The sequence below is a fragment of the Phycodurus eques genome, chromosome 7, assembly GCF_024500275.1.
Source record: "Phycodurus eques isolate BA_2022a chromosome 7, UOR_Pequ_1.1, whole genome shotgun sequence".
NCBI lineage: Eukaryota > Metazoa > Chordata > Actinopteri > Syngnathiformes > Syngnathidae > Phycodurus > Phycodurus eques.
In genome coordinates, this window is record NC_084531.1 from 16,703,167 (window position 1) to 17,190,753 (window position 487,587).

General features: G+C 41.6%; 5 protein-coding genes across 9 annotated transcripts in view; 3 read left to right on the forward strand and 2 right to left on the reverse strand.

Moving 5' to 3' along the window:
- The window catches only part of taok1a (TAO kinase 1a), a 37,896-nt gene extending 28,940 nt beyond the window's left edge, over window positions 1-8,956 (reverse strand). The window contains exon 1 of one of the 3 annotated variants that reach the window (XM_061680812.1): window positions 8,670-8,956. The gene's annotated coding sequence lies outside the window, so the exon portion shown is untranslated. Of the gene's footprint in view, window positions 1-6,071; window positions 7,070-8,417 lie in introns of those variants that run through there. The other 2 variants (XM_061680811.1, XM_061680813.1) reach the window with 2 other exon arrangements.
- Window positions 8,957-14,492: 5,536 nt separating this feature from the next.
- Window positions 14,493-37,347, forward strand: tsr1 (TSR1 ribosome maturation factor). Its single transcript, XM_061682146.1, has 15 exons — window positions 14,493-14,677; window positions 15,098-15,201; window positions 16,106-16,334; window positions 19,826-19,960; window positions 20,049-20,506; window positions 20,603-20,747; window positions 24,030-24,208; window positions 28,794-29,008; window positions 30,330-30,489; window positions 31,957-32,067; window positions 32,138-32,270; window positions 32,358-32,474; window positions 33,660-33,800; window positions 33,881-33,955; window positions 35,047-37,347. The coding sequence occupies exons 1-15, from the start codon at window positions 14,560-14,562 to the stop codon at window positions 35,223-35,225; spliced, it is 2,499 nt and encodes an 832-aa protein (XP_061538130.1). The 5' UTR covers window positions 14,493-14,559; the 3' UTR covers window positions 35,226-37,347.
- A 14,815-nt stretch (window positions 37,348-52,162) lies between these two features.
- hic1 (hypermethylated in cancer 1) lies at window positions 52,163-74,119 on the forward strand. The gene is made up of 2 exons (XM_061681815.1): window positions 52,163-52,580; window positions 62,512-74,119. Exons 1-2 carry the CDS (start codon window positions 52,529-52,531, stop codon window positions 64,713-64,715), a joined length of 2,256 nt encoding a protein of 751 aa, XP_061537799.1. The 5' UTR covers window positions 52,163-52,528; the 3' UTR covers window positions 64,716-74,119.
- Window positions 74,120-186,053: 111,934 nt separating this feature from the next.
- Window positions 186,054-305,141, reverse strand: dph1 (diphthamide biosynthesis 1). 3 transcript variants are annotated; one of them, XR_009768907.1, is made up of 14 exons: window positions 305,073-305,141; window positions 302,801-302,950; window positions 283,454-283,517; window positions 258,716-258,837; window positions 253,806-253,960; window positions 249,043-249,164; window positions 242,408-242,476; window positions 241,582-241,738; window positions 240,182-240,282; window positions 230,865-230,943; window positions 227,439-227,573; window positions 227,165-227,285; window positions 224,949-225,055; window positions 186,054-186,123 (listed from the first exon to the last, which is right to left on the reverse strand). XR_009768907.1 is itself a non-coding variant. In XM_061681584.1 (13 exons), exons 1-12 carry the CDS (start codon window positions 305,122-305,124, stop codon window positions 227,199-227,201), a joined length of 1,293 nt encoding a protein of 430 aa, XP_061537568.1. In that variant the 5' UTR covers window positions 305,125-305,141; the 3' UTR covers window positions 224,856-225,055; window positions 227,165-227,198. The 3 variants fall into 3 exon arrangements, 2 of the variants coding, with proteins under 2 accessions (XP_061537568.1, XP_061537567.1); XM_061681584.1 differs by lacking the exon at window positions 186,054-186,123 and having other exon boundaries at window positions 224,856-225,055; XM_061681583.1 differs by lacking the exons at window positions 186,054-186,123; window positions 224,949-225,055 and having other exon boundaries at window positions 226,642-227,285.
- A 458-nt stretch (window positions 305,142-305,599) lies between these two features.
- Window positions 305,600-479,434, forward strand: rtn4rl1b (reticulon 4 receptor-like 1b). The gene is made up of 3 exons (XM_061681618.1): window positions 305,600-306,158; window positions 474,453-474,904; window positions 477,764-479,434. The coding sequence occupies exons 1-3, from the start codon at window positions 306,146-306,148 to the stop codon at window positions 478,649-478,651; spliced, it is 1,353 nt and encodes a 450-aa protein (XP_061537602.1). The 5' UTR covers window positions 305,600-306,145; the 3' UTR covers window positions 478,652-479,434.
- Window positions 479,435-487,587: the final 8,153 nt, after the last annotated feature.

The following is a 487,587-nucleotide window of genomic DNA, read 5'->3' on the forward strand; positions in this document are numbered from 1 at the left end:
AATCAGATATTCAAAATTCTTGGTGCGTTGCGTTCAGCTTCAAGATTCAGCATCCAGATTCAGCATGTTGACAGACTCATTTTTAGGAAATCTTGTCATGTTGCTAATTTTAGAAGTATTTTTGCACCGTACAGTGTTTTTAATTCTGGATTCGTAAGGGACAATTCAGTAGCACAACATACTAGATTTCTTGAGGTTGAAAAAAAAAAAAAAAATTCACAAATATTTAAGAGGTTGAAACACTTTGTGCATGACGTGCAAGACACCTGTCTTACAGTCAAGACTGTTAAGAGTCCTCACCAGCATACTGCAATGGATTGTGTTTAGATGTAGATGTTCAATGGTAATGTATATTTTACTGAATTCCTCGGTGGTGAATATGATTTCTTTAAAAGGTCCCCATCTATCAGAATCCATTAATTTCTATTGCTTGATGCATAACATTGGTCAAAATTAGTCTGTGACATGGTGTAAGTTTGACAACTATGCGGTTTGTCGATTGAATGCAAACGGCATCTTCTTTTCCTTTCAGCTTGTCCCGTTAGGCTTACATAGAAAAGGATGACACGCTGTGGCGCGACCCCTATCTCCTGCATCCTCCTCTCCAACACCAACTGCCATCATGTCTTACCTCACTACATATATCAACCTTCTCTGTGGTCTTCCTCGAGCTCTCTTGCCTGGCAGCTCCTTCCTCATCATCCTTCAACTATTATACTCACTATCTCTGCTCTGGACGTGTCCAAACCATCGAAGTCTGCTCTCTCTAACTTGGTCTCCAAAACGTCTAACCTTGGCTGTCCCTCTGATGAGCTCATTTTTACTTCTATCCAACCTGGTCACTCCTTGAGAGAACCTCAACATTTTCTTTTCCGCCACCTCCAGCTCTGCTTCCTGCTGTCTCTTCACTGCCACTGTCTCTAATCCGTACATCATGGCAGTCTCACCACTGTGTTATAAACTTTGGCCTTCATCCAAACAAAGACTCTTCTGTCACTTAACACACCTGACACCTAACTCCGCCTGTTCCAACCCGCTTAGACCGATTTCTTCACTTCCTTACCACACTCACCATTGCTCTGGACTGTTGACCAAGTATTTACAGTCCTCCATCCTCGCTAACTCTTCTCCCTTTAGCCTCACCTTTCCCCCTCCACTCCTTATTCCTGCACATGTATTCTGTCTTCCTTCAGCTAATCTTCATTCCTCTCCTTTCCAGTGCATGCCTCTACCTTTCTAACTGTTCCTCCACCTGCTCCCCGCTTTCACTGCCAGAGTAGCAAAATACTGTACTCAAGTAAGAGTATTGTTACTTTACAATAATATGATTCAAGTAAAAGTAAAACGTAGTCCTCCAAATAATTACTTGAGTAAGAAAGTACTCAGTGAATAACGTGAATATGAACATCAAATAAAATAAAAATAACTAAATAAAATGTGCAAATTCAGATATTGATGAACATCACAATCTAAAAGAAATCAAATTCAGCTCCAAGAAATGGTCTTATAGTATTTTATTTTTACTTGTTAAACACCACAATACTGTCGGCTCACCAGGCAGATTACAAAAATGGGAACAAGTCTGCAGTGGATATAAAACGTATACACACCCCTGTTCAAATGTCAGGTTTTTGTGTTGCAAAATAATTATTACTAACATAATCCATTACGTCCTGCGACTGACTGGCGACCAGGTCATGGTCTAGTCCACCTTTCGCCTGAAGTCAGATGGGATAGGCTCCTCCGCCCCGCGACCCAAACCAGGATAAGCAGTGTTGAAAATGGATGGATGGATAATCCATTACCATTAATGTGACCTAGAATTTGTACAACTGATTATTTTTTTTTTCTTTTTGAGAGGGGAGGTGAAAATAAACAACTGAAATAAACTTGAATGTGATTGACTTAGGCTAGATGGGAGGATGCGTCCCCTCTTACAACTGGGATGAGGCTGCGTTCAGAAGTAACAGATCACATTCAAACTCATGTTCAATGGGAGTCCACACACACACACCTGCCACTATTTAAATTTTTAAGTGCATCAAACCAACACATGCACGGGGCCTTACAGAAACGTTATTTGCTTTAGCAACTAAAATGACTGAAAGAAGAAGCTGTTTGCTGACGAGCCGTATTGATAAAGTGTGTGTGTGTGTGTGTGTGAGAGAGAGAGAACATGCCAAGATGCATGTTTTACAGTAACATTACCATAAAATAGGGCTAATGCCATATGCACAGCCACAACAACACCAAAAACAACTTACCGCGAGGTGTTTTCTGAAGTTAGAAGTGGGTTGAAATAGTTTTGTCACTGCCCAAGTTTGGGCAGTGACAAAACTACACTACAAGTTAAAACTGTTGTTTTTCGTGGTGTGTAATGTAAACACGAGTCCCGCGTGGCTGTCACGACTCACTTTGATTGCCCCGCGAAGCCCAATAGAAGACTGTGTGCAGGCATGTGACTGTGTCGTTTGATTGGTGAACTTGAGTCAAATATCACTCTGGTAATCACGATGGATTGGAGCAACGGCGCCCAATGCGGAAGTCGAAAACAAAAGTCTAAAAATGCATCGCGCACGCAATTATTGATGAATGAAAGTAGCGAGTGGCGTGGAGAGCATTGTAACGGAGTAAAATAACTGTTTCTTCTTAAAATAAATACTTGAATAAAAGTAAAACGTATCACTCATTAAAACTACTCTGACAAGTACAATTTATCCAAAATTTTACTTGAGTAAATGTAGTTCCTAACCACCTCTGATCACTGCAATCTCTATATCATCTGCGAACATCATGGTCCACGGGGATTCCAGTTTAACCTTATCATCAGCCTATTCATCACCACTGCAAACAGGAAGGAGCTCAGGGACTGATCCCTGATGCAGTCCCACCTCCACCTCTAACTCCCGTCACACCTACAGCACACCTCACCACTGTTCTGCTGCCCTCATGCATGTCCTGTATTATTGTAACACACAGTCCCCTCCAAAAGCATTAGAACGGCGAGGTCAATTCCTTTGTTTTTGCTGTATACTGAACACATTTGGGTCTCAGATCAAAAGATGAATATGAGAAAAGTTCAGAATTCCAGCTTTTATTTCATGGTATTTACATCTTGATGTGTTAAACAAGCCGAAACGGTGGATGACTGGTTAGCACATCCGCCTCACAGTTCTGGGGACCGGGGTTCAAATCCCGGCCCCGCCTGTGTGGAGTTTGCATGTCCTCCCCGTGCCTGGGTGGGTTTTCTCCGGGCACTCCGGTTTCCTCCCACATCCCAAAAACATGCGTGGTAGGTTGATTGGAGACTCTAAATTGCCCGTAATTGTGATTCTGAGTGCGAATGGTTGTTTGTTTCGTGTGCCCTGCGATTGGCTGGCGACCGGTTCAAGGTGTACCCTGCCTCCCGCCCGAAGATAGCTGTGATAGGCTCCAGCACGCCCGCGGCCCGAGTGAGGATAAGCGGTAAAGGAAATGGATGGATGGATGTGTTAAACAACTCAGGACATAGCAACTTTTATTTGAAGGTCAGATACTTTCTTTCTACATACTTTGGTCTTTCCATCACTTTAGTAGAGGTTAACTTTGGTCTCATCAGTCCATAAAACTTAGTTCCAAAACTTTTGTGGCTCATCTTTGTGCAAAATCCAATCTGGCCTGGCCTTCCGATTCTTATTTCTTCTCTCGTAGTCTTCTTTGAACAGTGGATTGTGATACCTTCACCCCTGCCCTATGGAGGTTGGCAGTGATGTCACTGACTGTTGTCTTTGGGTGTTTCTTAACAGTTCTCACGATGTTTCTGTCATCAACTGCTGTTGATACCCTTGGTTTTCATGTTTGCGAAATAGCAATTGCAGTTTTCACAGGTGAAACCCAAAGCCAAAAAAAGCACTATCTAAAGTTTAAGCAATTCATCTTAAAGGTAATATCTGAGCAACTAGAAACACCCATCAGTCACATTTTCCAATACTTTTGGTCACTTGAAAAGTGGTTGGGTTCAAACAAAAGGTGCTCAGTCCTGAGTTTTCTACCACATCTAGATGTAAATACCATGATATAAAAGCTGGAATTCTAAACGTATGTCTTACATTCATGTTTTGATCTGAAAACCAAATGTATTCAGTATGCAACAAAAACAAAGGAATTGACCTTGCTGTACCAATACATTTGGAGGGGATTGTACTACTCTTGCTTCTCCAGACTTCCGCATGCAGTACCACCGTTCCTCTCTGGGTACTCTGTCATAGGCTTTCTCTAGACCTACAAAGACACAATGTATAAGGATTGCAAAACGACCGGATCAGATTTACGATTTATGCATTAGTGACGTAAAAGGTTAACTCATTATTCAAGTACTTGTCCACTTTGTGGTTGGTACCCACCCACTTAACTCAGCTAAATGGCAACATGACATTTCCAGGTTTTGAATCTCAGCAGCTGCCAAGCCATACAAATACAGTCAATAAAGTACACATAATGTTGTGTTTTAAAACTATATCCATAATTTATGGGTAACAATGGATGCAAGAGCGAAGCTTGCATTAATTGACGCCAGCGATGGTCATCGTGGCAGGTTTGATTCCAATGAATGGGAGGGGATGATGAGCATAAACTCAAACTTTAATTTTCACCCACGTTCCTTTTCAGATCACGTTCCCTATTAGTGGTCCAACAATCCAACGCTTGGTCAAGTGTGCTTCACAATGATTGTAAGACATTGAAGGACAACATCGCTATGAATGCTTGGCCACCACAAGCTTCTAGATGCGAGAAGACCCCATGATATGGAGCAATCACAGCCAAGCTGTTTCCATATTTAAATTGGGGAAGATGAGCAATCCAATCAGAGCTAGCTCGATAGCTTGAAAGGGATATTTTGGGGATTTCTAACCCAAATTATCTTGCAAACCCGATGAAACGACATCAAAGATTACAAAACTAAAATTTAAAAAATTGGATAGAAGGGGACCTTTAAAGAAAGCGAGGGAAATCAACTAAACAAGATGTTAATAGGAACAGCGGTGTCTAGTTCAAGGGCGGAGAACATCCTGGGGTAACACAAGATAAGTCGGTTGCCATGGTGGCAACTAAGCAACTCCAGTCATGAGATCAGAACCCTCACCTCACACCACCGCTGCCAGTGGTATGCGAACAGACCAATGTCACCCCCTGACAAAAGGCCCCGAGGTGACAGCACACTGCCTCACTTGTCAGATGCCTAACTGAGACAAAGCATTCCAGTGATGGGACATCTCGTCAAACCTGTACGCTCCTGGAAAACGCATGACCTCAAACATTTCATAGGCTTGTGATTGTTGTATTGTCAACTGCGGGATATTTACCTTATAAAAATCTTTACATGTAACCCGCTTTAGTTCTGGATGGGAGAAAAAATTTCATGTGAGAAAAGAACTTCATGTTGGCTTGTGGGGAAATGTGGGTTTCTCTTCCTTGTTGTTTAAATTATATACAGCGGGCAGAATGTCGTCGGGTCAACAAATCCTGTCATGTCAAAACTTTCATCTGGTTGACGCTGAGCTATTTATGCTGTCTTTCGCTACTGCCATACAGATGTAGACTAAAAGATCACCAAAAGAGGCTCACTGAGTGCAGTGCAGCTCAGATGATCAGTTGCAAGCAGATGCGGAGTCGAGGCGGGAGTCACAAGACTTCTCTCTGCCCGCCTGTGAGAACCAGCTCAAGCAGACATCTTTTTGTCTGCCAACAATGAACAAGTCGCAATTCCACACAAATGCAACAAGCCATGGCCACAAATTAAAGGAGACATTATGGAAAATTGACTTTTTCTATCCAAAGAGTTGGGTCTCTGGAGTCTATGCCTGCTGACCCATCAATTGTGAGACAACAAAGTAAATCTTGAATTATCTGCCTATTTCTGAAATGCGTCTGTGAGCGAGTCCCACTGTCATGAAATAGTGCGACTAATTAACCACAAGCAATCACATCAAAGCCAAAAGCTTCTATAAATGACAATTACTTGATTGATGGTGGGGCAGAGCATGGGATGGGTGTTTGTTTGGTTCCATGTGCCACAAAAATCCCTTCATTACCTTGGGTGCTGACTTGTTTGCCACATTCTGGGTTCAGCTTCTGCGAGAAGATCCGAGCAGCTGGCCACCACGAACACTCGTCACGGAGACAGCCATTAGCCAGGACCAACGCACACTTCTTGCCCACTATGTTGTCATTCTAATGAAAACTGAGCTCGCCATTAGCCCAGCAGTATGTGGGCTGTTTCACTTTAACAGACAGCTCCACGCCTAAAACGAGTCAATAATTTTCTAAAATTCTTGACAAAAGCATGAGACAGGCATGTTAAGATACCCGGGAACTGGTTTATATTATGAAAAAAAATGCACAATATATGTCTCCTTTAAAGGCTTCTTTATACTCCCGCGGTCGACAACGAATTGCCCCACGCGGCCCCTCTGCGTAGCTTGTCGCGCACACGGCAAAAATAGTCGTCGAACGCCGTGGAGATCATCTCTTGTGATTGGTCCGTTTTAGTCACATGTTGTGATGACATACTCAGCGTGCCCCTTGGTTGTACATACCATATACACCGCCACCTTCTCGATCGATTTTGCAGCATAATTAAACGCATCATCTGGTCATCAGGGTCCATTTGTTCTACCATTGTTGTTGCTGTGTTCCTTGTTACTGAAAGGAAAGTAAAAAGGCTCCCAGAAATGGCCAAAAAAATGCAGAGAAAACTCCACCCTGTGGTGTCCTAGCCAAAACCAGCAGTAGCGACACCCTCGACTTGGAGGTGAACTGCAGTACATTTTCAAAACTGCGCACGTGGGTTCCGCTAGAGTATAAAGGATACGTGCCGGATAGCCGCAGTGACGTCAGCGCGGACACGGTCCGTGCGAGTATAAAGAAGCCTCAAAGTACATGTGTCAAACTAGAGGTCCGGCGGGCCTGATCATTTAATGTGGCCCACAAGAGCAAATCATGCGTGTGGACTTTATGTATCTTGCTAAAGTACCAAAATTGCATTAAGATATTGCGAGCATTTTTGTTACCAATCCCCTTTTAAAATACATAGATTAATAGTAGAACGAGCAATGTTTTACTGGCTTCTGATTTCAAAACAAGTTAGCCATCAATTTGTAGTGTATGTGTAATAATATGAGCCCATCATATATTTATATGGGTTCACAGACGTAATGGCCCTCTACAATGTGGCGAGTTTGACACCGCTGCCTTAAGGCCTCATTACCATATATGTAACTGTCCTTATTTATTGCCATTGCCCTGACGCCCCCCCACCACCTTCATTTTGTTTTCGCACCACAGCACGCACCCGCACAAGAATGTGGCAGGACAAGACGACTGAGCTGGAGGGTTCCTATTCCCAATTTGTGCCTTCACCATGCAGCACATTTGTCACCACTTCCTGTCCACACAGCTATAGGGCAATTAACGTTGCGACAACAGTCTAATGACAAAATGAGTATCTCTACATTAAACCTAAAAAGGAATTGGTGGGGTCAGGAAATATAGTAAAATTCTATTGACTACTTTGAACATACGATGGCAAAGGGCTGTTTGAGCATTGTAAAGTCATGTCTGTTTTGCTCTTCATTATTCATTTATGTACAGGATATGTGGATCCTATGGCAATATTCAATTTAATGAAGTAGGCAGGGAAGTCCTCAGACCACAGATAACGTTTATCAACAAGCAGAACATGACTGCATGTTCACATTTTGCCAACATTGTGATTAAATAAGCCATTTCCTTTTGACACTAACCCAAAAATCAAAGGACAGGTTTTTGTTTAATAGTAAAGTTGATCCTGCACCACACATTCATCCGCGCATTCATTCAAGAGTGTTCTATTTCGGTGGTCATATGTACTTACGTGTGAAAACACCCATTACGACCCACCTATGTCGCAGTTATATCTGATATAATGCTAACCACTTAGACCAACGATTATCGCTAGCTAAACGAGATTACCTGTGGTTAGTAAATCATCCCCCACACCCAATGAAGTTGCAACACAAGTAGTTTTCGAGATTATTTTATCGTTGTCACTTCTCTATGCTAGTCTCTCGATGAAATAAACCGACGTTAGTTGTATTACAAAGCCTTTAAAATGTTGTGGTCTGAGCAGAGCCCCGACTACTAGCCCTGCGTTGGCTGTGATGTTAGCACCAAATTTGACGTTAGCCAGATTAAGTTACGTGTCATATGATAAAACAATCCGAACAATGCGCGTAATGTTCAAAACTGAGCGTGTAGTTCGGAGTTTGTGAGTTCAGGACAACAACATTCACTTTTGAGTCAGTTTAGTACAGATAACATCAGTTTAGTACAGATAAGTCACTTGGAGGCTAAGCTACGGGGATGTTTGCTACGTTAGCTTAGCAATGTTAGCAACTCACCCTCTTTTGACAGGCCAGCTCTCAGGCGGTGCTGCAGAAATGTCGTGAAATTCAAAACACTTTACCAAAAACGCAGTGTTCCTTCCCTGCTCGTCCCCTGGCCCCGTGGCCAAATTAGCGTGTCAGATTTTTGCGGTTCTCTGCGCTGTCAATCGACGGCCACATGAAGACGACAGTGCTCATTTAGGTTTAAAACAAAAAAAATAAAGACAGAAAAAAAGGAAGAAGAAAGAAAGCAAAGACAATCCACACCCTTGGAAGTGACTGAGGTTGCCAGAATGGTCGAATTCCACTCCCAGGCAAGGCAGCTCCAAAGATGGCTGCCGAGGGCTGCCTCCGTCGCCTCCCTTGTCGTCAAAAAAAAAAAAAAAACAAGTCGAGGGCAAAAACGTCAAGGAAGTTCAAACGGTGCCCAAAACTGCCTTTTAAACGAGCCACGACGGTGTCCGTTGTGTACCCGGGGCACGTCAGAAAAGGGCCGAGCACGTCACCATGCTTAAACTTCGACTTGTACAAACTCAGAGCCAAACGTCCGCCTCGCTTCGACGCACTCGAGCAGTTCCGCCCTGCCTGTTGCGTGTTGCACTCAACTGACCCACAAACATGAGGAGGTGGAGACATTCCAGGCCAATAACACTTCTTTACAGCAAATACCACCTTTATAAAATTACCACTCTTATCGCCACATTTTCAACTAATTTAGAACATTGTGTGAAATCAATCATTCAGTTTTTACATGTTTTTTAACAGCCAAAGTTAGACAGTGGATGGTTGCATAAGAAGGTGAAGTTATGCAAAATTATATGTCCACCCAGTGGCGATCCTACCTTCAAAATGCGCCCCTTGGTGGGCCCCCACCAACAACAACCCACACGCACGCGCGCGCGCACACACACACACACACATATAATTTTAACTTTATAGCAGTGGTTCTTAATCTTGTTGGAGGCAAATTTCAGTCACGCATTCACAGCCCCCTAATTGGGAAAATAATTAATTTAGTTAAAATTAAAAATACAGTGTATATTTTATTATTACACAAAATGAACCACGCAGGGCAGCACGGTGATAACTTGTTAGCACACCTGCCTCACATTTCTGAGGACCCGGGTTCAAATCCGGGTCCTCCCCTGTGTGGAGTTTGCATGTTCTCTCTGTGCCTGTGTGGGTTTGCACTCCGGTTTCCTCCCACATTCCAAAAATATGAATGGTAGGTTAATTGAAGACTCTATATTGTCTAGGCGTAAATATGAGTGCGAATGGTTGGTTGTTTATATGTGCCCTGTGTTTGGCTGGCTTCCGGTTCAGGGTGTAGTCTGCCTCCTGCCCAGTTAGCTGAGATTGGCACCAGCACACCCACGACCCCAGTGAGGATAAGCGGTTAAGAAAATGGATGAATGGATGGATGGATGGATGGACGGACGAACCACTCATTAGCACACATCATTTGGCACACAGAATCACTGTGTTCAAAGAACAAAAGCTAGTAGGGGCAAAGTGTTGGTACATTCCATGTTTGTCGACAGCACAAAAAAACAAGGAGGCCTTCTCATTGTGCGGCATGCTGTTGCACACAACACCATATGTACAATCACAACAAGGGAATTGGAAATTCAGCGCGCTGACGTATTTGGTCTTCTAGTCATGTGATGCGCTGTCTGACACTCCATCGACACCACTACTTAGCCCGCTGCCACGACACCAAATGCCCACCTTGAGCATTGCTACACGATTTGACACGTCGTTCCATCTTCGCGCCCTCGCGGCACATACACAATAAATGGTTTAGTTGACAGCTAAGTGCAGTGTGAAAAAGCCTTTATGGACAGATGGACGCATGAACACACACACTGTCTGTGTCTTGTCCTCCACATGACTCACCGAGCCCGTGGGGTTTGATCGAACCCAGGTTAAGAACCACTCTTCAACAGCATTACAGTATCAAATACTGATGCACTCCACCAGGGTAGATGAAAAACAGGAGTGTTCTATTTATTTTCTATACTATACCACTAATCCTCATTTGGGTCACTGATGTGCTGAACTCTATCCCAGCAGATTTAGGGCGAGAGGCTGCGTGCACCCTGTACTGATCGCCACATATAGACAGACATGTAACCATTCATTCGCACCTAAGGACAATTAGGCTGTGTTCACACTGTAGGTCAATTCGGATTTTTTTTTGTTCAATCTCACATGTATCTGATTTTTTCATTTCAATGTGAGCAGAACAATTCAGATTTTTTTCCACATCCGACTCAGGCCTTTTTCATGTGGAAATATAAATCAGTTATGTATCCGATGCGAGTGCAGTATGGACGCTCACATCGCGCTCATCCGACCATCTCGTCATCAAAAGGCGACAAACATCATAATTGTTAGACAAAACAGCAACGGCAGACGAAGGAGAAGAAAACAGTCAGTGGCGAAAAGAATATGCTTAACAACTGATAAATATAAGAAAAAATGAGGGCTCCGGTTGCACACAATCCTTGAAATTGGCACAAATGCGTCATGACAAGACCTACGCTAGGGGCCATATTTACTTCAAAACAGTGCGCCTCGTGTTTGTGCGCTTGTGCAATGTGACGGCCTGTTTCGTGCGCATGCGTGTGACGTCACTGACTCTTTCATACGCCAGGAGAAGTCGCATTTATTTTTGTAATGTGAACGACTACATCAAAAGATCATATTTAATAAAAAGTCTGAATTGGGCATCATGCCCTGCAGTCAGTGTGAACGTAGCCTTATAATATTCTTTTAACCAAACATGCATGTTTTTGGAACGTGGGAGGAAAGTGGAGTACGAAATAAGTAAGAAAACCCTCTTAAGCACAGGAAGGCCGGAGCCCAGATTCAAACCTACGACCTCTGGACTGTCAGGGGGCTGTATTAACCACTCTTTCATTGTGCCGCCCAGACTTCATTGTTGTCACTATTATTATATCTTATTTAAAATATAAAAAAATACAAAAAATGCAGCAACAGCAAAGTATTAATATAATTTAAGGGATCAAATACATTTAAAAAACACAAATCTTGCTTTACACAAATGAAAAGAAAACCAAACTTAAAGGACCACTCTTGTGCTATGAACATGGGCACTCCATAGTTCTGGACTTAAAATGTCTGCAGAAAAAAAATCCACCAAAATAGACTATTCTTAATTTTTAGCCAGCTCTTGGCCAGCCACATTTAGGTCGAAACCTGCTTGAGCCTGATGACGTCGGCGATGGAAGACGAACACATCTCCCTATTAAACTGGTACTAGCTAGTTCTGTGGCATCATTGTCGCCTATATTGAAAATCTGGATGATTTTTTTTTTTTTTTTTTACAGACAATAACGAGTGAAAATAGTGAGGTTAGATACATTTGAGTAGGCTAGTTTTGTTATGATTGATCGCTTTAATGCTTCATTGCAGAAGGAAGCCAGCCGCATGAAGTAAGTGCGTGCATATTAATTTTCACCCATCTATACTGGTTTAGTCAGGTCATTGTTGTATTAATTGCATCGCTTTCCCTTGAAAAAGAGTTTGGAAAAATTATGTAACACAGGCGTTTGCTTTTGTGAAGTTAAAGGCTTTTTGTATAGTGGTGCCGTCGTGTGTCCGTGGCGGACTTTGATGGGCACAATTCACTGGCGGTGTGTTTGTACCATTTTAATCAATGACAGCGTAATAAATTAGCTAATATTTTAGCATATTAAATTAGCGATTGAACATAATTTTGGGGGGGTGCTATGTTGATGTGAATGTGCAACACTATTCACTGGGGGTTTTTTCACATTTTTTTTTTTTATTCACACGGGTTCACTGAGGTGCAGTCGTTCGTGTAGAGAGAGAAGAGCAGCGGAGAGAGGACACAACCTTGGGGCGCCCCAGTGCTGAAACCGCTACTTTCACACGAGCCAGTTCTCTGAAAGAATGCTCAGTTACGTTGCAACATAGGCTCTTTTCATTTACATCTTGATTATTAGAACCACTGCCTGTCATGTAACACATTACATTCCTCATACATTTCAGAACAGTAATCCACTGTTAAATGTATAAAGTTTTAATCATATTTTGAATAATTTTACCATGTTACCAGAAATGACTGACGAATATCCACATTGACTGTTTCAGAATCAGAATCAGAATCAGAATTATCTTTATTTGCCAAGTATGTCCAAAACACACAAGGAATTTGTCTCCGGTAGTTGGAGCCACTCTAGTACAACAGACAGTCAATTTACAGAACACTTTGGAGACATAAAGACATTGACAAAAAACAATTGTGCAAAAAGATGCAGAGTCCTCTAACACTTAGAGCAGTTCGAATGACTAATATTGCAATAGTCCGGTGCAATGACCATTGTGCAAAGGGCGCCGAGACTTCAAGGAGTGTATGCGGTTTAAAGTGACGAGTAGTGCGATCATCTGGGACAATGTTGGTTGCGCAAATGTTACAGATACTCCTCAATCAGTGTGCAAATGGAGCAGATGCTACACTGGCATGAGTGGCCAGTATATGCAAATAGTGCAGCATGGCGAGACAACTACAGTGAGTGCACGAGTAATACATAATTGGCCCCACAGAAATGTGACAACGAACTCAAGTCAGTGAAGTAATAGTTTTAATTTTTCATTTTTATTTTAGCAGTCACATATGGCCCGCTGTTCTTTAATCTGGCCCACCTCGCAATTACATGATCAAGATCCCTGTAATGTTTGTTCCATTAATTTAGCCTTTCTTTAAAAAACAAATCAATCTTGTACATGCATTTATTTTGTATTGCTTTTATTCATTTATTGAATTAAATAATACATTGATTTATTAAAAGTAGAAAACTAGAAACATGTTTAGTACAATAAACAATTGTATATACACATTAAACAATTCATTTCTTGTATTGAATGATTGGTGAAATATCCATTATTAAATTAATTTCTCGTAGGTGTGAATGTGAGTTCAAACGGTTGTTTGTTCATATGTGCCTTGCGATTGGCTGGCGACAAATTCAAGGTGTAACCCGCCCTTCGCCCGAAAATAGCTGGGATAGGCTCCAGCACGCCCGCGACCCATCCATCCATTTTCCGTACTGTTTATCTTCTAGGCGGGTCGCGGGAGTGCTGGAGGCTATCCCAGCTATCATCAGGCAGGAGGCGGGGTACACCCGGAACTGGTTGCCAGCCAATCGCAGGGCACATATGAACAAACAACCATTCGCACTCACATTCACACCGAGGGGGAATTTAGAGTCTCCAATTAATGCATGTTTTGGGATGTGGGAGGAAACCGGAGTGCCCGGAGAAAACTCACGTAGGCACGGGGAGAACATGCAAACTCCACACAGGCGGGGCCGGGGATTGAACCCCTGTCCTCAGAACTGTGAGGCTGACGCTCTAACCAGTCGCCCACCGCATGGATGGATAGATAAATAATATTATGGAAACATGAGAATTAATTATTATTAAAAACCTATTTTACATAATCTGTACACACTATAAACTATTTTTACGAAGACAAGCGTCTTAGAAAATGGATGGATAGATTTTATTCTTATTTTACAGTTCCAGTACAAGTACTGTACTAGTTTTTTTTTTAAATTATTATTAAAAAAGGATTTACCCATAGGTATGAACATAGTTAGATTAGACCGCCCCCTTTGGGGTGCGCGCCACTTATGGGCAAAATACTTTCCGTGTGTGGACGGCAAGAATACCGAAACAAGGATGCTGGCACATAGTGTTTGTTGCATACGGTTGCGCACAACGCTATACAATCACAACAAGGGAACTGGGAATAACCTTACACAGTCAGCCCTTTCTTCGGATTCTCCGTATAGATAGTACAAGCTTTGACCAAAGAGTAAATCTAATGAAAATCGGTTGCGAAACGAGCAAGTTATGCTTAATTTCAATGTCCATGCATTGCCTTTGATTGGAATGTCGACCCTCCCAACATGGCCATCACGGAGGTACTTCGGTTAACCGGGCTGCCACGAGGCCCTGGCGTATATAGAGTTTTCTCTTGTGTTTCCACTCGAGATTTTATTTCGAAGCGGAAACGTATCCCGGAAGTCCATGGACGCATATCCGTCATAACGTCACGAGTGCGGATGTGAATCGGTTTGTCCTGGGCTGGCCCTCATGGTGAGAAATGGTGGCACACGGGGAAAAACAACAAGGCCACAGGCCGGGCGTCTATAAGCAGAAAAACAAAGGGCACAAACATGGCAGGCATCGGACGAAAGGTGAAATTGCGAGAGAAAATAAAGGTTAGTGTTGTTTTGAAAAAGAAAAAGACGTATTGTTGCGATAGATTGTGTTGTGTTACCAGCGTCAGTTGACCCAATACAAGACCTGTGAAAAACTGTGCATTTACTAGGATATTAACACTGTCAATAAATATTGATGTAACAATATGTGTATTGATGTTGTTGTAATTTACAATGGTATATAATTCATTACTTTGTACTCTTGGTAGGAACCTGTGCAGTATTTTTACATGACATACAGCAGTTACAAAGTACAACGATAATTTCATCTTTTGTAATGGGTAGTTTCAAAACAGGTCTTATAACATTAGAAACAGTGCACTGTTGGTAGTTTATTTTTTATTGTTACACTATTATCAGTGTGAAATGTTGCCATAAGGTTTCACATTTTGGACAAACCATACAAACAAACTCTTACAGGAAGGGTGTCCGTGATAGCCCTCACCAAAAAACAGAGAAAAGAACAACGGAAGATGGACAGGAAGAACAAAGCCAATCAACTACGCAAGAACAAGAGAGATGTGGTATTTAAAAAATGCTAATTAATGAGACTGGATTTGCACTGCAGGTCCCACTGCCCAACTCCAATTTAATGCCAACTGAATAATCTGTCTATTTCCATGTACATTTGAAGTGCCACATATTAAATGGTAGTGTATGCTTTGTCAATCCTCAGTATGTGTTGAACGTACAACTGAAATTTCTTTCTCAAGGCCCACTGTCAAACAAACAAACAAAAAAAAAGTGACATACCTCTGTAACATATTTAGGCCATATTTGTAGAGGTCTAGCGGTCGGTCGTCTATCACAGTAGTTGGGATTGTTTTTACACATTTTTTTTTTTTTATAAAACAACCACGTGATTAAAAGTAGTTAAAAAAGGATCTCCGTCCCATATGAGCTCTGGTTGAAACCAGTTATATTTACGGGCATAAACAATGATGTCACCATACATTTATGTCAAGACAGAGCATGCACAGCCTGGCACCATTACGATTAATGGTTTACGTAATGAAAATTTACTTCTGATCAGTTTGGCAAAAGGAATATTCTACCGCTATAAAATCGAATGACATTCCATTTTGATTCAGCCCGTTTATTCCTACTGAGTTCTTTATATGGAGCATTTTTATTCAAACCGAATGGAATAGAAGGCTTCATGTAAACCCATTATTGATGGGTGGATTTAGCAGACATGGAATGGACAATGGAAGATTTTTATCCATATTTAGAAAATGCTTGAATCCTATCTGAGGAGATTCAATCCCATCCGTTTTTTTTTTTTTTTTTTCTATTTACACTGCCATGACCTATTCCAAATGTGCCACTTGAGAGTGTCATTTGAACTGTGCAGTGTCAATCCAGCCTTGCATAAACAATAGCCTGGTCACTATCGTGCTCGAGTTGAAATATCTCACGTTCTTCTAGGTTCTAACAGAGAAACGCCGGTTAGGCAGCAGGGATGGTCCTCCCATTTTGGTCGCTGTGGTGTCGCTTCATCCCGCAGTTGACGCTGGTGCTGTTACCAAACTGCTGCGTCAAGAGGGCACAGGCGGCGTTGTACACCAAGATAAATCTGTCAGTGGCGCCAGTGACAGTTTCGGGCTGGTCGTTCCTCGTTTTAAACAAAGGTTCACCTTTCTTAGGACCAACACAGGTAAAGACTGATTGCTACAGAGACATCAACCCATCCATTTTCTATAGGGCTTTTCCTCATTACGGTCGCATGTGAATGGAGCCTGACTTTGGGTTAAGAGGCTGGGTTCAGCATGGACTGGTCGCCAGTCAATTAGAGAGCACTGTTTTATTTTTTTTATACATCTTAATTATTAGGCAGGATGGTCTAGTAGTGGTTAGCACATCTACCTCACATCTGAGAGATTATGGGTTGGGCTCAGCCCACCCTCCTGTGTGGAGATTGCATGTACTCCTGCTACTTGTGTGGGTTTTCTCTGAATACACCGGCTTCCACCCACATTCCAAAAATGTGTTTGAGGTTAATTATAAGACTCTAAATTGTCCGTAGTTGTGACTGAAACTTTGAATGGTTATTTGTATCAATTTTTGCTGCGATTTCAGTCCAGGATAATCACAACCTCAGCTGGGATAGCCTATAGCTCCTCCACAACCCAAATAAGGAAGGGTGTGATAGAAAATGGATTGATACCTTAATATTAAAGGTCCCATTCCAACAATAAAAAAAATTATCTTGGATGTCCTTTTATCAAGTTTGGAAGATAATTTGGATTGAAAATACCCAGGATACTCTTCTTCAAGATGTTCTAGTTGGTCTTTTTCTCCTGGCGGTTGAGACAGCCAGATTTTACATTATTTGACATTGGATTGCTGATCTTCTCAATTTAAATATTGAAAACAGCTTTGCTCTGATTGGCCCATCGCAATATCTCAGGTTGCCAAGCGTTAAAAGCGACCTCACGTTTGGATCGTTTAATTCTTCATGTCCTCATGAAGCAGAACTTACCAACGGTTGGGTTGTTCACCCACTAGTAGGGAACGTGAGCAATGTTCATTACTCATGCACATTTTGGCGACCGTGATCGCAAGCTTTGCTATTTAATCCGCAGTTACATTATATATTATAAATATAGCTAATTATTGTTGTAAACCACAACACATCTATGCTTCTAAATATTGTACAGTGCAGTCAAAAAGTATTGGCCCCCTTGTCAAATTCTTATATTTTTGCATAGTTTCCTTACTTTGTTTAAGATCATCAAACAAATGTAAATATCAGACAATTTCTTGGTTAATTGTCACTGATCACACCCAAGCCTGATTACCTCCAGACCTGTTCAATCAAGAAATCAGTTAAACAGAACCTGTCTGACAAAATCAAGTTGGACAAAAGATCTAAAAAAGCTGCAACAAAATCACACAATCCAAACAAATTCAAGAACAGGCAAGAAATAATGTAACTGACACCTGGAAAGGGTTACAAAGCCATTTCTAAAGCTTTAGGATTTCAGTGAACCATTGGGACAATCATTTACCTCAAATGGACAAATTATGGAACCATGGTGACCCTTCCCAGGAGTGGCTAGTCTACAAAGAAAACCCCAAAAGAACGGTAATGACTCATCCAGGAGGCCATAAAGGAACTCAGGACAACTTCTAAGGAACTGCTGACTTCCCTTACCTTAGGTAAGGTCAGTGTTCATGACACAACAATAAGGAACAGACTGGGCAAAAATGGGCATCCATGGCAGAGTTCCAAGGCAAAAAACAGTGCTGACCAAAAATAATATAAAGGTTCGTCTTAATTTTGCAAAAAAACATCTGAATGATTAACTTTCAGACTTTTGGGAGAATATTTTATGATCTGACGAGATGAAAGTTCACCTTTTTGGAAGGGGTGTGTCTCGTTACATCTGGCATAAAAATAGCACAGCAGTTACGAAAAAGAACGTACCAATTGTCAAACATGGTGGTGGTAGTGTGATGGTCTTGGGCTGCTTATCTCCTTCAGGACCTGGACAACTTGTGATTGACGTAACCATGAATTCTGCTCTTTAACAGAAAATCCTGAAGGAGAATGTACAGCAATCAGTTCGTGACCTCAAGCTGAAGCGAACTTGGGTGCTACGGCAGGATAACGATCCAAAACACACCAGAAAGTCAACTTCTGAATGGCTTAAAAACAAAATGGTTTTGCAGTGGCCTAGTCAGATTCCAGACTTCAATCCGATTGAAATACAGTGGCATGACCTTAAAAAGGCTGTTCATGCTCGAAAACTGTCAATTTTTTGCCTAATTAAAACAATTTTGCAAGGAAGAGTGCACCAAAATATCTCCACAGAGATGTGAAAGACTCATTGCCAGTTACAGAAAATGCTTGATTTCAGTGGTTGCTGCTGAAGGTGGCCCAAACAGTTATTAGGTTTAAGGGGCCATTACCTTTTCACACAGGGCCAGGTAACTTTGCATATTTTTTTCACTCTTAATAAACAAAGTCAGCATTAAAAAACATTTTAAGTTGACTTGGTTTATATTTGTCTGATATTTTAATTTGTTTGATGATCCTAAACATTAGAGTGGGGAAGCTATGCAAAAATAATTTAAGAATGGGGCAAAACGTTTTCACGGCACTGTATTTGCATAGCTTGCAAAGCCGGCTGGTCGCTTTCCCAAAACCTGGAAACGTACTTCCAGCAGTGTGCGAAAGCTTGGTTACGATGTCATCCTCCACTAAATGGGCCAGAACACAGCACAATTCTGATTCCAAAATGCTAAGGAATTTCTCAAAAAATAAATTGAAGCCATTTATTCCTCAACTAATTTGAGTTTGGCAGGTGGTGCTAAGCTTTGCGCAAGATCCAGCACATTGTCACTTAGTGACTTTTCTTGAGATGAGTGGGCGTGTAGCAACCACAAAGTGGGCAGGTACTTGAATGTTAAGGGATGAAAATACGTCACAATGACAGCGATTTCAAATCCATCCGTTTTGTAAGCAGTTTATGGTTCAAAGGCTATTTATTGTATTCAATTGGGAAACTACCTAGATGTCAAACTACCTGTAGTTTTGGTATTTATTGAAGCATACACAGAGAGCCCGCTATCCTGATTTCCGTGTTTGGTCACGTGATGTTCGCAATGCAAGCGCGATGGCACTTCTGATGTTAATTTCAGTTCACAACAGAGGTTGATATTGCCCAACATGGCTGCCCCCTAGGATTGGGGAAAATTGATGAATTTATCTTTCTATTTCTTATACTACAAACACAATACTAATCAGAATACCGTGTTTAGACGAGTGGGGACACATACAACGTATTTTTGCCCCAAAACATTTTGTGTGCCTTTCCCCTTCACCATGGTTAACTTATGTGTTCACTTGTTTTACAGTTAAAAATGTTGACACTTGACTTTAAAACAGGCTTTTCTGGGTTTTAAATGTTTTGTGATTGTGACCATTTGACCCAGCAATTAATGGATTTTAATTATTTTGTCTGGCAAAAATTGCTACAAAATATGAATAAATAAAATTAAAAAGAAGTCGTTACATTAAAAATGTATCTTGATTGCTTTCCTAAAAATACATTATGTAATGAGATGTAATTTTCAAGTAGCTGTTAACACTCTTTTCTTTCACGCATTGACTTGAAGACTGTATGTGTTTTTTATGACCAGATGACATACATTCACTGCTCGATGTAGCAAAGTTGGCGGATAGCCTTGTGTTTGTGCTGGATGCTGCTGAAGGGTGGGACAGCTATGGAGACTACTGTCTCTCCTGTCTATTTGCCCAGGGTCTCCCTAGCTGTGGTAAGTGTAACCCTTACAACTGTCACATTTCATCTGTATTTTATTAAGTTCAAATGATGATATGGCAAAAATATCCACACCTTTGTAGCTCTTGTGTGTCAGGGTGTATCTGACCTCCCCGTAAAGAAGAAGGTGGATTCCCGCAGGGTGTTGTCCAAAGTCATGGAACTCCGCTTCCCCGAAGCCCGCCTCTTCCCTCTTGACACGGAGCAGGATGTCACCCTTTTACTCAGACATTTGGGCACGCAGAAGCAACGAAAGCTGGGCTACCGGTCCAGACGCTCCCATCTCGTAGCTCAGAATGTCACTTTTACGCCCAAAGCAGTCTCTGGCGAAGGCACGCCGGGTGGCCCCGTTGGCCTAGGCACACTCTGTGTCTCCGGGTATGTCCGTGGGCGTCCTCTCCGAGTGGACAGGCTGGTGCACATCAGTGGACATGGAGACTTTCAGCTGAGGCAGATCGATGCTCCAAGGGACCCGCTTCCCTTGAACACAACGACAGCCAGACCAGCCAAGCCCGGCAAGGAAGGAGATGTTGACATGCTGGTAGGATGTTTGATAAGAACTAACTGCTAAAGAGAACTCTTTCCGTATCTATTGTTGCAGGACTTTGATATTTTATGTTTGTGTGTTCTGTTGCAGGATGGTGATGAAACGGAGCCACCCGTGCGGGTGCTCATGAAAGCAGACCCTTCTTGCAGGGAGAGCCTGCAGACTGAGGCAGAGGTGGACCCTATGGATGGAGAGCAGACGTGGCCCACAGAAGCAGAACTGCTGGAGGTCGAAGGTACCAAATGACACAATTTTTAACTTCCATTAAGAGGGTTTAGGTCCTGGCCCAACTCAAAAAGTCACAATTGGATTCAAACAGGGCCTAGGTGAGGGACCAGAAAAAGCATTGTGCAAATGACCCCTTATGATGATGATGAAAATAAATGGACCTAGGTTTGTTGAGATTGAACGTGCAGAATGTCTTTGTTGGTACACACACATCCTCACAGAAACTGATACAGGATGTGACGCTGTCCGTATATTCCTCCAGGCTGCCAGTTAAAGTTTCAAAGACACTCCAATCTGTGTAGTCTAAACAGTCTAGAAGTTCCGTCTTTGTTTCATTGATCCACTATTTCACTGTTTTCACGACAGGCTTTGCACATTTAAGTTTGTGGCTGTATGTTGGCATTAAGTGAATTAAACAGCTGCATGGAGAATGGCACTGTTTGAGTCTTTTAGCGTGGTGTAGCAGGGGTCGAGAATGTTGTTTGACCTGGTGGGACAGTCAAAGTGCTGCTTTTATTTAGGGAGTTAGTGGTTGAGTTTTGCTTTGTTAAAGTCCCCAAGAATAATGAAGGGCGAATCTGGGTGCTTTTTTTCGAGTTTGTTTACTTGGTCTGCCAGCATTGGCAGCGCAGTGTTTGTCTTATTCGGAGGGGGTAAACACCGGTGAGAATGAATAAGTAAAATGACTTACAGTTCACAAACAGCGACTCTACGTCGAGTCTGCAGTGGGTGTTGAGCTCCGTAACGTCTGTCCACCAGTTCTCATTAATATAGAAGCATATTCCGCCACCTTTTGTTTACCCTGATAGCTCTGTGTTGAGGCAGGCTGACAGCATCTGTGGGTGTAAGGTTGTCTGTTGCCTGTCGTGGCGGATATCCCCAAACCCGTTGGTGGACCCCAGCGGTAAGGGATGACGTCAAGCTGAAGGAGTCGTCATATCGGGACTTTTTGGCCTGTGGGACTCCGGAGGCAGCTGATTGGTACCTGCTGGCCAAGCGGAACGCAGCTTTTGTAGTTGCTGAGGCAAAAACTTGGGCGTGGGAGGAGTTTGGCTGAGGCCATGGAGAACGGCTTCTGGGCGGCTTCGAGAAACTTCTGGTCAACCATCCGGCGTCTCAGGAGCGGGAAGCAGTTTACAGTCAGCACTGTGTATTGTGGGGACGGTGCACTGCTAACCTCAAGTTGGGATGTTGTGAGTCAGTGGGCCAAATACTTCGAAGACCACCTCAATTCCACCGATACATCTTCTCATGAGGAAGCAGAGTTTGGGAGCTCTGAGTTTTTGTTTTTCTATCTCTGGGGTTGAGGTCACTAAGGTGGTTATAAAGCTCCTCGGTGGCAGGGCCCCAGGGGTGGGTGAGATGCGCCCTATTTCCTGAAGGCTCTGGATGTTGTGGGGCTGTCCTGGTTGACATGCCTCTGTAGCATCGCATAGACATCAGGGACAGTGCCTCTGGATTGGCAGACCTGGGTGGTGTTCCCCCTTTTTAAGAAGGGGGACTGGAGGGTGTGTTCCAACGGTAGGGGGATCACACTCCTCAGCCTCTCTGGTAGGATCTACTCAGGGTTTCTGGAGAGGAGGGTCCGCCAGGAAGTCGAATATCAGATTCTGGAGGAGCAGTATGGTTTTTGTCCTGGCCATGGAAGAGTGGATTAGCTCTACACCTTCAGCGGGGTCCTCGAGGGTACAATGGACTTTTCCTAACCAGTCTGCATTCGTTTTGTGGACTTGGAGAAGACGTTCGACCGACCGTGTCTCTTGGTGAATCCTGTGGGGGGTGCTCCCAGAGTATGGCATACCGGACTCCCTGATACGGGCTGTTTGCTCCCCGTACGACCGATGTCAGAGTTTGGTCCGCTTTGCCGACAGTAAGTCGGATTCGTTTCCAGTGAGAGTTGGACTCCGCCAAGGCAGCCTTTTGTAACTGATTCTGTTCTAATATTACCTTTATGGACAGAATTTGTAGACATAGCCGGGGGTGATGAAGGGTTCCAGTTTGGAGACATCAGTATCATGTCGCTGCTTTTTGCAGATTATGTGGTTCCTATGGCTTCATCAAGCCGTGATCTCCAACTCTCGCTGCAACAGTTTGCAGTCAAGTGTGAAGCGGCTGGGATGAAAATTAGCACCTCCAAATCTGAGGCCATGGTCTTCAGTTGGAAAAGGGTGAAGTGCTCTCTACGGGTCAGTAAGGAGATCCTGCCCCAAGTCGGTTAGTTCAAGTATCTTGTTCACGAGTGAGGAAAGAATGGAGTGGGAGATCGACAGGGGTATCGGTGCAGCATCTGCAGTGATGTGGACTCTGTATCGGTCTGTCATGGTGAATAAGGAGCTGAGCCGAAAGGCAAAGCTCTTGATTTACCGGCCAATCAACGTTCCTACCCTCAGCTATGGTCACAAGCTGTGGGTCGTGACCGATACAACAAAATCGCAGATAGAAGTAGCCGAAATGAGATTCTGCCGCAGGGTGTCCGGCCTCTCCCTTAGAGAGAGAGTGAGAAGCTCTGTCATCTGGGAGGGGCTCCGAGTCGAGCCACTGCTCTTATGCAACGAGAAGAGCCAGATGAGGTGGCTCTGGCATCTGGTGAGGATGCCTCCCGGACGTCTCCCTGATGAGGTGTCCCGGGCACGGCCCAGGAGACACTGGAGAGACTACGTCTCTCCGGCTGGACCAAGAGCTGGACAAAGTGGCTAGGGAGAGGGAAGTCTGGGCTTCAGCTTAAGCTGCTGCTCTTTGCAACCCGACCTCGGTCGGATAAGCGGAGGAAAATGGATGGATGGATTCTCTTTGATTTTTGGTATACTGTGGAACCGCTAGTCAACTAAGCCACTGCGGCCCCCGTTGATCTCAGCACCCTCTGTGTACAAACACTTATTCCAAATTAAAGCCTGCCTCTTAATAGAACAACATGAGAAGGGAAGAATCCATCCATCCAGCCATTTCTTTACCGCTTATCCTCATCCTCACTTGGGTCGCAGTCTGCTGGAGCCTATCCCAGCTATCTTCGGGCAGGAGGTGGGGTACACCCTCAACCCGTCGCCAGCCAATCGCAGGGCACACAGTAACAAACAGTCATTCGCACTCACATTCACCCCTATGGGTAAATTAGTCTTCAATCAACCGACAGAAGGGAAGAATATACACAGGAATTTACAAACCTAGACTAGAGGATCAGTGAACTATTCATTTCTTTATACACGTGTGGCACAACAACAATGGTAACTCATTACCAAACAATTGTACCAAAAATAATACTAACAATAATTATCTAATTGCTGTCTTTCAGAGGCCAGAAAGAGCAAACGTGTGATCAAAGTCCCAAAAGGAACGTCTGACTACCAGGCAGCGTGGATAGTGGACGATGACGACGAAAATGGTGATCTGGATGAAGAAAGTAGCGATGTTGATGACTGCGATGGTGACATGATGGATGAAGCCCCTGATGGAAATGACGATGACTCACAGGTAATTTTATCTGTGGTTTATTTTGAACTTGTACAGTTTTGTTTTTTGTCAATGTCTTTATGTCCCCAAAGTGTTCTGTAAATTGACTGTTTGTTGTACTAGAGCGGCTCCAACTACCGGAGACAAATTCCTTGTGTGTTTTGGACATACTTGGCAAATAAAGATGATTCTGATTCTGATTCTGATTTATGCTTTTAAGAGTACTTAAGATGTCAACTTGGACCAAAAAAAAAAAATAGTATCTCCTCCTTAATTGAATTTTTGGCACTATTTCTAAAATGTTGATGAAATTATAACTTGCAACTTCCCGAACAGTATTAGAGTGTGGGAAAAAACAAAACAAAAGATGTGTTAATACCTGTCTGTTATGAGTTTTTGACAAAATACCCTAAGGTCTCAACAATAGTAGTGTAATACACACATTTCTTGTCTTGCTGAAATTAGCCCACTTCCGTAGTTCAAAGCGAGTCCCCGCTGACTTCCATTGCACTAACAACATGGCTACGAAAACAGAGGAGCTAGTTTCCAAATGATTAGCAGTCAGTGTTGGCAAATTAGTGACTTTCGAGACTGTGACTAAAATGGTAGCATATGTGACCCCTTTTTTCAGTGTGAGCGAGCAAAAATTTCATGTCGTCGCACTTTTCCGAGTATGTTTTAATGCTCCCTTTACACAGTCTCACTATATAAGACATTGTGGTTGAAAGTCGCTATCTTTTTCACTAATTTATCTCAATCTCCTCTACCTGCGCGCTCTCCTTTTCGAAGGAGGAGTGCTTTTTCGTTAATATGAGCCACCAACGGGTGCGAACATGCACGCGTGCATCCCCATTGCCACAGTAAGAGCGAGCCGCGTGTGGTGGAGCGGTCCCCTGCGCCGTCTAGGAGGGAGTTGCCACTGAAAAGGGCGCATATATTAATGGTATCCTACCCACTCAGATTCATAATGACATGCCATAAATCCATCCACCCCACGTTTTTAAATACCCCTTCTTCCTGAAGTCAGATCGCCAGCTCGGCAAGGGAGACAAATCTTATAAGCCCGACATGGAACTCATGCTATCTGCTTCTCAAGTAAAACGCTACCTTTATAGTTACATGTTTTGTTGTATGTTTGTAAGGCTTAAGAGCGCTGGGAGCACACCACTCTGGCCTTACTTGTTGTGAGCTTTATAAATTCCAACTCTCAGTGGAAATTGGACACACGATCACCGCGTCGCTCATGAGTCTCACTACCCACACTGTAAAATGTTTGCTCAACTACTCCGATATTTGTAACTTTATCTCTACTTAGCTAGATGTCTTTTGCGATGTAGTCAATGCTAGCTGAATTGAAATGTTTTCAAAATATCTGTGCAAATAGTTACATCTTTTCTTTAACTTTGAGCCAAAACCACATTTTCTTTGGCTTTCAGTTGCTCAGGTCCTTAAAACATGTTGGCAGCGGTGCCTGTTGTATTGTTCAGAAAAAAAAAACAATTAATGTTTTTTTTTCATATATGAAAACATTGTGCTATATGCATGATAGGGAAATCCTAATAATACTACTTCTGTTATTTAAAATGTGAATTTCATGTACAATTTCCTTTTTTATTTGTAAACGTTTAGACTACACTTTATACAGAAATGTATGAATCATGCCCAAATGTATGAATCATGCCCATTGCAAAATGGGCATGATTAGCATTCCAGACAAGTTTCATCATGTATGACTCATGTTGATCAGGTAGGCATTTTGTTAACAATTCATCAGAATCAGAATCATCTTTATTTGCCAAGTATGTCCAAAACACAAAAGGAATTAGACATTATTGTCTAGCCATGATTTCAAATACAAATTCTCTTCTCAATTTTTTTTAATATACAGTATATGCAAGGTATTGCTGTACCTCCCCAAAAAAGGGTGCAACCAAATTATGTGCTGGTGCGACCAAAGTGTAGAGCCCTGTTACAAGTAAAGAGTCACTGGATGGCAATCATGGTGTCAATCGCTCACAACAAGACTTGTTGCTCATTTGATTTCCTGACCATGATATCCTTATTACTCGTTTGGAGCAGTGGGTGGGCATCAGAGGTACAACACTTGAATGGTTCAGGTCCTACCTGTCTCAGTGAACCTTTTGTGTTAGCCTTGCTGACTCTGTGTCCTCCACTGCTCCCCTTTCACATGGGGTGCCAAGGGGTTCCGTACTTGGCCCTCTCTTATTTTCCATCTATTTACTCCCACTTGACTCAATTCTCAGGAAATATGGTGTTTCTTTTCATTGCTGTGCAGATGACAGTCAGATCTATGCCCCCCTTAAAGAGTCAAATTATTACTGTGGTAAGCCATTGCTAGAGTGCTTACATGATATTAAGGCTTGGATGTCTCTTAACATTTTTAATTTTAATGAAAAAAAGACAGAGGTCTTGGTCTTTGGCACTTCTGTGCCTTGAATGGGCTTGCCCCACCGTACCTCTCTGAGCTGCTGCACCCCTACATTCCCAGCCACTCTCTCAGGTCAGCTGACCAGCTGCTCCTGACAGACCCCAGAGCCAGGCTTAGAGGTAAACGAGCATTTACTGTTGCAGCTCCAAAACTGTGGAATGTTTTGCCACTCCACATCAGACAAGCCTCATCTTTGTCTCATTTTAAATCCTTGCTTAAAACCCATCTTTTTACCCTGGCTTTTAACACCTGTTAGCGTGTCTGATGTGTTGTATATGTGTTGTGTGGGCAGTGCATTTTATTTTGTTGATTTTTACCTACTTCATTTTATGTAGTTTTTATCTCATTTTATTTTGTTTTTGTCCTTTTGTATTGTTTGCTGCGTTTTTATTGCAGTGTACAGCACTTTGGGAACCTTGTGTTTGTTTCAATTGTGCCCTATAAATAGTGGATTGGATTTGTGTTGCAAAAGCAGAGGATTTGTAGAAGTTGCATTCTAATGCTAATGCCTCTATCACGCACACATTGTCTTTTGAAGATTAAGCTATGTCACTGTTTCAAGTTCCACCAATTGCAGCAAAATATATTTATTGTTAAAGCAGTGCTGCAGTAAAATGTTTGATTTCTATGATAATTACTGGTGAATGTTAATGACAGACAGTGACAGTCTAGTGTTAGTTTAGTCCTGTCCTATTTATCTCGAGATATCTGGCATGAATATCGAGGTGTGAAATTTTGTCCATATCGTTTAGCCCTGGCGACAGGTCCCACTTTTTTGGATGCAAAGTGTTAATTTTGTCTTTGGTAAATACAACTTTGACACGTAATTGCAATTCTCCCATTATAGAACTGTACATATTCGGGAAGGGGATCTATGAAGACACTGTGGCGAGCGTGTCGCTGTGCATACGTGACACACACACAGTGCACCTTGCAATTTTTGGTGCTTTAAGTTTGTTTGTTCAATCGTCTGCAACATCATGCTACAGGCCACAACAATAAGGCTTTGGAGTAGGGGTCCCAGGAGAAGCCTCGTCTTCCTGCTTAGGGAACAACTCACTTCCTGTCTGGACAGGAGGAGAAGGGGAGGTTTCCCTAAAATTATTTATTTCTAGCTCTGCTTTAAAGGATTCAAAGAAAAATCGCTTGTACTTGTTTGATGTTGAGTTCACAGAGACAAATATGCCTGAGTAACAATAGGGTATTTCAAATGCTGGTTATTTTTCTTTTTCTTTTTTTTTTTTCTGGTGCTGGAAAGTTAGGAAATATTCAGATCAAACCACCTGATGTGATTTGTCATTACAGGGAGCACTTCAGTCGCTCAATCCAGTCCGATACTATCCAGGGTTTGCATCAAAACTTTTGCCTCTTTCACACAGATTCCACAAAATTGCACCGATAGAGCCAAAACAAAAGATCTGGCATTTATCTATCTTTGCCTTTTATACAGAACCCAGTGGGATATGACTGGTGTGGTATGTACTTTCACACAGCAACACACTTCATCCCCTAATCAGATAATTTGATCTAAGTGCCAATGTCTGGTATGATGTGTAATATACTTGGTGTTGAGCTTCACACCCACGTCCCACTCCCGGCATTGTGGAATTAACTTACACTCCTGCCTATATTATTGCTTTGTACCGATAACTGCCTCGGAAGACGGGAGATTACCGGGTCGCTTGTAAAAGGGGCTCCAAACTCTCAAGGAGACGAAAACGAAAGATCATTGCTTTATCATTGCTTGATTCTGCATCTGTGCTGTTTACACAGAACAGTGACACGGAAACAGTGACACGGGATAAAAAAAAAAGGGTCTACTACCTCAGAAGGCGGACAGTTGTCATGTTGACTGCATACCCTCACTCCATGTCAGTGCCGTTTATACAAAAAAGTGACACAGAACAAACCTGAAAATACCAGCTTTAACAGACGTAAAAGGGACGTCAACCTTCTATAGCGCAAAATTTGGATTGAAGCCGCCTGTGAACACGCCCACACCAGTGCAGACGTCCCACTTTTAAATGCATGAATTTACGCCGGTCCATGAAATTACCAACACCGTGTTAAAAACACCTCCTCGCAGTTACGCCAGGCCCTGCAATGGATTTATTTTATAGCCAGTCAAGAAAAGCCCTTCGTCTTTACTTTGTTCAGGATGCAGGTTCAGATCTTTCCTCAGAAGGGGAGGATGAAGGAGAAGAGGAGGAGGAAGTGTGCTCCACAGAGCGAGCGGGAGCCGACCAGCGTTACGACGATCACATGGATGAGGCGGTGGAAGAGGAAGGTCTCAAACGTTACCGCGAGGCACGAGCCAATGAGATGTTCCCTGACGAGGTGGACACACCCCTTGATGCGGCTGCCAGAATCAGGTTAGTTCTGACGTGAAAGCATTTATTTTTTAAGTAATGCGTTTCAATGTATTACAGACACTTATTTTATTTTCCTTTTTTCTTTTTTTAATACACTACATTGATTTTCTGGAGTGCTGTGTGGCTTACTACTTTTTTTGTCACTCCCCTTTAAAACCTCGTAAATATCCATCATAGCGTAGCTTCAGAAGTATTTTAATTTTGGCTTTTATCTTGAAATATTGTGATGTCATACTCATAAAATTGACTCTTCTTGTAAAATGAGGACTTGCAGAAGTAGGTTTCTTATGAAAGTTACTCTCTTGTAAAAATAGAACTTAAAATAGTTTAATATTTTACAAATGCCTCATTGCTGTCCAATTGTGTCAAACCAATTGACAAGCATAAAAACAAGTCAATATTTCATTTTGATGAGTGTAGAGAAGGTGGATTTTTCTGCTACCTGCAAGCTAAAATTCCTGTAAAAAGGTTTCATAGTTCAAACCTGGATGTAGTGTACCATTTTTCTTAAAGCGTTCCAAGGGATTCTTAAATGTAATTGTTTTTATTTTTTAGGTTTAAAAAGTGGTTAAAAAAGCATTTTAAAAAATTTGGCTTTCATCTTGAAATATTGTGATGTAATACTCATAATATTTTCTTTATTCTTGTAAAATTAGGACTTGCAGAGGTAGGTTTCTTGTGGAAGTTACACTCGTAAAAATAGAACTTTTTTCATTTCTGTCACATTGTGATATTACGATGACATTCTGTAATATTGTGGCTTTTATCGGTTTTATCCTCATTTATCTTAAAATAGTTTAATATTTTGCAAATGCCTCATTGCTGTCCAATTGTGTCAAACCAATTGACAAGCATAAAAACAAGTCAATATTTCATTTTGATGAGTGTAGAGAAGGTGGATTTTTCTGCTACCTGCAAGCTAAAATTCCTGCAAAAAGGTTTCATAGTACAAACCTGGCCGTAGTGTAGCATTTTTTTTAAAGGGTCCCAAGGGATTCTTAAATGTAATTGTTATTTTTTAGGTTTAAAAAGTGTTTAAATTGCTTGAAATAGTTGAAATTCAAAGTAATCCTTTCATAGCTAATAGCCATTTTAATAAAAACAAATTGCATAAAACCCGCACAGTCAACTTGTTGCTTATTTTGTCCTTTGTACCCATTGCTATTGCAAAGAATAATTTAGTTTACTTAAATGCGATGTAGTAGTAGTACATTGCGTATGAACAGTATGTATTTGTTTACCAAACATTATGGTGTTTAAAAAGCGTAGAAATTAGTCTTAAAATGTATTCATTTTTAACGTTATTGTCTCCTTCTCGCAGGTTCCAACGCTACAGGGGCCTAAAAAGTTTCCGGTCATCCCCCTGGGATTCCATGGAGAACTTGCCTCACAACTATTCACGTATCTTCCAATTCCAGAGCTTCGAGCGCACCCGCCGCCGCATCCTGACTGAAGCCGCTGAAGAGGAGGAGGGAGCCATGGTAAAACATTTGCACTTTAAGAATTTATGTATTTTTTTATATCTGGTAGTAATTTTTTTACGCTTGAACACTGACAGTGCTTGTCAGCTAAGTAAAAAGTTGGAAAAAAACCCTAAACGATTTTGCCATTGTTTTTATTTCAGGTCAGTAGTAGTCAGTCGCTTTTGTGCCACCCAGACTGATTTAAAAAAAAAAAAAAAAAAAAAAAAAAAAAACAACAATACAGGTACAACATGCATTTTTTTAAATCTTGCAGCATGCAAGTTTTATTAGTGTTTGTGATGTGACCTATTCCTGCCTTTTCTGCAGCTCAAAAACAGAACAAGACAAAATATATAAAATACAGTGCTATGAATAAGTATTTGTCCCTTCTCAAGTTCTTATTTTTGTGCATAGTTTCTTCACTTTAATGTTAAAGATCCATCCGTCCATGCATCTTTTTTCTTTACTGCTTATCCTCACTAGGGTCGAGAGCTACTGGAGCCTATCCCAGCTATCTTCGGGCGGGAGGCGGGGTACACCCTGAACCGGTTGCCAGCCAATCGCAGGGCACATATAAACAAACAACCATTCGCACTCACATTCACACCTACGGGCAATTTCGAGTCTTCAATCAACCCGCCACGCATGTTTTTGGGATGTGGGAGGAAACCGGAGTGCCCAGAGAAAACCCACACAGGCACGGGGAGAACATGCAAACTCCACACAGGCAGGGCTGGGATTTGAACCCCGGTTGTTTGGCCGACTTCATTTTGTCAGATAGGTTCTATTTAAGTGATTTCTTGACTGAACAGGTCTGGTGGTAATCAGGCTTGGGTTCTGTCAGTGAAAATGAACAGCTTTCCATTAAATGTGATTGGCCACAGTTAATTCATGATTTACCAAGTGGGGCAATTTTTCACACAGGATAGCTTTGAATTGATTTTTTTTCCTGAATAAATAAAATTACTGTTTAAATTCTACATTTTATGTTTAATTGTGTTATCTTTGTATGATATTTACAATTTTTTTGATGATCTTGAACATTAAAGTGGGGAAACTGCAAAAAAAAAAAAAATTTCAGAAGAGGCAAATACTTTAATACTGTAGAATAAGATAAACTAAAAACAAACAAAAAAGAAGAGTAAAAATAAGTAAAGCAGTTTTAATTCTTTATTTTTTTTAAGCTTAAACCTATATCATCTAGAAAGGGAGTGATAAACTGTAAGTGAAGAAAAACAAGACAGACAATGTCATTTGTCAATATGTCATTTTGTTGGGTATAGATAAGATTCAGAGTATAGATTTTGGTAACTTGCATTACTAAATGCTGCTACCGGCAAACTAAAACCACTGTAAACATGTTTCTTATTTTATATAGAATATTGAAAAAAAAGTGGTCATCTATTAGTTTTAGTCTCACTTAGTGAATCTGATGAATTGTTCGGAACGTTCTATAACCAATGTTCTGACACTCTGCTGTTGCAGGTGGGCTGGTACGTCACACTCCACATCATTGATGTGCCCTCCTCCGTGATGGAGAGCGTGCAGGCAGGCAGGCCGCTGGTGCTGGTGTCCCTCCTCCCCCATGAACAGAAGGTTTGTCTGTTCCTCACATTTTAAACAAAAGATCATTCCAAAATGATTTAATATTTTGCTGTATTTTAAGATGTCGGTGATGCACCTTTTGGTGAGGAGGCACCCCAGCAACACGGAGCCCATCAAGTCCAAAGAGGAGCTGGTTTTCCACTGTGGTTTTCGGCGGTTCAGGGCCTCACCCATCTTCTCTCAGCACACCTCTGGTAAAATGGAGGGTGAAGCTAAACCCCCTTTACCATCTGTGACTGTTCAAACTAACTATTGAGTTCGTAAATGTTGTTGCTCTTCAGCGGACAAACACAAGATGGAGCGCTTCCTCAGGCCAGACGCCCCCACTGTGGTGTCGGTGTATGCTCCCATCACGTTCCCCCCCACAGGAGTCCTGCTCTTTAAACAGAGGGATGATGGTGAGATCCGCAGAAATTATGTAATTTTATTTTGAGTAAAATTGCCACTTTATTCTTATGAATTTAACTTAATTCTCAAAAAATATCTCTTTCGTACATTTATTATGTCTATTACGTCCGCTCATTTCCAAATTCCCACTTTTAGTGGTAAAATGTTGACGTTATTTTAATAAGTTACGGCACTTATTACCTATCTCCTAATGGTAAACATTGTTTCTTTTACAATGATATTTTTCTTGTAATAGGACTAAAGTTTTATCATGGTAACATTTAAAAAAAAAAAAAAAAAAAAAAAAAAAAAAAAAACAATTATCTTGTAAAATTTCTACTTCTTCTAAGACTCAAATTTTATCTTGTAAAGCAGTGTGGTTCTCAACCTGCATATTTTTGATTGACTGTAAGGGATCGCAGCGGCACGGTGACCGACTGGTTAGAGCGTCAGCCTCACAGTTCTGAGGACCCGGGTTCAATCCCCAGCCCCGACTGTGTGGAGTTTGCATGTTCTCCCCGTGCCTGCGTGGGTTTTCTCCGGGCACTCCGGTTTCCTCCCACATCCCAAAAAACATGCATAAATTGGATACTCTAAATTGCCCGTAGGTGTGCATGTGAGTGCGAATAGTAGTGGATGGATCGATGTAAGGGATCGCCCCCCCAATCTCCGGGGTAGGGGTGGAATTGGATAAAAACTGCATGTTAAATTACATTATGGCCTTTAATTACTCTTTGAGGCTAATACACAAGACACAAGACAGCATACTTATGCAGTACCTTCTTGCCGTAACACAACAGGATAAAATTCTGACTTGTTTCCGATTATGTTACCACTTTTATGCTGAGTATTACCACTTGCAAAAATATTTTTTTTAGATAAGAGATAAAAAGATAAGACTTTTTACTGGTAAATTCTCTGTCAGTCTAGTAAACAATAATTATTCTTGCAACTTCTTTCTCAGCTGTTTTCTTTTCATGTAATGTTTCCCCCCCCTCTTAATAATTGGGCTTTTCTTGTAAAATTACAAATTGCTCATTTCTTGTGATATTTTGATTTTCTTCTCTAATATTTTCACTTATAAGTTAAACTTGTATCCTGTCAGATAAACTTTATTCCTGTAACATACGTATTAATATTTTAGTTCATGACTTTATGAGTGTAATTACGTCTTTCTTTATAATGTGTGTGTTTAGGCGGGCAGGATCTGGTGGCTACAGGCAGCCTGCTCAGTTGTGACCCTCAGCGCGTTGTGCTCAAGAGGATTGTGCTGAGTGGACATCCTTTCAAAATTAACCGGCGCTCTGCCGTCGTCCGTTACATGTTCTTCAACAAGGGTGAGTTTATTTTACTTCCTCAGCATGTCTTCTGCACTATACCGATTAATGAGCTCTTCTTTTTCTCCATTGTGGGCTAGATGACATCATGTGGTTCAAACCTGTGGAGTTGCGCACCAAATGGGGTAGGAGGGGCCACATCAAAGAGGCTTTAGGTAAGAAAAATCCATAACACAGTTGTGCCTCGTTTTTCTCGGTGGTTAGGTTCTAGACCACCCCCACAATAGGTGAACTCCGCAATAACACAGTAGTCCCTCCTTTTTTCTCGATGGTTAGGTTCTAGACCACCCATACAATAGATGAAATCCGCAAAGTAGCGACCACATTTTTTTATTTGTTCATATTTGAAAGTTGTATGAGCCTATCTAGATGCTTATTAATCTTCCCCACACTACTATTAACCTCTACCATACTCATAGAAACACTTTTTATACTCTTAAACACCTTTTAAACTTTTGAACATAGAGTAATGCACAGATATCGGTATACAGTGAACCCCCGCATATTTGTGGTTATGCATTTGCAAATTAGCACATTAGCTTATTTTTGGGGGGCCCTATCCTCCATTATTTACAAAAAAACTGTCTATTCACTGTTTTTGTGCTGAGGCCAAAGCAATAAAATATTAATTTAACGTCGCCTTGTGGAATCCTGGGGTTGTTGTTTGGTTTATTTTAAGTTAAGGAGTTTTTCTGTCTGCTTTTGGGATGTCCTGTTTTGTTGGCGGTCCTTGAACGTAGCTCATGCACAATGAAAAGTGAAAGTTGAAAGTATGGTTCTGCTTTTCTCCCTGATGCAGCTACTAATGGCCCGTGTAGTCTACTTTGTTTTACAATTTGATTGTATTCTCTAACATTTATTATTTTATTTGAATCCCAAAAGATGAGTTTGATGATGTTTTTTAAATGAACGTGTGCTACTATGAATGTCATGTCACGTCAATTTGTACTAATGTGTTATTTAGGATGGTTGCTAGCTAATACTATTGATGAACCTCATGTGAAGGTGGTTTGTTTGTGTTGAATAATTTAACTACTAAATACAGATGTTCATGTAACAATGGCATGGTAGTTGATGCTTTATGGCCTTTTATTTTAACTGCTTTGCAGGGGAAGGGGAAAGATCGTTTTAAAATCGTAAATCAGATTTTTGTAAAAAAAAAAAAAATCGGAGATATTTTAAGGCCATATCATCCAGTTCTATGTAAAGCATTTAAAAATTCATCTTTTCTTTTTTTTTTTTTAAGGAACACATGGTCACATGAAGTGTGTGTTTGATAGCCAGATGCGCTCTCAAGACACGGTCCTGATGAACTTGTACAAGAGGGCCTATCCTCGTTGGACTTATGACCCCTACGTGCCCTTGCCACTGCCCTGGTTTAAACTGGAATCGATGGTAGACGTGCAGGACTTGGAGATGGAGTAGTATGACGTGGCACGGATTTCAGAACAAATATATTATTGGTATTGAATAAAATTTATTCAGACTCCATACATTTTGTTGCTGATGATTGGGTTACATACCGAAGGTTCATGGTTTATTATTTGGTTAATTTATATTTATGGCCTTCATGCGTGAGCGTATATTCCAACTTCTGTGCAAAATTGGTTATGTCGCTGCTGATGAAATGAAATACCATTTGTAAAGCGAGGACCCATGCACACCCTGGCTTTAAAAAGTAATCTGGATCAGAATAATCCGGATTTGGCATTTTTATTTTATTGCTGTCTAGAACAAATTGATCTATTCGTTTTTGTCCTCTCTATATATTTTTTTTTTTAAACTTTCAGGTAGGATCAATCTGATCTGAATACCACAAAATCAGGATTACACAATCCAGATTTGAGGTTTTTGGGTAGGCCAACTACCAGAATTCATCCCACTTGTATTTTTACCCTTCACTGGTTTCATTTCTTTTCTCCTTTTCTTCAAATTGCCTTCAGCTACTATTATGTTCTGTCAGTTTTATACAAATAATCATTAAAGTATCTGCTGAATGACTAATGAAGAAATGTCTCTTGTACTCGTTAAAGTATGTGGAGCCTATTTAATGCAGGTGTGCTTTGTCAGAGATAGATGAGACTGATATGGCAGCAAGCACTATGAAACGGGGTGATCTCACCCAAGCTGAGACATGCCAACCTCGAAGGTGGCACGGCAGGAAGCAGAAGGCCATAAGAGACCACAGTAAAACTGGCAGCGAATCCTATTAGCTCGGGAGTGCTCAGTGACATCGTTCTGGACATTACTGGGGATTAAAGATTTTTAACTCCACTGGATCCAGTCAGTTCCTCAAGGTGCTGGTGAGTCTGAACTGTATGAAACAAGACTCAATCGGCGATGGCAAGTGAGTCAGGAAAGTTGTAGACCTTCACCCTCAATTTGGAGGAGGCAGAGCCCGAAGACCCCCAGACTACCATATGAAGAGCCTCACTCTTCACAGGGAGAACTGCCTCGAAAGAAGCACTGCTTCGAGAAACAGCCAGAGTCGAGAAGATTGCTTTGGAGAGCTTGTGGGGAAGGAAGCTGTGAGAACAGATCGCTTTAGTTTAGGAGCAGATCAAACTTGACCTTGCTTAATCAGAAACAAAACTATATATTTAAAATCTCAGGCAAAGATATTAATCATAATTAGGTTTAAGCATTTTTTAAACACAATAATAATTTACATAGTATACTCTCCAGGATGGGGATCTTTAATAATAATAATAATAATAATTAGTGAAATAATTTTTTACAACTCAAAAGGTTGGGTTGGTAGGTTGGTTTGTGTAATGTCTGTATTACTATGTGATGTATTTATTTGATTTTATGGCAATTAACATATCTTTTGCACACTGACATACCAGGTTTCATCCGTTCTGTTTTCAAGGAAGAATAGAAGAAAATAATTTGAATGATGCCTATATCCCTCTTTGTAGCCTGATGGCCGGTCTTAGTACACCGTACAATGTAGCATCCACCTTGAATCCTTGCTTGATCCACTCTTCAAATAGGATCGTGTCAGTTCTGATCTTTAGAATCCAAGCTTTCCTAATCTTCACTTTAGAATTTTGAAAGACCCGAGAAAAGCATTTGATCGGGATTATGGGTAGGATTGGATTACCAAATTCATATCTCAGTTTTACTAGGACCAAGATTACATATCCTGGTTTTAAATGCCTAATTTTGAGATTTAATCCTTTCCAGAACAATCTGATCCAGATTAAATGTTTTGAAATACCGGGCCCATACGATTAGACTATGTTGCCTTTAGATTGCTATGGTAATTTGGCCACCAGAGGGTAGCAATGTATAAATCTCCCGTGATGCTAAACCTGTGCGAGATACTGTAGATGCAATAATTATGATATACAGATAGTACCAATACTTTGCCTTTTTCCAGGCAAAGTATTGGTTCTGCATTTGTTTGATATTTAGATTGATTGACTTAATGTGCATTGCATCAAATCCATGTATAAATGCAAATATGTACCAGTAATAACATATTCAACTGCAATTTCAGTTGTTTTAAATTATTCCTAACAGCTTTAACAGCCCAAATCTTGGAGAATAAGATTTGTAGTCAATATTTACGACATATAATAACCTTACCAGTAAATTTTGTTCTCACAAATTTCAAACTCCTTTTCCCATATATATATATATATATATATATATATATATATATATATATATATATATATATATATATATATATATATATGCTGATAAAGATTTTGTTTACAAAAAAAAAATTTTTTTTTAACTTAGATAATGTAATTGTTATTTAAAAAATATTGTACAAATGTGGAAATAAATGCTTGCAAAAATTATCTTGCTGGTAAAAATTTGAGTGGTAAAAATTCTGGACACATTGGGACTTTTAAAATGATCACTTTCTTGTTATATTATGTATATGTAACATTTGCACAACCAACATTGTCCCAGATGATCGCACTACTCGTCACTTTAAACCGCATACACTCCTTGAAGTCTCAGCTCCCTTTGCACAATGGTCATTGCACCGGACTATTGCAATATTAGTCATTCGAACTGCTCTAAGTGCGAGAGGACTCAGCATCTTTTTGCACAATTGTTTTTTGTCAATGTGTTATGTTTTTTGTCCAAAGTGTTCTGTAAATTGACTGTCTGTTGTACTAGAGCGGCTCCAACTACCGGAGACAAATTCCTTGTGTGTTTTGGACGTACTTGGCAAATAAAGATGATTCTGATTTTATTCTCATACATCTTAAATGGACACTTTTTAGAGGTAAAAGTTGGTTATTTTCATTGAAACTTAAACCGTATTGGTAAAATTCTGACATTCTCTGAAGAATTCTGACTTATTCTCAGAAAAGTAAAATTTTGTTCTCATGATATTACAATATACATTCTTTTACCACTTTTGTAACAACAATTTATTTTACTATTGCAATGTTGACCCTGTTTGCCTAATAAATGTTTTGAATTGTTTCTAACAGCCCAATAGCTTAAAAATAAATCTTAAGATTTTATTTTTAAACAGCTATTCGTGTTTAATCACTAATGCACTTTAGTGGTTTTGTACTTGTCCCCTAAGAAAATAGATACCGTATGAAACAATAGCCTAAGTGTGTGAGAAGGGTGGAAAAAGTTTTCCAATTTTTTTTCTTTTTTTTTTTTCTTTCACACAGCCTTGCAAAGAAACCTGGCACCTCCATTAGACCCATGCGAACAATACTTGTTCTGCACACATCCTTTGAGCTGTGTAGCCTCTGACCTATTAAAAATGAAAGTGGTATGCCCCCCAAAAATGTGGTTTGGCGTGTTGTTTGCCACTAGTTTGACCCGATTGAGCCCTTTCTTCACCGCACAGTTCACAGCCTCATCGTTGCTGTCAAGACCGAAGGCCAAAAAAATGCTCTGCAGATTTTTTTTATTTTGATTTTTTTTTGCAATGGGGAAATACTTGATTTATGAATCTCAGTATTTATCGCAAATCGCAGCCCTCTTTTTTTGCATGCTTGCAGAAACATGATTCATCCCGGCGGGCATGCCAAGATGTCTGCATGAGCAAGCACAGGGCGAAGACGTTGAGATGGAGGCAACGTGATCCAAAGTACAGCAAAAGTTCACCTTGTGCTTTAAAAAAAAAAATATATATATATATATTATTAGAAAAAGAAAGATGATGCACTTGGGTGATGTATCATGCTTTTTAGGAGGGAGGGCTGGAGGGTCATGTTTTGTGCCAACACTCACTTTATTTTGTACTTTTTGCACAAATTAGGTGATAACGACGATATGCGTGTGTTGTGCGCACTCGTGTTCAAGGTCACTGTGAGGGAAGGCGCAATTCAATATCCCCTAAATACAGTAACATACGCAGCGGACGCGCCAAAGGCCAACGCAGTTGACTTCCATGTTGTTTTTCCCATTCGGAAATCATGTAAAGTGAATTCATTTGTTCCAGGCTCAAACTGTCGCTATCATAAAACCTCAGCTGTACAGGCAATGTTTGATTCAATTCACACATAAAAGTTAAACAAAAAAAATTTACCTAAATAAATGCTGAAAAGCAAACAGTTCATGAAGATTTAATGCAAATATATTGAACTTAAAAGTTAAACACAACTGAACTGTAGGCAGTGATTATCTTTCACATTCGCGTACCACTAGAGAATCATTGCTTTAAAGTCTCACTGAGCTGAGGTCTTGCAAGATTCGGATATCAGAGCAGATAATTACTGGATAATCAAACTACAATAATGTAAAACTACTCACTATTTGGAGTTATTGAATATTTAATGAATTATTTTGCCCATATTGTTCTGAGCAGCCTCTCATGTTACAGAAATTGCAAGTTCCTGTTCTATGTTTATCATCACCCTTTCCTTCTTTGCCATTACTGTGGCCCTTCTCTGGTGGCATTAAAAAAAGCCAAAGAAAAAGCTAAATACTTACTCCTTTAGATCAGTGGTTGGCAAAGTATGGCGTTAATTTAGCCATTTTCCCTTAAATAAAAATGTATTCACGCCCCTTTGAATAATTGTATTTATTTATCTCATTAAATAATTGGTTGTAGGAAATAATAAAAAAATATTAGCACATAATAATTTATTTTTACATTTTACAATTCCTTTATTTTTTTTAAATATTGTATTCATTTTTGGTCAATTATAATGAAATGTACCATAAATAAGACTTAAAAGTCAGAGTGTACATGGAAATAAACTACCTTATACTTATCATATCTACTGTATGAATGACCTGTAGAAGCTCACTGAGCTGAGAGTTTACAAGATTTTCTGGATGTTCTCACCCCAACTTTTTTTGTTTCTGTTCTATGGGTGAAGAGTTCATCATTTACAAATGTTCACTGAGCTAAAGTTTCAAAAAGAAACTTTGTTAACTCTTGAGGCATATTTTTCCAGATTTATTTTAATTAAAAAAAAAAATATTAACTCCAAGTTGTACCGCATTTGGAGGTTCCACTGTACTGGATTTGGATGCCTGCGCACGCTGCATTCCCCAAGCTCTCCCTTTGAGTTCATTTCCGAAGACCAACTGCAACGTGGTACATAGGGCTGAATCCAACCAATGACTTGAGTGTTTGGCACGTCTGCAGTCAGGAGACATGAGCGCTGGTGACTTAGTGCTTCGTTAGCCCAAGAATGTCTTGCGGTTCCCACTTGACTGCCACCACACTTGGAAGGCGCCCTGTCGGAGATATAACGGGTGAGAGGTTTTTCCACTGGATGTGGATGAAGAGGACGGAAGAAGAGAAGAAGGGGGCAGGAGAGATAAGAGATTAATAATAGATTTATTAATAATAATAAAAAAGAGAATGTGTGTGGAAGGAGTCAGAGGCATGTATAAAAATAAGGGGTGTGTAAAAATTTGAAAATTAAAATGAAAAAAAAAATGGTGAGAGAGAATGTGGGAGAGCACAGAGTGGCTGGCGTTTATGGATTGCAGATGTGGCGCTATGGGGTTTTGGCAGGGCCCTCACGCGCCTAAATCATGCACCGGCTGGGTGGCACCGGGGTGAGAGCGAGGTCAGCAAGCCGCAGCACACAAACCGTTAAAACCCTGAGAGGAATGGGGGGTGCAATGGAGAGAGGAACAGGAGCCTCAAATCCACGCCGTATCACACAACTCTGGGGCACAGTGTGAGTAAATGACAATGGGTTCATGCACAGACACCAAAATACTGCAACACAAAGTACTATCTGATAGGTATTTATTTACACTTAATCAGGGCCGTCCCATCACTCAGTGGCGGTATCCCACCCCCTCTCTCTACCCCATGAATGGATTTGGAAGATATTCACCATCAAGTGAAGAAAATAAGGCACAACAGTGACATTACAAAGAACAGAATGTCCTTTCAAGATGAAAAGAAAACTGGTCAGAGAGGAATACCAAGAGACCAACAGCAACATCGAAGGAGCTTCAGAAGTTTCTGGCAAATACTGGCTATTTAATACATGTGACAACAATCTCCCATCTTCTGGGTAATGGCTATGGTCACAAGACAGAAGTGTTATGAAGAAAACCAGTCGAGCTGAGGTGCAATTTGCAAAAACACTTGAAATGTCCCAAACACGTGTGGGAAAATTTATTATTATCCGATGAAACCAAGGTTCAGGTTTTTGGTCGTAACTCAAAAAGGTATAGGTAGAGCAAACACAACACAGCTCATCTCCAAAAGAACACTATCCTCCTATCCTCTTCAACAGAAAGCTGTGATGTACAGTGGATATAAAAAAAACACTCCATACTCCTGTTTAAAGGCCAAGTTTTTGTGAAATAAAATATGAGACCAAGAAAAATCACAAAACACTGGCAGGGGTCTTTCGATTTTTTATGTTCACAGTGGATTGGTTTTCGTGTGTTTGATAAACTAAAGTCAAAGAATTTCAAAGTGGCCCTTGCATCCATCCATTTGTATTGTAGTCTAGTCGAGACTCCGCAGTCTCCACTTTGCTGCAGCACTGCCCTCAGTCACCATTTGTAGTAGACTCAACTCTATTCTATTTCGTATATGTGCTGGTATATTGTGAGCAGGATGTGACAACAAAGGCATAAGGAGAAGTTCAGAGAACAAGGAGGTGACGCCCAACCAAGCCTGGTGAACACATTGCAAACTACCACACATGAGACTGATTGAACACAACATTCTTTGGATATTTTACAGCAAAGTCTCTCTGAGCCGAGCCGGGCTGGCATGATGTGACCTGCTATGGAACCGCTAATTATTTGGCGTCGAGTCCCCCTCCCCTCAAGGTGTGCGTAACTTTCATCCTCCTCCCTTCTTTCCACAGACCTGATTATCCAGGTGGGAATGAAATAAAACGAGGGGGGGACTGAGATACAATTTCCAATGTCCACTGCGCGCACCCCCGACGGGCCTCCCAGAGTGCTTTGCAGCTGACATCACCTTGCAGAAACCTGGCAAGTTTGTCTCTATCTCTCCCCTCGCTTCCTGCCCTCATGATGTCACACACCATATGGTTTTCAGCAATATCAAGCCGGAAAAGAGATTTAGTCAGTGGAGGGGAGAAGGTCTGGGAAGGGTGCGTGTGCGTGCGTGAGTGGCTGCGAGTCGGACACAGAAAACAAAAGATTCTGTGGAGGGGACGAGGTGAGAGTGCTGTTGCACTTTGTGAGGCTTAACAAGAAGATCATGAATCGAATGCGTTGGACACAAACACACACACACACACACACACACACATTAGGTCATAAGGTACACTTGCGCTTATGACATCTAATGCAAACTACCAACATAAAAATAAACAAATTGTTAAATGAATGCCTTCTTGATTATCTATCTATCTATCTATCTATCTATCTATCTATCTATCTATCTATCTATCTATCTATCTATCTATCTATCTATCTATCTATCTATCTATCTATCTATCTATCTATCTAATCTGTTAGGGGTGGGATGATATAGGTAACCCACCGTTTAGTCTGTGTCTTTTATTCTCTCAACATTATCATTTTATTTTGCTTCCGCTTACTTGTGAAAACTAGCATTATAGCTAACTAGTTACATATGATGTAACATGTACTATATGATGACTGGATGTAACAACTTAATGTTCCGTATTTATTGTTATTGATTCGGAACTACAGATGGAAACTAGCATTAAAGTAACTCCGGTATGTTTACTTTTTTCTTTAAAGAGTTCTCTGTATATTCTGAACGTGTTCATTAATGTGTGCTGTCCCGTCAGAATAAAGCAATACATGAAATGAATGAAATGCATGTCAGCATAACCCACATTTCGTAGTGTACTCAATAACAGCAAAGTTAACCGTTATTTAAACTTTTTTGAATGGTAAACCGCCTCTTATTCTTTGACGAATTGTATACGTACACACACAGCGTCTCCATCGTAACAATCCATCTATTACAGTAATTCCTTTTTCATCGCGGGGGTTACGTTCCTGCAATAGATGAAATCCACGAAGTAGCCTCCAAGTATTTATGGTATTGTATTTTCAAGTTTCATCCATAGGAGCAGGTATTATTTTTTTCCACTTGGGGTTGCCATCTAGACATTCTATGCCATAGAAACTATAACTGTGAACGTGTGTATTGCTTTTTTTTTTTTTTTTTTGCCATCTATACCACCTGCTATGGATTAGAATTCGTTCTAACTAGATGTGATAGGCTATATTAAATTCGTTAACAATGTTTACTTTAACATAGACATGCAGTTGAGTAACTGTACTGTACCGCAATCACTGAACCGTGATTTAGCAAGGGATAACTGTCCATCTATCGCATTTATCCATCTATCCATCTTATCTACCCATCTATAGACCCACCTACAGTATCTATCTTATATGCTTATCTATCAACGATTTTTTTCTTGCCTTACAGTTATTCTAACGCTTCCTTTTTGGACGTCATGGTGATTGATGGCAATGTAACAAAGAGGAGACACCAGCTTTGGGAATTTTGTCTCAGCATGGGACTCAAATGGCGATGGCGTCTGATTTTGAGGTGTTAAGTTTACATGTGGCACGTCCTGCTTCGTGTCAAGCGCCTGCTGTGTGTCTGCGGCGCGCCGCATGACAATAAAGGCGAGTGGAAATTCAAAGTGAAATGGGACCTCAGACAGTCGAGGGGCCTGCAGCGTATCTGCTCCCAGACGTCCGTGTGGAAAGCTGCCTTCTACTTGATCTTCCCGGGCCTGAGTCCTGTGCAAGATCCGTGTCACATGGTGTGGACCTGCAACACTTGCAGGAATGTTGTGTAATTTAGTGGGTGAGCTGCACAGCCCCTGTCTTATCTCCACTTTTTTGCTCTTCTAGGTGGAAAACCTCCCTGTACGGGACGCTCTCCCTGACGCTTGAAATGGTAACACAATTATTGCTTACAACCAGCAATTTGGTGGTTTAAAAAAACCAAAATCCTCCCCCTCCAGTTCATTAAAAGTTCAGTGTTTGGGGTTTATTAGCCCCAGACTATGGCTCGCTAAAATTGTGTTTTGACAAGTTTTAAGTCCAGCACAGGCCTCAGGAGTCTGATTGATAAGTCAGATAAAGTCTGCAAAGACAACAGCTGCGTTCGAAAGGCACACGTGCAATTATTTGCTGTGCTTCTGACACTTTTTCCACATTAAACATCCATCCATTCATCCATCCATTTTCTTTCCCGCTTAGCCAGCAAAAAAAGAAAAGCTTGATTGTGGAATTAATACCGCTGTCAAACACTTTTTGCTCCCTGGCCTCAACATTCACTTTCGCTCCCTCTAATTCCGAAATTAGCACAAAAACAATTGATAAGCCTTTATTTTTCAAAAGAGCACTACATCCATTTGTTTCCAGCCTTGGTGTACATAAGGTATATAGCTAAGCTTGATGATTGGCCTTGATCGCAAATTTCCTCGTAACTGCATCAAAAATCAGTTTGCAACAAACCACATCGAGTCACACGTCAAATCAAAGTCCGCGATGAAGGCTTTCCACATGTGCCATTATTTTATCAATATTTCCTCATAAAATGAGATTGTGACTGAAACATGCAATATCCTTCACTTAAACACTTGATACCCCTTTTCATCCATTTGTCTCCATCCTTGGTGGATAATATCTAGCTTAGCTTCATGGTGATTGAGCTTGCCCATAAGTGGATCGCTTAAGGGCCAATATAATTTTTAACCAAGTCAAAAATTGTTTGCAACAAACAACATTGAGTCACACGTCAAATCACAGGCCTCTATGATGATCTTCTTAACCACGGTTATTTAGTTAATATGCCCTAATATGATGACACAGAAAAAGACTAATCTCCATCACTCATTAAGCTCCTAAATTAGCACAGGATCACTCAGATGATAACCTATCATTTTAGAAAGCAGTACTTGTCAAGTCATTTATTTGGACAGCCCAATCACAAAAGAGTCTCACAGGGCCACAGCTGACAACATCCCCTAGTCTAAACCTCCCAATCTTTTAACTTTTTAGCCATTTGTTAGCTCATCTTATTGATGACTGATCTTGAATGGAACGGTATCTTTTAAAGTTAAATTTCACTGGTAACCAGGTCAAAAATCTGTTCGCAACAAACCACATCGAGTCATATCTCAAATCAGAGGCCTTGATGACGATGTTCCGTATCTATAGTTATTTCATCAATATGCCCTAATATGGTAAAATAATGTAAAAAAATCCCACCAATCTCTGTGACTTGTTTAACTCATAGACCAGAATTCTATCCAAATTCAACTTTAATGTTAATGATGGGTAGGTATGATGAATATAAAAAAACACACACAAGAAGATCAGTTTAACGCATTTAGATGCATCTGTCTCAGTCAATTATTATCAGATCAGGTTGTAATTAAAGGTTGTTATCTAATAGAAAAGGTATACTGTATGTGCTGACATTTCTGCACTCTGGGATTTAAAACTCAATTTAAGATGCTGTCACCAGCCAAGAGTCTGCCTCCTGATGCTTCTTATTACATTTGGACTCTCTGCACATAATTTTTAATGTCCAAGTAAAATAAATAATGAAATAAATAAATAAAGCTGAAGATGAACAACCACCATTATACTTTACACCAGTGGTTCTCAAACTTTTTACACCAACCGCCACCTCAAAAAATACTTAGCTATCCAAGTACCACCATCCCGACCAACATTAAAATACACTCGTGTCGTAGGCGTAAGTGTTCATAAAAAATGAAAAGACGTTTTAGTCCTAAAAAGTATCCATCCATCCATTTTCAGTACCGCTTATCCTCACTATGGTCATGGCCATGCTGAAGCCTTTCCCAGCTGACCCTGCACTAGAGGCGGGGTACACCCTGAACTGGTCGCCAGCCAATCACTGGTCACATATAAACATACCACCATTCACACTCACATTCACACCTGTGGGCAATTTAGAGTCTTCAATCAACCTACCATGCATGTTTTGGGGATGTGGGAGGAAACCGGAGTACCCGGAGAAAACCCACACAGGCAAGGGGAGAACATGCAAACTCCATGGAGGCGAGGCCTACACTTGCCTGACTTTGGCATGGGCAGCGTGGGTTCAGTTCCCACTCAGTGACGGTGTTAATGTGAGCGGCAATGGTTGTCCATGTCTATATGTGCCCTGCGACTGACTGGCGACCAGTTCGGGGTGTAGTCCGCCTTTTGTCCGGAGTCAGCTGGGGTAGGCTCCAGCACCGCGCGACCCTGAACAGGATAAGCGGTGTTGAGAATTAAAAAAACAACAAATTCAACAAACAAGAGGAGTTTAGTTGCCTTGATTCAACCTTTGTGGATTACCATGACCGAGAAGCTAAACAGAAGTAAAGAGAAAACACAAATTTTAGAAAGACCATTGATATTTTATTATTGACATTGTGATAGTAAGTTAAGAATGAGTCAAGCAATTAGGCTATTATGCTTACGTCTAATAAAAAATATTAGCCAAATAAACAGTTGTACGTACATTTTTTTTCATTATTTAGTAAATACTGGGTTCGTTACTTCATTCTTTAGAATTGAGTTAGTTTTAAAATCAACTATTTTACATACACACGATACCTTTACCCCCTCTTCTATGAATGACCTTGCCCATCTGTCCTTTTTAAAAATAAAATATGGCCCTGGACCACAAACGGTTGTCCCAACCCTTGCTTCATACTGACCACTATACAGCAAATAGAAAGGACAGTCAGCATGCAAACTATATAATCTATGTGACAAGTTTTGTAATGACACCGTACTGTGTGTGGAAACTATTTTAGACCTTGGATGGTAATGTCACATCCTCCACGGAGCGAATGTGTCCTCCAGGCCTGGTCGGACCGGAGCGCTCCATGTCTGTCTGCCAGGTTATCAGCAGTTCATCAGGGGAACATGGAAGCCCGAGACAATGCGCTCATCCCCTCCTCGGCCCGGGCTACTCGGGGTGTTGCGGATCACTTCCGCACACCAGCGGCCAGTACCGTGAACCTGGATCACCCGCCCAGAGGAAGCCACCGGGGGCCTTTATGATATTATCACATGCTGTTGCCATCAAAATATAACAAAGGCACACTAACGGAAGAGCCTTTCGGTGGTTGAAAAACGAGATGTTGAATCAGTTTGAATCCTTCCAGTCGGGCCAAGTGCTTGACACTGAGCAGATTAAAATCTCAGGCACAGTCTATGCTAATAGAGGTCGTGACCTCTGCTAAGTGGAGTGTAAAAAGTAGAATAAAGTGACATTGAACATTAGGTTTTCAATGCATCGCACAAATTTAAATGATCAATCTTAATCCGAAATTCTGGATAGTATTGAAAAAATATGAATGAAAAAATATATTCAAGAGGAGTTTGTTATCGATATTGATAATCAATATTTATTTAATGATAATTTTCAGTGAATTTTTGTTGATTCGATCTTTTTTTATATGACTGTTTAAAAACCCCATTCCACTCCATCTAGAATACAAATGCACAGTTTACATATGATAAAAACAAATAGTAGCAATAAAATGGTCTCATATGCTAGTAATCATTCGAAAATTGCTTGAAGGGAAAGAAATTCCTTCTTCAATGTTTTAATCAATACATTTTGAGAAAGAAATGCCCTTCAAGGTGATTGGATTAAAATATTCATTTTATAATAAGAAGTTCTTGTCATATGTTCAGTATAATTAACAAAATAAATCTATTTTTAATATACATTTTTATTTAATAACTACAACAAAAACAACTCCAATTATAATATTAATAACAAATATAAGTATATGGATAACAATAATTATAAACAAGCAAATAAATAAATAAATGCATGCATTTTAATATATTTTTTACATTTTAACTAAAATTGATTGGACTAAAATATTCTTTATATAGTAAGAAGTTATTGCATTTATTTTTAATGTTCCTTTGAAATTAAAATTTCCCTCCCCATTTAATAACAACAATAACAATAAGAACGAGAAGAGGAAACAGAACAGCAACAACAATACTACTACTACTACCACTACTACTACGACTACTATGAATATGAATATGAATAATATGAATATAAATAATGTGAATATAGTTGTAAAATATAAACATAAATATGCGTAAATAACGATTCAAAATAAATTTAAAGAAAAAAAACTACCAAAAATGAAATTATTAAAACATTTTTAGTAAGACATTATTATGATTATTTCTTTCCTTTTATTATTTTTAAATTTTGTATCAATAACAATAATTGTAAATAATAATTATAAATTGCAATATTATTAATTAAAATAATAAATAAATAAATATGTATTTTTTATTTCCTACTAAGGTTGATTTAATTAAAATATTAAATAATTTAAGTTGAAAAATTACATTATTATTATTATTATAAAAATCTATATTATTATTATTAGTTTAACTCAAATCGCATAATTATTTTGGTATTTATGTTTTCAGTATCACAAATTGGTCACAAATTGAAATTCGATTCGAGTGACTCCTCGTGCTGTTCCACCATTACGCCACTAGGTGGCACTGTGGGGCCTAAAGTGTCCGTGTCTGTGGTCTGCGCGGACCTCAGCAGAACAAGTCGGTCACAAGTGTCACCGCAGTCCTGTTAACTCGCCATAATTCACTTTATTTCAAGAGACTTAACGTGAACAAAAGGACAAAGAAGGCTAAATCTGTCTGGAATATTGCTCTACAAAGAGCCCAACTATAGGAGCTTCATTAGACGAGAGGAGAAACGCGAAAAAATCCTCCAATCCAGGAATGAGTTGGGGGTAAGATTGAAGATGATTATGATGACACACGTTTACATTTACCTGTACTTTTTACAACATTATCAAACTCTCACATTTCGACCTTAAAACCTTGTGGAGACGAGTTTCTATTATTTGTTCAAACGTGGTCCTTTAAACCCAAAAGGTTCCGATGGAGCTTTTCAGACAAAGCTTCAACATCTGGACAGTGTATGCTAGGCCTCAATATGATTCCACTGGATGTATTTTATTATTTCAAATTTATATTTTGTACTCTCTGAATATGTTTACATACACTTTATAGAAAATGGATGGATGGATTGGTTATTTTGCATATTAGATTTTTTTAAAAATTATTTATTTGAAAATTAAATAGCAATACAAACTGCTGTTGTTAAAAAAGTGAGAGTAACCTAAATCAATAAATAGTTGCGATGAATTAGACTATTTAAAATTGAATGATCAATTAATTGGTTGTTTTTTAATATGCTTTTCATGTAAAAGAAAATTGTGTTTTAATCATGTAAGGACTCATGTTTTTTTTTTTTGTACAATGCTTGTTTTATCAATTTAACACAAAACAAGTAGAAACAGAATCATCATCAGCTACTGATTGCTTCAAGACGAGATAAATCGACCATCAGTTCCACGCACATTTAACATCAGTTAATTATTATTCGTGACCCCTCCATCCGTTTAGCGAATCACTATTCGCGAAATGTTCAGTAGAACATGACTAAAACTATTTGCTGAAAAAACTCACCTATTCGCACCTATCCGCACACTTTTTGTAACATCCGAAGATGCTGCCCAAACACCCTGCGCCACCTTCTTGCCATGTTAGTGGAAAAGTAGCTAGTGTTAGCCATCAGCTAAGCTAAGATAGCTGGCCGACTTGACAGAGAAAGTCAGTGTGATGGAATTTTCCAGCAGACATCAGACATACAGGCAAGGATCCTTGTAGGGATGACGCTGGAGAAAGCAGGGTGATAAAGTTCTTGGTGATGCAGAGAAAGGTGCGGCTTGCTATTGGCAGTGGTGGATGTTTACAACTGATCAGGTGCTCACGGTTAGTTGCTCAACATCATGTACAGTAAGTCCACAAGAGTATCAATCAATCACAGATTTTAAAATGTAATATAATTTCTCATAGGAAAGTAGTTCTTAGTATTTTGAGAGGTAGTGCTTAGTATTTTGACAGGTAGTAATGTGGCAACATGCAGGCCAGCATCCAAGCACTTCCGGTGCAAAATCAAATCATATACAAGCCATTTATAGGGTAATGTTATACGATGAGTTTGAAACAATAAACATAATTTAGGCTAAATTTTGAGTTTTAACTATGACTAGAGGCAACTATTAACATTTTGTAGGGGGCATCCATTCTTCACAAGTTTTTGCTATTCACAGAGCGTTCACTGTATTTGAGACTGACTCGGCAATGCCTTGCTGTGGATTCCATTGTAGCTCAAGATAAAGTAAAATACGATTATTGAACTCACTGGTTACAGCAGCAAAAGAAAGTGCAATAAATTTAAAAGGCACAGATTATAATGAGCGGCACGGTGGATGACTGGTTAGCACATCTGCCTCACAGTTCTGAGGACCGGGGTTCAAATCCCAGCACCGCCTGTGTGGAGTTTGCATGTTTTCGCCGTGCCTGCGTGGGTTTTCTCCGGGTACTCCGGTTTCCTCCCACATCCCTAAAACATGCATGATAGGTTGATTGAAGACTCTAAATTGCCTGTAGGTGTGAATGTGAGTGTGAATGGTTGTTTGTCTATATGTGCCCTGCGATTGGCTGGCGGCCACTTCAGGGTGTACCCCGCCTCTCGCCCGAAGATAGCTGGGATAGGCTCCAGCACGCCAACGACCCTAGTGAGGATAAGCGGTACAGAAAATGGATGGATGGATGGATGGACAATATAATGAAAAAGAAGTACTATCAAATAAACCAGATGCCAGAAAAGTTACAATTGCTTAGAGATGGTGAATCGACTTCAATTTTACACACATTAAACATATCAGTTATTCCAGTGTTTCCCAACCTTCACTGAGCCAATACACAAATTTTACCTAAAAAAAAATACAAAATAAAATCACGGCACACCACCAAACAACAAATGTCACAAGAAGTGGATACGTGAGTTAGTTGTACCTTTTGCCATCTACTGGAAGAGCATTCTGTTGTTCTGCCTGTCACTATACATCGCTGGGATAGATAGATGAACAGAGATAAACCATTTGCCCATCTGTCAATATATTTTCTATAGCACTTACCCTCACTAGGGTCAAGGGTGAGCTGTGTCGATCCCAGCTGACTTCGGCCGAGAGGCGGGGTACACCATGAACCGGTTGCCGGGCCACATATAGACCAACAACCTTCACACTCACATTCACACCCAAGGACAGTTTTAGAGTGTTCAACATGCATGTTTTTAGGATGTGAGAAGAGGTTGGAGTAGCCAGAGAAAACCCATGCAAGCACAGGGAGAACCTGCAGACTCCACAAAGGAAGGCAGGAGCCCGGATTCCAACCCACAACCCACAACCTCAGAATTGTGAGGCGGACGTGCTAATTCCTATTTCCATGGTTCCACCAGCATTATCGGTGGTAAATTAACGATTTTTGGACCAAATAAGTGAAATTAGATTCAGCACATTCATGTGTCTCGGCACTTGAGATAGACTATGGTTTACCGATTATTAGTTATCAAAGAGGCCGATAACCGATTTGGAGTTAATCACTAAGTATGCCCATCACTTATTGGTCATTTATATTCATATTTTACAAATCCCTACGGTTCGCTGCTTTTATTACATAACATATATAACATATATTTATATGCATTTCTTTACTGCAGTGTCAAAAATGATTTCAGTATTATTTATATATTTTATTAAACACCAACAAAATGACTTTGCTTTTTAACCTCAAAAACAGACAAATCTAACTTTTACTGTATTTCGAAATATATATTTTAAACGTTGACTAAATGCACATTATTAATGGTCCTCGATGAAACAATGAGAAACGAAACGAGAGGTCTCCTCCAGCAAAAGCTGCCGGTCCCTTTAAGACGATGTGCGCGGAGAAGTTCAAGTGGGGGTCAGCCGAAGTTCCTGCCCTCCGTGTTACCTTCTTCGTTTTTATTACAGACTGACATCACACTGGAGGCGAGCTCACACAGACTCCATTATCATCACCACTGCCGACGCCGCTCTGTGCGCGCGTTCTTGCTGCTCCAAAATAGCAGAGGAAATTAGTAGAAGGGGGAAGAAAAAAAAAATAGGGAGGAAACTGATGCTTTTTTGGTTTGGATAGGAGGCGATGAGAAAAGAGAGGAGGGGCAGAAGGAGAGAGCGAGAGAAGGAGAGAGAGAAAAGTGGGTGGGAGGGAGGACGGACGTGAGCCCGCTGACGAGAGCTTTCCTATCAATTAATAATGATAAAAAAGAGCTGGTGAAAAGGACGCTGGCATGGCTCTGTGGAGGCTGGCACTCAGGACGTCAGATATGACTGCAGCAGCCTGCTGACATGATCATTGAGGCAGACTCGGATGGGATGGCAGCAGACATCGGGCATGCAGGTAAGCGGGATGCACTCCATTCCCCCCAAAAGCATGTACTCATTTTCTGAACGTTTTGCCAGCGTCCTTTGATATCAAACGCTTTTTTTTTTTTTTCCCAGCTGAATTTTCGATGATTTCCCCTTACCTGTTTCAACCTGTTGAGATATTGCTTTCCCCTTCAATGCAGTAATAGTTAAAAACAAAAAACGTTTTCAGTGTTTTGTGTCGCTTATAAATAAATGTAGGAGGCAGAAAAAACATTCAGTCATATAAGTGTGTAATCGTTAAATCATAAGTGTATGATCATACGACTCATATGCAACTGAAAACACATGTTCACAGTATTTTGCGTTTAAAAGTATGTTTAATGTGATCTTTATTGCTTCCAATCCTTAAATACACTTAGAAGGAAAAGAAAAACAAGTGCATAATCGTACACAGCTGTTACCATATTGTCACGTTTTTGCTTTTAAGAGTATGTTTAAACATGATCTTCATCAATTAATCCGTAAGTATAGCGAGCAGAAAAAAACATGAAATCATAAAATTTTGTGATCCTGTACCACTAATGCTTACGTTGTAAGTCACATTTTCCGTGCTTTGGTTTTACCGTATGTCTAAAATGATCTAGTAATCCTAAAAGCAATCAGAAAAAACATAGTCATATAAGTATATGATCATGCCACTCATACACAATAATCACTACATTTCCCATGTTAAAAGTATGTTTCAAAAGATCTTTATTGATTACTAATCCTTAAATCCAGTAAGTGTGAAACATTAAATCATGAATGTGCATGATCATGCCACGCATCCACAACTGTCATCACATTTTCACATTTTTGCTTATAAAAGTATGTCTAAAATGATCTTTGTCGAGTAGTAATGCTTGGATATAAGAAGCAGAAAAAACATTCAACCATGTATGATCATGGCATAAATACAAAAAGTTGTAAGTTGTTTGTTTTTGAAACTAGATGACATTCATTTAATGCAGGAACCATAAAATCATATAATGGCAAAGTGATCCTGTGTCACTTATAAGTGGGAGTTAATACAGGTCAAGTTATAATTACAGGTCAAGTTCCACATTTTCATGGGTTGGTTAAAAAAAAAAAAAAAGAGACATTAACAGTGACTAAAAAGATATTTATGATTATTTATTCTTAAAGGTAGGTTGACATAAAATAAGGCAGTATGTGTGCCACTCTAGAGCAGTGCCGTTGAAGAAATGACGTTTTTCCATATTTTCATGCGTTTGTTTTAAACGTGCACAAGTACACAAAGTGATGGAAATTATGTGTATTGATTCATTATCCTTAGATGTTGAAAACTGTTAAAAAAAATGTATTGTGTGCCATTCGTAGTTCAAAAATTACATTTTGTAAAAATACACGTAAGAACATTGACATGTGCTGAAAGTGATTGTTATTGATTAGTAGGTAGTTCTTAAATGTAAAAAATAAATAAATCTTAGAATAGGAACATTTGTGATTGTGCGCCACTCATAGTGCAGAAATGACATTTTTCCATAAATCCATGCTTTTGTTTCAAATGTAAAGTGTGGAAATGATCTTCACTGATGAGTAGTCCTAAAATCTTAAAACCAGAAAAATCATGATACTAAAAAGAATGTCTTCATGTGCTACTCAAAGTGCAGAAATTGCATTTTCCCATATTTCCTTGCTTTTGTTTGAAAAGTCGAGAAAAACTTTGACATGCTGATCGATTAGTAATCTTTAAATGTAAAAACCTGAAAGAGAAACAAAGTATGCAAACCTATACAGAGTAGTGGAGAAATACTAAGTTTTTCCAAGTTTTCATGCTTTTATATTTGAAAGTGGAACATGAATCCACCAATTTATAATGCATAAATGTAGAAATAAAAAATAAGCATTTGCAACATTTTGACTTTATTTATGTATTTTACACTTTTATAGAGTACAAATGCCACTCCATTTGACCTTTTTTTATAATGTGGCTTTTCTATTGAGGTTTCTGACCAATACTCTGTGTGTGTGTGTGTGTGTGTGTGTGTGTGTGTGTGTGTGTGTTCAGAATAGTGAGTTAGACTCTAATTTTCCTGTCATATTTTCCCTTTTAATTTCTGTCTTGCTCACTGACAGCTGGGGATTGAATTTGTCAGTGCAAAGTCACACTGTTGATATGTCTCATTAGTAGATGAATACAGTATAGAGTTGATGTTGCTCTTTGCTGAAAAGACGTGTGAAACAACACAAGGGGAAGGATTCGCTTTCGCATGTCGCGTATGTGAAGAGAACTTGGGCCACGTTCCACCATGAAGACATGTTGAGTCGGTGTATTAAAATGCCATCTTGTGAACGCCACACGCTCAAATTGCACCCAATCTGATATCCTTACATACGTGATACATATGTTACTTAACGCACCAGGTTCTCATCACTATTTTGTCACTGCTTTCTGCGATGGTGTGATGATTCTTTTCGATGCAATCAGACAGGAAGCCGACTCCGACACACTTTGCTGATGTGACTGAAGCATGACCTTTTCACCTTTCACTACTCTTTGAAATGAGCAAGGGGGGGGTGGAGAGGGCTCCTTCTCCCGGCCCCCGCCTCCTTCCCCGAAACTTAAATGTAAAACATGCAGCCTGTTATTTTATGCATGCAAAGTTTGCTTTTTGTTTTTTGTTTGCACTTTAGTGGATTCTAAAATGAAGCACGCTGATAACAATATGAAAGCAGATGTCAGGCATGTTTACGTGACCAGGGGCAAGTGCGTTTAGTCTATCGCTTTGCTCTAAAACTGTCAAAACACGGAGGCGATTGGTACATATTTAATATTAATTTGATACAAACAACAAGCTGTCATCATTGTTAACTTTTAGAGAGGCAAAAAAATTTCAGAGGAACTTTTGCCGTGTCAAATGTGCTCCATGTGCAATTCCTTTGGCATTTTTTTTCACCCTTTTAAACTACTATTCATATGACTGATATTTTCAGGATGCTTAAACATTTGGAAAAAATTTTTGTTTTATTTTACAAGAAAGTCTTTTCTACAGGCAGTAAGGCCTTCGGTCGCTCTGTGTCGTCACGCACCCTGTGTTCGCTGTGAGAGTTCACTAAAGGGGTACGCTTGGCTCACTTGAGTTTGATGCGACCGCGACTGACAATTTATGTTAAAATATGATGGCCCTGTAATGGGAAGCAGAAGTGGAAACACTTGAAATGACAGCTTGGGAAAGGATGGACCGTAATGTCAAATTTGTGTCTTTCACATTGGATTTTTTTTCCTCCAGAGAAAATCCATCCTTTTTAATTAAAATACCATATTATTTTTTTTTTGAAGATTTAAAAAATTATATTTTATTGTTATATGACAGTATTCTAAAATTATTTAGTAAAAGAAAATGTATACTCTTTTTTTTTTTCTTGGTTTTTCATATTTATTGGCTCTTAACCACGTCCTTACTTTTAATTAAAGATTCTTAAAATGTAATTATTTTTATTTTTTTCCCCCTTCACAAAAATATTTTCTTAGCATTTTATGTTTATTGTGACTGCAAATTACTTTTTGTTTGCCTTCCTCCCCCTCTTAAAATGCTAAACAATCAACATAATCAGAACCATGTTGCTAAAATGGAACTTTGCATAACTTATTAGGGGCAAAGTCTTCATTATATGTCCCGTTGTGCGGAAGAATGTGACATGCTATTTATTTATTGACTTGCTTGTGTTCCAATCAGGCATAGAAAAGCCCCACAAGGGTCACTTTGTATTGCAAACTGTCCTCAGATGCCTCCGCTGGAACGAGACGCCATGTTTCATGCGTGATGTAGTTTACTTAAGGCCTGATGGAGGAGTGAAGTGGTGATATTTGAGCATGCAGGAATATTTGTGTGTGTGTGCATTGCATCCCTGGGGACTGAACAGCGTGAAGCATTGCACCATCTAATGTAAATGGCCAGTACATCATGTGCGTTTAGTGTTTCTTATAGTATAGCTGTATAGCTATGGAAAAGGCCACAATTGTCATGATCATATGTACTGTACATATTGCCCAGTTTCTAAGACTATTACACTGAAAGATATTTTTTTTTTTTTACCACCAAGTTTTAAGTAACATTTTAACAGTGGTGGGCTGTCAGGGTAGGCAAGACCTTTACACTATCAGAAGCATTGACCTACATTTACAACCAAAAAATCTATTTGTTCCATGAAATTTTGTTAACTTATTCCCCACAGTCTATTCTGTTGATTTTGTAGCATTTCTCTTGGCTGCTTTTATTCTAGTTGTGTATGGATGTTAGAGGTCAGATTTCAGCCTCTGTGTGCTGCCACGTTAGTCTAATCTGCCCAGGGCCTTCTGAACCACCTGGCCCATATATATACCTTAAAGTATATCACCAAGGGGACTGTTTCTTTAACCAATCAGATTTCAAATTTGTCTCACATGGCCAGCTAGCTAATAGCTAAAAAAAACAGACTTTTTCTGTCCTCTTGTTGGTTGGTCAGAGCAAAAGTTGTTTCATCCAACATGCAAACTGCATTTTACCATTCCTGTCATACAAGTATAAAAACAAGTTAACTGTTATGTAGATTTTGTGACTATAACCTTATAATTGAGAAGTAACAGGAACCATCTTAAGCTAAGATACATGCAATGGAACCTAAGTTAAGCTCTTTGCTAACGACTGTACCTTTTACTTACTGTTTTACTGTATGCAGATGATTATGACAAAATTAATAGATGCTATACAATTCTGTTGATCGATCGTGTCTTGAAGTAATTGAGGCAAAATTAAGTACACTAGTTTACTAAAACCAGCAGTGGTGTTGTTGAGTCAACTCGTCATCAATACTTTCAAGAGTCGAACTCTTTATGGGAGTGTTTCCCAACCTTTTTTGAGCCAAGGGACATACTTTACACACAACAATAAAATCTCACAGTACACCACCAAACAAAAATGTCACAATAAATATATAAACTGAAATAATGATCAAATCGCCTCAATTTACTCACAAATTGATTTACTATGTGGGAAATCGGGGCCTGTTTAGTCAAAAACAAAGCTATTGTTCTGTTGTAAGAATAACCACAGGTGAATACACAGGTTTATTGTACCTTCTGCCATTTAGTGAAAGAGCATTTAATTGTTCTGCCAGTCACTATACATCGTTGACATAAATAGATGAACAAAGACATTTTTTTTGTAATCATTTTCAGACCAATTAAGTGAAATTAAATACAAAATTAAATTTCATGTGTGCTTCATTTTCTCTACAGTATTACTCCCGTGGGCCTCCTTATTCTGCTCAATATGACACTGGTGTGGAAACAGGCATTCAGAACATTTAGAAAGAGAGAAATAACCCTGAATTGATTGTTAATTTCATGTAGCACTGTATACTGTACGTGCAGCATTGGAGCCGTTAATCTACGTGCGCTTTTTCATACTTGTGAAACCCCGTTCTATTTGTTCAAATCTCTGGACACACCCACTAGCAGCTTCTAAAACTCATTTATTTTTTTCCCGGTGGTGGTGGTGGGGGGGGGTTCGCCACCTTTTGACTTCTCTCTCACGTTTTGCCCGCTGCAGAAGAAGTGAACGCATGATGAGAAAAGCAGCAGTGGCACGAACCTTCTTTTCGCGTCCCGTTCACTTTAACGGAGCCCCTCTCTTTGGTATGCGCTACCCGCAAAGTCCCTCTGCCGCCTGCTTGTTCTGCTGTATGATCGACACGACCGACGACATATGTAAAACAATTCTGCCTGTGAATTTAGCACGACCACATATTAATTACTTTCATACATGAATACAGCTTTGTGACTCACTTCTTCTGCTGTGTTGTGATATGTGGCCTTTCCACCGACAACAAGTGAATATATGAGCATTTCTGTTCATACTTTCATTTGTGAGGTCACTGTTTGTAGGATCCGAGAGAGGGTACAGGCTCGCCATCCTCCAGATTAATGTTTGATAAAGATTTTCCTCCCCAAAATCTTCTGAGCATGCCTTTATAAACCTTGCTTAGCTCTATGGGGAACAGAAAAGTGCCTTTCCCAAACGGTTCCCACACAGTTGAAAGCACATACAATTGGCTGCAATGTCTTGGAAGATAAAAACTTAAGGTGGACCAACTCCTGATTGATTGATTGATTGATGGATTGGCTAAAACATGGATGCCAATACATTTGTCTATATGGTAATAATCCTTTAATGTGGAAACGTTAAAATAAATGCATGGATTGCCACAAGTCAGCCAATAAAAAGTGATATAAAATCGGTAAAGTCGTATATACAAACCAACCAACCAACCAACAAACAAACTAACTAACCCGGTCTGTCTGTGGCGCACATCAACTCTGATGAATGAATATCCGTCTGCCTTTCTATTGGCGCTATGCGTGTTTGGTTAACTGAGGTATATAAAAGTCATGTGAGTGTGAATGCTTGTTTGTCTGTATGTGCCCTCTGATTGACTGGGGACCAGTCCACGGTGTACCCTGCTTCTTGCCGAAAGTCAGCTGGTATAGGCTCCATTTTACCCACGACCCTAATGAGAACAAGTGGCACAGAAAATGGATGAGTGGCTTACACAGTACCAGTCAAAAGTTTGAAGACAGAGAGAGCGTGTCCAAACGTTTGACTGGTACTCTACATACATTGTATAGTGTATCGTGAACAATATCTGCCTGTGTTATGTCATTCAAAGAATTAGGGCTGCAGGTATCGAATATTTTAATATTCGAGTAGCCCACTAAACATTTTGAGCAATTCGGATTAGTTTGAATTTTTTTTTTTTTAAATTTGAATAAAATAAAATGTATTTTTGTTTGGTTAACGGACAGTTATGAATGTACAAGAAAAAGTCACTTAATCACTCACTTAATAATTAGCAACCAATTGGTTTTCGTTTTTAGATAATCAACTGTTTTTTTCCCTCAAATTCACATTGAGCAGTAAACTATATTTTCTTGTCTCTAAAAATTTTCAGTGGGACAATTTCAAACAAATAAAAATAGATAAAACACAAATATAAATACATTTCAGTTTAAACTTAGCATTTCCTCTAAGTACAAAAGACATGTCATTAATTAAAAAAGGCATAAACAGTATTTGTGTTGTGCGCCTTCACTTGAGCAGCTAGCATTTTAGCATGTGACATCATACAGTATTAGACTTTACACCGTTTTTATTGGCCTTATCGGTATCCGCAAAAGACATTTACTCCGGCCAATAAAGTTATTTAAAAAAAACAACATGTCGGAGGTATGGAACAGACAACACGTCTGAGACAGACAACACGTAATGCCCGGATCAGACTACAAGACAAATTTGCTCTTTAACAATTGCACTGTCAGACTACTGCAATAAAATCTTGTATTCCGATACCACAGCATCCCGTTTTTTTATGAACATTGGGCTTTATCTTGTCAACTCAAATGCGACCGGATACACTCGTTACCGTGGCGATGACAACAAGAGTGGCTCGCTCATGACTATATTATGAGGACAAAATGGGGAAAAACGTGTGTTGGTGGTCACCGGTGCGCAGGACAGGAGGGGACGTTCGTTTAAGGCTTGCTTGAGGTATGTTCACGCACTTTTAATACGATACGGCTTGCAAGCAGGCAACAAAAACGTTATGTAGCCTAGCAAGCGAGTGGTAGCATGAACGGTTGGGCGTAAACATGCCGCCGTTCTGTCGAATCATGCTGTAAAGTTTTGGTGTGGGTGAAGTAATTAAATGAAAAATAAAGTAAATTAATTACAGTAAGTTACCATCCATTATTTCTGTCATGTAATGTTGGTTTGACCTGACTGATTAGAATACACGATCTGACTAAAGCAGTGATTTCCAACCTTTATGGAGCCAAGGAACATATTTTATAATTGAAAAATCTCACGGCACACCAACAAACAAAAATGTCACAAGAAGTGGATACATTAATTACTGTATTTACTTCCTGCCATCTAATAGAAGACCATTCATTTGTTCTGTCTGTCACTATGCCTCACTGACATAAATAGAGGAACAAAGATACATTATTTATAGTAAATATATTTTTTAGAGCAATTAAGTACACAAGTGTATATAGTAAATCCATCCATCCATTTTCAACAGCTTATCCGAGGTCGGGTCGCGGGGGCAGTGGCTTAAGCAGGGACGCCCAGACTTCCCTCTCCCCAGCCACTTCATCCAGCTCTTCGGGGGGTATCCCGAGGTGTTCCTAGGCCAGCCGAAGGACGTAGTCTCTCCAGCGTGTCCTGGGTCGTCCCCGGGGTCTACTCCCAGTGGGACGTGCCCGGAAAACATCACCATGGAGGCGTCCGGGGGGCATCCGAATCAGATGCCCCAGCCACCTCATCTGGCTCCTCTCAATGCGGAGGAGCAGCGGCTCTACTCTGAGATCCTCCCGGATGACCGAGCTTCTCACCCTATCTCTAAGGGAGAGCCCGGACACCCTGCGGAGGAAACTCATTTAGGCCGCTTGTATCCTGGATCTTGTTCTTTCGGTCACGACCCACAGCTCATGACCATAGGTGAGGGTAGGAACGTAGATCGACCGGTAAATCGAGAGCTTCGCCTTTCGGCTTAGCTCCTTCTTTACCACAACGGATCGATACAAAGTCCGCATCACTCCAGACGCTGCACCGATCCGCCTTTCAGTCTCCCGTTCCATTCTTCCCTCACTCGTGAACAAGACCCCAAGATACTTGAACTCCTCTACTTGGGGCAGGATCTCATCCCCGACCCGGAGAGGGCACGCCACCCTTTTCCGACTGAGGACCATGGTCTCAGATTTGGAGGTGCTGATTCTCATCCCATATACAGTAAATGAACAGGTCATTTAAATAGACAGATCTTGTGATCGGATCGGTGATCGGTTATCGTTTTTTTTAAAACTCGCTGATCGATGATCGGCGCCAAAAATCCTGATCGTGTAAAGGCTATACAGTATAGGTTCATGGCTGTGCGTTAATGAGCTTGCAGACCAACTGACTAAAGTCAAATGAAGAAGAAGCACAAATTAATGCAAATTACACAATGGAATAACATGAACCAATACTTTAATAGTAATGTATAGCTTGGAACGACAAGAAACAATCTCAGATGTTGGCCGACTACGGCCGCAGGCGTCACGTAATGTCATGGCCAAGCTTGTAGCAAACTTGACTTACTAAATGAGTGCTCAAACATGGAAACAAGTGCACCACTTCTAAAGCACGCTTCTCCACAGGCTCTAAACAGACGAAATCTAACCACATTATGAACCAAAGCTGCGCTTAAGGAACGTCATTAGGTACGTAATGGACATCAAAGAAATTAGCCGCAGCTGTCAATCAAATCGGCAAGGAGCCGAAAATAGTCAGTAAAGGGGGTAAAAGGCAGTAAACACAGTGGCGTGACAAATGAGCGCAATTCAAACTTATGTCACTAAATAGTGTACTCACTGTCGTTAAAAGACACACACAAATCACTGCTTTGTTGTACAAATCCAAATATGGCAGCGTAACAAGTCAATTGCAGTTACTGCTCCGTGGTAAATATGAGCAATTCGGTGTTCCCCTTTCTGCTCAGTCTGATATGCACGTTAGGCACTTTGTCTTTTTTTCACCGCATTTATCTTCTCTGATGTCATTTTCATCATCTTCTCTGTTGTGTTTAACGTGGTTTGCAAATATGTGCACCTTGCATTGATGACGTAAGCATGTTGTTGTCATGCGTTTGCTCTGTTCAGCTTCACAAGTAACTCTTTCCTGGCATTAACAGGCAGCTACTGTGTATCCAAATAGTATCATACTGAGGGGGCTGGCTGGCAGTGAATGAGTTAAATAATTGGATCCCCGAGGCAGATGAAAATCCTCGAGCATTTTTTGTCCTCGAAATACTTGCGTATTCGTTACATCGCTACTAAGAATCCGCAACGTGATATCTCACGGTCTTCTCTTTGTTTGCAGGTGGCGGACTGAAGACGATCCTTGATGCCATGGAAGTACCAAGTCACGCGAGGGATCTCCTCCTGCAGCTTAACAGCCAACGCACCAAAGGATTCCTGTGCGATGTCATCATTGTGGTGCAAAACGCTCTCTTCCGGGCACACAAAAACATTCTGGCGGCCAGCAGCCTCTACTTGAAGTCCTTGGTGGTCCACGACAATCTCATCAACCTTGACCACGAGATGGTGAGTCCTGGGGTCTTCCGGGTCATTCTGGACTACATCTATACAGGCCGTCTCACTGATGGGGACCCTGCCTCTCCCACCGAACCCAACCTGGGTGCTGTTTTGGCTGCGGCTAGCTACCTGCAGCTGCTCGACTTAGTAGCTCTGTGTAAAAAGAAACTCAAAAGAAATGGCAAGTACCCTCCTCGCACCGCTCCAGCCTTCCTGCCTTATGCAAAGATGGGTGGTATGGGGTTAGGCAACGGAGGCCGCTACAGGGTTTCCACTCCTGTCATCCAGTCGTGTCCTCCTGGGGGGATTATGAACAGCCACACATCCCGGCCTCCACCGCTTGAGGAGCTTGTTCCCCATCGGCTCGCCATTCATGCTGGCGAGCTGTACGCCCCCACCTCCACCCAAGGCCCTCAGGCCTTCCCATCCATGCAGTCTGTGCTGCCGGCTCAGCTTAGCTTGCGTTCAGCGCTTCCGGAGAGGAACTGCTCCCCGAACTATGGCCTGGATCTCTCCAAGAAGAGTCCTAACTCCCAGTCTCAGCACACCCCCTCCCAGTCCCATGTGGTCAGCACCCACAATGACGAGGAGCGAGACGGGACCCTGAGCGGACGCACAAGCCCCACACAGGGAGCCAACGGCAGGGCCTTTCCTTCTGAAAAAATGGAGACCACAGATCAGACAAGTGCTCTCACTCCACCACCCTTTCCCCACAACCAACCCCTTGGCCCCCACCTCCCCCACCTTCATCGCTCGGGCTCACAGAGCACTGACCGCTACCCGTGCCCGCCAAGCCCGGACACCCTCACCGAAATCGGTGAGGCCGGAAGAGAAGTGGGCAACATCTACCGCTGGGTAAAACATGAGCCGCTGCCGTACACGGCAGAGGACGAGGATGAAGATGAGGATGAGGAAGAAGGGGGTGAAAATGGAGAACGGCGGCACAAGGAAGAGAGCGAGGGGCCAGACGACAAGAGTGGCTCCGGCACTGAGGAGACTGGCAGCAGTGAAGGCCGCCCATCCCCTTCCGGACCCATGGGGAGGTTCCACGTTCCGTACGAGCCGGAGAGTTTCGGTGACAATCTCTACGTGTGCATCCCCTGTGACAAGGGCTTCCCGAGCTCGGAGCAGCTCAACGCGCATGTGGAGACCCACACAGAGGAAGAGCTGTATGGCAACTCGGGGGGCGAAATAGGAAACAGTAACAACGGCAAGAACATCAGCAGCAGCACGAACGGTTACGGCGGGTTGAGCGGGAGTGGCACCCTGAACATCCTGTCCCACTTGGAGACAAAGTCCAGCCATGCTTTGGCTTCAGGGGCCATCGGGGAGATGATCCGTCCGTACCGCTGTTCCTCCTGCGACAAGTCCTATAAGGATCCAGCAACTCTGCGGCAGCATGAAAAGACCCACTGGCTTACCCGGCCGTACCCGTGCAGCATATGTGGCAAAAAGTTCACCCAGCGCGGCACTATGACGCGCCACATGCGCAGCCACCTGGGCCTCAAGCCCTTCGCCTGCGACTCCTGCGGCATGCGCTTCACTCGCCAATACCGTCTCACCGAGCACATGCGCATCCACTCTGGGGAGAAGCCGTACGAGTGCCAAGTGTGCGGTGGGAAGTTTGCCCAGCAGCGCAACCTGATCAGCCACATGAAGATGCACAGCAGCGGGGGCACGGCCGGCGGCCTGACCGCCGAAAGCAAGCTGAAGCTGGACTTTGCGGAGGGCATCTACCCCCTGAGCAAGTACACCGCCGAGCACCTGGGGCTCAAGCAGGAGAAGGCCAATGAGCTCCTTCTCCAGGCACAGCAGCAGCTGGTGGCCGACGCCAAGGCCATGGAGAGCCTCTACCCGCTCTCCAAACTGGCGTCGGAGCACCTCGGGGCTCTCGGCCACGACAAGATGGACGTCTTATGCCAAGCCCTCACCCCTCCCCAGCAGGGCCTCTCTGAGGCCCGCACCATTGACCGCTACTCGCCCAGCTAAGACCATCGACCACCACATGCCACATACAGTATTCTGACGCTGTTCACCTCAAGTAAATAACCCCTGTGCACCTCAGACTATGTCGACTGTAAGTGCCTTTCTATGCATCTAACCTTTGAAGCCTCCTACCACAAGGAGCACTGTGCTATCTATCCTGTGACCAAAGGACACTTGCCTGAGAGCAGTATTTATGTCTGTGTGTGCAAAAAACAACAATTCCAGCCATTGAGCCAAAGCATAAACCATTTCTTAAAATGCGTATTTATATTTTTGTATTATGACATCCAAAGAGAAGCTTAAACCCTTAAACCTGTGTTATGAGAATCAAGTGTAAAAGATTCAGGGTTTGTGTCCAGATCTGAGTGCGTCAACTCATCTGGACTTCAAAACAATGGGAGTTTTCCTTTCTTGAGTTTTCCACAATGTGTTAATTTGGAGTCACTGATGGATCATGTCTTCGGTGCAGGCCGTGTGGGTTCAGTTCCCGCTCAGAACGTGACTGTGAATGGTTGTCTGTCTCTATATTTGCCTTTTGCCTTGACTGGCAATCAGTCCAAGCTGTACTCTGCCTTTCGCCCTATATCCGCTGGGATAGGCTCCAGCTACCCACAATCCTGAATAGGATAAGTGGTATAGAAAATATATGTACTGTATGTATGGCTAGATGGTATTAATTTCGCGTTATTAAACAGTTGATAACACTCAAGATTGTCCCCACATGCAGTGACTTTTTATTTCCACATTTTGTTAAGCCATTTCTAGCAATTGCAGCTCATTGATAACTCTAGACGTGTTCTTTATGTCCCGTCATTGTTCGTGAGGAGTGGTCGATTGCAATCTAATGATCTCACGGCCGTGAAATGATCGTACATACCCGACTGGTGAACACACAAAAATCCCTGTCCGTCAACTTGGGCCGTCACCCCGTATGACAGGAGCAATTGCTCCATTTAGCATGATTAATTGCACAGCGCTAATCGGGGCTCCCGGGATTTGACCCCCCTGGTGTCACACATGTGAGGCCCTGCTACCATTGACATGCCAAAGTGAGTGTTTAATGCACACGCGCCTTATCTCCCCCCCCTCTATTTCACACACGAAACTGCTAATCTGTCAGTGATACGAGCACTAGGCCCTGGTTGTAGTCCGGCCCAGCTGTTGCGCGGCGGTAATCCCTGTGAAATCCCGCTTTCTCTTGGAGAATTCGCGCACACCACGTCCCATTTCATGCCTGCCATTCCCTCAGCACTACTTATTCTGATGCCTTGAATACCACCCCCGCCGTCCCCTCTCGCATCTCCATGCCGATATCAAAGCCACAAAAACAACAATGAAATGCATTTTTTTGTGCATTTGGGGCTGAGCAGCAGTCAAAAAAACAAGAGCACTTGAAGTTTGCGGGTTTGAAGGCACATTTTTTCGTTAAATTCTAAACGTTTATCCCAAAGAACATCCAGAGAACTTTTCCCTTGGTTTCTTTCCTCCACTTTCACTCATCGCTAATTCAGATCATCTGACCACTATAGTGCCTACGTCAACCTCAGAGGGTGAATGTGAAGACTTTAAAGCCATAAACACACTGTGATGGACCGAGTGACTTTTAGCTGAAAAAGATAAACAAAAAAAACAAAAACAATGTGCCTTACGTTTTGGGCTTTTTATTTTTATTTTTATGTAACAGTCATTTTAAGGCAGTGGTGGGGAACCTTTTTACATTTTAAACAAAAACACGAGCTCTTGTGGGTTAAATGTTTTTTGGGATTTTTATAATAATTCCTCTGAGTTTTTTAAAATTTGTTTTCATAATCCATCGGCATGCATGTGTTCCCCACCCTTGCTTTGAGGGGCTTCATTTGTGTAACATATGTCCAATAGCAAACCTGTTGTTTCCTGTCACTTTTTCTTGTCCAACCAAAGTAGTGCACATGAAAACTGGTGCTTACCTCAGGACCACACACACACACACACACACACACACAAACACACACACGCACACACACACACACGCGCGAGATGTATGCACATGTACACACATATAGACACGCAGTTGTTCTGTTTTTAAACCTGTGGATACTGTCTGTTTATACATTAGTTTTGCAGCAGAGTGATGACATTTGATATTGCTTTTTTATTGTTATTATGATTATTATGATGCGTCGTACACTTTCCATTGTGTTGTCCTCAAAAAAAAAAAAAAAAAAAAAAAACAAGAGGCGTCTGCGGGTCTGCCCCGGTCGGTGGCTGTCTTCACGGGCTGTCTGTGAACATCAGAACCGCACTCGGGGCCGAGCGCCATGCCATGTTGATGTTGTTTGGGTTAAGAGTGAAGCTTCCAGGGACTTTTTACAGCCCATATGACACAGTGCTTGCGAGCTAGAGGCAACACATACACACATATATGCAGTATACACACACACACACACACACACACACACACACAGGAGGCCTGCGTGTGTTTGGAGGACACCTTTTTCAGTTTTGGGGTTTTATTCTTTGATGTGTGTTTATTTGTTATGAGAGAATGTGGAAATTTGAGCCCTTCATTCACTAGTTTTAATGAAAATCTGCCCCCTCCCCTTCACTGTTATAAAAACACACACACATTTTCCTTTGTAGCTCCAAATCTAAGCAAGGAGGGGACCTGTTAGATAAAACCTTTTTTACCACGAGAAGCTCTAGTGAACACACATGCACGCACGCACCCAGACACACACACACACACACACACATGCACACGCACACACACTGACAGAAAAATAAGATGGATGAGCTCAAAAATTTGAACAGAAAAAAATACACCTTACCTGTGTTTTTGTTAGATAGAGAACAGAAAGAATCTGTCTTTAAATTTAAATGCCTGAATCTTGTGGTTTTTAGGCTGGCATTAGCCATGAATCACTCTTGGAGCTGAGAACAATAAACAATTCTCCTCGATAAAGTCTCCGATCGTCAATCAAAAATTTCAAGTCAATCAAAAATTTAAAATTTTATATTTACGGCACGACATCAAACATTTTATATTTTTGATGTCGTGCCGTTATCCGGGGAGGTTGAAAAAAGTAATGAGCTGTTTTTGACAAAGCTAGGAGGAGAAAGTACATATATCTGTTTTCAAATGTATGCGGTAGAGTAAAAGTAAAACGTCAGAAATAGAAATACTCAACCAAAGTTACATTTTTGAAGGATTGTCTGAGAACGTACAGTACGTGAGTGAGTGAAGTGCTTTTGTCGATCACTATAGGAGCCGGAAGTGTTTGCTTGTCTGTTTATGCCATCGGAGCGTGCGAAGCAGGGCCTAATAAACGTCCTGGGAATTAAGGCGGGTGCGAAGGAGACGAGCCGAGGAGCAGGAAGTGAACTTTTGGCTGTGGCGCAGGATGTGTCGAGGCAGATAGAGAGGGAGAAGAGCCAGGGTGAGAGCAAGCAGGGTGGAGCCCGAGCCATTGTCCGCCTATGAAAAGGTTGCGCGGACTTCGAAAGCGCTCCATTCACAAAACAAGTCGACGGTATCTTTGCTTTTCCTTCCCTTCTTTGCTCGTTTGGGAATAAACCCATGCTCAGTGTCACGGTGATACGGCCGCACGCACTGGGAGGCATTCAAGCGCTTTGTGGCGAGGATGTGGATTTTTCGTAAGGGGGGGAAGAAAATAGTGGGGTACCAATCGTTTAGGTAGGCTACACACCAGGAAAAGTACAGTATACTTACTTAAAAAATAAAAATAAAATTCTCTTCCAATGGCAATGTTATAAACCGCACAGAATACACAAATCATTTTTCATTCATTATAACACTTCACAACTGTAAAAACATTTGAGCAGAAGAAGCAACATAGATCAACTGAACTGCACAAATTGTTGCTAGGCAGAATTTTTAGGGCTCACCTAATCCTGCCCATAGACGAATGCAAAAAAGTAAAAAAAACAACCCTGTATTTTTCGGATTATGAGGCATGTTTATTCACATTAAACTGCATACCAACATTAAAAAAAAAAGATTTGTCATGTAATATTATAAATCACACAAAAATCATTGTAAAACTTGACAAGTAAAATTTAGTAGAATTAAAATATTAGCAATCTGTCAGATGCTCAAATTGTTTCCCTTAATCATGTGACATTTAACACATACCAACACTTCCCCATAAACCAATGGAAAAATTGCTAAATTGCAATGACTTGTAAACACAGTACTTTAAGGATTATTAGGGGACATTTACACATGTTAAACATAACTTTTTTTAAAATTAAATTTCTCTTTCAATGTAAAACATTTCACAAATGACTAAAGCATTTACACATAAACAAATATGAGCAACCGAGCAGACATGGTTAAATATTTCAGATTATCTACCCTGGTCGTGTCATGATTGGTACTTGCTGTTCGGCAGAGTTCATAGGGCTGACCTCGTCCTGCGCCAAAGACCGATGGGAAATTTATACGAAAATTACTCTCAAAACAGCACTTTTAAGATTATGATGTATGTTTGTAGGCTGCCTAAATTGCCCGTAGTTGTGAATGTGTGCGCGAATGGCTGTTTGTTTATACTGTACGTGCCCTGCGATTGGCTGGTGATCACTTCAGGGTGTACCCCGCCTCTCGCCTGGAGTCAGCTAGGATAGGCTTCAGCACGCCCCTTGACCCTTGTGAGGATAAGCGGTAAGGAAAATGGATGGATCGATGTTTGTACACATTACCGTGCTTTTAAATTCTTTTTAAATCCTCACATTTCGCTTGTCATGTTCTAAATTGCACATATCGCAAAAATGGTTCATTCAAAGTCTTCACAACTTTCACTTTTAGAGCAATGGAAAAAAAAAAGTAAGAAAATTACTTGCCAAAACAGCACTTTTCTACTCTCTATTAAGTATAAAATTCCCAGTCCGCCTGCGAATACTGGTGGAGCACTGCCCCTTTGCCATTATCACATTATTTTTTTTAAGTATTAACATCAATGTTTCACACACAATTTAAAAAAAATTCTGAGAAAGCACACCTAAAGATCTTGAGAAATTCATATTTTATTTCTATTTCCATACATTCTTCTATGGTGCCTGTCCTCTTCAAGCGTATGGCGAGAGTCACTGCCTAATATATATTGAAAAAAAAGTTATCATTTGTCGTTGACAATGGCATTTATTTGTCACAGAAAAGCTCTTTTGGCCTCCAGCGTAGTTTTAAATGAAGCTGCTTTGAAAATGACGAATAAGGCTTTTATGAAATTCCATTAATTAGACAAATCCAAATAAATGCTTTTTAAATATTTAATCATGTTTGATTTCTTAAGTCATTGCGAGACCCATAACTTTTATAACAGTAACAGAATAGAAGTTTAAAAAAAAAAGATGGTCTGGATGAGTTCCAGCAGCCTAAGATGGACATTGGCTTTTAAAGCCTCTCCCAACAAATTGGGGGCGGGGGCGGGGCGGGGGGGGTAGCACTAACCCGACGTTACTTAAAAAAGAAAAATCTGAGAGTCTTTGCAGTTTTATGGATTCACGAGCTGGCTCTGCAACGTTGCCTTTTAGTGTGGATAATCATAGGGGTCAAAAGCCACTATTGTCCAGTGCCTTTTTATTTATTTTTTTAAAATGAAGTGCCAAATTACGTACAAAAACCATCCATTTTCATTGCTGGAGCTAAGAATGGACTCTTTCGTGCGTGACTGTGCACGCCGTTGCTATAAGTGAGCGTTATCGCTGATCTTGTCGGTGATTTGGCAGCGTTATCGTCCGCGTGTGTCATGTTTGTGCACCTGTGTCCACCAGAGCATCTTCCCCCATACTTGGCTTCATTCTGAGCAGCTGCTTCACATTTACGTTTTTTTATATTGTGATGCTTTTTATTACCCGTACAATCCCCTAAAAACCCTGCATTTGCCTTCGCTCTGACACTTGATTCCTGTCACAATTTTCCTCCCCTTCACGATCACAAACTACATCCAACAATGCATTCATATATTGAACCTTCCCTGATTTTTGGTACCCATGATGTGACTGTGTAAATTAATGTTTTCCTCATCGAATGATGAAAACAAGTACACATGCAAATACATGGATTTCACACTTCAGAATAGCTCATGCATTTATATCTTGAGCTTTCCCAGATTTTTGGTCCCCACATTCAAAGCCATATGACTGTGTAAACTGTCTTACATCAGATCATTTCTAAAAGCTTTTTTTTTTTTTAAATTTATGTACATCCCCTGAAAGTCCCACATTTGCCTTCCCTCTGGCCCTCACCCTTCCTCCCTAAATCTTCCTCACCTTTCATTAAACACAAGCAGCCCCCGTCCCACGCCCCAATCCACTTACTTCCAGCTGTTTCTCATGCTGAAGAAGACACTTGTCTAAATGTTTACACCGCGGGCTACTTTCTTTTTCACTAAGCCCTGATCGATTTCCAAAATGAATCCCGCTCCCGCATGCGTTGACCTCTGGTGTATGATGGTTACCCCCCTCCACCACCTCCCCAAGAAAAGGGCCCCCAGAAGGAGAATTAAAACCAAAAGAAATGTGAAATACTGCTCGGAAAGATGCCAGTAAAGTAAACATGTATGAAATTGCACAATTGTGCCGGAGCCTCAGGGTGCACAGCAGCCAAGTCATGCGCCCAGATGAAGGGAACGAGGAAAAATAAGTGAAGGCAGACACAAACTATAAGAAAGAGAAGAGATGGAAAAATAGCATCTTGCCTCGCCTGCTTTTCTTTTCTGTTTGGTGAACTTTAAAGTGTGCTTACCTTTAGGAAATGATGCAGCTCATTGTTACACTCTTTGGTGCTCATCTGTCATGTCAACCCGCCCTCACAGTCAACATTTAAGCTTCACTGCAGCCTGACGAGTAGCAAAAGTGCAGCTTCTGGCCAAAAGAATCTGTTACAGGAAGAACACAGTCATTTTTTTCCACTTTTAATTCACAGCGTCTCTATTAAGGACTTGGACTTAGTAGTAGTGGAATTTAGTAGGATTTTGCACAAAAATGCGCTGCAAATATTTTTTGTAGTACTTGAAATTGATTTTTTTTGGGGGGGAAATGTAGCAGATAAAATGTAGCATTTTTGTGGCAATATATGACTTTTCTTTTAAGATTAATTATGTTTTTGCAGACATTCAAATATTATGTGTAACATTTTTGTACAATTTTCCTCCTAAATTCTGATTTTTGGTCCCCATCTAGCCAGAGGTTTCCTTTATGTGACTCTGTAAACTATAATCTATCCCCATACAGTGATTAGTACCAGCATACACAAATACACTTGCACAAATTGGCTAATTGTAAAAATGTCACAGATACCTGTAGACTAGCACATGCATTCATATTTTAGGCTTTTCCTGATTTTTGATCCGCACTCTCAAAGAAAATATCATTGTAAACTGACTTTTGTCCAGGCCAATTCAAAAACTTCATAGATACCTTCAAATTAGCTTCAGCTTTCACATTTTCGACTTTCCCTGATTTTTGGTCCCCACGCTGAACTCCATCCCCATGCTGTGACTGTGAAAACTTGCCTTTTGTCCCTATCGACTGAAGAATACTAGTGCACGCACATAGACAAATGGGCCAATGCTAAAAGCTTCACATACATTCATATTTTGGACTTTGTGCGGACTTTGTGGTCCCCATGCTAAATGACATCTGCTTGGTATGACTGTGTAAATGGACTTTTGTCCAGGCCAATTCTAAAACGGTTGCAGATGCCTTCAAATTAGCTTCAACATTCACATTTTCGGGTACCCCTGTTTTCGGTGCCCACACTGAAAGACGCTGCCATGATGTCTTTGTGTGAACTGACTTTTAGCCCCAGAGAGTGACAGGGACCAGTATACACACATGCACTCAAACACCACATATATGATCGTGCCAATTCTAAAAATTGCACAGTTTGTGGATTAATTTATTTGGCTTTCCCTAATTTTTGGTCCCCACTCTGAAAAACAACCCCGAGATGTGACTGTGAAAACTGACTTTTGTCACAATAGATCCATGAATACCAGACACACACACATGAATGCCAAAAAACTTGTAGACATTTTCATATTTTGAGCTGTCCTTGATTTTTGGTCCCTATGGTGAAAGATGTCCCCATCCAAAATATGACTTGGACAGATTTTTGTCCCCATACAGCAGGGGTGTCAAACAAATTTTTGTCACGGGCCATATTGTAGTTAAGATTTCCCTCAGAGGGCCATTATGACTGTGAAACCATAAAAATCTTTAATCGCATCATCATATTTACACACGAAATTTATGAACTAGTTTTGGAATCAGAAATCAAGGGTAATTGGGTTTTCAACTATTGGTCATGATTGGTAACACAAAAATGCTTGCAGTATCTCAACATTATCATTTAAGATATATGACCATTTGAAATTTCAGTGCAGATTTTAACAAGAATCATGGAAGGTGACACACACGATTTGCCATCGCGGGCCACATTAAATCAAGTGGCGGGCCGGGTCTGGCCCCCGGGCCTTGAGTTTGACACCTTTGCCATAGAGTGATGACTACCAGTACACACTCAACAACACCAACAATTGGGGCAATGCTAAAAATGTCACAAACACATTCATATGTGGAGCTTTCTTTGATTTTTGATCCCGACACTGAAAGATATCCCCATGATGCAATTTATGTAAACCGACCTTTGTCTCCGTGTTATGATGAAAACCAGAACTCAGGCACAGCCATGCAAACAGAAACACACGGCTGGCCTGCAGACTCCAGATTAGATCAGTTTTAATGAGGTTGCAATTCCACGTTTGGAGTGTCACTTCTCGTTGAAAAAGTCATTTTAAGGAGTGGGCGATCGGAGTGAACACACAGAAGCACGTGCCAAGATCTAACACAGCCTTGGGGTCCTCCTCTCACACACACACACACGCACACACAGACATGCAGCAAAGATTACGTGCAGGATTGATGGATTGGGCGGGTGGCGGGATTATGATCTAATGAGGATGACTGCAATGTCTTGTGCCCGACTGCGTCGTGGTTCAGGGAGAAAAAAGTTCAGCTGTGGGACACACTTCCACGCTGACAGCGCAGCGCACATGGAAACACAAACACACACACATTTGCAATGTCTTAATTCAGATGACATGTTAACTGTGTTGTCTGTCAGTCACCTTTAAAGCAATACAACCAAACAGTATTTCTGCCTTCTTTTTTTAATGTCAATATGCTTTTAATGAAATGAATGTATTTATTGCATGTCCATTTGTTTTATAGTTATTTGTTTGTGTACATTTCATCTGTGGATTTTTATATAGGATATATAAATCTAAAATGTCATTTATTATGATAGAAATGATGTTGATAAGGTTTTTATTTTTTAAAAGCCAATGTGAAAACATTTTGCAGTTTGTTTTGTCGCTATACTCCAAATCTTCCTGGCAATAAAGTACAAGTGCATAACAAATTTAAAAGGAAATGTGTGTGTTTTTTTTTTTTTTGGTCCACTTCTGATGTCAAGATAAGGGATTAAAATCATATACAGTATAAAAAAAATAAAAAGAACTTATAATTATTAATTTGACATGTTATCTGTAGACATTTTATTGACATTTGCGACTTTTGTTTTTTCGTTTGTTAAAATTATATATATATATATATATATATATATATATAAAATTTGATTTAGTCAGATGTCATTCTATCCCCCCCCTCCCCCCTTTAAAATCTTAGTGAGTTGCTGCATTGATTTAGTGGGTGAAATTTCATGGCGTTATTACTTTGTCATTTTTGTTTTCTTGACATTTTCAAAAATATATATTTTTCCCCATTTATTATTTTTAAAAACTTTTTTTATAATCATAAATAATTTTTTTAGAATAGTGCTTAGTTCTCTCCTCCCCGCCCCGACCTCATTGTTGTATTGAGCTTTGCTGATTGGTTGGGGGAAATAAAATAGCTTGATAAGATTTTGCTTCTTTGACTTTTCCAATATTTTACTTTTGTCCATTACATTTGATTAAAATGATGTCATAAGTTACATTTTTCATGCTAAATTCTTCATTGAAAAAATTGTGTGGTTTTATGACTTCATAATGAGGCTCTGGGGTCCATTTTTAGTTTATTTGCCATTAATGATAATTTAAATGTGCAAAAAGACTGGCCCGTCCCAGATTCCAAATACTACTACTACTACTAATACTGAAACAGTATTCCATTTTTGCTTCACGACACATTGAATTGGCATGAAACAGGATTCACTTTATCACCACGATAGAAAAAGGCTGGCCTGCGAGGACATTCTCGCACACGTGTGCGCCTCATTTAATTCAGAGAATTTCAAATAAATACCATATATCACGCCGCGTCCGCACGCAACAATGGACAGATCCATTACTCTGTCAGCCGAGGCATAACCAGCCAACACACGTCCTTTTCCATGGTGTGAAAAATTCCCATTATTATTATTATTATTATTATTATTATCCATCCATCCATTTCCTGTAGTGCTTTTCCTCACTGGGTTATTATTATTATTATTATTATTATTATTATTATTACCTGCAGTGCGTAAGTAATCATCCAGATGTTAAACATCAATCAAACATGTCGACAGATGACGTTACGGGGAAAAATTAGCAGGTGCAGCAAGTGATTAACGCTCCCGCTTGACATTTTAACGCTGACTCACTTCCTCAGAGTCTGTAGTTATGAACATGATAGGTTGTCACCATGCGGTTCCATGAGTGGATTAAATAGTAGGGCAGATAAAACACATGAAACACATTTGTTGGCCAAGGAAGAAACCATTGCAGGATCTGGATAAAGGTGAGGATACGGCAATTTCTTCACACATTTCGACGACATGAATAGAAGAGTCAAGCCACCCCCTCTTGAATCATAATGACACCGTCCGTCTATCAGCAGTAGCTTGCTAACTGGCAGACAAATGGACCAACAGATACTGAATGCTGCATTTCCACCTACATTTCCAAGAACTTTTGATTCTCAATAGTTCCTGATACTAAAAACGTTATACTAAAAAGTTCCAGTCAGACATGTTCAGCACTTCAAAGGTTCCTGGACTTCTAAAAAGTATTGCCCTCACAGCACGGTCTTTGGAAAATGCCATTACAATTTTGAATTTAGTCGCACATTTTGATGGCATCAAAAGAACAGTCCAGTCCACCCCTCCAGAATCATAAAGGTGCCCTCCTCCATCCATTCTTTTAATAAAATTAAAAAAAAGAAATGAGTAGCCTGCTAGCTTTCAAAGAGATGGTCCAACAACCACAAAAAGCTGCATTTCCACCTAAGGTTCCAGGATATTTGGTTGTTGTTACTTCTAGTATCCATTTCCTGGTACTTCAAAGGTCCCTAGACTTCTCAAAAGTACTACCCTTCCCTATTAACTTATCATGCTAATTTGACCATGCTAAATGCTAACTTGTCAATGCCACATAAGAATCATATGGCCTTTTAAATGCAATGACCTGCAGCAAAATTAGCAACCTTAGCTTAGATTAGCATCTGGTTCAGCCATGTGGTTAATTTGTTGAGTATGATGGAATACCCATCCTATTTCTTAGTTATATAGACCAATCCAGCCCGTACCCAAACAAGGGTAGCTTATTGGGAACGGGTGGATGGAAGTTGCACTGCGTGTTTATTATTCCGGTTTTAGTTTGCTGTTTTTAATATTGTATAGCTACTTGTCAGTATGATACAGTGCAGTTCCACCACTACAATAATTAACATATTGTGAAATGAATACTTCTCTGACAGTGAAAAAGTGAGTATGATTAGAATTCATACATCAAATCTTTGCATTGGCTCTCATGAGACTGCTTGGTGGCAAAGGTACTCACACTGCTTTGCTTCTGTAACAAAAGGACTCTGGTAAAAGTAGAAATACTGATTCAACTCCTGTACTCAAGTAAAAGTAGCGAGAAGAACAACAAAAATCACGATGGCCTTGGCTTAACTTTGACGCTATCAAAGCAGCGTGATCCCATAGATTTGCTAACATTGTGAACTGACTGACAAAAAAAACAAAAAATTCTATTCGCTAATGAGGCAAAATTATCTAATAGCATCTCTGGTAAGGAGTACCAAGTACAAATAGCCTATCTGTTTTCAAACGTAGAAAGCAAAAGTAAATGTCGCCTGAAATATTTATACTCAAGTAAAGTATGTATACCTGAAAAAGTATTTGTACTTGGTTACTTCCCACCACTGGTTGTACCGTACTTAATGTTGTGACTGGGGCGAGTGTAGATACACTTGCCAGCACCTCTAAATTTGAGACTCTACACATTAAATGTCAAATGTCAAAAGGTGTCAGCAAGCCTTACTCCTGCCTGCTAATGTGAGGAGAGACCATCTTTCTCTTTTTTTAACATGCGCGTGTGTGTGCGCGCACTTGAAACGCTGTGTGTTTCCTCCCGCAGGACAAGTCAAACTGTGGACAGGCGGTTAAGCGAGAGAGTGTGATTGTCGGTCTGAGTTGGAGTGGTGACACATTCCCTGTGTGTGTTTTCACCCCCGCCTCCCAAACAACACTAGGTAAAATCGACACTGTGGATTGAAACAGTGAAGTGGAAGAATGTATGTCGACTGGATGATGGGACATGAGAAGGGCAAAGGTGTTGACTGCCGAGCCATTTCAATTTGGTCAGCTGTCAGCGCCGAGAGGAAGCCATTAGGAAGTGTGTGCATCTGTGTGTGTGTGTGTGTGTGTGTGTGTGTGTGTGTATGTGTGTGACTGTGATGTCAAAGAGCAAGAGAGGGAGACTGAAACTAGAAAGTAAGCGCAGACCTCCACCAAGGCCAAACAAACCTTTGAATCAGCATCAAACCGTCATAGATTACCCACATGTTCTCTCTCTCTCTCTCTCTCTCTCTATATATATATACATAGTAATGTATAGTGCTTGGCAAATTTGTTACACTACCTATCATGAAAAATGAGAAGAGACCATCCAGCATCATGTAGTGATTTAATGCATCCATTCATTTTACTATTTTGAAGAGGAATGAGGAATTTCAAACTACCTTTCTATACCCAAATATGAGACGGCTTCTGTTGAAAAAAGCAAGAAAATAACTAATTTGACATCTGTAAGAAATAATAATTGAAATTATTTTTCCCCCCGTGAAACAGAACAGTGGTGCCTTGAGACACGGGTGACCTGACTTACAATGTTTTTGAGATACGAGCTATCATTTGGACAATTTTTTGCTTTGGCTTGCGAGCAAAAAATACGATCGCTGTATGGCAGCATTGAACGCCACTCAACTCACTTCACAACAATCAGCAGTTTGACAATTTTTCAGAAAGGATGCTTCAACCTGTTTTAATGCCACTCCCATTTGAAGTTCACTATCAAACTAAATATAAAACAAAGTATTACATATTGTGTATTAAAAACAACCACATAACTTTGCCTTCAAGTCCGCTAGCTAGGGTAATGCTAACACATAATGGGAAACGCCATAGACGTGTTAATGGCACCACACGTAGACAGACAATATAACAATACTCACAGGCAGGTATTTTTATCCTCTGCAAAAAATGACAAATATTACTGCAGATACTGAGTCATATATCTATACAGTTTTTAAACACTATCTGAAGTTTGTCATTTAGCATCATGCACTATTTACCAGGAAACAAAAATGTTGCCTTTTGGTTGCGCACCATGAATGTAATATATTTTTCCTTGGCCAAAGTTTCAGCCGTTCACAATACTCATGAAGCAATAACAACATAGGGAAATGATAATAATAATATGCCATAATACAGAGGGAAACTTAACATCACTTCATCATGTCAATTTGTGCCCACAGTGTGACCACTTTCAAAAAGAAGCTGCTGCACAATGTCTGCAACAGTTCACAACCTTTAAGTGTTTCCAGTCTGGCACATTCTCCAAAGACTGGCGATCCCCGAAAAGGATACTTTCATGACTTCCTCCCACTTTTATGACTGCTTGGATTTTTTAAAAAAAGCTCCCATTTCTTGAGGCCATGCTGCCACACCTTTTTTGGGGGGGAGGGGGAGGGCGGTGGTTGAAAAAGTACATTGACCAAGATGAGATGTGGGTAATTTGCCAACGAGTTACAACAGGATTTCCCCCAAAATGAAAGAAATAGAGAAGCGCATATTTATTCCTTGATTAAAATGTCAAATTATGGTTATATACTTGCATTCCTGAGCAAAATAATATATAGTTTTAGTGGTTAAATTATGTTTGGTTTCTCATATTTCGGTCTAAAAAGGTGAATTCAGTTGGATATTCATCATTCCTGTTCAAAATGGTTATACTTTGACCCTTCACCGATCATGAAGGAGTCGGCATTAAAGCACTTCATGATGCTAAGTGGTTTCTTAATGACAGGTGGTATAATGACTTTCTTTTACATTTTACTTTCTTTTAATTCCAAATGCCATTATGATTCATCTGTTTTCCGTACTGCTTATCCTCAGTAGGGTCCCGGGCATGCTGGAGTGGCATGAAACAGCTTGAAGCCTTTTTGGAAAAATTGCTTACTATCTGCCAAATAGCTGCTTGTTGTGAAGTGAGTTGAGTTCACTGCCACCATACAGTGCTCGTATTTCAATATTTTGCTCTCAAGTCAAAGCAGAAAACCGTCCAAACGGTGGCTTGTATATCGAAAAACCTGTAAGTTGGTCACTCCTGTCTTGATATAATACGTTATGATTACCCATCCATCCATCCATCCATTTTCTGTACGCCTTATCCTCACTAGTGTCGCGGATTATTTATTATTATTTATTTTCGGCCCACCTGGCTATGGCTTGCAGAATCCTGGGGGTTCAAGGACCCCCGTTTGAGAATTACTAATTTAAGGCATAAACATGCCGTGAGGTGATGGTTCAATACAATTCAAGCATTGTTTGTGTATGTTGATGCCTGTATGTGACACTATGAAAAAATGCAAAATGTTCCTTCTTTTTCCATGAAAGTCAAAGAAGAGTCTGCAGTCCATGTTGTTAGACAGTAAGGGAGAAAGGAAGCCGTCGTCATGACCTTTCCATGTTGTGTGTCCTGGCATGTCTTAGGCGTCTCTTCCACCCTGCTTACACTCCCTACGACTCAATGGAAAACATCTGCCTGCGAGCACAGTGTGCCCAGTTCGGTTCAATCTAGTTCAGTTCACTCGCTTCCCATCCTACCGCTCCCATCTCCTCCAGCTTCCAGCGCGCTCCCTTGCGCCCCGTCCTCATTTTAAAAGGTGGGGCTGGGCTGCAGCTGAAAACAAAGAAGAAGCACATGAGAATATTTTTCTCACCCACATGTGGAACGCTCTCCTCTTTCTACCACTTCCACTGGTTTGCTTTGCCAAAAAAGCGTCTCCCTCGGTGACGCTGCGCTCCTCTGGCTTCTTGCCGGTTGGGCTTTTGACAAGCTAGAAAAGCAAAGGAGGTATAACACAGTGAAGACGTGTGGTAAACAGAGACTTCAGAGACGTGTCAGAACAATTAGTAAAGCTGCAAGGCCAACAGTTGACTATGCAACCCCAGTGTTTGATCGACAGAACCCGTGTTTGGCAATGTATTGCAACAGCACAAAGTTTTGAACCCCCTAACCCTAACCCCTAGCCTGTCTCGTTGCTGGAGGAACCATCGCCATCTTTCACTCCCTAACCCTTACCCTTACTCCAACCCTAACACAACCTGCCCTATACTAACCCTTATCGTAAATTTAATGTATCCTAAACCTAGGACTAACCTAACCACGAACCTAACCTTTATTTCGAACCTGAACCTCTAACCCTAACACAGCAGCCCCAACCCCGAACATGACTAAAACTAACCCAGCTTCCTAACCATAATCATAATCCTATCTAACCAACCCCAACCTACCCTAACTCTTAACCCTATCAATAAAAATAACGTAATGACTAACTGAACATAAAATTCTTCTTCTGTTAAGCCGAGGAGACCAAAACATTGTGAGAGGAAAGAAAACTCTTTTCCGACACCACAGAGAAGTAACATAAACTCTGAGTGGCCAATGTCATCAAATTTCTCTTCCTCATGTACTGGTTCAGTATTAACTCATTGGCTAACTAACCCAACCCTAACCAATAATTCGGACTACTAACCAAACCCTACCCTAATCTAACCCCCAACCTAAACCAACAATACCATTAAATTAAACCCTAGCCTAACCCAACCGTAACCAATAAGCCTAAACACTACTACCCCAACCACGAATTTAAACCTAATCCTAACCTCTCACCCTAACTCAATAACCTTAATTCCTAATCCTACGTAATATCTAACCCCAATTCCTAAACCTGACCTTACCCTAAACCCCATCCCTATTCTAAATTTATCCTAACCCTACTCCTAAACCTAACCTAATTTTCCCGAAACTCTTACCAAAAATCTTAATCCTCTCGTAATCCCAACCTCCCTACCCAACCCTAACTCCTAGCCCAACTCCCAACCCTGACTCCCAACACTCCCAGCCACCTCTCATTTTGCCTGCGCTACACAGGCACAGCACAGCTTTGCATGCTGGTTTGCACCTGCCTCTCAGATGCAATATTAAAGATGCAAAATCAGCAATTGCAATTCATCTCAGGTTTGACAAGCCTAACCTTAACGCCTAACCCTATGCTAACCTTTTCCCAAGCACTAACCGTGACCGCTTAAAGCCCTAACCCTAATAGTAATCCACTAATCCACTGGAATGAAAAAATATGGGAAATTATGCTTTTGAAAATGTGCATTCTCAACAAATTTGTTTCTGACAGTGATAAGAAATCTTGGTGTCACAACCAACCCATTCTGATGAACACTTACAGGAACCTCCTTCAGGGAGGTCATAACAGCTGTCCAAAATGACAAAACCTTTTCGGTGGAAGTTAGACTAAAAACGTATTTTTACCAGAAGAGGAGGTGAAGTGTCACAGGGCCAAGCGTAGGTGTGGGCAATCAGGCGATGGTGATGAGCAATGACATCAGACTTCTAGTAGGTACGGCCTAAAGCAGTATGACATGAACAGAGAGGAAGTATTGCTTAACGAGCTGAGGGGGCGCCGTTACAAATGGTGTGGGTGTATACTGTGTGAGTGTGTGTGTCAGTTGCAACTTCCTGCCTACATGTTGACCAACATGTGGGCACCTTCAGTCCACCCATCCTGTGTCCTTTGCCTCACTCAGTTCACACAAGCACCCTCCTGCTGCATCTAACTGTATGACAGTACAGTAGTACCACAGTACAAATACTTTCCTGCCATACATAAGTAGATTTGTCAGGTATCTGTACTTTACTTGAGTATTTATTTTTCTGGTGACGGTTCAGGGTGTACCCCGTCTCCCGCCCGAAGATAGCTGGGATCGCCCGCGACCCTAGTGATAAGCGGTAAAGAAAATGGATGGAGTTTTTACTTGACACCCTACATTTAAAAACAGATATCAGTACGTTGTACTGGAAAGCCACCTCTGCGTACAAGTGCAACAGTGCACAAGCTCACCTCACAAAGTGTTTTTCCAGTAAGTGGCTGCATCTTGAAGCCCACACATTGACAAACAGAGGCTCTTACTCTTTTTTTAGGACATCATCAATTAGTCATGAGCAGATACTGGAAGCAAGAAGGGAGAAGTGCTTCAAGATAACCGAAACAAACTCTTTGTTGGATGTTGCTGCATATCCCTTACGTTTTAATTATGGAAATATCCCAGTACTGGATTAAAAAAAGAGCATACATGTGACAGTATGAGAGCAATTAATTCAAAACTCACTCATCTGTCAAACAACTTAGAAATTTCACTGCAAATTCTAGGCTTTGCTTCTCTTTGGCTTCTTGTATCGAAAAATGTGCTATACCCAAGGTATTATTATTATTATTATTATTATTGTAAATAATATTAAGAGAAAAAGTTGTAATTTTGTAACGTCACATTCAAGTACAATTCAATGGCAATTAAGTTGTAATATGAGAAAACATTTTACGTGAATAAGGTAATATTTTCAGAAAAAAGTTGCAATTGTATGTGAATATAATCGGAATATAATATAAAGGGTAATACTAATAATAATAATAATAATAATAATGCAATCATAAATAACTAAATTAAACCTTTTTTTGAAATTGTAATATACAAGAGCTCCCCCACTGGCATTTCACATACAGGAGGTGCAGTTTTATTCAGTTAGTTTATTAAAGTTGTAAATGAGAAAAAAAATAAAAAAGAAATGTGAATGAAGTAATTCAAGAAGAAAAATGTGGTCATTTTACTTTACTATAGTGGGATTTCTGCATAAATAATGTCATAATATGAGAAAAAGTTGGAACTCTTATGTGAATAAAGTAAAAATATTACAAAACATTAACATCTTATCAGAAGTTATAATAATCAAAGTGGTAATTGTATGTAAAAAATGGATACTATTATAAGAAACAAGATGTAATTTTATGCAAATGTAATTTTACGTAAATAAAGTGATAGAGAAAAAAGTTGAAAAAAGTATGAATTTAAAAGAAATCGTTTTAACATTTTGAGGAAAAACTTTGCAGTCTTACAAAGAAAGTTGTATTGTATGAAGATAAAATGTTATTTTACAAGAATAAATTCAGCAGTTTTCTTATTTTGCCCTTGCTCTGAGACCATTTTGTATTGCCGTGCTTGGATGGTAAACCTTTTAGTGTATAATGAGCTAGGATGTAAGGAACGTAAGAGGCGAATGTATGTGTTTGTCAACTGAGACACATGACTGTGTGTACGTGCAGACAGTATGTGTATGTGAACCTTGTAGACGTTTAATGTAACGTAATGAGCAAGACGTCATGGGAAAGTGTGTGAGTCACGAAACGTGAAGGTGAGACTGAAGAAATTGTTACTGGAAAAAAACTAAAATAAAGGCGAACTATTTGGAAGCTGTAATGTAGAGGGAATAGGGAGATGTTCCATTACTGGCTATTTGGTTATTGTTACCCTTTTTCCTTTTTGTCATCACAGGTAGCCTTTTGGTGTGGCCTGACAAAAAATATGACATATCCTTTATGGAGCAATGCAATTTTATAGCTTCTGAACCAGTCACAAGAAGGAGTCATGCCATATCCCCTATGACAAAGCTCCTTTCAACTCTACATTTCTGTACAACTGGGTCTTTTTTAGGCACACTTTAGCAACTGGTGCTGGTCTCTCACGGAGCAGATTTTAGGGTGTACTGTCCCACGTTTTAAACGCAATCTTATGCAGGATGGGTCGTTACATGGCTTTTATGCAGTTGGAGGCTTCCCCAAAATTATCGGAACGATTGCTTTTTTTTCTGTAAAGTTTGCCTTTTCCACTAAGGCTTGCCGCACACAGAGGGATGCGGCCGAAAGCGATCGAAGTGGACCATCGTAAACAAATTACAGTCGGCAACTCTTCACTGCACTGAATCGATTGAGCACCGCACATAGACCAACACACAACAAAACTGCAACGCTGTATAGCAGTATGTTTTCTAAAATGACTTATTATCTTGAAATCATTTTAAATGTACATAATTTCCGCATCCATCTGGAAATCTTGACAACCTCAACTGACACATCACACCATACAAATTAAAGTGGGAACTTTTCAGAATGATGGTGCAGTTGTCTCCCTGCCTTGTAACTGTATACAAAAAATACAAGTTGGGGCAGTGCATGAAAATAGATATTAGAGATTCAAGATGTTTCTTTAGAGCAAGGGTAGGAAAACCTTTGTGGGCCACATTGGTGTTTTTGAAGAAAAAGATGAGTTAAAATTAGTTGAAATTATTTAGAATATGTAAAAAGGGTTTTGTATTAATAAAATAATTCAGTTTCCTTTTTAAATTGTACTTTGAATAAATAATTTAATTATAATTAAATGTACATGTATAATGTTTATTTTACTATTGAAAATAAATCAATTCACCAATTATTTAATAAGATAAATTCCCGAAATATATAATTAATACATTTTAATTAACATGTTTTGGGAAAAAAACGGCTAAATAAAAGCAACACATACATCGCAGGCCTTTTGATAATGTAAAAAGCTCAGTGGGTCGGATTAAAAAACAGGGTGGGCTGTATGTGACCACTGGGCCACACTTTGCCCACCTGCTTTAGATGTTCACCGAGCTGAAGTTTCATGTTACGCTACAAATGATAATGTTTGGCTGGTCTTTTAAGACATTGAGACATTTGAGGCATTTTTATTTTTCAGAATTCCAGACCCGAGCCTCCGTTTGGAAAAGGCAGAGCCATTGCTCATGGCACTAAGCACTTTGGGGTTTTTCATGATAATAACAATAATAAGGATTGTGTAATCCATCTTTAGATTAGGAGCCCATTAGCCTCAGTCGATGCTCTACTGTTTGGATGGAGTGTAAACACAAAGACAGAGATGGTCCTGTATGTCCTCCCTTTTGATAACGCACACACAGGCCTGTGTGTGCGTTTGTGTGTGTGTGCCCTCCACTGGCATCATATCTTCTATTTCCTGTACCAGCTGCAAAATCTCCCCCCCTCTTGAGCTCCTCTGGCGTTCCCACGATCACTGTGAAGTTTTTCTGTGCTGAGTCACGAGCAAGATGCCCCCATCTGCTGTAAATATTCTGACTGCTATCGAGAGGACACAATGAAGCGGAAAACAAGCAGCATTTGGGCAAATAGTGCAGATATGCAGTGCTTAACACCGTGTATAAGAGAACCACCCAATGTAAGATTTGGATCACTGAAATTGAAATTGTCAGCATAAAAGCAGTTCGGGATGCCGGATGTTCTCAATGCCGTCCTAAATGTTTGTTAAGACTGTACACAAAAGTGAGATGATGTACGTGGACTCAGATTCGAAGCAATAAGACTTCAAGTAAGGCATCAAAGGCACAGTGTTTGACGTCTTTTTACACTTGCCTGACAGTGAGGACTGTTAAAAGTTGTACATAGATGTAGAGTTTGGTATGTTTACCAGATACTTAAGTGAAAATAATCACTGATTCAAACATTATAAATGTTCAAAAGGTGATTCATGTCATAGTGGCTCAAACTTGTTTGATCCAGTACAGTACATTGGTTAAGGACAGTTCAGTTGTGTTTAACTTTTATGTCCATTACATTTACATTTAATCTTTTAGAACTGTTTGCTTTCAAACACTTTATTTAAGTACAATTTTATTCAAATGTTGTGAAATGCATTTTAATTGAATCATTATTTTAAGTACTTTGAATCATTATTTTAAGTACTTTTTTATTTTCCTAGATTTGAGCGCAATGTTAATGTTCAAACAAAATGTTACACTGGCTTACAATAATATTAAATATACCTTTTAGGAATACAACATCTACCTTATAGTTGCAAACACTTTGTTCTACTATACTACTGTATTTCAATGTTGGTCATTAGGGTGGTACTGTATTTGAAGAGGCGGCATGTTGTATGACTGGTTAGAGCGTCTGCCTCACAGTTCTGAGGACCGGGGGTTCAATCCCCGGCCCCGCCTTCGTGGAGTTTGCATGTTCTCCCCGTGCCTGCGTGGGTTTTCTCCGGGCACTCTGGTTTCCTCCCACATCCCAAAAACATGCATGGTAGGTTAATTGATAACTCGAAATTGCCCATAGGTGTGAATGTGAATGTGAGTGTGAATGGTTGTTTGTTGTATGTGCCCTGCGATTGGCTGGCAACCAGTTCAGATAGGCTCCAGCAAGCCCGCGAGCCTAGTGAGGAGAAACGGCTCAGAAAATGGATGGATGGATGGATGGATGGATGTATTTGAAGAGCTAAGTATTTTTTTAATTGGTACCTGTTATAAAATGTTTGCGAGCCATTGAATTAAAACGTTGAATAGTTAGTTTTATAAGGTGTAAAGATTTGCACTATTTCCTATCCCAGTCCAGCTCGTACATGGACGCGAGTGAACATCTTCGGCCCGCTCTGGCAGCGGCCCGACTTTCCGTGCCGAAAGGCACGTCGCGAGGAGAGAGAGCGACCGGGGTTCGGAGGTGGGGGTGTGAGGGGGACGTGATTAGGAAGGAGGAGGACACAGGAAGTAGGGACAGATGAAGAGTCAGGAGACAATGTGATGCACAGGGGTGCTGAACCACTGTGGGAGGAGGAGTGGGAAGGGGAAAAACAGCCAGTAGAGGAGCCTTCATGGGATTGAGGGATGGTGGAAGAGTGGGGGGTGGGGTCAAAAGCAGCAACAGGGTGTGTGCATCTGGCACAAGGAGGCAGGAGAAAGATAGCGTGGGCCAGGCTGGCCGGACGCGAGTGTTTGTGTTTGATTGAAGAGGGATGTGAGACGGAGACCCCTTGCTGGCTCACTGTTACTGGAAGGCTGCCACATGGAATATGGTCACGGACAAACACAAACACACACACGCACACAACAATGCTTGTGCACAGATTTGTGCAGTGAGAGCGGAACACCAACAGAAAGGAAGTGACTGGTTGGGGGAGAGCGTTGAGCGAGAGTTGAGCGGAAGGGAATCTTTATCTGTGAGCCTTCTGCTGATGTGGTCATTCAAAACTAATGATGTGCAACCAAACTGTTAATACATATCACCAGAGGTGGGGCCAAGTCATTGCTTTGTAAGTCTCAAGTCTTTACCCTCAAGTCCCGAGTCAAGTCCTAAGTCAAGACAGGCAAGTCCCGAGTCAAATCGCAAGTCCTACACTTTCAATTTATAGTCCTTTCAAGTCATTTTAACAACAAACTGATAATATATTTGAATATATATACATTTATATATTTAATTAACATATACTGACATATACATTAAAATCCACATTAATTTATCAAAACAAATTTGATAAATAATAACTCATAAAAAATGAATAACCTTTATAAGAACGCTAGGTGGCTGATCAAAAGCGATTGTCAAAGGGGTGGGGGGGGGGTCTTGTTTTTTGCCCTTTCAAAACCGATTTATATTAGGTTTTCATTTATTCTATGAAAGTGCTTGGCTATGACTTACTTTCTCTCACTTTATTTCTGAAGTGACATTAAATAGACCTGTCAAAAAAATTAGAATTTGCACACAGTAGTGCTGCAATTAGTAATCGAGTATCCTACTGACAAATCTATCCAGTAATTAAGTAATCAGATAAAATATATTTTTGTTTGCTTAAAGAGAAATTATAAATGCACGAGTAAATGAGACATTTCACTGAATAATGAACGACCAATTGGTTTCCTGCTTTAGATAACAGTATTTTTCTTAAATTCACATTGTGCATATAGAAGGAACTGCAATTTATTGTCTACAAAGGCAATTTCAAACACAAATACAAATAAATAAAACAAATATAAACTGGCATTTCTTGTGAGTATCAAAAACATTAGGCATTTAAAAAAAGAGGAACACAAGTTTCTCGTCTTGTTATAAAAGCACAATTTTATCCAACTGTCGTATCTCTGTCAGAACGCCAGGGGCACTGCATACAAATATTACATCAAAAAGAGGCGAAGAAGAAGAAAAGGACACGAAGATGAATGATGCTTCATGTCGAATAGATGCCAGCTGTGTGGTGATTGATAAATATAATGAATTAAAAAAAATAAAGATATACAAGACTGATTCTTGAAAACACTATACTGATTTATCCAGACTTCAATGAACAGAAATCCCAGACAAGCACACAAAGCTAGCAGTTAATGCTAATGAAAACAAGCATACGTGACTGCGCGATTCCCACAATGCAATATGGATTATTTTTGTGTAATAATTAATGTCCTTACTGTCACATTAACTGTCGTTGTTGTTTCTGTGTATGTTACCAGTATTTTGTGGAATGTGCACCTTATGTAACTGTTACATTTATTGTTGATTTATGTTGCACTGTTTTTTTTTTTTTTTTTTTTTTTTTAATATAAAACCATTCCTTTAGGTAGTGTCTGAAATAATGACCTCCTGGTCAATTTCACTACTTGCATGTGCTCAATGGGGCGAACTGTAAAGCAGATGTGCTGATCACTAGTCCATTATGATGAGTTGGATACAATTAAAAATAAATAGGGTTGTTGCTTTAATTACATCCAGTGCCTTGAATTTGGGTTGTGTGCGTAAGAGTGGTAAAGGAGGAACTAAAGCCAAAAGAGGAGGAACTAATGAGCTGCCGTGATGCTTCCTCACAAGTGACGACGATAACGGCTGTTTTGTTTTTTACTGAGGTGACACACGTGTCAAGGCCACTGGCCAAAACAGGAAGAACCTCGGTTTCACCCTGTCACCGCTTGTTTGCGCGCTACCGTAGAGCACCGTGCTCGCGGGACAGATAGGCATGACGCCGCTTGGGGATCCCGATCACCGCTTAAAGGTGACATTTATGCACTGCTTTTGCATTTCTGTGACATTCTTTCAAAGATTACGAAGTATAGTACTCTTTGTTGTCTTGCTGAAATCAGCCTATTTTGAGGGGGCCATCCCTGTCTCATGCAAGTCAGCACCTCTCATCCTGACCCATATACCGCTGGGCCATTAGAGATGCAATCTTTTATTACCATGACGACCAAAGCTGAGCCTGAGCTTTCCAACGAGAGTCTTAACGGCCTGCCTCTTGTCATCTGGCTGGTTCAGAGCCCAAACTGTGGGTGAAAAAAACGAGCAGCTATAAAGACAATAGAAGCATTTTAACTCATGGAGGCAGGACTTCATACACAATTTTGTGAGTATTTGGTGTATGGACACATCACCAAACACAAATACAGTGGCACCTTGACTTACGAGCCAGATTTGTACCATGACCAAGCTCGCAACTCAATTTACTTGTGGACCCCCCACTAATTGTGGGGGTTAGGGACTGGACCGCGACTCGAGAAAAACAGCAGTTTTTCTTTTTTATTAAACCCAGACATTTCTTGAAGAAGCGGGGATGTTTCGCTCCCAAAAAAGAAAAAAAAACAACATAAAGGAAAAAAAAATTGGACCCAAAAAATTTTTTTTTAATTGAAAAAAAAAAAAAAAAATCAATGAATATTTGAATCAGCGGATCCACTATATAGCAAATCAATATTCCCACTTAAAATGAATTGAAATGCCATTAATACTTTTCATCCCCATAAACATCTAATTGCATGTATTACATAAACGAATAATAAAATATAATAAAAGAGAATGTCAAGAAATAAACAGGTTTCATAAAGTGTAAAAACTGTATGTTTGACAAGCTGAGTCACAACAACAATGACTGCAATGTGTGTGTGCCTTTAAAGGCGCGTAGCCTGGTGAATGCCATCAAGAACATGGCTGCGTAGTCTCATAGTGTGAGTGTTGTTTTGTATTTGTCTGTTTGGTTGTCTGTCCTGTTCAATAAATAAATGGCTGAACGTCTCCTTTTTTTTTTACTTCACTTGAGGAGCGTTGTATCTGAATTTCGCTCGTAACTCAAATTTTGATGAGCGACAAAGCAATAAAAAAACGACCGCTCTTAACTTGAAAAACCCGTAAGCAGGATGTCACTGTATCTGACTATTTCGCAGAGCAATAAAGTATGCGATGGTTATCTGTAATCTCTGCATCCAACAAAACTCGATGCAGCTCTTCTTACCTTGTTGCTTTGACATGATGGCAGGTTATGTGGGCGTTTCTACATGACAGTGCCTCTGCGTCATCATATTTCAGAATGCATAGTCTTAAGACTTCTTTATACTCACGCGGGCGGTGACCGCAGGGTGGCGTTTCCTCTACATTTTATGGCCAATTCCGGTAGCTGTTTTTATGTTCCGGAACAAGGAACAAAGCAGCAACAATGGCGACCGTGGAACAGTGCCTGCTTGGATAAATGGACCAGAAGATGCGTTTAATTAATTGCAAAATCAACCAGGTGTTTTGTATTTTAAAGATGGCGGTATTGAGGAACCAAGGGGAAAGCTGAGTACGTGATCACAGCAAGTGTCTAAAATGGACCAATCACGCGAGATGAGCTCTGTGGCATTTTGTGCGCGGCGACAATTTGTGCTGCGTGCGCGTCAAGTGCAGCATAGGGGGCCGCATAGAGGCCGCGCGGCTCAATGCGTCGGTCATGTGATGCAACGCGGGCGCTGTTGTCTGTGCGAGCGCGGGAGTATAAAGAGGTCTTAAGCCATCACTCCAGCCATTTCTTGGAAGTGGCTCTGGATCTTCCTCTAGCCTCGCTGATCATGTCATGGACGTCAAAACTCACATTCACACATATGGGCAATTTGGAGTCCTCGCTGAACCAAACATACATGTTTTTGGGAGATATGGGAGGAAGCCGGCGCACCTGGGGAAAACCCACACAAGCAAGGGGAAGCCATGCCAACTCCACGCGTGAAGGCCAGAGCCGAAAACTGCAATGAAGACTTGCGGACCCGTACTTCCCTGTCCTGCCCCCACTAAAAAAAAATGGATTTTACATATATGTCCCTTCAAGGTCACTCGTAAATGTGCCCGTGAGCCGGCCGCATACCTTCAGTCACTGCTGGCCATCTGAGAATTTTTTTCACCGACCCCCCCCAAGCCCTGCCCCCCACGGGGGTCACTTCCTGTGTCACTATCGTCATAGAAACGACATTTACAAAGTGAGTACAGGAGCCCTGAAACATTGTGCTCTTCCTTATGGCACTCCAGAGGCCACATGGACACACACACACACACCACTGGGAGAGTCTTGTGGTGTGTGTGTGGGTGGGTGTAATGGGGGAGGGACCTAGGGGGTCCATTGTTTCAGAATAGAAGTGTTGGGAGGAGGCGTGTGTGTGAGGGAAAGTCAAGGGGAGGCTAAATTTAGTACCTCCGCTCAAGTATTCCAAATATTCATACAAGCTCACGTACGCTTCTTTGTCACTTCATACACAAGGATGATGTCATTGTGGCAACAAAGCATTGATACAGTGGACTACATATCCAACTCCATGACATGTAGAGCAGCACACAAGGGGTTAAATCTCCATGTACAATTTGTGTTTCGGGTCACTTCCTGCTGACTGTACAGCTGTGACCCACTGCCGTGGACTGGGCCACACACACGCACACACGCGCACACGCACGCGCACTCGCTGAACACTGTGCAGCGCTTCCTGTCAGACATCAACAGCCGCTCAGCAGAGTGTGATCTGTCTCCTCTACATCCCTGATGTACAACACAGCTTGGGGGACAACCCCCCCGACCCCCTCATGGTCAGGTTTACTGGCCCCTGGTGGGCTTCAGTGACCCCGCCCCTGTCACTTTTAGTGGTCCCATGGTGGGTTTTAGTAAATGTCAATAGCTTTTAGCTTTCAGGGTTCTCTCTTGATTGAAGTTTTTTCATCAATGTACATTTAAATCATTTGGCTATTTGGGGGCCCAGCAGCATATGTGGGGACCCAAAACACCAATAACTTACTAAGTTGTAAACGTACCCTTAGGGGTTCTCAGAGAACTTATAGAAGTATCCTCAGCGACTCTTGCTGTCCCTCAGAAAGATTGACTTGTCTCCTCTTGGGGTTCATTAGCATGCTGGAGAGCTTTGTTGGGCCCCATGTGAGCCTCTGGTTGACTTGAGTGAGTCTTAATTGGCCCAATGTTGGAATTGGTAGCTCCTAGCAAAGATGGCTACATGTTAGCTTTGGTGGCTGCTACACTGGCCCTAGCAAACATAAAGGGCCCCTAATTAGCCGTGATTGGCTCCAGGAAGTTCTTCTGTGAGATCTGTTCACCTCTGCTGGGGTTCTGGTGGCCCCTAGTGAGCTTCTGTGGCCCCTGATGGACTTAATTGGTGATGGATGGAGTCTTGATTGAGTCTTAATTGGCCCAATGTTGGAATTGGTAGCTCCTAGCAAAATATAGGGGCCCCTTGTGGCCCCAGGAAGTTCTCCAGTGAGATTTGGTCTTCAGGGGCTATTGGTTAGCGAAGATGGCTACATGTTGGCTTTGGTGGTTGCTACACTGGCCCTAGCAAACATTAAGGGCCCCTAATTAGCCGCGATTGGCTCCAGGAAGTTCCTCTGTGAGATCTGTTCACCTCTGCTGGGGTTCTGGTGGCCCCTAGTGAGCTTCTGTGGCCCCTGATGGACTTGAGAGCCACCTAGTGACACTTGATTGGCTCTAGCAGACTTCAGGGGCCACTCATGATCTTTGATGGTCCTGTGTTGACTTTGGTGGCCACTAAATTATCCCTAGCAAACTGCAGGGGCCCTGGGTGAACTGGTGTTCCCGCTGGTAGACCTAAGTGACACCTACTAAGCTCAGAGGCCACTTGTGAGATTTGATTGTCCAGTGTTGGCTTTGGTTGCTCCCAGACTGTTCAAAGAAAACATCAGGGGCTCTGAGAGAACCTTGATTGTCTCCAGGAGGTTCTCCAGTGAAAATTATTCCCCTCTGCTGGGGTTCTTCTTGCCCAATGTGAGCTTTGATGTCTCCTGGTGTGTTGGTTTGGCCCCGAGTGAGTCTTGATTGGCTCAAGCAAGCTTCAGGGGCCCTCTTTAGTCACCCCAAGAAGTTCCCCTGTAAGATTTATTCATCTCTGTTGAGGTTCTTCGGGCCCCTGTATGAGTTTTGCCCAGTCAGTAGCGGGGGCTGTTGAGCCCTGAGGAGGTACAACTGGTCCTCAGTGAACCTCACTGGCCCCTGCTTGGGTTCCACTAGCACCACTCAGGGGATTATTTACACCCTCGTTGGTCATAAACCATTCATAAAAAACAGATTCAAGCAGTTCCAAAACAACACTGCAATGTACACTTGAGTTATTTATGACCTTATCTTGATGTATTCCGTTGAAAATAACAGCAACATGGCAGATTTGAAAGATTCACACATAAGCACACAGACTTTCTCACCCCATAAGCAATAAATACGCATTGCATTAGATATGTTGCTGAATTACAAGCAGTGTAAAATGTTAATGGTTTTAACTCCTCTTGAGGGGCTATTTGCTTGACCTTTTCTCTCCGTGTGTGCGGTCACGCTGCGTGTATGTGGCATGTGTGTCCAGGCAGCTGGTTTACCTATCAGAGTTGCAGCGTCGTCCGTGTGACCTCTCCAGGGGCTGTGACGTGCTTCCAGCCATTGCTTCGCTTGCAGGCGGCTGATGTCACTCAGGGTGAGGCGTCTGGGTCAGGGGATGAGGTGCTGCAAATAGATTAGGTTAGCTTTTAAAATCACCTCTTCTTTTTTTCGTTGCTTGGAATTAAATTAACCTTCCAGCCCCCATGTTACCTCGCATCATCTTATTGAGGTCGGAGAAGCAGTTGCACGCTGCGGCGGAGTGTTTACAGTCCTTTTCTTATTAACACTGGTGTTAAACAGCATGGTGCTCCGTCCTGCAACAAGGTATAAAAACTCAACTGAGCCTGGAAAGATCTATCAAACCATATCATAGGATGTGGTGAAGAATCCTGAGGAAAGAGGTCGTTAACACTTATTGCTTTTATTGGAAAAAGTGTTAAAAGGGACGAACGAGACATTTAAGGTTTTCGTCACCTAGCGGAACCTCCAAAGATGAACACAATCTGTTCTGGCACACTGCTCGACCTCCAAGTTGTTATCGTCCTCGAAATAATGTAAATCAAATTCATCTTTACGGTGCACTAGAGACCCTGGATTGGTTCCAGGAAGTTCCCCAAGAGATTTGTTCAATCCAAACTTTCCTATGTTTCAATAAGTTCAATTTCCATACAGTATTTGTTTGTATGTCAGTGTATTTGTAGATCATTATTTTGTTTCCATAATTATCTCTCTTTGTCTTTGTGGTTCTTCTTCCCTATGGTGAGATGTCTATTTTATTACCAAATATAGATTACTCATTGAAATTCTGCTCAAATAAATAAAAAGTATAACCGCAGATTAATAATGCTCAAAATGTGGTAAAAGTAACACTGACAGTACACCGGCTCCCTCTAGTGGGAAGCAAAGAATTACTGAATTAAATGTTCAGACTTTGCATAATGTTACAGTGGCTTCAACGTTTATGTGAAATCAGAATCATTATTTAAGGACAGTTTTTTTAATTTCTCGATATTCAAGCACAGTGTCAATATTCAAACTGTTTATTGTTGATTTACAACAATATTAAACACGTCACAATAATGAAACCTGTCTCGGTTTTTTTTATGTGTACTTAGACCTACTGCACTTCTGTATTGTCATGTGGCACATGATGGTGATACTTGGAAAGCTAAGTATTTATTAGGTCATACTTGGTGTAAAAAGTTCGGGAACTGCAGTCTCTGATGCTGACTGAGCTGAAATTTGCCGACGTCACACATATACTGACGATTCCAATGAAAACGGGCTTGTACAATGTGTCTTATTGCACAAAATTGTCGCTCATCGTGAACCATTCATCCGCACTCCAACTGCCACGGCGATGCCCTCCACTTTCACAACACCAACGAGGAGTTGCCCGGCAACTTCAGTATTGCACAAGCATGCGCGTGTGTGTGCGTGTGTGTTTGCGGTGTGCATTTACAGTACATGTGTCTAATGAGAACCAAATGGTGGGGTGTGTGACCGCATGGTTTCGTTCCCCTATCTCTAATCAGACAGCCCTCGGGAGAAATGTGCAAGCGTGGACCTTGCACATAAATCAAGCCTGCTGCCTACGAAACACAAATGCATGTTCTGTTTTTTTTTTTTTTTTTTTTTTTTTTTTTTTTGAGGGCCATTTTGCGCTCGTGTAGTGATTAAAAGTGTGAAAAGTGCTGTGAAGTTGGTGAAACACTGAATTATACCCTACTAACTCTCGAGGGAGCTGCGGATGGGGGGAGTCTGGCTAGGTGGTCTCTAATGAGAAGGCCAGGTATGGGAATAAGTCACTCTTGCCTACATTTAACAATTGATATTGTCAATTTGTTGCCATTGTGTCCACTCCTCCTCTCGTCTTCGTCCTCTCTTCTTCCCACAGGAGGTGGCCTATCCCTGTCCTCCAGCGTTCCTTCACCTCCCTGTTGCCTCCGCGTGCACATCTGGCCAGGCAGCTGGGGCTGGCCGGGGTTCAGTGGGGTGTGGAGAGGAGAAGGAGGCGGCGGCTATCAATTGCAAAGCCCAGGGCACGGATGAAAAAAATGACGCCGAATGAGAACTGTTAAAAAGTTTGAAGCGGTCGGGAGGGAAGGTGCCTCAGAGGGCAAAGTTTTCACAAGCTGATTTTGACATCTTGAATACAGGGTTGGCTAAAAATAATAAGAAAAAAAGGGATACCTGCAGACCTATTTAATGAACTTATTCAAGGAAGGGAGAGAGGAAGGATGGAAGAGAGGACAGATGAAAGGGAGGAAACACGAACATAAAAAGGAAGGAAAGCAAAGGACAAAGGGATGAAGTAAAGTATGGAAGGGAAGTGCAAAAAAAGGAACAAGGATGTATGATAGGAAAGAAGGAAGGATGGAAGGAAAAAAGGGAGGGACAAAGGATGAAAAAGGAAGGCAGGAAGGGAAGCTGGATGGAAGGAAGGAATGAAAAAGAATTGAACAAATATGGTATGAAAGGAAGGAGAGAAACAAGAAGTCTGAAATAAGGAAGCAAGGATGAAAGGAAAGAGGAAAGGGAGAAAGATAGAAGGAAAAAATTAGGGAGGAAGGATGCAAGGAACGTAGGAACGAAAGATGGATGGAAGGAAGGACAGAAAGAAGGAAGGTATGTAAAGCAAGAAAAGAAGGATTGTATGAAAGGTAGGATAGAACGGAGGCTGCATGGATGAAGGAAAGAAGGAAGGTATTGGAAGGAAGGGAGGGAGGGTGGAAGGATATATGGATGAAGGAAAGAAGGACCGGCAAAAGGAAGGATATGATGGAGGGAGGAAAGAACAGAGAATGGATGGAATGAATTCAGGTGGGAAGGAAGGTTGTAAGGAAGCAAACAAGGATAGTATAAAAGGAAGGATGGAAGAAAAGATAGATAGATACAAGAAAAAGAAAGAAGGAATGGAAGACGGAAGGATAGCAGGGAGGGAAGGAAGAAGAGAGTGAGGAAGGATGGAAGGATGCATGGAAGGATGTGTGGAAGGAAGAAAACGAGAATGAAAACAAAAATGTTTTACAGGAAGGAAGGAAGGAAGGAAGGAAACAAGCATGTATGAAAGGTAGGGAGGAAGGGAGGTAGGGTATGAGGGTGAAAGGAAGGAAGCAGGGTAGGAAGAAAGGAAAGAAGGAAACGAGGACGGTGTGAAAGGAAGGAACGGGAGGAAATAAAGATATAAAGTAAGAAAAGAGGTCCCTGGTACTTTTAGGGTCTCCACCAGGTCAACACACACACACACACACACACACGCGCACGCACGCATACACGTCCATGCGTGGACTTTAAACCCTAACACTGGCCTTGACACTCTCATTTGAAACCCAAATCCTGTTTTATAACCTTACCTTGAAACCCTAAAGCCTCCATGACATCCTAACATCTGCCTTGAAACCCTATTTTGGGACCGTAACCCTTTTAAAGTGTACAGCTACCTTTGGCCCACCCAGTCCGTTCATTCGTCTTAGCCAGTCTCCGATGAAACCAGGGAGAGGCAAAATGCGCAAGGGCCACTTATGACATTTGCATTGTGGAATTCTCCTTCCCATTGTGTGTATGTGTTTTTAAAATACATTGCCCAAAGAATCCATCGATATGCTGTGGTGGCCACATGCGCTCACAGCCGCTAAACGCTCACAGATGGCATGACACACTCGCATTACACGCGTGCAGATGTCCACCCTTTGTAGGTACCCGACATGCCAAATGTCTCGCAGATGATTTAGCGCGTGATACGTGCGTCATTGTTTTTCACATTCCAGGATGTGTGCCAGCTCCTTCAACCCCCCCCCCCCCCCCCCCCACCGCAGTGCCAGGGTCAAGTCCTTGAGTCCTTCCGGAAGGTGAGCTCACTCCATCTCATTGTAAGGCACACTTCGTTTTCGTTCGCTTCGTTCGAGACCCTTAAGCATTCGGACTTTTTAGATTGATACTTACAGGTACGTTGGCGCCTTGAGATTCAAGTTTAATTCGTTCCGTGACCACACTTGTAACTCAAATTACTCAAATCATCTTTCCCCTTTGAAATGAATTGAAATGCCATGAGTACGTTTCAGCACCCCCCCCCCCAAAAAAAACCCAAATGCCATCCATCCATCTTCCAGACCGCTTATCCTCACTCGGTTTGTGGGCATGCTGGAGCCTATCCCAGCTATCGTTGGGCAAAAGGCGGGGCACACCCTGAACTGGTCGGAAGCCAATCGCAGGGCACATATAAACAAACAACCATTCGCACTCACAGAACTGCGAGGCAGAGGTGCTAATCAGTCGTCAACCGTGCCGCCCAAAAACCCAACTGGTGTTTTTTTAAATCAGGAAAAATAGCACTCAATGGCCAACAGGAGGCAGTGTAATCCTGTACAGTAATGACGACACAAATACTTTCGTCTTCTACTACTGTAAGTGACTATGTAAAGAGGCGCAATGATTAAATGACTGAATCATAATAAATTCATGTTTGTGCAGTTTCTGCAGTGTCAATTTTAAATAGTTATTTTTTTTAATCAAGGAATGTCAATTAAATATAGTTTTTAAATCCGATTACTCGATTAATAACAATAATAATAAAAAAATCGACAGATTAATCAATTATGAAAATAATCATTACTTGCAGCTTAAGCTGTAATATTAGTCATTGTTCTTCAAGGATAAAGAATATATGCCTCTGAGTATTGTTATATTATCTGTCTAAATGTGTTGCCCCACTGTTTATGTTCAAATATCCGTTGCTTCTAAAACCGCGACTATCAATGCTAACCATTAGCATGTGAAATGTTTGTTGGCAAAAGCTTGGCAGACTTTTGCACAAGTCAAGGCTATGTTGTTTTCAATCAACAACGCGTCATTCTCTTTGTTTGATGTTTACTTTGACAGGAAACTTCAAGTGGGAGTGGAACGAGCTTTTCATTCACCAAAAAGTCTCGTTTTTTGCTGAATTGTCCAATATTTGCTAATTTGCTGCTTATTGTGAAGTGAGTTTTTGACATACTTGGCAAATCAAGATGATTCTGATTCCGATTGAATTGAGTTCACTTCCACCATAGAGTGCTCATATCGCAAGTTTGCACTCGTAAGTCACAGCGAAAAAATCATCCGAATGACGGCTCATATGTCGAAAAACTTGAAAGTCGGGTCACTCGTATCTCTAGGCCGCAGTGTATGTTGAAGTGATTCATGTTGACTCGTGACGATCTTTGTATGTCGGGAAGAAGCTTAGTTTAGCCTGGGTTGTTAGCGGAAGACACAGAGTCTCCGCTACGTGTGTATCTTTTTGCTCTGCTGTGTCAAAAAGCTCAAGTGAACAATCGGCGGAGGGCTTGTTATTTTTGACAATTTGTTTTTCTAAGGGCTGCGAAGGCAACACACATGCACGCCTCCTGTGCATTTTTCAAAAGGTAACCATCAGAAAGCTGTTTATTTTTAAAAGCAAAGTTGTTAGATGAGTTTGAAAAGGTAGTGTTTTGGGATCATAGTTTGGGATATATTTGTTTACACCAGGTTGCTACATTAGTAGCCTTGCAGGCCTGCTCTAGTTATAGCTGCTTATCGAAACAAAATACCGCTACTTACCAGTGAGCAGCAAGTTTGTTTTGTTGCTATTCCTTTGGAAATCCCACCTGCACTAATGTAACTCTGGAAATTACATTAAAAAACAACAACAACAAAAACTACAACAATCTATTAGATCAAAGGGGGCGGTACGGTGGTCGACTGGTTAGGAGTTCTGAGGACCCGGGTTCAAATCCGGCCTCGCCTGTGTGGAGTTTGCAAGTTCTCCCCATGCCTCTGTGGATTTTTTCCGGGTACTCCGGTTTCCTCTCACGTCCCAAAAACATGCATGCTAGGTTGATTGAAGACTCTAAATTGTCCATAGGTGTGAATGTGAGTGCAAATGGTTGTTTGTTTATATTCGCCCTCCGATTGGCTGGCGACCAGTTCAGGGTGTATCCCCCCCCTCTCGCTCAGAGTCAGCTGCGATAGGCTCTAGCACGCCCGTGAACCTAGTGAGGATAAGCGGTATGGAAAGTGGATGGATATTAGGTCAAAGGTCTTTTTTGTGTATGTGCCCAAACCATAGAATTCAAACCATAGAATTCAAATTCGTTATTTCAGATGTATGTATCAAGTTGGGCATCGCATTAATCAGTTAATTAATCAGTACGCAAAAAATAGCTCTCAATTTCAAAAAGGTTGGTGACCGCTGGTTTAAACTAATAATATGGGAAATTCTAAACTTTTTTTTTTTTTTTTTTTTTCAGGGGGTGGAGTGGTGGGGTGTCTAGTCTTCTACGTATTCACAATTTTTTTTATATTCGCTGCAGATCTTGGTCCCTTCACTGTATCATATTTGCCCGCAAGTCAACCCCCGGTCATCTCGCCCGGGCGCAGGAAGCCCTTGATTACCACTAATGACAATAGCAGAGCAGATTAATGCAAGCACACACTTGGCTCTCGCCCACCTCCTTTTCGCTCGCTTAAGCGCGCTGCCCATGCTCGCCATCGTGCTACATAAATGCCATACATAGTCAAAAATTGTAAGAAAATAAAGCACCTTCAACACCAAAAAAAAAAAAAAAAAAAGGCAAAATGTGTCACCACACACTCCAAATATCGGGCTGAAATGCAACAATAGCACGTTTATGTGGCATATTGGATATGTGATTCCTCCACAGCCAATCAACAAAGAGAGGTTATGATAATAATGTAAGTGATAATAAATGCATTATAAAACGTGTAATAAATAATACGCAAGTTAATCTGAATCTCATTCTAATATCATTGCCTGGAGTTATTTATTTATTTATTTTAGTAGTACTTCAATTAGTACCATATAAAGGGTTTTAAACACTAAAACAATGAGATTTTTATTAGGGCAAGGAACCATATTTGTAAGTAAAATGCCTCAATATGAGGCAGTAGAAGCACATGATTCCCCTCAGCCGATCATCAAAGAGATGTAATAATAATGTAAAAGTTATGATTAAAAATAATAATTTACCAATACATTCTATGGATATACTGTATTCATATTAGTAATGTAATGACAATGACATGACATGTTCAGACAAATAAACTGAGTAAAATAATTTATATTTAATAAAAGAAAATTGTATATTCATAAATGTTTCATAAATTCATACATTTAAGATTAAAAAAACACAACAGACCAAAAACTGGTCATAAAATGGACACCGCCCGAGTGTTGTCATGATACGAAAATTCAGACTTTGATTATTATTATTAAATTATTGTATATTTATTTATGTATATATTTTTTGTATGTCCTGGTATACTGTAGTATAGCCTGTAAAGTATGCTGTTTAGACCCTACTAAAGTTCAGATGTTCTAGAAGGCTTTTCCTGACATTCATTTTTCTTTGTAGTAGAAGCTGGAAGGTTTTGTGACAACACTGACTGCTATTTACAGCTGAAGAAAAAAAGAGCCCCAAAGGATGATGCTGCCACCACCACGCTTCACTGCCGGTATGGTGCGCTTTGGTGTTGCGCAATGTTGTGTTTGCGCCAAACATACCTTTTGAAAGTCGAGCCAAAAAGTTCAACCTTGTTTTCATCCAACCATAATCAAATCTCCCAAAGATGTTCGGAAAATATAAACGGGAGCACATAGTTATCCAGAAACGATCCAATGAATTAAGATGCATGTTTCATTATACAATAATATGAGGCTATCAGCTAACAAATAGAATTATAAAGTGACAAAAAAAGTGCGTGTGATAAAAGAGCGGTGGGAAGGATGGGAAAAAGGTCTACTGGTGTGCTATTAAATGATCTTGCAGATGGACATACTGGCTGTTTTCATATCGAGACATGGATACCCTCTCCTCTATTCTCATGACTCCCACCCACACATTAACATGTGTTTCACATTCGAAAACGGAGATGTGCACAAACCAACCGGCCAACCGCCGCATTTGAGTGGCAGCACCTTCTATCATGGTGCTCTCGCTCTCGGAAAGAACATTTACAAGATATATTTTTTTGTTGATGTGCACACAGGGGAGAGCGCTACGACCATATTGATTATGCATTCAAGTGCATACACAATGTGGACAAAAGTACCACGATACAGTCCAACTCGAGGAAGGGAAACAATAAAATATGCAGTTGAGAAACCAGAGAAAACAGCTTTGATTCCTCTGGGAAGATTTTTTTTTTGGTCAATATTTTGTTAATTATTTCATCTTTTGATTATTTATTGAGACAATTAAAACACATTTTGGACAGAAATGAACATTAATAGTTCAATAAAGTGTTGCATTCCTGATTTCTATGAGGGTAATACAAAGGTGCAATTAGTCATTTTTGGGGTATTTTAAAGAAAAAGTCACAGGCGTTACATAAAGACAGAGTTTCAGATTGTGGAAAAAAATGCAAATGTCCTCTTTAAGACAAATAAATACCTCCGTCTAATACATTTTTGATCAGAAAAAAAAAAGGCTGGTAAATGATTTTCATTTAGTCATTATTCACTTTTGATGTCGTCAACCCACAGGTGGGGCTGGGAAAAAAATTGAATAACTCGGCTAAGTCGACTTCCAAAATAGGTCGACACAAAAGTTCTGCCTCGAAAGCTCCGCTGGGATCAACCCCCCCCCCCCCCCCCCCCCTCCTCCCCACACACACACACACACACAAAAGTTCCACCAGGACCAATGTTTGCACCGCCGGAACCCATGTTTCACACAGACATTTATTGCAGAAAGGCGCAGTGTTGGGCCAATGATAAACTTTGCCAAAAACGACAAGGGAGCGCCTGTGATTTTTAAGACACTGTTACCTATGTAATATACATATAACGTGATAACTATGAGTGAGCTGAAACAGCCATGTTTACTTTTGACTGGAACTAAATAGCTTACCTCCCAGTTTTCTCAAATGCTGCATAAGCTTGAGCCTTGACTGATTATTTAAAATATTAAGAGGTCAAGCTTAATGTTTTACATTCACATCAACGTCGACGTCAACTTCATATAAGCAGCGTAGGCGAACTAATAGGATTTAATTCTGTGCTCTTAAAAAGCTGCCAGTGTAAATAAATGTGTTTCTTTGCATAACGTGGAGGATGGGGAGGGGGGTGGGCGGATGGGGAGCAGACACACACAAACATAAACACACATAAAAGGGAGAGTGAGCTAAAGGGAGACAGTGCGAGGAAACACATGGCATGCTCGGTGCGAGAGGGCAGCCCGTGTCTACAAACACGGAGGCGGATAAGAGAGGGTGCCGAGACGGAGACAAAGGCAAGGATGGCGGGGTGGATGGTGCGCGGCCCGGTCGAGCTTGAGGGCGTGTGTGTGTATTCCCCGGCGCCTTTGTCTCAAGTTTACCCAGCTGGAGAGCCAAAGAGACCCAGACGGACTCCTCTGATGTCACCTACTGTACCCGAATCCTCCCAACTCCCTCACTTCCTGCCCCCAGCCGCAGCGATGTCGCAAGCCAGCTGGGGATGTCACGTCCACACACAACACCACCACCGCCGCCACCACACTCCCCTTACCCTCCGCCGTCTGAACCCCCTTATACACTTCAATCGCCGGGGTCGAGCTGTGAATTGGGACAGTCAATCGAGCACGTACTTAAGATACTTCATGATCACGTTAGCACATGCGGTAGCCATTAGCCACAACTCATGCAACTCATTGACAGAACAGATCAAATACAATAAAACACCTGAAATCATGCGAGACCTCTTGACGGAATGGTTTACAGTGAACCCCCCGTTGATGGCAGGGGGTACGTTCCCAACCCACCTGCGATATAGAGACCATAAGACACTTTTTAATGCGACATTTAAAGACATTTCAACTTATTAAAACACACTTAAATGTAATAAAACACACTTTTTAAAGTGGTGCCGTGAGATTTGAGTTTAATTCCTTCCTTCCGTGACCAACTCGAAACACTCTTACTTCAAATCATCTTTCCCCATTGAAATGAGAGGAAGTGCCATTAATCTGTTCTAGCCACCCCAAGAAAAACCAACAAACATTTTAGTAATGTGTTTTTCATAAAATAGCACTATGTAATATTTTACTTTATAGAAACATATTGTAATAATATAATTCAATATAATTTATGATGATTTCATTGTAGCTCCTTCTGATATATGTGACTTGACCACTTGGGGCAGTGTAATACATCCCTCCCTCCATCCATTTTCTGAGCCGCTTAGCCTCACAAGGGTCGCGGGCCTGCTGGGGCCTATCCCAGCTATCATCGTGCAGGAGGCGGGGTACACCCTGAACTGGTTGCCAGCCAATCGCAGGGCACATACAAACAAACAACCATTCGCACTCACATTCACACCAACGGGCAATTTAGCGTGTCCAATTAATGCATGTTTTGGGGATGTGGGAGGAAACCGGAGTGCCCGGAGAAAACCCACGCAGGCACGGGGAGAACGTGCAAACTCCACATAGGCGGGGTCGGGGATTGAACCCTGCTCCTCAGAACTGTGAGGCCGACGCTCTAACCAATCGTCCACCGTGCCGCCAAGTATAATACAGTCAGACACAAAGAAAGAACAATTTCACAACAACTCTAAGTGACGCAGTAAGCTGCATTAAATTAGGCATTTTTCACAGAGTATAAAAGTATATGCCTGTGCTTGTAATATTTCTGTCTACGTGTGTTGTATTCAAGTATCCATTGCCTGAAGCGTTATTAGACTGCCACATTGATGCTATTTGTTTACCCGTCCGTCCAAGGCGTTTCCCATTATGTGTTAGCATTAAGCTAGCAGACTTTAAGACAAAGTTATGGGGTTGTTTTAAATACATAATTCTCTTTGTTTTACGTTTAATTTGACAGTAAACTTAATTAAACAGCTTGAAGCATCTTTTTGGAAGAATTGTTCACTATCTGCCTAACTTTATGAAATAATAATAGTTCACTGCCACCATACAGCGCTTGTATGTCAAATTTTTGCTCGCAAGTCCAAGGCAAAAAATCAGCCAAACGACGGCTTCTATCTTGAAAAACTCATAAATCAGGCCCCTTGTATTTCAAGGGACCAAAGTGTTCCTTAGCGTCTGTTCTGACTCTCTTGCTATCAGGAAATGGGAGACTATCTATAACATCACTTTGAGGAAAAGAAAAGTTCTCTCAATAAGAAGCAAAGCAAGCTTGCATCAAGCTGTTTATTTGTCTTCCCAGTTGAAGTTCACTGAAAAACTGACACTTAAAAAAGAGAATTAAAAATTGTATAATTAATCACCAAAATGCTCAACCAAACCATATAATTCATAACGAAACTCTGCAAGCATAATGCTAACGTATAATGCGAAATGCCTCAATGGGCTAACAGAAATGAGCATAGATGTTACATTAATTGTACACCTTCAAACAACTGCTACATTAACACACACGGAAGAGCAAGACATACAAACGACAGTGCATACAACAAAACTCCCAGGCATATTCTATATTCTCTCTACTTTGCGAGAACAATGATTATTACTGCAGCTTAATAGGGGAACTTCTCTCCTCTTTTTTCTCTTAGTACACTGCACTCAACTTTTTCTTAAAATTCAGACCAGATCATTCAATGAGCAATGAGAAAAACGCGTGAAGAGAGCAGTAGGGAGCGACGTGACAGATTTATGGCTCAATGCGACCGCAAAAAGCTCTTAAAACATGTTCAACCTTTTAATGAAATGGCAGCTTCAACAAGACTTTTCTATTCTGTACGAACAGAGCGGAAAAAAAAAATCCACGTTGCAACATAACCCGACATCGATTTTGTGCTTCAGTCGTGTGTGTTTAGAATTGAAGATGACAAATTGAATAGCGTGTAAGCTGAGGGTGCACAGCTAAAGTAGCACTTCTTCATTCAAAAGTTGTTCACTCAGAGGAGACACAGACATCCATCCATTTTCTGGCCCTCACCTGTCTAGGTGATTTTGAGTGAGAAAAGCGGCGTACACCATGGACTGGTCACAGGGGCACATGGATTGTTCTAGAACTGGAGTATAGTTTCTGTCTCACACCATGAAAAATAAAAAAATAATAATCCACGTACATAATATAGAAATACATGCACTTGTTGTGTGAATTATAGTAAAAAGTTGATTCTTAAATATGATTTCAACTACCAAACTCAACTCACACATCGAATATAACAGATAAAGTAAGTTTTAAATAAGATGTTTTTGGAAAGATTTTGTTGATGTCTCCTTGGCAATTGTTCAAACATTTTGTGTTATCAGACAAATTTGAAATAGCAGTAATTATGCTCTGAGGTTGTCTCTCAACATACGCATAAACCAGTTTCAGGAACCTTTTTAGCCATCTAGACGAAAAGAAAAAAAGTGAGCTACAGTACCTGACTCAGCAGAAATGACATCAAATACAACAAAATATATGATATGACAAAAAAAAACAAAAAACGTACCAATGATGATCAATTATTTTTTTCTTGAAAATGTAACAAAAATAAATAAATAATAATAACTACAAAACATGGTGGCACGGTGGCCGACTGGTTAGAGCGTCAGCCTCACAGTTCTGAGGACTGGGGTTCAATCCCCGACACCGCCTGTGTGGAGTTTGCATTAATTGGAGACCCTAAATTGTCGTCCAATTCTGGAATGACAAACAAGCATTCAAACTCACATTCACACATTTTAATTTAGAGCAGTGGTTGGCAAACTTTGTGCTCAACGACAACATCCATCCATCCATCCATCCATTTTCTGAGCCGCTTCTCCTCACTCGGGTCGCGGGCGTGCTGGAGCCCATCCCAGCCGTCATCGGGCAGGAGGCGGGGTACACCCCGAACTGGTTGCCAGCCAATCGCAGGGCACATACAAACAAACAACCATTCGCACTCACAGTCACACCTACGGGCAATTTAGAGTCTCCAAATAATGCATCTTTTTGGGATGTGGGAGGAAACCGGAGTGCCCGGAGAAAACCCACGCAGGCACGGGGAGAACATGCAAACTCCACACCGGCGGGGCCGGGGATTGAACCCGGGTCCTCAGAACTGTGAGGCTGACGCTCTAACAAGTCGTCCACCGTGCCGCCCAACGACAACATATGATATTTAAATAGGACAAATGAGGGGGAAAAAAGTTAATATAGGTGTGTAAAATAGTTAATTTTACCAATAAAAGACAGTCTATTAATGCTTCAATTTGTCTATTAATTTAGAGTTTTTAGAGTTAAAGAAAACTAACGCATGTTTTTTCCAGAGAGTGTGGAGAAAACCCACACAAGCATGAGGGAGAACATGCAAACTGCGCCAAACTTCGAACACAGAACCTCTCGACTGTGAGCCAAACGTGCTAACCACTATCTCACCAAGCATCCTGCATTCTGCCTACAAGGATGCGGAAAAATGCAAATACTTATGAAAAGAGTATGCACCCTAAACACTTGAACTTCAGCCAGAAGCTTTTTTATTTTTTTTTTATCTGCTGTTGTTTCCAGCCAAAGTGATTTATGGCTATGATTAAGTTGCTGAGTAGTTTAATGTGGGCGGGAAATGAGGGGAAAAAAACAAAACATTCATGTTCCAAAAGAGCAAACATTTGATTTTAGCCCGACTTTCAGCACTTGTTATTCAAACAAACCAGACCAAAGTGAACTTGGACGGCTGTCAGATTTGGATTGGTCAGCAGAGCGGCAGCTGCTTTTTGCCGTGGATGCGACAAAAACACAATCCAAACTAGTTTAACCAAAATGGTACTTAGTAGAGGCAGAACGGTTCACAAGTGGTTAGAATATCTGCCTCACAGTTCTTGTCTTTGGATTTCCTGTGTGGCATTTTCATGACTTTTCTCCAGGCACTCTAGCTTCCTCCCCATTCCGAAAGATGCATGTCGGTTAATTCAAAACTCTCAATTGCTCATAGGTGTGAATGTGAGCGTGAATGGCTGTTTGTCTATCTGGATCCCGCCTCTCGCCAAAAGTCCGCTGGGCTAGGGTCCACCTCACCCGTGACGCTTGAAGAGGATAAAAGCTACAATGGATGGATGTGTTGTGGTGTACTGTTTCACAGAGGATGACCCATACAAATTGGACTGCACCACTGTACCAAATTTCCCATTGTTTGATTGGTTTTATGTTTCACTGTACAGTAGCTGACTTCTTTTTACACCTGTACACGTAACGCCTTCGTCATTACAGTTGAAACTGTTTTATTGCATTTATATTTCAAAGCAGTTTAATTCATTTATGCTTGCATTACAGTGGTAAAATTCTTTATGAACTTGTTCGACACCTAATGTAAGAATGTTAAAAAAAAGGCTCACACACAAATCACCTTCGCATAGACCTTTGCCATAAATTTTAACACTTCCATTTTTCTTTTTCAGTTTTTAATATTACATTCAGAGAGTCCTGGTATCGCGGTTAATCATTTTAAGCAGTTTTTTAAACTGTTTTTTTTTTAATGGGTTTTACAGTATACTTATTTATTGTAATGCTCTTGCAAGTGTGAAAGGTGAGTCACAGTTGCCGATGCACTTTTCAGCCCGTTTATTGAACGCCGTGGGAAGTGTAAAGCACCTAAAGAGCACACTCAGGCAGGAGCTGCTTTCAGCCACAGCTCTCACTGAGACACTGTGATGTCATGTGCCAGCGTAACAGGCCGCGCCTCTTAAAGACTCAGTCACGTACACAGACACTGTGTACAGTATTTTGTATACATATGAGGCTTGCAGTTTTTTTCTGTGTATTCAAATATTTTTACAAAGTATTTGTTCTTTACGTTTAAATGTTTGTTAAGTTACCGTGTTTTCACGACCATAAGGCACACTTAAAAGTCTTACATTTTCTCCAAGCTTTCGTTCCAGCTTTCGCATAAGCCGACATCATTTCTGAGGAGCCGCACGGCAACGAGACTGACTGGCGTGTTTGATGGAGAACTTGCCCAGCTGTTCATTTCGGATACAGAACATGAGGACTTTGATGGATTTGTGGATGAGGATTGATCAAAAAATAACATGAGTACATTGTTAAATACTTCAATAAAGTACAACCGAACTCAGTTTTGCTCCCGCTGCCTTTTAAAAAACATTGTTTTAGCGTGCATGCATGCTAGCGTATGTTTTAAGCTAGCGTATGTTTTACCTGCACCCAATAATACGGTGCGCCTTATGTATGTGTTAAATACAGAAATAAACCCCTTAACTGAGTCTGCGCCTTTTAATAGGGTGCGCCCTGTGGTCGTGAAAATACGGTAAGTGTGTGGGAGGGTTTGCTTCCTCTATAGCAAACCTACTGTGGGTGGGTCGGAACGTACCCCCCGGGGGTAAATTGGGGTTCACTGTAATGTGTGTCATGATGATGATGATGATGTCCAAATGTCATTGAGTGTATGAATGTTACTTATAACATGGCTCAGTTATTAAAGGTTTTATGAGGGTAACAGACATTACATTATTTACCATGACGAAACAAATCCAAATCTAAACCAATGGGGGTGGGGGGATTAATATAATTCTGGAATGGATTGTGTTTCGCTGTATCAGAGATACGCTTCCCTCGATCGTGACGAGAGGGTTTGAATACGTGCAGGCCCACAGGAACCCCCATGTAGAGTCTGGACACCACAAACATCTACACCTCCCTGTGGGACGTCACGCTGCCCTGCCCCGAGCCCACCCTGGCCTCTGCTGCTCGCTGCCTTGGACAAAACACACACACACACACACACACACACACTCTCTCTCTCTCTCTTTAATATCAGATCATGTCACATAAATACACACATCCTTTCTCTTTCTTTGATGGAAAAGGAAATGCTCACACAAACACAAAAACAAAGCCGGTTACATGTGTTGACTTTTCCTAAAAGCTTCGCTATCCCCGCTGGTCCGAGGGGGGCTTGACCAATGCATTAGCTCTGCCCCTCCCCTCCTATGCGCTCCTTCTCTCCCCTCTACCTGATTGTCTGCTTGTTTTCTCCTCCAGGCTCAGCGCTTCCGTTCCCAGGCTGGGAGGTAGGAGGTGAAGGAGGGGAATGTAGGCGGCTGGAAAGCACACACTTTGCAGCAGTGGGGATCTGTCCTGTAGATTGTCCTCCTGCAGAAGGGAAGTGGAATACCATATTATGGAAAATGGACTTTTCATTGTTTTGATACAAATAGTTGGGTCTCTAGATTGCCTGCCCACCCATCAAGCGTGAAATTAAACAACCAAGTACATCTTTAGTTGTCCGCCCATTTTGTCTGTGAGTCCCTAAAATGAGCTAATTTCACCATAGCAAGAAATATGCTGTAAAAGTATGTTTATCATACTTGATCCTTGGCGAATTTTGTCGAAAGCGTGCCACAGAAATGTTATTATCCTGTTCAGGGTCATCAGACATCTTAAACCCTGAACTGGTCGCCAGTCAGTCACAGAGCACACATAGAGACAACCATTCGCACTCACATTCACACCGTCACTGAGTGGGAACTGAACCCACGCTGTCTACACCAAGTCAGGCCAATGTACCACTTCACCATCACTGACATGTTTTATGTTATTGTGCATTTTACTTCACATTATATATTTTACTGATATTACCTGTAAATTTGATCATATTTTTGTGTGCTGCATAACATTGTCACTGGGAGACAAATTTGTATTTTAGAGGGATAGACTACAGTACTTATAAGTAGGAGTACACAGTGAGTACATGTCCCAACACACTGCCCTGGAGGTGACACCTCCCACATCCACCATTCAGTCCAGGGCACATGTTGCTGCCACTTTCAAAGACATTTCATGTTGTTTTTTTTAGTTACCCTCGGGCTATTTCTAATCTGGTTTGAAGTGAAGCCGATCAAAAGATGAAAACATTTGTTACACTACGTACAGTAAGTTCTGAAGAGGAAGAAGAAGAACAATCACCTTTTATTGTCATGAACATGCATGCATGCACACGAAATTTGTTCTCTGCATTTTACCCATCACAGTGAACACATACACATCTTAGTGGAACACACTGGAGCAGGGGGCAGCTGAAGAGCCCGGGGAGCATTTTGGAGTATCAGTGTCTTGCTCAAGGACACTGCTTCTGCTGAAATTTGATGTAATCTGCACAGGTCGTTTAATCGTTATTTGGTACACATTTCTTTGTTTAACAAGGGTTTAGGCCCAGTAATTACAACAACTTGTAAACTATTGAAGCTCATCAAGCAGCTGTGGACGTTTGTAAAGTGTGTAGACATAGGGTGTGGGTGCACACAGAGTACAATGTCACAATGTGAGAAAATAGTCGAACAGTTTAAGGACAATGTTCCTCAATGTACAATTGCAGACTGCAGTCCAGACCTGTCTCCCATTGAAAATGTGTGGCGCATTATGAAGCGTAAAATACGACAACGGAGACCCCGGACTGTTGAACAGCTGAAGCTGTACATCAAGTAAGAATGGAAAAGAATTCCACGTACAAAGCTTCAACAATTAGTATCCTCAGTTCCAAAACGTTTATCGAATGTTATGAAAAGAAAAGGTGATGTAACACAGTGGTAAACATGATCCTGTCCCAGCTTTTTTGGAACGTCTTGCAGCTATAAAATTCAAAGTTAATGATTATTTGCTAAAAAGAATAAAGTTGATCAGTTTGAACATTAAATATCTTGTCTTTGTAGTGTATTCAATTAAATATAGGTTGAACATGATTTGCAAATCACTGTATTCTGTTTTTATTTATGTTTAACACAACGACCCAACTTGTCACTGATGGTGTGGTGGTACACTCGCCTGACTTTGGTGCTGGCAGCGTGGGTTCAGTTCCCACTCAGTGACGCCGTGAATGTGAATGTGAGTGCGAATCGTTGTCCGTGCCTATATGTGCCCTGCGACTGACTGGCGACCAGTTTGGGGTGTAGTCCGCCTTTCGCCCGAAGTCAGCTGGGATAGGCTCCAGTGCCCCGTGACCCTAACCAGGATAAGCGGTGTTGAAAACGCATGGATGGATGGAAACGTCCCAACTTCATTGGAATTGGGGTTGTATATAAAATGAGGCTCGAAAACTGAAAAATAGAGACGTTCTCTCAGCTCGGAGACACTGTCGGCTAAATAAGCTGAAAACACGCTCTGTACAACTTTCACCTGTCAGCCATATTCGTTCATACTTCTAGCATACCGCATGCCTACACATCCCTTTATGTTTGTCAAATATATACGCTTAAAACGGTCATGCGGTCCTTGAGGTGCTTCCCTCCATCCATCCATCCATCCATTTTCTGAGCCGCTTCTCCTCACGAGGATCGCGGGCGTGCTGGAGCCTATCCCAGCTGTCATCGGGCAGGAGGCGGGCACATACAAACAAACAACCATTCGCACTCACATTCACACCTACGGGCAATTTAGAGCCTCCAATTTATGCATGTTTTTAGGATGTGGGAGGAAACCGGAGTGCCCGGAGAAAACCCACGTAGGCACGGGGAGAACATGCAAACTCCACACAGGCGGGGCCGGGGATTGAACCCCGGTCCTCAGAACTGTGAGGCAGATGTGTTAACCAGTTAACCGTGCCGCCCATGTTTAATTTTACATGTTGAAAAATGTTCTCCATTAAATTTGTACAATGTTATTTAAAATTTTGAAAACAAATTACGCATTTTTGTTCTTAATAAAATGTTTTCATTGGAAATAAAAAGCTAGTCCATGTCCTTGTGTAGTGAATGGGAGGGTGTTTATCATTTAATGTTAATGCTGATTAAGATCAACTGGCTTAAAACAACTTTCTTAAATCAGACTGAAATCAATATAAAAAACATGCACACTTCTTGAAATATCATGTAGTTCACTTTGTGCAGTTAATGAGGCAAGAATTAGTCAATAAAAACCTATTGACCACACCGTATGTGTATGTAATACAGAAACATTTCGGTGCAATTTCAGCAAAAACACAAACAAAAACGTGAATTCAAATATAAAGGAGAGAGAACGCATCCCTGTGGTCCTCCACACATTGTGGAACTCATATAATCACTGGTTATTTCACTATCATTCATTAATTAATTAATCATTAACAGCTGTATGATAGAATTTAGGAATAAAATAAAATATTTGTTTTGCAATAAATTTTTGAAATGTTTTTTATTTTCTTATATTTTGTCATTCCTATTCAATAGCCAAGGACTCATCTCCTGCTTTGGGGAATGGGAGGATGTTTACCAGCTAATGCTAATCCTAAGAACCCTAATTATAAACCAATCAATATAATAAAAAGTAGCAAAAAGCACCCATGAACAAGGCCCACATTGTGCAAAAACCGCATCATTTAAAAGTTGAGAGTCATCTTTTAAGCCATGCGAAGTTTAGTTTGCAGGCTTGTCAATTTTCATGCTAATAACTGCACTGAAAGGCCGAGAAATATTTTTACATCTTTGGGAAATCCCCTTAAAGTGGTGAATTGTTGCCTGCAATACATCTACTGGCTGGTGATCAAATCACTTCGGTGGGAAATCTAGAGACATGAAAGCATGAAAAATCAAAATGTCATCAGTGAGAAGACACTGACAAAGTGGGGATTTTTTTCATTCAACGACAAACGAAGAGGTCACAGCGCCGCGTGAAGGAGCTTTTTATTGTTGACAAAGCCGAGCAAACACCGAATTAAAAAAAGGTGACAGATTACTTTGAAATGTTGAGGACTGTTTCTGTTTCTTGCGTTGGATCCGTTTGTGGTGGTGGTGTTTGGAGAAAACGCAGACGTTTTGCCTTTTTGCTCCAAATCAAGGGTGGCCTTTGTAAAACATGGCCCAGGGAAAACACTTGACCACCAAGTGATTTCGTTTGGCACCAACGTCCAAATTCTGAGGAAAAGTATCAACAAAGAAAACTTGTTGACATGACTGCTATTTTTTCTTCTTCTACAATCGCAGCTGCAGATGACAGTAAAACACGGATTTAAATGTTTAAGGGTGTTATGTAGTATTTGTTAATTATTATTATTATTATTATTATGTGTTGGTTTATATTCAAAATCACTAAGAGCTTCAAGCTGAAGATGTAGAATAACAGTGAGCTCCCAAGAAGACAATTAAAGCATTTTAACTCACAGAGGAAGCACTTCATACACTATGCTTCCGAAGTTTCCCGACCTTGAGCCAGGGCCCCCACAAACAAAAATGTCGCAAAATTTACAGCTTTTGAAATCATTATGATATCATCTAAATTTACTCACAAATGAATTTATTCAGTGTGAAATGTGGGCCTGTTTAGTTGAACACAAAGCTATTATTCGGTTGTATGAAAGCCACCATCTTGTGGAAGAGTTTTCAATTATTCGGCCTGTCACTATACGTCGCTGGCATAGACAGATAAACAAAGATACATTATTCGTTGCAAATTCAGAATAATTTGCCGAACCTGCGATCTCCCACAGGAAGCAGTATACTGTATGGGAATCACTGCTATACTGCGTGCGTGGCGCATGTGACACAACGTGGAACTACACTGAAGGAGGTAAAAACCCATTAAAAAAAATGCTTAATAATCTGTGACAAAAAGGGAAAGGTTAACCCGATGTAGCGGAGGAACTCTGTAACAAAAAATGAGAGGACTACGAGGACAACACAGAGTGAACTCGGGTGTCAAGTCAAATCAAGCAGAAAATGATTTAAAGCTCGCCTCCCCACTTCCACTATTATGAGAAGGCCTTAAAGTCCTGATTGAATTCCACACCAAAGGTGCAGCGGCGAGCGAGGCAGGAAGCTGCCAGCCATCTCGGAGATTACTTCGCCTTCCTTTCTCGGCAACATGCACTCCCAGCAACCCCCGTGACCTTCCTCCTCCCCGGCGCGTATGGCATACACACCGTGGGCCGAGGAGCATGCCAGCTGGCCCTACGATACACACACACGCACACACACACACACACAAAAACAGGCGCTAAATCATTCCATTCAAAAACAATATGGCCTTTCCTGGCACAGGATTGGAATGCTGAAGCGTTTAGCAGACACAACACAGTCACAAATTCATATGTCAATATTTTATACATAAGGCTCTACTCAAGTACCCCCCCAGACCCCTCCACTTCCCAGTCTCCCGTCCGCACCCCCTGAGCAAATTGTGGCAGTAATTTTCCTCTCACTGGGTTTTACGAGGCGTAATGTGAAGCACCTGTAGCCACAAGAGGGGCCAGAAATCACACGCATGCACGTCCATGCATGCACATACACGCACACACCTGATGATTGGGAGGGTCCCGAAACACATTTTGATTTAATACCGAAGCCTGCATTGCCTATGTGACGACTGTCTTCGCAGTGGTGGAATTAAGTAATTGTCAGGAATCAATTGCATCATGATGAAACCAGAGCCTTCTGAGGTACCCCCAGGCAGTTTTTCTTTGAACGTTAAGACGTCTGACATATCTAAAGTGACCGAGCAGCAGGTGCATAAATCCTCAATGAACTCACCCTCTTTAGATGACTTGCCATCAATGTGTTATAGCCATCAGCACTCCCCAGGGGGGCATCCTAAAAACCCACAATACTACTTTTTTTCTGACTCATCAGTTTCTTTTTGATGGATTGGCACACATTTAAGAGCAGATATAAACGTTTCCTCAAGTATAAATTCTGATGTTTTATTTTTTTTTGGACGACATTTGGTTTAGACGGTTGGACGGTCTTCTCAAAGCATTAATATCAAATTCACCGGAATGTGAAGGATGAGGCGAGAAAAAGAGCTAATGAAATCCAAAACAAGAGCTGCCTCGAAAATTCGGCCTTTAAAAAAGGAATAATACTCATTTTTGATTGACACTGTAAGACGGGTATTCCTTGTGTGAATGCTTGGGAATCTAACATGTTCATTTATATAACATGGGGGTATGCCACCTATTTAAAATGGCAGATTTGATTGATCTTTTTCTTCTTCTTTTGTATCTACCTTGATTTAGCTGTGGGGAAAAAAGGGGAAAGCAATTGTGTTGTTTTAAGATTATTTGTCACATTCTCAATAAAGAAGAGCAACAGAAGTGAAATGCTTAAGTACCTTTCCAGTGTATAAGGAATATACTGGATTATTTTTGGAACTGGAATTTACCATTGTAAAAACCTAATGCACACTACTCTGAGCGCTTCTGTTGAAAATGTTATGATGTCATGTGCAATCCGCATGACATGATAATGATAATTATGTAATGTCGTGTGTGCTTCAATGAGGACATTTGGAGGCACTTGAATCGTTGAGTTTTATGTGGCTCCGCAAATTATTAACTCCCTTTTTCACTATAAATAAATTAACCATTAGTCAGTTAGATTTATGACAAAATAATACATTGAAAATGAATAAATAGATCTTCATAATCCATTTTAGAAAAAAATAAAACTAAAAACTATCTACTATATTACAAATCACGACTGTGATTCGGTCATAGGCACGAGGCTGCAGATGCTATTTATTAGTTAACAGTAATATGTGACACCAATATATGATTTGTTTGTTTATTTAATCAGTTATTCGGCTCCACCGACACATATACTTCTGCAAACAGTGGTGTTAGCCGCAGAGTTAGCCGTTAGTGCTAACCAGCCAAAGCGTCAGTGTCAACATTGACAAAAAATGAAAATAAATGAAGCTTGGTTCACTTTCACGGAGCAAGTCAGACAATTAGTCCTTCGTGTCAAGTGGTGTCACACTCCACAATGAGCGAAAGTTACACAGAGTAGCCCAGAAATGCAAAATGAAGCCAAATGCCGCAACGTGCACTTGTTAGCTACATTAGAATGGTGGCCGCGTGTCCTCTCCTGTTTATACGTGTAGTGTGTCATTAAGGCATCATTAATCACATCAGGATCACACCTGGAAGCGTGCGGTAACATCACTCGTTGCCTTCGTCCTCATCTGAAGACCTACATGAACACATTAAAATAGAGGATTTTACTGTAGAGTGTACACAGTTCAGGTGTACGTCTCAAGTACCACACAGATTTACGGTGAATTCACTTGCTTTTAGATGGCTTTGGCACTTAATGTACTTAATAGCGAATGTGTACGTAATGTGCGTGCGCCCACATTTAACACCACGACACTCCGCTTGCAGTGAAAACACAAGGTCGTCAATCAGTGTGTGATCGTCTAACCTGCACTTCAGAGGTCATCTGTTTTCTATTCGCGTGGGCCGCAGACCTAGTGTGGACTCTGTCAACAGCGTCTGAGTCACCAGTTTTGGATGCAAACTCAGTGTTTTAAATGGCCTTTTTTCTCCCTCCTCGTTTTCCAGTGAACCCTGGCAACGAGGTAACCTTTCAACCCGCTCTCCGCATCCCAAAATGGGGCCGTGACGCGATTCCTCACTGTAAAATAATGGCACATGCTGGCATTATTTTTAGCTGACCGAGTGCTTGCGGTTTTGGGATGACTTTAATTATGAAAGAGAAGAGTCGAAAGCAAAAGTGAGCAGCGACTCCTGTTTAATTTGGCGAATTAAAGCAGGGCCTGCCACCACAGTTGTACCGCACATGGCAGAGACTTCTTGAGCAGGGCACGCTTTACGACCGAGCTGCAAAAGCGCATGGATCCACACGCTGTTTAATCACTATTCTCTCTTGGAAATGCTAACACATGGCACCAAGCTCCCACAGTGACCCGAATAAATATATCAATGTGAATTAGCCAAATCCCATGTGTCATTAAAACTGAAAAAAATAAAAATAAATACACAAATAAGGTGAATTTGACAAACTTACAATGTTGTAGGATAGTTGATTTATTTCAGTAGTTCAACTGAACAAGTGAAACTCATACAACTGAACAAAAATATAAACGCTTTTGTTTTTGCTCCATTTTTTTTCATGAGTGGAATGCAAACGTAAGACTTTTTCTGTGTGTTATTTCTTTATAATATTGTCTGTCTCAACCTGCGTTAGTGAGCACTTCTCCTTTGCCAAGATACGATCCATCCACCTGACAGGTGTGGCATATCAAGATGCTGTTGATATAGCATGATTATTGCACAGGTGTTCCTTTCCTTCGGCTGCCCACAACAAATGGCCACTCTATAATGTGCAGTTCTATTGGGTTGTGGGTGTTGGGAAGGGTCAGAAAAGCAGTCCGAATCTGCTGTGACCATGACCATGACCATTGTACAGCACCAGACTATGTGAGAAATGTTGCCCACTCGTCATCCATTGCAGCCTGCTTATCCTGGAAGGGGAAACCCCCTCATCTGCGGTCCCTCCTCAAGGTTTCTTTTTCCCCCAAATGGGGTTTTGAGTATTTCCTTGCTCGATTGGGGGGTATAAATTTGGGGATGTCGTCAATTATTGCCAACTGTGGGCCTCTGAAGCCTTTTGAAACTCTTTTGTGATTAAGGGCTATACAAATAGATTTGACTTGGCTTGACCTTTGTCTCACGCAGTCCAACACACCTTCACATAGAGTTGAACAGGTTGGGATTGTGGCGTGTGGAATGTTGGCCTTCTCATCCAGCATCTATTATATACAACCCCAATTCCAATGAAGTTGGCACGTTGTGTTAAACATAAATAAAAACAGAATACAATGATTTGCAAATCATGTTCAACCTATATTTAATCGAATACACTACAAAGACAAGATATTATGGCTGCAACATGTTCCAAAGAAGCTGGGACAGGGCCATGTTTACCACTGCTACATCACCTTTTCTTTTCGCAACATTCAATAAACGTTTGGGAACTGAGGACACTAATTGTTGAAGTTTTGTAGGTGGAATTCTTTTATCATCATTTGGCCTTGATAGAGGTCAGGTGGTCTGTCCAGATTGACCCTCAGCCTGTTTTCCCAATAAGATTTTACAGTCATGGAGAAAAATATCAGACCACCCTCGTTTCTACAGTTCATTTTGAATGTCTGGTACAACTAAAGGTACATTTGTTTGGACAAATATAATGATTATCACAAAAAATAGCTCATGAGACTTTAATCTAAGAGCTGATATCAGGCCATTTTCCATGATTTCTTGATAGTAACCAAAATCACTGGGAATACAATCAAGCTTAAACATGTCAAATAGGACATTACGTGTTATCGAATCAGCTGCATTTTTGTCATGCTCATTGCATTCTTCAGGAAATATACCTACTAGTTAGTAGCTGGCATGAATCAGTGCCACCAGTGCAATGATGGTTTAATATTTTTTCTTCCCCCATGACTGTATATAAAGGAACCTTGACTTTATTAGGGGTGGCACGGTGGTTGACTGGTTCGAGTGTCTGCCTCACAGTTCCGAGGACCGGGGTTGAATCTGTGAGGAGTTTGCACGTTCTCCCCGTGCGTGCGTGGGTTTTCTCTGGGCACGCCGGTTTCCTCCCACATCCCAAAAACATGCATGCTAGGTTAATTGACAACTCTAAATTGCCCGTTGGTGTGAATGTGAGTGTAAATGGTTGTCTGTTTGTATGTGCCCTGCGATTGGATGGCAACCAGTTCAGGGTGTACCCCGCCTCCTGCCCGATGGTAGCTGGGATAGGCTCCAGCACGCCCGCGACCCTAGTGAGGAGAAGCATTTGAGAAAATGGATGGATGGACTTTATTAGGGTTTGCTTGAAAGTGCTTGACTTGTATATACTGGACCGTAAATGCTTGCTTTGAAAATAACATGCCATAATCTTGTTGCTGGTCTAATTACTATGACTATATGGACTATATTATTTTTGTATGATTCCCGTGTCACATTACCTACACCTTATCAGGCACAGGATATGAGAACAACATAACAGGAGGGAAGATGACGATAGCATTAAAATAGTAACATTTAATGATTAAAATGCATTACTTAAGTAAAATGAGAACACAAAAGATGAAGTACTCAGCCTTTCCAAGTTACTTTTTTAGCCCAATTTACACGCAGATCCGCCCAAATTACCATGACAGAAGATGTGGCATTGGTCTACCTTTGTTTTTAACACAGAACCCAGCGAATATGGGCTATTGCTGCAACTGTGTACACTTTCACAGTGCTACAAAACATCCCAGTCCGATAATAAGATGACATTAGGGCTAGCATCTTGTGTGATGTACAGTATAAAATACTTAGCGGACAGGGGCAATTGCTTTCAACACAACAGGGTCGGAGGAGTAAAAATCTGGTGTTGACTTCACACCCTGGTCCCAGCTTCCGTTCATCCCCTTACACGCTGATAACGTTAGGTCTCCGTTACGGCTTTGAACACAACACACTCTGTACAGAAACACTGATGCGAAAAAAAAAGCGGAAATGCTGACTTTTCACACAAAGGTCCTAAATTGGCAGAGTTGTACACCTTTGCCTTTTGCACTGACCACAGAGCAGTTGCTGCGACACTGTGTCAAATTAAGTCACATATGCGCAAGTTCTAAGTGAGTCTCAAGTCTGAACCTTCAAGTTTCAAAAAGGTCTCAAGTTACTGTGGCAATCAAGTCCAGTCAAGGCCGAACTAAATTTCAAGCAAGTCAAGTCATTCCTTGGTTTAAGCAAGTCATAAGTGAAGTCCCACAATCTTGCTCAGTCATACTTTATATGGTATTTGCACATTAGCCACTTTACACTACTTATGTTCCGAAGCTGTTTTTTAATGGTTCCAAAACCACTATCCGTATTGTCTATTATTTCGTCTTCTTGAAAAGGCAGATTTTTTTTGTCAGGTCTCAGGAATACCAACTCAAAGTCGTTCCCCCCAACACACACTTTTAGGCAGAAGGCCGCCTCTCTGCCAGTAAAATGGTCTCGTCAGCAACGGTAGGTCAAAGTACTGACATATTTGACTACATATGACATAGTTTACAAGATTTTCAGACTCACATGCTTCTTGTCACACCTGGTGAGTTCATGGGGTGTATGCCTTTCTTCACTATTTGGGGCTGTGGATGAAGTTCTGATTCTGAGCCAATTGACTGAGACACGCTGCAGGGCAACACTGTTTGTTTGAAAGAGACATGTCTGCTCCTCTTCCAGATACCACCAAAACCCACAGTGGTGATTTCCCCTGCTGATTTATCACTACGGATCAATTGCCGAGTGAGCGGAATGCTTGTGTTGTAGTGGCGATGCCATTTGCATGTGGAAGGTTTTCTACACTGAGGCTTCAGAGCAGTAACGTAGGAATATAACAAACATTCCTCTCGGGAGATGCTCCACTGAGGCTTCTTTTTCTGTATATATGTGCCAGTGTGTATATGTATGCCTGTGTCTGTCTGCGCTGTCCCCACGTTGCCTCATCTCCGTCAGCTTTAACTCTTTCATCAGCACGACTTGACAGTAATGTGTGCCCACCCATGTTGCTGTGCCTTGTCTTTTCAAATCAATCGCTATCTGGGTGGGTGTGTGCGTGTGTGTGCGTGTGTCTGTGTGTGTGTGTATACGTGTGGGTGCGCACACAGGTGTGTTTAATGCTGACCGTTTTAGTTGTGATCACTACATACAAGACTAAGTTTCCGCAAGTCCTAAGAATGGGTATTTTTGTGTGTACATTAAGAGTGTGCTGAACTCACATGCACAGTAATTAAACTTCTATGCTGCAAGGCAAGAGAGACTTTTGTGAGTAAGTGTTTTGTGTGTGTATGTGTGTGCGTGCATATTTTTAACGCTGAAGGTTTATGTTGTGATCACTAGTACACAACTAGGTACTCATGTCCAAAAATGTGTCCGTGTGTACATTAGTGTGTGTGCGTGTGTGTGCATGTGCCAGGGTGACTCTCAAAATGTTCCGTCTAATTCAGTCCTGAGGCATTGTGACTTAAAGGCAGCGTTGGGTGTCCCACAGGGACGTCCAAAAAAGATGCTGCAACCCTGTCACGAGGAAACACGATGATCAGATAAGCAGCAGTGTGACCTGTGTCACGAAGGAACATTTAATCCCCTCTGGTGCACCACCGTGTTTAAAGCATGCAACATTGGCTGCCTTCACTGCGGTGGTTTCTCACTTCAAATAAGTCTCATTTGTATTGCTTTGATAATGAACAAATGAGCCGCTCGTTCAGTGAGCAAGAATGCTCAGCATTCAAAGAACCTGTCTGCAAATGAACCAAGATGACACATAGTGGCAGAGGCTTCTCACATGTTGTCGTTTGTTGTGTCATGCAGGTAATAACTCTTATTTTATGTTGACTTTTGAGGTCACTGTGCCTTGTGGTGGAGCGAGCAGTCATATTCAGCATGTGAATGGATGTGCCAAATATTAGAAAAATACCTCCCTCAGTAATTAAAAGTTGCAGATGACTGTCTGGAGAGGCCGACAAACGTAAAGTCATGACCTGGGATGTGGGTTACATTTTAGTCCTGTTAGGCTCCGATCTGTATGCCTTTTTATACCGGAAGAATTTTATTGTATTGTTGTATTGTTTTATTGTGGGTTTAATATCGTGTCCCTGTGGTTATTTGCATTGTGATGGATATTTATTGAAAATGCAGTCAGACAGGGAAAAGAACAAAAACAGCAGAGAACAATAACAGTATTACAACAGTCCAATATAGGACAACAAGAACACTACATAGGAGTTAGATTCTTTCTATGATGAGTGGACATGAAAGTGTCGGTTTCACTGCAAGAATCCTTTTCATTACGAAGGAACCAAGATGCTTGAGAAGCTGAGGTCAGGTTAATAAAACCAACCAACCAACTGACAGAATTTTGAAAATTGACTGATGTTGACTGATTGAAGACTGTCAAGAGGCCGCTTGATTTTGAAGGCTATTTATATCAGGATGCTTGAGCTTGACTAAGATCAAAGGCTGGACTAACCACAAAGTTCAACACAACTTCTTAAGACGTTCAGGATCTATATCTAAAGCAACATTCTTGATTCTGAGGTAAACTGAGTAAATACACAGTTTCATGCGGAGCACTGGCAATCGCAGTTGCAGCAAAACATTTTTTTGTTTGGGGGATTATCTTTGTGTCTTCCAGCAAGAACTTTATTGATTTTGAAGAACTGTATTTCCAAACCAAGGTACAGTGGTGAGATGAGTTCATGTCGTTCCGTGACCACCCTTGTAACTCAAAACATTTGTATCTCAAATCATCTTTCGCCATGGAAATGAATAGAAATCCCATTAATACGTTCCAGCCAGCGAAAAAAGTTTTAATGTGTTTTTTATTAATAGCACTCTACAATATTGTACTTTATAAAAATATCCAGAAATGACATAGGTCAATAGAATGCAACGAATTAAATAGTTTTTGCCACATTTTTTGCTTCAATTCAATGGAGATTCTGCTGCTCCTCCTGGTGTGTATGCCAAGGCCACCTATGGGCAGTATAATACAGAGTTACTGATATACATGATGGAGCCGGTCGCAGAGGCTCAGTGAGCCGCAGAAATATTCGTCGTTCTTCACAGCGGATAAAGAATATATCCGTGTGAGTGAGTTATATTATCTGTCTACATGTGTTGCTTCAACGTTTGTGTTCAAATATCTGTCGCTTAAAGGGTTATACACTGCAACACCAATGCTATTGGTAAGGCATTTTGCATTGGTAAGGCATTTTGCATTGATTGCTAGCATTAAGCTAAGCGGACTTTAAGCCAAGCTATTTGGTTAATTTTAAATACACAATGTGTAATTCTGAATATGATATGTTTAGTTTGACAATAAACTTCAATCAGGAGTGGCAATAAACAGCTTGAAGACCCTTGTTTTGAAAAATTCATCCCTACCTGCCAAACTGAAATTAATTGGGTTGAGATCGGTGCCACCAGACAGCGCTTGTGTCTCAAATTTTTGCTCTCATCTCAAAGCATATAAAAATCGGCCAAACAGCAGCTCGTACCTTGCAAAATTCGTAAGTTGGGTAACTCGTATCGCAATCGTTTTATCTTCTAGGAACAATGCCATTATTTTCAAAGGATAACTGATTCAAGATACTTGGTCAGGTGAGTGAAACATGTTCCTTTGGCGAGCTCAGCCAATCAGAGCTTACTTTCGGACATGATTGAGCCGTGCCACCGTAGGAACCGATACATTTTGAATGACATCCAATCCAAGATGATTGATGTAGTTGAGGTCCAAGATCAGAATAGTGCATTCATGTTCCTTGGCTGACTACGCTACTGATGACAATTTTCACCCCGTCTTGGCAGGGAAGTACTTTACCACAAGAAACTGGCTGGCTGCGCCATGGAGGACTTTTAAGGCTGGTGGAGATCAGGAGATCAGCAAGCTCCTCTGATGTGGCGCTGGAGTGCAGCCTCTCAAGATCCAGCAGGGAAGTACCCACGATCAGGATGCCGGGGTGACGAGAGGCTGGCCCAGGCCTCCAGAGATGCGGAGGGGCTGTAAGCAGAGAGGCTCTGTTTGAAGTGGAAAGAAATCCGTTTTATAGCTTTTTCTTATGCATGCCCCTCTTTCCAAGGAGAAGGATTGTCTCTGTTTTCAGGCACATAAATGTTGAGATTTTGATGATTTATAGACAAACGAAGGGAGAGAGGGAGCAGAGGGAGGGAGGGATATGGGGTGGGTGGTGGCAGGGGAAGGGGGTTCAAACATGATGCAAACCATTTGGAGAGAGGGGAACGGAGGTTGCCAGCACAGCCTGCTCTGTTTAAACTGGAGAGGAAGTGACCGTATATACAGCATGCCAGCAAACTCCCTCTGTGTGTTCACACACACACACACCACGCACGCACACACACACACGTACACACACATGTGCACAGAGGTCAAATGATGTCCACTGGTTCGAGAGGCTGTTTGTTATTCTAATATTATGTTTCTTTACATCACCATCGCTGGGCCCATCACCGTTATTATCATTATGACTGTTATTACAATGTGGAAGAAGAAGGCCCGAAGGGGGTTGGTGGGGATGGAGGAGGAGGAGAAGGAAGTGTAAAGGAGCGCCAAAGGGGAGAAAAAGAGCCAATAGTGAAAAATGAAAGAGTGCAAAAGGGACGAGAGGAGGTCAGCGTTTTCCCTCAACGCTTGCCCAGTGAATTAATTTTATTCCGCTCGGTTCCACTGAGGGCTTTTCAGGAGTGGAGGATGTGTGAGAGGAGCGGAGTGCATGAGTGAGAGGAGAGGTGAACTGGAGAGCCAGCTGGTAGGTGTGACTCGGCAAGGATGAAAAAAAAAACAATTAGTTCAAGGTCATGTAGGTCATAGGCATTGACAAAAGGTCAATTTAAGGGATTGAAGAACTTTCAGTTTTTTACACATAATGCTGGAGGTTTCTATTCAGCGCTCTCGCAATCATTACATTTGAACGGCAGTCTTAAAGTTGATAGAGTGGCCGAAATTGACTCTCAGGTGGGATTTTTGCTGTGTGTATGAACAAAATCCCTATAGATTTATCACAAATATTTGTAGCTGAGATAAAATGTCAGTTTCTAGTTGCTGTTCTAGCAATCACAAATTTTCAGCCAACCTTCTTCAAACTTTTGTGACTCCCCAAGTTTTATTCTCAGGAAGACAAAAGCTTTGAGTCACAACTGGAAACCTATCAATTTTGAAAGATATTGATGATAGCGATCCCAAATTCTTGATTTCATGAAGGTGACATGTTCTAGAAATCCTTAATTTTCATCCATCCATCCATCCATTTTCTGAGCCGCTTCTCCTCACTAGGGTCTGCTGGAGCCTATCCTAGCTATCATCGGGCAGGAGGCGGGATACACCCTGAACCGGTTGTCAGCCAATCGCAGGGCACATACAAACAAACAACCAGTCGCACTCACATTCACATCTACGGGGAATTTAGAGTCGTCAATTAACCTACCATGCATGTTTTTGGGATGTGGGAGGAAACCGGAGTGCCCGGAGAAAACCCACGCAGGCACGGGGAGAACATGCGAACTCCACAAAGGCGAGAACCCCGGACCTCAGAACTGTGAGGCAGACGCTCTAACCAGTCGGCCACCGTGCCGCCCGTTAATTTTCAACCAAAGCCAAAATGTACAAATGTGATTATTGTCGTGTTTTACAGTTAGAATCACTGTTTTGAAGGTGGTCTCATCTACTGTGCTAAAGTAGTCCAATTTTATTCTCACAGCTAGAACATTGTTAATTTTGAAGCTACAACAAGCCTTTTGGGGTGAAATGTCTCAGATGAGTAAAGACAAGTTTTTCTTCGACGCTCTAGCAATGAGAATCTTCCAGCGGACTTCTTCAAAAATGATGGGGCCAACAAATCTTACCTCCAGGTTTGATTGTTGCTCTTTGATCTTGCAAAAACTGTGTAGATTTTGAAGGATGTATGATGCAAGATGTTGGCGGTAGGACTTTTAAGGTCAGATGAGTAAATACATTTCCTTTTCGGCGCTCGAGCAATCACATTCTCCTGCTGATATTCATGGCTCTGTGTTGCAGCCAGAATGCTGTCTGGAGGTAGCTAAGTTTTGAGGTCAAATGAGAAAATATGTTTCTATTCAGCACTTCATTAAAACTTGATGGAATCTCCAAATGTAAAAATGAGGTCGAATTAGAGCTCTGTGCCACGACACAAACCTTATAGATTTTGAAGGTTGGTCTGATTCAGGATGCTGGTCATTTATTATTCAGTGCTTGAGCAAACACACTCTTCAACTGACCTTCTTCAAACTTGATGGAGTCCTCACATTTTACTCTCAGGTGGAATTACAGCTCTGAGCCAAGATGGTTGAGGTAGCAAAATTCAAAGTCAAAGCCAAAGTCAGTTAATAATTGTTTCTTCTCAGCGCACCAGCCATTTGAACTCACTTTCTTTCATCATGGTTGGAGAGTCTAAATGTACAATATCTCTTGGGCGGCAGTGGTACTTACAGGGCGGTCAAAAAATGTGTCTTGTAATTGACGGTTTGTTCACCTAACAGGAAACAAAAGGCTTGTTAGAGGTTACGACAAAACGGTAGAATCCCCCCCCCCCACAGTTTTTTAATTGGATCTCATTGTATTTCTTATTCCTTTCTGTATTTTTGTGGGTTCTGCATCACCCAGGCTGGCCTATGCAAAACTGCTGCACTGCGCTCTGGTGATGTCAGCCTAAAAAACACTTGTGCTGTTAATTGGCTTGCCATCGCCTCCTAATTGACTCCCATTGGCCTCCATTGGGATGGAAAAGTCACGCTGCTTTGACAAGCAGCACTGCTCTGCCACGGCAAAATGAAAAACTAAACATTAAAATATCAGCTTTGCTAAAATGACAGACTTCTTCTGAGGGGCCCATTAAACAAAGCCTGACGAGCAACCACAGACGGGACGCGTGAGCCAAAAGAAGCTAAAATAGAGCAGAATGTAATGAAAATAGACAAATGCGTTATTAGTATTCAGCCATTCGATATCCTTGTGAGTAGTACAAATGTGACGCCAACCAACACACACAACAAAACAGAACCAGAGTGATTACTGTACTCTGAAAGCAATAATTCATTATTAGATTCATAAGGGATAGAAGGATGAGAGCAAATGTTGCAAACGTAAAATGCTCTTTTCGGCGCTCTAACGAGTCTCCAAATTTTACTCTTAAGCAGAGCTAATTGTCTGCCTCATTGCTAGAGCCCCGTCGACTTTGAAGGCAATTGATTTAAATACTTGTTTCCAAAGTCAATTGTCAGTTTCTTTTCAGCACTCCAGCTGTCGCAATTTTCAACCGACTTTTTTCAAACTTGCAAACAGAAAGCCAAAATCCCCTGTCCCTGTCCGGTGAAAACAAATGTCTTCTAAATTTGACACACCGCAGAGAAGAGTCTCATTAACAACCCTGCCAAATTTGTAGTATATATAGTTATAAAATTAGGCTTCAAAATTGTAGACAATCAAGCCGTTCTCTTCGCTCTCGAACTTTGTTCGCTGAATGCGCAAAAAAACACACCCTGCTCAACTGTCAACAGTCAATCAAATAACAATGGAAAATTTTATTCTACCTCGTTTAGCATCTTTCTTATGGCTTCACAGAGCTACATGTTTGAGCCGCAAAAATATATCCGCTTGAGGCCTCCGGTGGCTAGAATATAACCCACTGGGTCAAAGCGGGGCTCTTCTCTCCCGCGACAATGAGGCGCTCTAAAGCGGTCATGCTAGCTCAAAGACCCTGTCCACATGCTGGTTGTCACATCAGGCTCTTCAATTAAAAAAAAAAGTTTTGTTTTTTTTAACTCACTCTTCAGCCTTTTCTCCGTGACGTGCACGCACTTACGGCCGACAATGAGGCCCTCTTAAAGAGGCAACGCCATCGGACTATTGAAAGGGAAAATGCATTTTCCGGTGTAGGCATAGCCAGCTAGCTAACTGCTTGTCACAATTGAGCCATGTAGTGGGGAGAGGCTACTCATGCCAGACTCCAAAGTGTGACTCACGCCGTCATTTTAGCCACGCCCCCAAAATCAGGAAAAGCGACTAAAATGACGACTATCAGTTTAACGCTATAGCTCCAATTGAGTACAGCAAAGTTCCCAGTCTATGCACTTTTCAGCGATTATCTTCAAACATGTATAATGTATTAAGAAACAAATCTCTGAATTATTTCTTTAACTCTCAGATGTGCTTATTGCTCTGTCACAGCTACAAAACTGTACATTTTGAAGGATGCCTGCTCCTAGTTGCGGACATCGCTAAATTCAAAGGTCAGGTAAGTAATTAAATGTTTCTTGTCTGCACTCTCGCAATCACAATTTTCAACTGATATGTTTCAAACTTCATGTCCCCCAATTTTACTTTCACTTGGAAGTATGTACAGCTCTGTGTCACAGAAAGAATACTTTTAGATTTTGGAGGAAGTCTGAGCCAAGATGCTGGAGGTAGCTGAGTTTTATGGTTAGATGAGTAATTGTGTATTTTTGTTTTGAACACTCGCGCAATGACAATCTTTAACTTTCTTTGGACTTGCTGGACTCTGCAAAGGGAACAATAGGGTGGAATTATTTCTGTGTGACAGAGAAGAAATCCTTTTATTCATATGCAGTCTGGTCTAAGACTCAGAGCGAGACGGTGTTCCGAGGCTACGTCCCTCGTCGTCACCGAATTTCAGTCTAAGCTGGATTTACAGCTGTGTGTCACAGCTAGAACGGACGTCTGATCGAAAATGCTGGATGGAGCTGAGTTTTATGGTCAAATGAGTAAATACACATTTCTTTTCGGTGCTCTAGCGATCCCAGTCTTCAAGTGACGTGCATCAAAGTTGATGCAGTCCCCGCATTTTACTCTCAGGTGGAATTATAGCTATGCGTCACAGCTGGACCACTGTAGATTTTGAAGGATGTCTGATTCAAGATCCTGGAGGGAGCTGAGTTTTAAGATCAGATGAATGATTACATATTTGTATTCAGCATTCGAGCTGAAAATTCGATTGATTTTAAAGTATGAGAGCAAAAGGTTTAAGGCCAGACGAGTAAATGTGTTTCTTTTCAGCTCTCGGGTTAATCACAATCCACTGATCTACTTCAGATCAAGTTATTGCAAGAACAGTAGATCGGAACTTTCTGTGTTCTTAAGTGAAAGTGGAACATTCTTTCATTACACATTCCCAGCTTCCATTAAAGCCTACCAGGATGCATAAGCTGTACATTCTTCAGTATGCTAATGCGCGCCCACATGCGAGTTGAACTGCATTTATTTATGTATGTGTGTGTGTGTGTGTGTGTGCGTGTTTGCGTGTGTGCTGATGTTGCTGGTGGCTCGGCTTCAGGATTGTGTCGAGGCTGTGTGTAATAAATGTTCCTGGGCGAGTGGGCCCAAAGAGATATATGACAAACAGAGCAAGAGAGAGAGCATCAGAAAAATGGGGAGAAAAAGGGAGGAAAAAGGGAGTCAAGGGGCAGGGGGCTGCCTTCCTTCTCCCGGGTCCCGCTATGTTTCCCATTATGTAAGGCCTGGTCACCGGCAGCATGCCAGCAGGCAAAATAAAAGAGTCTCTCTGGCTTGGCACGGCTCTTATTTTCCTATCCTCAGCTCGGGGTCAGAGAGGGGTCATGCAGCTGGGATGGGGTGCCGGGGTGGTCGGGGCGGGGGTTCGGGGGATCTGGGCTGGTCTCCAAAACCCAAAAGGCCCAAGGTTCAAGTACCAGCTGAAAGCAATCAAGGGGGAGAGGGGGCAATGAGGGGTGGGGGTGAGGGGGGGGGGGGGGGGGGGGAATCTGGGAGTGCCACAGCTGCTCGCAGCGGCGTTGTTCTGTGGACTTCTTCCTTTTGACGCTCCCCTGTCCCACTTTTGCCCCTCCGCGCGCGCGCACACGCACACACAACATATTTGAGACGTGAAGCAAGCAATCCACAAGGTGCCTGTGTGTGGGCGCTCGCATGTGTTTGTGAGTGTGAGCATGTGTACGCGAGGTCACCCAAAAGACAAAAAAGGGATGAGAACAATAAGCCAGCCGCGTCCAGTGCAGTCCAGACTTCCTTGGACCTCGTTGTTTTTCCGCCACAGACGCACATCTTGGGTGCAGGCGACTGCTGCGCATCACATCACTTTGTCTGAGCAAAATTAACCCCCCCAAAGCAAAAAAGGAAAAAAAAAAGCTCAGGTGCAGTTTGTTTTTTTTCCCCCTTCGTTAAAGGTCGTGACACTTCATTTGAAATCCAGCCATGAAATACCAGCCCAGAGTACCAGGCAATAACGCACTTGCCAGGATCAAATGGAGGGTAAAAAAATTCAGATTAAAAGCAGGTGTTGTGAGTTTTCCTGCTCTGGTTTTGGTCTAATCTCCCCCCTTGGATGACACAATAAATGCCAACAAATGCAACACCATTTCCCACTGATTGCTTCCATCCTTTGGAAAGTTTCTCACTAGTCAAACTTTTTCCCCCCCTTCTGGTAGAGAAGACAGTGTTTCTAGCCACAGGGAAGTGGAGTTGATTGAACACTTTGATGAAGCTAAAAACAACGTGAAAACCTCACGCAAGACTCGCTGTAGCCCTGTGATCCTAGCTTGACGTGCTATTTGATTTACTTTTTACTAACCTGCCAATGTGCAAAGCAGTATAAGGACCTCTCTTGAACAAAAATATGAGAAAAAAACCCTGAATTTTATGTTACTACGGATAGAATGTTTCTCAAAAAAAAAGAACATTTTGCAAGAAAAAAGTTGCATGAAGTCGAAACTTTTTTAAGTTAACATTTCTGTTTTTTATTACATTATGACTTTTTTGTTAACATTAAGACAACAACGCTATAATGTTACAAAAAAGTCATAACATGACATCCTTATTATGATTACATTATGACTTTTTGTGTAAAATCACACATTTCTTCTGATAAAATTACAACGTCATATCTTTAAACATTATTCAATCATTCGAGGTGTTTATGTATCATTCCAATACAAACAATGAATGAAAGGGGTTATTGAGGGCCCAATAGCAATAATAAGAAAAAGCGTAACTACCAAAATTCCTAGCAGAAATAGTGCTCATCATGACTTTTTTCTCAACAAAGGACAACCCGTTCTTTTAACCTTGTTTTGTTTGCGTACTGTTAATCATTTTTTATCTTAGCATTCTGACTTTTGCCATACTATCACAATTTCTTTCTTTCAACATCAAAATTTTTCCGGATCTCTTAACGTTGCGACTTTTTTGTGACATTTCAACTTTATTCTTGTAACGTTGCCTTTTCAAAAAAATTAAACAACTAGACAACTTTTTCTTTTCACCTTTATTAGTTTATTTAAGGACCGTTAAGAACTTATTAGCTTCACATCATTACTTTACAGCCGGTTCCTGGTTTAACCGACACAATGTTTTGCGGTAACGGACAAAGTGCAATGAACTAATTTGCGCAGCCGCGCAAGAACGCACAAATTTGGGCAACGAACCTCGACGCAATGCAACCACATCGTAAACCGAAATACTCCCATTATTCTTGGTTTGCTTGCGGATTCTCCTAACATTATGACCTGCGGACTTAAACTGGTAACAATTTACAATTCAAATTCTTAACATTTCGACCTTCTTTGGTAACATGACGAGTTTCTAAATTCTTAGCTACAACTCTTAAAGGACACATATTTTGCTTTGTATTGTTCAGTTTCCAGATGTGTGACTAACATGTTTGTGACATTTCTTTTTCAAATTATGCCAAGGATTATGGTATGAAATCAGTCTGTTTTGCGAAGGAATTCCTGCCTCATGCAAATGAGCCCTTGCTCACCACGCTCACTCGTGGTGAGCTCACTCGTGGTGACTCGGGGGCCAAGGGCAAGTATGCCTTTCGTTTGGTCACCATGACGACTAGTCTTAATAAATGAAGGCGAATCGATTGCATTTTGACTGATGGAGGCGGCACTTAATCACCAAGCAACTCTTCAACCAGACACCCCAGTGGACATTGACCGACATTGTGTGTCCGATCAATAAAGTGACAAAATGTTTCCCCAAGTGACCTCGGACTGTAAATATACTGTTGAAAATGAAAGGAAACTCTCGATTGTGAGAGCCACAATTGCAGCCTAGTCGTCCACCATTGTTGTTGTGTGGAAAACACAATGCGTGAGCAAGAATTGTATCCTTCCAGTTCACGCTGTGACAATAAGGCTTGTGGGTGAACTCTGAAAGGCAGTTTGTGCTTCCAGGCCCTCAAAAATGTCGTTTCCATCAACACGAACGGTAACAGAAGTTCACCATATTGTGAGTTGCTCGCCCACTAACAAGTGTTAAATTCGAGCCCATTGGGACACCATTCTGTGCCCCACCGCACACACACAAACACACACACACACAGCCACACACAAACGTGAGAGTATTAATGAAGTGTGTCGCGTGAGAGACATTCGGCGTGAGCGCTCTCGTCGCTCAGTGGGGCCGCCGCGCTTACACTATTCACCTCATAATGGTGCGGAGACGCTGAGACCGCGTTAGGGTTTTGTGCAAGCGCTCATGATGTCTCGTGAAAGCCCATTATGTCTTGTTTAATGAGAGCGGCTGATCCTCTCCTGGCCCACTGCTGCTGCTTATCCTCCGAGTTGGCACCTCGAGAATCCTCCAGGCCTGCAGCTCGTGTTATCGTCTGTATTCCCAGTGTTGCTCTCTGGATTTGCTCAACTCGTGCCCTGGGCTGGTCCAGACACCGTGGGGGGAGGAATGGCTGGGAGAGGAGGAGGAGGAGGAAGAGGAGGTAGACAGTGGGATAGAGCAGTGGCTCTCAAACTGAGGTCCGGAAACCCCCTGGGGTTCGCCAGCTATAGCTTGGGGTCCCACAAAATAATTTGCAAAAAAAATAAATAAATAAAAAAGAGCATATGGAGGCTGGTGTGACTATAACACAAATATATATAATAAACTATTTTTTCATCCCTGCCTTAGCTTTGGGCCAGTTAAATGCTCTGGTATGATGGTGATCTACCACATAAATCCTAAACACCTGCTTAAATAAGTTTTTTTTTTTTTCCTTTTTTCTTTAAGAACTTGTGTATTTTTCGAGAATGGGGTCCTATTTTTAGAGAATAAATGTATTTTATCAAGGAAAAAAGGCTGAATTTTAAAGACAACAAACTTGTATTTTAAAAATTCACTTGTTCTTGTAAAGTCAACAGCTTGTTTTCATCCACAAAAAAAAAACAAATAAATAAAACAAAACAATTTAGCACAATCCCCCTTAGAGGTCTGAGGTTCGGGGTTTGTTTTCTCTGATACTCCGTCTTTCTCCGAATTTCCCAAAACATGCATATTAGTTTCAGTGAAGGCTCTAAATTGTCATTTGGTTTGAATATGAGTGTGAATGTTTGCTTGTCTATACCAGTCCAGGGTGTACTTGCCTGAAGTCAGCTGGGGTAGGCTCCAGCGTGAGCCAAATGAGGATAAGCCAGTGGTTCTCCCAACTGTGGTATGTGGGCCTCTAGTGTTAAACAAAAGAATCACTGAATTAAATGTTCAATGTTTTTTTTTCTCCTAATCCAGTAGAGGACAACCTTTTTTTAGGTACCATTTTTATTCAACTTTCATGTGCAATACAAGTTAATGGAATAATTAAGTCGTTTTTGGATTTTTCCTATATATAAGCGCAGAGATAATGTTTAAACTGTGCGTAATGGTACAGTGGATTACAATTAATATTAAATACACCTTGTAGAAACAAAACCTATGTCTCGTTTTTGATTAACACTTTGTCCTACTATGCTACTGTATTTTAATGTTGTTCATTATGATGGTACTTGGAGAGCCATGTATTTTTTTGAGGTGGCACTAGGTATAACAAGTTCGAGAACCACTGTAATGTGGGATAGAAAATGGATGGATAAACATTGCAACCATTTCCCCTGGAAAATAGGCACCTTTTTAATTCCTATGGAATTTAGGGCTACGTATGGTAGTTGTGTTTAATTGGCATTGGGATTATGAGGGGGTCCTTTAAAAGCCAAGACATTTGAGTATCCCTGTGTGGAAAAAACAGCGGAAGTCATAGAGACAGTTGAACTGTGAACCAGACACAAAAGAGCAGGATGACACCAACACACACACACACACACACACACACATGCGCGTGGCTACAAATAGAGGAGGGGGTTCGTGGGGGTCTTGCCAATAAGACAATTGGCTGAGACACTCACTGACTTTGAGTGACGGAAGGAGCAAGCTGGGCTGGCTGTCGTCAGGCCGGCCCAGAGCAGGAAGCGCGCTGGGGATAAGGCGGCCATGTGGCAGGATGTTATGGATTTCTAATTAGAGTCATTCATCTGTCAGCAGCGGCAACGGCGACGCTTTCACTTGAGCTTTTCCGCGGCCGCCGCTCTCGCCGGTCTGCCGAGCTTCACGTTCTTCCAACGATCCTCAAGCTGCACACATTCTTTATCTAGTGTGAACATCAACACATACACACATGCGTGTCTTCAGGAAGTAGCTCACAGATACGTGCAGTACGTTCATCTTTGTGGAAAGGGGACAAGTTTGGTATTGTGCTACATTCAAGGGAGGTAGGATAGTGTAAAGTAGGGTTGGGCTTTTAATCGATGATCATAGTTAACTTGAAATGGTCAAAAATAGCACTGCTTCCATTAACAACATGACTGCGAACAGTGATGAACTACTGTACAAAAGCTGAGTCAGTGTTGCCAACTTAACGATTTGGTTCCTATATTCAGCGATATATCGCACCGTTCCACCAACTATTTATATAAAAAAGTGAAGAACGACTTTAATTCCTGCTAAGAATCAGAAGTCATGAGGGGACTAATTTTCACATGTGAGTGCAAATGTTTGTGTGTCAATATGTGCCCTGCAATTGACTGGAAACCAGGCCAGGGTTTTCCCCCGCCTCGCTCCCTGGGATGGGCAGAGGAAAAGCAGTATAAAAAACAGATGAATGAATTATTGGACATTCACAGTTGTCGGTACCGTTGTTGTGTGTCAAATGCGTCCCTGTGAAGTCGAGGTACAGTAAATCTATTTGCCAGGCAAATAGGAACTACGAATGGAATCCCATTGCATTTTTCTTAGACGGAGGTCAGAAATTTCAGACTTTCCAGTTTTTCAGGAATGCGACAGATGCACGCAGAGGCTGAGGCTACAGGAACAGCCTGTGCTATTGTGTTGCACCCTGACATCCTGTTGCTGCTATTTTAGAGAATGTCTGATCATCATCATCATAACAATTATACTACTACTACTACTACTACTATAATAATAATAATAATAATAATAATAATAAAAGGTGCAAGAAGCAATGAACGAGCCCTCGCACTCCCTTTTTCATGGCAAATCATTAAAAGGATCGTCAAACAAAAAAACGGCCTCATTAGATGGCATTCGCTAAACAGTTTTGTAATTTAGCGTCACCCCGCTGACGAGGACGGAGTTTCCCAATCGTCATAGAGGCAAGGAACATACTTTTTTATGAGAAAATCTCATCTCAAATAAAAAAACAATAATGTCAAAAAAGCAAACTACAATAATAATGACCTCGTCTCAATTTACTCATAAATTTACTTTACGTACTCTGTGTGAAATCTCGGCCTGTTTAGTTAAAAAAAAAAATCTGTTGTATTAATAACAACAGGTGGATACAAAGAATAATTGGACCTTCTTCCATCTATTGGAAGAGCATTTAATTGTTCTGCCTGCCACTATATGACACTGGGGTGCGTGGGAGTTCGCCCAATCACTCTACATGTGTTTTGTGGACTTGGAGAAGGCGTTCGACCATGTCCCTCGGGGAGTCCTGTTGGGGGTGCTTCGGGAGTATGAGGAGTAGAGCCGCTGCTCCTCCGCATTGAGAGGAGCCAGATGAGGTGGCTGGGGCATCTGATTCGGATGCCTGCCGGACGCCTCCCCGGTGAGGTGTTCCGGGCACGTCCCACCGGGAGGAGACCCCGGGGACGACCCAGACTACGTCTCTCGGGTAGCCTGGGAACGCCTCGGGATCCCCCCGGAAGATCTGGATGAAGTGGCTGGGGAGAGGCAAGTCTGGGCGTCTCTGCTAAAGCTACTGACCCCACCACCCGACCTCGGATAAGCGGTAGAAAATGGATGGATGGATGGATAGAATTTGACTTTCTTTATTTAATTGTAAATAATTTATTCAGCAATGTTTTGAAAATATACCTACAGTATGTTTTTCAGGTGACTCAGTATCTGTAACACGGTTACCCAAAGAAAGCAAAATGTATGCTGTGAGAAATAAAAATCTCATAAAAAGTATATCGATGGTTGACAAATCAAATTATATGATGTTTTTTTGTTTAAGCATAACAGAAAATGACGAAATATATGAACAGTTTTTAAAAAATGTTGGTGACTAAATTGTCTTCCAATTTGAGAATGCCCCATGTAATAACGCACATTAACAAAGAAATAGGAGGTATCTTACTTGCGAACAAGCGCCTCTGCGTGCATGGTATCACCGTGATGATGTCATCCTTCTCGGCAGTTCCAACGGCTCACAGGGTGCGGCTCACAGTACAGCTGAGGTCAGCCGCTCCTCAGCTTTGACTGAAATGCGACCTGAATAGGAAATATGAAGCACACTTCTCCATAAACCATTTGACTTATTGCCATCATACTTCATACCGCTATTCATAATCCCCTGAGGCTTTGATATCACAATGTGTGTTGAAAATGTTTTTTTTTTTTTTTTACCTATCGCAGGTGCTCATTTGCAATTGAGAGCAGAGCGCCAACACCAAATTTTGGTGGAAAATGTGGAAAGCCGCCGGGGAGGTGACCCTCTATCAAATATTCACTGTCAACGACTTTCATTGCACTAGTGTGAACTGTGTGCATCAATGTAATGCATCAATGTAATGGGTATTTTACACAAAAATAAAGCTACATGTTTGTAGGGCGACACCAATTGTCATTCCTCTCCCTACAACTCTGGAATGCCAGCATGCATTGTTTTCTTTCAAACAGTAAACCATCATTGATGTTGGTTCACGGTCATGCAAAGAATCTAAAGCAGCCCAAACCATCGGAGCCAACTCACCACCAGGTGGTGATCAGTTGACAGCTCCGCCCCTCTCTTCACCCAAGTGTCCAAGACATGCGGCCGCAAGTCCGATGACACGACCACAAAGTCAGTCATCGAACTGCGTCCTAGGGTGTCCTGGTACCAAGTGCATGTGTGGACAGCCTTATGCTTGAACATGGTGTTCGTTATGGACAATCCGTGATGAGCACTAAAGTCCAATAACAGAACACCGCTCGGGTTCTGATTGGGGGGGGCGTTCCTCTCAATCACGCCCTTCCAGGTCTCACTGTCATTGCCCATGTGAGCATTGAAGTCCCCCAGCAGAACGATGGAGTCCCCAGCGAGAGCGCTCTCCAGCAGCCCTTCCAAGGACTCCAAAAATAATGGGCACTCTGAACTGCTGTTTGCTGCATAGGCACAAACAACAGTCAGGACCCGTTCCCCCACCCGAAGTCGGAGGGAGGCTACCCTCTCGTCCACCGGGGGGAACCCCAACGTACAGGCGCCGAGCCGGGGAGCAATAAGTATACCCACACCTGCTCGGCGCCTCTCACCGTGCGCAAGTCCAGAGTGGTCACAGTCCACGTCCCTAGAGCCAGCTTTTGTAGCCGGGGATCGGATCGCCAAGGTCCCTGCCTTCGACCACCACCCAGCTCGCACTGCACAGGTGGTGAGCCCGTGGGAAGGGGGACCCACGTTACCCTTTTGGGCTGTGCCCGGCCGGGCCCCATGGGTGCAGGCCTGGCCACCAGGCGCTCGCCTTCGAGCCCCACCTCCAGGCCTGGCTCCAGAGGGGGGCCCCGGTGACCCGCGTCCGGGCAAGGGAAACCTAGATCCATATATATTGTCCATCATAGGGGTCTTTTAGCCCTGCTTTGTCTGGTCCCTCATCTAGGACCTGTTTGCCATGGGTGACCCTACATGGGCCTTAAAGCCCCAGACAACTTAGCACCTAGGATCATTGGGACACACAAACCCCTCCACCACGATAAGGTGACGGCTCCCAGGAGAGGCCCAAATAATGCAAAGGAAATAAATCATCATAAAATTTAGAAGCTCAGAATTTGATGCCGCAGCATTCAGAGTAGATCACTGAGTAGATCCTGATTCAGATCACCACCATTTGTAAAGGCCTAAATTTTGTCCCATGCATTTTGACTGATATTTAGGAAACAATTTAAGTTGAAAGTGAACACAACTCCACAGTTGTTACAAATCAGCCAAGTAGTTTTGGTGAAATTCGTGTTTTTATATGAAAACACCAGGAAAAAGCCAGTATTCTTTCTCATTGTCAGATGTGCTTCTGTATTGATTTATATCAGGGGTGGGCAAAGTATGCCAGGTGTGCTGGAGCCTATCCAAGCTGACTTTGGGCGAGAGGCGGAGTATGCCCTTGATTAGTCATCAGCCAATCACAAAGCACATATAGACAAAGAACCATTCACACTCACGTTCACACTTAAGGACAATTTAGAATATTCAATGAACCTAACATGCATGTTTTTTGAATGTGGGAGGAAACCGGAGAACCCGGAGAAAACCCACGCAGGCACGGGGAGAACATGCAATCTTCACACAGGAAGGCAGGAGCCCGGATTCAAACCCCCAACCTCAGAACTGAGAGGTAGATGTGCTAATCACTCGTCCACCGTGCCACCGTTCTTTAGTCCAACATTTTTGCATTCATTTAGCCGTTCTTTCCTAAAAATCAGTAAAATAAAGAAATTTGCAAATACATTTTATTATTATTAGTAATTGGTTGATTCACTAAATTTACAACAAATAATAAAATTAAAACATGCAAATTCACGTGTGATCTTCAACCACCCAGTTCCATATTGGTACATCTTACACAGGATAGTAACTTTGATTGGCAGTTTGAAAGGGGCTTTTGCCTTCAACACAGAAAACACCAAGGTCCAAGGTCAACCTTATTCCCCAGTCTGGTCGGTTCTGATACTACGTTGGAAAATGGCAAATTCAAGGGTTAAATTCAACCCCACATTCTGTATCTGTACCTTTCACACAGGACAGAGACCTTGGAAAAAGATGTCACATGACCTTAGGCCCCCCCACACACACACCTGGTGTGATGTATAAAATACAGACAGTGATGATTGCTTTTAACACAACAGGGCAGGAGTAGTGGGTGTTCAGACTATTGTCCTGGCTTCCCACTATCCCCTTACACACATGCAGTTCCACCTTGAATACTACATCGGACGCCGGCAAAGTCGAGGGTCAACTTCAACAACCCCATTCCATATCTGTAAGATTCACACAGAACAGCTACTTTTCTGGGAAACAGAAAAGTAGTCTGGTGTGATGTATTATTAAAAACATTAATACAAATAATAATATTAATCTGATAGCGACAATTGCTTTCAACACAATAGGGTGGGAAAATTGTGTCAAACGTTTTGTCAAACTGTCCTGACAAGACAGGAAAATTGCCAGGTTGCCTTTGTTTCCCCATTCCAGAGAAAGCAAAATGGGAAAAAGCTGGGTTGAAGTCAGCTTTGACAAGCAGGGCTGTATTCTTATAGACCGAACATCCGTTGCGGGGTGCAAATGCCGACGTATCCTGATTTTCGTACAAGTGCAAGGCTCGTTGCCTGTGTTTGCCAATTTAGCAGACCGGTCTGCGCCAAGCTGGGCATTTCCACGCAGTGAGGGTGCATCCTTGCAAGATGCGCCTGGTGGAGTGACAATTTGGTGGCAGAAAGTCCATCTAAATTTATATGCTTGCTCAGACCACATCTAAATACTGGTGCCAGACTGACCGCTGGTCTAACGCGATTTTGGTGAATTTGATCAGGCCACAGGCAGACAGATATTGAGTTCTGCAGAAATATATAAGTCGCCAGCGGTCTTCACCGGCACATTCGGTCGAACCTGGCTCTGGCGCACAGTTGCACCGCCCCCTTGCGGCAGATTTATGTCGTTCACGAAAATAGGGCAGGCGCTGTTAAAAGAGCTACTTAGACAAAATAGTGACACGAAGCAAATTTTGCTGCAGAAGAAGAAGTCACGACAAGATAGAAGTGGAAAAAGACGACAGGGTGATGGCAAGAGGACGAGGAGGGGTGCAACTGAATAAGGATGTGAGATCGAGCACGGAGGCTGTGGATGGGAGGAAGGTGGGCAGAGAGGGGAAAGGGGGAGTGCAGTGTGAGGCCGGGAACATAGAGCAGCGGCCGGGGGGATGTTTAGATAGGTGCAGGCTGCCACTAGGAAGTCCACGCTCCAGTATAAACAGGCCGCCACACAAGCCCGCGCTCCCAACTGTGGGAGAAAGCTGTGGAGCGGAGGAGAGGAGGATGGTGGGAGGCGAGGGAGGACTTGTACACGGCCACTTTCAGATCCCCACTGAATATATACACAGCTGACTCTCTGAGGCCTCTTTGGAAACATTTCCTCCCGCCTGCCTGCAAGACGTGCATGACGGCGGACTCCTGAGGCCGTTTTGGCTGCTTCTTATCTCGATCTGTACCACACATACCAGAATACACACATAGATGGACAACAACGCTAAACTTGAACACCATGGAACATTTTGGGGGGGGAAAGATGAGTCAGAGGCGAGAATACAAAGTGACTGAGAACAATGCTAACAATTGGTGAAGATGCTGCAGTCGCTGATATTTTAAGGGCTCTTTTATCAGAGTAAATACAACATGGTTGTGCTTAATGCATCCAAATGCACCAAAAAACTGGTCTAGTGAATTATAGTACAGTATAACATGTAAAAGCATTCATGCTCTCAGTGTTAATGCTAAGCTAACCATTTTTCTTTTTAGGTTTTGACCAGGCACAATATTTTCCAAAAGTGCTTATAATATAACGCTGCTCGATAAAAATAATACAGTTTTAGCTTTACATAGTTTCTCATTAATGTTCGTGTTCGTGTGAATATTTGTTCTTATATTTCTAACCGTCATTAAATTTTCCAAATGTTATAACCTTTTTATATGGTTCTCCATATCAATAAGTTTATCATTGCAAATCTCATGCTAACAATTGCAGTCACCCCAATTTTCACCCGCTGGCTGGAGCAGTTTGAAGGTTTTGACCTCTATTCATTTGGATTAGTACTGTTTATTTCCCTGACACAATTCTGCTCCATAAAAGTAACATTAGCATTTCATAGCATGCTGGCAATTCTAATGCCAAACTACCAATTTACCCCGATTTGTACCCACCGACCATAGCAGCTTCAAGGGACTGCTTTTTTCATTCCAACAAAGCAAGAACGCTATTCATCCATCCATCCATTTTCTGAGCCGCTTCTCCTCACTAGGGTCGCGGGCGTGCTGGAGCCTATCCCAGCTGACTTCGGGCGAAAGGCGGACGACACCCTGAACTGGTCGCCAGTCAGTCGGAGGGCACATATAGACACGGACAACCATTCGCGCCGTCACTGAGTGGGCACTGAACCCACGTTGCCCGCACCAAAGCCAGGCGAGTGTACCACGACACCATCAGTGACGAACTGTATTCATTTTTTATTAATACTATTATGTTGCTTACTTTGCTATGCCTTAAATAATATTGTAAGATTACCTAGTGTTTTTAAAGCTAATGGTAAGCTAACAATGTCACGTACCTTGATTTGCACTGCTGACTGTCGCTGTATAAGGAAACTGTTGAGTATCTTTACCAAAGCAGGAACTCTAGTCATTGTGAATTAGTACTATGATTTTCATTATCATGCTGAGCCATAGAATATTAAAATTCCATAGCATTATCTTAATGCTAAGCTAACAATTGCGGTTACAGTTTTTTTGCACACACCAACCATATAAAGTTCAAGGGATTGTTTCATCTCTTTATCAAAGCAAGAACTCCATTTTGGATTAATACGATGACAATTGACTGTCTGTTGTACTAGAGCGGCTCCAACTACCGGAGACAAACTTCTTGTGTGTTTTGGACATACTTGGCAAATAAAGATGATTCTGATTCTGATTTCGCTTACTATTTTTCAACCCTTTAGGCGTTTTGTCCCAGTGCCAGAGCAAGAACTCTATTGATTTTACAGCACATCTGACACAAGATGCTCAAATGTCATTTTTAGCGTTCGGTTGACTCTTTCTTGATTGGGACATTTGGTTCCCTTTTTGTATAGAGAAGCAAAACTTCAATTCCCAGGCAATCAAACACATGCACGCACGCACACACACACTGACGCACATACATACACACGCTTCACGCTGGTTTTCAGGGGAATTTCTTTTGAACATGAAACCCCTTGCAGCGAGCAAAGAGAAACATTCCATGAGCACCAACACACTGACACGCCCCTCCTCGGCCACACACGAGACCTCCCACTGACACGTGGGGGTGGGCGTTGCTCTCTTGTCACCTGCACATACCTTTGTGGTCCCCTGTGCACAACCCACACAACTGTGAGACAAGCAAGGCAAACTCAGTGACGTTTGGTCCGTTTGTTCATACAGTATGAGACAACATGCAGACCTTGTAATAGTTTCAATAGCTGCAGTGGAAGCTCCATATTATTTGGTCGTATTATTTGATAACAGCGGGAAAGGTGTGGGCGTTATTCTCGGGGATAGGGACCGAGCCGGTAAGCACTATCATGTCAAAGCCAAAAGCTAAACAGAGCTGCAGATTCGCATTACCAAAATGGCGTCTTCTGATAAGCACGACATGCTTGAATGTCCGACTAAGTGGTAAACGTGGAGGTGGGGGGTATTTGTTTTGGGTGATTTGACGATATGCACACTAATTGACAAAGTGTAGGCCTACGGTAATTCAGCGGCTTGGCGATTAGGTCCTGCCTCGATAAGTGAAAATATAATCTGATCTTCGAGGAGGGTAGGACTCTACGGTTAAATTAGCCAGTGGTGGCTTTGCGCAAGCATGATTCATTTGCAGTCTGGACGCAGAGAGGTCGAATGTCTTTCGCTCTAAAGGGAATCTCAGAGTCTCCAGAAGTCTCCAGTAACACCACCAAAAAGTGGCAAAATTTGTTGCTCACCGATATTTACAAAAATAGTCCCTGGTGGGGTCGAAACAGTTGCTAAATATAGCAATAGAATGTGTATATGGCAACGCTGAGTTGCCCTCACTTCGTCGCAACACCATAGCTCCATCCCCAGTTGTTATGGTAACAAAAGCAGTAGTCTGCATGCGTTTCGCCACGTCGCAAACCGTAAAAAGACCCATCACTAGCAACTCCTCCGCTAACATAGCACCATAGAAGGAGCAGGGTGTTTGGGTGCCATCGTAGAGTGTAACAGGAAGAGAAGCACAAGGTACATGGACAGACACAAACAGGCGCGGGGGTGTGTGAATGATGATTCGCTTATTGGCAAGCGTTTTTGTGGTACAGAATCTAATGTTGCTTACTTACAGGCCAGTGAAGCTGTGCTGGCTTCTGAGAGCCAATCACCACCCAAATGGAAGCCAAATGCTCTGTTAGAATCAGACCACAGACTTCATCGCTCTTTCGAGCATATTTCCAAGGAATCCAGCTGCAAACTACGAGGGGCAGCTGAGAGGAGGACAGCGTAAGTGGACTTGGCCTGTTTCTGTACTTCTCCACGCAAAGTGTCTGCGGGTAAATAGCAACGAGCGGCGTGGCTCTTCCTGGAAGACCAGCGTGGAGCAGCTGTGAGTCCCAGCTGAGCCTGACGCTCCCATTCACTGGTACACTCTGTACTGGTCGACAGCCAATCACAGGGAGCAGTTACATGTAGAGACAGAAAACCATTCACACTTACAGGTACATGGACAATTACGAGTCTTTAATGAAACCGGGCATGTTTTTGGTATGCGGAAAGAATCCACAGCACCCAGAGAAAACCCAGGAAAGCACAGGGAGAACCTGAAAAAGAAAAAAACTGTGAGGCAGACTTGCCATCTACTGCGTTCCCTTTCGTCACGTTCCGGTGAAGTTTAAGGAACATGAGCCAAAAGTGCTATACCTATAGATCACTGCCTGAGTCCGCTTTTTTTTCCACCACAGTCTTCACTGTCTAATTTCTATTCCCTATTCTATCGTTTTGATGCATGTGATTGATATCGACAGAGTCTGCATTAAAGCACTTTGTGATGTTGGACGGTCTCCCCTAATTTGAACGGCTTCAACAAATACATGAAACATGCAAAATACAGTGATGGCAGGGGTGTCAAACCTTCAGCAATCAAACACTTTGATTACTGAAACCATATTTGGTGTGTTTGCCACTTCTTACGTGTAGGCCAAACGTGAAATTATTCTATATTTTTGATAATTTCGCAAATTCACCAGCCAGCACTCACGGACAGCTTCTCATGACTTCAGCATTTGGATTTAGGATGAAACACATCCTTCACTTGTCCGTGCTTTTCACTCCCTGTATGTTAGTTGGCCAGAGTGGTCCATACAGCTTGGCAGATCTTGTGAGCGCTTTCGAAACAACATGAACTACGAAACTCTTGAGAATGCATTTGACCTCATGTACCATGCATGCACTCACACACACACACACACACACACACACATGCACACACATGCACACACTCACTCACACACAACAAAATCCATTTGTACAATCGTTGCAGGTAGTCCAGAACAAATAATCCCCCAAAGTGTGGTACATATCTGGGTAAAGCTGCAGATATGAAAAATGCATTTTTGTACTTTTTGCCATAACAGTCCACTTGCATTGAGGCGAAGTGACCCCTCAGATCCAGCAGGGGGCGCTGTGGTGAACAAAAAAAGCTTGCATTTGGCCATAGATATGAAGAGTAGATACGCCAACGCGCTGTAGCGGCCCGGCTAACCGACATACCAACGTGGAGGCCATGTTGCGGAGGCCAATGTTACTCCTATTTTCACGAGGTTTACTTTTTGTCAACACCAAAACATGTGCTACCAATCCATTACATTTATTTAAAAAGTTAAGAAAAGATTTCCCGCCTGTGAAATGTTATCCCAGTTCCCTTGTTGTGATTGTACAGCTTTGTGTGCAACCGAATGCAGCACAATGTGCTGGCATCCTTGGTCTTTTGGTTTTCATGCTGTCCACACACATGGATGCACTGACGACTTTGACTTACCTATCTTAGCTTCGCATCGACCTATTCCTATCGGTGGCATTTGGCACACACTTTATATTGTGCATTACTGCCACCTACAGGACTGGAGTAGAACTGCATCGTGAATACTACTGAAGGCCACTTTAGCCGTCTTTATATTTGATCAAAATAAATCCATCCATCCATTTTCTGTACCGTTTAACCTCACTAGGGTCGTGGGCGCGCTGGAGCCTATTTCAGCTATCTTCGGGCGAGAGGCGGTGTATACCCTGGACTAGTCGCCAGCCAATCGCAGGGCACATATAAACAAAAAAACATTCACACTCAAATTCACACCTATGGGCAATTTAGAGTCGTCAATCAACCTACCATGCATGTTTTTGGGATGTGGGAGCAAACCGGAGTACCCGGAAAAAAACCCACAAAGGCATGGGAAGAACATGCAAGCGCCACACAGGCGGGGCCGGGATTTGAACCCCTCAGAACTGTGAGACAGATGTGCTAACCAGTCGTCCACTGTGCTGCCCTCGAAATAAATAATAATACAAATTAAAACAACATTTTATCAATACTTTGTCCAAAAAGGGCTATTTTATAAATGAGTACATAAATAATATAATAAAAGGGCTTCATAATAACTACAAATAGATACAATAGTTCCATGGCCAATAAAAGTTATATAAATGCATTTAAAAAAAGTTCCTTAATGGCTAAATTATAAATAAAGTCATTAATTATGACTAAAGTCATTTATCAATAGATACAATACCACTAAAGGGCTACATTATAAATAATCAAAAAATAGCTCCTTGCCCAATAAAAGGTGAAATTATGACAAAATGAACTAATTAGTACATACACAAAGAAACAATTAATTGTTCAATAAAGGGCTATATTGTAAATTACTAAATACATCCATCCATCCATTTTCAACACCGCTTATCCTGGTTAGGGTCGCGGGACGCTGGAGCCTATCCCAGCTGACTTTGGGCGAAAGGCGGACTACACCCTGAACTGGTCGCCAGTCAGTTGCTGGGCACATATAGACACGGACAACCATTCGCACTCACATTCACACCGTCACTGAGTGGGAACTGAACCCACGCTGCCCGCACCAAAGTCAGGCGAGTGTACCACTACACCATCAGGGACTTATTACTAAATACAGTACAAAATAAATCAATAGTTACTTGCCCAATAAAAGATACAAAATCAAATCAATCCATCAATAAATAACAGTTCATTACCCAGCAAAGGGTTATAATATCCTTATAGACAAATTGTGCCTCTACAGTACTTGTCATTGTGACTCACACTAAAGTTGCATAATGGAGCATCTTGAGGATGAAAGTTATGTTGACCTACATATCCAATGTCATACTCCCTTGAAATAACCTCAGCATGACTGCTGGCACATCACCACCACCCACACACCTCCCTTCACCTAAATAAAACTGACACGTTCTTCACACATTGTACTGCCACTTCTTAAATAAGCAAGCAAAATTGAACGGGTGTGCCCACTAAACTGTAAAAAAAAAAAAGAAAAAAATTGACAAGCACGACAGCACACAAGTGAGCAGATTTTACGACGTGAGGATCCCCTGACTTTTGCAGAGGGAATGCAGTTCTGGAATTGCAGCGTTCCAAAGAAAGCACCTCATAACTGAACTGCGACAGTAGCATTATATTTTCCACATCCTCCGCACCGGTTTCCTCTGTTTAACTCACAGAAGAAAATGTAACAAAACCAGCGGTTCAAGCTCCGCAATTCAAAAGTCAGAAGTCAGTCATGTGCATTTAGTTATGCGACTTTTATTTCTGTAGTTGTGGTTTTTCAAAGAAAAAAAAAAATTATTGCACCATGCGTAATTCATGTCAGAGAAACAGTTGCAACAGTGTGCACACTGAATTAAAACTTTAACATAAAAAAACAATTTCTTTCACAAAATGTAATGAGATCTGACACAACAGTTTAACAAATTACAACTGGAACTGGTTCAATTTGTAATATGGTGTACCTGTGTGAACATGTAAATGAATGTAAATAAATAACAACAAATGGAAATAATATGATTTAAATTTGTAAACAAAGTATTTTACAATATACAGGATCGGCCGTAACTTTTCATACGTAGAAATTTGTTATCAAAACTCTTCAAGGGTGTACATGAAAGGAACATGTTAATAAAAACATTTTGGAAAATTTTAGCCCACCCATGTATAAAAGAAAATTAAAAAGGATGCATTAATAGGAAAATATTTTAACATTTTTGCACATGGATTGAAAGATTGATTGATTTTTTTCTTTTTTTTTGTGTGGGTTGGCGCCAAAATTGAATGGAAGCACATCCCCAGCATAAAAAAAATCTGTTATTTCATAATCACCGTCCAAAATAGAATTCTCAAATATACATTTTTTTTAAATAATAAAAAAATATACATATATTTTCTTCTTTTTGTTTTGGAAATATTTTGTATTGTAAAGCGACAATATAAAAAGCAGGAAACCCAGGCGCATGGTATGTCATTAAAGATGACTTCTGCCTTGAAAGAAATCAGGTCTTGCTACTACAATTTCACCTAAACTCGTCTTCACGTCTCAGTAACAGACATGAAGAGGAAGTGGACTCGGCTGCACTCTCAGTGACACACTTTTTTCCCAGGCTTCTTGCCGGCGTGCGTCTTGCGTCACGACTGCCGGTCTCATGTGGTTTTGGCTGCGGTCGCAAAACTGCTCCAGTTCACAGAGCGAGCGTAACTTCAAAAACATCTTAAAACATGATCACTGAACCATCCTTACAACATGCTATGACACTCACACTCATACAAGACAATAATACGTCCAAATGGATAGCAGGATGACAATTCCTCGGATTAGCCATGAATGAATGAAACTTGGGGCCGCACACAAGCCTCGACCCCTTCATGGGAATGCTAAGGCCTGCAGTAGACAAAATCTTTGGACCATAAATTTACACTGAGAAATTAAGGAAACTATTTCAAGAATTTAAGATGAACAAAAGTGAACAAGGTCATTGATGGTGTAGTGGTACACTCGCCTGACTTTGGTGCAGGCAGCGTGGGTTCAGTTCCCACTCAGTGACGCCGTGAATGTGAGTGTGAATGGTTGTCCGTGTCCATATGTGCCCTGCGACTGACTGGCTTGAAAACGGATGGATGGATGGATGGATGGAAAAGTGAACAAGGTGCCCTGCAGTTCCGTTGCTGGAGCTTGGGTGACGCTTTGCGCCCCTCTTGCCCTCTCTCTCTCCTCTCTCTTCCCAGTAATCAGCACCACCTCGGCCGCGCACCTGTTGTCAATCAGCCTTCATCATCACCTGCATTTAAGCCTGCCAGATCCAAGACTCCACTGCCAGAGTATTAAAGTTCACCCGTGGTACCGCAATTTACACATAAGCTACGCCGGTCCTCGCAATATTTCTGACCTCCATGTTCTTCCTTGTCCTCAGTGCTCCTTCCACGTTCCCCACCTTGCTGACCTCTTCCGCCACGCCACCGCCTGCCGCACGCTCCCTGTCTCCACAACTCGCCAGTACGCCTCGAGGATCCACCTCCGAATCTCTCCTCAATAAACCATTCTCAACAAACTTCTTCAGCCTCCGCCTGCTTCTGGGCCCAGTTAAAATTAACACCATCGTATCGTAACACTAATGTTACAAATCAGTCGAGTAGTTTTTTATTTTATATTTGTGTGTTGATATGGAAAAAATAAATAAAAATCGTCTGCCTGGCACCTACCACTATAGTACAGGAAAACTAGTACAGTTTCAGACCCAGTCGTGATAGGTGAAGATTTGCAATATTGAGAGATCATATAATTTGTGTATAAAGTTTTATGGCTCCCACGTGCTTTAAACCTATTAAAGCAAACTTAATCGAATTAAAACTCACTCAAATATTCATTAGTGCCTCTTTTCACTAGTGTATGTAATAAGTGTAAAATATATTTCCCGGATCAAAGGCCCCAACAGGAACGTGGATGCTGTGAGGTATGATCGGTTGAATGATAAAGACAAGTCAAGCACTTTATCATTGTTCAGACGGGCCAAACACCTCTTGCAGGCTTTGTAAACTCCTCCACTAGATGACTCCGCTGCCATACCTGCGCGTGCATGACACACACTCGACACGAACCAAGAGGGACTTAATGAACGCTGTGTAAACACGTCCTCCAGTCAGCCAGGATGAGCTACGACGGGCTCAGCCGCTAAATCCAACGTCTGTCCCCAGCAGTGAAAGGCAGCGCTGAGAATGGCCAGTGACGACTTGGTTTATAATCAGTCAAACAGCAGAGCATCAACCCGCAACTACGGCAATATAGGGCGGCCGAAGTAAGGTTTCTTCTTCTTCTAACTCCCGTCGGCAAAGGCCTCTTTTGCCGCATCAGGTAGCAGACACAGGCCCTGATGACAGATGACAAGGTGGAATTTAAACATGTCAAAGCGTGGAACGTGGAGAGCATTCATTTTTCTCACCAGCACAGGCTCATGGGACCGTGAACATTCATCATTGGGGGAAGGGGGGGACTCATGCAGCGGCAGTTTGGGATGACAGTTGGAGACAAAATGTTGGAATATGTCTGAACGGTCTTACAAGGGCCATGATGTGCAGGCACAGACATCGGGTTAGATGACTTTTTAAACACTTTTTAAACACATTGTGAATGTATTTGAACACACACACACACACACACAAAACTCTGCAAGCAATTTTATTTTATTGGAGATACATTTAAAAAAATAAATAAATAAATAAATATATATATATATTAAAATAAGCCCCACCCAACACAGCCCCTATAGGCAAAAAAACAACATGTTTTTCGTGCACACCACAAAGTTTTCTCACGAGCACCAAAAACTCTCTCATGTGCACAAGAAAGCTTTTGGTGCGCACGAGAAAACTTTCTGGTGGGCTTGTGAAGCATACTTTATTCAAATTTTCCCCATGTCCCTTTCGGGGCTCTCTACCACTCACACGCTGTTAATTAGATGTCATTAATAAAGTACAAAAAACACTTTTGAAGTTCCCTTTTCTGTTTGTGTGTTTTGACAGCATGGCAGTTGCAGCCTGACTGTGGGGAATTATTTTCAAGGGGAAAAAGTACCATAAAGCCTGATTTATTTAAAAAAGTATACACATCTTGGAAGCGAGTTATAAGAGCTTCTCAACACACAGACATGCACACACACATGCATGTTGCAACGTCTGTGAGTGTGTGCGTCTGATTGATAGCGAGAGTTGTGTTGTGCATCCATGTGTGTGCGATGAAGAGGAGGTGGGAAGGAGGGGGTGAGGGCTTTGGTTTTTGCAGGTGGCTTACCGGACTGTTCTGCCAAGAAAAGAGAATACCCTGGAGTAGGTTGGAATAAATGAGGAGAGTGGAGCTGAGGGGAGGCAGGGGGAGCTTGATTTAAAACGGTGCTTATCATAATCGATAAAAAAAGTGTTTGCTCTGTTCGCTCGGCCGCCCCGCGCCTCTGGCCCCCGGACCCGGGTGGGGCTTCCAGAGAAGGGCCAGGCCAGATGACTTCATTGCCATATGGTATCTAACCTCTCAGTCACACTCATTTACAACAATACTGCGCATTAGCCGCTCTCCAAACACTCTCTTTGTTATGCGGGCCCAGAGTCACCCAGAGACGGAGGCGATGCGCAGGGATGGTCGGATGCCAGAGCCAGAACTGAGCCGCCGCACACTCTTCACTTCACTCGCATTTCATTCAAAAGCAGGCCATAATTTTGGGTATCTTAAGTGGCCAACAGACAATGAGCACTTTCTAAAAACACCCCATTTAGCATTTTAGGTCGAGCTTGTAGTTTTTTTTAACATATTCAGGGCAACGCTGGGCCGGATTGTATGGTTGCACTCTGGAAAAGAAGTGGCCAGCAGTGATCACGGTGCAAGGCTTCCAAGTGGAGAAGTTGCCCTTTAAGTGGATAAATATATCAGACACTCGCTGTGTGTGAAGTCTCGATGGCCGAGTGGTTAGCACATCTACCTCACAGTTCTGAGAATCGGGTTCAGGTTCCTTCCTGTTTACATGTTCTCCACGTGCTTATTTGGGTTTTCTCCAGACACTCTGGCTTCCTCCCAGCGGCGGTGGGAAGGAACAAAGTATAAATACTTTGTTACTTCGATTTTTTCTGGGTATTTGTACTTTACTTGCTTTTTTTTTTTTTGACAGCTTTTTACGTGTATTCGCTATATTTGAAAACTGATATCTTGCTCTTTGTAATCCTTCACATAGGATATGACGAAATATTGTACAAGACTTTCATACTTCAGTTCATGTATTCTGGTGAGCATTTCTTTGTTTTTTTTTTTGGTGACACTTATTCCAAAAGATGACTACTGATATCACCCATGACATAACGCAAGATGTCAGGATAGTACTTTACCCTGAAGCTAGCTAGCAACCCATTGGCACTCGGAGTTATGTGGAAACGTTTACTATGAAATTTATCGCAAGCCGATTGTCGAGTAACATTATATGCATATGTTAAGAGGACTTGTTGGAACTTACCTTTGAATGAACATAAAGGCACTAACATTTTTGTCCAGTCTCGTCAACTTTAAAACCGTCACGTCATGTTTTAGTCATGAAAGAGCCAAGTTTAGCTTGTCACCGATATGTTATTGTCATGCAAAAAAAAAAATATATAAAAATTATTACAATAAAAAGGCTTCAAACGAAATCATTTCGTCATTGTTGTTGACGAAAACAACACTGTATCATTATGATATAGACTTATATACACTTTCTACGTTGGAGTGAGTTGGTATGTGTGCGAGTGTCAATCACTGAGTGCGCAGGTGCCAGTAGTCAACTGTAATTTGTTCACGATTGTCCAGTTCAGTCGAGTTTGGCCAAGTGTTGTTTTGTTCCAACCCAATAATGTAGTGGTTAACTTATTGTGCCACTTGTATGACAGTCAAGATTGTTAAAATGTCACATCTAAATACTTGTACAGTCCATTCAGGTTTTATGACCCTGAAAAAGATTATTTCTCGGTACATTTTAATTTGTCACTGGTGTCCTTGTTTGTACGAGGGATAAATCGGTCACTTTTACTTTGGGAATGCTCGAAAAACTATTAATCGTGGCAAATAGAGTTGTTGTTTTTTTTCCTAACGAGGCAATCTATTCGAAATAATTTGAGGAGTTTGAACATGGCTTCCTTATCTTGAGTGCTTTCTCATTTTAAATGTTTTTCCACCATCCTTTGTTGCGACAGACCTCCAAGTCCTGCGGTGCATCATTACTCCTCTGAAAAAAGGCCACAATACATCCAAGAACATTGTTGCATCACTCCTGGGTGCACCTGAACTATTACAAACCTCATTTCCTCCTAATCCAAAACCTAACAAAAAGCTTCATATTAAAGAAAATGTTGCGATTGAGTTTCCAGCGGGTTACAGGTTCACAGAGGAGGCAAAAAAAAAAACCGGCTCCATTGCAGCAGGGAGTTCCTGAACTCTCACTGATAGTGGCACTGAGTAAGGAATGCATTACGGAAGTGACAGAAATGGAAAAACCAACGCAGACAGTTGGTTCTTCTGCCAGCGGTATCTCTGACTCGTCCTAGTCTTCCTCATCTTGCAACCTTCACCCTCACTTCCGTGGCACCCTTTGAGGCCATGAGCATCCATCAAGCTGTCCTGCAGATTCTCCCAATTGCCCAGGCGGGACGGGGGCCCGCTCGTCTCGTCTGTCGTCATGTTCTTGTTTTGAAACTATTTGCCTTCTCTTTTCTGGCAGCGCTATAAAGGTTAGCGAGAGTGTGCTGTTGATGCTCGGGGGTGAGTTATGGGCACTGGAGCCAGGGGGACCCAGAAAGAACATAACGAGCGTACTTTTGGGAGAAGGATGAAAGAGCGAGGGGGGAAAGGGAGGGCAACGATCAGGGTTCACGATGCCAAACGCTGATGTGTTTGTTTTCCATCACGACTCTTTTGGGCAGTGACAAAGAGCTAGAGCAAAAAAGGGTAACGCTGATGAATCACAGACGTTCGACACTTATAAATGATGGTCCCGCAAAGAAAGCGTCTTGTTCATTCTTATCTCCTCTCCGGGGACCACTCTGCATGAAGGGCAGATTTGGCTGTTTTTTACTACCGGAGATGGGGGACTCGAGACAGCGCCCGCATTGCATCACATGACCGACGCATTGGGCCGCGCGGCCCCCATGCGGCCCCTATGCATCACTTGACGCGCACACGGCACAAATTGTTGCTGCGCATAGAATGCCGCAGAGATCATCTCTCGTGATTGGTCCGTTTTTCGTCACGCCATTGTTGTTGCTTTGTTCCTTGTTCCGGAAAGGAAAGTAAAAACCGCTACCGGAAATGGCCAAAAAAATGCGGAGGAAACTCCACCCTGTGGTGTCCTAGCCAATACCAGTCGTAGCGACACCCCCAACTTGGAGGAGAACTGCAGTACATTTTCAAAACTGCGCTCGTGGGTTGCGCTCATGTATAAAAGGCAAAAGCGCGTGCGGGATAGCCGCAGTGACGTCAGCGCGGTCGCCGCCCGCGCGAGTATAAAGAAGCTTTTAGTTTCCAATTTTAGGACTTGAGACTTGCTTGGCTAAAACTAAGGACAGACTCAGCTTTACTTGATATTAATGAGACTCGAGTTGACTGAGACCAGGGGTGTCAAATTCATTTTAGTTTGCGGGCCACATCCAAACCAATTTGATCTCAAGTGGGCCGGACCAGTATATCAGTGGTCTTACAAGCTATAAATAACGACAATTCAATATTTTTGTTTCACTATTTTTTTTGGGTGCACATAATTACAACTAGATTTGGAAAAATATTCACATTTACTGATTATTATCTTGTTGGCAATCTTGTTTCAAATCAAATGAGCAATCTCAAATGTCATAACAAAAATGTGTGCAATTTCAACAATATTATGAATCAGTGTTTTCATTTACAGTTACAACTTAGAGATCACAGAAGATCTATGTACTATATGTACCTTTGATAAAACAAGCTATTTCGAAATCTTTTTAAATTGACATAAATTTCCACATCCATCTGGAAATCTTGAAAGGCTCAACTGACTCATCATCATACAAACTAAAATGGGAACTTTTTAGAATGAAAGTGCAGTTATCCTCCTGCCTTGTAAATGTATACAGGCAGATTGACAGTGTGAAAAAAATAAAAATAAAATAAATGTATTTGCTATGTCTATTAAGGACACATATCCACAGTAAGTGTAAAATAGAAAGTCAAATTAGCTACTTATTTAATTGTCACTCATAAAAAGATGAAAATACAAACAATGAATTTATGAGGTTAGCATTAGTCTGCACAAACAATTAGCAACCCCCTCTCCAACTATTAGCATGCAACAAATTTTCTTGTAGTTTACATCTCATTAAAGAAGTGACTTCCAGCTTTTCCCTTTCAGGGAGTCACCACCACAGCAAATCACTCGCATGATTTGTTTGTCTGACGTAACCTAACCATGTTTATCCGGGCTTTAGTAAACCCATGTCTCAATTAACATCACAAACTCATTTTTAACTGCACATGAACTTACTGAACAAATAATACATGATATGATACATATATTGGCATTGCTTCACACAAAGTCTCACTCACTTACTGCATATTGATTGAAGGCGTGCCCCGCTGTGGCGATCTTTTTTCTCTCTCTCAGCTTTGTGCATGTCACGTGACGCGACTAACAGCACTTCCGGTTATGTTGTATTTGTGTCAAAATAAAAGTTGAGTTTTAAAATAAGAGCCTTTACGTATAAATGTACTAAAACTTGAATGATGGGCAGGAGAGTGCCCGCGGGCCAGATTAGACCCCCTGATGGGTCAGTTCTGGCCCGCGGGCCGTACTTTTGAGACCACTGACTTAGACTTTATAACTTGGCAAATATTGCCTGTTTGCATTTGAAAATCTGCTTTTTCAAGGTTGTGTTTCGTTTTTTTTTTTTATTTTTTTTTGAAGGGGAAGCTAGCGATTCGAGTTTGCATGTTCTTGTGCTTTTTAAAAAAAAAAAAAAAACATGCGAAAAACATGAGATTGACTGAGATTGACCAGTCAGCGGTGTAACCTGCCTCTCGCCCAAAGTCAGCTGGGATAGTCCAGCTCACCCGAGACCCTAATGAGGACAAATGCTATATAAAATGGATGACTAGAATTTCCTTTGTGTCTGTCTGACTGTTGTCATGCGAACTCCCCCTGTCCCTTGTTTTTTTTGTGGTACAGCAGAGACATCTGCCTCAAGCTTAATGGAAACAGCACTGTGACCGTAACGGCAAGGACATTATGGACAGAAAGTGTTACTTTATTGGGAAAGCATTTTTAGAGAAGAACACTATATCTCAACTGAAAGTGGAGTTTGGAAAAATGCAGAAAAAAACATCAAGAAACAGAATAGGCAGAACTACAGTAATAAGCTGCATTTCTCCCCGCAACATAAACTTAATGTCATCCCACCATGTTTGTTGTTTTATTCACTGTTAATTATATTTAATGCTAATTCAAATGAGTATTTAACCTTTTATTTGTTTGCTGTCATGTCATGTTTTTTTAACGTTTTAAACTGTTTATACGTTGAGTGCTAGAAAGGCACAGATGAATGAAATTTAAGACTTAGTAGTAAACTTAAATGTATTTTTGTCATGTACTGTAACTGTGAATGTATTATCGGCCAGTCTGGTAGGACTTGTAAAGTGGATTTTTTTCATTGGCCTTTGGTGTAGTTACTGTTGCAGTTACTGAGCCCTGTAAAATCTGCCTTCCAACAAGCGACCGACTACATTTGGGACGTTAACTGGTAAAATAGATGGAGTCATTGTACACGACTACATCTGATACATAGCTAAAGTTGTTGTTTTAGTTGAGCAAATTTTGCAGGATTATTTCCCATGTCTGTGCAATTTATAAGATTTTAATCTGTGGTTCGTGCCACTTTGCTTGGTATAAAAACACCACTACATCTCTAACCATGGACAAATATGATGGGGGGGGGGACGACAATGATGGATTTCACATGCATTTTTTCTTTGTACCTGACAAAAAACACCAAAGAAAAAAAAAGCACTACATGAAACTTCTCCCTTTCATGGCACTTGTTCAAATCTGTGACTTTTCATTGCATCATTTCAGTGGCGACCTGTCTACTTTTTAACACTGTGCAGCGCTTTGCACTTAGTGTGAATACCTGTCTTTATAAGGCAGCGTGTTGTGGCGGTGGCGTGCAGCGACAGCTCCAGGCGAGCCGAAACGTGGAGGCCCATCATGGTGAGGTAACACACGGGACACGTCGGAGCAGTATGGCGGAGGACGGTGGCTTGCCTCCATCACTTCTTGACAAGGCCGACAAGCATCATGCAGCTGGGAGTAGGAAAGCTCGAAGAATAACAGCAGTATTAGAAATCACTTTCTATTAATTTGAAATTAGACATTGTATTACCTCTGTTTTGGTTTTTATGTGGAAAAAACAACCACTTAGGAAGAGTTTATTTCACGGAAATTATAGACTTACAGTATATCATTCAAATTTTTCTTACAAAGGCAATGTTGGGAACTACACCATGAAATGTTCCTGATTGATTGTAAAACTTCACAATTTCAATGAAAATGTAATGTACATCAACAGAATTGGTTGGATTTTTAATTTTTAATTTTTTGGGGTCATGCTAATGCAGCTGCTTGTTGCTAGGTAGAGCTCATAGGGCTCAATCATGAGTGGCATATACTATATGCCAGTATACTGTTGCAGAGAACTACCCCTAAAATGTTAATGTAAGGTTTTAAATGTTGAGTTAAATCAGCATATTTCCTCAAATTGAAAAAAAAAAAAAAAAATTGCTTTCATAGAAGCCTCAAGAAAATAGGAACCCGTAATTATTTGAGTTTGAAGAAACTACATTAAACGCTTAACTGCTGAATCTATTTCAACCATAAAAGCAGCACCTACCAAAGCACGTAAAGAGTCTCTCAAAATGAAGTCGGAAGTCCTATCGTGTATTGAAGATGATCTCATGTCATGTGGAGACATTTTTGGCTTGCATTCAGTAGACATGGGGTCGCTCCACAAAGTTGTGTGCGTCCATGCAGCTTTTCTTTCTACCCAGTCTGCCTTTCTGAATTTCTCCATTATAATCAATGTGTCCGCTGTATGCGCCACAGACACGGATCCACACACTATCGACGTGTAATTCGGTGGATTGATGATGAAGTGCTGCCTCCATGAGTGAAAATACAATCAGTGTATTTCTTTCCAGGGTTCAACATGTAGTCACCCCGGGCTCCGCCCCTAGTCGGCATTGTGGGTGATGAGTGACTTGTTTGCAGCAGACAGGACCGCTATCTCAAAACAGGCTAATTTCAGTGATGCTTCAAATAAGGGTGTTAAGTGTGCTGTTGGGATATTTAAATAAAAGCATGTCGGAAATGTTAGTAAGACACCTGGGTACTCTTTAAATTGTGAAAAAAATGCATCTGATATTATTCCAAAAATATTAAGAAAGCCCTACCCCCAAAATGCACGCAATACCGCATCATAAAGACTCTAATGAATTATCTCTTGCAAATAATACAAAGTAAACAGTGCACTCTGTGTGAACAAGACAAGTGGGAGGATTAAATTATGGGATGTATTGAGGCATAAAGACTGAAGAAACAGAAACAGAGGAAGTGGAAGACCCCCAGCAGCCCACACAGACCAACCTATGTGCTTGTCTTACCCAGCCAGCTTCTTATGAATGGAAGGAAACTGTCTTCTGTAGAAAAAAAAAGCCCCAGTTAGAAAGCTGCCGACTTAATAATAGAATCGACTTGAGAACGGTGGAGAGAGTAGCGAGAGGAGATAGGTAGAAGGTGGAAGGACATGCAAGTTTGTTTTATTAGCCTTCAATAAATATCTGACAGATTTCCTGAGGAAATATCTGGGATCACATGTAGAATAGTTTAAGACTGATGTCAACTGCAGCAACATATGAAATCTATTAGTGAGGAGCCACAGCAGACATGGGCCTGAGAGAGAACGAGGGAGGAATCAGCAGAGGGAGAGAGAGAGAGAGAGAGAGAGAGAGAGAGAGAGAGAGAGAGAGAGAGAGAGCGAGAGAGACAAAGCCAGTGCTGCTCAAAGTCAAGAAGGGAAAAAAATCTCACAGCCTTTCCAAATTCTTCGAGAGGTAAAAAAGTCAGCCAAGACGCAAAATCAGAATAAGGGTGGGGGACACACGCGTGCGCGCACTCAGACACACACACACACACACACACACACACACACACACACACGCATGCATGCATAGAAGCACACACTAAAGCAGTGATCTCCACATCCTGCCGGTTTCAGGGCCAAGCGGTGAAATGAGTGCCCAGACGGCGCTGCCAGCCCCAGGGAGGGATGGAGGCAAACTGAAAAACACAGCGAAAGACCCAAAAAGAAAAGAGTTGGCAAGACTGGTCCTCTGCCATCTGTACAGCAACACTGCAGGATACACTGGAAAGGAAAACTGTGCAAAGGTCCCGGGCCACTGCTATATGGTATACTCTGGAAAACTGTGTTTTTAATGGGGAGCACGGTGTTTGAGTGGTTAGCATGACTGCCTCACATTTCTGAGGTTTTGGGTTTGACTCTTGGCTACGGGCTTCCTGTGTGGAGTTTGCGTGTTCTCCCCATTCTTGCGTGACTTTTTGGCAAGTACTCCAGCTTCCTTCCATTCCCACATTCCAAAAATATGCATATTAGGTTCAGTGAAGACTCAAAATTGTCCGTAGGTGTGATTGTGAGTGTGAACGATTGTTTGTCTATAGTGCCCTGCAATTGGCTGGTGAGCAGTCGAGTCCCACTCAAAATGCATGGAGGGGTTCTGCAAAAGTCTTGGGTCACTACTGCTTTGTTGTTTTAACGGACAAAATGGACATTTTAATTGTACACAAGTAGTTGGGCCACTGGAGTGCCTTGCAGCCAATCAAATGTGAAATTGAACAATCAAGTGACGTTTTTTATTATCTGCCTATTTAAAATATGAGGGAGCTGTTGTACAGTATCCCCACCCACTGTTGTGTAACAGTGAGGCTAATTTACGTATTAATTGTCTTCTCATGATCAGCTAGGCTGGGCGAAGATCCAGAGCTACTTTCAAGTGACGGCCTAGTCTATCATGCAGACACCCACATCCCCCGCAGGTGTGACGCCCCTGCTATCACGTCAAAACAAAAAGATAAGCTGAGTTTCATTGAGTTCTGTTGCATGCAAATATTTGAATTAATCACCTATGGACAGTTCAGAATATTCAGTGAATGTAACATGGAATGTTTTTGGAATATAAGAGGTAGTGGGAGAATCCGCAAAAAAAAAAAAAAAAAAAAAAAGATTCAAACTCTGAACCTCTGAACTGTGAGGCAGAATTGGTAGCCACTAGCTCACTCCGCTGCCCTTCAGCAAGTTCCAGTGAAGTTTAAAATACATGAGCCAAAACATCTACACCTACAAATCACCTCACTTTAGTTCCCTAGAACATGCAAACTACACATTGGAAATCCTGAGCCATGATTCAAACCCATAACCTTGGAATTGTTGAGGCAGACGTGCAAACCACTAGGGCACTGTGCTGCCTATGTATGGACAATTTAAAGTCTTAATTATCCTAACGTGCATTTCTTTGGCACGTGAGAAACCGGAGTACCTGGAGAAAACCCACAAGAACATGCGAACTCAACACAGAAGACCTTATCCGAGGTTCAAAGGAGGAAAACCTCTGATTGTGAGGCAGACACGCCCAAATACATGACCCACCGTGCCGCCCCAATTACAAAAGCATGCATCTCCAATGTTTTCTTCTTTTTATCCAACCAATAATTGCTGTTTCGCTGGAGATACATGTTTTTTTTTTTTTTTAAATTGGACAGTGACCTACAGTTAATTGTCATGTTAAGCACAATGAACTGTTTGGGACGCCTCGAAAGCAAGATGACACATCTTCAGTTCAGTTTTTCAAAGAACAGAATAAAAATATCGTGCCTGTCATTGGGCGGCAACAACATAAACTTCCACATTTTTGCAATATGTGGGAAAAGGGAGTTCCCAGGGAAAACCTTATGCGAATAGAATTTCCCTTCACGTGGGATTGGAAGCGGGGGACTTTCTCACTGTGAGGCGGCAGTGCTAACCGCTGAACCACCATGCTTCTGAACGAACAGATCGACTGCATCCGTCAAATCGATTGAACTGTTTAAAATGGACGCTTTGAAAGAGGAGTGAGGGACGCCATCTACATGATAGTTGAGTAACCATCACTGAAGAGAGGAGGAGGTCTACCACATTCAATGCTTTCATCTTGATCTTTAAACCTGCAATATACTGTATATTGCGATGTGAAATAATACAGGAAGTTCATTTTCTACGCCAACTAGTTCAAAGGTCAGTTCATCGTTCCAAAAATGAACTAGTTCAGTTCATATTGCATAATAGTTCCAAAAAAAAAACCGAACGAGTTCATATTTCTTTTTTTGTGTTTTTTAAAATGAGGAATTGTCCTCAATGTGCAAACAAAAACATGCAACACAGTATAACAGGAACAACAGTGAAAGGACATTGAAAACTTTGCATTCCTCGCAGCTCTGGCTGACAATATTAACAAAATAATTGATCTATTGTTATATTACAAAACAAAATAAATTCCATATCACAGTGTGATCGTACACTGTTATAACTAAAGCATTCTGATAAAAATAATATTTCCTAGTACAATTATGTGCTGTATAACAAAAGAACACATTCACTCCCATTTACGCAGTGTCCCTGAACACAGTTTGCGCTCTCACGCAGCTGCCGCATCCCTGCCTAATTTCATTCTCAAGGGCAAAATAGGAAATGCAGCAGGTGTACATTCTTTTAATCTTTTGAGCATATCCAAAAAGGTCCCCCTGCTGGTCATTTTTAATATTACAGTTGATTCACTGTATATTACAGTACACCAGAATCGCAGCAGACCTTGCGATGTGACTATTGTGCACACGTGTATCACGTTGCCGATGCTCAAACAAAATATCGTGTAGCCCTATTTTCATCCCTTATTATAGATTCAATTATTTTACCTTTAACAAATAACAAACACAGCCACTTTTGCCTCCATGATCATTGTTACGACTGAATGGAATACTAACGAGTGTGATTCTCCCCAAAGGACCGTCGTTGGCTGGCAGTCCTTTTTCTGTTGTATCTTAATGTGTTGTTTAACAGTCTTGGTTGGGCATGCCTCAACCTTAGAGGCTACATACTGTACGTGGGTCCTGCACCTGCCCCCAATCTCGAAGTCTCGCATGATCACATGTGATTTCACAAAAATGAAGACGTGCAGAGGGGACCGGAGGCGGGACCATTATTATTAAAAAAAGACGGCAAGATACTTCTTGCTATCAACGGTACCCACTTTTATTAAAAATACAACAATGGGTAGGACGTTTGTTTTGTTTTGTTTTATGTTTACTTTTTTGCAGGCCGCTTCTTTGATTGGCTCCATTCCCTTCCATGTCATAATTCACAGTGTCATAACGCACTGAGACATCGGCTTACACCACACACACATACACACACGCACACACACAAAGTGGTGGTTCTATATCTTGGAAAGGGGAACTCGAACTGGGCTGGTGGTGCCAGTATGTCTGTGGCAGTGTGGCAGCCATAGTGTTCCGCCACCCTCACCCTTGCTCTCCAACAAGAGAACCAAACCACAAGCCAGAGAGGCCTGGATGACTATACCCACCACACACGCACACGCACACACACACACACACACAAACACACACACACACACACACACACACAGAGAGAGTCGGCCAAAAATACCAAGTAAAGAGGTACAGTTCTGTAAAATGAGAACGAGTGAGGTTTCTGTCTTCTCTCCGTCTCTGAACGATCGGGGCCCGAGAGGGCACGCAGAGTTCAGCGGCTCCACAGATGAGCGACTCGCAACACATAAGCGCACGTGTAAGCGCCCAGGCGACACAGGCGATGACGGTTGTGAAATACGACGGCGCTGTGAGTTACAAGTTGTGGAAAATAGAGACGTGCATGCATTTGGAGAGATTTATTGTCGTTTCAAGCATCTGATGGCATACATCTGAGCTCGGTTTCGAAGCAGGCAATGCCACACTTAGCTCAGTGCAGCACATCTAACTATGGTGGGCTCTGAGTTTGCTTCTTTTTTTTAATTTTTTTTTACCTCATCCACTATTTATCAAGTATCCACTGAAACTCTCACTACTATAGTAATAAAACAAACTCCCATATTCAATAAAGGAAATAAAAAAGAATGTGTTCCAGGGCCAACATAAAATATCTATTAACTGTACAGGTAAATTATTCAACACACACACACACAAAGTTTTAATCCATCCATCCATCCATCCATTTTCTGAGCCGCTTCTTCTCACTAGGGTCGCGGGCGTGCTGGAGCCCATCCCAGCTATCATCGGGCAGGAGGCGGGGTACACCCTGAACTGGTTGCCAGCCAATCGCAGGGCACATACAAACAAACAACCATCCGCACTCACATTCACACCTACGGGCAATTTAGAGATGTCAATTAACCTACCATGCATGTTTTTGGAATGTGGGAGGAAACTGGAGTACTCGGAGAAAACCCACGCAGGCACGGGGAGAACATGCAAACTCCACACAGGCGGGACCGGGATTTGAACCCCGGTCCTCAGAACTGTGAGGCAGACACTCTAACCAGTCGTCCACCGTGCCACCCAAAGTTTTAATATTAAAAAATAAACAAATAAATAGTATGAAAAATATAAGAATCGTATAACAGGAGAAAACATCAATACCATGGGGAAAAAATACAAAAATGTAAGAACAAAATAAGAATGATAAAAAGAAAAAAAATATTGGGTTTACATATTTTGCCTGGATCAGACGACAGGATTTTAGCTCCGATATTGGCCTGATTAGCTATCATGGGGGATTTCCCAGACAAGGCCTGACATATATTGTTGGGAACGACCAAACTTTGTGTAGTGTGACATAATTCACGACCAACGATTTGGCCCTACAATGGCCTTACGACGCCAAAATGAAAAGTTTAGATTTTTTTGGATATATTCCATATAGTGTGACATATCAACGACAATTTTCTGACAGCGCAACTTTGACGTCGACCAATAGGATTGCTTATTGTGATCGGCAATTCGCCTCCTGTGGTTGCCGTTGTCAACATACTTGGTCGCCGTTGTCAACATTTTTCCACGCGCACAAACCGATGTTTACCGAAGACTTAGACCATGAGTCGACAAAACGTTAGCATGTTTACGTACATACGTTAGTGCTAGCACTAGTGCTAGGCTACATAAAATTTGGTTGCCTGCTTGCGAGCTGTATCGTATTAAAAGTATGCGAACATGTCTCAAGCAATCCTTGAATGGACAGCCCAAAATGTGCTTTCCCGAGCACTGGTGACACCACATGTTTTTCCCCCTCTTTTTCTTCTTTTTTTGCCAAACATTGTCGCAGCAATCCATTGTTTGACAACAATGGTAATGGTTGTACAACAATGGTAATGGTTGTATCCGGTTGCAGTAAAAGGTGACACGTTTTCTGGTCATGCCTCCCCTACAGTGTTTGTTTTGACAAGATAAAGCACTGTGATCAAAAAAGACAGGATGCGGTGGTATTGGAATACGTGTCGTGTAGTGTTGCCACTGTCTGACCGAGATACGGCAAGATTTTATGGCATTAGTCTGACGTAGTACAATAGTGAAGGACCAAATTTGTCTTGTAGTCTTATCCAGGCATTATTCTCTTATTGTAGCTACGTTTAAACTACGGCAGTCCCGTTTCTCGGCACTGTTGACAAAACGGGATGGTCATGAGACAATGCAGGGGGACGAGATGGGCAAATGTGACACGCCAGATTGCTGTGGATGCCCGGCAAGATTTATAAACAGTCATAAAGATTCCCACGGCAGTCACAGTGTGGATGAAAAACCTCGTCGACCATAGTAAAAACCGGGTGAACACAAGTAAACCTGAAAGTATGTAATCAAGCGTATCAAAACTTAGAGGTGGTCCGTGCAACATATGTATTTCTTGGTGTCTCGCACTCTCCACCTACAACTCTTCTAAAACCAAGCCGCGTGTTCAATTTACCTACAATGCCTGTTGTGGCATACCTGTTAATAACACAATTATGAATGCGTGTGTGTTTGTGTGTGTGAGAGAGAGAGAGAGAGAGAGAGAGTTGTGAAATGTGTATGTAAATAACAGTTTTGGGGGGGGGGGGGGGGGGGGGTTGGTGCATTTTGGCTATAAAGACAGATTAGTGAACTAGTTTTTGACAGAAAAGTAATATTAGCAAACATTTATTGAGTGACAGTATGTCCCCCTACGCTGATTCCAACTCTGGAGCTTTATTCGACTCTGCCCGGCCCTTAAATGTGCTCCAAAGCTCCCCAGTGTCCACGTTTCATCCATAGAATGCCTTACTAAATGATATTTTGTTCCTCATAACATTGCTACTTTTTTTTTTTATTCTCAAAATGTGACTGCCAATAAAATAGTGTTTTCTTGAAACAAATATGACTTTTTATTTCACTATGACTTTATGTTATTATTTTTTTCTTGGAAAGTATTACTTTTCCTTTTTATTTTCCAACTTCCATTATATTACAAATAAAATCAGACTTTTTATGAAAAACAAAACAAAATGTTTAATTGTAAAACTATGACTTTCCTTTTTAATGTTTTTTCTTGTGAGTTTACCTTGTCATACTACAACTTTATTCTCATTTATTTTCTTTATTCTATTTGCTCAAAACAAAAAATACTACTTGTTCTCATGAAATGGCTTCTTTTTTAACATTGCAACTTTGACTTGGAAAATAATTTTTAGTTCTCACAGTTCTTCAAATTTTTCTATCATTATAATTTTTGTCTTAAAAACATCTGACATTTCTCTTCAAAACTTTATTTTCATAATATTACCAATATTTTCTGAAAGAAATGTGACATTTTTTTGTAATACAAAATCTTTTGTGCAACATTGGGATTTTTTTAGGGAAAAATATGCTTTTTTCATATTGAGACACTTAATACTACACAACTTTTTCTTGTAAAAATATTATTTTATTCTCATATTTTATCTAGATAAAAATGATACGTTTTTATGCTAACATTATGACTTTTATTATTTTTTTGAATAATAGTTTTCCAACCTACTACTTTGACCTTTTTCTCGCAACAATTTTCTTGCACTAACATGAATTTCGTCCTCATAATACTAGGACGTTTTTTTTGTTTTTTTGTTTTTAACAACATACATTTTGCTCTCTTAAAAAATGCAACTTTATGTCATATTATTACAACCTTATTCTCATAATATTACTACATTTTCCCTTTCAATATTGCTTTTATTCCTTTTAGTGTGGCCCTAATACTTCTTTGTAAGTGGTGCAGTAGTATCTATGAGACTTTATGTTAAAAGTGATTACATTTAAATACTGTTACCCCGCTACCTAAAACCGAGTGCAATCAAAGTGCTTTTAAAGCCAAACTAGAGTAAAACCACTGATTCTAACTTTATAACTCTGCATCTCTGTTTCTTGTTTGACTGTGTTTACAAAGAGCGAAGCTGGTTCAGCCACAATAAAAAACATCATTTCACTGGTGTGTGGAACACGGTGTACAGTACATTGGCCTGTGTGTTCCTTTCCATCACACACCCATAACGCTGCATCTCACCGCCTGCCTGCATGTTGTGTGTTTATGTGTGTGCGCGTGTCCAAGTGTTGAAGCTCAGGGTTCCTGCATGTGTTCCCCTGCTCGTGTAAGGTCCCAGCAGAGTAGAAAGTGATGAGAAGCTGGTGCCGGAGCCCAAACCCGGCCCATATATGGCGCTCTGGAGCTGTTTTCTCTCCTGGCCGCTGTCTCGCCTCCTCTCCAAAAGTGCTACAAGGTCGAAAAAGAGGAGAGGACATCTCCACCAGTTAACATATTTACATATTTCCAACGATGTGGGGATATGCAGCAGAGTGCTGGCAGCCGAGGCGCTGGTCAGCGGAGACGGCTGAGAGTGGACATCTGGGCCAGGGATTTTGGCAAAGGGCCGCTCGCTCCCTCACCGCCTAATCGTTCCACGCAGATGAAATCTTAACCGGCCGACAGCACCGCAGCGCTCGTTATTGGACAACGGGAAGTTGGGAAAGTGTCCTGGTGTGCAAGCAGACATAAGCATGCAGTGGTGGGGAGTAACCAAGTGCAAATACTTTTTCACTGTACTTAAATTGATTTTTCAGGTAACTGTACTTCTCTTGAGTATCTAATTTTCCGATGACTTTTTACATTTCTCGATCTCAGTGGGAAAGTAATAAAAGTTACCTGCCTTTACTGAAATAATGGTTGCACAAGTGTGCACACCCTCTTATAACTGCGGATGTGGCTGTGATCAGAATGAACTAACTACAGTACATTGAAACAGATGTTAAATGGGAGTCAGCACACACCTGCCAACATTTACCTCTGATTAACTCCAAATAAAGTAGGCTTTTCCTGATATTTTTTATTTATTTTTTTGCTTTCAAGCAAATGCCTGAATGTTTTGTGCTAACACCGAATGCTATTTTGAACTGTTCATAATTCCATTGTCTAAGACCCCAGTTCCAGCTGAAAGAAAACAGCCCCAAAGCATGATGCCACCATGCGTCCCATCCGGCATAGTGCTGTTTTGGTGTCGTGATTCCCTTTTGGAAATTACAGCCAAAAACTTCAACCTCGGTTTCATCGGACCGTGTCAAAATCCCCCAAACAAATGTGGTTGAGTTGTACAGGTTATAGGTCACATAAATGGTGGGCAAAGTTTTGAAATGATTGATCTTGGTCTCATTTTATTGTATCACAAAAACCTGGCATTTGAACAGGGGTGTGTAGACTTTTGAAATCCACTGTAAGTCATGTTTATCATTAAGATTTGTTTCATTCGTCTCGTCACATTGTGCTCATCTTCTGGCCACAGCCCAGCTAAGTGCCCAAGGGAACCTCACGTCTTCTTAAACACACACACACACACATGCTAGTACACTCTTTCTCTCACCCCCTTTCCCTCCTCTCATCCCTCATAGGTCCTGCTTATGCACTGTAGCGCCGTGTTTCTCTTGGCAGAACTCTGCAGGCTGTCCCTGCGTGCCTGAAAACCAACGTTCTCCCCCACGTCCATGTCCGCCAACATTCACATTTCTCACATTTTCTGCCTCTCTCTTTCTCTATCGGCTGCAGTCTCCTCCTCTTCCTCCTCCTCCTCACTCCTCTGCCAGCCCAGGCAGGACAGGGTGGGACAAAGACTCCTCTCGCTAACATTACATCCACATACACTCCCCACATACCCCTCCCCTCCCTGACCTGTCTCCCTTTCTCCAATGTCTCGCTATAATTCACTTTTGCCTCCGTCCAGATCTTCTCTCTCTGGTGGTTACTTAGCCTTTTCGCTATGACTGAGCGAGCCAACAGAGTGCAGGTGTGTTGGACTGTGTGATTACGTCCTCTTCACGCAACTGACAGGTTTCCCCCATAAGCATATTTTTATTTGAAACCAATCCTGAGGACCCGGGTTCAATCCCCGGCCCCGCCTGTGTGGAGTTTGCATGTTCTCCCCGTCCCTGCGTGGGTTTTCTCCGGGCACTCCGGTTTCCTCCCACATCCCAAAAAACATGCATGATAGGTTAATTGAAGACTCTAAATTGCCCGTAGGTGTGAATGTGAGTGCGGATGGTTGTTTGTTTGTATGTGCCCTGCGATTGGCTGACGACCATTTCAGGGTGTACCCCGCCTCCTGCCCGATGACAGCTGGGATAGGCTCCAGCACTCCCGCGACCCTTGTGAGGAGAAGCGGCTCAGAAAATGGATGGATGAATTACTCATGGTTTTCACGTAAATAGCGGGGAATACTCTAATACATTCAGTGCAATTGTTAAAAAGCTTTGCAGCTACACAAATATCGCCTTTTCTGCATCCTTCTGTTGGCGTACCAGTCATGGGTAGAGTACCTAAATCAGCAGTTCTCAAACAGTGGTCCCCGGACCTCTGGGGGTCCACGAGCCGTAATTTGGGGGTGCGCAAAACAATTTGTAATATGTGATTGTCGTATTATACTTTATGAAAAGGAACGTACCTACAAATGGGGACCGGCACACCAATAAAACAAACATGTTCCTAATTTGGGGCCGATTAAAAGCTCTGATATGACTGCGATGTATCAAATAAATCTGACATCCCTGCCTCTAGCTAGCGTTGATGGATATATTGAATTTAAGTAAGTTTAATTTGTTTGAGATGTTCAAAACAAATACACATAAATCATTCCTATTGCGCCGGCACAGCGGCCGACTGGTTAGCACATCTGCCTCACAGTTCTGGGGACCGGGGTTCAAATCCCGGCCCCGCCTGTGTGGAGTTTGCATGTTCTTCCCGTGCCTGGGTGGGTTGTCTCCGGGCACTCCGTTACCTCCCACATCCCAAAAACATGCATGGTAGGTTGATTGAAGACTCGAAATTGCCCGTAGGTGTGAATGTGCGTGCTAGTGGTTGTTTGTTTCTAGTGCCCTAGTGCGATTGGCTGTCGACCGGTTCAGGGTGTACCCCGCCTCCCGTCCGAAGATAGCTGGGATAGGCTCCAGCAGCCCGCGACCCCGGTGAGGAAACGCGGTATAAGAAAATGGATGAATGGATAATTCCTATTGCAATTAGATGGTGTGGTAGTTATGTTTAATTGACCTTGGGAATAAGAAAGGGTTCGTGGAAAAATGTCAAGTCTGAGAACCCCTGACCTAAAGGCTGGCCCTAGACTGGAGCGGGGAGTCTGTTGATCGATCAACAGGGAATCGTGATGTCATTTTTCAAACAAAGCGTGTCTTCTTTCTTGTAATAAACAGCGACGTGCCAAGAAGAAAGAACATCGTGATCGCCGCCAAGCACAAGGAGGTAATAATGTTTTTATAAGATTTTCTTTTTTTACTTCAGCAAAGTGCTGCATATTACCAAAGAAACTCAAACATGGATGGATTGCCGCCATGACTGGTGTTTGGCCTTGGTGGAGGTTTGCAATGTACCAAGTTTCATTATAGTTCATCTGTTGAAATACAGTGCATCTGGAGGCAAGTATTCACAGCACAATTGGTTATGTTACAAATGATTCCATCCCTCCATCCATTTTCCTTCGCTAATCTGGAGTCGGGTCACGGGGGCAGCAGCTTAAGCAGGGAAGCCCAGACTTCCCTCTCCCCAGCCACTTCGTCCAGCTCCTCTGGGGGGATCCTGAGGCGCTCCGAGTCCAGCCTGTAGACGTAATCTCTCCAGCGTGTCCTGGGTCGTCCCTGGGGCCTCTTCACGGTGGGACGTGCCCGGAACACCTCACCAGGGTGGCGTCCAGGCACTTCCCTAGAGCTAGCTGTAGTCGAGGATTGGATCGGCGAGGTCCCCGTTTCCAGCTGCTGCCCAGCTCTCTAATGCACCCAACCCTCTTGGGAAGGGGGGGGCCACGTTGCCTCTTCGGGCTGTGCCCCGTGGGTGCAGGGCCGGCCACCAGGCGCTCGTTATCGAGCCCCACCTCCAGGCCTGGCTCCAGAGAGGAGCACAGGAGAACATGCAAACTCCACACAGGAGAGGCCGGATTTGAACCCCGGTGCTCAGAACTGTGAGGCAGATGTGCTAACCAGTCGTCCACCCTGCCGTCAATGTGAAACATTTTTTAAATATATATTTTTGAAAATTTATTGAAATGAAAAAAATCTAAGAATTCACATGTTCAGAAGTACGAAAGTATTCACAGCCTTTGCCATGAAGCTAAAGAAATTTGCAAAAAAATTGTTGTGTACAAGATACACAAAAATAAATAATTGTCTGTTCTTTGTCCCAATCTGGGCTCGGGCCTTCCACAAGACCTGATTCGAGATTTGAACCGAGAACCTCAGACCTGTGAGGCAGACGTGCTCACCGCTACTCATCATGCTGGCCTTATTCCGTACATTTTCCTTATTTTATTAACCCCTAGTTTAGTTGAGTAAGTGCCACAAAAGGCCAAAGAAAAAGCAAAGCACATGCAAAGACTTAATCCTGCACTCTCGTAAGGTACGACGTCATCTTGCGTGATTTCATGAATGATGGCGGTTCGAATATAGGGGTTTTGTGCAATTTTAAAGATATATTTGGGGCACAGTATAAGAACAGGAGGTCCTTGGTTTACAACAGAGTTCTGTTTCTACGACGCCAACGTAACCCCATTTTGTATGCGAGTAACTAACCTACTAAAGTAGTAGTAAAGCCAACATGACTCTATCCCCCTGCTACGTGGCCTCACTATCGCAGATTTTTTTGGGTGGAGCATATTGAACTCCTCTATAGCATAAATCTCCACTATATCAAATTAATCTGTAATTCCGTTGCATCTGGGAATGGAGAGGCACAGTCACGATGCTGTTTTTTTTCTTCAACTGTTTATTGAACACCTAAAGAACAGTAAAACACATTAACACACGAGCTGCTGTCAGCCACGGCTTTCACCTAGACACTCACGTGGGATAGCTAAAACGATATAAAAAAAAGTTTTTCAAAAGGCCCAGCTAAATTGCGGATTTTTAACTATTGACTGAGAGTCTGTAACTCATGCATCACCAGTGATGTACAGTAAAACATTGAGAGGATGTGAAAGAGTACGGCCCTGTTCAACAGCGTTTTTCAAAGGTCAGGATCTGACCCAGCGTGGATTAAGACGAGTATGGCCGATTTATATATGTAGGAACTCCATCAAGTGCCACTGTGTTCGTGACCTCGAAAGGTCGGATTACGGGACCTGTAGGACCCCGTGTAACTCCACTCCAATGTGTCAGTACCGTTGTAAACCGAGGACCCCGTGTACTAGCAGGGCAGGCTGGTGGCAGATGTCAAATTTCAGTTTGGATGTCGCAGTGAGGCGGCACGGTGGCCGACTGGTTAGAGCGTCAGCCTCACAGTTCTGAGGACCCGGGTTCAATCCCCGGCCCCGCCTGTGTGGAGTTTGCATGTTCTCCTGCCCGATGACAGCTGGGATAGGCTCCAGCACGCCCGCGACCCTAGTGAGGAGAAGCGGCTCAGAAAATGGATGGATGGATGTCGCAGTGAGATAAGAAAAGGCCTCCGAATTGGCCCCACTGTGCAGGTGCAACAAGTGAGTCGGGAAGTGGCGTTTGTAACCTTACACCAGTGTGTGTGAGTGTACTGACTCACAACAGCTGTAAATGAATTTATTTCCTTGACGAGGTCCGGCGGGATGCGGGCATTTCTGGGTGAACGAATGTTCTCAGAGAAGAAAGAGTGAGGGAGGAGGAGAGAAAAAAAGAGTGCATGCTGTCTCTTGGGTGCCCTTTTTTGCCATCCCATTTCCTATGCATCTGGTCTGTGTTTGTGCGAGGAGGGAGCAGGAGGGGAGGGAGGGAGAGGCCGTCTGGGGCCGATTAATATCCAGTGATTTATTGGAACTTTTATGAAACAAAACAATAAAAAATGTCCATGTGCATGTATGTGCGATCTCCTTCGGCGAGAGTGATGCTTTCCTAATTCGGGGGGAATCAAAAACAAATTAGCGCGGGGGCCGCGCTCTGGATAAATTGGGCACAGATGGAGGCAGGAAATCAAAATGGGGAAGACTCCTCGGTCACCGGTGGAGGGCGACGCATGCGACCGAGGGGTGAAAAAGGGAAGAGGGTGAGCGAAAGGACAGGGATGATTTGAAGGAAGAGCAGTGAGTGGGAGGAGGATGGAGGGAAGAAGGAGGGTGGGTAATGTAGCGGGGGAATCAGGGGAGTTCCCATGCCCTGTGCGCAGGAAGTGGCTTGAAGAGTGAGGGGGCAATGAGATGAGCAGACCTCTCTCTGGCACACAGCTGGATTTCCTTGCCAACCAGACCCCCACCTCCCACCCCAGCAAACTTTTCGTCCTAATCTATTCTCATTACTCATGTGACTAGCAATACAGACACAGACACACACACACACGCGCGCACACACACACACACACGCGTACACACTCACATCCCTAACTTGCATCAAGCCACAAGCCTCCTGGGTAAGTGGCTGTTTGGTGAGCTGATGCGCTCGTCTCGCCTTTGCATGGCTTTAACATTAAGCTGATTGGAGCGGGTGTTGCACCACTAATAGCAGGGGTGGGCCGCGTCATCCCCCATTTGACTGTTCGCTTCCCCACACTGCGGGGAGAGCTTTTGACATGTAAAGTGCGTCCTCATTTGTAGTGAAGGTTTCTCACTATATCTGCGGCTTGGACAGAAAGCCTGTTCTCACATGAATTTAGTAGCATTTTTGTACAAAAAGTCTGTACAGAGATCCCTCGTTTATCGTGGGAGTTAGGTTCCGGACCACCTCCTCAATAGGTGAAATCCACCAAGTGGCTAACATTATATATTTTTTTTACATACTTTAAAGCTCTAGGAATATCCCCGCTCCCTAATCTTCCCCACACTTTTATTTACCTCTACCATACTCATAAACATTAAACTCTTAAACACTTGTTATACTCCAAACATAAATATACATATTAATAACATTGCCACCTAGGCATGTCTTATGAAATTGTATCTAGTCACATTGTACATCTGTGACGTGGAACTACATTAGACCCATTCTCTGCCTGGCAGCAGAAAATTCTGGAACTGACAAACTTTGTCAACGGCATTTTAAGTGACAAATAGAAACTATTTTTTGACAAATTGTTCAGTCCCAAACGATCCGTTCTATCCAATAGCTGTCATATTGGGGTCAGTTTTATCGAGGTTCCACTTTATTGTAACGTCTTCCAATGATGCACACCGAGATGTTAGGCTATTTATCTCATAGTTATTGATTTTAATGCACTGTATAAAGATGGTCTGGAAGTGTTTTATATTTCCTATACTAATAGTTTAAACCATAAATACTCCTCAAACTACGACCCTACAACACTTTAATAACATGTCAACAACAACTGTGTTTAAAAATAAATGGCTTACAGATGATTTGGAAGTACACATGCTCATGCACACTTGGCGAACACTCTCCATAACTTCCATTAACAACCCTGTGTCAGCTTCCTCCCCGACTTACAAAGCTCTTCAACAATACTTCCGTAACAACAATTACTACTTTCCCATTAGCCAGGGCTTTGGGACCATCTTGTGGCATCTTAGGGCATTACAGAAAGAGCAAGCAAACAAACAAACAAAAACAAAAAAAACGCAGACAGCTACAAATAGGTCAGTTTTTAAAATGTGAATTGGTGGCTTTGTGAATGGTGAACAACAAATGGCGGGTTTACTGTATTTTGATGAAAGCATGCTATCGACATGTTTCTGGAACACCAGGGAACTGTTTGAAATTGTGATAAAAATGCACAATATCCCAACTTTGAGATAACAAAAAGAAAACATCTTTCTGCCTCCCTGATTTCGAGCTGGTGTGTCACATCCACATTGACTGTAGGCAGCTGCTAACGAGCACATTTCGATATGAATGACTTCCTGCTCTGTGGGTCTGGACTGTGGCATCTGTCAACTCTCCAGCCCAACTTGCTCAATCACTTTCAGCCCCCGAAGTACCCCACCGAACCCCGCCCTCCCTTTCTACCCCTTTGCCCTCTTCTCACTCTCAATCCCACACTGCTTCTTGGTGGTAAACCCTCCCGAGTGCCCGCCCACCTTCCTCATCCAATCCCTCCACACTCCCTTGGCACTGCCACCCACACACCACTTCCCGTTGACCCCCCTCAACCCTCCTTACCTCCCCTGCTGGGTTTGACTCTGGTTGCCCCCCCCCCCCCCTTAGGTAGCGGTCAGCGCCAGGAAAGAGACAGGGGCTGTTGTGGCTCATTGGAAGGCCGGCGGAAAGCCGAGAAGAGATTCGCTGGAAACTCCATCAGCGGCTTGGATCGCTCTCAGCTGTGCTGCAGCAACTAGCGGAGAGTGCACTCTGAGCCCCCGCTGTGTTTGTCTTTCTGTCACATTTTAATAGCTTCTCAGCCCTTCAACAGAACAAATGGTGCAGAGAGAAAATACAGTTAGTCTCTGCATTTACGGAAATGATCATGTTAATGTACTTGTACAAAAATGCAAATACTGGTGGTAAAAATGCATTGTCACTTCTGGAAAATGTAGCACATTATCTTCTGTTTTGACATTGGAAATTATGGACAAAAGACTTGCAGCACAAAAAGCAGTGGCACATTTGGTATTTGGGCCTCCCGACTTAATCCACATTTTAATATTACGGCTATCACATTGCAAATAATGAAACCATCAATACGGTACAAAAATGCAAAATAACAGCACACAACTGTGCCATGTACATCATATGGCCACGTTCAGAATCAATATTTAGTTATCAAAATATATTAGACTCACCAGAGATGCTGATTATTAAATGCATGAATGTGTGTAGCTCACACACTCAATCAGAGGACAGAAAAATGCTGACATTATGGTGGGCCAGCTAGCTGGCACTCTGAGGTCAATTTAAAATCTGACTGGTTAAAGAAACAGTCCCACTGCTAGTATAGTTTGAGTTGCCTGGGCCAGCACAACCGATTCTGAAGGCAGAGGGCAGATTAGATTGACATGGCAGCACATAGAGGCTGAAATATGATTGGACAAAATGTCCAACATCCACGTACACTACCGGATGCACTGCAGCCAAGAGTGTGTGTGTGTGTGTGTGTGTTTGTGTGTGTGTCTGTCTGTGTCTGTGGCATGCTCTTCTACACCAAACATACTCACAGTCCACCTTTAAGGACCCTGCTCTGTGCACTGGGAACAGAAAAGGACAAATCTTGTGGCACACCACCAAACAAAAATGGAAACAGGTGAATACACATTTACATTTTTCTCAGAGGCCCTTCAAACGTTATGTCGCTGGCGTAGAACATAGATACATGTAGTAGATAAATAATGATTTTCAGACCAATTAGGTGAAATTGGATAATTTGCCACACCACACCTGATATCTCTCGCAACATATTTATTTGAGGAAATGTTTTCAAACATTATTTGATTGTTAATGTATTATGCTTTTGTATAAATAAAGGCCGAGTAGTGTGCGGTCCAATTGGCTTACAAAGCGACATTGTGATATTAGATAACGGAGGTTTTATGAAATGAGTGTCAAAACCATCATCGTTGTCGCTTTCCCCAACCGTTGAGAGGGTACTGAAGGTTAAGCCGCTGTGGCGGTTTCGCAACGACACCGTTCGCTTCTTTGACAGTGTGAAAGTGCACTCTCCCTTCCCCACTGCTGCCTCAAAGGCCGCCTCTCACTGCATGTCTGCATTATAACCACAACAATTTATCGCCCAACTATCTCATACTGTGGACGTTAGAAAGCCAAATTGCGCTGACTTTATTGCAGCAAGGGAAAGGTCAGATGGACAGCACGCCTAGATGCGTGTGTGTGTATGTGAAAATGAGACACTTCCGCCCTGGTGGGACTGCTAAAGTGCGCATTTGTGACCACACAAAAAGGAGAAAACAAGAAAGACGGGCGTCAGAGATGCAGCAGAGATATGTCTGTGGGTACAAAAACACGCACAGATATATTTATACACACACACGCACGAGTACACGTACACACACACACACACACACACACACACACAACAGCAGGCTGCAAAGCAACCCACAGGTTTCAGTTCTGCCTGGTGTGGCAGCACTCTTGAAACACCACAGGCACACCGGGGTTAAAGTTGATGTGCAGGTCAGGGCACACACACACACATACACACACGCACGCACTACATCGGTGGGAAGATGTTCCCGAAAAAGAAGCCTGAAGGGCATGGAGGGAAAGAAAAGCCAAATGAAAGGCGGCGTATAGGAATGTGTCAGCGCAGTGCCAGTGTGTTCACATCGCTCTTGGGAGGCCGAGCTGGTGAGAGTGCTCAGACTTGCCCGCGTTGCCACAGGGCGGGAAAAAGGAGACATACAAGCCACGAGTGGGGAATGTTTGTGTGTGTGTGTGTGTGTGTGCGTGGGTGTGTGTGCGTAAATGTGTGGCGTGTGCATTTGAAGATGACACTCACTCATAATGAGATGGGGAACTTGACCCTGGGAACGGAATGAAAGCTCAGTGACACGATCACACTCGTGAACATATGAGCGTGGACGTAAACGAAAGGCTTCGAGCTTGGGAGCGCACACCTCTTGTCTGTGTATGTGACAGACAGACGGTGTGTGTGTGTTTGACTGAGCGGTTGTGGTTAACTTGCAAACGCACGAGGGGTGACCGACTGTTTCTCATGGTCTTCTCATTCTGTCTTGTGATTGGTTCACCCTCGCCTACACGCACACTTGTCTTTCTATTCTTATCGGCATAACACCGTCTGGATTTGTTGGGGACATTTTGGCTGGTACACCATACATACAGTAAATTGCTGGAAAGACCTCCTTTAATTCCATTGGATCAGCGCACACACACATTTACAAAAACCCATTTTCACAGCAAATCAGCGCGTCAGTCGGCTCCATGCAGCGGCTCGAGCGTCATAAACAATCGCAGAAGCCTGCCTGTCACAGGAGGAGCCTGCCCTTCAGTGGCAGAGGCTTGGAACTGCATGTAGCGATTTGGAAAGGCAGCACGCAGGGAGAAAGACGGATGATGTGAGGTCGTTGTTTTTTTTTTTAAAGTTCTCTCTCTCTCTCTCACACACACACACACACACACACACTCGCAGAAAACTACTAATTTGACAGACTTTTTATTCCTGAATAATTATCATGTGAGGTTGTGATGAGGCCAAAGTAACACTTAAGGAAGACTGCAGACGTTAAGTGAAGCAAACAGATGTATTTATAAACATTTAAAATTAGTTTTAAAGTAACTACAGTACGCCCTTTCTCAGATCCTGTCGTGTGGTTTTTGTTCACAAATCACTGATGAGCTTGCGGGAACTTTTAATTCATCTCAATTATGCGATTGTACTTTTTCCCCCCTGTTAGTTCCTTTTATGTATTTTATCTTACTGATTCAGCATCTCGTTGAATCTTTTATTATTTTATATATTACCTATATGTTATAATACACGGTATATCATATTAATATCAAAATAATATATTATACCATAAACAGTATGTAATATATACAGCTGTGTTCGTACCATAACATGAGAATTTGTGAAATATAAGTTTGGGGGAAAATATGAATGAACAGGGACTATCTTATTATTTTCATTATTGCTAGGTTTTGTTTAATGAAAAATAAATAAATAAATAAATGTGTTTTGCCTGATTACTTTCTTTAAAGAATGTCTTCCCTCTTGAGTTGTGCTGTCTGGAATTCTTGGGACTTTTCTCTTTTTGGTTTGATTTTTGTTGCTGTCCAATTAAAAACACATAGCAACACACACACACACACACACACACACACACACACACACAAATAAATAATAAAAAAAGAGGCTTTATGACCTGCTACCTTTGACGACCTCTGTAGCAAGGCTAGGCAAGCTTTTTAGTACAGGGGTTTGATTTGATTTGATTTTTAAACTGTAAAAATGGGCCATGACATTAATAGAAAAAAATTAAAAAAGAAAAGAAAACTAACGTGTACTTAAAATAAAAAAAATAACATTATTATTTACAATTAATGTAATTGTAATGAATAAATCAATTATTTAATACTGTATAATAAATACATGTATGGGTAAAATTGTTTATTGTACAAATATTTCTTCTTATTAAAAATCAATCAATCAGCACATAAGATAAATGAAACCAAATGAAATATATTTAAACAAACCAGTTGTAGAAGGTAAAACACAGCTAAATTAATGCAACAAATGTTGCTTATTTTATTATTTTCTGTTTATTTTAATTATAAAATAGTAATTCTTGCTCATTTTGAATTTGCATGATTTACAATGAATTCAGCCCTGCGATTGGCTGGCGACCAGTTCAGGGTGTACCCCGTATCTCGCTGGGATAGGGTCCAGCACGCCCGTGACCCTTGTGAGGATAAGCGGGACGGAAGATGAACGAATGAATGAACAATTAATTTACTTAAAGCTTATTGACCAATTGTCTAATAAAAATGTTAACTTTGTAAGTAAGAAATATATTTGTTTTTTGCAATAAATTTATTAACAAATTATTGAATGAGGAAAAAGTAAATACATCAAATACTGTATGAATACAAATGAATGTATGCATTTTAAATAAAATAAAAAAGGCAAAATTAAGACTAGACCTTTCACAGGACATGAACATGCGAATGCTCGGTGGACCAAATTTAAGAACCATACTTTGCCCACCACTGCTCTACAGGCTTTCATGATGCTTCCCAAAGTAGCTGTGCATAATTATCTTTAGCATTGCTGTGTGGGTTGCCCCAATGCTTTAACACAAAATCAAATAATTGACAACACTTTCAAAACAAACACATGTGGATTGCAGAAGCTTTGTTTTACCAGCTGGAACAGCATCTCCATACATGTGCACATACAGTCCAAGTATGACGCAAGTGGGTTGATTTGTTGTAATGCCACGATAGAATATGACACTAACTTAGTGGAAAAGAGGAATAATACACTTTAAAAGGCGCACTAAAAACAGCGACTTCAAACCAACGTCACCTAAAACATCAGCATAGCGCGTGAGACTTCAGCTCAGCGAGCATCAACCTATGAACGCTTGCTTTTTCTTTGATTTTTTTTTTTTTGGGGGGGGATTTTTTGACACTTAAGCAGACTCTTGTCCAAAGAATAACATATTTAAAAAATGTAATATGAATAAAAATTATACATGCAAACAAAAAACAAAAAACACACAACGTAAAAAAATTGAAAAATGCAACTAAAATAAAAAATTATTAACATAAAAATAGAACAATTAAAAAAATCATACGTGAAGAAAAACTAATTAAAAAACTTGATCAACCTATAAGCCTATTTATTTATTTTCTTGCCACTTTTACAGCCCCGATCGGCTATGAAATAGTATGTTAGCTAGCATGAAGAGTACATTAGCTTGTCATACAAGTTGAGACAAAACAGCACAAGCAGAGCTTGTTTAAAAACGTCGTCGGGCATCAGAACAATGGCCATTAGTCAACGGCTTTAATACGCCGACGCGCATTGGCAGCACCGGGAAGAATTAAAACAAGCGATTATACGGTAGTCCGTAGAGACACACAAATCACCTGCAGTGTCAACACAGCGTTGAGGGTGTTTTTATAGATTATACACACTCACTTGTAGGTGTGTATACAGTGGACAGGGTCTGCCACTTTAGCGAGTGGTGAGGTCGTTAATCTCGCAGCTGGTAGCTAGCATTGGAAAATAAGAGAGTCCATAAGACACAAAGAGTGGGTTTAAAAAGTCTACACACCTCTATTTCAATGCCAGAAATTTTGTATTTGCACAAATGTGCATACTTTCTTATAATGTATATGGATATGGGTGTGTTTAGAATTAACAATTTACATTCAAATTTATGTTAAATGGGGGTCAGCACAAATCTGCCACCATTTAATGTGCCTCCAATTAACCCCAAATTATGTTAAGATGTTTTAACAGGGCGGCACGGTGGACGACTGGTTAGAGCGTCAGCCTCACAGTTCTGAGGATCCGGGTTGAATTCCCGGTCCCGCCTGTGTGGAGTTTGCATGTTCTCCCTGTGCCTGCGTGGGTTTTCTCCGGGCACTCTGGTTTCCTCCCACATCCCAAAAACATGCATTGATTGGAGACTCTAAAAATTGCCCGTAGGTGTGACTGTGAGTGTGAATGGTTGTTTGTTTCTATGTGCCCTGTGATTGGCTGGCAACCAGTTCAGGGTGTACCCCGCCTCCTGCCCGATGACAGCTGGGATAGGCTCCAGCACGCCCGCGACCCTAGTGAGGAGAAGCGGCTCAGAAAATGGATGGAGAAAATTGATGTTTTAACAGGCTTTTCCTGACATTTTTGCCTTATAGCAGAGGCCACAATGTTTTTTTTTGCTAACACTGACTGGTATATTGAACTGTTCATAATTCACTTCAGCTTGACAAAGAACCCGAGTTCTGGCTGAAGAAAGACAGACCCAGGGCATGATGCTGCCACCACCACGCTTCACTATAGGTACAGTATGGTGTTATTTTGTTGATGAGCAGTGTCGTGTTTGCGCCAAACATACCCTTTGGAATTATGGCCAAAAAGTTAAACCTAGTTATCATTGGACCTTAACAAAGTCTCCCAAACACGTGGGTAAATGTGTTATGGTCAGATGAAAGAGAATAAATAAATAAATTGTGTTTTACAGTTATAGGCCACATTAATGGTGAAAAGAGTTTGGAAATGATTTAGCTTGGTATCGTTTTTTGTATCACAAAAACCTGGCATTGGAAAAGGGGTGTGTAGGCTGTTTGTAGTCACAGTCGCACCTCTCATGCTCCATCAGGTTGGACGGGGAAACAGACATTTTCAGATCTCTCCAGGGATCCTCAATCCAATTCAAGTCTAGGCTCTGGCAGGGCCACTCGTGGACCTTTGCAGAGCTGTCCTGAAGCCACTCCACTGATACAGCATCTGAGGTGTGTGCTTGGGGTTGTCGTCCTTATGGAGTGTGGCGGATGTAATTTTGAGGGAAACAATTATGATTTTCTATTTTGGAATAAGGGTGTAACATAAAAGAAAAAGTACAATACGTTAAATTAAATACTTTATGGATGCAATGTACACTACATTAACAAGTCATTATTGTAAGAAGAATACCTACTGTTTCATATGAAAGCAATGTTAACAAGCAAACAATCCTCTCTCATCGCAACACTAACAGACGCAACACTAACAGACAGAACAACACTAACACACACACACGTCAGTCACTTCACGACTTTCACCCCAACTGGGAGACGTCAACAAACCAGAATTGATACAACGGATTTTTGGGTCAGCGATCCATCACCTTGAGGTGACACCCTAATCGCTTTGGCAACTGGAGATTTTCCTTCCCCCCGCCATGAGGATTACATTTGTGGTTTTCGGTAGAAATGTTCGTTGGGTCGATCAACGACGTTTGGCAAACATTCAACGAGGACATTTTATGACATTGGTGACAGCGGAACTTTTTACTTTGGTCCTTTGACAAGGTTGAAATAGAAACTTAAACAGTAGGACAATCTACAGTATTTTGGGGTCTGACCAATTCAAACAAGCTAATATACATAATGGATAACTTACATATGACTAGTCTTAAAACGAAACATAGTAACTTAGTAGTAGTAACTGAAAAGGTTTGTTAATGTGCCAATTAGCAAGCCAATTTTCAGAGTATAACCAAACGTTTTAGTTATTTAGCATGCTCACAAGCTAACTCACAAGCAAACTACTATTCATCCATTTCAGTGTATGCACAAATACTTCCTCTCAAGCACTTGGCTAAACTCATCTTACTAGTTAATATGCTAACTTGCAAACGACTAACAAACTACGCAGAATTATTTAGATCACAAAAGATAGCAAGCTAATAAATATGCAAAGTAGCGAGTTAATCAGCGTCAATGTCCAAACAGTCCAGTATGCCAAAAGGCCGGCTAACATACTGCATGTCATCCAAACGTTCCGTTGGTTAGTAGTATGCTAACTACCAAACAACTACTCTAACTTACAACCAAATACTTGGGGTTTGTTTAGAAATTCAGTTTGACGCGCTAACACTACTCGGAGAGTGCAATGAGAGGCATTACATTCTTACATTTCGTTGAAGGCCTCGCTCGAACAGCTTCTATGGTCGTCGTGCCTGAAGCTCTGACGCTCTGTCTCCCCAGTCAGAGCAGCCAGAGTGCGCTGCAGCACTCCCAGAGTGTGGCGCTCTGAATAAATGAACAGCACATTCCAACAGCCCTCTGAGTTTCGGAACGTTCCGGAGTGTACGCAGCGCGCTTTGAATGCATTTCCAAACACACCATTAACCAGCGACTTAGTTAATGTGTTAGGTAGCGAGCTAAAATGCTTCAGTGTCCGAAAAGTTGACTTTTACCACTTGTAAAAACTATTTTAACAAGCTATTTACTGTAGTATGCTAACTCATGGTGGCACGGAGGACGACTGGTTAGCATATCCGCCTCAAAGTTCTGAGGACCCAGGTTCAATCTCTGGCCCCGCTTGTGTGGAGTTTGCATGTACTCCCCGTGCCTGCGTGGGTTTTCTCCGAGTACTCCGATTTCCTCCCACATTCCAAAAACATGCATGCTAGGTTAGTGGAAGACTTGCCCATAGGTGTGAATGTGAGTGTGAATGGTTGTTTGTTTCCATGTGCCCTGTGATTTGCTGGCGACCAGTTCAGGGTGTACCCCGCCTCTCGACCAAAGATAGCGGGGATAGGCTCCAGCATACCCGCGGCCCTAGAGAGGATAAACGGTATGGTAAATGAATGAATGAATTACTGTATTTTTATTTAAATGTTTTCTTTGTAATTGTAAGAAGAGAAGTGAATAGATCCCCTGTGCTCATGAAGCAAGGATATTAATCTAATCCTTTCCAGTGGCCTTCATCTTGACTCTATACTCCCTTTGATATTAAAACTCGATGATAAATAAATGAAAGGAAAACACAGTCTTATAAAAGAGGGGAAAAGGTACACAAGTTCCCTTAGAAAACGCATAATGCACAAACAGCGCAGTGACGCACAATATAACGAGCTATGACAACTGCATATTGACAGGAATGTGAAGAGTTCTCTGGTGTTGAATTAAGAACTGGTCTTGCCTGCGTAAGAGCTTCGCTCGTGTTGTCTGTGTGAGTGTGTGTGTGCGTGTGTGTGTGTGTGTGTGTGTGTGTGTGCGCGTGTGTGTGTATGTGTGTGCGTGTGTGTGTGTACGTGTGTAAGATAACGAGAGACGGTAACCGTAGCAACAGCTGCCTTGCTGCCTCTATGGTTTCTCTCTACCCACTGATAGCCATCACAGCTACCGCACTATTGTAATGAGTCATGATCGGCAAAACTGATTACCCATAATGCCACAACAATGAATTGCAGAGCTTAAATAAAAGCTTTTTTTTAAATGTATTTATTTTTTTGTATTTTTGGGGTATGGCCTTTTAAACGTTTCACTCACATACTACTTGTTTTACTGTTTCATGGGGTAGTCCGGTATTAAGTCTTTTTTACCTTTTATGGCCATATTTCTTAAATGCTGGGCAATGCAAAAAGCAAGCCAGAACGCACTGTAGTCAATATGCGTGACAAAGCATATTACGTTTGTTTGAGGCATTTTGTAAAATTACAGAAGTCCCGACCACGGAGCTATAACTTGCTGCCGTCATGACGAACAGGGACCCTTAACTCGGTCAGGAGATGGGGAGGAAGGCAACTGCCTCTGTCAATGGTGCCTGATGCAACGCAGAAATATTTTTTTATTTAATTGAAATTGAAATTTAAAAAATTAATTAAAAAAAAGCTATATATTTTAAAAATTTCAATCCAAAAAGCCAAAAGGGTCTAAGGCATTTCCAGTGAAAAGGTTAGGGGAGTACAAGTTTCTGAAGTCTTTTTGTTTCAAGCTACTGGGATGCCATCTGCTGGAAAAATAACCTTTCTTTAAATGTGTGATAACTTTTAGAGGACGAAATTTCATCAAAAGTACTTTTTAAATAAGAAGGGATTTCTCTTCCAGCAAACACTGCGGTGTGCCACCTGTTATGTACAGCAATTCAACTTGGCTTTTTATTCTAACACTTTTATCAGTGATGCAGTACTACAAAGGAGATGGGAGGTTAACATCAGCCGAGAAAATTTCACCATCGCCACAGCGAGTCGGACGGCGGTAGACGGCATGAATAGCTCTTTTGAGGTCATGCCATAGCATTTCAAATCAGCTTGAGATCAGGACTTTGACCGAGCCACTGCAGAACACATATTTTCTTCTTCTGTTGTTGATTTGCTTCTGTGTTGTGGATCATTGCCCTGTTGCAACACCCATCCTATTTGAGCTTCAACTGCTGCACAGATGGCCTCAAGTTCTTCTGCAAAATATCTGGCTAAACTTGTGAATTCCTTTTTCCATTGATGATAGCAAGCTGTCCAGGCCCTGAGGGATCAAAGCACATCCATACCATGATGCTCCCTCCACCATGCTTTACAGCTGGGATAAGGTTTTAACATTGGTGAGCTGTGCCATTTTTCCTCCAAACACAGCGTTGTGTATTCCTCCCATATAATTCAACTTTAGTTCAATTTGTCCACAGAATATTTTTTTTAGTAATGCTGTGGAACATCCAAGTGCTCTTTAGCAAACTTCAAACGTGGAGCAATGTTTTTTTCAGACAGCAACGGGTTGCTCCTTGGTGTTCTCCCATGAACGATTTAGTCTTTTATGTATGGTAGATTTGTCAACAGAGATGTTTGCATGTACCATTGATTTCTGTATAGGACTTGTCACACTGCACTTGCTCAGTGTGAAATGACAACGACGACAATGGCAACGGGAATGCGGCCATCTCATATTTGGAAGTGGTGACGCAACAGCATAGAAGGAAGTCAGGAGGCTTTCCCCGGCAATATGAATTTGTCATTATTGGAAAAGACAGCCCTAACTTTGCGTATTTTATGGAGGAGGAGGTGACGCAGCATAAAAAAAAAAAAAAAAAAAAAAAAAAAAAAAAAGGAATGGGAATAGCCAATAATAATTCCACGGGAGCAACTCAGAGTTCCTCGGCAGTGACGCGATGCTCTACGTTACGTCAACACACACTGACGCCCCCTCGGCACACACACAATAAATGGGAAAGTCGGGGGCATCAGACGTTTTGCCAAATGCAGTGTGAAAAGGCCTTTAGTCTTTTAGTCGGCTGACGTTCTTTTTTACCTCATTGAGCCTTCTGCTCTCATCCTTATAGGACGGCCACTCTTTGGAAGAGAAGAAACAGTGCTGAACTTTCTTCATTTATAGACACTTTGTCAAACTGTGGTCTGGTGGACATCAGGACTTTTAGGGATACTTAAAAAAAAATAAAAAATAATAAAAAAATCCATCTTTATACAAGTCAACAATTTTTAATCCTAGGTCTTCTGAGAGCTCTTTTGAACGAGGCATGGTGCACAGATTTAAGCAACACCTCTAATCTCATCTCATGGATGATTTACATTTGACAGATTAGCCCAACCACTTGGAAAATCCGTAGCCTAGAGGTTCACTTATTTATCCTCCCTGTCCTGTGAATTTTTACATGGTGTTTTAAATAAGAATATGAAGATCAGACCACATTTTATGACTAATATATGCAGAAATATGAGAAATTTCAGGGTTCACATTCTTTTTCCTCCCACTGTACGTCATTCATGGTACCTTTACGTAATTCCAGCAGACAGCGAGTATACTTGGAAGAGTTTGATGCTGTCATTGCTATCATGATGCATTTGCCTGCCAACCAGAAATTAGCATTCTCCTTACCCCAAAGACAGAAGTGCCCTGTGCATAGAGTCTATTGAGCATGAAAATGTTTTGGGACAAATGGCCAGTGAAAAATGGAAGAAAATATGCAGTTGCTTGCCCTTTGCAGCTATGTTAGATAGATGGATGCCTATGTAAAAAAAAGATATGTGCAGATAAATATAGAAATGAATATAATAATAATAATAATAATAAAGGCCCGGAATTTAAAATCTGTTCTAGCTCATCCCAAGTGTTTAATAGGATTGTTCATCTACACATTCAGTAAAACTTATGGACCAAAACCCAACGTTTTCCACAACATTGGAAGCGTATATTGTCCAAAATGTCTTTCTAAAGATAAATTAATATTCAGTTTATAATAATAAATGATTGATTACTGCTTGACTGCTGCTCCTTTTGTGTCACACGTGATCTGAGACTCTGTCTATCGTCTATGAGTTTAAAAGGCCCTTGAGGCATATTTGTAATTGTTATCCTCCAGTGCATGAAATTGATTTGACAATGGAAAACCTCAGCGGTCTCCACCTCGTAGCTCAACCTTGCTCGTACATGCAGCAAATTGCTAGGCCAGCGTTAACTCCACATGGAAGCAATATCCAAACATGTACAAACACGCAGCTTGAATCCATCTTCTCGAAAAGCTCCGACATTATTCAACAGCTTACCTTCCCCTTCTCGAGTGGAGCTATGTGCGTGCGTACAGGTGTTATCCAGCCATATGTTCTCCTGGCGTCCCAGGCGTCCGATGTGCCGAGGAAGATAAGGTCTGTTTGAAAGGCAACGAGAGACAGTGTTGGTCAGCCAAGCCCCATTCAAGGCCAACAACAGCTGCTTGTGTGTTTGATCTGGAACCAGAACCTGACAGCACATCATAACCACGTCCAATCACCCTCTCTGGAACAATAGGACCGATGTAAAAGTCAACGTAGGAAAAATATAAAAACATAGAACTGCATCTTGGCTGATGTGTTTTGGGAGATTGTTGAATGAGTACTTCAAGCTCGAGTGTACATTTTATTGGCATACAAAAGCCAGTGGAAGTCATTGACCGAGTGTGCGAGTGCACTTGAGAATAAATGCAATGCATAATAAGTAAAAATAAAATAAAAATAAAAATGCTCAAAAACGATGCCAGAATTAGGCCTCCTCATCATGGACACCTTATATAGGTAAGGGAAGCAAATTTGGTGACACATCTCAAAAACCCTGTGATTCCTCCCAACCATTCAGTAAATATAAGTAACAATAATACTGTTATCATTAAATATAATCTACTGATGAAGAATTAGGATAAACATACTTATTAAAAGGTAGAACATTTTGCATGGACATTAGCAGGTCCCTCTTTTTAAAGCACATAAATATAAAATAAATCATATTCCTGTTTTCATGCTTTTGGATGTTATGGACACACCAGGCAAAAATTTGGATTACATTTAAAAGCTCAGAAGTCAAAAATGTCTTTCTAATGGAATGAAGTTAATTTATTTCCCAGTAAAGAATAAAAAAATAATAATTTGGTTATAAAATAGATTACAAGTTTGATAAAAAGTGCAATTTTTGGAATTTTAAATAGACTGAAAAGAAAAATATAAAATAATATGACAATGGTTAAAACATGTTTTGAAATGATTTATGTCATAAAACAACTTTACCCCTAAAAGTGGCTGTTTCAAATATGCCTTAGTAATTATGTGTCTCACTTGAGGAAATAAATGATATTTCCAGGCAAAAAAAAAAAAAAAAAAGAATTGTATATATATATATATATATAAAACTGAAATGATAAGTTAGGAGGAATATGCAAAAAATGCTGACTGCACAAATACTTTTTCTGTCTGACAATACAGAATTGTGGTTGGAAAATAATATTAAGAATATCAAGAAAATGAGATAAAATAAATAAACTTAATCAGTCATACACGTAAAAGGTGTGAGAAGACTTAGAACATCTTGAAGGCAGATGTGTTCATCACGTGAAAAAAGAAAAATGACTGCTCAAAATAATTAAGTAAACTGTTGAAAAACTTCTCACAATATTAACAAACAGCAAAAAAGAAACATTTATGTAAACTATTTCAGTCATTTCTGCAAAAATACTAATCACTCACAAAACAACAAACGTCCTTGGCAGAGGTATTAAAGAATCAGTGCTTTTTAACATTGTTGCATGCAGATAAAACAAATGCATACGCACGCGCGCGCACGCACAAGCGCACACACACACACACACAGGCACACACACACACACGCACCAACATCATCATCTCATCTATGTGTACTGTGAAGTCTCGATTTAGAATTTGCACTTCCTCCAAAATGAAGCGCTGTCAGTGATAAGTTACACTTGTGGCCCACTGCTCCATGGAATGTAATGAGGCGTAAATCATCCAGTCATTTACTTTCGTTTTTAATTAGCATTCTAAGTATGTGTGTGTGTGTGTGTGTGTGTGTGTGTGTGTGTGTGTGTGTGTGTGTGTGTGTGTGTGTGTGTGCGTGTGCGTGGGGGGCCCACAGAGTGCACTGACAGGGCAAAGTCACGTCAAGTCAAAGTCACACCACCGAAAAGCACTAAAAAGTCACTTCTGGAACAAAAGGTCAACGATGAAACCTTCTCATTTCCATTTTACTTATTCTCCATTTCACTCCCTCTATCTCTTTCTCTTTTTATTATCCATCCATCCATTTTCTGTACCTCTTATCCTCACTAGGGTAGCTGGAGCACGAGGACCGGGATTTGAACCCCGGTCAGAACTGTGAGGCAGATGTGCTAACCAGTCCCCCACCATGCCGCTATTATCGATCCATCCATTTTCTACATCGCTTATCCTCATGAGGGTCACGGGCGTGCTGGAGCCTATCCCAGCTATCATCGGGCAGGAGGCGGGGTACACCCTGAACTGGTTGCCAGCCAATCGCAGGGCACACATAAACAAAGTACCATTCACACTCACATTCACACCTACGGGCAATTTTGAGTCTTCAATCAACCTACCATGCATGTTTTTGGGATGTGGGAGGAAACCGGAGTGCCCGGAGAAAACCCACACAAGCACGGGGAGAACATGCAAACTCCACACAGGCGAGGCCAGGATTTGAACCCTGGTCCTCAGAACTGTGAGGCAGATTTGCTAACCAGTCGTCCACCGTGCTCCCTGCCGCTATTATTATATTTTTTATTAATTTTTCTTGCATTGCGTCGCTGTTTGTTTGTTAACAGGATTATGCAGAAGTGACTTTCCATGACATTTTGGGGAAGGGTGGAGCAAGGGCCAAGACAGAAAGCATCTTATTTTTGTGTAACAAGTTGTGCTGGTCAGGGAGAAAAAAAATTCCCCAACTTTCCATCATATTATTTTCGAAAGCATTTCTTAAATGGGGTGGCGGTGGTGTTGGGGTGTGTGTGTGTGTGGTGGTGGGGGGGGGGGGGGGGGGGGGCGGTGGTCATATTATGTCACATATGAAAGAGAAGAGGTTGGGTAGAGCAGCTTGCAGGGAGAGCTACACAAAGTCTTCTGATTATCATAGCAGAAGTAGGAGCACTTGTACATTAGGAGACACGTGACTGTGACAATTTGTTTACCATTACAGAGAGCACCACATACTGGAATAGCCTTGGAGGATGTTTCACCAGTCTAAGGACAAAGACATTGTTGGACAGATGGACAGATAGACAAATAGATAGAAAGATGCAGCAATCACATGGAGCAATCTGTTCTGGTAAACACCAATCCCAGATTAGATTAGAATAAAAAAATAAAAGGCAGTAGGGTGCATTTCGATGAGCTTCTTGAGCATGACACAGCATTTGTTTACAGTTACAGAGAGCCCCAAATGGCCCTCGATAATAGTGCTACTTCACATGTGATTTCACCAAGTCTCAAGACAAATACATTACTATCGGATCAAAAGCAGCAGTCTCTTGTAGTAAAGTTCCTTTATGGATTAGATTAGATTTGTTGACATGAACAGAGAGTATCAGAAATTGTGCTACTTCAGGAAGTTATTAATGGTGCCATATTTTACCAAACCAACGATTTCTAGTACTTGGGATGTAATTTTGGCTCTATGGCCTCTCAGTAAACGTGAAATATGAATTAAAATCGCCGACGGTATTCCTGAGTTCCAGACATTCTGTTGCAGAGACGCCTCAAATCAAGTCATTCGAATTTCTCAAGCTTATCTACGCCGCCTTCCATTTCCACCCCCTGCCAACATAACAAACACGTGTGCTCTTTCAAGTGGGTCTTCTATAGGGAGGCAACCAATCAGAGGAAAGGGGGCGGTCTGAGCCAAATATAGACAAAGCGGATACAAAACTGGCTCAAACAGAAGTAGCTGTCAGAGGAGCTTTTGCTGGACACTCGTATGACAAAACCAAGGTGTTTGTTTTTAATGAAACTGAGACTTCTATGCTAAATCCACGTTAGAGAGTCACTCTGTGGAGGTCTAAATAGCCAAATACAGGAGCTTTAAACAATATATTCAGAAGTGAAGTCAGCCCCAAGTGTGAATGTTTTTAAATCCAGGTTAAAAACTACCGGTATTTTTTATAATTACCATTATGCTTGAGCTCTTTTAAAGCACTTCAAAATATTTAATATATATATATATATATTAATTATACTCTGGTTTTCGATATTTGCGTAAGGGCTCAGTCCCAATCACCCGCTAATAGCAGGGATTCACTCAATCATGAAAGCATGCAGACCCAAATGAGCAGAATGGCACAAGACAAATTTTCCTCTGAAGAGAATTTTGCGAGTGAGGTGAAGTGAAACTAGTCACAAAGACGCCACACCAGAACAGTCGACAACCAAAAGGTTATGACCCCAGGTCAACAGAGTGTGAAACGACAAAAAAGTCAAAAAAGTGTCACTTCTAGAGAAGCACCCGATATGTGTGGCTTCCCCATCGCTCGCCACTTCCCCGTCTGCTAGGGAAGCGGGCCGGTGCCAAGGTCAAGTGTTTTATGGCCAAACTCGCCACATTCCCACAAGCTCTGCGACGGTTGATGTGGCTCTCGACATGGCGGCCGACCACAGGGAGCGTGCTCTGTGCGTCACGACAAATAATGTACATGTGCACTTAAGCCCAAATACATTCATACACCCTGAACAGCTTGGTGTATTTGGTGTATCTTTTAGCTGGAAAAGACACGACAGAGTGGGAAAAGACAATCTTACACTGTTAATAGAGGCGTCTCCAATGTTCTAAATGTATTGTATATTTCAGGGGTGGGCAAACTTGTGTGCTCACGGGCCAGTTTCATTTTTATAGTAGACAGATCTGGCAGGTGATTCGTAGGTGAGGTGAAAAATGAATACATGAAAAGAAAATCATAAAATACCCTACTCATATAATTGTATATATATTTATGTAATGTTTATGAATAAATTAAAATAACATTATTTAAATGCATTAATTCATTCTCATTTTTAATTGTACTATTTATCATAATTGCCATAAATTAACCAATCACTTAATAAAATAATATACATATTGCAAACGTATTTTAAAAAATGATTTACAATCAACTGAATCTTTAATTAGATGAATCTATAATAAAAAATTTCACTTGACAAATTTTCCCTAAAGTAATGGAACAAACATGACAGGACTCCTCAATCTATTCTAAATGCTCCCTGGGCAGGATTAAAGAACACAGTATGAACCCCATTTAAACAATTTTACATCCATCCATCCATCCATCCATCCATTTTCTGTACCACTTATCCTCACTAGGGTTTTACAAATAAATTCAAATGACATATTATATTATGGGTGGCACGGTGGATGACTGGATCATCTGCCTCACAGTTCTGAGGACCTGGGATCAAATCCGGCAACATTTCAGGGTCCCTAGTGAGGAGAAGCGGTACAGATGGATGGATATTATATTATAATAAATAATTGGTTGATCATGATTACATTTATTATCAATAGTATAATTTCCAAAATGAGAGAGAAATTGTACTATTAAAATGAACTATCTTATATACATTTATTCATTGTTATTTTTTGTTATTCATTTATCTCAGTAAATAATGTCACTGATTAATGGATTTATTGTAAATGATCGAATACATTTTTTTTGTAAAATAAATTGTATATATACATTCGACAATATTTATTTTATTTAAATAATTGATGAAATAATTATAATTCCATTGATTCTAAATCCTAAAATTTCTGTATGTGCAACAGAGGAACTGTTGACGCTTATTAATATATATATATATATATATATATATTTATCTTAGATACTCTGTGAGGTTTGTGCTGTTAAAACTGGCAGCAAATATAATGTTCGGATTTTGTTTCACTATTCATTGCAAATACTGTCCAATCAGGTTGCAACTTTTGCATCATTGCTGTCCAAAGGAAAACACGTACCTCCAAATTTGTGACTTTCTTATTGTTTAGCTGAAAAACAAAACATAAATGGTTTATTTTCTTGTTTCGGATCAAAAGTGTATTGTAGTACAAATGTAAAAAAAATAATAATCCAAGTTTGGCAGTGTTACACACATACTCAAGTACACTACAGTGAAGTCAAATTCCCTTTTGAGGATGACTCATTGGTGGCATCTGATTCAGTTCTTTTTGTATATAATTGTACTGTATTATGTTGTTTTCATGGTGGCATAACATCGAAATGTTACATGCAACTTCTGCTTTTATGATTCCACTGTGCTATGTTTAACGCAATGCATGCAATGCATGTAAAATAAAAAAATTTCACTTCCAGAGCTTGTTTTTAAGTACACAGGTGCATTCATATAATATTATTTTATTTTAAAATTTTTTTACACTGAGTTAAAAAAAATACTCATTCTTATAACATGGCTCTTTAAATAATAACGGTCAATCCATTGTGACTTATCACTTGTGTTTGCCTGGCTTCATGATCGCCGACTGCGAATGCCAAAGTGCACCCAGATTCATAATTAAGGAGCAGAAGAATATTCGTCGCTAGAGTTTCAACTAGGATTGAGATTTTGGAATGCAGAAACTCGACAGGCTTCTTCGAGGCCTGTCGGCTTGACAAATGCAAAACGACTTATCGAGGCATCGGGTCAATGCTCCTGCTCTTTGGTAAATGAAGGTACATATACATTGTACACAACGACAATCTAGTTGAAAGTTTTCCCATTGACAAGTCTATCCATCCATCAGTTTTCTATAGTTCTTATCCGTATTTGGGTTGCAGATGAGCTGGAGCCTATCGCAGCTGACTTTGTACGGGAGGTGGGGTGCACCTTGGCAGCCAATCGCAGGACAACCGGTGATTCTCAAAGTGTTGTTTAGGTACAACTATTGGTATTCTGGAACCCCTTTAATAATATGTGAACGAATCACTGCCTAGATACAGTTCAATTGTATTTAACTTTGAAGTGCCAATCATTTGCGTTAAAAACTGTTTTTTTTTACAATTTGTATCTTAATTTTATGTGAAATGCATTGAAGGGCACAAATGGAGAACCACTCACACTCCCATTCACATTAATGGCAAATTTCAAATTTTCACTCAACCTAACATGCGTGTTGTTGGAATGTGTTAGGAACAGTGATTCCGGTAACATGTTACAAAGTTACAAAGTAACAAAGTAACGCGTGACTCCAAAAATGCACCATTTTGAGTAACGAGCGAAGTAACACGTTACCTTTTCCAGGAAAGTAATTAGACTACAGTTATGTCTTCAATCCAACAATAGCTACTATTGTTGGAACGGTACCATAAAAGTCGCCACACTATTTTTGTTATTTTCCTTAGTCAGAAGTGTATTTGATTGTTGTTACATTTTTATTTACACATTAAGAATACAGTTTTACTGGCGCGTTAAACGCGCAATGCATTGTGGGTTAATTATTAATGAACACTTCAGAAAACCAATGTCAGTAAATACAGTTTGGCGCTACATCCATAAGTGCAACTTGAAACTCTACTATGCAAAGCAAAAGCCATTTATCAACAACAACCAGAAACGCCGCCAGCTTCTCTGGGCCCGAGCTCATCAAAGATGGACTGATGCAAAGTGGAAAAGTATTCTGTGGTCCGACGAGACCACATTTCAAATTGTTTTGGGAAATTGTGGACGTCGTGTCCTCCGGGCCAGAGGAAAAGAACCATCCGGACTGTTATGGACGCAAAGATCAAAAGCAAGCATCTGTAATGGTATGGGGCTGTGTTAGTGCCAATGGCATGGGTAACTTACACATCTGTTAAGGCACCCTTAATGCTGAAAGGTACATACAGGTTTTGGAGAACCATGTGCTGCCATCCAAGCAGCGTCTTTTTCATGGACACTTATTTCAACAAGACAATGCCAAACCACATTCTGCACGTGTTACAACACAACAAAGAGTGCGGGTACTAGACTGGCCTGCCTGCAGTCCAGACCTGTCTCCCATTGAAAATGCGTGGTGCATTATGAAGCGTAAAATACGACAACGGAGACCCCGGACTCTTGAACAGCTGAAGCTGTACATCAAGCAAGAATGGGAAAGAATTCCATTTACAAAGCTTCAACAATTAGTGTCCTCAGTTCCCAAATGTTTATTGAATGTTGTTAATAGAAAAGGTGATGTTGCACAGTGGTAAACATGACCCTGTCCCAGCTTTTTTGGAACGTGTTGCAGCCATAAAATTCTAAACTAATGATTATTTGCTCAAAACAATAAAGTTTATAAGTTTGAACATTAAATACCCTGTCTTTGTAGTGTATTTAATTAAATATCGGTTGAACATGATTTGCAAATAATTGTATTCCGTTTTTATTTATGTTTAACACAACGTCGCAACTTCATTGGAATTGGGGTTGTACAATGAAAAGTGAGAACTCTCAACTTCGTCTGTGAGTTGGTTGAATGTGCTTGCACGGCTGAGGTCACGTAAAAAAGTTTTCTCGCTCTTCGCATCAAAATTACTGTGGTGGGAGCAATGGTGTGTGCGTGTCACTCACTTTCATGTTTATGTACACGCACGCACAAAGGCACGTTCACGCACACACAAACAGTTGCTTTCATGGACCACAATCATCAGTGGACTGAGAATGGTGTGCTTGTTTATGTTTAGGAACTTACTGTACTGTGTTTTCATGTCAAGTCTGCACTAAGTTGCTGATTTAATGTGGCTTCAACTACACTCATATTTAAGTTATTGCTTCATGTTGATGACATCATTCTGTATCATTCTTGTGTGGCGTACATTACCAAGTAATGGGTACGGTTAAGCTCATGCTTTTTTTGTACAGTGGATAAGAGATATTCCTGCCACTTGGCATCTGCTGAAAGTAACTCAAAAAATACGTTTTCTAACTTAGTTACTTTTGAAATCAAGTAATCAGCAAAGTAAGAAAGTTACTTTTAAGCTCAAGTAATCAGCAAAGTAACTAAGTTACTTTTTCAAGGTAACTGTGGCAACACTGGTTAGGAAACACGGGGAGCACATACAAACTGTACACAGGATGCCCTGAGATTCTAAACCAGAACCCCTTGACTGTGAGGCAGATGTGCTAACCACTTTCAACCGTTCTATAACCCATATTGAAAATGGACTATTATTTTTTTTAACTAGATCAGTGTGCTTATAAAACTCCTGCAGAGTACCCCACAAACACGGCACACGCGCTGTGTTTAGAACGCTATATTTTGCCACAAAAGTGCAATATTTGGCCACAGAGGCACTGTATTTTTTCAGATTTTCGAAGCAATTATGGTTTTGGGGTTAGGTAGAGCAAAATTATTTTCATAACAAAGCTTTTTTCCCCAAGTCATCCCCTCCATAAAAATATGACCATTTTCTTCAAATTCAATCACCTTTCGTTGAAAATCCCTCTAACCTCTCCTAATGACAGACTGCACACAGAGCGAGTGCCACCGGCTTGGAGCAGAACGACCATTTCCAAAAAGCGCAAACCGCAAATCGCACCCCTCCTGCGCGCGTCTCCTTCTGGAGCATGTCCGTCCCAAAATTGAAAAGGACGCCACTCGGTGGCTTTCGAGTGTGTTGGCACATTCGGGGAGAGGTTGACCAGAGATAGATTACACACCCGGCGTGTGCGGCGCGGCGGTCGACGTGCCGACTCTAAATCACTCCGGATGAAGGCCCTGCGTCGTGACCCACGTGGCACTCAGTCACTGCAGGAATCTTAAGTGCAGCGGTTCGCACGCAGCACCGTACATCCGCTGATCGAGTCACGCTGCTGGCACCGCACCTCCAATGTGAAGCGCTATAAAATATACTACATCAGCAATGCCTGTCGGTGCTTTTAGTTTTGCGTTATGCACGATTACATCACACCGCACTTGTGGAACATTCGGCCGTAATCGAAGAGGAATGCTCGCCAGCTGGTGTGAGGGAAAAGCAATTAAAAGTGGCGCCATACCTGTGGTGGTTGTGGGGGATGTGGAGGTTTCAACACCCACACTTGTACTGGTGAAAGGGTTAAACACCCACCATTTTCTCAGAGAAAGGGTTCAAGACCTACTTTTCCCAGAGGGAGCGTTCAACACCCGTGCTTTTTCTGGAAAAACGGTTCAACACCAAGAATTTTCCTGGCAAATGCCCATAATTTCCTGGCTAAACGGCTCAACACACACGTTTCCTGGTGAACACCGACACTTTTCCCAAAAAACACCCAAACTTTTCCCAGCAAAAGGTTTCAATGGCTAGACTTCTACAAACAAAAGGGTTCAACAACCAAACCTTTCCCAGAAAAAAAGTTAACATCAGCACTTTTCTTAGTATAATGGTCAAACACCCACACTTTTCCTACTGAAAAATCACACTTTTCCTGACAAACACCCACACTTTTTCCAACAAAAAGGTTCCACACTCATGCTTTTTCTGGCAAAAGGGTTACAACACACACACTTTTCCTGTCGAACACCCACACCTTTCCCAGAAAATGTTTCAATGCCCAAATTCTTCCTAGCAAAAGGGTTCAACACACACACCTTTCCCAGAAAAACAGTTTTTAACACCTACACGTTTTCCCAGTCAGTAAAATGGTCAAACACCCACACTTTTCTTGGTGAACAACCCAGCGAAAGGGTCAAACACCCACACTTTTCTGTGCAAAAGGGTTCAACATCCACAAATTTGTTAGCCGTATGGTCGAACAATCGGAAATTTTCACCTGGAAAAAATTGCGCCCGCCGGTGGGGGTGGCTGGCTTTCTGTCTTGGGTGGCCACGGCCGCCACGTAGCTCCGCCCCTGATTTCAGATTAGATTTAATTTTACTATCATTACTTTCGATGTATCACTGTACTATTATCATCATCATCATCGTCAACTACAAGGCAACAAAATGAAGATTGCACCTACCGTAACCAGAAGTGAATGAACAGTATTTAAATAGCATATGCAATATATACAGCAAGTAAGGCATGAGATAGTATACAAATACGTGACTATATAAATACGCTATACTGTATGTCAAAAGTAGTGCATTTTATGAGGGGCCATTAGGGACATAATTCAGGATTAGCTCTCACACTTACTATTCAAATGCTCTCATATGGCTGGTGAATGAACTCACACGCGCTTGTCAAATGCGCCTATGCATACGTTTTAAAAAAATCTCATTTTAATTTATCTTATTATCTTATTTTATTTACAGGTGCATCTCAATAATTTAGAATATAGTACAAAAGTCCATTTAAAGTTCACAGCAAATGTAAAACCCAAATTAACCATCTCCTGCAATATTACTTAACAAACAATCAAGAAACAATGACAATTATTTTTAGAGTAGATATTAGGCAGGAACCTTTCCCTCTGAAAAGTATTCTCCCAAGTGTTTAATGAATCTGTAAATAATGAGTGCTGAAATAACATATTCGAATTTATTGAGATGTACCTATAAACAGAATAAGAAAAACAGATAAATTGTGTGTGTTTAACAAGCATGCGTGAGAGCGTTTGACAGGCATGTGTGATCGGGGTTGACAGGCGCATGCGAGCGCGTTTGACAGGCACGTTTCAGAGCGTTTGACGAGCTCATGTGCACACGTTTGGCAGACACTTGCGAACGCATTTGACAAATGCGTATGAGTGTGTTTGACCAACACAGGTGAGCACGTTTGACAAGCATGTGCAAGCACATTTGACAAGCGCGTGTGAGAGCGTTTATGTAGTGTTTATGAGAGCATGACATTGAGTCATGTATACGAGAGCGTTTCACCAGTGCTTATGTTTTGGGTATAGCAGTCTTTCAATAGTGTGTATGAAAGTGTTTGAATCGTAAGTGTGAGAGTGAATCCTGAATTATGTGCCTAACGGCGCCTCATAGTATTTCTACATGTATGTACAGACAGGCTATGACTAGGATCATGAATATTATAGGATGATAATTCAATGTACAACCCCCCCCCCCCCCCCCCCCAAAAAAAAAAAAAAACACACACGTAATCTGTAATATTACTGGGAGAACATATATAATTAAATTACAGTTGTTTTTGGAAATTTAGATGATTTGTTACATTACAAAAATTACCGCAAAATCTCAGATTTATCAAATATCGGTAGTTGTTTTATTCCCCGTCTTCTACAGCCAACACTTATTATTGGATCTTTCTGGTCATGTGCCTATTTGCAGCTTTGCGAATGGCTTTTTCTCGTCATGTGCCAATTCTGCTGCGCCACTCGATCAGTTTCTTAATGGTTTGCGGCTACGGCAGTCAGCTGGCGCTGTAAATTAAGTTTGCAACAATGTCGCAGGTGCACAACACATTCATGGTTTGGAACTACAGTAAATACTTCGTATCGACAAAAGCGCATATTAGGGCGGTGCAAAGAGCGTTTGTCAGCAGTAAAGGTGCTGTCGACGTCGAAACAGTCGATCTCAAATCTGAGGACACATTTAAATGTAAGCTATGCAGATAACGATATTATATCATATATTATTATATTATAACTATTTTATACACTAGCAGTAACTGCACGCAGTCACATGCAATAAAATGGGGAGGAGTTGCCAACCTTCCGTGTGTCTTTTGAATGCCGAGCAGGTTGAATGATGATGACAAAGTCAGCTTTAATTTCATATCAATTCTGATTCAAGAACAGTGTTATGAATGCTGCTCTCAAAAATCACATCGTTATTTTGACCTCGAAGCGCCACCCTGTGGCAACTTTTGAACAGTTTCATCTTTATAATTTTGGACTTGCTTATGAACACATAAATTCTAGGTTTTTATACGTTAATATCCATATGACTGATGGATAGTGTGTGGACATCTGTTGTTCTTTACTGTTGTTCATACTTTACCTAGAAAGTGATTTAATATAATTTGCATTGACTGTTGAAAGTCTTCAGTGTGAACGTTTATAGATGTTACAGTAAGTGTACTGTGCAGCTGTTGTAAAAGTAAAAAAAAAAGTTTCAGAAGTTCAATCTTGTGCAGCATTTTATTAAACTGTCTTTGTGTAGTCTTAAGTACTGCTGAAAGATTTGAACACTATCAGTCCACTATCAGTCGAATGTCAAAATGGTTTACAGACGAACGCATTTGTTCAAAACTAAGAAAAGTAATCAAAATGTAATCAAATGTAATTAGTTAGAGTACTTGGAGAAAGTAATTAAAATCGCGACACTTCTATTACATTTGTAACAGGCTAACTTGTAATTATAGCCAATTACATGTCCAAAGCAATCTACCCAGCACGGTTCCTATGGAATAATTGTGTGATGAGAACACGTGGACTCACAGCACCAGTTGGCCAGAGCGACACTGACATCTACTGGTGAACAAGTCACACAACATGATGAAGAGTTCGCTGCCAAGTGGGGCAAACAACTTTGTGCCTCAGCCATTTTTATGCAAAGCAGCGTCAATAAAATGTGAACACATATTGGGCCGGTAATATGTGTATTTGGAGCCCCCATTTTTTAGCTTCATAATGTGCCTAACGTACATTGCACACAAAGTTTGGGATGTTACGCTTTGCACTACAATTTCAGGATGAACCTAAAATGCACTGTAACCTTTACTGGTGAACTCCATTTGATCTTCTCGCTCCAAACTTTTGATTGCACATGTCACACTGCTCAATGTTTGAGTACTTTTTGCACAACTCGCTCTACTAGGTACAAGGAGCTGAATGGCCAAAACTCCATGGACCAACTCATTTTATGGTTCAATTAGAATTGTAATTTAAACAGTACTTGTAATCATGTTGATCATGACAACGAGATGATAGCTAACAGATTTTTAACAGTACCTCGCCATTGTGAGGTTTCAAATTGGAAGCTTTCAGAGCGACAGTAAGTGACCACTGAGTTCAGTGTCACAATGTCAGCAGCAGAGATACAGAGAGACTGGAAGAATCACAGAAAGGAAGACAAGTGGACCCTCAGAAATATTCATGGTTAAATATCTATCGGGAACGTCATCAAATAGTTTCTTATGTTTCTGTAACGGCTAATACACAAGTATGTAGAACCGCTTTAACCAAAGTGATGTTTAATGCTAAAATATATCCATTAATTTTTAAATAGTAAAGCACATGATTAAGATATCAAATTAGAGTTGTCACCGTAAGTCAGCTCAAATTTGGGCATCCAAAGAATTTGTCACTCGTTCAAAATGGTAAAACGTTGATAGCTCACTGATTTGAAAAAGTCTGAATTAAAGCACTTTTCGATGCGAGATGGTCTCTTTATGACATGAATTACTGATTCAAGGGACGTGTGGTACTGGCTGATTAAGAGGTGTGCCTCTATGTAATGCAAACCACCATACAATATAAGGTTAATGCCACAAATCTACCGGTAATGATAATAAGCACGCAATTAAAAAATCGAATTAATTAAAGGCTTTGTAAATAATTAATCTCAATTAATCCCATTTTAACTGTATAACAATATATGTCCTAAAAAGCAACACTGTTTAATTTACTGTAAATGGATTTTAGTGGGTGACGAAATCAAACAATTGACACAGACGGGAATATTGTTACCTGTGAAAAAATGCATTTAATTGCATATCAATACAAAACAGTAGAAAAACTACCGGTAATAGAAAACATTTCTGGTCAAAATTAAACAGACCTAAAGTTAAAGTGAGATTATAGGAAAACAGTATTGCCTTTAAATGGTTTATGCGTGGCAACCAGCTGTTTACATTCACTATATAAAAAGATACATGTTTTTTTTTTTTTCTCACTGTCTTATCTGAAATCAGACTAAACATTTCCTGCTTTAGGTCAATTAGGACTACCAAAATTATTTCTATTGGTTAAATTCCAGAATAATGAGAGAAGGATTCTTTTTTGGCAATTCTTCATTACTTTCTTCAAAGTCAGAAGGTTAAATACAGTAAGATTACCATACCTTGAAACAGAGTTGGGAAAACCGAGGTGATGATGTCAGTTCTTTGAAAGTTCTGATAGGTTGATTGACAATATCGGAGTTATTTAGAGCTACACCTGTGGATGTATAATATTTGAACTAGACACATCTGGAACACACTGCTTCTTTGTGTAAGATCATGGAAAAGTCCAAAGAAACCAGACAAGATATCAAGAAGAGAACTGCAGACTTACACAACTCTGGTCCATCCTAGGGTGTAATTTCCAAGATGCCAGAAGGTGCCACATTCATCTGTTTAATAATACGTAGGTATAATAAACACCATGGGAATGTTCAGCCATCATAGGATATAGGTTCTGAAGCAGATTCTCGACTACGCCTTTTCACGCATGCACACACACACACACACACACACACACACACAGACAGACACAAACACACACGCACACGTGCATACGCACCGACACACACACACATCCGCTTGTGTTCTTCTGTCAAGGTTATCCAGGGGAGAGGATACAAAGATGTGTGCGTGTGTGCATGGGGGAGGGGGTGGGGAGGGGTGACTCATCTGGATGAGTCATGTGCACTGTGTGTGGACAGCTCAGGGATGGATGGATAGATGGATGAAGGGGGGAGGTGGGCAGGGGGTGGATGGATACACCTTCTTAAGTGCCCACCCACACCCACCCCTCCACCCGTCTGACGGAATACAGGAAGCAGATGTGTTATTATTTGCGCACATGCGCTCGGCTGTTACGCTAGACCATCTAATCCATTTTTAATGGGGGTACAGTTAAATTCGGCATTATTCCCGCAGCTTTCACTCGTAGCCGGCAGGAGGGCTCATCTATATTCAAGACATCCTCTCACAAGAGGCGTACAGTAGAAGAGCAAAGAGAGTGTGAGGCAAATCCTATACAGAATGTCTAAGGTTGATATAAAATTACTATTATTATTTTATTGTTCAGATGTTCAAATGTTGCATGAAACGCGAGATGTTGGCAAATCCCGTGAGATGTCTCATCTCAACATTGATACGATTTTCTTATTTTGGACATCCGCGAAGTTGTACTTCGTGTTATGATATGGATCCAATTGAGTTTCATCAAATGGGCAAGTAGGTTTACTTCATTTGATTTCAATTTATTGTACATGCAATAAGTATATTTATATAGCCAGAACTGGGGCAGCCAAGTGGTTAAAATTGTCACCTGCCACCATGGGAACCCGTTCAAATCAGTGACTGGCAGAAGAATGTGTGGGGGAGGAAAAAAACAAAAAAAAAAAAACATCCACTTGGGATCCAGCCAAGGATCATCCACCCCCAACATCCCCTGGCCATGGCTGTGGGGTCCTTGAACAAGACTACCGATACCTTGAAGTGCTCCCCGGCCCTTAGGCAGCCCCCTGCTCCTGTGTGTGCCACGAGCAGTGCGTTTCATCTCTGTCCGCAACTATGACGGGTTGAATGCAGAGGAATAACTTTGTGTGCTCGTGACAGTAAAAGAGGATTCTATTCTGAACTCCAAACATTGCCAGGAGTAAGGGGCCCTGTGCAGAGGATTCCTGGCATGTTGTTGCAGTGTCTAAAGCAGTGCCATTGTTTTGTCATTGAAACGGGCCAATGTCAGCTCTCTCTTGGGGCCCAAGGCAATTGCCTGAGTTGCTTGCCGTGCTGTTGCGGCATCTCCGTTATTATGTAAAATTGGGTGCCTGGCGTCCACCCATTAAATTTGAAATTAAACAACCCAATAAATGTTTTCTCAGCTTCCTATTCATGACAATTTGTCTGTCCTTTCCACAGTTAAGCAGCTGTGGGGCTAATTTACATAATAACCACCCCCCTGCTTCAGGTCCCCCCCCCCCCATGACATGATCAGCTAGACTGGGTGAAGATCCAGAGCCATTATATAGCAACGGCCGGACTACACTGTCTGGAACACCGTCATACGAAGGCAGTTTCATGCAACGACCCCCACGTCCCCCTCGAATGTGACACCCCTGCTGTATCAAGTCAAAGCCAAAAGGTAAGCAGAGTTGCACTAAGGTTTATTGAATGCAAACATTAGCGTTAGCTGAAGGGTTATCTTCTGATAAGCGGCACACACAAAATTGCTCAGTGAAGTTATTGACATGGAAAAGATGGGACAGTATTTGTGTTTGAGGATGCATCAGTGTGCCACATACACACAGCATAGAGTACGATTGAGTAAACATTTTGAGTTTATTGTATTTTTGGAAGCCTGCTTTTTTCCCACTAAAGTCACACAAAAGGCTCAATCTTTGTGCATTTTCCGAAACACTCGAAGATGCCACAAGGCGCCGCCAAAGCTCTGTCTTTATAGGAAAGTAGTACATTGCTGTCAAGCAAGTATGTTAAAGTGATACATCGCTACTGAGAGGCAAGCATTGCATGTCAGAGAGGAGCTAATTTAGCCTGGGTTGTTCGTGGATGTTACGGAGATGCTTCGCTTGTGCATGAATAGGAAAACATGATTTCACAATTTCACAAAGATATTTCCAGTACTTTTTTTTTTCCACCCAGACGAAAGGGTGAAAAGGGTCTCAGCAAAAGCATTTTACACACACAGTTTTCTGGCATTCACAAGTTCACTCTCACCTCGCAAAACACACACTTTCTCTTCCCTGCCAAGTCACTTATTTCAACACCTGCTACACACGCACATCTTTGACATCCAATGGCAGCCAAGTGAAGAAGGCTCCATGCCGGCAAGGAAGCGCCAGTCGCCATTTAGTTTGCGGCGTCGTGATGAGAGTGACGACATTGTCTAAATCTATCTGATTTATCTTCCTCCTCATGAGTCAGCCAGGCGCAGACTGCAGTATTTTACCTCAGTCCAACGTGTGACGAACATGCCGTATCCATGCCAGCACTGCTTCACAAGAATCCAGCATGTAAGAAAAAAGTTCCTGTGAACACGAGCACTTAAACCAGCTCAAATGGTTTCTCAATGGAACCAAAGTGCGCTCCGGTGATGTTCTTTAACCCCTAAAATACTGCTCATTTTCCAAGCACACACAGTATGTTGTGGGTCAATTTTAAGCCAGTCGAATAAAGTCCTCATAATTGTCTGTCTTTAAAATTATGAACTACAGATCTTTTTTTTTCAGTTATATAACTAGCCTGTCTTACATTGAGAATGGATGACAGGATGATGATGGATGATGATGAAATCGATGACACGAAATTTGACCCTTCCGGGTCACAGTGCGCAAAAACGGAATGTCAAAGAAAGTCATTTTCATTCATCTTCCATTTCGCTTATCCTCACTCAGGTCGCGGGCGTGCTGGAGCCTATCCCAGCTATCTTCGGGCGAGAGGCTGGTCGCCAGCCAATCACGTCATTTTCATTTTGTACATATTTTATATATATATAAAATACGTTGTACTTCGTGTCATTGTGAGTGAAAATCCAAATAAAATATATATATAAAATACGTACAAAATGAAAATGACATGTGATTGGCTGTTTAGAGCATCAGCCTCACAGTTCTGAGGACCCGAGTTCAATCCCCGTCCCCGCCTGTGTGGAGTTTGCATGTTCTCCCCGTGCCTGCGTGGGTTTTCTCCGGGCACTCCGGTTTCCTCCCACATCCCAAAAACATGCATTAATTGGAGACTCTAAATTGCCCGTAAGTGTGAATGCGAAAGGTTGTTTGTTCCTATGTGCCCTGCGATTGGCTGGCAACCAGTTCAGGGTGTACCCCGCCTCCTGCCCGATGACAGCCGGAATAGGGTCCAGCACGCCCGCGACCCTAGTGAGGAGAAGCGGCTCAGAAAATGGATGGATGGATGGACATATATGAAGTACAATTTTATAGAGTGCTAAATTTATTATTTAAAAACACGAATTATTGGGGGAGGCTGGAACGGATTAATAGCATTTCCATTCATTTCAATGAGGAAAGATGATTCACATCGATGGACAATTTTGTTTTCAGTGAATCTAACATCCATGTTTTTGGAATGTGGGAGGAAGTCAGAGTACCCGGGAAAACCCACGCGAGAACAAAACAAAAACGTAATCCAACAAGTACATTTCACATTGCTAAAATCCATTCAGGTGAGTCAAATGATCATCAAAATTGATAAAATTGTTCCTGTTTCACAAACAAATCGATTCAAATCTAACGTTTTAAAGGGGGCATACATAGTTATGTTTAACAGTATACTAAATGTAGTGAGCGGCCGGTGTGTGTCAGCTACAACGCCGACAGAGTACGTGATGAGGTGACACGGCCGCAGATGATGAAATCCTGCTCCGCGTTGTTTGTACGTCGCTGATGCAGAGAGAGGAAGAGCAATGAAGCGGAATACTGATGAGCCAAACAATGTGTGTCAATGCTGACTCCCTCGGAAAATGTGCGAGCATTGTGAGTGAAAATCCAAATACAATAAATTCCAAAAGATGGCACATGCAGTATCTGAACTGCTGCGGGTTTTAAGCGCTGTGCGAGAAGATGGGGGTGTGTGTGTGTGTGATTTAAAGTGATGTTGAGAAATAATGCCTGAGGGTAAAGAGAGGGGATGAGGGGGCGATGAGGAGCACCAGAACATGGGGTGAATTGACTGTTTTTTCTTCTTCTTCGGTTTTACTCCCAGTGACGTATGAAATCATTTATTCATAAAGCCCCGTGAGGATAGGGATGGTGGAATGCAGCGTGTGTGTGTGTGTGTGTGTGTGTGTGTGTGTGCACGAGCACTGACCAGCGCTACCTTTGATTCCTCATATGACTTATTCATGTTGGCCTCATTAGCTTGTGTAACTGCTCATCACTTTTTTTTTTCTTCCTTTTTTGTGGAGGTGCGGCTCCACGAGAGGAGCCGCGCCAAACGATTTAATGAGTTGCTGAAGCTTATAGAAATGTTTGACGGCATTGTGGAGTCGCACACAATACGTTATCGTTAAAAAGGTAACAGGATGACAAGCGTGCAAGATTACAGTTTACAGTTACCTTAAATGGTGACCCTCTTTTGAGTCAGTGTTTCCTAACATTTATTGAGCCAAGGCATATATTGAATGTACCGTATTTTCACGACCATAAGGCGCACCGTATGAAAAGCCGCAGTCACAGTTACGGCGTCTATTTCTGTATTCAACACATACATAAGGCGCACCGTATTATTGGGCGCAGGCATGGTAAAACATACGCTAGCTTAAAACATACACTAGCATGCATGCACGCTAAAATAATGTTTTTAAAAAGGCAGCGGGAGCAAAACTGAGTTCGGTTGTACTTTATTGAAGTATTTAACAATGTACTCATGTTATTTTTTGATCAATCCTCATCCACAAATCCGTCAAAGTCCTCATGTTCTATAACCCAAATGAACAGCTGGGCAAGTTCTCAATCAAACACGCCAGGTTCGAGTCAGTCTCGTTGCCGTGCGGCTCCTCAGAAATGATGTGCAAGCAGACACGTTAGCCCTGAGCATCCACAATCCAATAACAAATTGTGGCGTAACTCACCCAGCGCTGCCTCCTAGTCTTAGTAAAGCTGTGTTTGCCATCTGTCATCGTTCGCTCCCACGCCGCTCGCAACTTCACTTTGAACGCCCTGTTTACACGGATGTCCAGCGGTTCGTCAAGCCTCCCGGAATGATGGCAAGCTCTGAGTTATTGCCCTCAGTCGAATGGTGACTGTAGAGACGCTTCTCCCGGCTGTTCTTTGCTCATTAATCCATTGATTGATTTAATCAATTGCTCATTAATCCATCGAGCCACCTCGCCTTGTTTCCGAGGAAACTCAGCTGCGTCTTCTTGACTTGGCGAAGCTCGTTTTCCTGCTTCCTTCACTTGCGAACCATGGATTCGTTGATCTTGAATACTCTCGCGGCTGCTGGATTTCCATGTTCCTCCGCGTAACTAATAGCTTGCAGTTTAAACTGTGCTTCGGAAGCGTGTCTCTTCGTAGGTGTCATTTTCGGGGGTCCTTAGCCAAACTGATGTTGTTTTGCACAATGCACATACCGGCGCTATATACCTACTTGGGGGCGTGCCGTTAGCGTCCTCTTTCACACGCACCCTTCCCCCTTTAACATCCACATGCTGTCCTCAGTCAAGTCCGCCTTCCTCTATATAAGCAGCGTGTCGGCAGGAAATGCTCCCAGTCAGTCAAGCGGAGCGCTCATCAAAGTCACATAACAACATTTACAGATTTTATAACTCGGTGCACACATAAGGCGCGCCGCATTATAAGGCGCCCGTCCATTTTGGAGAAAATCTAAGACTTTTAAGTGTGCCTTATGATCGTGAAAATACGGTGAGACAAATCTCTTTGCAACACCCCCAAGCTGCTTCATTCGGTTTATTGCCACTCCCAGTTAAAGTTTACTGTAAAACTAAACATAAAGAAAAGACAATTACACGTAACTTTGTCTTACTTAACACATAATGCAAGGCCATCGATGGGCTAACAAAAGCAGCATCGATATCACGCTACCTCTAAACAACTGTTATTTAAACACAAATAATGTGGCAACACGTACAGACAGAGCATATACAAATATTCACAGGCATACATTATTTATAGTCTACGACTAATGCATCATAGTAGCAACAATCTTTTTTGTGTTTCATCATATAATCTGTGTGTGTTAATCTGGACCCTGATGCCCAAAGCACACACAGCAGAGGGAGAAGCGCAATGGCCACTGAATTAAAGCAAAAAAAAAATTTAAATACATATGCGTCATTCAGCATATTATAGCAGTGGTCTAGAATGTTGTATTCCCTGGTAGGACCGTCAATGTGCTGGTTGTTTTTGTGGAGTTTGTGGTTGAGTTTAGCTTTGTTAAAGTCCGTCAGAATAATGAGGGGTGAATTTGGGTGTTTGTTTTTCAAGTTTGTTTACTTGTCCAGTGAGCGTTAGCAGTGCGACGTTTGTTTTAGCTTGAGGAGGAATGTAGACACCCGCGAGTATGAATGAAGCAAACTCACGCGGCGAATGACTGAATGTCTTCCAATTCAAAAACAGCAACTCCAAGTCCGGGCTGCTGAGCTCCGTGATGTCGGTACACCATTTTTCGTTGATATAGAAGCATATCCCGCTGCCTTTTGTTTTCCCCGATAACTCCGTGACGCGGTCTGCCCGGTGTAGTTGGAAGCCCGGAAGCATTACGGCGCCACCGGGGTTGCGTTCACAAAGCCACGTCTCCGTGAAGCACAGGGCGGCGGAACGTCCGAAGTCTTTGCTGATCTTTGTGGGAAGATGAAGCTCGTCCATTTTGTTGGGTAGGGAGCGTAGATTTGCGAGGTGAATTGACGGGAGCAGCAATCGGAATCCTCTCATACGGAGCTTGACCTGCTCTCTGGCTCGCTTCCCTCTGCGGCGTCGTCTTCGCTCCGTGCGCCGTAGATCGCGCATATATATATATATATATATATATATATATATATATATATATATATATATATATATATATATTCTTAGCAACCTTTGTCGCCAAGCTTCTCTGCCCGCTCTTTGGCCTCCGGGGAATGAGGGTCATGTTTTTTGCTGTTGTTGTTATATAATTTATTTTTTAATCATGTTATTACTGTACTATTTTTCTTATTAAAAATATCATAAAAATTGTTGGTGTATTTTAGAGGGCTGGGACAGATGAATGGTTTTCCATTCATGTCAATTTGGAATATGATTTGAGATAGGAGTGATTTGAGTTATGAGTGTGGTCACCGCATGAATTACACTTGTAAGTCAAGCCAGGAAATTATTTGTCTCAATGTACTCCCACAATGTATTTACTTGCTGTGTGGGCCCGTTTAGTTAAGCACAAAGCAATTTTTATTTAATTTTTTTGTGGTATGAGTGACAACAGATGGCTTCACCTGCGTTACCTTCTGCCTTCTAGTGGATGAGCATTTAATTGTTCTGCTTGCATGTCATTATACGTTGCTGTCATAGACAGATCAACAAATATACAAATAAATAATATCGGACCAATAAAGTGAAATTGGATCAATTTCTGTGGCACAGTGGTTGGGAATCACTGCTCTAATATATGGTGAGTCTTGATTAAGACAAATAAACGCCTCATTCAAGTAGAAGCCTCCTTCTTCCCGCTCAGGAAAAAATGCTATGCCATCTCAGATGCCACACCGACGTTCACGTGGACAATAAATAGTTGAGACCATTTGAATTCTGTTGCCCACAAAAACAGCAGCACCTACTGAAGCATGTAAACTGTCTCTGAGATGAACTAACGAGTGGAGCTGAGCTTACATTAAGTAGAGCCGGCGTCTTTCACGGCATTTATCATTCCAGTAGATGTGACTGTTCCACAGTGATGTGCGAGTGTGGGGGAGCTATGTCGCTTATTATTTGCACCCAATCTGCCTCGGGTCTCAACATTGCATTGCATTTTTTATCATTGTACTCCTTGTTCTAATATTATTTGGTTCATAAAAAATGCAGCCCTATGGGGGGCACAAGCCAGTGCAAACAGTAGGACGGTCCCAAGCCCAGATACACGCAGAGGGTTGCGTTAGGAAGGGCATCCGGCTTAAAACTTTGCCAAACAAATATGAGCGTTCATCCAAAGAATTCCATACCGGATCGGTCGTGGTCCATGGGGATTCCAGTCTAACCTCATCTGTCAGCCTATCTATCATCACCGCAAACAGGAAGGGGCTCAGGGCTGATCCCTGATGCAGTCCCACCTCCACCTTAAATTCATCTGTCACACCTACAGCACACCTCACCCCTGTTCTGCTGCCCTCGTACGTGTCCTGTATTATTTTAACATACTTCTCTGGCACTCCAGACTTCCGCATGCAGTACCACAGTTCCTCTCTGGGTACTCTGTCATAGGTTTTCTCGAGAGCTACAAAGACACAATGTAGCTCCTTCTGACCTTCTCTGTACTTTTCCATCAACATCCTCAAGGCAAATAATGCATCTGAAGTACTCTTCCTAGGCATGAAACCATACTGTTGCTCGCCAATATTGACTTCTGTCCTGAGTCTAGCCTCCACTGGCTTGTGCCCTGCATTATTTGCATTTCATCTTTAAGAATTTTTATTTAACATTAATGTGCAATACATTTTAATGGAATCATTATTTCAGTACATTTTGCTTTCCTACACAGTATTTAAGCACAGTGATAATGTTCAAACTGCATCATATTTAGTGTCTTACAATAATAACTATAATTGTTAGGAATAACTACCTCTTTTTGATGAACAGTTAGCCTACTATATGCTACTGTATTTCAATGTTGTCATAAAAATGGAACTTGCTCGTATTTTTTCCTTAAAGATCAGTTACCTTTATAAAGCGCCATTTTTAACACCTATTGGCTGTCAAGTCAAATCAAGTGCTGACGTGTACCTAATGTTGTGTCCAGCAGAAAGGACATCTGCCCCCAAGCTGCCCCCACCAGTGGCTTGACAATCACCGTACGATGAAGTGAGACGTCATGTCAGTGTTCGACCGCCCTTGTTCAGTGCAACGACTCCACGCTGCGAATATTTACCTTGTCACCCGCATTCCCCCCGCTCCAGGTGAATCATCGGTGACGCTCCATCCTTTTTGTTCTCCCTTCCTTTTATCCTCGCTTGTATGTTCACCGACGCAGGAGCAGCCATGAAAAGAAAATCTCCTCTGAGATGACATGAATGACATTTAAGAAATATATATATTTTTACAAATCTTGGTTGTTGTTTTTGTGTGATTGTCATTTAGCTTGCCAATAATTTATTAAATTTGACACTGCAATTTGTTAATATTTCCTTTTTTGGGGAACATGCATACAGAATAGATCAGCGGTGGATAAGGTATGGCTCACGGGTCACATATAATATAATCAAATATAATAATTGGTTCATTGATGGATTTTAAACCAAAAATATTAGTAAAATGAACTTTTTTCTTAATTGTATTAAATAATTGTAATTGATTGTAAAAGTAATATATTTTGAGCCCTCACCATCGACGTTTTGTGGTATTTTTACAGTCATAATTGTCTAAATATACTAAAAGGAAAAAATCAAAGTAAAACTACTCACCCTTTGATGGCAGACATGTAATGAAAACCGGAGCGACACTTCACCTAGTGGCACTTTACAGGTATTGTTGAAATAAACAAGTCTAGTGTATTTGGATGATGGGTAAGGTTAATTTATGTGTGTGTAATTGATATTCAATTAGTTGCAATGCTCTTGTTGTATTGAGTAACAACAGTTCTTAAAGATTTAATGCAAACGTGTTGTACTAAAAAGTTAAATGCAACTGAACTGGACTTAGTAACTCTTTCTCTTTCGTGTTGTGACTTTTGAGGTGTATCATTTTCCACAAAAATCGGGTTGCGTGTAAAATTGTACCATTCTCGGGACGTTCAACTGCAGCTTTCGCTTTACTTCTCTGACAGTGTCAGTCAAAACTATCCATCCATCCATTTTCTGAGCCGCTTCTCCTCACTAGGGTCGCAGGCGTGCTGGAGCCTATCCCAGCTGTCATCGGGCAGGAGGCGGGGTACACCCTGAACTGGTTGCCAGCCAATCGCAGGGCACATACAAACAGACAACCATTCGCACTCACATGCACACCTACGGGCAATTTAGAGTCTCCAATTTATGCATGTTTTTGGGATGTGGGAGGAAACCGGAGTGCCCGGAGAAAACCCACACAGGCACGGGGAGAACATGCAAACTCCACACAGTCGGGGGCCGGGGATTGAACCCGGGTTCTCGGAACTGTGAGGCTGACGCTCTAACCAGTCGGCCACCGTGCCGCCCAGTCAAAACTAAACAATATTATATAATCCTTATTTGAAAAATAGGGTACAGATGTCATTAGATTGTGTACCCATTGTATTGTCCGATTAGGGGGTTGGAAATGAATTGCAGCCAGGGATGGTGGGAGCGTGGAGGTGGTGGAAAGTGTGCGTGCGTGCGTGCGTGTGTGTGTGTGTGTGAGTATGTGTGTGTTAGAGAGAGAGGCAAAAATGACGATTGAGTGGGTCAGAGGCAAGGATAGAAGGTAAAGTGGAATAAGAGAAAGGTTTATTTTGAGTGGGTTTTGGTGGGTTTGTTAGTGATTTCCCCAAAGGACACGTTTCGGAAGGCATGACAAAACATTGTGAATTGCATTACCAACTGAACGCTATTTTTAAATTAAGTTTAATTATTGTCTCACATTCTTTTTTTATATGTAGCGATGCGAATTAGATGACAATGTTATTGCCTGTTTGGGTTGGACTGAAGTCGGGCGTAAAAATGTGGGTGTCATCCCTGCTTATTATTAGCTGTTGTTATTTCCTGTCCTGACATGCCAAAGCATCTGTTGATGCCACAATAAACGTACGAAAGATGCTCACGCACATTTAAAAACATGAGTCAGAGCTTAACTTTAAAAAAACATTTCCATTTAAAAAAAGGGTCGTTTTTCTGACTCATGTATCATCATAGCCTAAAGATGATACTGTGTGTGTGTGTGTGTGTGTGTGTGTGTGTGTGTATATATATATATTAATTTATTTTTATTTATTTATATATATATATAGCTTATAGCGGCACGGTGGTCGACTGGTTAGAGCGTCAGCCTCACAGTTCTGAGGACCCGGGTTCAATCCCCGGCCCCGACTGTGTGGAGTTTGCATGTTCTCCCCGTGCCTGCGTGGGTTTCCTCCCACATCCCAAAAACATGCATAAATTGGAGACTCTAAATTGCCCGTAGGTGTGACTGTGAGAGCGGATGGTTGTCTGTTTGTATGTGCCCTGCGATTGGCTGGCAACCAGTTCAGGGTGTACCCCGCCTCCTGCCCGATGACAGCTGGGATAGGCTCCAGCACGCCCGCGACCCTAGTGAGGGGAAGCGGCTCAGAAAATGGATGGATGGATATAGCTTACATGAGATATAGCTAAAGCAGCTTTTTCACCGTTTAGATTTTGTGGGCGGGGCTAAAACACATCCCTGTGACGTATGCTTTCTAGCGCGAGTTCCCTCCCCCACTAAATAAGGAAAAAGTGATATCATTTCGTTTGGCTGCTCGGTTGCGAGTTAGCTGTGCTTAGCTTCCATAACAAGGCCCATTTACCACTCCGGCGTGCACTTATCAGAATCATCTTTATTTGCCAAGTTTGTCCCAACAACACACAAGGAATTTGTCTCCGGTGATTGGAGCCGCTCTAGTACGACAACAGACAATAGCTACACCCTAAAAACGCATCTTCGCTGGTTGCCTCAATTTATAGAACACTCTCGGTGACGGTTTTTAAGGTCCACAAAAAATTAGTAAATAAAACAAAAAAAGCGATGGATTGACTTTTTAAAGGAGTTTTTTTGTTGTTGTTGTTTCCAGTGCATGCCCACCCCCCCCCAAAAAAGATTAGCATTACTGCCTTTCCTCAGCGGTTTTGGGTGGAAAATACTATAACGTGATTAAGATGGAGCATCAAGAATCGACGAGAACCTGGATTAATGTTCCGGCTATCCCGGAATCATTCATATTTCAAAATGTTGGTTCCTATTTTCCATGCCCGAGTCTGCCAACCCGAAGAAGAACTCGCTGGAAACCACCGAAGAAGAACACGCATGAAGTGCGTTTGCGATGGCGATCGAAAGTGTGGCTTGAATGAATATGTAAATAAAATAAATGACAGATTGGCTCAGTGTAACACTTGCAATAAGATTTTGCGCTAAAGAAGATTAACATGATCATTACATGGTTTGGAAGCAACGGAGTGTCTGTCCGTGACGTGCGCGCTGCGGCTCCGAGGCTTGGCACCACACTGAAGTCAGAATCATTGAAGTAAAACGACAAAATACGCCTTATGCCGGCATTGAGGCAGCAAACAAGTTCAACTACTCCTAAAAATGTTAGTCAATCAACTCAAATTCAAATAACCAACTAACACTAGCGTATGCAATTTAAGCAAATGTGTTCTTAAGCTCTCTCGTGAAAGTCTAACCTGCCCCAGTGAAAAGAAAATACAGAACATTTTAATTCAAGTTCATGGGATTGATATTAAGATAGACTTACTGGTTAAAAATAACCTTGTGAGAAATGTGTACTAAAGCTTGTAAAAGGTTAACAGCAACAACAAGTTGCAACAAGTTGTAACTTGTACAGAGTGACATTGGTGCTTGACTATTTGTCTAGTATGTACATCATAAACTTTATTTAAAATGCAAGGCTGTCAAAGGCATCTGTTTATTATTTGGGTTCGTATTAGACCTGACTTCATGGCAAAGACACAGAGACTGTATATAGACACACATACATACAAACGAATAAACAAAATACAGCCACAATAATAAGTAGTTGTGCAATATTTTAAATAATGATTTATAATGCAAAAAGGTACTTGAGCAGAGGTATAAGATGGCTACAATCCTGCTGATACGTATTGCTATTTCACTGTACAGTTCATTGGGTACACCAGCAAAATCCAGTGAGATTTAATACAAGGACTGTTTTATTGGCTCTCACGAGCGATTGCATATAAAAATACTTTTAGTTTCAACTTTTTGGTGGCTAAAATAACCCCCCCCCCCACCCCCTCCCCAAAAGCCCCCATTCATCTTCCCTCCTCCTCCCTTTGCCAGTTTCCTCGATGACGTAGGAACCACGTCGGTCGTTCGTGGAGGCGATGCTTCTGAATGAATGAACGCCCCCCCAACACCCCCTCCCCTCTCCCGTCGCTAGTACTACAGCATGTCTATAAGAGCTGAACCGCGGGACAGCCGGGCGCCCCATTTCAGCGGAGGAGACGCGCATGCAGCTTGGCGAAAACGACCTTTATTATTAAAAAAAAAAAACAATTACACAACAAACCTGTTTTATGATATCCTTTTGGAAGGAGATTGCATGGTAGTTCAGTTCCATCACACGTGGACAAAACAAGGTAAGACTCTTTATGTTCCACCTGATTGAACCTCATTTGGATTTGAAATGGAATTGAAAACAAATAGCTAAATAAGACACAAAACGCGTTGATCCCGTGAATGTTATTTTTTGGGCGTGCGCCTCACGGAGAGGCTTTACGGTAGCTGAGGGAGGCTGGAAGTTACTGCAGTGTGAGTCACTTTGGCGCACATGGGCCGTCACAGCTGGGTGCGCGCGCGCGCGCGTGCGTCTTAACAAGGCAGCACGGTCACGACTTACACCTCATTGCGCTCTAAAGCCTATCATAAGAACAATAAGGTAGCACCACTTATTATTGATATATTTCGGCCCACACACTAATAGCATAATTATGTTTATTCCTCGACTGTCGCCCTCGTTCTCGCTTACGCGTTTGTCCTTTTTTCATCTTTGGATAGAGAGAGAGAGAGGGGGTGGGGGGGGGGGGGGGTAAAAAGTGACATCGTGACGCGCTTGCGATGAAGTCGAGTTTGCGTCACTCCTGCGCACACGCACTCGCCAGCCAATCAGGCGGCAGCAGCGGTCCTTAAAGAGACCGGACAACATCGGCCGCTGCCGCGGCTGACGTCTGCGCCGCCGGAGGGAGGAAGTAGATGAGGAAGGGAGGTGTGATGCAAAGTCCCCAAGGTAAATCCTGGAGAAGAGTGCACTGAGCAGAATGACAATGAGCGCGGCGGGGTAGACCCAGCTTACCTACTCCGGCCGTGGACAGCGACGAGGACCGCTGGGCGGCACTGTCCGTGGTGCTGAACGAGCACCATGTTTGGAACCACGACTATGGAGCCGTCGTTTTTTTCAAATTACACTCATCCATCTGTCAAAATACACTCTTCCATCCACAACGTGTCAAAATTAAGACAGCCAACATTTGGCAAAATACACCCATCAACAGTATCAACTGTTAAAATACACTCGCGCATTCATCCGACCACCCAGCCGTCCTCCCAAATACACTCCGTCTGTCATCAAGACACTCGTCCAGCTGTACGTCCATCATTTGTCACAATGCATTCATCCCTCCACCAAGCTTCTAATAGTAATCTATCAAATGGCAAAATACCCTCAGTCGTTCAGTCGTCCACCCGTACAATCGTCAACATACACTCATCCACCCGCCATGTTTCCAAATACTAACCGATCTATAAATCGTTAATGCTTTCATCCATGCTTCCACCCAGCCATTCATCTGTTAAAATTCAGCCGTCCATCCATTAATCTATTGTTCTGTCCATTCATTCATCCAATATCAAAATGTACTCATCCGTCAACCCATCCATTTATCTGTCAAAATACATTCATTCATCTGTGAAAATTCACCAATTCATCGAGCAGTCATCAAAAAACAACATTATCCGTAGACCAATACATCCATTTATGCATCCAAAAACATTCATCCAACCATTCATTAAAGTCAATTACAGTCATCCAACATCCATGCATTATCTGTCAAAAATTAAACTATACTGATCCATTCCTATTTCATCCAGCTGTCTGTCAGCCCAGCCATCTAGTGACCAAAATACACTCACGTGTCCATTTATCTGTCGACACATATGCGCATCTATTCATTATCTTCCATCTGTCAAAATGGAATTTGAATTGGGTTTATTTCCCATATCGTATAATATGATACATGTAAGTAGTAGGTCGACGATCTGATCGCATTCCTCCTTCAGGTGCAATTCATCCCAAGTGGCATTCAAAGTCACTTTGAACCTAACTGGGTTCATCTGAGAGCAAATGGACTTTTTCAGCTCCATGGACAGAAACTCCGACAAGTTTTCCCTCCTCTGCTATTTCTACAAATTTGGCCATCATGTGACACAACGAGACCAAGTGGATTCTAAGGCCTGAAAACTATTTCACGGTCTCAGCTGTTGCTCCCTATACACATCCTACAGAAGAGGAGGAGGAGGAGGAGGAAGGGCCTGTGGACAAAAACACATCAAACGAGAGCACTGACGTCAGTTGAGCTTGCATAAGCCGCCAAAGCCACACCGCTCCCGGACGTCCATATCCTGTGTGTGACTCATGGATTATTGGCATGGAAATCAATAGGACATTAGAAGAGGGACGAAGAAAGAAGAAGAAGAAAAAAAACACTGCTGCATGGTTGTTGTTGTCAGGTTGGCTGCCAGGTTGCTGCTTACTGGCCAAGTTCACTGCTATAGTTCTCACTGTGCTCTCTCCTTCCCCAGTCAAACGGCATCCTTCCTTTCTTTGTGGTCAGTGCATCAACACCTTGGCTCTAGACTGCTTACTGCTAAAAGCCCTCCCCAGTACAGTAACAGTCTACAGTCATGGCTACTGACGCCTGGCGAGAGCTCAGGGATGAGGAGGAAGACGCCCGTCAAGATTATTGACAGCACGAGCACGACGTCAGCCGCACGAGGCACCAATCGCAAGCTCCCCACACCCTGCAGCTATCCTCTGTCTCCATGGCGACCGTGGCATTAGATTGTTACTGTAGCAACGTCACCACCGGTAACAGTCTACAGCCATGGTCGCTAAGGGGGGAAAAAAAAAAAACCCACACCGTTGGGGAGGTGGCGCTTGAGGTGAGCTCCGATGAAAAGTGAGGTACATCGATAGCTCCGATTATAAAATAACCTAATGTGGAAAAGTAGAATAAATGTGTGTTTAGGAGAACAGCAGTGTAAAGGTCATACAACCCTCTGTTTTATTATTATAAATAAGCTCCAATTTGCCTATAATGTTGAGTATCTCCACGAGTGGTTCTTCTGTGTGTATCTGATATAGTTTCTTATCTAAAAATTAAAGATTAATGCACATGGCCTTGTTTCATTAATTATGTGACAGCGCAGGGTTGGTCTCTCAGTAGTAGATTCAGTACTATATATATTTCTGGAGGTACAAGAAGTTACTGAACATGAATGTTAATATGATCCTTTTGAAGCCCACAATCATTAGGATTTTGCGTAAAAGGTATGAAAACAAAATTTGTAGGAAAATGACATTGAAAAAAAAATACACGCGTTTGTATTGAGCTTGTGGTTATTATTTTTTTTCTATTAATAAATTCATGCCTGGATGTAAATAAATCTAACTGTGTTGCGGTGTAAAATTAATACTAATAATATACGAGAAGGTCGGTGCAGCTTTACCAGTTCCTAATATTCAATTTATGAACACATTTGTAGGATTTTGTAGGGAAAATATGGCACCGAAAGCTGACATAATGCTGCTTTGTGCATGCTTGTTATTGAGGGATTTTTTAAATTAAAAGTTTGAAACAAATAAGTTCCTAGCCGTAAACACAATCTAAACATTTGAGAATTGTTCAAGAAAGAGAGGGATTTTAGAAATGTTTACCATGTTGTTGGTATGCGTTGAGCCATTAAAAATAATAACAAAGTCATATAATTAGCAACAACAAAAGTACTGAAAGAAATACAGAAATATATAATGTATATATAGGAATATGTTGTATATTGACTTACATGAACACAGTTAATTCAGCTTTGGTAAGTACGTATGGAAAGTACGGCACATATGTTCTGCTGCCGTATGTGGTTATTATTTATGTCTTTTAAAAATTAATAAATGGTCTAAGCAAATTAATCCCTAGCTGTAAACATAATCCAAGTTTGGGGAAATTGTAAAAAAATAAAAACGCATTTTAGCAGCATGTTGATGTGCGTGATATGGCATAATAATAACTCATAAATAATAGCAACATAAGAATAACTAAAGGAATGCAACAATACATCCAGAAAAACATATTGGTCCAGCTGCAATATCCCCAGAAACATAATGGCATCATGTTGGTCAATAATTAACACATCTTACCAAACTCATATGATTTTGCAAGAGAAGTAAAGCACCGGAAGTGATAGAAAACTAGCAGCCTCCTTGGTTGTTTATAATATTCATTCATCTTCCATACTGCTTATCCTTACTAGGGTCGCGGGCGTGCTGGAGCCTACCCCAGCTGACTCTGGGTGAGAGGCGGGGTACACCCTGAACTAGTCGCCAGTCAATCGCAGGGCACATAGAAACAAACAACCACTGGCCCTCACATTCACACCTGCGGGCAATATAGAGTCTTCAATTAACCTACCACGAAACATTGATGTATTGTAATGTCAATTAATGAGCACCAAAAATAGTAGATATCACAACTTGCAATTGTTGTTTGTCAAGCAATAACAAGACCGCTGTGGCTTGTTAGGATTCGTTTTAATTATCCACTCAGCAAGCAAGACTACACACATGCAGCCACGGCACTGTGACTTCCTACCGACAATGAGAATGAGCTTAACCTTAGCTTCTCCCCCAAACACAGATCTTTGAACAACAAAGATGCCTTGACATTGATAACCTCTTGCTTCCACAGAATCCTTGAACACCATTATAATGTCTCCACGAGGGGGCGTAAACACCCCATACAAACGTCAACAATTTACGTCATGATGCCAATAGAAAACTATTGAAGGCAGCTTTTTTTTTTTTTTTTTTTTTTTAACCACAAACCGCCATTAGCTTTGCCTTTTGAGCGCCGGTATGACTGCGAAACCAAATGTATCATCGCTTCATCATATAATGGACATGCTTTGTGTATATAGTGACTGGATGCCTGCATCCCACGACAATGGACAATCTAGTTTGTTCTGGCAGGCATTCAACCAACTTAAATTGAGGCAGCCATTCGTGCCTGTTGCACTGGAACTGCTGGATGACCTTTGCAGAGTCCAGCACCAGTTTCTCAAGCCGCCTGGGAACCGCATTAACTGATTTCACAAGGAATTCTTGTGGGATGGAAGAAATAACTTCTCGTATTCGCCCTTCAAGTTCTTCCAAAGTTGTTGATTTGGTAGAATAGACTTGCTCCTTTAATCATGGAACATACACAAATCAATTGAGAAAAATATTACAACATATGAATAAATTATAAGTATTTTAAAATAGAGAGTTCCTTTTCAATCAACCTGTAGTTGCATATAAACAAATTGTTCGTTTTGAAGCCAAGGAAAAAGTTTGTTCAATGATAGTGTTTGGGGGACGTGGAGGGAGGGTAGAGGTGTGCGTGGATGGTGGGTGGGCTGGAGGAAGTAGAAAGGGGGGGAAAAAGGGAAATCGCTCAACATCCTCCAGTCCTATGAGCAGTTGCGCCACAACACAAGACAAAATTTTTTTGGAACAGGCTATATCCTGTTATGTTCACATAGAATCTGCTTGTTTGTAGGGGATGGGTCGCAACATCCTGAAAAATACATTCGTATCTGTCAGCTTAAAAAGTCCACTGTGACACAATAAAACTGTTCGGGCATAAAAGGGATACATATCCTCCTTTCTGCTTGACCTAACAGCCGAACAGGACAAAAAGAAAAAACAACAACAAAAAGTGTTTGACAACCCTGAATTGTAAGGCAATGATTCCCAACTACTGTGCCATGGGTAATTACACAATTTCATTTAATGGATCCAAAAAAATGGGCGGCACGGTGGTCGACTGGTTAGAGCGTCAGCCTCACAGTTCTGAGGACCCGGGTTCAAACCCCGGCCCCACCTGTTTGGAGTTTGCATGTTCTCCCCGTGCCTGCGTGGGTTTGCTCCCGGCACTCCGGTTTCCTCCCACATCCCAAAAACATGCATTAATTGGAGACTCTAAAATTGCCCGTAGGTCTGACTGTGAGTGCGAATGGTTGTTTGTTTGTATGTGCCTTGTGATAGACTGGCAACCAGTTCGGGGTGTGCCCCGCCTCCTGCCCGATGACAGCTGGGATAGGCTCCAGCACGCCCGCGACCCTAGTGAGGAGAAGCGGCTCAGAAAAATGAATTCAAAAATAGTTGCAGTAATTCACTGTGCTTTGGCTCAATGGTAGGTAAACACTGATATAAGGTAAAGAGAGACACAGAAAAACAGGACTTGACACGTACAGTTCTTCAAGCCAGTCATACAACGAGCAAAGAGCCTGAGACGGTGCTCCGGCTATGCTTGCAGTGGGCAGCAACAGCAGCATCCATTACTCACCAATGAGTCACATTTCCTCCTCGCTCTCTAACTGTTGTTTGTTTCTCACCTTCAGCCTTTTTAACAATGACTCAGCAGACTAATGGAAGTTCTTTGAAATCAGCATTATTAATTATTATTATTCTCCATTTGTTCCTGGGGGGGGGAGCCTCTAGGTCCAAAGCATCAGGGACAAGCTGAGCTCCCACGCAAGATTAGTCATCTCTTTACACCACTTATTTGTTTTCTTTTCAATAATCTTTTTCAAACCTCCTGCAATCAGCACCCCCAACACATACACACACTCACACACTTTTCTTGATTAGATACCCTCAATGGGTTTTCTTCAATGAGGCTGCTAATTGCTGTGTCATGATCTCGACTAATTCCAAGTGACATTGGAAATTACTCTTATGTTAACATTTCTGCGCTGGTGGTTGGCCTCGCCTCACCCTAAAGGAACTGTGGGTATTTGGACCTTGAATTAACTGCATCAAAACGATGAACACTGGCTTATAATAAAGGAGAAGATTGTTACTAATTTCAGGGGTCTAGAATATTGTTGGACCAGGCAGGACACCCATTGTTTCGTACTAGCATTAGGATTAGCGTTAACTTCAACACTTAGTGTTTTTGGAAGAGCTTGAATCAAAAAATCAAAAATGTTTATTTCAAGACATGATGATCGGTTTAGGACGTGGCTTTTGATCATAACCTTCTTACTCTGTTAATATGCATTGTTATCTTTAACTAGAATAATTCAGTTAAATAGGTGGTGCTTTTGAGCATATACAAATTTACTGCTTTTATATGATAATTTCAAGCAGGAATCATGGTGCTCACTTATTAGCATTTAGCACAATAGTTTAAATACATTTAAGATTTTGACTACAACCTTTTCACTCCATTTAGATGCCCTCTTATCATTAATCAGAATTATTTTTAATGGGTTGTACTTGTCAAAAAAACAAAACAAACAAAAAACATGTTTGTCACTTTCAATTACACTAACAAAGTTAGAAAAATGTAGCGTGAGGCCTATAATCTTATTTTTAAGACTTTTCAAGACTTGCTAAGTTCTAATATTGCTGTAAGGGAAACATGGATTTATCAAGTACATTCTATCCACCAGTACTGCTAAACAGTATGCTACAGTTGCCCCAGGCAACTCAATGGCACTTATTCAAATCCAGGTTTCATATCATTGATGTCAAGAATTTGTCTCCGTATAAATGGAGCTACATATTTTTCATAATAATGCATCCTATAAAACTATTCACTGTTTAAAAAACAAAACAAATACTAATAAATACAAATAATAGTGGAAACAGGAACAACATCGCCAAGGATGCTATGCAGTTTTTTAATGCCTGACATAACGATGTATATTCACACCCGACGCTGATTGTTATTGTCACGACAAACACAACCAGCCTCCCGGCATCGATTTCTTTCCTTCATATACTTTCTCTCACGGCGGTTTGTCACCCACCTACAATGTGTCTCAACAGTTCACACGCAATAAAGTGTGAGTCTTAAAATGTTATCAAGCTACACCGATGAAACTAAACTAGAGAAGAGAGTGCTCTCGATGAACGCACCTCCTCAGTCACATAACTTAAAACAGATCAAATACAAGCACTGCTTCCAATGTTCTGTGTTTATATTAATGAGCATTACTAGAAACAAGTAACAAAAACAGGGTACTTGTGCCTGACAACAAGGGGTGACTCACATCATTGCAAATAAGCTATGCAAACGGTAACATCTAGTGGTCACACCCGGTGATGCAGTTCAACCACGGGTACACACACATCGCTAGTTAACATCTCAAAGGGAAGTTTGCAATTAAAAAAAACAAAAACAAACAAAACATAAAAAAAAAACAGCAGCATAACCTGAGAGTAGTAGTAGTTGAGTGAAATGAGCTGAGGGAGAGAAGAGAGAGAGAAAAAATAAATAAAAAAAAAGGTGGCTGACAAGGTGTCAATCATTTGTTCTGCACTTGGGGGTACACTCGTAGCCGCCATACGCCCGCAGCCTTATGCTGACCTATTAACCTGGGCTTCAGGAGCTTTGCTGAAAGTATGGCAGAATATCCATTTCCAGAAGAAAAAAAAAATGCCCATCCCTTGTTTGCCAATAACTGGAAGATTAGCAAACAGAAGCAGATTGACGGGATCTCAAGCTGCTGAGAGGATTCAGAAGCAACGTGTAATTAGCAGCATTTCTGCTTGACGGCTACGTTTATGATCTCTTTTAGGACTTTTAATTGACTGTACATTCACAAAAAAATAAACCTTCAAAATCAATCACATTTAGTGTTATAGAAACACTCTGTTACGAAAAAGTCATGCTACCAACCTAGTAACTGTGGCCAACGTCGACTTGTTTACAGTGCTAATGCTAGCTTAGTATTGATAGCACTGCTATTTTGTTGAAGCTGAGAATTGGTGAAAGAGGGAATTTGCAGTGGTAAAACTGGATGTGTTCCTTGTGACTATTTATCATGAGTATGCACTTTCATAATTGCACGCCATTGTAACTCTCTCTCCTGTATTATTAAATGTGGTTGATTTTATCAGTCTGTACTCTCCTTCTGCTCTTCTTAGGAAGTAATCCTTTACTATTTTTAAGATTGATTTAAAGGAGATTTTTGATAATTGGGCAAAAAAATGTGTGTTGGTTGTATCATCATAGAAAAGTATATTGATAATTATGTATCAGGAAAGAGCTCGTGCTTTTTAATTAATATTACATATATTACTCGATGTGGTTTGATTAAAATGGATTTTTGACCTTGTTAATAGTGCACTTTGATGTAGTAGTACCTATCAACGATGGATGTCAATCTCCACCAAAAAGCAACCAGCTGACCTGCTATGTACTCTGTTCGACTTTGCTGTGAACTGAAGCTTTTGCCTGTAAAGTACTATGGAATCAAAGAAGTTACATGGTAAATAATATAAATGGTTTTGTGCTGATATACTTGAAGAAATGGAGAGAGAGAAAAAAACCAAACAAGCCAAAGCAACATGTCATCTCGAGACCAGATATAATAATCACGTATTCTCCTTTTTGTTTAGTTTTTGTTTTCTTTAGGAAATGAACAATGCAGAGAAGAGTAACATTAATTGATAAATGCCTCCTCCCATGCACAGGTGAGTAAGTAAACAACATAATGTATACAATAAAATAGGGTTAGATATATAATACACGACTAAATAATACACTACTCACAAAAAGTAAAGGATATTAGCCTTTCGGATGAAATTTCAGGACTAACCTATAATGCACTATCCTTTTTAGATGAATTTAATTTGACCTTCTGTAAACTTTTAAAATCATAACTTTGTGCTCTTTAACAAGAAGCTGAATAGCATAATTACAACAGCTGTTTGATTCATGAATTGACATGAATCCGTAGATTCTCAGTCATCCAGGTCATGGTAATCCGCAAAGGCTGAATCGAGGCAACTAGAATGTTTTTGTTTTTCTGAAGACATTTAATTTTTATCCAAAGGCTTCTTCAATTAAAAATTTTTGGTGCGGAGTCCGTCTATTTATGCCTCGGTGGGTGCTATCCCTGGGGGTGATAATCGGGTGTTGTTGCTCGGTGAGATGACCATTCAGCATACCAATCAGCCGTTCACTTGTCTTGTGTCAAAACAGCTATTCGCGTTGAATGAAGCGATCTTTGAGGGGAGAGATGTCAGGACATTGTTATTGGCAGATGATAGTTGATGCCTCAAACCTACTCCTCTGTTTAGAGAGAGCTTTTGTAGTTCAACATAGATGGCTTCTTTGTCACCTTTTCCCCACCACGGATTGAGGGACTCCATACCACAAATTTAGAACTGAAGAAAGCCTTTTAGATTAAAGCAGCTGGCAGAGTCCATTGTCCGTCTACCAGAGTCATTGGGTGGAAACACCCTCACTGATATTCCATTCAGTTGTGAAGTGGTCGCGGAGTCGCTTCACAGTCAATGAGGCCGTGCTGTTTGTCGGAGGCAGAATTATTGAGTTTCTTTGAAATGGACGAAAGGATAGCATTGTAAGTAGGACCATAAATAGTTGAATTTTCCACACACACACACTGGCTTGTGCGTCCTAACTAAGCCTTGTTGCACGAACTGATGAAGCCAGGATGAGAGGCAAAACCTCTTCTAAGACAAACAAAACAGTCCAGTTGATTCAATACCCTGAGAATGAAATGACCTGGCCGAATGAGAATATCCACAGGCATTTGGGATTAAAGGTAACAAACCTTTGTAGATCCATGAAGCGACCAATACATTAGTTGGTTAAATTAAAATTGGTATTTAAACAGTCCTCTTCATCATGCTGTTCACATTTTGACATCTTGAGACAATGAAAACAACAAACAATTGATCAACAGTACCTCATCATTGCGAGGCTTCAAACAGGATGTTCTTAGAGGGAAGTGGCCACTGAGCTTAGCATGTGAAAGAGTTGTCATCAGCAGGTTGCAACAAAGATACAATGGGACTGGAGGAGTTACAGAAAGGAGGTGGGATAAGAAAAACAAAACAAAAAACTGTCGTGAATGTTGTTGTTCAGCCCATTGTTAGAAAACTTTGTTTAAAAATAAAAAATACAGCAAGGTATGAAAAACTTATTAAACATTAAAAAAAAATTTTTCACCCGTAAAGGTTATAGTGCATTTCAGGTTCATACTGAAATTGTATCCGAAAGCCGGATATCCCAAACTTTCTGTGAGTAGTGCATACACCACCAGTCAGAAGTTTGGGTGCACTCGCTTGTGCTATGAATGAGAAAGCATATCCAAACTTGTTTAGTCGTGTATAAAACCCCCCAAATCGTTTCACTCAAGGAAAGTGCAACATCAATAGTTCTTTTAAGGAAATGGATAACGCAGAGAAGTGCAACTCTAAAACAGTAATGGTGGATTTAAAAAAATAAAAATAATAATAATAATAAAAGGCTTGTGTGCATGTTTTTCATTAGACATTGCTAAAATGCAAGCAAAGTTTGACGTAAATGTTACAATGTTACAATTAGGCCAAAATGCATGAATTCTTGCTTTAAAGGTTATGTATGGAAAATGTACTTTTTATTAACTTGTATACAAATAGTTGGCCTCTCCACCCCCGCCAGTCTTAGGCAACTAAAGCCAGACTCACCATTGGTCCAGCAGTATATGGGGCAGAGGGACAGGCTCATTTAAGCAAAGACAAGAAACAGGGTGAGAAAAGTGTACTATAGTTCTTAGGATCTTTTGTCAAACGCATGTCATAGACATATTATTAAAACACCTGTGAACCGTTTGAAATTGTGGGAAAAATATATAGATTTTTTTATTTAAACTTTATTCTATAAGTAGGCATTTGAGAACAGATTCTCTTTGCAATGCCAACCTGGATACAGAGAGGAGAGTAAAAAAAGAAAACAAAATATAAGACATGAAAAAGTAGTAAAATTCATACTATATAGTATTGGTATCAAAGTTATTAGTGTTTAAGACTTTCAAACAAAAAATATCTTTAGTCAGCTTTGGAGAAAAAAAAACTCTCTTTCTGATCTTCTCTCCAGAGTTGTATTATCTAAAGTTAAACAAATCCTAAAGCTATGAAATTAAAAGCGCCCCTCTACAGCTTTGGGGAAGGGACTCATTAAATGATCCCGCTGTTCCCTGATGCAAAAAAAACAAACAAACAAAAAAAACACAAAAACAAACATTAAGGTCTTGGCGGGGCCGAGTATTTCTTCTTTGCTGCCGTACATCTGACTATAGCCTGGACGTGAGACACATGAGGAGGACAGACAGACATGTTGTCCTGGAGACGCCGTGATGAGAAAAGTAAGGGGACATTTTTTGGCATTAACACCTAAGCCCTCACCCACGAGGGAGGTAGGGGGGGAGTTCTCAGGTTGTGTGGAGGACAGTCTGCTTTTTCTGCAGCAAAATTTGTTTTACATTTATATATTTATTTATTGACCGAATCCTCCATCAATAAATAATGATGACGGAGAACATTCGTGACTGGGGGATATTCTCGCTTCTGCCTTGCAGCTGGTGAAAAATAAACATCAAAAACTCAAACAGAAAATAATTGATTTGTTTTCCATTTATTGTTTACTAAAAAGTCATAAAAGTAAGAATTACAGTGCTGTCGTAGCAGAGCTATTTGGCAGAAAGCTCTTGCGGTGCTTTAAAAAAAATAAAAAAAATAAATAAAAAATAAAAAAGTGCTTCATCCCATAGAGTGGATCCCAGAAGGGCTGCGTGTGAAGCATGGCGTGAACAACAAGAACACTGCTCGTACAGCATTTAAATCAAATCCAAGTGGGTCGCGTCCGACCAAAGTCACCACACTCTTGGTCATTGTCTCGCTTTCTTTTTCCTTCACACAGTACCCAATGGCGTCTCTCCATTACATTTCCAGCGCATGGGGCAAAACTCCGACAACTTCTCCATGGGAATGCTACTAATGAACATGCATGAAGACGTCAGAGATATGATCTCATGAGTGTTAACAAGTGTTCTGAATGCTGCAGTGTGTGGAGAAGTACAGTGTGATTTGCTGTAAGAAGTGACGGATTCGTTTTGGCAGGTTGGCTTAAGTGTATACCCACTTTCTTCTAATCAGTCTTGAGAACTGTTGCTGCATTATTCCCCTTGGCAGCCACAGGGGGCGCACTGCGCCTGAGCAGGCTGCTTGTTGGCTTTCTGCAGGGAAGCAGCCGGATAGCCAACCTAAAAATGATTATTCAAGTGAAATTAAGACCGAATAACAGGTTTCCAGACAAATGAGCTTTGTGCATCCCAAGTAATTCAAGGTTGTGGCGAATGCACCACTAGGTGTCACTACGGCCACATGCAGTAAAGATATCCTGAGTTCTGCCTCACCTGGGCTTTTGCTCGAGTGGGGCGAGCAGGCTGGTTGTCCGGGTGGTTGGGGGTCCATGGCCCAAGGCTCTGATTGGAGTAGAAGTCCATGGGGTAGACCTCCTTCCAGGACGTCTCCTGGAGGGCCACTGCTGCCTGTGGGAAGGATGGAGAGAGTTCAAATGAATGAGATGAACAGATTTGGAATTTTACTGATTCTCTCTAGCAGAAGTGCATTTTTAAGAGTGTTTTATGTGCAGGTAAGCAGAGACACAGACACTACAGACGAGACAGGTGTCAAAATATCAAGTTTGGAGAACAGGCGGCATCATCATGTTGTGTGCAGCTACACGGCGTAACAGCAGCTGTTGGAGAGTAGCGAGGAGAAGAGCAGGGGGTCGCATTGCAGCAAGTGTTGAGTTTTTACTGTGGACATTTCATTAACTGGACAAAATAAGGGGAACATTAATTCTAATTGCATGTATTATTGAAGCGTGTAATTGTCTGTCTTTAAATCTTTTATTTTCTTTAAACAGCTACTGAGTAGCATGTGGTCTGTGATGTTTGTTCCCGTGTCAAAACATAAAACCAAGTCATCTTTTTATGATAGCTGATCAAAAAATAGCTGATGTACAGGGTAAAACAAATTAAAATTATCACACGCTCCCTTGTCTCTTCTTGTCAGATTTTACCTGACGGGATTATTACGGTTCACAATTACTGTCACTGTCCAAGGCAAACCTTTTTGCCACATTTAACCCAATCTGAACTACAACCCCAATTCCAATGAAGTTGGGACGTTGTGTTGATCATAAATAAAAACAGAATACAATGATTTGCAAATCATGTTCAACCTATATTTAATTGAGTACACTACAAATATTTATATAATCTAGTTTGAACATCAATCAGTCTTAATCAGTTTGAACATCAAATATCTTGTCTTTGTAGTGTATTCAATTAAATATAGGTTGAAAGTGATTTGCAAATCATTGTATTCTGTTTTTATTTATGTTTAACACAACGTCCCAACTTCATTGGAATTGGGGTTGTACATTGAACGCTCAAACTACTTGTGTTTCACTCTTCGCTAATTTGCATATTATTATTTTTTTTTTATGTGGAACCTATCCTCAGCTATTGCCGTAGCATGTCCTCTTTCTATAATCCCCTAAAATGCCAAAAGATTGTGTCAAATCCCTGGCTCGTAGGAAAGTCGGAATCGGTGTCAATGAAGTACGCTAAAGTGACATACCTCAACCGTTCAAAGATCATTGTATGTTGGGTAGTTAAGCTCGGGATGTTAGCAGAAGTTACAGTGTGTCTTTGTCACATGCACATTTCTGCTCTGCTGAGTGGCTATTAAAGAAAACCTGAGCTAACAATCAACGGTGGTCTCGTTAAGGGTCGACAATTGCTATTTTATGGGTTGCGAAGGCGACGACACGCCAGCGTTCTCGCACTTTCGAAATCAAATCATCTGTAAGTCGCTCAGTCCCTATTCCTCATGATTAGAGGGGGGTTATAGTATTATTAGTATTATACAGAAAGTGCAATCCATTTGTTGTCTTGGCTGGACTGTTAAATGTCTGGCTGAACAACTAATGAAAACGTTTTACAATGCCTTGTTTTTATCAAGTACAGGCAGTCCTCGGTTTATGACGGAATTCCATTCCTGCGGCGGAGACATAACACAAATTTGTACATAGGTCAGAACACGCCATAGTTAGTCTATCACTAACCTATGCTAGTTACAGTAACATATTTGGAAGAAACAGACACCAAATAATCAAATTAAAATTAGCAAGTACGTACTGTAGGTAACTAAGCATGCATTTTTGTCCCTCGTGATGACGTATTCTTATGCGCTAGCACAAACTAGTGCATTGCACGGCATTCATAGCCTTGAAACCTTGTCGGGACCATCGTAAACAGAGGACCCCCTGTATCTCCATTACCATTTTCCAGAAATTAGTGTCTAATTAACCTAACAAGCATGTTTTTGGAATGTGGGAGGAAGCCAGAGTACCTGGAAAAAACTCACAGAAGCACAGAAAAACATGCAAACTCCACAAAGGAATCAAACCAAGAACTTCTGGACTGCAAGGCGTACCACTAGTAAACCGTGCTGCCTGGGTGTGGAAATACAGAATTTATGGTGGCAAATCTGTCTAATTTACTGGTTTGTGTTGTGTTTTTCAGAAATATTTCTCTGTCAGTTTCTTTCTGCCCCTGAAACGTGATATACACGGTTATTCATCGGACGGCGACAACATGAAGGTGACCATCCTGTGCCAAGTTTGTTTGGCCTCGGCTGAGGTCTTCTCTCTATCTGGTGCCATTTTCATGACAAAGCAGAAGTCTAATTTATTTGAATGACAGTAAGGTCACTATTGCCAGTCAGTTTTCTACTTTAGATGAAGATGAATCTAAACAGACACGCATAAGTTAAAACAAAAGTGACAGGAACACAATCAAAGGAATAAGGTTTCACAAACTCATGTTTTTCTTTCACATTCTTCTTCTCTGTCCTTATTTTGTCACCCCACCTCTCAATCCCCGCCTCCTCTCTGCGCATGCTATCTTGCGCTGCTAATCTCCGCTCCAACAAGAGAGACGAGTGCGTTTTATTGACTATAAATATAACATGAGAGGCCCTGAAAATGAGTGCCCCCGCTCCATCAGCCCCTCGTCTCCAGGCTCACTCCGCCCTCCTGGCTCTTTTCCCTCCTGCCGCTGTCATTTTCTCTCTAAATGCCACAGCACACGTAAAAGCACTCACTGGCGACTGTGTCAGGATGCGTTCCTCACACAAGTGCAGCTTCAAACTATTTGAATGCAGATGTTAAAAAAAAAAAAAAAAAAATGTTAAATGGCGGCTAGAGAGAAAGGGAGAGCAAAGTAGCCTCCAAAACAAAAGCGACCGTGTGGAAAAACTGCACTGTATATAAAAAAAGAAAAAACAACCAGCACTTCCTATTCAAGAAGGTAAGTTCCCTCAGAAACATTTCACAAGGATGTCTGAATGAATTAATAGCTCACATTACTAAACCGTGGCCACATAAGCCTAACCCATCTCAATCCGCCTTCCTTATTTTTTTTATTTTATTTATTTATTTATTTTAGTTTTATTACTCAAATACAGCAGCGGCAGCAGCCACTGGCTTCAAAATGAAACTTGTTGAGGACCTTTCCCTCCCTTTCTGACAAGCAGGAAGGGGCGGCAGCTGTGCGATCCAGTTCTGCCCTATGCCGCCATTTCACAACCATGTCGCTACCAAGGCCCCCCTCGAACAACGTCACCACAATTTAAAAAAACACTTTTGCCACAATTAACAATATGGCTGCTATGACGGTACAACTAGGCTGCGCGACCAATGTGGGCATTTAAAGTGTGTGGGCGGGGGGCTCTGACGAGTTAACGGCAAGATTGAGCAGGCCATTTACCTCATAGGGAGACAGCAGGGGTTTTGAGAACGCCGAACCCCAATCGATGGACAGCCGTGGACACGCAATCTGTACCCACCTGCAGGAGAGAAGGCACATAAAGTCCTACACTTCAACGCCATAGAAACTCATAATGCAAGTATTTGGACAACGATGCAGGGGAACTCGATCCATCCAGAAACTCACATTTTTGCCAGTACAAGCATCCTGGTGAAAATGTATGTACAGTATTTTAGGGGTCCAAAACACGACTCCTCAAAACTTACTCAGTAGCACCTGCTGGAGAGCTAAACAAAAATTAGCCCTCGACATCATTTGCATTATTTCTATCATAATAGGAAGTATGAAAAAGTACCCAGGGGACCCAAGGTCCCATGCATGAAATTATCAATGGGAGGTTTAAAAAACCTTGACCAAACATTTTATGTAGGCTACCTCAATTTTATGTGTCAAAAATAAAAAATATAGCTATTGTTGAACACCAAAATTCCTCCCTGCCTTCCCATGCCTTCTCTGCAGCTGATTTCAGTTGCTGCTGGATTGTTTTTCTCAGTGCCATTAATTTTGTCTTCAGTAATTGAACTCTATTGTGTTGACTGTTTGACTGTCCAAAATTTCTTGGTATGCTGAAGAGTTCCTTTCACTGGAGCTCATGGGCTAATATATTGGACATTTCCAACTTTGTAGGAACAGTTTGGAGATGGCCCCTTCCTGTTCCAAATGAACAGGAAGGGGCCATCAAACTCTCTCATCCGTGTCTTCATAAAGACACGGATGAGAGAGTTTGATGTGGTTGAACTTGAGTGGCCTGCACATTCCTGACCTCAACCTATAGAACAATTTTCGATGGATTAGAGCGGAGACGGTGGCCAACTTGTTAGCACATCTGCCTCACAGTTCTGAGGACCCAGCCTCGCCTGTGTGGAGTTTGCGTGTTCTCCCCATGCTTGTGTGTGATTTCTTTGGGTACTCCGGTTTTCTCCCACATCCCAAAAACATGCATGGTAGGTTAATTGAAGACTCAAAATTGTCCGTAGGTGTGCATGTGAGTGCGAATGGTTGTTTGTCTACAATGTGCCCTGCGATTGGCTGTCGACAAGTTCAGGGTGTACACCGCCTCTCGCCTAGAGTCAGCTCGAATGGGCTCCAGCATGCCTGCGACCCTAGTGAGAATAAGCGGTGTGGAAAATGGATGGATGGATGGATAGAGCAGAGACTGAGATCAAGGCCTTCTTGTCCGACATTAGTGTGTAACAGAGTGTAACCTCGCAAATGTTCTTCTGGAAAACCACTCCTAAACCTTGTGGAAAGTCTTTCCAAAATAGTTTAAAATGGTATTATTGCAGAGGGTGGACCGATGTCATATTAAACCCTATGGATTAAGAATGGGGTGTCACTTAATTTAATATCTGAGTAAAGGCAGGTGAGCGAAAACTTTAGGCAATATAGTGTACATGTCTATACGCTCTACTCAAATGCTACAAAGCTGATTGGAAGGCACACCAAAAACAACTATGTTGGCAAAGAAATATATAATAATAATATTCCAATGGCTAAGTAAGTCACCTGATCGCAAAACAATAGAGCATGCTTTTTATTTGAAGACAAAAGTGAAGGCATCAAAACTCTCAAACAAGGAGCAACTCCAGGAAGGAGACTCATATTTTGGACAATATTGAAGATTATGGTTAAATTTACAAAATGTCACTTTCCTCAGATACTTTTGATCCCCAATAAATTTTGGTATTCAACATTGAATTTCCAAATTTTATAAATGCCATATTTATGAAACATCTTTAATTAAAGCTGAAAGTCTACAATTCAGTCACATAAGGATTGTTTTATTTCAACTCCCTTATGATGGAGGTAACATAGTCATGATTCAAATAGTTCTAGATCTAATTGTAAAAAAGGCTAAGTCACAAGACACGAAGATCCTAAAAGGAGGTGGGGCACATCTGAGTCCACCCTCATACATGGGAGCCGTGCAGCTTCCTCTTTCCACCTGATCGCAGGCATCTGTTTGGTGAGAAGTGTCCTGATTCGCAAACAGCCGCGCTACACTGTGTGAATGCTGAGGCAGTCAGGGGATGAGTAATGTTGCAAAGGGGGTAGTTGAGCGGTGGGGGCATTAGGGGACAAAAAAATGCAGTAAAAGAAAAAAGGAGAAGAGGTTAGGTGAGTGTGAATTAAAAAAAGAAAAAAGAACCGCCATTGAGGTCTCTATGGAGGTAGCCTACATTGCCGGCAGACAGAGTGGTGGGAGGGAGTAAGGAGGACTGGTGGGTTGGGTCTATGTATGAAAGAGATGAGGAAGACACAGATAGTGTAGGGAGGAAGAGCAATAAAGATGGAGCAGATGGCGGCGAGGGAGGTGGGGCACAAGGCAAGGAGAAGAGAGAGCAGGAAGATTGTCTGCGAGAGAAGAGTGTTTACTCTTGAAAATGCATGAGGGGGGAAGAAGGGGGGGTAAACAGCTGGAGGGGAGAAAAATGAACAATATGGGAGGAGGGGGGCAGGAGATGGAGAAAATGGTGCAGGTTAGCTTTCGCAGAACAATCCCATCCAAGACTCCATTGCCACTGAGGCAGCCGACCCTTGTCCCTCATCCCGAGAATAGAGAGAGAGAATAGATGAAGCGGTGCGTGTATAGGACATAGAGATAAGGCTAGATGTATGATGTCATTGAAAGAGGCAAAGATGGAGCAGTGGGGAGGGGGTGAAATAAAAGCCTAATCGCTTGAATGTTAGAATTGCCCATCTGTCTCCCTTTTGCCAACTTTGGCAAAGTTTCTGAGCTGCTGAATTGATTGCACAGATGACTCCCGCTCGGCTCTGCTCTCCGTCACAGAAACATTCCATCCTCCCTTTCGGCAAATGCGTGGCATTTTCTCATTTTCAAATTCTGTATTTTTTTTCCTCCCCCTTCTGAATGTCTCTCTCCCGAAGAGAGGATTGTTTCCCATCCCTCATGATTTGAGAGCCAGCTGAATCACACACACTTGCACCAATCTCCTCACTGCTGCCACGTGCAAAACCGAGATGGCGAATTGGAAATGAGACCTTTAAGTCCATCAGTTGCGGTTAATAACTTGGAAGCCTTTATGTGGCCTAACCTGCACCACCAAAGACAATCAGCTCAGGAGGACACCTATAATTACAGTGCAAGGGTTCGATCGTGCTCTTAAGTACATGCACAACATCCAACACATACGTAACATGCATATTGCTGGAGTTGGGTGGAAACCTCCCATCTCCAAAACCATCACTCTTCAGGAAACCCCCCCAAAAATGGCATGTTTGTTTGGGGGGGAGGGGGGCGGGTGTATTAGACATGATGGGGAAAAAATAGATGGTGATTGAGTTCCGACTACTGCAGCACCTTTGAGAGTGGACATGCCATTCTTAAAACGTAGAATTTTATACATATTCACTAGTTTAAAGTCATTGGTGTTTGGTTTTTTTGGGGGGAGGCTAGCTATGTTTACTTTTTCTAAGAAACTTTGCCAAGTCAAACTTTATTGGCAGATAACTGCTTAAATTAAGTAAAATAACAGGTATTCCTGATTGCATTCCTTTTTTTGCCCCCTTTTTTTAAGCCCACTGTTTGCAGTGTGGTGGTACAGGTGTGCCTCCTTTCTGTGTTGATATTGCATGTTCTGATTGTGTTTGTGTGAGTTTTCTAAAGTTAGGGAGTCAGAAAACTTGGTTAAATTGGTGACTCTAAATCCCCTATGGGTGTGAAAGAAAATAGTTGTTTATCTGTATGTGCACTGCGATTAACCAGGGACCAATGCAGGGCGTAAACCGCTGCTCGCCCAATATCAGCTGGCTCCACTGCAACAGTGATCCTGAACAAGATAAGTGGGCTTTGGGCAAGTCTCTAAGGAAACGGACAAGATTGAAAAAGAGCGAGAGGGAACGATCAGAAAAAAGAACGTTTATACTCTGAGACAACCTGTCATGTGAGCGTTAAACGTACTGTAACCGGAGACTCTAGAACATTTAGTGCTGCTGTAACCACATGCAGCACTAGCTGCCTTGCTTCATTCCTGACCCACCACTGCAGCAATTAGGCTTTCGATACTTGCAAGAGGAGGTAACATTTCACAGAAATAGCCATTTAATTGGGCTGTTGTCAAAAACTCAAATGGATAAGATTAAATGCTGCAATGCACTGGGTGGTATGGCGGCAGTCTAGTCGAGATAACCATGTGTGGCGAGCAGATATGTGTACAATAGTACAAAGCCTGCTTGGGGATAGTCTAATTACACACTCAAGCGAATATAATAGCGGCACCCTTTATGAGTATGTGGGTGTCAAAAGGCAGAGAAAGCTTGGAATACGGGTCTGCGCTCAATCAAAATTTCTCTCTTGGTTCCATCCCTCCCACAATACAACACGACACATTGCAAGACACCAGGTGGTTTGTTGTGTCTATTGTTGCTAGGCTCACACAAACATATTCATAGGGGATGATGGGAGGTGGGCAAAAAAATAAAGCTGCTGAACAATTTCTAGCTGAGCGGATCAGATAAGCCAAAAATACATGAAGGCTATGCGGCTGATAAATTACGGAAGCAATTATGAAACAATGCTGTCGCTAGCTTTATAAAACACACCTTCCCATTCCATCCCTAAAGTAGACTCACTCAATGAATGACCAACAGCCTTGATAAAGATGTAACAGCTACATGGAAATTGTCTGTCTTCCAAAAAAAAAAAAAAAAAAAAAAAAATCCCTTTTTTATTTCTTACACTACTACTTTGTTTTATCTGCGAAAATCCTACTAACATTCTGCGATCATTTTATGATAATCAGCTCGAGACTTATGTATTGTTAAACAATGTAATGTTGCTGGACAGTGGACCTAAAAGCAAAAAAAAATAAAATAATATATATATAAAAAAAGAAAAATCTCAGACATACAGTGGGTACGGAAAGTAGTCAGACCCCCTTATATTGCAGCCATTTTCTAAAATCATTTAATTCCATTTTTTTCCCCCTCAATGTACACACAAGCATCCCATATTGACAGAAAAAAAACAGAATTGTTGAGATTTTTACAGATTTATTAAAGAAAAACTGAAATATCACATAGCTATAAGTATTCAGAGCCTTTGCTCAGTATTTAGTAGAAGCATCCTTTTGAGCTAATACAGCCATGAGTCTTTTTGGGATTGATGGAACAGGTTTTTCACACCTGGATTTGGGGATTCTCTGCCATTCCTCCTTGCAGATCCTCACCACTTCTGTCAGGTTGGATGGTGAACGTTGGTGGACAGCCATTTACAGGTCTCTCCAGAGATGCTCAATTGGGTTTAAGAAAGGGCTCTGGCTGGGCCATTCATGAACAGTCACAGAGTTGTTCTGAAGCCTCTCCTTCAGTATTTTAGCTGCGTGCTTAGGGTCATTGTCTTTTTTGAAGGTGAACCTTTGGCCCAGTTTGAGGTTTTGAGCACTGGAGAAGGTTTTCGTCCAGCATATCCCTGTACTTGGCCGCATTCATCTTCTCTTTGATTTCAACCAGTCTCCCTGTCCCTGCTGCTGAAAAAAAAACCTCCAGCATGCTGTCACCACCATGCTTCACTGTTGGGACTGTATTGGCCAGGTGATGAGCAGTGCTTGGTTTTCTCCACACATTCCGCTTAGAATTAAGGCCAAAAAGTTCTATCTTGGTCTCATCAGACCAGAGAATCTTATTCCTCACCATCTTGGAGTCCTTCAGGTGTTTTTTAGCAAACTCCATGCGGGCTTTCATGTGTCTTGCACTGAGGAGAGGCTTCCGTCGGGCCACTCTGCCATAAAGCGCTGACTGGTGAAGGGCTGCAGTGATGATTGACCTTTTACAACTTTCTCCCATCTCCCGACTGCATCTCTGGAGCTCAGCCACAGTGATCTTTGGGTTCTTCTTTACCTCTCTCACCAAGGCTCTTCTCCCCCGATGGCTCAGTTTGGACGGATGGCCAGCTCTAGCAAGGGTTCTGGTCGTCTCAAATGTCTTCCATTTAATGATTATGGAGGCCACTGTGCTCTTAGGAACCTTAAGTGCAGCAGAAATTTTTTGTAACCTTGACCAGATCTGTGCCTTGGCACAATTCTGTCTCTGAGCTCTTCAGGCAGTTCTTTTGACCTCATGATTCTCATTTGCTCTGAAAATGCACTGTGAGCTGTAAGGTCTTATATAGACAGGTGTGTGGCTTTCCTAATCAAGTCCAATCAGTATAATCAAACACAGCTGGACTCCAATGAAGGTGTAGAACCATCTCCAAGATGATCAGAATAAATGGACAGCACCCGAGTTTAATATGAGTGTCACAGCAAAGGGTCTGTATACTTATGCCTGTGTGATATTTCAGTTTTTTTTTGTTTTTTTTTTAAATAAATCTGCAAAAATTTCAACAATTCAAATTTCAACTTAAATGATTTCAGCAAATCGCTGCAATATAACAGAGTGAAAAATTCTTAATACTTTCCGTACCCACTGTATGTCTGAGATGTTTATTTTTGCTCTTATGTCCATTGTCCAAGAACATTACATTGTTTAACAATGATTTTCTATTCACCACCCTCCGCTTTACTCCATCTCTGTGAGAGCAAACCCCTCTCAATCTCGCTCAAACATTGCTGTCCGTTTTTCAGCCACTCCTCTCTCACACATCACACCAGCATTGCGGAGTGAGAGAGGGAAAGAGCGACTGGTCTGAAACTTAAGGAGCATGGGAGCACTACTGCAACTTGAACACTCGCACACACAGAGTCCATGTTCACCTTCGTCCTCATCCATTGATTGACTGACAAATCGGAAAACGCCTGCTACTATGAAAATGGTTTTATGAGTGTAAGAATAGTGCAGTATTCAGTCGTGGGGAGTTTATCACACTGGGATTATTAGCAACGTGTTTTATCGACCTATTATAAATCCCTATGTGCATCAACATCCTCAATCTGCACGGCATACATATGAAATCTTGTTTATTTAGGTAATCCTTAGCGATTTAACAAATACAAGATGAGTAACATACATATCACCACTGATATGCCTCGCTTGTCTGTTGATGAAAGTGGACAATGTTCCAATGCTGAAATGGCAAAAGCAGACAAACTCCCTATGAATGCTTATTATATTAATGAAGCTGTAGCCCATTTGTTCTCTTCTTGTTACAGCAAGCAATTTATGATGATGCCCACCCACCTTTCGACTAAATGTGCAATTCAGTCATGATTGCGGATTGGAACTTTAAGGCGTGTTTTGGGCCACACAATTGCTCTGAAAGATGCCATTCTACTGGAGAGAGTGCTCAAAGTGCATTGTGTGGCTCAGTAGTGGTGCCCAAAAACCCAAAGTGGTCCATAGGTCACTTGGAATTTTGTGACATTATATCTGTTTGTCACAACTTGTTGTCGGGCATGTTTCTTATCCCACGTTCTTGGCATGGTTTTGGTCAGGTTCTGGGTTTTGGACCCCAGTTTTCATGTAATTTTACAGCCATTCCTAAATTATTTGACAACCAAAGCAATCGAGAGCCAACAAAGTAGTAGGAAAGAGGAGCTGTGGAGCTATTCTGCTAAAGGTAGTAGGCATGCCTATTTTTTTTTTTTAAAGTGGTATTTTCTCTAACCAATTTTGACAAATACTGCTTTTGGACACAAGTAGCTGGAACACATGGGAGGGGGGGGGGAACCAGAAAATAAAACAAATGTATAATGGGCACAATAGGAGGACAAGTGTTGTATTTACTAAACTAAACTGAAAAGTTGTGACCTTCTCAAAGAGAGTACATTTAATTTCCCATGCATACATTTTGGAAGCGGCATGAAGGGGAAAAGGCCACAATGATGCATTCATTTGCAAGCCTTAACCAAACAACACAAGCAAACCTAATATTCATTGTCATCTCCAAGTAGTGTTTTCTGCAGCAAGGTCAATATCACAATAAAGTGCCCTTTGTGTCCTCATCAAAATCACTCACTTATCATGATCATGTAGTAGAATAATGAAACGCTGAGGCCTTAAGTGGCAAACATTAGCACACTTACCAGTACAATGATAAGTTCCTTTCATTCTATACCAACTATTTTCATATATGTGATTTGGACATTTCCTACACACTGCTTTGCTAACTACAGTGTGTGTAATTAGTGGTTAAATTATATTAAATTTAAAAAATGAACAACAAGTTACAGTATTTGATAAAACGAGTCCTTTTTATCATTGATCCATTTATTTTCCGTACCGCTTATCCTCACTTGTGTCGTGGGTGTGCTGGAGCCTAACCCAGCTGACTCTGGGCGAGAGGCGGGGTACACCCCGAACTGGTCGCCAGTCAATTTAATGGCACGTAAACAAACAACCATCACACTCACATTCACACCGTACAGACAATTTTAGAGTCTTCAATTAACCTACCATGCATGTTTTTGGGATGTGGGAGGAAACCAGAGTACCTGCAGAAAAGCTACGCAGGCACAGGAAGAACATGCAAACTCCACACAGGCGAAGCCGGATTTGAACCCGGGTCCTCAGACCTGTGAGGCAGATGTGCTAACCAGTCGGTCACCGTCCCGCCATCATGTATATTCTATTTTCATAATCACATGGAACATTTTGCACTTCATTATGGGTTAACTTCCCCTTTAAGAAACTCTCAGATGTTTTCTGCGAAATTATGACCAGCATTTTGCCTTTCTTCAAAAAGAGATTGAAACAGAGGATAGCTTCAGAATAAATAATTCCATTTGTGTTTTGTAATTTTCATCATATTGTGTGTGTTTTCGGATGTTGTCAAGTTCAACAGGTCCCCTCTGTCAGAATGAAATATCTATTGATAAAAAAAACTTCAGAAATTTGAAATATATTTGTTCAACAGTACACAGTGAGCTTGCTAACTGAATCATGTTGCTAAGTGAGGGTTCACCATGTGCTTATTATGCTAACATCAGCTAAAAATGTCTACCCTGTCACCATGCACATATTTTGCTCTTTGCATGTACGTTGTCTGCTTGCAATGAAAACAATTTTAAAAAAGTGTAGGGGCTTGACCAATATGTATTTCTAACAGATATCTACTTCATACAATGAATATGAAGTTCAATGGAAAATCTCAACTTTTTGGGTGGTGAGATGAAGAAGTCTCAAAGGTACATGATAGTTATATTGACATGGCAAGTGTGGAGAACTCAGGAAGGCATTGAGAACATTTGGCCAGCGTTTTCATAAAGGCTGTGATCAAGCAACCTTAATTAAGTGCATAGTACATGTGCTCTACTTTTGGTAGCGTGTTAGTGTATGCGTGTGCGCATCTAATTACTCACGCATCGACATCAGGCAATAGATCCAACTTGCTGGGGAAAATCTCAGACAGAAGAACTCGAGAAAAGCGCCTGCCCAAAGACTGCAGCCTTGATTCTATGTGCTACAGAGAGAGTTTGGAGTTTGAAGTGCGACAAAGCAGTAATCCTAGTATCAAAACATTATTTGCGCTCGGGGTGGTGACACCTCGCCACTTTAATTTATACCCAACTAACAGAGATAGTCATACAAGCACAGGTTACTTCTGCAGCTTTGGCAGATGGACTCATTTTCTTTTAAACCTGATCTAGAGGGGTTACATGGGAAATATGCAAATGTAGTCTTCCTCAGAGTCCAAGTTGAATCGCTCAAAAATTTAAAGGCACATATATACCTTGTCCAAGGTAAGCAATGTATTTCGTAACAGTATCGAAGCGAGGTAAAAGTCTCAACAAAAGGTGAAGAGAGGTTCCACAATCACTTGACTTGTCACTTTTCTGAAGTTTTGGAACTATACCGATAACGAGGAGTTATTTAGTTTAAAATAAATACATAAATAAATGGTAGTTTGGTGAGATGAAAACCTATGGGTGTTTCTGTGTCTGGCCATTTGAGTTTCTTGATTTTTCTTACCAGATCATACTTAAAACCTTACCTGGCACTCCACTTCTTAATCTCTTCAGATCAATATGGCAGAGAAGTTCAGCTCTTGTAAATATCGCTTGAACCATCCCCCACATTTATGCTAAAATATTACCTCTCCCTCGTCGGAGGGCAGAAAGACTACCACCATATGTCTTTGACTGTATATCAATGGCATTTATATGCATCTCACGTAGTAGATTAGCATACTTGCTACAGCAAATCACACATTGAGTGCCAAGCGTGGTCCTGGAGTATCTCAACCATAACGTTTTCCAGACACCACCAAGCTCTGCAAAGTTTGATAATGATAGCGGCATTTAAACTGAGCGTATTGGAGCAGGGAAACATGGAAAACATGCAGGGCAGAAGTCTCACGGATCAGGTGATAACGACTGACTTGGAAGAAATCAGAATACGCATATCACTGCCATTGGGTCCGAAACCTCCATTGTTCAAATTCGGTCAATTCCACATTTTTTGATAAATCTATACTATTGGTCTGACCCCACACGAGTCTGCTACTTTGAGAAATTATTGACCAATCTAAAGGTTTGTTTTCTCCTGAAAAGTGATGTCTACAGCGCATGTTTTATATATATAATTATGTTTGTTTATGTTTCATCGTATGCTTGAAATAGCAATCGCTTTTCCAGTGTGAGGACTTCTAGTGATGGAACCTCAAGTTACCAAAAATGTCAAACTGAAAAATATTACAAACTAGTTGCACAGCAGGCCTCAGGACACAAAAGCTCCTGAAACAAAACATTTACACTCTCACCTCCAGAACTTTTGGGTTTCCCTGACGGCCCAGCGTGCCCAAAATGAGCCCCCATCTCTGGGCTGAGCGAGCCTTGTCGATGGCCTCTAGCCTCAAGGCACGCATGGCCACGTGGTCGTAGTACTCCCTGGAGAAGACTTTACTGTAGGGGTCGTACCTATAGACAGAAAAATAGCACGCATATTCCTAACCATTATCGACAAATGCAGTCAAACCAACTATTGTTCAGCTATCTATCACAAGGACGGAAATGCAAGACGAGATTAAAAATCCAATCATGAAAACACATCAAGTATGACAACAGTTTGTGTAAACTCGAGCTACTTCAGAGTATCTAATCTGATTTCCTTGGATACAGGGCCGTCACTTGAGATTAGAATCTTGTTTGTGACAGAGACCGGTGAGCTGTGCAGCTGTGCCTATACCTACAACACAATTTCACTTTGCATACAAACAACGAGTTATCAAACCCACATTTTATCCTCACCAAGTCTTATCAGGACACAGCACTACAGCAAAAGACCAGAGTTTTGATTGATACTGTCAGAGATTGTAATTTACCTATGTTTATTAGCGTGTTTTTGATTTGTAATTGTGTATATTGATGAGATTGAACTCATGTGAATGTAGAATTTTTTAACAGGTCTTATGCTGGTGCTGTGTCTCATAAATTTACAGCATTACCGAATGTCTGTTTAGGTACTTGCTTAATTCTCATTATATTCAGTCATCTGCTTTTACTCCTTTTGACGAACAACAATAAAATATTCCTACATTCAATTATCAAGAAAACATTTTATGTTATGTTACATGTCATTTACCATACCTGTACGCAGGGATATCTGGATTTGAGATCATGATCGACTCCAGGTGAAATCTCCCATCTCCCAAATAGCTACAGAAAGAAAAAGACAACTTTTAAGAGAAATTAATACAGGAAATCAGGAGAAAATGATTTGTGTAAATGTAAAATCAATAAGCAATTTAAATCAATGTCTCCCCTCTCTGTGGCTCAACTTATCAGAGAAGACTAAAGACCGAGCAGGCCTCGGGGCCCCGAGGCTGAAGCGGAGGATTAGGCCAGGTCTGCTGTCCAGGGAACATGACCCCAAACGATTGGAGCATGCTGTTTACAGAGAATGCAAGCCCTTTCAATTAACCCTTGGCCTTCTACCGGGGATTCAGCAGACTCCGAGCGTAGGCAGAGTGTACAAACAGAAAGAACACTGAGGTATGTGTACAGGTGTCTGAAAACACTAGGCAAGGCATATCTATTTATACACCACAATTCTCTCCAGGGAGGCTATGAAGTGCTTCACACAACATATAGGAATGGAAATACAATTATGAAAAAAAAATAACGAATTCAAAGCACCTACAAAAATGGGGTGCCATTAACCCAAACTATTTTCTTTCACATGCTGAGATGGTTGCTACATGCTGAGTTATTGCCTCCCCGGAGAGATGGGTTGGCCCACTCTTTCCCTGGACTGACATTTATTTGTCCACCTCACACACAGTAAAATTCTGTTTGGAGGAAGCATTTCTGAATTTGTGGGTGCAGAGTTGCAGAGTGGAACAGGTTTAGGCCAAGAATTGGACACATTATTGGCCTGAGCCAGGACATAGCCTGAGGTAGAAACCCCCTGAGTTGTGTGTGTCAGAGGAGAGATGCTTAGAAAATTGCTCCATGCAGCTTTTTAACCATAATATGCCGGCAGGTGTTATTTAAACCCAATCTTGATGAGGTTGCCAACTAGTCTTAGAAACCAAACGAAAGGTGCTTTGGCAATGCTAGTTCAATTTCTATCAGTTTGTAAGTTTTGTCCATATGCATTGTTAATTTCTGTTTCACTTGGTTGAAGAAAAATCCCAGCAGAGACAACAGACCATGTGAGACTGCTCTCTGCTTCTCTTATTGCAGGGTATCCACAGGCGTAGGGTATTCATATTTAAGACTTTTAAAAAAAAAAAAAAAAATTCAAGACTGGTTGAATCAAATTTAAGACCTTATGTGAAAAAATACACCAAATTAGAATGAGCTAGCTAAGCCCTTATAGGACCAGCTCAAGTAAAAGATTGTTCCTCCTATTCGGATATCAATCACGCTAAGATGCAAAAAGAATGTGAACTTTTGACAATGAAAATGGCAATGTTGTTTGTGTCTGGTAGTTTTTTCTTTTTTTTACGATCTTTGAATACTCAAATAAATGTTTACATTACATTTCAAGGATAATTAAGGCCTTGATTTCAGCAAAAACTACATTTTTAAGACTTAATCGTGTGTGGAATTCGTCACTGAGTGTGTAGCGGTACACTCGCCTGACTTTGGTGCGGGAAGCGTGGGTTCAGTTCCCACTCAGTGACGGTGCGAATGTGAGTGCGAATGGTTGTCCGTGTCTATATATGTGCCCTGTGATTGGCTGGCGACCAGTTTAGGGTGTAGTCCGCCTTTCGCCCGAAGTCAGCTGGGATAGGCTCCAGCGCCCCCAACCAGGATAAGCGGTGTTGAAAATGGATGGCTGGATGTGTGGAATTCCTATTATTGGTAAGTGGTGGCCACAAGTAAACAGTAAAAGGTCTGGACTGAGTGTTGAAAATGATAATACGCAGCAAAATTCCCATTAGTAACCATCTTTAATAACTACTGCACATGGACTGTCTTCCGAGCTATAGGAAACCGAAGGTGTGTTTGTCTCAGCTCTACTCAACATTATGCCGTGAGGGACAATTTGCTTCAACTGAGATTGGATTGACTTCTCACCACAATTCACACTTGATCAGATGAACCGCATGCATCAAGGGGGAAAAATAAATGAGACTTCAATTGAAACTAAGACTAAAGGGAGGTAGTGCTTGGTGAGAGTCAATTGTCTAGTCGAGTCTCAGGTCCACACTGAGAACATCCATGTTTTAAGAGGGTGTGGTCTCAGGTCAGTGCCCCTTCGCATTACAGTATGATGTGTACAGTCTCAGTAGCCCTGGGAAGGACGTGCAATTAAGATTACTAATTGCTGAATATTTATAGCTGTTGGGAAAGTGCTGTTGGAGCTTTTTCCGTGCAGTCTACCTAGAAGATTTTATAGCTTTCTGAGTGTCTGCGCGCGTGTTTGTTAAAAGCACACACTAAGAGCGCTCTGTGCATGTGTTACATCACATAGACCATTGATTGTAAAATACACTCTCTCTTCCACCGCTTTTTTTGGCTTGAAAACATCCAAGGCCTTCACTTGATTATACTGCGAACAATAAACCAGCTGCACTTCAGCGACAGATGTCCTCCCTTCTCGCTCGCTTCAGAGGCTGCTTTTGCTAAAACCTCGCTCTCCCGTCCATCATAGCCCTGCCATCAATAATGAATTATTCTTATTGAATGTGCTCTTAGTATAACGTTATTCGCTGTTACATTATGCAACATTCCCCTCTTTGCATTCACATCTGCATATTGGTTTAATAGGAGCCAGAGTACAAGCAAAGGCAGATGATGTGAAATTATCAATTATACATTCATTGTACAGCACACTGTAAAGAGAGGCTAGAGAAATTATGACAAATCAAAGGATGTGAAAGTTTGAAAATGCATTCATTACCTAATTGGATGCATGTTAATAGAATAAAACTATTTTCCCATGAGATTTATGTTTATTTACAGTAGCCATCCATTCACCAATCATTTTGTTAGTGTGGGTTAAAAAGACATTCCAACAGAAAACTGTACTCTGCAGCTAGTAAAAACCCACATACTGTTTTTCCACAATTAATGCCTCTGCCCATCTATTTTTACGCAAATATTAGCAGGCATCTATTTAAAGGAGGCATCTACACATGGACATAATTGCTGGTGCACTTCTGTCGAAGGAAGAAAAACCCACAATTTTCAACAAAATAATGTGAAACTGACAAAACAAATAATTTCTCATTTCATTCATTTCTCAATTCGGTCAAAAAGAACAAGATTGCGGATACATGCGGCCGGAATGAGTTCCCTCCGCAGGCATCTATTTGAAGTGATAGGATGAGAACCTTGGTCATCAGAGTCAGAATCAGCTTTATTGCCCAAGTATGTTACAAGACACAGAAGGAATTTGTCTCTGGTTGTTGGAGCCACTCTAATATGACAACAAACAGCAAGTAGGACAAAATATACATTTAGGACAGAAAAACAAGTATGGAGAGTAATTGTGCAATGAAAGTGTACCACTAGTGATACTGATATAATGGCAGTTGTGCAAATGATGCAGTCCTCAAGCAATTTAGAGCAATTTAAATAACTAATAGTGCAATGACGATGTGACAGTGACGATTGTGCAAATGGTACAGAGAGTTCATCTTTACAGTATTTTCATTCATTATTACTTTTGTCAGTTTTATATTATTTTGGTGAAAATTGTGGTTTTCTCCTTTCTTTAACGGAAGGGTACCAACGGTTTTTTCCATGTGTACTTGAGAGGAGACCTTTACTAGTAGGCCTGTGGTGTAGTGAAAAGCTGATGAGAAAGGAATGTGTAAGCGCCTAACATTAGCTGTTTCTATTGGCGTGTCCTTTTCATCTTGGTTTCTATCAATAATGAAGTGCAGTTGGAGGCAGAAATTATTGTTACCTGCTTAAACTTTACAACCATATACTGCTTTCGTAAAGCTGAGTAACCCTGTGGCACCACCTATTTTTTTTTTTTTTTTACGAAAGGGACAAAAAGTAGGTCTCTACTTGAAGTGAAACAGTTTTTTTTTGTTTAATTGTTGTCACTGTTGTTTGTAATTAGGCATAAGACACAAGCATAGGGAGGCCATTCTTTTTTAGAAATAGGCACAACAATGACAAACTCAACCATTGAGATTTGATGACAGTGGGATTATCTAAATACTTTCATTGGGATTGCCATGTCCACGTCAATCTTATCTAAAATTTACATAAAAAATCCATTCTCAGAACATTGCTGAGTGCTTTATGTACACCATCACAGTGCCTTATCTACACCAAACAGTTCCCAAAGTGCTTTTACAGAGGCTCACATTCACCCATTAATGCTTACATTCATACACCAATGGGCAATATCTTCTATAAAAACAAAACAAATATTTACAAAGGACGTTCCAGCAGAAAGGGCACTTTTCTCATCTAGGGCTAAAGGGCAAGCGCTTTAGCACAATTAACAAATTAAGGTTCAGTGTCTTGCCCAAGTACACTTTGACAGGGGGCAGTCAGAGCTAGGATTTGAACCGTCGACCCTGAGCCAAATCCATAATGGCTTCAAATCAGATAAAGTTTGCCATTTAAAATTCTACAAACAATGGGGATTTGTTGAGCAATTTTTCTAACAACACTGATGCCACCATCCTTAGAAAATACCTAGTTGTCATAAAATTCAGGTTGATACATCAGAACGCTAGGAAGATACATACAAAACAGAGCAGGTTAAAAGTGAGGCATCTTGATTGATGTAGAAAATAAATACATACCTTTTTTATTAATGTAATTATACAGCCTTTGAAGGATTCAAGCCTGTGTTGTCAGCATTTACTGGATGTACAGGTTTGAGGGTGTGTAGAAAGAGAGTTAAGTTAGGCAGTGGGAAAGCTCGAGACAGGAGAGTGGACCAAATCTTAGACAAACCAATCGATTCTCCGTCCCATCACCCCCCTATACACATCAAAGCAAATGCACATTGGATTAGTTGGTGAAGCACCCTAACCCTTTCACTTTCTTTTTCCATCAGATATGCAAAGGCACGTGGGCAAGCACATACTCACACAAACGCGCACACACCTTTGTAGCTCCCCCTCTGGAACCTGGCGGTTTATGCATACACAGCCAAGCTTGGCCTTGTCCCATCAGTATAATCTCATGCTCCATGAGGCTTTAATCACATGGCCTGACAATGAGCAGGTGATGCACCTTGTCATAATTTCACCCGAGGAATGACCTGTGATCTCAGGGTGGCAAAAAGCACTCGAGAGGTGGATATGTCCATACTTATTGTGACCTACTGCCTCCACCAGTGAAAATGCTTTTATTGCCTGAAGGGTACATGGTCTTTGTTTTTTCCACACTCTGGCCTCTGCTTCTGAAAGTAAACGCTTGTCTGCGAGAGGACGAGCGACTAACCCTTCAAGCAACACCGAAGAGGAGACCCACACGTGCTGGCGAGATCCAACCCACTGTTACAAACACACTTTTGGCAGATACGTGCACAGATAGACCCCTGGCGGTGCTCGAGTACCTGTCCTTTCAGCCCCAGATGAGAAAAGTGCCCTTTCTGCTGGAACCTCCTTTGTAAATAGTTGTTTTGTTTCTTATAGAACACTTTGGATCATTTAATTTTGTATTCAGAGTAGGATTTTAAAACGTTTTAAGTTAGAATAATTTGAGTTACCATATTTAATTAGACTGTGTTGTGGTTAGGGTTAAACATTTCTTAGTGTTTTTTTTTTTTTTTTGTTAATAGCTGCTGTTTTTTGGGGGGTATTTGAGGACCTACCCCCCACACATGTCTGTGCACGTGCCTGATGGCCACAGCGACCCAGCTTGGCGAGATGACAAGAGGCAGCCCATGAAGCCTCTTCAGTTGCATACGAGCATTAGATATCACCGCCCCCAAAAAACACAAAAATAACAAACAAAACTGTACTATAATTTTGGATTCTCGGGATATTTTGACAAAAGCACGTCACAGAAATTTTTATTAAGACTGGCAACTGTTTTAAATTGTGAAAAAAGACAATGTCAGTGGCATGGTGGCAAACTGGTTAGCACATCTAACAGTTCTGAGGGCCGGGGTTCAAATCCGGCCTCGCCTGTGTGGAGTTTACATGTTCTCCCTGTGCCTGCGTGGGTTTTCTTTGGGTAATCCGGTTTCCTCCCACATCCCAAAACATGCCCGGTAGGTTAATTGAAGACTCTAAATTTCGCGTAGGTGTGACTGTGAGTGCGACTGGTTGTTTGTTTATATGTGCCCTGCGATTGGCTGGCAGTTCAGGGTGTACCCTGCCTCTTGCCCAGAGTTAGCTGGTATAGGCTCCAGCACGCCCGCGACCCTAGTGAGGACAAGCAGTATGGAAAATGGATGGATGGATGGATGGATAGAGAATAATGTCATATATCCTTGTGGGCGAGGGTAATTTATGAGGGTATTTACTTTTGATCAAGCTTATGTTGGTTGCATCCACAAGTGCTTGTGTGTGCCTGTCTTTCGCCATTGCAGTGCAGAGCATAATGTTATTTTTAGCTTTAGCTGCTTCTGGCCGACCATAAAAAAAATAAAAATAATTGGGACACAGTCATATCGACTTGTCACAGCTTTATATAACTGGTATGATGTCATCCTGATTATTCCTCAAGTAACAAGGCCATGGCGATGGCGGAGGTAATAATTGAAGAAGTAGAGATGGGATATTATCTTTGGTTATGCAGATATATCTGATGATGGATGGGGAGAAAACAATGTAAACAAGATTTCTTACATTATGGCATTGACGTTGCGGTCCAAGCGAGGAGAGGTGCAGCCCAAAATTTCTCCCGGTGACAGAGGTCGACACTGTGGAACCACCATATCATACTCTGGTTTAAGGGCTGCACTCACAGCCTGTATACACAAAGAAAAAGGATACAGACAATTATAAAAAAATAAGTTTTTGTTTAACGAAACCTCTAACCTTGCTTCAATCTGCTCAGAATAAATTGCGATGCTGAACATTTCATTGTTCACTGTCCTCCCCTGCAGAACGTGGAAAATAATGTTGTGGTGACTGTGAGGCGATCACTTTTTCATTTTTGTGCACGTCCCATTAATGCTATGCTCTGTTCTACGCTATGACATATTCATCAAGTCGCTTCGCTTGCAGAAATTTTCATTTTTCAAATTTTTTTTTTTTTTTGCACACACCAGCGGGCTTTTATCATTGTTCATTGACACCCCGATTGCCTTGTTTTGTGCACATATTTTGTCATGTTCCTGCAGTTGACAGCCCCTCCCAACCCTGTCTTTGTATTCCATACTGGAGAGAAAAAGAGAAATAAGAGCAAAAGCCAGAGTGAAACCAAAAGCAGACAAAGTGGAATAAGTATGCAAATTATACAGGGGAATGAATGTCGGGATTAAAATAGGGCAGTGATGCGAAAGATGGAGAAAGAGGTCAGAAAAGATTACACTGGAGATGTGATCCCAAAGTCCTCTTCTCTTGGTCATTAACGACTTCGCTCCTCTCCATCACAGGACTGCCAACTTGATTTGAAGCACAGATGTGTCATGAAATAAATCGCCTCTTCTCAGGCGCTCCGACTGTATATTAATTGAGGCAAAGTGAGAAGATGAGAGCGCCGAGAACAAATTAGCTACGGCAAATGGAGGATGACGGATTAATTTAACGATTAAAAGCTAATTTAAGGCAGTCAACGGGGAGTAAGGGTGAACTCTGAACTTCTGCCACCCATTCTGTCAGCCTACACAGTGTGATTTGGAGGCGAAGTCCAGATGATGCAAGTTAAATACACACAGGGGTGTTTTCAAACATATGATAAAAATGACCCGCATGGCAGAGCGTGGTTTACATTTAACAGCAATTACATTTGGGGAAACCTTAGGAATCTGTTTAACACATAAAAGGGCAATTATAGAACAAAGGGTAATAAGTGAAATCAATTCTCGAGCTTATGCCACTGCTTGTTGTTGTGGAAAATATTTTTCGATACAATAGTAATCTTTGCAAAGATAGGAAACGATACAAGTCGTCACAAGTTGTTACCCCTTATTGAAGTGCAAGCAAATAATCACCTTTGTTACATAAAAGTGAGAGATAGAGAAGAAAAGAAACAAAGAAAAGAAATGCACCCCTCTCACTCCCACAACATTCTCACACAATTAGCTTCGTCCAGATGCTTCGTCCCTTCTTTATCTTTATGAGAATGGGTGCATGCAGAGGATGAAAAAGGAAGAGAAAAACAGAGTAGTCAAAACAGTCCTGAGCACATTTGCAAGGACACACAGACGTACTGTGCTGTCTAAAAGACATGGAATAATAAAACATGCAAAGGTTACATAAAACTAATACGTTATATATATGAAACATACATTTTCCACATCATTGTATAAAGAGCAAGGAGCTGAGCGGGCTTCAGAGTTCACGCCAGCCTTCAGATCCAAAATAACTTCTGAAAGATTTCTCAAACTGAACTTGGGTGCAGAGAGCACTGCTTCTTCATAAAGTAGAAAAATATGCAGAAATATTTATGTGTGCCTGTGCAATGAAGACAAATACGTAATAGTATTAATTAAATGGAAAAGGTTATGATTGCATCATTGGTTTATGCCTCCACTTACTGGTCTATCTTACACTGATTCAGAGGGGAGGAGACTGACTAAAAAGCCTTCGCTTTAGCGACATTAACATAAAAAGTGTATAATTACATTGATTATTTTTGGTGAGAAATACTCCATTACTGGACTCATATTCCCTCAAGGTGTTCCTATGAAATGGTCCTAACAAGAAGAAAATCATTATGTAGGAATCAGGGGTATTAATCCGTCGAAGATTGTCCACATTCTCACGCTTCTACCAACATTAAGTTGTGTACCATGTTTAAAACAATACTCTGGATATGAAACATCTAAACACCCCTGTGCAAATGCCAGGTTTTGTAACAAAGAAATGAGACTAAGATAAATAATTAAAAAACACATTTTCCACCATTAATGTGACCTATAATATGTACCATTCAATTGGAAAATAAATGTTTTCAAGAGGGGAAGTAAAAATAAACAACTGAGATAGTGTGGTTGCGTAAATGTGCACACCCTCTTACAAGTGGAGATGTGGTTGTCTTCAGACTTAATCAATCACATTCAAACCCATGTTACATGGGAGTCAGCACACAACTGCCAACATTTAAAGCACCTCTGATTAACCCCAAACAAAGTTTGGATGTTCCTGTCGGCCAGCCATGCCCAAAGTCCGGCCCGTGGGCCAAATTTCCTCCGGCCCGAAGCATCATGTCATAAAATCAATAATATGTGGCCCGCCAGCACAGTTTACCACAGTAAACAATACACACATACAAAAAAAAGTCATTTTATATTTCACCAGAGGGTGGCAGTAGACCTGTAGCCACACTCTGGTCGCGTGTCCCCTGTGTGAACTTTTACCCCTGTGGTATGTTTTTAGCCCATTTCTAAAATGGCAACTGAAACTAAAAAGAGGAAAGTTGACAACGAGGGCCGCCGTGTCCAGGACAATTGGATTTTTTCACTGACATACGAAACAACTGTGTCTGCCTAATTTGCCAAGAAACTGTGGCTGTTTTCAAAGAATTTAATATTAAGATGCATTACCAGACGAAACATGCTAACTACGACAAGCTAACGGCAAACAAACGCGCCGAAAAACTGAAGCCACTGGCAGCTGTTTCGATAGCACAGCAGCGCTTTTTCACAAGAGCCCGTGACTCAAATGAAAATTCTACAAAAGCGAGCTACAAGTCTCAGTGAATTGATTTTTTGTGATGATCAAACCACAGCTTTGTCAAATTTCTATCATCTGATTTGACAATACTATAGTCAAATCAGATGACAGAATAGTATAGTGACAATACTATTTTTTGTCAAAATGCACTGGGATGTGATTTGTTAAAACAAAATCAATAAATACATGTTTCTAAAAAAATTCAGTCAACTTTCATAAAATGGTTCATTTGTATTTAATTTATTATTATTTTAACCTTAAACTATCCTGGTAATGCAATTGAAAACAGATTCTCATTTGTAATATCGACCTAGCTGCAGACAGCAAAGTGGTATAGTTACATATTTACATGTTAATTTACAATGGTAATGGTTCGAGGAATGTCAGGCTGAATGATTGGCCCCCATACATTTTCATCTGACCAAATCTGGCCCTCTTTGCAAAAAGTTTGGACACCCCTGCTGTAGGCTTTCCCTGACATTGCGTTGCTTTCCTGTAGAAGCCTGAAAGTTATGTGCTAACATTGTGTGTTATTTGGAACCTTTCATAATGCCCTCCACTTTGGATTAGGAGCGATTGCATAAATAGACGCCCGGAACAGCAAGCCTGTGAAGGCGTTTGATGCTATACATACAGTATACTGTGCTTTATCACATTTACTGAACCATAAAAGGACAGATTAATGGTTACGGAAGAAGCGGGTTGCTCAAGAGAGTGGAACCCAGGGTGTAAATATTTTTAAAGAGTCTTGCTAGCTCCCATTAGTTTGAACGTACCCAACGCGTTACATACGAGGAGCGTATATTCTGGCCGCAAATTTAAATGTTTTATCCACAGGCATATTAGAAATTACAAATATAATTAAGTATTGTTGTAAAACAATACTTTTCTTACTGCATTTCTAGGGCTTGGGAGGCATAGCGGCCGTTCGGTCTCGCTCGCTTAAAACCCGGAAATGTATTTTTAGTGCGAGTGAAAGCTGATGTGAATTTTTATTGGCTATAATCTGTGATTGTGCGACGGTGTGCGCCGGCAATTCAAATTTTGAATTGAGGCAAAACGAGTGGCCGATCAGTCATGAAAACAATGAACCGCATCGCTTGGTGTGCGGCAGCCTTAGAGGTAATCCTGAATTACAGTATGTCGCTGACAGCCCCTGATACATTTCGGTCTTATCATGCTTGAATCATCATGGTTATGTTGTACATTCACCTTCAAACAATGTTCGCCCATTTGAGAAAAATACTTTAGGCCCACTCCTCCTCAGACGGGCTGCTGTGGAAATCAAGAATTAAGAGCTGGCTAGTGCATTTCGATGAAAAGAGGGTTATTTCAAGGCCTCAGGCACGAGTACTGCAGTATTGAGTTACTTTTTTCTTTTAAACAAACCAGTTTATGTTTAAATGTTAAGAGTCTTGTTAGAATATAATGTCTTCCCTGGATAAAGCTTTCATTGTGTAAAACACACTTGGTTATTAGCCTCAAGACACTTCATGAGCTGATCTTTTAAGATGGGCATATTCAATTTTAGATGCGTTTTTAAATTCTAAATGACACTATCAAATAACCATCTATGATGGAAATTCAAAGCTAAGCATTGAAGTGCTCAAGCCACAACTTGACTTGAATACACTATGTTCAGTTTGTTGCTGGTAAACACACTAAGTGTAGGAGGTGCATGAAGCCACTCCACTTGCCAGTGGAGGCGTAACAATTCAAATTCTCCCACAACAAAAGCTGCGTGTGATGCCATGCCAGCACTCCATCACCTGCAGTGCAGTCACAAACTGAATGGTGCTCACGAGCGCCAGGGACTGTCCAGGAGGGAAGTTGAACTTGACCGTGTCCAGTAAGTGTGCGTTGTCCATCTGGATGTCCACAAACACGTAAAGCATCTTAATTTGGGTAGTGGAGTCGATGGGGACTGTGAAGACAAAGACAAAAGAAAGGCGGATGAATAATTCAAGCGGTTGTGTCAGTTGAGCCTTCGGCACATGCACTATTGATGACGCCTCAAATATAAGCGCATAGCACGTTCGTGAGTGCATACTGTAGGTGCCCTTGTGATATAGGTGAACCTCGCTGTGTGTGGGAAGCTGATGGAAGGGTCTCTATTATTTAGGTAAGGCAGAGCTACACATACGAATACTATTAATGTCATTAATTTCACTGGCCATTTGTGACGCAGCCGTACCTTGAGCTATTTTAGACACATTTGAATGACTTGAACGCTGACCTAAGTAGGCTGGATTTCAACAAAATGGCAGGAAAGCGACTACATATTATTACTGATCATCGTAATTATTCTCTCTTTTACACCAAACTTGAGTTTTCAGATGCAGAGCAAAGGGGCGTTGTTACAACGGAGCCAATGGCCCCTTCATTATATGTTGTATGAGCTGGAAATAAATGGCATAGATTAGATAACACGGGAGACAGAAGAGAGCAAAGTGTGACAAAGGAAAGAGGGGACCAGCAGACACTAAATGGCTGTGAGATATGGATCGCTACATTAGGACCGAAAGCAGCTGGGATGGAAATGAAGAAATTCTTAAAGTGAGATGGAAAACATTTAAGTTTAATTTGGAAGAGAGAGGTGGAAAACTTAATACCACAGTGTATCCATTCCATATGACAGGAGGACTTGAGTTAAAAAGCAACTGTGTGTGTTTGAAAGTTGTCAGTTACTTGACAACCGACATGACTTATGGCATCCCATCTTAACGGGAAAGGAAGACGAAAGGGATCTATCGGGATTTTAAAAAGTGGGCTATCTTGCAAGAGTATCCCAGAACTTTAATATATCATGAGGGGAGAGGAGGGGTGGTCGGAGAAGTTGAGTGGAATCTACAATCGAGCTTGCAGCTGTCAATTGTTTATGGGCACTCTCAAAAGGTAAAGGGCAAACAATCGATTTGTGCAAAAGTGAAGACGGCAGCCGGCTCTTAAGACGCTACAATTAGAGACGCAGTCAATGAGATGGACAGAACTCACTGACCTCATCACTGTGGTTATTGGTGCTGTAAAATGTGCACGTTAACTTAATGATTGTCTGTGATTAACCAGACACCTCACCAACTTTTCTTTTAATACCTATCTTCAGAGACAATTTTCAAGTTTGAGTTAATTTTATCGATGATGTGTACAGACTTTGTTTCTTTATTAGAGATGCGCATAACAGATTACTTGTAGTCTATTAATTGTTAATTTGTACTAATTTGGGGATAGGATTTTTGATGAACCAAACTTAATCAGGGTGGTTATACCCTGAAAAAAATATTTTTCTGCAAGATGTGATGGCATTGAGGCCATTGAGAAAAGAGATAATTGATTGTGCCAAGCGAACGACACAGGCTGACAAACTAAAAAGAAAATAATTGACGCATAATTTATACAGTAAATTAAGGAAACGTAAATGTCGCTTCCACAAATATTTTATCGTTACTATAAACGAGGAACATTTTTCTATTTTCTATTGAATCTAGATTAGGAAATTTGCATGGTATCGGTTTGATTTAGCAGACAAGGGCAAGTTTAGCAAATTGGATTTAAACTAGCTGCACTTTGTACTCTTATATTTAACATTGATTGAAAGGGATGTGTGAAAATTTGACTTTGGGTTACAAAGCATTCTATTTTGATTTGTTTTTTAGAATCTAGGTCTATAGCTGGAGGAGCTTCATGATGACAAAACACAAAAGATGACAGCGGCATACAAAAGTAGAAACAACTGGAAGACAGTTCCTCTATGAGTCACAATGGCTTCTTTGATCTGTCACAGGTGTCTGACATGATGTGCATGTGACATCATCGTGATTGAGTGGCAGAGAAAATCAAGAAGAAATGCATATGAATATTCACATTAATACACCCTGGTTTTAGTCTAGGTGGAGGGGACAATACTACTGACGATGAGCCCAAACATATATATCCAGACCAACAAGTTTACTAGAAGCAATGTGAACATTTTTTGCAGGGGACAGCCAGAGCCCTAACCTAAATTCAATTGAAAATCTGTGGTGTGATCCAAAGAAATGCTGTTGCAACTCCAGAGAATATGCAATGTTGATGGAATCCCATCCCAAAAGACTGAATGCTGTATCCGTTTGGGAATGTGCACAAAGATGTAAATAGCTTATTCTAGATTTAATAAAAGGTAAAGGTTGTAGTTAAATCAATAAATGCATCCAGCCACTATGTTTTTTTTTTCCCCCCAACAAAATTGTAGAGGTTATTGGTTTGAAAAATGTTTTTTAATTGTAGTATATTAACAGGGGTGTGTTTACTTTCTATGTCAACTGTAGCAAATGTCGAACACCTCAATTAAATATTTGCTTCTGTTAGGTTCTACATACACAAACGAGTGTGTCCCATCTTAGTTGTAAACATACACTTGCATCCGTAACACATTATATCACAAGTGGAGGGCATTGAAATTCCATTGACTATTTATGATATTTGGACGAGGCAGTGATGTAGGAGAGCAATCGATTTGGGCTTCCTCGCGTGTTCGGCGAGAGACAGTGAGCGGGGCGGAGGGTGAAGGTCTGGGCGAAGGAGGAGGACACCACTAATGTATGTTCCTCATTGATACGCTGGGTCAATGCCACGTCTCGGCTTCAAAAGGTCTGATATACCTGCCATACTGGGGCTGCAGGTATCCTAGTACCACGGCACGGTGTTGATCGATACTTCTATTAGTCTGTGCTCAGCCTCCTGCAAGTGGTACCATTTGCATGACAATAATGGTTATAATAATGGTTAAGTGGTTAATTGAGTGGAATTGTTTGCAACGCCAGCTATTGGAAGTCGAGCTATGTGCACAGAGACATCCACACTGGCAGCAGTCCCCAACCTTTTTTGCGCCATGGATTGAAAATACAACTCTCACCATTATGCTGAATGTAGTTGCTGCCATATTTTGAATACTGCAATTTCTCGTGTATAATATAATTTTTTTTCCTTTAAAAAATGTATAAAAAAATTATAGTGCGTATTATACATAGGTACAGGTATAAAAGTATTACTGGTACCTAGGTACCTGGCTCCTGGTACGGCGGCCGTTTGATGATATCGGATTTAGCGTCCGAGTTTATTAGATGGCAAACCTTTTTCTTGAACGGCCATTTCACAAAGTTAAAAAATGTTGAATAAATGAACACATTTTCGGAAGAAAACACGGAAGTCAACTGGAAGTCCGGCACACCAAAAACTAACTGTGGAACACGTTAATCAGCCCATTAATCAGCCCTTAGTTCCATAGGGGAATTATGTCAACCCACCACCACAGCACTTTCATTCCAACATGATACGTAATGTCTAATGTTAAATATGTATATATAATATGGTAAATTTTCGCTGCCCATTAGAACTGAATCATGAAGGCCTCGCAGGCGCCACCAGATTGTTATCTGTAAATGGTCCGGAATGTAGCAGAGTGCGCACAGAGGGCATTTCCATATGCACCCCATATCTGTTGCTAACGTGCTCGTTTGACAGATGGTATCGAATTTAGAGTCGTTACTTGATCGCAGATTTATTTCGCTTCAGTGAGCACATCTACCAAGTTAAAAAACATCGAGGAAAAGAGCAAGTCACTCTGCTGCTTTTAACCTGTTATGTTCAGCTGTGTGGCCATGCAGAATGGTGGATCTGTATGCTTTTTGTGCTGGAAGCTTTGCTGTGCAACAGGGGAGTTTAAAATACTCCCTTTGCTTATTTTATTTTATTTTTTTATTCTGATGTTTATTGAAAATGCAGCCTGACAGAAAACGGTTTTAGGGGATAGATCAGGGGAGAGAACGGACAAGGGGAACAGGGGTGCGAACCACAGCAAAACAGTAGTTAGTCTGGAAATTTGACAAGTAACATTACACCCAATTTCCTTCCATCCCCCAATGTTGCCACAAGAAGTTAATGTGAGATTATGGAGGAAGTCCAAAGAAAAGCTATTTTGTATTTTCAACAGTGCAGTACTTTTGAATTGTTATACCTACGAGCAATGAATTGAGTCAATCACCGTCTAGGGTGAGGAAGCGCCACGAACATCAGTGCACACATGAGCAGAACTGAGCAAAACTTAACAAAATATGGATAATACTTCATGTTTTGAGCATGGATACCAGCAAATTGATGGTGCGGATTATACATAGGGAACTCCTCATTTGGGGGGTGCGTATTATACATGACAAATTTCGGTGGGTCTGCTGATATTTTCTCTAAAATACAGCTTTCTTTTTCTTGGAAATTGTAGACTCTTTTGTCTCATTATTTGGCCTTTTCCCATTTCTGAAAAAGATGTCCAAAGACATCTATTTTTACTCATATTTTCTAGTGGGCTTAATTTTTTACTAATGTCTTACATGACCGAGACAAGCTGTTTGACTTGTGTACAAAGGCACATGGAGATGTAATGGATTTTCAAAATATAACTTATTTTACTCTGATGATCAATTAAATATTTTTGTTCAATCTCTCCATCGACGCAGTACCAAATGGCCCACTGACCTGTAGCTATCCATGGCCTGGTGGTTGGGGACTGCTGCACTATGGCAAAACTCCGGCGGGCCGCATTATACAAAACGGGAGCTCAGAACACTCAACATACTGTTCATTGATATTTAATCAAATGCCCATCATGATGATAATTATGCACACAGACAATATATAAAAGACTCACCGAGACAACTGTGTCCATAGTGCACCATGAAGTCGGCTCCCAAGGCTCGGGAGGTGAAATCGTCCAGGCAGCAAGCCCCGTATGTCACGTCCCCCATCACGATGGTGTCCGCTTCCGTGAACCTGCCGTGCACGCACACGTGAACGCTAATTAGTGCCGCCCCGCAGAACCTAGGCACCCTCCTGTTGCTTGCCAACAGTCGCTCAAATCGATCTTCACAGCATGTGATAAAGAGAGTGCTGAATCTGATCAATTGCAATTCAATTACTACTGGAGAGAAATGACCACCAAGTATGAGACATCAATCACTGACCAAGTCACAGCATATCAGGATCGTTTTTCGAGCAGGTGATGGCATGTGTGAGGAACATGCTGTCTGCTTGTTAGAGTCCACATGACTACATCAAGAGAGGCTCTCAGGTAGTATTGCAATTTCATTCATTAACATTCTGCTCATCCATTCCAGTACCAGTCTATCAAGTACTTCCTTACATTGTTTAACTTCATCCATCCATCCATCCATTCTCCTAACTGCTTATTTCACTCAGGTCGTGGGTCTGCTGGCACCTATCTCAGCTAACTGTGGGTGAGTGGGAGTGTACACCCTGAACTGGTCGGCAGCCAATTGCAGGGCACATATAAACAAACAACCATACACACCTACGGACACTTTAGAGTCTTCAATCAACAACATGCATGTTTTTGGAATGTGGGAGGAAACCGGAGTACCCGTAGAAAACCCACACAGGCACGGGGAGAACATGCAAATTCCCCACAGGGGAGACCGGATTTGAACCCTCAGAACTGTGAGGCAGATGTGCTGACCAGTCGTTCACCGTGCCAGCATATTATTTAACTTGGCTTTATCAAATCTTATGTTGCGCTATCCAATGTATATGCATCTAAATTAGCTACATATACAGCTATATATATATATATATATATATATATATATATATATATATATATCTGATAAGTCGATTAATTGATCATTATGCATTCTGTGTGGAGTTCTTGCTTAATTGCGCTTTACGACAATGAAGGCAAAATGAAAAGCCAATGAAAAGCACTACAATCAAAGCAGAGGCACTGTTTTATTCAGTCAACTATTTTGAAGGTTGTCATTTATGCTATTTGTGACATTCAGTACATCATTTAAAAAAGGTTACAATTATTCTATATGGAAAAAAAAAACACCCATCGATAACTAATGAATTTTTAATTTGAAGTAACGTACAATCAATTCATCCATTGCTAATTTTCTCCAAAGTTGTTCAGGTGGACCGATTCACTTATTGAAAGCTCATTATCAAAGGAAAGAGTACATTTTTATAATTTCTAGTTTTACCGAGGTTTACTTCCCTTACATTCAGAATGTTAAAAAAAAAAGTGAGATGCCAAAGATATGAGTCACTCAAGTATGAGGCCCTCATCATTAAACAGTGTATCAGTGGTTAGCTTAATTTTGACACTTAAGTTTTAAGAACATTAAATTGTTGCTTAGATTATTGCAAATTCATCACAGTTTTATGATAGTGCCAATTTGACCCTTGAATTGATAATCTCTTATTTCCATGATTTCTTATCCCATTGGAACAACTATTTTTTAACTATCCCAACCCAATCCACTATATGCAGAACGTCACGTGACCAACGCGGAACGCGGGACAGCTGACTTCCTTGTTATGCTACGCTAACAAGCAAAGCTTGGATTGATGACATGATTGTTTGAAGCTGAAATTGCTAAAAAAAAAAAAAAAAAAAAATTACAAGTACTGTATATAATTTATAAAAATATGGTGATGATATGATACACGTAAACTCGAACGAAGCCTAAGCATTGGCTATGGTCATCTTTGGTGGTTCTGTGGTGACATCTTAAAAAAAATAAAAATACATTGTAGATGTTTAAAGTTCCTACTGGTGCTTTGAAACGGTCCCCTTCCCCAGTCACCCACTCGAGGAGGAAGTGCTTTTATCCTGTTTGGTGAATGCAGAAGTAGTTTGCGCATATACCGGATTGGAGGTTCCACTGTATTTACGCAGCACTATGGCAACAATACAGACACAGACACACTGGGCTCATCTCAAGTCTCTTAATTGCAACGTTCCTAGCTCCTCGCTCCTGAAATTATTGAAGGTGAGCCGCAAGTTGTTGTAACGCCGCCATATTAAGGAATGTCTTAATTGGCTTAAACATGCATCGAGGAGCGAGGATCGCGCATAAAGGAGCTTCCACGGGCTCGCTTAAATCGAGGGACGTAGCTGTATCCGCTACGGAAGTCTTATAGCTCGTCAATTTCCATTTTTATAGTGTTTATTAAATGCATTTTGCCACATAAAATAAAAATGTTCTGTTGGTTCTACACTATTTTTTAATTCAACGTAATGCAGTAGATAACACATCAACACTTTACATATTTCGGAGTTACTCCAAATATACGCTGTGCGCGGGGGTAGGGGGTCAGAGACATACTTGTGATAGACCACTCATAATAATCTTTGCATTGCCAAAGTTGCAAAGAGTAACCGTGTTGATTATATTTGACTTTAATTTTAATCCCACTTAAAACGAAGCATAAAGTGGACATTTGTGGTGACGGTAATAATTTAGCCCTGCAGATAAGTTTGTTAGTAGACCTCCCCATGAAATTACATCATTGAGAAATGAACGTCTCAATTCCCCCAAACATTCTCCTCCCGCCTTGCCCCTCTGTCAATATCCTAGCTCCTCGAGCTAGCATGTAAACAGAGGAGCGAAGACCTAGCAAGTTGCAATTAGAGAAATGAGATGAACCCACTGTCTTTATGCATGACAGAGTAACCATCAGCTCCTGGAAGAAAGATATATACTGTAACTTGTACTCTCCTTTTGCCATTGTGCAACATATTTCCTTAACCCTAAACAAACAAGACACATGGCAGGCACCTAAGCAAATGTATTTGGAGTATGAATCAATAAACCATGTAGCAATAAAGAGAATAATGAGTGCTAGCGCTTACAGCGGAAAAAAATAAACTATTCAGACTGGATGCTTTATAGTCTGTGCAAACCATGTGGGTCAGATCATTGGGTAATGCAACAAAAGTTGATGTGATTGTACAGGTACTGAAAGAACTATATATGTTAAGAACAAATAAGCCATCCAAGTACATAAAAACAAGAGCTTTCTTGCATTGCTCTTTATAGGCAAATGAAATGCTAAGCCAGACCGTAAAAGTTAAGTAAAATAAATAAAGTCTGAGAAGAAGAGGTTGGGGAGAGGGAGCATGCCTGAGGCTTTGTTTGGGAGGTAGACAAGGGGGTGGCTGTAAATGTAGGTAGTTGCCTGGTATTTGTGGCTTTATTCTGACATATTTAGGTAAGGGGGGGGGGGGGGGGTAAAAGAGATATGAGATAAGAGGGCTTAGGGAATGGAGGCAAGTGATAAACAGACGTGGCTGCACACTGAACAATCTGTAGATACCAACAGACTGTATATAATAAGCCTCCTGCTGCCCAATCTTTCACACCCGCATCTCCTTGGTGTGTTTATCCCAGGTTCTGCTCCTCACAAGGGGCTTCAGTGAAAGTTTCTATTTAGCTTTCCCTCCCTCATTCTCTCTGATGTTATCTGGTTTGCAGCCTCCTGGGCTCCTCCTCATCATCCCAGAGTTTTCGCTACCGATTTTCAGTGTCCCTTCTCCCCCTAATAGCTGCTCTCAAGTCAAGGGTGGTACAGCTGAGCCCTGCAACACACACGAAGCGAGTCATCTGGAGAATAACTATTTGCCTTCAAAACGGAATCACTTACCCTCTCGGTTGTCTAGATTTTGTCTGTGTTGTGTGCATAAAGCCTACTGTGTGGGATAATTACACTCACCAAACATTCTCATTCACTGACATCTATTGTTCTCACATTTGACTGCTGGCATAAGCAAGCACCACACTAAAACTACTCAAATAGTGGCCCGTCCATCTAATAAGATACCCATTTAGTCGATGGGTACGTCATCCAATTAAGAAAAATATGCTTCCGCCGAATAGATGCTGCCCTTAAAAATATCATGTGTCCACTATTCTTCACGTACTTCACACATGAACATAAAAGAGTTACAGTCATGGCTAAAAACATTGGTACACCAGGAGTGCCAATGTTTTTAGCCATGAATGTACAAAAACACACACATTCTGACAGACTAAACTTTTCCTGTTTTAGGGCAATTAGGATTACCAAAATTGTTACTATTTGCTAAATGTCAGAATCATGAAAGAATTTAAAGATACATTTTGGGCTTCATTAGATTAGCACATGGCCACTCCAAGGGTTAATGGATATTCACTTGTATAGTGCTTTTCTTCCTTTAACGTACTCAAATTAACTGCATACGGTTTACTCATTCACCTACTGATGACACAGCAGCTTGAGTATCTTGCTCAAGGACACTTTGACACAGTCTCAGGATCACACCAGTAACCTTCAGGTTGGGAGGCGACCACCTAGCACCTGAGCAATGCCGCTCACTGGACAGCCTTTGCTCCTGCTCTACATTTCTCCATAAAAGTCCTTTTTGTCTTTAAAGTGCGACTGAATTTAAATGTTAATATAGTAGTAAACCACTAATATTATTTCTACTCACTAAAAGATGCATACCGTCATTTGCAATTGATGCTCACTGCAGTGGTGCCTTGATTAAGAGTTTAATTCATTCTGCAACCATGGGCCAAAGTCAAACATTTGTATCTCAAACCATCTTACCCCACTGAAATGAATGGAAATGCCATTAATCCATCATATCCTCCCCCCAAAAAATGTTTATGCGTTTTTATTTTTGTAAATAAGATAAACAGCACACTATAGTGAGGATAAGTGGAATGGAAGATGAATGAATTAATGAATATATTATTGTACTTTATAAAAACACAGTAATAACAAACAATGTAAAGAATTAAACAGTCTTTCATCATGTTTAATTCATTTTGCTGCTCCTGAGGTTTGTACTTTGGAAACCAGGGGGCAGTATAATAAAGACATACATTGAGACAGGCACAACTGCTCAGTAAACTGCAGTATTGGTTGTGTTTCTCAGAAGAATATGCTTGTGAGTAGTGTTATATTGTTTCTCTACTTGTGTTGCTACATTGTATCAAATATCTGTTGATAAGGGTTAAAACATTGGAACACGCTGTTTGTTAGCCTGTCTATAGCGTTTTGCACTGTTGGCATTAAACTAGCAGACATTCACTGCAAAGTAATGAGGTTATTTTACACACAATGGGTAATTCTTTTTTTATTTAAGTTTTGTTTGACAGTAAACTTCAACTGGGAGTGACAATTAACAGATTGGAACCTCTTTTTTTTTTTAAGAATTCTACACTGACTGCCTAATAGCTGCTTGTTGGGAATTGATTTGAGTTCGCTGCTAGCGTATACCATTGCGCTTGTATCTAAAAATTTTGCTCGCAAGTCAAAGCAGAATAAAAACAATAATTGACAATAACTGACAGATGACTCGTATCTTGAAAAACTCTTAAGTCAGGTCGCTCGCAAGTCAAGGCACAAGTGTATTAAGGGAACTACTGTTTACACTCAATTCAAAAACAAAATTCACTGATAATCCATTGCAGAGCATGCAGAACACTGCACAATGCATCCCGCAGTACAGGGGAGCGTTGTATCTAATCAGCCATCTATCTGCCATATATACTATTCTCACATAATCTCAGCTGGTGCGGCATATCCAGCCACTACCATAACGAGTATACTAAACTGTCATGGTAATAAACACTGAATTCGATTAAGAGGCTGATACGAGATATGATGCCACTCGGACATGGCAGGGTAATTACTAAGCCATGCATGGTCCCGCATCCCAATGGGATGGAGGCGAGGAGATCCAGTGAAAGACAGCGAGAGATGGAATGGAAAGTGCATTGGTGTTAATCAAATCCCCTTCGTCTATAATACATCTCACACAGGAAAAACTGCACGACAGTTTTTATACGTATAAGGAACAAATTCAATGAAAACGTCAAAATATTTTCTTTATCTCCGGTTTCAGACGCTTTCGAGTTTTATGTATGGTCTTACTCATCTCCAAGCCAACTGAAACGTCATTAAGATCTAATTAAGATGTCAGAGAAGCTTGTGAACTGCATAATAGCTCTTCCTAATTAAGTCTTCAGTGTAATTCTCAATATGGATGAGAAACTACCAAATGATTAGAATCTTTGTAATAAACTCCACTGTCACCAAAACACTAGTCTAAAACAAGACTGGTGTATTTGATGGATGCACATGCATGTGCTCCCAAGCACTAAGACCGAACGGATTGTACCGTCATACGGTTTTAGCAGCAGATAAAGAAATTGATAGAGTGGCCAAAAATTGCTTCTTCTTCTTATTATTATTCTTGCGAGATTATTATTCTTATGTGGCAAGAGATACACAGAAAGCAGAGTAATGTTTATTAAAAGCTCAAACTAAACTTGTTGGCACTGTGAGCTGCCCGTGTGAGCTGCCGATGTCACAGCAGGGGGTGGGGGGCGGGTACGAGGAACCATGAGCACCTACACCACTCTCATCAAAGTCATCTTACACTTGGCAATACAACAACAATATGCAGAAACACCTTCCTTGAAATCACATCCAACAGAAGAGCTCTATGCACAATTTCGCCTTTAGAAAGATACCTGGAATGGCAGTTAATGGCATAGAAGTCCACCAAGGCCACCCTGTTAGGTGCTGTATTTCTGTCCCATCTGTTTTTTGGTTAGGAATGCAAATTCCTATTTCCAAAAGGATGATCTAGCATGCTACAAATCGATGAATGGTGACGTTTTGAATCAATGTGGACTGAAAAATGAAAATTATTTGATCTGTACCCTGATCTGAATCTGCCCCTCACAAAGTTTCATAGAAATCAGTTGAGCTGTTTTTGCGTCATCCTGTTATCCAACAAACCAATCTGTTCACAATCTCTTAACGCAATCAGTGCTGGACAATGGTAGTTGTTCAGTAGAGTGCAGAATTTTCTCAAAACAATCCATATTCAGATCAACATTTGTCTTCTGGTAATTTAGAAAACGTGGTAGAAAACTGATTTGGACAAAAAAATCTAATCTTTGGATTTTTGCCACAGTTTAACACCAAATCCTTCAAATAATTTTTTTTTAGCTATAGATCTTTTCATATTACTGCTCACGAACTGAAAACTGACAAAATGTGTTTTGTTTGGGGTTGCGCCACCAGATATACCGTAAAAGTCCATCCATCCATTCATTTTCTACCGCTTATCCGGGTCGGGTCGCGAGGGCAGTAGCTTTAGCAGGGACGCCCAGACTTCCCTCTCCCCAGCCACTTCATCCAGCTCTTCCGGAGGGATCCCGAGGCGTTCCCAGGCCAGCCGAAGGACATGGTCTCTCCAGCGTGTCCTGGGTCGTCCCCGGGGTCTCCTCCCGGTGGGACGTGCCCGGAACACTTCACCAGGGAGGCGTCCGGGACGCATCCGAATCAGATGCCCCAGCCACCTCATCTGGCTCCTCTCAATGCGGAGGAGCAGCGGCTCAACTCTGAGATCCTCCCGGATGACCGAGCTTCTCACCCTATCTCTAAGGGAGAGCCCGGACACCCTGCGGAGGAAACTCATTTCGGCCGCTTGTATCCGGGATCTCGTTCTTTCGGTCACGACCCACAGCTCATGACCATAGGTGAGGGTAGGAACGAAGATCGACCGGTAAATTGAGAGCTTCGCCTTTCGGCTTAGCTCCTTCTTTACCACAACGGACCGATACAAAGTCCGCATCACTGCAGACGCTGCACCGATCCGTCTGTCGATCTCCCGTTCCATTCTTCCCTCACTCGTGAACAAGACCCCAAGATACTTGAACTCCTCCACTTGGGGCAGGATCTCATCCCCGACCCGGAGAAGGCATGCCACCCTTTTCCGACTGAGGACCATGGTCTCAGATTTGGAGGTGCCAATTCTCATCCCAGCCGCTTCACACTCGGCTGCGAACTGCTCCAGTGAGAGTTGGAGCTCACGGCTTGATGAAGCCAACAGAACCACATCATCAGCAAAAAGCAGAGATGCAATACTGAGGCCACCAAACCGGACCCCCTCTTCGCCTTGGCTGCGCCTAGAAATTCTGTCCATAAAAGTTATGAACAGAATCGGCGACAAAGGGCAGCCTTGGCGGAGTCCAACCCTCACCGGGAACAAGTCCGACTTACTGCCGGATATGCGGACCAAACTCTGACTCCGGTCGTACAGGGACCGAACAGCCCGTATCAGGGGGTTCGGTACCCCATACTCCTGAAGCACCCTCCATAGGACTCCCCGAGGGACACGGTCGAACGCCTTCTCCAAGTCCACAAAACTCATGTAGACTGGTTGGGCGAACTCCCACGCACCCTCGAGGACCCTGCCGAGGGTGTAGAGCTGGTCCACTGTTCCACTGGCCAGGACGAAAACCACACTGCTCCTCCTGAATCTGAGATTCGACTTCCCGACGGACCCTCCTCTACAGCACCCCTGAATAGACCTTACCAGGGAGGCTGAGCAGTGTGATCCCCCTGTAGTTGGAACACACCCTCCGGTCCCCCTTCTTAAAAAGGGGGACCACCACCCCAGTCGGTCAATCCAGAGGCACTGTCCCCGATGTCCACGCGATGTTGCAGAGGCGTGTCAACCAGGACAGCCCCACAACATCCAGAGCCTTTAGGAACTCTGGGCGAATCTCATCCACCCCCGGGGCCCTGCCACCGAGGAGCTTTTTAACTACCTCGGTGACCTCAAACCCAGAGATAGGAGAGCCCGCCTCAGAGAACCCACACTCTGCTTCCTCATGGGAATGCGTGTCGGTGGAATTGAGGAGGTCTTCGAAGTATTCTCCCCACCGACTCACAACGTCCCGAGTCGAGGTCAGCAGCGCCCCATCCCCACTATACACAGTGTTGGTGCTGCACTGCTTTCCTCTCCTGAGACGTCGGATGGTGGACCAGAATTTCCTCGAAGCCGTCCGGAAGTCTTTCTCCATGGCCTCACCGAACTCCTCCCATACCCGAGTTTTTGCTTCAGCGACCACCAGAGCTGCATTCCGCTTGGCCACCCGGTACCCATCAGCTGCCTCAGGAGTCCCACAGGCCAAAAAGGCCCAATAGGACTCCGTCTTCAGCTTGACGGCATCCCTCACCGTTGGTGTCCACCAACGGGTTCGGGGATTGCCGCCACGACAGGCACCGACCACCTTACGGGCACAGCTCCGGTCGGCCGCCTCAGCAATGGAGGCGTGGAACGTGGTCCACTCTGACTCGATGTTCCCAGCCTCCCCCGGAACATGAGCAAAGTTCTGTCTGAGGTGGGAGTTGAAACTCCTTCTGACAGGGGATTCTGCCAGACGTTCCCAGCAGACCCTCACAATACGTTTGGGCCTGCCACGTCGGACCGGCATCTTCCCCCACCATCGGAGCCAACTCACCACCAGGTGGTGATCAGTTGACAGCTCCGCCCCTCTCTTCACCCGAGTGTCCAAGACATGTGGCCGCAAGTCCGATGACACGACCACAAAGTCGATCATCGAACTGCGACCCAGGGTGTCCTGGTGCCAAGTGCACATGTGGACACCCTTATGCTTGAACATGGTGTTCGTTATGGACAATCCATGACGAGCACAGAAGTCCAATAACAGAACACCGCTCGGGTTCTGATCGGGGGGGCCGTTCCTCCCAATCACGCCCTTCCAGGTCTCACTGTCATTGCCCACATGAGCATTGAAGTCCCCCAACAGAACAATGGAGTCCCCAGCGGGGGCGCTCTCCAGCACCCCCTCCAAGGACTCCAAAAAGGGTGGGTACTCTGAACTGCTGTTTGGTGCATAGGTACAAACAACAGTCAGGACCCGTCCCCCCACCCGAAGGCGGAGGGAGGCTACCCTCTCGTCCACTGGGGTGAACCCCAACGTACAGGTGCCGAGCCGGGGGGCAATAAGTATACCCACACCTGCTCGGTGCCTCTCACCGTGGGCAACTCCAGAGTGGAAGAGAGTCCAACCCCTCTCGAGAGGACTGGTACCAGAGCCCAAGCTGTGTGTGGAGGTGAGTCCGACTATATCTAGTCAGAACTTCTCGACCTCACACACCAGCTCGGGCTCCTTCCCTCCCAGAGAGGTGACATTCCACGTCCCTAGAGCCAGCTTCTGTAGCCGGGGATCGGATCGCCAAGGTCCCCGCCTTCGGCCACCGCCCAGCTCACACTGCACCCGACCCCTATGGCCCCTCCCACAGGTGGTGAGCCCATGGGAAGGGGGACCCACGTTACCCTTTCGGGCTGTGCCCGGCCGGGCCCCATGTGTGCAGGCCATGCCACCAGGCGCTCGCCTTCGAGCCCCACCATCAGGCCTGGCTCCAGTGGTGGGCCCCGGTGACCAGCGTCCGGGCAAGGGAAAACGAAGTCCATTGGTTGTCGTCATCATTAGGGGTCTACCGCAAAAGTTTTTATTTTTTTTTATTTTATTTTATTTTTTTAAAGCAAACAAACTTGCTAGCTAACGTCAGCGCGACAGAGCGCTATCCATTTCACCGTTCAAAGAGCAAGCCGTTTGATTAATCCAAGCAACAGAAAGGTCTATTAATTAGCCAGTTCCGTACTAAGCATGTTAATGTTTAGGGGTTGGAATCGAGAACTGGTTGCAACTTCGAACTGGTTCCAAAGCATTGATTCCATCTGAATAGGAGTCTTCTCAACGATGCTGCCATGTCTGCAAAGTTCCGCAGTATTTCGGTCACGTGGACTTGTTGGCCAATCATCGTTGTTCTTCTTGTAATGTCATGGTTACGTAGGTGGCATGGCCAATCGAGTGCGTATTTAACACGGAAGTGGTTTAGCTTTAGTGGACGGAGTGGGGCGCTAGAGTGAAGAGCTACAGGTTTTATTAAACGTATTACTTCAAATTTTCTTCTACTTTAATTACGATCCACATTAAATCCTTCTTGTTTGAACTTGTAGAAGCCCTCTACCGCCCCACAAACCCGTGAACAAGTTGTGCATAGTGTACACTGGAATGGTGAGTAAATTGTTTGTACATAATAGCATTTTCCTTAGTAGCTAGCTCTATTCAATGTAATGTTACACTCAGACTGGACCCAAAGCTTTCGCCTCACGTTTAAAGGCATAGTAATAAAAGTAGGTGTGACATCATAGTGAAAAGGTCTATATTGGTAACAACAACAAAAAACTAAAAAGCATGTGAAAACCTGATCTGTTTGTGGCCATACCTCTGCTAGAGTGGCAATCAAAACATCGTAAAGGCAATATTTTTCAAACAGCTCCTGTATTATAATTTAGAATTAGAAGATTTGGGATGTAATATTACAGCATAATTATTATGACCTTTGAAGTTATGCAGATATATAGATCCCTCAGAACAACCCCATGTTGTTTTGGCAGCAGCAAAATATTTCCTCAGTGTGCTTACAAATGAGAGTCAAAGGCACTTTTGTTGGCTTAGCCTGTTCTCCCAGTGGGTGTGCAACTTTCCTCCAAGGGCTCCCTTGTACTCCAAACGAATGCAAATGGTAGGATGGTAAATGTTTGAAAAATTGGAAATCCATTCAGCCTTTCACTTAATGCATGCTGGGATGGACTCCAGCATAAGTTAACCAGATGGTACAATCCATTGCTTCATCGACAAATCAACCATTTTGGCCGCCAATATGTTTACACTATATCATTCATAAAATGACATTATATTTATAATTTTCATCAAAAAACATAGTACTTTTTGAGAAAAAAATAGGTTGATACATTTGGAGCTCTGGTTTCAACTTGAGGATAAAGAAAACATTGTAACTCACTGATCACCAGTGTTGCCAGTTACCTTGAAAAAGTAACGTAGTTACTTTAGTGATTACTTGATTTAAAAAGTAACTAAGTTAGAAAAAAGTAACTTTTTAGTTACTTTCAGTAGCTGTCAAGTGGCAGGAATATCACTTATCCACAGTACAAAAAAAGCATGAGCTTAACCGTACCCATTACTTGGTAATGTACGCCACACAAGTTACAGAATGATGACATCAACATGAAAGAATTACTTAAATGAGTGTAGTTGAAGCCACATTAAATGAGCAACTTTGAGCAGACTTGACATGCCAAATAGCCACCTAAATATAAACAAGCACACCATTCTCAGTACACTTCTTTAGAGACTCTTAACAGATAGATCGATCGATAGACAGACAGACAGTGAGTTGACTATGTGCTGAAAATGTGCAACACGTCACGTGACGTCATTGCCCCAGACAGCTCCGTTTATCAATATTTCGCCTTTTTTCGATATTGTAGTTAGTCGTGTGCATTTTAGTTATGTATAGTTAAGAATAGTGTGTTTAGTCTCTTTTATTAGTTTATTTAACTTTTTGACTATGTATGTACTGTACAGTTAAATGTTTTATGATGAGACAGTTCACATCTGGAATAAATGAATTCACTTAATATTTTCTATGGATGGGAAATTTCTTAACACCTCCACTGTATTTCACTATATATTATTAGCGTACTCAAGACAAGAGGAAGTCATTTTTAACAGCAAAAAATTGCTTGTTTCTCCCATCTCAGCGGTCAGTCAAGGTAGGTTGTCTGTCCATGTTGGGCTGATGGTGCCAATTTATTTACATTGGGAAGGCTGGGGGGGGAAAAAAAAAAATATATATATATATATATATATATAAAAGCAGTGCTGCTGAACCTCTTCCCACCTCACTGACCTGCTTGTCACTTTGCTTCCGAGGAGAGCAGCCTGCCACCTCGGCTTATATATATATATATATATAGATAGATAGATAGATAGATAGATAGATAGATAGATAGATAGATAGATAGATAGATAGATAGATAGATAGATAGATAGATAGATAGATAGATAGATATATATATATAAAATGATGATATCATATATCATCATCATTTTATATATCTATCTATCTATATTATATATATATATATATATATATATATATATATATATATATATATATATATATATATATATATAAGCCGAGGTGGCAGCCTGCTCTCCTCGGAAGCAAAGTGACAAGCAGGTCAGTGAGGTGGGAAGAGGTTCAGCAGCACTGCTTTTGGCACATTTACCAATGGTACTTTGTGGTCTGACAGCTTAAATAAGCATGTATGGTGTATTTGCATACCAAGTCACGAGCGCACCTTTCCCCTTGGCTCATCTTTTATTCCATTCCATTTCAGGTCTAAGCAACCACCGAGCTACTTTGTGTCCCTGAGTGGGCTTTAGGCACCAGACCCAAACAGAAGACAATAGGGTAGAACCACCATAATTTCTCCATTGTATAAGGTAGTGTGGTATGACAGGCTGGGGGGAGGGGAGGGGGACATGTCAATGCAATAATACTTTATTTCCTCAAACAATGGCCTCTACTCTACTTGAAGCTCTGTCTTAGTAGGTGTGACATCCAATTGAACAAATAAACACCTTTTCCAAAATAGACACCTGGCAGTAGAGCCCATGGCCCCTATTTGAGGAAATAGGATAAAGTGGAACTTTCAAAGTCCAAAAAATATATATTCCTTGGTGCTAGTTGACATCAAAGTTGTTTTCTCTCTCTCTCTTTTTAAAAAAAATATATATTTAAGGTCCTGTATTTTGGCTATTTAGACCTCCATAGAGTGACTCTCTAACATGGACTTAGTATGAAATTGTGAATTTCGTAAAAAAAAAAAATAATAATATTACATAAATAACACCCCTTAGTTTTTGTCATACGAGTGTCCAGAAAAGGTCCATCTGACAGCGACTTCTGTTTGACCCAGTTTTGTATCTGTTTTGTTCATATCTGGCTAAGTTCCACTTTTTAACAAAAGCAAATATCAGACATTAACACATGAGAATCATCTTTATTTGCCAACTATGTCCAAAAAACACAAGGAATTTGTCTCCGGTAATTGGAGCCGCTCCAGTACGACAACAGACAGTCAATTGACAGAGAGAGAGAGAGAGAGAAATAAAGACATTGGGAAAAACAGTCACTGAGCAATAAAGGGTTGCTAGTTATCTGGTAATGCCGGTACATTTAATTTTTTTTAATTTTTTAAATAATTGTGCAAAAGATGCAGTCCTCTAGCACTTAGAGAGCGCATAACCGAGGCGACCACACTGGTAGGCGCCATCTTAGTTTCCCGTTCGCTAATTTGACTATGAACGTTTTTTATCAATGACCGACTCATGATGGATACTTACCTATGCTTACACTGCTCAACATGGCTGGGAAAAGAGTCCTCTATGACCTCACTTCACTCGTTGACACAATCGTCAACAACTCTAAATAAAAATACCCATGTGATTCAATTTGACATTCGACAAGTCCCATTTACACATACATAAGAATGGCACCATTAAGAGGTACATCATGGCCTGTTATATATTGAGCTGTCTCGCTGCATTGTGATGTTATTGCCATCAAGGGACATGTATTGCTATATTGAGCATTGGATTTGGGATGTGGGATTTCTACACTTAGACGACAAGGGCGCAATCATTCAGGAGAGAACAGATGCCAGTGCGCTTGGGGCTAAAACAGCTGCTGTATAAAAAGGTCAAACTTGTGGCGCATCTTCTACATGACAGAGAAAGGAGGAGGAATGGTTTGGTGAGGATGACAATGATTTGTTAATTTAGCAAATCTGATATTTATACTCCACTTCCTGCTTGCACAAGGAAACAAATTACTGGTAAAGTACTCCCGCTGACAACCACTACTTTTACTTCCATTACATTGTTACCCTGAGAGAGATGCTCCCTGTCTTGAGTTAATATTTGGACATGTAAAATATGAAACGTGTCTCGCAGCAGTCACTCAACATCTGCCAGGAATATGTGCAATAAGCGAGCGATGCGAGGCAGCTAGTGCCAAATGACGCTTAGACAGATGTTTTCTGTAATATCATTCGAGAATCCTTTAACTCCCCAAAAAACACGATTACTGACCTTTCTGGGAGTGCATGCTCTCTATTTGCTGTGGCATTTGTTCAGCAGGCTGATAATACCATATAGTATGCCTATTGTGTTGAATAGAGTTGAATCTATAAGGTCCAATGCAATCCAATTCGGGATGCAGATTTCTAAATAGTTTTCCCCAAAAAGTAATACAAATAGAATTTTTTTCCAAATGTTGCCATTATAAAACCTTAATCAATTATACATCATGGATAATAACTTAAATATGATAGATGAACATGTCTGACGATTCTCACTCATCACAGGGTAATCTGCAATATATCAGGAACTATTGATATCCCCCCCCAAAATCTTGTTTCACATTATACACACACACACACACACACACACACACACACACACACACACACGCACAGTGGGTACGGAAAGTATTCAGACCCCTATAAATTTTTCACTCTGTTATATTGCAGCCATTTTGTTATATTGCAGCCATTTGCTCAAATCATTTAAGTTCATTTTTTCCTCATTAATGTACACAAAGCACCCCATATTGTCAGGAAAAAAAACGTAATTGTTGAAATTTTTTCAGATGTATTAAAAAAGTAAAACTGAAATATCACACAGCCATAAGTATTCAGACCCTTTCTGTGACACTCAGGTGTTGTCCATTTCTTCTGATCATCCTTAAGATGGTTCCAAACCTTCATTGGAGTCCAGCTGAGTTTGATTACACTGATTGGACTTGATTAGGAAAGCCACACACCTGTCTATATAAGACCTTACAGCTCACAGTGCATGTCAGAGCAAATGAGAATCATGAGGTCAAAGGAACTGCCTGAAGAGCACAGAGACAGAATTGTTGCAAGGCACAGATCTGGCCAAGGTTACAAAAATATTTCTGCAGCACTTAAGGTTCTTAAGAGCACAGGGGCCTCCATAATCTTTAAATGGAAGACGTTTGGGATCACCAGAACCCTTCCTAGAGCTGGCCGTCCGGCCAAAGTGAGCAATTGGGGGAGAAGAGCCTTGGTGAGAGAGGTAAAGAAGAACCTGAAGATCACTGTGGCTGAGCTCCAGAGATGTAGTCGGGAAATGGGAGAAAGTTCTAGAAAGTCAACCATCACTGCAGCCCTCCACCAGTCGGGGCTTTATGGCAGAGTGGCCCGACGGAAGCCCGTCCTCAGTGCAAGGCACATGAAAGCCCGCATGGAGCTAAAAAACACATGAAGGACTCCAAGATGGTGAGAAATAAGATTCTCTGGTCTGATGAGACCAAGATGGAACTCTTTGGCCTTAATTCTAAGCGGTATGTGTGGAGAAAACCAAGCACTGCTAAGCAACAGTCGCCAATAAGCCTTAAGCTGTTTACTGAACAGGACAAACAGCCAAACACACAAATACAAAATGAAAACACTTTCAAGGAGCATGGAGAAGAGACTCACATTCATCAACCCAACTGACTCCAGGTTCCTGAGGTCTCTCACTTCACCAGACTTCTTAAAGAGCCATCAAGACACAACTGTACTACTGTGCATACGTGCGTGTGAGTTTTGGCTTTTATATCAAACTAAAAACATGTAACAGAAGAATGTTGTTATTGTTTTTTAAACTCTTAAGTCATGATACCACTGTATTTGTAATTTATGTCTTGATCAACCAATGTGATATTTCCGGATACTATTGTCAGCAACTGAAAAACGCTGTTGGCGACAATTTGCAACCTGTATTAATACATGAAAATAGTACTTACATCTTTGTATTCATGCTCTGACAACATTCATCAAGCATGGTTTAACTGCCTTTTAAGGCACGCTCCTTGTGTCATGAATCATGATAAATAAGGCTCATGATTATGAAAGCCCTTTCTGGTTGCAATTGATGAGACCACATCCATTTAATTCCTCTTTTGTGCATCCCAAGGCCTATACCCATCATCTCTCACTCTACTAGTTCAAGTCTTTTTGGCCGCTATTGCTTCATTTTCTTTCTCCTCTTATCCGACTTGTCACAATTTCCCTCAGCTGCCGTCTATCATTTCATCTATCATTTAATGTTTGCAAACGGCAACTCTGCTGCATTTCTCGTTGAGCTTGATGTAGATGTCTTTTATTTATGGTCCAACAGTCTGCTGCCACCGTTTTATCTCCTCTCTTTGCTCAATTGCAAGTGTACAGTGTAAAACAATCAATTGCAGCGCTCAGTTTTCCTGTAGTATAAAAATAAATAGTTGTGTTTTTGTGTCCTACCCAAACATTTACTTCAACTGCATATGCATTGTCAGCAAAATTGCAGTGACAGAATGTTTCAGAAGCATATGCTGAAGTCCAATACATTTTGCAGGCTGTGCAAATCAGTCCTCATCTATTCACAATTACAAGGACGTGGGACGGCGCTATCCTTGCGAAAGTGATCAAGGGCACGAGGAGCGGTGGCGTAGGAAGGACAGAGTGAGAGAGAGCAAGAGAGCGCGCTGTATAACCTTCAGCACTGAGCACTACTTCTCTCACACTGGTGAGAAGAGGATAAAATGTGTTTATATCATCATCATCATCATAAATGAGGATTTAGTCTTCTAACCCAGATGCGATCTTCACTAGTGGAATGAGCAACCACGGCCTCCACCTGTGCACACTCATTAGTATTGCCACTTCTCATTTGGAAGCCAAGGGGCACACATTAGGAATAAACCGACAAGCGTCATGCTTTCTTGCACGGCTTTGTTAAAGTACCCCCCACATGTATCTCTGTATGTACTTTACTTTCATGACAGCTCAGGTAATTTCCAAGTGTGATCTGCCAAGAAGATAGTGTATTATACTGTGTCAGAACAAATTGGATTTTGAGGTCTGTTTGGACATGATGTCCCCCTAGATGAGATGTGATTTGAGCTGAGCGAGTACCTTGGTGCCCCTTCAGGATTTTTGTCCATGACTCACAGCGGGACAAATGTGTCACTGATTCACTTAACTCCCCGCTGTCTTGCTACCGAACTACAACATCGATTTCACCTTAAAGAAAGAGAGTAAGCGACCTAGCCTTGCCGTCGTCGTCAGGAGATTGTGCGTAACGGAAAACTAAGAAGCTATTACTTTTGGGGTAATGTTTATTTCAGCATTACTTGGTCAAGGTTATTAAAGAATAATGTACTAAGTTAATGTGTCAATGAGAAAATATGTTACTCAAAAAGCCTTTCGAGAGCGAAACCACGTGACCAGAAAGCAAATATATCCCAAAGTAATGGCCTGTTAAACACTCCCCTTCTTTGGTTTGTGAAAATTGAGGGAAAATACAGCCATTTTTTTAAATCATTTATCCTGTTCAGGGTCACGAAACCTATTCAAGCTGACTTCAGCAGCAGGCAGGATAAACCCTGGACTGAATGCCAGTCAGTCACAACCTGGAAAATAAATATGGTTAGGGATGGGAATTTGACTACATTTCATTGATGAAAAATAGGGGAAAATTCACAATCAATTTATCGATTGACATTTAGATATTACTTTTAATGGTGAAGGAATCATTCTCTCAGTTTGGTCTTCATGGCAAACACTAGTGGAGTGGCAATGCCTCTTTTGCGGTTGCACCCGGGTAGTGCACTTCATTTTGCTTCAATAGCTTTGAATTGATTAATCAACAAATCAATCCCACAAAATCAGCAGACAGCCAATCAATTCAGAGCTCCATAGGTCGTTCCTAGTTGCGGAGTTGCCACTCTTTTTTTGATATTTCAACCATAACTTTCTGACATTCAACAATTGCGTCATGGTGTCAAAATCATCAGATTTTTAAGTCAGAGCTTTTTGGAATTTATCAGGGTTAAAGTAACAAAACACCTGGGGTGAGTCTGAAAATGTCAGCAAAACAACACTGATTTGGCGTGTTCCAAAACCAGCCTTCTTTGTGGCAGTACTGCAACTCAACCGTGGCAACAAGAGAGATGATGGTATTTTTGATACCTTACAATATCATACCACCAACACAAATTATTGAAAACAACACCAATTCTATACATTCCAGTAAATAAATACTGTACATTCCATGCTGGCTCAAGGACATTTATTCCCTTTGTGGTCTGTTTTAAAGCACAGCATAAAAGGGGCTGCTATAACAATACAAAGACATTTGTTGCAGGCAACAAATCTCCTTCCTAATGGTAGTCTTGACATTTACCTTGGGAAGCTGAATGCTGTGGCTGCCGCTCCCACAGAAATGATTCAAACAGCTGTCCTGAATACAGATGGATCTATTTTGATGGAGAGAGAGGACTATAGCACAGGACCCGCAGATGCCTCGGGGCTGTGTGGGCCGCCTGTACCTTGATTTACCAACACATTGCCTCTGACAGGTCTGTTACTTTGAGCCATCTAGTGCCCATGTTTGACAGCCATCTAGACTTGGACATGATGGAGAGAGACAAACAAGAACAGGTACAGTAGGTTAATTGGACCGTGGAGCCTTCCGTTGTATTTTGTCCAAGTACGCAACTTGTTCTGGAGGTTGACATTGAACGTCTGCCTCAACAATACAGCACTTGTATTGTAAAACCTGACTGGTTAGCGTTTTCACACAGATTCCTTTCCATTTTGCCAAGGGGTTATTTTTTTAAATGTCATGTTTAAATAAATATATTTTTAGGAAAACCAATAAAGTCGACTCAAAATGTGAACGCCACAATGTTCACAACTTGGATATCGGAAAGATATGCCTCCAAAGTTCCACAACAACTTTGGTTGAACTTCCATCGCAATGCAAGACATCAGCATATTGTGGAGGCTTTATGATTGCATTGTGTTCAAACTTGATGAATCTGTCATGTAGAAGATGCACCACAATGTTTTATCCAGTCATTCACCGATTGCCCTGTCCAAAACCCACACTCACTCTTGCCTAAAAATGGAAAACTGGGGTCTGGGCCAACTCTGGTCAACGTTATTTTAGTGCAGCAGTGCAAAGATGCCCAGCTTTTCTATGGCATTGCATATATATTTTTGCTGTATTTTTCACTTTGCTTGGCATTTGTATCCCACTGACACAAAAGCATCACATCACATAGGGCAATACCTGTACAGAATGAGAATGGGTTCAGGACCGTCAGGATACAGTAACAAAGCTGCCAAGAGTGTGTGAGCTTGTGTGTTTTAACAGCTTACAGGTCAGTTGAGTAAGAGTAAGCCAGAGTGGAAAATGCAAAGATGAAGATTTGTCAACCAAATACAAAAAACTGTAACAAATCTAGCCTTGAGTCAATGCGCACTGCTTTTGGCCACTCTTTACATTTATTGTGGAGATTTGGTGCAATTCAATCAGCTCAGACTCTTTTGCATTTTGAACGCTATTTATAATGGGGCTTTGCAATGGTCACAAATTGCAAATGCCTGAAATGTTGCTGAAGATTGAAAGCCAGAGCTGGACGACATGTCTGTGTGGGCTTAGTTATACGTCTATCTTACTGGAGGACCTTTTTCCACCCCCCTTCCTACTCTTGTATCTACTTTAATAAAAAAAATAATAACAAAAAAAGTGTGTCTTGTTTGACAAACTACAGTATTTTTAAAAACAAAAAGAAGCTGATTGCTTTTTATATCACACAGTTGACAATGTTTGGGAGATGGCCACTAATAGCCCCACGGGTGATTCAATTTGTGTTTTTTTTTCGGTTTTTACTTTTTAAAATGTAGTAAATGAAAAATCAGTTCATGACCTCAACATAATCTACAGTTATGAGCAGCATAATCAATTAAAATGAAGTGTTGATTGTGTGGAATTGAGTGTTGATAGAGGCAAAATGTAGCTACAGAACTACAAGGGGACCTCGGTTGACGAGGTTCCAAAGATACAATGTTTCTTGGTTATGAATGCAAAATTAACTAGTTTGCACTCCGGTGTAATTGACGTCAGCACGCGGCTCAAGTAGGCAGTGTCGTCCAGACCATTTTGAATATAAAAAGGCATCTCCCATTCCAAGACGATCATATAAAACAAATGATTGCACATTTTCTCAAAAGTCGATCATGGATATTTAATGCCTATACCTTGTTCAGGCAATTATCTATTATACAAAACTATGCAAGTCATTGTCTGTTTTTTTGTTATGTTAATTGACTTGCTCACATAGGTTATAAGTTATTACAAATTACAAGACGGGACTGCTGGTCTGTCAATGGAAGGAATACGCCCTTGCTCACAACAGCTTTTTACCTTTAAATGACCTTTGGGATTGCATGCTCAATTTATTGTTTTCTGATATGTGAGACTTGAAGAAGACCTAGGATTAGGTCCCAGGGAAACATTTCTACATAGGATCCAAAGGAGTCTACGCCAGGGAAAAAAATAATAAATAAATGCCATGGCTGTCTCCAGGACTTGGACATGGTAGCATGGTAGGACATTGTTGCTCGCCTTGCTGTCACCCAAGCAACAGCATAAAGGTATCTTTAAAGCTACGAGACAGCTGACACCATCAAAAGCAATAAAACATATGGTGCACTGACAGCACATGAATCATTGCCCGTCTGCACAGGCTATAGTTTATCCTGAAAGCTTTTTGTTTGTATCTTTGACTCGCTGACAATGTCAAGACCAACAAAGGAAACAGGGGAATGAAAAACTGAAAAATCACACAGCTGGGGAATAAATCAACTTGTGCTATTCACTTTATGGTGACAAGATTATTTAGTCTTCAATCAATCATGGGAGTTTAGTGTACAATTTATGGTACATCAGTCTAATTTCAGCCGGGAGACAGGATTCAGTCACCAGAAGCAATAACACTGACATGGAAAACATAGCAGTCCTTCAAACGTTGAAGGACTGCATCAGCAAACTTTGCAGTGTTGAGAAATCAGCTGATATTTTATGGTAGCACATACTGTTTCATTGTGCATATCTATTGTCTGTTTTAAGTGTATCAACTGTAGCTGCCAGCTTGTCCTCATTTAGAATTAAGTGACTATTCCACAGAAGCTCTTTACCCTGAGGGCAGCTTAGAGGTTTTTATTTGCACTGGCTGCTGTGAACCTTAGCTCTGTTGATACTAGAGGTAAGCGTAGAGCTCGTCAGCTCATAAGCTGGGTGACAAAAGATTGTCTGCCTGCTGGGCCAACACCCAAAGTTATCACTGCCTCGGTCCAGATACTACCTTACTCTCCGTTAGCAGACAGAGGTTGAAAACAGCGGATGGGGAAATACGCCTCGAAAAAATTTACCTCTGAAATCACACAAACACTTGGTCAACTGAAGAGTTGTTATCTTAATGCAGCAGTGCAAAAAAGTTGCCGAGCTTTTCTGTAGCTTTGTATTTTAGAAAAGATAGTTTCATTGTGCAGAGCTATTGCATTTTTTAAAGTTTATCAACTGCAGCTGCCAGTTTGTCGTGAGTAGGAATTAGCTGAACATCCCAGAGAAATGCCTTACGCTGAGGGCAGCTTAGCCCTTTTTATCTCCATTAGCTGCTCTGGACCTCTGCCCGGTTGATACTAAAGGTATGAGTAGAGTTTGTCAGCTCATAAGCTGGGTGACAAAAGACTGTCTGACTGCTGGGCCAAAGGTCACATCACCGCCTCGGTCCAGACACTACCTTACCATCCATTAGTAGACAGAGGTTGACAATAGTGGCTGCGGAAATATGCCTAACGAGACTCCTTCACTTGGGTTGGCAGCGTTGTCTTCACCTGTTAATTTAAGAAAAAAATGTACATCGTGGAAATTAGACTGTCTGAGATCAACTTGGTTTTCTGGACATTTCTGGATAAATTGCCACCGCAACAGCCTGAATTTGCTTCAAGATTCCATCCCTGCAACTGGCAAACTAACACTTTTCTCATGCAAGTTAAGCTTTTGAAGTGAGAATCCACGTTCTAACCACTTGAAAGTATTCCTACTTGGCACTATAAACTGTATCTAGTTAACACGTGAAATGAAAACTGTATCGAACCAGTTTCTACTTTTCCTTAGCTTCCTTCTGTCAGTCAACAGTTTAATTTCCAGTGCAGGATCAGCCAAGCCAATAGATGATGACCTCAGCTCCACTCTCAGTCTTCATACTCTGAATCACAGACAAAGATAATGTAATTGTCAATTTAAACTTCTAAGACTACTTGTCAATAAGCTAGGACAGTGCTACACCTTTACCCAATGCAACATTTAGACAACCAAGATTTCAGACTTTCGATGACAGAGTTATTCCTCCATGTGTAAATATTAATTACAAACTTGCACTCTTTTTTATGAAGGTCATTCTGACCCTCCTTTCCCAAGAGAGCCATATTGTACAGTCTACTTTCTAGGCAGGATGAATGGTGAAGAAGGATTAATGTTTATCAGCATTTGCATCCTATTTAAACACTTCCCGCTTATCACACCAAATAAATTCTGGCATTGTTAATGTGTTAGATCTCAGGGCGTGATGACTTTGCTAAAAAAGACAAGGAAGATGAATTAGGCTCTTATTTGGAAGAGATAAAGAACTCCCAACACACTTTACTGACCTCTAGAGATTTAGATCGCCTTCTAAAATTTGCTGAATTATAGCCTGTCAAATGATTGAATGAGGCTCAAGTGCCAAATACCCATCTGTTCTCTGCTATTGTAGTCCCAAAAACATGACAAATTCAGTGGAAGACAAAGCATTAAATGACTCAAGACAATTTTTTTTACTGATCTAATTAGAGAAAACAGAGTTGAGATAGAAGACTCCATAATGGTTAAAAACAAACCCATCTATGTGGACTGTGTGATGAGGGCACAGCACTGTGACAGTTCTCAGAAGCAGGGCTGATAAGACCAAAGCCTGATCATCAGAATTTCCATTTTCATGATAAGAGAAGTTGTACGATGAAGAAATGAATGATGTAGATAGATAAGTGATAGAGGTGTGATACTTTGGGATGAATCAACCCCCTGTCCAAACTAATATTAAGACATTTCATTATTTCATATTTTTTTAAATTTCCTGACTCTGAAGGGCAGTAATGAAGTCAAATCACTGTTGTCCAAGTTTCCTGTGTGAGATCAAATAGCCACTGAGCCTTAAAAGTTCATGGAAGCACTGGCCATTTTATCCCCTATCTAATCCATCTCATAAACAGATTAGTATCGACTGAACATCTATAAATGGAACCCACTCTGGGTGTTTAATGACAGAAGGCATTTTCTTAAAGGGGACACATACTGTAGCAGGCAACGTTCCTGGGAAGCACTGGCTGATTTAAGACCACAGGGACCACAAGAAAAAGGACAACTGAGCAGTTTTTTTCTGCATATTCCATCGTGGGCCTCAGGTGAGTGTTTACCAGAATACATGTCTCCATTTACAGCCTTTTTCATTAAGCACAATCTAGGCCAAACCACAAGAAGAAAACAAAAAAGAAAGACTATTATGGGTGGAGGACATGAATATTGAGTTGGCGCTCACTGAAGGGAGGGAAAAAAACTTTTGGCTGTCCGAGTGATGGAGTGCTGCTGTGCAACACTGTGCACACTGACTGAAACTAAATGTAATTAACAAGAAAAATATCTCCTCTATTCCGACTCTGAGAGCGAGAGTGTGTGATAGGAATGCTGTCCCAAACCGGCATAATCACAGCTCATTTTGTGCAGAAATTGAGACAGAGGCAGATAAGTATGATAAGGTTCTTGCTAAACTAATGAGCGCAGAGCGGCCCGCCACAGTTCAAGTTCGAAAGCCGCCAGCTTGACTTTTGCTCTTTCCACTTACTGGCAGGCGCTTAGATATCTAAAAGTTATCTAAATACGAAATTTCCTCAGCTGCAACATACCTTTCGATGATGTCTGCGATGACACAAGCAAATAACAGCAGGCCCTCTGGAAGCTGCAGAGCCACTGGAATGAGAAGAACATGCAAACAAAAAAAAAATTATGTACTTGTGTTTTGAGGAAAGGCAATCCGATATCAAGTAAATGTGATGCAGCAAAGCTATTCATAGTCCAGTGTGCACCACTGGCAGGGAATAATGACATTTCACAGCAGTTTCCCCTCTGCCACACTAGCGATGTTGGTTTATTTTACAGGCTGGTGGAAAAAGTGTGTGAACCAATAGCCACAGCTTTATCTTAAGGCTTCTTCTTCCCCTGTCACTCCGTGCCTGCTCGTTTGGGCGACCACTATGCTTCCCCCCCCCCCCCCCCCCCCCCCCATCTGTCCTATCATAAACCCTGATTTTGTTCTCACATCCATGAGCTGGCTTTGTCCTTTCGCTCACTTGCAAATACAGTATAGGCCAAATTGTCGCTATTTTATTCAAGCCCCAAAGCAAACGTTAAATATGGATGAACTGATTGATAAACTACTGATGCTCCTACTGATGGTTTCACATGGTTACAAATGAGGCTATCCCATCTCCTGGTGCACCGCCCAGACTAAGAGGAACCAATAATAAAAAAAAACATTATTACTGGTTTCATGTTACCGTCAAGAGACAGATTTTAATAAAGCAGCCAAACTACCTTGGCCGTCATCATCGTCTGCATCCTGACAGCAGGCGGTGAATCGCTGCTCTTTCTGCATGCATACTAATTTAAAAAAGGATTACACAAATGATGACTGTGTGCAAATCCTGCAAGATTTGCTCATATAAATGTGGGGACAAGTGATGCATGAAAAGGGGGGGGGGGGGGCACCTCTAAAAGACAGCTGGCATCTTGAGAAGAAATACGTTGAAAGCAGGTTAAGATTTTAATAAATGTGACGTCTATAAAGCTCTCAGCATCACAAGTTGCAACATGGAGACAATAGGAGTGACCAAACAAAAATAATTACAATAGACACCTAGTGGACACATGAGGTGGTACCTATACAACTGGAAATTTTACTCTAAAAACATTGGAAAGCAATACCAATGACTCTGGTCCTGGCTACTCAAGTAAATGTGGCAAAGTTACGACAGTAAGAATGCAATTAAGTCCAGATGTGTCATTTCTTTTAAGACTATGTTGTTGTTGTTGTTTTACACGTACGGCCGATGAAAAGGTTAAAAAGTCAAAAGTATAGTTTACTCATATTCAGCATACCTCCTATTCTGTTATGCTTGTTAAAGGTACAGTTATCCGAGGAAGTCGAGATGTGTCAGTACGGAGTTCATTACAGGTTGTGTGGTATTAAGTGCAGTCGATGATAGAATGGTTACAATTTCATCTGTTGTCATCTGCAGAGATCTTATGCCATACGTAACAGTACATAACATCGTCGATATAAACTGTTACCAAACATCCTAATATAGGATTATGGTTTGTTATTTGTTGACTAGAGTATAGTTTGTGAATTTTGATGCTCACAAAATACCTCCGTGCAGTAAAACACAATTTGGTTTATTTAATGATTATATATAATACATGGCCAAAGAGATAAGGGATAAATAAGCAATAAATATTCAATTGAATGAGAAATTTGTAATTAACTCTGAAGCATTTACTTCAGGACCAAGTGTTTATGGGTAATTTTCATATAATTTGATCAATAACGGTAAAGAAACGTTTAAGAAAAATACACATTCTAAATTTGCTTTTTTTTTCTCCCTTCTTGTTTTTTTATGGGTAAATATCTCCCATAATGAAACAACCATGTTTAAAGTACTATTTCCAAAAAGTTATTTTAGGCATTCATAGTAAAGGTAATCCTTATTGACGAGCAAATAGTGGTGGCCCATTGAAATACAATTATTTTTGTCATGGTAAAGACAAAAGTGCATAACAGTAAAGACAAACAGCTTCATAAAAAGTGTGAGTTGTACAATTTACAGGTGTGCCCTTCAAACTCTTGAAAATATTTGAAAAGTTTTAGAGCGTCCGCCTCACAGTGCTGAGTGGTTCAATCCCCGGCCCCGCCTGTGTGGAGTTTGGATGTTCTCACCGTGCCTGCGTGGGTTTTCTCCGGGCACTCTGGTTTCCTCCCACAACCCAAAATTAAAACATGCATGCTAGGTTAATTGAAGACTCTAAATTGCCCGTAGGTGTGAATGTAAGTGTGAATGGTTGTTTGTTTGTATGTGCCCTGCGATTGGCTGGCAATCAATTCAGGGTGTACCCTGCCTCTTGCCAGATGATAGGTGCGATAGGCTCCAGCACGCCCGCTACCCTAGTGAGGAGAAGCAGCTCAGAAAATGGATGGATGGATGGATATTTGAAAAGTTGTAAAGTTTATTCAAACTTGCCTTTAAAATATTGCTGTGATTGTCTAATGCTGCCGTGAAAATGCTGTGATCACGGTATGATTACTGGTGCTTGGGAAGGGAGATAATGACATACTCATGGAAGAAAGTTGTGATGGTGCTGAGTCAGTCAACATATTTCCATCTCTATCCTTAATCACCCTAACCTGCTGCACATCCTTCCCATCTCTATCACTCTGTCTGGCCAACCTGTATAGATCCTATTCTCCCTTTTCAATGTCCAACCTGGCATACTTGTCATCGTATGCCTCTTGTTTGGCCTTTACCACTTCTACCTTTGCCCTACGTCGCATCTCAATGTATTCTTTTCTCCTCTCCTCGGCCCTCTCAGTGTCCCACTTCTTCTTAGCTAACTTCTTTCCTTGTATGATTTCCTGTACTGTGAGGTTCCACCACCAAGTCTCATTCTCTCCTTTCCTGCCAGAAGACACACCAAGTACTCTCCTGCCTGTCTCTCTGATCACCTTGGCTGTAGTGGTCCAGTCTTCTGGAAGCTCCTCCTTTCCACCGAGAGCTTGTCTCATCTCTTCCCGAAAAGCCGCACAACACTCTTCCCTTCTCAGCTTCCACCACATGGTTCTCTGCTCTGCCTTTGTCTTCTTAATCTTCCTCCCTACCACCAGAGTTATCTTATAGACCACCATCCTATGCTGTCAAGCCACACTCTCCCCTACCATTACCTTACAGCCAGTAAGCTCCTTCAGATCATCTGCACAAGATGTAATCCACCTGCGTGCTTCTACGTCCGCTCTTGTTGGTCACACTATGTTCCTGACTCTTCTGGAAAAAAGTGCTCACTACAGCTATTTTCATCCCTTTTGCAAAGTCTAACGCCAACTGTCCCTCCAAGTTCCTTTCTAGGATGCCGTACTTACCCATATTACTTCTTTATCACCCCTGTTTCCTTCACCAACAGGTTCATTACAATCTGCACCAATCACGACTCTCTCTCTCTCTGTCTGGGATGCTCAGAACTACTTCGTCAAGCTCCTTCCAGAATTTCTCTTTCACCTCTAGGTCACATCCTACCTGTGGGGCATAGCCGCGAATCACATTATACATAACACCCTCAATTTCAAGTTTGAGCCTCATCACTCGATCTGATACTCTTTTCACCTCCAAGACATTCTTAGCTAACTCTTCCTTTAAAATAACCCTACTCCATTTCTCTTCCCATCTACACCATGGTAAAATAATTTAAACCCTGTCTCTAAACATCTAGCCTTACTGCTTTTACACCTGGTCTCCAGGACACACAATATATCAGCCTTTCTCCTAATCATCATGTCAACCAACTCCCGAAATTGATCTGTCATAGTCCCAACATTCAAAGTCCCCACATTCAATTCTACGCTCTGTGCCTTCCACCTCGCCTTTGTCTTCGACCCACAGTAGCTGAATTTCCACTGGCGCCCTGCAGGTTAACGGTGCCGAACATTGTTAACCCGGGCCAAGACCGATCCAGTATGAAATACATTTTGATGGATAACAACTGCCAATAATTCTAATACTCATATCAGTAAGATTAATTGATTTTCAAAAGCAAGTTAGTTCAATGAGCCATTTATCATTAATGATAAAATTATATGAAAACAGTGGTGTGAAAAAGTGTTTCCCCCCTTCCTGATTTATTTTTTTGCATGTTTGTTGCACTCAAACATTTAATTAAGTAAACACAAAATGCACTTTTTAAATGGCTTTTATTATTATGGGAGAAAAAAAATGGCCTTGTGTGAAAAAGAGATTGGGCTCCCTGTTAAAACATAACTGTGGGTTAGCATACCAGAGTTCAATTTCTCTAACCACACCCAGGCCTGATACTGCCACACGAGTTCTCAATCAAGAAATCACTTAAATAGGACCTGCATGACAAAGGGAAGTAGAACAAAAAATCCTCAAACCTAGACATCATGCAGATATCTAAAGAAATTCAGGAACAAATGTGAAAGAAAGTAATTGAGATCTATCAGTGTGGAAAAGGTTATAAAGCCTTTTCTAAAGCTTTGGAACTCCAGCGAACTATAGTGACAGCCATTATCAACAAATGGTGAAAACGTAGAACAGTGATAAACCTTCCCAGGAGTGGCCGGCCGACCAAAATTACCCCAAGTGTGGGGCAATGACTCATCCAAGATGTCACTAAAGACTCCACAACAACATCCAAAGAACTGCAGGCCGCACTTGCCTCAGTTAAGGTCAGTGTTCAAAAATGGCCTGCATGGCAGAGTTTGAAGACAAAAACCACTGCTAAGCAAAAAGAACACTAAGGCTCGTCTCATTTTGCCAGAAGACATCTTGATTAAACCCAACACTTTGGGGAAAATATTCTGTGGTCTGACGAGACAAAAGTTGAACTTTTTGGAAGGTGTGTGTCCCATTACATCTGCCGTAAAAGTAACACTGCATTTCAGAAAAGGAACATCATACCAATAGCAAAATATGGTGGCAGCAGTGTGATGGTCTGGGGCTGTTTTGCTACTTCTGGACCTGGAAGACTTGCTGTGGTAAATGGAACCATGAATTCTGCTGTCTTCCAAAAAATCCTGACGGAGAATATCTGGCCTTCTGTTCGTGACCTCAAGCTGAAACAAACTTGAGTTCTGCAGCAGGACAATGATCCTGTGCATACAAGCAAGTCCACCTCTGAATGGCTGAAGAAAAATTAAATGAAGACTTTGGAGTGGCCTAGCCAAATTCCTGACTTGAATCCTATTGAGATGCTGTGGTATGAGCTTAAAAAGGTGGTTTATGCTCAAAAACCCTCCAATGTGGCTGAATTACAGCAATTCTGCAAAGATGAGTGGGCCAAAATTTCTCCACAGTGAGACTCATTCCAAGTTATTGCAAATGCTTTATTGCAGTTCTTCCTGCTATGGATGGCCCAACCAGTTATTAGGTTTAGGGGGCAATCACTTTTTCACACAGGGCCATGTAGGTTTGGATTTTTTTTTTCTCCCGTAAGAATAAAAAACTAATTTGCAGTTTGTGTTTACTTGTATTGTCTTTTACTAATATTTAAATTTGTTTGAAGATCGGAAACATTTAAGTGTGACAGGAAGGGGGCAAACACTTTTTCACACCCACTGTATGTCTGCAACTGCTCGGCATAACTTCTTTTAAGCATCATGTCTGCTTGTATCTTTTCAGTTTTACCATTTTCATGGTCAAACCTGTGGAAAAGAAAGACGTTCTTGGATTGTTCGACCAAGGAAACGTGTTGGGCTGAATCCGAGATATAAGCAGATATCGAGGCAACACAACGGCTGAAAAGATAATACAGCATACATGAGGACAGAAAATGGACAGCAGAGAAGGCTCAGTACGAATAAGATCTTCCACCGCACATGCTTCAGCGAGGTCAAAGATTTCCTCCACCGAGGCTGCAGCTGTAAAAGCTCGAGCAAAAGCAGAGGCAGCCAAAGCACGTCTGTCTTATGCACAAAAAGAAATGACACTCAAGGTAGAAAAAGCACAACTTGAGGCGAAGATGGATATACTCTCACTGCAGGAAGAAGCAGCAGCAGCTCTAGCCGAAGCAAATGTCCTGGAAGCGGCTGTTGAAGGCAGTGTTCGAAGCAGCACAGATCTCCACCTCCAGCAGTTGTTTGAACCTCCAGTTGACACATTAGAGCGCACAAAAGAATACATAGCCAGTCAGATTGAACCACTAGTCCAACAGCCATTGACATGGAATGAAACGCAGCGTTACGAATCACCAACTGTGTATTCCAGTCAACAACCACATCTCCAGACAGGGCACAGTAAACCTCGGGATGGCTTTGTTTCCACACCACATAAAGGCACAACACTTGCACAGTCACGGGTCACTCCTGCCAGCGGCTTATATTCAAACAACATGCAAGACAATCATCAAGCTTACACAGCAAGCTACAGCTCATCTCATCATCTGGCGTCCAGCCATATAACTCAGTCTATCCATGACAAAGTGAAAGCGGCTGACTTTGCAAGATATTTAGCTCATCGTGAGCTAGTCTCAACAAGCCTGATAAAGTTCAATGATCAGCCATGCAGTTACAGGGCATGGAAACAGTCCTTCATGAATGCAATCAGGGACTTGAACATCACATCCAGTGAAGAGATGGATTTGTTGGTTATGTGGCTGGGAAAGGAGTCAGCTGAGCATGCCAAACGTATCAGGGCTGTTCATGTGAACTCAGCAGACAGAGGACTAAGAAGAATATGGGACAGATTGGAAACCTGCTACGGCGCACCTGAAATGGTGGAGGATTCATTGTTTCAACGAATCAATAGCTTCCCCAAAATCTCCAACAACGATTATTTAAAGCTCCATCACCTGAGTGACTTCCTCATAGAATTGAAGGCAGTCAAGGCAGATGGAGACCTGCCTGGGCTTACATATTTGGACACAGCACGAGGGATAAACCCCTTGGTTCAGAAGTTACCGTTCAACCTGCAAGAAAAGTGGCTCACTGTTGGAACAAACTACAAATTACAACACCATGTATCCTTTCCCCCTTTTGATGTTTTTGTCGACTTCATTGAAAAACAAGCTAGAATTAGAAATGACCCAGGATTTAAATTCAAAGCTGAAATTGACACCTCAAAAGCAGACAGAATCCAACAGAGGCTGATCCACCACAATGAAGTACACAAGACCAATGTCCTGACTTCTGCTTCTCCTACTGCTGACAAACCACACTTTAAGGCTGATGATACTAAGAAACAGTGCCCCATTCATAAAACACCTCATCTGCTCCAGAAATGTCGGGCCTTCCGTAAAAAGCCATTGGAGCAACGCAAAGCATTTCTGAAAGAGAATGCGATGTGTTTTAAGTGCACATCTACCCAACACAATGCAAAGAATTGTAAATGTATTATTAAGTGCACTGAATGTGACAGTGACAAGCACATTTCTGCACTTCATCCTTGACCAGCACCAGGGATCCAGCATCCAACCCACCCTACACGGCATGGGTGGGAGCAAAACCCAGAACCTTCTGCAGAAGTCAATGCTAGCTTTACAGGGGTATGTGGTGGTGTTCAGAGCGATAATTCCTGCTCAAAGATTTGCCTTGTTAAAGTCTATCCCAGTGGCCGTCCTGACAAAGTCTTGAAGGTTTACGCAATCATTGACGAGCAGAGCAATAAATCCGTCGCGCGTTCACAGTTCTTCGATGTCTTTAACATTAAAGGCCCTTCAGCTTCATATTACCTCTGCACCTGCTCTGGAGTGACAGAAACCAGAGGGAGAAGGGCTTTAAACTACACAATTGAATCCATGGATGGAAAAGTGTGCCTTTCCTTACCAAGCCTGCTAGAACGTGAGGATATCCCCAACAACAGATCAGAAATTCCAACACCTAATGCTGCAGCCAACCATACTCACCTTAAATCAGTTGCTTACCACATCCCCGCACTGGATCCAAATGCATCCATCATGCTTCTCCTTGGGCGAGATATCATCTCAGTGCACAAAGTGCGCAAGCAAGTGGAGGGTCCACGTGATGCTCCCTATGCTCAGAAAATTGATCTAGGATGGGTGATAGTTGGAAATGTATGCCCAAGAGGTGTTCAGAAAACTGCCGCAGTGAGTGCTTCTACTTGAAGAAGGTCCATGTCTTTGGGAACTGTCCCTCCCCTGCAGTGGCCATCTCCCATTTTAAAGATGTCCGTGAAGAATGCTGAACTTGATGTGACGTTTATGAAGATGACAACTGTGACGTTTATGAAGATGACAAGTTAGATTCACTCCTCCCAGTTGAGGCCGCAGCGGAGCTGCTCAAGGACACGACGTTCTGTCAGACTCGAACTTAAGGCTTCACAAATGTGCCTCAAACCAAAGAGAAGTACTGAATGCATGTCCATCTCAGGACCATGCCACTGCTCTTCTAACTCACATCGGTCACTTCTTTCAGAAAAATCTTGCAGTAAAATGTAATGCCTGCAAAGGCTGGCATCGCTGCCACACAGCAACGACTGTTGCAGAACTTGCACAAGCTAAGAGAACCATCACATGTGCAGTTAAAGAGCAGATATACACTCGAGTATGCCTCTCGAATGGTGCAATAGCAAAGTCTTAGATCCATTAACTGATGCTGATGCTCTCCTAAGAGTCATAGATAACATCAGAGAAGCTGAACTCCATTCAGAAGAGAAATCTCTCATTATTCCTGACAAGCACTATATTCCAAAACGTCTGACCAGGCACAACCTTTAGGGAACACAACACCATTCTGAAAAAAGGAACTAATTTCCTCAGTGGATGCAACAAGCTCGAGATTCAATCTAACATCAACAACACATCCATGGAAAGGTTCCTGTCTGATCAAGGTTACAAATTAATTTTCAATGTTCGTCAAGCAATCTCACATGGGCTGGCCAGGGAAGAGTATGATTGGTATGCCTAAATGGATCCTCAGCATAATGTTCCTGCATTTTGCAGTCTCAAAGCTGAGCACTCTCCACAATGATGGGAGAGATGGCAGCAATCGTCAATGGCCAGGCCTCTCATACCAGTGATGACTGTCAAATATTTTCACTAGCAGCACTCCTCACTCTAAAGGTTAGTCCCTCTACTAATCCTGTTTGTGACTGGGTCAAAGCCCTCCAAACCAGCAGTGGCACCAAGTCTAGCATTTGGCTCAAACCTTTTGGGACAGATGAAGAAAGTGGTAATCACCCTACCATAACCGACTGCCTGGAAGTAATAATAATAATGCATTACACTTACAGCGGCTGAAATAAGTATTTAACACGTCACCATTTTTATCACTAAATGTATTTCCAAAGGTGCTATTGACATGAAAATTTCACCAGATGTTGGGAACAACCCAAGTAATCCATATATACAAGGAAAGTAGAACAAATAAGCTCAGAAATTAAGTTGTGTGTGTAATAATGTGAAATGACACAGGGGAAAAAAGTATTGAACATGCAAACTGGTATTTATTTAATACTTTGGACAAAAGCCTTTGTTTGCAATGACAGCTTAAAGACGTCTCCTAACCAACTGAAGAGAAACGTCCAGCCTTCAGGACTAATTACATACCACTAGCAAATGGGAGTTTGAAAGGTAAAGCTTGAAGTCTCCAGAAAGGACAGGAACAATGTTCCTGTGGCCAGTCACAGTCCTGCTTATTTGGCCAGAATCCATAGTATCCGTTTTGACAGTTGGGTAGTGGTGATTGATGTCAGGCAGGGAGTGCTCTGTTATGTTTGTTAAAGGAACAGTTCCACTTTAAGACAGCGAGGACGTAGAGATGTGTTGGAACATAGAAGTTTTCACCTTTGGTCAATTAGTCACATCTTATGTCATACGAAGCACGGTCTTTATGTACTGCTACCTAACATCTTAATACAGTGGTACGCTTGACTTGCAACTGTCCCAATTTACAAGTTTTTCGAGCCGTGAACCGTCGCTTAGTCAATTTTGTGCTTTGTGTTGCTAGAACATTTGTGACCAACAGGTCCACTTCAGGCATTTCACATCTAGATGGCGGCAGAGAAGTTCACAACATCCCGCCACCATCAGTTCACGTGTTTAAGAAGCTTGCAGTAAAGTGAAAGTATCTGTTGTCTTTTCCGCAGGTATTGTTGAACAATTTCTATTTTCTAAGCATGGGTCGAGAGAACGTGAGTGCTGAAAAGATGTGGATGATGTCCAATGAATTACAGGTTCAAATCATAGAAAAACGTGCCCAAGATGTGTGTGTAGTCAACTTGGCGAAGCAGTGCGAGCATAGCACTTCTCCTATATATACTACATTGAAGCTGATGTGTGTGTAGTCAACTTGGCGAAGCAGTGCGAGCATAGCACTTCTCCTATATATACTACATTGAAGCAGATGGAGTCAGAAAAGGCTATAATAGCAACAAAGTGCGTTAAAATAATATTTAAGTTGTGGACCTACATCCATGAAAAGATGTAGAAGCTGATGAAAGTGAGAAAGGCGTGACGAAAAAGGCAAAGATGAAGTTCAGTGAAAGTGGAAACATTTTTAGCTATTAATAAAATATTGGTGAGTTCGTTACATTCTATTTCATTACATTATTATTGTATGTTTTTATACAGTACAGTACTTTGTTTATTAAAAAATACATTTCAGAAAAATTTGGGTATTTCTTGGGGTTCTGGAACGGGATTAATGGCTTTTTCATTCCACAAAAGTTGAATCAAGGCAACTGTGCTGTTCTGGTTTGATGAAGACATTTCACCTTTATTCCAAAAGGCTTTTTCAACTCTAAATTTCTGGTGTGGAGTCCCTCTTTCTATGCTTACGTGTGTGTGTTCCCTGGGGTTGGTCAACAATAGGGCGTTGTTGTTGTTGTTGCCTAGTGTGGTTAGTGAAACATGCAAACCAATCAGTCATACACTCGTCCTGTGGCAAAACAGCTCGTTCGGCCACTCTTACCGTTGAGGTGATTTTCAGGGGGTAGATGTCTTGACATTGTTATAAAAAGACGAAAGGAGATACCGCAAACATCCTCCTCTGTTCAGAGACGTTTTTTACAGTTTGATATAGAATTAGAATCACTTTATTCGCCCAAAGCATCAAGTAGAAACACAGGAATTTAACTTGGCAAACAACAAATAAAATAATTAAAAACAGGACTAAACAGACAGTGAGACAATGAATACACATTAGCTGCATGTACAGATTATTTATACACAGTCCACAAGTAGTGCAACGTGATTCAAATTTAAAAGCTGTTGATGAGATTTTAGATAACCAAAATAAATATAAAAATAAATGAAAATAAAATAAAAATAGCCCTACTCACATGTATTGAGTAGAGATTTATGGGGGATTAAGGATGTTGTTCAGTTCGTGCTTCCTTCTGGGGGGTGCAATGGGGTGGGTGTCGGTGCCCAGGGTGGGAGGGATCAGCAGCGATTTTCCGTGCCCTCTTCTGTCAACTGTTTAGAGACGGCTTGTCAACTGTTTAGCGATCGCTCTCTCTAAACAGAGGAGATTTGTGGTATCACCTATTGGCTGCCTATAACAATGTCCTGATATCCGCCCCCCCCCTCCCAGAGAACCACTCATTTAACAGGAAAGGTGACCCTAACTAGCTGTTCTGCTACAAGACGAGTAAACGACTGATTGGTATGCGGGATGGCTGTTTCACTAACCAACAACAACAACACCACCCTATTTTTAGACGACCCCCAGGGGGACACACCCGCCAAGGCATAGATAGGGAAGCTCCACACCTAAAATTTAGAACTGATGAAGCCTTTTGGATTAAAGGTGAAACATCTTCAACAAGCGACAAGAGTCCAGTTGCCTTGATTCAACTTTTGCGGATTATCACGGCCTGGATCACTGAGAACCTATATATATATATATTGCCTGATATTTCCATTCAAGGAAAGTTGATTTGAGATACAAGTGATGTGAGTTAAGAGTATGATCACAGAATAGATTAAACTCATAAATCAAGGTATCATTGTATATGTTATTGGTATTTATTATTTGTTGACTAGCGTGTAGTTAGTTTAATTTGATGCCAAAAATGCAGTTAAGCTAAATGTTCAGTTTTCATTTTGTGAAGTGGGTGCTCGATAGCTATCAAGTCTTGGGTATTAGGAGGGGGTGCCCAGCCCCTATAATTTGTTTTGTTTACTGTTTAAGTCCATTGTACAACAAAATGCCTCAACTGAGCATGCAGTACAAGACAACCTGGATAACTTAATGCAGGATATAAAAAAAATAGGCAAAGAGATAAGTCAATTTATTTAATATACAAATAAACAATTAAGCAATAAAGATACAATATAATTAATAATTTGGAGTTAACTATGAGTCATTTTCATCATTGCTAAGTGTTTATATACAATTACACTTTGTGTGTGTTTGCAACTGTTGTGCATACCTTTATATCAAGTATTCTTTCCGCTTGTGTGTTTTATTTGAATGCTTTCTCATCAATAAACCTCTGCACAAGAAGTTCTCCAAGTGTTTAATCAAGGAAAAGTGTGAGGGTAAAGCCAAGATATTAGTACATAAAGGCTGGCACATCACCACTTCCATTTCTTTGTCAAAGAGCGAATAGTTTTATTCAGTCATAATATATAGCTATGAACTACTTTGGCAATTACTTATACAGTAGAGTTAAAGCTTTCATGGAGGGGACGGTTTGAGTCTGGAACAAATTTTTGGTGGGAAAACTATTCCACAGTGCGGCCAGCATCCTAGAACGGACTGCGGTTAGAGGTTGTGTAGTATAAAAACTAAATATGAGAAAGTAAAGTAAGCACAAATGGGATTAAGGGATTAAGACTGTATGTTTATTTTTTTTTTCCACGTTATGACAATTAAAAAGATTTTTTGAAGTAACCTCAACATTGACCGTTTTTCCCACTCATTGCAGAGCGCTGGATTTGATAAAAATAAATAAATTCTGCGAAAAGACTAGTATGTGACATGATAAAGAGCGAACATTATGCATTGTGTAACCAAGCTGAACGGAAAAGCATACTCTCTAAATGCATGCAGAACAGGATTTGGGATTGTTTAAAGAGGGATCTGTGTTTGTTGTCTGGAACTGTGTGATGTAAGGAGATTCTTAGAATTTGTTGGTTTTCAGATGGATACAATATAGTACATTACACACATTAGCAGGGACTCAGCAACTTGCTTGAGTTAAATTTTAAAACAGCATTTCCAAAGGTGCATAAAAAAGACCCTTCCATCACCTCTGTAATAAACCTCAGCTCACTAAATCCATCAATGTGACTACTTTAAAATGAGCGACACCCACTGCAGCGCACCACTGCTGTCACATGCCAAAGTCTGTACATTTTCAAAGACTGGCAGAGGCAGCATTAAACAATAAAAGTATGAGATGGAGTGATGGATGGAGCTGAGCCAAAAGCAGGGGTGGGAGCGCTCTGTATCGCCGAAAAGGTTTAGGGGTCACAGGCAGACAGTGAGAGACAGGTCATTACACAAGAAAGGCCAGTTTTATTAGTGGAGAAAGGTTTCAGAACACACCCTAGCCACAGCTGACAGGGGCAAAGAGCCTTCTCTCTGCTGCCTCAAACAAAAAGGTGAAGAGGATACTGGAGGTGAATGGCTTCAGGTTTAATAAGAGGTTTGCAAGACTCCAATTAAGTGCCTGGTTCCAACCTCTTTTTTGGGAACCTCAACATCCAAAAACTGAGCTTTCATAGGCACATGTATCCTGGGTCAGTATTTTAGGGAAGCCAAACAACTCTCCCAAAAGTCACTCTATAGCGCTCCCTGAGGGAAGAAATTTAAGAAAAAAAAACAAATCTGTCCCCCACACTAGTTTCATCGATCAACATGAAATTGGTTGGCCATGGCACACTGTGATATGACACGCGGAAAAATCTCAAGGACCCGTGCACAGATGAGAAAAGGAAGTCATCCACTTTGGTTTAAAGCAGCTATTTTGGGCAAATTCTAGGGCTTTTACTAGGACAATCTCCAATTAGGGAATTTGCCCGGATAAACTCCATTTTAGAAAAATGGGCAATGCTAAATTACAAAACTGTTTTGCCAACGCCATCTAATGTGGTCAGAACATGGCGTCAAAGTTCGATGATCCTTTTGAGGATTAGCTGTGAAAAGTGGGTGAGGGCCCGTTCATTGCTGCTTGCCTATTGCCATTGTCTGTGTCACATTCCCCCTCTTTGTTGGAACTAAGTAATGGGTGACAGTCACACTGATATGTTGTCACATTTACTGTACATACTGCATGAGAAGCAGACAGCTACTGCCATTCCGCCGACAGAACCCGTGGTGTAAACCCAAGTGGCTAGACTGCTTGCCTGCTGCAAAATACTACAGAAGCGCAAATGAGAAACTAAATTGGATTAAACTCTCAAAAAAATTATTAAATTAAACAGTATTTCATTAACAGTACAGCATGACCAGAAAACAAAGATGAAGAACATGGACACACTGTGCTTGATTGTGTACTTAAACTGCATGCAAGACTAAATGAACATCACACAAAGAGAATTAAAAATGCCACGACGTTTTTGTTTAGTAAAATGGAAAATCTGAAGAAATTCTCCAACAGACCCCGCCCCCCCCCCACACACACACACATTCAAACGGAACTCACAACATTTTGAGATGAAAACAATCTCATCATCGCAGCTATTCTTTCCCACTATGATTTGCCCAATGGTGCATAAAAGTAAATGTAGCACATAAAATAATTGGAAGCAACTAAATGGACAATAAACAACTCTACATCATACTGCTTATTGTGTTCTAGCCCTAGGAATGCTTTAAGACAAGACTGTCAAATGATCTTATCATTTGGCTGCCTCAGTTGTGCAAGGAACTTGGAAAACAGAGCAACTCCCTGAGCATTCCACAAGTCTCCCTGGAAAACATGGCATGCTTTCAAGGATGTAGAGAGACTTCTGGGCTGCTTCCACTTTTTGCTACGTTTGGGCTCCATCCATGTGACACAATTAGTTCTTTGTTTTTATGTGCCAGCCTGATTTGGTAACCATATCTTTTAGGGCTGTGTGATTGTTGTAAAACATTTGTTTTGCATGCACAAAGCACAATCATGTTTGTTGTTGTTCACTCAATCTTTAAACCGTTAGACCCATATTGTTAAAAAACACCAAAACGTGAACACTGCCCAATATGCCAAATCCAAGACAGTAACAATATTAGATTCCCATTGTGCAGGAGTGGCTGTAAACCATGATGCATACAGTTTTCCGGAGACTTGTGAATGTTATTTAAATCCATTAGAAGAATATAGCGCACTTTAAATTTGCAAATACCTTATGTAACGGATGTGTCGTCAGTCAGGTGGGATGTGTGCACCGCTCCATCTAATACACTAACACTTTGAATGCAAGTATGCTTTTTTTTTTTTTCTTCAATTCTGTATGAAATCCATCCATCCATTTTCTACCCCTTATCCGGGTCGGGTCGCGGGGGCAGTAGATTTAGCAGGAACGCCCAGACTTCCCTCTCCCCAGCCACTTCATCCAGCTGTTCCGGGGGGATCCTGAGGCGTTCCCAGGCCAGCCGAAGGACGTAGTCTCTCCAGAGTGTCCTGGGTCGTCCCCAGGGTCTCCTCCCGGTGGGACGTGCCTGGGAGGCATCCGAATCAGATGCCCCATCCACCTCATCTTGCTACTCTCGATGTGGAGGAGCAGCAGCTCTACTCTGAGCCCTTCCCAGATGACCGAGCTTCTCACCCTCTCTCTAAGGGAGAGCCTGGACACCCTGCGGGGGAAACTCATTTCGGCCGCTTGTATCCGGGATCTTGTTCTTTCGGTCACGACCCACAGCTCGTGACCATAGGTGAGGGTAGGAACGTAGATCGACCGGTAAATTGAGAGCTTTGCCTTTCGGCTTAGCTCCTTCTTTACCACAACGGACCGATACAAAGTCCTCATCACTGCAGACGCTGCAACGATCCGCCTGTCGATCTCCTGTTCCATTCTTCCTTCACTCGTGAACAAGACCCCACGATACTTGAACTCCTCCACTTGGGGCAGGGTCTCATCCCCGACCTGGAGAGGGGAAGCCACCCTTTTCCGACTGAGGAACATGGCCTCAGATTTGGAAGTGCTGATTCTCATCCCAGCTGCTTCACACTCGGCTGCGAACTGCTGTGAGTTGAAGGTCACAGCTTGATAAAGCCAACAGAACCACATCATCTCCAAAAAGAAGAGATGCAATACTGAGGCCACCAAACCGGACCCCCTTTACGCCTCGGCTGCGCCTAGAAATTCTGTCCATAAAAGTTATGAACAGAATCGGTAACAAAGGGCAGCCTTGGCGGAGTCCAACACTCACCGGGAACGAGTCCGACTTACTGCCCGATATGCGGACCAAACTCTGACTCCGGTCGTACAGGGACCGAACAGCCAGTATCGGGGGTTTCGGTACCCCATAGTCCCGAAGCACCCTCCACAGGACTCCCCGAGGGACACGGTCGAAGGCCTTCTCCAAGTCCACAAAACACATGTAGACTGGTTGGGCGAACTCCCATGCACCCTCGAGGACCCTGCCGAGGGTGTAGAGCTGGTCCACTGTTCCACGGCCAGGACGAGGGAGGCTGAAGAGTGTGATCCCCCTGTAGTTGGAACACACCCTCCGGTCCCCCTTCTTAAAAAGGGGGACCACCACCCCAGTCTGCCAATCCAGAGGCACTGTCCCCGATGTCCACGCGAAGTTGCAGAGGCGTGTCAACCAGGACAGCCCCACAACATCCAGAGCCTTTAGGAACTCCGGGCGAATCTCAACCATCCCCGGGGCCTTGAAAATAAATCCAATAGAATTAATTTAATAAGAAAATTGTTCTTATGACAAATGCATGTTTGGAGGTTCATCAATTCAAAGGGGATAGCTTGCCCAACCTTCCTTGGACCACAAAACGGGCGAGTCACTTTTCACATCGAAGCAAAAAAAATATTATTCAATTGGTGCGGCACGGTGCACGACTGGTTAGCACATCTGCCTCACAGATCTGAGGACCTTCGTTCAAATCCGGCCTCGCCTGTGTGGAGTTTGCATGCTCTCCCCGTGCGTTTCTCCTGGTACTCCGGTTTCCTCCCACATCACAAAAACATGCATGATCGGTTAATTGAAGTCTCTAAATTGCCTGTAGGTGTGAATGTGAGTGCGAATGGTCATGTGTTCATATGTGCCCTACGATTGGCTGGCGACCAGTTCAGGGTGTACCCCACCTATCGGCCACAGTCAGCTGGCATAGGCTCCAGCACCCCCTGTGACCCTAACGAGGATAAGCGGTACGGGAAATGAATGAATGAATGATTCCATTGGTACAAGTCAGTCACCGGTGGGTATTTAACTGAATCCAAACTTCAAGTGCAATATGATGTTTCAACTTCACTGGACGATGGGCTTACTCCAGCCTCTGGAGTGCGAAAGAGGAAAAGTACTTAAAGGGGATGTAAACCCACACATTTCTACAAGAATACGCTGTATGTGCCAACACTAGTAAAAACATGGTATTCTTGTTAATATTGGATTTGTGGCATAAAAATTAAACATAAAAATTCATCAATCTCGAGCAAGCTCAGGGACCTGCCATTTAAGGCAATATCACCCTCTGCTGGTGACCAAAATTACCCCTGCGACCAAAACTACCCCTCCGATGGTTACAAACGTCACGTGTATGCTGCGGGTTGCTGACAAGATCATCTGAACCACACACAGGGAGTCTGCTAACAACAGGTTCACACACTCCCTGTGTATGCTTCCGGGTATGGCCACATGAAGTACGCAACCATCGTGGGGGAATTAACGTCACACCGTCTCATGAATATTGGGCCTTTGGCAAGTTTGATTCATATTAAAAAAACATCCACAATTTACTGAAGACTCTAACTCTACTCTAATTACCTATTGGTGTGAATGTAAGCGTGCATGGTTATTTGTCTATATGATCCATGTGATTGACGGGCGACCAGACCATGGTATAGCCCACCTCTCACCCACAGGCAGCTGGGATAGGCTCTAAAAGAAAGCAGGAAGTTGCAAATGAAAACCAAATGAAAACCTAACATCCTTGTCAGAGGTAATAATACAATGTGAATAAAATGTGACTCACAGGCTTGACTTCAACCAGCTCATGGTTATTTACACACACAGGTAAATAAAATAAGAAGCTAAAATAAAATTCACTTGTTTTTGTTCGCCACTTGAAAAGAACAGTGGGGTTTTCTTTTTCGAGGCTAAGGCTGTCAGAAGGAACAGATGGACGTGAAGAGGAACAGAAGGAGACAGAGGTGATAAGTTGTCTCGCTTCAGTCAGGGAAGTTGAGGTTTGATTTAAAGGGAAAAAAAGAAAAAAAAAACAGTGGCAGCAGTGTTTTGAAAGCTATTGCATTGCCATCTGCTCCACTCCACTAGCGGCAGGGCCAAGTTAAAAACTTCAATGAACACTCTCGCAGCAGTCAAGGACCAAGACCCCTGCAAACAGCAAAGATTTGTGAATAGCCCCCCCCAAAAAAAATGTTTTATAATTGCCTATAACAATTGTTTAAATCCGGTGGCATGGTGCAAAGTGGTTTGCACAGCCACCACACAGTTCTGAGATTGGATGTTCAAATCCAGGCTCTGAGCTTTCTAAGTGTAGTTTTATGTTTTCCCCGTCGTTGCGTTGTTTTTTTTCCTGGGTACTCCAGCTTCTTCCCACCTCCCAAAAACAGGCATTTTAGTTTAATTGTAGACATAAAACCACAGGTGTCAAACTCAAGGTCTGAGGGCCAGATCGAGCCAGCCACATAATGTATTTTTTTTGGGGGGGGGGTCTCTAGAGCAGATAAATTTTGTCTATTTCATGTTTCTTGCTAAATAGATTTGTTCTTTTCATTTAGGCAGGAAATCTGTACCATTGTGTAAACGTAATAATACGATGAGGTAATTATACATTTACTGTATACAGTATTATTTTCAGAGCCTTAATGGTCCCTTGAGGAAAACCATGACAACTAAGCAAAAGACTATCCTTACGTTGAGCAGCTAGCTGTTAACTGCTGATTAGCTGTTAACTTCCACCACTGCCAAAAGCGATCCAGACCTTTCGCTCAATCATCTTAAGAAGTTTACCACCCTGCTTTCTCGAGCATCGCCTGCCTGCCTGATGAACCTCTACTGGAATCTTACATCACACATCCAGCTATACACTGGTGGCTAACTTCAGCTACTCCTCTGCTAACATGTCACATTACAAGGAGTAGGTTATTTGGGCGCCATTTTAAGGTGTTACAGAAAGACGGCAAAAAAAAATAATAAGTTAATTAAATTTAAAAACGCAGATAGATGTGTTTTTCATCAAATAGTTTAAGTTGCGTTCAACAGATAAAAATGTGATTGGCAAATCGGCGAGGGTTTACTGTACGGAGCTTATGATTTTTCCCGTCAGAAAACGCTTACAAAGTTACAAGCGTAAGGATAGCTTAAGGGCAGCTGAGCTCACCTCTTGTTGCCTTGGCTTGTCTGACTCGCCACACGGTCTTGGGGATCTCAAAGTTGTAGTTTGCGGGTAAGGCTTTCATGGCCTCCTGCAACTCGGGATCCTGCAGGATTTCATCAGGAATCTGATTGGCCACTCGGCGGGGTCCTCGGACTAAAGGAGAATGTTTCATTTAATGTCCGTCGGTTTCTAACACAAAGTCAACATTCACTCTTCCCATTTATTTCAAATGTGTCTCACGTGTTCATAATACAATACCAAGTTACAGAATGCATGAGGACACAGACCCCAAGTCAATAATAAAAATTTTCATGTGAAAATTATTTTCAGCTGATTAGCCGTATGGTAAAAGTTAAAGAATGATTATCGCTGTCATTTGGGTAGGATCAAAAGCCCTGTGTTCTATCCATCTGTTCACCAAACAGTTATTAATAATTGCCAAGTGTTTAAGTGACTACAAAAAGTTGTGGAGCACAAGGCTTGAATCACAATAGCACAGTCTAGTGAAAAAAATAGATACTCCATTAATCCCTGAGGTAAACCTGGTGTGCAGTAGAAGTAATTACTGTCACACCCAAAAGCATAATCACACACCACAGCATACAAACAATAGGTACAATGAAAAGTTTCTGCTAAAAGTATAAATAACGCAAAAAAATGCAGTAGTAAAAGTGATTTAATAGAGTTGTGTGTGCTTGCTAAGAATTGTGCTTTTTCTTTATGTCTCTTTAAATTCTTAGTCATCCGGGTCATGGCAATAAGCAAAGGTTAAAACAAGGCAACTGGACTCTTCCATCCTACAATAGCGATTGTGCAACCAGATTTATTTCTATTTATTTCATTTGAAGTTTATTTACAAGGTAAAAGACCAGTTAAAATATAACATCTTTTGCAATGGTGACCTGGCCAGGAAGGGAGCAAGTTAAACGTCAAGTCCAAGTCAATCACATTCAAGTTTATTTCAGTTGTTTATTTTGACCTCCGCTCTCAAAACAATAAAAATAAATCAGTTGAGTTGCGCAAATTCTAGGTCACATTAATGGTGGAAAAGTTTTAAAATTACTTATCTTGGTCAAAAATAATGTGTATAATTTTTATAACCACTGCAGCCTTGTTCCTGTTTTTGTAATCTGCCTGGTGAGCCTACAGTAATGTGCTGTTTAACAAGTGGAAACAACATACTATAAGACCATTTCATGGAGCTGAATTTGCCTTAATTTGATATTTTACAAATATTTTATTTTATTAAGATTGTATTTATCAAGTGATATTTATTGTTCAGCAATATCTGAATTGGCACATTCACATTTTATTTAGGTTTTTTTTTATGTTCAGGCTCTGATTTAAAAAACAACTCAGGGGTTATTAGGTAGTCTGTACTTGAGTAGTTTTTCAATGAGTACTTTCTTACTCAAGTCATTATTTGGAGGATCACTTTTGACTTTTACTTGAGTCATATTATTCTAAAGTAACAGTATTCTTACTTGAGTACAATACCCACCTCTGTGTATTTGTAATGACAAAGATTTACTATATTCATTACTTCAGACCCAGGGAGGTCTCACAGAGTTAAACAATTTAGAGTGTAACAACCAGTCCAAGTAAGTATTCTTTGTTTGCATCGTAATTTTGTACTTCACCACTGATATGCCATAAAAAGGATGTTTTTGTTGACTTGCTTTGAACCATTGCTGCACTAGTCTTATAGAACTAAAATGTATCATGTTGGGATAATTTCGTTTAAATAAAAAAAAAAATAAGACAGTCGAGACAATTGTTTTTCTTCTTCTTAATGCATTGCCGAAGTATCGGATCCGGACTCGGGAACGGTAGATCAAATGACTCAGACTCCGGAACAAAAGATCCGCACATCCCGAAAACGTTTGTGTACTTATTTTCGACATTCCATGGTATGAAGCCGGAGTGGGACGTTTATGTACCCTCGTAAAATGTGCCATCAACCCCGTTTCCTTCTCATTATTCGTCCAGACAGGCATTACTAAATCTATTTCCAATCGCTAAGCAGAATGTATGTTCGTTCGTCTTTATTTCTTACCTTACACTCAGCTTTTAAAAGGCACCAATATATCCGATTTATACTCTGAATATCCGTCCCGGATACCGATTTTAGACACGGACTGGAATGTTTACGTTACGTCACGTCTCGCAATAGCGTCAACTCCGTTGTCAGCAAACGAAATACTTCCCTGTAAATTCACTGTACAAGTATCTGTGATTTGCGTCAATAATGTTAAGAGTGGAAGTGAGCTATTACCTGTTGGCTTTTTGACAGGAGCAAGCATTACTTCACACGAGGGGGCCGCCATGTTTTCTCCCCGCTCCAAACAGGAAACTGCGAGGCCAAAGCAATCGATAGAAGAGCATCGGATTGCCCTGTCTCAAGCACCGATGGAAGTAGCGGTGAGCAAAAAGACAATCTACGGATTAAATATAAAAAAAAGTTAGACCATTTTATACACATTGATATATTCATTTACATGTAAATTTGTAAAATGTGAAAATACATTGCTTTAAAAAAAGTATGACGCAAGATCAAGCCGGAATTTGGAATTGGTGATTTTACCAGGATTTTTTTTTCTTGTGATTTCTATGACACCACAATGTCTTTCGGTCTTATTGTCTCTCTGCTGAAGTTTAAATATAGTTTAGCACCACGCATGATTGGGCTCTCCTGCTGGTGCGTCTGTCTGACTCTCCAGTGAGAGAGGCTGAGCCCGCAGGAGGAGGCGGGATGAGGAGGAGGTTGAGGTGGCACATCATCACTTTCTCCCTCCTTGAGCGCATCGTTGTGCTGGACGGATGCAACGCACAGACTTCTTACTGCACACATACAACATTTAACTATTATCAGAGTATGTTTTAAAATATATAAAATATTTTAAAGATGCATCTATGGAAGTGGCCGCTTTTATTCCAGTAATTTATCATTTAATTTTGGGGCGCGATGCAATCGGAGCAACTCTGGCTGGTCGAAACGAGCATTGATTTTATTTTATTTTTTCTTTAATTATTATTGGAGGAAGAATTCAATGACCAAACATCTTCCTTGGAGTTATTATTGTTTCGGACTGAGAGGATTGCTGTGAGTCTGTTTTGCGATGATCGCCACCCGGTGTCAAATTTGCCAATAATCCGCGTTGGACTCTGTGGAGATTAAAATAACCCCTGCACAACGGGAGAGACAATTGAGTGACACTGACAAAAAAAATTAGATTAAAATTAAAAAGAAAGAAAGTGGAGGGTCTCCGGATCAACTTCCAAAAGTCTGGAATATTTGGATCGATGATTTCCAGAGGAGAGAGGAGCAAATACACTTAAATCGGCAACATGTTCAAAAGGGGTGAGTGAGATTTGATTTATAATGTGCTTATTTGCTTAGTTCATGTACGGGTTTATCTCTTGCACCTCGTCACTGTTATGAAATGCGATAAATGCCTAATGCACACGTGCTGGCGACGTGTCGCCGTCCTGCCTGAGTTGGAGTGCAAATTTCATGTATGCGTGCATGCACGACAATGTGCTTGTTGTGACACAGCTGATGCCGCACTGCAGCTCGTATGACTTGTGCCGGGGTCAGAAGGCTGAAAAAAAAATTCTTATCATCATTATTATTGTTTGACTTGATGGTCCACAAGATTATTCACTCCCGGCCACACACTATATGATGGGCCAAGACCTCTTTTCACCTCATATGTGACCAACCCAGACCAAAAAAAAGTACTTTAATATCAAGTTTCTGCAGGGAAAATGCACCTTGAATAGGATATTTTCTGGCAAGGGTTTGTCTGAATCACTTGCTTGGATGGGCTTGTCCGCAGAAGACGGATGGCAACAGCAAAGACATTAATACTCATAAATCCTCTCATCTATCGATCTAACAGTCACTGCAATTCATGCTACTATTGAACAATAATTAAGGGAGTGAAATCAAACTTGATTGACCCTCCACTCCTACTAGTTCCCCACCCCACGGAGGCCTGGACAAGATGCACGCAGACCCCCCCACCCCCACTTGAGGAACCATTGCACAACAGGCCACCACTAAATGTGTTGTTATAACGACCTTTTTCAAAGCATTCCAACACAGTAAAACTGTAAATATGATACATAAACAGGGATTTGCAATAACATTAATTATTGAGATTCCATTGAGGTCATGCTAACAAGCTAGCTACCACTTGCATTTTAGAAGATGTTTTTTTTTTTTTTTTTTTTTTTTTATAAACAACGAGTCTAAAGGATACATGATTTAAAAAAACAAAAAAAAAAACGCAAAAATACATGTAAATCCCTTTGGTGCCTTGTTTGTGAGCAGTCATGTAGCTTCTAGCAAAAAAGCAACAAACTAAACAAACAAACTAAAAAATTAAATACAGTTTAGCAGCAAGCAGCATGTCATGAACTATCATGAAAAAAAAATGAAAAAAAGAAGCCCAATTACATTATACCGATATAAAAGTTCGAGTATTCACACGAGGCATGTGATTTTGGCACAGCAAACATGGCTAACAACCCAAGCATGAGGTTAGCTTACAATGAAGTTAATAGTGGGTATGCTGACAGCAACAACAACAAATATTTTTGACATATTAGCAACGTTATACTTGACACAGGGTGGACATCTTTTCTTGCCAAACAGGTTGTGATAGATAGTTAATTCTCATAGAACCAACAACTATAATGTACTATATGTAGTAGGGGTGTAATGGTCTGCCAAAAATCCCTGCTCAGTATGTACTTTGGTTATAAGTTCGCATAGGGTATAGTACAGCTAACAAAATGCAAATCGCTGCCTCAAGTGCTTATCTTTTGTGGTAACAGGAACACATTTAATGAGGTAAAATAATAATAAAAAAGCAATAATTTCTCCACTAAATTAAGTTATTTAACATACTTAATAGCAAACACAATGAAATAAAAATACATATAACATCTTAAAACCGTTCTTTTTAGAAAAGTCCAACATCAATAGTTTGTCTTCTTTTTTGGAAGTGAACAATGCACATAAGTGCAACAGTAACAGTTTAAACAGTGTGAATTATTTTACTGTGAAAAGAATATTAGCATTTGGCTCCATTTGCCTGACAGAGCCCGTTTAAATTCTGCTGAAAATTGTACGTGCACAACCTGTTTTTTATTTTTTTTTTGGGGTGGGGGGGGGGGGTTTAAATGCTGCACTGATATTCATATTCATGTGATGTTGCTTCAAAAGAGATTGCTGTAATGCCAAAAGCATATCGCTAGCCAGATCCTGAGCTACACTGTGTTTGTTTACGGCGTGGACGTATGGCTAGAGCACAAGGCAGTTATACTTCATGTACCTTACCTAATACAATTACTCACAAAAACTTAGGGATATTCATCTTTTGGTTGAAAACTGAAGATGAACTGAAAAAGCACTACACTATAACCTTTACAGGTGAATTTAATTTGACCTTCTCCAAACTTTGTCCAACTGTTAAATGCTTCAGTACGTTTTGCACGAATTTGTATTCTCTAAAAAGGAGCTGGACATAAAAATTCACATAGGCTGTTTGAGCCATTAAAATTTCCAAGGATGTCCACTTTTATTCCTTTCTTTGATTCTTCCGTTTGCTCTGTATCTCTGTTGCAAGCTGCTTATGACAACATTGTGACACTTGAAGCTCAGTGGCCATTTCCCTCTGAGAACATCCTGTTTGAAGCCTTGCAACGGCGAGGTATTGTTAATCAATCGTTAGGTGTCGTCTTGGTCTCATGATATCAAAATGTGAGCAGCATGATGAAGAGGACTGTTTAAATACCAATTCAAATTGGTAACCAGGAAATTTTGTGGATTTTGATTAAGATATAAAATAAGACATTGAAAGCTTGAAATAGAAGCATTTTTTAGATCCAGTAGGTGTCAACATCAGCCTCAATTGTTGAAGCTACCCTGAATTAATTAATGTGATGGAAACACACACCGTATGGGCCATAGGAACCTTTTGCTTCCAGGAACTCCTGCTATCGGGAACTCCAAGTTCCTGGGCAGGTTGGTGGAAAAGCCCCTCATCGATTTGTCACAATTTGTAATTAGGACCTACAACTTCAAGCATAATTGTAAATCTGAATTTTCCGACTTCCCGTTTCCGTATCACCACCTAACATTTTTGCACGTTTTCCATCCTGATTCATGCAAACCTAAGCCCGACACAACCAAACCGCAGCACAGAAACAATCTTTTTTGAGTTACAACAGCCACAGGATTGAGAACTAGCCTGCCATGTCCGGTAAATTATGCAAAGAAGAGTCTGAGGAGTAATTATAAATGCTCATTATAGCATTGACACAACAACACATCTATTGGTGGCCTTTTACACAGTATGATGTCTCGTCTCTCTGCCGCAGGTCATGCTGGCACCAGAAAACTGTATCGATAGATACCACTGCTCACTGCTTTTAGTCTGCTTTGTCAGACCCAATCTGTTTTGGAAGCGTGTGTGTGTGTAGTGTGCCTCAGGGACAGCGAGAGAAATAGCCTGTTTTCCTTTGCCATCACATCGATTATTGCCGTTCCAAGAGTCGAGATGAAATACACCGCAGTGATGAGTGCTTATAGCTGGAACAGCTTGGAGCGGAGGACCATTGTCGAAAAACTGCCTTCTGACAGCTTAGTGCAAGAAGTGCTGCCATAACATTTAAAGGGAAGCGTCACAAGGTTCGAAATTGTTATGCTGGAACTGACGTGAGTCACGATGCAAATGTATGAATGTCTTCTTTTGAGTTTGACAAACATGCATGTCCTGGTTTCGTGTGTCATACAAATGGACATGCTGGTAAATGCTATGTTAAGATCTTCAAGATGCTCCACAACAGTCATTAATTTCCCATTTGACTGACTGGAGCTGGAACCAGGGGTGGTGGTACGTGGGTGCAAAAAAGATTCCAAATTTGTCATATATGCAAATGAGCCATCTTGTGCCGCTGGCGGACTGGGGGGGGGGGTTAAAAGAACTTAATTTGAGACAAATTAATTTGAGGTAGAGATTTCACTCTTCTGCCAAAAATGCAAGCGTACTGCAGCATGTCTTGAGTCGGCGGGAAGGCAGAGATGTGTCAGCTTTGGCAGGAACATTGAAGTTCTCTGGTGAATTTGAATGACTTTGCACCTAGAATAACACATTGCAGGGAGCCTGGTTATTGCATGAGGGCCCAGCACTGGCTGTGACACATCCACCATTCACAAACACATACAGTGAAAGAAAAAAATGGTCTTAGATGGTTCATATGTGGCGGCGGTGCTCAACGTGACTTTTCATGGCAGCTGCTTGTGGCTAATTATCATGCTAATGAACAGCGATAGGTAGGAATGCACTACATTTACTCCGTTACATTTACTCTAGCAATATTTTGAATAAATTGTACTTGTCAAAGTAGTTTTAATGAAGCGTACCTTTTACTTTTACGAGTATTTATGCTAAGAAGAAACAGTATTTTTACTCCGTTACAATAATCTACATGCCGCTCACTACTTTAATCTATCAATAATTTCATGCGCTATCTATTTTTTGAATTTTGTTTTCGACTTGCGTGTCGTGTGCCATTGCTCCAATCCACCGTGATTACCACAGTGATGTGTGACTCAAATTCACCAATCAAACAACACAAGAAAGTAAAGTCATTAAATGTTATTTCAGTTGTTTATTTTCAACTCCCCTCTCAAAAAGATACAAAAATAAATCAGTTGAGTTATAAAAATTCTAGGTCACATTAATGGGAGTTCCTAAATGCTCTGGATGTTGTGGGGCTGTCTTGGTTGACACGCCTCTGCAACATGGCGTGGACATCGGGGACAGTGCCTCTGGATTGGCAGACTGGGGTGGTAGTCCCCCTTTTTAAGAAGGAGTTCCAACTACAGGGGGATCACACTCCTCAGCCTCTCTGGTAAGGTCTATTCAGGGGTGCTGGAGAGGAGGGTCCGTCGGGAAGTCGAATCTCAGATTCAGGAGGAGCAGTGTGGTTTTCGTCCTGGCCGTGGAACATTGGACCAGCTCTGCACCCTCGGCAGGGTCCTCGAGGGTGCATGGGAGTTCGCCCAACCAGTCTACATGAGTTTTGTGGACTTGGAGAAGGGGTTCGACCGTGTCCCTCGGGGAGTCCTGTGGAGGGTGCTTTGGGAATATGGGGTACCAAACCCCCTGATACGGGCTGTTCGGTCCCTGTACGACCGGAGTCAGAGTTTGGTCCGCATATCGGGCAGTAAGTCGGACTCGTTCCCGGTGAGTGTTGGACTCCGCCAAGGCTGCCCTTTGTCACAGATTCTGTTCATAACTTTTATGGACAGAATTTCTAGGCGCAGCCGAGGCGTAGATGGGTCCGGTTTGGTGGCCTCAGTATTGCATCTCTGCTTTTTGCAGATGATGTGGTTCTGTTGGCTTCATCAAGCCGTGACCTCCAACTCTCACTGGAGCAGTTCGCAGCCGAGTGTGAAGCGGCTTGGATGAGAATCAGCACCTCCAAATCTGAGACCATGGTCCTCAGTCGGAAAAGGGTGGCGTGCCCTCTCTGGGTCGGGGATGAGATCCTGCCCCAAGTGGAGGAGTTCAAGTATCTTGGGGTCTTGTTCACGAGTGAGGGAAGAATGGAACGGAAGATCGACAGGCGAATCGTTGCTGCGTCTGCAGTGATGAGGACTTTGTATCGGTCCGTTGTGGTAAAGAAGGAGCTAAGTTGAAAGGCGAAGCTCTCAATTTACCGGTCGATCTACGTTCCTACCCTCACCTATGGTCACGAGCTGTGGGTCAAGATCCCGGATACAAGCGGCCGAAATGAGTTTCCTCCGCAGGGTGTCCGGGCTCTCCCTAAGAGATAGGGTGAGAAGAGCTGGATGAAGTGGCTGGGGAGTGGGAAGTCTGGGCGTCCCTGCTGAAGCTACTGCCCTCGCGACCAGACCCGGATAAGCGGTAGAAAATTGATGGATGGATGGTTGGATGGACATTAATGGTGGAAAAAGTTTTAAAATTATTTATACGAGTCAAAATTATTTTACAACACAAAAACCTGGGATTTTAACAGGGTGTGTATACTTTTGTATATCCACTACAGCCTTGTTCCTGTTTTTGTAATCTGCCTGGTGAGCCTAAAGTATTGTGCTGTCTAACAAGTGGAAACAATATAGTATAAGACCATTTCTTAGAAATGAATTAGCCTTAATTTATTTTAAAAAGATTTTATTTCATTAAGATTGTATTTATTAAGTGATCTTGTTCAGCAATATCTGAATTTACACGTTAGCACATCCATCTCACAGTTCTGAGGACCCGGGTTCAAATCCGGCCTCGCCTGTGTGGAGTTTGCATGTTCTCCCCATGCCTGTGTGGGTTTTCTCCGGGTACTCTGGTTTCCTCCCACATCAGAAAAACTGGCAGGGTAGGTTAACTGAAGACTCTAAATTGTCTGTAGGTGTGAATGTGAGTGCAAATGGTTGTTTGTTCATATGTGCCCTGCGATTAGGTGGCGACCAGTTCAGGGTGTACCCTGCATCTCGCCCGAAGATAGCTGGGATAGGCTCCAACACGCCCGCGACCTCAGTGAGGATAAGCGGAACGGAAGATGAATGAATGAATGAACATTTTATTTAGTTATTTTTTATTTGATTTGACGTTTATGCCCTGATTTAAAAAATAAATCAGAACTTACTCACTAGTTACTCAGTACTTGAGTAGTTTCTTACTATTATTAATGGTATTATTTGGAGGACTACCTTTTACTTTTACTTGAGTCATATTCTAAAGTAGCAGTACTCTTACTTGAGTGTAATATTTGGCTACTCTTCCCACCTCTCCTAATGAGGTGAAAAATAGATTTTGCAGTTCACATGACGTCTGTGCAGGTAGAACGTTACTTTGACAAGGTGAGGTCTTATCCTGTACACCTGAAACATCTGATATGGTAAATCTATGATTTGTATTTGTATTCTGATTCGTTTTCCCAGAGAAAGTAAAAATAGAAATAATTAACTCCAGACCACAGTCAAAATCACCATTACATGAACGGGCAATTTAAAATCCTTAAGAGTTATTGTATATTATTGCTAATCCAACAATCATATTTTGTGAGGTCTTGGAACGCCTTAGTTTCACGCGGCTTTAGATTGATGTAGAAAAATGTGTCCCAATTCTTGCAACTCTAGGTTTTTTTTTTTACTTTAGAGGTTCCATTGTGGAAATATAGTTATATACTATATGTCTCCTCTATATACACACATGCACACCTTACAACAAGGTCATGTACGAGTATGGACCCATGAAAGCATGAACAACTCCTAACTCCATCAGATCTCTTTCACTATTGCACATATTTCCACTGAAAAGCACCGGTCCGTAAAGAAAGCACGAGACGATCTGACAGCAACAGAAAGTATAAAACATCCACCGCATGTACAGTACCATGCAGCCGCGCACTATAATTCCAGCGACGTGTTCTGTATGTTTAATGGAGGCAAGGTCAGAGATGGCTTTCCTTCATGTGAAATGTCCCCTTTTAGTCTTGTAAGAACTGGTTTGTGCAGACAACCTTACACAAGTACTGCATGTAAGTTGTGGTACAGAAGCAGCAATTCTGTACACCACCACCAATGTGTGGCGATGTTAGGACATCTGTCTCACAGTTTTAAGGTTGTGGGTTAAAATCTCCTTTGTGTAGTTTAGCTGTTGTTCATGTGCTTGTGTGGGTTTTATCCAGGTATTTCCCCCCAAAGTTCATGTTGTAGTTTAGTTTGAGTAGAGTGACATAGCTGCAGTGACGCCTAATTTTCAACCACAGATTGTGTTTGTATTTACACATTAAGGACTACAGTCCTGTTTTTGTTTTAATTCCTCATTAATAAAAAAGACCATTCAAGCAACACATTTTTCCTCATGCTTTTGAGACCGAAGGGTAAAATATGCAGCAGACTACTTGTGTGGACCCAATGGGTGGCAAGAATGGGGAAATGCCAGTATTTGGAGATAATAGCTCACAGCAACATATTTGGGGGAAAAAGAAGAACTACGAACTTGTTCATTTTTGGATCGGTCAAGTGAACCTTGAAGTGGTTCGTGGAGAAAATGAACTTTCCCATCATTGGTTGTCATCATAAAAGCATTTTTAACTGTACAGGCGATTATTATGCAACATTTTAGCAGTCGTAATTGTCATACAAGTGAAAAAAGAAGTTAACTAAAACAGTAAAACACTCATTACACCTCATGCAGTAAAACTTTAGAGATGCATTTGTGTAAGGTATTGTAAATAAACTGTCCATCTTCACAGACAAAGTTCTTATTAGAAAATATGATGGGAAAATTACAGTTGTTATCTCCTTTCAACGATGGGTAAGCAGACCTCAAACGTCATAGTCCACAATGCACCGCAGCAGAATGTCATCACTCATGTTTGTACAGTCTGTAAAACCCATATTTAGTGAACAATAAAAACATGCTTTTTCTTTTCCGAGATTGGAAATGGCTACCCATGCCAGTGTTGTACTTCAATGAGTTCAGTGAATGAAAGTTCATGAAGTAGTTCATATTTATATTTCAAATTCTGATATTGCTGCGTGTATGCGCCCGCGCCTGTGCAGGCGTGTGAGCGAGATTAGCACGTGTCCCAAGAGTTTTTACAGTTGAAATAAAACAGGGCTAATGAGGGCTAAAATGCACAACCAAAACAACAAAAAAACATCTGCAATTCACTGCAAGGTTTTTTTTCAAGTTGGAAGTGGGCTGAAATACCCACATTGGTGCAGACAGTGCCAGAAAAATACTACAATACATGAAAGCTGTTCTTTTTCTTTGTCAAAATGTAAATAAACGTTGCCTAAAATCGCCACATAGGCACGTCAATTAGCCGGGCTGGCGTATTTTGCGTTAATACCTTAAGCGCAATGGAAGATTTTTGTGAGGTCATGTGACTTCCTTGTGTCATTTGATTGGTGAACTAGACTTACACGTCACTACCGTTTAAATTGGATTGGAGCAAACAGCGCCCGCCCACATTAGATGGGATAGGTAAATAAGCATGACAATCTGGCGAAATCGAAGTCGTAGTCTAGAGATAGACAAAATAGTTAATAAATAAGCAATCATTGATAAAGTGGAGATCAGCATTTAGTCCATTGTAACAAAGTAAAACTATAGTTTCTTTTTAACACATTCACTGCCATTGACGGCTTTAGAAGTCAAATATCCATGTTAACTGGGAAGGCTGGCAGTGAATGAGTTAAAATAAATACTTGCGTAAAAGTAAAAAGTATGCTGTATTAAAACTACTTTGACAAGTACAATTTATCCAAAGTACTACTTGAGTAAAAGTAACAGAGTAAATGCAACGTGTTACTACTCACCTCTGGCGAAGACTTCTTTGAATGTGATGCGTGTTATGAATGGAATGTATCGCCAAGAAAGGCAACAAAGGAGGCTTGTGAGAAAAATGCTGCTTGTGTATCATTATTATGTTTGTGCACGCTGCCAGATATGTTTACTGTTGCGAGTGAATGCAAATTAATTTAGAGTGTGAACACTCCCTCGGCCCTGTTTATCTCGTGTTTGACGTCATACATTGATAATTACTTGTTGCATTTATGAAAGGCTGTAACAATTAGATTTCGTAACATCAGTCACTATTCAGTGCAGTAGCTTTCACCCCCTATTGATATAGATGTGTCGCACTGCCTCATATTCTGGGTACCCCATTAGGTTACATTCAAGAGAGACAGAGCATACGGATAATTCGAACAGCAGTTATCTTAAAAAAACAATTTTCAATACAAAAAGAACAAAAACTGTGGAACAAAAGGTACCACCAAACGGGTGGAGATGGAGGTAATAAAGCAGTAGGTCTGCGCTCATTAACAAAGGACAAACAGCTGCTTTGCTGGAGAAGCAAAACGCAGGCCCAGAGCAGGCAAGTGATTAACTATGATGACATGAATTTGTACGAGAGCAATAAATGCCCATCTGTCATTTAACTATGTTGCAACCTCTCAGCCGTCGTTGAGGCCCAGCGAGTCTTCTATTTAAAGAGAATAGATTCCCGGCTTTTCTAATCCTCTCAGTGTCACTCTGTGTCAACTCGCTATTGTCGGACTTGTGTTTCGGACCGGTGACAGAGGGCTCGGAAGAGGAGGATAATGTAGAGAGCTGAGCAAAAATATAACCCCCAAAGCAATCTCCTAAAGCTGTCTATAAGCTGCCTGAAAAATGAGAAGCAAATCAGAACGGGGTGGGTTTGCGTTTCCTGTCTTGTTATAGAATGTGTCTGTTTAAAAAGATTAGGCCAATCAGAACAACCCGAAAAAAGTGGAGGGAATACTTTCTTTCTAAAACAACAAGCAATGAAAAAGTGTTTTACGATTGTATAGGTAATCTGAAGAGCTCACCTGGAGTACATGGCTTCATCAGTAATTTGTTGAGGAGTATATTCAATAATTGGATCCCTGACATTTACTCATGTTATAAAATAAATAAACAAATAAATAAACATTTCTGTTGCTTATACATAAGGCACTGCTATGCATGGACATGCATCCCAAACATCACATATGCACAATAGGAAATTCTAAAGCAAACCACATTTATTTAGTGGCAAGTGGAACCTTCAAGTTTGAACAAAATCAATTCAGTAGAGTATTTCAAATATACAATGTTTCTTATAGAGTATAATTGCAATAGCAACCACGTGCAATCAAATTGTTACCATTAGCAAACCTTTGTATAACCTCTGTATAGGCTTTTTAAGTAACATTTTAACATACTGAACAATCATATATGTACATGAAAAAATAAGTTAACCACAGACAATAAAACATGCGCTCCTTGCCCATCCATGGCTGCCGTATCCCTTACACCGCAAAACACTGCCATTAGGATGAGTTAAGTGAAAATAAAACATTTTGACTTTGAAAAAACAGAAAGTTGAAATGGAAAAATATTGACATTGAAAAAAAATAAAAGCATTGTGACAGAAGAAGATACACATAAAAAGGCATTAGTAAAATGCGGGGGAAATAAAAAAAAAAAAATCATGTGATCCTGGCTCATTACCCTACACCATAAAAAACTGTTATGAAGTTAAGTGTGTGTATGTGTGGGGGGGGGGGGGGGGGGGGGGAATGAATGGGAACACCAGAAAGTTGAAATTTAAAACCAACAGTGCTGAAAACACAAAGTCACTGTCACTGAAACCAAGATGGACATGAAACGAAAATCATAAAACTGGCATTGAAAAGAATCTCAAAATATTAAATGTTTTTTTTTTCTCCATTAGTATTACTATGGGCCAAAATACTGTATCTCCACAGAGATGTGAAAGACTCATTGCCTCATTGGCCCCCTAACTGGTTGGTGGCCCAACCAGTTAGGGGGCCATTAGTTTTTCACACAGAGCCAGGTAGTTTAAATATTTTTTTTTTCCTTAATAAATAAAATTACCATTTAAAAACATTTATTTATGTTTGAGTTATCTGATAAAGTGGGGAAATTATGCAAAAAAATAAAATAAATAAATTTGAGAAGGGGCAAATACTTTTTTCATACACAGTACATACACAGTATGTGGACAAAATCAGAATCAGAATAATCTTTATTTCCCAAGTATGTCAAAAACACACAAGGAATTTGTCTCCGGTAGTTGGAGCCGCTCTATAGTATGACAACAGACAGCCATTTGACAGAAAATACTTTTGAGACATAAAAACAACAACACAGTATGGAGAGCCGCTGAGCAATGAAAGGTTACCAGTAATGTGGTTATGCCGATACTTTATTTTTTTTCCTACAGTTGTGCAAATGATGCAGGGTCCTCTAGTAATTTAGAGCAGTTTGAAATGACTAACAGAGCAATAGTCTGGTACAGTGACCGTTGTGCGAAATGGCGCAGAGCCTTCAAGAAGTTTAAGCAGTTTTAAATGACTAGCAGTGCGATAATCTGGAACAATGTCAATTGTGCAAATGGTGCAGATACTTCTCAAGCACGAGAGGCCAGTATTGGTCAACAACAGATATGCAAATAGTGCAGAGTGGTGAGACTACTACAGTGAGTGCATGAATAGTGTATAATTGGCCCGACAGAGATGTGGCAGCAATCTCAAGACAGAATTAGCAGTATGTTACAAAGGAATTGTAAATTAACTGTTTAAGAAGTTAATGTCAAGAAGGAATAAGCTGTTGGAATGTCTGCTAGATTTAGTTTGCATTGTTCGATACCGCCTACCTGAGGGAAGAAGGAAGAGGTGGTGACCAGGTTGTGGAGGTTCCAAGAGGATTTTGCATGCTCTTGTCTTAGTTTTGGCAGTGTGCAAATCCTGGGTGGGTAGGGGGTACCGACAATTTTGTCAGCAGTCCTGATTGTCCGTTCCAATCGGAGTTTGTCCTTTTTTGTGGCAGCACCAAACCAGACTATGATGGTTGAACACTGGACTGATTCGATGACTGCTGTGTAGAACTGCCTCAACAACTCCTGTGGCAGGCTGTGCTTCCTCAGAAGCCGCACAAAGTATATCCTCTGCTGAGCCTTTTTCAGGATAGATTGATGTTGGTCTCCCACTTCAGGTCCTGAGAGACTGTAATTCCCAGGAACTTGAAGGTCTCGACGGATGACAGGGCAGTTAGTCAGCGTGATGGGCTACTGTGGCGAAGGATGCTTTCTGAAGTCCATGACTATCTCTACAGTCTTGAGCGTGTTCAGTTCCAGGTTGTGTTGGCCGAACCACAGCTCCAGCCGCTCCTCTTCCTGTCAATACACAGACTTGTCGCCGTCTTTGATGAGGCCGACGACTGTGGTGTCGTCTGCAAACTTCAGGAGTTTGCAGTTTCACACATTGAGGTGCAGTCATTAGTGTAGAGAGAGAAGTGTAGCACATTGTTGAGGCGCCCCAGTGCTTATGGTGTGTGTGGATGAGGCGGTGTTCCCCAGCCTCACCTGCTGTGTCCTGCCCGTCAGGAAGCTGTAAATCCAATGGCAGATGGCAGGTTGCTGGTGGCATTGCTGGTGCATGTGTCCCCTTTTTCCACAATTATTTATCATAACCCTAGTTTGGCACATCTATGGTAACCCTTACTTATTGGGAAAACACTTTAAGAGCGCTGAGTGACAGAATCAACATGAAAGAACATGCTTAGTCCATCCCTTTATAAAATCCACACCATTCATGCCAACTCCATCCGTTGTTGTGGTAATGAGATGCAAGGACAGTCATTAGCAGATGATAATGAGGTGAAAATGATAAACAACCTATGAGCCATGTTGCTTTTTTTATTATTATCAATAATGAATTTCTGATGAATTGGCTAATTTTAGTTTAAAGGTCAGTGTCAATGGCGTAGATGGAAGGCAACCACGCGTGGGGGTAAGGGACAGCAATCCCAGGTGTTCTCCTGTTACTCTGACAGCCCTCTCCCACCACCCCCTTCTCCTTCCTGAGCCTTTGTCCACTGAGACATTGTATTTGGTGTGCTGAGCAAAGCAATTCAGATGCACCAGCACCTGGACGTCTGCCCTTTTGCCATTGAAACTTAGTCCGTCATCAAGGGCGAGGAGTGACATTCTGGGAATGAGGTAATGTGTGGCACGGATATCCACACTGTTCATATTCATACCGTGTTTTTCACAAGACACCCACCATGGCACGTGCAGCTGATTCCTCTAGTTTATCTTGCACCCATTAATCCCACACGCCATCCATGTCTGAGTCTGAAGAACTCATTTCGAAGGCGGGTAATTCGCTCCCGAGTGTGCATGCGGATTTACAGAGGATTCCGAAATGAAAGTTTTCGACCGGGCTGGAAATTAAAACACATTGTTGGAAATGTGATGAGGAAAATAACAACTAAAGAAAGGTTCATCTCAGACATTGATCTCACTTCACACCGTATTATCTCAAGTGTGTGAAATAAAGAAGACGGTGGAGGCTTATCAAGGACCTTTTTGTATTGACAACATACAAGTGTACCTTTTCTTGTCATAATCCACAATATAAAAAATTGACACATAGGGGCTATGCCCTACTGTGATTTGAATAGTGAAAAAAAATTGTTTGTTTTCGCCCCCCAAAAATGTTTTACAACTGCTGATATCAATAGTTGAAACCATAAATACACAACAAACTACGATTTCAAAACATCCATCCATCCATCCATTTTCTGAGCCGCTTCTCCTCACTAGCGTCGTGGGCGTGCTGGAGCCTATCCCAGCTATCATCGGGCAGGAGGCCGGGTACACCCTGAACTGGTTGCCAGCCAATCGCAGGGCACATACAAACAAATAACCATTCGCACTCACATTCACACCTATGGGCAATTTAGAGTCTTCAATTAACCTACCATGCATGTTTTTGGGATGTGGGAGGAAACCGGAGTGGCCGGAGAAAACCCAGACAGGCACGGGGAGAACATGCAAACTCCACACAGGCGGGGCCGGGGATTGAACTCCGGTCCTCAGGCAGACGCTCTAACCAGTCATCCACCGTGCCGCTGATTTCAAAACAGTTTAGTATAATTTCAAACTCATCTTTGTTAATTTTATTTAACCTTTATTTATCCATGTAGGGTATTTGAGAACAAATTCTCATTTGCAACATTGACCTGGCAGCAGACAACAGAGTAAAACAAAGCAAAATCAAAGAAAACACTAATAAATCATATAAATAAACTGTACAGTACAGTGTCATGAAAAAGTATTGGTGCCTTCTCAAATTATTCTTTTTTTCTGTCCGGTTTCCTCACATTGTTTAAGATCATTAAATGAATGAAAATATCAGACAATGATAACTCAAGCAAACATAAAATGCAGTTTTTAAATGGTGACTTTATTTATTAACTGGTTAAAAAAACATATATATCCAAAGCTAGAGTCACTGATGGTGTAGTGGTACACTCGCCTGACTTTGGTGCAGGCAGCGTGGGATCAGTTCGTACTCAGTGACGGTATGAATGTGAGTGCGAATGGTTGTCCGTGTCTATATGTGCCCTGCGACTGAGTGTCGACCAGTTCAGGATGTAGTCTGCTTTTTGCCCGAAGTCAGCTGGGATAGGCTCCAGCGCCCCGCGACCCTAACCAGGATAAACGGTGTTGAAAATGGATGGCTATTCAAAGCTACCTGGCCTAGTGTGAAAAAGTAATGTCCCCCTTTGTTCAATCATGAATTAATTGTTGTTGTTAATCACATTTTTTGGTTCATTTTTACCGACCACTCCCAAGCCTAATTACCTCCAGACATGTTTCATCAAGAAATCGCTTAAATAGAACCTGTTTGACAAAATGAAGTCGGCCAAAATATCTCAAAAAAGGTGCAACAAAATGTCACGATCCAAAACACACCAGGAAGTCAACTTCTGAATTGCTTAACAATCACAAAATGGTCAAGGTCTAGGAGTGGCCTAGTCAGTCATGACTTGATTCTGATTGAAATGTTGTGGTTCAGTGTTGCTGAATTAAAATTCTGCAAGGAAGAGTGGGCCACTTTTCACAGCACTGTGGTTACATAATAGATTACATTAGAATGTAATGTCCACCATGGCACACGGTGAATAAAAAGTTAAAAACAGGTTAAAAACTGGGGTAGCGATCACGTACAGTATACCTCACTAACTTTAAACGATGGTATTTGGATGAATGAGACGTTTTATTATTTGTTGCAGAGTGTACAAATTGTTTGCTATACAGTGTGTGATTGACTGTCAACCAGTCCAGATTGTACCTCGCCTCTCTCCCCAAAATTCAACTGGGGGGTGAGCTGCAGTTTATACCCGCATCTCTAATGAGGAGAAATACTGCAGATAGACTAGATGGATGGAGGGATGATAGACTGGTAACCATTTCAGGGTGCGGCCTGCTTCTTACCCAAAAGGAGCTGGGAAAGGCTCCATCACACCCACTACTAGGGCTGCACAATTAATCGAATTTTAGTCGTGATTGCGATTTTGGCTGCCACAAATAAATGAGCCAGATTGGCGAAGATTGTTTTACATTTAAAATGCGGACACTGCTGCATATGAAAAGTGCTTCAATTGCAGCAGTGTCCGCAACCGAAACAGCCAGCCACCAGGGGGCCAACGCATGGTTAAGCCTTCATTAAGCGCCAGCACTGCGCTCCGGTGCCAACTTCGAAATAAAATCGCATCCATTAAGTTGCAATTCGCGACTGCACTTTGTAATAGCACATTCATTCAGTTATCCCTTGCTAAAGTTGAATCTTTGGGGGTACATTAATTTTTTTTTATTATTACCTATCATTTTTTTTTTTTTAAAGATTCATTATGAACTGAACATTTTTTACATATTGTTTGTTAAAAAGTAGTGAAATAAAAATAAAATATATCGTGTTTAATCATTGTGATTACAATATTGCCCAAAATAATTGTTATTCTTATTTTGGCCATAATCATGCAGCCCTACCCACTACCCTAAGACGAAGATGCATTAGGGGGAATGTATGGAAAGATGGGATCAGAGAATCTCTTTCCAAATGTTCTGAACTCCTTCTTCCACGTCAGTATCTTAATGAGCCGAAGAACACTGCCAGAGATTAAATAGCTCAAGTTCTCATAACAAAAGTTAAAAAAAAAAGTTGAGTGAATCAATCAATTTTGCCTCAATAGGACACATTTTTAACAATCAACGAATCGCTTAAAATGAAGTAGTGTTCCACTCCAGTCCTGTAGGTGGTGGCAATCCATATTAGAAAATTGATTTTTTTTTTTCCCCCCACCACAACTCCGTCTGCTGGGTCTGGAGATGCAAGCAGTCAACAAACAAAAGGGGAAAGAAATTCCTTAATCTGCATTTATGTCTAGGCTGACTAACAAATGTCAATCAAAACCCTTTCGCCCCACACGCAACGTAAGTAATCATCACTTATCTACTATCCGAGGTCTTGTCGCTGTGAAAGTAGGCCTCTCCGCTCACACTTTAATGAGCCAGCCTGCTGTCACCATGTCACCTGAGCTCGTAGCATCTGTCGTGTAATCGCCACCGGTGTGTCTGTCGCGGCTCCTGCCGAGGTTTAGCAGCAATCACATTCACCGTAATTGCTCAACCAATGTGTTATAGTCCTGTACTGGGATCTTAATATATGCTAAGACCTGGGATAATGTTAATTTTAGACCTGTTTAAAAATGTCCGTCCATACACATGCAAGGTTATTATGCTGATTGTGAGATGATGTCAGTCAAGAACAGTGATGTCAGTTGAAAATAATATTTGTGTTTCAGTCTTTTGTGGTCCGTAGAAGATGGTGCCTAGATGAAGTAGGGTATAAACATACTGATAATTGAGCCTAATTTGAGCATTTTACCCCCTTCCTATCAAAGTCAACCAGGGTACGATTGTCGGATATCTCTGAAAGGTTATAGTGTGTTTTTTTTTATTTTTTTTTTACAGTAAGTGATTTCTCCTGCTCGGAAAATGCTCAGGGCTGACAATCGTTAATGATAAACTTGGGCTGGGTGATTAATCAAATGTATCAAAGTATGTTTTTGCCCTAAACTGAACAACGGTACAATTGTTGGATGTCTCTGAAAGATTCTCCTGTGGTTTGAGGTGTGTTACAAGGGATGTTTCTTCCCTGATCTGTTCGGAAAACGGTCAGGGCCAACAATCGTAAATGTTAAACCTGTTCAATACTCCGAACAAAAATCCTTATCTGTGTGGTCAACACCAAGGACAGCTGAAGCGCCAGTTTCATGATTGTGACGTGAAATGCAACAATTGTCTTTGGGGATATCGTGATGTGTGTGTCATGCGCAGTGTTTGGTCACCTGGAGTATACTAGCCGATTTGTGTGGGGTCTCTCACATTTAAAAAAAAATCAGTATGTTTATACTGCGTTCAAGAGGATTTTTGCCAGATTTCCTCAAAAAATCCATTTGAAAAAAATTAATGTGACTATTATTTATGAAATGCACAACCCAGAGACAGATGGGAATGCAGTAATTACAGAATACAGGCCAAGATAATTTCCCCAGCCACACAGTCCTCATATGTAAATCCCTTCTAGTCTTAGAAGTCTCTTAAAGCCACTTATTTACAGCAGCAGAAGCATGTTTTGACCTTATTAAGGCGGATAAGAATGCGGACAAGTGGAATTAACAGTTTTTAATGTATCCTCTGTCATTTATTGTAATGAAATTGGAGGCAGAAAAGTGTTGCCCTGAGCAAGGTCCGCGTTGTGAAATTGAGATCTATTTTTGGCATACAGTAGATATGCACCTCTCATGCATTCGCTTCCTATGTATTCTGGTGTTCAGATGACTAAAGTCCTTGAAATGTCTCCCCCCCCCCCCCCCCCCCCTCTCTCTCAAATAAGCATGGCACACTCCAGCTCTGTGTGTCTGTAGCAATTATTTAAGCCACTGAGTCAAGGCATCAAAAACACTTCCTCACAAAAGAAGTGCAGGGTGTCATTTTGCGTGCCTGAAATAACTGCGCAAATTGATCAACAACATCGGGGCCTGGCCGGTTTAACAAGATGTGCTGCGAGGGAACCATGTTAAAACGTTGTACTGCATCACTCGCGTCCTGGGTGTTGCAGTGAGGAAATCTGTTCTCAAACGCTGAAGCAGACCACATAGTGAGGAGAAGCGAAGCTGGCAGCTGTTTGTTTTACATTCAAACCGCCTTTACCCTGCAGGGATTCACTCTTGCATCCCAATGACAGGCTTCTCCTCCCACCTTGCTCAGCTTAAAATCCATGAGTCTAAGCTTGGAAAGTACTTTGAAAAGTGCAGTGGAACCTGTAAAAGGTCATACACACATATTTGTTTGACTTAAGAATCAAATTTTCCCCAGTAATGTTGCTAAATTTATCCAGGATCACAATGTAGCCATCATAAAAATTCTGTTAACTGTATGTCTTCATGTTGAGCATATTCAGTACACAAGAGTAGAAGTAGATATTCATCCATCCATTTTCTGAGCCGCTTCTCCTCACTAGGGTCACGGGCGTGCTGGAGCCTATCCCAGCTGTCATCGGGCAGGAGGCGGGGGAAATCACACTCGGGAAATCAATCCTTCAGATGCCCACTGAGCTAAAGTCCCACATGATTGCATGATGAAAATATTTATCTGATCATTTAGACTTATTTTTCAAGATGAACTGCAACAACTGCAATTCTTTAGTAGAAGGAAAGGTAGCTTTCAGAAAACAACTTTGGTAGAAGTTAGTCACCTTGCAGAATATTACTGGAGAGAAAGACTTAAAAGTATCAGAAAATACATTTGCTGTATAGTATTTCAAAAGCATTTTTTTATATGTTAAATGTGCTTAGGTATTGGAAGTTAATGTAAAAGTACAGTGGACCCCCACTATTTGTGGGGGATAGCGACCAAGCCCAGACTGCGAATAGCGAAAATATGCAAATGATAGACGCTGGCGCATAATTGCCATGAAAAAGAAAAAAAAAATCCAAAGAAAACACAAAATAAATGGGGGATCGGGTAAAAAAAAATAACGCGAATATTCGAGGCTCCACTGTATTCAAACCAGGGAGTGGTTAGAATTTTGATTACGATTTTATTTACTTTTTATTTTATTTTGTAGTAACGAGTAATGAAGACTGTTAGGCCACAGTTTATAAATTTTATTTAGGAAATGTAGTGGAGTAAAAGTGAAAATTGTCAGAAATATAAATACGGAAGTAAAGTACAGCTTTGTGAATATTCCACCTAAGTACAGTAACAAAGAATTTGTACTCCATTACATTAAAATTCTAGTCGTCAGTGTGAAAAATACACGTGCCGTCGAGTCTCGTCCCTGCAAAGCATAGGAATAGTTCATCGTCACGACTTGAATAGTGAGGAAAAGGGGAAAGCGCAGAGCTGTTTTCATTCAACAAGAGATTTCCATCTGCTTTCCTTTGTTGAGGAACCTTGAAGAGAAAGCCGCATCTTGCCTCGCCTGCAGTATGAGAGCACGAGAGAAGAGGGGGAAAAAAAGTCAAGCGAATAGATAATCGGTAGCACGTAGGCTGTGCATTGTAGCTCCTCCTCTCCGTCAAGGCCTTAATCTAGCGCGGTTCAATTCCCACAGGAGTCAGGGCAGGCAGCGCAAAGAATTGAGCGCAGTAACAAAGGCTGCCCAATATCAGTATGCACACCCCCTTGTTTGCTCACATATTAATACTTTTTCCCTTCCCCAGACACCCAGGAACTCAGTCCGTTTGCCCTTAGCATTGGCGCTAATACGTCCTCCAACCCCACGCAGTTGCGTCGCTCCGTGTTCAAGTGTTTTGTTCGAAAGCGGAAAGTAATCTCCAGGGTAAATAACAGATGTCGTCTTCTGCTGGCTTTCCTGTGAAACAATAAACAGCACACGCCAGAATATAGACTTGTTATATACTGTATACGGCTGACCCGGGGTTACAAAAGTTTTATAAAACCATAATGGTGGCAACAATCCTACAGGAGGATTGATAGTGCCCCGGTGCTAAAACACTTCAAGACGGAAGTGTTAACTCGGACCGATGCGTCCCCGTTTCCACCGGCGCAGCCCTGTCGCTCATTTAAAACAGCGCCACAAGTCAGTTTTTTTTTTCTTTTTAGTCCAAAAGGGGTATGATGTACTCACTTATGCTACAGTCTTACAAGAAGAAGTACAACACTGCATTGCAGTTTTTGTTGGCAGTATCCTCAAATGTACTTGACTTGGCCCAATACAAACAGACTGTAACAGTGTGAAAAGTGTGAATGAATTCCTCATACCACATACCCATAATCAGGCCGATTTTGAGCATTGCTCCTTCTTTCTGAACAAATTCAGCAAAGTCCGTATTATGGGATTTCTCTAAAAGATTATCCTGAGCGATTATCCTTTGGTGTGGTGTGTGTTAAGAGTGATATTTCCTCAACGACTGCTGCCAACAATTGTGGGCAAAAACATTGGGACATAATACTTCTAACAGAAGTGGGACAAAAGAAAATCTAAACTCCACACAGAAAGGCAGAGCCAAGAGTCCAAACCAGACCCTCAGAACTGTGAGACGAATGTGCTAACCACGAGCTCGTCATGCGGTCGCCATAAAGCTATATCGTTTAGGCAATTAAGTATTAAATAGCATTTTAAAATTCCTAACTGTCATACAAGGACAGTGCAAGGAGAAGTTAACCATTGTATAATCAAGCGAAACTAAAATAATGTAGAACCTCCCACCCTTTGCAGATGCCTGATGTAACAGAGAAAATCTTGTGGCATTTTATAGTGTGTGTGTGTGTGTGTGTGTGTGTGTGTGTGTGTGAGCCACAGAAATAGCAAAACACACTTTTCAGTCTAGTATTAAGCCTTTTTGACCCTTCAGGGACACCTTCAGCTTGGAGCTGACAGCGGCTTCTGTGTGAGTGTGCTCAAAGAGTTTTACTGTTCTCCCAGCTTATAAAATGAACAGCTGAAAAGTGCATTGGCGCCTCTGGCTCTCCTTTCCCACATGCAAGGGCATTACATTAAGTAAGTATCCTGTAAAAACCCATAAAAAAGCAGTCGCTTCAAAAGGGCAATAAAGGGGAAGTGAACAATGACTTGCAACACAGTGAGGGAACATTGTATTGCTACTCCTTCGACGACACTGTTCCAGGTCTCTTTTCTTCCCCACTTTATACCTGCACCATTTTTGACCCTGCAAAAAATGATACAATAAATGAGTCCTATGGGCAACATTAGTGTTAGATTGGTCCTTAAAAGTACATAAACACGTTCCCACTGTACACCCAGTTGAGAGCATACCGCAGCAAGAATTTAAAATATTACTACTACTGCTGCCCTCATTTCTCCGACAAGGACATTTGCTTGTGGTAAAGCAATAAAAAAAGAGGAATGTGTTTTAAAAAAAACTTTTTTTTTGTAAAGCCTTGACTTGCAAGCGCAATAAAGGAGGCAAAGGACCTCATCATTATAACATGCAGCTACAGTACAATGCCAAAGAGAGCGTCCAAGGACACAATATGTCAGGGCTCCAATGGAAGCAAAGGAAGGAGAATTTTTTTTCACGTTTTTCTGTGGGTGTCACGCCAGCTCTCGCCATCCATAGATGAAAAGGTTCCAACTTGCACCGTATCCTCTGGATCTTGATAACAGACAGAGCCCCACCCACTCCTGCCAAACAGCCCGACAACCAATCAAGGATGCATCAACCTAAAAGGCTTTATTGAAATCTAGAGCAATTTTGACCTCCCGGATGTTTTGTTTACACTTGCTTATAGTATATCGCGACATAGATTTACTGCAAACACACTTACAATCAGTGTGTATGAAAAGTAATGCACTGTGATGAGTTTAAAATTGAAATTTTTAGGGTTAGTACATACAATTATTATTATTTTTTTTAAACTCAAACCATAAATCAACCATTCGTAAGCGTTTTAAGCCATGCGCCCACTTTAATATCCCAACAGAGGTGATACACACCCCTTGCCATCCCACACCCTAAGAATCTTATATATTTATAGCCAATACAGGCATCATGCTTATTCATATTCTGAAAATATCATCTGTACCATATACAGTGATGTGTAAAGCTTTAAGCCACCATTAAGTTTTTCATTTTTATAGCATTTATTTTGACATTGACAAAATTACACAAAATGAGGTCAATCATGATAAAGGTACAGATACCAAAATACATATTTAAATATTTTTGCTGCAGCAGAGTTAAAATGTACAGTATCTCAGTGTTGTGTAAGAGTTCCATTAAATTAGAGAGACGTTCACGTGTAGTCAAAGGGAGGTCAATAGATTTTTTGACTTCATTAAATGAGAGTTGGGGGGAAAGGCGATGTAAGAACGGGAATTGGATGGTTGTGGGAGCTAAAATGGGCAATAATCACACGTGTTATTGACCTGACAAGCCATAGACTTAATATGCTTTGAGATTTGTTGTCATCCTTCTTTATAATACAGCCTCCAATAGCCTTTTCTACAACTTTGAAAGTGCTGATTGGTTTTAAATACAACTTTAAAACAGTTGCAACAGTGGGCCTTTGCAAAGAACTCTGATTAATAACTTGGAAAAGCATCTTAGATAAACTATCTTTTAAAATACAAATACAAATGCATGGCTATAGTCGACCACAAAGTATTCCTGGCAGCCTTTTTTTTTTTAAATGATACTGTGTTTTCCTTGTTGTTGTTCCACTTCACAGTACCAAATTGACTCACTAGTGACAGTTTTCCATTGGCAAAAGCAGATACTATTTGTTGTACCTGGTCTAATACCACAAAGGGGGTGTGTAAACCTCTGCTGATCACTAATTGGTTTCGCAGATTCGTCATTAATGACCAAAACGCTCCAGTATTTTACTCCACCGCTGGCCTCTGTCTCCTCTTGGATAAAATGTGTCTTCTAACTGACAACCACAAGTAAATACCGGAAAACCTCACTCATTCTCCTCCACTGTTTGTTAGCGTGTCACGTTCTGACTGATGTATTCAATGTGGCGTAGTTTTCAGAGCTTCTCGCGACTACTGAAACCCACCACCTCAAAACGAGGTAATTGAAAAGGTACGTACTTCCTTCAATTTTTTTCACCTTGTTAGGGTTACGGGTGAGCTGGACCCTATATACCAGCTGAAGACTTGGACTGGTTGCCAGCCAAACACAGGGCACCTGGAGACATTCACACCAATGGACAGTTTAGAAGTTTACATAGACCCTAACATACGGTGGCCCTGAAGTGCAAAACACTACAGTAACTAATCACAACATGCATATTTTGGGAATGTGGGAGGAAGCCAGAGTACCCAGAGAAAAGAGGCAGGCTCCACGCAGGAGCCGAGATTTGAACCCTGAACCTAGGAAATGTGAGGCAGACATGCTAACCACTACCTTCCCTCCCATGAAACTTGTTCAAGAAAACAATTCCATTCCAGTAATGTCTAAAGAAAAATTAACACTGAAACTTCATCTACTGTTAGTGATCTCATGTACCGTCCAGTCACATTGTGACCACTTTGCGTCCTCAGCAACACTGACTTGTCCTTGAGCAAGGCACTATACCCGCGCCTTTGTTGTTTGAATGAATATACTGAATGTGAAAATGCATTCAAAAGTGAATTGTGTGAATGAAGAAAGTGCATCGAGGGGAAAAAAAAACATTTGTTTGGTCCCCTGATATGTTTTCTTTACAAATAAGAGCGAACAATGCTTTGAGCTCTTTCTATGCTGTTCCTAAACTGGTTTCGAGGTACTGTACAGTGAGGTCAGCTGTGATATCTGTTATATATTTATGGTTATAGGAATAAGTAAAAGTGCACATTGCAAAGGAGATGCCAACACACACAATTGCCATGCATACATTGACGCAGGTTCTGATGCCACGATGGCAGCATTATCCTGCTAATCGGAATGGCTCTTGTCACTGTGTGGGAGCACTCAGAGCTGTCTGGCTGCACGTACACACGCTCTCACACACACACACACACACACACACACAGACACACACACACGTTATTTTGCATACGTGAATGCATCAGCCCTCTTCTCCTCATTGCCTCCCACCTAGCAGCTGTGTGCCGGACTTCCTCTGATACTTAACCTTTCATCATGACCCTCCCGTCCTACTCAAGTCTGTACGACAGTAACAAAACAATATGCTGTACTGTACATGCAAGTAACTGACGTCCACCTCTAAAAATGTATATTTTTGCCTGTATTATAAAGCTACTATGATCCTAAAATGGTTTAATACCATTTCAAACTCATCTTTCAACATTACCTGTTAAAATGAAATGATGTGATATGATCATACACATACACATATGATCATGTGGCGAAGACTCTCCTTAACTTCCAATAACAACTCAGGTAACATAAAAAGTACATCTCATGTCGAGATGTATCACTTACTAACACATTATAGCTTGACACTAATTACTTTTGGCATTAAGGGAATTACAGAAATAGCACAAAAATCGTGAGTAGGTGAATTTTAGATAGAACAGGACAGGACAGTTTCCAATTTCCCAAAATGAACCGTTTTCCACCACTGTGTCTGTGGGATGGCAGTCACCAGTGAAGAGGAGCAGTCAATCATCAAGGCAGCGTCAGTACATTGATGTTGAGTCACAGTCACAGGTTGTGTTTCCATTAAGCATCACTACAGCAGGTATAGATAAACTCTCTCCACTTTGTCTGGCATGCGATTAACAGGCCATATCCTTGGAGTATGCTTGTGGTTTGCGCCGCACAAAAGCCAGAGGTTTCCGTTTATGTGTGCGTCACGAATGCCACAGGTCAGTGTGTCGGGTCCCCGCTGTATTGTAAACATTTGTTGTGGTTCCGCTTTATCTTCAGGTGCAACCATTAACAGCACATTGTGGAAAGCAGATGTAGGTGATCACTGTCTTTTAGCGTGAATGGAGGTTTGTAAGGAAAAACTCAAGAGCACAAACACGCAACATTATTATAAACAACATTAGGTTCATCATGGAGCCAAAACACTGAGCCATTACATTTTGGCATGGAAAATAAATGTTGGCATTTCAGAAAAAGATGCATTGAAATTAAAACAGAGTCCATTAAAAAATATACAATAGCTTAAGGATCCGCCCCGGTGATGTCCATTAAATTTCATTCAATCATTCATTCATTCATTTATTCAAAAACTGTCTCTTTATAAAGCTAATGCTCAGGTTAGGCTCTAACTGTCACTTTATTAGGTACACCTATGAAGCTCAATGACTTCCATTCAGGTCTTCATTAAAAATATATTGTCAACTTTGAACAAGATCTCAATAGAATGTTTATTATTGTAGCTGTAGCTTCTAGTAGTCTACAACTGTACTGCATCACACGAAAAGCCGTTTCCAGTACTTAGGCGCTTGAGTGTTGCAATTAGGTGTACCTGATTTTGTGGCCCATGGACACGTCATAGAAACCCTGAAGCGTGTTGTGCCAGCAGAATGTAATCATCCAGCAATTAGTCGGCTGCACACTAATGCTATGAGAAACAAAACACCATAGATTTGAGGATGATGCCAGCATTAGTCACACGGAACAAGCAAAAGATAAGAAAGATAGGATGACAAGTGGTGTAACAACAACACAAAGATCTCACCTCAGCAGCCTCCTCTCTTTCAAGCCTCCCTGGCAGACACTCAATCGCGAATAATGAATAATTAATGTAAATTGGAATTGTTGGCAAGAGTGGAGAAATCGCAAGGACTCATGCTAATTGCCAAATTTTTTATTTTTTTTGGGGGGGAGGTTGTTATTTTCCTCCCTTCTGCTTACACCTTGTTGCCTGTGGTAAGAAATTAAAATTAGTGCAACCTAATGAGACGTGGTTTAAGCCAGGAATGGGACGAAATGGAGCAACCGAGTAAATGGATTCACTTGGGGGCCGATTCAATGAGACTGCAACTCATCACACTAACTACACAAACTATAATAAGAGGAAGTCGTGCAGGAGCAGAAATCTGACAATTCAAATTTGGCTAAACCACACCCCCAGACAGAAACAGGCCAATTGCAGTGCAGATATGTGACACAGTGCTCTTTTGAAAACAATGATATAGTTTACATTTTTTTTGGGGGGGGGGGAGTATATATTTGTGCATACTATTTTAAAATGCAGTGAAGGTTGAATGCAAAACATTGTAACCCAGATAAATGTAGGTTAGCTATGCAGTCATCAGCATAGTCCTTTCAATCCCTCTAAAACCAACAGACACCCCTTTGACTGCTCCAAGGTAAGCAATATACTTTAACTAGCCATAAAATAATGGTGTGCTGTTGTTAGCTGCTCGTTATCCAAAATGCTAGCATTATGCTACAAACGTGTGGCCGCAGCCAGCTAAGCTAACTAAGCAAAGGCTAAGTTGCAATGTTTGTAATGGCCTACTGCTTTTTGAGTTTGTGAAAATAAATAGGGGGAGGGTGGGTATAACTGACCCCCCCCCCCCCCCCAAAAAAAAACAATTCATTGTTTGGTTCACGATGTGTACGGTAAGGGGACAGCATACCAAACATAGACGTGCTTTTTTTTGTGAAGACAAAAATGAGGTTAAAAAAAAACCTGAAAATTGCTATCAAGAAATTCTTCAATAATTAACCCCCCCCCCCCCCAAAAAAAAAAATAAATAAATAAAAGAATTATTGTTCCATCCGCCTTTATAACGCATATCCCATTAGTGTTACGGGTGAGATAGAGCCTATGCTAGGGTCCTATCCTTTAATTGGGTTGGTCAGAGCAAGCCAAGTTCCACTGGCAAAACATTTCTTTCGTGATCTGCACTCATTAATACTTGTATTTAATAATTAGCATCCGAGAGGAGTATGATGTATTTGTTTTTGTCATGTTAGCAGATAAATATTTATTCTGAACTGTTATATTGTGTGTTTGTATAGTATTAATGGTTTCAATAACTGGATGTGATGTTTGTGGCATTAAGAGGTGGATTAAGTCAGGTAAATCCCCACTGAAGGCCCTTCAAAGGGTCCTAAAGTTTGACAAACGATAAAGGTGAATTCGAGGTGAAAAGGTGAATTCTTCTTTTAGCTGTGCCAGAGTTACATGGCTCTGGCAGGAAATATCGTAAGATGTGTACATACGCTAAAAGCTGCGCAGGAAGATAATGACATCGAAGCGAGGTGGACTCCCCGCGCGAGAGCATTTGAGCAAGTCAAGGTCATAAACAACAAGAAGCAGATGGATTCTCTGCTGAACTGATGAATAGCTTAGCCTTGTAGCTTGCCGCTCTTACAGGCCCCACATACGAGAGATTTGGCACACAGAGTGCTCGTTGGATTCTTTTTCCCCTGCACCCTGTCATTTCTCTGGCTACCCTCCCTCACTGCAGACTTTCTCTCTTCATCTTGAATTATTAAAACATGTTGTGATTCCCAGTATGATTGTGAATCTGGGGCTGCAGCTCTTTTTATGCTTGTTTTTCTTCTATTCATGGTGTTCTCCGCCCCTCACTCATAATTCCCCATGCTCACTCACTCTCAAGCCAGATCATGATACTGCACTCCTCCAAAATCCAAAAATGTCACCTTGAGGGGTCAAAAAGGGAAATTTTAAATGATCACAACTGCAAAAAAGGTGTGAATATTTTTCATTTGGATCTGTATTCAGGTCAGGGTACTTTTCACTAGGGGATGAGGAGGTAAGAAAGGATGGATGTTTTTCTTATTTCCCATCATACACCAGCACAAGAAGCAGGAGTGGGACCTAAATAGGCCCACACGAAGGCTTGGGGGCTTTCTCAGGGGATACGCTTCCTTTCTCTAAACCCCAGTCACCCCCACCACCTCCCCAAGAGAGAAAACCTGTCAGCAGCGACCGTTCAACACAACACACATGCCTGTTTTCTCCCCAAACACACAGTGGTCGAGCACACACTAAGGTCGAGCAAGATCTGCTGTGGGACGTTGGTCCAAGTCAGACTTTTTTCAGATTTGGAATTTTTCCCAATGGAAATAATGGAAATCATCTGCTGCAGTGTAAAACATTCATTGTTCAGGCAATGTATCATTTTAACATTCCTGTCATGTACAGTCAGTGTAAAAAAGTGTTAACTGCTGTTGATATTGAGATGTAAATTGAAGAAGGCACAATTCATTGTTTAACAGTTAACTGCAGTACAAAGTTAAAATAAGTTAACCATTGCTATGAGTGAAACTTAAAACAATAAAAATTTATTAACTGTCCTTAAATACAAGGTAGCGAATGTATAATGTGCATCTTTACTAACTCATCTTACAAGTGTAAAAGTAAAATGAATAACACTAATCGCCTGATATATTTAAATGTACCACAAACTATGATCCCAAAACACTTACCGTAAAGATCATTTTAAACTTATATTACCCTTGAAAATCAAATGTCTTACAAATTATTCGACTTTTAGAAAATGCCCATAAGGTACACGTGTACATGCATATGTGCGTGAAGACTCTTTGTAACTTCCACTAACAAATCACGGTAAACTCCCCCACAAAATACAAAGCTTGTCTCTCACTCAAGATGTATCACTTCAACAAAATTCCTTAACACAAATTTTAACTACTTTCCAATTTAGACAGGGCTTTGGCGGCATCTTGTGGCATCTTAGGCCATTCCAGAAAAAGCACAAAAATTGCAAACAGATGAGTTTTTTATAATTCTAATTTATAATTATACATATTTGTACAAAAAAAAACAACTTCAAGACTATACAAAAATCAAAAGGAAAAACAGTTAGTACGGCCTTATTGTGCTGTGTGTCTAGTTAATTGCCGCTGTTCATAACTTCAAAACATTAACATTCAATCATGAAAACAGCCTACCTTCACTGAAGTATTTGTTAATACTGCACTGTTGAATGTGAGTCTTCTAACTTTACATACTGTAACTTCCTGTGTTACATCCAAGACGCAAAAAAGCCAATGAAAAAGCACAGTTTAACGAACACTTTTTTTTTTTTTTTTGTGCGTTTTTTCGTTTCTGTGACTTCAGAGACATGTATTGGTTGAATTCAAAACCTCAGACGAAGTAAGTACATTTCTCACAGAGAGGATTCACAAAGTGCTCTTCACATGGTTTGTTTACAGAATCATAAAATCATCCAGTAAATGGAGAAAAGCAACTTTTTAATTCCTGTGGCACTTTTTAATTAATTCCTGTGGCACTTAGGAGTACACGTGGTAACACTGGGGAACGCAATTTTTGTTGAGTTAGGTCTGACAGCTGTTTTTAACTCATTTTTGGGTGCGGAATCCAAAATTGATCTCAGTTTGTCTCTGTCACGACAAGTTTTTGAACTATAGATCCCCATTTTCTTAAAAAATGTGAAAAATACTGTACTTAACAGATATGTGCTTGCTTTATAAAACTTTTCAAATAATGACATACAATGAAATATGAAACAAAACAGGCATGACTGCAGTTTTTATTTAACACTTTTATGTATGGCAGAAATCCTCTTAATTCCTACTATGCTAGCTTTCTGTTTGCAGATATGAATAGTACTGACCTATTGGGAGCTGCACAACCCTCTCACCGCACTGTCTCAATTGTGACTGCACAAACAAGTTGCCACGTAGCTGTAGATGAGTCCAATTGTAATCAGCTGGCAAGTCTTGCTACAGCTAATCAGTGGAATTTTGCTTATCTCGAGGGTAAGCTGTGGAGAAAAAAACTTGACGTGCTACAAAGCATTGACTGCCATTTTGGAATCAACATGCTAATTTTAGTTTTAATCAGCATACAAATCAAACTCAACAGAATTTTTTTTTCAAATTGTTCCCTAGTAATTATCTTTTAATTATCTGTTTATTGTGATGTGGTCCTTGAAAAAATTTCTCCCCAGAAAGTGGTCCCTGAATCCAAAATGTTTTGGAACCTGTGTTTTTCACGTTCCACTGTTTAAACCAATATCCCAGAGAGTGAGTCTTCCCACCACCACCCTCCCCTTATAGTAAAAACAAAACAAGTGCCTCTACCCATTGGTGGTGATGCGAATCCTGATGTGGCAACGGCTCTGAAGCACAGTGGCCGTCCTGAGAAAAGGTTACAAAAACAGCTGCTGGCAGGTGAAAAATTAATGCAGCTAGCATTTATTCAACTATCCTCTCCTCCAAGCCTCTCGGGCTAATGCATGACAAACCAGTCACTGCAACAAACAGAGCTGTCCGAGGCTCTTTTGTCTATGATCTGTGGGTGAATATTAATGTAGCGTGTGCTGTCGGAGCTAGATAAAACTATTCTGTTAAAAAAAATAATAATATAAAAAAAGAAAAAAAAGAAAAGTAAGATCTTTGAGTACCGACTAGTAGGGAATTGAATGTGGCCCCGACTAAATGTACACTCTAATAAGCCAGTGAGGAAAACATGAGCTGCATCCACAGAGAGTGTGATTGAGCAAGACATGATGATTCAGAAGGTAGCTTGCTGAGCTGTACTTTTCAAAGTACTTCTACCACACATGCATTTCAACTTGCTTCGCCGGCCTTGAATACATAATAAATGTCAACTTTTGCACTAATAACATGCATCTGAACGTCATTTCAGTAACATGAAGCTCAATAATCAGTTCGATTCCTCTATTAGAAATGAAGAAAGTGGTGCTGTTTTTTTGCACAGTTTGTGTTAAATACACTTCACTCCACACTTCATACAAAAACTACTTTTGCCTTTTTTGTAACACCCTAGATGCCACAAAATGGCACCAAAGTCTTGGCTAATCGGAAAGTTGCAATTGATTGGAAGTATTGTTGAAGTGATGCATCTCTGATGAAGAGACAAAGATCTTTGTATGTGAAGGAGGGGCTAAATTTAGCCTGGGTTGTAAGTGGAAGTTAGGGAGAGTCTTCTTCTTTTCCTTTCGGCTTGTCCCTTTAGGAGTCGGCCCGTCATCCTTTTCCATCTAAGCCTATCTCCTGCATCCTCCTCTCGAAAACCAACTGCCCTCATGTCTTCCCTCACGACATCCATCAACCTTCTCTTTGGTCTTCCTCTAGCTCTCTTGCCTGGCAGCTCCATCGTCATCATCCTTCTACCAATATACTCACTATTTCTCCTCTGGACGTGTCCAAACCATCGAAGTCGGCTCTCTCTTACTTTGTCTCCAAAACATCGAACCTTGGCTGTCCCTCTGATGAGCTCATTGCTAATTTTATCCAACCTGGTCACTCTGAGAGCGAACCTCAACATCTTCATTTCCGCCACCTCCAGCTCTGCTTCCTGTTGTCTCTTCAGTGCCACTGTCTCTAATCCGTACATCATGGCTGGCCTCACCACTGTTTTATAAACTTGGCCCTTCATCCTAGCAGAGACTCTTCTGTCACATAACACAACTGACACCTTCCTCCACCCGTTCCAACCTGCTTGGACCCGTTTCTTCACTTCCTGACCACACTCACCATTGTTCTGGACGGTTGACCCCAAGTATTTAAAGTCCTCCACCCTTGCTATCTTTTCTCCCTGGAGCCTCACTCTTCCCCCAGCACCCCTCTCATTCATGCACATATACAGTGATCCCTCGTTATTCTCAGTTAATGGGGACCAGAACCCCCCGCGAAAGGTGAAAAACCACAAAGTAGGATTTGCCCCCCCCCCTCCCACGAATTTTCGTGTATGTAGGTACCAGAATGTTTAAAATATGTAAACAGTATGTATACTTTACATATTTGAGACAAAGATTACAACAGTAAACGTATTTACTTAAATCTTTAATCATAAAACCTTATACAGTAATTAACATTCATCAACATTGCCTTCTGAGAGAGGCGAAGAGGCTTGCGTTGGTGGCGGAGGAGAGGCTCTAACTTGACTCGTAGAGGCTTTAGGTTCACTCGGAGACTCTTCTGCTGGAGGCGCTGATGGTGTAGCTGGGGTTTTACCTTGGAGAAAAACATGGTGATGGGTGGTTATTGTCTTTGTTTTTTCTTTTGCTTCAAAATTCCCCTGTGCAAGGACATAACACCGTCTCTTATTACGCGGAGTTACCACGCATTTCACTTCCTTATTGAAGCAGTTTTGCGGATGTTTGCTTCCTCTTTCTTGATGTAGGGGACTGTAGATTCATTCACGCCATAATGGTGTGCCACAGATGCATAACTTCTGCCCTCTTTGATCATATCTAAGTTTCACTTTTTCGCTGATGGTCATCATCTTCTTCCTCTTGGGCTCCCCGGAGGAAGCTTTCGCAGGGGCACAGCGCTTAGACGGCATTGTAAGGGCTTAACTAATCAAAGTTATCGCTTAAACAAAAAAAGTTATCACAAACACAACACTAAGATCCTGTATGCGAGACAGTCAACAGCATGCACGAGACTGGCGAGACACAACAAGGGAAGATGCTGGGTGCGGCTGCGATGATGCGCAGCCAATCAGCTCACGGGATAAATCCACTCGTGTCTCATTGGTCGATGTCGTGCTGGGAACCAATCACGTGCCTTTTATGAGTGCCCGTGGCATGTACAGTACAGTACAGGCATGTACAAAGCCTCTGAGTCAATTCATCTCTTTGGCATGCAGGGTAACCTCTCTCGTGCATCAACATGAAACAATGCGTCTTTCCGCAATATGGCTGCTGATATGGCTGTAAACAGGAAGGGGCTCAGGGCTGATCCCTGATGCAGTCCCACCTCCACCTTAAATTCGTCTGTCACACCTACAGCACACCTCACCACTGTTCTCCTGCCCTCGTACATGTCTTGTATTTTTCTAACATACTTCTCTGCCACTCCAGACTTCCGCATGCAGTACCACAGCTCCTCTCTGGGTACTCTGTCATAGGCTTTCTATAGATCGACAAAGACACAATGTAGCTCCTTCTGACATTCTCTGTACTTTTCCATCAACATCCTCAAGACAAATAATGCATCTGTGGTCTCTTTCTAGGCATGAAACCATACGGTTGCTCGCAAATATTCACTTCTGTCCTGAGTCTAGCCTCCACTACTCTTTCTCATAACTTCATTGTGTGGCTCATCAACTTTATTCCTCTATAGTTCCCACAGATCTGCACATCACCCTTGTTCTTAAAAATGGGCACCAGCACACTTTTCCTCAGGCATCCTCTCACACGCTAGAATTCTATTGAACAAGCTGGTCAAAAACTCCACAGCCACCTCTCTTAGATGCTTCCATACCTCCACAGGAATGTCATCAGGACCAACTGCCTTTCCATTTTTCATCCTCTTTAATGCCTTTCTAACTTCCTCCTTACGAATCATTGACACTTCCTGGTCCACCACACTTGCCTCTTCTACTTTCCCTTCTCTCTCATTTTCCTCATTTATCAACTCCTCGAAGTATTCATTCCATCTATCTAGCACACGACTGGCACCAGTCAACATATTTCCATCTCTATCCTTAATCACTCTAACCTGCTGCACATCCTTCCCATCTCTATCCCTCTGTTTGGCCAACCTGTATAGATCATTTTCTCCTTTTTTTGTGTCCAACCTGGCATACATGTCATCATATGCCTCGTTTGGCCTTTGCCACCTCTACCTTTGCCCTGTGTCGCATCTCAATGTATTCCTTTCGCCTCTCCTCGGTCCTCTCAGTGTCCCACTTCTTCTTAGCTAACCTTTTTCCTTGTATGATTTCCTGTACTGTGAGGTTCCACCACCAGGTCTCCTTCTCTCCTTTCCTGCCAGAAGATACACCAAGTGCCTGCCTCTCTGATCACCTTGCCTGCAGTGGTCCAGTCTTCTGGAAGCTCCTCCTGTCCACAGAGAGTCTGTCTCACCTCTTCCCGAAAAGTTGCACAACACTCGTCCTGTTTCAGCCTCCACCACATGGTTCTCTTCTGTGCCTCTGTCTTCCTAATCTTCTTCCCCCACCACCAGAGTCATCTTACACACTGCCATCCTATGCTGTCTAGCCACACTCTCCCCTACCACTACTTTACAGTCGGTAACATCCTTCAGATTACATTGTCTGCACAAGATGTAATCCACCTGCGTGCTTCTACCTCTGCTTTTGTAGGTCACCCTATGTTCCTGCCTCTTCTGGAAAAAAAGTGTTCACGACAGCCATTTGCATCCTTTTTGTAAAGTCTACCACCATCTGTCCCTCCGAGTTCCTTTCCTGGATGCCGTACTTACCCATCACTTCTTCATCACCCCTATTTCCTTCACCAACATGTCCATTACAATTTGCACCAATCACGACTCTCTCTCTGTCTAGGGTGCTCAGAACTACTTCGTCTAGGTCCTTCCAGAATTTCTCTTTCACCTCTAGGTCACATCCTACCTGTGGGGCATAACCGTGCCGCCTCTTCCCATCTACACAATGGTAAAATAATTTAAACCCTGCCCCTAAACTTCTGGCCTTACTGTCTTTCCACCTGGTCTCCTGGACACACAATATATCAACCTTTCTCCTTATCATCATGTCAACCAACCCCCGAGAGTTTCCTGTCATCGTCCCAACATTCAAAGTCCCCACATTCAGTTCTAGGCTCTGTGCTTTCCTTTTCTCTTTCTGCCGAAGAACCCGCTTTCCACCTCTTCTTTTTCTTCGACCCACAGTAGCTGAATTTCCACCGGCGCCCTGCAGGTTGACGCCGCCGGTGGCGGACGTTGTTAACCCGGGCCATGGTATGGAATCCTTTGGATGAATGTTCATATTTGTTTGGCAAAGTTTTAATCCGGATGCCCTTGCACTGGCTTGTGCCTCCCATAGGGCAAAACATATATGCACCGCATATATGTTTTTGCTCTGCTGAGTGGCTATTAACAAGCTCAACCTAACAAACAAAAAAGGTATCACTATTGCTTGACAATTGCTATTTTTACACGAGAACTTCCGGTGCATTTAAAAATAAATAAATAAATTAATTAATTTTAAAAAATCTAATCATCTGTAATCCATTTATTTTTAATGGTAATGTTGTAAGATGAGTTTGAACTAATATTAAAGTGTTTTCGGATCATAGTTTGTGGTATATTTATGGTTTAAACTTATAACATATATAATTTAAAAAAATTTTAGCGTGTCAATTAGTCAATTGTTTTTGCTATTTTTGGCAGGTCTTGGTCCATATCCCCAGCAAATATCGTAGTTTTAGTCTATTAGGTATGCAGAAACCCTTAAGGACCACTTGATTTTGAAATGTTTTGCTTTTTTTTAAATTTTTTTATTTTAAACGTCCTGCAAAAAGGGGACTAAACAAGCATGCAACACCTGCAAAAAACATTAAGCTAATTGGTGGTGGTCTAGACTGGCACTTTAGCAACCCCAAAACTTATTATTTCAATATCAAATGTGAAGAGATTGAGCCATCACGCCACTAAATCCAATTTGGTTATCTTGCTCAAGTGTTGTTAATAGAGAGTACTTTACAACAAAAGGAAAAAAAACAGAGGCAATGGATTTAGTTTGAAAGGCCACGGGATAATGTATTGTGTTTTAATTAAAAGCGAGGAGGTGGATGTCGCGGTACCATGGCGCTCTGAGCGTCTCGGTGTGGAGTCCTTTATTAGGATCAATGTGTGCTAATGAGAGAACGATAGGAGTTGTCCGAAGAAAAAGGGTATGGAAAATGAGAACATGGATTTTTTTTGAGTGTTTTAAATCAAAACGGCTGCAGAAATGGGATAGAACCATAAACCTTTGAATGAAACAGGGAAACTCATTTGTGTGCCGAAATTTTTTTTTTTCATTGGGCCAAGTTATCAAAACAGGCATTTTATGTAATTCAGAATAAATGTAAATTGTTTACTTTTGTGCAAACTAACGTAAGTATGTTACTTAGGTACAGTTGTTGACTCAGTACTTGTGCTTTTTTATGTATTTTTACTTAAGTACAGAGTATTAGTGCCACCTCTGCATTTCACCTGTGCTTTCACCGTGGTTAACCAACCGCACTTGGTGACATAAGTTGCCATGTTGCTTGTGTTGATGAGTCTCTCAGACACGGCTTGTCGAGATATTATCTGTCCGTGCTGGCTGCCAATGGCGTGTTGGGTAAATACAAGCTGCCTAATTACAGCCAATCACACCCCCGCAGGAGCTGCAATTTGGAGCACGAAAGGGAGCGCTCGAATAAGATCCCCTTCGCATCCCCAGGGGCATGCCTCCAGGCCTTGTGTGTCCACAGGGAAGGTGCACTGTGATCAGCCTCGCTTAAGAGAAACTGCAGAGCGTGTACAAGGGTTTTTTGGTTTTTTTTTTATATTTCATGCAGTTCCAGTTAGCCATTAAGATTCCATCCACCTCCTCCCTCCAACCTATTTTGCTTATATATACTGCACTTTGGGGAGAAAACATTTGTTTTGACAGCTGAAACTGACGACATCCCATTTGTCTGCAAGTAGGACTGTCTGAGGTCTGGAATTCATTCTACCAGCTAACCTCTCTGCTGCCTCTGCTGGCATGTGTTTTTGTAATAGTACAGCACAGTGGGTAGTGGTGAGCCTCAGTCAGGAGGTTCTGTTTCTGTGTTCTCATCAGAATCGCTCAGTCATCATGAAAATGTAGAAGAATAATGAAACTCTGAGGTCTTATTAAAAGTGACCAAGCATTTGCACACATACCAGCGCAATGTAAGCCCCTTAAAATGTGTTTCATTCATTGTATTTATTTATTTATTTTTTGGATGTATGTGATTTTGGCACGTCCCGCACACTGCTCTGCTAACTACAATATATAATATAATATAATATAATATAATATAATAAGTGGTTGAATAATATTAAATGACAAAATTGTCTACAACAAGTTGTTTAATAAAACGAGTCATTTTGATCACGTATATTCTATTTTCATTATCATATTGAACAGTTTACATGTCCGTGCAATTGCCGTCCACCCTGTCATTTTTGGGTAACTGGCCCTTTCATTAACCTTGTGATGTTTTCAGTGACATCACAACCAACATTTTTATCTTTTTTTAATGAAGGCTGAATTAGTGGATAGTATAGAATAACAATTTTGTAATTTTATAATCATCATCATCATATTATTATTATTTGTGTAGATGGATGTTGTGAAGCTTAATTTCTCCATTCTGTCAGAGTCAAATATCAACTGATATAAAAGCTTTTTAGAAATTCAAAGTTCTGTATATGTTAAACAGCGCACAGTCAGCTTGTAACTTGGGTCATGTTTATAAGGTCCACCATGTGCTCATAAAATGTTCAAATGAGCCAAAAGTGTCCACCTTGTCATTTGACACTCTGTCAGAACACTCACACACTATTCTGTTAGGAAAATCTCAGATTTTTCACGTGGAAGTCTCAAAGGGACCTTATTGACTCACATGCATGTTAGGTTCACATAAGACTCTATGCTCACTGTCAATGTGAGTGTGACTGCTTGTTTGTCAATCTGTGCCCTGCAGTTGGCCAGGGTGAACCCCGCCTCCCGCTGTAAAGTCAACTGGGATAGGCTCCAGCTTACCCATGACCCTAAACATGATAAATGATACAGAAAATGGTCAGATCAGTATTTTTACACTTGTATGACTGTTAATAACGTTCAAATAGTATCCATATTTTTCATTCATTTGTTTTAAATACTTGGATCATTGCTGAAGCTTTCCCATTGGTCTATCAGTGTCCCAGAACACATTTTGTTCGAACTTCAGCTTCCCCAGTAGCAAGACAACCACATAGTATTCCGCGGGGCCTCTTTTGCAACATGCTGCCAATTTTGCACATCTCTGTCAGGACACTTCTACATTATTTGTACACTCACTGTTTTACCACTCTGCACTATTTGCATTCTGTTGTTGATTACTACTGCCCACTTGTGTTTGAGAATTCACTGCACCATTTGCACAATTGTCACTGAATCAGAATTTGACTCGTCATTACTCTATTAGTCACTTTATATTGCTCTAAATTACATGAGGACTGCATCATTTGTACAATTGCCATTATATCAGTATCACTACACTAGTGGTACACTTTCATTACTCAATGACTCTCCATACTTGTGTTTTGTATGTCCTAAATGTATATGTTGTCATCGTGGCTGTTTGCTGTTATACTAGAGTGGCTCCAACTACCAAAGACAAATTCCTTCTGTGTCTTGTAACATACTGTACGTGGCCAATAAAGCTGATTCTGATTCTTAATTCTGATTTGGGGATTTTATGTACATGACCATATGCAAAAAAAAAAAAAAAAAAAAAGGCATACACACAAAACAAAACATTTATTTCTTCCCCACTCGCGCCCTCTCCTTAAACAAAGGTAAATTCAAAACGATGGTATCTAAATAGTAAAAAGCAGTCCATTATACTGTAAGTGCTACAAAGTCAAGCGTCATCCGGTACGAGGATAATAGCTCTTTAAAATGCACCTTCTTTCCTACACGTTCCATGGGAGTTAAACAGCAAAGGGAAACGGAATGCATTATTCACTCACCAAATATGCGCTAAATGCCTGTTGCAATAAACACTGGCACTTATGTGCTGTCATGTCATCGACTGGTAATCAGGAAGTGGCATTCATGTAGAAGTATGGAAAGCCGTGCTGACGGCTCACGGGCTTTCGCGATCAGAAGCTAATTGGTAATTTGGGAGGCGGCGGAGTAATCCAATTGGAAGCTACTCATCGACAGGGTAGGGTGGTGGGCTGCTGCCCTGTCTCCTACTCTGCTTTTAATAAATAAATATTGAAATATTTATTCATTCATTTAAGTATGTATGTATTTATTTATTTGTTTGTTTATTTATTTCCGAGACTGTCTGTCTGGCCCTCAGACTGGTAACCGTGGTTGGAGACCGCTGAACTAGTGCACAGTTTTGCCTCATTGGTAACTCTCATATGCCACACGTGTCCTCGTAATGTGCAGAAATGTCGTACAGTAGTGGAAGGCAGTAGTGTAAACATTGCTGGTAAGACACAATTGTTGTACTAGTGTGCCCGAGTCATTCTACTAGTGCAATGAATTGTCTTTCTCTTGCTTTATGGAAAGATGTTTGAGCATTTAATCGGCATCCTTGATATGCAACTTAAACATTTAATTAACTAATGCGCTCTCTGTCCTCACTAGTAAGACAATTCAGTGCACAATTGACACTTTTAGTCTCCTTGTGCTGGCCTACTAGTACCCAGTTAAACCTTGCTAGTAAACTACTGCGCTGCACTAGAAACACTACTAGGCCCAATTAGTAGGCATTGTAGGTGTCCCACACTTGTAGCCTCTTGGAACATATTAGTAGCACCAAAATGCCCACCAGTAGTTTTGCCTTACTAATCACCAAGTAGTCACTAGTATGCCAAAGGGTTAGGGTTAAAAAATGTCATACAGTAGCAGAAGGGGAAAACCATAACTGGTAAAACAATCATTTTACTAGTGCCCCCTAATCGTTCTACTAGTGCAATGAATTGTCTTCTTGGTTTATGGAAAGCTGTTCATGCATTTATTCGCTATCCTTGATATCCAGCTTAAAGTCCATATACTAGCATGCACTTTGCCTTAACTAGTGAGTCAATTTAGTGCATGCGTAGACTGTCTAAGGTGCAGTCATAGAATGACTGATAAGTTAAAACTCTGCGCCAGTTGAAAACTCCATGCTAGTAGTACACCTAGGACATAAAATGCTGCTAGTTAAGATCTGTTGCTCTCAAAGACTCTCTCCAATATGTACCGAATGGCATCCTGGTGGGCAGGGATGCGAGGAACAGCTGTTTAATGCAGCACTAATTGCTACACAAAGTCTTATTTAGATTCACTCACCGCGTGACGGTAGTATTTTGGTTGTATTTTACAGCAATAAAACCAAGACCACATAACGACCTTGCAACCAGGAAAGTGGATGGAAGTGAAAAACAAATGGTCCTTGAAGAGTCTGTCGTGCGCACACGCACGAACGCACACACACACACACACACACACACACACACACACACATGGAAGAGCTAGCGTTTGATACCGCGGAGTTATTGTATTGGAGCACATTCATTACCTGGAAGCCTTCTCATAAGCGTTACCTGGGCATCTACTGTACATTCCTAATTCCCTCTGCCACCTCTGAAGGTCACAGCATGATGTAAACAAACAGTGTCTAAAGGCTGGGGTCTATAAATATTGGCATGGTACTCTCGCTCTCTCTGTCTTTCTCTCACACTCTCTCTCTCGCTCTGTCTGTCTCTCTGTCTCTCTCTCTCTCTCTCTCACTCTCTGAAAGATGAGGCAAGGTCTCTTCCATTAGTAACTGATTTGCATTTGTAAGTAGTCAATGATTGCAGTTTCTCAACACAACATTTGGCAAATTACATGGCTTAAATGTCTTGTCCATTGGCTTAACAAGTATTTACTGATATGATGGCGCTCTTGCAGTACTTCATTAACAAGCAGTTGGCAATAGGAGATATGATATTTGAAATGGGAGCCTGTTTTTGGCAGCCAGTTCACCCACTCAAGGTCAACCCATTCCATGTGTATACCCTGTTAAATTGAACACATTACATCCATATATACATGAACTAAAGGGACAATGGCAGAGTTAGTGGGGGCTGCACACAAAAAGGTTGGACAGTGTTGTTTCTATTTTCAAGCATTGCATCTTGTAAACTCATGGGTCTTTCAATCGGATCTATTCGAGTGTGGTAGTACCAAGTAACCAACATGTCTGAGGTCCATTATCGTCTCGATGTGGTTCCTATCGGAGGTCCAACATCCGGCTGTTTGTTATTGGCCCATGGCAAACTCTACAGATGAAATGTCATTACTTTTCTATTGCCTATTCTTTTCTATTCAGCATTCCGGATGCATTGATCTGATGAACAGGTTGATATGGTCACAGAATTTTTTATTTTTTAATTTTTATCTGCGTCAAGGCCGTAATTGACTGAACTAATTATGTTATTGCCAAAATGTGGAACAGTAATTTAGACCCATAAGCTCATAAGGAAAATGCTGTAGTAAAAATTGTGGACTGGGCCCTCACTGACCATTATAAAGCATGCAGATTGAGGACACTTCTTTTTATAGTCCACTGAGACATATAAAAGATGGATCAAACTGAGAGCCGTGGGGCTGAATATAAGCAAAATGACTTTCGGTTGATATTGATGGATAAATTGTAACATTTAAGCAGCGTCGGCTCAGTCAGAAAGGTCCTAGGGGATTGGAAGCTGCTTCAGAATATTATTGAGGTTTTATTGATAGGCCAGCATCCGATATCGATATGTCATTGTCCTACGTGCAGTTTAGAATATTTTTTTCAATGTGATCTCTGAATGTCTGTAGTCTCCTCCATGTACTGTCAACAACGTGTATCTTAACAAACATTGAAAACCCAGGAATCTCATTTGAAGTGCGTCCCGCGTCTGAGACACACAAACATTAGCATCGGAGGCATGGCTTAGTACTCTGGCGTGGTGCTGGAAATCCGGCGTATGAATTTTTGGGGGACGAGACCGGACTCTAAAGTGCGACTAACTTCTGAATGGTGTGGAAAAAAATATTCATTTATTGCTCTACATTACAGTGTCAATGTTCATTATACTTAGAATTACAATTAAAAGTGAATTGTTCTTAAAAGGATGTAGTTGAATTATTATACTCTAATATCATTATATCAGTGGCATAATAAAAATCAACGATACTATCGTTTGTCGTGATGGTTTTCAGGAAAATATTTCGTTCTCAAAAATTTGCTATCATGACAGGCCTAAACGCATACAATATACTGAAAGAGAGCAAGAGTAATGCGTAACACAAACATATTGTACAAACAGTATAAAAATTAGCGGGGCCACGAAGCGAGAACCGTGATATAGTATAGGATTACTGTATCGGTATTCCGTGATGATAAATTGTAGGGACTCATTGCTAACGGGTTGGGACTCATTGTTCCCGTGACATGTGCATCCCTGGGCTCACATAGTCTCAAGTGTAAAATGATCTATGAAAACATGTTTTACTCAACACTTACTGGAACACTGCCAATCCAGGCCAGAGTGTGACGTTTAGCATTTTTTAGCCTTTAACATGAGTTGTGGGTTGTGACCGAAAGAACAAGTTCGCAGATACAAACTGCTGAAATGAGTTTCCTCCGCAGGGTGTCCGGGCTGTCCCCTAGGGTGAGAAGCTTGGTCGTCCGAGAGGGGCTCAGAGTAGAGCCGTTACTCCTCCGCATTGAGAGGAGCCAGATGAGGTGGCTAGGCATCTGATTAGGATGCCTCCCGGACGCCTCCCTAGTGAGGTGTTCCGGGCATGTTCCTCCGGGACGATCCAGGACATGCTGGAGAGTCTGTCTCCCGGCTGGCCTGGGAACGCCTCGGGATGCACTATGACTCCATATCCTTTTCCCTTTGTGTGTGTGTGTTTGTGTGTGTGTCCATGGCAGCGCAGAAATCAAATAAACTTATGATAGCAGATTCAGTCGACTGTGTGGGGCTGGCGCTGGGTGTGGGGGCGGGAGCGAGCATGGCCTCTCGCGACTGAGGGCGGACTAATTGGTTTGGAAGTGCAAACGGGGCTTGGGTTGTGAGTGACGAGATGTCAAATTGTCGAGGGGAAAGCAAAGCAATCACGGCTAACGGTAACAGTGGATGGCAGGAGTGCGGCACCAACACAAATTCCAGCTAATTGGTATTTCCGAAGCAGCTCACTTATTTGTTTGTTGTTTTTCCAAGTTCTTTAATTTGGTATAATGTAGTTGTTTGGTTTGGTTAGTTTGTAGGATTACACACACACACGCACACACACACACACACACACACACACACACAAAATCCTCCACGAAAGAGGAAATTGCCTCCTGACACAGTTTTAATCAAAGCGAAACAGTTTCCCCCTACCCAGAATGCAAATATTAGCCTACTTTTCATGTAAGCGTACAAACGTCTTCAGTCATTCTCCATAAAACGGCCTGCTAATTGATTCACATATGATTAAACAGACAAAAACACCAGGATTTTAGTCATTGGAATCATGATGGAACCGCCCCCAAGTCCCAGATTGCAATTTCAACGTAAACTTTACTATCCATGACCCAGAGAAACTATTATAAAATACAAAAATAGAGTTCAGTCCATCTAGTTCTTACCATTTTTATCAAAATTAAAATAAATTTAAAAATGCAATACTTTCACGTCTCCCTCACAATTACACAGTTGCTGTACTTTTAGCTTTGTTAATCAATGTAACTTAAGCTATACCTCGGTTTTGATGTCGTTTTGGACGAAATGTAGCAGTCCGAGGATTTCTAAAAGGTGCTGATGCTGCCTTTCTTCCAAAACTCTGAGCATTCTTCGCTTCTCAGGGTTCATGTTTCACTGACAAACTTGAGTAGCGATATGAGATACCCCTTTAGGGAACAAAGCCTTTGGACCAAACTAATATTACTCTGGTGGTACAATAGCACTGATTAATTTGTGTAGAACATTCAATTAAACATTGAACATATAATGTTCCTGGGTAATAAAACCTCTGTGTTCTTGACGAAGAGCTTATGTGCTGTGTATGTTGCTGCTATGGCAGGAGACGACGTAGTTTAGTAAGTTTGAGTCTTTAGCTGACAAGCAACAGCTCTAATGACAGATAAAGACCTATAGAATCCATTGACACCAGCCTTATAGAGGACATATGTATACAGTGGTGATTTGAGATAAGAGTGACACGAAGAACACGTTTTTCTAGATACGAGCCGTTGTTTGGACGACGTTACTGGTTTTACCTGCCGACCATAAATTTGAGATTGTTGTATGGTGGTAGTGACTTCAACCAAACTCACTTCACAACAAGCAGCAGCTTGGCAGATCGTGAACAGTTCTTCCAAAAAGAGGCTTAAAGCAGTTAAATGCCACTCCAAGGCAAAGTTTACTTTCAAACTAAACATAAAACAACCACATACCTTTGCAAAATAAAGTCCACTTTGCTTAATGCTAACAAACAATGCAAAACTCCAAAGACGGGCTAACAAATAGCATCGGTGTCACTTTGTTATAACCCTTTAAGCAATGGTTATCTGAACACAAATGGTGGAGGGACACGTAGACTCACAATATAACAATACTCACTGTTACTGTATATTATTCTGTATCCTCTGTGATAAACAACCAATATTATAGCAGCTTACTGAGAAGTTGTGACCTTCTCCATGTATATTCATATGTCTGAATTATTTCGCCCACAGGTGGCCAACGCACACACACCAGAAGTCACAGTGAATTAATCATGATGCCCAAACTGTTTAATGCCATTTCCATCCATTTCAATGGAGAGAGATGATTTGCGTGTTTTAAGACCAACTGTGGTCACAGAACAAATTTAACTCATATCTCAAGGCACCACTGTAGTTGGGTCTCTGGGGGGGAAGTGTGTGAAATTACACAACCAAGTCAATCTTTTGTGAGCGAGCCACTTCCGAAAATGTGTCTGAGAATGAAACATTCAGAATTTTGCCAGATTGTGATGGAACAAGACGGCTAATTCACATAATACCACCCTTTTACTTAGTGTGTGTGTGATGGGCTGGTGGGCTAATACCTTTGCACGGTACTGTATGGCTACAAACCAACAGACCTGTTGTAAAGCCCTTTTTAGTAGTGTAGTAGTGATGTGACCAAGCAGAACCGGAGGCAAGTACAGCATTAGTTGTTGAGAGTCGTCAATAACACCACAACAAATATTTGCCACACACTATTTGATTAATCTGATGTCCAGATAAGACTTGCAGGCAGCACATGCACACACACAGACGAGCAAAAGCCCAGAGGTACATCTCTTGTCAATGACTTTACAGGTTCACATTGCCGCTATCTTATCATGACAGATCAGAGTTCCGTTCAACTGGAGTGCTGCAGTAGAGTGATTACAGTCTCAGAGAGACCGGCCTTTTATTCCCCCACTTGTTCCATGCGTGTGATTCACCCCCTTTTTCCAGAACTCGTCACCATTCCCTCCCAGCAATCCCTCCATCCCTTGTGACATTTAATGGGAGGGGGGGGGGGGGGGGGGGGGGGGTGAACTCTCTGCCCTTTTTTTTCGCTTTTTTTTGGAGAAAAAGTAATTAAGAGAAGAGGAAACCCAATTAATTCCGCAGAGAAGCCGTTCCTGATCCATGTCCATGTGATTGAATGCCTTCCCCAGAGGACCAGACCTCCACGTTCCCATGTTCTCCTAACCCTCCACACTCTACAGTATATTCAGTCTTTTTTTTCATCCATCTTCCATTGTGAGCTATCGAGGAACAGAAACACTGGCCGTCTTTGCGAGATAATGAAGTAAACACTCCCTACAGCGCATGCAAAAAATAATAATGCTGATGTATGCAAATTAGGTCTTAGTTTAGAATATTAAGCCTTTTTTCACCCTCCTGAAGGGTGACTGTGCACATTGCTATTCCCTTAATGCTCTTTAGGTGTATTATTTAAGAGCGACATAGAGAAATCCGGGCCTGGAGCTGGCGTTTTCTTTTTTTCTTTTTTTTAAGCCGCCGCTGTGTCTGGCGGGAACGTTTGGATTTAAAGCCCATTGTGCACGTTGACAATCCCACTCAGGTGCGCTCTAGTAGCAGCGCTAATGGGGCACACTGCTTTTTAGGAACTGCTGATGTGGGATGGAGCTCATTGGAATGCTGCAGATGTTGATGACTGTTGCTTTATGCTTGTCCTGTTAATACCTGAAGGCGAGCTAGAGTGTTTAATAAACCCAACATACCACATTTCTATTGGAGCAAGACATTTAATAAGGAGAATGTCTTTTTTGTCTAAACACACACATTCACTTTTTTGTACCGATTGTCCTCATTAGGGTTCCAAGTAGATTCTGGGTGAGAGAAGTGGGACACACCCTGGAATGGTCGCCGGCCAGTTACATGGTACACATAGACAAACAACTATTCATAACTTTGGGCAATTCAGACTCATCAATTAACCTATCATGTTTTCCGAATGTCCTACCCACCCAGACGTCAGCTGTACAACAGCAAAACTCCTCCGGGTGACATTGTTCCGCTAAATGTGACAGTGGAATGAAAACAGGAGTTCAAATATTCAAAAACATTCTTTAATATCTGCACAGGAAACTAGTTTACAATATGTTAGCGACATCAGAAGACATTTTAAGTCAATCAACTGTTTCTGTGTCTCGGGATGTGCTGCTCTTTTGGTTAGCAATGGAATGGCCTCATCAGTTAAACTTTCAATGTCCATGTTTGAACGATATTACACGGTTTTGTTACTAAAGGGAAAAACAATTTATTTGGGAAGAGGTGCTTGTGTTTTGTTTTAAGTGGAGGCATTCATTCATTCCTTGATTTCCCATACCGCTTATCCTCACTAGGATCGCGGGCGTGCTGGAGCCTATCCCAGCTCTCTTCGGGCGGGAGGTGTGGTACATCCCGAACTGGTCGCCAGCCAATCACAGGGCACATATAAACAAACAATCATTCACACTCATATTCACACCTATTAGCAATTTAGAGTCTTCGATTAACCGACCATGCATGTTTTTGGGATGTGGGAGGAAACCAAAGTACCCGGCAAAAACCCACGCAGGCATGGGGAGAACATGCAAAGCCCACACAGGCAAGGCTGGATTTGAACCCAGGTCCTCAGAACTGTGAGGCAGATGTGCTAACCATTCGTCACCGTGCCGCCGAGTGGATACATGGGTCCTAATAAAGGAACTGTGTTACCCATTTTGTAGACACCGAAGACAGTTGAAAGTTTTCAATGAACCTTACATCCATTTTTGATAGTGTATGAAAAAAACTAATTGGATGGAACTCATTTTAATGTAAAATTTCAAAACAGTAATGTTCAAAAGGTAAAATGTTTGAGATGAGCTCATGTAATCTTAGAGTTAAATATTTGTCATATTGCTGTGTAACAAGACCTGAGGGAAATCTTTGAGAGCTCATAAAGTTGATCCAAAGAAAATAGAAAGTGTGTGGCGGTGAGGCGCTTCATTTAATGATAGAAATGACAAAAGTGCTAACATCAATCCATTCAAATCTATTTCCAAAGTATTGCTCTCCTTGCCACAACCTCTACATTTCTATTATTGCCTCTCACTTTTCATCTTCAGTACTCGTCTGCAAGTCATCATACTTTTGAAAAGTTCACTTCAACTATGCACTCCATTTCTCGGGAATAAAGAGGTTAATGTATATCAGCAAAGCCCTAAACCGGCCAATTGCTCAATCCAATAACATTCAAACACAGCTTTGCTCTGCAATTAATTGAAAATGGCCTGCTGCCTGACTGTCATCAGCCAGACAGTTAAAAGTCATTCCCTCAATTAGACGGCTGATATTTGCTCACCTGGCTGGAAGCTCCGGTGGTGAGGAATCACACGAATATTTGTTTTGTCGCCTTTCAGGCCTTGCTGGGCTTAAATTCTAACCACGCCACATCCCATCTGACTCATTAAATCACATTGAGGCTCATTTTAATTAGAAATTTATGCGCGAAAATAGCACAATGAGTCACGCAGATTCCCGTAAATGTTATCAGCAAATATCTACAAAAGTATGAATCTACAAGCTCAACATGGATATATAATTATTTATTGGTAACAATGTTTGGTTTGCTTAGTTTAACGAGTCAAAGAAATAATTGTTGTAATAGTTAACTGTAATTTTGAATTATTTTTATTTTATTAAAATTTTATTTCAATTAAGAACTGGTATGACATCTAACAGTAATTATTAAATGTTTATTATTATTAACTGTACAAGCATTTAACTTAAATTATTAAATTTAAATTGTTGTAGCATCTCACAAATTTGTATGCCTTTTTATTTTATTAATATTTTTTATTTAAATTCCTGTGTGGAGTTTGTATGTTCTCCCCGTGCTTGTGTGGGTTTTCTCCGGGTACTCCAGTTTCTGCCAACATTCCAAAAACATTTATGGTCGGTTTACTGAACACTAAGTTCCCCGTAGGTGTGAATAATTATTTGTCTATTTGTGCCCTGCAATTGGCTGGTGACCATTTCAGGGTGTACACCGCCTCTCAACCAAAGTCAGCTGGGATAGGCTCCAGCACACCTGCTCTCAGTATGCCTCACAGTTTAGAATTTCTGGGTTTATATCTCGGCTCGGGCCATCCTGTGTAGGTTTTGTATGTACTCGCTTACATGGGTTTTCTTCAGGTATTCCGGTTTCCCACCCACATTCCGAAAACATGCATATTTGGTTATTTGAAAAATATTATAATTGTTCATAGTTTTGAATGTGAATGGTTGCTTGTCTATTTGTGCCCTATGATTGGCTGGCGACCAGTCCAGGGTGTACCTCACCCATATCCCAAAGTCAGCTGGGACAGGCTCCAGCTCATCCAGGAAATGTGCTGGAATAGGATAATAATGGATGGATGGAACACTGTGGTGATAAAGATCCGTTGCACTTATGCGGTTATGTGGTTTCCTTTCGCCAATTTAGTACCTACTCTCCAATCATTATAGTTTTATATTATAGTATATATATATATATATATATATATATATATATATATATATATATATATATATATATATATATGTATATATATATTATATTTTATCATTATAGTTTTATATTATAGTTTTCAAATGGCCTTTAACAATTTGGGTATCCATTTTCACTCATGAAGGGGTTATTATTATTATTTAAGATGTAATGCAGCATGTAATGATAAAAGCAGCACAGCGTAAAGTCAAAACAAACAACATTACACAAAGTTATTTAGACTTTCGCTACTTGACTTTTACTTACTTGACTTTTACTAAATCACCACATTCATACCTTGTTTCATCAAATCGAAGTACCGTAGCACTATGCTGCTGCTTTCCGGCAGGAACGTTTTTTCAAATCTTAATTTGCATGAACCTAGACGTGTCCATCATGTCCTGGTTCACGGGGGAAATAAAAGTGTGTCATGCAGTCTGAATGCAGGCTGCCAAAGAAGAACATTTGCAGAAATATTCAACATAATGAAAGCTCACACTTTTTTCTTTTTGTGTGTGAGAGACCCACAGTAATTTTCTGATATGAAAGGTCTTACACAAGCCTCCATCTTTCTAAAGTGAGCATCACTCTTTTTATTTACAAAAATCATAACTTCGCCTGTCTCATGCTGAAATATCGTACTGCTTAAAGAACTTAAAACATTTGAAATTCCATCTGAACACATCATGTGATGTTTTGACATGATGGAGCACTGACTGAAAATGTAGATTTCTAGGGTTTGTTGCCTTAGAGGTCTTGGGCTAATAGCATGATTGCCTAAAATATTTTCAACTTACTGTTACCAAATCAATAAAAAATACAAATGTGCTTGCTAAAAGTTGTGTGCCTTACCCAACTATGCCATTACCGTAACAGTAAGCTTGTCACATGTTGTCTATATAATTGTATTATAACACTAAACCTATTTTGGATGGTGGCCCCCTCATTTGTTTAATTGCTGTTGGCTTAAAAGTAACTTTTTGTGGACAAAGGACTTTCTTATTGTTCTGTGACTGGTGCATTTGAGTCCATCTGTATGTGCTGTGTGACAAGATAAAGCTCTGAGTAAAGACAAAAACTGCTTTGTTAGCTTCTCACGCAACCTGCTACCGGTGGGTCACTGAGCAGAAGTGTCTATTTAGCCATGTTTAGCATCTTATTTGGGTAGGTTTCCATTGCATTGCCAGTGGCTTCATAAAAATGTTTTTGTTGACAAAACTTTGATTTGGATATTATGTTATTGGTATAGTGCATTTGAGTCCATCTATTTAGGATGTTTGACAAGAAAGAGTGAAGATGCTACATTAACATCTCGTGCAAGCTGAAACCTTTGGATGACTGAGCAGAAGTGGTGGTTCTGCTACACAAAGTTTAGCACTGTTACTGGTTTTAATTTGGTATGTTTTTACATCCTGTTTTTGTTCCATTTCCACGGGATTCACAGAAGTCTCAGTCTAAATGTTTTGTAAATAAAGGGCTTTGACTTATGGCATCCGTCTGTTTGTGCTGTGTGACAATAAGGAGCACTGAGTTCATTCAAGAATCATCTTTATTTCCCAAGTATGTCAAAAATACATAAGGAATTGTTCTCCAGTAGTTGGAACAGCTCTAGTACAACAATAGACAGCCATTTTGACAAAGAATACTTTTGAGACAAAAACATAAAAACACACTAGGGTGAGTAATGTGGTAATGCTGATACAATTACGGTAATGCTGATACAATTAGAGTTGTGTAAATGATGCAAAGTCCTCTAGCAATTAAACGGCAAGAGGGAAGAAGTTGTTGGAACATCTGGTTGTTTTAGTTTGCATTGATCGGTAGCGCTTACCTGAGGAAAGGAGCTGGAAGAGGTGCTGACCAGGATGTGGAGGGTCTAAGAGGATTTTGCATGCTCTTGTCTTAGTTCTGGCAGTGTGTCCTGATTGTCGGTTGCAGTCGGAGTTTTTCCATTTTTGTGGCAGCTACAAACCAGACTGTAATGGATGAACACAGGACTGATTCGATGACGGCTTTGTAGAACTGCCTCAACTGGCAGGCCGTGCTTCCTCAGAAGCCGCAGGAAGTACATCCGCTCCTGGGCCTTTTTGAGGATGGAGTTGATGTTGGTCTCCCACTTCAGGTCCGGAGAGACTGTAATTCCCAGGAACTTGAAGGTCTCGACAGTTGACACACGGCAGTTGGACAGCGTGAGGGGCAGCTGTGGCGAAGGATGCTTTCTGAAGTCCACGATCATCTCTACAGTCATGAGCGGGTTCAGCTCCAGGTTTGTCGGCCGCATCAAAGCTACACCCGCTCCCCTCCTGTCAATATGCAGACTCGTCACCATATTTGATGAGGCCGATGACTGCGTTGTCGTTTGCAAACTTCAGGAGTTTGACAGCTTGGTGCCTTGAGGTGCAGTCGTTCGTGTAGAGAGAGAGAAGCGGCGCGGAGAGAGGATGCATACTTGGGGCTCGCCGGTGCTGATGGTTCGTGTGGATGAGGTGGTGTCCCCAAGCCTAACCTGCTGTGTCCTGCCCGTCAGGAAGCTGTAAATCCACTGGCAGATGGCAGGCAAGACGCTGAGCTGGAGAAGCTTGAAGGAGAGGAGTTCGGGGTGAAGGTGTTGAACGCAGAGCCGAAGTCCATGAACAGGATCGTCACATAGGTTCCCGTGCCTTTGAGGAGTTCTTGGATGAAGTGCAGTCCCATGTTGACTGCGTCATCCACAGACCTGTTTGCGCGGTAAGGAAACTGCAGCGGTTCCAGCAGGGGACCTGTGAAGCTTTTGAGGTGGTCGAGCACGATGCCTTCAAAGGATACGTCTCACATCCTGTTTGTGGATGGTCAACGCAGGAGGGTAAGTCAGAGGTGCTATGGTGGTCAGTGGTGCGGCTGGGTGGGTGTGTGGTGTGAAAGTGACCTTTTCAAATCTGCATTAGAAGTTGTTCAAGTCGTCAGCTAGTCCTTTATTGTTCTCTGCTTTTGGGGGATGGTCGGTTGTCGTTGGTTAGCGATTTTTATACTCACCAGACTGACTGAGAGTACTTAGCAGTAAACTGTTTTTCCAGCTTTTGTGCATAATTTGTCTTTGCAATATTATTTTCTTTTGTCAGCTGGTTTCTAGCGCGATTGTACAGGGCTCTGTCCCCACTTCGACAGGCATCCTCTTTAGCCTAGCGAAGTTGCAGAAGTTTGGCATGAACCACGGCTTTTTGTTATTGAATGTGCAAAATGTCTTTGCTGGTACACACACATCTTCACAGAAACTGATATAGGATGTGACACTGTCCGTATATTCATCCAGGCTGCCAGTTGAAGTTTCAAAGACACTCCGGTCTGTGCAGTCTTAACAGCATTGAATTTCTATCTTTTCTTCATTGGTCCACTTCTTCACTGTTTTCACCATAGGCTTCGGACATTTTAATTTTTGCCTGTATGTTGGTATTAAGTGAATTAAGCAGTGATCAGATAAGCCCAGCGCTGCACAGGGTATGCACACGGTATGCGTCATTTAGCATGGTGTAGAAGTGGTCTATAATGTTGTTTTCCCTGGTGGGACAGTCAATGTGCTTCTTGCATTTATGGAGTTTGTGGTTTAATTTTGCTTTGTTGAAGTCCCCAAGAATAATGAGGAGTGAATCTGGGTACTTTTTTTCAAGTACGTTTACTTGTTTAGCTAGCATTAGCAGTGTGGTGTTCGTGTTAGCCTGCGGAGGAATGTAAACACCGTCGAGGATGAAAGATGCGCGTTCACGCGGCAAGTATAATGGCTTACAGTTCGAAAACACCGACTCCAGGTCCAGGCTGCGGTGTGCGTTGAGCTCCGATACGTCTGTACACCATGTTTCGTTGATATAGATGCATATCCCGCCACCTTTTGGCTTTTGTTTACCCAAGTAGCTCCATGACGTTGTCCGCTCAGGTGTAGTTGGAAGCATTACGGCGCCATCAGGGACGCGTTCACATAGCCATGTCTTCTTGAAGGACAGGGCGGTGGAACATCCGAAGTCTTTACTGGTCTTTGTGAGAAGATGAAGCTCGTCCACTTTGTTGGGTAGAGAGCGTAGATTTGGGAAGTGAATCGACGGGAGCGGCATTTGCAATCCTCTCTTCCGGAGCTTCACCGGCACTCCGGCTTGCTTCCCCCTGTGGCATCGCTTTCGCCCCTTCCATGCACCACAGATCACAGCCGCTCCGCCGGTGAGTAACTCTGAGAATAAATTTGTCAAAGTTGGTGAAAGAAAGTCCGGCGGAGACTCCCTAATGTTTACCAAGTCTTCACTTGTGTAAGTAAGTCACGTAATGTATCCAAAGACGAACGAAAAACACAAAAATTATAGACAGTAGTAGAGAGCTCGTTATCGAGGTGACCACTCAGTTAGGAGCCATCTGTTCATGTCAGGATAGCTTCTGGGGCTAGCTGGCAAGTGGCTAGTTGCCATTTGCTACTTAATTCTGGTGTTTATTATTGAATCTTCAAGTTATCCTCTAACATGTCTTTTAACAGCCTTCTCTAAAAGGAAGTTGCCGTGCCCTTTCTAATGTGAACAAAGGTTGCATTGAAGCGAGCGCGCTTAGCAAGAGGTGATCCGTATGGCCGCATACATTTTAAAGCATGAAAATGAGTGCAAACATGAGCAGCAAGCTTCATGCATGCACATCGTCACAGTAATTAATCTCCTTTATTTTCTGTGTTACAAACGCTTGGCCCGCTACCACATTAACCTCCACTGAGGTCGTCATCACGCTAATCTCCCTGACATTCACGCTGATGAATACGGGACGGCATGGCCCTTCTTCGACCCACCCCCGACTTCTCTGGAAAAAAAAAGTCTTGTGTCCATTGTATTCTTCTTACGTGCTACTGTTCTTCTGATTGGCTAGCACCAGGACAGGACTCGTAGTTTTAGTGGATAATGATTCCCTAAAGCAGTTCAACACCGACATGCTTTAGCATGTTAGCAAGGTAAGCTAACGCACACACGCACACACTCACACATATACGCATACACACACACACAGACACACACAAACACGCCCAAGGCTCAAAATTTTTATTTTTTACTTTGAGGAGCAGTTTTGCTAATTTTGAGGAGCATTTGTTTTTCGCAGCTTAATCACACAGGGACCCGAAGCAAGGATTTTATGAATCAATAGAAATATCACAATATAATGGGGAGTTCAATGAAGGACTGCAACTAACGAATATTTTTGAGTAACTCACTGAAAATTCTATCAAACAATTGATTGTTTGGATAAACTATATTTTTGCTTGGTTAAAGCGCAATTTTGAATACAAAAGAGAAAATAAGACCTTTCACTTAATAACGTACAACTAATTGGTTTCCTTTTATATATAACCAACAGTTTGTATTTCTTGAATTTCCATTGTGCATACAATTCTTAACAGCCTTTGTGCTTCTTCACTTAAACAGATAGCATTTTAGCATTTTGTGACATATTAATACATTAGGCTGCGCATTTATGACCTTAAACCAGCTGACTAGGAATAAGAAATATTCTTTGTATTATCCATCCATCCATCCATTTTCTGAGCCGCTTCTCCTCACTAGGGTCGCAGGCGTGCTGGAGCCTATCCCAGCTGTCATCGGGCAGGAGGCAGGGTACACCCTGAACTGGTTGCCAGCCAACCACAGATTCTTTGTACTAATACAAGTTTTTCCTTCTACCTGCTCTTAGCAAGGTTCTATCCATCCATGCTGCCCTATGAGGGACATTCATCTGACAAAAGAGCTCCGAGGCTCTCCTCTTTCATCCATTTCCCTTCAAAAACAAAAGGATGGTGTGGTGCATGTCAACGTGATGGCCAGGGCAGGAGGCGGAGCCTGCCTGACACACCGAAGGATTACGGCAGGAGACCGAGGTGGAGAGGCGGGTTATAAGAGATGAATGCGGTGGTGGTGGGGGTATCAGTGAGAAAAAAACCGCTTTCATCTGTTTGACTACTTCAACGTCTTCAAAGAGAGTGCGCTGCTCTTGGAACGCATTAAAACTCTTAACACGCACGCGGCAAGTCAAAAGATCTAAAAACACACGCACTCACTGTGCAAACACCCAAAGTGCTCACTTGCGTGGCACAATGTCAACCAGGACATTTCGTATAACCTACTCGCCACGCATGTGCTCGTACAGGTGCAGCATGTTTACAAACCTTGAAACGACAGCTGGCAAAACATGTCAGAGGCTCCCTTATAGTCTCGTCACATTACTGATGACCTCGCTGACAGGAGGACGTGAAGGGCAAGAGTGACTCAAGTAAAATTAAAAGCTGCAAGCAGTGATGAACCGACTCTCGCACCCCCCTTTTTCATGGAGAATCCTCAAAAACACCATCAAACTCGGACGCCACAGTCCGCCAACGTTAAATGGCCTAGGCAAAAAAAAAAAGCTTGGCAATTTAGCATCTGTCTAGGATATCTGCTTCCGACTGGTGCTCATTTGGGCCTGATAAGCTTTGGAATTTACCCAAAATGGTAGCTTGAAACCAGAATGACCGACTTCCTGTTCAATTTCAGGTATGGGTGCTTGAGACCTTTCATGCATTTTGTTATGATAAACACCTCCACCCAATAATATGTCGATTGGTAAACTGAAGTATGTCAAAATATGAGCCCCTGAGTTCCCTCAATTTGACTGCCTCAAACCAATATGCCCGACTTCCTGTTCAATTTTGGGCATGGTTCCTTGAGGCATTTTCGTGCGTTCTGTGATGATAGACGTCCACCCAATTTTGTATTGTTCAGTGAAATTGGCGATAGTGGTAATTATTTAAACCTTTCCAGGGGGTGCTATTGAATGCCCACATTAGGTGGCATAGGTAACTAGGCTTGACAATTTAGTGTCACCCATCTGTCTAGAATTCCAGCTTCCAATTGGGGCTCATTTGGCCGAATTCCATAGTCGGAGTTCGTCAAAGTACGAGTACGAGTAATTCGCCCAAAAGGGCTGCATCAAACCAAAATGGTCAACTTCCTGCTCAATTTTAAGCATAGTCACTTGAGACTTTTTCGTGCATCCTGTATGATAGGTGTTAGGCAAATTTCCTGCTGATCGGTGAAACTGGTCTGCGGGGATAAATCTTTTTCAACATTCCAGAGGAGGGTCACTGAGTGCCCAGCTGAACACCCGAGACTCACTGCCCACTGTCACAGTCTCAGACGTTGGTGCTGAAATCACCACGCATCTAATCATCTGAATGTGTGAAGTCACAGGGGCTGTGTGAACATGCACTTGTCTGTCTAGGACAGGTGACAGCTGTACACCTGCGATGTGCCAGTTTGCCAGGAAGGCAGTGTGAAATATGATACTAACTTATTTGGGCTTTGACTACGCCATCCCAAGGTTTCATACAGTATTTAATTGATGGACACAGGGGAGCACAACAGGTCCACCGGTTAGTAGATGTAACTACAAACAGTGAGAGTGGCATTTATTGAAATTGAACCTATATTGGTCACAGACCACATTTTAAAACCACTTGAGTGTCTGTCTCATGAATAATAGATGTTTTTGTCAGTGAGCGACGCCAGTTAGCTCTCGATGAGGGCATTACTTTACACAACGAGAGTTCTCTCTAGTGAGTTGTGCGAGATCTTCGCCAGCAGCATTGGGACGCGCGCGAGGCCCTTTGGCACTCTTCGAGCACCATCAGCTGCCTGTGCCACTCCTGTGAGTGTTTGTGTGTATGCGTGTATGTGCAAGGTGACAGCAGTGGTACCTGGGTCAGCAATGAGCGGCAAAGTCACTTGCAGGCCATCTGTAGCAAATAGCAGCTCAGCCTGCTCAGAGGACAAACGCTGGAAGGCATGTAAACCAATAGGAAGCTTTTTCTTGTCACGGTCTGTGTTTTGGTTTGGGTTGTGTTTAGTTTTGTTCCATGTTTTCCTGTGTTCCATGTTTGTCCTGTGCTCATTTGGTTGTTGTGTCCACCTGTTCTCGTCAACCTTCTACCTTGTGTCGACCAATCAGCTCTATCCAGCCACTCGTGTCTTGTCCAGGTGTTCCTCGTTGTCTTGTCAATCTGTTTGTATTTAGTTCCCTGGTTTCTTTCAGTTCTTGTCGGTTCATTGTCAGGTGTTTTTGCAGTATGTCATTGTCAGGTCTCATTGGCACTGTCTGTGTCATGTCATAGTTGCCAGTTGTGTCATTCAGTTATTTCACTAGTCATGTCTTGTTCCTTGTTTTGGGTTTACTCAAGTGTTTCTTTGTTACTTTGTGTTTAGATTTCGGACTTTGTTAATTTAGCATTTAGACTTTTCCATGATCCTTGTTTTCCTTTGTTTTTGGAATTAAATATATTTTTTTATATACTACTGCGTTGCCTCCCTGCTTCCCTTCACTTGGGTCCTCCATGTTTTTGCCTTGCCTTCGACCACCCCAAAATGTGACAGAATGAACCGACCAGAACAGGACCCATCGGGAACAACATGGCGTCACTCTGGACACCACCAAACTGCCTCCCACTGTCCTCAGCCTGCCAACCATACCTACCCTCCTCCCGTACCATTAGTTTTTTTCTGGTTTACCTTCCCGAGTCCCTGTGCACTCTGCCCCCTCGAACCCTCTACTCTCAAACCTCAATGGCGTCAGGCAGAGGAATCGACTGCAGATCCCGTTCCTGCTCCCCGGCAGCCGCGCCAGGCTCCCGTTCCGTGACCTGACCTCTGACAAGCGGAAGACAATGGATTGATGGATGGATGATGACTAAAACGGTCCCGATTTCTGATTTCTTTGTTTTCTGATCATGTGTGGTGTGGGCTTGCTCACATTTAAAAAATTGGTTTAAGCCACCATCAAAAGCAGTGACGTCCGACTATTGTTGTAGCAGTTCCTGCTACTGAAAGCTTTAATCTGCATTTCCAGCAGCAACGTCACACACAAAGACTTCAAACGTTAGCGACACAAACTCATTCTGAGCTACCGCTGCAGTACTATATGCTTATATAAAACATGGCTGCATACAACATTGTGGAGGGACCACATGTCATAGTCTAGAGGAACGCTGAATAAATCTTCACATAACCTATTTAAAACATGCGCAAAGTCTGTAAATTAGACTTAGAGACCATTTGCCTCGGTCGGAGCTACATTTTTGGGTAGCATCTGAGTTAGCAACAGAGGTCTAATGGGCTCACCAGTTAACTTTTTGTGAGTGAACGATAGCGTCTATGAAGTGAGATTTTTTCGGAGTCTTTTAGTTGTCGTAGTAGTAGTCTTTCTGACTACTACACTGTCTGTTCAGTTGGAGCAGGAGCATACATACTGTACATAACCAACAAGCCTCAGGTCCGAAACATCAATAACATTTTTTGTTTGTTTCTTTATTTTTTTTGCTTACTTTCAATTTGCTGAAGACAAGAACTATGATGGCTCGTAGGGCCAAAAAGCTTTAACATTGAAGTAGTGGATGCAGCCAGCTCAAGTGAACTGGTTAAAAGACTTCTTCAGAAAGTAATTTTTCAGTGGCGTACATCAGAGAGGGAAAATAGTTTTAAAGATAAAAGTGAGGTGTGTCATGGGTGTGTGTTATGGTTGTTGTTTTCCCTCTGTCTCGTACACACCTGCTCCTGAGAGCATCTTCCCCACCTGTGCCTCGTTTACCCTAATTACCCCATGCATTTAACCTCGTGTCTCATTCTTTCTGGTCGCCAGTTCGTTGTATCTTGTTTCCACGTCACCGATTTATAGTAAGCCTAGACCCTGTTCTGATTATTGACCTTGCCTTTTTGCCTCACGTTTTTTGGATACTGTTGCCTTTTCGGATTGCCTGCCTGTGTACCGACCTCTGCCCGTTTATTAAACCTCTCCTTTTGAAACTGTCCATTTGAATTAGAGTCGCGCATTTTGGGTCCTTTCCTTTGTTCCGTTCATGACAAGGTGGGGACATGAAATAATCCCTCACATACATTTTGACTCTTAGCAGCCCTCATTAGCATTGAGACAAGGTTCATATCACATTGGGCTATCCAGTATCTCGGCACCTCACCACTGCTAATCTCAAGCACATACACAAGCACACACACATACTTTATCTGCATTTTAAACAGCTCTACTAGTCCCTCATTTGCGGCTGTTTATTTGTATACAGTAGCTCTATTCATGAATGGTAGTATGCGGTTTGGTGATCACGAGGTGACAAGTTTCGCACATGACAGCGGGTGCTGTGTTAGCCAGAAGACAATGTAGTATACATAGCATTCCATATGTTCTATGCAATTTCCCCATTTTTGCCATTATTTGTACTCTTGTAGTGGGATTGAAAAACACAGACACAAAAAGCCAAAGAAAAGAAAAATACACCTGTGTATTTAATCTTTTAGAGGCCCACTTCAGAGGTTTGCCAAGGAGATTTACTAGAAGTGAAGCAGCATGTGCCTCATTGCCCCAGGTGATTCTTGTATGCTGTTCCAAGTAAATGCAAACAATTGCATTTTTGTGTTTACGAGATGGAAGCATGACAGCAGATGCCGTTAGCTGGATGACCATTCCATATCCTCTATACAATTTCTCCTCTTTACCACTACTTATAGCGCTCTGTAGTAGTATTGCAGAACACAACACAAAAATCCAGAGAAAAAGCAAACCACATTTTTAATCCTTTCGAGCATAGGTGTCACACTCAAGGCCCGTGGGCCAGATGCGGCCCGGCAGATCATTTTAAGTGATCCGCGAAAGCAAATCATGCTAGCCAACTTCTGTGATTTTTGCTAAAATCTGTACCCAAATTCCAAATTGTCATAATAATAAACAATAATGTTGATATATTGCATTTTTCTGTTACCAGACCCTTCTTCTATAGTAATTTAAACAATACTTGAACAAACTATTATCCTTGTCTTCTGATTTCAAAACTAGTCATCCCTCAATTTGTTGTGTAATGGTAATAACATGTTTTGGTGATGATTAAATATTTATATGAATGAATGAAGGCTTTCACTGTTCTAACGGCCCTCTGAGGGAAATCATAACTACAATGAGACAAAAAAAAAAAAAAAAAGAGTTTGACACCCCTGCTTTAGATAGTCTCACAAGATTTGCAGAGAATTGTCAAGGAAATTTACAAGACATGAAGCAGCACATGGCTCATTGTTATTCTTCTACACTCTGTTCCGAGTAACTGCAAATAATTGTACAGGTCTTTTGTTTAAGGGTGAACGCAGCTGCGGAGTCCTTCCATGCTGCACCCTGTGCAGTCTGCAAGAAGAAGAATTTCCCTTCTTCTTCTTGCAGAAAATAAACTAAAAAGACAACTCTTTGTTTCCCAGTGTTTATTGCAGACACGAATGTATTTCATGGTTATATTTTCCAGCATATCCTATTTTCCTAATATAAGTATTGTACAGAGTACTGAGATAAGCTTCTAATAAAGCTTCACAACGCTTTCATTGACTGAAGCCAATATTGTTTCCAGGCTCTTTTCTGAGCCACCGCTCGTCGAACCGTCTGTCTGAACTCGTCACTTGCCCAAGACGGGAGCAAAATATAAATAAAAATGGCAGAGCCAATGATCTATTCTCATTTGCATCAACCCTGAACGCATCAAAGCCACTACATCCTCAAAGTATTGCTGATTGTATATTCATTTCATTCTTCAGAAATATTCCTGAGTTCTTTCCAAGTGTATCGAGCTGTCACAAGGGCTGCCAGAATTTTCATGTTGCAGGTCACCGTTGGCGAATTCCTTCCCTCTCACGTGTGTATATTTTCGCTTTTCCGTTGTTAATTTCACACTCTGCACTCCTGAAATACCGCCAAGACGGCAAAGACGTTTGTCCCCCACACCTCCCCAAAAAAAAAAAAAAAAAAAATGCTTGCATGTTTTCCATCTTGTCTGTACTTTATATTTGTGTTAAGCTCAGTGGCATTTGTAAATCAGGGACTGCACACCACCCAGATTTGTACGGCTATCAACAATGTCCAGAGGACTACTTTTTGTGACAGGAAGCAGGGAGAGGTGATGCATGGTTCAGCTTTTTAAAATGAGCTTATTGTCTTTTTTTATTGTATACACACACACACATACACACACACACACACACACTAGACAGACATTACTAGACAGACTAAAGAAGTTGAGCTAGGAAGGACAGTCAAAGACAGCAGATGAATGAGGGAGAGGTATATGAGCTGTGCTTTGGTTAGTAATATATCTTTTTAATTAGGAATCCTCTTGAAATTGCTGTTTATTATACTTTGTCTGCTGAATTAAGAATGTGTATCCAGGTGAAAACTTACCTATTTTAAGGGTCCCAAATCGGACCCCTCAAAACTCACTTAGTAGCGTCACCTTAAAAGTTAGAAAAAAATATATTTTCAGACACCAGTTTCACCAATCGACACAAAATCGCGTGACACGTCTATCATAACAGGACACGTGAAAAAGTCTCGAAGCCCCATGCATAAAATGAAACAGTAAGTCGGCAGTTTTGGGTCGAAGAAGCCATTCTGGGCTTCTACTTTGACAAATTCCTATTTTGGAATTCCTTCAAATGAGCCCCAATTGGATCCTAGACAGATGGGCAACACTGAAGAGCCTCACTGCTATCTGTACAGTGCAACCATAAAAATCCAACACTTCCCAGGTCAAACAATTAGGCCAATAAAGTCACACATAAATTCCTGGTTCGAGACCTCAGCTCTGCAAGCATGAAATGATTCATTCTGGGTATGTGTTTTGCCTTTTCTTTGGCTTTTTCCCTCAAGATAAAGCATCACCATACACATCATCACGTTATCAAAGCTCAGATTATCAAAGCTCAGATTTTTATTGGTTGTTTTCGGAGTGGCTAACTTTTTTTGTTACACTTGTATAACAAATAAGAGTTATGAAAAGTGGTTATTTGTCATTTCAGTTCCAACTTCTGCTGTCTATTAATAGTAGTTGATTGTCACAAATATTAAAATGTGACTTAACACATTGTCTGTATGGTCAAAAGTTTTATGGTGACAATAGTGTGAATTTTGTGGTAGTAGTATGAAGGATGGAGAATGTTTGAAGACACAACAAAATGGGAGAACACTTGAGAAAACAAAAGGATTGTGCTAAAAGTCATGGAACACCCGAAGGGGTAAATATCCACAATGAATTTACAGCGAAACTGAAATCACTCTAATGTGACAGCACGGATAATAGTAGCACGCATGTGCTACATTATGAGCATGTCAAGCACAAATATTTTTAGGGCCCAGACGTGGTCATGTGTCTTCTAACAGAGCTAAAATGGGTTTTTAGATTCCAATTTCCCAAAGAAAACAAAAGATGAATGCATACTCTGGCTGCCTTTCAGACCCTATTAAGGCTGATGGCGCCCCCGTAAAGCATTCCGGTGCTTTTCCCGCTTATGTTCAATCCCTCAGCCGGTGCACAAAGTGACGGTTGAACGTGACACATTCAGGCCACAGCTGGTTTCGCCTCTTCATGTGCTCATACTTCTGACATCTCCTCTTCGTCGCCGACGTTAGGAGATGAAGACGGAAGCTTCGCAGCAGGGGTTTGGGACTGTAAAAAGCCAGGGAAAGTCTCGGGGGAGCTGTGCATGGAACTAAGAAGAGACAAGCGTTCTATATGTAACACTGCATAACTGTGTGGTGTGTCTGTGTGTGTGGTCACTGGATTTGAGAAGAGGAAGATTTGATTCCTCTCCACTATTGCTGGCAAAGTATTTGATATCAGTTGCAAGCATTTCAATGGCTGAACGTGTATGCATACTGGACAAAACATTAGGTACACCAGCAAAAACTTAATGAGAGCCCATACAGTTAGAGAGTTAGAACACAAGAAGTCTATTTACAAATATTATGATCCCACATCAGAGAGAAATTAGTTTTACAATATGTTTATTGTAAGTGTATATCCCACCGAGAGCCATTTCAAATATTTTATGCAGCTCATGCAGCTAAATGAGGTCGCGAATATACTAGACATATGCATCATTATTGTTGTAAAAGCAAAATTATATGGTGAGGATGTACCTAATTTTTTGGCCTGTGCACAGGCTGGAATGGAAAGGAATTCCAAAATATGTTCACACAGTCCAATATTTCTTGAAAATCTGATGTTTTTTTCTAATAATTAACTGAAATTAAACAAATTAAAAAGATAAATACAATTGATGTTCAAGTCACTGATGGTGTAGTGATGCATTTGCCTGACTTGGGTGGAGACAGCATGGTTTCAGTTCCCACTTAGTGACAGTGTGAATGTCATTGTGTAATGGTTGTCCGTGTCTATGTGTGCCCTCCGACTGACTGGCGACCAGTTCAGGGTGTAGTCTGCCTTTCGCCCGAAGTCAGCTGGGATAGGCTCCAGTGCCCTGCAACTCTGAAAAGGATAAGCGGTATTGAGACTGGATGGATATTTGTATTCAAAAGATGAGTGTAGTAAAGCCAATTAAATTATTACTCATGATTTATAATACTTTATGTAAACTGCCTGTAATAGATACTTTTCACTTTATTAATCTGTCAAAAATGTTATTTCATTGAATTTCTATATCTCTTTGTGTGGCACGCGCTTCGTCACTGGCATTCATGTGCTCCCTTGCAGCTCTACTAGGTTTTTTACTACACAATTGCTTTTCATTTTGCCCCGTGGACTTGCTGTATTACTGACAAATCATATAAGAATAAATCAAAATCAATCAATAAATAACTATATATATATATATATATATATGTATGTATGTATATACATACACACACACACACACACACACAGTGGGTACGGAAAGCATTCAGACCCCCTTAAATTTTTCACTCTTTGTTATATTGCAGCCATTTGCTAAAATCATTTAAGTTAATTTTTTTCCTCATTCATGGACACACAGCACCCCATATTGACAGAAAAAAAAACGGAATTGGTGAAATTTTTGCAGATTTATTAAAAAAGTAAAACTGAAATATCACACAGCCATAAGTATTCAGACCCTTTGCTCAGTATTTAGTAGAAGCACCCTGTTGAGCCATGAGTGTTTTTTGGGAATGAAGCAGTTGTGAAGTTTTTCATCACCTGGATTTGGGGATCCCTCTGCCATTCTTTGCAGATCTTCTCCAGTTCTGTCAGGGTGGATGGGGAACGTTGATGGTCAGCCCTTTTCAGGTCTTTCCAGAGATATTCAGTTGGGTTTACGTCAGGGCTCTGGCTGGGCCATTCAAGAACAGTCACAGAGTTGTTCTGAAGCCAGTCTGTTATTTTAGCTGTGTGCTTAGGGTCTTTGTCTTTTTTGAAGGTGAACCTTCGGGCCAGTCTGAGGTTCTGAGCACTCTGGAGAAGGTTTACATCCAGGATATCCCTGTACTTGGCCACATTCATCTTTTCTTCGATTTTAACCATGTCTCCCTGTCCCTGCAGCTGAAAAACACCACCACAGAAGGATGCTGCCACCACAATGCTTCACTGTTGTGACTGTATTGGACGGGTGATGAGCAGTGCCTGGTTTTCTCCACACATGCCACTTAGAATTAAGGCCAACAATTTCCTATCTTGGTCTCATCAGACCAGAGAATCTTATTTCTCACCATCTTGGAGTCCTTAAGGTGTTTTTGTAGCAAACTCCATGCAGACTTTCATATGTCTTGCACTGAGGAGAGGCTTCCGTCAGGCCACTCTGTCATAAAGCCCCGACTGGTAGAGGGCTGCAGTGATGGTTGACTTTCTAGAACTTTCTCCCATCTCTCGAATGCATTTCTGGAGCTCAGCCACGGTGATCTTTGGGTTCTTTTTTACCTCTCTCACCAAGGCTCTTCTGCCCTGATTGCTAATAGTAGGACATACTGTATGCTCTTGCTGTCACCCACAATAATTCCAGGGTTCCATTCCATTTAGCTTTAAAAGAGGTTAGTGCATGGGAGCCCAAATAAGTACTTTTTTGGTTGTTTGTATTTTGATAAAGAGACTATGACCTGTATTTGTATTTCAACTATTTTTGAAGCTCCAATTGTACTTTATGGATGAAAGAAACATCAATTGAGCTAGCTGGTGCTAAATGGGTGTACTGTATACAGTTTATGGGACACCCTGTCGATCTCGTACCATTTTATAGCATTGCTAAAACTACAAAATGGCACCCTTTGTCAGACTTTTTTACCCAGTACAAAGGAACAGGCATACATTTTCTGTAGCACTGGTCCTCAATAGGGTGGAGTTGTTGTTGTTGTTTTTTGTAATTGAATGGGGTCGTACAGGTTATAATAGGTCGGTCACATTAATGGTGGAAAAACTTTTAAAATTATTTATCTTGGTCTCATTTTTTATATCATGCAAACATGGCATTTTAACAGGTTTGTAGACTTTATATCCACTCTACACTACTCACAAAAAGTTAGGGACATTTGGTTTTTAGGTGAAATTTCAGCACAATATGAGTTAGCAGTTGGCGCTCCAAAAATTTCATCACTTTAAGAATATAGAAAAATCGATGCACACTGTAGACTTGTTTTTTATAGGTTGACTAAATAGTGTTATTCTATTGTGTACAGATTAGTGATTGTAATATAACTGTTCATAAGTTTGTGTTTTTATTAAAATACTGTGTGTATATCCTATTCGTAACAACAGAGTAGCATATATACACAATTAGCAGCTTATAAAAACAATATAACATAATGCTTTATATAAATACATTAATTTTGGAACAGTTGGTATAGGCTCCATCTCACCTGGGAACATAATGTGGACAAGCTGTAGGAGTACTGGTTCATATTGGGAGTGAATTCAGCGGATTATACACATAGCAACAGTGACGTTTCTTGCTCCTCGTGGCAATATTCCAGTGACCTCTTCTTCATATGGAGCGCTGCTACTTTTCATTTGGAGGGAATCTCTCAATGGTTCTATTCCCTGCTCGAGGGCTAAGTGCAAGTATTGCATTGTGTGGAAGAAGGGCCTGTGGGTGGAAAAGTAAATGAGAGGAAAGAGAAGCGCATTAAAGAGAAGGAGGGCATGTAAAAAGAAAAAATATCTGAAAAACAAACAGCTGCGGGAGCTGTTGGAGTGACTTAATTTTCTCTATCTGGGGAGATGCGAGCATATTTGAGTACAAAGAAGATTTGAGATTTTCCCCTCAAGTCACTCTATAGGAATTAAAACGAATCAGCCCAAAGTGCAACGCGGCCGTGCTCACATGAAATCACAAGAAGGAATTTAACAGAGGAATGCCGGCTTTGCCTCCATTCATGTAGCAGGTGCAAGTCCCACATAGGTGGTCTTTTTTTATTATTACAGCCAAATGTTGTATCCTAGCAACCAGGCTGTGGGAATAAGGGAATAATAATATATAATAATAATAATAATATCCCCTGTTTTTTTTTTTTTTTTCATTGAGACGAGATGGAAATCAGTGCAGATATTCGGTGACGAGCGAGTCATTTTCTGTACAATAATAATTCAAGATTGTGGCAAAGAAAACGACAACGTTATGGCCCGGTGTACAAGTAGGCTACATAATGCATGAATTGGACAAAAAAAAAAGCATCGTTGTTGGGAAGGAAGGCTTTTTACCAGTCTGTGTTTTTACTGCTCACTCTCAGTCCCGTCGTTCTGCTACATTTTGTGCAGTGGTGGGAAGTAACTTAGCACAAATAATTTGTTACTGTACTTTTATTTCAGGTGTCTCTACTTTACTTGAGTATTTGTTTTTCTGATGACCTTTACTCCTTACATTTGAAAACAGATACTACTCCTTAATTTGTCAAATTAGGTCAGTTACTCTTATCAACCTCAGCAGATGACAAGATATAAAAAAGACAAAGAGAGAAAGGTAATGTCAAGTGTGGTTGAGATTTTGATTGATTGGTTGATTGCTTGCTTGGCACGCAAAGGTCGTTAAAAAAACAACAACAAAAAACAAGACAGCGATGACATGGAGGAACGTGAATGGAACATGAAGGACAATGACGAGTGCAACAGATTCGGACAAGCAAGATATCCACCCTTCCACAGCCTTATTCGAAATAATTGTTTGTTATTGGCTCCAAGAAGAATTTGTGACCAATGCGTTGTGTCTTGTGCCAGCCTGAAATACCACCAGCTTCTGGTATTCAAATAGTCTCTGTCTAACCTGAACTAGTAAGCTGTAAACTGATATCAGCTAATGTAGCTTGGGAACACGTTTTGATATCATAAAAGCCAAAACTAGCCAGTTCTTGGTTTAAAACAATTTTTTTTTTTTCATTATTATCAAAATGGGTGTTGTATATAATTTAGATTGAAATATAATTTTGTACTTAAGTACATTTTAAAATCTGCACTTTTTGACTTTCATAAAGGAGTTGATTCATTGCTTCTACTCTTACCTTTCTCTTTTTTTAAACAAGTATTTGTACTTCTACTTCAGTCCAGAGTTTGACCTTTTTTGCCACTTCTGATTTTGTGAGACCGAATGTCATGATCTGTGTTTTTGTTTGGATTATATTTAGTTAGTTTTATTCCATATGTTTCCACCTGTTCTCGTCAACCCTCGACCTTGTGTCAACCAATCAGCTCCCTCCAGCCACTTGTGTCTTGTCCAGGTGTTCATCATTGTCTCGTCAATTTGTTTTGTCATTTAGTTCCATGCTTTCTTTCAGTCTGTGTTGCCGCATTGTCGTTTATTGTATGTCGTCTGTCCCTGTGTTTCCCACTGGTTAGCACATCCGCCTCACAGTTCTGAGGACCCCGGTTCAAATCTGGCCTCGCCTGTGTGGAGTTTGCATGTTCTCCCCGTGCCTGTGTGGGTTTTCTCCCGGTACTCCGGTTTCCTCCCACATCCCAAAAACATGCACGGTAGGTTAATTGAACAGTCTAAATTGCCCGTAGGTGTGAATGTGACTGCGAATGGTTGTTTGTTTATCTGTTCATGGATGGATGGAAAATGGTAGTATCAAATGATGTTAGGTTGTATAATGTTTTTCTATCACTTTAAGCAGACAGATGACTGTGAAAGGGCTTGTGGAAACAGGAAGAAGGCATTGCATTTGCCTGTGTAACTTGGGCAATGGTATACAGAATGGGAGAATTTGTTTTATTTTGTTCTGTTTCTAAGTTTTTTTTGTTATGAATCATTAAAGATCACAAATATATAAATTGGGGTAAATTATTTGAAATTATTTTTTTTTCACGAGCTGTGAAACTGAGCTGACCACAAATCTAGATATAGTATATATAGTTTATATATTTTTAAAAAACATGTTTTGAATGGGCGGGACAGTGAACGACTGGTTAGCACATCTGCTTCACAGTTCTGGGGACCCGGGTTCAATTCTGGCCTCGACTGTGTGGAGTTTGCATATTCTCTCCGTAGGTGTGAATGTGAGTGCAAATGGTTGTTTGTTTATATGTGCCCTGCGTTTGGCTGGCGACCAGTTCAGGGTGTACCCCGCCTCTTGCCCAGAGTCAGCTGGGATAGGCGCCAGCACGCCCGCGACCCTAGTGAGGATAAGCGGTATGGAAAATGGATGGATGTTTTGAATGGAGCCCGCATGAAGGATTTTTATTGCTGTCAAACCTTGCTGCAAAATCCGAAGCACTTCCCGAATCGGTCACATGGTAGAGCCGGCAGCGAGGCTTTGGACGTCATCATTTCTGGCTCCTCCCCTAAATGAAGCAGGCCTCAATACGCGCTTCGCAGAAACGCAACCTACCGTCACCAAACAGACGCTTTGAAGACTCAACACATCTTGTAACATCACTAATTTTTGGTTTTTACTTGTTTTTAACATCATTTGGAGACTCTTGCACTCCTCCCTTGCCTTCCTGCTTCCCTCTAATTGAATCCTCTACCTTTCTGGCCAAGGGCCATCACAAAAACTCTTTACCTGATACTGAGTATGATAAACCAAAGGAAACCATTGCCTTATGCATTTAGGTTGTATTAACATAGAGAGGGAGGCGAGATGCTGGCCGGCTTCACATCGTGTCCAGAGCGCAGCTCAGGCTCCCTGCCTCACCTCCCGCATCACCCTTCACTCGTCCCCCAATGCTGCTCGCCCTGTAGTCCCAACCTCGATGAATGTGTGCGCGCCACTTGCAGACAGCTCTCGTGAATTCAAATACCCTGCAGCGCCGCTCGTCGTCGTCCTTGTGTACATGTACAGTACATAGATGCGCACCATATAAATATATTTTAAGGTTATACAATGCGAGATTATACTACAATATATGTGCGTGCTCTGTCGCCGCTGTGGGAATGGAAAGGAGTAGACAGGCACATTGTACGAGAGAAACAATGGCGACTGATCGCATTATTGTTGTTCTCAGAAGGCTCCTTAGCTCCAAATATAGCTTAATTTTGAAGCTTATTAAAGCAATCCACCCCCGGAGTTGGGCCACATTACAGCGCAAGCTTGAGCTTGGGGCCCCAGATATCTTAGAGGGGCCCTAAATAGTCACTGGAAAAAATAATAATTGCAGGGGTACTTTAGGATTGACTTTTGAGTTTTTGAGTTATGAGCCATCATTTGGTCATTTTTTTGCTTTGAGTTGGGACAGACAGACACTAAAGATATCAGACACTCTGCCAGGAGATGGCAACAGCGATATTACAACATTTGGCCACAATCAGAATCAGAATCATCTTTATTTGCCAAGTATGTCCAAAAACACACAAGGAATTTGTCTCCGGTAGTTGGAGCCGCTCTAGTACGACAACAGATTAATTGACAGAGAGTAGTTCATGTTTACCTTGGCCTGTTGCGATTTTTTTTTGTGTGCAGGTATTTTGCCTTTTTCCCCCCAATCATGGGTACTAAGAAAGTGAGTGAGAAGGCGTCGATAAAGGCTATAACAAAAATAATAATTTCTAAGCTGCAGACATTGGTCCATTAAAAGATGGAGAAGTGGCTGAAAGTGAGGATACCATGCGGAAAAGGGCAAAAAACAATGGAAATTAAGCTCAGTAAAAATGAAGCAAAAGTAATTCAGTATTAAAAGCGTTTTATTTACATTTTAAATCATATTACTGTGTGTTTGTATACAGTACTGTAAAATACTGTAAAGTGCTTTTTTTGTTTTTTTTTAAAACAGTGTTTTTTGTGAACTGGAATTTCTGGCATTTCCACTGATTTCAGTACCCCAGATACGAAACAAAATTTAAAATAGCAATTTTTTTCTGTCAGTATCAGGACTTGGGTCAGTTTTGAGGGGGGCCCGTAGACAAAGCAGCAGAGTGGGCCCACAACCCCCTGGATCTTAAACAGTTTGTTCTAATTTCGAATGAATTTCCCCTCATACAGATGAATGCAAATACAGCACATTCATCAGCTTCTTTGTTGATCATTTTTACAGTATTGTAGTCTTGACAAGACAGCAATGATAACTGAAATTTTAGGTAGGCAATTTAAGTGTTGCCGCATTCATGGTCTCGTCATTAGCGCATCGGCATTATAGTTCTGAGGTTCTGGGTTTGAATCTTAGCTCCGGCCCTCCTGTATAGCGTTTGTGTGTCCTCTCCATACCCCGCCATGTTAGGTTGATTGAAGACTCTATATGTGCCTTTTGATTTGCTGGCGACCAGTTCATAGTTTACCCCGCCTCTCGCCTCAAGTCAGCTGGGATAGGTTCTGGTTCAAACACAATAATAAGGAGTACAAGGCCTACAGAAAATTGATGAAAGGATGAATTCTGAGGGTCTTCTGTACTGCAAGGATTCACTCCTAAGACTACACTGCAACTCCTCACTGGGCTGATGTTTGATCTGATCTTTGATCACTTGTGCAGATAATGTAAAAGTGGAATAAGAAAATCCAGAGTGGGTGTCATATTAGATTTTTTTTCCAGCCATGGAAGCCATCCATTTACATCCCTTTTCTTCCTCAGGCTTACTTTCGAGACCTTGTCTACTGAAAATCATATATACGTAGGTGTGTGTGCAATGTCCATGGATATGGGTTAAGCCTTGGTCTTGGGAATCAATCAATGCCTCGGACTGTGTGAAGAGGTCATGGAGATATGCACCTCTCATCCTTTCGCTATATTTCTTTCCATCAACAAGCTGTACCTCTGACTCCCTTCATCGAAGAACACACATAGGAGATTGTGCCACAAATGATCTTAGACTATAGAGCATAACAAGAAAAGAGATTGTAATATGTCTACAATGCAGTCTCATAGCATAGATACCAAATGTGTGTACTCTTGTTAATCGTATGCATGATGCAAAGTAAATTAGGATTACTGTACTTTGATTGTCTGGATTATACAAAATACACAACTCTGATTAGAGGAACACATTGCATCGGCAAATGAAGTCAGTGTAATTTCCAACTAAGGCGTTGATGAGCAAAGTTGGATTAGAAAAACAATGAATTTAAAAATGAATGTGAATAGAAGACCAGTTAAAACAGAACATCTCTTTTGCAATGGTGACCTGGCCAAGAAGGCAGCAAGTTAAAGATCAAGTCTAATTCAATAACAATCAAGTTCATTTCAACTGTTTATTTTCACCCCCTCAAAAAGATACAAAAATAAATCAATTAAATTGTATAAGGCGGCATGGTGATGACTGGTTAGAGCGTCTGCCTCACAGTTCTGAGGACCGGAGTTCAATCCCCGGCCCCGTCTGTGGTGAGTTTGCATGTTCTCCCCGTGCCTGCGTGGGTTTTCTCCGGGCACTCCGGTTTCCTCCCACATCCCAAAAACATGCCTGCTAGGTTAATTGACAACTCTAAATTGCCCGTAGGTGTGCATGTGAGTGCGAATGGTTGTTTGTTTGTATGTGCCCTGCGCTTGGCTGGCAACCAATTCAGGGTGTTGCCCGATGATAGCTGGGATAGGCTCCAGCATGCCTGCGACCCTAGTGAGGAGGAGCGGCTCAGAAAATGGATGGATGGATGGATGGATGAATTGTACAAATTCTAGGTCACATTAATGGTAGAAAAGGTTTTTAAATGATTTATATTGGTCAAAATTCTTTTACAACACAAAAACCTGCCATTGGAACAGGGGTGTGTCTACTTTTTATATCCGTTGCAACCTTGCTCCTGTTTTTGTAATATGCCTGGTGAGCCTACAGTATTGTGCTGTTTAACAAGTGGAAACAAAGTTGTATTAAACCATTTCTTGGAGCTGAATTTATCTTAATTTGTAATTTTACAAAGATTTAATGTATTAAAAAAATGTATTTATTATGCTTTAGATTAAGTGATATTGTTCAGCAACATCTGAATTTGCACATTCATCCATCCATCCATTTTCTGAGCCGCTTCTCCTCACTAGGGTCGCGGGCATGCTGGAGCCTCTCCCAGCTATTTTTGGGAGGGGGGTGGGGGGGGTGGGGGGTACACCCTGAACTGGTCACCAGCCTATCGCAGGGCACAAACAAACAAATAAAAAAAGGCATATTACAAACATTTTGTAATATGCCTGGTGAGCCTACAGTATTGTGCTGTTTAACAAGTGGAAACAAAGTTGTATTAAACCATTTCTTGGAGCTGAATTTATCTTAATTTGTAATTTTACAAAGATTTAATGTATTAAAAATTTTTATTTATTATGCTTTAGATTAAGTGATATTGTTCAGCAACAGCTGAATTTGCACATTCATCCATCCATCCATTTTCTGAGCCGCTTCTCCTCACTAGGGTCGCGGGCATGCTGGAGCCTCTCCCAGCTATTTTTGGGAGGGGGGTGGGGGGGTGGGGGGTACACCCTGAACTGGTCACCAGCCTATCGCAGGGCACAAACAAACAAACAATTCACACTCACATTCACACCTACGGGCAATTTAGAGTAGCCAATTAACCTACCATACATGTTTTTGGGATGTGGGAGGAAACTAAAGTATCTGGACAAAACCCACGCAGGCACGGGGAGAACATGCAAACTCCACACAGGCGAGGTTAGATTTTAACCTGGGACCTCAGAACTGTGAGGCAGGTGTGCTAACCAGTCGTCCACTGTGCTGCCAGTTGTAACGCAGTGAAAACTAAAACTACAACATTCAATTAATACCTCTGACGGTATCAATCAAAACTCATGTCAATAACAGAAGTCTTAAGATACAGTTCTAAGGGACGAGTATAAGAATGGAATAATTGTTGATTACGCATGTCTTGAAGCAAAACCGAGGCAAAATGGGATGCACTACTTGGCTGCGACCAGCACAGGTGCTGTTGAATGTCGATTCAACTCGTTTGTTGTCTAAAGAAGTCCAAATTGACATCAACCATTGGAAACTAAGCTACATCCACGCCTCTCGACAGCATTAATCGGGCATCTACATAACCATCACTTTACAGGAAACCCAAAAATGGCATGTTTGGATTGGTCAGTAATTTGAAAAATTAACTAACCCATGTGGCGACTGACCAATAGTATTGACTTGTGAATATGAAATTGACCAAATCTGGACATACAAGCTTTCGGCCAGATGCCAGCAATATGTATTTTTTCATTTTCGTAATCTTTTCTAATTGTATTTTTAATTAATTATGATTAACAAAGTATGGAGATTCATCAATGAAGAATAAATAAAACGATACATTTTATTTAACTAATGTTGTGGAAAATGGCTAAATACAATTAAAAAATATTTCATGACTTTTGATAATGTTGAATGCTCAGTGGGCCAGATTAAAGATCAGAGTGGGCCGTATGTGGCCCCCTGGGCCATTCTTAGCCCAACTCTGATTTAAAGAGTGTAACTTTAGTCATCGTTCCCTACAGAGGAAGGTGGAGTCAAGGTGAGATCTCCATCCTTAACAGCTCAGCTTTTGCAGGGTTACCCAATATTGTGGCAGAGCGGGTTTAGGAAAGCATTGTTGTTTTTCCCATGCCAAGAAGCGGTGTTTTGTCATATTTTGTGGGTGTTGTGATCATATCCAACCTCATTAATGGAATGGGAAACAAATCAAAAGAAGCATGGCATCCAATCTCCCTCTTTGTTCTCTAAATGAAAAAGGATATGTTGAGTTAAAGCAGGGTGGAAAGGGGGAGAGTGGGCTGCCATGTTCCTCTTTGCAGTGTTGTGCAGACAACATAAATCATGCAGTGTGGCCGCACATCAGTGATGGATGGCCAGAAAAAGAAGTAGGCCAGTCTACATCACTTGTGATCTGCAGCTTCATACTGGATCCAAGTCACAGAGGTTATATATATAGTGCCCACTCCCCTCCCTCGGTGTCCTTCCACTCTGGCTCGCCAAATGCAAGGAGATGTCAGGGTATATTCAAGACATCCATAATGGAGACATGATGTTCCGGCATGTGGACAAAGACGACTCTGGTGACCACTGCACTAGAAGTGAAATAGTGAGAAGGATGTGATCTAGTGCGGCTTCGACTGAGGCTGTGGAGTCCTAGTTACTTCACACTAACATCCTTTATTGTAGGCTGTGTTCACAGATGTAGTTCAGTCATCTATTTTGGGTCAAAATGATGATTCAAAAGATAGCTGGTGCTCATATTTAGTCTGGTTCGCTTCACAGTCATTTTTGCTGTCATTTTAATGCTGCTCTTGTCTTTGATTCGTGTAGTTGGTCCATGTCCTTGGTCTGTGCCGCATTTACACTTCAGCAGAAGTTAACCAAACCACACCACAGTTCACTTGCAAGATTACTAGGACCACTTGGAGATGTAAACACTGCAAGGACTGAAGACATGGACCAGTCAAACAAACCAAAGACACGGACCAGCTACCCAGACCAAAGACATGGACTAACCACATGGGCCAAAGACATGGACCAGCGCTAAATTGAAAGCAAAAAACAAACAAACAAACAAACAAACAAAACAAAACAATGCAAAGATAACTGGGCCAAATATGAACTTGTTTGGTACACTCCAGTGTTGGGATGATAGTGTTCACTTGTTCTCACTCAAAGAAAATTCCCCTTCAGTGTGGTTCCTTTGGCAATTAGTTATGAACACAGTAATTTAACTCAGGTGCACACTGAATTCGTACCTATATTATAGCCCAGTTCATTTGTGAAGAGAAAATTGATCGAAGTTTAATTCTAAAATCATGATGGTGACATAACTGCAGAAAGACGTTGGCATGAAACAATTGTCCCCGGGTTAGCATGTATGCAGCTACAATCTGGTAGTGTCACTCACTCATTTTTAGATCTATACTTATTCCTGTTTAACCGATAAGAAGAGACAGCTTTCAATTTGAAGTGATGCATGAAACGAAACTACCAAGTTTACAAAAGGACCAACTAATCCCGGCCAGCTAATAATTACACTGGAGGTGTGAAAGCAACCTTCAAAGTGACAATACAGGGATTAGCATCAGATCAAAAAGTCAATCAGATGCAGATTGGGCACAAAATACTCGGTGCGAAAAGTGAAAGGCGCAGGTCCAACAAACATTTATCTTTTTTTTCAATTTATTTCTTTATTTTTGTAGAGCATCAGGAGCATTGTCTACTTCAATCAATGTGCATGTAAAAAAGGTTAAAAATGTTGACCTTTCACAGCAACATTGAGCTCATCAGTGTACACTGCTTGTGAAATAATTTACAAAAACGTAAATCAGCATTGCTACGCCTCGCTTACAGCCTGTTAGACAATGTTTATGATCATTTTAAAGTAGAGAAGTTTGGTCTTTTACCAAATACTGAATAGCCTCCATTGACGTCACTAATGTCAAGTTCTAATTGTGTACCATTTTCTTTTTTACTATATGAACATCTGTACCTTTTTGGCCCTAAAAAAAAATCAAACCCGACAACCCTACATTTGAGGTTTTTCGTGAAGATGAAAACTTTGAGCTCAGAAATTTACTCCTTTACAGTGCTACCCTGCGATATTACGGTTTGTCGTTCATACCCAAGGATTTTTAGGGTTTTTCTTTCCCTTTTTTTTTTTTTTTGTCTGTCCATTGCGGAAATCCCTATTATGTTGCAGAAAATGTTTAAATACATTTACAATGTGTTAAAAAGTGTGTTTTAATAAGTTTAAAGGTGTCGAACGCATATGGAAATGGTTAAATTACAACAACAAAAAAGTAAAAAAAAAATACTAATGATAGCCTATTGTGTACCCTGAACCCTATAGTGGTTTGGAACGTAGCCCCACGACAAAAGGTGGGATGACTTTGCCCTTTTTCTGACAGTGCTGTAAAGATTATGCCTCACTTTCTTGGACACTTCTAAAATACACAGCACATATTTGATCTTGTCCCCGACGAGCGCGAGGACCTGAAAAGTGTGTGAAATGTTTTCTTTTGGGATGTAACAAAGTAAGAGCCCTCCTCCTGTTGTAAAGGACTTGGGGGATGTGAAAAAAAAATGCAGAAGCTCTTTTGGACACGACTTAATGGATCCTGGTGACCGTGGAGATATTTGTGGTGCTGCATTTTGCTGTGCGAAAGGTTGCAGTGGGTGGTGGAGTGTCAACATTCTCCATTTTTAAAGAAAGAGGCAGAAGAAGGCCAGCAAGCGGCACTAACAAGGCCATTTTAAAAGAACGTGGTCAAACAAAAAGAGTGTTTTGATGCAACAAAAGTGACAAGTGGAAAAACAAGTGGAAAAAACTGAATCCTAACCAACCTAGTAATTACTGTTAATGATCCTTTGACAGAAATATTCCGGCCACAATTACCACAAATGATCTAACAGCAAGATCTCTGGTTCCTCTGGTGTCTCTGGTTCCTCTGGTGTATTCACCATCTGGAATGGCTATTACTCTTCTGGGAAGTCAAAATGGAAGAGAATGAAGTTGATTACGCGCCAACAAGAAGTTTGTACCCTGACTTGGAAGTCAAAATAGAAGAGGATGAGGTTGATTAAGCTCCAACAAGAAGTGTGTACCATTTTCAAGCTATGGGGTACTGTGATGCATGAGTGTCTTTTGTGACAAACACAAACATCAAATTAAAAGCTATTTTTGGAGACGTCTCCACATGGAAAGGCATCAATAATCGCAAGAACTTTATGACTCATTGCATCTTTGTTTGACATGGCTGAGACTCGAGTGTATTTAACACCACGCAATGGGAAAAGGGGGAAACTAATTACTTTTTTGATTGTTGTCACCACAGCAACCGAGCCTAGACATTTTCCTTCTGAAAGTGGGGGGCTTCAGATAGAAGAGGTGTCAGAATACCTAACAAATGTTCACATTTTCTCCTTGCAAGTCTTTTGAATGAATCATTCAAAAACATCTCGCTGAATCATTTTTGAAACATTTGCTAAACAGAAACACCTCTTGAGAAGATTCTGATGATCACAACAGATATTGTGAAATGCCGACGACACTAGTTTGCATCTGAATGTAAACATTTCTATCACCAGCAGCACGTGTTCATACATTTATTTATAGCATTCAAGGTGGCTTGCAGGCAGCGGTGCAAGCAGGGGGATTTTTGACAACGGTATTCTTTCGCTTTCACTACTAGCATGCTTCAATAACGTTCCCGGGTATTTCGCCTTTATTCAGTGAGTACTTTAAGAAAGCATGAGCAATCCAGTCCATATTGCAGTCTACTTCATTGATCATCCACAGATGGCTTTAAGTCTTTTCAACTGTAGAGGTGTGAACATTAGCACTATTTACTACACTTGCATTTCACATAAAACAGATAAACATGTCTGTCTGGTCACATACACACAAACATATGTCAGTCCTTTCAGGCTTTTTCATTTGACATGCATGTTTGATGTACATAGAATGTAAACCCCAGTCTGTTCATTAGCCTACACGCACAATGTACAGTAATCTTCTGTCTGTCCATTTACATACACACATAGGGGTCTATTTTCGTGACCGGCGCAACTGACTATTTTCGTGACCGGCGGGTGCGCAAAACTGCAGAGGCGAGTTAGACCCGGTTTTTGTAATTTTACAGATGGCCGAAGCCGACGTATTGAAAGAAATGGCGGTCTGCGCTGCTGTGGGCACGGACACAGCCGACTTCATTAGCCACAAATGAAAGCGGCTCCTCTCATTCCCTTTAAATGCGATGCAATGTCAGTGTCGTATGGAGGACGCAGCGATGCATGCGTGACTGGAGCATTTTCACTGCTCTTGCACAGAAAATCAAGATGTTTGTCATCTTTGGCTACACTGCAGATGCGCCATCTACCAAAATAGAGCCCAAAGTGTCGTTTTTGTTTATTGTTGTAGTCGCGGTTTGCAGTAGTCTCAAATAGCACTACATCATATTGATAGCTGTTTCTAATACTCGACTGTGTAAGTCTTCCTTTATTTAGCATCACGTCATATACAATAGATGAAGACGTCACTTGTTGGCATTCTGCGTTGAAAAGGCAGAATAGTGAACGTACTATAGGTCTTTGGATCTTGTGACTGTGCAGGCGTGCCTACGGTTATTGCCAGTGTCCATAAATACCTTTTACAATCATTACTCATATCTCTTCGCTTTCTGTTGCTAATTGTATCTATTTCCATGTGTTGAAGTGTCAAGGTCACACAGCTGCCGCCACATTGAAGCGTTTTCCATCCCCTGAAAGCTACAATATGAAAACACTGCAGGGTTGCCGCCCTACTGCCCTGCTCATCAGCAGCAGTGGAATATAGTTTGAGTGGGAAAGAACTTGTGAGTGGCACTGTATGATGTTTTCCCCCAGCTGTGACCAGAATAGGTTGTCGCTCATTAAAGCCTCTCCTCTCATTCATCCTAGCCAACAATCGCAGCGCAAAGCATCACATATCTCCTGTCTTGCTGCCATTGTGTTTTTGTTTTGTTTCTCTTCTTCGGGCCACTTAGCGAGTGCTTCCCTGGGTCCACGCCTCATGACTCAGAGCAAGTTGGCAGCGAGGAGCTCTGTCTTTATCACTTCCTCATCAAACACAAGCGCCCCTGCCAACTCAGGCCAAAAGAGCTGGAGCCTGTTTTAGCTGCCCTGATAGCCACTTTGGAGCTGTAGCTGCAGCCACAAACTCTTACCCTTCAAAACACCAAACCCCAGTTCGATAATCTGGGCTTTTAGGGGGGGTCTCGAACCTTTTAGGAGGGAAGATAAACTAGCTGTATGATGAGAGAGAAACCGGGAAAGAAAAACATATTTTTAGGACATGCAGATGAATTTAAGTATGAAAAAGCACATCTAACCTGTACGTACTGTATGTACTAAAGCCAAGCAAAGTGAAGGCCAACTAGTTAAATTTGGGATTTTGCACATACGTTGTATCCTATTGACATACTCTGTACCGTAATGTAAGCATCAGCTTGTCATTCACATAAACACAATGCTAACTGCTGTTTTTCTATTCTCATACATACACACATCATGAAAACATCCTTCTTTTCACATACAAATATTAAAGTCTATCCATTCACATACACTATTTATTGTATTTTTTTTAATTTATTTATTTTTTTTAAATGGACCACTGCTCAACAGTGCACATAAATACAGTGTACCTTGTTTTAACAGACCCCGGTTTAACAGACATTGGAATCAATGGACCGGTGCTGTGAGCCACATGACTAATTTACATGTGCCAGGGCGCATGCAAATCGCATGTAAATTAGCCATGTGCCCGCATGCTAGTTTGCTGCGCTCTTGAAAGCAGCAGGCAGGGGTTTAAATCCTGACTGGAGGAGGAAAGTATGGATAAACTTTAAAACTTTTCAAACATTTTCAAACTTTTTCATATAGATTTGTAGTAAATTTGTACTGGATTGTGTGTTTTAGGGCACCCCAAAAAGTTTAAAACAACAATTTTATACTGTATGGTTATATTTAGGCCATGAAAAAGGGCTTCAATTTAATGGCCAATCGGCTGTAACCGCGCCCCCGACTCCCGCACCTCTTGCACCTCATTCGTCTGTTTGATCGAGGTTCCGCTGTATAGGAAAATATTAAAACTGTATTTAAATAATGATTAAATTCAAATGTTTTGCGCTTTAGGGCAGGGGTGTCAAACTCATTTTTGTCACTCATTACTCAAACTCATTACCATTACACAACAAATTGAGGGATAAGTAGTTTTGCAATCAGAAGACAAGGATAATAGTTTGTTCAAGTGTTGTTTAAGTTACTGGAGAAGAAGGATTTGGTAACAGAAAAATGTAATATCTCAACATTATTGTTTATTATTGGTTTTAGCCACTGTAACATGATGCAGTTTCAACAGTTTTCAGTCATTCTTTCACATACCACTATAGGGAGCGCACCACACTTCAAGAATCACTGCTGTAACACATTTCATAAACAGTACATGTCAAAACGCTGTGAGATCTAGTTAAATTTGTTAATTTTCCTCATGTTCGTGCTGCTCTCTGACCTCTCAAACATCTTGTCATTTAAATTGTGCTTATACAAAGAAGGCTGCCAAAAACAACAACACCAGGGAGACGCTGAATTATTGATGCAGGAAGCAACAAATACAACCCCAATTCCAATGAAGTTGGGACGTTGTGTTAAACAAATAAAAACAAAATACAATGATTTGCGAATCATGTTCAACCTATATTTTTTGGAATGTTTTATAGCCATAAAATTCTAAGTTAATGATTATTTGCTAAAAATAATAAAGTTTATCAGTTTGAACATTAAATATCTTGTCTTTGTAGTGTATTCAATTATATATAGGTTGAACATGATTTGTAAATCATTGAATTCTGTTTTTATTTATGTTTAACACAACGTCCCAACTTCATTGGAATTGGGGTTGTACACCATAGTGGACGCCACGCATCGTCCAATCCACCATCGTATTTCATACCTCGTCTGTGACACTTTCTTGGCTTATCTGACAATGCAGGCTTTTCATGTCATTGAATTATTTCCCCGTTCCTTTTGTTTTGCCTGCTGCTCGCGTCGTCATGGAGTCACGATGGAATACATTGGGTTGTAAGCGGATGCACGTCATTGTCATTCAGCCGGAGACAGACGGTGTACTTAACAACCGAAAGCTCGTTAAATTAATTTTTGTTTTCCTCTTGCTCGCTCCCGATCTGACTGTAAACACTCTGATGTGCTGTATCATGGCTTTTGAGCTGACACCATGTCAGCAATAATAACAGCATTACACTGATTTTTAGTGTGGCGCGTTGTCACTACCATTGCGATTCCAATATTAGCATTTATGCTCATTTTATTCTTATAAAGCTACAGTGTGTAATAATTTGACATCAAAATGACACTAAAATAATTTATGGTAGACTAGGCTTGGTAATAGTGAGAATGTTGTCTTTGTCATTGCCACGGTGAGTCACCTACTGTAGTAGTGTAGACAATTGATGGACCAGCCAGGACACCTCTACGATTAGCAACACCACGTGCATTACTCTGATAACATTTAAAGCTAAAGGGCCCTATTTTCATGAATGGCATAAATCCTGCACTGCGGGTGGCGCAACTGGTGTAGGTACAGTTGTACATGTACTGTCACATGATCATAACAATTATAGGACCCCAAAATTTTGTTCAATCGCTAATCGCTGGAAAATCCAAACTTTATTCGGGTGGATTATTAGGGGGATTTTAATCATCAATTAAAATGGTACGGAGACGCCACCCACCAGCCCTGCACGTCAAAGTTCGTCTGTGTCACATGACGCCGCCACCCTTCTGAACCCAAACCCCTGTGTCACTTCATCCACCCAAACTCTTCAAAGTTCCTAGAAGCATTCGTAATGCAATCAATACAACAATGAGCAAACAAAATGCCATGTATTGGCAGAAATGAATCTGCAAGCACTTACCTCGTGGGATGATGTGGCTGTCTTTTATCCTCAACAAAGCATTTCAACAATTGATTTTTTTTAAAAAAAAGAAAACTTACTCAAATGTTTTACTACCACTATTTTCAATAGATATTGTCTAAAAAACATCAATCATTCAAAATAGGGGAAAATTAAACTGCAGAACTGCAGTTAGTACTTCAATGAGGAAGTTTTATCAACTCCTGCCTGCACTGTCAGGCTGTCTCAGGCTGACATGACTAAAATGTGGGGGGGCCAAAATCTGTCTGAAAATCAAATATTTCATCAGAAAACAAAAGCTACAATTAATATTGACTCTATTTGGGGGGGATTTTTTCTACAGACATTGTTTTTAAGTCTAGAACTATGGAATAAGTGCCAATGTTCACAGCATTCGAGAGGCCCTTTAACTACATTCACAGAGCTCAGTATGTCTTCCTGTGCCCCAATCAAATTAAACCAAAATCGCGTTAGACCAGCGGTCTACCTTGTACCAAGATTTAGACGTGGTCAGCGCAGGCGTAAGTTTAGGCCACCAACTTGTCACTCCACCAAGTGCATCTCCAAGGACACACCTTGGCTGCCCCGGATCACCCAGCTTGGCGCAAACCGGTCTGCAGACTTGCACTTGCATGAAAATCAGGATCGATCGGCATTTGCACCCCGTCGCAGATGTGCCGTCTAGAAAAATAGAGCCCTGAGTGTTTATAATTTTACCTCAGAGTGGCATCTCTGAGGTAAAATCATCATACACGTCTACGCTGCCATGATGAGTCCAGATCACCTTTTTTCAGTGGTATATGATATCGGTGGACCAGCCAGGATACTCTGATAAAATTTATAGCTACAGTGTTTAATAATTTGACCTAAAAATAACACCATTAGCTGGACCCGCCAGGACACCATTTTTAGCTTTGGCCACTTATCTGGTTCAGTTGCTGTGCGCCAGGCAACAAGTGCACTCTTTCCTTCAACAACTCCGCAGGAGTTCTTCCCGCTGATTTGTTTATCTTTTTCTTCGCACGGACCTCTCACTTATACTGTGTTATCTTTTTTTTTCTTTTTACACAAAGTCTGACAACACACACGAAGCCAAACAACATCTCGTCCACGACTGTATCAAAACACAAAACCTGCAATAAGTGGAGCATACATCCCTCATTGACCGCATGACCCTTCTTGTTATAGCCTTCGAAATGCATGGAGGGATGCAATTTTCATGTGTCACTGCTTATAAACTCACCGCTGATGCTTGTAATAGAAACCAGTGGACACAAGTGATCCAGTCCTGCGAAACCAAATGGATGATATAAAGTCAACACAGCAGTTACAGTAATTTACAGTAACTGCTTACAGTAGGCCTATGTAGCTTAGTAAAAACGCACAGGGCAGTACTCGAAAGCACACATAATTTGTGATACAAAATACACAAGTGCTGGAGAAAGATTAATGTGAATGAAACTGTATGACACCATCAGATAATTGCGTGAGCACTAAATATAAGAGATCATCTCAACACTTGACAATGACAATAAAGATTCTAATTCCAAATATACGGCTATGCTAACATGGGAGCAACTTCACAAAATGGCTGCCACCATAAGAGGGCAAAAGAAGCTTCAACAAAAAGTTACAGGACTTACATGTAATGTCTTCTAAAGCTTTATTATTGAACGGCAAATGATGATTGATTTGAGACAACTGGCTTGGTTTCCCTTAATTTGAGGCACACTTGTCACACAGGAAGTTGAAAAAGATTTCCTCTCACACAGGAAGTTGGAGCAAAAACTTCTCGTCACACAGGAAGTACTTTGTCAACAATCGGACTGAAAATAGTGACAAAGTGGAAATCTCCAGAAACATAACGACGAAAGCTAAACTCAGGGTTGGGAAAGTTCATTTTCTACGCAAACGAGTTCAAAGTTCAGTTCACCATTCCAAAAATGATGTAGTTCATTGTTCTTTTTTTTCCTCAATATGCTGCTGACGAGCTATTTCCCTTAAAATACTGGCATTTCATTTTCCCATTGTTGCCACCCATTCAGTAGTTCACACTAGTAGCCAGCTCCAGCTTTTACCCTACAATCTCAAAAACATAAGGAAAAACCTGTTGCTTGAATGGATTTATTATTTTTTTTTTTAAACGAGGATTTAAAACAAAAACAGGACTTTTGATCTTAATGTGCAAACAAAAAAACGTAACACAATATGATAGGAACGATGGTGAAAGGACATTGATTACTAGTATTTTAGTATTTTATCTATTTTTTTATATTACAAAACAAAATAAATTCCATATCATGACAGAGTGAGGGTATAGTTTTAATGAAAGCATTCTGATACAAACAATAATGTTCCTAGTATCCCATTTTTACAGTTATGTCCTGCATTACAAAAGAACCACTGAAGAACGTATTTACTCTAATTTAAGCAATGTCCCTGAATGCACCTTGCATTCTCACGCAGCTGCGTGGCCACAAATACAGTGTTTATCCACTGCTCGTAAATAGTGTGTCCAGAGGGGTTTGTCCTGGAAGTCCCGCACAAAATCTGTCACTCTTGAACTAAAATGATCTTTCGTTCGAAAATCATTCTTTAACGCCAGAGTGAGCACATTCTCAGTTGCATTCATCAGTAGGAAATGGACTAATTCCGTTCACGTTCGCACAAAATATGTACTGGTTCATGAACTTTTGTTCATTAAATTCATTCAGGTACAACACTGGTTAAACTAATATGACAGTATCAAAAGATACATCTATCTTAGTGTCTGTTCATTAAATAGGAGTTTGCTTGTTGTCTGAAGAATATATATATATATATATATATATATATATATATATATATGTGTGTGTATGTATTTTTTGCACAAAAGGGGCAGGAGGAAGACCAAATTTAAAGCTTTTACTGTACAGCGACAATATCCAAATTCAGGTTAAAGTATTCAACAAACAACAAACTCGAATGTAAAAGACAACGCAGTGCAAAAATCAGCTTTATTAAAAAAAATATGTCAATATATAACCCCATTATTGTGTATATATGGTATATAATTTCATCCAAATAAATATATTGTATACACTGGAGGAATTGTTTTCACAATATGTCTATAGTTGTTCAAATCATTTGAACATAAATCTACGCGTACTAAAAAAAAATATCAGTCTTTAAATATAAATCTTTAAAGGAGACAGATTGTGCACATATGTACTTCCACGCATCCATTTTCTGAACCGCTTCTCCTCACTCGGGTCGCGGCCGTGCTGGAGCCTATCCCAGCTATCATCGGGCAGGAGGCGGGGTACACCCTGAACTGCAACAGCAGGGCACATACAAACAAACAACCATTTGCACTCACATTCACACCTACGGGCAATTTAGAGTTGTCAGTGAACCTACCATGCATGTTTTTGGTATGTGGAAGAAAACCCACGCAGGCACGGGGAGAACATGCAAACTCCACATAGGCGGGGCCGGGGATTGAACACGGGTCCTCAGAACTGTGAGGGAGACGCTCTAACCAGTCGGCCACGGTGCCGCACATATGTACATATTTTTCAAAATTTTAAAGTTGCCAGACTCCTGAATAAGATGTATGTGACATGCATTTGTCAAAAAACTAACTAATTAACTAACGCTAATCTGTGCATCCATCAAAACTCAATGCAGCTCCGCTTACCTTTTAGTTTTGACATGGTAGCAGGGGCAACCCACCCTTGGGGGTTGTGGGCTTCTGTATAATAGTGCTTCTATGTGACAGACACTGTGGTCTGGCAGCTAGATGCTTCAAAAATGGCTCTGGATCTTCACCTCCTCTAACTGATGTCATGGGTGTGGACACTCTTTGTAAGGGTGGTTAGCATGTAAGTTAGCCCCGCTGTTACATCATTATTATTATTATTATTATTGATATCCAGCTTAAGGTCCATGTTATTTTACTAGTACACAAGAGACAAGTAAGACAATTCAGCACACTAGTAGAATGAATGTGTCTCACTAGTAATGTTTTTTTGTTTTTGTTTTTTTCACTACTAGTGCCAATCTTAAACCATACTAGTAAATGACTGTGCTGCACTAATGACATTATTAGGTTCAACTCGCAGGCACGTGACAAAGGCTATTATTGTAATAATCTTTGGACTCTACTAGTAGCACCAAAATGCCCACTAGTAGCTATGCCTTACTAGTCACATGTAGTTGTCCTACTAGTATGCCAAAGTTGTCCAACCAATGTGCAGAAATATCAAACAGTAGTGAAAAAAAATACTAGTAAGACAGTTGTTCAACTAGTGTGCTGAACTCTCTTACTAGTTAGGACAGAGAACATACTAGTTAGTACATGGACCTTAAGAAGGATATTCAGTATATCAAATCAATGTTCAAAGGGGCTAACATAGAACAAAAACTATTTTTCCATTTTCACTTTTTTACTTCCCTCCAGTGAGGCGAATGCTGGTGAGTCGTGTAATTAAAATGAACCGTCTCTTACTAGGGTTGGACCCCCTGAAATCACATCATTAATTGCTACGCTCATTAAAAAACGTGCCATGTGTCTTTGACGTGCGGCACATTAAACTCAATTACTGCTGCTGCCACACACGCACTTAATAATGCCTTTATTTCTTCTTTTGTTATTATCGTCAGGTCATTTTGTGGCTACAGAGATGAGCGTTCCGTAATGGGGAGCATATTGTTTTTTTATTTACTATTCACTGCATTTATTTTCCTTGAAGGAACTTTTAATATTAGTATTCCAACATGAAGGCTCTTAAGGTTGCATAGATACGCAAGTGTCCTGTCTTCCGGCCTCGAACCCCACAAGGCCACATGCCAAATTATCAGGTTGTTATGCAAACACATAGCTTCTGATTCCTTTACACAGTAACTGTATTGTTACCTGTGAACTAGAACAGGTTCTAGCACTTGATATAAAGATATCAAAAGGAAAACTCTTTTGTCGAGAAGTTTCATTGAAGGGATTTTGCTCTTCTGATCTTCAGTTTGGCTGTCTGTCCAAACACCACCACCACCATAAACCTCCTTGTTATTATGCCTGAATTATGTAATTTAATTACTGCTCTTAAATCAGATGGATTATTCACAGTCGCAATGAAGCTTTATGACTTACAGTGTTCTTGTACACACAGGTGGTTGACAAACCATTTCCCATTTTAGAAGCTTAACGTTGATAACGACCTTGTGGAATTAAAATGTATGCACGACAACCTCTGAGCGAGGCTGTGACATTAAAATCGGTTACATGTTGTAATTCTTACATCGTCTCTGTCTTTTTGTCATACACAGTACCGGGCCAGACAGGAGGTTCAATGTTGCTTGATAATGAATCATAAGTGTTGGGACAGATCATCATGGTTGTTGATGGATGACCTCACTTTTCAAGGAGACAGGCCGCCTTTCTCGATCACAATTTGAAACGCTGCTGAATTTTTGATGAAAGCTCCCCCGCGCTATACACGCCGAGCGCGCCCGTCATATAAATATGAGAGGAGTAATTAACCAACAGTTGAACTGCTCTGATTTCATACTTAATACCTTCGTGTTTTTCGCCAAGTAGATTTAAAAAGGGTTTCTTTTAAACGATACGTGAGCGAGGTTTGGTAGTTCACGAGTCTTTTAAAAGGAGCATTGCTGAGAGTCACGTTCTTGTTCTGTTATTTAATCAGTGGCAAAATCTATTCAAATCTGTTCAAGAGCTAATAGGAGAACCATTCAATTCACACAGTGTGATGATACTTTATGACCTTTGACAAGGAATATTTATTTGACTTTGTTTGTCTTCGGTATGGTGGCACGGTGGAGACCGGTTAGAGCATCTGCCCCACAGTTCTGCGGACCTGGGTTCAATCCCCGGCCCCGCCTGTGTGGAGTTTGCATGTTCTCCCCGTGCCTGCGTGGGTTTTCTCCGGGCACTCCGGTTTCCTCCCACATCCCAAAAACATGCATTAATTGGAGACTCTAAATTGCCCGTAGGTGTGAATGTGATTGAAAATTGGTTGTTTGTTTGTATGTGCCCTGCGATTGGCTGGCAACCAGTTCAGGGTGTACCCGGCCTCCTGCCCGATGACAGCTGGGATGGGCTCCAGCACGCCCGCGACCCGAGTGAGGAGAAGCGGCTCAGAAAATGGATGGATGGATGGATGGATGTCTTCGGTATCACTGCTGAAGAAATCCCACTGGGAAAATCCGCAAGACACATGAAAACTAAAGTATGGAATTAATTGACATCCAAATTACACATTTAAGACACACATAACACATTTAAATCGTTTAAAATCATTATGTTGTCGCTCATAGCCATTCCAGATGACGTATTCTAGTAGTTTCTAATAATAGTGGACAAGCCAGGAAGCTGCAACTGTTAGCATTGCTGCTAACATTACTCTGATGTTATTTGAAGTTAAAGTAGTAATTTGGCCTCAAAATAGCACCTTGAAATCATTTAGATAAGTGATTCTCAAAGTGTGGCCATGGTACTTGAAATTTCAAGAAAATTAATTAATGTAATATTTGAACTGTGCATAATGTTACTATGGCTGACAACTTGTTTTTGTTTTAAATCCAGTGTAGTACATTTGTTCAGTGCAGTTTAGTTGTATTTACCTTTTCAGTACAATTGCATTTAGATATTTTTTTTGAACTATTTGTTTTCAAACATTTGTTTTGTTATAATTTTTACTTAACTTTGGAACTGGTTTAAAAAGTTTGAGAACAACTAAGTTTGATGTACACTTGGCTTTTAATAATGATTATGTTGTCTGTCATGGTCATGGCAACTCCAGACCAGCTATTTTAGTGATACTGTAAATAATATTAGTGGACCAGCCAGGACATTGCTACTATTTGCATTGCATGGTGCTAACTCTCATAACTTAAAGGGTACATACAGTATGTAGTAATCCATCCATCCATTTTCAAAAGCCTACCGCTTATCATGTTTTGAAAATAACACCTTAAAATCATGTAAATGGTATGTGTTTTGAATGTGATGTAAGGATTGTCTCTCTGAATGTTCTGAACTTCTATTTCCAAGTTGGTGCTGTTGTGGAGGTCCTTGTGGATGTGGCTCGACTTTCCATAGTGGACGTCATGTTGTTCTTTAGACTTAACTGGTTGAGAGTGAATCAAGGGCGCTTCCATTGGTTTTCAGCCAAGTTGTGCATTCCATTTTGTCTGGTTAATCTAACAATAATAATAATAATAATAATAATAATAATAATTTCATCCATTCCAAGTAACCGCTTATCCTCACTAGGGTCGCAGACATGCTGGCGCCTACGTACGTATCTCATCTTACTCTTGGGAAGAGGCGGTCTATTACTCTAAACTGGTCGCCAGCCAATTATTATTATTATAAATAATATTCATTACGGCGGGACGGTGGCCGACTGGTTAGAGCGTCAGCCTCACAGTTCTGAGGATCCGGGTTCAATCCCCGGCCCCGCCTGTGTGGAGTTTGCATGTTCTCCCCGCGCCTGCGTGGGTTTTCTCCGGGCACTCCGGTTTCCTCCCACATCCCAAAAACATGCATTAATTGGAGACTCTAAGTTGCCCGTAGGCGTGACTGTGAGTGCGAATGGTTGTTTGTTTCTATGTGCCCTGCGATTGGCTGGCAACCAGTTCAGGGTGTACCCCGCCTCCTGCCCGATGACAGCTGGGATAGGCTCCAGCACGCCCGCGACCCGAGTGAGGAGAAGCGGCTCAGAAAATGGATGGATGGATATTCATTACACAAAGTGAGAGGTGATGTTTTATTGCTGTTTGCTTTACACCAAAACTGCAAATGGCGAAACAAAAACCAACAACATTTTGCGCAAAACCCGATAAATTTGCAGATGGAGGAATTTCTTTTAGCCTGTTCCAGATTGCTTGCATTGGGGCCAAGTAGGGCAACGACTCACCACATCCAGCAGATTTTGTTGTGTGTGGCAGTTGGTTCTTGCTTTGGAAGGTTTATCGCCACTGAGAGGCCCTAAGTAGAACAACATCGCCCATTATTTGACTAGTATTAGCTGTGACATAGCAGAAAAGTTGCATTCCAAGTTATTTAATTTTGCAGCCCCACGTTTTAGCAAGTCTCAACTGTTTTTGAAAGGCTTCAAACAGGAGCTCTGTAATATTCTCCTTTACAGCTTGGAAAGGAGCACAGTTGACACTCGATTTGTCACTGTGTGGCCTGGCCTACATTACATTCCGATTCAACCCATACGCGGCTCAAAATGACACCCAGCTGAAGAATCATATTCATTCGACTGCAGGCGGACAATCCTTCAAACAAGCCTGTCTGTTCTTTTCCAGCCTTGTATTACATTAAGCTAATTGTGCTGTTAAACAAAGGCGGTCTAGGCAAATTACTGTAATGCAAATAAGTTAGCAATCTGCTAATTAATTTAAATAAGAGCATGGTCATGTTTAACCTAAAGAGCTAGCAAAGAGGCACTAATGCAAGTTAAGTGGTGAGGCTTCACACAGTTTCATTAAGGCTGGAGTTTCACTGCATGGTTGAAATGACACAACTCTGATGTTTTTGCTCTCAAGTGGCACAATCGGAATGTGCGTCATGGCACTGTAAGCAGACCAAAAAAAATTAATGGAATCGGAATCTGAAACATCCCAAGCTGCCACAAGATACTGCCAATAGAAATTGGTGTCAAGGAAGTACCAGTATGTTGAAGTGATGCATCTCAACTGAGAGACTTAAGATCTTTGTATGTCGGGAGAAGCAAAGGTTAGCCTGGGTTGTTAGTGGAAGTTACTGAGTCTACGCCACATGTGCATGAGCACATGCACTTCCAGTGCATTTTTTTCCAAATCTAATCAGGTGCTTAGCCATTTATTTTTCAACGTACTGTTTTAGTTTGAAATTATATTTCTGCGTGGCGCAACAATTACACACGTTTTTTCGGTATTGACGGCAGGGCTCGGGTGCCTACGTCCCACAAAAAGCAGGGGTTTACTGTACACCAGCGGGTGACATATACATACTGTACCTGTGTCTGCTCTAACTCAAACACGTGGAAAAAAAAACCTGCTCTAAATTTAAAATAAAACAAAAGCATAGACATTAAATATGGTTTAAATATGCAAAATTTGCCTGCTGTTGACACCTGTGGAGTTTTGTGTTTTCTTTAGATGTAATTAGGTTGTTTCATGTGTTCCGTCAGTGTAACCACAATTACTGTACATCGGATATGTGTCACTTGAAATGGACATGGGAAAGAAATTCATACAGAGGCTTTAAATTAGAATTGGCCACTTGGACCTGGAGTGTAAATGCAGCCTCATTGAACTCTTCAAGTTGGAATCAAAAACATTGAATTTTCCAAAGGAATCAGAGAAAAGACGGTCAAAGTTGAGCGATTTTAAACGATTTAGTCCTACGTGATCTTCTTTTTCTAACTTTCAAATAATTTTCTCTATTTCCAAATCTGTTCATCATCACGTCGCCGCTGACGTTCTCTGCTTAAATGAATCTGCTTAGAATTGGCCTTCTCCTCGTCTGAGCCTCATCCAAACCATCAATCATGGCATATCATCATTGCGCCATTTCTCCTTGTGCTGCACCCGTCTTGACTTCTCTGAAGTGAGAGCCACAAAATGAAAATGGGACTTTTTCATAGAAATGGTGCTGTTTTGTTCCCAGTGCTCAAAAATCGAGACTTAAAAGATTCCTGAGTATTTGTATCCCAAAACGATCAGTGGAATTGTATATAAAATGTGTGATAAGAATTTAACGTTCTCTAATGGAAAAATATTTACGAATGGACATTTACATATATACATCCTAAATTTATTTTTCTCAAAAAGATAAAGGGTTAGCTTTATTTTGATGATCCCACCAATAATGTCACCATTTTCAGATGTGACATCAAAATATCCTTGGTGTGTAATCTCAATTAACGCGTGACCAGTTCATGGGATTATAATGACAGCATGTACTGTGATAGGGACTGAGACCGGTCGTGAAGAGGCAAAAAACCTGAATAATGGACGCCTCCTTAAAATGCTTATAATAAATATGGTTCATAGCTTAAACCATAAATATACTACAAACTAAGATCCCAAAACACTTCCTTTCAAACTCACCTTCCAACAATAACTGAAAATAAATGGCTTAAATATATTTTGATCTCAGTAAAATGCAATGGAAGTGTACATTTGCACATGCGCAGTAGAATCTCTGTAACTTCCACAAACAACCCAGCCCAAATTTAGCTCTTATCAGACACTCAAATGGGCAGGGGATTACTGTGCAATGAAGTACGAGAGTAGCTGACACCACCCAAAATGGTTTGTAATTACCTATAAATGCCACAAGATGATGGCAAAGCACTACTTATGTCTAAATGAAACTCCTCAAATCAGTACAACACACTTCCTTGACACTAAGACGTCATCAGATGGCGCCAAGGCAATAACAGTATTGCCTCTGCGCCATCTGTGAAACAAATACATGACTGTTTCAGTGACTAATGATGGTAAATAGGTCGCGGGGGGGGGGGGAATCTGCGAATGTACAAATGTCATTCCTTACATTGAACTTTACTCCCACAGTGCAGTTCATTTACATTGAGGTTGTTGGTGATTTTTGCTCACAGAATCTCTTTAGAATTATCTTTTCATTTGCTGTGAGGCGACCTCTGAGTCTTCCCATCTGTGGCTTTTACACACTCCCACTTATCGGCGACCCCCATCTCACCAGAAAAAGACCTGTTTACCTTTCCTTGGGACGGTGCAATGTGGGCTCAGGTCACGGGACACCCTCCCATCTGCTCCTCCATGCAGCCCATCATTAGCATTCCGCTCAAACTGGCCTGACTCATGAGACGAAAAAACACGCCTCTGTCCTTTCCGAGAGTCTTATTCCTCTGGCAGAAAGGAAACTTTCCCCTTATTTCTGGAGGACACAAAGGATTTTGGCACGAATCCCACGACGATCATGAAGTGCCACACGGATACGCCCGGACCGAGAGTCTCGTTGACAGGTCCGCCCACAGATAGAGATCCCCACAGAGAACAGTGGAGGCAGCTGATAAAGATGTCTTCCATCAGCCTCTACGGACACAATAATAAGCAGGCAGTCTGCATAATCATTTAAAAATGACAGCATACTCACTACAGTATACAGCATAGGTATCAAACTGAAGGCCGGGGCCCAGATGCGGCCCGCCACATATTTTATGTGGCCCGCGAAAGCAAATCATGCTCATCAACTTCTGTGATTTTTTGCAAAAATATGTACCCAAATTGTGGCACGGTGGCCGACTGGTTAGAGCGTCAGCCTCACAGTTCTGAGGACCCGGGTTCAATCCCCGGCCCCGACTGTGTGGAGTTTGCATGTTCTCCCCGTGCCTGTGTGGGTTTTCTCCGGGCACTCCGGTTTCCTCCCACATCCCAAAAAACATGCATAAATTGGAGACTCTAAATTGCCCGTAGGTGTGACTGTGAGAGCGGATGGTTGTCTGTTTGTATGTGCCCTGCGATTGGCTGGAAACCAGGTCAGGGTGTACCCCGCCTCCTGCCCGATGACAGCTGGGATAGGCTCCAGCACGCCCGCGACCCTAGTGAGGAAAAGCGGCTCAGAAAATGGATGGATGGATGTACCCAAATTCCAAATTGTCATAATAATAAACAATAATGTTGAGATACTGCATTTTTCTGTTAAGAAACCCTTCTTCTACAGTAACTTAAACAATACTTGAACAAACTATCCTTGTCTTCTGATTTCAAAACTAGTTATCCCTCAATTTGTTGTGTAATGGTAATGATATCATTTGGTGATTAAACATTTCACTGTTCTAGCAGCCCTCTGAGGGAAATCAGAACTACAATGCGGCGCGAGACAAAAAAGAGTTTGACACCCCTGGTATACAGTATGACTGTACTATGAAACTATTGTAGTATAGTCATTGTAAAGGGAAAAAGTGAGTAGTCCAAGGAGTGTGGCTACTAGGGCACTCTGACAAAAACCCATGGCCCCAGGCAAATCCCCCCCTACGCCCCTCTTACACACACACACACACACACACACACACACACTGTAAAATTGGTCTAGGACCGGATAAAAAGTCTTCAAATGCTAGCTATCAAAATCAGGCAGTCTATCTGGCCTCTAACAAATGTATTCATGGAATGAGAATTGAAAACTGCTACTGTGAGGAGCAACAATGCCTCACTGCGCTTTGCACTTTCACATTGAAACACATGAGAACAATTTAGAAAATAGAATATGAGGAGACATCGTGGTCATCTACAACCAGGTTAAAGAAAAGTCTCCCAAAGGTAACGTACTCCAAATGTTGCTTGAGGTTGAAAAGAGGAAGGGGAAAACCTCTCCACCATTTCCCCTTGCCCATGACTGGCCACTTACAGTGTGTGTATCTTTGTGTAGAGGGTTGATTGCAAGTTGAATAAGTTTGCGGTCCACTGTCACATTTCTCCTCTGCATGTCTCTTTATTTATTCAACATAATAGCATCCTATCAGCGCCCCCTATAACATGATGTGTCAACACTGAGGCCGTCACAATGAATTACGCAACGACTTTCAAACTTTGCAAACTAACAGAAAAAACAGTAGATCTACGCATCTCCATTTTGAGGATCTGTACCCTCGTACAGACGCTATATTAATTATCTTTGCCAACGCATGCAAACACATGCGACCCAGTCCATGTTTGCCCACACGTGCGTTATCATGCGATACAGCCACTTTGCCAACTCAGCTAACACAGCAGGGACGACAAAGCGACCCGCAGAACTCTAAATTATCCAGCTGCCCCTTATTCGGTCCAGCTGCCCCCTGTGCACCATGCTAATTTATAATACATTCCATGTGACAGGCGACTGCATTAGCGCACGTACGGACACACACTTATACAGTACAGCGCACACAGATTTTTTTCCAGGACTCAGTGTAGTTGCAGCTGGAACACCCCCCCCCCCCCCCCCCCCCCCCCCAACCCATTTCAAATATGGCCGTCTATTGTCACACGCCGCCTAGTTCTGTCGGCGATCATGTGAAAATTAATTCAGCAGCTCATTGTGCAATAACACTGCGAAAAGAGATAAAGAGATTAGGGAAATAAAACGTGGTACACACACACACACGCACACGCACACGCACACACTAGCTGTGGTCCCTAAACTTTAGCACGTGCTCCAATGGGGAAATTTGTTTAGTTTGCTTAATGAATTTGATTTTTTTTTTTTTTTTTTTAGCTTAGTCAGTTTAGTTGCAGGGAAGATTTTAGAGGGCTCCATCATGAATGCCCCACAGGTCAATGAAAAAACACTGCTGGAGGCCCACTTACAGTATTTTCTTGGGTCCCTTTGAAAGGAGAAATATAAAGTTAATATTGATATACTGTAGTTAGTAAAGGCAGAGAGAGACACTAAGGAAGTCACTCAAAACAGAGCAAAAGCAAGTCATTTCGCTCTGTATTAAATATTCATTCATTCACTCACTCAGGTCGCGGGCGTGCTGGAGCCTATCCCAGCTATCTTCAGGGGACAGGCAGGGTACATCCTGAACTGGTCGCCAGCCAATCGCAGGACACATATAAACAAACAACCATTAGCACTCACATTCACACCTACGGGCAATTTAGAGTCTTCAATTAACCTTGTATTAAATATAAAATGCATATTTAAAGCAGAAGTCACTGACAGCATAGCGGCTTACTCACCAGTTTTCTGTATTTCTGCACTAGCTCTCACTTTGTCGCGACGCCCGAGCGCCACCCTCGGTCGTCATGGTGACGAAAGCTGCAAGGGGGTTGTGGGGTGGCTCATTCACGTGAAACAGAAACCAAGTCATTTCAATCACTGTGTTAAAATTGTGCTGTAATTCTTTATCTTTTGTTCATTTTTGACCAAAGTGTGTCAGAGTCCTTTAATTATGACACCTGGGAACCATTTTAAATTGTGGGTACAAGGATGCATAGCCTGCTTTAAATAGACCACCTTTGGCTTTCAGCGGAGTGTAAAAATTCTAAATGTCCCTCATCATTTTGATCACTTTTTTATCCTTCTGTGCCCTGGCACACCTTCATATCCACTTGACGCCTTTAATTGATACAGCCACACACCATTAGTGTCATTCTTCTGCTTTGCTGGGTGGTTTTAAATGGTTTTCTCCTGATGATTCATCATTGTTAGATTCAACCTTTGCTGTCAATTCTTTTAAGTTCCATCTCAATGTCTGACTTACTTTGGCTTCCGCTTGGAGGTTTTCATGACGAGACCACAAATTTTGGGAGCAGTCAAAATGGCGATGCAGTCATAAAGCAAATATTTGTCAAGAGACACATTTTTACACAGCAGGGAAGAGGGAGAAAAGTCTGAGTCTGGGCCGCCTGTTGTGACTGACCACTGACCAAAACAAATTGCCACCGTGGCCCTACAACAGGCGGCTGCATTCCTGCTCTCACAATGGCCTGCACCAGTCAGAACGATAAGCACTTCTCTTGATGTTAACATGATTGTAGTCTACTTCCAACACCAATTTAAATTTAAACCAAACAACTGGGCCCAGAAGCAAGAGAGGAGCCAATTATTTACATTGATAGTCTTTCTAAAGCCACTTCATTGCATCTCTCTTGAGGTTGCCTTTGTTTTCATGTATCACTTTTGAGTGAGGTCAGGAAGTGAAGAAACGGGTCCAAGCCGGTTGGAACGGATGGAGGAAGGTGTCAGGTGTGTTATGTGACAGAAGAGTCTCTGCTAGGTTGAAGGGCCAAGTTTATAAAACAGTGGTGAGGCCAGCCATGATGTACGGATTAGAGACAGTGGCACTGAAGAGACAATAGGAAGCAGAGTTGGAGGTGGCGGAAATGAAGATGTTGAGGTTCGCTCTCGGAGTGACCAGGCTGGATAAAATTAGAAATGAGCTCATCAGAGGGACAGGCAAGGTTAGACGTTTTGGAGACAAAGTTGGAGAGAGCAGACTCCGATGGTTTGGATACATCCAGAGAGGGACAAGCCGAAAGGAAAAGAAGAAGTGAAAATGGCAGGAAGATCATTCCAATGGTCTTTGATGGGGTTCTTCAAGCCAAAGTCATCCAAACAGCTTTTTTTTTTTTATCTTGTTTTGTGTTTTTGTGATCAAATAAAGGATTTAACTTCAGGGGGAACTAACGTGAGATACACACATAAAGACAACCTAGGCCAAATTTGAGCATTTTTCCTCTCACTGATCAAAGTCAGCAAAGGCCTGATATAGATTTTTTTTTTCGCCTCCCTGATCTGCTCAGAAAAAAAGAAAAAGAAACGGTCTGGGCCAACCATAATAAATGTTAAAACTGTTCAATATGCAAATGCTAATGTTTGTGGTCTACACCGAGGTTGGTCATCAGTGAAACAAGAGGGTAAGGGGAGCAACAAACAAATGAGGAGGGTTAAGAGATGTCTCAATAACCTCAGGCGGTATCCTAATGATGGATTTGACCAATTAAATCATCTACAGTTGGAAACTCCAAAGTTTACCATCCCAGAGCAAATAAATTCAACCAAAATGTTTTGGAAATATTTGCCTCAAAAATCAAACTATCACCATTAGCTCAGCGAGGATTTAAAGGCTTAACTCCACAAATGGGTTTTGCTTATACTTTGGATTTTTCACTATAAGATTTAGTCATGCCACGTAAGAAGGGTACCAGCGAAGGCAAAAAGCAAAACATTACGACAACTCAGCATGGTGCAGAATTGGGTCCGGCTTCTCCAGCCATCCATTTTCTGTATCGCTTGTTCTTGTAAGCTGTAGACTATCCCAGCCAACTTTGAAAACAGTAATAGTTCGGGTAAGCGGTTTGGAATTGCAGTAGCGGATGTGTCTCGTCAAACAGTTGTCAGGTGGTTTAACATTCAGTGTTAGGGCATCAGAATATGAGTGATCATAGTGCTGTGTGGGTTCACTGTCAGGCAGAAACCCGCACACACGCCAGCGCACTGGCTCACTGTTCGCTAAGTCGTCTTAACGCTTCACATTCACCACCTGCTGCGACGTGAGGGTCACACGCGCTTTGATGCATTGTCTGGTGCCTAAACATTAGCCCTCTGTATGCTAAGGCAGACTTTCAAACCGAACTAAGATGTTCGGACTGTCCCGCTGAGTCGCTAGACAGCTCTCGAGCCCCCTTCTGAGTCCTAAAATATGGATGAGCAGGCGGTGTGAAGAGGTCCTGAAAAGTGCAGGAACTGCTAATAGAACATCCAGACTCCTGACTCAACAGATGTACACTCTATGGACACACTGTATTTTCAACACTTTTTCGCTCTTCACTGTAGCAACCCCGTGTACTTGTACGTGTATCCCCAATACTTTTGTCTGTCTCTGATCCAACACATTGTCTTTGTTTTCGTCCTTACACGTCTCCTCCTCGTCTCACATCATTATTCCAACTTTGATCCGGTTTCCCCCCAGTGACTTCTTAAGGGATGTGAACAGTTTTAAACTTTGATTAACCCAAATTCAAGCATGAAAAGGTCACCACAGTGGGCTTTGCAAAGGGTCTTGTAGAAATCCAATTTGAGGATTCCAGCTTTTTTTTTTCTTCCTGATTTCTCCTGTGAATTGTTGACACGGGAAATGAGCCGTGTAGCACAGAGCATGTGTTAGTCTTGTATGTATGCTCACTTAGTGAATTTAGTGAAGTAGTGCAGAGTCTTGTTACCGGCGAAAAGGCACACTTCCAAACAATGGCGCAAGTCAAAGCTGCAAACAAACGTGCCAAACATTTTCCGAGTCGATCGGGGAAGAAAATTACTCTTAACACATCTCACACTCCAAGTAAATCACTCAGGATAATATTTTAGGGACATTCAACAATTGGGCCTTTGCCCACTTTGATCGCAAGGAAGGGCAAATGCTCAAATTGGGCCCAGTTGTCGTGTGTAACCTGTTTGAGTGTTTTGTCCTTGTGAAACGCTTTGATGCCACTGTTGGGAGTTGCGTGACAGCATGGATGTTACCCCATAGCTCATGTTGGGCTTATTTGGACCAGTGAATCAACAGTGCCTTTGCTCAATTTCTTCAAGACGTGCTGACTTCACTCCAGTTTAGGTGTTTGGTATGTGGGGCGTAAAAACATCAATTAACACCTCAAAACAGAACACTGACAACGTGAGACTCTGCAGGTGATTTCCTTCAGTCGCAAGCACATTTTCACACTACGATATCAGACAAATGAATATAATGACGTGATAACCTTAAAATAATGCATGCCATGTTAGACACAGAAAAGTGGATGACATGGGTCACTTGTCAGGACGCTTGAATGAACGTGACATGTAAGGTGAACTTTAAAAATGCATCTACCTGGAAAAAATGAGGCGATGGGGATGACAATGAAGTCTCCCAAGGCCATGGGTGACAACCACTAGTGTGACGAATGTCCTCGTCAAACACACGTCTCAAGATGTTGTCTTTAACCTTCTTCAAAGAGAGAGATGCTCTTATTATTATTAACCCTCTTCCCCCAGAAAAGTTATCGCACAATCAGGAGGGAAGAAAGGCGGAAAATGTGACGAGATGTGGGATGATCGCAACATTAAATGTAATGAGGTCCAATGTGACAGCTGTATCGGGTAGTCTGCCTTTGCATTTGGACCAGCACCAAATTCTACACCTTTATACTGTATACATGTCAAATGACTGCATGTCTAAAAGTGTGTATTTCTGTTGTACAGTATGTTAGGGATCCCAAACTCCAAAATTTCACTCGGTAGTGCCCCTTGGAAAGCTACAACAACAAAATCGGCCCCCGACTATAGCTTCTTCAATCGACAATAAATTGGGTGGCCATGTCTAACATAACATGATGAACAATTAAATCTCACCATGACCAAAAGTGAACAGGAAGTCGGTTTAAAGCAGCCATTTCGGGTGAATTCCAGGACTCCTACTTTGACGTTGCTGAAGTGCAAGGAATTGTTTTCCACGCCTTCAAATGTTCGTGTAGCATGGCGTCAAACTTTGATGATCATTTCCAGTGTTTGCCATGAAATAGCGGGGTCATTCACATAGCTTTAATTCATTCATTTAATTCATCTGTTAATTAATACGCACTGTGGCTTCAAAAAAGGCACCTTCATCTGGATCATGCTAAGTTCTTCCTCGGCCCGTGCCTCCCACTGTACAAGATTTCAAGGTTAACATATCCATCTATGTATTAAATTAATGTCTTATACAGGATGTCATGTTAATGTAGTTTGTGATGGTTAATCTTGTTTGTTAACCCACAAAATGCATTCATTTAGTGTATACTTAATAGTTTGGGGGTTAACAATCATACCATGTTTATGGAACAGGTTGCCAGAAAAATACAATATTCACTAAAAATGTCAATATATTATGAACCAAAATGATAACCATGTTGTTTAATTACTACTTCTCTGGCAGTGTCAATCAAAAGAACATTATTATCTTTGTAAAGACAGAATTGCTTAGCTCTTGTATTGGATTTCATTAGATTGTAAAAGTGTACCTAATATTGTGGTCAATTGCGGCAGGCTGCACCAGGAAAATGGCCTTTCCCTGAATTGTCTTCTAATTCCAATTGCCTTGTAAATTTTATTTTTTGATTCCAGATGTAATTTAAGATGTAATTATTGCCCTTTAGAATAAATTGAATCGTGATAACAATCACGAAGGAGAGAAAAAAAAACATTGAATGTTGTCACAGTCAAATACGGGGGAAAGCATTTTGAAGGCGTTTTACTGAGAATGCCATTCGTCTTTTCCCACTGTGAGATGGCTGCAGATTCTCAAGACTCTCCCTGTAGTTTGAATTGCAGCACAATATCACTCTCCCTTCATCTCAGAGATGGAGGATAATGACATCTTTGTGGGATCTTTTTTTTTTTTTTGTATTCATGCAATAAGTGCACAAGGACTCTCCCGCTTTTCCTCGCCTTCTCCTGCTGAGTACTGAGATGTCAGGAAAAGCCTCTTCCCCCCCCACCCCACCCTCCACTCTTTAATGACAGGAAATCAACAATAAATCTACCCCCCTACACACACATACACGACGTGGAGGCCCGCACATATCAACTTGGTTGTGCAGGATTGATGTTTACCGAAGTGGACTTGGATCAGGAGGATTAGTTCTTTGCCACTTAAGTGCTGGGCTCCAGTTCTGCTGTAGGGACCAGTACACTTGCTCGCTCAGCCTGATAACACTGGAAGAGGAAGCTTTGGCAGCAGGATGCTAACATGCTATATGCTTTTGTGAACACACAGCACCTTTGAAGCTTGGAGTGTGTAGACATTTTTGAGTGTATTTTAAAGGAGTGACGATCAGCAGTGTTGGGAAGATTATTTTGGAAATGTAGCTGCTTACAATTACAAGTTAATGTAACTTTTCAAATTTCAATTCCATTCTCAAAGTAATATAACTAATTTCATTTGATCACATTTTGGTTACGTTTCCTAATTTTGAATGAAAGCATCAACAGGAACCTTGGATGTTTCCTCTAAAAAGAAAAAAAAAGGATTAAAACCACATATTTCTTCGTTACAAAAATAATAAACTGATACAAAAACATGATGAAATGTTAATACATATTAAAAATGTGTTTGCATTACATGTGTATAGCATGTGGAAAACCACAATGCCATACAAAGTTGACCTAATGGCTCATATTTGCACAATTTAGACAGTATCTGGACTGTTGGGAAAATTTGGGAATATTGAAGATCGCATGTCATCGTGTCAACATGCCTTCAATTTATTTAGTATGCTCATATTTTCCAACAAGAATCAGTACAAGTTGCCTCGTGCTATCAAATGCCGGAAAAATCATTTTAGCTCAGATCCTCAGGTTGCATTTTAGTACTGGAATTCTTTTCTTGAGCAACGTTTGATTGAAATATGATTTCTTGGAATAAATTTTGAATTGGTAGTTCATGAGCAATCATCTATTCAAAGTAACCACCAAGCATGCATTAAACGTCTTATTGTGGCAGTATTGAAGACGGCAACGTGATAGCAGAATAAAAGGATCAGGAAAGCTAGGGAAACGGGGAGCGGAGGGTGCTGGATGAGGGGAGGCGGGTTCCCACGGAGGAGGTTTTGTGAGGTGTGATGCAAGGGATTGGATCTTTCAAACGTTAATCGCTTCACTACCCAAAGGGGATGACTCCCCTTCTTTCTCGCTCTCTCTCTGTCTCTCGCTCTCTCCCTCCTGTCAGGACAAGGAGAAACAGACTGGCGGACGATTGAAATGTAAAAGAGGCGCATTGGAACAGAGACAGGTGGAAAACGATAGGAGCAAAGGGCGCAGGAGATTGAAAATGGCACCCATGCATGTGTGCATGTCTCAGTGTCATGTTCTTGTTCACGAGGTCTCTAGGACCGCTGAACTGCATCACTTCACGGGAGCGCTACACTACTTTGGGAATGTGGCAAAGAAATACAGAATAAAGAGAGCCAACAGTCTGACATTTTTGGTGCATTCGGATTCTGAGTTCTTATAAGGAACATATTAGGCAAGGGACAGAAAGACACATCAATTCCGCAAACAAACACATTGTATCTTAATCTCTGGTTTTGGCAGTACCGTAAACCCCCGCCATTTGCACGGGATAGGGAGAGAGCCCTGCCATGAAAAGTGGCAAAAAAAAACACTTTTGTATTTGACACCACCAAAAATGTTTGCAATTGCCTATATTAATAGTTTAAACACCAAACATACCACAAACTATAATCTATAGAGCATTTTACACTTCAAACTATGAAATACTCAGGATGCACATGTCTGGAAACAATGAGTCCCTGCAACTTACCATCACAGAGTACAGACACAGTGATCCTCCGCTATATGACGGCTGTTGCTTCGCGGTCCCGCAGATTTTTATTTGTGCAATTTGCACAACATTTGTGTGCTCTCCCTTGCTCTTGCTCTCCCTCACTATATTATGTTTCAGTCTGCCACGATAGCAAATTTTTTAGGATGATATATTTACCCCAAAACTATCACAATAAACGATACTATCGTTGATGTTATTTCTTTATTTTTAATGCCACCTATATAGTGATATTATGGAGCATAATAATTCAAGTACATCTATTTAAGAACAATTAACTTTCAATTCTAAAGACCATTGGCATTGTCATGTAGAACAATAAAAAGATTTTTCCTGCATTTGATAGCACGAGGCAAATATCCATCCATCCATTCTCAATACCACTTATCCTGTTCAGGGTCGCAGGGCGATAGAGCCTATTCCAGCTGACTTCGGGCGAAGGCAGACTACACCCTGAACTGGTCCCCCATATATAACTAAATCAGACTCAGGCTCTGCTTGCAAAAATTGCTCTTAAACTAATTTTAAACATTTGGCACATCGGTATAAAGTCACTAAAAACCCACTAAAGAAGCCCTAAAAATGTCTTAAAGCCTGCCAAATTGGAATGAATTAAAAAAACAAAACAAAAAAAACACCATGTATGTACTCGCAAGCATTTGGGCTTTGTCACTGTTTTCTCAAATCAGAAGTCATACATTTTAATATCACTGTTATATGTTAGTCTTTATGTTTATTTATTGTATAAATGTTGTTGTGTTATTGTACTGTATAATTTCTGCTGCTTCTATAACTTCTGCTGCCCCGTGGCTTTTGGAAAAGAGATTTTATCTCTCAATAAGCTTTTACCTGGTTAATTAAAGGAAAAATAAAATGTCAAATCTGGCCCGCTCTCAAGCTGCTGCACTGTGTTATGAGACCTTCACCTGACATTCCAATGACGCTGAAAACGACTTCGCTGAAGTCAACTACGGCCTGAACATTGATAACATGTGCCGCTGTGGTTATGGTTTATAAACAGCTTTCCCATATATGTGTGTGTGTGTGTGTGTGTGTGCATGTGTACATGCGTGTGTGTGTGTTGTGTGAGGAACACACACACAACTCTGAGCGCTGAGGTTTTTTTATTAAAACGTCAGCTGCAGTCGAGTGAGCTATTTAGGTTCAGCCCTTAGCTCACTAGCTCATTAGCTTGCAGGCCTAGCGAGTGTAATGAACAGTTAACTTCCCTATTGTCCCAGTTGTGTGCATCTACGGCGCAAACGTCATTCTGCCAGCGGCTTGCTGCATCGTGAGCGCCGTGGCCGGTGTTCCACAATAATGAAAATGTATGGAGTCGAGAAAAATCTCCCATTTCCATTGTATGGAACAATGACCTCTCTGCTTCTGATTGGCTAGCACCAAAACAGGATTCATACTTTTTAATTGCTGTTTGGAAGCTCTTCACCAACACAGACAAACACACACACACACACACACACACACACACACACACAGGACAGGTTTTTAAACCACGCGCCTACGGATGCAGAATGAATATGTCTCATGCGTCACTGCTAATTTTTGTGCGTCTCAGATGCGGGACGCATATCAAATGAGAACCCTGAATATCACTTTAAACCTTTCTTACATTATTACCCTTAAAACTAAATGACTTACAAATGATTTTGATTGATACAATATGCACCTAAAGTATGCACATGTACCGTATGTCGTCTTTGCAACCACTAAAAATAGTGCCTGTCAGCAAAACATACATGTGGTGAAGGTGCTCTGTAACTTCTTTCGCTAACAACCTGGGCTAAACGTAGCTCCTTCCTAAAATAGATCTTATAATAGTCTTACTTCAACATACTTCCTTGACACCGATAACTACTTTCTGATTAGCCAGGGCTTTGATGACATCAAAAACCGCGCAAATACTGTTGGTGCATTTGTGAATGGTGAACTGTGAATCGGCAAAAAATTGGTAAAACATTTGAATCCATCTCATAAAAATGGGGAAGATCAGTGCAGCACGAAGAAAACTAGTCTTGTATATTTTAATAGTAACACAATCAGAGTTCCTTTGGGAAGGACAAATGGTTGGAGACCTGTATTCACACCAAATGTCTTGTCTTTGTATTTCTACATCAAAGGACATCCTTTAGCCAGTTATTTGTATATTGGGGTTGTCCTGGCCCTGACAGAGACCTGTCGGGGGTTTACAACCGGGCCAGATCTTCAAAGAGAACTGTTTTTCATTCCCCAGGGGGGAAAGATTGACCAGACTGAGAGACGACAGCAGACGAGTAGCAGACGAGTAGTGGTAGTTCACACACCCAAAGAGACACCAGCTGGCGGGTTCGATTCCAAGTATGGTCATGAGGAGCAGCGGCTAATTCCACGCCCAGAGAATTAGAACCTTGATAAACTGAGATCCCGGGGTTTTCGGGGGCTTTTTCGTCGTTCGGGAAATGTAAGCAGCTGCTAGGACACTAAGGCTTGTTCAATAAATCGAATTAGCCCAAACGCCAAGTGTCTCGAAGTCTTCATTCACCCCGTGCCAGACGGAAGTCGGAGTTATCCCGGGAGACCAATGACTCGGAAGCACAGGCGAACGAAAATTAACCACACTAGCACAGCGCAACAGCTAGTGGCGCTCCCGCTATCATATCAAAGCCAAAAGGTAAGCACAGCTGTGTTGAGTTTTGTTGAATGCAGTTATTAACATGAGCTAACAATGTTAGCTTCTGATTAGCGGCCCATACTTGTCATCATGGTAACGAAAGCCAGACCAGCCATTGGCCCAGCAGCGTAAGCAGTGCGGTATACGGTCACTGTTATGAGACTAAGATAAAAACAGACTCATTTCAAAGGGTGCTACAATTCTTGATTCTTGGGGTATTTTGGTGAAAGCATCTTTCAAATTATGATGAGAAAAAATGTGTAGTATCATGTCTCCTTTAAAACCAAGGTCCATATACATTCATTTATTTACCTCATCAATGAATGACCTAGCCTGGTTGTCAGTTTTAGCAGCCTCATGTGATCCTCGAGCCAAGAAGCTGTACTCTAGTTCTGTCTGCATTTTTCGTTATTGCACAAAAACAAGAAGAAACCAGGAAAATGTTGTTATCCCCATGTGGTTCTGTTCAAAAGGAAACCGAACAATCAGCACTCTCTTGAAACGTTTCATCATTCATTCATCATTTCTCTTATCGTTTAAATGCAGCGTGAGGACCTACCACGCATGTGTCACATGCATTTTTTTAGACAAACTAAGCGTATGAATTATTCATTGACCTAATTACACCCATGACTCATTACTAGTGGACATCAATCCAGAAGTCGTTGTTCAATAGCAAGACATTAATTGGGCCCAGAGAGATAAATTATTTGCATGCAGACGCCAATTGGAAACAAAACCATAACACCAGCAGATCTTTTCTTTTACGTTTTGGTGGCGGTGCCATAGTTGATATTGTGATATAACATTTTCCAAGATCTATGTTTTTGATTGACTACCCACCAGTTAATCACTGGTTAGCATTGAATCTTCCTTAAAAAATCCACAAATTAAAGCAGTTCCCAGGTGTCCTTCATCAAAAAAAAAACCTCAACGGCCAAGAAACACTGTCCACTTCACTTTTCCCTATTTTTATTTAGCCTTACTGAATTGAGCCAGGGTTTTGTGCAAATGAGCCAATGCAGAACCAATGCCAACTACTGCTTTGGTTATTATGTTGATTAGGGGTGGAGCTAGGTGGAGGCTACTTATCGAACCTTGAGTATAAAAAAAACAAGTACAGTGGTGCCTTGCGATATGAGTTGAATTTGTTCCATGACCACGTTCGCAACACAAAACACTCATATGCCTTTTCTTAAGTCATCTTTCCCCATTGAAATGAATAGAAATGCCATTAACCTGTTGCAACCACCCCAGAAAAAAAAGGTATAACGTGTTTTTAAAAGAATATAGCACTCTATAACATTTGACTTGAGTAATGACATAATTGAACAGAATGTAAAGAATGTAAACCGTTTTACCCACATATTAGCTTCAATTCAGTGGACATTGCACTACTCCTTCCTTCTGACTAATTCCAGTTGCGATCAATTCAATGCCCTAAGAATGAAATGACCCGGATGAATGACAATACAGTGTTTACAGGCATACTCCTTCTGGTGTGTGCGCCTTAGCCACCTACCGGCAGTATATAACAGACGATAATCATGAAGGACACCGTCACAATTGCGCAGTAAAAGGGTCATTTTTCATAGAGGATGAATAGTATATCGTTATATTATCTAAATGTGTTGCGCTACTGTTTATTTTCAAATATCCGTTGCTTAAAGCGCTCGTATCTCAAATTTTTGCTCAAAAGTCAAAGCAAAAAATCTGCTTGCATCACAAAAAACTCACGAGTCGGGTCGCGTGTATCTCATGGGACCAGTGTGCGCACCACAAAGACGTTACTGATTGTGTTTTCTATTGTGGAGTCAGCACTGCCCCCAAATTACATTTGTAAATTAGTGTGCAGATCAGTGCAGTTAGCATACGAATCCCTGCATGTGGCGCATGGAGCGCACACATCACGAAACATACTGTATATACACAAATATACACTTTTATGTAAAAGTCAGGGGTTAAATGAAGTCTTTTGGACAACATTTATTTACATTCCGTTCTTTTATCGTTTGTAAGTGGGGAATGCTGAACAAGATTGCCACTTTTAAAGCCACAGTGTATTATTCTAATCAAAAGTAAAATGGTCTCCACTGTCCACATAGTTGAAGCTCATTTTTATTACGGACGTAAGTTAAGATGAACGGCCGCCCGAGGTTGTGAAAGCAAGCCACGGGCGTCATGGTGGTGTCCCGCTTCTCCCTCTTTGCATCGCTTTAAACTTTAAGTGAAGGGGAAGGGGGGGAGGGCAGTATCCATAATGGGGCCCCTTCATCTCTTTATCACCCCGGTTACCATCCTGCAGACGCCTGCCTTCTCATGGGCTCGTTGTTAGCGAAAAACATGGGATTGGCCCGTTTGATGAGTGTCTCACATTTCACAAGATAGCGCTGCTTTTGCCGGAAGCCTGACACAAGAAGCCATCAACGGTAATGATGTACATGTACATGGGAGTGTCTGTGGAAAGACTCAAGATGGCAGGACTGGTCATTTCTCTTTCCCGGAGAGAAGAAGACAGTTTTATGTGTCTGCCTGGCGTTTGGTGTATACGTGTACCCACTTGCGTATAATAATCATGCGCTATGACCCAACTGACCCACTCTGGCTTAGTCCCATCCAGACGTCTGCCCACAGGAGCTGATTGAATGCCAGTGCTGAGTCCACACTTACATTTCCTTAGGCAGGATTTCTTGCAACAGTATTTTGTATTTTAAAAATGTAATATCAGTAGGTAAAAATGTTTAAAACAAGAGAAAGGTGCATAAGACAGGTAAGGTGGAGTATTTTTCTTCTTTCAATTGTATACTAAGAACACGTATATATTATATATATTATATATTATATTTTTGTATCAAGAAAAATACACTTGTTGTTATTAATGAGAATTTGGCTTGCATGAGGATATTTTTACATGTTTCAGGAGAACATATTGGGATATCAAACTTCCCTCATGCAGCATGCTGTCCTAGTGTTTATCACATCTGCACAGTTTTGTGGTTCAAGCTTTGAATTATGGATCCAGCCTGCCCGTGTGGACTTAATGTGTGCTTATGTGGGTTTTTCCTGGGTTCTTCGGCTTCCTCACACATTCCAAAAACATGCATGTTAGATTCATTAAAGACTGGTGTGAATGTGCTTCCAATGTAACTGGTTCCCTTGTAGTTATTGATGTTGTGACTGCTGACCAAAGCATCAGGATGAATCTGCCCATATGAAGCCAAATGCTTCATAACTCATTGGACGGCGCTTCACAGTGCAGATGGACAATGACCCGAGCATATTGCGAAAGCAACCAAAGGGTTTTTGACGGCAAAGAATTGGAATGTTATGCAATGGCCAAGAGTAATCACCTGACCTAAGTCTGATTGAGCATGCATTTCACTTGCTGAAGACAAAACCGAAGGGAAACGGCCCCAAGAACAACAAGCAGGAACTGATGACAGTTGCAGTAGAGACCTGGCAGAACATCACCAGGGATGAAATTCAGTATGTGGTGATGTCTAAGCGTTCCAGACTTCAGGCTGTAATTGACTGAAAATAATTTTCAACCAAGTATTAAAAAGTTCAAGTTTGATTTAAGATTCTTAATTTGTCCGATTACTTTTGGTACCGTAAAAAGAGGGAGGCAAATGCGAACTGTTGTCATTTCTACACCTAACCTGATTTGGATCTAAAAATCCTCAAATTAAAGCTGAAAGTCTGAAACATTGTCTGATTTCAAATCCATTGTGGTGGTGTTCGGAGACAAAAAGATGAGAATTGTGTCCATGTCTGAATATTTATGGATTTGACTGTATGCAGGAAACAATAGCGGGGCAATAGTTGTACACTTTGTTGGACGGTCGTTATAAGCTCTAGGGCAGTGATTTCCAACCTTTATAGAACCAAGGCACATATTTTACAATTGAAAAATCTCATGGCACACCAGCAAACAAAAATGCCACAAAAAAAGTGGATACTTAATTAATTAATGAATTACTGCATGTACTTCCTGCCATCTAATAGAAGAGCATTTATTTGTTCTGTCTGTCACTATGCCATAAATAGATGAATAAAGATGCAATATTTCTTGGAAAAATATATTTTTTTGAGCGATGAAGTAAAATTTTATATTTTCCCACGGCACACCTGAAGAGCGCTCACTGCACACTAATGGCACCGGCACATTGGTTGAGAAACACTGCTCTCGGGCAATAACAGCACTGTGGTCCATCATTGGTTTCCATTGTTGTCCACACGCATGTCCTCTGACGGTTTTTCGGGTTTACATTGCAAGGTTAACAAAGGTGATTTTTTTCAAAAACCTCACATTGAGACCCTTTTTCACATCTTTGCATTTTAGGTAACAAAAGACTGATTTCATTCACTTAAAATGACAGCGAGTTTAATCCTTTTCTGTTCAAAAACCTGAAATGGCCCCTCAGATGCGAATGCAAGGAGAATGCTCAAAAGCACCACTGTTGGCAGAATTACCAAATCCCCAATGGAATAATGTGAATGCCACGGCTATCTTGCACAGCTAGGCTATTTATTCTACAGCACTGGCCATGAAAAGCTCTACCTGACATTAACCAATAATGATAAGCAGTTAGTTTCTACATTATTAAAATCCAGCTCATCTGATGCGGTTTATTTCATTAGAGCTGCGTGGAAGCTCCATGCAGCCACGGAGGAACCCTTCAAATTGAAAAGTTGCTGCTATAAGCCTTTATCATCTAGAACAGCTCATCGATATCGACCAGTAAGAACATTTCACGCCTCACGTTTGAGTACCTGTTGAGAAAAGGAAAGGCTTTGTGCATACATGTTTGTGTTGAACTCTATAAATGTTCATCTCCTGCCTGCTAAAAACCTGCAGCCGTTATGAAAGGCATTATTGAGCGTTTTGCGATTTCTGGGTTTTAGCCATTTTTGAATACATTCTAAACCAGTGGTATCAGCAGTTTTTTTTTTTTTTTTTTAAACTTGGATTGGAGTTCCACTGATATAACCCACTTGTGACAGGTTGCACGTTTCACAACTAGCCACGGTCGTGCCAACTGATACAAAAGAGCTGGGCAAAAGGAATCAGTGATACTATCACAGTGTCAATTATAAATCGTGTGCGTACGTGTGTGACGCCAGTATTCACAGCAGACAGCAGTCCATCCCCTTGCGGGGCATCTTTTCCATCAAACCAACGAATGAATTTGAGTGAGTCCCTCGTGGAATCCATCCATTTTCGAAAGCGCTTGTCCTCATTAGGGTCACGGGTGAGCTGGAGCTTTTCCCAGCTAACTGTTTGCTAGAGGTGTGATACAACCTGGACTGCTCGACACCCAATCTCAGGGTACATGTAGACAACCAACCATTCACATGAATGGTTAAATGAACATGAACGAACACAAATTAATGAACCCAACATGTTTTAAGAATGTGGAAGAAACCGGAGTACTCTGAGAAAACCAACAAAACCCCACAAAAGGGATTTCCTGAGCGGAGCTTCGGACCAAGAACCTCTGAACTGTGAGGCTAACCACCAAACCACCATGCTGCATTTCTCATGTAATACATACGAAAATCATGTTTATCCTTCCTTCAAAATAAATAAATAAATGGCTTTGATTGGCACAGTAGCGGCCTATTGTGTGCACATAACAATGCATCTATCTGCGTGGACCCAAGGGCTTGGACATTAAGGCCGATTTGGGATTCAGAATTCAAGATGGCACCCGCACAATCGACGTAATCGGATCACCTCAGCGATGATCATCTTCATGCTACATATTGCTTTGTGGCACGTGCACTTTCTCAGCGTTAAATCGATTCCATGACGTTTGTTTCGTTCCTTTCGGATTTAATTTTGTTTGGGCTGGCCACGCTGTTAGCAGCTGGTCGGCGGCTCTGAGGGTTTGATCGCGAAATGGGATCGTGCTGGAGGCGACACCAACAGTTGATAACGTGTGATTAACTGAGACTCCTCTTTCGCTATGTCACCAATTCACATCTTGCAAGCAGTTATCTGGTTATTTACATCAATAAAGACAACCAGGCAAATCAATGGAGACGACGCAGAGGCGGTGGTTTAAGATGGAAACAGAAAGTGGAAACTAGCTGGTTCAATTAGCTGGTCTTTTGGTCCCACAGAGGAGCGCTGATAAAGTTAAACACTTGCACATGCAACACAAGGTGTGGTCATCAGAAATGCAAAAGATGTAAAGCTGCTGAGTCTGCTTGATGCACGCAGGTCAAACTATGACTTCTGTAAATGCATTGATGACATGGTGAGCTTGTCATTTGACTTCGCTACACATTGCCATGAACTAAGATGAACATAAAAGTCGCAATAATAAGTATCTGTTCATCATAGAGACAATATTACGCCGACCAGAAACAAAACACCAGCATACAGCGAAATAGCTTCGTTTTTAGTGCTAAAAGGTTAAAAACAGTCAGTTAGTGCTACTCAAAAAGCTAGTTTTCACCAGACAACGAGGATTTACATGAATGACTGTCCCCGAATCCTTGTATCTTCTGTTTCATATTGATCGTTATTGAGCAGAAAATAGCCCTGTAGATGCAAAGAGCTCAACAAAACCTCATGTGGCAGGAGGAGAAGGAAGAAAAAAAGTGCACATTTGTCACTGCGGGGCTGGTTTACTAGCTAATTTCATTCAGCAGCAATCGCCTGGCCCTGTGTTGACAGCTAGTGATTGTGTGAGCTCAGCCTTTTGATGGCAGTGAGTCCATGCTTCAAAATGAGCTTCTGTCAGCCTATCTCGAGCCAGTCAGGCACTCACGGGATATATTTACGTATATTGTATTTACTCATGCACTATTTGCACAGTATTGACCCCTGTCCTTGTAGACATGGTGACGTTGTTAGGCTTGACATGGACAAATGTTGGGAAAATAGCATGCCCAAAACATACTGTTTTGTGACAAACTAGTCATAAATCCATCCATTTTCTATAGTGTTTGTCCAGGATTAACTGCAGCCTATCCCAGTTGACTTTGCGAAAGTCAGCAGTACACCCTGGACTGGTCGACAGTCAATTGCAGGGCACATTTAGACAAACAAGCATTCACAACTCACATTCGCATTGATTGTGAATTAACATGCATGTTTTTGGAATGTGGGAATGCAACACAGGAAGGCTGGAGTTGGGATTCGAACCCTTAATATCAGAATTGTGAGGCATCCGTGGTAACCACTTGCCTAAAGCGCTACCGCAACATTGTTATGTATTTTTATTTTATTCAATGCATTTTCATTTCAGTTAATCTTAGAAAACATTAACAGGAGTTTTTCAAGTAAAAGCTGCAAAAGGGAAGGCCTGAGCTACGATTCAGACCTTGAACATCTTGACTGGGAGACAGACATGCAGACCACTACGCCATCTGCTACCCCTACCTAATACAATTTGGCTGTCTGATACTCCACAGTCAATCAATTTTCCAAACATCTGTTCTACAGGTTAAACTTTCACCAGGTTCTGGGCTGCTCTTTGACATCTGGACCATTAAATGTATGTTGAACTCAACTTGTTGACCACAAGAAGTTCCAATCCACTTTTATCAACATTCATTACGGAGCGTTTTTGATTCACTTCCTTCTAGATTCTTGTGAAAGGAGGATGTATTGTTTTTCATACATTTTCTATTACCACTAGATTCTTGCGAGAAGACAGCAACATTGTTGTTTGTACCTTTTGATCAGCTTTTTTTTTTTATATATATATCAACACCATCATATAACAGCCACTTATAGCAGATTTCCATTCTTCGTTTTCTGTAGCAATATAAAGCTGTTGCAAGTGAAATATTTGTAATAACGGCTTCCCTTGATGGACAGATACGTAGGAGTTGTTTGTTCCTCTCAGCTTAAAATAGTAGCAAGGTAAAAGACCTTCACACAGCTCAGTATCATCAAGGCATATCTTATCTCTGCTATTTAATATTTTTTTGTTAAGTTTCTTTTTAGCATTTTATTTTGTGTGCAAATAACCTTCGAAGAGCCAAGTCTTTTAAGAGACCACCAAAACAGCGTTCCGCTGATGAATGTTTTTTACAGTGACATTAAAAGGATTTGATCTTTATTTTATTATTATGCTGAAATCTTGTCATGGTCTGTGTTTTTGTTTCGATTGTATTTCGTTTTGTCTCATGTTTTGTCTTGTTTTCCTGCGTCCCATGTTAATGTCTCGTCTTGCTTGTTAGGTTTTCGTTTCCACCTGTTCTCATTAGCCCTGTTCCTTGTGTCTACCAATCAGTTCCCTCTATTCACTCGTGTCTTGTCCAGGGGTGTCTTGTTGTTTCGTCAGTTAGTGTGTATTTGGCCTTCTGGTTTCTTTCTGCCTGTGTCTGTTCATTGATGTAGCTGTTAGCCATGTTAATCTAGTCACATTATGTTTTCTTTTGCGGTGAGTTTATTCCCTGAGTTTCTTTGCTACGTCGAGCCTTGCTTTTCTGGACTTCGATGATTTAGTGTTTGATCCTATTACATACCTTGCTTGCCTTTTTTGTTTTTGAGACTCCTGCACTCCCGCCTTGCCTCCCTGCTTCCCTGCATTTGGGTCCACCACCTTTTTGCCAAGTCCACCACGTAAACCAGTGCAACTGTGACAGAAAATAGCATAATTCATAGTTAAATGGCCACTGTAGCTACCGATTTTGACTGAAATGCATCAATCAAACTCAAAACATTGCACTGATTATTCAAGGTTTTCGACACTTTGTTTATTAAAACAAAGTAACAGTGATTGTCTTGGTGATTTTCTGAGTTTTCACAACCAATTGAATGTAGGCCTGAAGGGAAGTACCTGTTTGAATGACAGTTCTGATGGCCAATGAAGATACTGTTAAAAAAAGATACTGAGAGATACTGTTGTAAAACTTAATTTCTCATCATCATAAAGTGGAGTAATAGGCTATTATTTGACGATGACATTTTATACATTTTTGACTCAATTAGCCCGAGACTTAACTGGCTCTGAATTAACTCTTATTCACTTTTAAAGCACTTTCCGAACCTTATTTGAGTAGAATTCTCAATGATGTGTATTTTGTATATAAATATGTGAATATTTATGCATCTATCCCGCATCTTGACCTTTTCATAAAACATGCAGTGTTGCGGGATGAGCCTGCTTGGGTCTGACAGCATCGCTGGCACACTTTTTAGTAGTGGTGAATAAGTACTGCGTAGCAATGTTACTTGAGGAAGCAGGTGGCGAGAATATGAGCCAATAGCCCAGATATGAGCGAAGAAAGCGCGCGCACACACACACGACTCTTGACCCATCCAGCCTGATCACTCTGAAGAAAATGAGGATGATTACAGAGCTCTTGAGCTCTTGCTCTTCAGGCAAGGTCGAGAGTGGGTTGCTATCTTCCAGCAGAGCTGGAGAGAAAACAAATCAAATCCTCCAATCTTGTGGCATTTGACTTGTTTTCTGGTGAAAACTAGTGCTTCATGAGCAGGGGTTTGACTGGTCATCATGGGTTGAATTGGGTTACGCAGTCAGGGGAGAGGAGGAAATGGAGACAGCTCTGCCTGCAACACTGCTTATGCTCAAAGCTACTCTGAGAAACCTGAGCGCTCCAGCAATTATTAATAATGACTTTTTTCTCATGGAACAAAAAAAAAAAAAGTGTGCGATCAAAGACATCAGACATGAAACTTGATCCGAATTGGGCAGTTCTGTTCTCCTTTTCAAGGCGCGCTTACGTAACGGCTGGCACCGCTGTGAGGAGCCGCCTAAAAATAACACGAGCTTACAAAACAGAGGAGATCATTATGTTCACGTACATTTGGAAGAAGTTCACCGTCTATCGTCAGCCTTATTGCAGTGTGTTATTTCATGATTTATTTCCACTGCAGAAGCAGTCCTAGGGGCTCTTTCTTAAGAATTAAGAACAACAAAATCAAACCACAGGCCATGTAAATTCCACATACTTGCACCATACTCAATACTAATACGGTGGTACTTTGAATTACGAGTTGTATTCATGCCATGACCATGCTTAAAATTCAAGCCACTCGTATCTCAAATGAACTTACCCTATTGAAATGAAGGGAAATGCCATTAATCTGTTGCAGCAAACACTTCTATGATCATACATTGTATTGCCAGTTTCTGGCATCAAGAGGGCACACTATTTGGCAATTTGCTGCAACATTGAGATGCAACCTTTCTTATCTTTGATATTAAAAGCATCTGTGGCTATATTCTGGCAACACAGTGATCTCGTGATCAGCTCGCCTGCCTCACAGTTCTAAGGCGGTTCGAATCTTGGTTTTGGCTGTCCTGTGTGGAGTTTTCATGTTCCTCCCCATGCTTGCGAGTGTTTTCTCCAGGGACTCGGGCTTCCTCGCACATTCTTAGAAAATGCATGTTTGGTTAGTTTTAGACTCTAAATAATCCATAGGTGGGAAAATAAAGTGAGAATGCTGTTGCCTCTTGCCCAAATTTCAGCTGGTGTCAGCTTCAGCTCCTAATGAGAACAAGTCCATTCCAAAATGGATGGAAGATGTTCTTAATCACAAATGGAAAAAAAACAAATTTGTGACCCAAATTTTCACATTTCATCCTCACCCAATCAAGTCTTGGCCATCTTCTATTACATATCATAGTGTGAAAAAAATACATGTTTCTAAACAAATTGGGGGGGGGGGGGAAACGTAATTATGGGGTGTTGTGTGTACAACAACAAAATGTGTGGCTGTCAATACTTTCTGTATGAGTTGTGTAATATATTGAAAGTACACGCAACACATGACGGTGGACGTGGTGTAATACATGTCCCGAAGAACTACCCTAAGTCTAGCAAGAAGGAAAAGTGGATCCCTTGTGAATATGGCAGCTATCTAACAAGAGCACTCAGGATGTGATCACGGAGCCGTCGATTGGTATTGTTGGTAAATCAGGAGGATCTATTAGACGCCAGGAGTGGTATTGATTTTTCAAGGGAGCTTGTTGGCATCTGTGCAAATATCACGACATCATCATCATCGTCATACGAGGTTAGAATGAGGAAGATAGCTGTGATTCAACAGTGAATGAAGCAAAGTGCAATATTATGCTCTAAATGCAAAGGGGCGGTGACCTTGAGCAACTGCTTCATCTCTGAATAGTTTTCTTCCCTTGCGTCTTAAATATTTCAACGGGAGCAAGATTACAGCTGCAGCCACACTTCCGACAATACGAACGGTTTCTCTTAAGGTACCGCCCTCTGCCTTTAAGCATGTTTTGTCCACTCTGCCGGAGGAAATCCAAACATGTTGACTTGTTCCTTCTATTCATGCTGTATTGTACGCAGCTGTGAGATCGTCCTCACATTACATTTCCTCCCTGCACACAAAAAAACGTGTTTGTGCATCAAACGCACCACCAAACCTCTTCCCAACCACGCGGTGACGGTGGGGTGGAGATGAAAAATGTAAAATGACATTTCTGTTTCGAGTTTTAATTGCGTGTCAACATGTTCCTGCGCTCAACTGGACCCCTGAATCGAGACTGAAGTGTGTCTGAGGTCACGTTACAACACACACGCACGGTGGCGAGGGAGCGGTTTTGTGTGTGTGTGTGTCGAGTGGGTGGTTGTGCGTGTGTGTTTGTGTGTGCGCGCGTGTCTATCAACACTATCACTAATTCATGTGTTGTCTACACATTGCCTGGGATATGGCTGCCCTTTTATTGCCCATTTTTCTTTCCTTAGTATGCCATATTTGTTTTTTTCACAAGGAGGAATACATGCACTTTGATTAAAAAGCAGGTACGTACATTAATTCGCTCAGCCATCATTTCATTAGGTACACCATATAATGAGGTCCAATACATTGCAAAAAGAGCTCTGGCAATGTAGCGGCCTCCATTGCCCGCATGAAACGTGTATCCATTTCGGCAGCAGCTGGACTCGCCACAACACTTCACTTTTCAGCCACAGGTACATTTGAAATAATAAATAAAGGGAACCCCTACATGATGTTCTGAACCTATTGTCACAATGCGATAGTATTAATTTCAACTGGACCCAGAAGCAGGCGGAGGCTGAAGAAGTTTGTGGAGAATGGTTTATTGTGAAGGGAGTCAGAGGTGGATCCTTGAGGCATACTGGCAGGTCGATGAGAGAGGGAGCGTGTGGCAGGCGGTGGCGTGAACAGGTGGATGGCTTGGCGGTGTGGTGGAAGAGGTCAGCAAGGCGGAGAACACGGAAGGAGCACTGAGGACAAAGAAGAACATGGAGGTCAGAAATATTGCGAGGACCGGCGTAGATTACGCGCAAGTTGAGAGCCGTTGTACCTCGGGTGAACATTAATACTCTGGCATTGGAGTCTTGGATCTGGCAGGCTTAAATACAGGTGATGATGAATGCTGATTGACAACACGCACACACCGCTGACATTTTAACGATGTCACCGCAGTCGAGTGAGCTTGTTAGTTGCTGCCCTTAGCTCGCTCGCTCGTTAGCTTGCTGGCTAGCAAATGTAATAAACAATTAACCGTCCCTTAAGTGTCCCAGTTTTTTGCATCTATGAAGCAAACGCCATTCTGCGTGGCCCTGCGGGTGTTACCACAACAATGAAAATGTATTGAGTCCAGAAAAAAAAAACTCCCGTGTCCATTGTATGGAACGATAACTCGCCCTACTCTGCCTCTGATTAGCTAGCAACAAGACCGGATCATACTTTTGACACACACACACACACACACACACACACACACACACACACACACACACACACACACACGTAGGGAAGGTCTTAAACCATTTGTCTACAGACGCAGAATTAATATTCCTTCATTCATTTTCTGTACCACTTTTCCCCACTATGGTCGCAGGCATGATCCACACAGGCAAGGCCGGATTTGAACCCGAGTCCTCAGAACTGTGAGGCAGATGTGCAAACACTCGGGCACCGTGCCACCCCAGAATGAATATTAATAATAATCATCATCATTTTTGTTCATCTCAGATGCGGGATACAAATGAGATCCCTGCTATATATATATAAAAATACACACACACGCATTGGTTTGACTTTGGTGAGCTGGATCTCACTTGGTACCCATCAACATAATTTTTATGCGTGTTTGATCATGGAGATTAAGTGCTATAACCTGGCATTTTGATTGTTTGTGACTAAAATGGTTGCCGGCGGTCAGCTCTACGTGACTGAAGTGTTCAGTTGCGCTCGGTCGCGTCGCTGTGTGCGGCTGACTTCAGGCGTACCTAAAGTTTTGATTCACGAGGGCTGCATGAATTCGCTCGCTTCGTGGTTGGCAACAGCACCCAGCTGTGCGGCGCGTGTCACCATGGGTGATCCATGAATTGGTGATCCGCCTGTCTAGACATGGCAGGGCGGGGATGGACAAGGCAGACGCCTTAACAGTTGATGGATGTGCCAAAAAAACATTTAAAGTAAGGCTGCAACTTTTGTCACATAGACATATTTATTCAAACTCCTCCAACTCTGTGACCCTCTTCCTGCTGCAACGGCAAAAAAAAATAAACCTAAAAAAAATAAATAAAACCTAGCAAGCCACAAGAGATGTCATCGCGACGTATCGTCACAGGGATGTGCTGCACTTGTATGATAGACTGCAGATCGTGCTGATATAAGCTTCAGTATAATGCTGATATAAGCTTCAGTATAATGTGACCTTCAGTATAATGCTCCCCCCTAGAGGCAGTCTGACTGATCGCCGCACTGGAGTGGCCCACTGGAGTGTCAGTGTGATAAATAAACACCCCGAGACTGTACCACCTACTCCCAATACGCTACTGTCTTCTCAGTGGGATTAGTCAGAAAAAGAAGAAACTACACAATATAAAGTGCAAACTCTAACCCAATGGTTGTCAAAAAAAAAAGTGCATATCTACAGTAAACTTACTAATTTAAGTGGTTCATTTAAGATATTTGTAATGACATGGTTCATAATGGAGTTAATCATGAGATTTTTTTTTTTTTTTTTTTTTTTTTAATCAGATATCCACTGTACTGTATATATCCATCCATCCAGCCAGCCATCCATTTTCTGTACCGCTTTTCCTCACTAGGGTCGCGGGCGTGCTGGAGCCTATCCCAGCTATCTTCGGGCGAAGAGACGGGGTTTTGTTGTTGTTTCGTTTCCATTTCTGACACTTTTGGACAATTAAATACAACATTGAACAACCAGGAACATTATTACTGTAAGAAATGATCATAACTCTCAAATCTTCCAGCAATTGTAGTCTAATCCCTCCTCGCAGTATCGCCAGGCAATAAGTGGATGCAGCTATGCCCCACACATCTGGAACAACCTGCCCGAGACAGTGAAACTGGAAACATCAGTCACCACTTTCAAACGCAAGATGAAAATATGTGTGTGTGTGTTTGTGTGTGTGTGTGTGTGTGTGTGGGAGTGGGGGGGTGGGGCTTATCTTCACTAGGGTCGCGGGCATGCTGGAGCCTATCCCAGCTGACTCTGGGCGAGAGGCGGGGTACACCCTGAACTGGTCGTCAACCAATCGCAGGGCACATAGAAACAAACAACCATTCACACTCACATTCACACCTATGAGGCAATTTAGAGTATCCAATTTATGCATGTTTTTTGGGATGTGGGAGGAAACCGGAGTGCCCGGAGAAAACCCACGCAGGCACGGGGAGAACATGCAAACTCCACACAGGCGAGGCCGGATTTGAACCCGCGTCCTCAGAACTGTGAGGCGGACATGTTAACCAGTAGTTTTAAATTTGAAACGCTCAAAACATTTTTGTAATAGTGCATTACTGCCTGTATTATATATATATATATATATATATTTATTTTTTAAACCATTGTAAAGCACATTAGGTTTGCCTTGTGCATGAAATGTGGCTTTAAAATAAATAATGATTAATGGAGTGATAACAGGGACTTATCTTTAGCTTTCACATTGGTTAACTTATTTTTCAAACTCGTGACAATGACAAATGTCGCACATTTGCCCCATTGTGCATTTGTCATTATTCATTAAAATTTTAACTTATTTTGGAGAGTTAAGAATTAAGACGACACTAAAACCATTTCCTGTACCATTAGTAAAGATGAAGTAAAAGTTTGGTCTTGGAACTAATTATTTTTCATTATTTCCAAATAGAATAATTGTTTATATAATATATATAATAATTAATCAACCAGCATTCTTGAAAGGATTGTGTTGGACCTTTGAGCCTCCACGATAATCACATTTTAAATGGACTGTGTAATTGTTTCTCCACAACTTCTAAGTGGACAGGATATTTTAATTTCTTAACATCCATGAGGTGAGACAAGACATGCCTAATTAGTATAAATTTATTTAATGGCTGTCTGTTTTTTGTTTTTTTAAAGAAGACCGAGCAAAAAATACCACTCAGACAACAAAAGCACAAAAAAAGCTAAAGTGATTGGTGCACAAAAGGGAGACTGCAGACTCAAAGACTGGGTATGACGAATGTGTTGGTGGTGGTGCTTTTCACACCGATCCTTTTCAAAAGCTCTCAGGGCAAGATAAGGCGCAGTCAGCTTGTGAATTGCTGTGAGGGATCAGCCGTGATTAAAGCTAACCTGGGCAACAGCACAACGCACACGACTAAATCTCCAAGTGTCAGCCTATGGAATACTCTGCAGTCTTCCATCCATCCATTTTCTGAGCCGCTTCTCCTCACTAGTGTCGCAGGCGTGCTGGAGCCTATCCCAGCTGTCATCGGGCAGGAGGCGGGGTACGCCCTGAACTGGTTGCCAGCCTATCGCAGGGCACATGCAAACAAACAACCATTCGCACTCACAGTCACACCTACGGGCAATTTAGAGTCTCCAATTTATGCATGTTTTTGGGATGTGGGAGGAAACCGGAGTGCCCGGAGAAAACCCATGCAGGCACTGGGAGAACATGCAAACTCCACACAGGCGGGGACGGGGATTGAACCCGGGTCCTCAGAACTGTGAGGCTGACGCTCTAACCAGTCGTACACCGTGCGACTGGTTAGATGCAAAATTATACTGTACGTTGTACAGTAGAATCGGGCAGAATGATACTGTATGTTGGGTGGCTTTACGTTTACTATCATGTTTAATACTGAAAATGCGGCTTTTAAATAAAATGTGCGTATTGGTTGATATAGTGCTCACCGAACAGAGACCACTGTATTGAACAGTTTGCTATAGAAAGGCTACATGTATTTTTGCACCCCACCTATCTGTCTACATACCTACCTACCTCCCTATCAATGCTAGCTAGCTAAATTTGTTTCCACCCCTCTGATTAAAGTGCACAAAGGCCCGATTAGCGGATGTCTCTAAAAGATTATCCTGAGCGATTGTCCTGTGGTACGGGGTGTGTTAAGAGTGATTTTTCTTCCCTACTCTGCTCGGAAAACCTTGGGACCAGCAAACATAACTGTTAAATCGGCTCATTATTTCCTCCAGTATATTGCAAATCCAGATGTATTGGTTCAACATGACGCTCGGCCAAGTCACAGATTCTGTGATTGTGAGACGTGACGCAAAGCTTGCACTGTTGCCGCCTACTCATTCTTTGGCTTCTCTGGATTTTCCAGCTGTCTGGATGCCCTGTGGCACCATACTGCCTCTCACAGGTCAGTCTTGGTGTTACGCCAGAAAGCTGATTTTTGTGGCGAATGTATCGTTATGTCTGTTGGTCATATCGAGTACACCACACATACACTCTCCGAGCAGTAAGCGCACACACATGCCGATTTTTTTCCTCATTGTGCGTGGTCTCTTACATTGTAAAATTCATCTAAGATGTTAAAAATCGGTTGTGTCTATGGATGAGGGAATACCAACATTTCAATAATGTCTCGTCTCACCAATTCATCTGCAAACATGCAAATGAGCCAAGGACATTTCTAGGCCAATTTTCAAGCCACAACACAATTAAACGTGTTGTTATTAATTAGAAATTTATTCAATTTAAATGAATGTCTCCTAATCACATGTGCTGACAGATATGTTCGTCTGCATGAAATGAGACTACGTACGTGTGTGTGCATATTAATGCCGCGCATGCATACTAATGAAGACTCACTGTGCCCACAAGAGGCCCTCCAAGCTGTTAATGGCCTCCCCGCTTCCAATCCTCTACGCCCCCACCGGCACAGGCTGCTGGTTGTGATATGTGAATCATCGCAGATTTGACACCCTTGGCCATGAATAAGAGCGCAATAAGAGAAAGGAACTTTTTCTGATTCTTTAGAGGTGCGCAGTTTGATCGCAATTCACGTGTGTGCCAACAAGTCGCTTGGCTTTTAACCTAGTTTTGATAACAGATACAACCTTGACACGCAGTTCCTTTTTCATGCAGACACTGCTGTACACTCACAACTCATTAGTAACAAAACAGTAAAGCTAATTACAGTGAGCCCCCATTTATTGCCGGGTATACCTTCTAGAACCACCCACAATAGGTGAAAAAACCTGGCTCGGCAATACATGCATGGTACTTGCTCGAGACGAAATATACTGAAGCAGAAGGAGTAGATAAAGTCTATAACGCAAGACAAGGGTGATTATAGAAAAGCGAAAGTAAGACAAAAATTACAATAAGTAAAACCATTTTCTTCCTTGCTATTCTCTTCTAAGGTTTTTTTAATACAAATATTATTAGGGAAATCATTTTTCTATTTTTAAAACATAAAAACATGGTTTGGGAGGCCGAACTGACTAACGGCATTTCAATTCATTAAAATTACATTACATTATTTCAGTACGAGTAAATTTAGTTACAAACTCAGTCGCAGGATAAATTAAGTGCGTAAAATGCATTTGTGGTATTTACTCTCATTTCTCTTTGAGTTTGTCTGCAAAAGCTCTATCAAAGTTCCACTGATTGATTTTCATCCCATCTTGTTTGAGATAAGCGCTCTGAAAATAGATCAAGGCAGTCATTTATTTATTTGTAGTGAAGAAGAAATGCGCTCTCTCTCTCTCACTGAATAAGACATCCATTAATGCATATTTTAAAAGTTGCGGCTAACAGAGAGGGGGGGGGGGGAAGCCTGATCGAGCCAAGCTAAGGGGTAGACATTTTAAAATGCCAACCTATCTCCCTGTTACATCTTCCACGGTGCCGCAGGAGAAGAGGAAGTCCTTTACTTACCGATACAATGAGCGAGAGCTGCCGTTTACAAAGTCAGTACCTTGTGCAGCATATCAGTGATTCCTCTTCTTTAACTTTTACACTCTTGAAACATTTAGACACGATAGAATCCCAATGTTTATCGCACTAATCCGTGGGACAGAGGACGATTCCTCCCTGGGAGTATCATCTCATAACGCACACTTCCATTCCCATTCATGTGGCTCAGGCCTGTTCTATCTGTATGTCCAATGTTTAAATGTTAACACACCCCAACACGACAGGATAATCTTGACAGATAATAATTATGTATTCTGAGTTTGATCAGGAGAGGGGGTTGGGTGGAGGCAAATGCTCAAGTTCGGCCCGATGCACGGTACGCCACTTAGGTGTTATTGAAAGGACCAATTTAAGGTCTGACTTGAAATAGGATTACGAGGCTGGGAAGCATCTGCAACTTCCCGCTCTGTGTCTCTCTCTCTCTCTCCTTCGTTCTCTCATGCATGTAGCAGAGACTTTAGGAGGGACTTGAATGAGGAAAATTTCAGTCAAAGCCAGTCAAGACAGAGACAGTGAGAGGCAGGGCCGCTCTGCTTTTCATGCACTGATAAGATTAGGCTTGGATTTTAGCCTGCAGCGGATATGTCACATAAAGAGACAATTCTAACAGCTGCACTCACAGAGCACAACGTCGGTCCGGCCATCAATCCGTTTTCTATAGCGCTTGTCTTGTCGTCATTGAGGTCGCTGGAGTCCTATCACATTTGACTTTGGGCACGAAGCAGATTACACCCTGGAGGGGTCGCCAGCCAATCGCGGGGCACATACAGATGAACAACAATTCATGCACACAAATAAACACCTCCCTTTAATAGACATCCCCTTTTTACCATCAAGGAAAAAAAAGGTAGTAATTATAGAAATAATCTTGGATGGTATTGTTCACACAGACATCAAATTTGAATGCTGCTGCTAACCAAAACAGCAGTGCCTACTGAGGCAGTGTCTTGGGTGTCTCTTGGAAGTCTTACCACATGTTAGGTGTTTTCCTGCGCAGTATTAAAGATGATCTTAAATAATGTGGAGAAATCATGAGAAAACATTTTTTTCCCCTCCCACATGCTTGAAACAAATAATCTCTTCAAAACACACTTAACCTTATTAGAACAGTGTAAATACTGGAAATACCCATGACACCCATTAGAAAACAGGAATTAGCAGGGGCTCGAATGATGAACCACGATATAGCGAAGAAACACTGCAAACTATCTAATATTGTTTACTATTATACTAAAATAGCATTGGTACAAATGAAGGCCTCCACTCAATAGACAATTCACTGCAGATGCACTTTCAGATCTCAGACATGCAGAGAGACAAAACATTTCTTAGGTCAAACTTCCCTTTTTTGAAGAAGAATTTCTGCTTTAACTTAAAGGTTTTAAATTATCTGATGTGTTTATGCAACAAATTGGGATGGAAAAACAAGCCGAATGAAATATCATTCGCTCTAAGCATACTTTTTTTTTTTTTTTGCATCATTTAGTGCACTGGACAGAAGTGGACTGAATGCTTAATGTGTTTTGTCGGCACCACTCTTGTCAATTATTTATTTATGGAGACCTCTGACTTGATGTGAACTGGCAACAGTGGAAGCAGTGAAATGCAACCTGGAGGCAAGTTGCACCCGATTGCCTTATCACGTTTTTTACTGATCCAGATAAATCACTTCGGCCCAGTCATTACGGTCAGATGAGCCGAGCTCAATTTGCATTGTAGTGATTTCAATGTTTATGCTATTTAAAGGTGAATTCAAATAGACATTTAAAGTTAAAAGAGTACTACCGGAAATAAGTAAACCACGCTGCATTGACCGTATCAGTCAAAACGAGTCATGGTAACCGCCAACAACTGAGAAGTAACGGATTGCTGCAGCAAAGTGGAGACTGTTGAGTACAATACTGCAGCATCCAGAAGCACAGCGACAATTGTTGTCATTTCTAGCTGTGTATCCTGAAATGTTACAATGGCACAGTCATTATGAATATGCATATATAAATGGTATTAGCTTGGGGTATAGAGCTTTTAGAGCCAGCTTTGATTTCTGAGACTTGCTTTAAGGAAAACACAGTATTATTGGGGGGGGGGGGGGGGGGGAATCACTCTTTTTAATGCTTAATTGATGCTAGCTGACATAATGAGTACCCCCACACATTTTCTCCAGCTATTAATTGATCAGCTAAGCTGGGTGAAAATCCAGAGGCACTTTCAAGTGACAGCCAGAGTCTACCGTGCCACCCCCTTATCCTCCATTCCACTAAAAAGTGATGAAACCAAATACATGTTGATTTAGTCATTGGTTTATACTCGAGCCGGAAAACATGAACATTTGATGAAATGGTATCAAAGTTGTTTTTTTTTTAAAAACAATGGCATTATCATATGCATATAAACAAACCAACAATGGTGGACCACAGCGAGTCCCGCATAGTCTGCTTTTTTAGTTAAGGCTTCAACCAGATCTGCACTGCAAACCGTACACATTTGAACCATTAGTCTGACAATCAGAGCTCTTCGGTACCTTTACAAACCTGCGGAATTTATAAAGAGGCAACCTTATGAACTGACCGAAGTATTCAATAACCGATAACTACTATTACAAACATTAGCCAAGGGTGTTACAACAGTGGAAGGGTTTTACAGTGGCCAAGTGAATATCTAGACTAGGCCCTGTCCACATGAAAACAGAGCCGATCTTTTTCATATTTGTTTTTAAAATGTTTCCAGTAAACAGGGTGTTTGCGCACGGTTATGCGATAAATGGGCTAAACACGTCATCATTTCAGTTAAGAGGTGTTGATGTGTTGTACACACAAGACACGATCTATTTTGAGGTCGATCCACTCTGGGAATCGGTTTCAAAAATGTACTTTTCAGGCCCCATGTGGTCAAATCATCAAAACAATAAACTTCTACGGATACACTGAAACGGGTATACAGCTTGCATTTTACTGTCTACCTTTTAGCTCCAAGCCGCACTCAAAACCTCCAAAAAAAAGTCCTGCTAAGACAAGCAGTTGGTGCCCATAAGTGTTGTGTTTGTGACATCACCAATTATTGGCCTGGCATGCAAATGGAAGAGTTTAAAATAATTTTTGCAGATCTGTGTGAGCAGGGATTGTTTTGGCGACTTACTTTTAGGTAAGGTTGGTGTGTGAGGTTAACACGTAGAAACAGGTTCCTGTTTTAAGTATGCTGTGAGGTAAACATAGCGCTCACCTTCTGCCTCTGCCTTCAGGACCCTTTTATCACCTTATTAGCAGTTCATTTTCTACACAAACTCGCTCAAAGCTCAGGTCACCGTTCCAAAAATGAAGTGGTTCAGTTCATAATTCCAAATTTTGAACTAAGTTGCACCAACTAAGTTCATAGTTGTTTTTTCTCAAGATGCTGCTGATGGGCTATTCCCCTTAAAATACTGGCATTTTATTTTCCCACTGTTGCCACCCATTCAGTCCACACTAGTAGCCTGCTGCAGCTTTTTACCCTATAACCTCAAAAACATGAGCAAAAACTCTTCGTTCCTTAATGAGCAGCCAAAAACACACAACACAGTATGACAGGAACGATGGTGAAAGGATAACTTTGCATTCCTCGCAGCTCTGGCTCACTATCCATCCATCCATTTTCTGAGCTGCTTCTCCTCACTCGGGTCGCGGGCGTGCTGGAGCCCATCCCAGCTATCATCGGGCAGGAGGCGGGGTACACCCTGAACTGGTTGCCAGCCAATCGCAGGGCACATACAAACAAACAACCATTCGCGCTCACAGTCATGCCTACGGGCAATTTAGAGTCTCCAATTAATGCATGTTTTGGGGATGTGGAGAAACCCCACGCAGGCACGGGGAGAACATGCAAACTCCACACAGGAGGGGCCGGGGATTGAACCCAGGTCCTCAGAACTGTGAGGCTGACGCTCTAACCAGTCGTACACCGTGCCGCCTGGCTGACTATATTAACTAAATATTTTTATCTATATAAAAATATTTCGTTTTTTTTATCTATTCTATATTAATGTATCTATTCTATATATTTTATCTATTCTATATTACAAAACAAATAAATTCAATATCACGACAGTGTGATCGTACAGTTTCACCGAAAGCATTCTGATACAAATTATTTTCCTAGTAATCCATTTTTTTTTTTTTTTTTTTTTTTAAAGAAAGAACATATTCACTCCCATTTACGCAGTGTCCCTTCACGCACCTCGCATTCTCACGCAGCTGCGAAAAATGAATGGCGGCCGTGGCTGCACTGAATCGGTTGCCAAATACAGCGTTTATCCGCAGTCATATGGAGGCTCGAAAATAGTGTATTCGGACAAGTTTTATGGTATATTTAATGAAACACACAACTACAAACTACAACAAGAACATAACACTAAGGGTAAACGAAATAAAGAAAATAAGGCGTACGAAAATGGAAAAGAGGACATCGTGTCTTGTCGCTGGGCTAAGATAAATGAGCGTGTGAGCGTTTAATGCGTTGATTCAGAGCGAGAGAAGGCAAAGTTAGGATTGCGTATGAAACTAGCGATTTCCCCACAATTATTACGCACTGATGTTGTACATCATAGTAAGGATTGCGGTGTCGACTCACGAACGGAGATCAGCTGGTCTTTGGGGGGGGTCCTCCTCCGGCCCTCAGGTGGAAATGAAGAAGGTTCGGTTGAAGAAAAACCAGATGCACAAAATAAAAAGAAGTAGGAAAGGAAAGTTGTTGTCCCGTTTGGGATGCGCTCATAACTTCCCTGCCGGTTGACCTGGTGGCGGGCCAAGCTTTGGCCCTCAGAGGCGTGCGGGATCCGTCCCGCGATGCCGGCAGCGGCTCATCGAGGGCCCGCCGACCGATCGTGGCAAAGGAAAACGATTGGAGCCGCATGGTCGACTTCTTTGAATGAAAACGGCGCCGGCTTGGTTGCGGCGGGCGTTCGTGCACGTGGTGGCACCTGAAGGTGCCCGAGGACAAAAAGGGAACAAAAGAAGGGCTCGGGGTGGCCGGAGGCCATCCAGCTGGCGAGCGACCTGCACAGAAAGAAAAAGAAGCCTCAACTCTACTCAACGGAGAAAGGTGTGAGTTTAGAGTTAAATATCCCAGGGGCGGGGCGTAGGAAGAGGGAGTGTCGACTTGGAGAAGACCACGCCCCCACCAGCTTGAATCTTGTCTGCAAATTGGAGTAAATGGGGTTTTTAAAATAATATTAATGTAAAACACTCCTAACTTTGTACTCTCACGCATAGAATCATTATTTCAACTTTGGTCGTGGCAGATGGGTTGCTTATTGTTCAATACGACATTTCGTACTGTTTGATTTCAAATCATGAACAGCTTTCAAAATCATGCAGAGGACCTGTCAAAGTGAGAATGGGGACACAGACACCAAGGCATACATTTGGAATATTTCTACAGAGTTTGCAAGCTATAAAAACGGACATTTTATCTTCCGTTAACAAACATCAAAGGCACGTCCGCAAGTTCTGCTGGCAGTTCCTCTCAGCGCCAGTGGGTGGAGTCTCACGCGCATGGGTGAATATTAACCACATAGTCTTCCCCAGGATTCAAGATTTGACGGGACGCTGCTCATTAGGTTAAGGTCCACTTGACGTACACCAGGCTTTGTCCTAGTCGTCGTCTCACAGCAGGGCAGCGTGGAGGAGTTTGGGTTCTCAGGTGGTCACGTGTCGCAGAAATGAACTAAGTTCAGATCACTTTCGCACAAAATATGAACTAGTTCATGAACTTTCGTTCATTGAACTCGTTCAGGTACAATACTGCTTATTAGTACAGACATTGGGCTGCATGTGCTCACAACTCCACAGTTATTGTATCGCCTTTATTGTGTGAGTGAGACTATGATATGCTGGATGTTTGTTAAGGTGTTGCCAGGGTGAGAAAATACCTTCCACGAGGCATTAGAAGGTGCGAAACTGAAGGTGACAAACATGATGCACCATGGATTTGTGCCAAATGATCATTATCGGGCATAAACTATGTCATAAGATTACGTTGTGCAAATGGAAAGCGTACCTTCCTGCTTTTAATTAATAAGCAAAAATGTTCAGAATCTCTGAAATCTGAGGTTTGTTCAATCATTATTGGACTGGCATTTCTGACAAAACAAAGTCAAAGGTTAAAAAAGGCAAAAGGACAAAACAAGGACCTTGACAAAAGAAAATATGAAACAAAAGTGTAGGAGAATTTTTCAGAAAAACTGCGGCGAGTAAAATCAATTTGGAAAGGTCAGTGCCTTAAGTTATGGACAGATCTGAGACAGGGAAAACAATAGTTATACAAATCAAATCCTTACTCATGCTAAATTTTGTTGCTAATTAAGTGCAATGAATTGATTTGCACACACAACATCAATTAGTTTGAATACAGAAACAAGTTATGTTCTTCCAAAAAGCCTACCACGGCTTACGGTACCTTTACTATATTTGTGAAATAAGTGTCCAGCCTAGGATGTATTGTTCATCCCGTTATAATAACGAGTGATACCCCTTCTAAATGAGACTATAATGAGCCACTGCACTTAATGGTGGAGGCGAGCGCATCGGCGTCTGACATGCTTGTTCACCAGGGACCGCCCGTAAAGTGTTTCGGCTGAGAAGGTCCGCCGAGGCCCGCAGGCTTTAGTGAAAACGATCGTGACCTTTTGCGTTCCGTGTAAAACACATCTACTATAAATCAGGCGCATTTTTCTCATTTTTTTTTTGGTAGTTGGTAAGAGCTTATACGTGAGCTTATATGTCAGTAAACAGGATTATAGAAAACCAAAGAATTCCACAGAACTAGGGCAAAGGAAGTACACTGCAGGGGAATACAGCATGAAGGTACTGAGTCAGATTTTGTGCCATTATGTTTTTTGTTGTTATTTTATTTACAAACCATTTTGACTGCATTGAATGAATACTGGTTGAATTTGCCAAAGGTTATTACAGCCATTCAATTTCTGTGTTGGTCATTCTTTTCAGGTTTGCAGTGATCTTATTAGCCTATTAGAGCTGGGTATGAGTGAAAGACAAATTACACCCTGGACCGTTCGCCAGTCAAGCACAGGGCACAGAGATTGACAACCATTCCAACTCATATTCACACCGTCACTGAGTAGCGATTGAACTCACACTGCCTGCACGGTCAGGCAAGAAAACAACTCTTTTATGAGCGTAGCGTAGCGTAGCAATGACAGAGCATATTAATGTTTTAAATGTTCCTTAAACAACAGCAACAGAACACAATAGTAAAATGCATACAATCGGGGTCAGGTCTAGTTTTAGTCTGGTAATTAGTTTACTGTGCTGCTTTCATAACCTTCGAATGTCATGTCAGAACAATCATAAATCGAAGACACCCTGTATTTATTTTATTTCTTTCGGCCGGAAGGAGCGGTTTATTATCTTTGTAACGGCACCATTTATGATTCAGCATTTGCATTGGATCTCATTTGATTGTGCTGATGTATAAAGTAGTGGCTGGAGTGAACTTGAATTGAAAGAGAGTTTCTATCCATCCATTTTTCTCGAGTGCTTGTCATGTTTACAGTTGCGGGCGAGTTGGAGCCTATCCCAGCTAACTTTGGCCGAAAGATGAAGTACACCCCGGAATGGTCCCCAGCCAATCGCAGGACACCGTGACACTGTGCAGGACATACTGTATAGACAGACAATAATTCACACTAATGGACAATGTAGAGTCTTCCGTGAACCTAACATGCGTGTTTTTAGGATGTGGGAGGAAGCCGGAGTACCCGCAGAACTCCCATGCAAAAGGTTCAAACCCAAAACTGTGAAGCAGACATGCTATCCACAATTCCACTATGCTTCCCAAAATAATGAGCAATATTTGCACCCGTTGTCTTGAGTTGTCCTTTATACAGCATGTGTCAGGCTTCATGTGTAGTAACAGCGTCCATTAGCCAGGCTGTCAGTCTCAATCCAGCAGATGCGCACTACCGGACTCACGCGTCGGCCGTACAAATAGCCTGAGCCATACTGTACCAAACCTCAGCCAGTCCTACCAGGCGACAGGATAATATAGCCTGTGACACAATAGGGCCTGTCTGTAGAGGGAATACTGCGCTCCAAGTGGGATGACAGAGCTGTAACTAGAGGCCCCACGCCAGGCAGGGTGGATTACAAGCAGCAGCATCGGAAGGAGGTTCAACCGAAGCTATAATGAGGCAGCCCTTGTCCGGGGTGTGCTGTCACACGGATCACGCGGCCTGTCCTGCTGACTCGCGCGTGCGGGGGATTTCCAAGGCAAAGTCGGCCGTGTCATTTTCACCGCTTCGGCACCTTCTATTGTTTTCACTCGTTTTTATCGCTCGATAAGCAGGCGAGCATATGCGCATGGGCGCTTACACACCGCCGCTCTTTCATGGCGCCGCTTTATCCCTCGCCCGTGTTGATTCCTCACCGTCACAGATCGAAACCGTCTCTGCGGCTGGGAACCCCGACGCTCCCTCTCGCATCCTTCTGGGCTTTTAATAGCGAGCCAGGACCGAGGAGCCGACTGACGGCGGAATTCTCAGCCGCTCTCTGCGTCTCACCGGCCCTTTGCCGTCCGCTCGCAAGGCCTACACAAAGGAAGAGCAACAGAAAGACCGACAGGCAGTTTGAAGTTGATTGACAGCTTGTAAACAAGCAGAGGAGGACCGTGACAGCACACTGAAGATGGAGGCAGTGGCGATGAGCTGACAAGATAGATAGAGAAGGCCAAGTAAACAGACCATGGCTCATGAACAGATGATGAGAGATGATGGACGGTGAGATACAGCGAGCAAGAGGCAGAGTGAGGAGGTAGCAACCTCTGTCCTGTCCGAGCCTGTCCGGTGTCTGTATGAGAGGGTTAATGCACGCTGCACACCAGCACTTGAATAATACACTCGCCATGGAATTAAAATTGAGAAACACATGAAAGATTAATCAATGTGTCAAAGCACTGCAATAGTGCGTGCGGGCGCGGGTGTGACAAACGTATACCAGTCGGCTACGTGTGCAAATTCATCAGTGAATATTACACACAACTTGGCTACTGTATGAACATTGGAATCCTCTATAATGCTATATACATTTTCTATATGGTTTGACCCATGGGGGGTTATTGGCGTGTATTTACGCCAATGCGGATGCTGGAGGCTTCTATTTAATTTGTTCCGTGACCACCCTCATAACTCAAACATCTCTATCTCAAAACGTACACTTTTGGAACGTGGGAGGAAGCTGGGGTATCCAGAGAAAACCCATGGAAGCGCAGGGTTAGCATTATAGAGATGTGCTCAACCCTTGTCCACCATACTGCCATTTGTAATGAAATAGGTTACACGACAACACTTAATGTCTTTGGGATTCTAATTAGCTAGAAATTGTCCCACGGTAACTGTGATGAGTTATAGTGCCACCTGGTGTTTCTACTTGTGTGGTTTGAGATTTATTTATTTATTTATTTTACCTCAGGAGTCAGGAAAATATTCATGTGGACCGATTGATGTAAGAGACCTCATAAAGTCAGCATTTGCTGCGGATGATAAACAACCAAAATAATGTAACACTGACTAAAAGAAGGAGCTGTCAATGGCGAGGCGCGACGCTCTGTGCGGCCTGTCAAAAACAATCGGTGGCAACAAAGAGAAATCTCAATCAAGGTGTTCGGTCTTCACTGCAGAAAAAAAAAACACGCCCCGCCGCCTGGGCTTTTTCATCGACCCTGACAGATTGCAGCGTGGTTAATAAAGATACAAATGTGCACACAGTGCACAAACATATACATAGAGAGGGCCCTTTACATAACTCAAGCAAAAAATAGTTTGGCTCCTTTGAGAGCACTGCTGCTCCCTCAGATCAATTAGTGGAGTTAGATCCATCTGTAAGCTCCCAGTGGACCCGTCACTCCTGCAGTGAGGAACCGTCACTGCCTTGCTTTCAAATGGACAGTCCGTTCATGCACTTCTACTGCAAGTGCATCACATGCAACTTTCCCTACATGTAATATTCATAGAATGATGCAAACCCCACATGCTCTCTGTGTATGTTTTGTGGGCTAAAATATTTCATGAAAAATCCTCATCAATAACAAAATTCATACCCACAACCTCAGAACTGTCAGGCGGACTTGCTAATCACTATCTTGCCAAGCTACCAATGCATAACCAGTACAGCGCAACTCGTGCAGTCAACAGTGTTTTGTCCACAGCCCAAAAATTGAATTAATACACCAGCGCCTATCTCTGGACAAAACACGTACGCCCTTAACTGATCGTCACCCAATTGCTGTTTTTTTTAATTTTTTTTTTTTTATGTGTTCCATTTCTTTTGAGTTTGGCCGAATTCCCACCAAATCTTTACAAAATTTACTAACAGGTGTGTCTGTATGTATACGTATGTATATCCATCCGTTTTCTGTACCACTTCTCCTCACGCGGGTCTCGGGCGTGCTGGAGCCTATCCCAGCTATCTTCGAGCGAGAGGCTGGTCGACAATGCACACTCACATTGGCACCTACGGGCAATTTACATTCTTCAATTAACCTACCGTGCATGTTTTTGGGATGTGGGAGGAAACCCACATCCCGTAGGGGAATCGGGAAGGGGGACGCCACCCGATCCCTAAGACCCAGGGCAGTCCCCCAGCCCACTCGAAGCGCCCCGACCATCCCCAGAGGCCCACACCGCAGATCCGGAGCCAGAAGGATATGGGTTCGAGTACATGGCCCTATGGCATGCACAAGAGTCTAACATGAAAAGACATGATTTAGTCACGTTACATTACATTTACATTGAGAACCCCGTTATTGTGCATACCATTACCATGATGCAACGAAGCGAAAAAGATCAAATATCCACCAGGAAACATGACAAACCACCTGTCCCCACTGTAACAGAAAATAAATCATGCACTGCATGCTGTCTGCTTCAATAGGAGCGCTTATCTAACACACACGGTAAAACACAAAGCAACTGTCCTAGGAGAAAACAGACATGCAGCAGTTAAATTAGGAAGTGAAAAACAATTCAGACAAATCCTGTGCTTAAATGAGTTCTTTTCAATGTCTACACCCAATGTTCCAGTCATGTCTAGACAGAGCACAAAGAAGTGCAGGTGTCCCCAGTCCTCCTGCTACCGACAAGCTAATCTTGCAGTGTATCTTTGTCTGCCTTTGGAGCTTTAGGATTACATGTTTAATCTAGAATTATCTTCCGCTTAAATCACTCACAATCTCATTATAGGACAAAAGTGCTGAGCTCGCCGTCGACTCTTTTCCTCGTGAGCCTATTCATGTCCCGCACACCGAGAGAGAGAGCGAGAGAGAGAGAGGGGTCAGGGGCTCACTGATATAGCCGACTTAAATCCCTCCCAACAAATCAATTTAGAGGGGAGTGAAAGAGACACCGCTGATACAGAAAATATAATCGGACGCAGAGTGGGTGATGTTTCCACTTTCAAACTCTTCTCCTTGTCCTTTTAGTTTTGATGCATGACTTGCGAGCAGAGGTGGGTAGAGTAGCCAAATATTGTACTCAAGTTAGAGTACTGTTACTTTAGAATAATATGACTCAAGTAAAAGTAAAAAGTTCTAATCCAAATATTTACTTGAGTAAGAAAGTACTCAATGAAAGAAACTACAAGAGTAACTTGTGAGTAACTTCAGATATTTTTATTATTTATTTAAAAATGTTGATGGGCTCGGGAAGGCTACGTCGCGGTCATCTGACTGCCTTGTGTCGTCTGATTGGTGAATTGGAGTCAAATGATCCCGTTTGATGGGCGCAACGGGCGCCCTATGCAGAAGGCCAAGATGGAGTCTAAAAACAGACGCGTACGCGCGAGAATGAATACATTAAAGTAGCGAACGGCATGTCGATCATTGTAACGGAGTTAAAGTATCGATCCTCCGTCACATAAATACTCAAGTAAAAGTAACAAGTACGGTGCATTTAAAGAACTCTGACAAGTACAGTTTATGGAAAATGTTACTTGAGTAAATGTAACGGAGTAAATGTAGCGCGTTACTACCCACCTCTGCTTGTGAGAGACATTATACAAACACACAACACAACCAGTGGCTCCTCTCTGTGTGTCCGGCAACAGCGCCCAGCTTCAGCGGGCTTCCTAAATGACTATCATTCATTTTCACATCACAGTCACAGAATCCGTGGTTGATGATGCAAATACAATTTGACCCACTTCGTTAAAACCTCACGGAGGGCTTGGGGAATGAGACAAAGAAGAAACCATTCAGTTTTGGCGCAAATCCTTTGGCCTTTGCTCACTGATCGGAAGCGGGAAATCAGGCCGTAATTCGTCAAAGTAGGAGCATAATAAAAAGAAACAGACTGTGAACTGGAACAGACAACAATGGAAACAGAACATGGTAAGACAAACAAACAAGACAGTTGAGGAAAAGAATGAACAAGGATTCAGAAAATAGGAGCACATAGAAAGAAAGTATCTATCACTGTGACAAAAACTACTAATACCTTTTCTACAGTCAATATATGAGCATCATTTTCCCCTTCAGATAAAACTAATCAGATGAGTGGCTGAACTGAGAAATGATTAAAATGTTGGCTTGAAAACAAATGAATAGAAGACAACTTGACTTGAAACAATAATCCATTCAATGATTTCTGATGATGTATGTTGAGTTTTCGAAGCTGCAAGTGTTCATAATGCATAACAAAATGCTCTTCTGCCCCAAAAAAAAGGTTTATAGTTGCCTGTATTAATAGTTCAAACTGTAGGTATACCACAAACTAGGTCAATAAAATGTAATTGAATGTAAAACTCATCTTACAGCATTAGCCTTGAAAATAAATGGCTTACAGATTATGTCATATCAATAAAAAAATGCGCGGGAAGTCCAAGGATTCTGGCGTGTATGTCATCGCTTTACAAACTGCAAAAATAGAATTGTCAAGCAATGTTTGTTAGCTTGGGATTTTTAAAAGCAACTCAGCAGAGCCAAAAAAAAAGAAACAAACAAAGGTGTCAAAGACTCTCCCTAACCTCCACTCACAACCAAGGCTAAGCTCAGCCTCTGACGGAAATACAAAGGTCTTAGAACAATCGAGATGTGTCACTTTAATATACACACCAAATCCTACGTTCCTATTCGCCAGGGCTTTGGCGGCATCTTGTGGCATTTTAGGGTGTTTCGGAAAAAAATGTGGATATGTGAGTTTTTCAGTGACTAGTTCAGGATAGGTTCTACAGAAAAAAACCATGAGTACTGCAAATAGTTCACTGTATTTGAACCCATTTGAACAGGTTGGGCCAATTTAAGAAATGTCTAAATACTCCACACACTGTTCACCGTATGTACAGTATATAGTGCTGCAGTACAATAGCTCTACTCTAGGCTCTCTTTCCGCCCTGCTATTGGTTCTTTTGAGTCTGAGCATGCAGTGCCGACAGGTAGAGCCAAGACTGTGAAATGTGATGTGAACGCGCTAGTTACTATATAAATCATTGCAGTGACACATTTAGGGAGGTAGCAATTGCACTTTTAAAGAGACTTTACACCGCAGTCTTTCTGGAAATAATTTTGAACTCCAGTGAGCATTTAGCACTGCGTTTTCACAACTGCTTTGTGGGAACAAAAACCTTGAGTGCGTAAAAAGGGTTTAAACAGCAGATTTGTGGCAGACTGTTACGGCGGTCGCTTCTCAGAGTGTGGCTGACCTTTGGTAGTAATAGTGCCACAAATGCATCGGTCTCATCCTTGGTCGCAATATTCAATTGGATGGAATTCAAATGGCCGGATCAGATTTGGTAAACGGTCAAAACGTTTGATGGTCAACCTCTTTGAACAACATGCTGCGGCTCACACGTCGACCCCATTTTAAGGTTAGGATTGTCCCTGCAATCACTTGAATACAGAATACGGTATTTTGCAGGTTCTTGCATTCCAGGTATAAGTGAGTGAGTGAGTGTTGGTGTTTTCAGCTGTCATTGACTTCAGCCAGCAGTCCGTCGGGGTGAACACGTCTGTGTGACCTGCCACTCAGCAGCAATTCCTGCCCTGATGGCGCCTGTCTACAACGATGGCCGCTAATTCAGGAACAGGTTGGATGGATCGGTGGGCGGGTGGATGGGTTTTTGTACGAATGTAATGTAATTCGTAGAAGACTGACATACAGTATGAATGGATGGATGAAAGGACACCAATCACAATTAATTCAATACTTTTGTTTTATGTTGTGTTATCAGCTGTACATGAGTCTACTTCTGAATTTAGTAGGAAATATCCACCTCTAAGCTCATAAGGCAGAAATTTCGAGGGATTTCTCAAAATGCTACGTGATGTTTCAGTGTCACCTGCCCCAACAACATGACTTAAATAGCACATATGGAAAATTATTTGCAAGAAGAGATATGTGAATATGTCATGTACTTTACACCAAACATTTGTTTTTTCATGAATTGATTTGTTACGGAGGATTTTAGTGGTGTTTCAAGTGCTCATCTCATGTTTTTTCGAAAATTCCACATCAATGGCGGCCACTTGTCACGTTGCTGCTAGTCGTGATTTGTACAAAAACGACAATAGATTTAGTTAAAAAAACAGTGACATTTTTTAATGAATGGTTAGATGAACAAATGGTTACTAATAAACAAATTAAAACAATAAATTGTAAAAGATGTTGCATTCTCATTTGTACATTAGTCTACTTCTGAAGTTAGTAGGGATTTGTGCAAAAGGCTGTAGAAATGATTATGAGAAGTCCCATTCTTTAGATGGATGGATTAATGCCGAGCCAGGTTAACAACTGTAAATTAGTAATCCACATCGAAATTTATCAGGATTTTGAACAAAAAGCAATTAATACAAAAAAAAAAGGGACATATTTTAGGATGGGTGGATTGTTGGATAGGTGTTTTTGCTGGCTTAACGGATGGATGGATACGATTAAATAGCAGTTAAAGAATATTAACTGGTCCTCTTATAAATACAGTAACTGGAGCACGGTAATTGAAGGATGCAAGCTCGCATCAAGCCATAACACATTAACACGGGGGCGCTTAAAGAAATCTGTAAATACTTGCGACGTTGGAGCATGAAGATCCTCCAACAGTCAATCAAGTCTCGGAGGAGAAAAGTGCAGAGCGCGTCGCCTTAAGAGAATTTTTTGTCTCACTATGTCTCTTCCAAGAAACTTAGTTGTTGCGTATGCCGCCAAGTTTTGATCTCCAACTCTCGTGGTCGTCATTAAAAATTCATTGGCGAGATGACAAACGGGTCCACAAGAACATGAGAACAAAGTGGAACATTTCCCAACAGTGCCATAAAGATGCTATTAAAGGGGCTCCATTAATGTCTGGCACTGCCTCTTGCCGGGTTGCTTGTCTTATATCTTAAACAGCGAGAATGCAGTGGGTACAAATTTGTTGTTTTTGTTTTTTGTTTTGTTTTGTTTTTTAAAGAGAGCCTTGCAGGAGCTTTGCAAATCAGTCCGATAGGCCGAGTGAACAATTACAAAGAGTTCTAAGTGTGTTGGTGTAAACAACTGAACAACACACCTTCTCTTTTAACTTTTTTGTTTAGTTATTTCTTGGCTGTTTCTGGGCTTGACATCATTAACATTACACTGACAGCCAGCCATAGATCATATGAGAACACTGATATCATCAAACAGCATCAAATCAAAAGATCATCAGAACCAAACGGGCATCAATATGAAACATTGCCAAAAGTTCCAAACTGAACCCCCAATCTACATCACCCTGTCGTGGTCGAGTCAGAACCCTCACTGTATGTTCTTAATTGGCCAGTTAGAAGATCAGTGAGTGCCTGTACGGGCTCTGCATCATTATTTTCCTTCCATTGCAAGCACGAAGGTATTCAAGCGTTTGTGTTAGTACCTCTGCTTGCTCCGACAGCCAAATTTGAAGTTACAAATACAAATATAGGTTTGCAGAGAAAACATCACGCCGCTTTGCATTCCCTCACTTTCATCACACCAGCCAGAGCGAGTGCCAGAAAGACGCTTCTTGTGTTGATTACTAATGATACGATTAAACGTCTAATTTATGGCACCAGATCACAGCAATGAGACGCCACAGCCGCCGTCAGGAGTTCGTGCGAGGCCACCGGAATAAAAAAATCATTTGAGCGTTTTGTGTGTTTTCTGGGGGGGGAATCATTAGCTGACTCAAAGAAAAGCTGCTGTTCTGAGATAATGAGCGTCTGTCGCATGTTTAGGACAGCCATTAAGAAGATTGTTCGGAGTGTGAAACGGCCTTTCCCTGTAACAGACATTCATATAAATGTTATTCTACCGTCACTTGGCGAACGCTCCCATTGCTGGTTTGCATACAAAGACTGACCTCGAGCGCTCCGAGGTCAGTCTTTGTAACCAGGGGAAAATTCGAGTCCAAACCCACCAGCCAGTACTTGCAATAACTCATGCCTGACATTGCATCAGATGGGACATTTAAATCCAAGCCACAAGTTTATTACCTCAATGTCACGCAGGGTGTTCTCTCCTCACAGTAGCAACTTTGCATTTGCATTGCATTTCTCACTGCATAGGTGATCACATCCGAGCTTGTCATCCATTTTGAAATGGAATTCTGGAAGTTGAGGCTTTATAAATGTGTAAATGTTGACTGAACTTTGGCATGCATTTTCTCAGGTGTTCCAGTTTTCTCACCTTTTTCTAATGATCCAGCCTTCAGCAAGTCAACAAAATAAACCTATTGGGTTTTTTGTTTTTTGTTTAAATCTCACAGCAATTTAAAAAAAGAAGAAGGAAGGAAGGCGTGGGCTTCTAAAGCTCCAGAGACAGCTCGCTAAGTTTTTATGGGAGATCAGCATCGATGGCAATTAAAGATAACAATATTTAGTGATATGAAATGAAGTACAGTATATTTGGGGGAATTGCAAGTCACTGGTGCTTAGCTTTACGTTTTGATCTTGGGTTGCTTAATTTATTGGTGTTCATTAGAAAAAATATTATAACGGAAGTCATGTCAAACGCAAATCGGTTTACAAAGCGAACTTTTCATATAGGATGATAATAGGAATATTAATGTCTGGAATCTTTCATTATCTGTACAGGTATTCTTAACAGTCGTACAACTACTCCGCCTACTTTTAACTTACATATGTATGTATTATATATGTATATTACTTTGACTCTTCTCAGCCATTTTGTTAAAGTCGCGTCTTCTTTTGAAATTTGTGTGTCAAAAATAGCAAAAGAAAAAGCAAACCAGTCAACTCTTACAATAATAAGGTAGATTGAGGTCTCGTGTGACAATTTGGATTCTTAAGTTTTGAAGCCACATTTTCCAGAACATGTCAAATACCGATTTGGTTGTTGACTTTAGAGGTTCAACTCTAATGCATCATCTCCACGGAAACGGGCTAGTACGATGTGTAGGTACCATTAAAAAAAAAGTAATGCACTAGACTCAATCAATATTTTAGTGGTGTTGGAGTTGATTAATGGCACAAATGCAAAACGGATGGTTTCTCATTTAAAAATCCAACCAGAAAGTAAGATAATCATGATATAAGTACTGCATACTATAATTGGCATAATCAGGAGCGCAAAAAGGGGAAACTGTTGACATCTTAGATTGTGATCAAACACTGACGTAATGAGTGCGATTGAGTATGATTGACTTTGCCTGGGATCAGAAGCAAAACTTTGTTTACAGTATCTCCCCTTTCTCTGGAAGGAATGAAAGCTCTGGATCTGAAATGAAGCTTCCTCTGAGTGTTACCCGCTAGTCTTATTGATGCCTCAAAATATTGAATTCCTGATGAAAATGTGCCACTCACACAAACACTCAGCGTGCAATATCAAATGATTGATTCCACACAGCTTCTATTTCACCATATATGAGCAGAGTAAAAGCACTCCCGCTGCTTTTATGGCAATTGAAATCCAAATGTGCACATCAGCACTAATACGATAATGTCTTTGGAGCAGGTGGATCATACAACTGAAATGCTACATTCGCCAGACACGCCGCTATTAAGAAAAAGAGATGCTTCCAGTTTCTCTTTTGTCATTTCAAACTGGGGCAATTGACTGGAGTTCTTCCCAGAGTAACAAACTTTCTTCCTGACAAAAAATAAATAAATCCCAAATCTAATATTCATACAACAAATAATTCTTCATAATTCTTCTTGACTTCGTGGCTGTAGCTGCATCACAGCACAGTTCATCATCATTAGTTCATAAAGTGTCTGGGTTGAAAGTAAAAGGGATAAATTGCTTGTTTTCGAGCAAATTCATGGTGCGGTGCACTTCTTTGCTTCATAGTAAATTAAATACACTAGTCGAAGAAAGATCGCTGCAGCAATGCTGGAAAGCTGGCGCTCCAAAATGGCACGATAGAGCACATCAAAACGCTATGTCTGAAGAATCTAAAAAGTTAAGGACAGAGGTACACAAGTCCCTAAGATTCCAGGGCTACCAAACTGTATAACTTCATATACAGTATACATATAATAGTTGGTAAATGTCGGCTCTTCTGTTGCGGCCGTCGCAATTTGGCGGGGTGCAAAAGAGGCGGGAGAGCGATTGCGCTGTGCGACTGCTGTGTTGGAACAACTTGTGTTTCTCTCCCTCTTGGTGCTGCACATGCTCACGTCGCAGTGTTGCCAGTAAGCAAATAAGCCCAAATCTCATACATACTGCACACACTCGGAAAACAATCTACATAACAAGCTAGATAAAGCATTGAATAGGAAAATTAAAACATCCCGAAGCTGTGGGAGGCAAGCGTGCGTGCGAGATGCAACCTGGTTCATGTTTGCACGCCGTATTCCTCTTAGGCTCACAGTGACACTGTTAAGATGCCAACAAAATAAAAACATTTTCTTTTTGGTTTTTTTATCAACCATTTGAAGACAAACACTGCGTGCAAATCGTGTCAAACTTGACAATGAGGAGGTTTCATATGCAGATGGCTAAGAGATGTTTGCACAACGAGAAGAGAACGGAGGGTTCCGTCTCTAATGCATTATTTGAATTAATTTTTTTATTACACTCAGTACTGTGATTTGTCAATATCAAGCAAGGGGGCAAAGTGAAGGATCTACAAAAACATACACTCTACTACTGCCACTTTATTAGGTATAGCGGTATTACATCAGTGAGGAATGAAATTATAATTGTGTTGATTGTTTTTTTTTTTCTGTATTAGCTGTCATGCGGTGACAGGGTGACCCAAAACAAAAATGACATTTGAAATAACAATATTGGAGTGACTCTATGTCCTTGACAAGCTAATTTAAACAAGCTTCATGTTGAAAATAAATTATGTTAAAATATCCCATATTCAAAGGGATATAGAGTTTATAACCATTTTTTAAAAAAGCTTCAGAAATGTTTTTACATCAAGAGTTTTGTGGGATCGAGAGGGGCATTTTTGTTTGCTGATAGGTCCATGTGCCACATACACACAGTACAGTATGTTAAGTGCTCCCTCTACAAGCGATTACAAATCCGACAGAGTTATCACATTTTCATTTATTGTCATTTATAACATGTGCCTTTTGTGCTATTGCATAGCCAGCCCCCATTGCACTGTTCTGGATGCATTACTGTTGTATGTCTGCTACAATGACAACGTTTGATTTGTATCATCTGTTTCAGGGTAGTAGTGAATGAGAATGTAAGAAGAAATTAATGCAGATTAGAGTTTTCAGTGCATGCAAATGTTTTTGGATTAGTTTTGGATTATATCATCGTAAAAAAAATCCCAGTAGTATAGATATCAGACAAATGATTTAAGAACAAGCCAAAAACTGCTCATTTACCATGTTTTCTTCAGCGCCGCTGTTTAATTATTTAGCGACTTGCAATGAAACTATCTTGCAGCGGCTATAAAACTTTATACGAAGCCTTTATTGTGAATAATGAGTGGAGTCAAGTGTTTGGATCATGTGCGATATTCTCGCTCCATTATCCCACCATGAAATGTGCTCATTGTTTTTACCTCTCATTATCATTAACATGATACTAATCCCCCCCCCCCCCCCCCCCCTTGCTTCTCCAGACAAGATAACTTGCATGCCGCTTATTAACGGACCCCAGGCTACACTACTGTACGGACCCCCCACCTCTTGATTTGCGTACAGTCTTGCGGTCGCCCACGCGTCGGCTTTCCCAAAAACTGGGCAAAAAACTGCCGCGCTGGTTGGAGGAGAATCTGCAAGGAAACAAACAAAAGAAGCATTTCATATTATTGTTCAATATCCCTGGGAGTCCAGTATAAAGCTCAGCTGTTGAGTACAGCAGAGGATTAATGTGTATGTAGTGCTCTGCTAAGAATGCAGCATTGTATTACAAAGGGCAACACAGTGGGAGTGTTCAACATAAGCCACAAAGTGGGTTTGTAACACAGAGTTGTAACATGACGCGCAGATGATTTGTTTACATTTTAACGAGAGTCACAGTGAGATTATTTTAATTCTCTAATGGGATTTGGTGTCGGTAAATTACACATTAAATAGATAGTAATTATCATCAACAGTCATCAACCTCATTTCCATATTGACTTATTGTTAGGTGGCATATTAAAGAGGACGCATTATGGAACATTTTCAGCCAGGATGGTGCGCAAGTGGCGGTGCCTCACTGTCAAGAGGTTCTGGGTTCAAATCGCAGCTCGGGCTCTCCTGTGCGGAGATTGCTCGCTCTCCCCATGCTTGTGGGGGTTTTTTGCAGGTACTGTGGCTTCCTCCCAGATTCCAAAAACTTGCATCTTAGGTTAATTGAAGATTCTAAATAGTCTGTCAAAGTGAGTGTCAATGGTTGTTTGTAAACATGTGCCCTGCGAATGACTGGTGACCAGTCCAGGGTATACCCCGGCCTCCTGCTCCAAATCCTTTGGGTCAGGCTACAGCTCACCAGCGACCTCTGGTTGTCTACAAATAGTTGTGTCTCTGCAGTGCTGGCCGATCAAGTGCGAAAAGAAACTACTAAGTAAATCTTATGTTAGCTGCTTATTTCTGAAAAGGTATCCTATTCTCTGCCCCAATTTTACATGTTCTCTTCATGCACCACATGAACAGATCCGCATACCAATTAACGTGTAATTTGGTAATGAAGTGCTGCATTCACAAGGGGAAATACAGTGGTACCTCAACATAACTTTACCAAACAAGTCCACAAGGTTAATGCCAACACGGTACAGTACATAATGGGAAATGCCATAGACGGGCTAACCAAAGTGACATTGATATGGTCGTTATCAACCTTTAAACATCTTATATTTTAACACAAATAGGACCAACTCGTGCAGATAGACAAAAAAACTCTCTCAGGCATATAGTCTTTAACCTCTGCAAAATAATAATAATATTAACTACAGCTTTTGCAATGGTCTTATGTGTTTCATCATCAAATCTACATGTAGAATGTCTGTATTTATTATCGAAGTAAGTATAATATGATTATTTAAGGCATGCACACCAGACACAAAATGCCAAATGAATTAATGCATGAAATCATGATACACAAATTGCTTAATTCTTTACATGCAGTCGCTTGATTTTTCATGTTTGATTTTTTTGGCAATATCTTCCGTGTAGTGTGACATATTAACGACAACGCTCCGAAAGCACACCTTGACGTTGACCAATAGGATTGCGTATTGTGACCATTTATTCACGCGATCAAACCAATGTTTACTGAAACTTTAGAGCACGCGTCGACAGAAGGCTGGGTTGTTTACGTAGAAACGTTAGTGCGAGCACTAACTTGCTAGGCTACATAACATTTTGTTGTTTGCTTGCGAGCCGTATCGTGTTAAAAGTATGTGAACATACCTCAAGCAATCCTTGATAGAACGTCCTCTCCCGGGCACCGGTGATGACCACCCACCACAGGTTTTTCCTCATTTTGTTCTTTTTTTCTCCACATACAATGCATTGGCTCGATCCATAGTCGCCATTGTAATGAGTGTAACGTGAAAGACTAAGACTGTTTTAAATTGTGGGAGAGAAAAAAAGCATAATGTGTCCCTTAAAAGAAGTAGCCCGGTTGATTATTTCAATTCTGAATGTTGTATTTTTATTAATTATGTTTTTAATTTACTTGCTCAGCAGAAAGTACATTTAATCCCTTCATGACACACACACACGCACGCACGCGCACACACACACACACACACACACACACACAAGTGCCATTTGTCAAGTTCAACAGAATTAATCAGTTTTGCAAACGTGGCGTGTTTGAGTTTGGGCTTTTGGCCATTACAGTTACCCCATGGTTGACTGGGGCCCAGTTTAACCTCCGAGAGGACCGACCAACGGCGACGGAAGGTTGGCAGTGCAAAAGGGTGTGGGGAGGGGGAGGCGCCGAGGGCAGAGAGGTGTGAAGATAATGGTCCCGATGGGGCGGCTGGCAGCGCAGCACTCGTCGTACAGGAGGCTTGGCTGCTCTGCTGTGAAGGAGTCCTGCATTGCACACAGAGAGTGTGTGTGGGGGGGATCTTGTTCTTGCTTTTTGGAATTACACTCGGATTTAGTGGAAGTCGGCTGCAGGTCAGTGTGGTTGTTGCTTTGAGAGGTGTGCATTATTCGACATTACAGTGGAACCAATATGCTTGAAATTAGAATCGATTTGGCCATGAGAAACAACAGACAGAAATAATCAGTTGCAGCCTCACACTGTGGCTAGCAAAAAAAAAAACAAAAACAAAAAAAAAAAAAATATATATATATATATATATATATATATATATATATATATATATATATACATACCATTTTAACACTGTTAACACAAAAATGCTAAAAGTAGTTCACCACAGTGAATAGTAAAACGAAGAAGTGTAAAGAATATCAATTAAAAAGTGAATAAAAGTACTAATGGTCAAACCAATCATACATAAACTCTTTGACAGCAATTGACGCATGCAGTGACAATTATTGCTCGTGCCTGGGAGTCAATCACAAAAAGTGTCTAATGCAGCTCATTTTCCAGTATATTCCATACTTCTCCTTTTCTTGCTATTGATAACTTATTGACAACTTAGCCATATTGTACTGAGCAGCCAAGACAGAGACCAATAAATTCAAATCCTGGTTGTAGGTTACTCACTAGTATTCCATTACTGTTACCCTTCTGCAGTGGCATGAGAAAAAAAGACAACGAAAAAGCAAACCACACTTGAAGACTTAATCCTTTTGCTGCTCACTAAACTGATAACTTTCGCAGGATTTGCTTAAGTCTTGTGAGATGTCATGCATGATGGTGGTTGAAGGTCCAAAAACTACAGCCTCAACGATGGTCAACTTCACAGGTTTCACTTTATATTCTGCGCAGTTAATAATAACAGCACGTTGGGACGTGCTGTTAAAGATAAATAAAAACAGACTACAATGATTTGCAAATCATGTTCAACCTATATTTAATTGAATACACTACAAAGACAATATATTTAATGTTCAAACTGATCAACTTTATTGTTTTTAGCAAATAATCATTAACTCAGAATTTTATAGCTGCAACACGTTCCAAAAAAGCTGGGACAGGTGACAAAAAAAGACTGAGAAGGTTGAGGAATGCTCATCAAACACCTGTTTGGAGCATCCCACAGGTGAACAGGCTAATTGGGAACAGGTGGGTGCCATGATTGGGTATAAAAGGAGCTTCCCTGAACTGCTCAGTCATTCACAAGCAAACATGGGGCGAGGTTCACCTCTTTGTGAACAAGAGTGTGAGAAAATAGTCGAGCAGTTTAAGGACAATGTTCCTTAATGTACAATTGCAAGGAATTTAGGGATTTCATCATCTACGTTATCTAGGTTAATGATTATTTGCTAAAAACAATAAAGTTGATCAGTTTGAACATGAAATATCCTGTCTTTGTAGTGTATTCAATTAAATATAGGTTGAACGTGATTTGCAAATCACTGTATTCTGTTTTATTTATGTTTAACACAATGTCCCAACTTCATTGGAATTGGGGTTGTATTACAACACTGGACTGTGAGCGTAGATGAGTCTCTATTGTATTACAATAAGCACTGAAGCACTGTTTTTCCAAAACAAATCTGGTGCACTTACAAAGACATTCTGAGTGATGCCAGGAAAATACATATTTTAACTTTTATCTTAAGCCAAATGTAGCTTTTAAAAAATACTATAATATTCTTATCCTCAGGGGATGACCTGATCTAACACAGTTTTTCCAGCCATTTTTTTCCTTCAGTCAATACTGAAAGCTGCCAGTGTGGCAGAGAACAGAGTCAAGAGCCTCAGAGACAGCCTAGCGTTGTTTTGTTAATGAACAAAAAAAAATGTCTGTCTGTTACTTGTGGAGCGCCGTGTTGGTGTCAACTCGCGTTTGCAGAGGAGGCTTGACTTTTTTGCGCTTTGTCGGTGCATGTCCGCTGCTTTTATTCTTCTCTGGCTACAGAACTCAAGAGAGGTTTTGTGTGCTGGTGGAGGAGCTGAGCTGGTTTTTGCTTTTGACAAAACAAAAACAACACAACTTTAGCACGAGCTTCAGGTTTTTAAAAAAAGATAGTGGAAACCTTTTAATTTACCCTGGAATATACAATTGGCGTCTGTTTCAGGGCGGCATTGATGAGTTATTGTGACAGGGCGTCCATTAGAGTATGGGCCTCTATAATTATCGCCACCAAGTGTATTTAATAATGGTACCTACTCACATCATCTGCTGCCACACCGGGCAAGAGCAGTGAGAATGCTCCACTCACACACAGATCGCTGCGATTACGCTATGTCCTCATCCTCACAGTCTCTCCATAGAGACTGTCAATAGAGACTGTCATTGTGCCACATTTAAAGGGATCGAGGAGCAATTTTTATTGTCGCCAAATGAATTCAGCTGTAAACAAACCCACAGTGGTGCAGCCCAACCAATATCGGATCTGCCAGGCTGTGTTGGTCTACGAAATTATTAACACCAGTCTAACTCGCCTCAGGCGACCCACCATGCCGGAATTACACTGGTTAAGAAAATAGGGCCCACAGTGTCCGTTAGAATATAGGCTACGATCTGTGGAAATATGGTAATTACAGTCACAGAGTGGACTGCCTGTTTTTTTCCTGACGGGAAAAAGGAGGTGTCTATTATAGGTGGAGCGCTTATTCGTGCAGATGCATGACGCACCCAGTGACTAATTGAGACATGGCGTCCAACAGATTTGAGATACCGATACAGATGAAATACAGAGTTTATCCCAGCTGACTTTGGGTAAAAAGGCAGACTTTACCCTAAAATGGTCGCGACTCAATCAAAGCACACATATAGAGACGCATTCACGTTCATATGCAAAGCGCAATGGAGCCTGAACTGAAGCCACAATTTGATCTGAGAAGGCGTAGGGTTGCTTTAAAAAAAAGCAAAACAACTCTCAATAGACCTTTGTATTTGTTATTTTACATTATTCTAGTGAAATTGTAAGGATGAGTGACACCTCACATTGCAATGTTTGGGCCACAAGGGTAAGCGAATGCAACTTGTCTTTCTTTTTCAATCTCTGTTCTGCTGAATTACCACCTCTTCCCCTCCATTTTAAACATCACTCTATTTCGGGCGTAAACAAACCCTCGCCATCTCTTCTTCTCACACACATACACACACACACAAACAGTCTCTCTCTCTCTTTCACTTTCTCTCTCTCTCTCTCGCTCTCTCAATCCCTTTCAATTCTTGACTTTTCGTCTTGTTATTTTGCCTCGAGGGGCTTCGAGAGGGAATTATATTTTATCTTGCAGCATACTGAAATGGATCTTGAAATCTCTCAGGACACCATTTAGGACTCATGATGATGCCCTTTTTGGTCCAAAAAAGTCAGATCACGCGAGTGCAATTAGAGTGTGGGAAGAAAATGGAGCACTTGTGAATGGAGCCGGCGTTTGGGAGCACTCACCATAAGAGTGGTGTCGTCGTCGAGCGAATATTGGGAGGAGGTGCATCTGGAGCCCGCAGAGGGTTCGGCGTGACAAATGCAAAACAGAGACTTGCAAATGGCAGTGCTGCAGTCCTCGCCACAAAACAAGCGATTGTTTATCATCGTCCAACGAGACCATTTGGGCCAAAGTACGTGAAGAGACGTTCCGGATGTTGTGAGGTTTTGGCGATGGAGCCCTTTGAAGTGAATCTTGGGTTCTACGTATTTGCGTTGTGCGTGACTCACTAAATCCCGTAAGCCGCCGCAGTATCTCTCGGAGCCAGGCCGTGTTTCCTTTCATCACCGCTAGACAGCGACCACGTCTCGTCCAGCGAAGATTGACGCTTTGCACTTTTGGGAAACAGCAATGGAATCAATTAAACAGAACAAGGGCAAGGTGGCAAATGGGGGATGAGCAAGAGGGGCCCATTTAAAACCATGTATACATTTTAGAAATCTAACATTTATTACCTACAACTTTAAATGGCAGTGGTAGAAAATTGCATTTATTTAATCCCAATAGTCTCTTCTCCTCATTTCAGATCATTTCTCTTGGCTGCACGGCTTCCAGTACGTGTGTGGATGCTAGACTTTGTTGTCCAATCAGATTTCAGCCTCACTGTGCTTCCAAATCAATCTAATCTGCTCAGGGCGTTCAGAATCAGTAGTGCTGGCCGATGGTAACTTAAGCCCACCACGCACCGAACCTGACTTAACTCTCGCGGAGTGTGCAGGGTTCGGCCAATAGTTTTCATGAGTGAAAATTGGAACCACCGTTGCACGGTGTAGCAACATCACAGATTACAGCCAATCAAAATGAACACAAACTTCCACACATGCAAAAAATAAATTTCCAGATTTTCAGCCAGTGAGACAAATACGGTGTATATGTATATATATATATATATATATATATATATATATATATATGTTCAGTAGAGGCACGGTGCCCGCCTGGTTAGCACATCTGCCTCACAGTTCTGAGGACCGGGGTTCAAATCCCGGCCCCGCCTGTATGGAGTTTGCATGTTTTCCCCGTGCCTACGTGGGTTTTCTCCGGGTACTCCGGTTTCCTCCCACATCTCAAAAACATGGTAGGTTGATTGAAGACTCTAAATTGCACTTAGGTATGAATGTGAGTGCGAATGGTTGTTTGTTTATATGTACCCTGCGATTGGCTGGCGACTAGTTCAGGGTGTACCCCGGCTCTCACCCGAAGATAGCTGGGATAGGCTCCAGCACCCCCTTGACCCTGGTTAGGATAAGCGGTACAGAAAATGGATGGATGGGTGAATATATATACAGTACAGTGGATATCGGACATAACAGACCGTCGGGACTGAACAATGTGTCCAAAAATGGTTTCCATTTGTCACTTAAAATGCCGTTGACAAAGTCTCTCAGTTCCAGTATTGACTGCTGTTGTTTATTGACGCTGTGCTGGAATACAAGCAAAGAATGGGACTGACGTATTTCCGGGTCACAGACATGCAATATGACTAGATCCGCTTCTTCCTGGACTATCAAACTGTGGTTTTATGATTTAATAAAAGTGGTATAGCACAATAGACTATAGCCTATGTGGAGCCTCAAACCCCGAAAGAGGGTGTCAGTTGATCAAATTACTTACATATTAATACATTCAGTAGTCTGCATCTCTGGTGAGTATGATGTATTTCATTTAAATGTTTTATGTTTTTAGTAATGAATAAATATACATTTTTAACTGTTCCAGATGATGTACAGTACATGCTGCTGTTATAGAAGTGTTTTTGTATAGTATTAATGGTTTCTATGATTGTGAAGTGATAGTGTTGGTATTAAGAGATGGATTAAGTCAGGTAAATCCCCACTGAAGGCCTATTTACCAAATGCACTGCCCGCCACTGGTAAATTGAGACGACTCCCTAAAGGAGGCGCCGAATTCAATATGCAGGCAGGTATGAGCATCAGCAAGATTTCTGATGGGCACATCTGAGACATCGCACAGAATGAAATGACAATCGTCATTCTCCTGGCGAGATGGACTCCATGAAACTCGAGATAGACTCAATAAAAATAGAACAATAAACTAAAACATCAGACAGGATCCAATCAGGTGCAACACCTGATGTGATGAGACAATGAATCGAAGGTGAAGTCTGTCATTTCATTGTGAGCAGGAAGTCAAGTGTTGGGTGTCTTTGAGAGCGTGTAGTCGTGATGAGCTAGACTGCAAAGTCTAAATCTTATGCCCTGATAAATACACCCAATGAAAAAAAAACACTTCCATCTCTTTATTCCATTTAACCAAACAGATGATTGGGAGAACAGAGGGACTTGCCCTCAATTGAATTTGCAATCAAAGGTAAGTTTTTTGCCCCAAAAAGACAGTCACAAATGGCAAAGTAGAAGAAAATGAAAATTAATTTGACACATCAGAGTCGTACATCAGAGTGGCCTTTATCCTCCTTTGCCAGTTTATGACTATGACCTATAAAATACATATTGGACAGCATCAACAGGGCGGAAGAAGGGGGTGTCGAGTGTTAAACTTCACAACCCTGTGTCTGCATTGTAGAATTATACACAGCCGTCTCTGTTACAGCTCTGGTACTGTACTACCGCCGAACTTCGGATGACAGCTTTTACAGGAAGTGTGAAAGGAGCTAGTGTCTGGACAGATTGTCCCAGTGTGTCCCCAACCGAGACTGAGCCAATACAAATATTTTAATAGAAAAAACATCACGGCACACCACAAAACAAAACTGTCACAAAATGGCTGGTTACATTGACTTCCAAGTGCACTCTTAGTGTAGTGGTACATGCTGCTGCCTTTTACACAGACGGCGCAGGTAAGATTTCAGGTTAGTGGCCCAATACCCAGCCACTGCTGATCCAAAGCTGAATAAAAAAAATGGGTGGGTTGCATAAGGAGGGGCATCCATCTGGTGTGAAAAGTGTGCCAAACAAATCATGTGAGTGACTCGCTGTGCCGACCTCTGGGAGACAAGCCAAAGGTCACAGCATTGACTTTCAAATGACCCATATCACTGTGCTTATATTTACTGGACAACAGAACTACCCACATACCCATACAGCTGAAATGCTAGTAAAGAACTACATACCATTACAAAAAGACAACATTGGACTGTGGTAACATAGAAGGAAACAAATCGGAATCAGAATCATGTCCAAAAAACACACAAGGAATTTGTCTCCGGTAGTTGGAGCCGCTCTAGTACGACAACATACAGTCAATTGACAGAGAACACTTTTGAGACATAAAGACATTGAAAAAAACAGTCACTGAGCAATAAAGGTTTGCTAGTTATCAGGTAATACTGGTACAATTTTTTTTTGGACAATTATGCAAAAAGATGCAGAGTCCTCGAGCACTGAGAGCAGTTTGAATGACTAATATAGCAATAGTCCGGTGCAATGACCATTGTGCAAAGGGCGAAGAGACTTTAAGGAGTGTATGCAGTTTAAAGTGACTAGTAGCACGATAATCTGGTCACCAAACCAGACTGTGATGTAAGAACACAGGACTGATTCGATGACTGCTGTGTAGAACTGCCTCAACAGCTCCTGTGGCAGGAATTACATTCTCTGCTGGGCCTTTTTGAGGACAGAGTTGATGTTGATCGCCCACTTCAGGTCCTGAGAGACTGTAATTTCCAGGAATTTGAAGGTCTCAACGGTTGACACAAGGCAGCTGGACAGCGTGAGGGGCAGCTGTGGCGAAGGAGGCCTCCTGAAGTCCACGATCATCTCGTCAGTCTTGAGCGTGTTCAGCTCCGGATTGTGTCTGCCGTACCACAGCTCCAGCCGCTCCACTTCCCGTCGATATGCAGACTCGTCACCGTCTTAGATGAGGCCAATGACAGTGGTGTCATCTGCAAACTTCAGGAGTTTGACAGCCGGGGTGCATTGAGGTGCAGTCGTTTGTGTAGAGAGAGAAGAGGAGCGGAGAGAGGACACAACCTTGGGGTGCCCCAGTGCTGATGCTGCATGTGGTCTCTCCCTCACCTACTGTGTCCTGCCCGTCAGAAAGCTGTAAATCGACTGGCAAATGGCAGCCGAAACACTGAGTTGGAGAAGCTTGGAGGAAAGGAGTTCAGGGATGATGGTGTTGAACGCTGAGCTGAAGTCCACGAACAGGATCCTCGCGTAGGTCCCTGCACTGTCGAGCTGTTCTAGGATGAAGTGCAGTCCCATGTTGACTGCATCATCCGCAGACCTGTTCGCTTGGTAGGCAAACTGCAGGGGGTCCAGCAGGGGACCTGTGACGCTCTTGAGGTGGTCCAGCACGAGACGATCAAAGGACTTCATGACTACATATGTGAAGGCGACGGGCCTGTAGTCATTTGGACCCGAGATTGCAGGTTTCTTGGGGACTGGAATGATGGTGGAGCGTTTGAAACAGGATGGTACTTCGCACAGTTCCAGAGATCTATTGAAGATCTGTGTGAAGACTGGAGCGAGCTGTTCCGCACAGACTTTGAGGCAGGATGGGGACACATGGTCTGGGCCTGCCCGCTTTGTTAATCTTTTGTTGTTTGAAGATGCGTCTCACATCCTGTTCGTGGATGGTTAACGCACAAGTCAGAGGTGTGATTGTGGTCGGTGGTGAGGCTGGGTGGGTGTGGGGTGTGAAAGTGTCCTTTTCAAATCTGCAGAAGAAGGTATTCAAGTTGTTGGCTAGTGTACTATTGTTCTCAGCTTGGTGTGATCGTCCCTTGTAATTGGTCAGCGATTGGAATGCATGCCAGACTGATTTAGAGTCGTGAGCACTAAACTGTTTTTCCAACTTTGCTGCATAGTTTCTCTTTGCAATGTTAATTTCTTTAGTCAGCTGCTTTCTAGCTCGATTATACAGGGCCCTGTCCCCGCTCTGATATGCACCTTCCTTAGCTTGGCGAAGTTGCTTAAGTTTGGCAGTGAATCACGGCTTGTTGTTATTGAACGTGCGAAATGACTTTGTTGGTACACACAAATCTTCACAAAAACTAATATAAGATGTGACAGTGTCCGTATATTCATCCAGGCTGCCAGCTGAATTTTCAAAGACACTCCAGTCTGTGTAGTCTAAACAGCTTTGTAGTTCTATCTTTGCTTCATTGGTCCACGTTTTCACTGTAGGTTTCACGCATTTAAGTTCTTGCCTGTATGTCGGTATTAAGTGAATTAAGCAGTGATCAGACGAGCCCAGGGCTGCACGATGTTTGGTACGGTATGTGTTATTTAGCGTAGTATAGCAGTGGTCTAAAATGTAATTTTCCCTGCTGCTTGTATTTAGGGAGTTCGTGGTTGAGTTTATCATTGTCAAAGTCCCCGAGAACAATGATGAGTGAGTCCAGGTGTTTTTTTTTTCAATTTCGTTGATTTGTTCGGCGAGCATTAGCAGTGCGGTGTTCGTGTTGGCTTGTTGACACCGGCGAGAATGAATGATGCGAACTCACGAGGTGAGTACAATGACTTATAGTTCAAAAACAGCGACTCTAAATGCGGGCTGCAGTGTGTGCAGAGCTCAGTGACGTCCGTACACCATTTTTTGTTTATATAGAAGCATATCCCGTCGCCTTTTGTTTTCCCCGATGATTCCATGTCGCGGTCTGCCCGGTGAAGATGGAAGCCGGGAAGCATGACGGCGCCATCGGGTACAGCCTCACAAAGCCAAGTCTCCGTAAAGCACATGGTGGCGGAACGTCCGCAGTGTTTACTGGTCTTTATCAGAAGATGAAGCTCGTTCATTTTGTTGGGAGCGTAGAGTCGCAAGGTAGGTCGACGGAAATGCCAATCTGTATCCTTTCTTGTGGAGCTTCACTTGGATGTCGGCTCGCTTCCCTCTGTGGCGCCGCCTCCGTCTCCATGCGCCAAAGACCGTGGTCGCTGCTCCGGTGAGTAACTCAGGGAATAAACTGAGCGGATTTGTGAAAGTTAGTGAAAGAAAGTCCGGAGTAGCCTCCTTGATGGTTTGCAAGTCTCCCCTTGTGTAAGTGAGTCGTGTAATGTCTCCAAAGATGAACAAAAAACACAAAAACAAAAACAATACTAGAGAGCACGTAAACGAGGCGCCCACACGGGTAGGCGCCATCTTGGCATCTAATAAATATTACTGTCTAGGTGATCCTGCGCTTCCCGGACATTTCTCCTTATTTTTTGGCAGATTTCATTTGTGTTCAATTAGTCGCCGTTGTTCAGTGACCTCTGCCTCATGATGACACTGGCACTTATCCAATCCATTTCTGATTTTAAGATTTTATCGAGGCAGCAGCATGGTGGACTAGCAGTTAGCATTCAGTATGAGGTCCGGAGTTCAAATCTCAGTTGTGGGTCTCCTGTGTGAGGTTTGCCGATTCTCGTTTGAGTTGTATGCGTTTCCTCTGAGTATTCCGGCTGAGTATTCCAAAGATAGCTGGTATAGTCTCCAGCTTGCACGCGACTCTAACGAGGACAAGCACTATACAAAAATGGATGGATGGATATTATCAAGGCTCAATTCGTATGTGAGGAAATGATACAAAGTCTGGTTCAGAGTTGTGATAAAACTGCTGCTATGATAGCATCATAATGCAATGCTCATACATTCATTAGTCGTCACAAATGACGCTGTAAACATGCATCAGGTCTACTTATAACACTATTGCTATTACATTATAATCGTGGTAATTAGTAATCGGTAATAATCGTAGACCTTATGCCAACCTGTCTAATCCAGCGTATTAAAAACACATTGACACTTCATTTTCTTGCTAGTACATTTGAGTGTTTACCCACCGTGGTTGTCGATGTACACACATACAATATTTGTGTGTCCTTGGCGCCACCCTCAAGGTTTGTCTTTCAACTCTGGTGAGTGCGCGCTTGGTCGCCCAGTCCTAAGACCATGGTTCAAACTAATGAGTCACAACACATAGTCGTTGCCTCACACGCACACTTTTATGCTTGATTTTCTGTTTCGTCTTGCCTCTTTGAAGCCATTACTTGATACTGTCAGAACTCAGTGCATGTGTGTGCGTCTCTCACCTGCCATGAATAATTGATCTGTTTGAATCTGGGGCGTGAGGAGTTTATATGCGAGGAGGCAGCAGCTGCAGAATGGAGATGCCTTACTGTTCGTTTTCGGGCTACGAGCTGCCGGACGGGGGGACCACTCAAGTGGAAAATGTCGCCCCCCTTATTTTTTCCAAGCTGGTGCAGTTTCACAGAGACCTGATGGTTGCAAAGTGCAGCTGTGCCAGTGCTAAATATTAAACCAACCACACAAAGCTTTTAGCAGCGTTCAGTGTTGTCAAGAATGCGATCTGAGCGCTTGTCTTCGAGGCTTGAGAGCGTCACGCGGAGTCACCTTGGGGTGATGGACTTCTTAAAAGGCAACAATGGGAAAAAAGATACAAAGGGAAGTAACATTACATAGAGCTCTTTAGCAAAGGCTTTAACTCTACAGTTCATGTTCATAGCGAGGAAGCAACATTTCAATAAATTTTGACGTTTGTCATCATTATTCACTTTGGCAAAACAAACAGCCTGCAAATACAAAGACTGGGGTACAAAACGTATTTTACGAGAAGGCTAGAGTTAGGAAAGTGATTTTATACTGTAGCTAAAGCCCTGCCTGCTCCGTGTTATTCTACGGCCACTCCCTTGGACAGGGTTGCCATGCTTAGACCCTTCCACAGATACAATTAGAGTTAGCATCAGTGAGCATGTAACGGCTTTATCGAGCACATGTTAACAGGATTGAAATCCGGTGCACAGAGAGTGTAGGTCAACTTCCTCATTATAGAAAGACCACGGTGTTGCTGCTATAAACCGCAAGCCCACATGAGACCTCACCTTTTAGTCTTACAGACTCAATGAGCTTATGCGTTACTGCATCAGAACATCTAAGTACAGGCAGTCCTCGATTTAGAATGGTCCTGATATATCCTCACTAGGGTCACGGGCGTGCTGGAGCCTATCCCAGCTGACTCTGGGCGAGAGGCTAGAATCTCTGAACTGGTCGGCAGCCAATCAGAGGGGACAACAAACAACCCTTCACATTCATAGTCATATTTATATAATTAATCTACCGTGGAGGAAACCGGAGTACCCGGAGAAAACCCACGCAGGCACGGGAAGAACATGCAAACTCCACACAGGCAAGGCCGGACTTGAACCTGGATCCTGAGAACTGTGAGGGAGATGTGACAACCAGTCAGTCAGCGTTCCGCCAAAAACAAAAGATTGAAATTAAAAATAAAAATAAAGTGAAATAACATGTATTCAAAAAGGAGTAGGAAGAAGTAAAATTGATTTACTCCTACCCCTATCGCTACTTCCTTATAATCCTATCAAACATTAATTTAGTACTATAATATGAGAATTTTAAAAAATTTACACAAGAAGGCACGCTCAGTCGTACTTACTGTCTTTCATTAGATTGTTTTATATTTTTGGCTATGTGAGTGTTTTTCACACATATATTTATTGTGATAATGACTTTGCTGCGGCATTATTGTTGTTTAGTGACTGAGTGTGGCAAATGGAACTCCGTCATGCATTTGCAGAGTTAAGGTTATGAGTTAAGGTACACATTACAACCATCAAGAGTTGTTTATCAGCTTTTAAACTGGTGACAATTGCACTACGAATGCTTTCCATCAACGTAACGGCACTACACTATATGAACTATCGGCACACTTTGGATGATTTATGTTTGTCTAAAGGAGCCATTGGTTTGCTCACACCAGCCTTACCGCTGCGAGGCCCTGCAATGTTTGTGCATCATTTTTGCAGTTTTTCGCCATGATGAATGAAACTGGTTGCCTTTGACGGTGATGACTGGGCCACAGAGACTTAACTTGTATTTGAAGGATACGCTTGTGTGTTTGTGTCCTATGAAGAGAACCCCATGAGAGCCTCAAGAGTGAAGAAGCACCTGTCTGTCAAAGTGAGCAAGTGAAATAGCAATTACTCAACATCTATAAGTTAAGCATTAATTCCAAGGTGCATATTAAACTTCTGCACCAAGGTTCCCTCAAATCTCTTTGAAATAAATAAGCTTTATCCACCTGCCCAGCGCCATCATTCTGTGCATATTTTTAGCTTCGTTTCAGAGAAAGTCTGCTGTCATTTGCCTGATTGCTGCCGTTTTTTTCTTTTGTAATGTTCAGCATCCCACTTGTTTTATCTTGCTTGCTTTTTTTGTGTGTTTGTTGATAAGCACTTTGAACAAATAAGATTGTCATCTATGTCTGGCTGCACCCTTCAGCTGACTCTTATTGTTCTCCCACACGCAAACAATGTAACTCTTTTATCACCCATCTCTCCTTGCAAAAAGAACAGCAGCAGTCACAAGCCAGCCAACTGAATATTTATTTTACAAGCAAATAATGTATAATACAGTTTATATTGTACATTACATGGTTATTTGCAGAGTTGGGCAGTTACGCGCGACATTTACTCCATTACATTTACTCAATGAACATTTTGGATAAATTGTACTCAGAGTAGTTTGAATGAGCCATACTTTTTACTTTTACTGGAGGATTTATGTGAAGAAGAATCGATACTTGTACTCCGTTTCAAAGATCGACATGCCGCTCATTACTTTTATTTATCCATCAGTGGGTGGGCGATCTATTTTTAGACTTCAACATCGACTTCTGCATAGGGCGCCGTTGCGGCCAATCCAACTTGAGCACTAGTGTCATTTGACTCCAATTCACCAATCAGAAGGCACAAGGCTGTCAGACAAACCCTTCATGGGCCAATCAAAGTGACTTTGGGGGAAAAAGAGCAGCACGAGTGTTTACTTTACAAACTCCGAAAACCAACAACTTTGTCATGCAGCGTAGTCTTAAATTGTGACTGCCCAACTGTGGATAAGTCAGCCCATTTCTAACTTGAGAAAACACCTTCCTGTAAGTTGTAGATATCTCTCTCTCTCTCTCTCTCTCTCTCTCTCTCTCTCTCTCTCTCTCTCTCTCTCTCTCTCTCTCTCTCTCTCTCTCTCTCTCTCTCTCTCTCTCTCACACACACACACACACACTCACAAACACACTCACTTTGAAGTCTGGTCAGCAAACAGCTTCATGAAGTGATTTAAGTGAATAAAAGCAAAGAATGTTTCTGTAGGGCCCAATGCATGTGTTCTTGGGGTTTGGGCAGTTTAAAATTGAAATAGTGGCAGGTGTGTGTGGATTTCCATATGTTATTATTTTTAAATTTTATTTGATGTTCATGCTCCGATTTTATTATTATCCCCCCCCCCCCCCCCCCCCCCCCCGACGTTACTCACGAGTTACTCTTGAGTAGGTTTTTCACTGAGTACTTTTCGTTCTCTTACTCAAGTAACTATTTGAAGGACTAATTTTTACTTTTACCCGAGTCATATTATTCTAAAGTAACTGTACTCTTACTTGAGTACAATATTTGGCTACTCTACCCACCTCTGGTTATTTGTACCCTGACTTAATTTCCTTACAGGGCTCATCCACTTATTTTAGAAAATACATTTCCTTGCACTTCTTTACATGTTCTACTGTATGCATTCTATCTCTGATATGGTATTATCACGTTGCTGTGAGACAAAGCAAGATGTCTGTGGCTGTGGGCGAGGCACCCTGTATATTAGGGCTGCCCGATATTTTGTGTGAGCATCATCGCCATGTACGTGTGCGCAATAGTCACATCACAAGGTCTGCTGCAATGTTGGTGTACTGTAATATACAGTGAATCAAATGTAATATTAAAAATGACCATCAGAGGGAGGTGTTTGGACTTGCTCAAGGGATTATAAGATTGTACACTTGAAATATTTCCTGTTTCGCTCTTCACAATCAAAGTGTGTGAGGTGTGTTCAAGGACACTGCGTAAATGGAAGTGAATGTGTTCTTTTGTAATACAGTACATCATTATAAATATGGATTACTAGGAAAATTAGATTGCTTTAGTTAAAACACTACAATCACACAGTGATAATATGGATTTTTGTTTTGTAATATAAGAATAGACTAATATAGTCAGCCAGAGCTGCAAGGAATGCAAAGTCCTTTCACCATCATTCCTGTCATACTGTGTTGCGTGTTTTTGTTTAGACATTAAGGATGAAAGTCCTGGTTTGTTTTAATTGCTCATTTTAGAAAACACCATTCAAGCAACAGGTTTTTCCTCATGTTTTTGAGATTGTAGGGAGAATGAAAGCTGCAGTTGGCTACTACTGTGGACTGAATAGGTGGCAACAATGGGGAAATAAAATGCCAGTATTTTGAGGGTACGAGCCCATCAGCAACATATTGGGGGAAAAAAAGGGAACTATGAACACGTTTGTGTTTGGACTTAGTTCAAAATGTTTAATTATGAACTGAACTAGTTCATCTTTGGAACGATGAAATTATCTTTGAACTAGTTTGTGTAGAAAATTAACTTTACCAACACTGATCCTGTATTATTTTAAATTACACTCCCAGGTTTGCAATGTCATTGTTTTCCAATATCGTCCAGCCCTACTGTATCTAATTTAAATGGTGACTGGTAGAGGACAGGGAACTTACTAATACAAGTGACATTTGAGTATTTCTACTATCATATATAGCCATCATCTTTTCGGATTTTGAATGGTATTGAAATTATGTGAATGTGGACGCGGCCTGTGTAGTCCTGACTGACAAGAGCAACACAAAACCATTATGAGTCGAATTCAGCATTATCATTTGCAAGCGAAGCTGACACAATCGCAAAGGAGCTTGACCGCAAAAACAACCAAACAGAGGAGAGAAACAAAATGAGACATTATTTGACAAACCTGAGGCATTTTCTTTTAAATGAGTCTTTTATCAGGAAAAAGGTCCCTAATGAGGCTGTTAAAGTGCTGGCAACAGCAGACAACAACAATTGACGGTCGCTCGTTTAAACGAAGGCAGCCACTCGCTACGTCAATGCCTCTGCAAGAAAAACGCAATTACCGTATTTTCACGACCATAAGGCGTATTAAAAGGCGCAGTCTCAGTTACGGGATCTATTTATGTATTTAACACATACACAAGGCGCACCGTATTATTGGGCGCTGGCATGGTAAAACATATGATAGCTTAAAACATACGGTAGGATGCATGCACGCTAAAACAATGTTTTTAAAAAGGCAGCGTGAACAAAACTGAGTTCAGTTGTACTTTATTGAAGTATTTAACAATGTACTCATGTTATTTTTTGATCAATCCTCATCCACAAATCCATCAAAGTCCTCATCTTCTGTATCCGAAATGAACAGCTGGGCAAGTTCACAATCAAACACGCCAGGTTCGAGTCAATCTCATTGCCGTGCGGCTCCTCAGAAATTATGCCGGCTTTTACGAAAGATCGAACAACAGTGCAAGCAGACCCGTTAGCCCTGAGCATCCACAATCCATTCACAAATTGTGGCGTAACTCGCCCGGCGCTGCCTCCTAGTCTTCGTAAAGCTGTGTTCGCCATCTATCATCCATCGCTCCCACGCCACTTCACTTTGAACGCCCTGTTTACACGGATGTCCAGGGGTTGGAGTTCTTTCGTCAAGCCTCCCGGAATGATGGCATGCTCCAAGATATTGCACTCGGTCGAATGGTGACTGTAGAGACGCTTCTCCCGGCTGTTCTTTGCTCATTAATCCAACTCGGGCCACCTCGCCTTGTTTCCGCGTTTTCTTTTTCTTTTTTTTCCGCGGAAACTTTCGTCTTCTTCACTTGGCGAAGCTCGTTTTCCTGCTTCCTCCACTTGCGAACCATGGATTCGTTGATCTTGAATTCTCTCGCGGCTGCTCAATTCCCATGTTCCTCCGCGTAGCTTGCAGTTTAAACTGTGCTTCGTAAGCATGTCTCTTCGTAGGTGCCGTTTTCGACTGCAGTCAAGCCAGCCTCCACTTGTAAAGTAGCAGTCAAGCCAGCTGCCCCTAATTGTGTTCATACTAGGCATTTTGGAAATAGGTCGCCAACTCGCGGTGAAAGCCACCTTCAAAATAAAAGCATCCCAATAATACGGATGTCCGTGCTCTTCGGTTAAGAAATGCAACCAGCAAAGTTAATTTGAATCTTGAGATACATTAAAAAACATTCGTTTGAAAATTAGGTATGCTTTTCTAGAACGTTCCTTCTATTGTTGCACAGTCTCATTGACGGCTCCGATGCATGGAAGAGCAGTCCGCAAACCTGACACAACTGTATGGCCCACAGTGGAGCCGATGACAAATGGGACCAAGTCTATCCCATTGTGCAGGCAAATATGGCGTCAGGGCAAGTGTCTCGAGTGTACTCGTGTGCATGTTCAAGCTTAATGGCGGCAATCAGTGCTCCTAACATCATCATAAACATTTGGAAATGTCAACATGAGATGATGATTGGTGTTTTCGAAGCCCTCAGAGCAAATGGCTGCCCTTCTTGTGTTGTGCGCTACTTAATTAGAATAAAAATGCAATCACCAACTCGCAATGGAAAACATGCGTCGAGAATGTTTTATTCAGAGGAGCCTTTTCCCCGCTGGGAAGCCCAAGCTTATATAAACTCATATATTTAGAGCGTGTTTCTATGTAACCTTATAGATGTAGCATCTTATTATCCTCCTGGTCCAATTTTACCTTACAAATGCACTTAAATGAGATGATGTAGGGTGGAAGGAAGCAAAAACACGAGGAGCCAAAATGACCACTGCAGAATTGTGTATTGTATTTGTACAAGGTGGTACAGTCCACATCAATAAGACACAGAGTCTCAGCTAGACTTTCCCATGGGAATACCTAAGGTCATTTGATTTGAGCCAGGTCACGCCATATAGTTATAGTCATTGTTGTCAGCGAGCACGATTATGCAAATGCTACTTCATTAACCTTAAGGGGACAAAGTGGTATCCATAAAATGTATTTGGGGTTTTCTTTACCATTTTTGAGTAATTTTCCTTCATTTATTAAGGATAATAAGGTTTAAGTTATCTGTGGAAGTGTCTGGTCCAATTTTGTTTTGGTTTTTGCTGAGGTCTGAGTGCCACTCTAGTTGTTTGTGGTGTGAGCAAAATCACAAGAAAAGGAGATGATGCATCCATCCATTCTGTACAGGGTACCACTTGTTGTCATTAGGGTGGCAGGTGAGCTGCAGCCTATCCCAGCTGACTCTGGGAGAAAGTCGGAGTACACCCTGTATTGGTCGCCAGTCAATCGAAACGTACATATAGACAAACAACCATCGGCACTCACAGTCATACCAATGGGAAATTTGGAGTCTTCAGTGAACCTACCATGCATGTTTTTGGATTGCAGCGGGAAGCTGAAGTACCTGGAGAAAACTCACTCTAGCTCGGCGGAGAACATGCAACCTCCCCCACAGGGTTTCAGACCCAGAAATTCTCAACTGTGAGCCAAATGTGCAAACCACTAAATCACATTGCTGTCTTTGGTTTGTGATATTATGAAAGATCTTAACCTCTTGCTCTTCAGTCAGAAGTCTCTCACGGTGTTGTATCGATACACCAACATCAGACGTCGACATCCGACAATTACATTTTCAAGAAGTGCATTTTGTATCCATGTTTTTCAATTACTTCGCTGTTGTCCATGATAAGTGTAAAATCTCACATGATGTAAACGTTGTTTGAATATCATTGTCAACATATCACAATTTACTGTATTTCTTAACCCTAATTAACACCATTGTATTTTTCCCTCCTTATATTTGGGAAATATTGCAATAATGATATTTATGACCTAGACTTAGTGGTTAGCACATCTGCTTCACACTTCTGAGTTTCAGGGTTGGAATCTCAGCTCTGTTCTTCAACGCATTACAAAAAGCATGCACGTTGACTTCATTGAAGACTAAATTGTGAGGCGTAAATGTGATGGTGAATGGTTGTCTGTGCCCTGTGATTGGCTGGCGATCAGTCAGCTGGGATAGGCTCGAGCTCACTCATGACACTATTGCGAACCATTGCCACAGGAAATGGCTAGATGGATGGATATTTATGACAATACATTTAACTGTAACCGTAGTTTAAAGAGTGCCATATTAATTTTGTGGTAAGTGCAAATAAAACAATATTACATTTCTATGTCGTGTGGTCTCTGCATTATCTTTCTGCTGATACAAAGGCATTGGGTCAGTTGCCGGCTCGACTTGAGTCTGTGCCCGTGACAGTTAATTGCACTTGAAGAGACTTGCATAGCGTGTTGTGACACAAAGGGAACAAATCCCATTAATAATGCGTGCTTAAGATGCCCTCTATCACTTCCTCCATTGATACAGACTACAACATCATCTGATGTCATTCGCGCTAATTGTTTTATCCTTCTGCCCGGGTGCCAACAATTGTTTGTCACAGGGAATAAAAAAGGCAAAAAAAGCTGTATGTAAACAGGCTTGCCAGATAATGAAGGGATGGCACATAGCTTCCAGCCTTAACTCGGCGCGCCAGTGAGAACTTTACGTCAGCCTCATGAATGACGTTGCCGTGTGTTTACAACAGTGGGAAGGATTAACGACTGTGTGTTCATGCATCATGTATGATGTTGACATACTTGGCAATCTGATCCCCGAGGCAATTGTCTCCTTGTCATTCAGTAGGAAATGCCATAAGTACAACAATCTCCGCAGTAGACGCACAGTTAGATTTTTAACGTGTACAAGTGAGACTTTTGTAAATCACGTTTTCGTCTTTTCCACCTTTTTAAGGAGTGAGTTTAGAAAGAGAAAATGACAATTGGCTAGGAGTCAATCAATTACGCCACTATTTTTATTTATTTTTTTAAATATGGTATATCAAGTAAGAGGTATTAGGGGTTTTTACCGTCTTTCTACAAATAGTGGCCAGGGCGTTTTTTTTTGTTTTGTTTTTTTAAATCAACTACAAATGGGGGGAGAAATTAGAATTACAGTAACTATTCGCATGAACACTTCTCGGCCATAAATATAACACAATCAAATGAAAACCAGTTTAGTACGGCAAACCTTGCTGTGCCACGTGACAATACTGTCGCAAATTGACAACTCACTGTATACTACAATTTATGTCAAGTGAAAGTGGTGTTTTAAACTAAATTAAAAGGAATATCATGGAGGAATCCAAGAACTGAGGCAGACGGGTGGAAAAAATAGGTAGCTTCTCAGAAAGTAAATATGGACACCCACAACATCGTGGAGCGATTGCGTCAAAATTACTGAAACGCTAATTGTTGTTAAACATACTGTCTACAAATCATGTAAGATACGATGCAAGGAATTTAACAAAGATTTTCGGTAAGACCCGAGACTTGAAATCATCTGAGGGACTGTTTACATATTTTGGTAGATGCTGCTGTATCAGTTAGCAACCAATTTCCAATATGTGAATCATAACACCTGCAAACTTTTACAAACGTAAATTACAGTTTGTTTTCCTGATGGGAAAAGGGAGAAATCTAATTGAGACATTTGTCAACAACTACTTGAGGACACTACGCAGGGAAATACTGTAATAAATGCATCTCAGGGTGTCCTTGTTTTACTACTGTACATAGTTTCGGTCCTACAGACGCAACGTAACCTGAATTTATACTTACGTCTTAATACACCATAGTCTAAATCTAACCCTTGCAACTCGGTACATAGTTAAATCAAAATTATAGTAATTATTTGTATTGAAAAACACAGCTAGGCCATTAATATTAAACAACTGAATGAAAAACAGTAAGTACGGCATTCTTATGCCACTGCACAAACTGGATAATTCAGCACCGTTCATAACTTCAAAACGTTGTACATCGGTACCGTCGTAAACCGAAGAGTCCTTGTACTTCCAGTAATGCAGCAATCAGGGCACGATCATGATCATGTACTTTTGTTCTTGAGTGTTAACCAGATTCATACACACAAACATTCCACTCCAATACATTAAAAGAAACCTCATTGAAACACTAATTTGTAAGCCTTATTTTATGACACGCGGTGCACTCGATCAATAAACCAGCATTTTGCGCAAGTATCATCTCGCATGGTTGTAAACACTGAGTGGCATGAGATCACACCTTTTAAAAAATCATTTAATAGCAGTCGTGGAAATACAGAAGGGTCTTATCATGGTCTTTGGAGAGAAACAGGAAATGGCGTTTGTCCCATCTAATGAGTCCCACAGTCAGCTCAGCAGTCCCTCCTATTAGCACACATGGTTTATTCATGAGGGCAAATCCGGTATGAACCTTGTTGCATTTATATTCTGCACAATGGCTTCTCATTGTCTATCAAGGGACTAAGTCCATCCCATTTGGTTCCTTTATCTCTTTCCATTGCCCATTGCCTCTCAAGAAAAAGGGGAGTTTGATGATGAAGGGGTCAAGGGGCAAAACAACCTTCAACGGGTAAAAAATAAATTGAAACAGCCTATCATCTATGACCAGTAAGGAGAGGTTATGCCTCGTAATGAGCTAACACAAACTAGCAACAATAATCTTTCAGGGCTTGTGTAGTATTGTTAAATGATAACCTCGCAAGTCCACCTTGTATCATAATAAGATTCACTGTCTTCTCCTGGATGTACTTTTAAGTGTGTTGCAAAAGAAAGAAAACATTTCAACAACTATATTTCTCAATAGCCACCAGAACTGTCTTTTCAGACCATTCACTTTGTTTCAAACAATCACAACACTGTTAGTGGGTTGAAATATGTCGCACCCAAAATTTTTATTTGAATCATTTATATTTGAATTTCAATTGCCAAGCTACAATATTTGCATTAATAAACTGAATTTGAATTACATAATTTTAATTTGTATTGTTTAATTTGAAACATTGCATTGAAAAACTGAATCTGAATGGTATAATTTGAAATTAAATTAATTAGTTTGGAACTGAAGTCCAATAAACTTGAAATTTAATATAAGATTATTTGATCCTCAATGAAAATTCAAACCAAGTGTCAACAACCTGCCCTGCGATTAGCTGGTGCCTTTGTCCAAATTTAGCTGGGATAGGATCTAGCTCACCCATGATGCTAATGAGGATAAGCAGTATAGAAAATGGATGGATGGATGGATTCAAACATACAAGGATCATGCGTGTTGTTATTTGACACAAAATGCCAGAAAAGGAACTCTTTTGCTCTACATAAACATATTTTTTCTGCCCCATGCAAACACAAGGCGTCTGTCAGGAAAGTCCAAAGAGCCAGTGGGGCATGGGGCGGTGCTTCCTTGTGCGCGTAAGACGAGGTGCGCGTCAGCAACTCAAAACTGTGTCACAATCTCGACCCATCTACATTCTCATTCCCTTGTGCTCCTTTTATATCGCGCTTATCACTCTCTGCTTGTCTTTCTCCAGCCCACACAGATCATTTCCCCCCTTTGACATATCTAATTCCACCGGGGGCATGCATGAAGCAAAGCATTAATGGAAATAGTATAAAAGAAATATAATTAGTGAAGGGAGAGCAAGATCATTTTTCTGAATAATAGAATCTACTGAATGGATGAGTCGCTGCAGTCAGGAAACTGTAATGGCAACGATTTATTGTAAAACTAAAACTTTTGTTTTTGCCATTGTGTAGGTGTTTGTTTAATGCTGAACGGACCAAGATGAGAGGGATCCATCTCAATTACCACACTGAGCTCGGAAGCTGGAAAAAAAATTGTTTCTTGTCCAATAAATAAAACAAACCTTTATTTCCCTAGAGCGAGGCAAACCTATTTACTCAGTCAGTCGAAGCCGAGCGTGATACGTCTCTACAGAAATGACAAAAGATTGAGATTGAGACAAGGCGACAAAGAGGGAGAAACTGCTTTCTGGTTGACTGAGAAAAACATTGCAGGTAATACATGGTATCAATGTTTTTTGATAGAGGTCAAAATATTTGTGTGAGACACATTCTGACAGTGCTCAACGGCTTGAAAAATGTTGCAGGTTCATGAGGATGCCGGCATGTGGTGTGTTGCCCACTGGCAGGGTTTAGCAACCCGGATTAGAGTCGAGCCCTGGAGAGCATACTCTTGTTCAGGTGGCACAACAGTGTGCAGAATTACTATTAAAGGTCGGTGAAATCAGACTCAATGTCGCAGTTTGCTGAGAACACGCAGAAAAATATGCCTGTCTCTTTGGCAGAGAGATCCCAGCATAAAAGACACAGGATTATAGGGTTAGTTAAAAGGCAACGGAGGCGTATCGATTAGAGGCAGTGAATCAGGCCTCCTCTGTGCGCCGAATAATAAACTGAGTGGAAGGCAGCAATGGTTTGTCTGACGGAGCTTGCCAAACGGCTCATGCGCCGGACTCATTTGAAACGGAAGAAATGTGGCTAAGTCATGGCAAATCATGTCACCAATCAGGAAGTGGCTTTGAGCATTTTACCACAAGTCTAACTAAGCGCTCCACTGCCCATTTAGCAGGCAAATGGACTAATCACAGCCTAAGTAAACTCACTGACAAGTAGTCCCAATGGAATAGAGGGCTCGTAATGGACTATCTTCATAAGGTCGCACACTGTCTGTATGAAATAGTTGTATTTGTGTAGCTCAGTGACTCACTGGAGCAGTTGTTATTGTTTGTTGCCCATTGTGTGGTGGGCCTAAACACACCGGCTTCAGGCAGTATAGGGCAATGAAGATAATCCATATGTTTATGTACAAATTATTAGCAAATTGGGAAGCATTCCCTCTTAATTTGTGCTTAGTTTTGACTTCATCAAGCAAAGTCTAATCCTAATTTGTTTCCTTTCATGTTCACTGCAGGCTGTGGGCTGGAGTTCCTGCTGGTCCTCTGCGGCCTGGAGTTTTCCTGGTCCTGTCCCCGTCACTGCATCTGCTACACAGCGCCAAGCACCGTCTCCTGCCAAGCACACAACTTCCTGACAGTCCCCGAAGGCATCCCGCCTGACAGCGAACGCATCTTCCTGCAGAACAACAAGATCCACAGGCTACTCCAAGGTCACTTTAGCACCAACACGGTGACCCTCTGGATATACGCCAACAACATCACATACATCGAGCCCTCGACCTTCCGCGGCTTCACGCTACTGGAGGAGCTGGATTTGGGAGATAATCGCCACCTGCGCTCCCTGGCTGAAGACACTTTCCACGGTTTGAATCGGCTCAGTGCTCTACACCTCTACCGCTGCGGACTCAGCTCGCTTCCGAATAACATCTTCCAAGGACTACGGAGTCTGCAGTATCTCCACTTGCAGGTACTCCACAGGCTTTCCTTAATATTCACTGTGAGTTGATTGGATACAACATTTTAATTTATTCAAACACAGCCAGCTTCTTGAAATAAACTTAACTCAATTCATCTGCAGTGCCTTTGCTTCTTTGCTTGAGGATCAAGGCAACATAAGTGAAGAGGCAGTATTTTACAAAGTCAGCACAACACAACATTTCCACCCGTGTTTTAGGACGCCGAAGCAAAGATGTTTTCTCACATTTTCTCTCTCCGACAGGCTATGACTCATTACTATTCATCGGGCACAGCTCATTAGTTCTCTACATTTTGCATGAGTTAAGATCAAAACCCTAGTTTATTGAGGGCAACAGGGCATGCAATGGGTCACCCGCACAGGGAAAGAACAACCAGGTGCACATACACAATATGGGGAGAATATTAAAGATAATTTCTTAATTAATTGCCTAAGATCTTGGATGGACTATGTCTACATAGCCCCTTAAGCCTTCCAAAACAACATTTTGAATCATTCTGGGCAAGCAAATTTGGAGGAACAATTAGTGGAAGCCCATTTCCTGTGAGACATGACTGTAGCGGACATACCACGCAAAAGATGCCACCCGGCACCCCAGCCTCGTAATACCGCCGCTCCCCGCCGAGGTAGACTGTAACTCCAGAGTCACACGCAGACTCTAAACAGATTAACACAATAAACTATCTTCAACAAGACACAGACATTTGCTTTGCCATGCCAACGCTAAGTGAATCACGTCTGTCTGAGACTTCAAAGGGGAGACCCACGGATGCTGGGTTCGCCCCCGAACGCCAAGTTAATTAACTCCCCACCAGTCGAAGGATTGGACTCGCAGCGACGCCTCCACCCTGCTGAGAGCTGCCACTTGGGAGTTGGAACAGGCAACAGCGACACCCATGGGCGACGGAACGACACTACAGACGGGTTCCTAAGACAGTCTGTGACTCGACTGGGAGTCAATATTTTAAGAACTTTATATGAACGCCACTAGTAACTGTATTGCTGCAAACTTGAATGTCTAATGTCAAATCTGTTGTTAACTGAACCAGATGGAATGTCTCACCCCACGCCACGAATGTCACATGAAAATAGTAATGTTCTCCACACTACATAACATTTGAAACATTCATTAAGAAAGAAAGAGAATGAGAGTGGAACAATGCAGGGTGGGAAAATGGTCTCGTTATCTTAAATCCAATAATTAATATTTTATTCCACTGGTTTTAAACCCGGAGGCACGGTGGATGACTGGTTAGAGCGTCTGCCTCACAGTTCTGAGGACTGTGATTCAATCCACGGCCCCGCCTGTGTGGAGTTTGCATGTTCTCCCCGTGCCTGCGTGGGTTTTCTCTGGGCACTCCGGTTTCCTCCCACATCCCAAAAACATGCATGGTAGGTTAATTGAAGACTCTAAATTGCCCGTAGGTGTGAATGTGAGTGCGGATGGTTGTTTGTTTGTATGTGCCCTGCGATTGGCTGGCAACCGGTTCAGGGTGTACCCCGCCTCCTGCCCGAAGATAGCTGGGATAGGCTCCAGCACTCCCGCGACCCTTGTGAGGATAAGGGCTCAGAAAATGGATGGATGGATGCTTTTAAACCACAAAATAATCTGAGAATGGAAAAATAACACCAAATGGCAGTCCAGCCCCTCGGTGTTTGCGAAGGTGGTAGAAAAGGAGGGGGGGGTAAACCCCCCCCCCCCCCCCCCTGTTTGACCCGCTCTGCCCATAAAAGGGGCCGGAGTTGGGAGAAGTTAAGAAGTTTTTTGGAGTCTTGGTGCGCAAGTCTTTTTGGTCACTCCGACCAACTCGCCGACGACCGCGCCAGGCAGGACGCCCACCTCACCCGAGGTGGCAGGACACATCGGACGATCCCCGGCTGCCGCTTCATGCAAGCGCTTCGAAGCCACCCTGCTTGGGGGCCCGAACTCAGTCTGAGAGAACGGAAGCGGACGCAGCGTGCCCGCTACGAACGTCACCCAAGACGTCCTGCCTGAGAACCCGTTGGCCTTCTGGCTGCTCCTGTTTTTCCATTCCTCCCTCCCATCGAATCCACCTGTTATCGGTGCAGACCGGGCCGGCCGAACACTCTGGAGCCTAACTCGCCTTCTTCAAACGTGTTCCAGACACGTAAGGCCAACATTGCGGTCTACAAAAAGTACGGATTAGTGCATATTTGGGTTTATATTAACAAGACCAGGAGTCCTCAACTATATGTATTCACTACACGCCCATTCTGCTCATCTCACGTCACAAATCCCTTCCTTTGTCAATGTTCGTAGATATCTTGTTTGTTTTGTGTTTGTCTGTGTTTTATCCTTTAGAAAGCCCTTTTTATTATTAAATTTTCTATAAAATTCACCACTTGCATTGATTATATGTGTGATTGGGTTCGGAACGAAACCTCTAGAAAGTCTAGAACTAAAAATTCCTAAAATGTAGCCACCTTCCGTTAAGAGACTGATTATAAAGGTTTGTCAAAAGATCTTGATTTATAACGCTGTAATTTAAAATTACAAATAACCCGGAGGTGACGCAGGCGCCGCTTCCAACTCATCGTTTTCTTCTAAATTAAGCTCAAATTTGATGTCCCCCAGTAAACGCGACATGTCTGAGACCCTGACTTCAAGCAAATCAATGATCCAACATTATTGACTTCACAAATATTCCCAGACACTTTAAAATACAGTACTGTAGAAAATATTCCCAAAAGTGTGGAAGAGCAGCAAAACGGAAATCAACTCCATGTTTCCATGGATTTTTGTAATGTCAGTGTGCCCATGTACCCACAGTACAATTAATGACATTATCTTTATGTCCTGTCTTTATGTCTATTATCTTGTCTCCTCAGCAAAATCATCTGAAGTTCCTGCAGGATGACACGTTCGCTGACCTTCACAACCTGAGCCACCTGTTCCTCCACGGAAATCACCTGTGGAGACTCAACCAGAACACTTTTCGGGGTCTTCGGTCCCTGGATCGTCTCCTTCTGCATGAAAACCAGATCGAGTGGGTTCACCACCTGGCGTTCCATGACCTCAAACGTCTCACCACCCTCTACCTGTTCAACAACTCACTCATGCAACTATCAGGGGACAGCTTGGACACGCTGCCCGCTCTGGAATATCTGCGTCTCAATGACAATCCCTGGTCATGTGACTGCAAGGGCCTCACACTATGGGAGTGGTTGAAACATTTTAGAGGCTCAACTTCCTCTGTTGGCTGCCAGGCACCTGTGGACATGGTTGGAAAAGACCTGAAGGAACTGCGCAAGGAGGACTTCTCCAACTGCTCCCCAAATTCTGAATCCAGAGCTCAAACCAACAATTTATCCGGCACGGTCAGCCCACCATCCATGAATCGTGGAGTCGTGGCTGGTTCTGGAGGCCAGAGTAATGTGGTGAACCCCTCCAGGGCTGGCCGTCCTCGTAACTGCTCGAAGAACCGCAGTCGGGGGAGCAAAGGGAAGGGTGACAACGAGGTCCACCACTCAAAGGAGGTCATGGCAGACAAGGAGGATTCCTCTCCTGATTTCTCAGATGGAGGAAAACACGATCACACGTCTCCAGACGGTACTGTCACGAGAAGGAAGCACAAGTGTGTTCCGCGGACCACTGTTCGACCCCCGAGTGGGGTTCAGCAAGCCAACAACAGGGCAACCTTATCGCGGCCCTTATTATACGTCTACGCCCTTGTGGTTGCCTTGACGACAACAAATACTGATGTTATTCTGCGCTGATCTATGGAGAGTCTAGTTAAAGGTTACTGCAAAGGACACAGCCCTCAAACATACTCTCTCGCTCCTGGCCCATGTGTCTTTTGTGTGTGTGTGTGTGTGTGTGTGTGTGTGTGTGTGCGCGCGTGCGTAATTATTTGTAAGTGTTGTATAAGAACCTTAACCATTCCGATGAGCACAAGCATACAAATATCCACAACAGAAGGACTCGCAAGATGTCCCACTGACTAAAAGCTCATGCAGACCAAGCATGCACTGCCACTAAAGCCAGCTTCTATATTCATGTGTATTTTTGTTGTCTGTTTAAGCTCTGGACCTCAAATAACCAAATATTGTGAAGAGGCGAGCGTATAAGCAGTAAGACATAAATTTGGTCTTCAACATGTTCCATCGTGCGCGACAGTTTAACTGGATAGTCGATGACTGACCATGTAGGGCCTCTATCACGCTTTAATTCCTTCCTTGCTAGCAGCAGCTCCAAAAAGAGCATAAATATTCATTAACAGACCGAGGAACGTAAATATTCCTCCTACAAAATGGAATTTATAGCCACTGATGATTCAAGGCCATAAATAGCACGGATAAGAAGCTCTTTCACAGCAAGAAATCGCTACAACTAACTCCACAAAGTAAGCTTGCGATCCCCCCCTCCAATATGCGAGGCTGCCTTCTCATTTAAACATTCTCTCCTGTTCGACTGGATGTGAAGCTGATAATTGTGTCCAAATGCTGTGGACTGCCATGTGCTATATCCCATTCGCTGGATTCCATGTGACAAACACGTGCGTGCTCGTATGTTTTTTTTTTGTTTGTTTGTTTTTTTTACTTTCCAAGACACACAGCGGACCTAGCAATGAGCAGACGCTGCAGTACCAGCAAACAGGGCTTTGTCAGGTTGCCCAGTGACCTGGTATCAAACTGAGCCTACCTACCAGACACTCGTCGCTCACTGAGGAAGATGTGTTTTCCTGAATCATGGACATGGCATACAAGAGTTTTGAGGAAAAAAATACTGTGTGCTGTGTGAACTGACTTGTGTGATTTGAACTCCATACAAACAAACGATTCAAAAGGAGCTGGCAAACAGGGAAAGACTTTTGCCATCATTCTGGGATCTATTGCGATCCAGGACAATTGAAGATGAGTCCTCCAGGAATTCTGTAAATCACAGACTGACTGACGGACAAGTATGGGATGAGCCGCCAAACTTTTGGAGCTTATGTGCCTCCCGCTATAAGGACTATGATGGCGTTCGTATTGAAGATGTAACAATGGAACAGACTATAGTGCTGATATACATGTACTGTCAAACTATGAGAAAAAAAAATACCAGTGGCATCAATTATGATAACAGGGTTTTTGCTCCTTAAATCAGGAGATTTTTTTTATTTTCTCAAGCTCATTTTTGTCATGAAGTATTTTCAGAACCTTCATTTGTTAAGCACAAAGTTGTCAACATGCGTCCTCTCTCGTTCTATAGTTTTGCATTTGAGTCTTCTTTTTTTTGTCGCCACAAACCAATGCGTTCCGCGTGGCGTCATCCCAAGACTGAAAAAATGTTTATAAAGATATTAAATTCTATATGTTCTAATGTCTCACAGTGGCAGTCCGAGTCAGTTTATTGATACTGTGATATTTTATAGGCTTGTTTGGAGAAAAATCAACATTGCTCTCATTTTCTTGCTGCTCCATTCATTTTATTTTCCCCAGGTAAACAAGAAATTGTTCTGTCAGCAAATCTGGCTCTCTTTTTTTCCAGGTTTTACCTTTTGCCTTTTGCTCTCGCTCGCTGTCAAACTCCCCCTATATGAAAGTACAGTCAAAGCATACAAACAAATAGAATCCTCTTGCTTACAATGTAGAATTTCACATTTTAACCACAAAATTAAGCACATTTATTTGCTCAAATACAGGAAGAACTCAAAAGGGATTTTACAGTCAGTAGCAGAGTCAAGAAACAAAAAACTTCTCCAGCAGCTCCATAAACCACTGGGAATCATAGTGCAATTAGGGAATTGAGTATTTTGTTTTCATGAATAAGCCCTCATCACATAAATTCTTCACCTTTATTGATTTTTACATTTTTAATTAACAGGTGCTGTCAGGTCAGGAATACGCACAAATGCTTGCCAATTATTTTTGTCTAATAACATTTAAATTGTGAGGCTCGACACCTTCGTTTAACACCCATCCACTCTCAGCGTTAGCACTAACCACCAAACTAGCAACATAGTAGCAGCCAGACAGTGGATTTGTTGGAATTGATGCAATATAAATGTAAACACAGCGGACCCCCTCTCACCCTCTCCAGTGAATCATGGACAGCAAAGTGGCTTAAGAATTCTCTTTTGTCTCTGTTCATGTACGGGTGAGTCATTAAATGATAAATTGGGACAGCGGTGAGCACGCCCGCATTCATTTGTATTTATTTGCGGTAGCTCACGAGTAGGGAGTCGCTGACAAGCTTGTTCGCACGCACGCAAACATCCGTCATGCTCGTTAAAAAAATAAAAACAAAAACTTGTGAACAGAATGACTGTCTAGATTATTTCCAAGTGATGTGATAAATACAACGTAACACCAAAGGTCCCGAGTGAAAACTTAAGAGTTCAAACCGTGTTCATACATGACATCACTGGAAACAGCGGTGTTACCATATACAGTATGTTGTGTTGAGTTCCCCCCTCTTATAGACTACTGTGTTCATTTGTTTTTACACTGACTATGTAACGTCCGAGGTGTATCAGCAAAGTAACCTCCACATTAAGTGTCGAACATTCATCTTTAAATTAAAAAAATTTACTACTGTTTTTTTATTACACACTATTGCCAAAAGTATTCTCTCACCTGCCTTGTCTCACATACGAACTCAAAAGTGACATCCCAATCCTAATCCATAGGGTTCAATCTGACGTCGGTCCACCCTTTGGAACTATAACAGCTTCAACTCTTTTGGAAAGGCTGTCCACAAGGTTTAGGAGTGTGTTCATGGGATTTTTTTTTTACTATTCTTACAGAAACACATTTGTGATGTCACACACTGATGTTTGACGAGCAGGACTGGCTCTCAGTCTCCACTCTAATTGATCCCAATAGTGTTCCATCGGATTGAGGTCAGGACTGTGCAGGCCAGTCAAGTTAATTCACACCAAAATCTCTCATCTACGTCTCTATGGACCTTGCTTTGTGCACTGGTGCACAGCCATGTTAGAAATGGAAAAACTGTTCCCACCAAGTTGGGAGCATGGAATTGTCCAAAATATTGGCTCTTCAGTTCCAGTGAAAAGAACTCTGAAGGATTCAGCATACCAAGAGCTTTTGGACAATTCATTGGTCGCAACTTTGTGAGAACAGTTTGGGCATGGCCCCTTCCGTTTCCAACATGACTGTGCACTAATGGACAAAGCAAGGATGAGAGAGGTTGGTGTGGATGAACTTGACTGGTCTGCAGAGTCCTGACACCAACCTGGATAGAACACCTTTGGAATGTTCATGTGGTGGAAGGTTCTGGTCCGAATGGACCACAGCCTTCTGCATGAGGGGAGAGGGTCAAAAGGCAGTGTCCAGGCCAGGTTTAGTAGAGTCAGCTGTAATCTGGGTCCTGGAGACGTACAGGTCCTGGACGGATAGGAGCCTACAGCCGATCACCTTCTCCGATCACCTTGCAGTCTCTGTGCCTGTCCCTGGCAGTGGCATCAGCATACCACACGTGGATGGAGGAGGTGAGGATGGACTCAATGACAGCTGTGTAGAACTGCAATGGCAGCTTGAGTTTCCTGAGTGATTGTGGTGTCCAGGAGGTTATTTCACTTCTAATATATTTAAATCATGTTTATTCATGTCTACCTAGCCATGTTCAAACAGAACAAAATGTTTGTCATGTACATTTCAGTCACACAACAGAGTGTCGTTCCCCTGCTGGGTCATCTGCAAAGACACTGTGTACTTGTTTGGATCGCTCAGGTCTTCCGTGTTGCAAACACGGTGACTCCCTGCCGTAAATTCAGCTGTGATTTTCTTAATTACAGAGCTGCTTGCTCCATCACATCCCTCCTCACCTGCTCGCCTGGCATCCTCAGCACACACGGCGCTTCGTGTGAAATGATTGAGATGGGGGAATCGCAGCAGTCAGACATTTATGTAATAAAACATACTGATAGTAATAATCAAGCAAAAGCAAATACAGTAATTCCCCCGCAAATACAGATATCAGGCCCTGCTGCAAATCGCGGAAAAAAAAAAAGTTAAAATGTGAATTGTGTGTATGCGCCGCAAACAGGGGTTTAACAATTCGATTCGTATCACGATTCGTGGTTGCCGATTCGATTTCAGGACGATATTTGTTCATCTTGAACGAGACGATCCCAAACAATTCAGTGGCTGGAAATAGAGTCAGTAACATTTTAGCCAAAAATTCAACCAGTGTGATTCTGAAATAAATACCTAGATATTGGACAGGGCAGATGAAATGTCCTAAATTCCTGTTATTTCTATCAGGTAAAATTAATTATGGATATTCAATAATAATAATCATAACATATCCTCAGGTTGGATTAAAAATATATTTATCTGCTACTTCTAATGTTGCTTTTCAACATATCTTCTTCTTTTCCTTTCGGCTTGTCCCTTTAGGGGTCGCCACAGCGCGTCATCCTTTTCCATGTAAGCCTATTTCCTGCATCCTCCTCTCGAAAACCAACTGCCCTCATGTCTTCCCTCACGACATCCATCAACCTTCTCTTTGGTCCTCCTCTAGCTCTCTTGCCTGGCAGCTCCATCCTCATCATCCTTCTACCAATATAGTCACTATTTCTCCTCTGGACGTGTCCAAACCATCGAAGTCTGCTCTGTCTAACTTTGTCTCCAAAACATCAAACCTTGGCTGTCCCTCTGATGAGCTCATTTCTAATTTTATCCAACCTGGTCACTCCAAGAGCGAACCTCAACATCTTCATTTCCGCTACCTCCAGCTCCGCTTACTGTTGTCTCTTCAGTGCCACTGTCTCTAATCCGTACATCATGGCTGGCCTCACTACGGTTTTATAAACTTTGCCCTTCATCCTAGCAGAGACTCTTCTGTCACAAACCTGACTCCTTCCTCCACCCATTCGAACCTGCTTGGACCCGTTTCTTCACTTCCTGACCACACTCACAATTGCTCTGGACGGTTGACCCCAAGTATTTAAAGTCCTCCACCCTTGCTATCTCTTCTCCCTGTAGCCTTACTCTTCCCCCACCACCCTCTCATTCATGCACATATATTCTGTCTTACTTCGGCTAATCTTCATTCCTCTTCTTTCCAGTGCATGCCTCCAGCTTTCTAACTGTTCCTCTAGCTGCTCCCTGCTTTCACTGCAGATCACAATGTCATCTGCAAACATCATGGTCCACGGGGATTCCAGTCTAACCTCATCTGTCAGCCTATCCATCACCACTGCAAAAAGGAAGGGGCTCAGGGCTGATCTCTGATGCAGTCCCACCTCCACCTTAAATTCGTCTGTCACACCTGCAGCACACCAATCTGCACCAATCACGACTCTCTCTCTGTCTGGGATGCTCAGAACTACTTCGTCTAGCTCCTTCCAGAATTGCTCTTTCACCTGTAGGTCACATCCTACCTGTGGGGCATAGCTACTAATCACATTATACATAACACCCTCAATTTCAAGTTTCAGCCTCATCACTCGATCTGATACTCTTTTCACCTCCAAGACATTCTTAGCCAACTCTTCTTTTAAAATAACCCCGACTCCATTTCTCTTCCCAACTACACCATGGTAAAATAATTTAAACCATGCCCCTAAACTTCTAGCCTTACTGCCTTTCCACCTGGTCTCCTGGACACACAATATATCAACCTTTCTCCTAATCATCATGTCAACCAACTCCCGAGATTTTCCTGTCATAGTCCCAACATTCAAAGTCCCCACATTCAGTTCTAGGCTCTGTGCTTTCCTCTTCTCTTTCTGCCGAAGAATCCGTTTTCCACCTCTTCTTCTTCGACTTCGACCCACAGTAGCTGAATTTCCAATGGCGCCCTGCAGGTTGACGGCGGTGGTGGCGAATGTTGTTAACCCAGGCCACGACCGATCCGGTATGAAATTCTTTGGATGAACACTCATATTTGTTGGGCAAAGTTTTAAGCCGGATGCCCTTCCTGACGCAACCCTCTACATTTATCTGGGCTTGGGACCGGCCTACAGTTTGCACTGGCTTGTGCCCCCCATAGGGCTGCATTTGTTGTTTTTCAACATATAAATATTAAGAATCAACACACTCACTGTACTTAAACACAAAATACATAATGCTCAAATGTTCTAATCATTGCCCTGCGATTGGATGGCGACCAGTTCAGGGTGTACCCCGCCTCTCGCCTGAAGATAGCTGGGATAGGCTCCAGCACGCCCGCGACCCGAGTGAGGATAAGCCGTACAGAAAATGGATGGATGGATGTTCTAATCATATTTATTAAGACTAATGTTTTTGATTATTACAAAATCAAAATGGATTCATACTTCTCATTTAAGCTTCGCAGGACGGTCCACAAGTTAAGTTTAGCACCCTGCTCAATGTTCCATGATATCTCCTGTACTGCACATGCGCGTCTCCCATAATCCCCTGCGCACTTTGCAGGGGATCATGGAGATGTGGTTTGCTTCTCAGACCGGCCCACTACTTCGTATCCATATGAAGTCTGCCGTATTTAAATCCAATGTGTCATTTCCTCGTCTCAATAAAATAGATTAATTACCTTTTAAAACAATTTCAATCAATATATGTTTGTTCGAAAGGCTAACTAGCTGAGGACGGATCGATCCAATTGGATATTGGGAATATAAATTGATACATCAATATAATGAAAAATCGTTACACCCCTAAAATAATCCATGGCTCAAATATTAGCAGCGGAGGAAGAAGGCTTCTTTTATATAAGCACCACATTAAATTGTCCATTATCCTTTATGGCAGACCCACTAAAATAACATCCGCTCGGACTATCGGTTTCCATTTGGCTTTTAATTGCCTCACTGTCACTGTTATGTGGCATTTAATTAAAAGCAGGCAATTAGAAAATGGAATGGGAGAAAGGGAGTGAGCCGGGAAGGAAGACAGAGTGACATCGTGAATAATAGAAAGAATCAAAAATTAATACATTAAAAAAAGGGATAAATCACAGGATAAAATCACAAATGCTTTGCACCTACTTTCCCAAGTCAATCACAAAGTTCACATCATTTCGTACCCCACAAAACACTTACGCATTCCAGCTCAGTTAATTTTGGTCTATTTATGGCAACTGAAATCCCCCCATGAGCGGCGACTTGCTCCATTTCTTGCCAGCAAGGCATGGCTGCATTCTAAATTCAAACTAAAGTGGAGGCCCGAGGTGTTGGCGGCACCTGTGTGGATGAGAATCCCGCTAATCTGCTCATATCCCACCTCAAATCAGACAGATTACAAGGGGGAAAATGACTGGGAGTCACCGCGGCATGTGTCCGTGTGACAATACAACTCAGTTTAATATAGCTTCTCTTGTTGTCATTGTCAGACGTTGGAAGGGCAGACCCTCTTATTGCAATGCATCTTTTCACCAGTCAAAATATCCAACATTAGCTTGTATATGCCACCACAAAGAGCTTTTTCCTCCAAACTGCTGCAGATTTATCATATTTTTCTGGGCTATTTATGTATGCGCTCACGTCACGTGTAATCAAAGTTAATTGAGCCGTTCCGCCGGTTTGCTTAGCGGCGCCAGGCTGCTGTGCGAACCTCGAGTCTCCAGCCGTGAGCCAAAGACGTGTTCCTGACAGACAACAGAGCTTCCTCTTCCCCCCAGTAGTTTCACTTCTTCCCCCAGCTGAGAGACCTTTGACGTTAATGTGTCTCGACACAAAATACGGTGCTTGGAATCCTGCAATATTGTTTCAAAAGGTATAATAGCATTTAATCACAATAATAAATGAAAGTCTTTAGAATCGGAATTATTTTTCAGCATCCGTGCAGGTTCTTGTCAGGACTCTAGCAACAATTCTGAATTTGTTTCAGTGGACACACAAATGTCAAATAATATATTCAGAATTTCAGATTTTTGGGTGTTTTCTTGTGTTTACACTTCAACAAGGGTATCCACTAAGACAACAATGAGGGTATTGGTAAGGATGAAAATAGAACTAAAAAAGCAACTAATCGTTCAAAGTCGTAAGCTAAACTTTACGATAAGCTTTATGATGGAGTCTGAATCCTGGAAGAGATCCATTGCATTTGGCGACATAATGTGACATAGTGGATGAACTTTTGATGTAATGATGAAAACAGGACTAAAGATGTAATTTATCCCTGAAAGTGGTACTCAGTGAAAAGTTAAGGTTCACTGAATGTATTAATGCACATTAAAACAACTATTTACTAGAAACACTACCTGTATTGCATTTAAATAGCGCGTTTCATACACAAGGTAACTCAATGTGCTTTACATAACTAAAAGGATTTAAGAAAGATGGAAAAAAGAGCTTATAAACATTTAAAACAAATAGAAAAATAGAAATACAATTTAAACAGCGTACCGTGCAAGAAAGATCATTTAAAAGTGGAAATGCTCTAAAATGCATGAGAAAAAAAAATACTTTTTAACTTGGACTTAAAAACATTCACACTTGGCGGCACTTCTATTGGCAAATGTTTCCATTTGTGTGCAGCATAACAGCTAAATGTTGATTCACCATGTTTGCTTTGGATTCTGTGCTCCACGATCTAACCCGAGTCTGTCGATCTCAGAGACCAACTGAATTTATATTCCATTAGCATTTCTTTCATGTATTCAGGACCTAAGCCATTTAGTGATTTATAGACCAACAGCTGAACTTTAAAATCTATTGCTGACTGGGAGCCAATGTAGAGACTTAAGTATTGGAGTAACATGTTCTGACCTCTTTGTTCTG

Bases quoted from the DNA above. Each gene is read 5' to 3' on its own strand.
- tsr1 (XM_061682146.1), top strand. From the start codon at position 14,560: ATGGTGGCACACGGGGAAAAACAACAAGGCCACAGGCCGGGCGTCTAT. The intron at 30,490-31,956 runs GTAAAACATTTG...CTGCTGTTGCAG, and splicing joins AAGAGGAGGAGGGAGCCATG to GTGGGCTGGTACGTCACACT. The intron at 32,475-33,659 runs GTGAGATCCGCA...GTGTGTGTTTAG, and splicing joins CTTTAAACAGAGGGATGATG to GCGGGCAGGATCTGGTGGCT.
- hic1 (XM_061681815.1), top strand. From the start codon at position 52,529: ATGATCATTGAGGCAGACTCGGATGGGATGGCAGCAGACATCGGGCAT. The intron at 52,581-62,511 runs GTAAGCGGGATG...CTTTGTTTGCAG, and splicing joins AGCAGACATCGGGCATGCAG to GTGGCGGACTGAAGACGATC.
- dph1 (XM_061681584.1), bottom strand. From the start codon at position 305,124: ATGGCGGCCCCCTCGTGTGAAGTAATGCTTGCTCCTGTCAAAAAGCCA. The intron at 258,838-283,453 runs GTATGTTGCAGC...CGTGCACGGCAG, and splicing joins ATCGCAGACATCATCGAAAG to GTTCACGGAAGCGGACACCA. The intron at 253,961-258,715 runs GTGAGTCTTTTA...TTGTCTTCACAG, and splicing joins CTATGGACACAGTTGTCTCG to TCCCCATCGACTCCACTACC.
- rtn4rl1b (XM_061681618.1), top strand. The intron at 474,905-477,763 runs GTACTCCACAGG...TTGTCTCCTCAG, and splicing joins TGCAGTATCTCCACTTGCAG to CAAAATCATCTGAAGTTCCT.